This window comes from Saccopteryx leptura, chromosome 4, assembly GCF_036850995.1.
Source record: "Saccopteryx leptura isolate mSacLep1 chromosome 4, mSacLep1_pri_phased_curated, whole genome shotgun sequence".
Classification (NCBI taxonomy): domain Eukaryota; kingdom Metazoa; phylum Chordata; class Mammalia; order Chiroptera; family Emballonuridae; genus Saccopteryx; species Saccopteryx leptura.
Window position 1 is genome coordinate 38,495,811 of NC_089506.1, and position 576,716 is coordinate 39,072,526.

The window sequence follows — 576,716 nt, forward strand, 5'->3', positions numbered from 1 at the left end:
ATGTGTATAATCATGTAGTCATCACCACCATCTTAATTTAGAATATTCATCAACATGCTGAAATCATGCTTTTGATGCTATTATAAATGTTAATTTTTGTTTTCATATACGGAAACTACAGTTGATATTTATATACTAACATTGTATTCTTTGACTATGCTAAATTCATTTGTGAATTCTAGCAGATATTTTTGAAATTATTTGGAATCTTCTGTATGAGTAATGTCAGTTTGCACTACTTGGTAAGGTAGTATCCACCAGGTTGTTTATTACCAGTATAAACTCCTGAATTTTTATTTATTCAGATTTATTTATTAGTCCCTAGGTTATTTACTTATTACTAGTATGAATTCATCGATTTTAATTTTGTTTTATTCATTTTTAATTTATATATTACTGTAAAGCCAGAAGCCACGGCCACCACTACAGCTGCCTGGCCCATGCAGGTTCGCATAGATTCGGACAGTCGGTAAAGAAACAACAGAGCCAAAAACTGGTAGGCCACCATCTTTAATTCTAGCTTGCACCAGGCGGGCAAGTAAAAAACACACACTGGGCTCCAAAACCCACTCACATACAGTGTTCACAAAGCTACTGACTTATCCGAGGTTTCTAGTTCACCAGACTTATTCACCTCTGTTCCCCATCTCCTTCCTTCTCCCTGCACAAACTCTGCACTAACTGGCTTCTCACTCAACACTCCGCCATCTTGGCTGCTTCTCCTGGCCACATGGCCTCTTTCTGCTCTCCTCTCTGCTCTCTCCTCTAATGATAATCTCAGGAACCAAGAGCGCAAGCTCCCGTTCTGCCCCCATTTTATAGTGTAGAAATCCAAACCTTTAATCCAATATACAAAATAGGGAAGTCTCTAATACAAAGTCACTTATCTGGGGCATGATGGGATTGTACCACCCCACATCAAAAAGGGTGGGAAAGGCTTAGTCCCAAAACCAAGCCCCAGGCTACAAGGATTCTGCCTGCCCACAGCCTGCCCCCAACACACATTAATATCACCTGGGCAATGGCCTCCACATGGGCAGTGCCATCTTTAACAAAGTGAGCATAATATATTTTATCTGCCCAACAATTACATTACCCCTTTTTATAATTTAAATGAAACGTTGAAATATTTACGTTTCAATGGGTTATCGAGGGCCCCCAGCTTTACAGCCACATTTGATCTTTGTGATATGATCATGAGTTTGCCTTCCTACAGAATGCAGAACATGATTATTTTTTTTTCTTTCTTTCTTTTCTTTCTTTCTTCTTTCTTTCTTTCTTTCTTTTTCTTTCTTCCTTCCCTTCCTTTCCCTTTACTTTTTTTCCTTTCCTTTCCCTTCTCTTTTTTAAGTGAGAGAAGGAGAGATACAGAGACTCCTGCATGTGCCCGTACTGGGATCCACCTGGCAACCTGTAAGGCCAGGAGCCGCCATCGTGGCCATTCACATGCAGGTTCCCATTGGATTCGGGCAGACGGTAAAGAAATGGCGGAGTCAGAGGATGGTGGGCCATCCTATTTATTGGTGTCTCACCAAGACAGGCAAACCACAAAAGACAAGGGAAAACCAGCTTTTCTTTCTTTCTTTATTTTTTTTGTTTGTTTTTGTATTTTTCTGAAGCTGGAAACGGGGAGAGACAGTCAGACAGACTCCCACATGTGCCCAACCGGGATCCACCCGGCACACCCACCAGGGGCGAAGCTCTGCCCACCAGGGGGTGATGCTCTGCCCCTCCGGGGCGTCGCTCTGCCGAGACCAGAGCCACTCTAGCGCCTGGGGCAGAAGCCAAGGAGCCATCCCCAGAGCCCGGGCCATCTTTGCTCCAATGGAGCCTTGGCTGCAGGAGGGGAAGAGAGAGACAGAGAGGAAAGGGGGGGGGGGGAGTGGAGAAGCAAATGGGCGCTTCTCCTATGTGCCCTGGCCGGGAATCGAACCCGGGTCCTCCGCACGCCAGGCCGACGCTCTACCGCTGAGCCAACCGGCCAGGGCCAAAACCAGCTTTTCTCATGAAGGGCAAGGGATCAGGGAAGCCCCTGCAATCGTGATAGCAGGAACTGTGTGAGCCAGCTCCTGGTCTGTCCCACTTTATAGTGTAGAAAACCAAAAACCCTTAATCCAATATACAAACAAGGAAGTCTCCAATACAAAGTCACTTATCTGAGGCATAATTGGATTCCTCATGAGAGTGCACCACCCAGATCATACAATCAGTCAAGGGTGTGGGGAAAAGCTTAGTCTTAAAACTAAACCTTAGGCTACACTGATCCTGCCTGCTTATAGCCCGTCACCCACACCCAATATAAATCACAAGCGAGCAAACATATATCATATTTACAAACTTATTTGACCAACATTCCACCCCTTTTGCTCGCTTTACAATCTAAACCACAGGTATCTTCCATGATGGCCACTGTGCATGGAGTGGGATACATTGCATAAACAGAGATAGTACAAATACAGCAATAGGATTAACAAATCAAAAGCTATGGACGAAATGAGAGAGCTGTCAGCGGCACCAAGAGAGACAAATCTTTTCCCTCTGGCAGAATACAGGCCAGAGTTTTGTCTGCAGACAGCACTGTAGCTGGCACCAGAGGCCGCCCTGAGTGGGCATACCAAACCTTATTGGCCAATACACCAGCATCTGCTGGTTCTATGTGTAGTAAAATAGGAGAACTCATTATTGGCTATAAAGAAATTATAAAGGTGCCCTTCATAATGCTGTCCCCTTAAGCACTCAAGGGATAATACACTTTTACCTTAGGTGGCCAGGTGCTGGTTGCCCAAGGAGTTAACTGGAGGTCCACCTCTAACCCCTTTCCCCATGGTGCCAACAAGGCCACTCATCTCAGATGGGGGGCCTGTACAGTCCAGGGCCAAGTCCATTGAAGCCGTTGTCCTTTAAGAAGGGCTGTTGGAGCAGGCAAGAGCATGTTGCCCTGCTGTCCGAAACCTGGCTTGAGTAAAATGTCCTTGGTGTGTATCTGCAACTGAATGGGGGCAGCTGTCCGATGCAGGACGGCCTCTACTGGAGCTGGGCTTCCCCGTCGAGGTCGCTCATTCAAAATCCGGAGTACTGTCCATAAGCGGCGTGTCCATCCAGTAAGAGAGCTGGTGCCACCCTCCTGTCGCAGTCCCTGCTTTAAGATTCCATTATACTGCTCAATGATACCAGCAGCCTGAGGGTGGTAGGGAACATGGTACTTCCAGTCCACCCCCAGCTTTTGAGCCCATTGTCTCACTGCTGAACCAGTGAAATGGGTACCGTTGTCACTTTCAAGGACCAGCGGTCGCCCATACGCAGCACTCAGGCGGTCCGGAGCCTATATGACTGCCCTCTGGTCAGGGTTACGAGTGGGGTAAGCAGCAAGCAGCCTGGGGGCAGTATCTACACAAGTGACTGCATACTGGTACCCTTCTGACTTTGGTAAGGGTCCAATGATGTCTATCTGCCATCGTGTCAGTGGAACATGACCCCTCTGGATCTGTCCAGGTGACACCAGTGGTCTCTGAGGGTGCTCCTTGGAACATACTGCACATTGCTCACAGGCTGCAAGTACCTCTGCATAGGACACAGGCAAGTTCCAAGCCTTAACCGTAGCCCACATAGTTTTCTGTCCTGCATGGAGCAGGCGCCGGTGGAGCCACTGCGCCACATCACCTGCAGGCGCAGTCTCCAACCATCGCACCCTTGCCAACGTATCTGCCTCATCATTCCCAGGATGGGCTAGAGGGGCATACTGCGTGACATGATATACTGTCACCTGCTTCTGGTGTCCTATTTCCCATAAGTCCTGCCACATGGCCTGACCCCATAGTGGATGGTGCATTACCATCCACTGGTTAATGTGCCAAGTAGCAATCCAAAGGGTCAGTCCACGATAGACAGCCCAGCTGTCAGTGCAGATCACCAGAGGTGAAGGTTCATTATGGGCAACTAGCCAAACAGCTCTTAATTCTGCCCATTGGCTGCTTTGGCCTGTTCCCGTGTCCATCCAAATAGTCTCAGTGGCCGGATGGAAGGCGATAGCCATCCATTTGGCAGGTTGGCCCCTGCTGGAACCATCAGTATACCAGGCATCTTCAGGGATGGGCACCCACCCCTCCTGGTAGGGACTGACTTCAGGTTCTGCCTCCTGAGCCCCAGTTGCACCTGACTCTAAGGTCACATAGGTGACTGGACCCAAGACTTCCTGCAGTTCTGCCCTCAACGGGCTGGTGCTAAGAGCACAGCGTTGTTGCAGGTAGGCACCCCACTTGGCCAGGGTGGACATTTGGGCCATACCACTGCATGGTTTAGTTGCCCAATCTCTCACCCATCCAGCAATAGGGTATGTTGTTTTGACTGTAACTGGTGTTGTGGTTGTAATACTCTCAGTTGCCAGGAGGGCAGCATACACAGCTGCCAGCTGCTTCTCCACTAATGAGTAACGAACTTCAGCACCTTTCCACAATTGGGACCAAAACCCAATAGGTTGCCGTAGGCGCTCTGTCCGCTGCCACAAGCCCCATCCAAACCCCTCTGAGGTTACATGAACATCCAGCTCACAGGGCCTGGCAGGATCAAACACATTCAAGGCCTGTGCCACTTTGACAGCTCTCTTAGCAGCTGCAAATGAACCTTGCGCCTGCTCAGACCAATCCCAGCGAACCCCCTTTCGAATAAGGTTGTACAAGGGGCATAGTAACTGAGCCAAATGGGGTATAAATGCCCACCAATACCCCAACAAACCTAAGAATTCCTGTAACTATTTTACCATAGCGGGCATGGGGTATGCTTGGATCTTATCTATAACTGCGTCAGGGATAGCTTTTGTCTTACCGACTAGACAACTCCCAAGAATTTACAAGATAACCCAGGTCCTTGTAATTTGTTCTCGTTAACTGCCCAGCCACATGCTTTCAAATGGGATAGCAGGGTAGGGACTGCTTGCTCCAATTCTGAAAGAGAATCACTAGTTAGCATAATATCATCAATATAATGGTACATGCAGACTACCTCTGGCTGTTTCCATTTAGTCAGGTCAGCAGCCACCAGCCCATGGCACAATGTGGGGCTATGCAAATAGCCCTGGGGTAATACTGTAAAGGTCCATTGTCTCCCTTCCCAACTGAAGGCAAATTGGACTTGACTCTCTGTGGCTATGTCAATTGAGAAAAAAGCATTGGCCAAGTCTGCCACAAAGTGGTATGTCCCCAACTCATGGCTTAGCCGATCCATCATGTTAGCTATCAGCGTGCGAAGGGGGAACAACTTTATTAAGTTCCCTGTAATCTACTGTCATTCTCCAAGTTCCATCTGCTTTGCGCACAGGCCATACTGGGGAGTTGTAATGACTGTGTGCTGGCCAGATGATCCCTACCTTTTCTAATTCGAGGTTTGTCCCTCTGACTTCTTCATAACCACCTGGCAGGTGGTACTGCTTGGTGTTAGTCACATGCCGAGGGATGGGTAATAGCAAAGGAGAATGTGATGCGTGTCCCCGCAATACTGCCTTCACAACCCTGATCCGCAGCCGGAACTCCCCAGCTGTTGTTTCCAACCACAGTCCTTGCAAGACATCTACCCCCAAAATATATTCAGGAATAGGAGATACATACACCTTATATGGCTTAGGAGGCAGTCTCCCTATCCCCAATGGAATAGTTATTGGCTTCACTTGAACAGTTTGGCCCCCATAATCGTCAATGGCCACTGGGGTCCCAGCAAACCGCTCTGGGTTCCCATAGAGGAGGGAACATTCTGCACCTGTATCCACCAAGGCCAACACCTGTTGTACATTGGAAGGGGACCAGTGGATAGCCAGTTCCATGTGTGACCTCCAGTCCCCGCCCATCCCCATTAGATGGGTCCCTCGGCCCTTTTCCTATTCAAACTGGTACAATGGGTCTTGGGAGTTCTCTCCCTCATCCGTCTCTATCATATACTCTTGTAACCTAGCTGCCCGTGCACCAAACGTTTTATTGGTAGCTGCTGGGGCCTTTCGTCTCAGTGGCTGGAACTTCTGTTCTGGTTTAAGCTGCCGCCAAAGCTCCAAAAGAATTTTATTAGACCGGCCATCCAATTTCCCCTTATCTGCTCCAGCCGCAATCAAATCTACCCACATCTGTGTTCGGGTAACCTTTACAGGCCCATTTCCCTTGTTAGTTGGGGGGCAACATATGCAGCAGCCCTCACTGCTTTATGATCCCGAGCGGCCTCCAGCTCTCCCAAATCTGCTACCATCTGTGTAACTGCATTGATGGGCTGCCCCACATAGGGGCCCAAGATAGCCACAAGTGACCCAAAAAGGGCTGATGGAGCGCTAGCAAGGACAAATTCCCTCATTTTTGCTGTTAAACACTTCCTCGTCTGGCCCACGGGACCCAGGGTTGAAAACAGCATTCTTCATACCTAGTTCCCGAAGGACCTTTACTAACTCACTGTAGCACTGCCACCGACTCATTGCCCCCGGCAGTTCTCCAGCATTCTGCCACACCATACAAATGGCAGCCATCACCCATTCTAATAGGGTATGGTCTCCTGGGTTGCCATGGCAGTTCTGAAGACGCTGCCTCAAGGAAGAGTGTGTGGTAATGGCGGCCAATTTCTCCATCTCTGTTCCTGAGAGCATGATGTCATCCACCCCTATATCCCATAATTGTAGTAACCAGGTTACCAGGGATTCAGTAGGTTTCTGCATAAATTGTGCCCCCAACTCCATCAGCTCTGCCTGAGTATAGGGCCGGACCACAGAGTGTTCCATTACCTGGGCAGGAGGCTGTGGCTGCCCCTGAGGGTCTCTTTCTTGCTGGGTTTTTACCTTCTTGGCGACAACTGGTCGGGCTCTCAGTGTGTGTATGGCAGCTTCAGCCTGAGCCTTCTCATCCTCAGAAGAGGAGTTGCAAGCGCCTGCTCCCGCTGACTCAAAGCCAATCCACCGGCACGATGCTGCTGCTCCTTTGGTGACCGTTTAGGCTCCTGTGGCTGCTGGCTTTTGGCCAGAAGCTGAGACTCGAGCAGCTTCCAGGGTAAACTGCAACTCGCGAACCCGTAATTCCTTCTCTAGTGCTCGCTCCAATTCCAGCTTTTTCTGCCGTTCTATTTGCAATTCATACTGAAGCTTTTGACCTCGGGCAGCTTCTCACACAGAACTCCTGGTTTCCTCTTGAGTAAAAAACAGGTAGCCCATGGCCCCTAAAAGGACAGCCATGGGGAGCCAGAGCAGCAACCAGTACTCTACCCCACCCATCAAGGGTGGTGGCCTGTTGGGCAGATAAAATGTATTATGCTCACTTTGTTAAAGAGGCCGTTGCCCAGGTGATATTAATGTGTGTTGGGGTGGGCTAAAGGCAGGCAGAATCCTTGTAGCCTGGGGCTTGGTTTTGGGATTAAGCCTTTCCTACCCTTTTTGGTGTAAGGTGGTACAGTCCTATCATGCCTCAGAGAAGTGACTTTGTATTAAGAGACTTCCCTATTATGTATATTGAATTAAGGGTTTGGATTTCTACACTATAAAATGGGAACGGAGTGGGAGTTTGTCTCTTGGTTCCTGAGGTTAGCATGAGAGAGCGGAGAGAGTAGAGCCAGCAGCTAAAGGAGGCCACATGGAGGAGGCCAGGAGAAGCAGCCAAGATGGCGGAGTGCGGAGTGAGATGCCAGTTTGTGCAGAGTTTGTATCTGGGATAAGGAAGAAGATGGGGAACTGAGGAGAAGAAGGCTGGTGAGCTAGAAACCTTTGATTCTAGGAAACTCGGATAAGTCAGTGGCTTTGTGAGCACTGAGTGTGACTGGGTTTTGGAGCCCAGTGTGTATTTTTACTTGCCCGCCGGGTGCAAGGTAGGATTAAAGGCTATGGCCCATCAGTTTTTGGCTCCGCTGTTTCTTTACCGACTGTCCAAATCCAATGCGAACCTGCATAGGCCTGGCTGCTGTGATAGTGGCCCTGGCCGTGATTACTGGCTTTACATGGCCTGTTGGGCAGATAAAATGTATTATGCTCACTTTGTTAAAGAGGCCATCGCCCAGGTGATATTAATGTGTGTTGGAGATCGTTGTAACCTGGGGCTTGGTTTTGGGATTAAGCCTGTCCCACCCTTTTTGGTGTAAGGTGGTACAATCCTATCATGCCTCAGAGAAGTGACTTTGTATTAAGAGACTTCCCTATTATGTATTGTAAAGCCAGTAATCAGGGCCAGGGCCACTATCACAGTAGCCCAGCCCATGCAGGTTCGCATTGGATTCGGACAGTCGGTAAAGAAACCATGGAGCCAAAAACTGGTGGGCCATAACCTTTAATCCTAGCTTGCACCCGGCGGGCAAGTAAAAATACACACTGGGCTCCAAAACCCAGTCACACTCAGTGCTCACAAAGCCACTGACTTATCCGAGTTTCCTAGAATCAAAGGTTTCTAGCTCACCAGCCTTATTCTCCTCAGTTCCCCATCTCCTTCCTTATCCCAGATACAAACTCTGTACAAACTGGCATCTCACTCAGCACTCCACCATCTTGGCTGCTTTTCCTGGCCTCCTCCACGTGGCCGCCTTCCGCTGCTGGCTCTACTTTCTCTGCTCTCTCATGCTAATCTCAGGAACCAAGAGCCTAAACTCTGTTCTGCCCCCACTTTATATTGTAGCTTCACAACCTCTAATCCAATATACAAAACAGGGAAGTCTCTAATACAAAGTCACCCTCTGAGGCATGATTGGATTGTACCACCCTACATCAAAAAGGGTGGGAAAGGCTTAATCCCAAAACCAAGCCCCAGGCTACAAGGATTCTCAACACACCTTAATATCACCTGGGCGACGGCCTCACGTGGGCAGCGGAGCCATCTTTAACAAAGTGAGCATAATACATTTTATCTGCCCAACATGTATATTGGATTAAGGGTTTGGATTTCTATACTATAAAATGGGAACGGAGCGGGAGTTTGGTTTCTTGGTTCCTGAGATTAGCATGAGAGAGCAGAGAGAGTAGAGCCAGCAGCAGGAAAAGGCCACGTGGAGGAAGTGCTGGAGGAGGAGGTCAACCAGGTGTTCGAGATTCGCCTGGAAATGGACCAAATGCTGGAGGAGGATTCAGAGGTTCGTGAGTTGCAGCTTGCCCTGGATGTTGCGGAGAGCCAGCAGCGGCAGGAGGCCGGGGCTGAGGCTGAGGCTGAAGCTGAGGCCGGGTCCGGAGCTGCAAGGTCTGCGGAGCAGAAGGCGGCGGCAGCCCGGGGTTTGAGCCTGGCAGCAGGAGTTGGTGTTTTCAGTTCCTCTTTGGAGGATGAGGAGAATCGGGCTGGAGTTGTGATCTGCAGTCCCCAGAAGATGGAAGCCCAGCTGGAAGGAGCACCTACTATGGCCCCGGTAGGTTTGCGATTTGGGGACATAGGGCTGGACATGCTTTCCGGAGCAGAGATGGAAATGCTGACTGCCATTGCCACGTGCCCCTCTTTGGGACAGTGTGAAACCTGCCAGGATGGCAGGAATGAGGGGGGTGGCTGACGCCCCATGTGCGTGGACTGGTTTCCTGGACTACGACCAGAGTGGGCATTGGCTCTTTTGTTGGATGGACTTATGGATTACGGATTTTGGACAATGTGAAATACCCTGATGGGGGTAGGGGGTGGCTTTGCTGGAAGCACTCCCCTGCCCCGGGAAACTTTTCCCATAGGCTGAGAACATTTTGCGCTTTGGGCAAAGTGCTCAGAGACTGGTGAAATGTACCTTTGAAATTGTTGAAACTGTATGATTTTTGCTGTTGTAATCTGTGTAATGTTCTAATTTCCTTGCACAGGAATGCTGGTGATGTAAATTGTGGGTAGTAAAGTGAGCATAGGGGTGGATTGTTGGGCAGATAAAATGTATTATGCTCACTTTGTTAAAGAGGCCATCGCCCAGGTGATATTAATGTGTGTTGGAGATCGTTGTAACCTGGGGCTTGGTTTTGGGATTAAGCCTGTCCCACCCTTTTTGGTGTAAGGTGGTACAATCCTATCATGCCTCAGAGAAGTGACTTTGTATTAAGAGACTTCCCTATTATGTATATTGGATTAAGGGTTTGGATTTCTATACTATAAAATGGGAACGGAGCGGGAGTTTGGTTTCTTGGTTCCTGAGATTAGCATGAGATTGCAGAGAGAGTAGAGCCAGCAGCAGGAAAAGGCCACGTGGAGGAAGCCAGGAGAAGCAGCCAAGATGGCGGAGTGCTGAGTGAGATGCCAGTTTGTGTAGAGTTTGTATCTGGGATAAGGAAGAAGATGGGGAACTGAGGAGAAGGCTGGTGAGCTAGAAACCTTTGATTCTAGGAAACTCGGATAAGTCAGTGGCTTTGTGAGCACTGAGTGTGACTGGGTTTTGGAGCCCAGTGTGTATTTTTACTTGCCCGCCGGGTGCAAGGTAGGATTAAAGGCTATGGCCCACCAGTTTTTGGCTCCATGGTTTCTTTGCCGACTGTCCGAATCCAATGCGAACCTGCATAGGCCAGAAGGCTGCTGTGATAGTGGCCCTGGCCCTGGCTGCTGTCTTTACATGGCCCCATACCAATCTCTGAATCCTGCCGCAAACTACGCCAGTTGTAAGGCCAGGAGCCGCCATCGTGGCCATTCACATGCAGGTTCCCATTGGATTCGGGCAGATGGTAAAGAAATGGCGGAGTCAGAGGATGGTGGGCCATCCTATTTATTGGTGTCTCACCAAGACAGGCAAACCACAAAAGAAGACAAGGGAAAAGCAGAAAACCAGCTTTTCCCATGAAGGGCAAGGGATCAGGGAAGCCCCTGCAATCGTGATAGCAGGAACTGTGTGAGCCAGCTCCTGGTCTGTCCCACTTTATAGTGTAGAAAACCAAAAACACTTAATCCAATATACAAACAAGGAAGTCTCCAATACAAAGTCACTTATCTGAGGCATAATTGGATTCCTCATGAGAGTGCACCACCCAGATCACACAATCAGTCAAGGGTGTGGGGAAAAGCTTAGTCTTTTTTTTTTTTTTCATTTTTCTGAAGCTGGAAACGGGGAGAGACAGTCAGACAGACTCCCGCATGCGCCCGGCCGGGTTCCACCCGGCACGCCCACCATGGGGAGACGCTCTGCCCACCAGGGGGTGATGCTCTGCCCATCCTGGGCGTCGCCATGTTGCAACCAGAGCCACTCTAGTGCCTGAGGCAGAGGCCACAGAGCCATCCCCAGAGCCCGGGCCATCTTTGCTCCAATGGAGCCCTGGCTGCGGGAGGGGAAGAGAGAGACAGAGAGGAAAGCGCGGCGGAGGGGTGGAGAAGCAAATGGGTGCTTCTCCTGTGTGCCCTGGCCGGGAATCGAACCCGGGTCCTCCGCACGCTAGGCCAACGCTCTACCGCTGAGCCAACCGGCCAGGGCGAAAAGCTTAGTCTTAAAACTAAACCTTAGGCTACACTGATCCTGCCTGCTTATAGCCCGTCCCCCACACCCAATATAAATCACAAGCGAGCAAACATATATATCATATTTACAAACTTATTTGACCAACACAACCCCTGTCTGGTGCCAATATTTGAATCAACTAAGCCATCCTCAGAGCCTGGGCCAAAGCTTAAACCAGTTGAGCCACTGGCTGTGAGAGAAGAAGAGAGAGGGGAGGGGGAAGGGAAGAGAAGCAGATGGTCGCTTCTTATGTGTGCCCTGACTGGGGATCAAACCCAGGATGTCTGTCCTGGCTGACACTCTATCCACTGAACTAACCAGCCAGAGCCATGATTTCCTTTTTGTGTGCCCCTCCCTTAGTTTTTTGGAGGGGGAAGTTGTGTATAAACTAAGAAAAGTTGAACAAATCAATTAAATTCTGAATCTTCTTTACTCGGCTATGAAGTTGTGAAACATGAGAATTAGCACTGCCTACCTTGTAGCATTGTGGTGGAAAGAAGTAAGAGGGTACCCACAGTTCATTGGGCACTGACTTGCTTCACTGTATTAGTATGATATGTCTTCCAAAGCAAAAATGATGGAAGGTGTAAAGCCAGCAGCCCAGCCCATGCAGGTTCGCATAGGATTCGGACAGTCGGTAAAGAAACAACGGAGCCAAGAACTGATGGGCTGTCATCTTTAATTCTAGCTTGCACCCGGAGGGCAAGTAAAAAATACACAGTGGGCTCCAAAACCCACTCACATTCAGTGCTCACAAAGCTACTGACTTATCCAAGTTTCCTAGAATCAAAGGTTTCTAGCTCACCAGACTTATTCACCTCTGTTCCTGTAAAGCCAGTAAACAAGGCCAGGGCCACTATCACAGCCGCCTGGCCCATGCAGGTTCGCATTGGATTCGGACAGTCGGTAAAGAAACAGCGGAGCCAAAAACTGATGGGCCATAGCCTTTAATCCTACCTTGCACCCGGCGGGCAAGTAAAAATACACACTGGGCTCCAAAACCCAGTCACACTCAGTGCTCACAAAGCCACTGACTTATCCGAGTTTCCTAGAATCAAAGGTTTCTAGCTCACCAGCCTTCTTCTCCTCAGTTCCCCATCTGCATCCTTATCCCAGATACAAACTCTACACAAACTGGCATCTCACTCAGCACTCCGCCATCTTGGCTGCTTCTCCTGGCCTCCTCCACGTGGCCTCCTTTAGCTGCTGGCTCTACTCTCTCCGCTCTCTCATGCTAACCTCAGGAACCAAGAGCCAAGTCCCGTTCTGCCTCCATTTTATAGTGTAGAAATCCAAACCCTTAATCCAATATACATAATAGGGAAGTCTCTAATACAAAGTCACCCTCTGAGGCATGATAGGATTGTACCGCCCTACATCATAAAGGGTAGGAAAGGCTTAATCCCAAAACCAAGCCCCAGGCTAAAGGATTCTGCCTGCCTTTAGCCCACCCCCACACACATTAATACCACCTGGGCAACGGCCTCTTTAACAAAGTGAGCATAATACATTTTATCTGCCCAACAATCCACCCCTATGCTCACTTTACTACCCACAATTTACATCACCAGCATTCCTGTGCAAGGAAATTAGAACATTACACAGATTACAACAGCAAAAATCATACAGTTTCAACAATTACAAAGGTACACTTCACCAGTCTCTGAGCACTTTGCCCAAAGCGCAAAATGTCCTCGATCTTCTTTCTAGCCACGGGAAAAGCTTCCCGGGGTAGGGGAGTGCTTCCAGCAAAGCCACCCCCCACCCCCATCAGGGTATTTTACATTGTCCAAAATCCGTAATCCGAAAGTCCATCCAACAAAGGAGCCAATGCCCACTCCGGTCGTAGTCCAGGAAATCAGTCCACGCACGTGGGTCATCAGCCACCCCCCTCATTCCTGCCATCCTGGCAGGTTTCACACTGTCCCAAAGAGGGGCACGTGGCAATGGCAGTCAGCATTTCCATCTCTGCTCCGGAAAGCATGTCCAGCCATATTTCCCAAAATCGCAGACCTACCAGGGCCGAAGTAGGTGCTCCTTCCAGCTGCGCTTTCACCTTCTGGAGACTGCGGATTGCAACTCCAGTCCGATTCTCCTCATCCTCCAAAGAGGGACTGAAAACACCAGCTCCGGCTGCCGGGCTCGAGCCTCCGTCTGCCGCCGCCTTCTGCTCCACAGACCTTGCAGCTCCGGACCCGGCCTCAGCTTCAGCTTCAGCCTCAGCTTCAGCCTCAGCCTCAGCCCCGGCCTCCTGCCGCTGCTGGCTCTCCGCAACATCCAGGGCAAGCTGCAACTCACGAACCTCTGAATCCTCCTCCAGCGTTTGCTCCATTTCCAGGCGAATCTCGAACACCTGGTTGGCCTCCTCCTCCAGCATTTCCTCCAGCTCCAGGGTCAGCATCGGTTTCTCCTGCGTTTGCTCCAGCTCCTCCCGCTGCTCGGTTTGCAGGTCCCAGGCAGCCTCATCAACAGAGCTCTCGGTTTCCTCACGCATGGCTGTAAAAGTCAGCCAGCCTACGATCCCCAAAAGGACAGCCATGGGGAACCCTAACACTAGCCAGTCCTCTACTCCACCGCTCAAAGGCTCCTTGCCGATCTGTATCGAATCCTGCCGACTACGCCAAATGTAAAGCCAGTAAACAAGGCCAGGGCCACTATCACAGCCGCCTGGCCCATGCAGGTTCGCATTGGATTCGGACAGTCGGTAAAGAAACAGCGGAGCCAAAAACTGATGGGCCATAGCCTTTAATCCTACCTTGCACCCGGCGGGCAAGTAAAAATACACACTGGGCTCCAAAACCCAGTCACACTCAGTGCTCACAAAGCCACTGACTTATCCGAGTTTCCTAGAATCAAAGGTTTCTAGCTCACCAGCCTTCTTCTCCTCAGTTCCCCATCTGCATCCTTATCCCAGATACAAACTCTACACAAACTGGCATCTCACTCAGCATTCCGCCATCTTGGCTGCTTCTCCTGGCCTCCTCCACGTGGCCTCCTTTAGCTGCTGGCTCTACTCTCTCCGCTCTCTCATGCTAACCTCAGGAACCAAGAGCCAAGTCCCGTTCTGCTTCCATTTTATAGTGTAGAAATCCAAACCCTTAATCCAATTACATAATAGGGAAGTCTCTAATACAAAGTCACCCTCTGAGGCATGATAGGATTGTACCGCCCTACATCATAAAGGGTAGGAAAGGCTTAATCCCAAAACCAAGCCCCAGGCTAAAGGATTCTGCCTGCCTTTAGCCCACCCCCACACACATTAATACCACCTGGGCAACGGCCTCTTTAACAAAGTGAGCATAATACATTTTATCTGCCCAACAGTTCCCCATCTCTTTCCTTCTCCCTGCACAAACTGCACAAACTGGCCTCTCACTCAACACTCCGCCATCTTGGCTGCTTCTCCTGGCCTCCTCCACGTGGCCTCCCTCTGCTCTCTGCTCTGCTCTCTCCTCTACTCTCTCATGCTAATCATCCCAGGAACCGAGAGCAAGCTCCCGTTCTGCCCCTATTTTATAGTGTATAAATCCAAACCTTTAATCCAATATAAAAATAGGGAAGTCTCTAATACAAAGTCACTTTCTGAGTCATGATAGGATTGTACCACCCCATATTAAAAAGGGTGGGAAAGGCTTAGTCCTAAAACGAAGCCCCAGGCTACAAGGATTCTGCCTGCCTTTAGCCCACCCCCAACACACATTAATATCACCTGGGCGACGGCCTCCACGTGGGCAGCGTCATCTTTAACAAAGTGAGCATAATATATTTTATCTGCCCAACAGAAGGAAAGATTACCAATTTGAAATGTATGTGCTTATTTTTTGTTTCTTTTACATCACCTCTGAAATAAGACACTTGGGCCCATCTCTCTGGCCAGGTTGAGATCCTACTTTAGACGAAAAAGGGGCCACATACTAAACCTGACAAGTTAAGGGAAGGCCTGTATGACAGACCTTTCAAACTCAGAGACCTAAAGTAACCACATAGGATGGCCTAAAATTAAAACTTCCTAACTAAACAGCAGTTATGATGGGTAGTCATGTTCTAGGCTGGTGGTATCTTCTCTGACAAAGGTCAATCTTTACCTTACCTGAGCCTATTATCTTTTTATCTTTAAGATAACATACACTTGGAATGTCAGAGTAATCCTCTCTTTTCCAGAGTCCTGGGGCACAATATCTCACCAGAGCACAAGACCACAGAACCTTCATTATTATTTTGGTGCCCAAATACCATCTCTACACCGTAAATGTTAATTGTTAACTATCCCATACCCACCAATGTAAAAGAAGTATGTCTCTCCATTTTACTTTCTATCCATTCTGAGATTTCCCGACTTTACTTTCTCCCATCTCTCTGTAACTGCCCCCTAAGGTTTCTTCTTTTGTTTGTAATGTATAAAATAAACTACAAAGTTGCCAGTCTCCAAAACATTTTTTCAACCTGTTGATATTTTGCTTCCTGGAGATTATCATCAGTTTGGCTCAAATAAATCCATAAAAATTCCCTACAGGTTTTGTTACCAGAACAAGTTGGAGTTTCAAATTGCCCATCATCACCAAGTCATGGAAATAGGGTCCGAGTGGTATAAAAAGTGTTTTTTGTTCAGATTGCCTTCAAAAGAACTACCACCCCACTCTCCTGGTGCTGACTGTCTTTACTGGGTTCAAGGGCTGTTAGTAATGGTGCAAGGGACAAAGTCCGTGCAGTTTAGTCACGTAGCAGTATGCGGGAGGTGGGAGTCCAGTTTCCCTGGAATATCCTTCTCAAACTGGCACAGGTCTATCTAGCATCCTTGACACTGCTCTGGGAGAGCTGAGGTCTGGCACCTCTGAGATCCCTTCTGCAAATAACTCCCTCTATTTCTTAGACAACAAAATAAAGATTAAGGTTTGTGAACTAGGCCCTGGCTGGTTGGCTCAGCAGTAGAGCTTTGGCCTGGCATATGGAAGTCCCGGTTCGATTCCTGGTCAGGGCACACAGGAGAAGTGACCACCTGCTTCTCCACCCCTTCCCTTTCTCTCTTTCTCTTTCTCTCTCTCTCTCTCTCTCTCTCTCTCTCTCTCTCTCTCTCTCTCTCTCTCTTCCACTCCTGCAGCATGGCTTGAATGGTTCAAGTAAGTTGGCCCTGGGAGCTGAGGATGGCTCCATGGCCTCCTCTCAGGCGCTGAAATAGCTTGGTTGCCGAGAAACAGAGCAGCGGCCCCAGATGGGCAGAGCATCTCCTTGTAGGGGGCTTGTCAGGTGGATCTTGGTTGGAGCACATGTGGGAGTCTGTCTCTCTACCTCCTTGCCTCTCGAAAGAAAGAAAGAGCCTGACCTGTGGTGACGCAGTGGATAAAGCGTTGACCTGGAAATGCTGAGGTCACCGGTTCGAAACCCTGGGCTTGCCTGGTCAAGGCACATATGGGAGTTGATGCTTCCAGCTCCTTCCCCCTTCTCTCTCTCTGTCTCTTCTCTCTCTCTCTTTCTCTGTTTCTCCCTCGCCTCTCTAAAATGAATAAATAAAAAAATTAAAAAAAAAATTAAAAAAAGAAAGAAAGAAAATGGAAGGAAGGAAGGGAGGGAGGAAGGAAGGAAGGAAGGAAGGAAGGAAGGAAGGAAGGAAGGAAGGAAGGAAGGAAGGAAGGAAGGAAGGAAGGAGAGAGAGAAAGGGAGGAAGGGAGGGAGGAAGGAAGGAAGGAAGGAAGGAAGGAAGGAAGGAAGGAAGGAAGGAAGGAGAGAGAGAAAGGAAGGAGGGAAGGAAGGAAGGAAGGAAGGAAGGAAGGAGAGAGAGAAAGGAAGGAGGGAAGGAAGGAAGGAAGGAAGGAAGGAAAGAGAGAGAGAGAGAGAGAGAGAGAGAAAGAAAGAAAGAAAGAAAGAAAGAAAGAGAAAGAAAGAAAGAGCCTGACCTGTGGTGGCACAGTGGATAAAGCATTGACCTGAAACGCTGAGGTCACCGGTTCAAAACCCTGGGCTTGCCTGGTCAAGGCACATATGGGAATTGATGCTTCCTGCTCCTCCCCCCTTTCTCTCTCTCTCTCTCTCTCTCTCTCCTCTCTAAAATGAATAAATAAATAAATGAATTTTAAAAATCGTTAAAAAAAGAAAGAAAAGGTTTGTGAACTAAGCTCCTAGTTATCTACAGTGCCTTAACCCCTTATAGGAAATTCTGCAACTGAGCTCTTACGAGCGATTATTGTAATTTAACCCTTTACATAATTTCTTATTGATTACAACTAAAAATTACTATTACTGAAGCTAAATTTCTAATTTGGGGGTTCCCCTATCAATTTGGACATTTCTTGCACTGAGATGACCTTTACCCTCTTTCCACACTCCCTCTCGGTGCTGTCGGCCTGCAGGCCGCTGTCCTCATCAAATGGGGCTAGGGAAGAAATCCAAGAAACATCCATTGGAACCCAAATCTTACACAGTTCGGAAAGTGAAATAGCACATTGAGTAATATTACAAAAGACTTATAAATGTTTATTAGTATATACCCACAAAATCTGAAAAATAGTTAAAGCTGGAATAATTATAATTTTTCAATTAAGCTTGAAGGTACTAGAAGTAATATAACACTGGCAACTAATCTGCATTCCTACTAATTTAATTACCTTAGTGGGAGCAGGTGCTTAGCACTCCCACTGGTAACTGAGTTCTCCATTTGTGCCTTGTGACATTGTACCTGTTGTTTTTAGCTTTGCATTGAAGAGGAATACAATTAAGGGATACAGCCAGAAGAAAAATAAAATTTATTTCCAGAATCAGCACGTTTTTATTTACAGGAAAAAATGGTTAGGCTCAGGTAGATTTAGTTTCTCTGGGAGCTTATTTGAAATGCAAAAGTGCAAAGTTACCTATTGCTATGCATAAAATTCATTTATTTTTAAGTGATTGTTATTATTCAGCCTCTTTCTTAAAAACATCAATAAAATAATCAATTAAATTGTTGATGTTCTCCTGAGCCTGACCCAGTGGGTGCAGTGGATAGAGTGTTGACCCAGGATGCTGAGATCCCCGGTTCTAAACCCTGCGGTTTCCAGCTTGAGTGTGGGTTCGCTGGCTTGAGTGAGGGATCATCATGATCCCAAATAGCGGGCTTGAGCCCAAAGGTCTCTGACTGGCTTGAAGCCCAAAGTCACTGGGTTGAGCCCAAGATCACCGGCCTGAGCAAAGGGTATTTTTCTTGGCTTGAGCTCCCCCTATCCCCATCAAGGCACTTACGATAAATAATCAATGAACAACTAAAGTGAAGCAACTATGAGTTGATGCTTCTCGTCTCTCTCTCTCTTCTCTCTCTCAAATCAATTTTTAAAAGTGTGATGCTTTCATTGATCTGCTTGGCTGTGAGTAAACACTTGTCATTGCAATCAGCGATTGCAGCATCAGCTGGAGAGTTACTGTGGTGGCCCCAGGACTGACCACTGATGAATGTAATTTCACCACAATTTCTTTTTGTATGTTAGTTTGATGGGGCCAGGGAACAAAACTCTTTATCAAGATCTCAAATGATTAAAGCATTTCTTTGTCACGTTTGCAGATGGTGGTTTTTTTGTTTTGTTTTTTTTTTTGAGTATTCTTATTCATTTTCTCCTACACAAAACTCCACAGCAAATTTCTCCATCCTTTTTCCCTGCGTTTGCCAAAAGAATCCCCATAGAACTGAAGCCAACATCATGGAATTCACTTATTGATCTCTATTTAGGAAGTTAAGCTGAGAGGAAGTAAAACATCTAGCCCTGTGTCTGTGTGTGTGTCTATGTGTGTGTTTGCATGTGTGTTTCCACGCATTTCTATATTATGTATCAATCACCAATAAATGGAGTAATAGGTTCTTCTCAATAGCTCTAATACCAAGGACTTTAGAAGGCCCACATTTTCAATAAAAACATCTTAGATAATCATAACATAAAGGAATAGACACTAGGTTGAGTCTAGATACAAGAATTCTAATTCCCTAGCAATAGTTTTGAGAATTTGGAAAAGGTGCCTAAACAATTTTAGTTGTAGACTTTTCATCACCAAAACATGAAATATTTGAATTAGATAAGCTTTCATCTTTCTGTCAACTCTAGAAATGTATATTTGATCTAGTAAATACATTTGCTTATATTTTACCTTTTATTTGGTTTGTGACTCACATGTTAAGGTCCTCTAAGAGGAATAATAATGTGCTTGGGGGTTTTCAAAAATCTAGGATTGGTATAGACCAGGTTCCAAATGATATTTAGACAAATACCTTCCTTATTTATTTATTTTTTTATTACGTGGGAGGCGGGGAAGCAGACAGACTCCGCATGTGCCCCGACTAGGATTCACTCAGCAAGCCCTCTATGGGGTGACGTTCTGCTCATCTGGGGCTTGCTCTGCTGCTTGGCAACTGAGCTATTTTAGCACCTGAGGCAAGTCCATGGAGCCATCCTCACCACCCGGGAACAACACGCTTAAACCATTCGAGCAATGGCTGCGGGAGAGGAGGTGAGAGAAGGAGAGAGAAGGAGAGAGAAGGAGAGAGAGAGAGAGAGGGAGAGAGAGAGGGAGAAAAGAGAGGGGGAGGGGTGGAGAATCAGATGGTCGTTTCTCCTGTGTGCCCTGACCGGAAATTAAACCTGGGACTTCAACATGCCAGGCCAACTCTCTACTACTGAGCCCAGGGCCCCTTATGTGTTTTTTAAATTAAAATTTTTCTCCAACATAAAATTAGAGAACACTCCTGGAAAGGTGGCTAAATTATGTCACCTGATTGGAAGCCTTGGTGACTTCATTCTATGAGTATCCTCTGTACCTACAACACATAACCATCAACCTCAAGAGTTCTCCTCTTGGCTAGATTAGTACCTATTATTCAGTTATTTTTGGTGGATTGTGTAAGAGAGGAAATAAATCTTTCTTCTTCCCTCTTAAGGTAGGGGGCTTGTGTATTAGACTGACAAAAGACAGATTAGCAGGAGAAAATGTATACAAATTATATTTGTTACTATTTTACATTTTTTCATAAATAGAGGACTTCATAGAAAATAAGTGAAGGCCCAAAGAAGCAGTTCAGTTTGCGTGTTGAGGATTCATATACCATTTCAACAAAAGGCAATAAGTTGTGGAGAAATGAGAAGACAAAGGTAATGAGGTTTGGATTCTAAGGTGGTAACTGTGGGAAGGTAAATATATGGGAAAACTAATAGAAGCTAAGGGTTGTTCACTAAGGTTTAATTTATGCAACTCTGTCTTGGCACTATCTGCATTTCCAGTGATAAAGACTGTCTTTCCCTTCCTGGTAGGAGAGAGGGGGACACCTTCATAAAGGAAATTTATTTCCTGCTTTCAGACAGGGGAGAGCTGAGAGCTATTCCTGTGTCTCTGTTTCTTAATTGCCTTCGGCCAAAAATTATCTTTATGCCAAAGTGACATATTTTGGAGATGGCATATTTTGATCCTCTTCAATTGTGTAATATATATGGAAACTGAGACTTCAATAGTGCTGTCTACTAGAACTTTCCATGATGGTGCAAATGTTCTCTATCTGTGCTGTTTTTTGTGTGTTTTTTTTTTAAACTTTATTTATTCATTTTAGAGAGGAGAGAGAGAGAGAAGGGAGGAGCAGAAAGCATCAACTCCCATATGTGCCTTGACCGGACAAGCCCAGGGTTTTGAACCCGCGACCTCAGCGTTTCAGGTCGAAGCTTTATCCACTGCGCCATCACAGGTCAGGCATCTGTGCTGTTTAAAATGGTGGGCCTTAGTCGCATGTGTCTATTGAGTATATGAAATGTGGCTAGTGCAACTGAGGGGCTGAATTTTTAACTTTATTTAACTTAAGTTTAATTAGACACGTGTGGTTAGTGTCTACTAGACAGTAGTGTTCTAGAATATTAGGAAACTAAACAAGTGGAAACTATTAGGTTAGCTTTGAGCAAGAGAAATTTCACAATGTGTTGTATCATGCACTGTAGCCAATACTCCGGGACATCTTTCATGCTGAGGTTTGCTTTTTAGTTTAACGTTTACCTGGGGTGCCCTCTACTGTCTCTAGGATGACTGTATTTTGAAATGTCCTTGATGTGAGCAACTTTGGATGACAATCAGTTCTATAAACTCAGCAAATTAGCCCAGAACCAACCATTGTTATCACATGGTTCTGTGGTTAGGTCTGTTCCTTAATATTTTATTTAAGCAGAATTTCTGCTGAAGGTAAGTTAAAAATTAACCTAGAAGACAATTATGGAATTATATCTTGGTCATGAGAGAGGAACAGAAACTTCTCTCAGGATTCTTGATCCATTGTTAGGCAAAGGTAATATCTTTAGGTATTGCTAAGAGCTGATGTCTAACATGCACATTTATAGTCTGTATTATAGTGAAAATAGCCAGGAAAACCAGGACAAGATTTGTACAGGCCTGTGGTAGATGTGGGCAAAATGGCAGGTGGTGGCCTTGAAAATGAGAACAAGGAATTTATGCCCAACCCAGGAAGTGAGGAAACCTAATACAGAATAATAAGGAGAGGGTTAGAACATGTTTGGTTTGTGAGTATAACAATTTTATGGGTCTGAATTATTTCTCATAGTTGGCTGAGGGGCAAGTAAGAGAGAGAGAGAGAGAGAGAGAGAGAGAGAGAGAGAGAGAAAAGCCAGGCTGGATTCTGTTTAGGTGATATGATACTATTAAATTCAAAAGAGTATTTGTCATAGTTAACAAACTTACTTGCCCGCAGCCCTCCCCATCAATCGCCTTGCGGGGTGGGGGGGGGTCCTGAGCTGTCTGGGGGCTGAATTTATTCATGCCTCAGTGGAGTGTGCCTTCCTCTGAGCTCACAAGGTCTTGGCTTCCTCACAGGCAAAGCTGTGGATGAGCCTGGGCAGAGAAGGGCTGGATTGTGTATGTGTGTGTGTGTGTGTGTCTGTGTGCGTACAGACGTTCACACATGTATGTTTGTGTTAGTTTGTATGCCACAGTATTATCCTGTGGTGTTTCCTTCATCTATGAATCCTCAATTATCTTTTAGTCTGAGAAGGAAAGAAAAAAGCCCCACGCCTCATGCCCATCCCAGAATGATAAGAGCATAGTCAGAACACACTAAAGCTTCTGTCCAATGCAGCTAAAGTACCAAGTGACAAAAAGTAAAACAAAACAGCTCAAGGGTGGAGGGGAGAGGGTGCAAAATATATGAATATGAAGTTAGACACTTTTAAGGAATGAAGACTGCTAATAAAATATTTTCTATAAACAAACTTACTTGGGGAGAAAAAATTATGCAATCAAAGTTTATGGAGGAAAATCATTTGCTTACTGGGCAGGCAACATGAATCACTGAATAAAAATGTGAGCATCACAGTTTTGGTACCCTCCTGCTAGGAGACGTAGAGAAGAACACTGGGAAGATATGAACAATGAGAATGCAGCATATAGACTTAGATCATGAAAGAATACTTCAGAAACATGGTGTGCCTCAACTTGAAAGGCCAAAGGAATGAATCTAACTCTAGGGAGTTCAGTAGAGCAAGAAGCATTTGCAGTTTAGCTTCTATGAAAAGTGAGACATTCTCAGTTGTAGACTATTGGTCTAATTAAGATTTTAACCTGGGATATTATGATATGGTTACGGATGTAGATTTAAATAGATATTTTGTTGGCAAAATAAATATGTTGGAGACTACTTAATACACTTCAACGAATATGTATTAATTCTTTCTATGCATGAGGCACTGCAAGGTTCCCGGACTTGACGATGTTGGCTCTGGTGGGCCCAGAAAACACTGCAGGGTGCCCAGCACCATGGGTAGTAGGCTGTGGGAATGCTGGGAAATAAGAGAGAATAGACAGTGTTGGAAAACTGCCCAAGAACAATCTCTTCCTCCTTTCTGGTTGGCATACATGTGATTATACACTTGACTCAGGAAGGTTGGCTCTCTCCCCAAGTGCAGAGATTAATCCAGGCTGATGTAACCTAAGCACTGTGGTCTCATTTCTATTGATAATTTTAGGCATGAGTGATGCAATTCTGGTCACAAAACTGTGAAGGAGTCATCTAGGAATGGGTTCTCAGCTCTTAGAAAGTTATAAGCAGATATAGTCCAGTCTGTACATGATAACTAGGCTTGGGGAAGCCACCTTGGAACCCTGAGGGCATATGAGTCTTTGATGATTCTGAGTTAGTCATGCTGTACTACCTGGTAAGGTGTTCAATGGTCTGGTTTTCCCAGGACTTTTCCAGATATAGCCTAAAATTCCCTACTATACATAAGGCATTGTGCTGAGGATTTTACATATATTGCTTTTTCTCCTCTTCACAATGATTTTTTTTTTTTTTTTACAGAGGCAGAGATAGACAGGGACAGACAGACAGGAACGGAGAGAGATGAGAAGCATCAATCATTAGTTTCTCGTTGCGCATTGCGACTTCTTAGTTGTTCACTGATTGCTTTCTCACATGTGCCTTGACCGCGGGCCTTCAGCAGACCAAGTAATCCCCTGCTGGAGCCAGCGACCTTGGGTCTAAGCTGGTGAGCTCTTTGCTCAAGCCAGATGAGCCCACGCTCAAGCTGGCGACCTCGGGGTCTCGAACCTGGGTCCTTCCGCATCCCAGTCTGATGCTCTATCCACTGTGCCACCACCTGGTCAGGCTCCTCACAATGATTTTTGTCTTAAACTTTTATTTTGAGACAATTGTAGATTCACATGTAGTGTAAGAAATAATACAGAGAGATTCCATACACTTTTGTGTGTGTGTGTGTGTGTGTACAGAGAGAGAGACAGAAAGAGGGACAGACAGACAGGAAGGGAGAGAGATGAGAAGCATCAATTCTTCATTGCAGCACCTTTGTTGTTCATTGATTGCTTTCTCATATGTGCCTTGATGGGGGTAGGGGGCTACAGCAGAGCGAGTGACCCCTTGCTCAAGCCAGTGACCTTGAGCTTCAAGCCAGCAACCTTTGGGCTCAAGCCAGCGACCATGGGGTCATGTCTATGATCCACACTCAAGCCAGCAACCCCACACTCAAGCTGGTGAGCCTGCACTCAAACTGGTGACCTCGGGTTTCGAACCTGGGTCCTCTGCATCCCAGTCTGATGCTCTATCCACTGTGCCACTGCCTGGTCAGGCCCATATACTCTTAACCCAGTTTTTCCCAATGTTAACATCTTGCAAGCCTCTGGTACAATATCACAACCTGTGCTTTGACAGTGATACAATCAAATATAGAACATTTTGTCACAAGGATCCCCGAGTTGTTCTTTTATAGACACACCCACCTCCCTCTCAGCCACACTTCCTTAACCGTTGGCAACCCCTGATCTATTCTCTTGCTATCATTTTGTCATTGTAAGAATGCTATATAAATGTAATCCACAGTATGTAACCTTTGGGATTGACATTTTCATTTAGTGTAATTCTCTGGAGATTTATCCAAGTTGTTGCATATATCAATAGTTTGTTTCTCTTTATTGCTGAGTAGTATGCCATGGATAGACTTACCAGAATTTGTTTAGCCACTCACTCACTGAAAGACATTTGGGTCATTTCTAGTTTTTGGTTATTATGACTAGAGCTGAGATGAACATTCATGTGCAGGTTATCATGTGAACACTAGTTTTCACTTCTCTGGGATAAATGACCATGAGTGCAGTTGCTGGGTTGTATAATAGTTGCATATTTAGGTGGGATTTTTGTTTGTTTGTTGTAATGAAACCACCCTGCCAAACTGCTTTCCAAAGTGGCAGTGATACAGGAGGAGTGGCGAGATCTCAATTCTTGTCTTGCTTGAGACAGAGAATTCAATCAAGTGACAAAGTGCAACAAGTAAAGGAAGAATTTACTGGCCATGCAGGAAGAAAGTGAGAGAAAAGGGGACTTTGGCAATAAGTTCAGGGGTTAGCCCGGGACAAGCTGCCATTGACCACTGCTCCCCTGGTTGCAAGTCTTGTGGAGTCCCTTAGAGCTTAGGAGAAAGAGAGGGGCAAGGAAAACACACCTGGTGGGAAGAAGAGGAGGAGGAGGAGGGGAAGGAGGAGGAGGAGGGGAAGGGAAGGGAAGGGCGCAGGCTGCTCCTGCAAGGGGGAGTGCCCTGGGACCTTCATTTTAAGGGATTTTAAGGTGGAGATTGTAGGGGAGGTCTCAAGGGAGGATCTGAATAGAATATTCATAAGCTCTCCAGCTGTGTCTTCTAGGGTCGTTGCCTTCACTGATTGGTTGGTGCCAAGGCAGAGTGTCATTATTCAAGGCAGCCGGTCCTAAGGTCAACTGTGGCTTCCCTTTGCCTGGTTTTGCTGCCTTTCTGGGCCTGGAGCTGAAACACAACTGAAGCCTAGATGTTATTTCCAGGGGTTAATGCTGAAGTGCTATTCTCCAGCTTTCTTTATTGTTCCTCCCCTAAGGGGGTCTGAAACCACAGGACTGGCGATATGCCCGGGGAGGAAAGGTCGGGGAGGGTCCAAATTCCCCACTCAGCGATTTGAAATCAGGGGGTCTAAACTGCAGGAGCAGCTAAGGGAGGAAAGGTCATCCTGGGGGCGAGGTCCTTGTTTTCCCAGCTTTGTCCACTGCTAGGCACCTGGGGCTTTCCGCTCTAGCGGCCTCTGGGCCTGGCCTGTTTCCCTTGCTCTGCTCATGTCTATCCAACTGCCTACCACAACTGTACTGGCCAGTCTGCCTTCTCTTACCTTTCAGTGTCTTCTTATGTTGTTTTATAACTACTACCTAAGAGGCTTAGTAGTACCCCTCTGTCTTATGCCACAGTTATTTTTTTTTAATTTTTTATTTATTCATTTTAGAGAGGAGAGAGAAAGGGAGAGAGAGAGACAGAGAGGGAGAGAGAGAGGAGAGAGAGACAGAGAGAGAGAGAAGGTGGGGAGGAGCTGGAAGCATCAACTCCCATATGTGCCTTGACCAGGCAAGCCCAGGTTTTTGAACCGGCGACCTCAGCATTTCCAGGTTGACGCTTTATCCACTGCGCCACCACAGGTCAGGCGCCACAGTTATTTTTTGACGGAGTTAGTTTCCCAGGGCTGCTGTTACAAAGTACCACAAACTGGGTGGTTTAAAACAACAGAGATTATTGTCTCACAGTTCTTACCTGTGGAGGCCAGAAGTCTTGAGTCAAGGAGTCAACAGGTCTATACTCTCTCTCTAGAACGTTTAGAGCTATTCTTCCTTGCATCTTCCTAGCTTCCCGGCAACCTTTGGCGTTCCTGGCTTGTAGGTGCATCACTCCAATCTTTGTCTTCCTTGTCACATGGCATTCTCTCTGTGTATCTGTGTCTTCAGAGAACCTGCTCTTATAAGGGCAACAGTCATAACAGGTTAAGCTCTCATCCTACTCCTGCATGTCCTCATCTTAACTTCAGTAATTACATAGCAAAAACCTTATTTCAAAATAAGGTCACATCTGGGATACTAGGTTTGTTGGCAATCTTTGGTATTTCCTTAGCTGATAGGATCACCCCATTCTCTGCCTTCATCTTCATATGTTATCTCCTGTATGTATGTCCCAAATTCGCCTTCTTGTAAGAACACTAGTTATCCTCCATTAGGGGCCCACTCTACACTAGTGTGACTTCATCTTAACTGATTATGTCTGTATCCACCCTATTTCCCAGTAAGGCCACATTCTGAAATTCTGGGGTTAGGACATCCACATATGTCTTTTGTGAGGAAACAGTTTGTTCCCTAACACTATCAGCGATCCCAGAGAAAGAGGAAGAGAAGGGAAATCTAGTAAGTGACATTGACATTCTTTTTTGTAAATAAATTTTTATTAATTTTAATGGGGTGACATCAATAAATAAGGTACATATATTCAAAGAAAACATGTCCAGGTTATCTTGTCATTCAATTATGTTGCATACACATCACCCAAAGTCAGATTGTCCTTCGACATTCTTTTTTTAAAGTTTTAAAAATTTGTTATTGAATTTATTGGGGTGACATTGGTTAATGAGATTATATAGGTTTCAAGTATACTATTCTATATAGAACACACCATCAGTATATTGCATTGCGTGTTCACCACCCCAAAGTCAAGTCTCCTACTGACACCATATATTGGACCCCCTTTATGCTCTCTCCCACCCCCTCACCACCCTTCCCCTCCGGTAACCTGACTTCACTTTGGTACAATGTCTGACCTTGCTCTGCAGCTGCATTCATAGAGTTAGTACATGGGGTTCACTGGGGGAGGTGTTCCATTTACTCTCTAAGCAGCTGCTTTCTACAGTGTTCGAAAGATTCTGAGACTAGGCCTGGAAATCACTTAGAGATCTGGGGTATAGGCAGTCCCTGGGTTATGAACAAGGTAGATTTTGTAGGGTTGTCCTTAAGTTAAGTTTGTATGTAAGCTAGAACAGGTATATTTACCTATTAAATGCACCTTCGACAGAGGTTTGTCTTAACATAGCATTTATTTGTATCTTTCTGTGCGTCTCAGGCCTTCGGTGACTGTAAGGTAAACTTGGGTGAACCTCTCTGTATCAGGACCTTGCTCCTCTAATTTTGCCATTTCTGCTGCAATGAGACGAAAAGCATCAGCTAACTCTTCTGCAGAAACAATGTTCAGCTCTGGGGTTTCTAGGTCCCTGTTTTCCTCCCTAAATGCTATCATCTGCTGCTGTAGTACCATAAGGCCTTATTTGGTTAGTTCTTTGCCCTGGGAGTCTGGTACCTCTGTGATATTTTCACTGATGTCCAACTGCAGTTGCTTACCAATAGCTCTCATGGTGCTCTGTTTGTAAGTACAAGTTGTACATAAGTCGAATATTTGTAACTTGGGGACTTACTGTAGAGTGTTACTTTCAACCACAAGGCTGGCTGGTCTTAAGGAAAGTGTGATGAATACTGCCCTGTTACTAACACTCATGTAAATGAAAACACACCCAGAACTTAGATATTTGCAAACAGGAGCTTCTGTTCCTGCGTAACAAAGAGAGGAACAGATCTGATTTGTCCACAAAAAGACAGCTTTGATCTGATACTTCCCTCCCAGACATCAGGCTCCTGGGTTGAACATACACTCTTCTAATTTTAGCTCAGTGTTCATCTTTGGGCTTCTAGAACATAATTGAATATGTATTGAAGTTTTTATTTGCTGGTCTTTCCATTATTGCCCAAATCTCTGAGAAGACTCTGTTCAGGCCCAGAAATGTGTTGTTGGCTTCTTGTCTTATTGCTACAGCCTGGTCTGTCCTTCCTGTCTCAGCTTACTTCTCTCTGGATTTTCTACAAAATATTGCTTTGTGCCATCTGTGACACATCACCCTGAGGTTAAAAGCCCTATTACCATGGGCTAAATTGGAACTCTTTTGAAAAATGTTCTTTTTTCCCTCAATATTGAACTTTATTTTCTTTACATCTTGCTTATAGTCATATTTAGAAGCAACAATCTATTTCTGAGTAAGAAGGTGGCACTTGCCATGAAACCAAATGCAGAGCTATACCCATTGGTGTTTTCCTTTGTAGTGTTTTAAATAAGAGTTGATGTTTTAAACTATTACCATGTATGTATGTATATATATGCATTTTTGCCTCTTCAGCCAGGTTTTATGTGTGTGTGTGTGTGTGTGTGTGTGTGTGTGTGAGAGAGAGAGAGAGAGAGAGAGAGAGAGAGAGAGAGAGAGAGAAGGAGAGAGGGAGAGAGAGACTGAGATGGAGACAGGAAGGGAGATGAGAAGTATCGACCTGTAGTTGCGGCACTTTAGTTGTTCATTAATTGCTTTCTCATACGCGCCTTGACCGGGTAGGCTCCAGCCAAGCCAGTGACTTGTTGCTCAACCCAGCGACCTTGGGCTCAAGCCAGTGACCATGGGGTCGTGTCTATGATCCCACACTTAAGCCGGGAACCCCGAGTTCAAGCTGGTGAGCCAGCATTCAAGCCAGATGAGCCTGTGCTCAATCAGTGACCTTGAGGTTTTGAACCTGAAACCTCAGTGTCCAGATTGATGCTCTACCCACCTTGCCACCACTGGTCAGGCTGGTCAGGGTTTTATTCAAAATCAGCTGTCCAAAGTGACCACACCATGCATTTAAACCAGTTTTTAAAACTATGAGGTGGCCCTGGCTGGTTGGGTCCATGGTAGAGTGTCAGCCCAGCATGTGGATGTCCTGGGTTCAATTCCCCGTCAGGGCACACAGGAGAAGCAACCATCTACTTCTCCACCCCTTCCCCTCTCGCTTCTCCCTATCACTCTCTCCCCCTCCTGCAGCTATGGCTCGATTGGAGCAAGTTGGCCCCGGGCACTGAGGATGGCTCCATGGTCTCTGCCTCAGGCGTTAAGAGCTTGGTTGTTAAGCAACAGAGCAACACCCTAGATGGACAGGCCATCGCTCCCTAGTGGGCTTGCCAGATGGATCGTGGTCAGGGTGCATGTGGGGATCTCTCTGCCTCCCTGCCTCTCACTTAATAATAATAAAAAAGATAAGAACTATGAGGTTATTATAAATAGAAGAGAAATTAAGGAGATGTGTCTGAAAGGAACCCCTCTGCCTTTGCCCAGACTGGGCCTAAGCCTCACTTGCGTAGACTGTGGAGTCACTAATTGGAAACCTGCACCCAAGACTGGAGGAAACAAATCCATAAGACGAGTCATTAGGGATGACAGACATGTGTCCTTGGGAAGAAAGCTGGTTTCCTCAGACTTCTGTAACAACAAACTAATGACTTGAAGTGACAGAAATTTATTCTCTCACAGTTATGGAGGCTGGAAGACTGAAGTCAAGGTGTCGACAGGACTGCACACCCTTTGAAACTTGTAAAGGAGAAGCTCTCCTTGCTTATTCTGGCTCTGGTGTTGCCGGCACTCCTTGGCCCTCTTTGCCGTGTGATTGTGTCACTCCAGTCTCTGCCTCCATGGTCACATGATCTTCTTAGTTTTTGCCTTGATGTCCAAATTTCCCCCTATTATAAGGACATGAGTCATACTGGCTCAGAGATCTACTCTATTCCAGTAAGACCTCATCTTAAATAATTACATCTTCAATGATTTTATTCCAAATAGGGTCACATTCTGAGGTATTGAGGGTTATATCTTTTAGGGGGGAAAGTTCAACCCATAATAAGCTGCTTAGCTACATGTGCATTTCCTTGCTTCCAGGGAGGCAGAGGTGAGAAGCTGCCCCCATAATGCCTTTCCTTTCTTCCAACCACTGACCCTGCTTCACTGTGTTCCAAACATCAGTGTCCATTATTGTGGCAAGTCTATGACGGCGGGCTGTGGCCAACATGAATTCAAGGCCAGAGGTGACCATGAGTACTCACCCTTCAAACACCCATCTGGGGGAAGGAGTTGTGGAACTGGGGTCCTCACCTCAGAGTTGCCCAAAAGAAATTTGATGGAATCATCTCCATGATCTTCAGAATCTCTACTGATTCCCAGGAAATAGCAAACGGGTGAAGGAGCTCATTGTTGTTACAGGAGGGCTTGCATGAACAAGAGAAAATGGTCACTTCTTCTCCTCATTTAAGACCCTCAAAGTGTTGGTGTTGAAGTTAGTTAGCCCCAGAAGGACCCTCAGGACTGTGAATTTCACCCTTTCCATAAATCTGGATAGGGGAGGGTACTACCTCTTACCAGTAGGGGGCACAAGACGCTGACATGAGAGGCATAACTTTCCTGGAGTTTTGGTTAGTCTTACTGCTCTCAACTATTTCTGCTCATTAAAATCAGGGGAAGGGGGGTGGAGGCTTCTTAAAAATACTACTACCTGTGCAAAGATATGAAGTCATTTCATCAGACAAGCGGATAGCAAATGAGCACATGAAAAGATGTTCAACATCATGAGTCTTTAGGAAAATGCAAATAAAACCCAGAGTGAGATACCACTATATACCTAACTACTGGAATGACTAAAATAAAAAAGACTGACATACCAAATGTTGACAAGGATGTGGAAAAATCAGAATACTGAGGTGGGATGTTAGACACAGCTGTTGGGAACATAAAATGGAACAAATATTTTGTTTTTTGTTTCTTTTTTTCTTTCTTTCTTTCTTTCTTTGTATTTTTCTGAAGTTGGAAACAGGGAGGCAGTCAGACTCCTGCATGCGCCCGACCAGGATCCACCCGGCATGCCCACCAGGGGGCGATGCTCTGCCCATCTGGGTTGTTGCTCTGTTGCGACCAGAGCCATTCTAGCACCTGAGGCAGAGGCCATGGAGCCATCCTCAGTGCCCGGGCAAACTTTGTTCCAATGGAGCCTTGGCTGCGGGAGGAGAAGAGACAGACAGAGAGAAAGGAGAGGGGGAGGGGTGGAGAAGCAGATGGGTGCTTCTCCTGTGTGCCCTGGCCGGGAATTGAACCTGGGACTCCTGCACGCCAGGCCGACACTCTACCACTGAGCCAACTGGCCAGGGCCTATTTTTTGTTTCTTTTTGCAACATTTTATCACTATTTTATTAAGAAGAAAATGCCACTGAGGGACCTTTCTAAGATTCTTTGCAGCTCTAGCTATATATTTTTTTAACTTTCAATATTATTTTGTATTGGTTTCAGGTGTACAGCATAGTGGTTAGACAAGGAACAAGCACTTAGGAAAGGCAGTATTAAATTTAAAAAAATAGCTATGATATGTCCCTGGCCAGTTGGCTCAATGGTAGCATCGGCCTGGCATATGGATATCTTGTGTTCAATTTCCGGTCAGGGCACACAGGAGAAGCGACCAAATGCTTCTCCACCACTCCCTCCTCCCTTCTCTCTCTCTCTCCCTCTTCCCCTCCTGTAGCCATGGCTTAATTGGTTCCAGTGCATTGGCCCTAGATGCTGAGGATGGTTTGGTGGAACCTCTGCCTCAGGTGCTAAAAATAGCTTGGTTGCAAGCTTGGCTTCAGATGGGCAAAGCGTCTGCCCCAGATGGGGGTTGCCAGGTGGATCCTGGACAGGATGCATGTGGGAGTCTGTCCCTGTCTAATTTAGAAAAGAATAAATAAATAAATACATTTAAAAAATAGTCTATATAAATAAATAAATAAAGCTAGACACTTTTTTTTTATGGTTTCTTAAAAAGTAAAGCATATTTCTACCATATGATCCCAGCCATTCAATTTCTAGGTATTTATTCAAAGAAGAAGTCAGGTAAAAATGTATAATACTGTATCATTTCATTATATAAAATTTTGGGAAATGCAGAATAATCTGTAGTGATAGAAGTTCAGTGGTTCCTTGAGTATAGGGAGAGTGGAAGAGACAGAGGGGACAAATGACAAAGTGACACAAGGAGACTTTTGGGGTGATGGACATGTTCATTCTCTTGATTGTGGTGATGGTCCCATGAGTAAGTACATTTGTAAAACTTTTCCAATTGGTCACTTTAAAAATGTACAGTTTATTGTCTGTCAATTATACTTCAATAAAGTTTCTTTTTTTTTATTTTTATTTATTTATCTATTCATTTTAGGGGGGGGAGAGAGAGAAAGAGAGAGAGAGAGAAGGAGGAGGAGCAGGAAGCATCAACTCCCATATGTGCCTTGACCAGGCAAGCCAGGGTTTTGAGCTGGCAACCTCAGTGTTTCTAGGTTGATGCTTTATCCACTGCGCCACCACAGGTCAGGCAAAATTTCTTTTTTTAAAAAAAAACTGATACCTGAGGCCCTGGCCGGTTGGCTCAGCGGTAGAGCGTCAGCCTGGCGTGCGGGGGACCTGGGTTCGATTCCCGGCCAGGGCACATAGGAGAAGCGCCCATTTGCTTCTCCACCCCCCCCTCCTTCCTCTCTGTCTCTCTCTTCCCCTCCCGCAGCCAAGGCTCCATTGGAGCAAAGATGGTCCGGGCGCTGGGGATGGCTCCTTGGCCTCTGCCCCAGGCACTAGAGTGGCTCTGGTCGGGGCAGAGCATCGCCCCCTGGTGGGCAGAACGTCGCCCCTGGTGGGCAGAACGTCGCCCCTGGTGGGTGTGCCGGGTGGATCCCGGTCGGGCGCATGCAGGAGTCTGTCTGACTGTCTCTCCCCGTTTCTAGCTTCAGAAAAAGGAAAAAAAACAACAAAAACCCCCCTGATACCTGAACTTTCTGACTTTATTGGTCTGGTAACACAACAGGGTTGGTATGTAAAAAAAATCTGCCCCTAAAATGTAGCCAAGTGTGATCACTGACCCTTATAATTTCTGGTCAGATGTTTGAGTGTCACCTAGGAAAAATAGCTGAGTTTACTAAGTTGCATAAAAAAAGCAATGTGTACTCCTTTTAGAAATGTGTAAAATACAGAAAAACAGAAATAAGACTAAAATTTTCGCATGACTCCACAACATAGCTTGCCCACTTCTGAAAACCGGGGACCTAGCTTGGTGGTTAGTCACTTTTGAAAATAAATTTCAGGTTATAAACAGCTCTTGTGGTTCCCCTAAATTACTTGATACCCTTGTTAATATTTATTCAAGTAGGTTGAAGTATGAATTGTTTTCTTAATCAAAACGGGATCTCTTATAGAAATATTAATCCTGTGGTATAACAAAACTAGCTGGCTCGCTTGATCAGGTGGTGGTGCAGTGAATAGAGCGTCAGCCTGGAATGCTGGGGACACAGGTTTGAAACCCCGAGGTCACTGGCTTCAGTGTGGGCGCATCCAGCTTGAGCATGTGCACAGACATGAGCCCAGAGGTCACTGGCTTGAATACCAAGGTCGCTGGCTTGAGCAAGAGGTCACTGGCTCAGCTGGAGACCCCCATTCAAGGCACATATGAGAAAGCAGTCAATGAACAACCAAGGTGCTGCAATTATTTGACAACTCTCCTCCACTCTCTCCCTTCCTGTTTGTCTGTCTCTATCTGCCCCCCCCCCCTTTTCTCTCTCGTCAAAAAAAAAAAAAAAAAAAAAAAAAAAAAGCAATTTGAATACAGATCTGAGCAGAGCATCTCTATTCACTGGCTCTCAGATACGGTTTTATTTTATTTTTTAATGATTCCATTTATGAGGACTCTACCCTTATGATCCAATCTCTCCTCAAATATTTCACCTCCTAATCCCATTATCTTAGGGGTGGGTAGGTGTAAAGCCAGTGGCCAAGGTCACCATCACAGCCACCTGGCCCATGCAGGTTCACATTGGATTCGGACAGTCGGTAAAGAAACAATGGAGCCAAAACTGGTGAGCCATCATCTTTAATCCTAGCTTGCATCGGTGGGCAAGCAAAAACACACACTGGGCTCCAAAACCCACTCACATTCAGTGCTCACAAAGCTACTGACTTATCCGAGTTTCCTAGAATCAAAGGTTTCTAGCTCACCAGACTTATTCACCTCTGTTCCCCATCTCCTTCCTTCTCTCTGCACAAACTGCCCAAACTGCCTTTTCCTTCAGCACTCTGCCATCTTGGCTGCTTCTCCAGGCCTCCTCCATGTGGCCTTTCTCTGCTCTCTGCTTTCTAATGCTAATTTCAGGAGCGGAGAGAGCAAACTCCCATTCTGCCCCCACTTTATAGTGTAGAAATCAAAACCTTTAATCCAATATACAAAATAGGGAAGTCTCTAATACAAAGTCACTTATCTGAGGCATGATGGGATTGCACCACCCCACATCAAAAAGGGTGGAAAAGGCTTAGTCCTAAAACCAAGCCCCAGGCTACAAGGATCCTGCCTGCCCACAGCCCGCCCCCAACACACGTTAATATCACCTGGGCGACAGGCTTCCATGTGGGCAGTGCCATCTTTAACAAAGTGAGCATAATATATTTTATCTGCCCAACAACCACCCCTATGCTCACTTTACTACCCACAATCTGCACCACCGGCATCCCTGGTGCAAGGAAATTAGGCACATTATACAAATTACAACATGACAAATTATACAATTTCAACAATTACAGAGGTACACTTCACCAGTGCTGGGCAGATAAAATATATTATGCTCACTTTGTTAAAGACAGTGCTGCCCATGTGAGGCCATCGCCCAGGTGATATTAATGTGTGTTGAGAATCCTTGTAGCCTGGGGCTTGGTTTTGGGATTAAGCCTTTCCTACCCTTTTTGATGTGGGGTGGCACAATCCAATCATGCCTCAGAGAAGTGACTTTGTATTAGAGACTTCTCTATTTTGTATATTGGATTAGAGGTTGTGAAGCTACAATATAAAATGGGGGCAGAACAAGAGTTTGCGCTCTTGGTTCCTGGGATGATTAGCATGAGAGAGCAGAGGGAGCAGAGCAGAGAGCAGAAAGAGGCCATGTGGCCAGGAGAAGCAGCCAAGATGGCAGAGTGCTGAGTGAGATGCCAGTTTGTGTAGAGTTTGTATCTGGGATGATGTAAAGCCAGGAGCCAGGGCCAAGGCCACCATCAGAGCAGCCAGGCCTATGCAGGTTCGCATTGGATTCGGACAATCGGTAAAGAAACCATGGAGCCAAAAACTGGTGGGCCATAGCCTTTAATCCTAGCTTGCACCCGGCGGGCAAGTAAAAATACACACTGGGCTCCAAAACCCAGTCACATTCAGTGCTCACAAAGCTACTGACTTATCCGAGTTTCCTAGAATCAAAGGTTTCTAGCTCACCAGCCTTATTCTCCTCAGTTCCCCATCTCGTTCCTTATCCCAGATACAAACTGCACAAACTGGCATCTCACTCAGCACTCCGCCATCTTGGCTGCTTTTCCTGGCCTCCTCCACGTGGCCTCCTCCCGCTGCTGGCTCTACTCTCTCCTCTGCTGAAAATCTCAGGAACCAAGAGCCCAAACTCCCGTTTTGCCCCCACTTTATACTGTAGCTTCACAACCTCTAATCCAATATACAAAGTAGGGAAGTCTCTAATACAAACTCACTTCTCTGAGGCATGATTGGATTGTACCGCCCTACATCAAAAAGGGTGGGAAAGGCTTAATCCCAAAACCAAGCCCCAGGCTACAAGGATTCTCAACACACATTAATATCACCTGGGCGATGGCCTCACGTGGGCAACGTCATCTTTAACAAAGTGAGCATAATATATTTTATCTGCCCAACAGATGAGGAAGGAGATGGGGAACTGAGGAGAATAAGGCTGGTGAGCTAGAAACCTTTGATTCTAGGAAACTCGGATAATTCAGTGGCTTTGTGAGCACTGAATGTGAGTGGGTTTTGGAGCCCATTGTGTGTTTTTACTTGCCCACCAGGTGCAAGCTAGAATTAAAGATGACAGCCCATCTGCTTTTGGCTCCTTTATTTCTTTACCGACTGTCCGAATCCAATGCGAACCTGCATAGGCCAGAAGGCTGTTGTGCTGATGGTCTTGGCTGCTGGCTTTACAACCAGTCTCTGAGCACTTTGCCAAAAGTGCAAAATGGCCTTGTAAAGCCAGAAGCCAGGGCTATCAGGGCTGCCATCACAGCCGCCCAGCCCGTGCAGGTTCGCATTGGATTCGGACAGTCGGTAAAGAAACCATGGAGCCAAAAACTGGTGGGCCATAACCTTTAATCCTACCTTGCACCTGGCGGGCAAGTAAAAACATACACTGGGCTCCAAAACCCAGTCACACTCAGTGCTCACAAAGCCACTGACTTATCCGAGTTTCCTAGAATCAAAGGTTTCTAGCTCACCAGCCTTCTTCTCCTCAGTTCCCCATCTCCTGCCTTATCCCAGATACAAACTCTGTACAAACTGGCATCTCACTCAGCACTCCACCATCTTGGCTGCTTTTCCTGGCCTCCTCCACGTGGCCGCCTTCCGCTGCTGGCTCTACTTTCTCTGCTCTCTCATGCTAATCTCAGGAACCAAGAGCCAAACTCCCGCTCCGTTCCCATTTTATAGTGTAGAAATCCAAACCCTTAATCCAATATACATAATAGGGAAGTCTCTTAATACAAAGTCACTTCTCTGAGGCATGATTGGATTGTACCACCCCACATCAAGACGGGTGGGAGAGGCTTAATCCCAAAACCAAGCCCCAGGCTACAATGATCCTGTCTGCCTCCAACACACATTAATATCACCTGGGCGATGGCATCTTTAACAAAGTGAGCATAATACATTTTATCCGCCCAACAGTCCTCGACCTTCTTTCTAGCCATGGGAAAAGCTTCCCGGGGCAGGGGAGTGCTTCCAGCAAAGCCACCCCCCACCCCCATCGGGGTATTTCACATCTTCCAAAATCTGTAAGTCCATCCAACAAAGGAGTCAGTGCCCACTCCGGTCGTAGTCCAGGAAATCAGTCCACACACATGGGGCGTCAGCCACCCCCCTCATTCCTGCCATCCTGGCAGGTCTTACACTGTCCCAAAGAGGGGCACGTGGCAATGGCAGTCAGCATTCCATCCTGGCTTTGGAGAGCATGATGGCGTACCCCCCTATGTTCCCAAATTGCAGACCTACCAGGGTGTTGGGCAGATAAAATATATTATGTTCACTTTGTTAAAGATGGTGCTGCCCACATGAAAGCCCGTCGCCCAGGTGATATTAATGTGTATTGGGGGCAGGCTGTGGGCAGGCAGGATCCTTGTAGCCTGGGGCTTGGTTTTAGGACTAAGCCTTTCCCACCCTTTTTGATGTGGGGTGGTGCAATCCCATCATGCCTCAGATAAGTGACTTTGTATTAGAGACTTTCTTATTTTGTATATTGGATTAAAGGTTTTGATTTCTACACTATAAAATGGGGGCAGAACAGGAGCTTGCTCTCTCAGTTCCTGAGATTATCATTAGAGGAGACAGCAGAGCAGAGAGCAGAGAAAGGCCACGTGGAGGAGGCCAAGAGAAGCAGCCAAGATGGCAGAGTGCTGAAGGAAAAGCCAGTTTGTGCAGAGTTTGTGCAGGGAGAAGGAAGGAGGTGGGGAACAGAGGTAAATAAATCTGGTGAGCTAGAAACTTTTGATTCTAGGAAACTCGGATAAGTCAGTAGCTTTGTGAGCACTGAATGTGAGTGGGTTTTGGAGCCCAGTGTGTGTTTTTACTTGCCCACTGGGTGCAAGCTAGGATTAGAGATGATGGCCCACCAGTTTTGGCTCCGTTGTTTCTTTACTGACTGTCCAAATCCAATGCAAACCTGCATGTGAATGGCCACGATGGCAGCTCCTGGCCTTACATTTGGCGTAGTCTGTGGCAGGATTCGATACAGATAAGTATGGAGCCACCACCACCTTTGAGCGGTGGAGTAGAGGACTGGCTGCTGTTATGGTTCCCCGTGGCTGTCCTTTTGGGGGCCATAGGCTGGCTGACTTTTACAGCCATGCATGAGGAAACTGAGGAAGAGCCATGCTCTGTGGAAGAGGCTGGCTGCCCAGGACCTGCAAACCATGCAGTGGGAGGAGCTGGAGCATACGTGGGAGAAACAGATGCTGACCCTGGAGCTGGAGGAAGCGCTGGAGGAGAGGCCGACCAAGTTTGCGTGATTCACCTGGAAATGGAGCAGCTGCTGGAGGAGGATTCACAGGTTCGTGAGTTGCAGCATGCCCTGGACATTGTGGAGAGCCAGCAGTGGTGGGAGGCCGGGGCTGAGACTGGAGCTGGGGCTACAGTGTCTGTGGAGCAGAAGGTGGCGGCAGCCCGGGGTTCCAGCCCGGCAGTGCGAGCTGGTGTTTTCAATTCATCTTTGGAAGATGAGGAGAATTGGGCTGGAGTTGTGATCTGCAGTCTCCAGAAGATGAGAGCCCAGCAGCAAGGAATACTTGCTATGTCCCTGTTAGGTCTGCGATTTTGGGACATAGGGGTGCACACCATCATGCTCTCCAGAGCCAAGATGGAAATGCTGACTGCCATTGCCATGTGCCCCTCTTTGGGACAGTGTAAGACCTGCCAGGATGGCAGGAATGAGGGGGGTGGCTGACGCCCCATGTGCGTGGACTGATTTCCTGAACTATGACCAGAGTGGGCACTGGCTCCTTTGTTGGATGGACTTACTGATTTTGGACAATGTGAAATACCCTGATGTGGGTGGGGGGTGGCTTTGCTGGAAGCACTCCCCTGCCCCGGGAAGCTTTTCCCATGGCTAGAAAGAAGGCCAAGGACATTTTGCGCTTTGGGCAAAGTGCTCAGAGACTGGAGAAGTGTACCTTTGTGATTGTTGAAATTGTATGATTTGTCATGTTGTAATTTGTGTAATGTGCCTAATTTCCTTGCACAGGGATGCCAGTAGTGTAGGTTGTGGGTAGTAAAGTGAGCATAGGGGTGGATTGTTGGGCAGATAAAATATATTATGCTCAGTTTGTTAAAGATGGCGCTGCCCACATGGAAGCCTGTCGCCCAGGTGATGTTAACGTGTGTTGGGGGCGGGCTGTGGGCAGACAGGATCCTTGTAGCCTGGGGCTTGGTTTTAGGACTAAGTCTTTCCCACCCTTTTTGATGTGGGGTGGTACAATCCCATCATGCCTCAGATAAGTGACTTTGTATTAGAGACTTCCCAATTTTGTATATTGGATTAAAGGTTTTGATTTCTACACTATAAAATGGGGGCAGAACAGGAGCTTGCTTTCTCAGTTCCTGAGATTATCATTAGAGGAGACAGCAGAGCAGAGAGCAGAGAAAGGCCACGTGGAGGAGGCCAGGAGAAGCAGCCAAGATGGCAGAGTGCTGAAGGAAAAGGCAGTTTGTGCAGAGCTGGTGCAGGGAGAAGGAAGGAGATGGGGAACAGAGGTGAATAAGTCTGGTGAGCTAGAAACCTTTGATTCTAGGAAACTCGGATAAGTCAGTAGCTTTGTGAGCACTGAATGTGAGTGGGTTTTGGAGCCCAGTGTGTGTTTTTGCTTGTCCGCCGGGTGCAAGCTAGGATTAAAGATGATGGCCCAGTTTTTGGCTCCATTGTTTCTTTACGGACTGTCCAAATCCAATGCAAACCTGCATGGGCCAGGTGGCTGTGATGGTGGCCTTGGCCACTGGCTTCACATTTGGCGTAGTCTGTGGCAGGATTTGATACAGATTGGCAAGGAGCCACTACCACCTTTGAGCGGTGGAGTAGAAGACTGGCTGGTGTTATGGTTCTCCGTGGCTGTCCTTTTGGGGACCATAGGCTGGCTGGCTTTAAAGCCATGTGTGAGGAAACTGAGAGTTCTGTGGAAGAGGCTGCCTGGGACCTGCAAACTGAGCAGTGGAAGGAGCTGGAGCAAACATGGGAGAAACAGATGCTGACCCTGGAGCTGGAGCAAGCACTGGAGGAGGAGGCTGACCAGGTTTGCAAGATTCGCCTGGAAAAGGAGAATCTGCTGGAGGAAGATTCACAGGTTTGTGAGTTGCAGATTTCCCTGGATGTTGTGGAGAGCCAGCAGCGGCAGAAGGCCAGGGCTGAGGCTGAGGCTGAGGCTGAGGCCAAGTCCGGAGCTGCAAGTTCTGCTGAGCAGAAGGCTGCGGCAGCCCGGGGCTCGAGACCGGCACCAGGAGCTGGTGTTTTCAGTTTCTCTTTGGAGGATGAGCAGAATCGGGTTAGAGTTGCAATCCGCAGTCTCCAGAAAATGAGAGCCCAGCAGCAAGGAATACTTGCTATCTCCCTGTGTGAAGCCAGGCCACCATCACAGCCGCCTGGCCCATGCAGGTTCACATTGGATTCAGACAGTCGGTAAAGAAACAATGGAGCCAAAAACTGGTGGGCCATCATCTTTAATCCTAGCTTGCACCTGGTGGACAAGCAAAAACACACACTGGGCTCCAAAACCCACTCATTCAGTGCTCACAAAGCTACTGACTTATCCCAGTTTCCTAGAATCAAAGGTTTCTAGCTCACCGAAGAGAGATGAGAAGCATCAATCATCAGTTTTTCATTGTGACACCTTAGTTGTTCATTGATTGCTTTCTTATATGTGCCTTGACCATGGGGCTACAGCAGACCAAGTAACCCCTTGCTCAAGCCAGTGACCTTGGGTCCAAGCTGGTGAGCTTTGCTCAAACCAGATGAGCCCGTGCTCAAGCTGGCAACCTCGGGGTCTTGAACCTGGGTCCTCTGCATCCCAGTCTGACGTTTCATCCACTGCGCCACCACCTGGTCAGGGTAGCTCAACAGACTTATTCACCTCTGTTCCCCATCTCCTTCCTTCTCCTTGCACAAGCTCTGCACAAACTGGCTTTTCCTTCAGCACTCTGCCATCTTGCCTGCTTCTCCAGACCTCCTCCACGTGGCCTTTCTCTGCTCTGCTCTCTATTGCTAATTTCAGGAGCTGAGAGAGCAAGCTCCCGTTCTGCCCCCATTTTATAGTGTAGAAATCAAAACCTTTAATCCAATATACAAAATAGGGAAGTCACTTATCTGGGGCATGATGGGATTGCACCACCCCACATCAAAAAGGGTGGGAAAGACTTAGTCCTAAAACCAAGCCCCAGGCTACAAGGATCCTGCCTGCCCACAGCCTGCCCCCAACACACATTAATATCACCTGGGCGATGGGCTTCCATGTGGGCAGCGCCATCTTTAACAAAGTGAGCATAATATATTTTATCTTCCCAACAGTAGGATTTCAATATTATGAATTTGAGGGGTGTGTTGGGGGGACACAAACATTCAGACCTTAGCAAGTATGTATCTTAACATCTTGGAAATGAAAATGAGGTTACACAATGAAGTGCAGGAATCTTATGCCCGTTTCCTATGAGGGCAACCGAGATGCTGACCTTAGCACAACGCACTGAGCCTTGAGCCAGCGCCCACGGTGAGCAGTGAGCATAGCTCTGTGCCCCCGTCGGCCGGAAGAAGGATCTTTCTGCTCAAACGCAAAACAAGGTCTCTGTTGGTCAGATGAGGACCCACTCAGACTCACAGATCTGGTATGAAGATTATTTTAAACTGAAGACATCTGAGAAACAGCTGATGCAGAAAGGAACTTCCTTTATGGACTGAAAGCAGAGGTTTCCAGGAGTGATGTGCCTTAAATCCCTCCTCCCACACCATAAATCCCTTCTCCCACGCACTGGATGAGAAGTTGCATAAACAAACATTTTCACAACTGTCACACTCCTATTTATTCCCCTAAAAGCTCATTTATCTCTCCATAGGAACCCTTTCTACCCCCACTCCCCATTAAGTGGGTATACAAACCCCTATTTTCAGATGTTCAGGAGGCCTCTTCACCTAAGTGGCACTTATACCTGTCTGAATAAAACCTGTTTTCTTTTCTCCTGCTAATCTATTGTTAACTTTCAGACCCGCAACTACCGAATCTGGTAGAGGAAGTTTTTCTTCCCAACAGCCCAAATTTCAAGTGGGGAGGGGGCCATTCTGGGGTTGGTAGCAGTTGTACCTGGAAACTGGCTGTCTGCTGCTCCATCTCTGCCACACGTGGCGTGTTCTGATTGCTTCTTCCTTTTAAGGTCCCCAAACGTCATAATGATGCAATGTGGAGAAATTTACCAGAACTATGAAATCTTGAGATTAGACTAAGCAGTTGCTTAAACTCTCGAGTTAATAGCACTGACTTAAACTTCAGAAGTGAACTTCATGATCTTTTTGTAGCAGCACTACAGTCATTGTTTCTGACTTATTTTTCAGAAGTTCTAAGGTCTTTAAGAAGGTCTGTTTCTACTACAAATCTGCTCTCGGCAGGATTTAGGTTTGATTTTAGTGGCGCCAAAGTTCTCGTCCAAGAAAATGTAGTCAACCTAGTATGCAACAGAAGCTTCAACACGCAGATAAAGATTTATAGGATACTTTGCACGTATATGGAGTATATACGTGTATGGTTTATTTAAAAAGCAAACATGTGTGAGGAAGGGTAGACCTGTGGGGAAGCAGAGGGATGTGTGGTCAGGAGGTGGGAAAGGCCACATTATAGATTTTTGAGAAGGAAGTGGAAAATAAGGTCAAAGGCCACAAATAGGTTGAAAAACTAGAATGACTTAGATTGGTCATGGGTGACATGGGTGAGAGCAGTTTCAGGGGCACGTGGGTTAGGGGAGTAGACTTCCTGGAGGAAGTGGCATGAACATCATGGAGAAATGACAACTTCCCAGCGGAGGGAAGCTGCCTCTGTTCCTAACCCTCCACGTCATCCCTGAAAATTCAAGCTAAGAACTAGTGAGCAAGAAGAAAATAAGAAATGTCCACTATGAGAAGTGGAATATCTTATTTATTTATTTTTAATTTATTGACTTGAGAGAGAGGAAAGGAGAGAGAAAGAGACAGAAACATCTATCTGTTTTTGTATGTGTACTGACCAGGGATTGAACCAGCAACCTCCACGCAACAGGATGAGGCTCCAACCAGCTGAGCTATCCAGCCAGGGCAAGAAGTGGAATATTTTCAAGTAGGCATATTCACTGAGAAAATCAAGAAAAGTAATGTTTTTACAGAGTGATTTCTTAAAAATAAAAAATTCTCCCCGCTTCACCCAGCGTCTGCAAAGCTGACAATCAGTGAGATGGAAGAGGTAACAATATGGAAGAGGTAACAATGACGCATTAGCACAGTTAGATAAACATTGCCAGATACAATCTTAAAAACATTCAAAATCTCCATCAATTACTGAAAAACTGAAAGCAATTTGAGTTCCTTATTCTGTCTGCACAGGGAAGTTCACATTGTTTTGCAAGAGGAAGTTGAGCTATTTTAGAAGATTAACCTAAACTGAAACATTAGACTACAGGGAAGGGTGAAGGTTCCTGGTGCTTGGAGAACAGCTGACTTAGCCTGAGGAAAATCACCCCAAAGCCAGGTTCTAGGAATTAAAAAGAACTGCAGGGAATGACCAGATGCTAAGGACCCCCAGTTTTTTTTTTTTGTTTGTTTGTTTTTACAGAGGCAGAGATAGACAGGGACAGACAGGAACGGAGAGAGATGAGAAGCATCAATCATCAGTTTCTCGTTGCGCGTTGCGACTTCTTAGTTGTTCATTGATTGCTTTCTCACATGTGCCTTGACCGCGGGCCTTCAGCAGACTGAGTAACCTCCTGCTGGAGCCAGCAACCTTGGGTCTAAGCTGGTGAGCTCTTTGCTCAAGCCAGATGAGCCTGCGCTCAAGCTGGTGACCTCGGGGTCTTGAACCTGGGTCCTTCCGCATCCCAGTCCGACGCTCTATCCACTGCGCCACCACCTGGTCAGGCGGACCCCCAGTTTTGAGGGAAGCAGAAGAGGGGTACTCTCTTTAGGAGCGCCCAGGTAAAACCATGGGTTCAGAAAGAAAAGAGGCATCTCCAGCAGTGGGCTAGAGACCAGAGTGGTGGGAGGTCAGGGGGGCTGCTGAGCTTAGGACCACCTACACCTACACCACGTATTTATATGTTTGACCCAGCAATTCCACCAGTAGGAGATCAGTTTACAGACTGGACAAGTGGGCAAAATGTCTCGATACATCTTAGAGTATAGTAGCTCAACCTGCTCTATCTATCTTAATGAGAGGGAGCATATTCAGGCACCTGACCTACGATCACTTCTGTTTCTGATGTAGATGTGGGTCCTGCAGATGTAAACTAAAAAGAAGAAAATCAGTATTTTCTGGATGTAAATGTTGGGGTCATTGCCCAGATGGCATGATGCAGGGTGAACTTTAGGGTAAGACATCCTCTCTGCCACAGGCCAGCTATGTGACCCTGAGAAAGTTCCTTACTCATACTCAGCTGTGGTATTCAGTATCAGGAATCTACTTTAAACAATGCTCTAAGTGTTACTAGCAAAACGACGAGACTGCAGTTCTTGTCTTCTTGGAGGAAAGAACTCAGCCAAGAGACAAAGTGCAGCAAGTAAAGGAAGGATTTATTGGCTGTGCAGGAGTACACTCAGAGGGACTGACTGAGCAGGCAAAGAAAAGGGGGACTGGGAGGCAGGGTCAGGGGGTTAGCTGGGATGAGCTGCTGCTCCCCTGGTTGCAAGTCTCATGGGGTCCTTTAGAGCTTAGGAGAAACAGAGGGGCAAGGAAAACACCCCTGGGGGTGGGGAGAGAAGAGGAGAAAGGGTAAGGCTTGGGCGGGGTGTGTCCTCGGGAGGGAGAGCGTCTGGGTGCTCCAGCCTAAGGGCTTTAAGGATGGAGATCCTAGCGGAGGTCTAAGGAAGGATTTCAATAGAATATTCATCAACTTTCCAGGTGTGTCCTTTTAGGGTCATGGGCTCCACTGATTGGTCAGTGCCCGGGCAGGGGTCTTTAATCTATGCAGATAGTCCTTAGGACTGCTGTGGCATTGCTTGTCTGGTTTTGCTGCTTTTCTAGGCTTGGAGCTGAAACACAACTGAGGCCTAGATGGATGTGATGCAGGGCAGAACCTCGTTGCCCTGGAGCTTAGTGCTTCAGGGCTATTCTCTGGCCCCTTGTTCACTCGTGGGCTAAGGAGGGAGGTCTAACCTGCATGACTAGCAACAAACCTGGGGAGGAAAGGTCACCCTGGGGGCAAGGTCCTTATTTTCCCAGTTTGGCCCATTGCTAGGCACCTGGGGCTTTTCGCCCTGGTGACCTTCTGTGCCTGGCCCGTAGTCCTTGCTCTGCTCATGGCTAACTGCCTATCACATACGTACAACAGATCAAAGATATAATGAACCCAATACGTAGTAGGTGGCTAATAAATACTTGTTACTATTTTGTGGGGGACAAAGAGGTGATTTCCACAATATTTATAAGTATTTCATAAGGTATGTTTCAAAATAACTACTCAGTGATGTTCACTTTTAAGACATTTAATGGTACATTTTAAGGTGTCTGGGTATTATTCTGGAGCAAAATTTCTCAGTCAAAGGCAATTTTGGCCCCTAGGGGATATTTGGCAATGTCTCTTGGCATTTATTGATTGTCGCAATAGGGTGGTGGTATTATTACTCCTGCTATTTGTAGGTAGAGGCTGGGTGCTTCTTAACATCCACAGGACAACCACCATCACCAAGAGTTATTCGGTCCGAAACATCAGTCCTGTGGAGCTTGGGAAGCCCTGCTCTGGGGATGAACTGCTGTTACTCTGGAGCTGATGAAGGTGTATCTGGTACCCTATCTTTCTAGATGCTAGTCCTTGGCTCCTCTTTCTTTCCATCTCCCCTTCTCCTTCACTCTTATTTTTCAACATCCAATCCGCACCAAATCCTGTAGATACCACGTCCACTGTACATCCAAAATGTAAACAACTCTGAACACTCAGTTATCATGCTGATCCATGTCACCATCGTCTCTCCCTGATGTCCCTGCATCCTCATGGCCAACTCAACACAACAGGTAGGTGACACAGTTTGGGACAGGACATGATTCTCCTGTCAAAATTCTTTAGCTCTCTTTTACCCCATTCAGATGACAATCCACAGGTCCTAATGACCTTCTCGGCCCCACCCACCCCCTTCCTCACCCACCTGCTGTCCAGATCCCCCTCCCTCTCCTGCTCAGTCCTCAGATCTCCCCGTGGCCCACAGAGCCCCCCAGGCAGGCTTCCACCCCAGGGCCTTCTACTCACTGTTCGCTCTACCCGAATCCCTCCTCTTCCAGACAACTGCATGTTTAACTTCTCACCTCATTCTGATGCTTGGTGGAAACTTCCTCATTGCTATTATATCTCTCTATCTATTTATCTATACTATAAACTATATATATATATTAAAATTGAATCCCCTGCATCCACCCTCGGGCCTCATTCTCTATCTACCTCCCTGCTTTACTTTTGTCCATCTAATGCTTAATCATTTAGGGGGCTCTTTATTTTGCTTATTTTGTTAGCTGTCTTTCTCACTGCTCTATCACTGTGTCAGGGCTAAGAGCTTCAGTTCCTATCTGCTGAATGAATACATGATAGAGAGGCAGGAGTTTTTGTGTTTGTTTTTTTTTTCATTGCGTGTTGCAACACCTTAGTTGTTCATTGATTGCTTTCTCATCTGTGCCTTGACCATGGGCCTTCAGCAGACTGAGTAACCCCTTGCTCGAGCCAGTGACCTTGGGTCTAAGCTGGCGAGCTCGGGGTCTCGAACCTGGGTCCTCTGCATCCCAGTCCGACGCTCTATCCACTGCGCCACCGCCTGGTCAGGCTTGTGTTTGTTTTTAAGGAAAATAACTTGAAGGTAAAAATGCTCCCAAGCTGCTTTGCAAAATCTGTGAGAAGGAACCATGTTTTCTTATTTCTTTTATTTCAACTGTAGACAGTCTCTGGGTTGCTCAGTTTACATCTTTCTAAAAAATAAAGTACATAATTTTCTTGGCCTTGGATACATTTCATCTAGCAATTGAGAAAAAAGGATTACCCTGTTAGGCCAGTGGTTTAAATCCAGGCAAAATAAACATTGCACTTGGCATCTAAGGAGCTAGTTTAAACAGACGCTTAACCCTAAGCTTACCTCCTTCCTCAATACTGTTTCCTGAATATGAATAAGTCCATTGACAATGTTTAAGAAATTTTTTAGGAGTGGTGGAAATTTGATTTGGAAACATCATCCTGGTTAAATTTAGTTTTTGTTTTTTTTTTCAAGTGCTGTACAGTTAAAAAAAATTTCTTTTAAACAAGCTTGCTGAGTGAATTCTACATGCCGGGTACTGGGCTAGGTGCTGGACAGCCCCTCTCTCCCTCAGACCCTGCTCTGAATGCAACAGTGTTTCAAGTGGAGACAGCATTCAGTTAATCAACAAATGTATTCAAATATGCATTGATTGATTATGTTCTAATTCTAGGCACTTGGGAGAAACCAGAGAACGACATACAGAGAACCACTCCCATGAGCTTACATTCCCATGTTTATTGAATGATGGAGTGTGCTGAGAAAGGTGTGAACTGGATGGGACAGAGAATTAGCTTAAAACATGTTCCTTGTGATAGGGTTGCAGGCAGGGCCCACGACCCCCTCCTCCCTTAAGTGGACGAAGGGACATTGACAAACTAGATGTTCCAGGTCACCTTTCCCCAGGCATCTGGATTGACTCATCTGGGTATGGAAGGTGCCCAGCTTACTTACCGTTAATCATTTTTCCCCATCTTCGAATCTCCTATTTAACCCTACCTGTTAGAGACCCGGTTGCTGACCTCCGCCTTAGGAGTCAGCTGGGCAGATGACTTCCTAATAAGCTTTTCTTAACCTGAACTTGGGTGTCCTCTTTTGGCTGACCTTTCACCTTGTTCCTAGGAAATTGTTAAATTACTACAGAAGATAATAAAATAATGCTAAATAAAATGAGCGAGTTAGAACTTCTCACAGGCAAACTTCATGAAAGAGGCTGAGAAGGAGGTAGAAATGGAGGGAAAGGAACATGAAAGGGCTTCCCGGAAGGGGAGTGCTTTGAGGAAGGGCTGGCAGATGGAGTTCCAAGGCTCACCCACAGAAATACTGGATGGAGGGGGGGATGCTTTTCAAATAAGGCCAGCTCAGTGTGTGAGGATGTGGAGCATGTGGGTTGCAAGACATCACTTCTGGTTTCCCCAGGATGATGAATTCATCCATTCTTTACTGACTCAAAGCTTTCTTGAGCAACTTTTATGTGCTAGATACTCTTCACCAGACATAGCAGTGAGCAAAACAGAAAAAGTCTCTTCCTCATGAAGCTTACATTCTGGAGAGGAAGACTGCCCAGTTAAACATGTGAATAAGCAATACAATTTTAGTAGTGGCAAGACAATAAAGCAGGATAGAGCCATAAAGGGAAAGGGGGGTGGGAAAGCTATTGTAAAAAGAATGGTGTGTGGGTGTGTGTGTGTGTGTGTGTGTGTGTGAGCAGATAAGAGTGGGCAGAGTTTCAGCGTGTGGATTAGGAAATAGAGAGCATGGCAGGTCTGAACAGAGAAAGCAGTGGTTAGGAAAGGTCTAACAGTAATGGTTCACGCATGAGATGCACAGTGGATGAGATGCCTTCACACCTCTGCCTCATCTGAGGGTCAGAGAGTTTACTTAAGTGGGCCACGGGTCCCATTTTCCTTCTTACAGAAGACGGTGAGGACCCACACACAGGGGCCTTAGCACACACTGCCTACTGGTGCTCAAACTAGAGCTCTAAGTTAGTTCTACATCAGCATTCTCTGAAATAAACACCAAATCCAAAAAAAAAAAAAAAAGAATACAGTATTTTAGAAGCATTTCAAGGTCTACTCTATTAAAAAAAGGAAGAAAGATTTTGCTGACAGTCATGACAACTGCCAGTCAACTTTTCATTTCCAAGTTTCGAATGGCGATGGCTGTTCATTTTCAGATACATCATAGCATAAACGGTTTCTTGTACAAGAGAACATAACAAAAACAAAACAAAACAAAACAAAAACGACCCTAGAAACCTATCCTCCTGCAATCTTCCTTCTTCCCTAACTTTCTAACCATTACAGTCAGTTTTAGGATGGGTTTTCACAGACTCTCATTTAAAGTAAACTTTTATAATGACCTTGACTAGTGGCTACATTTGCACACACGCTGATAAGGAAAACGACGCAGCTGGGAAAGCGCTGGGTGGACTGGGCTGGCAAGGGGTTCCCATTACTAGCCAGAGACCTCAGGTTCTGGGTTCAGCAGCGCCCGGGTCTGAACAGGTGGGAAGGGGGTGGAAATGAAAGGGCGATGCGGGGGAGGACAGGCGAGCAGAGGGGAGGGTGGGAGGGGGGGCGGGAATGGGGGCAGGGCCTGGGCCTGGGACGTGGGTGGCTGGGGAAAGGCGGGGCAGGGCCGGGGCGGCCGGGAGGAGGGGCGGGGTACGGACTGGGGCAAGGCCGGGGTCAAGTGTCGCGAGGGCTGTGGGGGGCGAAGCCGGGAGCTGGGGGGTTTGCGGAGCAGGAAGTGGAAGGCGGGGCGGGAGGCAGGGCCGGGAGGGGGCGGGGCAGGGCAAGGGGCGGGGGCGGCGCACTGGACAAGCCTCCTGGGCAAGAGCCCTGGAGAAGCCCTTTGCTGCTGCCGCGCGCTCCTTCTTCCGCGCTTCTGGGCGTGGGTTCAGGAAGGTCCCGCAAATTTGGGGTCCCCGCGAGTCCCAGGTGCCAGCCATCTCGGGGCCGGTGTCCAGTTGCTCTCACGGGCCAGACGGGCGCGGGGGTCAGGAGGGGTCTTTCTGCGGGAAGATGAGAAAGCCCGACGGGAAGATCGTGCTTTTGGGGGACATGAACGTGGGAAAGACGTCGCTGCTGCAGAGGTACATGGAGCGGCGCTTCACGGACACGGTCAGCACGGTAGGCGGCGCCTTCTACCTGAAGCAGTGGCGCTCCTACAACATCTCCATTTGGGACACCGCAGGTGAGGGCTGGCGCCGCCTGGACCCACACTGTCTTGGAGCTTCGCTGGGCGGGGTTGGGGGGCGGGCTAGGGACTTCCCGCCCAAAAGTAGAGTGAGTCCCCAGGGCTGGGGTCCCCCAGGGTGGACCTCCCTGGTTACGCACTGGGTACCTCGCTGCCACCGCGGGTGACCCCATCTCAGAGATCAGGCCTCCAGTCACAGTACACAGTCATCGTTGACTCTTCTCTGTTCACTTGTTTTCTGCTGTTTGGGAAACTTACTGTTCAGCCACCTGGTGCATTTAGTAACAATCCAGTTGATGCTTAAAAAGTGTCCCTAGCTCCAAAGGGAGGGCCTGTGTCACGTGTGTACCCTATGGCAGTGTCTGGCTCCTGAACGTCATGGATCTGCACCGAGCCTGCTAGTGATAACCGGACTCATTTAAGTACTATCATGAACATTTCATTTGATATCCACAACTTTGAGGGATGAGCAAAACTAGTATAATTACCCCCTTTTTCACAAAAGAGGAAACCAAGGCACAGAGCCGTTTCCTGCAAGGTTTAGTCAGGAAAGCAGGAAAACAACTCACATCTCTCTTCTCTTAGTCTGCAACATTTCTGCATTTTCAGGATTTTTTTTTTTGTTGTTTTTTTTTTTATATATAATCATCTGCTTGATCTCGGCTCATATATGTTATGGAGCTTGAAGTGATTTTATGTAAGTAGCACTTTAGTGATAGGTAGTAAATTATTTTTAATGTGGGTAGTGATCTTTCAAAAGTGTAACTTAGAAAGTCTTGATTGGAATTTTCAGCTTAACTGCAAAATTACAACGGCAATTATAGTGTTACCATAGAAATCTTTCCTTCCCCTATGAAAAAGAATAAAATACAATAAGTAAATAAAAAACTAAATAGTATGGCATATTTTCAATGAGCATTCTTTTTAGAAGCTTGAAACTTTAAGGTCTGCCTTTTTATCATGTCAGCCCTTTCAAAATGACATATCCAAAGGTCCACTCTAGGATTTTACATTGCCAACTGGGCACATCAGTCTGCTAAATAAAGATTTTAACTAATTCTCTATTTAAAACTGAATTAGGCCCTGGCTCAGTGGATAAAGCGTGGGCACCCTGCCTATGGACACCCCGGGTTTGATTCGGGGTCAGGACACACAGGGGAAGTGACCGTCCGGTTCTTCTCCCTTCCCACGCCCCACTGCCCATTCTCCCTCCTCTCCCCTTCCTCTCTACAGCCAATGACTTTCGCTTTGGCCCCTGGCACTCAGGACAGCTCTGTTGGTCACAGTGTCAGCCTCAGGTGCTAAAAATAGCTTGGTGTGGGAGCATCACTGAGGGTGTTGCCGGGTGGATTCTGGCTGGGCTCCTGCAGAGTCTGCCTCATTGTCTCCCTTCCTCTCACCTAAGAAAACAGAAAACAAACAAACTAACAAAAAAGACTGAATCAATGACGTCCACTGAGGTACATCACTTCTCTTCCCTCCTTCCTCCCTTTTATTTTATTGCTGTCTTTTTTGTTAATATATCGGTTCATGGCTTGACTAATTTATTACAGTCATGCTGTAAAAACAGCATCTCCCAGGTACTTTGTCTTGCAGTGCCAGGTGGCAAAGTCAAGTTTCTCCAGGATATTTTCCTCCTTACAGCTGACTGTCTGGCACTGAGCATTTGGTTGCCACGGAATGAAACGTAGGCTCTCAAAGTCAAATCAAATCAAATCAACACGATTCTCTGCCTGTTTTGGATAAGACTTGCCCTTTTGCTTCTTTTGTTGACTGGCTGGACTTCACTGCTGTTCTTAGTTTACAAGAGGATAATGCAGGACTGTCATTGGGGACCCAGACCGAGAGCCCTGTATTGGCCACCATGAGGACCTGCCCTTTACTACGAAGTGTGTTTCTGGAGCAGGAGCTGTCCCTAAGTGTCAGGACCAGCATCTCTGGCATCTATGATAGGAAGTAGCAAGGTCATTTTGACTGGCCACTTTCTTCTGTGACAGGCACACGTTGCAGCTGGAATCTTGATCACCAGAGGATTTTGTAATACAGCTGATGAGATGTCCCGGATATGTTGTTGGGCTCCTGGGGGCAGCGACTCATTTCCTGTCTGCCTAAGCTGCTGCCTTCTTGTTCCTGGAATCTGAGTGTGACCTCAGTCAGGCTCCTGGGGCCACGGAGGTGGCGAGGCCCCTCCTCCGGAGTGCAGACCTCTTATGTACACATGTTCAGGGTGACCGCAGCTCAGTCAGCGGTCACACAGGTTGCCTCTGTGCCTGGCTCCCCGGTGACTGTGGGGTTATGGGCTACTTGAAGCGAAAGAACAGCTATTACCTTTTCAATAATCCCTGTTGGAAATTCAAAAGTTTAACTTTTAAGGGATCTTAGTTTTTTCCCTCTTTTTAAACATTCTTTCCACTCCAAAGAGATTGTTTTTTAAGTTGTGTTCATTTAAATTTTCATGACTGAGGAAGAAAGATGAGAACAAGCTAGAGGATGAGTTTTTTTTAATGCTGCTCTTGGTCGCATGGGGTGCGTGGGGTGGGAGTGTGGGGGTGTGGAGGTTGTTAGGTTTTTTTTTTTTTGTTTGTTTTTGTTTTTGTATTTTTTCTGAAGTTGGAAACGGGGAGGCAGTCAGATAGACTCCCGCATGCGCCCGACCGGGATCCACCTGGCATGCCCACCAGGGGGCGATGCTCTGCCCATCTGGGGTGTTGCTCTGTTGCAACCAGAGCCATCCTAGCGCCTGAGGCAGAGGCCATGGAGCCATCCCCAGCGCCTGGGCCAACTTTGCTCCAATGGAGCCTTGGCTGCAGGAGGGGAAGAGAGAGACAGAGAGGAAGGAGAGGGGGAGGGGTGGAGAAGCAGATGGGCGCTTCTCCTGTGTGCCCTGGCCAGGAATCGAACCCGGGACTCCCGCATGCCAGGCCGATGCTCTACCACTGAACCAACTGGCCAGGGCAGGTGTTAGTATTTTTAACTGTAAAAACGAAGGTAAGAGGTCAGAGTTTTTGTTCTACTCTTGGCATTTCCTTTCAAAAAACAAAGGGCAGGTGAAGCTAGAAAGGGGAGGAGATTTGCTAGGCTGGTAAGTAGGATTTGACTTGATTCACAAGATTCCTTTAGAGCAGGGGTCTCAAACTCGCGGCCCGCCGAACAATTTTGTGCAGCCCGCAGACTAATCCACGAAGTTCAAAATATTTTGGATAAAATTAAGTAAGCCTAGGGGCCTACCTGTATTTTTCATTTCTCTAGCATACTAGCTAGATATTAGCTTAGTTAACAGCAGTTGTGATGCGAACTACAGTTTCCGGTCGTTTTGTGACACTGAAAAGTGTTGCGTAACAGTTGCCTTTTGTAGACCTAGTGCGGCCCGCCCAAGGGCTGTGATCTTGCTCTGCGGCCCACATGCTGAGTTGAGTTTGAGACCCCTGCTTTAGAAGAAGGTATGACAGTTTGCATGTGAGAGAGGGGGAGACCGAGCTGGTGAAAGTTGAGTGGGATTCAGACTTGTTCTGTCCAGGGAATCTCCTTCCATTGTGCCTTCATGGCTCTGCCCCTTGCCTAGTTGGGCGGATGGATGTGGGATGGTTACCAGATGTGGTTTGGTAAGTCCCAGAAGCAAAAGGAGTAAGGTTGCCCAGAGATGAGACAGAACCCCAACAGAACTTACCGTTATCTACTCTGTCACTCCTTTGCTTGGTCTAAAAAGATGTTGCCCATTGTTCAGCAAATATAAACTGAGCCACTTCTGTGTATCTGGGCACTGTTCCAGGCTCCATTCTACAGCAGTGACAGGCTAGCTGGGTGTCTCCGTTCCGTAGGCTTTTAGCTCTGGAGGAGGGAGAGAGGCCAACAAGGAAACAAGTGATATCATTTCACACCTGCTCATTGCTTTGAAGAAAACACAGCAGGGTAATGAGAAAGTGATAGCGTGCCTTGTGCCTTTGTAGAGCCCATCACCAGAGCCCTGTAAGGGTTGACACCTCCTCATTTATCCCTCATTCCCCAAGGCTGTAGCCCCTTGAGGGAGGGGCAGTGTGACTGGCGTTTGCATCCCCAGAGTCTGCCTCATGAAGACCGGTTTCTCACAAGATCCTCCCTTTCCATCAGTTGCTCATTTCCGTTTGAGCCCTCACTGTCAGCGCCCTTCTCATCCATATTTCTACCTGAAGTCTGTTCGTGCCGACTGAGGAATTCTCTGAGACGATACAGGTTTTCTGGTCCCTGCTCCCTACTTCCTTCTGAGCCCTCACTAGCAGAGCTTTTTGTTTGTTTAGTTTCTTTTTTTATTTTTTAAGATTTTTATGGATTTGAGAGAGAGAGAGAGAGGATAGGGAGGAACGGGAAGTAGCAATTCTTATTAGTTGCTTCTCATTTGTGACTTGACAGGGCAAGCCTGGGGTTTTGAACCGGTGACCTCAGCATTTCAAGTTGTCACTGTGTCCGCTGCGCCACCACAGGCCAGGCCAGAGTTTTATTTTTAATTAATTGAATTTACTGGGGTGACATTGGTTCACAAAACCATACAGATTTCAAGTGTGCAACTTGATAAACTCATCTGCACACCGCCCTCCACCCCAAGCGAGATCTCTTTCCATCCCCATTGCTCCTGCGTTTGCCCGCCTCCACTAGCGGAGTTAACATCTGTATTTCTCCTAGCGGTCTGCTCAAGGCGATCCAGCCTCTTCTTACCATGCTTCTCAAATACTTCCAGCCTCTGACCGTGCCCAGTTCCAGAAAGGCATGTCCACATTCGCTGTGGCAGCGCCCTACTCCCAGTATTAAAATCTTTGTTAGTTTCCTGTAGCTGCTATAATTTCACAAGCGCAGTGGCTTTGAGAGGAACCTAGCTTAGGAGTCCTAAAGGGGTGTCATTGGGCAAAGCTCAAGGTGTCCGCAGAATCACTCTTTTTGGGAGGCCCTACGGAAGACCCCGTTTCCTGGCCTTGCCCAGCTTCTGGACCCTGCCCCGACCATGTTTCTTCTCTTCCACCTTCAAAGGCAGCAGTAACCGGTCGAGTCTTTCTGTCATCGGGCCACTCTGACCCTGACTGTCATGACGCCCTCTCCCACCCTCAATACAGAACTTTATTAGGGGAGGGGCAGTAGGCCCCAGAGGATGGGAAGATGCCCCTGAGGAGTTAAAGGAGCCATGAGGAGAGGTCCTGGCCAGGAACCTCTGTGCCTGTCGGGTGGAGGGCACGAGGACCAGGATCTCAGAGGCGGCCATGCCAATGGTTTGGGAAACGTCATCACTTTCTTTCTGGGGGACCACGGCGGATACAGGACCTTGAGGGGGGTGACCTACACTGGGGTTCTCACCCGTAGAGCTGCTGCCGGGGGTTTTGGGAAACGGAGTGCAAGCTCATGACGTTGCAGAAGCCACCATGTTACACTCTCCCATCTCACCCTGCCAGTGGCATTGCTCCTGGAAGTGGGTGGCAAGGGGACAGCCTGGCACGCACAGCCTGCCCGCCGAACCAGCGGTTGTGGAGTTCAGTCGCTGCCTGCCCTGTAACTTCTTGGTGCCAGAACTTGACACAGACATTGCCACGAGGTGGTCCCCCAAGTTGCTGCACACATTCATCTCTTCAGTCTCCCCGTACTCCTGCTGTTCTGGGAACACCCCCTCAAAGAAGTTATCATAGTGTTCTTGCACCTCCATGTCACTCACGTGATGGGGCGATCTGGTGCGGCTTAGGCCGTGTTCTGTGGATTCCAGTACAGGTCGGCAGCACTATGGTCTGGCTGAAGTCGGCTTATTGTGAAGCCAGGAGCAGGGTCCATGTGCCGGCAGGCCGCGATCTTAAAGTAAAAAGAGCAGTTAAGCCTGACCTGGTGGTGGCGCAGTGGATAGAGCGTCGGACTGGGATGCGGAAGGACCCACGTTCGAGACCCCAAGGTCGCCAGCTTCAGTGCGGGCTCATCTGGTTTGAGCGAGGCCCACCAGCTTGAGCCCAAGGTCGCTGGCTCCAGCAAGGGGTTGCTTGGTCTGCTGAAGGCCCGCAGTCAAGGCACATGTGAGAAAGCAATCAATGAACAACTAAGGTGTTGCAACGCGCAATGAAAAACTAATGATTGATGCTTCTCATCTCTCTCTGTTCCTGTCTGTCTGTCCCTGTCTATCCCTCTCTCTGACTCACTCTCTGTCTCTGTAAAAAAAAAAAAAAAAAAAAAAAAGAAAAAAAAAAAAAAAAAAGCAGTTAACCTTGTCCTTCTCAGTCATGAATATTGAAACTAAAATATTCAGCAATTTTAACCCAAACCCTCCCTCTCCCACATTTAAAAGACTAGTGAATTCACTGGGCTCATCTTGAGAATATAGGATAATCTTGTTTTAAGGTTAGCTGGTTAGCAACTTTAATTTATCTACAGCCTTATTTCTCTGCCTTGCCATGTGGCGTAATATAGTCATAGGTTCCAGGAATTAGGACTTCTTTGCAGGGGTATGGTGGTGCGGAGGTTGTTGTCCTGCTGAGCAGAGCTGGTGACCACATGTGATTTTGAGGCTGTGTTACCTCTTTCCACCTCACTTTCATTATCTATAAAATGGGGACAACTCGAGCACCAACCTAGAGTGTTGTTAGGAATCAATGAGTTAATATTGACAAAGTGCTCCAAAGGAAGAATGAGGAAGTTTTGTGTCAGTGTTTGTTAAATGAACAAGTGTTTCCTGGCCCTGGGTGATTAGGACAAGTGTCACCAGCAAGAATGTCACAGAGAAAAACAGAGAGGCTTGGGTGGGCCCCTATTGAATAATTCTGCAATAAATGGAGAGATCAAAGACGGGAAATTCAGAGTAGTTGGTTTAAGATCTTTCTCTTGAACAATTTTAGCATTACCCAGGAGAGGATGTTAGCATTCCGGGTTAGGAAATCATGGTGCCTGGAAAAAGGAGAGTGTTTAAGTGCTCATACCTGTGAGGTTAGCTAAGAGGGGTGCATCTGTGAAGGACCGGGTGGCACACAAGTGAAGATGCCAGATGAGATGGACCGTCCCTGTGAGGACCGCGAGCCCCTCATTCTTCCACTCTGCACAGAAGCCACAACCCCAGCCCCACGCGTAGGCAGCTGCTTCTAGATCCAGGGACTGGAGGGATGCTGTGTGCACAGTGATGTCACTTCAGGTTGGGAAGGTGGCAGTGTGTGGAGGAGCCTGGAGAGAGCTCTCTTTGACAGGGACCACAGAGTTGCTGACCACTGATCCTTTGGGCTGGCTGTGAGGACTGCATGTTTTAAAAAGCCTTGAGACATTGGTGCAGAAGTGGGTAGAGAGCCTAAGCCAGATGTGGAGCCCAGGTGGAGGACTTGGATTGTAGCTGGTTCTCTTATTATATAAGTGTGGCTGATGAATAGTTTTTGAAGTCCTAATAGAGTGATACCCAGCCTGACAATCAGTATTTGTGTGACAGGAGAGCATCTGGTAGGTTACATTCCTTTTCTCACATCAGGCGACTGACCTGGGCCCTCACTGGGTCATTGCAAATAAAGTTTTATTGGCACACAACCGTGTCCAGCATTTATATACTGTCTGTGGCTGCTTTCACATTGTAGTAGTGGAGCTGAGTTGTTGCAACAAAGACTATGTAGCACAGAAAGACACAAACGTTTACTATCTGGCCCTTTGCAGAAGCAGTTGGCTGACCCGTTTTAGATCCTACAAAGAGGAAAACACTTCTCTAAAAGTCTTTTCTTTAAGTAGTTATTATAGAAACTCTTAAGTGTTTAGCAGTCAGTGATTGAGGGACCCATGATTCAGTTAAACTCAGTAAGCCTTGCACAAGTTTCTCCTGTGCGCATCTGCTCTGAGCTAGTCTGGGGTGAGGGTAAAGGGCTGGATTTAAGATTAACATGGGTTTCTGAAAAAAATTTTTTTTTGGAAGTCTTAGTTGAGGTTTGGGATCTGGAAGCTAAACCTGCAAAACCTGTGTTGTAGGGGGGTGGGTCCTAGCGTTGCAGGTGGATCCACGTTTTTGTAGGTGGGCCCAAGTGTTTGTTGGTGGGTCCATGTTTTTGTAGGTGGGCCCACATCTTTGACAGTGGGTCCACATTTGTACTGTTACTGAAGACTTTGGAAGGGTGGCTTCAGTTGCCAGTCCTTATTCGCAGAATTCTTCTGCTTTATTGACCAGAAACAGTGGCCTGAATATGAATGTGAATATTAAGATAGGTGGAAGAGAATTGGCCGTGGGGTTCAGCAAGGCAGACAAAGCGCCATTGTGCTGAGATTTCTGAGGACAAAGGACGCCTGTGAGCTACTGCACGTGCTGGGAGGTCAGCCCAGCATCCTCCTGGAGGGGGCGCCAAGAATTCTAGGGGTGGGAAGAGGTATTAAGGCTCACTAGTGTGGTGTTTCTAAGGAGAATTTAACTAGTTAAGGTCAATCATATTAATTAACTAATACCCAAATCACATTGAATGTGTCTGGAAGATACAGTAATATTATGCTTTGTCATCTTTAAGTTTGTGGGAGAAATGGAAACTGACTCCCAATCGAATTTGCCTCCTTGCTTCATTGAGACTTCACATAACTTCCCTTTCTGTGAAGAAGAAATTTTACACATACACACACGTTTAAACAACTGTTTATTCTGACAATAGCTGCTTCATCCCCGTGATGATGGATTTTCGTGGTCTCATTGTTCTGTGCCTGTAGGCAGGTTTCGGTGTTCATTTACCCTGGCTGACCCAGACTCCTGCCTCCTCTGTATATTGCTGAGGGGCTGTTTCTTTTAGGCCTCTGGAACCAGTGAATATCACTGCTCAAAGCCCTTCCCAGCCTGCCGGGACTATCTTTCCTTCTCTTCTCCTGCTAGCCCAGAGCTTAGCCAAGTACACTCGAGGCATTCCTCATTTGAGTCCACTTCACTTTATTGTGCTTTGTAGATAGTGTGTTTTCATCAATATCAAGGCAGGACCTTGTACCAGCAAAAAGATTACAACTCACTGAACACTCAGATGACAGTTATTTGTTTTTAATATTCTATTGTTGATTTTACAGAGAGAGAAGAGAGAGAGAGAGATGGGAAGCACGAAGCATCAATTCATAGTTACTTCACTTAAGTTATTCATTGATTGCTTGTCATATGTGCCTTGACCTGACTAGCCCAGGGTTTTGAACTGACAACCTCAGCATTCCAGCTCAATGCTCTCTATCCACTGCACCACCACAGGCCAAGCAATAGTTAGCATTTTTAGCAATAAAGTTTGTTTGTTTGTTTTTTACAGAGACTGAGAGTGATTCAGAGAGAGGGATAGACAGGGACAGACAGACAGGAATGGAGAGAGATGAGAAGCATCAATCATTAGTTTTTCATCGCGCGTTGCAACACCTTAGTTGTTCATTGATTGCTTTCTCATATGTGCCTTGACCGCAGGCCTTCAGCAGATCGAGTAACCCCTTGCTGGAGCCAGCGACCTTGGGTTTAAGCTGGTGGGCTTTTGCTCAAACCAGATGAGCCCGTGCTCAAGCTGGCGACCTCGGGGTCTCGAACCTGGGTCCTCTGCATCCAGTTTGATGCTCTATCTACTGTGCCACCGCCTGGTCAGGCACAATAAAGCATTTTTTAATTAAGGTATGTCCATTGTGTTTATTTTAGGCACAATGTTATTCTACCCTCAATAGACTACAGTATGGTGTAAACATATCTTTTATTCATAGGGAAACCAAAAAATGAGTGTGACTCACTTAACTGCAATATTCGCTTTATTGTGGTGGTCTGGAGCTGAGCCTGCGTTACCTCTGAGGTGTGCCTGTATTTCTAATTCATCACATGAGCCTGTCTTCCCTCTGACCTCACCTTCACTCAGGGTCTCTCTCTCTGGGAATGTACCCCCTCTTGGCAACGCTCAACTTGAATTTTATCTCATCTTTCACTGTCACCTATTTTGTGAAACAGTTCCTAGTCATTGTAACAGTAGAAGAATTCCTCCTTTCACCAGACTGTGCTACAAAGTGACCTGGTGTTCCTTGTTGTGTTCTGCCTTTTATCTATTTTTGTTACCCATTTGTCTTTCCTCTGATTTACAAACTCCTGGAGAGAAGATTGGCTTTTATTCATTCTTATGCTTTACATAGATGTGACATTTTTTTACTCTAGAGTATATTTTTAGCTAAGTTTTTGCTGAATGAAACTGGAAAGCAGTGAAAAAATTTGGGGAAGCTGAATTTAGTGGTTTAATTTTCTTAACAATATATTGTCTCTGATTGATAAAATCAGTGTAAAAATACTGTCATAAACTGTAGTACAGCTGAATTTAGACCACTGTGTACAATAAAGTAATAGTGGTCTTTGATGTTAATTATTATGTCTTTTATTTTTAAAGATTTTATTTTTGATTTTAGAGCGCAGAGAGAGAGAGAGAGAGAAAGGGGGATGGGAGCAGGAAACATCAACTCACAGTAGTTGCTTCTCCTATGTGCCTTGACCAGGCAAGCCCAGGGTTTTGAACTGGTGACCTCAGCATTCCAGGTCAATGCCCCATCTGCTGTACCACCACAGGTCAGGCAATTATTTGTGTCTTTTAGCAACTCTTTAGGAACTCATTTCTTCTTACTTCGATATCATTAAAAATCTGTTTAGAGACGAAGAATAATACATCAGAACTTATGTTTCTGGGAAGATGAAGCATGTGTACTTTTCCCCTAGTCTTATTAATTATAGCTAAAACCTTTGAATGTTATATGCAAAACAAACATAAGAAGACTCTGAAAGGTGGAGAGAAGGCGGCAGACTGACCAGGGACCTTGAGATCCAAAGAATGACACAGTGAGGTGAGCTCCCTGGGTCCCCCCCCCCCACTTATTCCAGACTTGGAGCTGAGGAAGTCAGACATGCAGGGTGGTATCAGAGAAAGCTGAGTGGGGAGCCAGGCTCTTATCCCTGCCAGGCAATAATGAGCCCTCCCACTTTGTGGTGCTGGTGGAGGCCATGTCAGGAAAAGACGCAGTGCCTGTCAGGAAAGATTCAGTGCCTTCCCCAGCCCTCTCAGGTCCTCGGAGCTTGTGTTGAAAGGAGCCAGCTAAAATATAAGGCTATGTAAGACCTAGAGTCTCATAACACAGTACGAACATGTCTAGGCTTCAATAAAAAATCACTTATTATGCAAGAACCAGGAAGATCTCAAACTGAATCAAAAAAAGACAATCAGTTGATACCAACACCGAGGTGACAGAAATATTAGAGTTATATAACAAAGATTTTAAAGCAGCCATTATAAGAATACTTTGATGAGAAACTATAAACACACTTAAACAAAAGAAAAAATAGAAAACCTCAGCAAAAACATATTTAAGGAGAACCAGATGGAAATTTCTGAACTTAAAAAGGTCACTATCTGAAAAAAAAAATAAGGTCACTAACCACAATAAAAGGTGAGGGGATGGATTTAACAGGCAAATGAAAGGGAGAGAGAAGGCACCCATGAACTGGGAGGTGAAGCAACAAACATTACCTAACCTGAAATACAAGGAGAAAATAGACTAAATGAAAATGAACTGAGCCCCCGGGATCTGTGGGACAAAAGATCTAACATTGTGCCGTTGGAGTCCTGGAACACGAGACGGAGTGAGGCTGACAAAATATGAGCAGAAATAATGGTTGAAAACTCCCAGAATTTGGCAACAGACATAAAACTGCCTATTCCAGAAGCTGAGAGAACCACAAACAGGATAAATCCAAAGAAACTTGTGCCAAGACACATCATAATTAAATTCTAAACATTAAGGGACAAGTTAGAAGTCTTGAAAGCAGCCAGAAAAAAGTCAGGACAGTAGATATCTCACCAGAAACCACAGAGGCCAGAAGGAAGTGGCACAATATTTTTCAGGTGCTAAAAGCAAAGATGAAAAATGTTGATATGTACTTCTTGTTCATTTTCAGTCTTCAAAAGTGACTCTGGAAGGGCATGCTTTCATTATATATGACACCACCTTGATTCAGAATTTTTCACTTGTTCTGTTCTTTATAGACAGTAAAGATATTTAATAAGCTATTTCATATTGAATATGCTATTTTGGTAAACCTGGGAGGTTTATTTTCCCCTACGTGAATTATGAAAGCTTTTGGCTTTGTAGTTTAAAAATTGGCAGCAATTTTTCCATAGAGAAAAGTTTTTTGTTTTTTGGTAAAATTGTCTTGGTTTTGTTTTATTTTTAAGTAAGGTTTATCGAATGTTTGTTTATATGCAGCAAAATTCACCTCTTTTAGTATAAAGTTAAGGGTTTTGATACACATACCATTCTGTAACCACAGCCAGGTAGCTCAGTTGGATATAGCTCTGTCCCAGTACAGTAAGGTTGCAGGTTCTATCCCTGGTCAGGGCACATACAAGAATCAACCAATGAATGCATAAATAAGTGGAACAACAAATTGATGTTTCTTTCTCTTTCTCTCTCCCTCCCTCCCTTCCCCTCTCTCTCTCTCTCTCTCTCTCTGTCTCTCTCCCTCCCTCCCTCCCCTCCTCTCTCTCTCAAGTCAATTAAAAAAAATCTCTTTTTTCTCTGAGTCACTGCCTCTACCCACCCCCAGTCCCTGGTAGCACTGAGCTGTTTTCGGTTCCTATAGTCCTGTCTTTTCTACATTCATACAGTGTGGAACATTTTGAGTTTGGCTTCTTTTGCTTAATGCATTTGAGATGCATCTGTGTTGTATGGGTTCATTCCTGTTCATTGTTGAGTGATGTTCCACTGTATAGATGTACCACTTTGTGGTTATCCATCCACCAGTTAAAGGATATTTGGGTTGTTTTCAGGTTTTGGTGATTATGAATAAAGGCACCATAAACATTCACATAGAGATTTTGGTGTGAATAGTAAGTTCCATCTCTCAGGCAAATTTCCTAGGAGTAGGCTATTTAGGTTTAAAGTTAAGTGCATTTTTTTTTTTTTTTTTTTTTTTTTTGCATTTTTCTGAAGCTGGAAACAGGGAGAGACAGTCAGACAGACTCCCGCATGCGCTCGACCGGGATCCACCCGGCACGCCCACCATGGGGCGACGCTCTGCCCACCAGGGGGCGATGCTCTGCCCATCCTGGGCGTCGCCATGTTGCGACCAGAGCCACTCTAGCGCCTGAGGCAGAGGCCACAGAGCCATCTCCAGCGCCCGGGCCATCTTTGCTCCAATGGAGCCTTGGCTGCGGGAGGGGAAGAGAGAGACAGAGAGGAAGGCGCGGCAGAGGGGTGGAGAAGCAAATGGGCGCTTCTCCTGTGTGCCCTGGCCGGGAATCGAACCCGGGTCCTCTGCACGCTAGGCCGACGCTCTACCGCTGAGCCAACCGTCCAGGGCAGTTAAGTGCATATTTAACACCCAGTTGACCCAATACTGTTTGTTAAAGTTTTTAACTTCTGCTGAATAATGTTTGATACACTTATGTATTCCTGTACAGAATTACAGGATATACTATTCAGGTAGTTAACTTTTAGACACCTTTCTGAAGAAAACTGTCTGTTTCTTCTATTTCTTAGCTGACTTTATATAAACACATGTGAGTAGTTCTACAATGGAAATTTCATTTATTTCTCTGCCAATTTAATAGAAGCACAGTTGGAAAGGCAGGTCACTTAGAGGCTAGCACTACAAGGAAGAGACCTAAGAATTGTGAAGTGTTAGTTTTGATTATTTTCTTGGCCATTAGACAGATTTAACTGTATATTGTGTTGCAGCACAGAGTTCGTAGAAAGAAGCTGTGGAGCTTGGTGACAGATGTGTCATACACTTATCCCTTCATTCCCGCTGATACATCATTTCCACCCAGCATTCAGAATCCAATTCTTCTCTGAGATCCGTCCTCCTGTGCAGCCCAGGCTGACCCAAATCCACACACCTATTCTCCAGCATTAGCCAAGTTTAGCTTGTGTCTCCTGCAAAGCATTTCATAAATGCTTGTTGATTTGTTCTGTGGACCTAAAGGATATTCATGTGAACTGATGCCTTCCCTCACTCTGGCCAGGCCTCTCTCTTTGTGCTGGTCTCAGGCCTCTGAAATAGCTCAGCTACCTACTGCTAAGTTTCCCATTGTGGGGGGATGTGGATCAAATGGCCTTGGACCTATGGGCAAAACAGCTGAGCTTTGACCTCTCTGAGTTTGCTTGCAACAAAGACGAGACCAATCTGATCATCATAGAAGCCATTACTCAGTTTGGGAGCTAGCGAAGATTCTTAATTTCCTAACTCAGCAGGAGTCATGGAGTTTGGCATCTCCATTGCAGGTGACGATGTAACAGGGCACACATTGAAATGGTAGAGTCTGGCATAATCCCGTAAAACTAGAACGGGATTTAAAGGACGGTTTTCTCAGCCTTTTACTCTTTCGATGAAGGGACAGACTCAAGAAGTCATTTGTCCAACATCCAATAGCTAGTAGGTGGGAGGACCGGGGCCAGAGCTGGGGTCTTGTGACTCACCACCATTTCGTGTTGCCTTTCCTTACCGTGGCTGTCAAGCACACTTTATTTAATTTCAGGGGCATCTGTGTTTTGAAATTCTCCCCTCTAAGTCTGCTAAGAAACAGGGCAATGTTCCTTTGGAAAACTGGCTTGGGAAGTGTTTTCTGAAGGGTTTCCAGGTTGCAAATGTACAACTCCTACCTTGCTGGAGGCCTGTGCTTGTGCAAGTGGCAGGGATTTCTTTTGGCTTCCTGGGTACCAAATATCATGCTTGGTGACTTTGGGGCCTAGTGTCTTTTATTTCTTACAATACTTTGTGTGGTTTGTACTTTTAAATTTAATTTAGCAATTGATAGTCAATTTACTAAAGCAGTTGACATAAGCTGCAGTGCTAACTTCAACCTGGACTCCTGGCTCAATACTGATGGAAGTACAGTAATCTGCTTAATCTCCGCAGGGCTGTGTAAATCAATGAGTCGCTGTGGTTCCTCATCTGAAACGGATCCCAACTCTTAGAACCCTACCCAAGGGGAGTTTTTCTTACAGTGATTCTCACAGTGCTGGTAGGCATCTGAATTGGCCGCTCACTTTGAGATTCTTTTCCTTTGCACCTCTGATCAAGTCAGCACACACCTTCTCTAAAGACTTTACGTTGAGGCTGGTTAGAGTAATTCTAAATAGGTGAATCACCACCTCTGGTTCCACAGGCGTCTTTCCGGTATCTTGAAAAGCCATGGCTGCGATGCGGCTGCCGGAGGACTGCTAGCACAGGCGCAGGAGAGGGTGGGACGGCTCCGCTGCAGCTGGGGTCACGTGGTCCTCAGAGTGTGTGCTTGGCATTCGCACTCCCTTTTGCAGAGCAAGGAAGCCCGGAGAGGCCTCGAAGTTTGCTCAGGTCGCACTGGGTTCTAGCAGCCTGGTTTTTTTTTTTTTTTTTTCTTTCTTTCTGAAGCTGGAAACGGGGAGAGACAGCCAGACAGACTCCCGCATGCGCCCGACCGGGATCCACCCGGCACGCCCACCAGGGGGCGACGCTCTGCCCACCAGGGGGCGATGCTCTGCCCCTCCGGGGCATTGCTCTGCCGCGACCAGAGCCACTCTAGCGCCTGGGGCAGAGGCCAAGGAGCCATCCCCAGCGCCCGGGCCATCTTTGCTCCAATGGAGCCTTGGCTGCGGGAGGGGAAGAGAGAGACAGAGAGGAAGGAGGGGGGGGGTGGAGAAGCAAATGGGTGCCTCTTCTATGTGCCCTGGCCGGGAATCGAACCCGGGTCCCCCGCACGCCAGGCCGACGCTCTACCGCTGAGCCAACCGGCCAGGGCTGCAGCCTGGTTTTGAAGTCTGCTTTCTGTCATATTTTAGTGCCTGTTATGTCCTTTCTCTCTCCCCTCAAACAAATAAAACATATATATACTATGAGAAACATGGAAAGCATGGGAAAGTGGCCATCAGTTTGCTTTTTTCTTTATTTCTGAAAATTAGAGGTGCACTTATTACACATTTTAGCCAAATGCTCAATGTTACAATTTCAATAAAAATTCTAAGCCATGAAAAAATTTCAAGTCAGGCATTTTCTTGAAGGACTTGTGGCCTAAGTGGAATTAAATGAATAATGAAATATAGCTATTAAAGATTGTTCTGTGCAATGCTAGTGTTGGTACACCAAATAATCAACAGTTAGAATTACGGTATTATCTAATGTGTTATTCTGACTTGAATTACTAAAAATTAAAAGAAACATTTGTTAGATCAAAAGAATGCAATACACAATGTTCTAACTGAAGTGGCCCAGCGAATACACTCATGTTTATTTTCATATCCTGCCAGACTGTTTCTCTATTTATTTTATTTTTTGAAAGTTCTTAAATTTTATTATTAACAGCTTTCACAGACATCTAGAGTTGATCTTTTTTTTTTTTTTTTTTTACAGGGACAGAGAGAGAGAGTCAGAGAGAGGGATAGACAGGGACAGACAGACAGGAACGGAGAGAGATGAGAAGCATCAATCATTAGTTTTTCATTGCCCGTTGCAACACCTTAGTTGTTCATTGATTGCTTTCTCTCTCATATGTGTCTCGACTGCGGACCTTCAGCAGACCGAGTAACCCCTTGCTGGAGCCAGCGACCTTGAGTTCAAGCTGGTGGGATTTTTGCTCAAACCAGATGAGCCCGCGCTCAAGCTGGCGACCTCAGGGTCTTGAACCTGGGTCCTCTGCATCCCAGTCCGATGCTCTATCCACTGCGCCACCGCCTGGTCAGGCTAGAGTTGAACTTGTGGTAGATAAACATTTATATCTCATACAAGAAGCTTCTTTGTTCCGGTTGTACCTGAAATGCTTACTTGTACCTGAAAATAAATGTTCAGATATATTGAATACATCTAATGGCATGTTTGTAATGCTGTTTGTGTAGGCTGATTAGATATCACACAGCCTGTGGCCTTACAAAGTCCTTCCGGAATCTCCTACAGAATATATCCAAAGCCTCCCAAAGATGAAGCTCTATCACAGATTCTGGCCAATTAATAGCTGCTGCCTACATAGCACTTATGGTGTGCCAGGGACGTTGTAACCTCTGCATCGTAACTCATCAATTCTTTCTAGGACTCAAAGAAGTAACAAGGTTAGGTCCCGTGTAAGTTAACGTGAAATCTGAAGGGGCTGACCTGGGATCTGAGCTGGGCAACCTGTCCCAGTGTTTATGTACTTAGTCACCAAGCCATGCTGTGTCCTTCAGAGAAGTGACATCTACTCTGAAGTGGGAGTTCTGAACCAAGACAGAATGCTCAGCGTATGATACACGATCTGTGTGGATGTGTACAGGATGTGACAATATGTATCACAGTATGTTCTGTTTAGTGCATAGGGTGCCTGCGAACTGGAGCAACACTGCCGTGCCCGAATGTGCTAAGTTAAAAATAGTTCCAACCTTTGGGCTGTCTCATAACTAATAAGATTAATGTATTAAAATGCCTGTCCAATCGGCGCTTTACCCATGTAGAATTATATGCCCTTTATACAGGTGTATTCATGTCTGAGATGTGCTTTCTCATTTATATGAAACCAGCAATTCAGTGTATTATGCAACCTGTCCTTGAGAGAAAGGTCCTGAATCTAGCCACTTACCTAAGCTGGGTTGTGCTGTTTCTGGATAATCTTGTTAGAGAAGGTGCCTGTAGAATTCTCTGATAGGGCACTAAGCCCGTCAGCCGCATTGGATGGTGGTCCAGGTTTCTGAGGTATCTGAGTCCTGGAGAAGGAAGAACACTTTCTGTGATTTGTGCAAAATTCGGCCTGTCCTATAGCAAACACTCCAGGTCAGCTTTCTGTGCTGGGGAGCACCCCGTGCTGTGTCCCGGCCTTTGGATTGCTGTGTCTTCAATGAAAGTGGATGTTTCTATTAAGAAGTAGGCTAGCCTGACCAGGCGGTGGCACAGTGGATAGAGCGTCGGACTGGGATGCCGAGGACCCAGGTTTGAGACCCCGAGGTCGCCAGCTTGAGTGCGGGCTCGTCTGGTTTGAGCAAAAGCTCACCATCTTGGACCTGAGGTCATTGGCTTGAGCAAGGGGGTCTGCTGAAGGCCTGTGGTCAAGGCACATATAAGAAAGCAATCAATGATTAACTAAGGTGTCACAATGCGCAACGAAAAACTAGTGATCGATGCTTCTCATCTCTCTGTTCCTGTTTGTCCCTGTCTATCCCTCTCTCTGACTCTTTCTCTGTCTCTGTAAAAAAAAAAAAAAAAAAAAAAAAAGAAGTAGGCTAATGGTGGCTGGGTATTTTAGAAAGTTGGCATCTCATGGCATTTCTTGAAATGACTTGTGCTGCTTCAGTAGATTTAGAGGTGCCATCTTTCACTCGTGGCTGCATTTGGGAGTCAGCAGATTTTTTTTTTTTAGATTAATTGACGAGGGTACTTAGAAAATAAGATGAGGTTTATTCCTTTCCATCTCTGAGTCTCAGTTACCTCCTCTTAAAATTGTAGTAATAAACTTTATTTATAGCATTAATTAGTTATGAAGCTTAGATAAGGCACTAGATGAGAATGGGCCTAGTGGGTCCCCAGGTTTCCAGTCACGGGTGTTATCTTCTATTTTCCGGCACACAATAGGTACCCTCAAGCTTTGTGAAGGGGAATAAGGATTAAATAACTAGAGCTTTTCTTGTGCCTATCTCATGGATTTTTCTCTGATTTGCTAAGAAATATCTTTTAGAATCATTGATAGGTATGATTTTGGTTGAACATCTAATGTTTACTTAATCACAATGTGAATCCTGAGAAAGAAGATACCTACTAAGAAGGGTTCCTGGTGGCTAACTGGGCTCAAATTACACAAACAAACAAACAAACAAAAACAGAGTTTAGCAGCCATTTCTAGACAGGGGCCTCTCATGCAAACTGCATTTCAGGGAGAAGCCTGCACTGAACTGCCTGCTTCTGTGCTGAACTGCCTGCCTGCGCTCTGTTCCTGCCATCTGAGCCCGCCTGTGTAAAAGACCTCCTAGAACTTGACTTCAACTTATAGGATTGAGGCATTCCCTATCCGATTGGAGCTGCACAGTTCTGATCAACATGAGTGGCACCATTCTAACCAATCAGGACAGTGCCTTTTGCACCAATCAAACTGTGAGGGTTTGGAGTCTTCATTTGCATGAAGACAGACCAATCAGGGTTCAGAAGCAGGGACTTCTGTTTATATAAAGCCAGCTCTTCTCTGGCTGTGGGAGCGGCTTTCCTTTTCCATGGAAGGCTTTCCTTTTCCAGGGAAGGGTGGAGACTGTCCTTCCCTAACTGAGCTGAAACACAGATGTCTCAAAGGAACAGAGCAGAGCAGACCAGTGTAGGCCAGAGCAGACCAGTGAGGAGCAGAGCTGTCTAACCAGAGAGGGGCCTGGTCCCAGGGTCACCACTTTATTCACAGCCATGCTGTAACACAGTTGAGCTATTTTGTGCTGAATAAAGTTTCCTTCTTCACCACACCCCAAATTGAGGATTCCTGTTGGTGCTGAATTGGCACTAGTGACCATTGATTGACAAGAGTGTCTTATTCCCAGCTTCCAGTTGAAGACTAAGAGACCCACTGTGCTTCAGATTATCAAATAGAAATATAGAACACTCCAAAGTAAAATGCTAATATTTTTTCCAAAGTCAAGGGATTATAATTATTAATTGCTTAAAAATTAAGAATAATAGATATGAAGACTTCTGCTCAATATTAAAGGGCAGATTTTAGTCTCTTATTGTGCCGTTTTGATAGATTGCTTTGTGATTGTTTTTTGGGGAGGTCGGGTTTTTGTTATCTTCCCTATTTTGCACTCATACTGTTTTTGTGCTTGTCCAAGCTCTAAGGAGCCTTGTGGGGCCACCTCAGTTGCCACCTCAACAAAATGGCCTTCAGGGTTCCTTCTTAATTTTAGTCTCCTAATGTGTGCAGAGGGAGCACTCAATGAGTGCGAATCCGTTTGTTCATCAGTCAAGTTTTTTCTGAGCACCTCTCATGAGTCAGATACTATGCTGAGCTCAGGGAATAGCAGTAACAAAGTAGACAGCCTTCCCTCCTGGGGTTTAAGTCAGGTGGAGAGACTGGTGATGGGACAGGCATTACCAGATTTCCCCACATGTAAGACACACCATTTTCAGAAAAATTTGGGGTCTAAAAACTGGGTGCGTCTTATACAGTGGTTGTAAAATTTTACTTGCATTTCCCACATTTTCGCACTTGTTTTTGTGCTCATTGTTGAGGACAGTGATTCATCATCAGACACAGATGAGGACAAGCTAATGGATGGGAGTCTTGACAGTGATGAGGAGTTGTATGAATTTTATGATGAATAAAACTTGAGTTCATTGGCCCTGGCTGGTTGGCTCAGTGGTAGAGCATTGGCCCATCGTGTGGAAGTCCTGGGTTTGATTCCTAGCCAGGGCACACAGGAGAAGTGCCCATCTGCTTCACCACTTTTCCCCCTCTTCTTTCTCTCTCTCTCTCTTCTCCTCCTGCAGCCAAAGCTCTATTGGAGCAAAGTTGGCCAGGGCACTGAGGAAGGCTCCATGGCCTCTACCTCAGGCACTAGACTGGCTCCGGTTGCAACTGAGCAATGGCCCAGATGAGCAGAGCATCGCCCCCTAGTGGGCATGCCGGATGGATTCTGGTTGGGTGCATGCAGGAGTCTGTCTCTCTGCCTCCTCATTCTCACTTCAGAAATAAAAATAAAAATAAAAAAATTAAAAAAGAAACTTGAGTTCAATAACTTTATGTAATACATTTTTTTTTTTCAAATTTCAGGTCCCAAAATTAAGGTGCATTTTATACATGGGAGCTTCTTATACATATGGAAATATGGTAATTGGGGACATAATTTAGAGTTGAGGGTGCGAAGTAGATCATTTTTCCTTCTGGAAAACAGCTTTGTCTCCATTTGCACATCACTTTATCATTCCTTTGTGTTTTTTCTACATGTTCCTCTGTTATCTTTCATATTCTCCAGTATTCCTATGTGTATATCCCGTATACATCTGTGCCTCCTTGCCCTCTTTGAGTTGGTTATGACCTATGTCTGGCTCCCTCATTAAATGAGCTAAATAATAAATAAGCTCTTTAACATGTACTTCCTTTTCATATCTGTTTGAGTGTCATGATTTTTTCCTTTCTTGAAAATTGTCTTTTAACATGTGTCAGGGTGGACTTGCTTAAAAAAGTGCTTGACCAAATCTCATTCTTGTTCTAATAGAGTTTAGAGGTCCTCCACTGCTATTAAACCTTTATAATTTGGCAGTTCCTTACCCAGGCTAATCGTACCACTGTTAGTGTCATGAGCTGCTTAGTCTCTGGGGGTCCTTGGGCAGCTGCATGAGTATACTGGGCCTCGTTAAGGATCAGTAAAAGGTGCACACCAACGGTGGGGAGAATGAAATGAAACTCTGTGTGTGGAGGCATGTTTGTGAGTATGCATGTATACATATGTGTGTGTGCGAGCATGTATCGATAGCTTGCCATTCTGCCCGGCAGAACGAAGTGAAATCTCAGTCAGCATTAGCTCTGATGGCGATTTCTAGAGGGAGCTGTAGCAGACTTGGTTACAGTAATCAGATTTAGTCGACTCAGTGAAACTGGTGAGGATGTGGAGGCCCAAGGAGGCTGAAGTTCAGGGTCACCTGCATCAGTAACCAATAACAAGGGAAGCAATTTCTCCTTTCTTTTTTTTTCTTTTTTTTTTAAGATTTTTATATATTGATTTTACAGAGAGAAGAGGGGGTGGGTAGCAAGAAGTGTAGTGGCTTCACTTTAGTTGTTCATTACTTGCTTGTTGTATGTGCCTTGACCAGGCAAGCCCAGGGTTTTGAACCAGCGACCTCAGCGTTCCGGGTCGATGCTTTATCCACTGAGCCACCACAGGTCAGGCACAGTTCTTCCTCTCTAACTGGCAGCTTATCCTAAAAAATTAGAAGTCAGAATGAGTGGAGGATATTTGAAATACTTTCTAAGCTCATGTCATGACTGGAACTGTTCTGTGAGGATCTTGCATTAAGGAGTAGATAAGAATGCTATGTGCTTCCTCTATCACAGTGCTTTGCAAAGTAGTAGTGCTGTGTTTGTGTTGTGCCTGGGCTTTTTATAAACAATTTCGGCTGTTTGAGGACTTCATCCCCACTATTCAAAGCTGGTTGACTTGTTTCCTTAACTGCATGTCTTTTCTCCAGCAGTTGCCAAAGCACATTCCAAACCTAATTAATTTCCAATCTGATTAACTCTGGTTAGTTATTGTGTAGCCACAGGCCCCAGCAGCTCAAGAGTGGAGTTTCTAAAGCCTAGCAAAGCCTTTCAGCTTTCCCTGGTTGAGCAACCTGCAGCTGCTTTGTAGTTGTCACCAGGCACAAGGTATCAGGTAGAAGGCAGCGGAGGGGTGAAGTGCAAAGATGACAAACTCCGGTTTGAGTTACAGTCAGTGGTATTAATACTGTATCTCATCCTGGGTTGATGATGGCTGCCCCTAGTAGACTACTTGAGGCTTTACAGCACTGGTTCTTTTATTTATTTATTTATTTTTCTGAAGCTGGAAACAGGGAGAGACAGTCAGACAGACTCCTGCATGCGCCCGACCGGGATCCACCCGGCACGCCCACCATGGGGCGACGCTCTGCCCATCCTGGGCGTCGCCATGTTGCTACCAGAGCCACTCTAGCGCCTGAGGCAGAGGCCACAGAGCCATCCCCAGCGCCCGGGCCATCTTTGCTCCAATGGAGCCTTGGCTGTGGGAGGAGAAGAGAGAGACAGAGAGGAAAGCGCGGCGGAGGGGTGGAGAAGCAAATGGGCGCTTCTCCTGTGTGCCCTGGCCGGGAATCGAACCCAGGTCCTCCGCACGCTAGGCCGACGCTCTACCGCTGAGCCAACCGGCCAGGGCCTACAGCACTGGTTCTTGAAGTGAGGTCTGCCTCACCCCGACTTCTAAATCAGAATCTGCATTTCAACCAGATCACCAAGTGATCATGGTCTAGGTCAGGGGTCCCCAAACTTTTTACACAGGGGGCTAGTTCACTGTCCCTCAGACCGTTGGAGGGCCGGACTATAAAAAAAACTATGAACAAATCCCTGTGCATACTTCACATATCTTATTTTAAAGTAAAAAAAAAAAACGGGAACAAATACAATATTTAAAATAAAGAACAAGTAAATTTAAATCAACAAACTGACCAGTATTTCAATGGGAACTATGCTCCTCTCACTGACCACGAATGAAAGAGGTGCCTCTTCCGGAAGTGCGGCGGGGCTGTATAAATGGCCTCAGGGGGCCGCAGTTTAGAGACCCCTGGTCTAGGTAGACAAGAAGCAGCTCTGGGCTTGCTGCAGCCACTAGGTAGAGGAGGGAGCAGGGGGCAGGCCTGAGTTTTCTGCTGTTCTTAGTAGGTGCTATTTTTACATGCAAGTCTGTCTATCTATCTATCTATCTATCTATCTATCTATCTATCTATCTATCTATTATCTGTCTATGTTTAATTATATGGAATTTAAAACACATAACATAAAATTTGCTTTTATTTATTACTAATCATTTTTCCTCCAGCCCCTGGTAAGTGTCATACTGCTTTCTGTCTCTATGAATCTGAATATCTAGGTTATTGTTTAAAATGTTTAGTTTTATGTCCAGCATAATATTTGAATATGATAAACTAATTTCTAACAAATTACTTCAACATGATAGATTTAAAAGGGCTTTTGTACTGTTAAATTAATAAAATATTATCTAGGTATGCCAGTGTTGATGAAAGAAAGGCCAAACCTATAGAAAAACTTTGTTCAAGTTTATTTGAACCAAATCTGAAGACATGACCAGAAGCAAGATCTCAGTGGATTGAGAAAGTGCTCTGGGAATGACAGTGTGGCAGTCCTTTTCATGCGTTTACAATCAAAGGAGGAATGTAGGGAAGGATACGCGAAATCGGTGGTGTTAGATTAATGAGGTGAGAGAAAACAAAGTGAGGGAAAATCTAGGACTGGATAAACAAAATGGTGAGACACATGCTTCTTTTACATTGGTGGGTACAGGATAGTTAACAGATACAGTTTGCAGTAAAGAGAGAATGGTATTCAAGCAAAGTAACAGTGAGTTTCGTGGTCATGTGCAGGTGCCGTTGGTGGTGGTGGTGTCTCTCTGAGGGGTGTGGAAAAGAAAATTCCTCTTCTGTAACGGTGTGTTGTTATCCTGGACGCGCAGGAACAGCGGACAAGGCTAGACTGGGAAAGGCTGAGCTTGACTAAGGAAGCTGTAGGCCTGGGGTGACTACCCAGCATGACTTGCTCAGTTAGGAATTTATAATAACACCATCTGGGGTGGTTACTTTTGCTCACTGGGCTTGTCAGGCCTGCTATGTAGCCCTTCTTACCTTCATACCAGGTTGGCCCCGTCATTTCCAGAAGTATTCCTGATTTTACTCTGTCTGACAATGGATAATGCACTTTTAAGGGAATTTTATTAGGACACACCCAACCTGTTAAGCAAGAGATGACTAGACTTTGTAAACATCTGTAAAATCCTTTGTTAGGATTGTTCAGGAAGGGTTTAATATGCTTTCTTTGGGATAGAATTACTGTAACAGGAAAACATTTATTCTCTGAAGTGTATTTCTTGAAAGTCTATATTATGGAGAAGCAGAAAAGACTAATCTGTACAGCAAAGCTATAGAAATAACTGGTATATGAATGGAGTGGGGCACTCCAGATAAGAGGTACTCTAGATAACAGTATTTTGAGAAACTCTTTAATAGATTTAAAGGGTTTCCTCAATATAGTATTACAGTTCAGTCTTGACTTTATAACAAGTTCGCACCTGCTTTGAAAAATCTGCAATAATTTTAGTTTCCTGTTTTAATAAGCAGAGAATTCAGCAAATAATTGAATTTTTCTTAGATAATCTCATTCTAAAAATTAATTATCAAAGGACAACAGGGTATCTGTTGAAGGTCAAGGAGATTGGATTAAATATCCTGGTATGTGAGAGTTTTTGTTTTTAAAGCTAAATCTCTTATATAAGTGTACTTTCTTTGGATTTGCCTCTTTTTCATAATAATAAAGTATTAACACCTCTTTGAGTTATATGATCTTGTTATTGTATTATTTTTAGTAAACTCATGTCTGAAAAAAGTAATTTGAGAATTAAATTTCAGTTATCATTATATAACCTTAATAATTATTTCAGAAAGCCCAAGAAGCGAGTCACAGGTAAGGGATTAATTTATGTGCAGTTGATTATTTGAGTGGTTCATACAACACAGTTTTTACTTTAATCTTCAAATTATCAAACAATCAACAGAAATGACACATTGCTGATTTAGGTAAACATTCATTGTATATGTACTTAAATGTGCACATAAATTCATTTTTCTGAAGCACTGTTCTCTCTTGCTTGACCAGGCGGTGGCACAGTGGATAGAGCATCGGACTGGGATGCAGAGGACCCAGGTTCGAGACCCCGAGGTTGCCAGCTTGAGCGCGGGCTCATCTGGTTTGAGCAAAGCTCACCAGCTTGGACCCAAGGTTGCTGGCTTGAGCAAGGGGTTACTCGGTCTGCTGTGGCCCCCCGGTCAAGGCACATATGGGAAAGCAATCAATGGACAACTAAGGTGTCACAACGAAAAACTAATGATTGATGCTTCTTATCTCTCTCCATTCCTGTCTGTCTGTCCCTACCTATCCCTCTCTCTGACTCTCTGTCTGTGTAAAAAAAAAAAGAAAGAAAGAAAAGAAATACTAACTATTCTCTCCTTAGATGTTGCTATTCTATTACTGTAGTTGGAAATCATTTTCGGTTTGGGTTCCTTTATTTATAAAAGGAAAAACATCTCATTTTACAAGCTTGAGTTTGGATGACTGCTGCACTTAAATAGTTGCCTGCTGACGGGTAGTTAAGTCCCACAATGCTGTTTTTTATTTTCTTACTGATGGGAGTTGGGGGCTTCCCAGACTGAAAGAGTAATCTTCCTCCTCTATGTCATGAAGCTTTTGAATCCCTTTTAATGGTCACAGACTATTAAGAACAAAATTAAAGGAACTATAAATATAAGCAACTAAGTTGGATTTTAATTATGAGCTTATCTTTAAAGGAACTATAAATATAAGCAACTAAGTTGGATTTTAATTATGAGCTTATCTTTAAAATGTTATCTAATCACCTCCTTTGTGTCTGTAATTCATTGATTGGTATTCAGATTTCAGGTCTTCCTTCTAGCAAAAAACCAAAATGAAAAAACACCCATTCATGTTGTGGGCTAGGATTTTTTTTTCTTTTCTGTTTAAACTCCTCTTTAATATCCAGCTGATGGCTGTTGTCTCAGAGTTTTTCCTTGCACTGTTTTTATGAGGTTTGGTTTGTGCTATGGTGACAGGTCACGATCCTGGGACTCTAACCTAGCCAGTGCAGTGGGAGGTGGCTGGTCTCAGGGTCTTCAGCCAGGAGATGGGTGATTTCTTCCCTGGGCTGGTGAGGCCGAGGAAAGACTGTAGACAGAAAGTGCCTAATAGACTCCAGCAGTGGGCATACACAACGTTCCCACCATGTGAGAACAGTGAACAATCCATTCAGCCCGCCGCACTGCTGCCTTGCTGGGAGGAAACAGCTGTCCCTGTGAGAGCTGGTTCCACTGGGAGGACATCTTCTGCTCACCTTTTATCTCGCCTTTCTGCTCAGCTTCTGATAACAGAGTTATAACAGAAACCACTCCATTGTTTTTTTTCTTTTTTTTAGATTTTGAAATCTCTTTTGGAATCCAGCCCATCTTAGGGTAGGACTTGAAGCTTAGCTCAGGAATGGGAACTCTGGACCCTGACCTCTGAGGTTCAAGTCCTGCCTTGACCCTGGCTGCCTGTGTGTCCATGGCCAGCCATTGTTTCTCTGTCGGCATTTTCCGTCAGGCCTCGGATGAAAATGCTGCAGCGGTGCCCCCAGGGTGGGTGGGAACTAAGTGACTGACCCTGTAAAGGGCTTGGTGCAGTGCCTGGAAGTAGGAAGTGCTGGAAAAGTTTTAACTATTGGAAAAGTTATTAACATTCAGAGCACTCACTTTAAGAGCTAGACTGGCATACATCCAAATCAGCACCTGGTCCTGTTTTGTCTGCTTGATGAGGGTGGAGCTCTTTACATGGAGGGAACTCAGTCGGTCACCCTGAAGTTACCTGTCCATTTTGGGGCACCTGTACTTTTCACAAGAGCACGTGTGACAGCCTCCTCTCTCAAGATGCAGCTAATTTACTGCTTCTTTGACTGGATAATTCATTAGTATTTCTATGATATCTTTTTCAGTGGGTACCATCTTTTCCTCTTGGTATTTTTTTTCTTTTCTTTTTTTTACTTATCTTTTTTTATTATTAATTTTAATGGGGTGACATTGATAAATCAGGGTACATATGTTCAGAGAAGACATCTCTAGGTTATTTTGACATTTGATTATGCTGCATTCCCATCACCCCTGGTATTTCTTAAGAAAGTAATCAGCTGGATTTAGATGCTTCATTTCTTCTTGTGTAAATCAGATTAGAGGGTGAAGGTCATTTCTAAAAGGCAGCAGGTTGAATTAGAACCAATGAGCAGTTTTAGACATTTCTGTCCATGTGTACTTAGCTTTGCAATTTATGACTTGTTTCCAGAAGTAAGCAGATTTCTGACTTTGGCTCAGGCGATGGCGGATGACTGTTCATCTGAGAGTGGGTATTTGAGTTCAGTGTTCTTTGAGCCATCCTTATCAGTTTGTCCAGTGTGGTTCATTGAAGTTCATAAGTATGTAGCTTTTTCTTCTGCTGGTAGACGGGAGAGAAAGTGCTGAGGGGAAGGAAGCAAACGTTTCTTTTGGCAGTCTGACCCCTTCACGTGGACATAGTTCTTGTTCAATTCATGACTTTGGTATCCATGAATGAGGAGGCCATGGGCTTGCAGCCCAATTCATGCCTTAGTGGAGTATGAGTTTCCTGCAGCTGTCATAACAAAGTTCCACACAGTGGGATAGAAATTTTATTCTCTCGCAGTTCTGAGGGAAGATGTCTGAAGTCAAGGTGTCGGCAAGGCCAGGTTTTTCCCTCTGAAGGCTTTTGTAGCAATCTGTCCCATGCCCCTCCCCTAGCTTCTGGTGCTTGCTGGTGTTCCCTGGCTTGTGAAGGCATCACTCCAATCTCTGCCTCTGCCTTCACAGTGTCATCCCTGTGTGTGGCTGTCTCTGTGTGTCTCCTCTTATTATAAGGATTAGGTTGCACTCTGTGACCTCATCTCAACTTGATTACCCCTTGATTACAGCCCTATTCCCAAATCAGGTTCTTTTTACAGTTTCTGAGGATGAGGGTCTGGATGTATCTTTGGGACCACCACTCAGCCCACACAGGTGGTGGGAGACTTTAGAAATCCCCCCTTTTTTCCTTTTCCTTTTTTTTAATTTAGAAAATTAAATTGAACAGGGTGACATTGATCAACAAGAGTACATAGATTTCAGGTAAACATTTCTATAGCATTTGAACAGTTGATTATGTTGTATACTCATCACCCAAAGTCAAATCATTTTCCGTCACCTTATATTTGTCCCTCTTTACACCCTTCCCCCCACCTCTCTCCCTTCTTTCACATCCCCCACCCTTTGGTAACCACTTCACTCCATAAGTCTCAGTTTTATGTTCCACCTATGTATAAAATCATACAGTTCTTAGCTTTTTCTGATTTACTTATTTCACTCAGTATAATGTTCTCAAGGTCCATCCATGTTGTCATAAATGACACTATGTCATCATTTCTTATGGCTGAGTAGTATTCTATTGCATATATGTACCACATCTTCTTTATCCAATCCTCTATTGAGGGACACTTTGGTTGTATCCATGTCTTGGCCTCTGTGAATAATGCTTCAATAGACATGGAGGTACATATGTGTCTTTTTTTATTTTTTATTTTATTTTTCAGTGAGAGGAAGGGGAGGCAGAGAGACAGACTCCCACATGTGCCCTGACCTAGATCCACTGGGCAAGCCCACTAGGGGGTGATGCTCTGCCCATCTGGGGCGTTGCTTCATTGCTCAGCAACTGAGCTCTTAGTACCTGAAGCAGGGGCCCTGGAACCATCCTCAGAGCCTGGGGCCAACTCGCTCCAGTCAAGCCATGGCTGCAGGAGGGGAAGAGAGAGAGAGAGAAGTGAGAGGGGAAAAGGTGGAAAAGCAGATAGACGCTTCTCCTATGTGCCTTGATCGGGAATTGAATCTGGGACTCCTACATGCTGGGCCAACCCTCTACCACTGAGCAAACTGGCCAGGGCCCAGGGCACATGTGTCTTTATGTACCAATGTTTTTGAGTTTTGGGGGTAGATACCCAGTAGAGGGGAAATCTTCCCTTTTTTCTATCACATAATTTTAATCTGTTATGAAAGACTTCTTCTTTTAAAATTAAATTTAGCCTGATCAGGCAGTGGTGCAGTGGAAAGAGCATCGGACTGGGATGCAGAGGACCCAGGTTCGAGACCCCGAGGTCACCAGCTTGAGCGTGGGCTCATCTGGTTTGAGCAAAAGCCCACCAGCTTGGACCCAAGGTTGCTGGCTCCAACAAGGGGCTACTCAGTCTGCTGAAGGCCCGCGGTCAAGGCATATATGAGAAAGCAATCAATGAACAACTAAGGTGTTGCAACATGCAATGAAAAACTAATGATTGATGCTTCTTATCTCTCTCCATTCCTGTCTGTCTGTCCCTGTCTATCCCTCTCTCTTACTCTGTCTCTGTAAAAAAAAAAAAAAAAAAGTTTATTTTATAGGACAAAAACAAGAATAAAAAATAGAGGAAAAAAGGAGATAACTTAAAACTCAAGAAAAAAATCTAAATTTATTCCTCATTCATTCCCCATCTCCCTATGCTGTGCTCACCCCACCCTAATAAAAGATGTTGCTAGATATCTATTTTGGAAATCAGCATTCCTATGGTTTCCATTAGGCTGTTGAAAATCCGGCAGGAGAGGACCTATGCACTTTTGTGGAGTTTACGCTTTACTTTGAAGCCAACTAGGAGGTGCCAGGAATTTTGTGGCAGGAGGTTTTCCTGACTCTTCACTTAGAAAGAGAACTGGTCAGGCTAGTGAGGAGGCTGGACAAGGGATTCTTTATGAAGAAGTAACCAGTTTGGGTCAAAGTGATACTTGTGGTTGCTGAAAAGCCCCTTTCAGGTCACTTCCCCTCTTTCCTGTGGAGCTGGTGGCCAGTTTGGCTGAGAGGCGTGGCCTCACACTCACTGCGGTGTGGTGCACTAGGGTAGGGACAGGGAGTGTGACCCAGCTGTGAGGCACGGAGGACTGCCTGCAGGATGTGCGGTGGGCTACGGTGTCCCAGGCCTCTGTGGGGAGGGGCTCCACGGAGGCACTGCTCCGTGGAGACAGGGAGAAGCCAGAGGCGGGCGGGCTGCTGAGACAGGCTTCAGCGGCAGCCACAGTCCCAGAGGGATGATTCCTGCAGAAACAAGTGAGGAGCTCCACGTGTGTTAGTCAGGCTTCCCCAGAGGCACAGAACCGGTAGGATGTGGATGTGTATATAAAGAGAGTGAGCGAGCCAGAAAGGGGGAGAGAGAGGGATTGAGACTGATGGAGGGAGAGAGGAACTGGCTCACATGACTGGGTGCTGGCGAGTCTGAAACCAGTAGGGCAGGCTGCAGACTTGCCCAAGAGCCCATGTTGCAGTCTTGAGTTCGAAACCTGTAGGGCAGCAGGCGGGAAACTCAGGCAGGATTCAGCAGGCGGGAAACTCAGGCAGGATTTTTTATAACTCAGGTTGTGTCTGGGCCCAGAATTCCCTTTTCTCCAGGAAACTCAGTCTCCCCCTCCACACCCCTTTTTTACTGAATTTACTGAGGTGACACTGGTTGTCAAAATTATATAGGTTCCCGGTGCGCAAGTCCACAACACAGCATCTGTCTGTACCCTGTACTGTGTGTTCACTACCCCAAGCCAAGTCTCCTTCCTTTGCCATTTATTCCACCTCTCCCCTCCTCCCCCTCCCCTCACCGTCTCCTACCCTTGGCTCAGTCTCCTCCTAGTCTTCATCTGATTGGATGAGGCCCACCCACATTGGGGAGGGTAGTCAGCTTTACTTACAGTCAATTGATTGCAGATATTAATCACATCTGGAAAGCAACTTTATGGCAACATCTAGACTAGTGGGCCCACACAGCTGGGCACCATAGCCTGGCTGAGGTGACACATAAAATGAGCCCTGCCCACAGGTGTTGGGTGGTGGCAGACTCCCCCCTCATTTGCAGGAACCTCTGCATGAACGGTAGGGTCTCAGACCAAGCGCCCTTGCCCGTGGCCTCTTCAGTGTTCATGCACCGCGGGGCCTTTGCACGTCCCCAGTGCTGGCCCCACAGCCAGCTCCTTTCATCTCCCTGGGAAGACTCACTGCTCTTTCCGATTTCACCAAAGGAGTTTCAACGTCTCTTCTTTGCGAACATTTCCGGAAGGCAGTTGTTTCCGCGGACCATCCTCTAACCAGGTTCACTATCCGTTTGGAAACACATACAAGCAGGTGGAATGTTCTAGATCTTGCCAGTGACTGTAAACTTTAGTCAAAACTCATCAAACTGTACAAAATAGAACTAAACCCACTTCCCAGGTAGCATTTCAGGCCGTTTCTCCTGACGCAGTGTAGAGTGGCCACACTATACAGTGCCCTCAGAACTGGGGGGAAGGTCATCCTCCGAAAGTAAGCCTCGTAAAAATAAGAGATGTAGGAGATTGGGCGGCTGTAGAAGTGACCGGCAGGCTCTGGGAGTTTGTAAATGTGCTGATGAAGAGACACACAATACGTGGTCCCGGGGTGGAGGAGTCTATCTTTAGGTTTGGATGGAATTTAATTTGCGATTCATGTAACAAATGTGTAGACAGGGTGTAACACCTACCAGGCACAGTTCTAGGTAGCTTACCTGTATGAATTAGTTCTGGTGTCACAACCACCCTTCGGTGGGTACTGTCTACATCTTGGTGATGAGAAACTGAGGCATAGAGAGTTAAATGACTAGCCCAAGGACACATTGTGAGGATTTGATGCAGGCAATCCATCTCTAGAGTTGGGCTCTTTATAGATCATTATACTACAGACCACCTGGTCTCTGGGACAGTGTCCTGGCGCTGGACTTCTCCATTCTTCTGTGGGCCGCTTCCTGTGCCTCAGTTTCTCTTGTATTAATGGGTGGACAACAGAAGTTAAATGAATTTAATTTCTTTAAATTCATTTTAGAGAAGAGAGAGAGAGAGAGAGAAGGGGGGGGGGAGGAGCAGGAAGCATCAACTCCCATATGTGCCTTGACCAGGAAAGGCCCAGGTTTTGAACTGGTGACCTCAGCGTTCCAGGTCGACGCTTTTATCCACTGCGCCACTGCAAGTCAGGCCTGAGCTTATGTGATTTAAACAGCAACTTCTACTTACTCTCTTTTCAGGCTAGCATATGGGATTCTTCAGTTCCTACTTTCTTTAGTTATTATGATTTCTCTTTGGGTTGTATTATTACTTATTTAGTTTTTTTAAAAAAGCAAATCAGACATTTTTATCTGGAAAGGAGAACTATTTTAGGCATAGGCAGGAACACAGTTGCCTTTTTGTCCTCGGTGAACTATGTAACAGACTTGGAAAAAAATCCTCCCAGGGTAACTGGAATGCTCCTTATCTTCCCTTGATCACTCCCTTGGGAAATGTAGTGGGCGGGAGCTGGTAACATTTTTAGACGAGGCCATATATATGATTAGTGCCTGAAAGAAAAGTCCCAGCGAGGCGGTAATGATGGGGAAGTGTTTCTTTTTTTTTCTTTGTCTTAACTAACAATTGTTATTGCTAGTGGTAGAGATGTCTTGATCATCTTCTTCCATGGGGGTCCACAAAGAGATGTAAGAAGACTGTTTTATGTCTGGCTGTTGACATACCGTGAATTTGACATGAGATTTATAATTAGATTATCAGGTTTAGGGCTGACCTGCTATGGCTGTGCTCAAGGAGAGGAATCTTGTTCTGCAGGTGAGGAATTCCGGAGTGCATGCTGCTGGTCAGCAGGCCGGCCCCTTCCCAGCCTTGGGGGGTGGGGTGTGTGAGCCTGGAGGTTGTAAGCTAGCACTTTACTCTCACTTTCAGGGTCCCTGCAGGGCAGGACACATCCCTCCAGCTCCTGTCCAACCTGTGGGCTTCTGTCTCTCCGTCATGCCTTCACCATCAGATGGTTTGAGGAAGCACTTGGGGTTTTTGGAGAGGCAGGGGGCCCTGGCTTTGTCTGGCTCTGGGTAAGGGAGAGAACAGCTGTCAGGTGTACGTCCATACGGGGCCCTTCTCCCAGGACGTGGTGTCTTTCTCTGCAGGTGGCTCTCTCCAGGGTTGGCCCTGGGGGGCCACCAGCCTGCCCCCTAATGAGGCAGCGCTGCCTGGCCCGTGTCAGAATGTGGCCGTTTCAGAATGATTAGGGTGGAACATGTTTGTGATTCTTGGCCATTTGGCTGCAAGCAGTTGTTTACTGGCAAAGGACACTATATTTTATACAAATATATGTGTGTAGGTATCATGCCATTAATCCACGTGCCAAAGACTCATAGACCAAGGGGTCTTCATTTCTTTTGTGTCAAGGATCCTTTGGTACCCAAGTTGTACGAGCGCATGATCCTTCTCTGAATACTATAGTTAGATGCATGCACGAAAATGCAAAGTGTTTTCAGAAGACCAGGCTTCCTTACTAAGGGCAGGTCTAATAGCTGTTGTGATTTTAAGGTGGTGATATGCATAAACACCTGATGATACGGTGACAGCTGTAATGTGAAATTGAAAGCCTTTGTTATTTCTATAGGTGACAAAGCCACGGTGTTGCTCCTTAACATAATTTCTGGTTTGTTGCCAATATGTATAAGAGAAGGAAATGCTAAATTTTTCCTTTCAAGGTCATGGACCTCCAAGTTCTGTTCCCACTGTAGTCAGCAGCTGGGCTCTGTAGCCCAAGCTGAAAACTGCAGGTAGTCACAGAATCTCATCGGAAACAGATTCCGATTCCAGTTAGGGAGAGAAGCTGTCGAAGCCATCCTAGAAATACAGTTAACGCTCCAGGGGACCGTGTGAGCATCAGCAAGCAAACTGAGGAGGGCTGTGAATTCAGAAGGCCCTCCTGAGCTCCTCCTGGGAGCATGGATGTGCCAGAGAGCCTGGGCCCAGGATGGTTTTTCTTTTTCTTTTTTTTTTTTTTGTATTTTTCTGAAGCTGGAAACGGGGAGAGACAGTCAGACAGACTCCCGCATGCGCCCGACCGGGATCCACCCGGCACGCCCACCAGGGGCAATGCTCTGCCCACCAGGGGGCGATGCTCTGCCCCTCCAGGGCGTCGCTCTATTGTGACCAGAGCCACTCTAGTGCCTGGGGCAGAGGCCAAGGAGCCATCCCCAGCGCCCGGGCCATCTTTGCTCCAATGGAGCCTTGGCTGCGGGAGGGGAAGAGAGAGACAGAGAGGAAGGAGAGGGGGTGGGGGTGGAGAAGCAGATGGGCGCTTCTCCTGTGTGCCCTGGCCAGGAATCGAACCCGGGACCCCCGCACGCCGGGACGACGCTCTATCACTGAGCGAACCGGCCAGGGCCCAGGATGGTTTCTCTTCCTGCCATCGAGGGGTGTGGGAGCGGATGGCAGAAGGAGGGCCGATTCACCCTGGGCCAGGGCGGCTTTGGGAGGAGGCCCCGTTTTATATTTATGAATCACCCTTCGTGGAGTCAGTCACTCTCACCTCACACAGTGAACTGGAGAAGGGGAAAGGAAGGGGCCATGTGTGAGAACTCAGGGGCATAAGCACTAGTCCAGTTTGGCCTCCGGGGACCAACCCTAATGAAAGGAGGGCCAGCTGGGCTGACCGCTCACCTGGGATCTGCGCCTTCTAACAGGGTTTCTAATGGTTTAACGGGAGGAAATAAAAGTATTCAAGTATGATGGACTTTCACTTCTTTGTGGTTTAACACATCGAAGTGATTCCTCCCTCACCCCTCCCTCTTCCCCTCAGTCTGCAGTTTAGAGTAAAGGTGAGGAGTCGAGATGCTGAGATGCTGGGTGCGGGTATAAATGAAGCTTTTGACATGAATGAGGCTTCTACCATTTTGCAAATCAGACCAAATTGTTGCAAAACAAAGAAATCTTACATAAGAGAAGAAACCGTGTGTGTGTGTGTGTGTGTGTGTGTGTGTGTGTGTGTGTGTGTTTAAATGGGAGGGGGAATTTGTGGCTTCACTTACTCAACACATTCATACTCAACACTTTTATTGGCACCAAATACACAGGGGTAAGTAAAACCACATGGTCCGGCCTTCCTTGCTAGTAGAGAGACATATATTAACTGCATAACCAAGGCGTGAACTTGAGATTGTGCTAAGTGTGTGAGCCAGAGCTCAGAGGGAGGTGTGAGGGGCAGGTGGTGGCGGTGTGGGTCTGTGTGTGTGTGTGTGTGTGTGTGTGTGTGACAAGACTGACAGGAGACTTAAAAGTAACCCAAAAGGGGGATCAGGGGCCTCCTGGGAGTGACAAGAGGTCAAGTGGATTGACCAGTGGGCTTGCACCCCGGTAGCTGGACAGGAGCTGAGAAGGCTTGGAGGTGGAGCAGGACCCGGGCGCTGGGGAGCTGTGTGTGCCTATGTGAAGGCCGGCTTGCTTGGTGCCATGTTAGGACAACTACAGTGCTGTGGGGTTACCCCGCATCAAGACCCATGGTGGAAACATTTTACTTAAACACCTTTTTGTAAAATGCAGAAATAGGAACAAGCCATACAATTGTTAGTTAGAAGGAAAGTAGGGCTTGGGATGACCTCTCGGTCTTGGAGGTGAACTCCGGCGTGTGCGTAGGCTGTGTGGGAAGTGCTTGCGGTGGGGGCGGGGCTGCCGCTCCCCAGAGGAGCAGGGCAGTGCTCTTAGATCCTGTGGGGTCTGGACCAGTCACTCCTTTTTGCATGCCAGTGTCTTAACCCAGTCCAGCTCCAGCCACACCTACATTTGGGGTGACAGTTCCATGGTCCCTCCCGGGGGTTCCCGTGGGGTGTGGTTGGTGGGTGAGTCTGAGAGGGGAGATAACCCACGTCTTTCTTTCCCTTTCCCACACCAGGGCGGGAGCAGTTCCACGGCCTTGGCTCCATGTACTGCCGGGGGGCAGCCGCTGTCATCCTCACCTACGACGTGAACCACCCGCAGAGCCTGGTGGAGCTGGAGGACAGGTTCCTGGGCCTGACGGACACAGCCAACACCGACTGCCTCTTCGCCGTCGTGGGGAACAAGGTGGACCTCAGTGAGGAGGGGGCCTCGGAGAGCCAGGAGAAGGAAGGATGCAGCCCCGGGCCGGCGGGTGGTGGCTGCGTGTCGCCCACGGTGCCCAAGCAGGTGCAGCTGGCAGAGGCAGTGGCATTTTATAAAAAGATCCTAAAGTACAAGATGCTGGATGAGAAGGACATGCCGGCCGCTGAGCAGATGTGCTTCGAGACCAGTGCCAAAACCGGGCACAACGTAGACCTGCTGTTTGAAACCTTGTTTGACATGGTGGTGCCCGTGATCTTGCGGCAGAGAGCCCAGGAGCCGCCGCAGACCGTGGATATCTCCCGTTATAAGCCGCCCAGACGGACCAAATCTGGGTGCTGTGCCTGACTCTCAGAGGCCCCTGACTCCCAGTTTACACACTTGGCAAGGAGTGTGACCAAGCCAAGCGTGGTCAGGAGCACAGAAAGTCAAGAGTTTGTCTATAGATTGCACATGGAGAAGACCCAAGTGGAAATGACAGCTAGCTATTAAGAGAAGGTCAATGTGAATCGTCGTCTCTCTGCGTTGCTGTGCCGGGAGGCGGAGAGCTGCAGGATCGGGGCTCCTGGAGACTGTTGTCCCCTCGCTGATCCTTTCCCGACCACCTGGCCTCTGACAAGAGGCTGCCTGGGTGGGTGTGCGCCTGTCTGAGCACCTGTACGGCTTTTATACTTGTTGTTCTCAGACATTTCTCTTCACTGTGATTTATCTTTGGTCCTGTCATTTGGAAACTTGTATCCTGATGCATCATAATGATTCTTAACATGTTAATTTATACAAAATCAGGAATCACTGTTTTTATATTGGTTGAAGCAGCGTGAACTACACATATTATTAAAAGAAATCTTGAGAAGAACTTTGGCATGGAGGTCGTGCTGATTTAGACTTAATTTGTGCCCCTGGTGGAGTCCTTGCTGGGGGCTTTGGAGAGATGGCTCATGAGCTTCAGATACTTCTGTCTCTAAAAGCTGCATTGAATCCTTACAAATCCCAGAATATTTAGACCAACCCATTTGCCTAGTTGTCTTGATGACGTGAATTCTAATAATAGAAGCAAAACTAAAAGCTCTGTTTCTGCTGAGTTCTGCTGGGTCAGCAGGTCACCCAGGCAGTTCCTCAGAAACCCCGTTTCTGCTGGCTGGTGAATGTGCTGTTTTGTTATTAGAAGATGCTAAGGCAGGGATGCTGTGAGACAATAGGTTTTGTTTTTTTAGAAATTTAATTGAGAGCATGTAAGGCAGATTTGGGGCTCTCTGATTGGGAAAGGGGTATCGCAGCCAGCTCTGGCTGTTGTAACAAAATACAGCCTGGGCGGCTTAACCAGCAGACACGCACTTCTCACAGTTCTGCCGACTGGAAGTCCCACATCAAGGTGCTGGCCGATTCTATGTCTGGTGAGGGCTGTCTTCCTGCCTTGCAGATGGCCTCCTTCTCGGTGTGTCAGTGCGGTGGAGGAGAGAGAGCCCTCTGGTCTCTCTTTTCTTATAAGGGCATTAACCCTGTGATAGAGGCCTACTCTCATGACCTTCCAAAGACCCCACCTCAAAAATCTCATCACACTAGGGGGTAGGGTTCAGCATATGGAGGGTGTTCAGTAATGTTTTGAGTTCCCATGATCTCAGTTTCTGGGCCCCTCCAGAGCTGCCTCCTCTGCTCCCGAGCACGGGCCTTCTCGGCTGAGTGCGCCTGATGGGGAGAGGACGTGGGCCCCGCCTCCGGGTGAGGCCGGGGCTCCTCAGCTAGGGTGCCCTGGGCTGCAGACAATCTCAGGGTCTCAGGTTTCTGTTTCACACCTAGCCCACTGAGAAGTGGAAATGGATCAGTCTGATTACTTTCCACCGATTTGGTTTAATTTGCCATTGTATGGGCAGAGGTTGTATCACTTTTCTGGAACATGCGTCTTTGTTAGTGACACAGGTAAGAAATACGTTACCCAGGCAGACCCGGGAGCTTGTCTTTGAACACTATGGAGGGGAAAAGGCGTGAAAAAGTCATTTCATGCTTGAAGGCAGGACTGGCTGACTGCATTCTCAAGGCCCCTTCCTCTGATACAGTCTTTGAGATACAAAACAAATTTTTTTGTGGCCATGGTGGACTTTCTGCTGGGAGCTCTGAGCACCCTCATCTAGTGTCCCTGAATGGGGGGGGTTTCCCAGGGATGAAACATTGTCCATCAATGACACTTAAGCTTTTTTTTTTAAACAAATTATTATTATTATTTTTATTAAGTGAGAAGTGGGGAGGCACAGAGACAGACTCGCATGCACCCCAACTGGGATCTACCGGCAAGCCCCCTACTAGGCAGTGCTCGGCCCATCTGGGGCCTTTGCTCTGTTGCTTGGCAACTGAGCTATTTTAGTGCCTGAGGAGAGGCCATGGAGCCATCCCCAGTGCCGGGGCCAATTTGCTGTAACTGGTGGAGCCATGGCTGTGGGAGAGGGAGAGAGAGAGAGAGAAAGAGAGAAGAAGGAGAGGGAGGGGTGGAGAAGCAGATGATCACTTCTCCTGTGTGTCCTGACTGGGAATCGAACTTGGGACATCCACATGCTGAGCTGATGCTCTACTACTGAGCTAACTGGTCAGGGCCAAGCATTTCACTTTTTATTGTTGCCCTAAAGATGGGTTTCACTCTGGGCTGTGCTCCAAGCAGACTTCAAATGTCAGCCTAGGCCCTCTCTTGTTAAGGGGACTGGTCCTTGGATCTGAACCTGCTCATGGGTCTCATTCCTGACCAGGGACCCAGGTCAGTTCCGGGGAAGCTTCAAGCCATTCAGCTGCCCGAGCCAACTGGTGGAGGGGATTTCTCTGCTGGAAGTGGGTTTGAGCTGGTGCCCTCCAACATTCCTTCCCTCCCTCAGTGCAAACGCAGCTGCCCTGGGGCTGGGGGGTCACAGACAGCCCTGGGTTAACCTGCTCTGCCTGAATTTGGAGCCATTGCTGCAGATTTTCACCTGGGGTTCCAAAATATCCTCATACAGATAAGAACCTTCTCAAAGGTTATACGTTTCCTGGTGCCCTTGAGGCGCTGGGCCTGGTGGAGGGCCAGGGAAGTTTTGATGTTGGGTATGTTGTAATGTAGGTGCTATGAGCCATGGTTCCCCTTTTCCCAGGCTGCTAGACTGGCTTCTTAAAAGGATAGCTTTGTCCTTTCTGAACCTGACATCCTGGTTTAAACAGCTGTCCGCTGTGTCAGGAAAACCCTCTCCCACAATGTCTGGCAACCACACCCCCAGCATACAGCTTCCCTATGGCAGAGCTGAGCCCGCTTGCTCATAGCCAGGATCAGAGAGATGGTGTTTGTCCTCCAGAGAGAAGGGGAAGTGAGACTTGTGTCTTCACCTCCATGCTCTGGGGTGACCCTGATTACGTAGCATGCCTACTATGAGGTGACAGCTATAGTTGTACCCTTGAACAGTGTGTGGGTTAGGGGCACTGAGCTCCACAGAGTCAAAAATCTGCACATAGCTTCTATTTCCCTTCTAACTTAACTTAATGGCTTTCTGTTGACCAGAAATTTTACCAATAACAAATAATTAACACATATTTTGTATGTTACATGTATGGTGTGCCCTACTCTTACAATAAAGTTAGAGAAAAGAAAGTTATTTAAAAAATCATAAGGAAGAGCCCTGGCCATCTAGCTCAACAGTAGAGTGTTGGCCCGGCGGGTGAAAGTCCCGGGTTCGATTCCCGGCCAGGGCGCACAGGAGAAGTGCCCATCTGCTTTTCCACCCTGCATCTGCTTCTCCAGCCTTCCCTCTCTACTTTCTATCTCTCTCTTCCCCTCCCACAGCCAAGGCTCCATTGGAGCAAAGTTGGCCCGGGCGCTGAGGATGGCTCCATAGCCTCTGCCTCAGGCACTAGAATGGCTCCAGTTGCAATGGAGCAACACCCCAGATGGGCAGAGCATTGCCCCCTGGTGGATATGTTGGGTGGATCCCAGTCAGACACATGCGGGAGTCTGTCTGCCTCCCTGCTTCTCACTTCAGGAAAAAAAAAATTATAATGAAGAGAAAATACATTTACAGCAGTGTACATATTTATTGGGAACAACCTGTGTATAAGTTAACCTGCACAGTTCAAACCGGTATTGTTCAAGGGTCAATTGTTAATTACTTTGAGGAAGGCAAAGCCTTGGAACCTAGGACATGTGTCTGAGAGCCAGTGTGTGGTGCCTCCAGGTGTTTGGACTGTTTTGGAGGCAAAGTCTGCTCCAGGCGTGGCTGGGGAGGCCCAGATTGTACTTTCGGTAGTTTGGCCCTCCTCCCTGCCCTCCTTATGTTACTCCACCCTATTGCCCCCAGCACGTCCTCTGTGGTCTGGAGTGGTCTCTGGTTCTCCCACTTCTCAAAGCTGGACCTTTTGGACCTGCCCTGTCAGAACTGGGTGGAGCTCCCGGGCCTGCAGCTTAGACCCTGAAACACACGTGTGCTGCTGGCCCTGGTCTCCGTGTGTGTCTGTTTTGAAAGCTGCGGGGCTGAGGATGTCCCTTTGCAGGACCTTCTGAGCAAGCGGCTGCTGAGTCTGATAGTCTGTGTTGCTCCCTGTCCCTCCAGCCCCCGGATTGGCCTTGAGTTGACTAGCCCCTCCTTCAGCAGGGAGGATGTGGGGGGCACCTGGTTTGAGGGTGTGAGGACTGAAGCTCAGAGCAAGGAAGGGTGTGTCTAAGGCCAGAGCTGGCTGGTGACCGGAACGGGACGCACATCTGGGTCTCGCCCTCACCTTCCAGAGGAGGGCAGCCCGCACACCTGACTCGGCCTCAGAGGCCTCATCCTGTTTGCTGCTGTGTTTGTTCTGTTTTTCCTTTTTTTGTTTGTTTTTAAAGATTTTATTTATTGATTTTAGGAAGCAGAGAGAGAGAGAGAGAGAAAGGTGGGGGCGGGGGAGCAGGAAGCATCCTCTCGTACTTCTTCTTCGTATGTGCCTTGACCTGGGAAGCCCGGGGTTTCGAGCCCATGACCTCAGCATTCCAGGTTGATCCTTTGTCCACTGCGCCACCACAGGTCAGGCTGTTCGTTCTGTTTTGTCAAGATTGGTTTGGTTGTTCAGGCCTCTAACCAACAGACACCCACTGCCCAAGACAAGAGGAGCCAACCTTCACTTTGTCCCTTCATCCAGTTGTTTCCACTAGAAAAGTCACGTAGGCTTAGAAGCCATCTCCTGGGAGCTAGTCAGACTAGCTTCTCCGTGAGGTGGGCAGGGCAGGTCCTGCCTGTGCCCCCCTCCCCCACCCCACCCAGAGGCTGGCCGGCCTGGGGAGGGCCACTGTCACCTCCAGGATGCACAGTGTGTCTCTAAGGCACTACTCACAGACCTCCTTGGCCTGACCCTCTGGTGGCCTCACTCACCCCTTCACTCCCTTGTGTGGCAGAGAAGCTGGACCCTGACCCCATATGATGAAACGGTACATGTGATGAAATGGCTCTAGTTTTACAGCCAGTTTATGCCATTGCACGACCCACAGCTTCTGAGCCTGTCTCCACAGCTGCACTTTGTTCTTGAACTTGGCCGTGGAAGGGAGGCAGGGCTCTGTGAGCCAGTCAGTCTGCATTCTGCAGGTGGGGAGGGTGTTAGGAGATACTCTGGTCTCTGTCTTGCTGATGAGGATGCTGGCCCCCTGTGCCCTGTCCTTTGTGGCTTGGCACCTAACTTGGAAGGGTGAACCACACAGAAGCTCAAGTCTAAACCAAGTCGAGCAGACACAGTCTTCAGGATGTGACAAACTTTGTGTCTGCTCCCTTAATTGTGGACATTGGAATCTAGAATAAATAGCTGCCTCTATAAGCTTTGCAAAGAGGTGCTGTGCTGGGCATCTTTGAAGTCCTAGCCTCAGCCTCTTAAACCATTTGTTGCTACAGCTGTTGCTATGGAAACCAGCTGTGCACAGGTATAGCCACCTTGCATCAGCTTCATCTGGTTCTCCACCTCCACCTGGGATGCCATAGCAGCCCACTCAGCCATGTAAGTATGGACAGTCTCAGGCAACCCTTGACTACTGGGGGCAAGACCTGGAGATCGAAAATGTCCCTTTCCTGTGTGTGGGCAGGACAATCCGAGGCTTCTTGGTTGGTCTTCCTTAGTGGGTCCCAAGTGGGATAAAGCCCTAACCTGCCAAGGGCAGTAGCTCCCTTAGTAAGGTGCCCTCCTTCCTACATTCACTCTGTCCAGGTCCCACTCCATTCCCTGCAATCATGTCCCTAAATAACCCTCCTGTGCACACTCCTTGTCTTGGTAGCGTCTGAGGGAATGCAAGCAGACAGCTGCTGATTTATTTCAAATAATATTATCAGGTGGAATACTTATTTTGTTAGGTGGAAATTATTCTTAGAAAAAGTTTAAGACAAGATTGTTTTTTTTTTGTTTTTTTGTTTTTTTTTTTACAGAGCCAGAGTGAGAGTCAGAGAGAGGGATAGACAGGGACAGACAGACGGGAATGGAGAGAGATGAGAAGCATCAATCATTAGTTTTTCGTTGCAACACCTTAGTTGTTCATTGATTGCTTTCTCATATGTGCCTTGACCGTGGGCCTTCAGCAGACTGAGTAACCCCTTGCTCAAGCCAGCGACCTTGGGTCCAAGCTGGTGAGCTTTGCTCAAACCAGATGAGCCCGCACTTGAGCTGACTACCTCGGGGTCTTGAACCTGGGTCCTTGGCATCCCAGTCCGACGCTCTATCCACTGCTCCACCACCTGGTCAGGCAAGATTGGGTTTTAAAGAGTAAAAAATAATTCTGTGAGTTGGGTTCCCAAGGGCCAGTCAGGTCCCAGAAAAAAAATCAAAGCCAAAAATGTGTCTTAGAGACTATTTTTTTGAAATGCTGAGATTTGACTTGGGACGGTATGTCGGGATGAAGTGAATGACTTGGTAAGTCCATCTGTGAAGTACCTATCCCTTAATTGCCATCTGTGCTGGTTAGGGTAAACATGAATGCGATATAAACACACAGACAGTTCCCTGAGACCGGAATGACAATACCACAGACTTGGGCTCAAGTCTACCAAACTCCAGAGAAAAGCCCCGGGGCCCAGATGCAGGGCCTTGGGGGTCACTGCTCTGTAGACTTGAGAAAATTCAGGCAGTCAACAACTGGGGGTATAAAAATGTTCAAAACCAACTTTTATTTTACAGTCATTTTAGAGCACACAGTAGTCATGATATTACAATTTACCACAAAAAAAAAAAAAAAAAAAAAAATGGAGGGAACGTCTCCAGGATGGCCCGGGGTGCGGGAACACCACCTCTGACTGTGCGGAGTTTGCTGTCAAGCAGCCTGGCTGACAAAGAAGGTGTGTGTTTCACGTGAGTTTTGCCAAGCCCAGTGATCTAAGGATATGGTGAAAGAATGATAGCTGGTGTGTGACTATCAGGGTCGTTTTGGCCTTGAGGGGGTTAGGATAACTCACGTCAACAGTATTTGGGAGACGGTCATGCTGTCATCTGTTGGCATAGAGGGCAGGGACGGGCCCATTCCCAGGAGACCCTCATGTGGGGACAGTGGGGACGAGTTCAGGAGCCCTTGGGCTACATGTATGGCTTCATTTGTCTATACCACCCCTGTGAAGTGAGTTAAATAAGTGGGTTGTCGGCAGGTTTGAAAGTGCTGTGACTATACATGTACATACTAAGAAGTTAGCTACACAGAGCGCAGAATAGTCCAGTACGGTCTGATAGGACAGTGGCTAGCGCCTATGGAGGGAGGACACGTGGCTATTGGGCATAAATGCTCGTGCTGAAATCCTTTGGTAGCCTTTTTGTGGGTTTTTAAAGAAAAAAAAGTGAAATTAATTTTTGGGTCAGCACCTGAGGTAATAAATTAAGAATAAGCACCAAAGTGGCCGCCCGAGCTTCATGTCACCCTGCAGAGAAGTGTGTCCGGGGGCGGCCCCTGCGGACCCGGCGCCTCACAGGTTCTTCATGCACACCTGGCAGCGGCTGATGTGTGTCCGGATGAGCCCCGCCTTGAGCGTGTCGCTGGAGGGCGAGCCCTGGAAGCTCTGCTCGGGGATGGTGGTGAGCCAGAAGCTGTACTTGTTGGCGAAGTAGTGGCAGGTCCCACGGCCTCCGTTGCACTCGATGAAAGGTGTGGCACGGAAGTCCTCCAGACAGCTACCTGGTGACACCAGTGACTGGCCACCACCTTCATCCCCTGCGGCTGTGTGCTGCGGAGGAGAGAGGGGCAGGGTGTGAGCACACTTGCCGAGGACAGCCTGGCACGGGCTGTAACTGATGCACTTTCCCCCTAAATGCCCACGCGGACTGCCTGCAGCATAGGCTCCACTGCTAGGCTTGTCCGAATACACGGGGGTGGCACGCAGAAAGCAGAGCTGGGTACCAGGCATGCTGCAGGGGAGGGTTCCTGGGCATAAATGGACAGTCTTGGTTTGTTATTAAGTGACAACTAGAACAAAAGCAAAAGCAGGTTATAATCAGCAGATACAGTTGACTACATTGGGGGCAAAAAAATCATCTTCCCCGTCATCCACTCAAAGGAGGAAGCATTTGCCTGGAAGAAGGGATGCCAAGATGTTAACTTGATTAAAGGAAAAATAAAATTCAGATGTGGGTCAGCATCTGAGGTTAAGTTAAAAATAAGCACTCCCCCTCAAAAAAATGACCCCTCCCTGCCCCTCCTCTGCTAACCTTTATGAAGAGGAAGGCAGTATGCATGAGTGGTTTTCATTAGCTTTCTTTTTGGAAAATCTCTACTTGCTGACCTTCCAACAACGAAATGTACTACTCATGTAATTAATATTTTTCAGACAGTTGTTAATGAATAATCAGACACTTTGGATGACATCCCAGCTGCTGGCTGGGAAACCAGGATAAGTGTCACAGAGAATTTTCTTTGCCACTTTCAAGTTCTCTTTTTTTTGTTTCACAAACATGTTTAGCGCCTGTGAAGGTTCATGGTAGGCCCCTGGGTATCAAAGCTAATCTATACAAAAAAAGTGTTATTTGGCTTGGTCGATCAAGCTTTGTGTGGTGAGTGCCTGACAACCCGTCAGGACCTGTTAATTTAGAATAAGACTATCTCAGCTTCAGTTTGCTGGAAACAAAAGAGGCCATCCTGTGATGTATTTGGGCAGGGGCCAGAAAGACACAAAACCCTTCGAAAAGTTTTCTGCTCACAAGATGCAGAAGCCTTTCCAACCCAGAGCTACTGTGTTCTTGTTTATTATAAATAGGCTGGGAGAAGCAGGCATAGCTTCACGAGGCACCTCACCCCCTCCGGTCGATAGCGCTGAGGCCAGGCCTGGGAGCTGCCCACGGGAAGAGCTCTCTAACAAAGTACCCTGGGGCTGCCAGATGGGGCCAGGAGGAAGCCCCAGGCCTGGGAGCTGCCCACGTGGCCCCGGGAAGGGCTCTCTCACAGAGTACCCTGGGGCTGCCGGAAGGGGCCAGGAGCAAGCCCCAGGCCTGGGAGCTGCCCACGTGGCCCCGGGAAGGGCTCTCTCACAGAGTACCCTGGGGCTGCTGATGGGGCCAGGAGGAAGCCCCAGGCTGGGAGCCTCAGAGCCGGGCCCAGCTGGCCAAGTAAGGGCTCTGAGTTTCTGCGCATCAATTTATGTATTATGTTATTAATGGAGTTTATAAAATATTTAACAGCTTGGAAACGTAGTCACTGTAGCTAGAGTTATGACATATAAATGAAACAAGATCCACTACCCCCACTGGAGTTTCCTTTCGCTCTACAGTGGTGCAGTTAGCAGGAAAGTTCTCAGAGATGCCGTCATGGGGTAGTCACTTCCCTTAATGTTAAGCTAACCAGGAGCTGGCTGAAACTAGGAATTCTTGATTTTATACCCAAAGGCGATCTGACACTAGTATCCCAGGATTTCCCTCATCAGTATACATACATCTGTTTTTAAACAAATCAGTTAATGGATGTTTCTTGAAGGCATTCTAGGTTCTAGATAGATTCTACATGAGATCTTAGGATTCTAGATAAATTTCTCTACATTTAGGCTTGAGATAAACCAGAAGAGATTTACCTTTAGCATTTTGCCTAGGAAGATAGATAGAAAACAAGCCAAATTTACCCTAATTACAAAGGCATGGTGGCAAATTAAAGGGTCCCCTCTGGGTGGGTGCGCCCCCAGGCCAGGTGCCCTGGGCAGTGCACCACCGGAAGGAGTGCCATCAATTACTCCCACAGCTGCTCTTGCTGCTTCCCCAGCCAGGCTGTGGTTGGGGAGCTGAACCAGATTTCTACCTGGTTCCACGTTCTGAGAGAGCACTGGCAAGTGCCACATACCATGAGGAAGGAATATCCGATCCACAAACTGCGCCATCCGGCTGGGCAGTGGGGAATGGAGACGTCTTGACTGTGGACTGCTATGGCGACAGCAGGCGCCTCGCACACAGAGCAGCGGCTGATGTAGGGCTTGATTTCGTCCTCGGCCACAGGCATCATAGGCAGTGGGGCGGTGGTGGAGAGCCAGTAGGACTTGTCGTTCCGGCTGGCGTAGTAGCAGACGTCCCCAGGGTTGCAGTACAGGAAAGGCATGGTGCTGAACCGAGCCAGGCAGGAGCCCGCCAGGCCTGCGGAGGGTGGGCACAGCTGAGTACGGCAGGGAAGATGCTCCCTCCTGGCGTGGCCAGGCCTGGGAGGGCCCCGGTCAGGAACCTGCCCCCGTGACCACTGGGAGGGGCTCCGCTGCGCACTGGGGGACCAAGCCAATTCCCATATTTTGTGAGAAAGACTACACTGGCATTTTAGCTCTGCCCTTCCAGGAGTTCTCACACACACCTCTGGACCAACCTAAGTCAGCAGGGAGCAGCGTCCTTACGAACGGCACCCTGGGTGAGGCCCACATTGGCGGGTCCAAAGCACCAGCCCTAGGAAACCCTGATGGCATCCAAAATGAGGGCCTAGCTCCTCACACCTCCCGGCGCCCTCCCAGGAGTACCTCTGGCCCGTTACTTCCACCTGCAAATACAGTAACTACTGCTTCTGTGTAAAAAATGAACCTTTTCTTCTGGCCAGAGCGAATCACTCAGTTGAGCTGGACTCCCTCTCCCACTGACTGACTGCTCCCATGCTCAGAGCCAACTGTGGGCTCCACGCTCAGCACACCTGTCAGCACCGTGGCTGTGGCCCTGGCCCTGCTCTTTCGGCCCTCATCTTTACTTGCTTTGCCCTACTTTTTAAAAACTTTATCATGGAAGTAGACATAGAGCCAGAAACGTGTACAAATCATCAGGGTTCAGCGTGGTGGGTTTCCCACCACAAACACCACAGTCTAAGGCACCCCCCACCCCAAGTCCCAGCTTTGAATGTGTGCTTGCTCCATTTTCTGTGTGCTTTTAAGTCATTTTAATTCTTCTTGGTAACCAGGCTTACTTGAATAAATCCGAGCACACCTAGCCACATAGCCATTTTCCTGGGGGTTCTATGTGACCCCCAGGTCCTCATGGCCCAAGCCTGGCTATTTACAGAACGTGGGGCGAACAGCAAGAGGAGGTGGGGCAGCGTGTGGCCTCCAGGCAGAGAGGAGCCAGCACAGGGCTGGGCCTCACGGGCGCCCGTGCAAGGTGCTGCCAAGTTAAAGGCAGGTGTCGGTGGTCCTGACCTGAAGGGATCGAAGGCCATTTTAATCTCTCCTGAAACCCCAGGGGTGTGGGTGGGCCCCGTGCCTTCAATCAGGTGAAGCTCATGTGCCTTAGAGGATCCAGGAACCTCACTGTGGTCACGCGATCTTGACCACCTGCACCTGAGCAGGCCTCTGGGACCCGGCGGGTGGTACCTACCCAGGTCCTGGTTGTGGGCTTTCTCCTGGCCTTCAAAGTACAGCAGGCTGTATCCACTCCAGAGCTTGTTCATGCCCACGGGGCACATGGGCTCCTTGTCTGTCTGGCTGTGCTTTACCAGGAGGTAGCCGATGCTGACACTGCGGCCGGGCATGCCGGCCAGGCCGGGGGTCCCGGGGCGGCCTGGCTCCCCTAGGGTTCAAAAGAAAGCAGCTGCCTTTCAGCTGCCCTGTAGACCTCAGCCCGCTGCCCATGCAGACATCACATGGTGACACTGACAGCTCTCACTTGGCCTTCTCCCAAGGTTGGGGTGCCAGTGGCTCTGCGGTCCTAGACCAAGAACCTTCTGGGGAGGCTTACAGCCCATGCTCAGTAAGCACGGGGTGATGACAGTGAGCATGCTCAGTAAGCACGGGATGATAACAGTGGGCATGCTCAGTAAGCACGGGGTGATGACAGTGAGCATGCTCAGTAAGCACGGGATGATGACAGTGAGCATGCTCAGTAAGCACGGGATGATAACAGTGGGGGTGCTCAGTGAGCACGGGCTGATGACAGTGAGCATGCTCAGTAAGCACTGGATGATGACAGTGGGGGTGCTGAACAAAGGCGCACTCAGTCAAACTCATGGGCTTTCCCCACAGTGAGTGCAGGTGCTGAGCAAGAACTAGAACCCCTGGAAGGGCCCCTAGATCAGAGGCGGATTTAACGGTGGGCACAGCAGGTGTGTGCCCTGGGCCCTGACTTCTGAAGGGCCCCACAAAACCCCACTTGACACATTTTTCTAATGTGAGGGGCCCAATATTTTCTTCTAAGCCCGGAGCCTCAACTGACCTTAATCCGCCTCTGCCCCAATGTATCTAAGTCCAGCCACCCCACCCCCAACGAACGAGCCTCCTGTCCCCAAGCTGCAGACCCCCTTTCCCGGGCGCTCAGGGAGCGGCAGCACAATGCACCCTTGGGCCACCAGGGGACGTGCTCCGCCTCCAGCAGGACAGCCCTTCAGTGTTTTAAATCAGAGGTCCTGGTTGACCGTGCATTCCTACTTCCCCTCCCCTGCAAGGGCACCGTCACATCTCGCTGCTTTCTCTCAGGACATCTTGCGCTGTCTTGCTGTCCTGGCCTGGCTGCCTCCTATCTGTGCCTGTGTGTCTCCAGATGCGTGCCCCCCACGGTACACAATCTGGCCGTGGGTGACTCTATCCGGAAGGGAGTAGATGGCCTCTCAGGTGTGTCAAGTGCTTTTTTTGAGATACCTGCACATTTCTCAGAGGAAGGAAGGAAGCCTGTCTGTCCTGGAGACCCTGTGCCAGGTGTTCCGCTAGGCTCAGGTGCTCTGCTAAATGCAGGTGTTATGGAGTGCATCCGGACCAAGGCTACAGCGAGGGTCCTAGGAGCTGAGCTGGGGTTTCGGAGCGGAAAGGGTGCAGCCTCCTATCTCTGTTCATCTCAGTGCTCATTTATGTCTTCCTTGCATACCATCGTCCATCTGTCAGACCACAGCGGGGCCTGGAAGAGCCCCCTCCCCGCCCCTGAGCCCTTTCATGGTCCATCACTCACCTTCTTGGCCAATCGGCCCCTGGTGCCCCATCGGCCCCTGGTCTCCTCGGAATCCGGGAATGGCAGAAATCCCGCCTCGTCCCTGGGGCCCTGCCTTCCCTGGAGCCCCTCGGAAACCTGCACAGTCACCGAGACAGGTGTGAGCGCCACGGAAAGAGTGACACTGGTGCTTAACAAATGCTTTTCGGCAATAAAACAAAAGTGAAAACAAAGCAGATAAGAAAAGGAGCGTTCCCTCGCGACCCTACAGCAGGGCTCCTACCTGGTTCTCCTGGGAGACCCTGGGGTCCCATCTCTCCCTGTGGTCCTGGGAGGCCTCTCCTTCCCTGTGGACCCATTTGTCCCGGCTGGACAGCAATCTTCTGGGGGATTCCTGCAATCCCTGGGGACCCCAAAGAACCGGGGGCACCTGGAAGGGAAAAGGAAGGCCAGTTGGCACAGCGGGACCACTCACTTTCTTGCTCTGATGTTTATCCCCTCCCCTTTTTTAACTTGTTGAAACCAATCTTGGAGCTTCCTACAATGATCTTACTTTCTAGAAATGAAGATGGGTAATACTAACTTATCTGACAGGCCGCCCGTGCCTGCCTTTCCCAGATTTACGTTCACCCGCCCAGCGGAGCGCCTGCAGACCCCATCTGGCGTTCCTCTCCACACTTTAGGGTTTGGGCCACGTGACAAAGACTGACTTTAGAGGCATCCCCACACCTGGGGAGGGGCAGGAATAGTTCTAAAGTCCACTTTTGGTGGCAGCCAATCCAAGCAGTTCTGTGAGCGGACAGATGGCCACTTACCCGGGAATCCTCGGTCTCCCTTGGGTCCCTTGGGGCCTTGGTCGCCCGTACTTCCGGGGACTCCTGTGCCTCCCATGAATCCTGGATCACCTCTGGGCCCTTGGAGACAAGCAGGACATTGAGAACACATGCCCGGGCGGGGGCTCCCGTCATCTCTGACCGTGGCTGCCAGCCTTCCCGAGGAGAGGACCCCTTTGTGTGGGCACGGTTACCTTTCTCTCCTGGGAGACCAAAGACACCAGGCCGGCCCTGGGGCCCAGGGTCGCCACCCCATCCTTTGGTCCCTGGGTTTCCTGGAGCTCCTGGGTACCCATCATCTCCTTTGCTTCCAGGGAGAGCAGCAGGCCCAGGTGGCCCTGGGGGGCCTAGATAACCTATTGACATTAGTCACAAGAAAGAAGTGTTTAACCCGGAGGAAGACACAGTCAGGGCCGTGGGGAGGGGGACTCACGGGGGAGGTGCCCAGAAGGCAGACAATAAGTCATCTGTTTAGGGGATAGTCTTTGGTAAGTTTGTAACCGTGGGCGACTTTTTTTTTTATTGTGGTGAAATATAAACAACATCAATTTCTCATTTTAACCATTTTAAGTGCACAGTTCCATGACATTAAATACATTCATACTGTCATGCAATCATCACCACCCTCCACATCAGAACTCTTTCATCTTCCCAAACTGAAACCCTGTCCCCATTAAACAAACTCCCCCTCCCCCTCCCTTAGTCCCGACATCCCCCATTTTCCGTCTGTCTTTATGGATCGGACTCTTCTAGGACCCTCCCATGAGCGGAAGCACACACTGTTTGTCCTTTTGGGTATGCTCTGAGAGATTCCAACATACAGGAGTGGGAGCCCTGCTTACCTTTCAGGCCAAATAGCCCAGCTGCGCCTTTGTCACCAGGTGACCCAGAGATGTTGGAAGGGGGTGTGATGCCTGGAAACCCCTGAAGTCCCGGACTCCCCATGGGGCCTCGTTCCCCTGGGAGGGAAGCAGAAGTTGTTTTAGTATCAGCATCTGACTTTTTAATCTACTGTTTCCCCTCCATGCGATCACCTGTCCAGGAGCACAGCCACCAAGGAGAGGCAGTGCTGGACGGTGTCGCAATGCCACCGAATGTCAAACACAGCTCTTGGGGTGGGTACAGGGAAACAGCGGCCTTGTGGCCCTTACTTCCACCAGCCCCACCTGCTGTTGAGAGGGTCCCTCGGACCCACCTCTGCTGGGCCTCATTCTCACGGGGGGGGGGTGACTTGCTCAGAGACTGCTCACTGCGCCCTGCCAATGTGACTACTTGTGTATGACACCTTGGGCCCGCCCTGACGGCATCACCTGAGAGGTTAGGTCCATTGGCTCCACTAGCACTAGTGACGGGACACAAGTTTCCGGTATTGGCAAGATAAGGCTGCTGGACCACACTGATCCTTTCAGTCCTCCCTGCAGCTGTTCCTCAGTGTCTGGGGTCCCAGCTATGGACAGAGTCCATTCTCATTGCTCACAGATTCTGTGTTGCCATGTGGCACTAAGGTTTACTGGTGACTCCGAATCAATACGCGCGACGCTCCTGGACAAGCAGGAGAGGCAGAATGCCGAGTCCCGGCAGAGGTCCCTAGTTCAACTCAGAGTGTCAACAAGGTACCATGTTTTTGCATTTTTGGCTTCCTGTTGGAAGTGCACCGTTTAAACCGGCCCCCAGGCATAGTGCTGAAGTGCTGCTGGCCCTGAGCTCAGGAAGGCCTCCTGTAGACACCATGTGTGCTGGATGAGCTTCTTCAGGCATGAGTTGTAGTGCTGATGGCCATGTAGTCAATCTCAATCAATCAACTTTTTTTTTTTTTTTTTTTAGCGAGAGGGAGACACACACATATACACACAGAGGCAGAGACAGAGATAGATAGGAAGGGAGATGAGAAGCATCAACTAATAGCTGTGGCACTTTAACTGTTCATTGATTGCTTTCTCATACGTGTCTTGAATGGGTGGCCACGGCTGAACCAGAAACCCCTTGCTCAAGCTAGCGACCTTGGGCTTCAAGACAATGACCTTTAGGGCTTCAACCCAGAGATCTTTGGGCTTAAGCCAGTGACCATGGGGTCATGTCTATGATCCTGCTCAAGCCTAAGACCCTGTGCTCAAGCTGGATGAGCCCACACCCAAGCCAATGACCTTGGGGTTTCAAACCTGGGACCTCAGCATCTCAGGTCGACTCTCCATCCACTGTGTCACTGCCTGAATAGGCAATCAATCAACAATTTATATTGAATAAAGTGTCATTAAACAGAAACATATGTGAAATAAGATATCCTATTGATCAGTTGATGAATATGAGACTTGGGACTCACAGGAACCAACCCCCGCATTTCCACGAGATGGTTCAGTATTCCTTATTTCAATGTTTGCAGCAATTTTATAGACTGACTGCTGCAAGTAACAAGAACCGAGGGTAGTTGAGTCAAAGGCTGGAGCCTCCTGGCACGAATCGAGGACAAACCTTAGAGGGCAAGCCTCACAAAAGGAAATCTATTCCTCCCTGTGGTTTACCAACGTGACACCTATGGGTGCCCGTCTGTGCCAGGCAGGTGAGGGTGCTGCCGGCGTGACAAGATACATGGCCAGCAGGGGAGGAGACTAGTTTCTCTCCCCAACCACCATTCTAGTATTTGTTTTCCCTTAGCGTCTGGGGACTCAGATATTAATACTAGAACACTGCAAAAAATCCGACTGTCACAGTATCCAGGGACCATCTTCTCTACTGTAGAGGGAAGAGTGAGTTGGGATGGCAGTGAAAATCTGTGACAGTAGTCTCCTGTGTCCCCCATGTGGCTTCATGACTAGTTGGTATGCATCAGCAACATGATGAGACTTTCACACTGGGAAGGTTCTGGTGCCTGGTGGGACAGGATCCTGCCCATGCAACTTCTGAGTGCTGTGAAGAAGCACGTGCCAGGAGGAGCTCTTAGCAAGGTATTGGCTTGGTCTCATTGATTACAGGCACTAAGCAAGTGCATTTACTAGACTGAGGGGACTAAGCAGCCGCCATCTGTAGTTTGGTATAAAGTGACACCAAGTGCGCTGCTTCTAACTATTATCACGAAATAACCAAAACAGATGGTGAGCAGCGGTGACTAATGGCAAAAATCTTGAGTTAGGAGATTCAGATTGTCCAGATTCCCATGAAAACATAATGAACTTAATTAGCTACATTGAGCGGGCCTCTGTTATTGAGGACATGGGACAAGCAGGAGTTAGTCTGCTACAATCAGGGTCAATATAACTGTTTTCTAGGTGGCCCCCAGGAATCTTCTGAAGTGTTGAAATAAAATCCTCTGCCTAATGGAAGTTCGCTGAAAGGCCGTTTGGCAAAACTCATAGGCAATTCATGATCCGAAACCTGAACATCAGCTGCAGAAATAACTGAAGCTGCAAATTCGAGCTTTTATACTCATGGAAGGGACGACAGATTAACTTTATTTCTCTATTTTTAGAGAAGAGTGCAAGTCCTGACCGGCTGCCTGTGAATGTCACTACGGAAAGTCACCTTTCCTTATCCCTGTTCGACCCTGAGGGCAGAAGGAGGGGTCTGCTCTGGCCCCCAGGACCACTCACAAGCCACCAGGTCCCTGGGCTATTGTGGCTTTCATGTAGGATGAGGGCTTTGTCAGGGGACAACAGCTTTAGAGAAGAGACACTATGCTTCAGGGTTGTTTGGGACCCTGAGACACGTTCTAGGTCCCCTTGACGAAGTGCAGGGAGCAACACAGTACGTCCCAAGAGTTCTGAGAAACGAACGCTGCACAGGCGAGTGTGTAATAGGACTGTGTCAGGTACCTTAGGGCGGTGTGTAATAGGACTGTTTCAGGTTCCTTAGGGCGAGTGTGCAATAGGACTGTTTCAGGTTCCTTAGGGCGAGTGTGTAATAGGACTGTTTCAGGTACCTTAGGGCTATCCTGGAGCACGCATGGCTTTTTCAGGTGAGGTCAGAGACTTACCCTATGCTTCACAGTATTAACCCTGACAGAGATTGAGCACTTACTCTGTGCTGGGCATAAGCAACATATACCCAGAGGAATGAAAGAGAGCTACTTTCTGCTCTTGTGGAAACTATGTTCTGTCTCATGTCGGCTGCAGTGTCTGAACAGCATGCTGTGTGAACCAGACGTTCCTACGTGCTGTGTGATATAGATCACGATGTTGCGATGTTTTGTGAGCGCTGTCTTTGTGCAGTGTCTGAACAGCATGCTGTGTGAACCAGACGTTCCTACGTGCTGTGTGATATAGATCACGATGTTGCGATGTTTTGTGAGCGCTGTCTTTGTGCAGTGTCTGAACAGCATGCTGTGTGAATCAGACGTTCCTAGTGCTGTGTGATATAGATCACAATGTTGTGATGTTTTGTGAGCGCTGTCTTTGTGCAGTGTCTGAACAGCATGCTGTGTGAACCAGACGTTCCTACGTGCTGTGTGATATAGATCACGATGTTGCGATGTTTTGTGAGTGCTGTCTTTGGTCCAGGACTGCATGCACTATGTGGAGTGGAGGTCTCTTATTTTCCCTCTGTTCCTTCAGGCTGGGTCTCATCTCCATTCCCAAGCGTTTCCTCAGCCCATTCAGCATGCAGTGGGTAAACTGAGAAGCATGACTTCTTCTCTCTCCCACTCCGGCCACCCAACAACATACAGGGGTCTGGTTATGCAGATGGCAGTGTTGGCAGTGCCTAGTCTCACCTGGAGCTCCTCGCTCCCCTTTTTGTCCTGGGGCTCCGGTAGGGCCTGGAAGAGTGTTGGGCTCTCCTGGCTCACCCCTGTCCCCAGCAGGACCTGGGAAACCTGGGTCTCCATGAACATCGGCACCTGTGGCAGGGTTAAAAAGCAGTGACCTCAGCATCTTCAACCGCGCAAAGTTAATTTTCACAAGTGAAAGAACAGTAATGCTCTTCAGTGAGACTCAAAAATAGAGAACCAGAAGGCAGTTGTGGCGATTTCAGTGTGCTATGTGGCCTCAGTGTGCCATTATCTGAGACTGGAACACCATTGCTATGAATAGAATTGTCTCCCCAAAATTCATATATTGAAGGCCTAATTTTCAATGTGATGGTTTTTGGAGATAGGCCTTTGGTAGGTAATTAGATTTAGATGAGGTCATGAGGATGGTCTCTATGATGGGATTAGTGTTCTCTTATTAGTCTCTTATAGAGACACCAGAGAGCTTGTTCTCTCTCTCTACCATGTGGGAAGACAGCAAGAAGGTGGCCAACTGCAAGCCAGGAAGAAGACCCTCACCAGAACCCAACAGTACCAATGCCTAGATCTCAGACTTCCAGTCTACGGAACTGTGAGGAATGAATGTCTGGTGTTTAAGCCCCCAGCCTGTGGTTGTAGCAGGTCAAGCTGACTAAGACAGCATTATCTGTTTCAAAGCACAAGGACAGCCACAGGACAAGCTGGGCATCAACTACCTCCCCCGTGCTAAGGAAATGAAAGATTAAGATGCTGATGAAAAGCAAACACTTGTTCTCTGTCCCTCTCAAAGCCTGATGGGCCCGTTTAACACAAACTCTAACTTAAGGGGATGATGGATTCTTAGTGATCACCTCTCAGCGGTCTGCAGAACCACGGGGAACCAAGCCCACATGGCCTCAGGCATGATCACACAGTCCTCACAGAGCAGTCCTGCTCTCTGAACTGCCCCCACCACATCCTGCATCCTAGATGGCCCTCCCAGCTCCCCCCACCACGCTGGGCATGGCCTGTGGCCCAGTGGCTGCAACTGCCACGGGTACCTGGCGATCCTGGGAAGCCTTTGGTGCCTGGCAAGCCGTGCAATCCACTGATGCCTCGGATCCCTGGGACACCTGTGTGGGTTGCACTCATGGTTATTTCATGCATGGGAGAGCAAAGAAAGAAACCCTTAAGATAATTCAGACATATGTTCGCCCAGTCAACTTATTCAAAATCCCTGAAAACAGGAAGCAGTTCTGCTTATAGTCTGACATGCAAATTAATCACTTCTGTGTCACCTCAGTGAACCACTTAACTTTAAGATTGATTCCCTAAAATCTATACAGACTCATTAGAGCCAAGAGGGAACTGGGAACTGGTGTATTCCGCTTCTCTTCTTGGAGCTTGAGCCATTATGTACATTTGGTTTGTGAAAGTTGCCTGGAACCAATAGGCCAGTATTAGTCCCATTTCCTCTGATGCTCAAGGACAAACATTTCTAAAGTAGGACATGGGACACACGCAGCAGTTCTTCTGGTGATGTGGACAGCGAGCGTGGAGGTGGGTAGGTAGGTCACCCTTAATTCTGAGCAACGGAGCAGCTGAGGGCTTGTTCCTGACCGGCGGCCTGTCAAGGCGCCCAGGACCTGTCCCTGAGCAGGGATGTGTCCACGTCAGGCTGCATAAGTCTCTAAATTCCACCGAGGGCTCCACCAGACCCTGGGAAGCCGGGAAGCCTGTGGCGGAACAACTCGGTGTCTGTCGCACTGGTCCCTCCGCTACGCTGCCTGCGTGCTGACCGAGCAGCGGGCCCAAGGCTCCCGGGGCAGTTTCCCTCTCAGGGAGTGGAGCCCTGCTCTGCAGACTGGCATGGGTGTCTCCTTCCCGATGGGCTTGGACAACCGCACACCCTGTTACAGGTATGTTTTGTGTGGACAGTAAACCACACACAGCCCTGCCTTTTATGTCAGTCTTATAGAAAACAGCACGGGGAGGAGCTGACCTGGCTAACAGTGCCTCTCCTGACCTGGCAAATATTTCTGAACCATTGTGCGCTTGGGGTCTGTGAAGAGAGGAATGGTCTTACCTGGCAAGCCGGGACTACCTGGCCAGCCGTAATCTCCTTTTTCACCGGGCACTCCGACCCGGCCAGGGTCCCCTTGCGGCCCTGGCAGGCCTGTCAGTCCTGGAAAGCCTGGGGGAGAGGAGAACATATCCGTGAGTCGGACTCCGGAACCCTAGAGGCCTTGGGAGAGCCCGGCCTGCCTGGCCGCCAGGTCTTACCTAGACGGGACGGGGCAGGGTGGGGCGGGGCGGGGGTGCTTTTCGGGAAAGGAGGAATGCATGTGGCTTTGGACCCCACATTTGGATTCAATGGGATTAAGTCAGCCTTGCCAAAGAGAGAACAGCTTGTGTTTTCTCATTCTCATCATCCAAACAGAAGTTTGGAGAGCGCCCACGAAACAAGCCTGTGAGGATTAGCCTGTTGGAATCATGCACAGGTCCTGGGCAGAAGTAAGCAAAGCAAAAGCAGCAATAAACCAAAAAGCATAAAACTAGCTCACTGTTTGCTTTGGGTCATTAAGTTGTAAGTTCATGAAAGAGATCCCGCAACAAGAACTTAGTTTGTGTTTCTGGAGAGACGGACACCGGGCCACACAAACCCGTCCACCAGTTCCTGTGCGCCCCCCCACAGCCAGGTGGGTTGTTTCCACGTGCTCGGTCCTCAGGCAGACCAGGTGAATGGGCAACAGGTACGTGCAAGCTTCCTAGTGTGAAGGGTGACTGTAGCAGCAGCTCCGTGGTGAAACTGGCTGCCTTTGCTCTGGTGCCTTGGAGATTTAGAGGCTCAGGCGTCCTCCGCCCACTGGCCGCTGCCCCGTCAAGCCATGCCGCGGGGAGAGCATGTGCTGGAGGGAAGACTGTGACTACAAGAGATTTTACCTGTTTGCCCTACAGATCCGGGAGAGCCTTGGGCTCCTGCTATGCCTGTTATCCCGGGGAAGCCGATGTCACCTTCTGTTCCTTTCTCTCCAAAGAATCCCTTCAGACCTGTAACCACAGATTTGCTGCTTGAACAAACCACAGACATGGCATCAAACTGGGGCTTAATGCTTGGAGGGCTCAAGGGGACACAAAGTTAAAGGATGCTGCCATACCGCACTTGGTAGGTACTTCTGTTGTGAATGGGAGTGCGGATCTAAACGTGTTCCTTCATCAACTAATATTTTACCCGATTCTTCCCTCTGCCCCTGTGGTCAGCAGGCTCCGAGCTGGCGGTGAGTGGTTCCCACACTGGTATTCACACTCTCATGTAATTCCCTCCCACACTGAATAAGGCTGAATGGTGTCACCACCAAGATACTGTGGAAATGATGGAGTGTCATTTCAAGCCTAGGACACGAAATTCATCCTTGCTTTCCCTTTGCCACCTCTCTTGGATTGCTCGGTCTGGAGGTAGCCAGCCGCCATGTTGTGAGGACACTCAAGCGGCCTGGAGAGAGGCCCTCAGGTTGAGAGCTGTGTGAGAGAGCCTTCTTGGAAGTGGATTCCCCAGCCGCAGTCTAGCCTTCAGATGATGCAGCCCTGCCTATATCGTGACTGGAATCTCACGCGAGACCTGCATCAAAATCACCGTTTCCAAATTCCTGACCCTCAGAAAATGTACGAGATAGTACTTGCTTGCTGACGTTCTAAGCCACTGCATTTTGGGCACGTTGTTAGGTGTCAGTAGGTAACTACTGAGAGCCCTACTCAGACTGCTTCCCAGTGTGTGATGTGCTGGGGAATCTGTTAAACACGCAGGTGTCTGTGCTTCTCCCCTGAGTGACCTGGGAGGTCTGGGGGAGGCCTGGGGCTGCACTTGAATGAGCACCTCGGGTGGTGCTGAGGTGGCCACTGGGCAGACGGAAGGAAACGCTGCCTTCATGTTCATGACAATGTTCTCTGGTGACTGTTTTGGCGATTTCTGGTAAGCTGAAAGATTTTGAAAACTTCAGACCAACCTGAATGCCATACAATCACTTTTGTCTAGTGTCTTCTCAAATCGAGGAGGCTATTGCTTAGGTAAAATACTGTTAATGTTTTTGTGGTCTTGAAGAAAAACCACCTAAGAAGGTCGGCTTATTTTCTATTGATTTTTTTTTACTATTTTGAAAATCTGCTCAAACCCCCTACTGACCCTGTGCATCTGCTTTCACAAACCACCGCCATCAGCTCCAACCCAACTGAGCGAGTCCAATGTAGCTTGTCGCTTCATCCTGAGACCAGGCCTGACCCCCGGCTCCCCAATACCTGCCATGTCCGGAAGCTTATCTGACCCCGGACTCCACACTGACTCCCTCCGCTGCATTGGGCAAGGGCTGTGGCTGACCCTACACTTGTCTGAGGGTGAGCAGAACACCCCCAAGGATGGCTGATACTTGTGGAGGGTTCTGTTTCCTGGGCCCACAGTTTAACTAACACTAAACAGTCAAGGGTAACAATCATAATTCTTGGTTCTCTTCTCTGACACATTTTCAGTTGCACAAACAAGGTCATCATTAATGACATGTGGCAAAGATGGTCTCACATTATTGCTATTATAAACCAAACTGCCAAAGTAATTATTTAGGACAGGAGACTTAACCAGCCAAGAGCTAGAATGCTCAGCAGCCCAGGATAGTCTGTGACTGGGAGGAGAGTTGTCAGGAAATGATATTATAGATCCATATGAGTCCAGAGAGGCCAGTGGATGAGGCTGCCTATTCCTGAGTGGTTGTTCTCTGATCCCATACAGACGGAATACCCTTTCCATTCTGGAGCTTTTTCTAGATAAAGAACCAGCTCAGCATCCTCCCCACTGACCAGTCACACGAACAGACTCTTTTTTTTTTTTGTATTTTTCTGAAATTAAAATGGGGAGGCAGAGAGACAGACTCCTGCATGTGCCCAACCAGGATCCACCTGGCATGCCCACTAGTGGGCGATGCTCTGCCCATCTGGGGCATTGCTCTGCCACAATCAGAGCCATTCTAGCGCCTGAGGTGGAGGCCATGGAGCCATCCTCAGTGCTAGGGCCAACTTTGCTCCAATGCAGCCTTGGCTGCAGAAGGGGAAGAGAGAGAGAGAGAAAGGAGAAGGGAAAGGGTGGAGAAGCAGATGGGTGCCTCTCCTGTGTGCCCTGGCTGGGAATTGAACCTGGGACATCCACACACTGGGCCGATGCTCTATCACTGAGCCAATTGGCCAGGACTTGAACAGACTCTTTTGCCAAAACAGGGCTATCCCTAGAAAAACTTGGGGCACCAGGCAGCTTACACAGGGTGGGGTCTCCCAAGATAAAATCCCCAGACAAAGGCATGATCCTATCACAAATCCCTTGGGATATGACTATAGGCAGGACTTCTGACCTTGAATTTCAGGGATGCCCAGAGAAGAGGAGTGACCTCACACATGGCTCCTCGTGTACACATGACCAGAGAGCTGCCCCTTCTTTTCTTACTCAAGAGATGAGCCTGATTCCCACAGACCTTCCTTCGAGATCCTTCACTGTCTGTAAGAAGCTCCAGTCACCGTGTCATTTGCTTCATGCCCTATAACGTGTCCCAGGAGTCCAGGCTCATTTCATGGGCCACATAAAATGTTGATTTTATGAGTGTTGATTCTGGCTATTTTCCCTTTCAGGGAGAGCCCAAGAGAACTTTTCTGACTTTGTCTTCAGCTTTAATTTAATTGAAAATTCGGAGTCTTCCTTGCACGCTGGGCTTGATGACCTCAAACCATTTCCTATCACATGATCTATAGTGATTACCAACGAGTGATCGATCTGGTAAGCCAGCTCGTAGGTGATGACACAGACAAGGGGTCAAGGTTGTTGAGCGGAAGAGACAGAAAATGACCGAGGTACCTGGTGTTCCAGTGATGCCCCGTTCCCCCTTCTGGCCCGGGCTGCCTGGCAAATTGATAGTGTCTCCAATATCACCTGTTGGGTGCACAAAAGACGGGTGAGAACAGGTCTTGGTTAGTTTTACAAGACCTGTTCTGTTTCTGTTGTACTACACTCTTAATAAGAATGATTTGCTTCAAAATAAAACTAACGGCATCTGCAGATCTGATTATCACCACATCTTCCCAGAATGCTCTGGACTGTGGACGCTCTGTTTTCACTGTCCGAGCAATACTTACCAAAATCGCCGGTGGGACCGCTCTCGCCATAAAGACCTGCTCTCCCGGGAGCACCTTTGTCACCCTGGAGTCAAACATAAAACCACTTAAAAGGGGGCTCATGAAATAAGTGTTAATTTTGAAGGCTAGTGTATGCAACTATTTGATATGCTAGAACGAACACCCAAGGTTTGTGATCTCATTATTTTGTAGAAATCTCTTCAAGTTTTTTTCCATGCAATAAAGTAGGTGGTTTGCTTACCCCTTAATAAATTGTAAAGTATAATAGTAAAATGACCTTGCAGCTTTACTGAAATTAATCACATCACTGATGCAGGTCATGGTCATGATGGTGGTGAAAATCACCACGGCTGATGCATCCTCACCTCAGTCAGGCTTTCTATACTGGAACACGTTGGGTCCCATCTCAAGAGCTTTTTAAGCCTCACAACAACCCTTTTATTTCCCATTTGACAGATGAGGAAAAGTGAGGCACAGAGAGGTGAGTACTTTGCCTAAGGCCACTCAGCTAATACACAGCAGTACTGGGATGCTGATCTGGGCCGCCAGATTCCCAGACTTGCTCTATATTACACGGTTGCGCACTTCCATCTGCGGAGAGAGAGACTTCTCCCGAACAATGTTTGTTGCTAATACAGTAATGACATTGGGATGATGTCTGGATTATTCTCTGACTACAAAGGAATTATGATTTTTCTCTCTGAGGTGCCTGGACCTCATAGGAAGGGTGGGAGTTCTGGTCTACCTTGCTCCCTCTGATCTCTACCATCAACCTGAGACTTCAGAACTGCTCTTTCCTAACAGGCTTAACTTGCATCTCTTAAATTATTAATAAAGCCCCATTTCATGAGGAGTGGGGAGGATGTGCCACAGGCTGTATGCTTGCTTAGATGATGCTCTGTTTTTCTTTCTTAAACCTTGCTTTATTAAAGCCTCACTTATATACAGTGCAGTGCACTCACCTTCGATGCTCAATGAACGCTTACTCCTGTGACACCCAGACAGAGACACAGAACGTTCAGCACTCTAGAAAGTTCCTTTATGCTCCTGCCTACTAAGTGATCTTGCCTCTCTTCTGACTTGCTTCCATCAAATAGTCTTGTTGTAAAAACGGAATCATATTATAATGGTACTCCGTTTCTGATTTATTTCTTTCAACATAAAGTCTGTGAGATTCATTTACATGTTTGTGTTTATCAATAAATCTCATTTTACTCCTGTGTACCAGTCCACTGACTGAATGTAACATGTTTTTATATTCTTTTTCCTGTTGACATTTCCCAGTTTGGACCGTCATGAATAAAACTGTGGGATCACTGTCATCCTTGTTCTTTGGCAGAGCAGACACATACATCTTTTTTAAACTGACGACCAGCGGCACACAGGACTGGCCGAAGCCCCTCCCCGCTGCAGGCTCTGGGCTGATGGAAGGGAGACACCCGGAGCATTCTGAGCACTTCATGTCCCCCAGAGTGCGCTGGACAGAAGGCCAAGCCAGGGCCTGCTGGTAAAGGTTCACTGCAGGGTAGAGAGAACTTCTGATCTGCCCCAAGTGTGCTGATCTCACTGAGAATGCCAGAAGTGAGTCAGTGTGTGCTGAGGACTGTGGGTGTATGATGCCTTTTAAATGAAAGAGGATAAAAGGAGAATTCCATGAAATACCAACCCCTGGAGAGCCACTCTGTGCCATGTTACATATACCATCCATACTGCACTCAGTAAAACCGCAAGGTAGCTACGACCTGCATTTTATATCATGCTCACAAAAATTAGGGGATATTTTATCGCTTCATATTCATTTTGAAATTATCCCCTAATTTTTGTGAGCAGTATAAATGAGGACACAGGTGTGGAGAGGAGCGAGTTCTGCCCGGGTCAGAGTAGACTCCTGTTGCCATGACAATATGGTGCCTGGCACATGACAAGTATTGAGTGAAGAAACGAGGAAACGGCAGGCCAGATGTCCTCCATGCTCCAAATCAGTAACGGGTTTTTAGTCCTGATCTCACTTATGAGCTCACATCTCTAGAAATTCAAGTTTTGTTTCCTAGGCTCTCATGACAAAACGCAGGCACCATGGTTCATCCGATAGAAGCCCATGAAAGGGCAGCCGTGGTGTGGGTAGCACTCCAATCACCACTGGTGTTGGCATGAACACAGTGCTTTGACCACTCACACGTGGTAGACGCGGGGCCGCAGCACTCTGGTCGGCAAGGGCAGGGAGAAGAGTCGCCCAGAGAACGTGCAGTAAAGGGCACCCACTCACCCTGCTTCCTACGAAGCCTGGGAACCCTGTAATCCCGGCGGAACCAGGCACACCAGGGAATCCTGGCAGACCAGGCGTGCCGGGAAGGCCGATGTCTCCTTTGAGTCCTTTGATGTAGCTGGGCTTCCCAGGCACCCCAGGGATGCCTGACAGCCCAGGGATCCCCGGCATTCCGGAAATACCTGCAGGAAGACCCCGAGTGTGACGCGCTGGTGAGGACAGGGCACCTGCGCTCCCCAAGCTCTCCACTTTGCCGTCCCAAGTGCCGCAAATCTTAAAACGGGAAGCAAGGCTAATCAGGCCCTGAAGGACCACCTGTGCGCCCACGTGTGGAGATGTCAGGGTGTCAGAAGGGCTTGAACACAATGAAGGGTGGTGTGGGCACAGGGGTGTCTCTGGTGCGGAAGCTGCCGCTTCTTCAGACTGAGAGAGGCGGGGGCGGGCACCGGCCTGGGTAGGGAGGGAAGGGACCCCCCAGGTCTGAAGCTCAGAGGTCAGACTGGGCCTTTCGATGACTCCTTACCTTTTAGGCCCAGGTAGCCCTTCAACCCCATAGGTCCTACATCTCCTTTATCCCCTTTGATGTCTTTCATTCCTGGCAGGATGATGGGAGGCGGTCCCGGGGGGCCTGGCTCCCCTCGGTTTCCTGGAAGGGGACAGAATGCAGTCATTTCACTTGGCCTTTAAACCAGGGATTAAAACACAGGCGGAGAAGACCTCTCAGCTGTCGTTGTCCTTCCAAACCTGAGAGGCTCGAGGAGCGGAGGGTCGGCATGCGTCCTCTGACCTGGAAGCCTGCGAGCTGGGGACAAGGCGCTCTGAGAGACAGCGCCTGTCTTCTCTCCCTTCCCCCACCCGTCCTCTGCAGTGGGGGTGTGGGCATAGCTCACAGCACAGGGAAGGAAGGACCTACTCCCCACAACAGTGCCACCAGGGCAACGCTGGCATGAGTGTGACAGGGTGACAGGGACCGTGAGGGAGGGTTCTCTCTTTGCACTCTGATGAGACAGTGATCAAACTTGAGCACAAGCAGAAAGTATCAAATGAGGAAGGACGCCAGCTCTGTCTCCTTCCTGCAGGCACCGGGCGAGCCCCAGCGTCCACGACGGGGCGGCCAGAGCTGGGGCGGTCACACTAATGAACACATGAGGTGTTGCAAGGGAACTTTTAAGGAGTGAATTCGCTGGTCAGGGAACTTGGCAGGCTGTGGACACGTCAGAGAACTGTGCCACAGGGTTCGGGCTCAGAAGGTTCCAGAATCTGTGTTCGTTTGATGAGAGGGCAGCTGGTAAGTGAGATTCAGCTAAATGGAAAGAATGCAGTTTCCTTCACTGAACGTTTATCGAGTGTGGAGTGCTGGGTGAGATAGGAGGGGGACAGAACTGGAAGTCGTGCCTCTCCTTGGAGAGTGTGCTGTCCAGCGGGGGGCCAGGCACCCCCAACCCTTTACTTCACCCTAAGAGGGTTGGCGGGAAAGTAGTGGAGCCAAAAGGAAAATGGTGCAGAATCCAAGTGTAACCTCATTTTAAATTTAATTTTAAAATAGCGATTTTTGCTCAGTGGCCTATAAACCTGAAGTTAACATGAAAATTATTTGATAAGTTAAGCATGAGTGGAAAGCTTGGAAAATGTAGTGCCCTACCCTGGATGTAAGACTTTGTGAAAGTTTTAAGTCTTTGAAGAGTAATTAAATTTCTAAAAAATAGCTTGATTGAGATATAATTTATATATCGTGCAATTCACTCATTTAAAGAGATCAAGTCAATGCTTTTTTTTTTTTTTTTTTTGTATTTTTCTGAAGCTGGAAACGGGGAGAGACAGTCAGACTCCCACATGCGCCCGACCGGGATCCACCCGGCATGCCCACCAGGGCGACGCTCTGCCCACCAGGGGGCGATGCTCTGCCCCTCCGGGGCGTCGCTCTGTTGCGACCAGAGCCACTCTAGCGCCTGGGGCAGAGGCCAAGGAGCCATCCCCAGCGCCCGGGCCATCTTTGCTCCGATGGAGCCTCGCTGTGGGAGGGGAAGAGACAGAGAGAAAGGAGAGGGGGAGGGGTGGAGAAGCAGATGGGCGCTTCTCCTGTGTGCCCTGGCCAGGAATCGAACCCGGGACTTCTGCACGCCAGGCCGATGCTCTACCACTGAGCCAACCGGCCAGGGCCTCAAGTCAATGCTTTTTAATGTATTCAATGTTGTATAACCGTCACCACAATCTAACTTTAGTACTTTTTTTTGTTTTTTGAGAGGAGGGAAGACACAGAGACAGACTCCTGCATGCACCTTGACCCGGATTCACCTGGTGACCCCTGTCGGGACCCACGCTCTCAACTGAGCTATTTTTAGCACTTGAGGCAGAGGCTCCATGGAGCCATCCTCAGTGCTTGGGGCCAGTGTGTTCAAATCAATCAATCGAGCCATGGCTGCTGGAGGGGGAGTGAGAGAAAGAGAGAAGGGGGAGGGGAGAGCAGGAGAAGCAGATGGTCGCTTCATCAGTGTGCCCTGACTGGGAATTGAGCCCGGGACTTCCACATGCCTGGTCAGTGCTCTACCACTGAGCCACCTGGCCAGGGCCTTTATGACATTTTCATCACTCCAAAAAGTAATCCCACGCCCATTAACAGCCATTCCCCAACAATTCCGTAAGCCCTCATTCGTAGGAGACCACTACTCTACTTTTTGTCTCTACAGGTTTGCCTACCCTGGGCATTTCATATAAATGGAATCAGACAATATGTGGCACAAAGTGTTCAAGTTTTATCCACGTTGTAGCACGGATCAGTATTTCATTCTTTTATATTGCCGAGTAACATTCCTTCATATGGATATACCACATTTCGTTTGTCCATGATAGGTGTCTCTACTTTTAGTCATTATAAATAATGCTGCTATGAACATTTGTGTACAAGTTTTTGTGTGGACATATGTTTTCAGATCTCTTGGTTGTATACCTAGGAGTAGGTTTGCTGGGTGACCCTATGTTTAACTTTTTAAACTTTTAAAGAAACTGCCAGACCATTTCCCACACTAGCTGTACCATTTACATTCATAGCAGTATAGGAGGGTTCCCATTTCTCCACAGCCTTGCTAATACTTAGTAATTAAGATTTTGGGGACAATCACAATACTTTCAGAGCAAAGATGTTTGAGAAAAAGTCATGAGCATATGACACGTTGGTAATGCTGCCTGAACAAGGAAGTGTTAGGGTCTTGAGAGGCCTGCCAGGGCTCGAACCAGCCTCAGTTCTGTGGGTCACGATGTCTTCGGCACCATGTCGTGTCCTTCCACCTGCAATACCGTGTCCCTCCTTTGCCAGACGGCATTCCCCTCTTTTAGAAGTTACCTCCTGGCCCTGGCTGGTTGGCTCAGTGGTAGAGCGTTGGCCTGGCGTGCGGGGGACCCGGGTTTGATTCCCGGCCAGGGCACATAGGAGAAGTGCCCATTTGCTTCTCCACCACCCCCTCCTTCCTCTCTGTCTCTCTCTTCCCCTCCCGCAGCCAAGGCTCCATTGGAGCAAAGATGGCCCGGGCGCTGGGGATGGCTCTGTGGCCTCTGCCCCAGGCGCTAGAGTGGCTCTGGTCGCGGCAGAGCGATGCCCCGGAGGGGCAGAGCATCGCCCCCTGGTGGGCAGAGTGTCGCCCCTGGTGGGCGTGCCGGGTGGATCCCGGTCGGGCGCATGCGGGAGTCTGTCTGACTGTCTCTCCCCGTTTCCAGCTTCAGGAAAAAACAAAAAATACAAAAAAAAAAAAAAAGAAGTTACCTCCTCCTGCTTCTCAGCTGGCCTCACCTCCTCATGCCGACCATGGAATCATCATGGTGGGATATGATTCTTATGATGTAGTTGGTTCTTAATGCCATCATCAATTTTGTTCTTAAAAGTTTCCTTTGGTTAGTATTATTCCCTTATTATGCTATCAGTGTGTGGAGGCAGGGGTAAAAACTTCCAGTTTTTATTAGTTCGTTTGTGTGTTTTCAAATAGTGTCTAACTTTTTAAGATCCTAAAAGATTTGTTCTGAGCAGTGTTATGCCCCCAAGAAAGCGAGTCTCAACCCTGTGCGAAAGCCCGTAAGAGAGGCAGGCTTACCTTTCCCACCTGGCACACCAGCCAGACCCTTTGGCCCTGGAACTCCAGAAAATCCAGCCTCTCCTTTTTTTCCTGGAGGCCCGGGTCTTCCTTGGGTCCCAAACATGCCTTGGAAACCATCCATCCCAGGTGAGCCTCTATCCCCTGCAGAGGGAGCAAGAAAAATCCTGGGTCAGGCACAGGTATTTCAGTCTCGTTCGTCTATGACATTCCCAGAGTAACCACCTTAGCCTAAAACTGGGGATTTGTGGGATGCCATTTCCTAAGCGCTGGCCGGCCGACCTATGTGCAGACTGAGGGGTACAGAATCCGCCTGCCTGCTGTCTGGCCACTGGGGAGAAGACCGAAGGTAAATGCACAGCGGTCAGGCAGAAAGACAAGAGGAGAACGGGGAGGTCACCTAGGTCTGCGGGTGAGGAGAAGGGACACCAGAAGTTAACCTGCGTTAACCCAGCAGGGACGTCTGGCAAAGAAGCACTAGAAAGTCAGATCACTGTGTCCCCAGCAATAGGCAAGGCCAGAGGGCCCCACAGCTACAGAAACTGGCCTCTGTCTGTGTCACATAAACCTATGCTGGTGACCCAGGCTTTTCCTTTGCTTTGGTCTCTGTTCACCAGCCAGCCTCCGGATTTGAACCCAGCCTCGGGCGGGGCCTCACCACAAAATGTCCTCACGGGGTAGTAAGCCCTGCTCCTCAGGCAGCCCCTCTTGGTAAATTAAAAAATCAGCATTTTGGGCACCTGGTCCCAGGCAGCCCAGCAGCATGAGCCAGTATTCCAGGGTCTTTTCCCGGAGAGAGGAGACCCGAGGCTTCAGCCTGCAGGCTGGGGACTCTCCTCTCCTGGCAGAGCTGTCCCAAGTCCAAGGTCAGCATGCCCACCACCCTGCGAGGTCACTCCTTGTCATGCTACACAGTTACCTTTTAGCCCAGGGATACCAGGCATTCCAGCCATTCCTTTAAAGCCAGGGCTTCCTGGAGGACCTCTCTCACCAAAGAAACCACGGTCACCACTATCACCGGAGACACCTTTCATGCCCAGAGGGCCAGGGACACCTGTGTCACCTGGGTCCCCTCTGTCTCCAGGCAGACCTGTTCAAGAGAGGGGGCAGAAAAATAAAACAGGATGAACACACCGTGCACAGAGAAAAAGCCTCTTAAGGTACTTTTAGCACCTTGATTGCAAAACTTTTTTGATAATAAAACATCTTGGAAGGAGAGTGGGAAGCTATAACTATTATATAAAGGTGTGACTGCAGTGTGTGGAAACCTGCAGGGCTGGCCTTGCTAGAGAGGACTTTCTTTGAAAGCTGGAGGCTAGCATGTGCAAATCACGCCAGATGTGACTTCTAGGCGAAAGCCCTCTTGCCTTGGAACCCAAAGGAACCAAGTTACAGTGGCGGAATGATCAGGTGGGTGTGGGGTTGCAATGCCAGTGCTAAGCCAGGACGTGATCCGGAGGTCACTCCAGGGACACCTGCCCCCCTTGGCTGTTGCTGGCTCAGCCTGGGATCAAGTTCTGGGGGAGGACCTGCCCCTGCCTTCTTGGCTGCTCCGTCCCTTCCCTTCCTCTCCCTTCCCCGTGCTCCCACCTCCGCATCTCATTAGGGCTTCCGGTGCTGCCCGCCTACCGCTTTCCCTCGCTCTCCCACCACGATCTACCAGCCTTCTTACTGCAGCCCTCTGTTCAAAACCCAACAACCCCCTTGTCTAGGGGGTCTAACTCTTGACCTCAGCATTCAATGCTTTCTAAACTTTGGCCCAATCTCCCTCTCCAGAACACCAGTCCCCCACTCAAGTTTGGCAAGTTTGGGGGTTCACGGTGCTGGGGCATTCTGCCTGCCTGTCCTGTCCTCCTGGGAAGGACCCGTCCCAGTCCTGCCCCTGCCTGTCCAGTCCTGCCCCGGCCTGTCCTGTCCTCCTGGGAAGGACCCGTTCCAGTCCTGCCCATCTTCCAGGCCTGGCTCGTCTCATCTGCTTCTCCCGACTGTCCAACCCGCCTAGCCCCCTTCCCGCCCCCGAAAGCCGGACCTCAGGGTCTGGGCACTCCAGTGGCTGGCTCGGGCTAAACGCAAGTCTTTTCTGCATGTAATTCTCTCCGCAGCTACACTGTAGGGTCCTTCAGGGCAGGGCTACGGCATGGGCCCTTACAAGCCAGGCAGTGTTCTGTGTTTAGCTGCTGTTCCATGTTTGAGGACTGACGCAGCCGGTGAACACTGACACAGAAGGCCCCAAACCTCCTGCCCAGGATTTCGGGAACCCTAAAACCAGTGGGTAGCACAGTGTCTGGGGCATCTGCCCTACCTGAGTGGAGCCCCCCAGTTTTTGGACACAGTTGAGGCCACTCCAGGAGGAAGCCCTGGGCCCGTGCATAGGAAAGTGTCTGGTTTACACCTGGTCTTTGTGTGGCACAGTGTTCCCTAGTGTTGACCGGTTATGGTCCTGGACAAAGTTGCTCTTGACTATGGCAAATGAGAGGACAAGGGTCACCTTGGACAGTGACTGATTGACACACGGGCCCTTGACTTCCGTCCACATCACCTTGGTCACCTCCTAGGCTCTCTGTGGGGATGACAATGTGGGGACACAGGGAGAAGGCAGCCAGCTACAAGCCAAGGAAAGAGGTCTCAGGAGGAACCAGCCCTGCCAGCACCTTGATTCTGTCTTCCAGGTTCTGGAACGGTGGGAGAGTCAATTTCTGTTGTTTAAGCCATGCAATATAGCAGGGGTCCCCAAACTACGGCCCGTGGGCCGCATGTGGCCCCGAGGCCATTTATCCGGCCCCCCGGCGCACTTCCGGAAGGGGCACCTCTTTCATTGGTGGTCAGTGAGAGGAGCATAGTTCCCATTGAAATACTGGTCAGTTTGTTGATTTAAATTTACTTGTTCTTTATTTTAAATATTGTATTTGTTCCTGTTTTGTTTTTTTTCTTTAAAATAAGATATGTGCAGTGTGCATAGGGATTTGTTCATAGTTTTTTTTTATAGTCCGGCCCTCCAACGGTCTGAGGGACAGTGAACTGGCCCCCTGTAAAAAAAGTTTGGGGACCCCTGCAATATAGGGTAGTTTCAGAACCACTGCAGCTCCTGAAAGGGGTTTGGGGTCCTGGGAGCAGTTTGAGAGCTGCCCAGGGGGTGGTGGTACTTGCTTGGTTGTCAGTATGAGTGAGGCTGTGCCCCCTCAGTGGGAGGGTGGGTTTCTCACCTCCATGGCCGATGGCGCCCGGCAGCCCCAGGGGCCCCTCCTGGCCGGGACCTCCAGGGAAGCCGTGCTGTCCGGGGGGCCCAGGCTGTCCTGGCTGTCCTAACGGCCCTGGGAGGCCTGGCTGGCCCTTCAGGCCCGGCATCCCTGGCATCCCTTGGCTTCCTGCAACAACCGAGACAAGAGCGGTGAGGCCAACCCCGTGTGGTTAACTGCAAACAGTATCTACAACCTCAGAATTGTTCTATAAAAATTGAATTTAACTTTGTTCTGTATTGTAGCACCCTGGAAAATAGAAAGAACTACAAAAGATAAGATCAAAGTAACTCATCCCATCACCCTGAGATAATTACTAACATTTGGTATATTTCCTTCTGGCTTTTTTTTGTATTCACATAAATATACATCCAAATAGATATTTTACAGAACAAATGTCACGCTACAAGTAAATTTTAATCTAGCTTTTTTTTTCACTTGACATTATATTTTAGCACTTTGCCACATTAAAAATACTCTATAAGCGTATTAAATGGCTACATGAATAATATCCCATCACATGGACACATTAGTCATCCCATCTTTTTTTTTTGTTCGTTCTTACAGTGTTATAAGGAAGGGGTTTTTTTAGCGGGTCAAAGCAAACGTGAGCTTAATGCTTTTTCATACACAGTGTCACGCTGACCTCAGACCGCCTGCCCCGTGTTTGGCTCTCCCTGACTTCCCAGCCTTGAGAGCCGGCGTTAAAGCACTGGCGGAAACCTGGCAGGCAGATGTCGGGAGGAAAGTGAGTGCACCCACGGTGTTATTTTGCATGGTTTTGATTATGAGGTATATTTCTTTCTCCTAGTTTTTTGCTTTATGGTGAAATTTTTGTTCTTTGCCAATACTTACCTTTGGATATTTTGGTATTTTTCTTATAGATTTTCATATTCCTCGTGTATATTAATTTATTTTCCTACATAGTCCTATTTTAGAGTTTACTGTCTAAATTTTCATTTTGTTTTTTTGACACAGAGAATGTTAAGATTTGTGTGCAAACTCATTACATTTTTTGTTGGTGTGTGTGTATGTATTTTCTTTCCTTGATTTTAGCCAAAGGTCAGATACTATGAGCATATATTTTCTTCTAGCTTTTTTTTTTAATACTTACTCTGTTTAATACAGAACATCTGCCTCTTTATATTTAGATATTTTCTCCTTTCTTCTTGTAACTTAAAGTTTGTTACATTCATTTAATTATTAACAGTAGGAGGGCCAAAGCCTGTCGTTTGCATAATGTGTCACCAGTGACTGTCAGGGCCACTTGCTCATTTGTCCCTGACCATCCCACTAAGTGTGCAGGGCTCACCTGAGAAGGGAGGCAAACAAGCAGGGGAAGCGGGTGGAGGGTCGGTAACGAAAGGAATCAAGTTAGTTTGGGACCAACTCAGGCTCTCAAGCCTGTGCTCCAGTTATCTGACTTCTTAAACCAGATCAGGGAGAAGAGTGTGGAGAAAGCAGGGTGCATTTATTCGTGCACACTCCAGTTCTACTGTGGGAAATGAGGACACTTATTTTTGGGCTCTACGTTTAAGATTTCACCGTTCCAGGGAAAGTATGATTGCTAGTGGCTGCTGGTGGCCTTGGCGGAGTAGGCGGGCCGTGTGGTAGGTGGTAAAGTTTTACTGGGAAGTCAGGCTCCTGCCACAACACTCTGTCCCTCTCCAAGGACAGGTAAAGTGACGTCATCACCAGGCGCCTTTAAGGCTACATGAACTGAGAGCACTGAGCACGTCAGGTCATGGGAGCCCTGGCCAGCGGGGTCGAGGCTGGTGTGAGCGCAAGTGTCTGGGGCGCCTCCCTCATTGAAGGGGACAGGACAGGCCACAAATAAATGGTTGACATGACCCCTGCTACTTAAGGTGGAGGCATTTTGGTCTTTTAGTTGTCTGTGGAGTTTAATATTTTAAGTTAATATCCATTTACCGAACATCTGTTAAAAAAAAGGAACTACAAAAAAAAAAAAAAAAAAATCAGCTGCCCTCAGCTAAATAAAATCTGACCTGTGGACTTGTGTGACTCCATCATTCAGAAGTTCTGCTCAGGAACTCAGGCTGCCCAGGGCACCTATGTGACTGCCCCAAACAGCCAAGCGAGCCCAGATGTGGTGTCATCCGCCCCTGCCCTTGTTACAGCAGTGGATGGACGTGGCATGGAAACAGTTTCTCAGAACTCTGATGCTTCAGAAGTTAAAACTTTTACCCAGTGAAACACTCTACCTAAACAAGCTGGTCATCAAGATGACCCTCAACTTGGGAAAACGTCACAGGCTTGAAAGGAAATCTGTTGCCATTTTTTTTTTATTGTTCTGCTCAAACATGTTGAGGTCTGCAGGAAATAGTTATGTTTTAAGAAATCTACAAGAAGTATCTTCTGGTAAAAGAGCTCAGGGCACAGTTGTTGCAGTCGGACTGCAGAAGAGATTGGTGGGGACACACTGACACACATAAGTGTGAGTGCTGAAAGGGTTTTTAAAGAACCACCGGAAGGCTGAATCACAGAGTGCCACCTGTCAGGGCCGCCAATTCCTCGGTCTCCACAGAGTCACTGAGTGATCCCTATGCTCCGTAACTGACCGAGAGGCAGTGAAGCTGGCAAGGGCAGACCCTGGGCGTCCTGGCCTCAGGTCCCCACGGCTTGGTGATTTTAGCCAATGTCTCACATATCTGGCTAGCCTTGGATGAAGCGGTATGGTTCGGGGTGTATGTGTAGATGTATGTGTGTGTGCATGAAGAGTGTGAACATCAGAAGGTGAATATGACTGTGTGGGCTTGTTCGTGAGTGTATATAAGAGTGTGAGTACATACATTTGAACATATATAAGGGTGTAAGTGTGTGGGCAGACATGTGTGGGTCTGTGTGCATGTACATGTGTGACTGTATATATATATATAAGTAGGCATGGACATTTATGCATAAATGTATGGGGCCATGTGTATATGATGTGTGTGTGCACGTGCGAGTACGTGTGTACATGCATAAATGAGTGTGAGCGTGTATATGTACACGTGTGCCATCTCAATCTCTTTGTTCTGTTCTTTGGGCCTCACCCCAGCGGGTCTCCTGGTGAGCCCTGGCACCCATGCTGGGGTTTCTCCTGGTCACGACAGTGGAGGTACTGATCAGCATCATCATGGAAACCCGTCTGCCCTGTGCCGCACCTCCCAGACCTGCTGGGAACTGGCAGGCTCATCTGCAAACCAACTCACACCCCTGAACTTGACGAGTTCACCTGCCCTTTGAGAACCAAGCCTCAGCCCCCTAGTGTCTTCCTGTAAAGGATGCCTACAGGTCTGATAGTATCCGCTTCCTGCGCAACGTAGGAAGAAGCTTCCTCCTGCCTGGGCTTGAGGGCAGGGACCGAAGACAATGCCAACAGCAAAAGTCACAATGCATTCTGCATCTTTGTAGTTGATCAAGACCACCAATATCAGACTTCAATGGTCTGGCAGTCTCCAGCATGTGGTGCACCAAAGGCAAACTCTTGCTCTTTAGTGACACAATCTTTCATTAAAATGAGGAGTTTGGGGTTCTTAATATCAGTCTTGTATAAATTGGATATGTAAAGCCAACTAAGGCCTTGTTTATTCATCAAACAACAGGCGGTTTTTCTATTTTCATCAATTTTGCACCAACCCATGAAACTACATTCTAGATCAGCGGTTCTCAGCCTGTGGGTCGCGACCCCAGCGGGGTCGCCTAAAGCCATCGGAAAATACATAATGCATATCAGGTATTTACATTCCGAATCATAACTGTAGCAAAATTACAGTTATGAAGTAGCCACCAAAATTATTTTTTGGTTTGGGGTCACCGCAACATGAGGAACTGTATTGCGGGGTCACGGCATTAGAAAGGTTGAGAACTGCTGTTCTAGATCACCTCTGTCTTCCTCTTCAACCTCTCACTAAGCGTGGCCGGCTTCCTTTTCCATGCCCACTGAACACGTTCTGCTGAAGGCACCAGCAAGCCGCCCCCAGCTGATTCACACCCGACTTTATTCTGTTAGTTAATCTATATATTTGTAGAAGGTCTCAAATGATCCTCCTTTTTAGATACAAAAGGTAAGCACAGGAGGATAATTATTGTCCTAAAAACATTCTAGAGGAACGTTGGAACAAGGTGGGGATAAGAAAAAGCAGGACTCTACCACACAGTTCTGTTGCTTCTTCCCAAGTCCCCTCAGAGGGGTTTCGGAGCCACCCCTGGCAGCCGCAGTGCGGTGGGACCCAGCCCCAGCTGTCCTTGGGCCGTGGTGACTTACCCCTGTATCCAGGTAGGCCCCTGTCCCCGGGAAAGCCTTTCAGTCCGGGGTGTCCGGGCAGTCCGACATCTCCTCGGTGCCCAGGCTGGGCCCCCAGGACTTCGCCAGGAAGGCCTCTGTCCCCCGGGGGTCCGACTGATCCTGGAGCTCCGCTGGGACCTGGGAATCCGTCTGGGCCAGCGAAGCCCATGGCGCCTTTGGATCCTCGGGGCCCAATGAACCCTACGGGGAAACACGGGTCATCCCATGAGTGCAAGTCAGCATTGTGATGTTCTGAGGGAGGTAGCAGAAAGAGGCTGGGGTCCCCAGCTCAAGCCCTGGCCCTGCTGCCCACCTTGCAGCCCACACACTAACGCCTCCCTCTGCCACCTGGCCCCCAGCCCTACAATTTAGCTACAGTAGGTGAGGTGTTCAGAATCAACTCCTCCTTGGACATAAATTGTCATGATTCATGATACCCAATGTTGTGTAAATAATCCCAAAAGACTGTTTTTGTGGGACCTTAGGATGTGCGTGCAAGTGAGGGACAGAGCAGAGTGATGGAAGAGCTCTCAGAGTCCAAACTCTGCCCCCTGGAACGCTCCCCTTGGTCATCAGTCAATTCTGAAATGCTCTGACAGAGAATCAATAGCTCTTTGTCACTGTGACTGTCAACTGCCCACATCTGGATGGAGGAGGGTGGCTGTCACGTGTTGGGGCAGTGTGCCTTTCCTGGACGCCACTGGATCAGATGGTCTCATCACGACTTCCCCTGTCAGTTTCCTGAACCCTGACGTGACCTTAGCTTGAACTGTGGGAACAGAAAGTCACATGTTTGTTCAGAAGGAAAGCATTTTGTGGTCATTCCTGCCCTGACTTTGGCGTGTAGGGTGCAGGAAAGAAGACACTGAGTGCGCCTTCTGTGTGGTACACCTGACATAAAGACCCGTGCCCGGGCCCTGGGGCTTTCCTAGGGCGGCAAAGCTTGCCTTTCCCAGAGCTGGGAGATGGGTTGAATGGTATGTCTGTTGTTGGGCCACAGAACAAAAGATCTGGACACAACTTGAGAATGAATTAGCTGGACCCTATTTCAGAGTTTTAATGATGTGATTTGCCTACATAAAGAAGGGATATGGCTTTCATGGAAACGTTGAAAACTATACATGGGAATTGTGTATTTAAATTTGTGTGTATGAGTGCATACATGGATCTTATTTCTCGAATAGACTCTTGTGTGTTTTGCAGTCTCTGAAGTTAGGCATTTTCTTTTCTTTTGCACATAGTAGTAGAAGCATAGTATATTCCCTTACCGATGTGCATTTCAAAGACTGGACAGATCAGTTCCTCCTTTACTTCTTCCCACTGGTCTAACCAATGTCCCTGTTCACTTAAGAGCTTACATTTCAATATAGAACAGGCTTTCTCCGTATGTTGTCGGCTTCCCAAATATCCTGATAACAGGCACATCCTGCTCATTCTCCACGCCGGGAGAACCCTATGCAGTTCACGCCCACTTGTCTGGGCACATAAATTATGATTACTAGGTATCCTTCATATTCAAGGCAAGAAGGTATTAATCAATTGCTTTTCTTCTCTCAAAATATAGTCACAGTTTACTTTTGTATATGGCTTGTCAACCAAATGGCAATGCTGTAACTCCTAAACATTTAGGTGCTCCTGGCAGGGCAACAAACTGATACACTCTGATCCTCTGATGTGGTGGCAGAAAAACTTTCTTTGTTTCTTTCCAAGGCAGGATTTTTATCAACACCTTGACAAAAAACAAAGTGGGTATGCCTCCCCAATTTTGCAAAACATGGTGAAATGCATAATATGAAAAGGCAACAGGATAAAAGTTTGCAACATCTTTATGGCTGGAGCACTGAGTCCAGGAAGAAAATCTGTCAGGGATTGAGGCAAAGTTCTATATTTAGGATTAAGCTGTTTGTCCAAGGGCTGGACAGAGAGGAGGCAAAAATTTAATTAACTTCGCTGAAAATATTTACTAAGGACCTAACTCTAGGGACACAGAGACACGCTGTTCTGCGCGATATTCCAGACAGCTGGAATGCTTATTCCGTTTCTGGGGCCCAGTGTGAGATGAATGCTGACACACGGAAGCGCAGTCATCAGAGGAGGTCCAGGATTCTGAGGGCACTGGAAATTATGTCATAAAAAGAAAGTTTGCGTTCCTGGGGTCGGTTCTGTTGGTTCTTGAGATGGCAGTGGAGAGACGGGCTGCTCTCTCCGAGTGTGTGTGGGGTGGTTATGAAGTAGAGCCATTGCCTCAAGGAACAACCAGTGGAGAAGCTACTGGGAGGCAGGTTTCATTCCAGCCGAGCAAGAGCTTTCTAGCAATGAGAGAGTTTCAATGTTTCACAGGTGCTGGGTGACAAGAGTGATTCCAGTAGAGGCTAGAAGCACACTTGACCAGAGTCCCAAGGGAGGATGTTTGGACTCGAGTGGCCTTAGTGACTTCTACAGTTTTATTTAAATAATACGAGTTAAAAATGAATGGGCCTCTGCATGCCACGCAACATAGTCATACTCACACCGTTTTAGCCATAATCACAAAGGGACACCTGGGCTTGGGGACATGGAATCGTGTTATAGAGCCTGCTGACACTGAAGCAGGTACTTCCTGCTTCTTACCCCAGTTCATTACCAGAAACACAGTCTTTCCCTCCATATACAGGTAAATGGCTCACGCTCTTTTAGCGACTAAATGACTTAGATAATCCTTTGCTGTGTCAGATGTAGACGGAATGGTTCAAACTGTTGACTCAGACAGGCTGCAAACTGAAGAGTGAGCAGGTAATCCGTGTAAAGGAAAACCATCCACGGTATTTATCTGGCAGTGATCGGCAGATTGGGAATCGGCGGAGAGGGCTTTGGGGCCCTTCATGAGAATTGCAGCAGAGGGTAACACTAGGGTGCCCTTAGAACGTTTACTATCAACCAGAGGAAAATCTTTATGCACAACTGTCTTTTTTTCCTGCAATATCTGTGTTATCTTCTGCAAAACTCCAGTGCATTAGTGATAAAAAAAAAAAATCAAAAGTTTTAATCTTTAAGAACAAAAGTTGTTATCAAGCATTTGTCGATCCAGCTTCTAAATGTTGAAAGACAACAGAGGTGGGACACCCTGATCACAGGCTCACAGTCATGTCCTAACCTAAGGGCCTGAGAGGGAGGTCCCACCCTGACTTACCTGGGGGTCCTGGGAACCCTTCACGACCTGGATCTCCTGGAAAACCCTTGAGTCCCGGTGGTCCGTCAGCTCCTGAGAGTCCTGGTATTCCTCTGAGACCTTTGGCACCTAAACAACCCAGAGAAATCACAACACGTATCAGAGCCCCGTGAGGAAACCCCAGCAGGATATGAATGCGAGGTGATCAAGTCTGGCACCTGACTTAAGGTGGCCTCTGATGAAACTGGAAACCAGTGGGTCTGCGGGGTGTCGACCCTCACAGCAGCTCTGACAGCCAGCCAAACCCAAGTGTGGACCCCACAGACCCCGGCAGTGGGCCCACCCATCAGTGAACACCACCAGCTGGCCTCCCAGAATCCCAGGCGGGGCTGACTGGGGAAGGTCTTTCTCTGCTGGGGCCTGTCAGTCTGGAAGAGGTGATCACTCCTTCAATTGTGCATAGACCAACGAAAGGACGCAAGGATCATGAAGAACAGGGAACCGTGACACCAACAAAGAAAACCAACAAGGTTCTAGTAACCAAACCTAGAGAACTTGAGATCTAAAGAGTGCCTGACAAAGAATTCAAAATAATTATTGTAAAAACAAAACAAAACAAAAAAAATAATTGTCCTAGAGAAGTTCAGTTCATACAAGAGAATGCAGACAATAAATACAACCAAGAAAATAATACATGAATGACATGAGAAGTTTTACAAAGAATATAAGCCATAAGAAAACAAATAACAAAAATCCTGCAGCTGAAGGTTGTAGTGACTGAATTAAAATAGCATCTCTGGGCTTAAAGAACAATTTCCAGTGTTCAGAAATCATGCTTAAGGACTCAAACTATAATAATATTAAGGATCCATGATGTACTAATTAAGGGCTCAGAATGCCTGGGTGTGAATCTTGGGCCAAGATTCTTGGCTCTACTGCTTCTACATGTGTGGCCTTGGACATGTTTCTTCTTCTTCTTCTTCTTTTTTTTTTATTTTTATAGAGACAGAGAGAAAGTCAGAGAGAGGGATAGACAGGGACAGACAGACAGACAGGGATGGAGAGCTGAGAAACATTAATCTAATGATGCATTGCGACACCTTAGTTGTTCATTGATTGCTTTCTCATATGTGCCTTGACCGCGAGCCTTCAGCAGACCGAGTAACCCCTTGCTCGAGCCAGTGACCTTGGATCCAAGCTGGTGAGCTTTTGCTCAAACCAGATGAGCCTGCGCTCAAGCTGGCGACCTTGGGGTCTTGAACTTGGGTCCTTGGCATCCCAGTCCGACACTCTATCCACTGCGCCACCGCCTGGTCAGGCTGGACATGTTTCTAAGCCTCTCTGTGCCTCTGTTTCTTCAACTGAAAAGTAGGGAAATAATACCTGCTTCATGGGGTTTTGTGAGGACCAAATGAGCTGATCCCCGTCAAATATCTGAGCAGTGCTTGCACAGTCGCTGAGATGAAAAGAAGGCTGCGGTCCCTCACCAATGTCACAAAGCTGGACTTCCATGCTTTTCATCCATGTTCACAGCTTTCCCCCAGAAAACAGATGCTGTATGACAGCCAGCCACCCACACTTCCCTCCTCAGAGAGTGGTATGCGATGGCAGAACGGAGCGAGGAGAGCTAGATAGGAAGCAAGCTAGGGGCTCTCAGCCATGGGAGCCCTGGACAGGAAATGAAACTAACCAGCCATGGCAGGACAATGGCTGGAGCCTCAGACACCCAGACCCAAACTGGGTCTGAGCCCTTTGACCAGACCTCAGATTACGTCTCTGGTCTGGGTGTGTGTCACACGCATGGGCCTCTGGCTCTCTCTGACCACAGGGACTTCATCTGTGTAAGAAGTTCTTGCATGAAACAAGGTTTGCAAACTGACAACTAAGCACATGTTTCTGAACACGGGGTTCTTGGGAAAAATTCCTCACGTCTGCCTCTGTTTCTATCAGGTCCAGGGTCAATGTCAAGAGCCATGGGATCTAAAGCTACACAGACTGGCTTGAGTAGAGTAGATCCTTTTTTTTTTATTTTACAGGGACAGAGAGAGAGTCAGAGAGAGGGATAGACAGGGTCAGACAGACAGGAACAGAGAGAGATGAGAAACATCAATCATCAGTATTTTGTTGCGACACCTTAGTTGTTCAATGATTGCTTTCTCACACGAAGGCCCCTTGACCGCGGGCCTTCAGCAGACCGAGTAACCCCTTGCTCGAACCAGTGACTTTGGGTACAAGCTGGTGAGCTTTTTTTTGCTCAAACCAGATGAGCCTGCAAGCTGGCGACCTCGGGGTCTTGAACCTGGGTCCTTCCGCATCCCAGTCCAACGCTCTATCCACTGCGCCACCGCCTGGTCAGGCTTGACTAGACTCCTGGGCCTGGGAGGGTCTCATTGTCATAATCAGGATGTGACTGTATCAGACCTCCAGAAACCTGACAACTCCAGATTCACTGCAGCCTTGACTGCCGGGCCACAAGAAAGAACCTGGACGACCTGCATCTGCGGGAACCCGCCCTGGACACCACACAGGCAGTGAGTACTGGCCTGCTCCTCGGCTCCGAGCTTAGGGCAGCTTCCTCAGGGCCTGAGTGGTTCTCAGCCTGCTCCTCGGCTCCGAGCTTAGGGCAGCTTCCTCAGGGCCTGAGTGGTTCTCAGCCTGTTCCTCGGCTCCGAGCTTAGGGCAGCTTCCTGAGGGCCTGAGTGGTTCTCAGCCTGTTCCTCGGCTCCGAGCTTAGGGCAGCTTCCTCAGGGCCTGAGTGGTTCTCGCCTGTTCCTCGGCTCCGAGCTTAGGGCAGCTTCCTCAGGGCCTGAGTGGTTCTCAGCCTCCTCCCTATGGCCCCCGAAACCTTCTTCACTCACTCAGACCCTCCTGGAGCTTTGGAAAAAATACTGATGTCTGGGAGGTTGATTACACCAGCACTTCTTTGGGGAGCACATTTTTTTTAAAAATTGAATTTATTGGGGTGATATTGGTTCATAAAACCATACACGTTTCCAGTGTAGAACTCAACAAAACATCATCTACGCACTGTATGGTGCTCTGGGGACCACATTCTGAGCAGCAAGGCACTAGGAGGCTGCTGTTTCCTCCAGCTATACAGTCTACACCTTCTCACAATTCAACCTTCCCCATTGCATTCTGCAAACAACACAATAACCTAAACATTTTTAATAAAAATGGGAAACTTCACCCAGAGCCAATATACCCAGATTTGAAAAATGTTGACTTATATATACAATATTACTTATAATGAATGACTTAGACTAAAAAGAAAGTTAAACTTCAGACCGGCTAAGTGAGATAACTCCTAATCTATTGGACATCCTTGATCTGAGCCTTTTCCTTCCTTCCTTCCTTCCCTCCCTCCTTCCCTCCCTCCTTCCCTCCCTCTCTCCCTCCCTCCCTCCCTCCCTCCCTCCCTCCCTCCCTCCCTCCCTTTCTTCTTTCCTTCTCTCTCTCTCTTTCTTTCTATCCCTATTTCTTTCTCGAGTGAGACAAGGGGAGACAGACTCCTGCAAGCACCCTGACAGGGATCCACCCAGCAACCCCTGTCTGGGGATGGGGCTTGAATTAACCATGCTATTTTTAGTGCCTAAGGCTGACGCTCAGACCAACTAGCTATCCTTAGCACCAGGGGCTGACACTTGAGCCACTGGCTATAGGAGGGGAAGGGGGAGAAAAGCGGGAGAGGAATTGATCCCAGTACATACATATGCTGGTCAATGCTCTATCCACTGAGCCAACCTGCCAGGGCCTGAACCTTTTTATATGGGAAGCAAACTTGGAACATTTCCCAGGTGGCTCTGTGCTTGCCTGCTCTCAGGCTCAGGAGGTTCCCTTCATCTCAGGCTCTCAGATACCACAGCCAGCACACCTGCCCATCGCTGGCAGCAAGGGGCTTCAGGATTCACCCTATTTCTCCACCAGTAGTGAGGACAGCAGCCTCATCTGCAGCAGGTGAGGCAGCAGGGCTGGGACGTGAGCAGGGGGTGAAGAGGTGTATAAATACAGCAAGAATTCCAGCCTCTCCACGCTACTGTTCTTCAGTAATGTCCCTGCTCTGCATCATGTAGAAGGGGACTATCCAGCATCCTGGAGTTTTCCATCTTTTAGAAAGGGGCAGAGAGAGAGTCTCGTGGAAGCACTTCCCTGGGGCTGGAGAGAAAGAGCGCTATGTGTGGCACCCTCCAGGTCTCACTGTGGGACCTCAGTCCCCGACGGTCTTGTCTGCAAAGCTGCCCTTGGGAAAAACACACGGGGTAGGAACCCAAGCTCCCCCCACTCACACTTCCAATACATGCATAGATTATCTGAAACTTCCCACTGATAGCACGATCCTCTTAGACCAGGGGTCCCCAAACTTTTTACACAGGGGCCCAGTTCACTGTACCTCAGGCCGTTGGAGGGCCGGACTATAAAAAAAAAACTATGAACAAATCCCTATGCACACTGCGCATATCTTATTTTAAAGTAAAAAACAAAACGGGAACAAATACAATATTTAAAATAAAGAACAAGTAAATTTAAATCAACAAACTGACCAGTATTTCAATGGGAACTATGCTCCTCTCACTGACCATCAATGAAAGAGGTGCCCCTTCCGGAAGTGCTGCGAGGGCCGGATAAATGGCCTCAGGGGGCCGCATGTGGCCCGCGGGCCGTAGTCTGGGGACCCCTGTCTTAGACTATTATCTCCCCAGTGTAATTACATGATTTTTAACAGATTCTTATTCTTGACTGGGGAAAGGTGAGGAAGGAGCAGTTAGCATTACTCAGTGGCAAATGATGGTCTCTCTCACACAAGACTGGACTTCTCTGATCACTCTGACAATGAAATAAAGGTTTGGTCAAACTCAGGCGTGTAGAAATATACCTGTTCAGAATGCTGACATATTTCTGAATCTATAAATATAAATGTAATAGATGAACAGAATAAAAGGGCTTTGCATTGTTGAAAGTCTTACATGAATATAAAATTTGACAGATAAAATAAAGCAAAAGATACATTTTTCAAGTTGTTTTGAGATGAAGATGTATCAGATGAGTTCCATTCCTAAGTCAGTTTCTGAGAAATCCCAGTCAGGCTTAGGAGAAGAGTTCACTGAAACTGAGAAGAGGACACGGAAGAGCAGGGGCTGCCTCTGACCCCGCCAGTATCTCAGATCACAGGCCACGTCCCTCCCACGAGGTATGTGCGGGAAGCACTAAAGACCATTTTCTGCAAGTCCATAATTACCTCCTGGATGATATATTAGTTTACACAGAAGTGTTGAATCTGTGATCTCTTTAGGATCTCATTAAACTTCATGTTGTCAAAATATGTTCGAAAATCTTCTCCCCTCAAACCCAGTTTTGGGCCCCGTTTCCACTCAGGGGGTGCTGAAAACTGCCCCACCGGCTTAGCTCTTTACAGCTTATAGGAGACCTCACCCAGAGCATATCATGGGCGGTATTTTATGGACATCACTTATGAAATAGGAAGAGGCTAGAACAGCTGCATTTTTCCATTCGTACAGGTGAGGAGACTAGGTTCCAGAAGAAATAAGTGAGATGCCCCAGGCCCACTGCTAATTGCTGTTAGAACTAGACCTCACGGCAGGCTCGTGGCCACGTGTCTCATGCCGTCGACACTGAATTCTCTGCGTGACTCCCTCAGCGGGGTTCCGGGGTGCTTTCCCCTGCCCTGCCACAGCCAGAAGAGGCAAGAAGTCAAGAGGCTGACGTCCTATTGATGGCGGCAGTCTGAGAACTCGCCGGCTCTAGGGTGACGGACACAGACACCTGGACCTCACTGAGCAGCTGTGGCTGCCCAGGCCCCTGGACCGCCCTGCCGTGCGCGGGCACGTGGATGGCTGCGGACACTGGGCTCTATCGTGGAGAGCCCTTACTCCTTTCATGCGGGCTCTTTACACGGGGTGACTGCTCTGTGCCAGCAGACACAAGCCCAGTTCCTCCTAGACTGCAGAGACAACTCCCTCGTCCTGTTTGCTCCTGCTTTCGTCTCAGTGAAAACGCTAAAGAAACAATCCTCTCCAGTAAACACAAAGGGATGAAAGGAAATACAGAGGCAAACTTCCTTCCCAGGCCTCGGGCGCCCCTAGAGGTTAGTGCCATAGCTGAAGCCGAATCCTGTGTGGCAGGAACCTTCTCTAGACAGGGTTCAACCAGGTGTCGGTGACCACACACATTTCCTGTATTGATGAGAAAAGGTCTGCTTCCTTTAGAAGCTACCAGTTTGTGATAGAGTGCAGGATGGCAGAGCACGGTGACATCCAAGGGCAGAAAAGGATGCAGGGGGCAGAGGAAAGATGTGAAAATTGGGGGAAAAAACATGAAGATGCAAACAAGAAGGCAGGAAGTGCTCTCTGGTTCCCCGGAGCACATTACCTGTGGGGCCTGGGGGTCCTGGCTGGCCTGGCAATCCCTTGGGTCCTCCAATACAGCCTGGGAGGAGAGAGGAAAAAGACAGGTTGGAGCACTCCTCAGTGCCCAGCCTCACAGCTTGGGGGTTACTGCCAAGGTCAAGAGCAGGGACCGTGAATATCGGCTACCGTTTTATGATCAGAGTAACTTAATGAGTTAATTCATCTTGATGTGATCTGAATAAAAGTTTAATCTTATTGTGTAATCAAATTAGAATACTAATATAAAATGCAAATAAGGTTAAGTCCAGCCAAATAACAACTGGCACTGTGCTGGCCACGGTCCACCCCCTCAGCTGAGTTAGTCTAGTTCCTCCCCTGTGAGACTATGTGGATGCCTTTTTTGTCTGGAAACATCCACCGGTGGATGAAGGCCATTTGCAATTTCAAAAGGAATTCTTTGATTTCTCCTTTGTGACTCTGAATACTTTCAGAATTAGCCACAGCAAAGACTGCTCTGAGCCACGCCAAATGAAACCCGAGTGGCAGCTTCTTCCGGCTGGTGCGGCCAGGGCAGCGGCATTAAGCGGGGCACTTTGTTGTCTGGCCTTTGTCTGAGAGAGCCCCTCTGTGGGTACAGCAATTCTCTGAGACGTCCTTCATCCGTGTACCTGGGACTTGGCTGGGCTCCTATCTTGACAGAGGCTTTGGCTTCCTCTGCTACACGAGGAACCCAGGGTGGACCTGGCCAGCCCGGGTCATAGAAAGAAAGGAAGCCACTGTCTTCGGGACAGCCTGGCTTCCAGCCCACAGAGCCTCACACCGGAGGCCTTCTCACGTCTGCAGTTCTCTGAGAGCCTTGGGGTTTGTGTGCCGGGGCCGCAGCCTTTCTCTGAGTGCTGGGTCCATTTCCACGCCTCAACTTCAACCTCATGCAGGGCACCCACAGGTTCTGATGCTACTTCTCCAACTCAACCTTTAGGGAGGCTTTGCCTCTTTAATGCTGGCCAGGTCAACCTCTGCGTCTTCTCCCTTGAGCTCTCCATCACTAAGCCTCGGCTCAGGGTCACCTCCATATCCTCTCCTCATCTGTCACCCTTTGTTCTTTCTAGCACTCATTTATCATTAGACCTGATTTTGCTTTCCTGACAGCTATCTGGACGGCTCTTACATAACAAGCAAATAATTCACAGCTGCCTTTTACACATGTGTAGACCTAGAGCTGAATGTATGCATTTATTTTAGGTGTGAAGATCTATCTGCTGAGTTCTTACCAATGCTTGTCAGCTGATGCCTTGCCCTGGTGGGGAGACTCAGGAGCTCTGTGTGCTATGGTACCTGCCTTCCCTTTGATTCTAAGCCGAATCAGATGGGGTGCCAGCCCCAGGTTTGCATGTGTTTATACATCTTGCTGCAGCTCCATGCTCACTGCAGGAGCTCGCAGCAGTTGTTGACAAGTCATATGTTTTATAAACCAAAAGTTTTCAAGAGTTCTAAAGCCACTTGATCTTCATGACAGTACCTGGCTGGATGACGTCCTGTCCATCACCTCCGATGGGCCTTTTCACACCTGTATCACAATCTGGGAGCAAGACACGATGAAAGAGTGAGGCAACTCTGGAACTGAAAGTGACTAACTTATAATATCTGAGTGTGATGGTGGTGGGCAGGCTGGGGGTGGGCAGGAACTCCAAAGGCCCATGACGTGAGCACTAGACGGAGAGGCCCTGTATTCCAAGTGGTGACAGGAGGCTGTTGGTGGGTCTGAAAAACTCTGAGGTTGGGTATCATTTGTATGTGCTGAGAACTGATGATGCAACATAGTATTCTTACATGACACCACTGGGAATTTAAACATTGCTCCCCCCCACAAAGTAGTAGATATATGTTGAAGCACTACACAAGATCTCATGACTTTGAAAGATCAAAGAAAGGATCCTTCATACCTATTTGTCCTGGAGGGCCTGGGAGGCCAGGAGGGCCTGGGAGGCCGGATGGTCCAGGTAATCCGGGGTCTCCGGGGAAACCACGCTGGCCTTTGGGGCCTGGCAGGCCCAGCCCTGGAGGACCCTGCTCTCCTGGACTGCCCTGGGTGCCGGGTGCTCCCGGGTAGCCCGCGTCCCCTGGGGGACCTTTGATGCCATCACCCTGTGAGAATATTCAGTTTATTTCTTAAAAGATATGTAAACCTCAAAGACAGCCATATTCACAGTTCTCTTTCACATTCCTATGAGTTCCATGCTATGAATACAGAGCAGAAAAACGGTGGAGATTAATAGAAACCTACAGTTATGGTCTAACCAAGCCACAGAAATTAAAGGGCAGATTTTTTTAATAATCATGAGCAACACAACAGAAGATAGTTCTGGAAGGCATACAAATCTATTTGAATATTAATTTTTCTCTTTCCAAACAACTAGTGCCCGCGCGTCGAACGGGACCCTCAGTCACAGGAAGAATTCTGAATAAGAACAGTCAGGCATATAGGCTTGGATAGATGAGAATCGGAATACACTACTTTATTGTTTATGATTTAGCATTTGTGGCATAACTACTGTTCATAATGGCTAATTTGTTGTTAAAGGAAAGGAAGTCTTTAATTTGGACAAGAAAGAAGGAGTGTGTTCGTGAGAAGTCAGCAGAGATGATCGGATGAGAACAGCGGGAAGTGGCGGCACTCCAAACGAGTGGTCGCCACGCTCTCGGCTCTGACGGCCACAGCGCAAGACAGCGCCGTGCTGGGGCGACTGGGCAGCACAAACTCTTCTTTGAAAATAACTTTCAAAGTTATAACTAAAAAAGCAATACTAGATCATTAATAATCCAGGTGATTACAAAGAACCCAAGGATATTGCACCGAAAACATTTCAGTATTAGAATAGAAATGACCCACGTGACGGAAGGAGAAGGCCGTGGTTTCAGAATGAGGCAAATAAACCAGCAAAGAGAATGCAAATGTGAAGCTCTGAGAGGAGAGCTGCGGGTTGAGCTGTGTCCCCCACAAATGCTTCTGTCACATACGCGGCCCAGTCTGTATGCTATATGTTAAGGCAGCCCCAGGAAACGAATTCAAGAACCTCGGGGTGGGGTGGGGGGCACAGGCTTGATAACCGGAGAAAAGAAAATGGAATCTAGGGACAAGAGGATTGAGAAATCACACTGCAGAATCGGGAGAAAACTGCAGACTGTCCATGGGAAGCAGGACAGTGGGCTTAGGTGGGGGAGGGGAGGAGGACGGGCAGCGGGCAGCCGGCTGTCTCCGCCCTTCTCCACCTCCCACCCCAGCCTTCCCCCCAAGGAAGGAGGCTGGGGCTTTGTGGCCAAAACAAGTTGTGTATTTTATAACGAATCCTAGAAAAAATAGTATTCCGCCACCTATTTTAGAACATTTGATTGAGGGAGTGGTGTCTCATTCTGTTGTTAAACCAGGAAGAATACTTGTTATCTCTTTGACTTTTCAATGTTCACTTCGGGCTTGACTTCCCACCTAACTCACAGTGTCTTAAGAAATATAATTTCTTCTCGTTAAAACAGAACGGGTCGCGTGGGGTGGGGGTAGTGTAGTGCCAGCACCGTTCACTTCCGAGGTGTTTAAGCGCGGCTGGAACAGGGAGGGGCGGAGCCGGCCCCACACCCGCGGCTACTCACCGGAGGGCCCGGGAGGCCTGGGAACCCACCGAGCCCATCACGGCCCTGGATGCCGTCGTCTCCTTTGATACCAGGCACGCCCGGCACGCCTGGTTGTCCCTTCTCACCTGGGAAAGAACGTGCAGTGTGACTACTCATACAGTGCTGCCACCCGATAAACAATGCACGAACGGCTTGGCCACAGAGGACTGACCTTTGGTGGTAATTGTTCTAGAATCTCCCTTCAGTCCTTTGGGTCCAGGAGGTCCAAAGTCACCAGGGGCTCCCTGTGGAAACAAACACAAAATTTCTCCCTCCTTCATACTGTTTAAGGACGTCTGGGAACGTGATGATTTTCTGTTCATACAACTCAAGGGCCATGACCTGTCATTCAGCCCAGCGCTGTCCAGAAGGGCTTTCTGCCATCTTCGAGTTCTCTATACCTGGCCGTCCAACACAGTGGCCTCCCATCACAAATGGCTACTGAACACTTGAAAGTGGCAGGTGGGTCTGAAGAACTGAATTTCTTTCTTTTTTTCTTTTTATATTTAAAGATTTTATTTATTGATTTGAGAGAGAGAGAGAGAGAGAGAGAGAAAGGCATGGGGGGAGGAACTGAATTTCTAATTTTAAATAATTAGAAATGAATGGAAGCAGACACACGTGGCCGGACAGTGGAAATCAGGACCTTGCTGCTCAAAGCTCGGCCAGGGGACCAGCAGCAGCAGGACACTCTCCTGGGAGCTCGTTAGAAACACTGAGCCTCAGGCCCCACCTGGGGCAGCCGAACCAGACCTGTGTTTCAGTCAAGTCCCCACGATTCATAGGCTTATGGTCCGCTGAGAAGCAATGATCTAAAACACAAGGTGGCTCACTCTCAACTGCAATTATTTAGAATGTGAGCAGATAATACGCCTCCAAGTACAAAGGATGGGAATGTGTGGTCATCAATATTGAGAACAATAGAGTGTTGGAAGCGGAAATTCAGGTAGGAAGAAAGCATACTTTAGAGACAAGCTTATTGCACGATCCCGCACATTTTAGGCTGTAAAATCGAGTTTGGGTTTTCCACGAGCAGCTTAATGGTTCAGAATGCCTTTTAGTATGTGCGATTTGTGAGTTTTTGGCAAATCTTGGATTATCTTAATTGCAAGATAATGACAGCTTTTAGTGTTGGCTTAATTAAGTGGAATGTTACAAGTGCTTATGAGGTCTTTTCTCCTAAAAATCTTCCACAGATAGTAGGGTTATTGATTTAGGTCTGTGCAGAAACGGGTGGTATTCTGTCAGCATCCAGACACCGTCTCACATGCAGATGCGGCTCAACGGGTCGGTGTCAGGCCCATGAACGGATGGATGAACTCATTTATCGACTGATTATTCCCATACTTCCAACACTCTGCCAGACTCTGTCAGTGCAGATACTTAGAAACAAAAAACCTCTTTAGTCCTTCCTACTGCCAAGGGGGTTGTCAGACATGTAAGCATATAATTAAATGCAAGACAATAAGCACACCACCAGAGATGTTTGAACACAGTGCGGAGGGTGTGTATGCAATACAGCTGGGGAAAGCCGGGGCGCTGGGAAGATTTTAGACATTCCAGGTGCACAAAATGGGATCCATTTGACTTCTAGGAAATATTCAATCATTTTATAAATAATTGAATATTCCACCAGTTTTGCCATTGTTTGCAATTCTCATGACATACCCTTTCCAAGGAATAGACAGCCATGATTTGGAGATGGTATTGTTTGTAAATTAGGATAAAATGTAGCACCTACTAATTTTAGTTGGATATAACTATTTGTTTCCTGAGAAATCGTGGGGTCTGGAAGAGAGAGGTGCTTTGGATCTCAGCGTCACCCGTAAACAGCAGTGGTCACAACCTTCTGCACCAGCAGCTCTGGGGGGCTGCAATTCTCTTGCACCACGTTGTGGAACCAGATCACCCTGATTGTCCGCGGCCAAGTGTCCTCAGCAATCTTTCCTCTGTTGCTAAATATATCCAATGGTGGACTTTTCTCTTTATAAACCTCCCTTGGTTCTCTTTTAAGGTAAAAAAGAAAAGTATAATCTCTTTGCTTTCATCTGAAATTTGCTTTGAAATCCTTTGTTAGTTAAAACCTGCCATGGAAGAAAGATCTACTCCAGACGATCTCTTCATAAGGGGTGAAATCAAGTCCACTTTGCTGATGTACACAGGGAGTCCGTGGGTAGGGAATTTCACACATCCACACAACGTAAACCATCCATAATTTCCTTGGAGGTCTTGGTTTTGTTGGGTTAAGGGAGCCTTCACAAAATGTTAAGCCAGTTCTATCCTAAATCTGAAGAGGCGAATGCTTAATAAGTAAGATGCTTTACATTCAAAATGTTAGAAGTTTTTTGTTTTTTTTTTGGGGGGGGGGTATAATTCTTATACTATAAAACTCACCATGTTAGAGCATACAATTCAGTGGTTACAAGGTTGTGCAATCATCATTACTATCTGATTGCAGCACATTTTGATCGGCCCCAGAAGAATCCCTGCACCCACTAAGTAGTCCCATTCTTCCCTCTCCCCTCGTCCCTGGCAACCACCAATCCACTTCTTCCTTCCGGACTTGCTTGTTCTGAATACTTCAGGTGAATAAAATCATAACACCTGCTCTTTTGTACCTGATTTATTTCACTAAGCATAATGTTCTTGAGGTTTGTCCACACTATGACACATGTCAGCACTTCATTCTTTTTGATGGCTGAGTAATGTTCCATCGTGTGGGTATGCTTTGTTTATTCATCGTTGATGGACATTTGGGTTGTTTTCACCTTTTGGCTACTGTTATTAATACTGTTATAAATATTTGTATACAAGTTTTTGTGTGGACATGTGTTTTCAATCTCTTGGGTCTATATCTAGGAGTGGACTTTCTGGGTCATATGATAATTCTATGATTGACTTTTTGAGGAACTGTCAAACGGTTTTCCATAGTGGCTGCAGCATTTCATATTCCCACCAAGTAGAAGTTTTAAAGTTCCCCTTAGAGTACATCGTCTTTTTGGATGAAGAGTTGGGTGCAGGCGAGTGGCTGTTCTGAAGCTGTGTTAATTGGATGAGTAAGAGCTGGGAAAGCAGGGGTAGGTGTGAAGGCTGTCGTACCAGCTCTGTGATGGGATCTGTCTCTCACCTTGAAGCCCGGGAACCCGGGGGTGCCGTGATGGCCAGGGTCTCCTGGGATCCCTTTCTTTCCAGGCTGCCCGCTGATGCCCGGAAAGCCCTTGGCTCCTGGCAGCCCTGGAAGGACCCCGGCGAACTGATCGGCGCACTTACAGTCCCCTTCATCACCTGCAATGTGAGGGAGAGGATGGGGCTTGTTATTTATTCCCGAAGCGAGTGTTAAACGCTTTTCTTGGCTTTGCAGGGACAGGAGACTGAGCTGGGTGAGGGGCTGGGCTGGGGGCGGGGGGAGGAGTGGAGGCAACCCCACACTCCAAGGCCATCACCTACTCTGGCCTTCACGCTCCCGCATGTGGGGGGAACCGTTATGACCATTTCTTAGACGAAGAGCGTGAATTACGTAAGTGTGCAGTCGGGTCTCTCTGGGATGCAGAAATCTACTGCAGTGTTTACTGAAGATGCTTCAACAGTGGGACAATTTACAGAGGAGGGTGGAGAGTGGAGGAATAGTGACAGGGGTGGGGCTTCCGAAAGCCACCACAGGGCCTCAGGGGCAAGAGAAGGAGAGGGTGTTCCAGCGTAAGCTGTGGCAAGAGCTGTGGGCTTAGAGACCAAGGAAGTGGGTGGGCAGAGGAAAAATATGCCATTCCTCTTCTGTCTTGCCATGGCTGGGCTCAGGGAGCCTGGTGCTGGTGGTGGGTCAGCTTCCCAGGGTAGACAGGGCCTGGGGACCGATGAGGACAGACGACGGCTCAGTGGGGCCGAGCTGTCCAGCTCGTCCCCAGACGTCTGATTCCCGCAATCAGCCCTGTCCACGCACCCACACGTCCCACGTGCACCACAAAGGTCCAGGTGCGGTTAAAGCCCGCCCCCGCCCCGGAATGGGAGAGCTGAGCAGGCGTCACCGTGGTCCCTGACAGCTCGCAGAACAGGGGCCACCTGGACTAATCCTCCCACAGAGAGGGCGTTCGTTGAGCGGGGGTCAGTGTCTTCGAGGGACGGCAGAGCAGCATGTTCTAACTGTGCTTCTACCACCAAGCGGGAGCGAGATGCCGGGCGGGTCACGTCACTCCTCTGAGTCTCGCCCATTAACAAATCCCTAACTCCGGGGCTCAGCCTTAGGATCAAACCAGAGGATTCCTCTACAAGCACTCTGCAGTGGACAGGTGCTATGCAAATACTGGTTATGTGGTCTTGGAGCTGAGCACCTGGGTCTGAAGTCAGTCTGTGAAATCACGGCTCATCTCATTTGCCCAGTGCTGGCTCTGCACTGACAGAGAACAGGGAACGGTGAGCAAATGGGTGCCGGGTGCACAGAAGGCTTAACGACACCACCCACCTTAGTTTCAGTGGAGTTTCCGTGGAAAGGAGGGGGCCAGTGGGGAACCGGAGGATCATGCTCATTTCAGAACAAGGGAAAAGGGTGAAGTGGACTCAGAAGGGCTCAGTCATTCCCCCAACTCTGCTCTCCTGTTCCCTGACGTCCCTTACCTTTCCATCCTTTCTGTCCGCGAGCCCCGGGGAAACCAGGAGACCCAGGAACACCTGCCTCTCCTTGTGATCCTTTAAGGCCATAAAGGTAACCTAAGGAAAAAACCCACGGGGGCCACATGTTAGCACAGCCAGAGGGTCCCACTTCTGGCTGAACTCAGAGCTAGAAGGTTTTCAGTTAAATCTCCTCACAGAGAGTAAAATGTCTCGCACACTCCAATGCCACTCTGAAGTTCCTCGTCAGAAAGAACCGGAAGCTACCATGTGCTCATTGCTTCCAGGGATGCAAAGAAAGGTGAGCGCCTACGAATTTAGTTTTTCTATTAAAGTCTAAGGATAAAAATCTTTCTTTTTTGAGAAACGTTGAGTCAAAGCGAGGTTTTGATTTTTCAACCACATATTTTGCTAAAGACTTGGATTCTAAGATTACCAAAAGACTTCCGGTTTACACACACACACACACACACACACACACACAAAAAATCAAAATTAACTCGGTTCCTTATTCTGTCCTCTCCCCTGGAACAGGTGCACAGATGAACATATTTCACCCCTATACACACACAAGACACACTATTTCCTCTTTCACTCTTTTGGATGCTCACGAGTACACACATGCACACATGGAGTTTATGTAATTTATGCAGATAACTTGTGACTCATCTGGATTCAGTGTGGTCACCTCTACCCTCCTGACCCTCATCCCTTTACCTAGGACCAGGGTACTTCCAAAGTGTTGCCACTGTCTGCAGGGCTCCAATAATTCCAAGCAGAGATATTTGGGCAAAGGTGTGAAAAATATACTCTAAAAGTCAACAAAACTCTCGAAGTCACATTTGAGAGGAGCTCCCTCTTGTGGTGGGCATGGGGCTGCACATGTCCAGGAAACATCACTGCTGGATATGGAATGAGTCTCCCTCAGCCACTCGATTCTCCTCCCTGCTAACCCTTACAATGCTCACAGCTTCAAAGATCCAATAAAACCCCTCTAAAAAATCAAAATACATGTTGCCATGCCCACCTCCTGGTATCTGAGAGGAGGAGAGAATGAGGCTCTTAAAGAAGCAGGAAGGAAAGGAAAACACCAGTTTTAAATTTTTTTCTATCTGTTTGGGAAAATGATACCAGAATTTCAGTGTCAGACCGCTCCTAGGTAACTAAATCTTTATAAAAGGGTGGTGGTGATTATTGTTTCGTGTAATTTGTTCTCATTAAACCTTTGCTATAATCTTTCTCATCCACCCACCCATCCATCCATCCATCCATCCATTTATCCATCAAACATTTCTCCCGCGCCTACGCTGTGCCCAGCAGTATGCTGGGAGCTGTGCATTCGGCTGGAAACCAAAGGGCCGGAAGCTCATGGAGCTTACTGCTTAGATGTGGAGGTACATGTCAGACAACCCTTATTAAACAGACCAATATATGCTTTCAAATTATGGCCAGCGCTGTGAGAAGGCTGCTTAGAGAAAGTAATGGGAGGGAGGGCATCAGGAAAGTCACTTCTGAGAACGTGACACTTAAATTACAACCCAGAGAATAAAAGCCAGCCAGCCAAGAGGGACCAAGAGGAAATGTTCCAAAGAGAGGATAAACTCGTCTAGAAGTCCCTGAGGTGGAAGGAAAGTAGTCATTGCGGGCAGTGAGTGAGGGCAGAATTCTGGAAAGGGAGGTGAATGAGATCATGTCAGCCCAGTGGTCTGAGGAAGGGGGTTCGGTTGTATCCCAAGGGCAGTAGGGAGTCAGTCATTCAAGGGTTTTCAAGAGGAAGTCACACAATCTAATCTACATGTGAAACGGGCACACTGGCCACATAGCCAATTACTGGAGAGAGAAAGAATGGAAGTTGGTCACGAGTGGGTCGGCTATTCCGGCAGACTGAGCAGGAGACATCGCGGCAGCTCTGGCTGGGGCAGAGGCAGTGAGATGATGGACTGACTCAGGATACACGAGGCAGAATCACTAGGACTTGGCGGCGGATTCGTTGTGTGGCTCAGTGAGATGCCAACAGTGAGTTCCAGGGCTCTGGCTGGAGCTCCTGGGTCTGCAGAGCTGGGTGAGGCCCAGCAGAGGAGCGTGTGGGTGGGGGAGTCAGGGAATTGGGGAGCAGGAGACCCAGAGTTCAGTCTCAGACACACAGAGTTGGCGATGTCTGTGACACACAGAGTGGCGACCACGTGACGAGCTGACAGTTTGCATGAGTTTGGAGTTCAGAACAGGGGACTGGGCTAGAGACACGACGAAGGAGGGCTGACACAGAACTTGTACTTCTGCATCCCAGTCCGACGCTCTATCCACTGTGCTACCACCTGGTCACAGAACTTGTACTTCAATGCATGTGAATGGGCGCCTTCCCTTAGGTAGACAGTACAGAGAGGAAAGCGGGTCCAAGAGCGAACTGCAAGGACCTCCGTCATCCACCAGACGGATGAGTAGAGGGGGAAACAGAAGAACGGGCCAGCGACAGATTCTAAAAAAAAAAGGTAATTGAGAAAATGGGGGGAAAGACAGTGGGGCATCATGGAGGCCAGAGAAGAGAGTTTGTGAAGCAAGGGGTGCCGGCTGCCCCCCGTGTGCTGAGAGGCTGCTGACAGAGCAGCATGGTGGCCCTGGGATGTGGCTCTATGGGGCACTGGTGACTGGGTCAAGAGCATTTCAGTCCAATGGCTGACTCTGTGGGCTTTATTTTATGTCTCCAAGTTCTTCAAATATGCTATGAGAGGCCCTGGCCGGTTGGCTCAGTGGTAGAGCGTCAGCCTGGCGTGCAGGAGTCCTGGGTTCGATTCCCGGCCAGGGCACACAGGAGAGGCGCCCATCTGCTTCTCCACCCCTCCCCCTCTCCTTCCTCTCTGTCTCTCTCTTCCCCTCCCGCAGCCAAGAGCAAAGTTTCCATTGGAGCAAAGTTTGCCCCGGTGCTGAGGATGGCTCTGTGGCCTCTGCCTCAGGCACTAGAATGGCTCTGATTGCGGCAGAGTGATGCCCCAAGATGGGCAGAGCATCGGCCCTTAGTGGGCATGCCGGGTGGATCCCGGTTGGGCGCATGTGGGAGTCTGTCTGACTGCCTCCCCGTTTCCAACTTCAGAGAAATACAAAAAAGAAAAAAAAAAAAGCTACGAGAAGTACAGTACCACAGGTAGTTATTTAATCAGAAATGCTTCGGGGATATCAGCATCTTAAATGAGAGACAGAGATTGTAAGTGTTCCTTATAGTTTTTGTATGGTAACTCTAGTTAAAAGGCAAGTGTCGCCATCTCACGACGCCCACCTACCTTTTTCCTATTTTGTTTCTTCTTTACCTAATAAATTAGTAATTTCAAGCAAGTCCTATAGAATAGCAGTGTGTCTCTTAGATATTTTCAAGATGATATTCCTGAAGAGGTCAATGGCCACAATGAACCAGGCAGTATTTTGACTTATTCGAGAACAAACACAGTGGAACTGCTCCACACTTAAGTTAACTGAGCTGGAACTAGGAGTAAGCAAAAATATTTAGCTCAGAAAAAGAACTGACTTCATGGTTTAATTTTGCTGGAACTGAAAAGCACTAAAAATTCTGACTTTCATCAGTAACAACACATAATACAGGATGAACGGTAGTTAAGGAAAAAAATCCAACAATTTCATTTCAGGGGAACAGTCAAGCTCTGGGAATCAAGGTCATTGATATTAAATTTTGATTACACATGATAATGTTTTAAAAGGCCATTACAGTTGGCTACATTTTGGACAAGAATTGATCAAAATAGTAATAATTTTTTTTTCTTTTCTTTTTTTTTTTTGTATTTTTCTGAAGCTGGAAATGGGGAGAGACAGTCAGACAGACTCCCGCATGCGCCCGACCGGGATCCACCCGGCACGCCCACCAGGGGCGACGCTCTCCCCACCAGGGGGCGATGCTCTGCCCCTCCGGGGCGTTGCTCTGCCGCGACCAGAGCCACACTAGCGCCTGGGGCAGAGGCCAAGGAGCCATCCCCAGCGCCCAGGCCATCCTCGCTCCAATGGAGCCCTGGCTGCGGGAGGGGAAGAGAGAGACAGAGAGGAAGGAGAGGGGGAGGAGAAGCAAATGGGCGCCTCTCCTATGTGCCCTGGCCGGGAATCGAACCCAGGTCCCCCGCACACCAGGCCGCGAAGCTCTACCGCTGAGCCAACCGGCCAGGGCCACAAAATAGTAATAATTTTAAAAAAGGTGATTAGAAACTGTGTCTCAGGTGGTAAGCTAAATATTCAAGGAGAACTTAAGTTGTATGCTTTTTAAAATTTTTAGGTGATAAAATGTATCAAATACCATTCCATTTACTTTATAAATTCTCTGTTCAGTCTACAATATGAATCAGAAATAAGTTAATATGTTTACTTCTAGTAAATCATAAACTTACTAAGCAAGGTGGGATGCATTTGTGCCTTTATCAAAAAGGAATTTAGTCATAGGAATAATGCCAAGGTTAGCCTTTAATCACAATCCTTTAAATAGGCTATTTATCTATGCTTTTATTGTTGCCAAAAAACAAAAACCCAGAACATATATTATTTACTCAGGAAATATGACATTCATAGAAATGCAGCCATTGTCAAAAATGTCACAGTAGTAAATATTACTTCCAGGATAAAAAAAATTAAAGATATCACTGCTTAAACTATTTGGCAATTTTCGGGGAGATACTTGCACTTAATGTTTGAGAGAATGTGAGAATCTGCTTTCTCCAGTTGAAGGAAAACTGGAAACACAGAATCATATTAACCTAAAAAATTTTCTGTGGAATTTAAAACAGAATCAGAGAAGTGACTACTGACTTCGTGATGGAAGGAGGAAGTACGTACAGGTACAATTCTAATGCCTCCAACAGTTTTCCTTCTAGAGATGGCGAAGAGAAGTAGTCTTCCCAGAGCAATGATAGCATGGCTCTTTGAATTTATCTTTAACCGATATCAAATACTACCTGTTAGCAAATATGATGCTCAAAGCATAACTCTTTAAACTCAGAAGCTGAAGTGAGTAACCACTTTGATGGCAAGGTCAAAGACAGAGTGAGAGCATTGTAAAAGACCCGCCACAGAAAATACCACTTTGTGTACAATGTGATGATGCCCTGTAGGTAGCATGTGAGGACAGACTCTCACACTTGTCTACTTTACTGATTTTCATAGTCTTTCATCTTGGCTTTGGCTAATGGCTGCCACTTCTTTTTAGAGGTGGTGCAACCATCCTTTCTCGCCATCAATACCGCCATGGCTTTGGCTGTGCGTGGGCCAGCAAGACAGATTATCAAGTCTCCTTAAAATTGTTGGTTAAACAGCAGAGAGAGGCTACCAGTCAAGATGTGAGTCCTCCACCCTGGAGGAAGGTGTCTGGAACTTGTCACTCGACAGCTTTCAGCTCTCGGCTCTCATCGCGTCCAGACTGTACCTCTCTGATGTTTGACTGAAGGACGGACTGCACTGGAGCTACCGTCAGACAACGCTTACTGTGTGATACCCACGGGACTGTGGATACACAACAGGTTTGCAAGGTTTTGCCCTTCCTCCATCACTGGCTCTTTCTGTTTGTGCCGCAGAGCACCTGCTATGCCCCAATTCGCTGCCTACTGCTTTGGTTCACAACATTATTTAGCAGAAAGTCAAAGTAAAAATATGGCTGAGGCCAGTCTTCTCTTCTGGACACTAGAATGTACAGCTTTTTTGAGTTTCCGTCACTTACCATCTGGTCCGGGGGGCCCAGCAGGTCCGGGGAGTCCTGGGAATCCTGGCTTTCCATCAGCTCCCGGCGGGCCAGGGTAGAGCGCAGGCATGCCCGGCTCTCCGATGAAGCCTTTGGGTCCCATTTCACCTGGTAAGCCTCTCGTTCCATCTGAAAATCCAACAGCAATCAGAAGTAGTGTGAAACTTCTGATTTTTTTTTCGTTTTTCCCAAGTGAGAGAAGGGGCGATAGTGAGACAGACTCCTGCATGCGCCCCAACTGGTTTCCACCTGGCAACTCCTATCTGGGGCTGATGCTCTGCCTATCTGGGGCCATGCTCATATCTGAGCTATTTTCAGTGCCTGAGGCAGAGGCTCCATGGAGCCATCCTCAGCGCCTAGAGTTGATGTGCTCGAATCAATTGAGAGAGAGAGAGAGAGAGAGAAAGAAAGGGGTAGGAGGAGGGGCAGAGAAGCAGATGGTCGCTTGCTTCTCCTGTGTGCCCTTGACTAGGAACTGAACCCAGGACATCCACACACTGGGCTGGCACTCTACCACTAAGCCAACCATCCAGGACTAAACTTCTGATATTTAATAGTCGCATTGGCATTCCTGTCCACAGGAGCCCACCAGTGGGACTAGTAAATTTACAGTCCATTCAGTACCTTAACAGATGGCCAGTGATATATTTCATCACCATTTTTCAACTTCAAAAAACGTCCCTCAGCAATGGCCTGAGAGTTGCTATCAACACTTGGCAACGTTTGTTGATGGCCTCTGCTCTTCACAGCCAAGTGACAGAATCATGCTAGTTACTCATCAGCGGCATAGTCTCACCTAGTGGGAGAGTTACTATCACAGACCCAGTTGTTCTGCGAAGACATCCAAACATGCATATGGGACCCATTACAGCCGCTAAACCTAGTCTCTGAGAAAGGGCACCAGAACCAACCAAGCCGCGCAGTCAGGAAGCAGCCCGTGGTTGATGTGAAGACTTCGAGTCGTCGTTCTGATAGCGGGGAACCACATTACCTTCATCTCGGAAGGACGGGCCAGGGAGGCCTGGGGGGCCAGGGTCTCCTGGCAGCCCCGGAGCTCCTCGATCCCCATGGGTCCCTGGAAATCCTGGGTCACCTCTGCCACCTGGAACCAAAACAGGCGCCACAGTAAGCGCAGGACTGTTGTCTAGGACTCGTGACAGATGTTCACCTTTTCACTGGATGCATCTTTACCAATATGTGCACACTGTGTGAAGCATGGTGGGGTCCCAAATGTTTACTCTACGGTGGCCCCTGATTTCAAGGAGCTCATTCCTAATCAAATAGAGATGAGATAAAATTCCTACAAATATAAAACAATAAAGAGGCACAGAATGCCAAAAAGATATACACAGGTTTCAAAGAAAGGGAAGATTATTTTTGGGGGAACTCGAATATTGAGGGACTAAAAACAATAGAAGTAGACTTTTGAGCTATTGCTTTGTGCACTAGGCTCAGCGTCAAATACTTTACACACATTTGATTCTCATAAAACCACGTGGCATAGATGGTATCACAGTCGCAATTTTACAGAGAGGTGAAGCATTGTGCCCAGGGGCATTCAAGTTTCCTGGAGCAGGTCACCTCACAGGTGAGTTTCGGACATGGTGGAGTTTGAGGAGACAGGTGCCAGCGGAGGGAGAGGGCAGAGGATGGTGGAGGGAAGGGCCTCTGGAGGGGAGATCAGCCCACACAAAAGCACAGGGCTGGGAGCGCCCAGCAGGACCGGCGGCAGGTGCAGGTGAGCTCAGGGAGTGGGGGACCAGAGGGCAGAGGATGTCGAGGGAAGGGCCTCTGGAGGGGAGATCAGCCCACACAAAGCACAGGGCTGGGAGCGCCCAGCAGGACCGGCGGCAGGTGCAGGTGAGCTCAGGGAGTGGGGGACCAGAGGGCAGAGGGTGGTGGAGGGAAGGGCCTCTGGAGGGGAGACCAGCCCACACAAAAGCACAGAGCTGGGAGCGCCCAGCAGGACCGGCGGCAGGTGCAGGTGAGCACAAGGAGTGGGGAACCAGAGGGCAGAGGGTGGTGGAGGGAAGGGCCTCTGGAGGGGAGATCAGCCCACACAAAGCACAGGGCTGGGAGCGCCCAGCAGGACCGGGCGGCAGGTGCAGGTGAGCACAGGGAGTGGGGGACCAGAGGGCAGAGGGTGGTGGAGGGAAGGGCCTCTGGAGGGGAGATCAGCCCACACAAAAGCACAGAGCTGGGAGCGCCCAGCAGGACCGGCGGCAGGTGCAGGTGAGCACAGGGAGTGGGGGACCAGGCTGGGTAAGTAGCTGAGTCCGATGTGAGAAAAAAGATGATGTGATTAGGAACCCTCCAGGCACCAGGCACCGAGCCAGGGGCAAGGAGTGGGGTGGGGAGGCTGATTCTCTTCGAGCCCCTCTTCCTCTCTTCCCCAGCTCCTGCCTTGGCGGGCTCTTCCTAACTATTTGCTGGCTGAATAACATATGAATGCTTTTACAAGCCTTATCTGCAAATAAACAAGAAGTGGCATTGCTATGTTCTCTCGTGTGTTGGATAAAGACATATAAAAGTAGTTATTGAACTGACACACGGCTCACACCTAAGCCTGACAGGGAGTCCCTGACCCTTGGGCATATATGACAGGGGTGCATCAGATGAGCTACTGCGTGCAGGAAGGAAGCAACAGAACGTTTTTATTAAAGAAAAAAATCTCATCCTTTAAAATCCCTGTCTGATGTGTGAGTTTTAGCAAGTACACCATTCAGTCATTGGGATAAATATTTCCTGAGCACCGACGAGGTGCCTGCATCTGTTCTAGAAACTGGGGCTACAGGAGCGAACTGCTGGGGCGACCATCTCGGCCGCCATGGAACCTCCCACAGCAGATTCGTTATCCACTGAGAAACAAATATACGGTTATTCAGGGGAGTGCTCAAAACATTAAAAAAAACATTATTTATAAAGTTCACAGTTACTGTTTATAACTTTCAAAAAGGTTCAGAGACCATTGCTCTGACCACAGAAGTTGAGTCATATTTCAGTACAATAATCTTACGAATTTGGAAGGCTGAGGTAAGATAACGAGATAAGCATTCGCTACAACACATGCAAAATCCTTCATTTACATACACACAGGGGTGTGAGAGTGGAGCCTCTTCCTAGGTAGCTGTTCATGTGCCCATATCTGGGAATGTAGTTCCTTAAACCTAAAAGGATGTGACTGTTTACAAATCATAGCTTGTGATCAATGCTGGCTTTCAGACTGGCTGGCAGAGGGCGTAAGCACCTTGGTGGCTTTGGAGTGGAAATGAGTGCAGGTGGCCGGGCCTGCTGCCATGGGGGCCCGATGTCCAGAAGGACTGGGTTTCTTTAGTGACACCGTAGACGACAAATTCAGGACCTGCACAAGGTATGCGGCGCTGGAGGAGTTTCCCGGTGGAGGGGTCGTACCTCGACAGTGCGGAGCCATCTCTCAGGCAGAGGCAAAATGAGGGTCTCCTTGTTCTAAACATCTTTTGTTTGCTTTGTTTTGTTTTACTTAGAGAACTCTTTCTTGAAAGTTCATGGCTCTGTGTCCATAACAGAAGAGAATGTAGAGTCTCATGCGAAAGAAATCGCATACGAACCTTTTGCTAGAGAAGGATGTGGGGAGTAGGCAGGTCGGCCCGGGGGTCCTCGGTCACCCACTTCTCCCTGGAGAAATTAAAAAAAAAGAGAGAGAGAAAAACAGAATGTGAGACCAACCTTTTGTAGTTTTGGACACTGGCTATTTCCAAAGAACAAAGGTGCACGTGGATCATGAGCTTAGCGTATGTATCCTTCTGCGTAATCGAACCACAGACTCTGCCTGTGGCCCCATCTCCACTGTGCTGAGGCAATAAGCCCAGACACCCCAGACACACCAAGAGACAGCCAAATGGGCAGGTGCCACTACCTCTTTGAAATCCTTGTCAAACCCTGGACCTAGTCAGGAGGCTGCTTTCTACAGGGCGGGTTGTTTCACTGTTGATACAGTATCCAAGTCACCCCCAAGGACGAGCTGGGGCGATGCAGCGACTCCCTGACGCAATCCCATCTGGACTGTACGGGGTAACGACTCTGAGCCCTCCTGGGCCCCACAGGCCTACCCATGCGTCCTCCCGTCCGCACCAGACACGCCCTCCCTCTAACAGGAAAGGCTCCCTTCCTGGCTAGTTTCCCCACCAGCTGTACCCGCCCTGGTCCTCAGTCTGCTGGGAATCACTTCCCTGCCAGACCAGAATTATCCAAACACGCCAGCCACAGCCTCCCCTGGGAACCAGGGGGTGCCTCATCCCCGTGTGACGGCAAAGCCTCTCCCACAGCCCTACTGGCTCGCTCTGCTCCGGGTACAGCTTCCAAGTGCAACCTCCGCGTAGTCCTGAGTGGCATGTAGCATCCTAACGCTGGGACAGATGCGACTAATGAATGAATGCCCATCTCATCTCTCCAGTGCTGAGTATTGTGTGTCCGGTTATCTATTCTCATATTCCACAGGAGATACTTCCTTGTCCAACATGCTGAATGGCAGGTGATCAGAACACCACCCAGAGAACGGAACTGAAAACCATCCAAGCAGAACCCAAGCTCACCTTGGGTCCGCGGGGTCCATCCGGGCCTTGATAGCCATCTGGTCCTCTGAGTCCCTGCAGGAAAGATGTTTGATGCTTATTTTTATCTCTACAATTTCAAGAATTGACCAAAATACCATTATTATGCCTAATGAAATTAACAATTTGTGAAAATCACTTTCTACCCAGTCTCTGTTCAATTTTTCCTGATTTTGGTCTCAAAACTCTCTATTTAAAGCCGCTTTCTTGGAATCAGGGTCCAAAGTCCAAACGCAACATTTGGCTGATAAGTTTCTTAATTTTCTTATAATTTTGTAATAGCTTCTTCTTCCTTTTTTTTTTTTTTGCTATTGAAGAAATTGGGTTATTGGTACTGAAATATCCCACGTGGTGGATTTGAGCCACTCCGTCCTTGTCGTTTGTGTAATATGCTCCTCATCCCGTCCGTTTTCTCTAAATTAGTTGTTAGATCTAGAGGCTTCCTTAGGCTCAGGTTCATCTTGTGAGCAAGAACTAACTGTTCATGGAGGGTGCTGTCCTTCCTACTGTGTCACTTCAGGAGGCACAGATGTCAAGTTTAAGTGACTTTATAATTGATCAGTGGGGTTAAGTGTGGACAACCTGACCCACCTATTAAACCTTCCTTCCAGATGGATTTTGAAAAACTTCAGCTAACACCAAAAAGGAGAATTAAAGTTTCTTCACCTAGAATTTTTTTCTCTTTACTGCTGTTACTTTCTAATTCCCTCCAATGTGTATCAAAAAAGCCATAACGTATCTGGGGAGATATGTCAAGTTTTAAATATAATCTACAAATTTATTCCATCTTGTTAAAGAATATGTATAACAAGGTCCCCCCAAATTCAGAATGCCAGGTGTCAATGGTATACATAATGGACATTATCTGATTATTTTACAAGATATTTTGAAGTCTAGGAACACATATGTTGAAATTAAGATTGGCTTACTTTTGTGTTTTTCATGGTGGGCCTATAATTTAGACTGACTTTCTTTCACACTAGGTGGGGCTGAAGGTTCAAAAGTGAAGGCAAATTTTTCTGATGTTAGAAATGACCTTCTATTTAGAGGCACGAGAGAGGTTTGGAATCACTGAAGAGATTGCCCATAATTGAGAAGTTGGCAACTAGGCAGTCAGTCTGAGCTGTGTCCAGGGCTGGCACCACCACCCAGCTCAAACTATACGCTGGGCTTTTGTCAATCTCCACACCATCCACTGCCACCCAAGTGCTGCTCAGCCGGGCTGTGACATCACCAAGCAGGGACAGGAAGCACCCCCAGAACTAACTAACGTTCTATCAATCTCGGGAAGAATGAGGGAGGGGAGCTGATTCTCTGCTCCTGAAGAGAAAGCAAAATCTTTTCCAAATCTTCTCTTGTTTGGCTCATCCTATTTCAATGCATTTTTAATACTGGTGCTCATGGTCGCTCCTTAGAGCCGCCTTTGGTTATTGGTTCCATTTACATGCTAAGACTAAAGTCTGTGACCACAATGGAGAAGTTAGCTGGGGAGTCACGGCCACTTGGCAAGTAAGATAACACATGCTAGACATGTCTGCAGTGCCGTGTGGGACTAACACGCAGGTTGACTAAGCCATGTGTGTATGTCCGATTTTTATCTTCGAGGAAACGACTTCCCCACAGCAACTGAGATGCCCCGTTTAACTGGAAGCACCTGCATCTCCCCCTGTAGTTGCAAGTGCAGAAAGCAAGCTGGAAGACGCGAGGCCGGAATCTAACCATCTGGATCACAGCAGTTAGACGCCCCAGGTGGTTAGTACCTGGCGAACATCCTGTCCTTCATTAACTCTCGAGTTCTAGGGGGTGGCTATGTTGAACTGCATTTTAAAAACACTGTAACTCTTTAGTGTTGGGTGTAGAAAAACAAATCATAATTATGATTTTGCTAGCACATGGCAGGCAGTCAAAGTATTAACAGTAGTACTTTAATTACGTGGGTGGATTGAAAGGGATTACTTTTAAATGCTAATGTTTGCTTTAGTTCTCTGACTCTTTACAGCACTTGGTTACTGCAGTCCTTCAGCTGGAGTCTGACCTTTAGTTGGCCATGTTGCATGGATAGGGCTTGGTTCTGGGCATGTGGCCTTTGGAGTACTCCTGTTAGTTACTAATGTTATGAGAGGATGGGAATAATTAAGGCAAACCCTGGTGTCACCCCTGGGAAGAGTTTAAGATAAAAGGACAGGAATAGGAAAAATAAGGTCAACTGAGGTTGCAGAAAAGAATCAAGTTTGGTGCTCGTTGTAAGTGGTCAAAACCAGATTATGCGGTTAAGACGCCAGAGTGTAGAGCTGGTGGTGGTCTGAAACCAAACCTGGAGGCCAAGTCCCCACTGTTGTCACCGGGGGACTGATGAGACCCCTTGCTGACTATCAGGATCTTTATGGTTCTCCAATCCTGCAATGGAGTCGTGAGCAGGATTCAGTGGAGTCACAATTTGGAGGCTGAACTAATTTTTTTTAAAAAGCCTATTTCTACGTACCTACGAGGACTGAATTATGGAAATACTAGCCCAAGGGCACCAAGATGTGTGTACCGTAACACTGCACGACTGTTGAAAATAGCAAGCAGTTAGAAATCACCGTGAGAGGCTTAAGCAATCATGGTACATCCATTTACTGCAATTCTGTGCAGCTTGTTAGCAGAACAAGGCAGAATGTGAGAGCGCTAACAAGGAATCATCTCCAAGGCGCGTTAGATGGAAAAACAAATGGCAGAATGATAACAGATATTTTTACTTCCTGTCGTTAAATTATATGCATGTGAAACTACATGTTCTTCCTACGCCAGCACTTGTCTGAAACGATCCCTGGAACTATTAACAGAGGTCGCCTCTGGGGAGAATGCCGGGGCCTGTGACAGGACGAAGGTGTGCCATACATTCTGATCGAATTAGTGAAAATAATGAATAGTGAAGGCAATAAATAATAAGCAATCTATTTCTGTGTACTCTCTCACATGACCTAGTGTTCAGACAAGTCCAAGCCGGATCCAGATTCACAATCCAGTTCTCACAGAATATTTTCTTCTCAAAACATTGTCAAAAATCTGTGCACAGAACATATGGTAAAAATAACTAAATGGGTTATCATTAGAGATAAATGACGTGTCAGAATGTGGGAGATCAATATGTAAACAATGTAGGTGAGCCCTTAGTCACTCCCCTAAGTGACACACAATGACACAGAGGACGGTGTGAGATGGGAAGGGACAGAGCCGTGGCTGGCAGGGGCTGGGTGAGGGAGGCCCGGAGGGACAGAACCAAAGGGCTGCTTTGCAAAAGTGAGAAAAAGGTCAATAATCTGACTCCAGCATTTCGAATGATTTGGGATAAAGCCTTATTTGTGCTACAGTAAATGCAGGAGAATTTGTTCATGTTTTCATCTGGGGTTAATTTTCTTCCCCTGGAATTCCAGTCTTCATGTGTGACCTCTGTGACATGTTTCGGGCCTGGAGCAGACTGCATTCTACACATCACACTTACTTTCTGCCCTGGTAATCCCTTTTCACCATCGAAGCCGGGGGGACCCTGGATAGAACAGAAAACAGAAGCAATAACAGCTTAGAATAAGCAATAATGTTTCCCAGAGGGCATTACTATGGTGGCTGACGTGGACTAAAATAAAACAATTCCCCATGAACGTATTGAAACCTAGGAAACTCCTCTCATTTTCTACAAGAGATGGCTCATTTTGGCCACACTTCCACCTAATGCATCATGTCTGCCCCTTAAATAACTAGGGAGAAGTCCATTAAGGTGGAATGGTACGAATGGCAAAGCTAAAAGAAGCCTGAATGCCAACACTCTCATGAGTTTCTGTTCTGATTTTTGGAGATTGTAAACAGATGTCTTTTTAGTGGCACCTAGACAGGCACCACAAGGCCACTTTGTCCTCTTCCTGACCCATGGTTTTGGCCACATTTCCCAGCTCACTGTGCTTAGGTGTGGCCAGGTGACTGGGTTCCAGCGGGCAGAGGGAAGGCAGAAGAGGCAGGTGCCATTTCAGACCAACATCTGAGGAAGAAAGTCTGTCCTAGGCCATGGGAGTCACAGGTGGCTGAGTCTCCCTGGGAGGGGATACTCCCCTGCCCCACCCACTAGGGACATTTTTGTTGGATTCTTAGAGTAGCAAGAAACCAACTGCTTGCGTGCCACATTTTTGTCACCACAGATTAATTTAGCCTAAGTAATACAAGCAGAAATGCGTGTGTTCTGTTCCCATCGTTCTCCAAAGAGAGGTGCAGAGTTTACAGCCCACAGCTGTTGGGTGATAAGGATGTGTCAGTCAACACAGGCTCCTCTCCTCACTGTAGCCAATGGACGCCTCTGGTTTGGGATGGAGACTGGGGGGAAGAGACGTGTGCGGAGCGGCAGGAGGTACGCAGCAAGTACCTCTGCACTTTCGGCTTAACTTTGCTGTGAACCAAAAAGCTGCTCCAAAAAAAAATAACCCCTACTTAAAAATCAAAACAAAACAGAAGACGCCACAGTTACAGAACGCATGTTTTACCCGAGGTCCTGAGAAGCCCACGATCCCTTCTTCTCCCTTGAACGAGATGCCCTAGGAGAGAACACAGAGACCTGAGGCAGCGGCCACTTCACCTTTACCTGCTCACGAGTTCCATGTCTCGGCGCCCTGGCTGTGGCCAGCCTGCCTCTGGGGCTCCCTGTTCCAGCTCAGCAAAATGGCAGATTCGTAAGGACCTGTGGGTTTGCCTGGACTGTTACGTCTCCAGGATACCACCTGCCTCAGAGTCCGTGACGATGCGGGAGGACAGGGAATACCAGGGCAGGTGTGACAGAGATGAGAGAGGGCAGAGCGAACACACGGGTTAGACCCCCAGGACAGAAGCCGGCCCATCAAGCCTGCCCAGCCACTTACACGTGTTCTCTTCTAAAGCATTTAGGTTCACTTTACAAGCGTCACAAAAGGTTGATTAGCTGATGTTTATTATGTAAAAAAGGAAGACATTTTAAAACTATTTTCTGGGGAAAAAAAAACACCTCATAAAAATAAATGATAATTCTTTCTGTGGACAAACGGATTGGGAACCAAGGAAGGGTCCGTGGTCCTTACGACCCCTGCACGTTCGGTCACGGCAAGAGGATCACCAGGAACTTGGGAATCCCCAGTGAGAAAGAACACTTTTATTGCTTGACTTACTATTCTTCCTGGTTCCCCCTCACTTCCTTTTTCACCCTGTGAAGAAAATGAAAAATAAGGAACACTCATTAATCCGAGAACAGCAGTACTTAAAATTAAGCAGGGGTTACGCGATGAAGTGAAAAGCATTTAATAAAACTTTAATCAATCATTATAAATGTAGCAAGTAAATGTGAGTTTTGTAGCTTCAGAATTCAAGGGGAAAATGTGCTATTCTGAATTTTCATAATATAAATTCAGCTGGGTTATTTTTGATGCGATGGCGAGGCTGTCTTTATCTGTGTGGTTTTCTTTATTGCTCCACAGCTGCAGGCATCTAATAACATCCTGTGGTGGGAGAATGTGCCCAGATACAGCCCCAAATGGTAATATCTGCTTAAATAAAATATTATCGGGGGGTTCTCTGAGGAGAAGACATATTTGGAATATATTAAAACCCCGAGCAAAAGTGATCTCTCTCTCTCTCCCTCTCTTTTTTTTTCACTTCTCTTGATCTAACACTGTGAAAGAAATGTAGTGAGTCTCTGCTCCGTATTACCACTAGGACAGCACCCTGCTGTCTGCAGACCACGACTGCCCCCTGCAGGCTGGCCAGGCTCCAGCCCGGGAACCACCGCTCTTGGTGGTAGAAAAGGAAGGAAGTGTTTTGGAAGCTTGAGCATTTTGGTGTGGATCACACTTGCTCTGGTCTTGCTCCATCCTCAGCTCCTGTTGAGAGTTCCTACCTGGCTAGTGGTCAGGTCACCACTAGGAGCCACAGGCCCGCCCAGAATCCATCCTGACAACTCAGTGGAACCCCTGCTCCTGCCTGGTTGTCCAGACACTTCTATCTCACTTTCTCAGCCGTACACAACCACCTGCTCCTGACTCATTTTCCTCTGTCATTTCTGCCTGCTACTCACCACCTTCCAGGCCACCTCTGTCAACGGTCAGGTCAGTTGTCATTCAGCCACAGCCGCCCAGATCCATTCTGCCCTAAGGCAGTGGTCATCCTGCGTCTCCCATCCATGACCATGCACCCAAACCCCATCTTGAACAGACACTTGAGAGCTGGGAATTATATTCTATGTTTGGAGTTTTATTTTGGTTCCTACTGATTGTGCCCAACTTTATACTAGGCATTTTACCTGTGGCCTCCTGAAATCCACTCTGCAGCTCTACAACGTCAGTATTACTACCTTCAGTTGGTACAAGAGAACAGGAGGGCTCAGGAAGCTTAAGTGGCCCATCTGAATGAGTCAGTGGTAGAGCAAGATGGAGATTTTTATTTTTTACAGAGACAGAGAGAGAGTCAGAGAGAGAGATAGATAGGGATAGACAGACAGAACGGAGAGAGATGAGAAGCATCAATTATCAGTTTTTCGTTGCGGCACTTTAGTTGTTCATTGACTGCTTTCTCCTATGTGCCTTGACCGGGGGCTATAGCAGACTGAGTAACCCCTTGCTCAAGCCCGCGACCTTGGGTCCAAGCTGTGAGCTTTTTGCTCAAACCAGATGAGCCCGCGCTCAAGCTGGCAACCTCGGGGTCTCGAACCTGGGTCCTCCGCATCCCAGTCCAACGCTCTATCCACTGAGCCACCACCTGGTCAGGCTACAAGAGTATATTTTTAATCAAAGAAAACATTAACAGACATAGTAAGGGGCAGAAAATGAATTTGGATCCAAAAAATCCTACAATGATTCTCTATGTCAGCAAAGAGTATAAGCAGGTTTATTTTTGCAGACTACTATGTTTTGTCTGATAGTTTCATACACTCACTGGGTTTGAATTATGCTCTGACCATAACCTATGTCTATACTGCAGACTTGCATACTTAAGGGTAAGTCTGACATGTTTTTTATGAATAGTCAAGCTGTTGCAAATTCATCATAATTGTTTAAGATGATGGACTGAGGCAGTCACGTGACTGAGTGAATAACTGTGCTTTCACGCACAATTTGATGGCAAGGTCTTTTCCTCTTTGAATGTGATTGTTTGATAAAACTGAAGAAAGTTACCTATTTTCCCTTTTCCTTTAAATTTTTTTTTTTTTTTTAGTTCAACTGGGAATACGGTCTATTTTGGCAAAGCCTCTTTACCTTATATTGATCTGGGTGGATCATATCCTTCGAGGGTCCGGTGATTGGAAGGGTGTCTGATGGAATCCCATTGGGTCCTGGCAACCCCATGTCACCCTGTGAATAGTTTAGCAACACAGTAGTCTTTACATTGAAAAGACACTACCAAACATTAATTGCAGCATGATCCCACCACAAATTGTTTTTTTTCCTCTTTGCCTACCGCTTAACACATGCACACCAATTTTGTAATGTTATATTTATAATATAAAACAAGTCAATTTAAAGTGAAATAAACATAATGTAAAATTGTTTGTATCCCACTTGCATTAAAAATCATTTAGAATATCTGTATAAAACCTAGTCAGGTTGTTCATTATTTGGGGCTGTGTTTGCTTCTGTGGAATTGCTTCCTTACAATAAATTCCTCTACAAGGAAATGATGAGGTCTGAGGGCTAAACGTCTTTATGGTTCCTGACATGTATCACTCTATTGCTTTCCAAGATCGGCACCGAGATATAGGAAATGTCTAAGAAATGAATCATTACTCCAGTTTTACCACTACTTCACCATATAAGGGTGCTTTTATATAATAAAAAGCACTATTTTTGATCAATAGAATAGCTAAAGATTGTTTTCATTTGCATTTTTATCATTCGCAAGAATCACTGTTGGATATGGTACACAGAGGGTGAAACCTATAGATCTGCAACATTACTGGATAGTTATCCTAACATAATACACTGTTCGACCTCTCAGGAACTAACTGACATAATGAAAGAAGTTACTGTGTTTTCTTTTGCTATTTCTATGCATAAACGGTATCACAGCAGTCTGAGCCCAGACAACACATAATACGAATAGGAGCAAACTAAGATGGTGTATTAGCTGCAGAAAGCGGTACTCCACAGTGCATTCTGAGTGTCTGCTAATGCTACTACCTAACACATGCAAACTGTTTGTTCATCTCCCCTTTATCTATGGGGGCCTTGAGGTTTGTTTTTTTTTAATTAACAATTCGAATAAACTTTTTGTAGATTAAAGACATTAACTTCATTTCCATTCTATATAATGTGACTATTCTTTCCTCCTCCCAATTATTTCTTCCCCAATTTTTCCTCTTATTATGTTTGTTATTTTACTATTTTGTCACATTTCCTTGAACGGGAATTTAGATCTTTATGTATTTAGATCTTCCAGTGTTTTTCTTTTGTAGTTTCTTGTATGGTATTAACTTTACAAAGAACAAGTTTCACACCTCAGGAGCGAAAGTCTAATGTGTTATTCAACCGAAAAGTAAAATGTAACACAAAATGAAAATGCTCAAATGATGCCAAATGAACAAATCCATTTGATAGGTTTTGGGGTGAATACGATGGGTTGTGTGTCGGTGAGGTTCCGCTCCCTGGGGGTGGGCGCCATGTCGAGCTTTTCAAATACATGCTCTCAAGTGACCCTCTCAAAGGCCACGTGGTCTTTGAATCTTGACACTGTGGGCAACTATAAATGTCCATGTGGCCTTCTTTCCTGCCTTTGAGCCCAACTAGATCTGGCTACATCACATGGTCCCTGAACTGGCTCCACGCTAGTCTGTGGCTCTGGCTCGAGTTTCTTCAATCAACTCTGGCTTCCTCATGTTGGAAGATGGCTGAAGTTATGGCCACCCTAGATAGTTCACTTTTACTGTCTTTATTGCTCCATAACGAAGTGTGTTTAATAACTTGGCATTTTATAATAATTATTTTCTATGAAAATGATCTATTTGCAGATCACCTCAAGAGAACAGCATAAAACATAGTCATTAAAATTTCTTTCCTAACTACTAAATACTGCATGCATCTGCTTTCATCTATTAAGTTTCCCTTACCTTTTCACCTTTTTCTCCATAAAAACCAAGTCCTCTGTTGCCCTGAAAGATAAATGAGTTTCTGTTAGTTCTTAAAAGTCAATAATCACAGTTAAATAATTTTGTTTTATTTTTTAGAAAAAGAAACCTAAAATCTATTTGCAACATCACTGGATAACTATTCTTGTATAACATTCTGGCTTCAACTCCCAGAAACTAATTGACACAAAGGAAAGTTACTCAAACAGAACAGAAACTGATTCAGAGCTGCAGAGATCAAACTGATGGCTGCCAGAGGAGAGAGGGGAGAGATGGGTGAAGAAGATAAAGGGATTAAGTACAAATTGGTAGTTACAATAGTCATGGGGATGTGAAGTACAGCATAAGGAATATAGTCTGAGCATTTGCTAAGATTAGGCCTACATGATGAAGTTTCTGGGCTTCATAAAAACGATATGCTATTCTTTTAAATACAAATATGCTTTTTAATTAAAATTTTTTTTTTAATGTTATCAAGTGAGAGGCAGGCAGGCGGAGAAACAGACTCTCGTATGCAACATGACCGGGATCCACCTGGCAATCCTCGTTGGGGGCTGATGTTCTGCCCATCTGGGGCTGCTGCTCCGTTGCTCAGCAACTGAGCTATTTTAGTGCCTGAGGCGAGGCCATGGAGCCCTCTTCAGCACTCAGGGCCAACTTGCTCATTTGAGCCATGGCTGTGGGAGAGGAAGATATATATATATATATAGATAGATAGATAGAAGGGGGGTGAGGTGGAGAAGCAGATGGTCGCTTCCCCTGTGTGCCCCAATCAGGAATCGAACCCGAGACTTTTACAACTGGGCCGCTGCTCTACTGCTCAGCCAACCAAACAGGGCCCAGATACGCTCTTAAGAATTTTTTTATTTTATACTCTGAGCAAAACCTCACAAATAGTGGACTAAGGGAAGTTATTTTGCCACCTTCTGGAATAGATTACTGTTGCTTTTTGAAATATATTCTACTCTCCCAACATCCTGATGATCAGCAAACTGATGGCATCATTGCTTCTACACTTGCTGTGTGTCCTGTATCAGTCCAGGCTCCCTGCCAAACGCTTCCCTTTCCCTCTAATCAACCGCACCACAGGATGAGTTTGGGAGTCACGGATGTGACATATCCTTTGGCCAAGGTCTCATAGCTAACGGGTGGCAGAGCTTGATTTGATCCCAGATCTCTCTGGCTCTTAATTGTTTGTGTAGCATTTCTACAGGTTAGTGACTCAGAGTATTTCCTTGGGACTTGCGCCTTGAGATTTAGAAAGCATCCCTCCCACATCCCCGCCTCTGGGCCCCATATTTAAAGATCATGATTCATCCTCTCTTCTGCCCTATTTCTCATTTTGGTAAGATAATCCCAATTTCACATAAACATTTCCTACTTGTTAATGATTTTAAGGCATGGTGATTCTTGGGATTTTATCTGTCGTCATCTTCCTTTTTGCCTAAGAGGCAAAGCTAGGTCAAGTGACTAAACAAGTATTTAATAGTTTCATAAGTGGAGTTGCCATATAGGGGAGCATGGACTCAACATTAGTGTCTAAAATAGTCACATACAAGAAACTATGCAGGCACACCGTGGGGACACTGCAGGTTCAGTCCCAGACCATCACAACAAAGTCGATACCACAATACAGCAAGTCACATGCATTTTGGGGTTTCCCAGTGCATATAAAAGTTATGTTTACACTATACTGTAGTCTAGTAAGTGCGCAATAGCATGATGTCTAAAATAACAAGGTACATGTCTTAGTTTAAAAAGTTCTTCATAGCTATATAAATGCTAACCATCCTCTGAGCCAGTTGGAAAAATGGCAGCAATAAACTTGCTCAACTCAAAGTTGCCTCAAACTTTCAATTTGTAAAAAACATAGTATCTTCAAAGCTCAATAAAGTGAAATGCAATGACACAAGGTATATCTGTATTGCATTATAGAAATAATATTCTCTCTCTCTCTCTTTTTTGACCTCCAAACCACTGCTTCTTTCCTGGGGTTTCTACATTCCCATCTGGACAGAAGGTCACGTGGAAGCCTGTCTGGCCTTTCTGCAGTATACCTCCCACTGCTCCATGCCCAGAGATTTTCTAAAAGTAAAAACAAAGCATTTAATGAATTTTTGCATTTTTACTTTTCCCGCATCTGGCTGGGAGCTGAAGTCAAAGCACAGACACGCAGGCAGGCTGGGTTAGAATGCAGTGTGCTTGGGCCCCTGTGGTCCATCTGCCTCATGAGCTGGTCGTCCAAGGCACCAGGAAGTGACCTGGTGGGGGGTGAGAGCTGTTTGTGTTGCAGTTAAGCGGGGATCTGAGGTGACCTTGGGGCTGGCCACCCTGTCCTACATCCGTTTCTTTTGGCCATGGCCTGTTCCCACCCTGTTTGGGGCTACCAGACAGTGGGGAGCCCAGTGGTGGGGGCTGCAGCCCTACTGAGCTCCAGCCCCAGCTGGAAGCCTTGTCAGAGGTGATGGGAGCTGGGGGCCTGGGGGTGGTGGCAGCTGGTGACCCCAGGAGGTCAAAGAGATGGGATTTTCGTGGAAGAGGCACAGGAATGTGCAGGCTGGGAGCTGTCCTGGACCATGTGTAGGCCATGGGACAGTCCTTAAACATTAGTAACAGTAGCTTAGTAGTTGACTCCTATCAAGTTTTGATCAAATACTTTCTTTACCAACCTGCCATTGTTTGTCTTGGACATTTATCTAGCTTTTGCAGATCTTATAGAACTCGAGTTCTGTCACTGAATAGATATGTATATCTTCAGAGGCTGATACCACTCCCCTGTAGAACCTAATATATCCAGGTAGAAATGCCATTGGTTTCCCCCCAGACACATAGCTACATTTTGTCCATCCTTGTAAGTTAATACAGATAAACCTGAGCTGTCCCTAAATCTACATTCCTAATCAAACATCGACCAGTTTGATTTTCATACAGAGGAATGTTATGCGATTTGCAAACAACGATTTATTCAACACATGCCCTTACTCCGTGTGCCAGCTCCCCCAGAGGTACCACGGGATTTATCCTTGACGTTTATTACAGTGTGTCAGAAACCTACAAAATGGTTCTCACCACGAAATAAGCAACATGTATATGTAGTTGTTCACTAAGGAGTTCTATGGTCCAGAAAGACAGACACAGACACATAAGTCCCCCTTCCCTCTCCCTCACTCCCAACAATCAACTTACTGGCTGTCCTTTTGGTCCAGGGGGTCCGGGTGGTCCCTGCACAAATACAAAGAAATTTGTAAACTGTTTTCTTTATCGCAGGACCCATATAACATCTGCTAGAAAGCTCTGGGAAAGCCATTCGCTGTATATTTAGAACACCATGTCGTATGCATAGAGGTTTCTGATACATTCGTCTCAGCAGGCAGGAAGGGCTGGAGGGTAGAGGGCTGGGGTCAGGCCTAGTTCCCAGAAATTGCCGGCTGTCCACACACAGCTGTTTTGGGTTTGCTTTTCTGAGTTCAGACTTTTGACTTCATGCATGTCTTGATTATGTTTGTTCTGCTCCCTTTGCAAAGTCCCAGGCCCTGTCACTGCAGAGACTGTTTCTCCTGACTCCTTCTGGTGTTCCCCCTGGGCTACTTGTCAAGCACTTTATGCTGGGAGGTCAGCAAATGCTCACAGGCAGAATTAAGCTCCAGGCAATATTGTTGGGTTGAAAGTCCATCCACAAATATCACCATGCATCTATCTGCAAAGCACTGAGTGTCAACACCATACTTCCATGAAGATTTAAAAGCAGGTGAAAAGAATAATTTGTGTCAAGTACAAAGAGATTGACAGGTGGGTAATTTTAATGGCCACATGAAGAACTTAAAGTTGTCAAAACAGCTAAGGATGCAGCAGGTACAACGTGTTGTTTCATTTCCACGAACTGTGTATTTAAAGTATCACCTCCCCCGAAACCATGTAGCGTGTGTGCTTTGAGTTAACAACCACGTGCAATGGGAGAGCAAAGAACCTCTGATCATATAATCCCTGCACTGTTCCATTCCGCCCAATCTTTCACAGCAGAGAGCTACTTGTGAACATGACTTTCATGGCACCGGGGGAACTTATTTTGTAGAAACAAAATCAATTATTATTATTATCTAGAAGAAATGATGTCTGAAGAAATTTTAGGGGTACTCCCACCCCCAACTATTAGCAGGACTGAACCTCTCCCCGCCTATGTGTCTGTGTGTCTCTGACTCCCTGTCAAGAGACCAGCCCCACATCCTCCCTCGACAGGGTCCCTCAATCTTGAGCGACGGTTTTCTGGAGGAAGGTCTCTCTCACCTGTAGCTAAAATCTCCCCTTACATATCTTAAGGTTTATTTGTCTTACTACTAAAAGATGTGGGGAATGAGAGTCAGAAACCTTGTTGAAGGAGCCAGTGTATCTCCAGGGTCACTCGTGTGGTGGAGGAAGCGGCCCGAGGGCCACCCGGCACTAGCACCTCACCCTTCCCCTCCTCGCGTCTCCCTGCATCGAGCCCTCCTTCATCCAGGCACTTGTCTTGCATCTCACTCTATCATTGGAGCTGCAGGGGGAGTGAACACCTGTAGACTGCCATTGGGGTGCGGGACTGCGTTCACTTTATTCAGTGATGTCCAATCCTTCACTAGCTACCACGGCCATGCCCAGGGGTGATCTACCTGCTATAGTGGCCATGCCGAGACAGGGCCTATTTCCTTTTTATCACCTTGTTGGACTTTGGTCTGCTCTGACCAGGGATGTCAGGCCATGGTCACATGGTTGGGTGTAGGTATGAAAGAGCTTGTATATGACTATAACGGCGCCCAAACAGCAGAAAGTTTAAATTTGACATAGTTGCCAAAATCTGAGTCCTCATTCTTTAACTCTAATAGCAGCAAAATGTATGCCAGAGATGACCTAGTTTGTCTTGACTTTTTAAAATAGTGACCACAAGCATTATAGTATCGTGAAACTTTCGCCTGTAACAACAGTTGAAGAAGTTGCCTCGGCAGAGGATGCCTTGGCAATGATCCGGGAGTGAGCACATGCACGTGGTACTTACCGGTCTCCCGGGAGCTCCAACTGGACCCATTGGGCCTACAGGCCCTGGACGGCCGGGAGGCCCCTGAGGACAGGCAAGAAGAGAAGGTTATTAAGAGAAGACTGGTATTTGGAGTCCTGAGTTCTTCAAGTTTTCATGGAATCTTTTCTAATAAAAATAAAACTCACCTGGAAACCAATCAATCCAGGCTCTCCAGGTTCACCCTAATTGAGAAGAAATAATTTTCAGGGTTCTAGTTTTTAAACTAATCTTTAGACTAGTTACATTTTATGATAACATGGCAAACAAGTACCTAAGTTATATCAGCCCTAACAGGACATAGTAATGTTAATTGACCTAATAACTAGATTGTTGTGATTATGGGAAAGGGATGGTGGCACCCACAATTAAATGTAAGATTGTAAAACATCCTGAAAGGAAATAAAATGATTTTTAAATCAATCATGATTTTGGATTATTCCATTGTTCTGTGCATTCCTCTACTTCATTCGTTCTTACAACTCTGAGTTCACGTGGAAATTAATTTCATTGATCAGAAATTTACTCTGGATTGCTGAATCAGGTCTCCCACCTTTAGCAGACTTACTCTGTATTTGTCGCGGTCCTCCCTAGACAGTGCATAAGGCTCCCCTTTCTGCCCTTTAGGTCCTTGGGGCCCCTACAGTAGTACATATATGGCAGAAAGAGAAAAAGGCAAAAAAACCATCCATTAATATTCAGAGTAGCTATTGTAATTTGGATTAAATACTGATTTTTATAAGTAATAATCTAACCACTCTATGGCTTACAGATTATTGTCAATACAAATCATTACATTTAACCACAAAAGTGAGACTTTTACTTTCATATTTACCAAATAGTATCTTTCTTCAAAGTTAAAATGCAAATACTTTATATAGGATTTAAATTATTTTCAAAAACCCAAATGAACATAAGTAAACCAACCCTTTAGCACATCAGCATGTTTTTTTGTGTGTGTACTATTACTTCGTGTTTTATTTGGCATTAGCGTACTAAAAATATTAACAGGTACTCAGAAACACCATTTGTGGAAGAGATACTGGGTCATTCTTTAAAACTGAACTTGGGTCAAGTACATGTATCTATGTCTTAATACCTACACATAAAATCAATATTTTAAAGTAATGAATATATTTGTTGAGAAGTTATTTTATTAGAATAGACTAGAAATGATGCCTCTTATTAAAAAGTCGAACCATGTAAAAAGAGTCAAAGAAGCAGAAACTGGAGGGCAGAGGTGTTAAATATGATGAGAAGTTGATTAGCTTCCAGGGGGACACAGGTTAAGGGTGTTTATGACTCTTCTTCCCCTATCTTAAAAATGAAAACGTTTTACCAAATAAAGTGTTAGCATAACCCCGAATTTGCAATATTTTAGTTGCAAGAGGGTAGCATTATACTACTGAGAAATATTTCAATGTTCTTTGCAAAGACCCGAAAACTAAATGAGACCATGAAAAAGATTAATACATGAAAAAACTTCCACTGAAAAACAAAAACTTGCCCTGGCCAGTTGCTCAGTGGTAGAACGTTGGCCTGGTACGGCTTGATCCCTGGTCAGGGCACACAGGAGAAGCAACCATCTGCTTCTCTTCCCTTCCTCTCCCCCTTCTCTCTCTCTTCCCTTCTCGCAGCCAGTGGCTTAACTGGTTCGAGCGTCAGCCCCCGTTGCTGAGGATAGCTTGGTTGATTCAAGCATCAGGCCCAGACGGGGGTCGCTGGGTGGATCCCGGATGGGGTGCATGCGGGAGTCTGTCTCTCTGTCTCCCCTTCTCTCACTTAAAAAACTCCTGTATTATATATGCTGAAGAATATTGTTCTTTCATGTCGCAAAGGATTTTAGAATCTAATAAAGATCATGACTAATAATTTTGTCAACCTTTAAGCTTTTTAAAATTTTGGTTTGACTATTACTCTGTTATTCACTGTTATCTGAATCAGAGCCTGGAAGGAGATGAAGTGACACTTGGAAGAATGTAGGTAAGAGTGGACAATATAAACAAAACAATTGTTTTCTAGCTAATGTTTAAAGAATGACTATGGAAAACAAAGTTACTTGAAAATCCAGGAAAATCCTGCCTAGATACTTTTGATAAAACCTCCGCAGGGAGGTATGTTTCATCCTGACCACTCACTAAGAAGAGAGCAATTTTTCCTGAGGGTATAAAAGGCAGGGTCAGCATGTGCTGTCTGCCCCTACCGGCAAGTCAACGGAAGACAACACACCATCGTTAGAAAGTTCCTCTAAGACCATTTCTTAAGGGTCCTGTGCTGGGTGTTCTGAGCCCCAGGAAAGAGAGCCCAGTGAGGACACGGCGTCATCTATACATTTCCGCCCGCAAGCGCCAGCTCTCCAGGTCCCAGAGCTGACCCCGTGAACAGCACGTGCTGTGCTGACGATGATACTCACAGGAGATCCGGGGAAGCCCCCCGTGCCGGAGGCTCCCTGGGGGCCCACGTCTCCTCTGGTCCCATTGCAGCCATCGTAGCCGGGCGGTCCTCTGGGTCCCCCTTGACCAGGATGTCCCTGGGAAAGAGGAAAGGTAGTGAGTCATCCGGCCCACAGAGGTTTTGTTTCTAAACAGTTTTAAATCTTCTCACAAGAGATGATATCCCTGGCATGAATCCAAGGGAAAAGACAGCTCAAAATGAATGAATAAAAAATTAAGTAGGGAAAGGCACACAGGTCAAGTTCTAAGCAGAGGAAAGGACTTCAAGACCAAGTCCTCCTTCTCAAGGGTTTGGTGAGCAGTAGCCTGTCTCGGCATTTCCCTACCTGGTCCACTGGGTGACTAAGGGTACTCTATCGGCAGGGCCAGGTAGGGGTGGATTTAAAAATTCTAGAAAATGTTCTAGAAGCAGTGATCTTCTTGGGACAATAAGGATGCCTTTATCTGTTGTGGCCAACTGACTTTTGGTAGTAGTTTGACAGACCCACATCCTTAAGAGATAAGGGATTCTCTCATACAGTGGGATTTCATCAGTGGCTTAGCCATAGGTAAAAGAACTGATTTCCTTTGTGTATGTTCCTGAGAACACTCCTTTTTAGATGTTAAACATGAACAGAAGGCAAGTCAGGTGTTCCAAGATGTCAGTGGGAGAGGGGAGGCAACAGAATCGAGTGTCTTTCTAATAACTAGAGAGGGCCATGTGAAGTGTGTGGGTCTCTCAGTTGCATTCATTTGATTTTAGGAGACTTCCGGGGGCTTGAGTTAACAATATGTAATTTATACCATGGCCTGGCTTTGTTATACAAAAGATGGTTAGATAGATGCTTTTTTTATTATGTAATTTCTTTCAAATTTTGATTTTCTTGATAATAGGCCAAACATATTCCAGAGTGATTTAGGATGTTTTCTAGATTTACTCTGAGGAATTTTGGGGAATTTCAAGACAAATGAGCAAGTTCTGCACAGAGTGCCTGTATTCTAAGTGTTACTAAGAGATACAATGATAAAAGTGTAAGTTTTCTTTTGTTTGCACTTTTTCTTTTTTTTTTGCTTGAGATGTTCAAAACCACTGCTTTAGCTGGTGCCATCAGATATGAGCTCCAATAAACCTTCAGTCAACCCTCTGGGGACCAGAGGAATCCCGATGGCTTCTGGAAGCCACGGTGCACAGTCTCTCAGCTGTTACAGAGCCAGCTGTCTGCTGGCCTTCGAAGTGAAGCTCTCTGTTTTGAAGCTGATCCTTCAAATCCAGCCTGAGTCAACAAGCTCTGTAGGGGTTGTGCTCAAGATCTGCATTTTTGCTTCAAATGTACTACTGAGTTCCTTATTCTTCTCCTGAATTATCTGTCTGCTGTTGACCTTTCTGATTTCCTTAGAATTGATCTACGTCATTTGAAAATTGTGTATCAATCTGATCTTTTTTTGAAATTGTGCTTCAAAGATGAATTTGAGTGATATTGAGCTAAATGTCCATCTCTTTTTGTTCATCTGATTAGATACATTTCTGGATGATACAACTCTAAGATTTTACTGCATGTCATTTTTTATATACGACTTCTAAGTGGCTAAAATGACCAAGGTCCTTCAAACGCTACACTCATTCACTGCTTAGATCTGTCAGGTGACATTTAAGTTAATATGTAGTATCAGAGTTTCTGTTGTTACAGAGACTATATATTTAGCAGCACCGAGATTCCGTAGAAAAAGGTTAGTTATCTGCTCATCACAATCACTCCCTCATGTGATGATTACTTTCTTTCTTATTTGTGAAATATTTGCTTCTGATATTAAATGAGTGTGAAGTGGAAAAATAAAATGTTAGCATAGTTACAATACTTTTCTATAATGTCACTCCATTTAAACTCAGATTTCAACGTTCAGAAGATAAAAACTGGTGAACAGTTCAAAGAATTCAAGAAAATTTAAAAATGAGTGATTTAGTTTGAGGTAGTTGGATGAAAAATACTTTCATTATCTGTTGAACCCTTGAAATCTACAGATTCTTCAACTGCACCAATTTCTCAAGATTCTGACTAATGTGCATGGTATTTCCTTATTTGTTCATGACGGATCTGTTTGTGTGCCCATCTAGGTGACATTTAGGATCCCTGGCCACAGATGTCTCATGCCTTGGTAATTGTGACTTCCTTTCTTGAGCGCTGACTGCTTCCTTCTACTGCTGTATGAATCTTTTTGAATGTGAAGCTAAAAAATCTGAAGAAAAAGCATGAATTCCCTGTGACTCCTCTCCACGCATGCTCTCCCTCTACTCTTCTGTAAGGAGGCGGCCCTGCCTGTGCAGCCTGGGAGATGAAGATTCTCTCTCCCTGTGTGCGCACATGCGTGTGCATGTAGGTGCGCGTGCATGTGTAAGTGTGTGTGTGTGTGCACAAGCGAGCACAGTGACGGAGAACATGTGTATGCAGGGCCAGGGCGCAGACATCTGTGTGCATGTATGCGGATCCTGAAGCAGATGTCCTTAAACTTCAGCAGCAGACAGATGGGGTGGGTTTGAATGTGTGATAAACACATTTATCCCCGCTGTGGGATCTGCAGGAAGCCGGCCCTGGGAAATCTGCTCGTGGAGCCCTGTGAAGAAGGCTGTGAGTCAGGCTGCTTGCTTATTTTTTTTTATGCCACAAGAAGTAAAGTAAACTAGGTTAGAAAAACACATTTGATTGCATTTCGAGATTTTCTCATGGATAACCCATGCCTCTTCTCCCCATGTCTGCGTGGTTACTCCGAAGAATTTGAGAAGCTGCACAAACGTTGAGCAGGGCTTCATTCCATCCACGGTCTGGGCTGTGCTAATCTACATTCGGGCCGATCCGGGGTTCAAACAAAAATTTCAAGACTGGCTCTTTATTGAGCATATTTGAGCAACGCTCTCACTTTTTATTACAAAACAATGTCCAGTTCTAGCAAAGTAGCCTCAATTCGGAAGCCAAGTCTAGAAGAACGTGTATAAAGGAAACGATTTGTCCAACATTTGACTGGATTCCAGGAGAAAAAGATGCACATAGAGCCCCACACGGTTTATGGTCTAAACAAAAAAGGAGGTTTAGCTCAAGATGTTTCTGGAAGTCATAAACGTATTGGTTCACATGGGCACAATGTTTTAAAATTCTAATCTTATGAAAAAACTTACAGGAATTCCGTCAGCACCAGGGAATCCAGAAACGCCTCTTGATCCCTATAAAGAAGGTAAACAAACTTAATGAAGGTCAACACACCCGCTGCCCTCCATAAAATCAGGGGCAATACCAAGTGTTTCCGTACCACGTCTCCTTTCGGTCCTATGATCCCCGGCGCGCCTCGTTCACCCTTGTCGCCTTTGCGGCCCTGCAGTCCTGGGAATCCTTGTAACCCCGGGGGTCCGGTGTACCCCTGGGGGCCCACTGGCCCTGGCTGACCCTGCAGAAACAACACACATTCAGTTTCCACAATCAATGGCAACGAATGTGCACTTTCAGGCATGTAGCTTTGGAAACTAACACTTTTCATTCTCAGAGGGTTATAATCTTCAGGGAACAATCTCTGTAAACTACCATCTTCTGTGCCACCACAGTTACAGAGTGATTTCTGGCAAAGAAAGAATTCACAGAGTTTAAAGGAAAAAATTATTCAGTGTCAGAGAAAATGATCCTAAATTGCTACAGTGATGCTATTATGAAATTAACAGTGGGCTGGAAAGAATCAGTTGATTTTTATTATTTAAGTCCTTTCAGTATAAAAAAAACTGCAACCACATTTCCAAGATTTTCATCCCTACCTCAATATAAAGCATACAGTGGAAATAGGGTGGCTCTCAGAAGAATTGAAAGCAGAGACTTAAACAGATATTTCTACACGTATATTCACTGCAGTATTTTTTACAATAGCCAAAAGGTGGAAGCCAAGTGTCCATCCAGAGATGAATAAATAAACAAAATGTGGTCCATCCCTAAAATGGAATAGTATTCGATTTAAAAAGGAAGGGAGTTCTGACACATGTTAGAACACGAATAAACCTTGAGGGCTTTGTGCTAAGTAAAATAAGCCAGACAAAGAAGGATAAATACTGTGTGATTCCACTTAGATGAGGTTCCCAGAGCAGTCCAAGTCACAGAGAAAGGGGAGCGGGAGAGGAGACGGGGAGTCATTGTTTAGTGGGTACAGAGTTTTAGTTGGTAAGATGAGAAAGATCTAGAGATGGAAAGCGATGATGTTTGCACAACAATGTGAGTATACTTAATGCTACTGAACTGTATAAAAATGGTTAAGATGGTTAATTTCATGTATGTTTTGCCACAATAAAAGTAAAAAGATTAAAAAGGGGAATTCTATGTCTCTTATTAATGGAACTAATGTACGTATTATAGTTATGTTCTAAAGACCCCTCCATACCTAGGTTAGCTTAAATTAAAAAGAAAAGAGTTCTGTCTTAATTTCTCTTTAAGAGAATGAGCCTACTGTTTATTCACTGTACAGAACCATTACCTGCTGAACCCGATTTCCTTTCCCATTTCAAATTCCTAATTTGCCTTTAGACTGAGGAGGGACTGAGCCATTATTTCTAGCCTTCGTGTCCATTGCCTATAAGTAATTCTTCCTATATAAACTATGCAGCTAAAAAATTTGTCATTACAGAATGTTTATCACCTGCCCAGAACATTCCATACAATTGCGGTGAAGCAAACAATCTCAAAATGCAGCCCCAGCTGCAGTATTAATGTCATAAGCACACCGGCACAGAGGGCTGTGGGGAGATCTTGCCTCTGAACTTCATTATCGTTCCTACGCCGCTCATCCCTTTAGATGTCCCTCCACCCACCCCCAACATGGAGGAAGCGGTGAAGACATTTTTTGGTATAGAAGATACGGATGGAGATTAAGGTTTTGGTTGCTAGGTAAGACCTACCCCAAAGCTCCCAACCCCCAACTTCTAAAACAATGGGGGCTTTTGGGAAGCCCCTCCGGTCTCCCTCCAGGCAAGGTCAAAGTTTTAGAGGGAGAGTGGGTTCTCCTGCTCTTCTACCCTCCACATGTTCCAGAGGAGTCCAGTCAATGCAGGAATCAGCAGACACTCACCGAGGGGAGCCTGATTGCCAGCATCTTTCATTATGGTGGGCCAATGTATCTGATATCTTTGAAGAATGTGATAAAAATGAGGCTTTCTAGTTGAGGGAAATTGTGGTCAAATACAGACAGCCCTGTCCTTGGGCATATGATACCCCAGGCTCATTCTAGTGGAATTCCAGTCAGGGGTCTTAGTATGCCACATTTGTTGTGAGTTTGGGACTAAATAGGCTTTGATTCTGACTTTTATGACTCTTTCCCGGTTGTGCTTATTTTTTATTTTTGTTTTGTTTGTGGCTCTGTTAGAAAATAGTTGTTTTATGTTTATATACCATGCCCCCAAGCCTTAATTCCCTAATCATGATGAGGCTTGTCAATGTTTACAGGGAGTGTCCTTTGGGGGATGAAATGTTCCTCATTAGTACTGTCATTTTATCTGTCTACAAACTGTATCCCTATCCAGGGGGTTACTGTACGGGGCCAACGAAGGGGAATACACACTACTCATCAGAATGGAATATGTGTATCTTAATGATGAAAGCCACATTCTTGTCTTGTACTCATTAACTGTTGTTCCTCAATTCTCTCTGATGGGGAATGTGACTAATGACACCATGTACTCATTTTCCTTCCATTGTCAGTAAACTTCTTTTTAAACTTTATGTCTTGGATGGGAAGTCTGACTTTTGGGATAAAACAGCAGTCTTTCCTTTTCTGGAGCAAGTTGTCACTTTTCCTTTTTATTGAGGTGAAATTCCCATAACACAAAACTAACCATTTAAAAGCAGTATCCGGTACATTAACAATGTCCTCTGTCTAGTTCTAGAACATTTTCATCATCCCAAAGTGAAACCTCATACTCACTGAGCAGTCACTCACCATTTCCCTACCCCCCCTCTCCCCCAGTCTCTGGTAACCACCAATCTGCTTTTAGCTTCTATGGGTTTACCCATTCTGGATATCTCATAGAAATGAAATCATATACATGAGATGTGATCTTTTTCATCTGGCTTCTTTCACTTAACATAATTTTTTTTGGGTTCATCCATGTATGATCATATGAGTACTTCATTCATTTTTATGGCTGAATAATATTCCATTGCATGGGTAGACCATGATTTTGTTTGTCTGTTGTAAACAGTGCTATGAACATGCAGGTAGAAATATCTGTTTGAGTACTTGTTTTCAATTCTTTTGTGTATATACTCCAAAGTGGAATTATTGAATCCTATGGTCATTCTATGTTTATCTCTTTGAGAATTCACCATACTGTTTTTTCACAGTGGCTGCACCATTTTGCATTCCTACCCACAGTGTGCCAAAATTCTCCACATTTCTGCCAACAATTGTTATTTTCCATTGTAAAAAAAAAAATACAGTCATCCTTGTGGGTGTGAAATTGGTGCCGTTCTAAAGAGTCATCTTGAGCTTCTGACAGATGGAACATTTCACAAAATTTAATCCAGCTTCCGTCCAGGGGAAGGGCCAGGAAAAGTCTGGAGAGAATCCGAGTTAGAGCCCCGTCCTTGGGGACTGAACTTTCAGTTTTGCCCACAGTTCACATCCAACTTTGCCGGGACTAAATAAACATTTTTGTCATGGTCCAATGACCTTCATAGGCATGCTCTGGTCATCAGGGACCAAGGTTTTTCCCGAGGATATCCTGCCCATGCTTGCACCTCGTGTGCTTGTCAAGAGCAGCTAGAATGACCAGGTAAATAAAAAGGATTTCCCTCTGTGCTAATTAATCATCACCATTATCAACTTCCATCCTTGGTTGAAAAGTCCTAATCGGAAAAGTTATTTCCATCTCTTCCTTTCCTTTTGTTAAAAGTGATGTTAAAAATAAAAATTAACCCAGAAAGAATAGGACTCTTGTTGAAATGTTTTTGTATAAATTTCAAAAGCTTCTAGATTACTAAAGCTCCTAAAATTCTGCTCACAAAAATTAGGAGATATCATCAGTTCATATTCATTTTTGAAATATCCCCTAATTTTTGTGAGCAGTATATTTATTACAAGCCCCAAAAACCATATTCTAGGTCCCGTCCCCACCAAAGATTTTTGATATGTATAGATGTACAGAAAATAGGATCATGAAAAGTATCATTTAAGTTGTGTATCCTCTGGGATGAAGCACCGTTACAGGTCTTAAAGAATGGTTCACCTCATTATATCCCCATGAAAGATGAATCAAGTAGGCATCTCCCCCACTTGTGAGGGGAGAGACAGTGGAGGCTCGGGAAGGTTTGGCAGGGAGAACGGACAGTTACACAGTTAGGTCTGGGGAGTGGGGCTGACTCTGAGGCCTTCCATCTTGCCGTTATTCCTTCCTGCTCAAGTGAGGTCCGTGGGCTACATCAGCTACCCAACAGCTGGGGAGAAACGCAGAGTCTTAGGCCCAGCCAGACCTCCTGACCTGCAATGAACATGGTCCCCAGGAGGTTATGAGAATTACTACATGACTTTACCCTCCTTCCCTTCCTGACATTCTTATGGGAGGAGACAGGCATCTTTTATTATTATTATTATTATTATTATTAGTAGTAGTATTTTTATATTCTATATTTCCTTTTTATTAAACTTATTGGGGTTACATTGGTTAACAAAATTATACAGGTTTCAGGTGCAGAATTCTACAAGCATCATCTGGGTACTGTATCGTGTGTTCACCAGCCCAAGTCAAGTCTCCGCCCATCACCATATATAGCCCCCTTTACCCTCCTCTGCTTCCCCCTCTCCAACAGGTATCTCTTAATCAGAAATATCTCTTATGCATGAAGCTGGACCTCAGAAGAAAGGCTGGGCTTATTGAGTCAGACAGAGGAAAATCTAACATTTATGTTTGTTAAATGCTATTTTTAATTAAATTTTTCTTGGTCGTATGCTTCAGCGATACTTGCAGCAAAACAGAATGAACTTTGCTGTGAGGATGGAAGGCTTGCACAATGCCTCCCCCCTTCTGAAATCACTACGGGAACCTGTGTGGGATGTCCGAGGTCAGGTCTAGAAGCCAAAGTCTGAGAGAGGAATGGAACGAGTCCAGACTTGACTACACATTGCTTAAATGCCATGACTACGGAGCGAATGCACTTGACGTCTTGAGACACTGACAAGGTTTTGCCAATTTGGAATTTTCACTTCCGTAAAAGGGGCAAAATTTAATCGGATTATGTGCACGTGTGGAATAACTATAGCTTCAGACTCAAAAGGCGAAAATTGATGGTAATCAGGGCCCTGAGAAATTTCACATCCCCGTAAACCCAAGGTGGTGCCTGTTTGTATTCATAGTAACCTAACACTAGCCTTGGGTAAAGAAGTAAGAAGAGCTTCATGTATCACGAAAGGATAAAGAGAGATGTTTCCAAAGATAACCCTGCTTCACTGCACACCAGGATTTCTCATCTACAGTACAGTATTTTACTGGTAGAATAAGAATAAGCTTTTCTTGAGTTACTGGCCAACATCTGAATACTAGGAAATCCCTTCTCCTCCCTAAGTTTACTCTTCCTGTCTCCCCTTTTATGGGCACCGGGCGTCCCACCAGACACCCCATGTCCTTTGTACTCTCCTGGGGGGCCCCTCCCTTCCTTGGCTGTTGACGACGTGTTCCAGACCTTCCCGGCCTTCTGATGCTGCAGTTCTTGGTGACTCTCAGGGGATCCCAGTCTAATTCCCAGCTTATCCTGTGAGCTGTTCACACAATTTTGAAACTACGTAAAGTGGCCCCAAAGGCAAGAAGGGCTACTTTTTAGGATTCAGGAAGACAATTAACTTCATCTAAAATTAAGAACTAGTCACTGTTCTTAGGGCTGATCATTGGCATTTTTGAGCAATTAAGACCATATTCCAAACTAACACGCGAAGGTCGTATTTGAGCACTGCATTATATACATAATAAATATCAGTAAATAATGTTCCATACAAAACAGATAAAGCTGATGTTAAATCTGCCATATTTTGCCTGTAGCTTCTAATTTAAAACAAAACAAATCATTAGCCGTGCCCTCGATACTATTCCAAATTAAGGATTTCACTTACACGTGGCAAAATTATATGGGCTCTCAGAATTCTTGCATTCTAAAATCATCTGACACAGATTGTAGGGCTAGTGTCAATATGAAGGAAATAACATCCATATGTACGGAACTAACCCTTGACCCTACCTCTCTCCATTACAAACATTTAGTCAAAATGGATCACAGACCTAAATGTAAGAGCAAAAACTATAATACTTCCAGAGAAAAATACAGAGAAGAATCTTTGTGACTCTGGATTGGCCATGACTTCTGAGATAAGATACAAAAAAAATCACAAGCCATAAAAGGAGAAGATAAGACTAAAATGTTTGATCTTCGAAAGATACTGTTAAACATAAAAAGTAGGCTACAGACTGGGAGAAGTGTTTACAAAACACATTCCTGATAAATGACTTATCCAGAATATGGAAAGAACTCCCAGAAATCAATAAGGAAATGAACAACCCAACTGAAAAACATGGGCAAAAGATTTAAACTGACCGAACCGTCACCAGAGAAATGCACGAATGGAAAGTAAGACTGTGAAAAGATGTTAAACGTCATCGGTCATTAGGGAAGGTAAATGAAATCCAGTAAGGCAGTGGTCCCCAACCTTTTTTGGGCCACGGACCAGTTTAATGTTAGAAAATATTTTCATGGACTGGCTTTTAGGGTGGGATGGATAAATGTACAAAATAAAATTATGCGACCGGTGTAAAAACTGTGGTATTTTAAAATATAATTGTGGAACTTACGAGACAAGCATCAAAAGTGAGTCTTAGACAGATGTAACAGAGGGAATCTGGTCATTTTAAAAAAATAAAACATCGTTCAGACTTGGATAAAAATAAAAGGGAAATAATGTAAGTTATTTATTCTTTCTCTGCAGACCGGTACCAAATGGCCCATGGACCGGTACCGGTCTGCGGCCTGGGGGTTGGGGACCACTGCAGTAAAGTCTACGATATAACCGCAACTACTAGACCAGCTAACGCCCAGAGAAAACACTGGTAGTGCCAAGTGCTGGAGAGGATGCAGAGCGAGCGGGAAGGCAAAGTGGGCACTCCTGTGACAGGCAGTTCCCTACAAAGTGAAACAGACACCTACCATAAGATGTGCAGGCAAACATTCATAGTGGTTTGATTTATTTTAGTGAAAAACTGGAGACAGCCTGAATCTCCATCAGCTAATGAATGAAGAAACAAACTGGTATATCCATACAGTGGAATATTAGTCAGCAATAAAAAGGAAGACATTTGTCTGATGTGTGCAACGAGGAAGAACCGCAGAGGCATTACGCATGATGAAGCCAGACACAAAGGCTCCGGTCCTATTAATATGATATTAGGCTATCATCTTATTTATATGACATGCTAGGGAAGGCAAAACTAGGAAAACAGGTCAGTGGTTGCCAAAGGTAGGGCCCAGGGAGGGGACTGACTGAAAAGGGCAAAAGGAAATGCTGGGGTCATGGACCTGTTTATATCACGATTCGGGTGGTTGTTATAGGGCTGTATACATTCTCTATACTCACTGACTTGTATGTAAATTATGCCTCAATAAACTTGACCTAAAAACAAACAAACAATCACAAAAGGAGTCTGGTGTGAAGGCAAAGGTTAAGAACAGAAGCCTTTAAGTTTATCGGTATACTGGGAATGACCAGATCCATTTTATACATTCTTACCAGTGTATTTATAGGACAGCTAATATTTCCAAAAGGAAGAAGAGTGGACACTGTAAAAATAAAGAAAAGAAACTTCTGCCCAAATGCTTTTTAAAAATTGCTAGAGAAATGAATACATCTGAAGAAATCAAGACCTAGCTTTCCCTGTGTGAAATCTGGTCTGTTTGAGTGTGATCCTGAGAGCAAGTAGACCCGCCCAGCACACAGCCCATAGGACAGCAGAGCTGGAAGTGAGTCAGGACCAAATTAGACCCACAAGTGAAAAACAAGCTTAAGACGTCACTAGCTGTCATTATGCATGATTTTCATAAAAAACAAAAATCAGCAGGTATCATCTATTGCTATCAGATGTTATTGTATAGTGTATTGTATTGTATAGTGTATTGTATAATTATTTATCTGAAATAATTTGACTTGGATAGATTCACATTTTAAAGCAGAGAAAAATGTATCACCTCCTGTTCTCCACCCATAGGACCAATAAGTCTGAAAACCTTGGCTCTTTATTCTAAAAACAGACAGCCCATGGGCAGTCCCACTTAATGACTTTTAGACGAACGTGAGGCCAAGCTTTTTATAGACTGGATGTGATTTTGCTTGGCATATGTTGGAAATGTTAATTTTTCTGGGAAAGCCTTTTATTGCCTGTGATTGCAGCCATAAACACATTTCGTTTGCCTAAAGGTGAACCGTTGCCTAACAGACTGACTTGATTTCCTAAGTCTGCTGTCCTCCAACAAGACTCGGAGTTGAGTGCGGATGAGCCAGGGCCTCTGGGAGCGCAGGCGGCAGGGGAGGAATGGGCCGGAAGAAGCAGATTCTGGGGCCACAGGAAGCACATGGAGACCTCTGGTTGGCAGGCCTCCCAGGAAGTAGATATGCTCTAACTTAGGAGCTGTCAATGTGGCATACAGTATCAATGATAACAATCACTAATATCAGTGATCATCATCAAATAATCTTTCTGTCTTTATGAGTTAGTAACACAGAGTATCATCAGGTTATACTTATACAATTAGAAAGTGACAACTACAATAGGTAGCGCCTCTTGAGTTATCAAAATCATAAAGCTACGGGTAATGAAAATACTTAGCTCCCTGTACTTATGGTCTCAATTATAGATTATTAATTTTCATGAGCCAACAGCACGTGCCACTGTCGTACTAGTATTCCTAGGTCATGTTCTGAGGCTCTAGTCAAGTGTGACACGATTCACAGTAAAGGCTGTGTATTCTAATTACTCCGTGTTTCCGTCATTGCCCAGTGGGGAGCTCTGTAAAGCGTGACCGGTCACCACTTGGGGAATGCTGTCTACCAATGGGAGGAGTGAGAGGAAATATCGTGATCATGGCCTTCTAAATACTGGCCTCCCCACTGCGATCATCAACCAGGCTGGCAGTCTGAGAGTGACATTTTAGCATCTGTGGCACAGACCAGGAACAGAACCAACAGTTATATTTATTTTGCATTCAGACTAAACACAGTCACATGAAAGAAAAATATTCTTGAGGTTAGCATTATATGGCGTTGGTCTGTTATGAAAAATAAATCGGCCAACAAAGAAGAAAAGGTTAAGAACAGGAGAGGGTTCTGACTTGGCTGTAGTACACAGATTTTTTCCTTGTTAGTCTTTATTTGAAATGTTCCTGAATAGAACATGTTTTAAATAGAGCTCCAAATTTTCTGTCACCAGCAAAGGTGTGGCTTCCGCTCTCCTCTCGCTCCTCTCCCTTCTCTTACTCCTCCCTTGGATTTAACTTGCTTACCTATTATTTTATATTCATTAAAGTTACTTAGTGTCTATTTCTTTTAAAAAATTTTTATTTTTAAATTTACATACAATGAAAACCATTTTTTTGTGTATAGTCCCATGAGTTTTGAAAAGTGCTCAGAATGGTGTCACCGCTAAACTGCTCCTTTGTCATCAAGCCCCCTCCCACAACCTCGTTAATCACTCTAGTCTACGGTTTTGCCTCTTCCAGGCTAACAAACAAGCGGAATCATATGGTATGTCATCTTTTGAATCTGGCTTCTTTCACTCAATGTAATGTATTTGAGGTTTACCCATCTGTTTCTGCCCTGTTTTGTGCATCAGCAGTTTGTTTCTTATATTGTTGAGGAGTATTTTGTTGTATTCCATTAGCATAATTTGCTTACCTACTCACTTGTTGAAGGACATGTGAAATGCTTCCAGGTTTTGGTGAATGTGGATTGGGCTGCTATAAACATTCATATATAGCCTAACCAGACGGTGGCGCAGTGGATAGAGCGTCGGATTGGGATGCAGAGGACCCAGGTTTAAGACCCTGAGGTCACCAGCTTGAGCGCAGGCTCATCTGTGTGAGCAAAGTTCCTGGCTTGGACCCAAAGTCCCTGGCTTGAGCAAGGGGTTACTTGGTCTGTTGAAGGCCCATGGTCAAGGTACATATGAGAAAGCAATTAATGAACAACTAAGGTGTTGCAACAACAAAAAAAACCCTGATGATTGATGCTTCTCATCTCTCTCAGTTCCTGTCTTTCTGTCCCTATCTATCTATCCCTCTCCCTGACTCACTCTGTCTCAAAAAAAAGAAAAAAAAAAAAAAAAAAGGTGACCCTGCCTGGGTAAAAAAAAATCCTTTCAACATTCATGTATGGCTTCTTTTGTGTGGACATTTTGTTTTTTTGTGTGTGACAGAGACAGAGAGAGGAATAGACAGGGACAAACAGACAGGAAGGGAGAGAGATGAGAAGCATTAATTCCTCATAGTGGCTCCCTAGTTGTTCATTGATTGCTCTCCCACATGTGCCTTGACCAGGGGGCTACAGCAGACTGAGTGACCCCTCCTATGTTTTTATACATACCCAAGAATGGCATCACTGGGTCATACAGGAAGGCCATGCCTGACTTGACTGAAGGCAGCTGCAGAGCCCTGGCTGCTCCACTATGCACTCCCGTCAGCGCCGTCGGACAGCTCCAGGTGCGTGGAGCGCTTGGTGTCCTCAGGTTTGTTCTCGTAGCCATTCTCCAGATCTGCAGTGCTCATTTCTTTCTACTAATCTCATTCCTTTTGATTAGCACAGTTTCTACATGTCTGCTAATCCTAGATCCAGTTCAGGGTTCAGAGTTTCCATTGATAGTATCAGTATCACTGTGGCTGCAACATCCTTCTGCAATGAGACACGCAAAGGCGCCGCGCTGCCAGCCCCCATCACACTGTGGGTCATGGCCCCAGTGGTTCGCTCACAGTCAGTGGGATCGTGACCATTGTTCGGTCCCTTTGCTGCTGCCCATAAATACAAACAACTCAAAGTCAGCTCCAGGAATATGTGAGTTTTGTTTCCTGGACGGGTGGGCCTCAGAGGGGGGTAAGCCAGCCCAAACCAGGTATCAGGCCTGAAAAATGTCCTCAGAGCCACGTGCCTCAAACACAGGGACTGGCCAGGATGATCTTTGATGTGGCCAGCATGTCACCTTGAACTTCCAAAGAGGTGAGGAGAAAAGATAATAATAATAAAAATTCTACCGTACAGAAACTAAAGAGAAATTCTATCCTAAATTCTTACCCATTGTACAGATTTCATTTTATTTTGGGTAAAATATTATTCCCTTCTCATACAGTATTGTACAAAATACATGTCGGTCTTTGTGGTACAGGAACACCACCTTCATTCTCTAGCAAGTTTCTTACAGAGAAGAAGAACAACCGTTGAAAATAGGCTAACATAATATTACTTTCCAAATTGAGACACCTCTGCTCTTCGCCCTTGGGAACCTAGCGCATTCCCAAAGGCTTCGGGAGATACCAGAGACGGAAGGGACTTCAGAGAGCTCCTACAGGAGGTCCTCGTGTCAGCAGCGTTGGCATCACTCGGAGTTCATTAGTTCCTCAGACAACACCAGACCCACCAAATCAACTCTGCATCTTAACAAGATGCCAGCTGACCTGTGTGTGCCTCAGTGCTAGAGAGGATCTCTCGGGAAGTGGTCCCTGTCCCAGGATTGGTTTTAACTGGCTGTCAAAGCATCCATTGTAGGGAATGTCAGGCCTCAAGGGTTCAGTTTGGGGGGGGGGGGGAGAAGCCTGAAAAACTACGGCATATAAGCTACCCAAGCAATTCAAATGCAGAACCAGAGAACAATTCTCACAACGGACAGGCGGACAGGCCAGGGAACAGCCCAGGAGGTGAAGTGTCTCACCCACAGCTCTGCCGAGCATTTCACACTGCTCTGACCACACTCCAGGTGTTCACTGTGAGCATCACGGGACTCTCCACCACTGACCCTCTGGGGGTTTACTTATCCCATTTGTGAAATGCAGGTAGAGGCTTCTAAGGCCCCCTCCAGCTAAATCCATCTCGGCCATGCACAGAAGATTATGTGAATTTCTTCCACAGTGGATGGGAATTGTAGCACCCGCAAAATGCTTTAAGATGAGATTTTCTGGTGTTTTTAGTATTTATAATAATTTTCCTTCCAGAGATTAAAGACTAAAACCCGTAAAGGTTAATGGCCTTATTCTGGTGACTTTAAAAACAAGGGCCAGTCCATGTGCCCTGTGGCAGGGGCTGGCTGGCTCACTTGGGCTGGCTTTGGATCTAGCAATGCTCCTCCAGCCAGTCTGTGGTGACTCCCAGGTCCCCTCCCTGGGCCCCAAATCCCTACTATTCATTTGCGAGGGGCGGGGCTCAGCAGAGCTCTGGAGCAGACAGTTGCATAGAGCACAGCACAGTTTCTGCGAGTTCTTTTTATGCCTTGTGCCATTTTATTTTCTGAAAAAAATAATTTCGTTCTTTTTAACAAAATACATGTGACCTCCCTCTACCCCTTCAAAAGAAAACCTAATTAATCTACCCCAAATCTTATGAATGTCTAAACTTAAGTCATTCAAAGTCTTAAGAAAAAGAACTATATTTTGTTTTGTCTTTTGTGAGGAAAAGCTGGAAGTAGCTTTCTAAGGCTAATGAGAAAATAGAATCCATGCTGAGTTCAAAACAACAGGCACAGTTTTGCATTTAAGTTGAGATCAACCGAAGGAAAAGCAGCCCGGCTCGCACTAGGGTGGGAGCTGATAGGAAAGGGGGGGCCAGTTTCCTGGGGAGGTGAGCTCAGCGTATGCCCAGAGCCTTACACTCTGATGGAGGTCCCTGTGGTTGCAGAAAGTCTCAGAGTATCCACTGTCCTATCCTAGAAGACGGAGGGGTAGTGGCTCCCTCTGATATACTGTTCAAGTCATATTAAGCAGAAGCTCTCATTCTGGGTTTCAGCATGACCTGCCCACTTGTGGCTTCCCACATGCATGTACTCTCCTCCAGACTAACTGAGCTCCTGACAATTGGGCCAGTTTCTCCTGTAACTCAGGGCCTTTGCATATGCCCACCCGGATTGTCTGATGACTTGCAGGGGCCCTAGAGGACATTTCCCTGAGTGGGGAGCTAGATTACATACTCCCTCAGCATGCTATACAGCACTCACTGTGCTGCATGTTAGGATGTGCCTCATTTGCGTGTCTGTCTCCAGCATCTCTTACAGATTTTGACATACATAATAAAAATGACTCACTGTTAAGTCAAATAAATACTTTATTGTCTGTTAAGTCAATGAGTTATGGTTCTGCAACTACTCAGTTCTGTCTGACTCCAAAGTTCAGGTTCTTCCCACATGGAAGTGAAAAGCCAGAGCCTCCTATTTTTAGGCCGTTTTTTATGACCATTATAACACACTCATGATTTCTGAAGCACTTCTCAACCCAGCTCCAGGGGAGGCCTGTCACCCTCTCGTTCTGTCCTTTCATGTCACTTCAATACGTCAACACATGTCACCCACAACCTCAGCTCTTCTCCAGTATCCGTGCTGATCTGTGGGGTTTCTGATTGTGGGGTCTACCTGACGATCTGGTTTTATCTGTCGGCATTGTCAGAGAGAACGTTTTCCAGGCCTCTAAAACGGAGTCCTAGGAAAGGACCACCCAGACTTGTGAGGAGAAGTGCCGGCCCTATCAAAACTGTGCTTGGGATCTGATAAACAAGACATGATCTGCTGAGATCCAGAACTGAGAAATGAGGCAAGGGTTTTGGAATGCCAGGACTCCCTCCTCCAGGAGATTTAGTTCTGGTAATATCTGAACCAAGATGTTTTGAGGACAACCATCAGTGATACACCAAACATGCCTTAACCATTTATCAAAACGACTATGACTCAGGGGGGGGTTAAAGGTTATGGAGAAAATGTGGGAGTTTGCCAACACAGGTCTGTGAAAAAGCTATAAAAGGAAGATTTTCAATGCTTACTGAATGGCTCTATTTTAAAATAAAATTTTAACTCTCCATCAACAAAGGACACCTTATTACTTTTTATATTCCCGGTCTGAGGAAAACAGACTAGAAGGAGTACCTTGCAGTTCTTGTGATCAACACTAGGTGGCAGTCAGCTGCATTCTTTGGCAGCAAAGAACCTACCCCACTTGAGATTGGCAATGTTAAAGATTTTGCGATTGTACTGGGTTATGATGACACCCCTCAATGGAACAGAGGGCAAATCCCTCAGCTGACATGGGGATTTGCCCTCTGTCATCAGACTTTGCCTCCCATGGGGAAAATTCTGATGAAAACTTTGCAGAATTCCAATGGTGTCTAGAGAGCATGTAAAATTCCATTTTTATTTTTATAGGGCGGCTGAACTCAATAATTAATTATTTTATAATTCAGTTCCATTGTGACTTGCCCAAAGGAATATGTTCTAAATATTTATATATGTAGATATGTGAGGACCTGCTAGACTCGGACCCAGTGAAGTGTTCTAAGAGATAATGATCAAATTATCAGGTTTGATCCTGGTATGGGACTAAGTCATAAAAGCAAATAACATTTCTAGACTAGAGCAGTTACTGTTTGGAGCATTCTCCAAGAGTAAACTGATTTAATCTCTGCAACACCGTTACGAGTTCAGTACTGTTCTTATATTCACTTTATGGCTGAAGAAACTGCTGCACAGAATGGTATGAGCCGCTCAGCTGGTTTGGAGAGGAGGGATTCACACCCAGCTTTTCAGAACAGTTCCAGAGGGCATTGTCACTGTGCATTTGAATGTCCCTTGGGTAATGGATATGATTTTGGATGCTGATTATATCTCTTTGACTGATCCTCATGAAGCTATAATCAAGCCAAAAACAGATGGACAAATTGACCAAATAAACATATGGATGCTTGGGGTCCACGGAAACCCAGACGAAACAGAGCTAGTCACCATCCTGTAGCAATTACCTAAGAACCTGCTTCCCTGCATGAACCCAACGGCTGCTCCACTGTGGCCATTTCACGGCTGATTAATCCTCCTTCTGCTAGGAAGTGAGTGGGCCAGAAAGAGAAGGTGAAACTCAAACAAGTCAATTCTGTTACTTTTTAGCAGCTCTGGTCTAAAGGTATGCAAGGAAGTCCTGGCAGGGGGCTGGTGGGTGGGGCCATAGACTAAAACACTGAACTATCAAAACACTGGCAGGATCGTTAGCTATTATCTCAGAATCTATGTTTTCTCTAGCTTCCATGAACAGATTTATTGTTGAAGAAAGACTGTTAGATTTCTGAAGTGTTCTGGACTTTCCTTTTTATGGTAAAAAGATTGCAGTTTCTGAACAAAGGGTTTAGCAGGATTTTTGAGAGACTATGTTTCCAGGTACAGGGAAGTTTTTGGAAAATCGGGTGCCTTCCTCCTGGGAGAAAGAGTTCACTCAGGGAGAAGACCATGTAGCTAAAAACAGATTGGGCAGGTAAGCCTTGAGGCACCGACCTCAGAAGGGAACTGATATGAACCGGAAGTCAGGGCACAGCCAAGGATGGGGGCAGGACTCCCCCAAAAGAGGAGAGAATGTCTGAATGGGTAGCTATTTGCTTGTGAACAATTCAAAAAGGTATTAAAGTGACTTCTAATTTGATGATGCGAGAGACACTATGTGGACAGTATGGCAGTTGTTTCTTAGAGTAAGCATGTGAGAAAAGGAATCCTTGAAAGAGATGTCGAAGGAAAGGGATGAGAAGGTGGTAGGTGAGCAGTCATGGAAGGCAGGGTTTTGAAGAGGTGACTGAGGTGTTAGCACCAGAGGCAGAGGTCTTTAAATCAGGTGGGGAAGGAACTTCTATGTATCTTAACCATACGGGGTTGTCCAAGAATATAGAGAATATAGAGTTCCCGGTGGTCTACAAATGACCAGAATTGTATTTGTGTAGAGTTGGACGACACCCTCAGGATGTCACCTTACGGTACAGATATTTGATATGGATGAATTAAGTGATAAGCTTGGGGGCAAATCCTAAAAGAAAGATCTAATCTAACTTTGTGATGATGACAAGCCCTAAGTGGCCTGGACCAGGTGACATGGTGAGTTAGTGGTGAGCAGCCTGACATTCCAGTTCATTCATCTTTCACACTCCATATTGCCCTGGAAGTTTAACAGTGGGAAAGGTTAAGCAACAGACAGTGACACCAGGTCAAAATTCAGTCTTCCTTATTTACATCTTTAAAAGTATCTAATATTTTGGAATTTGTTCCTCGAAGTATTTTTTTTGCAGAGATATTATCAATAATACGTAATGCATTGCTGAAAGTTCTGGAGCTACCGACCCACTGGAGCCACATGATGGCAACATTCATGGGCCACAGAGTGAATGTGAGTAGAAGGTATTTAGCCCACTATCAGGGTTAAATCTAGTGAACAAAGGGCCGGAGCTCACAGTCGTGTTTGACACTGCTGATGGCTATCTGGACATCCTGGACTTCCCTCCTAAGACTCCCCGGTTTACAGTGATTACTTGGACGGACACTGAACACACATCCGCAATTAAAAAAAGAACAACAAACCACGAGAAATTGATCTGTTTTCAGTCTGGTAGGAAGATAATGGATGGCTCATTCGTCCAGACATGAAACTCAAGGTCTTGGGCGAGAGGAAACCAAATGCCATTAACATCCATTCCAGAGGAGTGACTCAGCTAGGGCACTGTTCTTATGACAAGGGGCGAAAACAACCTCCAGAACATTCGTTCTTCTCAACGGCATTTGTTGAAAGAAAAACAAATAGCTGTTTCATCCACAAAAATGAGAGGCAACAACTGCATGCGGCTGCATTTCCAAGGCACACACTGATTTGTGATATGCTTCTCGTGCATTCGAGGTTCTTCTGCAAAGGTCTCACGACATCACTTACGACAAGCAAAGGAGCACACGGTTCATTTTATAAGCAGGCAGCAATTATGAAGAGAGTCAAAGACCTCGAACAGGGTTGGGATTAACATGGCCAATTCTTGCTTTCTTTGAGAGTGAGAGTCTCTACATTGTAGTTTACCCATTATGAATTAGCAGTTCAGTTTCTTAATAGGATTGCCCTACACTGCACCCCTCTGCCCACAGCTAACGTGGGGCTCAGATGACTTCCAGTTTCACCTCCTCCCCACCCTCCATTCCGGTCAGGGGAATGCCCCATCCTCAGTCCTTCCTGTGCTGTTCACACCTCCACAACGTGCGCATGCTCGCCTCCTCCCTGCAGTGAGTGGCCTTTCTCCCGTCTTCTGGGGAACCGACACTACACGCTGCCCCTCTTCAATCCTGTCTCCAGTCTCTGAGGCCGGGACCCTCTCCTGGCCTTTCTCTAGCCTGTCGTCACTTCCACACATGTCTAGCCTACCCAACAAGCTCAGTGCTACACCTTGACTAGAAAGGGTTTTCCCAGAGGGCTCATTTAATTCCACATGAAACTAGATACTAATCATTTGGAATTAATCTTGCCCCAACCATCCCCATCTGGGTCTTCTGTCAGAGAGTCCCTGTATCATGCAGAAGCATGGTCTCGTGATTACTCTGCCCTCTTTCCAGGATCATCGGACCAGAGGAAGAGGGAGGCTGTGTGGACGCCTGTTCAGACGGCGGCGGCAGCCTTACGGACCAGCCATCTCTAACAAGCTTCGGCATCAGAAGCAACTGAAGACTTAGTCCTTCCCCATTCAGCAAGCAAGATCTAGTTAAGCAGTTCACTGATCCTCGAGTGTTTACTGATCATAAATGGAATTAGAACTACTACTTAGTTCTGTCTATCTATCTATCTATCTATCTATCTATCTATCATCTATTTAGGTATATATCTTAATATATTTAGAAGGTGTGATGAATACGTGAAGGAGAAAAATATATACATGAGAAAGAACAAAAATTGAAGACTCTATTAGAAGTTAACGTCTAGCAAAATAGTAGAAAAAGTATCTTGGCTTCTTTATACAGGGACAGAGAGAGAGTCAGAGAGAGGGATAGATAGGGACAGACAGACAGGAATGGAGAGAGATGAGAAGCATCAATCATCAGTTTTTTGTTGTGGCACTTTAGTCGTTCATTGATTGCTTTCTCATATGTGCCTTGACCGTGGGCCTTCAGCAGACCGAGTAATCCCTTGCTTGAGCCAGTGACCTTGGGCTCAAGCTGGTGAGCTTTGCTCAAACTAGATGAGCCCGCGCTCAAGCTGGGGACCTCAGGGGTCTTGAACCTGGGTCCTCTGCATCCCAGTCCGACGCTCTATCCACTGCACCACCGCCTGGTCAGGCTTGGCTTCTTTATAAATTAAAACAACTGAGCATTCACTTTTAAGTTCCAAACTAGATTACAATGACCTTACATGGTCATAGACAGTAATTTTACCCTACCTGGATGCCCCAAGATGGATCTGGTTTTACTCACATGGGAGTAGGTCACCCAATAGCATGGTGTTCATATGCAAATAGAATTGTATGCAGCATATCTCTGCTAATGTCCTAGCATGTTGGCAGTTACACTGTAACAACTTCAAGATCAGACAGCATGCAAATCTGTGCAGCATATCTCTAGGACTGTGTGGTAGGCTGCATCCAGTGAATGCTTGGTGAATACACCCCTTCTCCCTACTTCTGTGTAGATCAAGGAAGCCATACATGTCTTTAGTGGTGATATCTGCTTCTGCAGGCCTCTCACCTACTATTGCTCTGACTTCAGACACACTGCTGGTTATGAATGACAATTTCCTGATTTACATCTGGGATTTATGGTTAATGCTGTCATAGATTTATTAGCTGCTCAGTTCAGCAGTGATATCCTGGAGCCAACTATTCCTCTTTGTCATGCAAAACAGTAGCACGTTGTTGGAAAGCCACGATCTCTCATGCCAGGAATCAATTCAGGAGGCAGAGACTTGACCGCTAAATGGCTGGCATGGTTTTTCCTTCATGGAGTGATTCATCAGAAAATGATTTCCAACTACCAATGAACTTTGATTTCTTTAGCTGCTTTTCAGCTCGCTCTCCCAAGTGTATGCCCAGAGACCACAAAAGTATACTGAGCCAACACTGGGAACACGCTGACTGGTAGGAAGACCGAAGGCCACGAACTGGTGGGGAGAGACATCAGTCTCTCTCCCTCCTTAAAAAGCCCCAGAAACCATGGGGAAAAGTGAGGTGGTTATGGGGTTAGGGGAGTAAAGAGGTACAAATATACAAAAATAATGAAGTGATTTCAAATGTTCTATAAATTACTCAACTAGAACTTGTTCACTTCCCTAGCCTCAGGTGCCACCTCTCTGAATAAAATGTACGCCCCATGTTCACCTGCAGAGAGGAGAGAAGCAGGTGCCCGAGCCTGGGCTGCAGGGCGGGGTCCGGGGTTGGCTCATGCCTGTTGCTTTAAGAGCCCATTAAATCCTCTAGCCATTCCCTTTACCTAAGTTAAAGGTCCCCTCCAGCAAAGCTCTGTGCCCTTCTAGGAAAATGTTGGGTGGTGAGGGAGACGGCTCCCTCACAATTCAGGCAGTGGGAAGGTGGCGATCTCAGTCTAAATGCTCCCTGCCGGGATTCCCACCTGACATGTCTAGTGGGCATTTCGGGGACACGTACATGAAACCCCAGGCATCACACTGCCTGGTCCTCCAGAGATTCCACATCACATCCTGAGCCCCATCTTTCCAAGTACCCCAAGAGCATCTTCCATTGTTTGTTTAATCCCTCCCGGTCCTCTGAACAGAGAGCATTTCCCCAATGACAATTCACCTCATTGATCTCTGACGAGATCTGCTGTTAGGATTTTACAGGAATTTTATACTCACTGCCGCCCGTGTCTCCCCGGCTCCCAGCCTCTTTCCCCTTCCTCTTACCAACCCCTTCCGTACCATGGTCCCGACTCTCCCTGGCCCCTGAGGCAGCGGACGCTGCACAGCTTTCCTCGGTGGGGACGACCGCCTTAGCTGCCCGCTGCCTGTCTACCTGCCTGTTCTCCAGGATCTTTGCAGGGGTTTCCTTCCCGCCTCCTGAAAAGGTGCTACTCCTCAGACCCTCAGCTCTCGAACTGCTCGGCCCCCCACAGCACCCACTTTCCAACGATGAGCCATCCGGGGGCCCTCCCCTGTGATGTAGCTGCTCTTCTTGCTGTCACCACAATCAGGACACTCACACCTGGCCCAGCACATGCCACACTTATCTATGTCTTTGCTGGGAGAGCTTCCTGCTCCGTTCTCCACTAGGTGATGCCTGCTGAAGGGGTGGTCGCTGTGTCTTATTAAAGTGGTGATGCTTGCTGAAGGGGTGGTCGCTGTGTCTTATTAAAACGTACATCTCTTTCCCATATCCCATTCTAGCACATAGATGGTGGCGGCATGTTTGTTGAACAAATAAAAATTATATTTATTCTTACAAGTCTTGTATTTTACAAGAAGAGCAGAACCTTTAAATATGTGTTCAGACCTAACTGTCTCAGAAAGTTTATTTTAAAAGAAAAACAATTAGCTTACAGCTAATAACATTGCAATAACTTTGTACGGTGATAAATGGTTACTAGACTTACTGTGGTGATCACTTTGTAAAGGTGTATAAATGTCAAATGACGATGCTATATAAACTAATATAATATTGTATGCCAAGTATAATTTAAAAAATAACAAAAAGACAAGACAAATCAAAATAAACTGTTATGTTTTGCTCCCTTATACTTTGTGCCTTGAACAGTAACTGATTCACTCACAGAGGTACAGTTTAAGATCTTGTAGACCAATAGAATCTTGCAAAATATAACTAATATAAACTGAGTGACCTAACTTGCATGGACTGAGATGAGCGTAACAAAGGTCAGTTTGCAATAAAACTGAGCCACTTAGAAAGTAACAAAGCTGAATGTTTCCCAAAACAAAACGTGAACTTGGAGGATGCTTTTTAAAAATAAGCTTTGTTTGTTTTAGTTCCCATACAAACAAAACCCTATTGTCTCTTCAAAACACATAAAACTAGGTTTCCTTGAGTTTATATGACACTTTCATAAATTTGTATGACATGTGCTATACTTCATGTTACTGTAATTTACTGTCTTATTCATTTCAAAAGACTTGGATCATACCAAAAATGAGTTGGTTTGATTTCCTTGAGCAAAGCCAATGCTAGCACTAAAAAACACCCCGACCACACTACGTACAAACTAGTTTTATTTCTGACAATGCTTCTATCCATCAATTTGTTCTCATCTTCTCCCTCGCTTCCCAAATAACAGTAAGTAATCAATGTGTATCTATGGAATAAACAAATAAATAACAAAATTTTAATAAAAGGCAAAACTGAACAACTGTTTGGATGGAACAACACAGTCAGTTACAAAAGCGAGCAGTTACAAAAGTTAGGAAAAAGACTGGAAATGTGTGGGTGTGTTCTCAAGGTCTCAGAAATATTCAGGATGTCCAGCAGATGTTTTCTGTTAAGAGGCGTTGGAAGCCCCAAGAGCTACATCTGGTTTTTTTTTTAAATATAAGTTTATTTGTGAGACTATTTTTTCCCTCTTAAGTAGTTCTTTGCTAAAACTCACAAAATGAAATGCTGACCAGTCTTGAACTCCTGAGGCTTCAATGAGTAACTCAGAATATGTGCACATGAACATGAAAATCCCTATAGAAAACAGAGATCTTGGTCAATCATTTTAAACACTATATTTTCTAAATAACTTTTTTCTTGTTTTTTTTTTTTAATTTTAAGACTTTATTTATTCATTTTAGAGAGGAAAGAGAGATAGAGATAGAGAGAGAGAGAGAGAGAGAGAGAGAGAAGAGGGGAAGGAGCAGGAAGTATCAACTCTCCTATGTGCCACTTTTTTCTTGTTTACTGAAGCAGAATTAGAACTTTTAAAAAATCTAGTCAATTATAGTGTAATGCAGGTTTCAGTAGTTATATTTGCTCCTTTGGAAAATCATATAATAGCTATAATGATAATTATCCTGTTTTGTGTGTGTGTGTGTGTGTGTGTGTCTGATAAACATGAATGAGTAAGGATTACATTAAGAACCCAGAGAATAAGTTAGTAAATAATATTTAAAATATTAGGGTTTTCTGCTATTATAATTTTTAATTTATCATGTTGAAATTCCTATGGAATCTACCTTTTCTTACTGTGGTTGTTTTGCTAATCAACTTTTGAGTTGTAAAAGCTGACCTGCAATTCTTCTCTTAGTTCCATTTTGTATATGGTATTAGGGTGAGGAGGGACAGGGTCTAAAATTTAAAAAGCCATAAAATAAATTATTGTGGAATAAACATCTAAAAATCTTAAATTTCTCATCTCCTCAGGAACTTTCCCATTTTTATTACTTAAATAAATTGGTCTCCAAGAGGGTTAGAAAAGTTGAGGTTTCTAAAACAGACACGTACTATCTGAATGAATTGTAATGGAAGTTACTACCCCGGCGGCGGATTAACGAGGCTGCAGGAATAGCCAGCATACAGAACTTACTAAAGTTTAAAAACGCAGCTGGCAGCATGTTTTGGAGAATTTGTTTGATTACTACACTACACATGGTTACTGAATATATTATGAGTATGGAACAAATTCAAGAACATTAGATTCTCTTAGCCTTGTGGTGATTACTAAAGTCATCAAGAATTTTAATCGAGCATCTTAGAGAGGGAACTTGTGCAATTATCGAGTGACAGAAGCCATGTCCAAAGCAAACCTCACTCAAACTCCACCTTCCCTTGGCCTTGAAACAGAATGTGTGTTGTTTTTTTTTTCCCCTCTGAAAGAGACAGGTAGCTTCTCATATTCCTGCCAGGAAGACCATGGATTTAAAATATAATCAGATTAAAATAAATCAGAAGAGTTGTGTGGGAATTTATATTTTAAAACATTTTCATGGTAAATCCCCTCAAATTTAAAGCATTTTTGAAAAGTTCTAAGATTTTTACATGTTCCACAAAACTGAATGGCATCACCAGAGGAATGACACATTTGGAGAATGAAAGGGTTCATAAGACCGAGGCTGAAACCTACACACTAGTTATTTGTCAATTTGCGGGGAAGAAAATATGTTGAATGGGTCAGACATATAAGACTCCGGTCTGGGGTCAACCAAACTCACATAGGTACAGGTACTTTATAATCCATTACGGGTAAAGCTATACTTTTCCTTCATTCCCAGACAAAGTCAAGATGAAATAGTTTCATTCTGTCCTAAACGCCAGCATTAACTGGTCATTAAAACTTAACGTCGGGCACTTTTCTTCGGTTGTTTTATGAGTATTAAGCTTCTCAACTAGGTTTTCAACCTTACAGGTTGGATGGTGTATGGCAGGGGTCCCCAAACTACGGCCCGCGTGCCACATGCGGCCCCCTGAGGCCATTTATCCGGCCTCCGCCGCACTTCCTGAAGGGGCACCTCTTTCACTGGTGGTCAGTGAAAGGAGCATAGTTTCCATTGAAATACTGGTCAGTTTGTTGATTTAAATTTACTTGTTCTTTATTTTAAATATTGTATTTCTTCCCGTTTTGTTTTTTTACTTTAAAATAATATATGTGCAGTGTGCGTAGGGATTTGTTCATAGTTTTTTTTTTATAGTCCAGCCCTCCAACAGTCTGAGGGACAGTGAACTGGCCCCCTGTGTAAAAAGTTTGGGGACCCCTGGTGTATGGGAAGGTCACATTTATCTCACTTTGAGATTTCCTTCCTATGTGACTTTGGGCAAGAGATTTAACTTCATGTTCACTACTTATATAGTGAGTGTTTCTGAGAGGAGTCTGTGAGTTGACTGGCTAGCACGAGGTGTGCAATCAATATCCACGCCTTTCTCTCCCGCTGCCCTTTCTGTCCGCCGACTGTTTCTTTAATGTCCTTTACAGTACAGGCCGGAATACTGGGCATATGTACAGTAGTAGCTTGACAACGTATGCACTCTCCCTATCTTACTGCCAAGGAGAAAAGTTCTTACAGCTAAAAGCCGGCAGAAATTTGTGGCTGATCTCTTTTGATAAAATAGCCCAAGCCAGCCAATACAGATACAATTACACAATTAAGGGGGGACTTATTTTTAACACGGATTTTCAAAAAAGGCAATCTAAAGTAATTTGGTTGGTGATCCCACAACTACTCACTAGACGATTTAGTACTCAGACCTGCTTCTGGGCTGACAACCTATAGCGACTATGATTTCTGTTTTCCATTTCTAAAGCCAGTGATGACTCTCAACTTTGTATCTCTGGGCTTTTGCTGATCTATATTTACTGCTGTTATTTCAACAGGGTGGTTGAGTTTACTTCGTAACAGATAGGCATTTTAATTATTTTGAGTTGCACTTAAATAAATATCTCTCACACTGCACCCCCCCCTCCCCCGAAGTATAGTATGTAAAAATAGCAATGAAAACAACTGAGAAGGAGAAGGGACAAGAAAAGGAAAGGGAAGCAGGAGCAAAAAAAAAAAAAAAAAAAAAAAAAAAAGAAATCTTATTTTTGATTCAGATTGTTGTGCTTCCTTAAAAATAACATCAAAGCCCTGAAAAGACTTAACAGCGAGGTTATCTTTCGCTGAGGGAGGCAGTTTGTGCATTTCCCCAGGTGGACAGCTTCTTTCTGAGGTCTAACACAGCTGCTTCCAGCATATTTTGGCCCATCTTTTCAAATTAGAGGGCTGTTAAAATTTAATGTTCGAGAAACTCTTTATGGGATTCAAAACAACACGTAAGTTAGAGAATCTAAAACATGGTGTGAAAACTTGATTCTAAGTGTCCTCTGGCAGTCGATTCTTTCTCCTGCCCTTCGCCAACCCACTGGCTGTCCTTTGTGCCCACAAAGGACTATTCACCCGCTTGGGAGTTGGTATAATGATTTCAGACCCCTTTCAGACGCAGTTCACGTGATCCCTCATCCTCTGGCAACATCACTTTACAAGCGACAGTTCCCCTGTCAGCCAATACGACCCGCTTCCAGTTTTAATTTACTCCAGAAATGCCTGCGTTTCTATGGTTATGAAATATGCCACTTACAGTGATCTTAAAAAGTGAAAGAAAAAAAGCTCAACTATTTGCTCATCTAAAAATATGCCTTCATCACTCAGTAAAAAAGGGAGAAAACAGAAATTCATATTTTAAAGAGTTCCTTTAATTTTTCCCCCCTGATCAAGTCCATACATATTAATGGTCTGAAACTCCATTTACATGACATGGACATGGAACCGGAGAGACAAAGTGGTGGCTTATGACACTACAAGGGGTTCTTCAGTTCCGGGTCAGCACAAGCCAGTTCCCTGTTAAAAGTTGTATTTGGCAGAAAATCTGTAAGAAGAAGCCCGAGACTCTTCTGATGCCTTTGTAAATAAACTGCCTGTAAAATTATCTCCAGACAAATATCAATGGGGGCGTATGAACAGTGAGCCAGAGGAGGTCTTCCAAAAAAATCTCCGACTGTCATGTAATATTAACAGTGCTACGTTGTGGTCTTGGCAGCCTTGCTCCGGCCCTGAGCAACGTTATGACCAAGGATGGTAAGGCTGTGAAGAACCCCGTATTAGTCATGTCCATGAAGAACAGGCTCTCCAAAGGAATCACCGGCTCGGGACTTGTGGAATGAAATGCTCTGGCTTGAAATATAAAGTCACAGAACATTTGGATACTTACTAGATCTTTTTCTAAAATCGCTCTGTGCTCACAACCTGACATGTTCAACAGCTTAAAAATATGGAAGACAAACATTTTCTCTTTATAATAAAGAAACGGCGACTGTTTAAACATCCACATTGATTTTATTTTATCATTAGGGATTGGAAACCCCTAGAGATTGGAAACTACTCTTTCCTCCTAGGATAAAAGGGGTCAGCTTAGTCATGTCTATTAAAAACTTGAAATGGCCTCATTTTAGATAATCATGGTATTTAATGACAAGATGTTCAGTCCTCATGTTTTGGACATCACTAGTAATTAAAAAAGAAAAAAGGGTGGGTAAATATGTCTGAAGTTTTGCTAAAGTGGACTAAAGAGTTGGGAAAACATGTTCTCCAGAAAATCAAACAGTTCTATTCCATAGAACTTCTTGCTGGCCGATCCCATTGCTCTCGGAGCTTGTCCAAGGACACACAGAACCCCCAACTGAAGTCCTCAATAATTCCACACTGAGACCTACCCTGGGATCAAATGTGCTTGTTTGAGAGAGCCGCCATGACCTTCCAGCATCAGAGCAAGAGAAATGTCTACTGCTTTAACCTGCACTTGGGTGGTTGGTAAGAGTCCCATTCACTATGCATTATTCAATCATACAAATCCTCAAGGACAGAGTGAAAGGAAAGAAAGGAAAGAAAAGAAAGAAAGAAAGAAAGAAAGAAAGAAAGAAAGAAAGAAAGAAAGAAAGAAAGAAAGAAAGAAAGAAAGAAAGAAAGACGGGAGGGAGGGAGGGAGGGGCCCCCAATATTGGTTCGATATTGGTTCATCAGTTGTAACAAATATACCATCTGAATGAAAGGTGTAAACAAAGGAGGCTATGTGGCAACTGTACTTTCTGCACTCTTTTTCTACAAATCTAAAACTGCTTTAAAAAATAAAGTCTATTAAAAATAATAGATGGGAAATAGAGTATATTCCATTTATTTCAGCCTCAGTTCCATGCGGACTTTTTACTTCCTTTGGACCCTTATTTATTATCTATTTTATTCCATATCACTCATGCAGAACTAAAGATTTAGATCAAAAGCATCAATATAGACAGATTTTGTTGGGGGCAATTCTTAAAATTGTAAACTAAGTGTTATATTCAGTTGATATATAATAAACACATTAAAAAAGGTGAAGTAAACATTACAGAAAAAAATGTAAAATGTGTCACAGTCTCATTTAACTGTAAAGTGAGGGTGTGAGGATGAGGAGAATGAGAGGGAGAGAGGGAGAGATGGAGAGAGAGGAAGAGCTGGAGGAAGAGAGAGAGAGAGAGAGAGAGAAACCACCTGTTGAAATTGTATGAGCACCTTCCCCTGCCTTTCTGCCCAAGATATAAGTATCCCATGTGCCTTTCATACAGTGAGCATCTCTCCACAAGGAATAAAACCTCCCTCTTTCCTACAACATGACAGCTGCAGTTACTCCACAGAAAGAACCCAACAGAAGCCAGAGGGAGCTGTCCTAGCACTGAAGGGAGGTGGGTTTGGTTTCACTCACTGAGATAGCACTGGGCTTAGGGGATCTTCCAGGGGGAATACTGCCTATACTCACTGATTTGTTCTCCCCTGAAGAGACATGTCTCCACTGTTCACTTCCCCAGGACCAGAACCGACCTGTGGAGAACTAGCAGCTTGTAGAGAATTCCAACTGTCAGGAGCTCTCTGACTCCTGGCTCCTTTGCCATTGCTGAGCAGCCTATTTCCAGCAATAAGCTATGGATAACTCAACACGTGTCCGCCATTTCCATGAGATCTTTCTTCCTTGGAATCAGTTATGCATTGAAAACCGAATCTATGTCAGCAAGCTGTGGCAGTGGAGTGAGCGGGGGCTGCCAGCTGGTCTGTGTAATGAGCATCAGATGGGCCAGAACCTTGTGTTGGATGTTTCTATTAGGTGATGGGCTGCATCTTATGCTAGCAGCGGCTAAGACAAGTGATTCATCATCTGATTCAAGAAAGAGAATTTCCTTCATCACAAGTTCTGGAAGAAGGCCAAGTGAGATGTGGCAAGTAGGAAGGAGAGGACAAGGAACTGAAAGATGGCCAGAGAACTGAGTTATGCGTCAAAGAATGCTCTTGTATGACTGAGCGCGTTAAGAAGTGGATATAGTCGGCAAAACTGGGATGTGGGTCACTTAGTCTGTGATCAATATCAGGAAACATCTGCAGTCCAAGATCCAATGGCAGGACAGGTAAAGGCTTTTGACCGGGAAGTGAAATGTTTTTCTCTTTCTGTGCACATGTGCACGTGACAATCTACCGAGCACTGACCCCCTTGCACTGTCAAAGTGATCCTTTTAGAAAGTCTGTTCATATAACCTTTGTACCACAAATACTTAACGGCTTCCCTTCATTCCTCAGAGAAAGACCAAGCCTTGGCCCTGGCAGGATTCACCTCAGCTCCTCATGCTCAGACGCTGCTCTAAGCTATGCCAGTCTGCCTTCTGCTCTTCAGAGGAGCATGCTACCTGGGAAGTTCTCTCTTCATTTGCTTTGGGATGCCCCCCTCTACCTTCCGTTCTCAGTTTAATCCTCCTGTCCCAGGCAAATCTCTCAAACCCAGGATCACTAATCACTCCTCCAGAGCGATTCGTCCGCACAACTGCAGCCTTCGCAATTCATAATGCATTCACCTAGTTCCTGCCCACGCAGCGTGCCGTATGTGCCCAGAGGCCAGCGGCCACGCTCGTTTGCCAGCTAGCACACCCCGAGTTCTCAATAAACATCAACAAATGAAGAGAGAGGGCTGCATTCAGCTTGTCACCCTTGGGTGTCCATCCTCAAGGCTGCAGCACGAGTCCCTGTCCCTCTCCGGCCTGCTCCTTGTCCTAGAGTTCAAAACCAAGCTGTCCCTAACTGGGTCATCAGCCACCAACTTCCTCCTTCAGATAACATTTTTATGTTTTTGCAACTGACAGAATTCTTCTCATTTCTCTGACACTCTCCACCCCAATTTCTCTAGCCTCCCTACCACCAAGCTTTCTTGATCCCTTCTTAAGCACTTCTCCTTTCTCTCTTTTCCTTCTCACCCAAACAGTCTCATCTTGTCCAGGCTCTAGCTCACCAGGCCTGGATTACTCTTCTTTGCCTGATTTGGCCCTTTATCACCAGCTTTCCCAGCCTCTAATGAACTCCGAACCAGCCATCATTATACCAGCTTCCTTAAAACGCCATTTCTACCATGCCGGGTAAATGCTCAAGAAGCTGCATGGCTCCCGACCGCGTCCTGCACGGAGCCCACTCCTCAGGCATTCAAAGCCCCTCTGTTCAAGCCCAGCTCATCTCATTCTTGCCACTGTTCTTCTGCTCATGACACTCCTCACTGGGAACGCATTCTGGTGTCAGCCAGGGTCTTGAGCCCTAGCATTCTGCACTGATGTGCCCAGATGTTTGCTTTTTAAAAAACTTCCTACTATTATGGTTCATGTCACTCAGCTTCACAGTTAGCTGTGCTCTAGTTAATTTCTCATGTGCTAATTTTATGTCTCTAAGGAGACTGTAAACTCTTTAGGACAGTAATCCTATTTACCTGGTTTTTAAACTTCCTTTTCACTACAGTAAAATATATATAACATAAAATTTACCTTCAGAACCATTTTAAAATGTACAATTTGGTGGCATCAAGTACATTCACAATGTTGTACAACCATCACTATGGCTATCTCCAAGCATGTTATCATTGTAAACTGAAACTCTGTATCCATAAAGCAACAGTTCCCTATTCTTCCCTTATTGCTCCTGTAACCTCTAATTTACTTTGGGTCTCTAGTTTTTGCCTATTCTAGACATTTCATATAAGTAGAATAATATACTATATATCCTTTTCTGTCTGGTTTATTTCACTTAGTATAATGTGTTCAAGGTTCACTGTAGCAGGCATCAGTCCTTTGTTCCTTTTTCATATTGAATAATATTCCACTGTGTGGATATGCCATGGTGTGGATATGCCATGTTTTGCTTATTTATTCATTTGTTGATAGATACTTGAATTGCTTCTACCTATTGGTGATTGTGAAAAATGCTGTTAGGATTATGATTTTATAAATATCTGTTTTGAGTTCTTGTTTTCAATTCTTTGGGGTATACACGAAGGACTGGAATTGCTGGTCATATGGTAATTCTATGTTTAATTTTTTGAGGAGCAGGAAGCACATTTCTTACATTTGCATTTCTCTCAGTGCCTAATACTGTTGGGGTGGGGTGGTGAGAAAATAGTGGGTAGATACTTAACATTAAATTAACTTAGTGGCAGCAAAAGGTAGTGGTTCAGAACACGGACTCTGAAGCTGGCTGGGTTAGAACCAGTTGACATTGGAGAAGTTACTAAAACTCTTTGTGCCTCAGTTTCCTCACCTTTTTTTTTTTTTTTCTGAAGCTGGAAACGAGGAGAGACAGTCAGACAGACTCCCGCATGCGCCCGACCGGGATCCACCCGGCACGCCCACCAGGGGCTATGCTCTGCCCACCAGGGGTCGATGCTCTGTCCCTCCGGGGCGTCGCTCTGCCGCGACCAGAGCCACTCTAGCACCTGGGGCAGAGGCCAAGAAGCCATCCCCAGTGCCCGGGCCATCTTTGCTCCAATGGAGCCTTGGCTGCGGAAGGGGAAGAGAGAGACAGAGAGGAAGGAGGGGGTGGGGGGTGGAGAAGCAAATGGGCGCTTCTCCTATGTGCCCTGGCCGGGAATCGAACCCGGGTCCCCCACACGCCAGGCCGACGCTCTACCGCTGAGCCAACCGGCCAGGGCCAGTTTCCTCATCTTAAAGGGAAAAGAGCAACCTGCTTCACTGGCTTATTGTAAGAAAAGAGTTAATATATATAAAGTATAGAATAATGCCTGGTACAAAGTAAGCACTATATAAGTATTCCTTTATTTTCTAGGACATCATTTATAGTTAGAGCAAGAGGAACTGTGGAGGATACCACAGAAGACTAGATGGTTTTCAGGGCAGGAAATATCTAATAATTATTCTTGACCACAATTAGATAAGAGGGAGAAAGGAGAGGAGAAACTTTAACCAGGGATTCTCAGGCATCTCATGAGGAAACAGGAATGAATGAGAGGGTGTTGTGCTAATATGGTCTCTTTACTGCTTGGGGCAGGGGCCATCAATACTCATTTGGGTAGAAAATTCACAAGCATTTTTTGCATACTAGATGCATGCACATGCAGAAGGTCTCAGAGAGGCCTGCAGACCTATGACTTCGCTTGTGACCTTCTCCACTCCTGTTTGCTCATAATACTCTTACCTCTTTCTTGTTCCTTCAGGATCTGAATCATTTGTCCTGGCTCAGTCCTCTGTGAACCAACATTTTCTCTACACCTGAGAGATAAATGATCAGCCTGGACACATTTATCTTTCAACTACAGTGTCATTCCCTGAGTTGACTCAAATTCCTTCAGAATATGGGTGGAAAAATAAAGTGACTCTTTGGACTCTTCAAATTGGTTTCTTTTGATGCTTTTTTTTTTTTTTGAGAAGAAACTTGTATAATTATGTAAATTAGTGTCAGCCTAAATAATTCAATTAAAAAAAGAACATCTGGGAAACACACTTGATGCTCTTTCTTTAATGAATTGTTGACTGACTTGTTTTCTCACTGATGGTATATTTACTCTTCTGTTCTCATAATGTTCAACCCCAACTTTCAGTATTAATTTCAACCTCTTCTTCTGTCTAGAATCTCAAGTTCAAAGTCCTTTATCTCCTGCCATTTATTGCTGAAAACTCAGATGTCTGTTTCCATGGAATGTGTGAAGGCAAGAAGAGAGAAGATTCCAGAGGAAACGCACGCAAAGTTACTCATGACATAAGGAAGCCTAGGAAGACTAAGAAATTCAAGGTAAACATGGAAGAACAGTAACATGAGGCTTCTCTGGCAAGCTGAAGAGAATCACCAAGCCATGCTTGTAAGCACAGTCTACTGAGAGTGAAATGGTCCACTCTCAGAATGGCTGAAACCACCCTTCATCAAATACCTGCAGGAGCCTGACCACAGCCATTACTCACTAGACACTGGAGATTACTTCATCTACCTTGAACACCTATTTCAATATTCCCATCCATTTGCATAATTAAAACCTAAGGCTTACAGAGGTGCGGGATTTCCTCTCGGCTACAGAGCTAGTGAGTAGTAGAGCCAATTCCTTCTTTATAAGCATTCTGAGCAATTCAGACAAAGGATACATTGTCCGTTCTCTGAAAATTCTTTTAACTTAGTGAATCATTAGCATATTAGCATTATTAAACATTTTGCACTGGTAACAGAAAGGCAGCAACAAGTAGCAGCTGCAGAGAACTTCAAGAATGATCAGATCTGGTGACTCCTTATCTAATAAGGTTTTTTGATCGTCCCCATTTTGCTAATTTGGAAACAGATGCTTTTGGTTGTTTTGCTACCCAACATCACACTCCTGCTCAGTGGCAGGGCTCAGAGGCCCTGTAGATATTACAAGTATTTTCTTTTTTTATTTTATTTTATTTATTCATTTTAGGGAGGAGAGACGAAGAGAGAGAGAGAGAGAGAGAGAGAGAGAGAGAGATAGGGGGGAGGAGCTGGAAGCATCAACTCCCATATGTGCCTTGACCAGGCAAGCACAGGGTTTCAAACCGGCGACCTCAGCATTTCTAGGTTGATGCTTTATCCACTGCGCTACCACAGGTCAGGCTACAAGTATTTTCTTAATGCTTGAGTTAATATGTGCCTTGGGTTATGGAGCTCAGTGCAGCAAAGCCAGCATTCCGAAAACACAGTCTCCAAAAGACTCTTCAAAATAAAAACTAAAAAAATAAAACAACCCCCCAGAGGCACTAATAAAAAAAAATACTTTTTTGTTTCCATGAGGAAATAACATAAAAAGAAATCTTGACCCTACAGTTTCTTACTCAAATTTGGTGAACTCATAATTTATTTGTGACCCAAATAATTGAATAAACAGTTTGAAAGGATCATGTCAGATACAAATGAAGTAGCTTCCCCTTGATAGATTATTGTTTAGAAAACAGATTTCAATATTAAAAATGAGAGTTTAATTAGAATTGGGTCATAATTCCAAATGTTCAGGATAATACAACAAAGGGGAATCTGCAAGCACAGTCCTTCAGCCCGGGGATTACTCACTCAGGTCTAACAGCAGGCTGCCCTGCTGTTTCTCAGGCCTGCGCACCACACAGCCCAGCCCTATAGGATTCCTCTGGTGAAACTTCCTGAGAATGTGTCATTTGGCATTAACATCACTGAAGTCAAAGGGCATGAGAATGGATTTCCCAATCCCTAAAGAATGGTCTTCGACTGCCTTATGGAATAACTACTGCTGAGATTAAACATGACCTTGAAAAGCACTACAGTAGAAATCCTAATATAGAAGTTTGAAATGGGATTTAATGGGGTATCAATTTGTGGTTTTGAGTCTGGACTAAGTTCTGTCTCTCACCTGAGGTTGAGTTCAACATATCACCTTTATGGTCCTCACCCATGGAATCTGAGTATAAGGTTAGAAGGTGTCTGGGTCCTTTTTGGCTATTAATGTCAAAGACTTCGGGGTTTCTGCCCCAGGTCATTGGGAATCTGTGGAGATAGAGATGCCACCCACCTCCCATGGGAGTCTTCCTGGGATTTCCATGGAGTTCACGTAGGCTGTACAAATCTCAAGTCGGGCAGTGTGTCTTATGAATGTTGGCATCCTTGCTCCTAGTACAACCTGGCCCCTAGTACACGCTCAATTGTACTTTGTGAATAAAGAAAAAAAGACTTTAACACTGACAAAGTCTTCCAAACTTTATTTTCAAATTAAGTAAAATAGGCATTTAATAAAATTGAGTTGGTTTGACCAAGTATATGGTATAGTTGACTACCATGTATTTATTTAACCTTGATTTTTTTTTTTTTTGAGAGGGGATTATGAATCAATAAGAACTGATGTTTAAAGGGGTTTTTTTTGCTTTAGAAATGTTCAGGGCAAACAATGCCTACCACAATAGTAAGGATGGCTGCATAAACCAAATGTGGTTAATCCTTTTTCTTCATAAGGATTTTGAAGTGCTGGACCACAAAGGAGGACCCTAAACAGGAGCTGGTTTCGTTGGTTAGACTTTATCCTGGAACTCAAATCTCAGAGAATTACCTGTCATGCTCTGCGAGATGTCAGAACTCGTGACAATACACAAAGAAGTGTCCGCAGGACATCCTGTTGCTATATAACTTTTCCTTGAACAGGGAGAGCAGAGGACAACAGTGAGGACAAATGTGACCTAGGACTCCTTGACCGGGTCCTCGTGGAGGAGGTGATGCTGGCCACATCACTGACCTGTTCCACGGCTCCCATGTTTCACCTTTGCTGCTGTTGCTCATCGCTGTGTGATTTCAATTAAATCACAAAAGGCGGGGTCACTCTAAACTGTGTACGTGCTGATCTGTGTGAGTGTGCTTACATGTGTGTGCAAATGATACGGCACATGCATGCTAAAGATTGGTAGTGTTTTCAAGTTACTAAATGTGTCCTAAGTGATGCATTGCTTTATAGGAAACAGAGCGATAGGATCTTCTAACGTAAATGTTAAGAGATGATGGTGGTCAGCTCCCCTGGTCCCTTCTGCAACCAGGTTTCAACTCTGCCTCCCATTCTGGTCACTGACTGCTCCTCTCACTCCCGGCCTGGCCCAGGCCTCCCTGAGGAAGCTGAGCCGAAGGCCGTCCTGACCGGGCTGGGAGGTGTCCTGCCTGTGAAACCTCGGCTGGAGGTATCAGACACAGGCCGGTGGACCCGGGATTCCGCTGCTCAAAGACAGGTGAGACGAGAAATTTGGACAGGAGGAGACCGGGAGAGAGCTTCCCAGTTACAGGGCCATAATCTCATTCCCCAGGAGGGGGAGGCTGAGAGAGCCAGCAGGGCAGAGGGACCACGGAGGAGGGAAACTTCGAGCAGCTGGCCTGCAGGACCCACAAGGGACAGGGGGAGGTCCCGGAAGTCATGGAGACAGGACCTTTGAAGTCGGAGCAGCATAGTCTATCGTGCACGAATTCTGATGTCAGAGTTGGGTCTGTGCTGCGGATTAGTAAAACTACAATATATGAGCCAATCAAACCCTCATTTATGCGATGGACGACAATTTATTATTTTTTTTGCTGACTCATCACATAGAAGATTTAGCCCCTGTTTGAAATCAAAAGGAATGGCTCTCTGATGGATAAAAACTGCCTCATCTATAAACGCATTCCTCCCAACAGCATTCATCTTGCTCCGCCGTCTAAAAATGTGGCAGCGCTGCGGAGCATGACAGAGCACAGGGCCCGTTCTCCTTCTCATTCAACGAATAAAAATAAACTCTAAATTCTGGGCAGAGGAAAGGCCACAGTGCCAGGAGTTCCAGAAACCTTCCCTTTTCAAGTAGTGTCTGGAGCACAGGGCACGCCCGGCACTCCAGATGCCAGGAGAAGTCTGCCGGCGTCATCGCTGCCTGCTCCTCGGGGAGCGCAGGCCGCAGCCAGGGCTTCCGCAGGAGGCGCGGGGCACCGGGAGGCTGGCTGGCTGTGGTACCGGGTGGCCTTGCCGAGCCATCCATTGTCAGGTCCTGTCCTGAGGTTTCACACTGCCCACAAGTCTTCCCTGAGCCTCTGTGTGGCCCCCCAGGGCACAGCCTGAGGAAGTCTATTCAAATCAAGCTTCAACAGGGCCAGCCCCTCAGTTTTCTCCTTGACCATTTTTGGTGTTTCACTCTAAAGGTTGTCTTCTCAGGTTTTCTTCACAGAATAATCATTGAGGGATACACACACACACACACACACACACACACACATACATATATATATGTGTGTGTGTGTATGTGTGTGTGTGTGTGTGTATGTGTGTATATATATATATAGTCATGCAATCAGCATGGAAGCCTTAAAAACACCCCGAGGCAAACATAATATAATTGCAGGTAAGAGACCGCAAAAGGGAAAATACATTCTCTCAACACCCTAAAGCAGTAATTTTCAACATTTGTAATCTCATGGCACACAAATAATGACTAAAATTCTGTTGTACACCAAAAAGTATCCTTTTTTGCTGATCTGACCCAAAATAGGTATAGATGGGGGGATAAATGGCGATGGAGGGAGATTTGACTTGGGGCGGTGAGCACACAATGCAATATACAGATGATGAGTTATAGAATCGTACACGTGAAACCTATACAATTTTATTAACCAATGTCACCCCATAAATTCAATAAAAAGAAAAAAAATAGGTGTAGTTTTGATTCATCCACACTGGATGGCTACTGTTGTGTTGGCTGTTGTCATTTTTCTATTTGCCAGTCTAAGGGAAGAGACGTCAGTGTCCCTGGCTAAACAGTCAGGTGTGCATGTTTTAAACATTCTTGCGGCACACCTGACTACGGAAATCACTGCCAGAAAGCACCGCTTCTTAAATAAACATCAAACTTTTCTGAACTGAGTCCAGAGCAAAGCCAGGAGCCGGCGCAGCGGTGGGCAGAGCGAGCAGCGCGGCGGCTCAGTGCACCGCTGCACACTGGCACCCAGGCGCCTCCCTTTCAGAGGCGGGGCCTGAGGGTGGTGGCCGCCTCAGAACCCCGCCTTAGAGAAGGAACGCGTGACATCACTGCCGCGAGTCTACTTATTTGGCTCCATTACTTGCTTCTGAGTCTCATGGGCTGACGTGTGTTTAGAAAAAACAAAATCAAAATCCCGGAAGCCATCTATACTTAGAAACAGGCGCAGGACTCTGTCTGGGTGGCAGTTGGCCCAAGCTCCTTTCCAGCTCCGTGCCACCAACAGCCTGGCGACTGCCTCTGAGCCCAGTGTGGGATTGCCATGGACAGGTGGAGAATTTGGCCAATAATCGGTTTCCCTAGAAGGGTACCATTTCCCCCACACATTTCAGAAGCTCTCCTGATATCAAGGAACAGCCGTACTGAAAGCACAAAGGAAACTGCCAACACACGGCTATTTCTCTTATCAGATAGACGAATATGTAATCTCTAAGACCTAAAGCAGTTCAATTTTTCCATCAAGGAGGCTGACGTCTGATGTTTAAAAACACTGGTTATGAGCTTGGCTGTAGTGGTGCAGTGGATAAAGCATGTACTTGGAATGCTGAGGTTCCCGGTTCGAAACCCTGGGCTTGCCTGGTCAAGGTGCATATGACAAGCAATCAACAAACAACTAAAGTGAAGCAACTATGAGTTGGTACTTCTCGCTTCCCCCACCTCTCTCTTCTCTCTCTGTAAAATCAATAAATAAAATCTCCCTTTAAAAAGTACTGGTTATGGTAATGCTCCTGGTATATTTGGGTTTGGTATGGTCTATTTACCTATTTCACATTCAACTTTGGGCCACTTTCAATGGATACCATTCTCAAAGCCCTTGATCCAGAAAGCCAACCTGGGTGGCATTTGTCACATTCTTTTGTGATGATTTAGGTGTGTTTGTGCTCTGCTCTCTGCTCCTTCTCTGCACCAGATTGTGATCTTCTTGAGGATAAGAATCTTACTCATCTTTTTCACTGGAGTACTCTTTACATAGAAGGCACTCAATTTAAGTTTGTGGGCTTGATAGAGAAGTAAAGACTGATAACAACATTTAGCCATCCCAGATGGTGTGTTGAGTTGATGTATAAACTTCATTTCTAACCATAGAGGTATTTTAATTTCCATTTTTACAGATAAAGAAGAAAAGCTCAAAGATATCAAGGAACACTATTTAATCACTCAGAAATGACTGAGCTGAGAGTTGAGTGTGGTTTCTCTCAGTGGTAGGATTCAAATAATTTAACAACCGGTTCCCTGCCCTAATGACCATTTTAAGTATTAAAAAATAATGTAGTGAAAGGTAGTTTATCATTTCATGAATTTAATACTTAAATAAGAAAAATAAAAGCCTGACCAGGTGGTGGCGCAGTGGATAGAGCATTGAACTGGGACGTGGAGGACCCAGGTTTGAAACCCCAAGGTCGCCGCCTTGAGCGCGGGCTCATCTAGTTTGAGCAAGGCTCACCAGCTTGGGCCCAAGGTCTCTGGCTTGAGCAAGGAGCCCCCACATCAAGGCACATATGAGAAAGCAATTAATGAAAAACCATTAAATAATACCTGACAAAAACAATACCCCTTGTCACCCCCTGGCTGTTTGGCACTTTTTCTCTTTGCATTATATATTTGTTTACTGAAGTAACAAACGCGAGGGAATTAAAATGTAGTAGTTCATCAAAGGTATAATGAGTTTTATAAAATGAATAAATAAATATTAAAAGCATAGTTCTGTCAAATTTTTTTCACCTATGGACGGAATGAACATTACTATGGGTGCTTAGAATACGCTGTAGTGCAGATAAATGTTAAGAAAGAGTAAGGAATATAAATTTGTGATTTCCACATTGGGCACCTCCCTAGGTGCCCACCTTAGAGAGAACCCTGATTTACAAGTGCCACTTTAAAAACCAGCTCAATGAACTCAACAAAAAATTAGGTATCGGTTCTGCCGAACCTGTGCCAATCGGCTGAATCCCACTACTGGTTTCTCTCCACAACCATCTTATTTCCACTATACCATGTACACAAGAAAAGATAGCTGTTTTTTCCCCCTTAAAAGGGGGATGCTGAAGTCATTTTCTCACTTGCAGACACATCTGAATCCCTTGGGGGGCTTGTTCTCTGTAGACTGTAGGGCCCTGGCCCAGAGTTTCAGATAGAGTAGGTCCAAGAAGATGCTAATGGTTCAGCCTGGGGACCTCACTTGGGGAACTCCTGTAACCATGAATGTAACTCCACATTTCCTCAACGGTCCACTTAACATGACCATTGATGACTAGCATTGCTGTGCTTTACTCAGCAAATACTGAGGCTTATAGCATGTGTGTTCCCTTTAGAGATGGCTCCCGATTTCTAAGCCCTTTTAGTTTTTTGTTTTTTAAAAATATTGATCTTTTACGTTCTTTGCTGTCAAGCTGTAACTATCACTTCTTGCTTCCCTCCAACATTAGGCTTATCTCCTTCTTTTTTCTTAATTCCATTTAATCTATTGTTTGCTGAGAAAATGAACAACTGAGCCTGCCTTAGCCATTGTGGCTTCTTGCCTTCCTCATAGACTATTGCTAAACATCTACTGTACGGTGGGGAAGAGCTTCCTCTAGGATCTCAGGTCCAATGAGGATGGAGAAATTAGTCCCTGACTGCGAAGGTTGCTAGGGGCACAGAGGTGGGAACCTCCCTCAGCTGGGTCGAGAGACTGCTGGGAGTGGTATTCCTGAGAATGTATTTTAGAGTTCACTTTGGCCTTTTCCTTATTTTAATATGATGCCAAAAATTCCCTGCAGTAATTAAGAACAGATGAGCTGTCAAGATGTAGCTATCCCTAGAACCCTTCCATGTGCTCTTTTATAATCAATATAAAATTACTGCCTAATTTGTATGCTTGGAGGACACCTTCACCCTTTGGTACATGGTTTTGTGATTTTCCTTCCCTTCTCACATAGGGTGGGCCACAAGTGCCAACAGACCGTCATCCCGCGCTCATACCGTGTGCAGCAATAAAAAAGGTAAGTCTTGGTTTTTAGTCTGGAACAGATGGCGACTCATTGCCCGCGTTGCGGTCCTTACCCCTTCACGTCAAACTGGTGCACCTTTCTTGGTGACTGCGTGTATCAGTGTGAATGGTGGTGAATGGCATAGCGTGCAAAGTGCTAAAGTAAAATAATCATGGATTGTTCTACGCTCTTAACTTCGTGGTGTATTACGTTTAGAAAACCTTGCACAATTTAAAAAGCCACCCCCCACCAACTCTATATATTCTTGACTTGATATAAACCTATAAATGTAGTCCTCAAAAGCTGTAATTGTACCACAACACATTAACGCTTATCAATATATATGAGCAATTTAGAAATGTAATTAATTTCTGAACCCATACATTCTTAAAGGGCAAACTTCATAAAGGATGAGCTTCCAGGATTCAGATACAACAGTTCTTTCCCCATTCGCTTCCTGTTGTCCCCCATGAGTATTGTAAATAGTATGTATGGCTAATAAACTCAAGCAACGAGAAAATAACAAGTTTCATATTTGTTTTTCCTGGAACTTGTTCTGACACTATCTTCCATAGCTGGAAAAGGCCAGCACGCTATCATGGGTACTGGGAATGCAGCATTATTCCCCCAGGTTTGAGCAAATATTTAAAAAAGATAAACAAGGGACAAGGGTTTTTTTTTTTTTTTAAATGTGAGGCATCAAAAGTGATATTTATAAGACCTTAGTTGAGTTGGTTCTCTGCCAGAAGCTGATGGTCAAATTAGATAAAATCATTGGTGGAATTTTTCATACATATTTTAAACAAGACTACTTATAACTCACAATGGAACGGCCACTGAACCCCCATCCTGAACCCTGTTTTTAGAGGTTAATATAAACAGAAATCTATTACCACTACACTGATTATGGATCTTCAAAAAATTATCTGTAGATCATTTTCCATTATTCAAACTGTACATTTTAAATAGGAAATATTTAAATAAATTGCTTGGGAACTATAATAAAATTTAGCCATTAAAATAGGCAACTGGGGTTCTTGAAGGGAGGAATGAAAGGAGATGTTTTCTTGCTGATTTCTTCTGTTAATATGGTTTTTTTTATAATCAAATATATTTAAGAAAATCACTTATTTGTCAAAGTGCTATTTAATTGTTAAATTGTTAAAGTTTAATGTAACAATGTTAACTCATTAAAGTAATATTTAGTAGATGCTTCCATTTTACTTTGTGTAATATCAAATTTAAACTTTGTACAAGTCACTGTAAATAGAGAGTTTATGTACAGAGTTACTACAAATAAATGGTGCTTTATTTGTGAAGTATCTAAGGAAAAAGATGATTCATGCTCTTTAGTTTACAGCACCTGTTTTGATATTGATTCATTCGGAGTGTTGTGATTCATATATTTCTCTCAGGGGAAGTGGGCGGAAGAGGGGTTTGTGCACATTGTTTGTTCTACAGAAATTCCAAGTCTCATTTTTCCCCCTTAAGGTTTTTAAAAGGTGCAGTAGAAAGAAGTTACTCTATCTGGCTAATCAGCAAAGACGCTATAGCACTATGTATCTGTTTTTGAGAGAGGTCTCCAAATAACACTGTGATTGCTTTGTTTGAAGACATTTGGAATGGAGAGATTTAGTGATGGATAGAAGGGTTCCCCCCATATATGATTTGATGTACAAATCTTTTTAGACCACATAAACTGCGTCTACACTCTGTGTTTGATAGCAGACTTGTCCAACAGCAAGACACAAACGAGGATGGTATTACATAAAACAGCCATGGAAAATTTAGGAATGGGCCTGACCTGTGGTGGCGCAGTGGATAAAGCGTTGACCTGCAATGCTGAGGTCATTAGCTCAAAACCCTGGCTTGACTGATCAAGGCACATATGGGAGTTGCTGCCTTCTGCTCCCCCTCCCTTCTCTCTCTCTCTCTCTCTCTCTCTCTCTCTCTCTCTCCCTCCACTCTCTCTAAAATGAACAAATAAAAGAAGAAGAAGAATTTAGGAATAATAAACACTGCTGTTCTGGTGCAAATCTTTCCCACTGAAATAACCTAAGAAGTAAACATGGCATTAAGCTCCTACAGGAAAAAACAATTCAGCACAAGTAGTGATATTATAAAATCTTAGTATAGGAATAATATAAATAATAATATGGTGATGATGAAGAAGATGTGCGAAGCCCTTGGCTATGTGCAGTACATAAATCTAATCCTCTTTATCCCTCGCACCTCTTCCAGGTGTGTATTATCACCTCTGTTTTACCAACGGGCACGCCAAGGCCGCACTTGCCTACATCACACAGCTGATGAGGGGTGAGACAGAGTCCAACCCAGGCTGGGTCTAGGGACTGACCTTCGGATGAAGAGGATTCCCGGATGCAAACTACAAGCAAATCAAGAAGCTGATTATCTATCTGAGCCTCGTTTCCCAAGCTGTCCTTGAAGCTGAGTCTACCAAGTGTTGACTGAGATCCCGTGTTCAGTTTTTGGCGATAATCTCTATGAACAAGGACTTGCTTAGCAATAAGACATGCAGGCGGTACAAGCTGATAGCTCCTGGCTCTTGATGACTTGGTCTAACAACTGTTTATTTTCCTATAGGAATTACAGTATTTTAATTTTAAAAGTGCTCAATTAAAAAAATTAAAAACAAAGCTATGGTTATTCCGGTGTTTACAGCAGTAAGGCTGCGGTTGGTTTTGGTTCTTCTGGGACTGGGGGCCCCAAGGAAAGGGGATGCCAGGGTGCTGGGCTTGAGATAAAACAGGGAAGCTCCGCGCTCTTTAGCAAGTCTCATGGCCTCTCTTATCTGAATACTGGTGGTGGAAATCCCTACTACCTTCTTTAATTAACACACACACGTGTGTAACTGTGTTGCCCCGAGATAATTTGAGAATCCAATCCAATGAGTTAGCACATGTACAAATAAAAACGTATTCAAAATATTGTATGTAAAATTTTAATCTTTAATCAAAAGTATTAAAACTGTATAAAAAATGCCAATCATTACTGTGGATTAGGCAAAGGCACAGGAAAACTTCCTCTAAAAAAAAAAAATCTCTGGCCCTGGTGGATAGAACATCGGCCTGGTGTATGTACGTCCTGGGTTCGATTCCTGGTCAGGGCACATAAGAGAAGCGACCATCTGCTTCTTTCCTTGTCTCGGTCCCCCCTCTCTTCCTCTTCCCCTACTGCAGCCAGTGGCTTGATTGGTTCAAGCCTCACCCTGGGTGCTGAGGATAGGTGGGTTAAACCAAGTATCAGCCTCAGGTGCTAAAAATAGCTCAGCTGCAAGCATCAGCCCTTGATGGGGTTGCTGGGTGAATCTCAGTCAGGGTTCATGTGGGAGTCTATCTTCCCTCCTTTCACTTATAAAAACCTCTCCTCTATAAAACAAGAAACAATACTAATATATGATGCCCAAGCTCTGGGAAACACAACCGACCTAAATAATAAAAGTTATCTGTGACATCCAACCGTCAAAACAAAAGCACTCTGAAATTTTTCTTTTTAAATTCCTATTTTAAGAGGCCAGTTGGAATTGATAAACTCTTATTTAATGCAATCTTCTCCCAGCAGGGTTAAGGCCACAGATAATTTGCTCTTTAGTGAGATTTCGCTTCATCAGTCATCCCAGACACTTTGCATAAACACAGCAGGTATGAAGTGGAGCCCAGCCGTTCTGAGTTGGGCGGGCTGGGAAGAGTGCCGGCCCTGGGACAGGCAGTGACTAGGAAGGCTGCCATAATAAGGGATAATCGGCAGCGTAAAGGAAAGCGGTGGTGACAGATGAGCTAACGGGTGCAGAAGCAGGAGGAGGGGCACAGGTGGATGTGAGGCTCTTGCCGGCAGGATAAGGTTCATGTGCAACTCTTTCCTTCCAGCACCTGCTGAGTGCAGCCATGCCTCCAGAATAACGAGGACCCTGTTACAAGCTCGCTGAATGCCAGATACCACACTCACACCCTCTGCATGTGTTAGCTGTTTCTCACACACAGTGTCCTTATCCCGTGAGAGGTAGCACCAGAACCGTCATGCTAGAGATGACAAAACTGTCATGCAAAGGGAAGCAACCATGTTCCCAGCATCACTCATGTGTGAATGGGAAGAGGCAGTACTTGAAAACCCATGTGCCCTGGCCCCAGAGTCTGTATGCCCAACCATTACAGCACCTCGAAATTGGGATTTGGAGGTACATCAGGAAGGAGGAGGAGTCCTGAAGCTGCCACCATGGCGGGAAGTCTGTGAGCCCCACTTCTGTCCTGTATCCCTGGTTTCTCAACTCGTGGCCCAGAGCCCGGCACATAGTAAGAACTCAAATTCTCTGTGGCATAAATGAAAGAAATGGGGAGCAGGTTGGAAGAAGATCACTCAAAGGAATACTGCCATGTCGTGAAAATGACAGCAACACTTTCCGTGCACTAGTATGCACAGGGTTTCCCACTTCAGCACTGTTACAGCGGGCCCGACAATTCTCTGTTGGGGGGGGGGGGGAACTCTGTGCATTACAGGTGTTTAGCAGCAGCCCTGGCCTCTATCAGCTAGATTCCAGGAACACCCTCCCCTGAGGTGTGACAAACAACACTGTCTCCAGACACTGTAATGTCCCTGGGAGGCAAAACCACCCCCGTTGAGAAGCCCTGATGTAGCCACACAAGATCAGAAACTAAAGCTCGGCTGCACCTAAGGACTAGGTATGCTCTGGTGAATCACTGCCAAATAGAATTATAAACGGGGCTCGAATGCTGCCAGTTCCTTTATCTCCCATTCACAAGCTCTGCAGAGCGGTTGAGCAAAGTCCTCGCTGGTACATTGATGGTTCTATCTCCTCAGGAGTAGTTTTCATTCATGATTTTGTCCACCGATACTAATACATGGCTTTCTACTACGATCCTGTGAGACAGGGAGTCTTATTATCAGGGTGTGGATAAGGAAATGCACCAAGGAATTAAATTGCTTGCCTAAGAACAGTCTAGATCAGATTGGAAATATTTTTTTAAGTCTTTTTTGCCTCCTACGTATCATTTAAATGCTGTCTGTAGCTAATGCTGCACTCAGTAAGTGCCCACTGGGACTGGTTTTAATATGAATTTTGACATGGAAGGAATTTGCTTTAATTATTTCCTTGTAAAACAGATTTTACTGATTATTTTTGTTTCTTGGAATCAATTCACTTCACTGATTATTATTTTTCACTGAGCTCTTTAAATCAACTTTAAAAGGCTGACTGATTTGCTGAGATTCCAGACCTTGTTCTTTCCTAGGGGGTCTCCTGCGGTATGGGAGACCCCAGTAGAAGGTGGGGGGCTCATCCGTCACATGTGACCATGGAAAAATCCTTAGATTATGATAGGCCTCGGTTTTCTCATTTACAAAATGAGATTTACTGGTGGTATCAGGTCCTTCCTATGTATAAAATTCTCTGAATTTGTTCTCCATACCTTTTTCAACCCAAATTTCCCGTCTGTACTTTCTCGTACCTGGGTTTGACTTACAGATCACATAATGAGCAAATCCTTGACACTTAACCTTATGAGAGTAAACACCTGGTACAAAATGAAGATCAAAATTAATGATGAATACACCTAATTTTTAGTAGAGAAAACACTACTCAAAAAGCACAAAGGCCTGAGGAAGCCTGTTGAAATTCTTTATTTCATATTATAATGTGATTCAGGACACCTGGGTTATATTCTTTGCTAAAGTCGTGTAAAATGTGATCTTAGTTTTAACATTCTTGCAAGATGTGCTTCACACCTCTGTTTGTTCTCACAAGTCCTATTATATATATATATATATATTATTATTAATTTTAATTTATTATGTTAACATAGATTCAAGTGTCCCACTGAATATAATACCCTCACCCCCGTGTCCCTATTTACACCCTTTTTCCCCTTCCCCTTAACTCTCCATTTTTTTTTTTTTTGAGTAAACCACTCTCTTCCAAATTGGGCTTTGATTGCTCACAAATGATTTTTACCTTATTTTTCTACTACCTAGACTTTGAGTATTATTTCACCAAGTTTAGCTCAACTCCATGAGTCTCTCCATAGTCAAAGCTAAAGAAAAAAGAAAAAAAGTTGAGGGAGGGAAATTATTTTTTGACGATTTGGCTCTTGGGGTTTTCTGAAAAACGTTTTCTCATAGCCAAATAGTTTTAGTGGCACTTCCATTCCCACTCCTCTTGGTTGCACCGTCAGAGTGTTTGGGGCCTCAAATTAGGGGTGAGCACACCCAGGAAGAGCTGGAGGGACCTTCCACAGTCCTGGGATGATGGTCAACTCTAGGCGATTTTTGCACTCACTGAAATGTGCCCTTGATCAGTGCACTTCCGGGGTGCGTAAACAGCTGGATGGGATGGAGAACAAATAAGCAAGAACCGCCAGGCAGGTGCAAAATCCTGCTAGTTCAGGGATGTTTGGGAGGCAAGAGCTTCTGCTGGAGAAGGGCCCGTAACAAATGTCACAAATGCTCTATCTGAATGAAAGCAGTGTGACACCAGCAAGGATGCAGATGACGTTCATTGCACGGACGACGGGAACATCCTGCACACAAAATGTGACGTGATAATCTACTTTGGGGAACATAATGAGAACTGCCGTGGGTGCCCGGGTGGCACAAGCATGTGGTGGGCCCCCGGAGCTCTTGCACGGGGGTGGGGGGGGGGGAGAAAGACCCTGCCCCAGTCTCGGCTGGTAGCAGAGGGTCATGAGTGATGAACACAGCAATGCTGCATTTAATACAGAAAATGAAAGTTTCCCTGCACAAGAGAAGCCACACCGGTCATTCTAAAGGTCAGGGATCACTGATTGAAGACAGTCTCATTCAATATCACAGTAAGGAAAACCACTTTTCAGGGTGTGTTTTCTAGGTGTACCATAAATATCTGCTAATAATCTGGCGCCAGGTGGGTGTAGGGAGAGCACCTGGATGCAGCACACTCAGAAAGGCCTCTGGGGGGGTCCCTGGGCCAGCAGCACCGGCATCACCTGGCAGCTAGCAGAAATGCAGATTCTCAGGCCCCATCCAGGTCCCACTTAATTAGCTTCTGCATTTTAACAAGATTCCCCAGGGTACTTGTACAAACATTAAACTCTGAGAGGCACTGGTTTGGGCAGTTTGCGAGGTGGAACAAATCGGGAATGCAAAAATAAAAATGATTTTTAAAAACAATGTAAAATTTCCAGGATTAATTTAAATATTTGGTAAAACTATCAAAAACTACCATAAAAATAGTGATATTGTTAGTACAGAAAACACACACATAATTTTTTTCTTTTGGCAAGTGACTACTTGTGTTGTATAATGAATTGGAATCCATGTACCAAACGTATGAATCAAGTCAGCTTGACTGACATGTCCTTAAGGAGGGTGGAGAGTGACAGAGTATCAAGCAGTGATAGGAGTCATGGCCCTCCCAGCAGGCATTGCAATGAGAGAGGGCTCTAACCCTCTGACGCCTGCATTCCAGAGGCTCTCGTTTGCCACCACCAGGTATTTATTCATCTCTACTTTACCTAGTTCTACAGCAGAGAGAAGGTGGCAGACAGGAAGCTTAGCAACACATCTCTTCCTGTCATGAACAAGCAGGAGCTGCTCTGGAGGCTGAACTCCCTTATATTCTACAGAATTCCTAGGCCAGTAAAATATTTTTTTCTTCAACAAAAACAACAACAACAAAACTGTTTAACTGAAACGAACAATGTGAAACTAGTGGTACTTGCTCAGGGTAATGATACATAAATGATCACAATTAGGATATAAGCTGACAAAGTTTTTTTTTGTTTGTTTGTTGTTTTTTTTGTGTTCTTTTTTACAGAGATAGAGAGAGTCAGAGAGAGGGATAGATAAGGACAGACAGACAGGAATGGAGAGAGATGAGAAGCATCAATCATCAGTTTTTCGTTGCGACACCTTAGTTGTTCATTGATTGCTTTCTCATATGTGCCTTGACTGTGGGCCTTCAGCAGACCGAGTAACCCCTTGCTCAAGCCAGCAACTTTGGGTCCAAGCTGGTGAGCTTTGCTCAAACCACATGAGCCCGCGCTTAAGCTGGTGACCTCGGAGTCTTGAACCTGGGTCCTCTGCATCCCAGTCCGACACTCTACCCACTGCGCCACTGCCTGGTCAGGCTCTGACAAAGTCTTAATTTACGCAGGACATTTTGAGGATAAAGCTAAGCATTTTCAGAGCAGAAGAGCCAAAAATTTAATTAATAAAAGTTATAAAAGCCATTTACATATATAGGTATAATATAATCATGTTTTTCCTCTGTTAAAATTTTAGAAAAGATCTTGGGCCCCGGCCAGGTGGCTCAGCAGATCAGACTAGAGCATTGTCCCAACGTGCCGAGGTTGCTGGTTCAATCCCTGGTCAGGGCTCGTGCAAGAGCCAACCAACGATGACATGAATAAGTGGAACAATAAGAATCAATGTTTCTCTCTGTCTCTGTCTCTCTCCCTTTCTCTCTCTCTAAAAATCAATTTACAAAACTTTAAAATAGATCTCCCAATCCACAGTGTTCTTCTCACTTAGCACTTTCAAATGTAACTTTAATTGCAGCAATGCTCATCCATAAATACAACAGCCCTCTAAAGTGTCCACTTGACTGATACTTTATGTGATTATGAAGATGTCAGTGCGGAAATTCCAGAGAAAGGTAAAACACCCACGATAATATCCATTATTAATTGAGCACTTACAGTGTGCTAGACACTGAAGTAACCATTTAAAAATGTTATGTTACCACATGGGACCTGTTTCAGGCAGGTATTACTTTCCCACTATTAAAAGGAAGACATAGAGGGTAAAGGGGTATATGTGAGTCACCCACAGTCTAGAGACACAGTGGCAGAGCTGGACTTGGACTGCAAAGTCAAGGCTTTTATCTGCTGTTCTCATGCCCGAACACCAAGACCACGTTGCATCCCTAGAGTCCAGTTCTGCAACACATCTACCTGTTCCCTTATATCGTAAATGTCTTCCATGTGCCCCATGAGTAGGTAAGTACTAAAGTAAAAAGGCTCCAGAAAGAAGAGTGCTTAAAACCAGAGGTTATACAAATTAACTTTAGGACTGAATGCCCCCTACAGAGGCTAAGTGGCAAAGCCGCACAATGTCACCCCTTGCTATATGGAGAACACTTGAAAACTTCCAGCCCATTCAGGGTGTTCTTTAAGTTCAGGAATGCTTCTGCAGAGGGCAGAAACACCACTAGTTTAATGAAACTCCGGTGGTACCATCAGGATAAGGTTTCAAGGATGGGGTGGGTGCGTACAGAGCTGAGTGGGAGGAGACGAATGAGGGCTGAGGGGAAAAGGGGAAAATGAGAAGATCCAAGCTGATGTGCCCGTTCTTGGAACAGAATGGCCCCCAGAGAGGAGAGAGTAGGACGAGTACGAGTAGATGGGAGAGAGGATAATTTTTAATTTATAAGACTGTGCTTTGTAAATTTTTGTTTCTTCTCTGGCTTAGTGGTCTTGCTTAAGGAAAAGAAAGAGTTAGTGCAGAAATGACAATTTGTGAAAGAATAAATTGATTAGGAAGAATTGAGTTTCAAATGTGCAATATAATAACCAGGTTTTTGAAGGGTCCCTTTCAAGAGAAGTCAAGAGTGTGGGCACTAGGCCTGGGTTCAGATTTTGGTGCTTCAACTCTCCAATGACTTTGAACAACTCACTTTATTGTTCTTGATTTAATTTCTTCGACATAAAACAGGGACCACATCGGAGAACTCTTATAAGGGTTGAGAGTTCATAAATGAAGGCCTTACCCAGTACCACACTCATGGTAAGCCATCAGTAAGTCCTGGGTATCATTTACAACTGATAGTCAACCAACTGGGCACCATTTGTGTTTTTCCTCCTATAAATTCATATCAAGGGCTAAAATTGAACAGAATACAATTACCATCATCTTATTAATAAGAGTTCGGTTCAACTGAAAGCTCTTGAGATGGATCATTTGCAGTTATTTCAGGGTTCTCAGGCTATACTGCAGACACACAAAAACTGAGCATGGCTGTAGAGTACTGTGGTATGTCCTTGGAGAATTCTAGAATTAAAGAAGGGTAAAAATAAAACTGATGCTCACTTTGGCACATGCCTCATTAACCAACCACTGAAAAAAGAGGGTAAGGAAAACACACAGATAAGAAGTCAATTTAATAGATGTTGGAAGATGGAGATATGAAGATGTGATAATTCCCAAAGTTTGACAGCATTAGAAAGATATAATTTCAGGGGTGCTTTGGACTCTGCGTCCTCAAGCTCTGCCAGCAGGCTATTTCTATCACATGTGCACAGCGAAATATCTGTGAACAGCGGGTAGACCTGAAGGCCACGCAACTCAGCACAGGAGGTAGCCTCTGTGGGGAAAGACGCCGCACAGAGCACCAGAGAGGGTGTTTAAATCCTAACTGTCACTGAATTCCTTATACAGTGCTTTGAGTGGAACAGCTGTTTCAAATTTGTTATTAATTTATCTCAATGGGAGGACTGTCCTGAGATATTGAGATTTTTTACTTTTTAAAGCAGAGAAAGTCAAGAATTACACTACAAAACCCCCTTTACTAAGGATACTCTATGAAGGCAAAAAAAAAAAAAAAATGTACTAGTTCTCACTAAAAGTCCACTTAAAAATCAACCCTATGAAGGTGAAGAAGGCTAACACTTTTAGAACATTTTTCCACCGACAAGATATTTTTTGTGACACAATCGGTATTGGTTAGGTGTCAGGTGTCAGGGAAGTCCTGAAGTTTGAGATTCTAAATCAACACAGGTCTTCTGCAGCCCAAGTGTGCTGTGAAAATGGAACAGATACCCCAAATGAGAAAGCGCGTTGGTAGGAAAAACTTACAATAAAATCATTATAATTCTTTATTAATTGCAAAAACAGGTAGTGGACGTCCCAACTTTCAGAAATTCTGTGTGTGTACAAAAATAAGCAGTTTAGTCACTAAACCATATGGCTATTAAAAAATGAGATAGATTGTTCCATAGTGGCTAACATACACCAGAATCCATACCAAATTTTGGAAATAAAATCATGTGAAGCAGAACAATGACCTTCCATAACAGGCATTGTGCACGCTCCAGACAATGGGAAATTTAGACACACAAACAAAAGACAAACAACAAAACCTGCCAAAACAGCATAGGAAACACCTGCTATTTTTTTTAAAATGGAAAAAGATACTAATGATTATTTCATATGAAGGTTTTAAAATAATATATGCTACACTGTAGTGTCCATAAAACAAGATTTAAAGCATTGTAGGAAAATATCAGTGCCATATCTATAGTTTAAGTGGAAAATTTCAGGTTATGACTAGTGACAATAGGAGAAAGTGATATTTATAGACAATAATAATAATAATAATAATAAGCTTACTTGTCTTCCAGAAATGACATGTTAAAAAAGAATCATAATTATATACAAACTATAAAGTGTCTCTAAGGTTGAAACAATAGCATAACACCGATTCTTTGCAGAGAAGCAAAACTATACAGGATGACACTTTTTCTTTCCACGTTCCTGACCTGTCAAAAGGAGATATATGAGATTCTGAAATAGCTCACAAATCACATGAAGGAAAAAATGGGTCAATCTGGTTTGGTCTTCAGAGACAGAAACATTGTTTTTACTTTTTCTTTTTTTAAACAGAAAAGTCTGTTAAAAAGTTTTGGAAAAGTTTCTGTGCTTGACCCCACCTTACTGCAGGGCCTGGGCCTATCCTTTTGAAAGATCTACTTCAATGGTGGTCCACAGGCCCCAGGATGTCCGGCTCAGGGAAATCAATGACATTGTTGACAATAACTTCTTGAAATATCCAATTGTACATGTCTTTTTAATGCTTAAAGTTTCTGTGAAAAATAGTAAGAACACTTGGGAACTCTCAGGGTGAGATACAGCATTCTTATTTAAAAAAAAAAAACAACGTAAAATGAGGGAATTCCCCTTGTTAACCAGGGTGCAATGTGATCCTGGTCATGCCGGCAGGCTCCTGCCCCCTTTCCCAGCCAGGAGCCAACTCCTTGTCAGTTTATTCTGGGAGTTCCTGTTGACGCCAAGCCAAGAGCATATAGAGAGCAATGGGGCAATCAGTGGTGGACACGGGAATGGTAGTCAGCTCCTGGAATGGCTGCTGTCAGGCCATAGGCAGAAGAGTTTAATTCTAGAGTTATATATTTTATAAGTTAATGCCATCGTCCAAAATATTTCCCCCCAAGTGAGGAATATTAATGCCAAAAGGAGAAGAACATCTAGAACACTTGATGCTTTTTGAAAATAAATATTTTCAATACTTGTTCAAAGTGCTTAGGAACACCTGGACTAGGTTTGATTTAAAAACTTGATAAACGTAAAAAGGCAATAGAGTGTATTCTAGAAAAGTTTTGGACATTAAAAATACACACTGGCGTTGTTTCAGCCAATACTGTGGAGAAGGCAGACACTGTACACGCCTCCTCCTATGACCACGCCCAAACTGTAACTAAATTATAGAATAAGCAACCTGGATAACCATGTGAACACTAGCTGAACATAAGTTCTGTAACTAAGGTTATAAAAGACCCACATAGAGACTAGTAGCAGATAGAGACCCCCAAAAAGCTGGCCCTGCACTCATGTGAAAATGCAAAATGATATCTGAGCTGCAGCGGTCCCTCTGAGGAGCAAGTGTTCTCAGCTTCATGCTCAGCTCCCCCAGCCTGGAACGCCATTGCCAGGAACAGGAGCCCACATAACAACCAGACATGAAAATCAGCAAGGATTCTGTCTGTCTGGGTGAGACAAAGAACTGCTGGAAACCCAGGCATCCTCCTAAGAGGTCCAGACACAAACTGTTGCTTGCAGGAACTCACACTGAACTCTGGTAGAGGCACAATAGCTTGGGGGTTGCCCAAGAAAAACAAGAAGAAACTGAATTATGTGGCTCCAGGCAAGAGCTAGAGGAACAGCCACCATTGTCTCTGTGTTGAGCTTTCCCAGCATGACCAAAGGTGATTCTGCACCTATCCTTCTCCATTAATTCCAAAAAAGGAATCTACCACAACATAATAGAGGCCATATATGACAAACCTACAGCTAACATCAGACTTAATGGGGTAAAGATAAAAGTGTTTTCCGGAAGATCAGGAAAAATGCAAGGTTGTCTACTTCACCACTTTTATTCAACATAGTACTGAAAGTCCTAACCACATAAATCAGACAAGAAAAAGGAATAAAAGGTATCTAAACTGGAAAGAAAGAAGTAAAACTGTCATTATTTGCAGATGACATAGTACTATATATCTATAGAGACAACCCTAAAGATTCCACCAAAAACCTACTAGAACTAATAAATGAATTCAGTAAAGTAACAGAATACAAAATAAATATTCAGAATCAGTTGCATACACCAGTAATAAACAATCAGAGAGAGAAAGTAAGAAAACAACCCATTTACAATTACATAAAAAAATACCTAGGAGTAAATTTAACAGAGGAGGTAAAAGATCTATACTTGGAAAGTTATAAGACACTGAAGAAAGAAATGGAAGAAGATACAAATAAATAGAAGCATAGGTTTAATCTTTGCAACTTCCCTAGCCTCCATTTTGAACCTCCATATCTCTCTTTCTTTCCTCAGGGCCAGGGAACCTTGCTGGGCGGGGTGTGCGCTCTGTACTCAATAAAGCCATTTATTATTTCACAAAAAAAAAAAAAAAAAAAAAAAAAAAAAAAAAAAAAAAAAAAATAGAAGCATATACCATGCTCATGGATCGAAATAATTAATATAATTAAAATGCCTATATTACCTAAAGCAATCTATACATTCAATGCAATCCCTATCAAAATACTAATGACATTTTTTCACAGAACTAAAAGAAATAATTCTAAAATTTATGAAACCACAAAAGACCCCAAGTAGCTACAACAATCTTGAGAAAGAAGAACAGAGTTGGAGATATTATACTATCTGATATATTTTTTTCGTATTTTTCTGAAGCTGGAAATGGGGAGAGACAGCCAGACAGATTCCCGCATGCGCCCGACCGGGATCCACCTGGCACACCCACCAGGGGCGACGCTCTGCCCACCAGGGGGCGATGCTCTGCCCCTCCGGGGCGTCGCTCTGCCGCGACCAGAGCCACTCTAGCGCCTGGGGCAGAGGCCAAGGAGCCATCCCCAGCGCCCGGGCCATCTTTGCTCCAATGGAGCCTTGGCTGCAGGAGGGGAAGAGAGAGACAGAGAGGAGGGGGGGGGGGATGGAGAAGCAAATGGGCGCTTCTCCTATGTGCCCTGGCCGGGAATCGAACCCGGGTCCCCCACACGCCAGGCCGATGCTCTACCGCTGAGCCAACCGGCCAGGGCCACTATCTGATATTAAACTATACTACAAAGCCGTAGTAATCAAAACAACATGGTACTGCCATAAAAGCAAACACAAAGATTAATGGAACAGAAGAAAGCTCATGCCTATATGGTCAATTAACATATGAAAAAGAAGGCAAGACTATACAATGAAGTAAAGATAGTCTATTCAATATATGGTGTTGAGAAAATTAGACAAATACATGCAAGAAAATAGAACCAGCCCATCTTGTTACACCATATAAAAATAAAATCAAAATGGATTAAAGACTTAAATGTTAGACCAGAAACCATATATTTACTAGAAGAAAACATAGGCAGTCAACTTTCTGACATTGCTCTTACTAACTTTTTTTTTCTGATATATCTCCTTGGTCAAGGGAAACAAAAGAAAAGTAAACAAATAAAACTATCAAACTAAAAAGTTTTTGCACAGCAAAAGGAAACCATCAACAAAACAAAAGACAACCTACTGAATGGGAGAAAATACTCACCAATGATACACCAATAAGGGGTTAATATTCAAAATTCATAACGAACTCATAAAACTCAATCCCCAAAAAGCAAATAATCCAATTAAAAATGGACAAAAGACCTCATAAAACATTTCTCCAAAGAGGACAAACAGATGGCCAACAGACATATGAAAAGCAGACACATCATCACTAATCATCAGAGAAATGCAAATTAAAACCACATGAGATATCACCTCACACCTGTCAGAATGGCTATCATCAATAAATCAACAAACAAGTGTTGGCAAAGATGTGAGGAAAAGAGAACCTCATGCACTGTTGGTGGGATTGCAAATTGGTGCAGCTACTGTGGAAAACAGTGTGGAGATTCCTCAAAATATTAAAAATAGAGTTGCCATACAATCCAGCAATTCCACCTCTGGGTATTTATCAAAAGAAAACAAGAACACAAATTTGAAAAAATATATGCACCCCTATACTAACTGCAGTGTTATTTACAATAGCCAAGATATGGAAGCAACTCAATAGACAAGTGGGTAAAAAAAGTGGTAGTACATGTATAAAATGGAATATTACTTGGCCAATAAAAAGAATGAGCCTGACCAGGTGGTGGCACAGTGGATGGAGTGTCAGACTGGGATGTGGAGGACCCAGGTTTGAGACCCCGAGGTTGCCAGCTTGAGCATGAGCTCTGGTTTGAGGGGGGGAAAAAAAAAGCTCACCAGCTTGGACCCAAGGTCGCTGGCTCAAGCAAGGGGTTACTCTGTCTGCTGAAGGCCCGTGGTCAAGGCACATATGAGAAAGCAATCAATGAACAACTACGGTGTCTCAACGAAGAACTAATGATTGATGCTTCTCATCTCTCTCCGTTCCTGTCTGTCTGTCCCTATCTCTGACTCTCTCTCTGTCTCTGTAAAAAAAAAAAAAGAATGAAATCTTACCATTTGTGACAACATGGATGAAATTAGAGGGTATTATGCCAAGTGAAATAAGTCAGACAGAGAAAGACGAATACGTACTATAAATTTCGTTTATCTGTGGAATCTAAAGAACACAATAAACAAAACAAATATATTCATAACAGAGAACAGGCTTAGTTTTGCTAGATGGGACAGTGGTGGAGGGTGTTGGGTGAAAAAGGTGAAGGGATTAGGAAATTATAAAATAGCCACAGGGGTGTAAAGTATGGCATTGGGAAGATAGTACGTAACATTGTAATAACTGTGTGGTGCCCGTGGTACCAGAATTATCAGGGGATCACTTCATATGTTATATAATTATCTAACTACCATGCTGTACACCTGAAACTAATACAAAATAGTAAATGTCAACTATAATTGAAAAAAAATACACACTGGGCTTTAATTTAAATTCTAAGATAAGATTAAAAGCTAAAAATAAATAAAACCCCATGTTAAAAAACATGATAAAGAGATTTCTATGAGAGTCAATTGCTATTTTTCTGGAAACACACATTCATAAAAGATAAAAATACTTAATAAATATAAAAAATACAAAATTAAAATACATAACTATACATACATACATAGTATCTACATTTCAAAATCTCAAGCTTATTTATTGTACTGTATATATCTTAATTCTAAGAGGATGATCTTATTTTAGGAACTTTCTCTGGCTACTTCAGTGAGTGCTAGGAAAAATGATGCAGGCGACAGTGTGGAATCTCTCATCCTCCATAAATGCCAGTTTCAACGGACTAATCTATTCATCGTTCTGATCAACATGGGATTTCCATTACTCATCTTTCCTTCCAAGATAACTGACATTTTTGAAGGGTACCCTTTTTGTTAAATTTTATTTCCTTCTACTAAAGAAGTCTTTTTAATCATCTGGAATTAAGGAGTTTCATCCACAAAGTTCTTTTTGTTTACTTCCTTAGTCTGATTATTCTACTTGAGGGTATGCAGATGGCCACATATCCCTTTTCATCAATGCTACCCTCAAAATAAAGCCCTAAAAATACCAGGGCAATTAACATTTAGAAACCTCTTTTTTGGTTAGTAGCCATCTTCATGGAAAGTCTCTGTTTGAATTAGCTCAGTCTTAGACAAGTAAAACAGAGAGATAAAATGTCAAGGCCTCATCTCCAAATCACAAAGTTTAGCTGCACCTTTCAGTAATTTCACAGGAATCAAAGCAAAATCAAGGATCAAGTTTCAAAAATTAATTACACAAATGGAAGATCAACATTCAAGAAGCAACAACAAAGAGCATGCAACAAAAGACTTAACTGAAAAAAAGGATTTTTGATAGAAATACACTGACTGTGAGCCAATGCAGTAACATGTTAGGTACAAAAGAGTGACATCATTTTTTTTTCTTTCTTTTTTTTTTTCTTTTTCTGAAGCTGGAAACGAGGAGAGACAGTCAGACAGACTCCCGCATGCGCCTGACCGGGATCCACCCGGCATGACCACCAGGGGTGACGCTCTGCCCACCAGGGGGCAATGCTCTGCCCCTCCGGGGCGTCTCTCTGCCGCGACCAGAGCCACTCTAGCGCCTGGGGCAGAGGCCAAGGAGCCATCCCCAGCGCCCGGGCCATCTTTGCTCCAATGGAGCCTTGGCTGCGAGAGGGGAAGAAAGAGACAGAGAGGAAGGAGGGGGCGGGGGTGGAGAAGCAAATGGGCGCTTCTCCTATGTGCCCTGGCCGGGAATCGAACCCCGGTCCCCCACACGCCAGGCCGACGCTCTACCACTGAGCCAACCGGCCAGGGCCAAGAGTGACATCATTTTAAGACAGTGTTTTAGAAGTGTAGCATCCAGACTGAGGGAGAAAATAGTTTCATTGTACTCCTCACTGGTCAGGCAGCTGCTATAAAGCAGAGTTCAAACCTGACGGCCAGACCAGAGAAGGGAAGTGAGAAACTCAGAGAAAGATGATCAGAAAGAAGGAGGCAACCGTTTCCATAGGAGCATTTGGCCAGGGAGTCAGGGGTGCAGGGAAAGCAACAATCTACTCTTGAATAGAAAAGTTTAGGAGATCCCGTTCTTTCCTAAATTCTGCTGAAGTCGGTACATTTAGAGGGAATGAGGTTTTGACTGGGGGCTGGTAAAGTAATGGAAAGAAAGGAGGAGCTTCGTGGTTGGAGTGAAATGCTGGAGGCTAGGAGTGTACGTCTAGGTGCTTGAGGGTTGCTGTTGGGAGGGTGGGATTCCCGACAAGGAAGCAGGTTCAGTGTGTCAAAGCTAAACTAGTCCTATGCTGCAACTTTCTCAAGAGCTTTAGTGAGAGTAGCCATAGGACGTGCCCTGGTGGGGTGCCCCTTCTGTACGCTCCAATAGGCATTCTGGTCCGACAAAACATTTGTCGGTAGTGCCATCTAAAGGTATTCATACAGTCAGATAGTCACTAAATGCATTTTTTTTTTAGCCTTCTTGGTTTTCAAATTGGACATCCTAATGCAATCATTTAGTTCAACTTCCTTTTCCTTGCCTCTAGTTGGCTGAGGCTTTTAAAACTGACTAAGTATAATGCAATTATGGCACTCATATAACTTTATTCTGGAACTTGGGGAGGTTAATTCTGTTTTCAGGGTGCTCTTCAGTTCATCTCCTACATAACACTTGAGAAGAAACAGGCTAATATCATTCCCCAGGTTATCTCTTGCTTTTAAAAATATACCCTTTAAAGTAAAAATAGGCCCATAAAAAACACCAGGTAAAGGGGAAATCACTTCTAAGAAAGATATAAAGCTGATAAGAAACAGAAAGAAATACTCTAGAGCAGGGGTCCCCAAACTTTTTACACAGGGGGCCAGTTCACTGTCCCTCAGACCAATGGTTGGAGGGCCGGACTATAAAAAAAAACTATGAAGAAATCCCTATGCACACTGCACATATCTTATTTTAAAGTAAAAAAACAAAATGGGAACAAATACAATATTTAAAATAAAGAACAAGTAAATTTAAATCAACAAACTGACCAGTATTTCAATGGGAACTATGGGCCTGCTTTTGGCTAATGAGATGGTCAATGTCCAGTTCCATATTTGTCACTGCTAGCCGTAACAAGTGATGCAAGTGTGCATCAGTTAGTCTAGATCTGGTTGGAGATTTCAGATGTTTCATTCTGGAAAAAGTCTGTTCACAGACATAAGTGCTGCCAAAGATGGTTGCCATTTTGAGTGCTTGGTTCCTGAGATTAGGATATGTCTCAGAGGGGAGAGACGCATAGAAATTAGGCAAGCTGTGCTCCTCTCACTGACCACCAATGAAAGAGGTGCCCTTTCTGGAAGTGCGGCGGGGGCCGGAAAAATGGCCTCAGGGGGCCACATGCGGCCCATGGGCCGTAGTTTGGGGACCCCTGCTCTAGGGGCTCAAATATGCTTACTTCCATTTCTTGTCAATGGCATGTTTATCACTCTTCTAAGTAAAGGGGTGCAGTGAATCTTATTATCTTGAAATTTTAAGTAGGAGTCAACGTCATATGAAAACTTCAGAGAAATTCTGTTTTTGAAGAAGAGTTGAACATTTTCAGTTCAACTTTTAGGAGTTAGATTATTTTCTTTTGCAACAATACACTGTGATTTACATTAATTGAAGTTTTTAAAAAATAAATTTTATTCTAGACATATATAAATCTATGCTGACACCCCCCCCCCCCATTAAATTACCAGGAGTCTGTCTAACTTCCTTCCCTAGAGTCCTCAGATGTATTCTTCCATTCTTCCTGGGTATAATGTTGGGGAGAAAATTTGCCAATGTACTAGATGAATAATTCTACCATCCTATGAAGAGGAATGCAAATATTTGTAAAATATCGGGTGTTAAATAAAGTCACCCCAAGGCCTTCACATGAGGAAGCCTGCCTTCCTGTTTCAGAGTTGTGCTTAAATGATCTGGGTTCCTAATTCAATGCTCTTTTAGGTTGTGATGGTATTGGTTGGGGCTGTGGGCATATACAGACACATCTTGTTAAAGATTTGTGAGTCTTGCCCTCAGTGCAACAATGTAGCCTGCTTGCTTGCTTATCACATGTGCCACTTCTCCATGCTGGGTTGAAAAAAGTAGGATGTTAAAAAGCAACATAAACAAAAGAGAACTGCTTCCTAGAGAGTTGCCGGAGTCTTTTAATTTTGTTTCAAACCTTTGCAAATTCATTCATCCTTAAAGGCTGTGGCAACATGTCTTTTACACAATCTAAGAAAGGCTAGTTTAGACAGATGTTAAATATGTATGCAACGCATAAAACTGATCTTGACATTAGAATTCTTTTGAAATATATCTACAATCTTCACAAGGCTTTAAAAACACCATTCTCACTATTTAGTGTATTTTCTTAAAAATAATCACTACCATGTAGAGCTAAAACATTCCAGTCCTTTAATTTTTATTGCAGAGAGATTAAGTTCATTCACCCTTCTATTTCTTTATTTAAAACAGACTTTAAGCTTGAAGAACAGTTATAGTGCCTTATAAAGACAACAACTTAATAAAAAACATTGATGCTGACAATACAACCAAAAACTTATTAGGCCAAAGGTATTATTTATCCAGCATGAATTATTTCCGTTTCGTTTTGTCTTTTTAAAAAATTCTGGTTCCAAACCTTTAAAAATTATTTACCCTAAAAGTGTTTTGTATGCAAACACCTCTGCTTCTATGGCAAGATTTTTAATGTCCTCATATTGGCTTAGAAGGAAACAGCTATCACTATAGGGCTTGTATTGGGTTACCGGAGTCTATTCCTGATTCAGTTCTTCTAGAATTTAAACTTCTGGGCTGCACACAGAGAGGAAAGGGTCAGGGGTATTTTGATCTTTCTAATCAGTGGGGACATAGGCCCTTTCGAAGGCCTCTCTGTACCTCCCATAGGAGTCAGACATCTGACAGCTTGAATGATTTGGTTGTCTATACCACAATAGACTAGTTTGGGTGGGATACCAGCGGGCTCAGAACTGCAGGCTGTTCAGGGTCTCAGGTTGTGTGGTTTCTTAATAAAATATTAAAATGCCTAAAGCAGTTAAAAAAAATTAATGTTCACTCTATTGCCAGAGATGTTTGTAGAATCTTTGCCTTTGGCTATTAAGGACACAGGTGGTTCTCTCTGATGAAAGGAAACGAAAACAAGGCAGAAATGAGATGAACCCGACTTCCTTCTACCCAGTATGTGTGCCTATTTAGGTGGCAAATTCAAATGGCCCCTCAGCGAGGAAAATGTGCGTAACTGGGTTTGGTCATTTCTGACATTTTTTCTATGGTTATTATTTTACTATTTCTGGAAGAAAGCAAAAAAATAATTTCAAAGTTTTGCTGGCCCTGGCTGAATAACTCAGTTAGTTAGAGGTTGTCCTGATACACCAAGGTTGCAGGTAAAATCCTCGGTCAGGGCATGTAGAAGAATCAAACAATAAATGCATAAATAAGTGGAAAAACAAATCAAAGTTTCTCTCTCTAATATCAATAAATGAAAGAATTTTAAAAAACTTTGCAAAAACAATCTATTAGTTTTCTCTTTATTATAGAAGCAATCTGATGTAAGAGTATTTAGATGAAAGAGCATATAGCCTCTTGTACAGATAACCCAACTCAAAAAGATGGCAGACATGAATTGTGCAGGGAAGGTCATAAACTTTTCCATCTTAAAGACTCAACCATCTTAGACACTCTCTTTTTCTTAAATTTAATTATTTATTTTTCTTTAGTGAGAAGTGGGAGGTAGAGAGACAGACTCCTGCATGTGACCTGACTGGAATCCACTCAGCAAGCACGCTACTGAGCGATGCTATCCCATCTGGGGTTATTGCTCTGTTGTTCAACAACCAAACTATTTTAGCACCTGAGGCGAGGCCATGGAGCCATCCTCAGCAACCGGGGCCAACTTGCTCCAACCGAGCCATGACTGTGGAAGGGAAAGGGAGAGAGAGAAAGAGGAAGAAGGGAGAGGGATGGAGAAGCAGATGGTCATTTCTCCTGTATGCCCTGACCAAAATCAAACCCGGGACATCCATACGCTAGGCCGACGCTCTATCACTGAGCCAGCCAGCCAGGGTTGACATTCTTTTCCTACTGGGAGAGGGAAGACAAATTCAGAATAAGAAATTCTATTTTCATAGTGGCTTTTAGAAATATAACATGTTTGGTAAGAATTTTGCTCTGGTCTGTTTAGAAATCCTGCAATTGTTTACTAAGAATGAATTGGAAGTGAATGAAACGAAACAAAGGTCTTTGAAGATTGGTGTTCCTTGTCTAACAGAAAGGGGAAAATGCTTTAATGCTATACTTGTCAAAACATTCTATCAAGAGGTAGGGAAAATGAAGGAGTTCTAAAAGCAGTGCTTTAGTTTGGTTTAAAAGAACAGTAGAAACGTTCATTTCTTTTACCTGAGTTTATCAACAGATATTGAAGTCTGTGTGAGGTTTGCAATGAAGACACTGGTAAGTTATTATCATCACTATCCTGGTTGTTTTCCTTGAAGCCATGAAAAGTCATTACCTTCAGAACTGTCAACTTTAAACCAGAACTCAGTTAATAATTTTGTCACCATTCTTAGTGACAGTGGTCTATGTGGACAGCCTGTCTCTCTGAAGTTTTCATTGCTGAGGATGCCACACAAAATCTATGGGAAGCTCATGGGTGCTCCTCCTTCTCTATCTGTTCCAACCAGCCGCCCTGCCTGCCAGGGCCCTTTTTGTGTTTCTGAAAAAGTCATTCTGCCACAAACATCCTTATTTTCCACTCTGATTAAAAAAAAAAATCTGATTACAGTTTACGGTTGGGGGAACAGGGACCTGCCCAGGTTAAAAAAAAAGTGTTAAGTTTTCTCTTTCAACTTCGTTCCGTCTTTTGTCTGAGCTCTGAAAATGTCTCCTCTTTGGTTGGTTTGGGTGTCCATTCAGAAGGGAATGTATGGGTATAGGTGCATCGCCCTCCCGGAAAGAGACAGTGGGCTTCCCCTGGCATCTCTCACTCCAGATCTGTGGTGTTTGAGGCACTGATGCAATTATCTCCCATCAGCAATTGTTGGAATCAAGGGTGCAGTATAATTTTTTTCATTGTGAAGGAACGCAGCATAGGCTGCCAAGCAATTTTTTGGTGTGTGTGAGTGTGCGTGCATGTGGTATACACCAGAAGAGGGAGAAATAAATAAATAAAATATAAAAACATGGAAATTCTTCCTCTGCACTCAGATACTAAGACATCAACGTGCCAATGCTTCACTGTCCATCACTGAACTGCACCTCATGTAAATGGGTGCTCTGCGCATTACACGATCTCTTGAATATCTGCTTCCCTGCCGTGTCATGGGCAATTTCTGTTGCGGTTGATAAATGCTAGGCCCCAGGCACTGTGATTGATTTTCACCAACGACTTTCATGATTCCTGTTATTGAACAATGTGTTTTGCTGGTAGGAAACAAGAGAATCTGGGGTAAAGTCTGTCAAGCTCCAGATAAAGGAAATGATGATTTCAATGATCATGGAAAGCAGGTTTTTTTTTTCCCCCCTAATCACTGATTTTGTCTCTAATGATGTTAAGTTCACTCAGGGAGGCAGTAATAAAATTTCATTCTTTTGTATGGGTGCCAAACTGGCCTGTTTTCCATCAAATCTGGGCAATGTTATAATGGTCCTTTTGAAATTAAATATTTATAATTGCCTCTATCTTCCCCAGCTGTATAATTAACTCATTTCTCCAACAGTTTATTAAAAATTCTCCTTTAAGAAAATGCTTACTTAATTTTGCAGGAAGGCAAGCAAGCAAGAGTGACGTTCCATGCCAACGTGACGGACCGCATTACCAAAGGTCTCCTGCACTCAAGAACCAGACCAGGAGTTTTCAGAAGGGAAGCACCTTAACCAAAGCTCAAGTCAGAAAAGCAAAAAATACAATTTTCCTAAGAGGTTTGCAGCAAGGTGGATGATGAGGTGACAAATCAGTTAAGAATTTTTTCCTGCCTGGCTGATTGGCACATTCTTGGCATTCACTATTTCCAATGTGCTGTATTTGTGGGTCTATATATTTTTGAGATAACATCCTTTTTGTTAAGATATAAGCCCAGCAGGTTACAAATCTTGGTCTTGCTTTCATGAAACCCTGACTTTTTATTGTGTTTTAGTTTTGTCTCAGATGTAATATCCAGAATTTTCTTATGTATGCATTGTAAGCTTTTGTCTCTTTCTTCCACTCTTTATCACCACATTCACTAGAATTGCGATCATCCATATGGTAGCCGCTGGTCACATGGCACTATTTAATTTGATTTTGAATAAAGTAAAAGTAAATACAATTCGAAATTCAGTTTATCTATTTCACTGGCCACATTTCAAATTCTCAAATAGCCATGGAGAAGAGTATAGAGAAAAGACATCCCTGTTTTAGTAGAAAATTCTGTTGGAGAGCACAGCACTAGAATATCAGCAGCTGGAAAAGATCAAGGATATTGACTGCTTCGCCTTCTTCTGTATTCCTGGTGCTTAGATGGGCTTACCTCATGAGAGGTGTGCAATCAACACCTGTTGAATCAGTAACTTTGTTTTTAAATTTTAGTTGCAAAGTACTTAGTTTTTTTTTTAGGGGCCAAGTTTCATGGCATTTTCTTTGATTAGAACTAGACCCCAAATGAATGAGTCACCAAAATATGAACCCCACACTTTCCCCACAGAAAGCTGCGACATGAGTAAGTTAGAAATCATATAACTTTCCTAAAAAAGTTTCCTGACTGGGTTTTCAACTCACTCAGTCAGGTGGTCTCTAAGACTCTTACACAACATTCTCACTGTCCTGACCTTCTCCCTTGAACCTCCCCTTCTCTGAGATTTTCCTTCTTTGCTCTGCTAGAGTCACGCTGGCTTCCCCACTGTCCCGAACACCAGGCACACCCTTATCTCAGGGCCTTTGCTGTTCAGGGCACCTTCCCACTGTTCACTTAGACAAGTGCCTTGCATATAGGTGATAAAAAATACATATCTGAGTGTTGAAGAAATGTGAAATTCCATTGCTAAAAGGAAGCTGGGATCTTCCTACAATGGCAGACATAAAAGAAAATATCACTTCAAAAATGCATCACTACATGTGATGTACAAGTTAGGTGGGCAATGTCTAAATCTGCTGAAATACCATTTCTTCTGTAGAAAATAACCAAGTCACTGAGTTGCGGCATCGGATAAGCCAGAGACACCATTGTTCCCAAGGCACACTAAAAATAACCACATGGTTTTGAAAGTGGTTGAGAGCTATGTGTAGACAAGGGTTATAAAAGCCAGGAAGCCAGGCAGTGTTTCTGCTATTTCTGAATAATTCTTTGCCTTTTCTGGGCTGTGATAGTGCATAAAATATTGGACATAACTTCCGTTAACTATGCTGAGCCTATCATTAAAAAGTGTCCGGCTGGAAAAAAGCAACTGGCTTGAAAGAGGTCTGCCATAGCAGCACTGTTGGGTTTTTGTTTGTTTGTTTTTAGCAAGAGAGAGAGAGACAGACAGACAGACAGAAAGGGTGAGAGATGAGAAGTATCAACTTGTTGTGGCACTTTACTTGTTCATTGATTGCTTTCTCATATGTGCCTTGACTGGAAGGTGCCAGCCGAGCCAGTGACCCCTTGTTCAAGCCAGTGACCTTGGGCTCAAGCCAGCAACCATGCAATCATTTCGATGATCCCATGCCCGAGCCAGCAACCTCACACTCAAGCTGGATGAGCCCATGCTTAAGCTGGCAACCTTGGGGTTTTGAATCTGGGACCTCAGTGTCTCAGGTTGACGCTCTATCCACTATACCACCACTAGAGGGTCAGGCAGCACCGGTGTCTTTATTCAACACTTCTAAGTATCTTCAAATGCCTGAGATAGATGGCCACATTGCTTATGAAAACCTGTGGGAATTACAGACCACATACAGTATGTGCATTCTGGACTGAATATCTCTCCATTGCACCACAATGGTCTACCATTTTTCAGATTTGTATGGAGCCATCAAAGAAAAGAAATTCAGTCTTATTTTGAAATCTTGGTTATACACATTTACGGGGAAGGTGTATGATTAGCAATGCACAATAGAAGGTACTATTATTAGCAAGACTATATTATCTCACCTTAGAGAAAAGACTTTGCCAATCTGGGCCCCTCTAGTTCTTTCCCTGTGGCTAGTGGTCTGCTTCTTTCATCTCTTGATTGCTACCCATCTAGGCTGACAGGGAGTGCCAAAGATGCTGAATTTTCTCTGGTTTCCATTCAACTGCCTCCACCCACCTCCAAGAACTTTCTGCTTACTCTTTCTTTTGCTTCCCCCTTCACTCAGTTTCTCTCTGGTTTCTTTCACTTTAATTTATATTGTTAAATTTAGGAAACCCTGTGAGGTTAAGAATTATTCATTCACACTTTGTATAGAGTCCAGGGATCCACAGTCTGTGGGAAACTCACGCAACAGCTAACGATAACTTGTCTCAAGCACTTAGTCATTGCTTAAGTGAGTGAGTTTATCAATTGCAACCTTCTGGGAGTTGAGTCTCCAGTTTTGTGGTTTGTGTTGTCAAGCCCACAGAAGGTGAACGTGGACTGGGTGACTGCTGAGGGATGGGGAAGATGCCAATTAACTTATTCAACGGCTAAGGATAGAGCTCTGGAAGTCCAAGTTGCGGTTTCTCTTTTTCCCACTGTAGCTGATATGGCCATTGAATCATCTCAATAGTTTCCAACGTTTTGGATTTAAACAAATCTGTCTTTGTATTTACCAATTCTTGGAATATTTTTTTTTAAAGGCTTAGTCTTTTTTTATTTTATTTTATTTTTTTTATTTATTCATTTTTAGAGAGGAGAGAGAGAGACAGAGAGAGAGAGAAGGGGGGAGGAGCTGGAAGCATCAACTCCCATATGTGCCTTGACCAGGCAAGCCCAGGGTTTCGAACCGGCGACCTCAGTATTTCCAGGTCGACGCTTTATCCACTGTGCCACCACAGGTCAGGCTAATTCTTGGAATATTTGACTGCCTAGGAAAACAGATGCCTTATAAAGGTTGATGTCATTAAATGTTGAAATTATCTATCTGATCTTAGTTTAGGGTAAAAAACCACAGTGTTGGGGATCAGGAATCTGCCTAAGTAATTGAAATAATGGATTAAAATTGACCTCAGTTGGAAAAATCTGAGACTGTCATAATCTTTTACATGTGTTCATGTGTAAAGGTAAAGACTTTGTCTAATCAATGCCTTGCCTGCTCTGTTTTCCAAACTATTAATCTTTACATCATTTAGTGGCTTCAACAGAAATTCTATAACAAATCCAACCTGATGCTTTCCATTTAACCAGTTTCCATCTTCACAGTGTATAAAGAGAGAAAGAAGAAAGAGAATGGCAAAAGATAAGAGGGCCAGATAGCTTCTCTGGTATTGACGACTGCATGACATTTAGTGGTAGAGAAAGTCTGAGAAGTCAGTTTGTTGACTTGCTTTGTGCATATTACCCTGTGTACTAGCAGTAAATTAGGACCTATCTACAATTTTTAAAAAGACTTTATTTATTCGTTTTAGACAGGGGAGAGAGAGAGAGAGAGAGAGAGAGAAAGAGAGAATGAGAGAGAAAGAGAGAGAGAGAAGGGAGGAGCAGGAAGCATCAACTCCCATATGTGCTTTGACCAGGCAAGCCCAAGGTTTTGAACCGGCGACCTCAGCATTCCAGGTCGATGCTTTTAACCACTGCGCCACCACAGGTCAAGCCCTATCTACAATTTTTAAATATGCCAATATACTTTATAGAGATTATCTGTAATACAAACCCTCCAACAATAATAGTCTTAAATCACTTTTTTTTTTCTGTGACAGAGACCAGAAAGAAAGAGTCAGAGAGAGGGACAGATAGGGACAGATAGACAGGAAGAAAGAGAGATGAGAAGCATCATTTTTTTGTTGCAGCTCCTTAGTTGTTTATTGATTGCTTTCTCATGTGACTTGATTGGGGGGTTATAGCAGAGTGAGTGATCCCTTGCTCAAGCCAGCAACCCTGGGCTCAAGCCAGTGACCTTGGGCTTCAAAACAGCGATCTTTAGGCTCAAACCAGCAACCATGGGGTCACGTTTATGATCCCACGCTCAAGCCAGTGACCCCGCACTCAAGCTGGTGAGCCTGCACTCAAGTGGGATGAGCCCACGCTTAAGCTGGTGACCTCAGGGTTTCAAACCTGCGTCTTCTGCGTCTCAGTCTGATGCTCTATCCACTGCACCACGGTCTGGTCAGGCGTCTTTTTTTTTTAATTCATTAAACAACTGAAGAGATGGTTAGAGAATTGGTGAGGGATGCATAACTCTTGAGTATAGAGAAATAAACTTCTTTTCATCTCTACCTGTGTCCCGTCCCACCACGCTGTAGAATCCTATAGGTTAATATCTGGCAAAAGGACTACCGACACAGAAGATTACTGTATTGGAAAAATAACTCATCAATAAGTCTGAAAACTTGAGTTTTCTTCTGGACCCCGATCGGAACAGATCATTTACCCCCCACGTCAGTGTCCTCTCATCCTCTGTGTGCACTGGACGACCTCGGCTCGACCATCCAGCTCTGGCCGGGGAGTGAGGAGTGCACAGACAGCTGGGCCGTGGGTCCCGCCTCTTCACACTCCAGCTACTGGCTTACTGGAAATTATCCACGGGGCTGTATGGTTCTGCCTGTGAGAAACAATTCTCTCTGGGACGCTCCGCCGCCCACTTCCTCAGAGGTGGAGAATCAGGCTCGATACATTTTACACAGAGCTTATTCATTCAGTAACATGAGAATTCATTTGGAATTGGAATCCACAGTACATTTGTGATTTTTGCTTAGAGTCCAAAAGTTACCCGGTAATATACAGTTTCTGATGTTGGCTGTCACCAAGGCGAGGAACAGATTAACTCTACCCCATTCCCATATAAGGCTGAGCTAGCCAAGTGCTCGGGCGTGGAGAGCTCTGCAGTCAGGCATTGTCATCGCTGCTACAGTAGCGCCGTGGGGAAAATATATAGCAAGGACCCCAGGGGAAGCTGTGGGAAAGAACAAGCTCTGCACACAGCGCCCTGACCGCAAAATCTGTCCAACTGCTATTTTTATGCATTACATTACTTTAAAAAAATACTATTAAGCCACAAGGAGGACAAAAATAGCTGTGCTTTCTATAGGAATGCATTTAGGTAAATTTGTCACTCAACACATACTCACTACACATATGCCAGGTTTGTAGAACTGAAATAGACACTACATCTTAATAAATGATTTAATGAAGTATATGCAATTGTCCTGACAATAAATATCTTCAGTAATATACTGGGCTTAACCCATAGAAAATGATAAATGGTTCCATTTCTGTCTCCTCAGTAGGCTTTTTTCTTACCTTTTACCAGAAATCATTTCTACCCTCTTATTGATTAATATTCAATGGCACTCCTGAATCAACTGGGCATCCTTGGGTACTGGTTGTTAAAACAACCCAACTAGGATCTGTATGGCCCAACCACCAAGTGGGTGTAGGTCCAGCAGTAATGATAGGGTGAACCGTTACTCATTGTGAAAAGCAAAGTCACCAGAACACTACAGACAGTGGATCCTACAAACCAGGCCCCGAGATGGGGTGTCATTTAGCACTGTCTCTTGAACAGATTACTCAGACAATTGCCAGATCTCAACTTAATTCAATCGGTATTAATAACCTGTCTGAATATAGGAAAGTCAAGCTCACACTGGGCTCTGGATTACTCACGTTAATCAAGTTAACCAGAAGATGCCAAGTTTCTACTTGACTCGGCCAATGGTATAGGGACTGACTCAGGGTATTTTCTTAATTAGGGACGATGGGAAGTAAAAAGGTTTCAATGCCCTTAGACATCTCCCTTTTAACAACCTCTTTGAAGAGACCTTTGGCATAAGAGTATATTGCTGTGGCAGATGGCACTACCTGTTGATAACTAGAAATAATCAGAATAAGCCAGTTTTACTAAAGAATAAAACTGTTGCAAAGGCATCATGGAAATGTTAATATGTCGACTCTTCATTAAATAAATAATCACACAAAGTGAAAAGAGTCGACCCAAGAACCTTCTCCTGTTTGTTTGGGTTCCGCTTGGCTGATGACATGGAGAATGGAGAGTCCCTCTAGAATCAAAGTCCCTCCCGCCCAGGTGAGTCTCACAGATACTGTATTCCACTAATTTATCTCCCCTGTGCCCACAGAAGGCTGAGCCAGTCAAGTGCTCAGGCAGGGGAGAGCTCTGCAGTCAGACATTGTCGTCGCTGCTTCCAAAGCATCGCTGGGAAAATCTGTAGCAAGAGACCCCAGAGGCACTTTAAATCCCATGAAATGGCTTTCTTTTATTTAAAAAATATTTATCCTAGTTACACGGTGATGAAGGATCTTCGACTTGAAATTCCTAACGTATGAAGTCAACACTCCCAACAGAGGGCCCCGTGAGCAGAACACCACAAACAAAAACTGTTTTGAGGATTGCAACTCAGGAGGAACACCGCACGTGGAGATGGAGCTTTGATCTAGTGGCAAGGAGCTTCTCAACTGCGACCTTGGCCACTGACAAGGTGATGAGTCACATATCACTAAATACAACCATCGCAAGTGTAAAGGGGTTTCCGACAATAAGTTCTACTCATTTGATTTTTGCAGGGGACAGGGAGAAGAAGATGTGTGATGTAACATCCAGCCACAGAGCCCAGGCTCCGACAAGATGGGCCTCCCTCATGGAGGGTGGGTATGAGGAATGGCTACTGTAGAAACTGACTTCAGGATTCATGGTGGTGAAACTCATTTGGAACACCTGAGGATCCCCAAAACGTCTGTTTCCAGAGACAGGGCAATGCTGGCAGGAATTCCCAATTGCCTCTCACAATCTGGTACTGGATAAGCTTGGGTCCCAGAGGAAAATGCATGATTCCAAGGCATAAAGACTCAAAAGACTCTGTGCCCTAAAACAAAAGACTGCTGCCCACATGGCCACAAGCAACATGGGCTTAAACATATAAAAAATATCTTTCAAAATCAATAATGTCAAGACTCAAGCCTCAGCTTTAATGGAAATGAAAGGAGAGGCCAATCACTTTGATCAAACATACAAACCCAGTATCAGTTCAAATTCTACCAGGTGCTATGATAATAATTTGGGGTGACCTTTTTTCCTCTTACTTACCTATGAAATGAGCTACTTAAATAACATGCAGAAAGTGAGCAGAATAATTTAAAAAGGTAGAATGATTCTCAGTGGCAAGAGGCTGGTGCCCTCTAATTTGAATTTCTATATTGCAGAATAAATGCAACTATGTGTTCTTTATGTAATACTTTTATAAAACCTATTTATGTATAAGATAATAAGGATAAAACATAGCTGCATTACTAACACACATATACAGACATACATCTGTTCATAACAAAGAACAAGAGAAAAGATGCTTAAGAAAGCATTATTCTCAATTTATTAATCAGGTAGTATAAATTGATCCAATTTTACATTTTATTATTGCTTGTTCCAGTGGAGAAGAACATGTCTGTAATATATTTCTTAGGAAAGTATGCAACTGACTTAATCAGGCAACCTGAGGCCTGTTCGTTTACAATGGGAGTATAAGGAAGATGCTGTTTATTGCAATGCAATGACTTACCCGCCCTCCTTTCTCAGGGTAGCACTGGCAGCCCCCGCTGCAGTCTCTCCCTCCACAGGGCACATCATACTTCTTCACACCCTGCAGAAACGAGACACAAAGCAAAGAGAAAGTGAGGTAAAATATTGTCAACGACAATACGTATCATAATGCTATCTGTTGAGAAGTGCTTCCAGCTCTCACAATTATTCATTCAAAACAATAGACTTTAATTTTTAGAGCAGTTTTAGGTGCAGAGCAAAAGGTACAGCCATTTCCCATACGTCCCCAGCCCTCCCACCCTACAGTTTTACCCATTATCAACATTCCCCCATCAGAGCGGGGCATTTGTTAAAATCTATAAACCTACAATAGCATGTCATTATCATCCAAAGTCATAGTTTTCATTAGGGTCATGTAACCGTAATGAAGCCATGTTTTAGTAATTCTTGGTGTTGTCCATTCTATGGCCAATAAGCCTCTTTTTAAGTGCCTACAAAGTGTCAGATGCCGAGCTAGATCCTGGGGCTGGAAAGTCAAGGAGGACATTCCCTGGATCCAGGCATTCTGTGGGAAGTGTCCATGAGGACACTCTGTGTTAAGAGCTTTAGTACGAAGGAGAAATGCCAGGCACATAGAAACTGCCCTTCATTCTGCCTGGAAATACGAGGGATGCAGGAGAAATGCCAGGCACACAGAAACTGCCCTTCATTCTGCCTGGAAATACGAGGGATGCATCCTGGAGGAGGAGATATTCAAGGTTAAGTTAAGAAGGGCGGGGCAACTCTGGGCCCCCATCCCACAACACAGCCCTGGTGGGTTGAAGGGAAGGGGGCTCTGATGAGGAGGTGGAACTTGCAAATACACCTGGTAGGATGACAAACCCTCACCTCCATCACACAGGTGCCATGACATCCACAGTGATCCCTCTGCAAAGAAAGCCCCTTTCCTTCCCTTTAGTCTGTGAGCAGTTCTCACACACGGGAAGAGGAGGAGGCTGGGGAAGTTTTTATTTAGTCAGACTCGGGTGGCGCATTCAAACTCTGTATCATACACTGAGATATAACTCTTTAATGAGTTTAAGGGATAACTTGAGGGAGTTCTCTGGTTGACAATTCCAATCAGAATAAAGGGAAAATGCGTTTCTTGCCCTTGACCTAGGTTTTTCAGGTAACGTATGGACCTCGAGATTGGACCATGTCTGAGCTCTTTCTCTCAGACTGTGTTCGTAGTCGCAAATATTTTCAGTGGGAAATGACAGTCAGGTTGGCCCTCTTCCCTCTCTTCGCTGCCTCCCTCCATCCTGGCAGGTGACTTAGTGCATCCTTGTCACCCTCATGGAGACTGTCCATCCAGCAGACTCTTATGCTCAAGGGGGACCCTGGGCATGGTTAGCTTCTGATATGCACTGAGCCAAACCCTGCCATGTGAACAACACTCCCCAGAAAACAGAACTCACTGCAACTTCAAACAGAACTGCATGTCACCATAGCTCTTCCACCCTCTCCTGAGTTAAGTCTCGATGACTGAACAGGATGGTCAGGTGGGAACTCCCTCTGTAAGTTTTTCTGTCTGCTTCCCATGCTAGCATCTTCCCTGTTCCTGGCACAGTACTGAATATTCAAGCTGGAAATGCAATGTTTTTACTTGGCCACCCCTGCAACTTCGCAAGCACAGCCTTCCTGAATGATCCACCTTGGATGGGCACACAAGTGAACTCTGACTTGAAACCATCTGGCCAGAATGTACCTTACACTTCAACTACTCAATGTTCTTTTTTTTTTTTTTTTTTTTGTATTTTTCTGAAGCTGGAAACGGGGAGAGACAGTCAGACAGACTCCTGCATGCGCCCAACCGGGATCCACCCAGCACGCCCACCAGGGGGCGACGCTCTGCCCACCAGGGGGCGATGCTCTGCCCCTCTGGGGCGTCGCTCTGCCGCGACCAGAGCCACTCTAGCGCCTGGGGCAGAGGCCAAGGAGCCATCCCCAGTGCCCGGGCCATCTTTGCTCCAATGGAGCCTTAGCTGCGGGAGGGGAAGAGAGAGACAGAGAGGAAGGAGAGGGGGAGGGGTGGAGAAGCCGATGGGCGCCTCTCCTGTGTGCCCTGGCCGGGAATTGAACCTGGGACCTCTACACGCCAGGCCGACACTCTACCACTGAGCCAACCGGCCAGGGCCCAATGTTCTTTTTGTAGAGAGGTCTCATTTGAAAGTTTTATATTTTTTGTGTGGTTTTATTATAATTCTTTACTTAATAAACATCAGTCACCACTTTAAATAATAATAAAAAAATTTTAACCTCAAAACAAACAAACAAACAAACCAACAACTCTGAAAATGTCAAATCCTGTAAAGAAACCAACACCTGGAAAGCCTTTTGACTCTCCTTTTGGTTATCTTTCTGGCCTGAGTGAGGTAACAGGACAGCCTGGGTACCACAGTGTAACTGTAAACATGTGTAGAATCCTTTCATGTCCTTAAAATATGATTCTAGGTGTTTGCCAATTTTTTATGGCTTCATTTTTAAATTCCATGATTTTGACTATTTGGTTTTTATAAATCCAGCTCCATGCTAAGCCCTCAGTTTTATGGCTTACCCTTAGCACAAAAGAGAGAAGTCCACATGGGCTGCCATATTTATTTATACTTTGTATTATATATGACTGTGACACGAACAAGTATGTTGGCAGGTGTCCTGGTTTATGCAATAATTCATTTACCAGTTATTTGGAGAGGGTTAGGGGGACTCCTCAGTCTAATGGGTGAAACATAAACTCATATTCTCCATCTGGTGTTTTATATACTATTTTTAGCTTTGATTTCTAAAGCCACTTGCCAAATCTCTGTATATAAATCAATGGTTAAAATGATTTTAATGGTTTCAAATTGATCTAACAGACTCTCTATTCTAGGCTTAGGCTATGCACTGGATTTAGTTATAGAAATGAGTTCTTCATAACCTGCTCAAAATTTAATAGTGCTTCTTTGCTTTTGGAACTAAGACTCGAAGGCCTGATAACTCCTGGTCTCAACACTTTTTCAATTATGTGTCAATGACTCAGATACCCTGTTTCAGGAGGTGAGGGATACAGTACATCATTAGAGGTAGTCCTCCACCTTACAAGCCACAGAAAATTCGTCATGGAATTCCAACCCTGCACGCATGTGCTGTTTGTGTGTGTGTACGAACGTGTCAGTGTGTGATGTAGTATGGGGTGTGTGTATTCCCACCAGCATCTTACATATACTACGGAGGGACTCTTAGGAATTCTGACATCTACAAGAGCCCTAAGCACCACCTATTGGCATGTCAGCTCTCTGGGATGAACAGAAGTATTTATATTTACTTTATTAGGGCACGGCATGTGTTCCGACGTCTCTTAAAGACTGAACAAGTTTCAGACCTGAGCCTCTGCATTCCCCGATGGGACCTGAGTTCTAGAACAGTCTCAGGACATGAATGCCCTTCTGAGGACCTTGATAAGGAGTGTGTGAAGTGCTCTGTGGGGTTCTAGGTCTGTGTCCATCCCCCCCCCCCCACAACTGCCAGACAGCTTTTAATGCTAAAAGCTCACACCAACTACTGCTGCCCATGCTCCAAGCCCTTGAGTCTGTCCTGGCTTTTATCGCTCAACACAACTCACAAATATGGCCGTTCTTCTTGTCAGTTTTTTAATAGAGAATTTTTAAGAATGTAGTGTTTCTTCCCACGCTACATCTACCTCAAGAGTCTGCCCACCACTCTCAAAGGTGACAAGCTGGCCCTGGTCCAGATCCGCAACTTCTGAGTCTTCAGAAGGCACGCTCTCACCTAGACGGTTCAAGTTCTCTCAGAAACACCAATCAAATCCTCCAATAGTCTCTCACTTCAAGTCTGGATTCCCATTGGTAGCACTGTGTAGAGCAATATTCCAAAACCCAGTTCTCCCAAGGACCCCTGCAGATCACTGAGGTCACCCTCTAAGTATCCAAGGAGGAATGCAGTTCCTAGGGCCAGGAGGCTCCCATGGACCCTGTTCAGGTGTAGTGTGTCCATTGTCACAGAGCGTGCTCCAGTCATTCAACTGAGCTGGCCAAGTTCTTCCCCTTATTTTGAGGTCCTTCATCCCAAGGCAGAAGAAGGCTTATGGCCCTATGGGACCAATTATACTGAAGATCCATGAAAAGTGATAAGGGCTCCCACTCCCTGGAGAATGCTTGAATCTAACACGCACAAGTCTTATGTCCTCATATTAACACAGAAATGGCTCCCCTCCAGCTTTTGGGACCACAAAGGAGCCTGTGCCATGTGCTTCCCAGCTTTGAGTGTTCGGGGGAACACCCCTTCAGTTGCACCAGTGAGATATCACCTACCTCCCCCAATTCCAAACTAATTAATTGACAACTGGAAGGGGTCTTGGGGATAACTCATTCGCCCTTCCACTTTGCAAATCCATAAATCCATCCATCCACCCTTCCTTCACTGAATGTTTACTCTGGGTGATATGCTGTGCTGGGCCACGGACAAAAAATAGGGAACAGATCAGGTAAACAAGCTGATGAGAAAATTAGATAAATAATGAAACCTACATAATTCAAATTACGGTGAGTGTCATTAAAATCATACCAGATGACACACAGGACTACTTTAGCCAGCGCTCTTTCCCTTGGGCTCCACTCTACTCCCTTCTCCTTGTAGGCCTGCCTTAAAAAGAATAAGCTCTCCGCTGTCTGACCGGAGGCCCCTTCTCCTATCACCAAGGGGAAAGACAGAGAGCCACTCACTTCCAGGCTTAGGAAAGCAAGACATCTGGATTCTTATCATCAGGGAATCAGAAGCATCTTGGCCTGGAGTGAATTTGAACTCATTCTTCTTCTAACCGTCAGGATGCCCCTGACATAGCCGTATCCCTCAACTCCTGTCTCAGGACTCAATTTCTATACACTGCCACTTTATAATGCAGGACAAAGAAAGTCCATACAGCTGCCACATCCTCAGTCTTTCCCTGCTTAGCTGAAGCCATCCCCATAGCTACCAAGATACCTGACCATTTCAAACTATGGCTCTAACTTGCAAACTGTGGAAGGAGTCTGACTAGGAGGATTAACCATTAATTTCTTCAGCAAATGAACAAGCATTCACTGAGGACCTGCAAATGCTCCCACCTTGGCAGCTATCTAGTCACCCACCAACCTAGAGACTAGGCCCCACTGAACTCATCTGTTCCTTCCAGGAAAAGTAGGGCAATTAAGGAAGTTGGAAGAGGCATTGCAGACTCAGGGAGGGGGCGTTGACTTTGATGTCATTGTAAGCTTTTGACATCTCTAAGTGTTGTGGAACTGATAATAGTTTTGAAGAGCAAAATGTGAATTCTAAGTTTTGGAAAATAAGCTAGAAAGTGGCTTAAACAGAAGAAGCATAATAAACTGGGAATGTCTCTGAGCTACACCTGGAAGAGATGAAGAATGGGTAATCCTTGCAACTATTAATATTGGCAAGGGGGGCCCTGGCCGGTTGGCTCAGCGGTAGAGCGTCGGCCTAGCGTGCGGAGGACCCGGGTTCGATTCCTGGCCAGGGCACACAGGAGAAGCACCCATTTGCTTCTCCACCCCTCTGCCGCGCCTTCCTCTCTGTCTCTCTCTTCCCCTCCCGCAGCCAAGGCTCCATTGGAGCAAAGATGGCCTGGGCGCTGGGGATGGCTCTGTGGCCTCTGCCCCAGGCGCTAGAGTGGCTCTGGTCACAACATGGCGACGCCCAGGATGGGCAGAGCATCGCCCCCTGGTGGGCAGAGCGTCGCCCCATGGTGGGCGTGCCGGGTAGATCCCGGTCGGGCGCATGTGGGAGTCTGTCTGACTGTCTCTCCCTGTTTCCAGCTTCAGAAAAATGCAAAAAAAAAAAAAGCAAAAAAAAAAAAATATTGGCAAGGGGGAGAGTGGAGTGGACAGAGCTGTTAAATGAGAGAGAGAGAGAGAGAGAGAGAGAGAGAACGAGCATGGTGAGAATAGCGAGCAAAGAGTTTGAGGAATATTTGCCTAAAAATAGTGTCACAAATGAAATGGGAAAGGGGGAGAAAGAAAAGGGAGTTTGATTAATTAGAGGCAGAGACTCAGACACAACTTCAAAGAGGTAATCCATCAATCCATTATTGAAATGCTGCTGTTCTCCATCTTGACAATTTCCACTCCCAGTATGGTGTGTGGATGCAACATCAGCATCACCTCGGCACTAGTTAGGATTGCAGACCCCACCCCAGATTTCCTGGATCAGACTGTGCTTTCTAACAGGATTACCAGGTAGGCACACTGAAGTCTGTGGAACACTACACTAGATAAATGGACTGGCATTGTGTTCAGAGACAATGGGAAAACTGCAAACCACTGAGCCACCTCTCTTAGTGGAATAGAAAGCAGTATTTCCTACAGACTCAGGGTGTTCCATGCCTAAGGTGGACTCAGGAATGTCTGTTCTAGAAAGATGTTGGCCCTCAGGCTCCCTTGGACCCAGCCACCTGTGACGTGCTTAGAGAAGCTCTGAGCACCCAGGACTCAGTTGTTGAGCTTCTAATCAATCAGAGTGCTGCAAAATATTTTAGTCCTCTTTTCCTTATTCAAAACATCCTTTTAAAGACTCTTCCTGTCCTGAGTTGGTAGTCAGCACTGCCATGCTATTTAGAAAGTCTAGAAATTGGAAATGACTTGGATCCCCTAAGAGACATCTGGCAATGTTAAGGCATACGATATATTTTCTAGAAACCTTGGATCATATTCTACTCAAACGGAATGCAACAGACATGGTTTCCGGGGCAACGTGGAGAGCTCTGAATAAGGGATTTCTTGGTCAGCTTTTCATATAGGAATTCTTTGCTCTGGAGCCTTATCTGAGTCTTGGCATCATTACATTTAGAAAGATTTAAAAAGACACCTATTAACATGGGCATTCAGTTTATCCTAGACATGTCCAAATCACCTAGATGCATGCTCTAGATCTCTTGGTCAATCTTTTGTCTCTGGAAGAACAGAAGAGAAGGAATCTTCTAAGGAAAGATGAGCTCTAGCTTCCTGAGCCAGGACTCTATCAGAGTCATGTAGAGAATTTCTTGCCTTGAGCCACGGGCTCTCTGGCTGCTGGCAGAGACTTGGCTCTGCCATCTATAAATGGAATTCAGCGAAGAGTCAGAGCAGAGATCTATAGTAGCAGCTGCAAGATTAAGGGAACATCCGGTCCCACATGTTGCTTGGCCCTGCTTCCTATTTGTGAAGTCTCCTGGCACTAGGAGAAGCCAGTATCATGCTGCTTTCGTTAGGAATCATTTCCTCCATTGCCTGGTGAGAAGGGGCACTCCTCATTTGAGGAGTAGCCTCATTTAAAAACACTGAGAAAATTGCTCATTGTCACTTTTGCCAACGGCAGATTTGTCCTCATATTTAGGACATTTAAAAATAGGTTTAAATAACAAGTCAAATGCCAGACAATAAAACACACAAAAGGTTTAGACTCTTTAAGACTAGTTATTTCTATAGCTACCAGTGTGAGAATCCATGTATATTAAAAAACCCCCCACAAATCCATGGGCATGAACCCAGCTTTCTGTAGACGTAAATATCATTTAAACTTGATACAGTATATATAAATAAAAAAATGCTTGCCATTGTTCTCAGCTTGCACATAAGAAATTAGTATTAATCAAATTTATATGAACACACAAGAACAAAACTCATTTGTCCTAAAACAAAGAATATTTTGTCCTCCACATGTTCCAAGAAACTTCTTGTCCAAGAAAGTCTTTTAAAGCCAATATACCTCCAGCCAAAAAGAGCAAGTCTCTGTAGGGAATTATAGATATTTTACCATTGGACTGCCCCCAGCATCTAACCCAAGCTTCCTGTACAGAAGGATACTGAATAACCCATTCTAACTGACATAAAAGACAAACATTTCTTATTGCAAAAAAGTAATCATCTTTCATATTTAAGGTTAAAAAAAATCTGTACAAGTCTTTGTCACAAATCCAGCCAAGCAAACTTTTTAGAATTATTCTTTTAATCCATAAAAGGGCCAACAAAGAAGAAAGCCAGATTGGGAACAAGGTTCTCAGTAAAATTCTATTAGTTTATCAAAACAGGAAATATAAGCCATTTCCGCACATGCAGCTTTAGAAATTAAGGAAATAATTCCAACATAGTATTAGCAAGACAGAGTATATGCAGAGGAAATGCAGACCACAGCCACTCCACACAGAACAAAACTCTTTTTCCCAATAAAGTGGGTGGGAAATCCAGCCAATTCGGTTTCCTTTATTTAACAGCAGTTCAAGGGCATGCAAAATAAATGTGCTCACTCTAGATGGTCCTGAAATGGCCACATTTAGAGGTAGTGAAATAACAGAGGGACAAAAGTGCTCACAGTGGACTTTTACTGAGCAGCAACTACTTCCAGTGCACTTACATCTAAGTTGCTGCCTGTTCTCACGGGGCTGGGAGTTTGGGGAAGGAAGGGAAAGGGTAGGATGTTGTGTTAGAAAGGATGACAGTAGTTCACATGAGAGATGACGAGCTACAGAAGGCTTTTCTAGGATGACAGTCTTCATGTCCCCCAGGGGTTCATTTGTTTTTGCCCAGGTGAATACCTGAGGCATAATATCACTCCTCCTCCTGGCTCACCTTTATGGCAGACATAACCAGAAGGCATTGCGTAGGGTGTCCTCACTTGAATCAGCAGACATAACCAGAAGGCATTGCGTAGGGTGTCCTCACTTGAATCAGCAGTAACACGCCACATTGTTTTTATACTTGCACACTTGTAAGTTTTTACAAGCAATGACGAGCCAACTTCTCCACCTTTTCTTTGCAGGCAGCTCAAAGTCCAGGGGTGTTTTTCAAATAGATTTTGCCATTGACAAGACTACCTATGTCAGGCATCCTTTAATGCTGGGGCTTGGGCGTTGACAAGTAGGACTGGCTCAAAAAAAACTCCTACAACTCAGAAATCAGATCACATTGGGAAGGCTTCTGGCAGGCACAGAGAGCATGGCAGGTGGAAGGCCAAGGCCAGAACGCTTTCTCAAATTACATCATTTATGCTTGTGACATTTAAAGTAGGTTAAATGACAGACTGAATTCGAGTTGCTAAACTCAAGAATGGGGAATCCTTGAGTTTGGCCCCTAGTAGGAACTATTCAGTGTGTGAGGTTGGAGGGTAGGACTGAGGTAGGCCAGGAGAATGATGATAGGTCAATGGGTAGTCTTGGCAGAGAAATGACCTCACTTTCCAACTGCAGTGCCCTCGGCACAAGATGAGGATAGTAGTCTTCTCCTCGGTCTGTTGGAAGGATTCAATGATGTACTTCATGAAGTCTCCTGCATCGTCCAAATCTAAGGGTCATTAGTATTAGGAGCATGCGTGACTCTCTGGCATGAACCCTCAGACATAGCAATGAGAGTGGAAATCCAGCCAAGGTTGTATGAGCCAATGCTTCCTGAGAAATCCCTTGCCCAGGGCTAGAAATGATCTCAGAGTGTGGGTGGACCTGGGCCTGCAGGAGAAGACAAGTGGGCCATCTGGTTAGAAAAAAGGGGTGTAGCACTTCCTGTCACATCTCTGCCCTGGCTATTTCTTCACAGGTCACTCCCCTCCTCTTGAAGCCAAAAGCAGAATCCAAATGTGTCTCCTCACTAGTGAGGAAGGTAGTGATGCCTCCTGGACGCTCTGGCGTAGGAAGGAGTTGGTGTAGGTCTGACACTAGATGACAAACGGCTCTGACTGCAGGTGATGCAGGCTCTATCCAGAGGCATCCCTCCCTCTTTCTTTCATTGTGCCCATTCAGTGTAGCGATCTGACTTTCACCTGCGATAGGCCATGGTCTCATTGTTGGGTCCCTTTATTAGCTGGGTGGAGATTTAAATTCCCTCATCTTGAGTCATCTAGTCTAGAAACTTGGAACCCAGGCAGTGAAGACCCAGGTATATGGAGCGTATGGCTGTGGTCAGTAGTCAGGCAAGGCACAGACCAATGAGCATACAGGCTGGGGGGGTCAACTGGACAATGACTCAACAGGCAGCCTTGAGAATAAGCGCAGAGCCAAGTGAGGAAACCTTAAAATACAGGTCATTTTGTCTTGAAGCGTGAAAGATGTCCTGTCTGAAGAATGAATTGCCTCCATATTAAGGTGCTTCTTCTCTGTCATCTAATGTCTAGGTCATTTGCATTCTGGTACTCTTCTATCTCTAATACTTATTGATCTTCAGGAATCTATTCATTACCCTCACAAAATCCACTGCCTCTCTCAATATCTATGGCGATCACAGTTTCAGCTCCTAAGACATCTGAAGATTTATTTGATTTATTTTCCTTAAAATTTAGCTATGCTTACACATCTATGGCTGAATTTGATTTTGAATTGAGTATTATTCACTTGATTCCAAAGGTTGATCTTAAACCACTTCCTGCCCGGGATTTCCAAGGCCTTGAATTACAAAAGAAACACTGTCACCAAAGTCTCAAGTGAGAACGAGTTCTTTTTCTTTTCAAGCATTTTGAAACAGCTTGTTCCGCTCTCCACCAAAGCCCCTCATCACCAGTCCGACTCTCACTTTCCTGTAATGGCTCCTCGGTCACTGATGCAGCGGCTCATGTTGGCCAGAGTGCTGCCTGTCTGACCAACACGTTGGTGCAAGGTCCTGGCTCGGTGTGCCTTGATGTGTCAGGGTCCTCCCAGGGGCGGGGGTCTGGTCACTGAAAGCCTCTCTTCTTGGTGTCATGATGAAGTTGCCACACAGCATGCGTAATGTGAAGCCAATATGCACGTCAGCTACCTTGTGGGAGTTGGGGTAACAGAACGTGTATGCGCATTCACACACGCGCGAATGAGGTCAGCTACGGGATGCTTCTGTTTGAAATCATTTTAATACTGTCCAGAACTTCTTTGGTGAGTGTGTCAACAGACCAATTTCTGGAAGTCACCCTTCTCCATTCTTAATATAGACTGCCATCATTCATGTTTTTATTAATCACTAATGCCAGACATCTTAGTCTGTCCAGGCTGTTATATCAAAATGGCAGACTGGTCGGCTTACACAGTGGCTTACAGCACACACTTACTTCTCCTAGCTCTGGAGGCGGGGAAGTCCAGGATCAAGGCACTGGGAGACTCGTGTCTGGTGACAGCCTGCTGCCTGGTTCATAAACAGCACTTTCTTGTTGTGTCCCCACATGCAGGAGAGCAAGAGAGCTCTGCGGGGTCTCTTTCATAAGGGCACTAATCTTAATCATGGTGGCTCCACTGTCATGACATAACTACCTCCCAAAAGGCCTCACCTCCAAATGTCATCACATTGGGGGTAAGGATTTCAACATGCATATTGAGGGGGACACAAACATTTAGACCATAGCACCTGGCTAGGTGGAAACTTACATTGTTCTGAGCTTAGCCCTTTAGTTGACAGCCCACATCATGCTGTTCTCTACAGATACAATATACTCTGTATTTTCACATCCTCTAGTCCTTTTTACCCCCACTGGTTCTCTGGTCTAGAATGCCTTCTTTCTCCTGATACCTACTAATTGAATTCTCTTCCTTTTGAGCTACTGTTCCTTTCTAATTTCAACTCCAATCGAGTGCTTAATAAAATGTTTGCCCACAATGCTGGAATGTTACAGATTTTAGATGTATTGAGCATTGAAATCTCTGGGTCCCTACCTTCCCTAAAGCCTGTGCCTCTGTATAAGCTGTGCCTTCAGCCTGGAATGTTCTCCCTTGCATCCTCTCTTTCCTTGTCTGTACAACTGAGACCCACTCAAATCTCAAACACAACTGCCACTCACTCATCAGAACAAGAAAGTCAAACTTGTGTTGATTTCACATTTTGTCCCTACTCATTCTTTTTAAGTATGGGTGTTTCTGCTACACAACAATACATGACTATTTCTGAAAAACCCTCACATTCTGCAAAATCACACACTGAACCAAAAAGGTATATGAAATGGGGAAAATAGTGTTACAGGCATGCCACTCAATATCTAGCAACTTGGTAACCAAGGTACTAATAAACTTAGTCATTATTCAGTGATGGAAAATGATTTGACTTTGGGTGATGGGCACACAACACAACAGTTCAAATGCTATAGAGATGTTCACCTGAAACCTATCTACTCTTATTGATCAATGTCACACCATTAAATTTGGGAAGAACTGTGCAGTCAGCACTTCTAGGGAGATATACGGCTCACTGAGCCCAGAGAAAGTTGAGGTCTTGGCATCTGAGAAAGAGTTAAATTCTTCAATAGCTTTCCGTATTCTTTGTACTAACCTATTCATTTTCAGCTGCCCTGTTACTTAGTGTGCAAACTTGCTGGGAGAAACATCATCATGAACCAATGTGACTCCCATTTTATATTGACATCATTCTCCGGTTGATCAGTAATGGTTTATCAGCAGCTTGGAGTTAGAGAAAACGCACCATAGCAAAACAGACTCTACTGTACTTTAGTACTCTCTTACTTGCTTTAGATTCAAATGTCAGTGTTCTCACCAACTAAGTAACAAGAAAACTGACTACATTAAAGACTATTTTTGGTAAAGGCTATTGTCCTTCAGTCATTTTTACTGCCTGGGGGATACTGTTCTGTCTCAGTGTTAGGAAAACAACTCATCAGGAGCCTTCAACTCTTGTTCAAGAGGCCACCCATATCACTACGACATTATGTCTTACCGTGCACAGACGGTAAAGAGGTTCATGTTATATTTAGAATAATAAATGCCCTTAAATACTTATGAGCCATTCTGTTTATGCCCTTGTTCAGCTAGTGAGAGACAGTCTACCAAGACACGTCAGTATAGGCATTACCTCACACATTACCTACACTACATTTTATTTATTTATGCAGCATGTCAGTTCTTGGTATTCTCTGGCAACGAATAAAAATGTGTATGTTGTTAGTGTTGGCATATGAGCCTGAGTGAATATTTAACATTGTTCTTAAGAAATGAAGAAGAAACATCCCTTGAGGCTATTTACTCCGGAGATATATGTCCAGTGTAAGAGCTTTGACCCAAAGCCTCTCTCTATGCTAAATTTGAGGGGGATCCCAAAAGAATGCAATGAAAGAGACCTCGTAATACTTTTTCATAACACAATGAGGTTTCTGTTCTGGTTTGGTAAGGACTGGTCCAGGCAAGGCAGGTGTTCGTTTGTATCGGCATGCAAGGAATACCAGCAGTCTGCCTGGGCAGGCTCGGGTCTAGATCCAAGCAACTTCATCTCTGTCAACTTGACGGTAATCTGAACCAAAGTCACGGGGGCTCCGGGGCCAGTGGAAGTCCGCACTCAAACCACAGCCACTTGACATTCCTGTTGGCCTGGCTTTGGGGGTAGAATTTCCCAATCTGCCTTGCTCTTTCTCTGATATATACCTAGTCAAGTTAAGCACACCTGGCAGCTTTTAGAAGGTATCTATGTAAATGCGTATTAGCAGTTACTGAGGATTCCTCTGCCGTGAGCTTATTAGCAGTTTTCTCTCTGCACTGGAAGAAAGATCTGTGAATAAAATCTACTCTAAGCCACAGCAGAAGCATATTCCTGAGGCCAGTGGCCCAGAGTCCTGATCAATGCAGGCAGCGCTCAATTACTGTGTGTAGATTATCTGCGTGGCTATTTCAAAAGTGACTTTTTAATCCCATGGTTCTCTTCGATCTCCAGCTGGCTGTTGGTTTTTAATTCTTGTGGTTTTTCTGCTGCACCCTCAGGGTCCACATGTATCAGTAATTGCAATATCAACCCACCAAATACTAAATGTTTTTCTGGACTAGGTTCAGGTCAACCTTTGGAGCTGACCTCTATCGATAAGGCTAATTTGGAATTAGCAGAGAAACATTTTTAGGATGAGGAGCCAATTCTGTCATACTCTCGTATACTGATGCATTCAGTGTTCTTACGCGGAACTTGGGGAGTCTGCAAGAGGATAGGGTCTTCCCAGGCCTTCAGAGTGTCGTGATTCTATCCTGGGCTTCAGTCAGGTGTGCACATTTCCACCATGCTGCGCTTGGTTTGCTCTCCATGGCACCATGATTGGAGAGAGGTGCTTGGGCTCCAGGCAAGCTGTGGCCTTGCAAACCATGCTTATCCCATGTGTCCTTCAGTCTCTTATCTGAAGAATGGGTAGAATCTACCACTCCTACCTTGTGGGCTTGTTGTTAGGAAGAAAGTAGATAAATCCATGGGGCGAGCTTAGTACAATGCCTGGCACGTGACAGAAAGGGTTTGCTACTCATGTTCTTCACCTTTGTTTTGTTTTACCCACCGAGGAGAAGATGTCAACCTATTTCTACAGTCATGGTTTCGATTCAGTGCCACAGTCAGGGTCAACATTTTCATTCTTTAGCAACATTGGTGTTTATGGAGACAGCTGAATGTTTTAAGATTTTTTTATTTAAGAAGCAGACATATAAGGTTGAATCTATATAGAGTTAGAGTTTGTGGAATTAGCCTTGGCCAGGTGATACTTTAAGTTTCATATATTATTAATTTTTCCCATTTATTTTGAGAGAGAAAATTTGGTATGCTAATTCATCTTTAATGACAAAACTTTTTTTTTTTTCTTTTTAATTCATTAAATAGCTGGCAGAGGCACAATTTAAGCAGTTAAACTACACTGAATGTTGTAGCCAAGGTCAACTGATAAGTTAAGGTCACTTGGGTCACAAACCAAGACCTCTTATTCTCTTTCCGTCACTACAAGCCTAAGATAAAAATTCATGAATATTGTATGAGCAACAAGGCTTGTAGTTCCCCCTATGTATCAAAAGTACTCTTATCATATTACAAACAACTAACATGCTGAGATTATAAACATGCAAAAGAGTGGACTTCCTTAAATATTTTCAGTGATGTCATCTGGCCCTTCTTTCATATCCGTTTTTATTATGCTCCTGTCCTTTCAAAACAGAGTTTGTGCCGCAGTACAACAAAAGCCAGGAAATGTCGGTACTATGGCAATTAGACGGACCTGGAAACCAGGAGAGACTGATAAAGCACAAACCCCTCCAGATGGAGAAGGAAGAAACCAGTGCCGACATAGCAATCTGGTCTGGTGCAGTTAAAACTGTGTTCCCTTACACTCATCTAAAACTCTCACTTTGCTACTTGGCAAGTGAATCATGTTGTTTTCATCAACAGTTAGACACTCCCCCACAAATATCTTTTAGAAAACATCATTCAGAGCTTACCACTTGTCATGAGTGCTTAGTACGGGGATTTAGAGGCACAGAGACAGGACCCCTGCCCTCAGGAGGTTACAAGTCCTTACAATAAATTCTTAACAACACAATACGTAAGATTATGTATGTGGGCAAAAATCAGAAAGTAATTCTTACCTGAATTACTATGTTTTAACTTGAATTTTGATTGCTGATCTGCATGCGTTAAATGAACTTGCCTTACTGATGTAAAGCATGCTTCCAGACCTTTCTACACGCCAGTATGGACTGTCCATCTAATTTGATGTCCTTTGGAGTTAATCCCATGCTCACATCCATGTGGATAGGATCTTGAGCAGCTAGATTTCCCAACCACGGAGGGAAGTGGGAGGAAGTAGCAGATACAGAGCTTTGGGAAGTGAGTGTGGAGAAAGCAGGCGCATGGACAGGTGTTGGTTTGACATTCTAAGGTTGAGCAGCATGTGAGCGCAGTCCATCCACGACTTGGTGGCTTAGACATACAGTTAAAGAGGAGTCTGATCCTAAGGCCAAGCCTGCCATTGTTCCCTCTTGACAGACGTGTGTAAAGTAGAACAGTTGTGCTTTTTTCCCCTGAATGCACCATGATTCAGAGCTTCCCACAGCACCACCCTTGGGAGGAAACTCCTGCCAGGAACTACAGCTATACCATAAACAGTCAAGCACTGATGCGGAGGCCGGCATTTCTTCCTTTTAGTTCACTGAAGTCTTTGCCCTAAATAGACAATGCTCCTCTCCTTGGTAGCAACCCATAAACGCCCTAATAGAGTCAGGAAGGGACGCAGCCCTTTGTAGTCCCAGCCAGTGGTGCCCCTAAGGTCACTCAGCAGAATACAGCAGGAAGAAAGTGCAGACAACAGGGGGCTGCACACACACCTGCCAGACTGCAGAAACCCGGGAGCTGAAGTCTGCTTTGAGGCCACTTCCAACATTCCCGGCTCGAGAGACTTTAAGGATTCTGTCCACTTACAGTTCTTTGTACCTTAAAATGTCTTCATGAAATACAGGAGTGCTCTGCTTTCTCCTGGAATTGGCTTGTAGGACTGGACTTCTGGGATCCTGGAGTAAGAGGACCACCCTTCAGAAGATGCTACCCACGGAACTCAGACATTAGGCCAAAATTAGGGAGGAGCCAAACCTAAGCTTCCACTAAAACAGTCACAGCATTGAATATTTTATTTTTTGTATTACTATTATCTCCAAGTCTTCTTGCCTCCTCCCCTAACCTTCTTCTTTTACAACTTCAGAATAAAAAGTCTGGAAAGGGTTGATTTGCTAGATTCAGAAGACAACTTATACGAGGACTGTTGCTTAACTTGTGGCTATCGGATTTATCGCCTTAGGTTGGGCTGTTTGTGGCACTGGGTTTACCACTGGACCAGGAATTCTCAGACCTTTAACCACAGAGCTCATTTGTTATCTGCTCCTCCTTTTTACCTTCCCTCAAATACTCAAACTATGCTATGGCATCATAAACAGCCAAGATGAACCTTCTTCCAAGCAGCATAAATATATAGCATTAGTGTTCTACACCAAGTCAGTGGAGTCCCCACGACAGCTTAGAGCTCTGGTGCATTCTTAGTTTACATGGCTTCATCATGTTCAGTACCTAGAATGCTTTTGAAATGCTACAGATTAATACCACCACTTTGGGTAGTCCAGCTAAGCAACTCTGAGAAGCATTTTAAAACTGGGGTCCAGCCTGACCAGGCAGTGGTGCAGTGGATAGAGCGTCGGACTGGGATGCTGAGGACCCAGGTTCGAGACCCGAGGTCGCCAGCTTGAGCGCGGGCTCATCTGGTTTGAGCAAAAAGCTCACCAGCTTGGACCCAAGGTCCCTGGCTTGAGCAAGGGGTTACTCGGTCTGCTGAAGGCCCATGGTCAAGGCACATATGAGAAAGCAATCAATGAACAACTAAGGTGTCGCAACACGCAACAAAAAACTAATGATTGATGCTTCTCATCTCTTGTTCCTGTCTGTCTGTCCCTGTCTATCCCTCTCTCTGACTCTCTCTCTGTCTCTGTAAAAAAAAAAAAAAAAAAAAAATGGGACCCACTAGGTTTCCTTCAGTGAATTTTCCTTCCATTAAGTCTATCAACTATCTTTACGAGGCTAGCGCATTGCACACGCCAAGCTAAAACATGACCCTGGCTGGTTGGCTCAGTGGTAGATCATCAGTCTGTTATGTGGATGTCCTGGGATCGATTCCCAGTCAGGGCACATAGGAGAAGCCACCACTTGCTTATCCACCCCTTCCCCTCCCCCTATCTCTCTCTCTCTTCCTTTCCCATAGCCATGGCTTGATTGGTTTGAGTGCATCAGTCCTGGGTGCTGAGGATGGCTCTGAGAAGCCTCCACTTCAGGTGCTAAAAATAGTTCCATTGTGAGCATGGCCCCAGATGGGCCAAGCATCAGCTTCAGTTTTCCAGGTGGATCCTGGTCAGGGTGTATGAAGGAGTCTGTCTCTCTATTTCCCCTCCTCTCACTTGGAAAAAGAACAAAAAAAGATTTTTGCACAAGACTGGTCAGATGATCAATTCTAGGGGTTCCCTTTCTTCTCTCTCTTAATGAAGACCTAATTTTGACTTTTTAAGTAAGTCTTACACTTATAGATGAAATGGAAGTGGTGCTGGTGAAAGCTAAGGGTTGACACAAGCATCTCCTCAAGCAAGGTCTGGAAGTTAGTGAGTTTAAGATGGCCCAGGCAGGCTTCGGATGCATGAGAACCCCGACTCTAACCCCATTTCTCACGAGAACAATGAGTGCTATAGAGATTCCAGGTGACTACTCCAAGATTAAATACCAATATGCAGAACCCCAGAGCACTTGAATGCATTCTGATCCCCTTGTCTATCTGGAAATTCATCACGCACATTGTCATGATAACATGCTGCCTCTCCTACAACCTCTTCCAGGGGTTGAATTTGGTCTTCTTTACCGTAAACAATGATTTTCTCCGTAACAGTAGAAAAAAAAGATCCCATCTCTCCAACCCACTGAAAAACAGGTAACTGAACATTCTCTGAGTTCTATCTATGCTCTTACAAGATAGTAACAGGAAAAAATGTCCGAAATCAGAGATGCCGTTGTCGCCACAGACGATATTAGGGTAGGCGTGTTGCAGTCCCCGGCCTGCGCTACGACAGGCAGTCATAACTGCCAACCACAAGGCATTGATTAGAAGCCAAGAGCACCATTTTCTTCCTTTTATGGGGCACGCACTCTTCCAAAAATTGTCCTGAAGACATTTAAAAGAACAAAACAAAGCCCCAAACAAAAAACTTAGCTTCTTATTAAACACATGCCATGACCTCCCAGCTAGAGCGCGGCAGCCAGGAGCTCGTCGCTGGCCCGGCCAGACCTGGGGACAGGATGGGAAGGGCCGCCAGACGTTTTATTAGCTGCTGTCTTCAGGGGACTGCACATGCCAAGCTTTCTTCCTCTTGCAAATGTCAGGCTAGCGATTCAGGAAAGCCAATCCACTCCCTTCCAAGCTGCAAAAGTGCGTGGATTTCCTTGGCTACCCTGCACTTTCCCCTTCGCCTTTCGGTTAAGCCGCCCCCCGCCCCAGTCCTAGCTTCTCAGCAGAGGCCTGGTGTGTTCACAGACTGACAGGCTGGGCAGTTCTTTCCCTGCTCTGGCAGGACCCTCTGGGTCTTCTTCAGGGGAAGCGTTTCATCACTTCATGCAACCTTTTCCGTGTCTGTACCCCTAGTTCAAGAGTATCGGTTTCATGGCCCCGTGACTGTGCCCTTAGCCATTCATTTTCTCTCTCTTCTCCCCACCCCCCCTTCGCATTTGTTTTCCATTTCATGGCGACAGGTCCCCATTGCCGCCTTCCTGGAGTCGTAGCTTGAGCTCTTCCTGAGGACCAACCTTCCCGCTTCACTGCCGGAATATTCTTTCCTCCCTTACATTATGAAGGAGCTTTTTTCCTCTAATGATTAGAATCAACCAGTGAAATCTTTATAGACTATAAAATGCATATAAAGTTAATTCAGTAAGCATTCATGAAAAGGTCTATCTTAAAAACGATCTTAGGATATAATTTAGCAATAATCAGCCCCTAGAGTGATCGAGGGCCCATTTGAAAAACGTTTGCTTGTGGTTTGAGAGTACTATAAAATCATGCTACTGGCCTCATTAAAGAGTAAAGCAACAAGAATGTTAACTTCAAGCTGTTGGTATCATGCTGTTTACTTTTCAAAGCAGTGGCCTATGTTTAATCTCCATAAGGACCAATGCTGTATTTTTAAGAGTTAAAGTATTATATTTGCTTTACCTTAAATTGTCCTGAAAAAATGTCTCAGGGACTCAGGCACACACAAAAGAGCACCCAACAAAAAACTTTCTGGAACACGAGCATTTCAAATTCTTACAAACACCAGCATGGACGGGCATTGGAGGGCCACTGAGGTCAGCCACACGGAGCGGGAGCTTCAAGACCACTAGGGTGAGGCTAAATGGGGAAGGTGAATGCCCAAGCCTTCAAAAGCACAGGATTTGACTCTGGACCATGCTAAGAGAATTCGAAGGCAACCCTCTCTGACCTGTTGTAAAGGGTTTCCCTTCTGACCTCTGATCCAACCTCGCTGCTGCTTCTTGTCCCGGCATTCCCACCTGCCATCCTCTTGGCTTGGGGCTGGTAACCAGCTCCTGGCTCTGGACATATGCAGCTTGACTACGATTTGGGCCTGTCTGGTAGGCTGGGCTTACTGCCCACCAGCTGCGGGCTCTCGTTAGCTCTTTTTGCCTGGGACAACCTGTTTTAAATCTTATGTTTATGATTCCAAATGGCAGAGCATAGTGTCTTTTCCACCAGACCAGCAGTTTCTGATTATTAGAATCATCTTGGGCACATTTAGAAAATATCAAAACCCATGCCTTAGCCCAAAACTATGGACTCAGAAGTCCAGGGCTGCATTCCCGTCACCTTAGAACCCTAAGCATGTACGTGTAGAGAGCATATACGTCCTCTGTATACAAAATACTACAAGCATCGAATGAATGTCATACACATACACATACACAAACACATACACATACTTATACACATACACATATACATACACATACTTATACACATACACATACACATACACATACTTATACACATACACATACACATACACATACACATACACATACACATACTTATACACATACACATACACAAACACATACAGACACGGTCTGTTTTCTCATTTTCCTCTCATTTCTCCTTGGCCCATTGTCACGTCACTGCTGACCAGTGCCAGTCCTCAGAGCAGCATCTGGGAACCTGTGTATTAACCCACAGGGGAACCTGAGCGAGTGTCTCATGAACACACACAGGGACATAACTGTGTCCCCTGAGGAGTGTGTGCTTCTGAGATACCGTCAGCCCACAGCCTGGTGCAGCCGCCTGCCCCGCCACCGCGCAGAGGGAGTGGGGATAAACCGCCCCTGAGCGGAGCTCCCAAACGGCTTTGCGTGCCGAGACACTCGGAATTCAGGAAGACGGAGCTCGGGGTCGAGGCTCTGTGTATAAAATGTTCAAACATCCTCGGGAAGGAAGCTGCAGGACAAGCTGCTTGCAGATGCGCTGCTGCCCGGTGACATCCAGGCCCCGCCGCCTGTGTCCCTCCAGTAAAAACCCACAGATAAAGAGGGACCCATTTCCCCAGTAAAACGACCAACTGTGTGTTTAACCCTTTCCCCCACTCTAGTTCTTTGTAGAAAAAATGAGGCCCAATAGGCCCAGCTGGTTGCAGGGCTGGGCAGTAAAGCCCGGGAGCAGCCTTGGGCTGGACCCAGGAGGCCGCTGACCGCGGCAGCTGCCGTCAGCCGGCTTCCTCCGCAGTCCTCCAACATGCATTTTGTTTTAAGGGTCCTTATAAAAACCTACTGTTCAACTTCATTTTGATATTCACTCTCCATTTTTTCTTAACTCATCTCTCCTCATGAATAGTGGCATTCTATTCAACTGTACAAGTGTAGTGCCATTATAATTCCCTGCATGTTCATAAAAGATTGGTTATGCTTGAGACATACAATCAGACATATTATCAAAGAGGGTCATTAGAATATTTTCCAGGAAAAGAGGAAACAGTCGACTTTTAATTCTCTATATCAACGCGCCAGGGTAGTGGAGGAAATAATTTGGAATAGCTAGAGACAAAATAGAAAAGATTTTTACGTTTTGTTTTTGTTTTTAAACTCTGGGAATACACATAGATGCAAACTTTTATTTTTATATACATCAGCTTTAGCTGGAAAGATAGTTTAGAAGTAACTAAGTGACAATATACAGTCAGAATGGGATGAAACGCATTGCTAACAGAAGTTAAAAATATTCTTAACTTTTGCAAACCATAGTAAAAGTGGACAGAAGGGAAGGGACAGAAGGACAGTCCAAGTCCCTTGGTCCCAGGCTCACTAACTTTCTCCTCCCTTGATGGAGGCCTGGTCTTGTGAAGTCAATAGAGCTAAATTTGCCTGAGGAGGGCAAAGAGGTCTGGCTCTGGGCAAAGGATATTTGAGCATGTTTCCTCTGTTCTTCTCTCTTGTATTTCTTTCTACATAACTGAGATTGCATTAAAATTTTTATTTTTATTTTCATTTTTTTTCTTCTTTTCCAAGTGAGAGATGGGAGATGAGAGACAGACTTCCACGTGCCCCCAACAGGATCCACCCGGCAATCCCTGTCTGGGGCCAATGTTCTGCCCACCTGGGGCCAAGCTCATAATGGAGTTATTTTTGGCACTTGAGGTGGAGGCTCTAGGAGCCATCCTCAGTGCCCAAGGCTGATGCGCTTGAAGCAATTGAGCCATGGCTGTGGGAGAAGAAAGGAAGAGAGAGAGAGAGAGAGAGAGAGAGAGAGAGGGAGAGAGAGAGAGAAGGGGGAGAGGTGGAGAAGCAGATGATTGCTTCTCCTGTGTGCCCTGACTGGGAATAGAATCCATGATAACTACACGCCAGGCCAACAGTCTACCACTGAGCCAACTGGTCAGGGACCTGAGATTACATTACATTTTAAATATATAAAATATTGCATCCTCATTCTTCTTAACATTAAATATTTCCCCATACTAATAAACCTCTTCATTAAAAAAATATATATATATGACACAATGTTGACTGTATAATATTTGTTTTTAGGAGATACATTATCATCAAATTAATCACTGTCACAATATCTGCACGGAAGTTTTCTCCAAGTTTCCCAGATTATAAATCTGCCCTGCAAGGAACAAATTTGTTTAGCTAATAAAACATCTCAAATAAGTGTGCTGTGACCATGATGGGTACAAAGGAAAGGAAATGCTCCTCAACTTGGGATTGGACGCCTGCTCCCGAATGTGAAAACTGGATTTCATTCAAACTGAAACTGTGCATGAACACACGCCCCAGAATGTAGTCACGAACCTACTGATACAGATGGTTATTTTGTGGTCTAAAGAGAGACTCTGAAACAGAATCATCTAGACATAATGGAAGCACATTCAGACATGCACATGGCAACAGTACTCAGAAAGACTTACACCCAAGCTACATCTGGTGTGCTTGATAGACTTGTTTCAGAAGCTCCTGAATGTCAAAGTCAGGAGTATGGCTCCTGACCAACTCCCAGGAAGATTTACTGTACAGCCCAACCTAACAGCATATGCTACTCAGCTCCCAAAGGAGACAGTCACTGTGCATTTACATTAGAAGCAGTTATCCACCTCCTCTGTGTTCACTCGCGGACTAGGCACATGGGGGACACACACCTCATGAGTACACTGCCACACTGAAAGCTCAGCCTGTGATCTCCAGTTCAGACACAAGACAGCGCTGAGGTAGAGTACATGTGGGTGTGTGGGATTGCTCCACTCCCTGAACTCTCTAGACCTCAGCTGTAAAACGAGGATTAACATTAGTTCTTCCCTCAGAGAATCACTGAGGAGGTAACTTGAGGTAATGTGTGCAAAGCACTTACCCTATGGTCTACCTTCAATAAGACTTCGATGACATTATCTCCTATTAACTATTTGTAACTATAACGATACAGCAAAGCAAATGTGCCTGTTTAAGGGCCCTAGTAAAAATAGAGAAAACTGGCAAAGGAATTCAAACATCGTCCCCAGGGAAAACTCAACAAGGCACTGTGAATGGGTGCCATGTAAGTGAGGCATCAGTGGCAGGTAGGAATCCCACATACAGGGACGGGCTGTGGGGTGGGCGACAGTTTGCTGGCGTGTACAAGGCTCTCAGGGAGCAAGCTGTCCGGGAGCTGGGACAAGCTGAGACGACGAGCCAAGGAGTTTTATTCCTTTTGTTGAGTAATCTAGCTTCAAAATTACGATGCTGGGTTTCCCCTTTGAGGAGCAGGACTGGAAAAGTGAGAAGTGACGTGTTGATGGTCACTTCGGTGCAGAGGACAAGGTTTTCCAGGGAAAAGGTAGTACACTGCTGGAATATGAAACAGGATGCGGGCCATCCTTCCCCCGTTTGGGGGAACCTTGCTGTAACTAGAGGGGCATAGTCTGTCTGGGACACCTCGGTCATAACCCACCCTAGTGAAGGCAGAAAGTGTCTGGAGAAGAAGAATAAGTATTCCAAATACTAGTCCCCATGACGAAGGAAGAGATGGATGAGGAGAGCATGCGCCCAACATGTATGCAAGTGCAAGAATGCACAGCCTATAAGGAAACGAAGAGGCATAGCTGTTCCTCAGTTCACTGCAGGCAGACCCAGAGGGCCTGGGCTCCGTCAGGCAGGCTGGCCATGGGATGGACATTAGGTCCTGGGTCATCAGGGTGATAAGGGGAACTGAAGAATTATAACATTTTGCAAGCACAAAGAGGATTTTATTAACAAGAAGTAAGTAGTTATCTTTCTGAGATGACGTGGAATACATTTCTGCCTAGAGAAGTGGCTAATACAGAATGACATTGAAGGTTGCCAGAGAGACACTATTTCCAAGTTATACTGTCATATGACAGCCACACCCCTGGAGTGGTCATGAATCAGAAGTGGAACATAGGACACAGCTGGTCCAGAGCGGGGATTGTCTTTGATTCTCAAGAACAGTTCTCAGACCATGGGCATAGCTACAATCTCTTCCCACCCCCCACCACTTCTGCTGTTGGAACGCATCTTTTCCAGAGGTGAGCCCTGCAGGGACCCCAGCCGGTCGTGATACCTCTCACATCCACCTTCTTGCTGGCTCAGAGATAAGCCTTGTGTAGCTACCATTGGAATTTGGGCTTCTAGAAATATTACTGTGTATTTAGGTTGTAAAGAACTTCAACTGAGCTCAGCAGTAGACTTTATCATTACTGGAAGTGTACATAGAATACTGCCAACGTTAGAAACATGTTACAGGCCAGTTACACAGAAAACTAGGTAATGCTGGATGGAATCATTGCTCACCTTTAAAACATAACTTTCAAGGGTGGCAAAATATGGTACAAACACAGAAACTATACCTCCTATTAACAGTGATCACTTGGAAAGATCTGAATCTCTCCTATCTCCCAGTGCTTGCCTTCTTGGGGACATCAGCAGCATTCCACAATCAACATTCAAACACAGGAGGACAGAAGGAGATAAGAGAGGGAAAATGTGGTTTAGAGGAAAGCACTTTGTAATGGGAGTTGTCACGTTTATTTTTCTACAAGAGTAAAAGCATTAGGTTGCGTTGCTGTCACTACCATGTAATCCCCAGTATGCTTCTCTCTGTACTTGAATCTCTGATCTAAACCTAATTAAAGATGCGGAGGGCTCGGAAAATTGTTTCCCACGGCACTTCCTACTGGAAGATAGTCCAGAAAACCGGACTTAGTGAGCTTGGGTTCCAAAAGTAGCTTTTGTAAGTTCTAACATCCGTTTCAAAGCTTATTGGTGAAATGTACATAATATGTATGGGATTAATAAGCATTTCCTGGTTTAACACTGCTAATGTAAAGCAAGAAAAAAAAAAAGGAATAAGGACTAAAAAAGGTAGATGTGAAGCCCTCATTTGCAGATAACATGGTTGCATACATAGAAAACACACACACGAATCTATAGTAAACTTTTAGAATTAATGAGTGATCTGGGAAAGCACTAACCATAAAAAAGATTGATAAATTAGACTACGTTAAAATCAAAGGACATTATTAAAAGCGAGAAGAAGCCAGCCACCGAGTGGAGAAAAATATCTGTAACACGTGGAACCAAACAAGGGCTTGGATTTAGAATGGATCAAGGGCTCCCAAGTCAGAATGAACACCGACACCCACAGGAACATAGACACAAGACTCAAACTAGCACATCATGGAAGAGAATATCCAAATGGCCAGTAAATATAATACATACAGACATGCTTGATCTCATTAGTAATCAGGGAAAAACAAATATTGTGAGAGTCAATAGGAGATACCAGATTCTTCTGTTGGTTGTTTTGAATTAGTTTTTTGGAATACTGCCTCTTCCCTCCTACTGTCCCCGGTCTTAGAAACTTGGCTCTGTCGTGGTAAATTATTTAAATCTGAGAACTGTCGGGGTCAGTTAGTATGTCTCCTTGTCTACCCTCTCACGGAGCTGTTGGGGACAGTTGGCCCATCTGCCCGCCCACTCTCTCATTGCCATAGCAGTCAGGATCTCATGAATGAGGGTCAGCCATGAGTTTTCATGGGTCAAGGCAGCTGAGCCCAGACGGACTGCCTATGGCTCCAGTTCTGTGGTGGACTTGACCTCTATTGACAAGCAGAGAAAATTATGACTTCCTCCTCTTTTCAACAACATGTGAATCTCTGAGAAGAGCAAAATGGAAAATTGTTGCAGTAAAAAATACCATGGAGATTTGGGGTAGGTTTTCTTTTTTCTTTTTTTTTTTTTTCCGAAGCTGGAAACGGGGAGAGACAGACAGACTCCCACATGCGCCCGACCGGGATCCACCTGGCACGCCCACCAGGGGCGACGCTCTGCCCACCAGGGTGCGATGCTCTGCCCCTCTGGGGCGTCGCTCCGCTCCGTTGCGACCAGAGCCACTCTAGCGCCTGGGGCAGAGGCCAAGGAGCCATCCCCAGCGCCCGGGCTATCTTTGCTCCAATGGAGCCTTGGCTGCAGGAGGGGAAGAGAGAGACAGAGAGGAAGGAGAGGGGGAGGGGTGGAGAAGCAGATGGGCGCCTCTCCTGTGTGCCCTGGCTGGGAGTTGAACCCGGGACTTCTGCACGCCAGGCCGATGCTCTACCACTGAGCCAACCAGCCAGGGCCTGGGGTAGGTTTTCTATCTCTCAACTAATCTTGTTCTTGTCACCACTTTGAGGATTAGTCTCAAGGAATTGAGAACTATCAGATACCAAATGCTCTGGGCCAGCAACTTGTACTGTGTTTTGGCTTGGCATTATCATGTGGTTTTACTGGTATATTTTAAGTCCAGAATAAAATATTCACGCTGATCTTTGGGAGATAGTTTAAGAGTGTTAGGATTTTTCTAGAAGAAAATACCATCATTACATTTCCTCTTGTAAAATGCTATGTGGAAAAAAACAAACAAACCAATATTACTGACTCCAAAAGAATCTGAACACTCGGTGATTATTTAAATAGCATTTAAAGAGTGGCTATTTTATGCAGAATTGAAGAAGTAAGACACACCATAGAGGAATGTCGGCAACGAAGACTCCAAAACAGTCTAACAGCCTGATTACCAAAATATGTAGAGAGGAATCAGTCAGCCAAAATAGGTCAAGACAGGCAACCCTGTTGCTAGCTGCTGGTAGAAAAATGTTTCTTAATTGCTGTTTTAGAAACTAATTGCTCTCAGGAAAAGTATCTAACAGGAGGTCTTTGATTCAAAGGAGCAGGGTGGAGTCATCTCTCTCTCTCTATGCCATATATGGTACCTACATGGTACAGCCCCGGGAAGCACTCACAAAAAAATCAAATCGTGCCATACAGCTCAGAGAAGCCTTTCAGGAGGTAGGTGTGGATGGTCAATACTGGAAACCTGGAAAAACAAAGATGTGCACTTTGCTTTGAACCATAAGAGAATCCCAGAAATACTGGCCCGAGGAGGTGTTAGCCAATTTTCAGAGTCGCTTAGATGAATTGTGAACAAGCAGATGGGGAGTCTCAATAGATTTCAAGGGATTTGCTCCAATCAAGCTGACATTCTGGCTGGGAAGGGCTCTGGCACGGTATTATTCCTCCCTCACTGCCCACCATCTCCCAGCTTCGTTCCAACTCGCCACCCACATACACAATGAAGCACCCAAGTAAAACATGGAGTTACAGCAGTATCTTTCCACGCCTGCCCTGAAACCTTACCCCCTACTAAACGCTGACATGTCAGTTGTCTGCTTAGTGACCGTTATAATACTGAAAATTCCTTTCTTTAGCTTGCTTGGGATGAAGTCATGCAGCTATAAGGGTGACTTGCAAAACAAAACCGAGTTCCAATCTCAGTCAAAGGGGCCACGGAAAGTCTTGAAATCTTTAATGGTAAAGCTTCTCATCCATCCGTTACATTTCATTAGAAAATTGTTACAGTACTCCCAAGTTTTAAAAGAGTAATTCATATTTATAGAAAAACAAAATACAGAGCATTGGTTTGGCAATTTAAGTATTCTACTTACTTAATCTGTCATACTGGTTTCACCATGAACAGAGATGAAAAGCTGGCTTCTTTACGCTATATATATTGTTGCACTTTATAGATTTCTCCCCAGTTTGCCATGGAATTATACACCTTGCTTAGGTGTACTTGGGAAAAATCACTAAGCGTTTCTCTCTTTTCCTACGAATGTCATGGCAGTTATAATACTTCTGTGGGGTAATTGAGAATACCAAATGGTAGTGTCTGTGGAGCTATGTGAGTCTAGAATAATTTGCTTGGGACAAACCTTTCAAGAAAAATAAGGGTCCCGGCACCAGCTCTGCACAATCTAAAGTGACGTTATCACGTTATTGAATTCCTCTGGCTTTCTTTTTCTTCAGCCGCCAATAGGGATGACCGAACCTGCCCCGACTATTTACAAGGCTACTGTGAGGATTAAATTAAATGATGGCTATGAAACTTTTCTTTGAAAAGTACAAAGAACTAGGACAAATATAAAGTATCAGTAACAGGGAGGAGAGGACAGGGGTTTTCTACCATATCCAGTGGCATTTAGATAGCTCTGCCCTCCAAATACCACATTTTATATCTCTGTTTGGCTGACTCTATCTCTTTTGCCTTCTCTCTTCAGAACCACGCCATTCGCAACCTTGCCCCTTCCTCACTATTGTCTAAGGCTTTTAAGAAAGCCTTTGGTGTGTCATGAGTCACATCTCAGCTTTCTGGACTCTCTAAGTTAGGTATTCAGGAATTTAGGCTTTTCAACTTCAAAAGAAAAATAAAATTCAGGTTGAATCAAGGTGATATCAGTGAGGTGGGAAGGAATTGTCCTTAGACATGTACAGAACAATGGAAGAATAAATGTAGTGGTGCCTTAAATTGTTTTATATTTAGTATATCTTTTAAAACATTACCATTAAAACCATCTGATAACCCAGGGATTGAAGTAATAAGTAACTTGTTTAAAGGTCTAAACTTCTCCATTTAATTTATTCCTGACTTTTGTTCAGATTGGCATGATGTCTTATATCTTTACCTGGTTAGGAACTTTAAAAACATTGTGCTAAGATAGAAGAAATATTTATTTTTGCTGTATTATGGGACCTCAAAGAAGTGTGGGCTTTGTGCCATGATGGAGTTCTCTGAAGATCAATGGGCTTTGGCTTGATAGACTGTTTCGTTCACCATTTCCAAAACAAGTCTTTAAAACCAGTGAATCATGTAATTTACTCAAAAAGTGATCTAATATATAAAACGACTTAATTAGTGAAATTAGATGACAGCATTAGTTTATCAAGGCTGACCCCGGACTAGGGCTTGGGTGTTTTAATTTTAACGGGAACTAGCTGTGTGGTTAGAGGCGGGTATCTGTACCTCTCTGGGTTCCAGGCTCCTTATGTTTAAAAGTTTGAACTAGTTTAGCCCTAAAGTCCTACCTGCCTTTGAGCTTTTACATCTAACTAATTTTTTTCAGTTATTCATATTAACTGAAGACTCCTTCTCACCTGTAGTTTAACAAAGACAAAGTCATACGTATTAGTATAGATGAATGAGGTTTCTGGTACACAATTTACAGTTCTATCATCACCTAATGATTGATGGACTCAGTTTCATAGTGACATTTCAGGAAAGTGTTATAAAAATCTATTTAGACTTTAATAAGTTGGTGGGAAATTAATCATTTTGGGTATGCGACCAAAAAAAGCTGTTGGTGTCCACAATTTTGTTTAAAGGGTGGCTTTTTTTTAAAAAAAATGATGGCTAAGTGCTAAAACTTCACTCAGGACACAAGTGCCTTAATAAATTATGAAAACAAAATTAACTGGGTGTGGGCCACAGCAGGACAGCTATTTCTCTGGGACAGTTGGGGGGACTTGAACGCTTCAGTGACACCCACAGAATGAATTCCTCTTTGAAACAACATGAGCCAGCGACTCCAAGCTGAATTTCTTCATTTTTCCTTCCAATACTCCATGTTCAACTCTTCACTATAACAAGACATGCATTCAAAAATCATCTGGGACTATTAAAGAGGATCACTCTAAAGTACTCTCAGTGTTTTGCCTTTTTTTTGTGTGTGTGTGTGTGTGTGACAGAGACAGAGAGAGGGACAGATAGGGACAGACAGACAGGAGGGGAGAGAGATGAGAAGCATCAATTCTTCGTTGCGGCACCTTAGTTGTTCATTGATTGCTTTCTCATATGTGCCTTGACTGGGGGGCTACAGCAGACCAAGTGATCCCTTGCTCAAGCTGGTGAGCTGTGCTCAAACCAGATGAGCCTGCACTCAAACCAATGACCTTGAGGTTTCAAACCTGGGTCCTCTCGCTCCCATTTTGATGCTCTATCCACTGCGCCACCGCCTGGTCAGTTGCCTTCTAATGATAAGGATTGAATGGAAAATGTAGGGTCATTCTGACCCTGAGATAGATGGGCCACGGAGCATGGCCGGTGGTAGTGGTGAAGGAACAGACCTGTTTTCGGGATAGACTCGACTGCAATCAGTGTTGTGGGGAGAAGTCTGTCTTCAATATCTGTAGTGGTGGCTATATGTGCTGAGTCCTGGGGTGGATGGGGCCCTGAAACACTAGAAGGAAGCCAGCTAGCGGAGGGAAGTGAACTAACCTAAGAAGAGTTGCTGGTGAGGCCAAGACATGGACGGTCAGGAGCCCTCCTGATCGCTAGCCACAGAAGTAGCTGAAATGGGGGTCATGGCAACGAGGGTCAGCGAGGTTAGTGGACCAGCAGATGTGCAGTGGCAATGGATGTGTGTACGCTGGAACAGGGCAGAGCAGTCTGCAGCTGAAACTACACGTGACTAAGTGAATGCTGCTTCAAACTTCTGGTGGATAGGGTGGGGAAACATCAAACCAGATTTTACCTTCAATCTAAACTTTTTATCTACCCATGAGTAAGACTCTTTGGTTATAAATTGGTCAAGTTTTTCAGCTGGCTTACGAGCTGCCGAGACTGAGTTTCACTGGTTTTTGAGCAGTAACTCAATAATGAAGTTCCCACAACATGATTCTCCTGTTGCCATGCAGATTAACAGGCTGACGATCAGGGACAGATGACGGATCGATATGCTGGACATAGCCGGAGCCCGGTGGGCGCGCCCCAGCAGAGCAGGAGGCCCTGAGCAGGCAGCCGGGCACAGCGTGGGGACTGAGAAAGACCCTGGTCTGCGGGCAGCCCCCTCTGTGGAGTCTAGGTCATTCAGGCCGCAGGAGTCTCCCAAGAAGGAGCTCGTGCAAATTGGGGTCAGTGAAAACTCAGGCAACTGATGTCCAAAAACAGCTTATTTAAGACACTTCCTGTGGCCTGAAATAAGCTGATGGGAAAAGGGGCTGAAGGAGCTGTCTCTCCATTGAAAAGCTTGGAATTTCCAGCCCCTGCTTCATGACTGAAGGGTGTGGAGGGGCTGGAGGAGTGGGTGGGCCGTCACTGGGGAGAGTGGGGGGGAGAGGACATGCTCAAGTTCAAGCGGTCATTGAGTTCAGAGTTAAAAACAGTAATCACAGCACTTGCTGGGGATGTTTATTTCATAACAGACACTGTGTTCAGTTCTTTACATATGTTATGAAATGTATTCCTTTTAGCAGCTAGCTGAGGGAGGATTATAAACTCACCTTACAAAGGAAGAAAACAAAGGTCGCAAAAAATGAAAGATCTCACCCAAGGCTACAGTTCATGACTGATGGAACCCACTTTGAAACCATGTGAGCTGGCTCTGAGGTCACAGCTCCTCACCTGGGGCAATGGGCAGCTGCAACTTGTGTTCTAAGCAAAGGACTTAACTTGAAGTTAAGAGTCTGGGATGGGACACATTCATAATGTGGGAGACACCTGGTCCTCCTTCCCTGCCACGTACAAAGTCCAAAGTGTGTACCCTGAAGGAGAGAGGACAGGGATAAGGAGTCTGAGGGAAGAGTAAATACAGACACACAAAGGGACAAAGGAATTCAAGCCTACAAAGCAATCTTCCCACTACTGCACTCAATGAACTTCCACTGCTGAACAATGCCTTAGTCATCGTTCAAACCAAGAGTTCTCTATCTCTACTCGCTAATCTTCCAAAATGATTTCTCTTGCAGACATCTAGGTAATATGCCTGTCTTCTTAATCTTTGATTTTATCTCTACTACGTGGTTGTCTTACATGGAATTTTCCAGAGGTCTCCATTTGGTAGCTGCTTTAACTAGAAATGGTTAAATGTATAACTGACCATGTACCAGGGAAAATCAAATGTTGGTCTACGAGAAATAGAGCTGTCTCTAACAATTTAGAAAGATAACTGGGGGGGGGGGGGGGGGAAGGCAGGCAAGGGAGCTGTGCTTTCAGCTTCATTCCAAAGGGAAACAGGCTTCGTGTAAACTCTCCATGAAACAGGCGTGTTATATTTTGTTAGTTCTACACAGTTATTCAGAAATGTGTTCACTGATCACTATGCACACCTTTGGTTTAAACTTGGTTCAAATGATGAGCTCAGGCTGCTGGTAAGTCTATTTTCATGAACTAGGCCATGGTGCCCCTCCTCCCATTCACGCTCCTCACTCCTCTCGCAGGCCGTTTTTGCAACGCTCAGGGTCGAATTGCTCTCAGGCAGGACATGACCCCAGAAACCTCAGCCCCACTTGTCAAAAGAGAAAACGCTTTGAAAAGAGAGAAATTCCTTAACCCTTCTAGAGACCAGCAGATGGAAATGCTTTTTCTCTTCTGTGGCTTTCCAAAACTTGCCCACACAAGCAAGTGTGGTGCGATTCTTGTAATATTTTAGAAGATTGGTAGGACGTTCTAGGAGCAAGCAAGCCCCGGTTATATGTTCTATCAATAGCTAGGGAGTGATATTCAAAGGGAAATCTGAATCACAAGGCTCTAGAAACACTGTCCAGGACTCTAAGCAAACCATGGGCCCTGGACCGGCAGCGTCCCATCCCCTGGGAGTGGATAAAAAATGCAGAGTCACAGGTCCCTCCCTGATTTGCTGAGTCAGATTTGTTCTGCACAGTCCTAGCCTGACTGGCTTTTCCAAGGCAGCCAGGACTGAGAAGCTTTGTCTGATTTGCTTTCTCATGCATCCAGGTGAGGAGACATCACCTATTTGTAGGTCTCACTCCTTGTTAGAGATCAGAGATTACAGGAGAAAGTGACTTCTCAGGCCAGTCCCCCTTTCCTAAGTCACCTCCCTATCATAGACCCAGTAAGAAGGAAGTCCTGAAAAAGCAAGTCCAGTTATCACTTTGATTGATAAATGGGAAACTTTGATTGATGGCCTCCACCCATTCCCACAGACTGTGTGTGGTTTTGGTCACTGGTTCACTTTCAATACTCTTCTTACTCTTGAGCGACCACAAAGCTGAGTTTCCGGAAGCACGAAGGAGGCCATTGCCTAACCTCTTCTGCCCTACAGAAAAAGTTCAGCTCAGTCCATAGACTGCTCATTGGCCAAACGCCTGACTTCCCTTTGGGGCTGCAGCTCAAGAGAAAAAGAAATGCACGCTATGAAATAGTTTGGCACTGTGTCTTGCAGTGGAAGCATATTTTGCGTTAGTTTGATTTTGCAGATAAGCCAACGTCTGTCCACCCCAGTGGCTTTTTTGTTTTATCCAGCAATTCAAATGGAGTGAAACCAATGAGAGGGGAACTCCTCATCCGTTGACTTCAGGTGCACATGCACTCAGCACGACTTGTGCTGTGATTCTGAACAAAAACGACCTCCAAACACTTAGTGTTGTTTTTGACCAGGACTCCTCCCTTTCCTGCTTTCTCTCATCCTGCTGGTGTCTGTCTGTCCTGTGGGTCAGATCCCAGCTCAACCTTGCACTGGTGCTGGAGAGTTGGCATGCCCACACCTGGCCCCCACCTTCACAGGGCCTATAGGGCCCACGCTCAGGTTTGGGGGGAGAGGAAACCCTCTTTCCTTTGGGCGTTTCTTATCGCACCCCTGTGGAACCTCCCACCATGAGCACAGTGGAGGCAGGGAGAGAAGATATCCCCGAGCCATCATTGCCAGACTTCTCTGTCTGGGAGAGAGACCCTCCAAATGGCCCTGTAGCCTCCCTGACACTCATGCATTTAAACCCTGGGCTTCACAACTGCAGGGGAACAAGTATTCGTTAAAGACACATATTCAACACAACTAACTCACAAAAGAATAAAACACAGTCAGACTGGTGCCAGGCATCCCCGTGTCATTTCAACATCTCCGGGCGGGGGCTGCCCCTCACACGGATGCTCTTCTCCTACTGGGCCTGGGTCCACGCTTGCGGACAGGTCCTCAAACAGAGTATGCAGAGAGAAACTGCAGAAAAACTAGAGAGCCTAAACTGACCTTGTCTTTGGGATTTAAACTAGGGATGTGACTATAGGCCCTCAATCTCTTTGAGAAGTGTCGCCTCCACGCCTGCCATAGAATGAATTCCAGATTTTCACGGGATCAATACCATTTGTTTCTCTAAGGCTGAGAGGGAGTACAGCCACTGGGGGCTTGGTGCAAAATGAGAGCTTGGGCTCAGTGTGTTAGACTGAACATTGAGAAGGGGACCCTTCTTTGAGCCTGCTCCTGGGTGCCCTCTCTCCTGAGCCAGCTGACCTTGCCCAGGCGGCCTCGGTAGCCTTCTGATCATGCCACCAGGGTCCTGTGCTTAGAATCCGGAAATAACTTCAGACTTCCCATGGAATGGTTCAATAAAACATCTTTTTAATAAAATCCTTTAAGCACCTCTGTGCAGGTGACCGTGCCAGGGGAGAACACAATGACTCATGAGACAAGCCCTGAGCCCTCCGGGAGCCTGGAGTCAGGCAGGAAGGGGGAAGAGCAGTGGTTAGAGGTAGACACTGACCAGGGCAGTTCAGACTCCCTATCCCCACTTCTCCACGTCCTAGAGTCTCCCCAACCTTCTGTATCTGTGAGCCCAGCACTATAGGAAGAGAAGGGCTTAGGGACCTTTAATTCGGTAAACTCTTGGGCAAGACCTTCGCCTTGGTGGCATCTGATGGCTTGACCACACCCTTCTGCAGACAGCCTCCTTCCCAGGCTTCCGAGTTGCAGCTTCTCTGGGGCCTCCTCCTGGCTCCCGCATCTCGAGGCCTCCATTCTGTATTTTCCTCCTGAGAAACTTGTGCAGCCCCAGGGCCTCAGGAGGGGCACCAGATCTGTGACGACCTCATCTGCATCTCCAACCCAGGCCTCCCTCCTGAGCTTCACGCCTACCTACCCATGGTTGACCCAGGAAACTCAAACTGTACTTCCTGGACCCACTTTATCAGGGAGCGGTCAACATTTGCCAGAAAGCAAGACACACATCAGGATGCGAGGGAGTGAACGGAGCCAGACAGAATTGGGGGGACCGAGTCTGCGGAATAGAAGTGCAAGACGACCCATGACCAACCCGCCCATGTGCCCCTCTGTTCTGTGAGGTGAGTCTCTTCTTTTAAACATGACATGAACCACTAAAACCTATTAACTAAGAAAACCAGACTGAGCTTTAAAGTAATAACTTTAAAAGGTACAGGAATAGCCTGACCTGTGGTGGCGCAGTGGAGAGAGCAACGACCTGGAATGCTGAGGTCGCTGGTTCAAAACCCCAGGCTTGCCTGGTCAAGGCACATATGAGAAGCAATATGAGTTGATGCTTCCTGTTCTTCCCCACCCCCTCCCCTTTCTCTCTCTCTCTAAAATCAATAAATAAAATCTTTTTTAAAAAAGTAGAGGAATATTATTCAGCTTCAAAAAGGAAGAAAACTCTCATACATAATACAACACAGATGAACCTTGAAGACATGATGCTGAGTGAAATAAGTCAGTTAGAAAAGGACAAATATTGTGTGATTCCATTTTCAGGAAACTCCTAAAATGGGCAAGCTCACAGAAATAAAAAGCAGAATAGACATTGTCAAGAGCTGGGGAAGGGGGTGTGGGAGTCAGTTTTTATTTTTTAAAGACTTTTAAATTTGTATTCATTTTAGAGAGGGGAGAAAGAGAGAGAGAAGGAGAAAAGGAACAGGAAGCATCAACTTCCATATGTGCCTTGACCAGGCAAGCCTGGGGTTTTGAACCGGCGACCTCAGCGTTCCAGGTTGACACTTTATCCATTGTGCCACCACAGGTCAGGGTGAGAGTCAGTTTTTAATGAGGTCCGAGTTTCAGTTTGGGATGATAAAGTAAGTTCTGGAGTGAATGGTGGGGCTGGTTGCACAACAATAAAAATGTTTTTTTCTTCTTACAAAAATAAGTATTTATTACAGAATGTTAAGAAAAGTAGCATGAGGAAGAAAAAAAGAAAATTGCCAATGCTATCTTTAGGATAGACCACTGCTGTTAAGCAATGAAAATGTCCTTAATGCTATAAACTGTACATTTAAAAATGATTAAGATGGTAAACTTTAAGGTATGTGTATTTTAACACAGTTAAAAAAAGATAAAAGAAGTATAAAAATATCAATACCAGTTTGCATTATATCTACAAGAGACCTGAGGTGACTTTAATAAGATGGTTTCCTAATGATTAGTTTACAAACACTGTGTTTGTTGTATTTGTGATGTAGAATTATGTGTCAAGATTACTTTTTACTTCAGGAAATTTACGTAATTTTTAACACATTAAGTGCTTAGAAAGAATAAAGATCTGAAACAGTTGTTTTTAAATGTGAGGAACTAAGACAAACCTCATGAAGTCTGTCTTTTCTTTCCCCTGTTTATTCTTACAGACTCTAGTCAGTTAAAGCCCAATGAAGAAGAGAAGCCGGCATGAAGGCAAAAATGTCAACTGAATAAACAGCCTTAGTCCTTTGTCCTTAACTCAAGAATAGAAAATAAGGATTTTGTGAAAGAAACTGTAGAAAAAAGAAAAAAGGCAATTGAAGAAATATGTGACTATATGTATATCTCCTTTTAGATAAATTTATTTTTCTTGGAGACATTGATCTGGCTTTTCTCTCCTGCTCTTACGCCAAACAGAAGCAGATGGTCCCGGGCTTAGATTTTGTTCTAGGGGAACCAACCTCTTCAGTTATTTGAAATATCTTGTTGCCCAGCCATTCTTTGTTCTAGAAACTCTAGACAGAGTCAATACTATTCTTACCCGCTTGTACTTCTTAAGTAAAAAAAAAACAAAAAAAAAAACAACACACAAAAAACAATGAAGAGTGAGCATGACTAATCTTACTTTCTTCCCCCTCTGGAGTAAAGTCAAGTTATAAGTCATTTATTTCTAGAACATTAAATTCCAATCAGGTGAGAAGCAGATAACAGATCGCTCCTGTTGGAGAACAAAGATATCACCCACAAATCACAGCGCAGGAGCTCATAGGAGGTGAGAATCACACACACGCAGTGAGCGGACTGAGTGGGGGTCCAATGACTGGGTCCTCAGTGGCTGGAGAGGACCCTGGGCTGTGTACTGCCCGCTGAGCCTCACCACCTTGGGAAGGGGGGTAGGATGTTCCTAGACATGGGCTGTGTTTCGTGGGTGGCGAGCCCAGGACTCAAGAACCAGAACTTCCTGGTGAGCACAGCAAATAGTCCTGATTTTAAAGGATGAAGTTCGTCTCTGCATGGGCTTTACTTTTATTTATTTATTATTATTATTAATTTTAATGGGGTGACATAGTTCAGTCAGGGTACATAGGTTCAGAGAAAACATCTCCAGGTTATTTTGACATTTGATTATGTTGCATACCCATCACCCAAAGTCAAATTATCTTCTGTCACCTTCTATCTGGTTTTCTTTGTGCCCCTCCCCTCCCTCCACCCCCTTTTTTCTCCCCCCAACCCCCCATAACCACCACACTCTTGTCCATGTCCCTGAGTCTCATTTTTATGTCCCACCTATGTAAGAGAGTGGACCCCAATGCATAGGCTTTAAATTCCTTTACAGTCACCTGAGGGACCTGTACAAACCCCAATGTCTCCAGGGGATGGGCCCAGCACTAGCAGTACGGAACATTCCTGAGGTGGCTGTCACGTTCAGCCCAGGCCGTCAATCCAGCTTAACCCAGAGGTGGAAGCTCTAGATGCCTGGCCCCGCCCCAGCCCAGCTCACCCAGAATATCTGGAGAGCAGGGTCGGCGTCACAATACTACGAAGCTCCCCAGGTGACACTAAACTCCAAGGTCTTCTTGGTAAATTCTGCACATAAATAACTGATTTCAGATCCATTATTTTTTTTGGCAAAGTTTTGGATCTAGAAGAGCACAGGGTCTCGGTGAAGAAATTTTAGAATAGGTAATTTCCAAAAAGAGCAATTTAGAATCTGTAAAGATATTTTACTCTTTTTTCCCCAACTTCCTTGATGGAACTCCATTGACATTACTGGGGAAGGGAGAGAGAGAGAGGGAGAGGGAGCGGGGGAGAGAGAGAGAGGAAGAGAGAGAGAGAGAGAGGATGAGAGTGGGCATGTACACTTACAACTAGGTGGAGGGGTATAGTGAAGGGTTGAATTTTGCCAGCTTAATTTGTTCTGCGCACACTTTCCTCCCAACACAAGCAAGGAGAGCTGAGTGGCCTGAGCGAGTTTCCATTTTAATCACGAGCAGAACTGACAACTATCTGCTTCGTTCTCATAACTGGGTTGCTCCGGTTTCTCATAGAATCATTCGGGAGAATTTAAAGACTACATTCCCCTTCCAGACCCCAGGAAATCTGTTAAGGCTTTGAAAGAATGTTTCATGTCATGCCTTGAAGGTCTGTTCTTTTATGAGAGGGTGGGAACCAGACCCAGTACTAGCAGGAAATGTTTCTAATCTGACCCATCATGCTACTAGCCTTCATCTAAAACATGAATGACTTTTGCTTGCAAAATTGTCATTTTTGCTTGAACTTTGCAGCTTTTTAGATATGCAATTAAAATGAATATGTCTGCTCTTTTGCAATTTCACAAAAGCCAAAGCAGACAGCTGCCAACTCACTGTATTGTGTGACTTAATGAGAAACACATTTATTTTTCCAACCTCTCGCATCTTGATGTTTTGGTAAGCACAAACAAAAACTAATGTCTGCATGTGCTGGCATAAGATTTACAAATCATTTCAGACTATTTGCTTCTAATATTTCTTGATTTGCGACGGGAAGGGGAGCCTGGACCATAAAAGCTGATGACTAAGACTAAGGAAATCCTTTCTGAGCTAAGATTGTCTTGGGTGGGTGGTGGCAGGAGGAAAACCTGGGGAGAGTGGGTAGGAAAGGAAGGTGGCTTTTAGATAGGAAAAGAGACTATCTCAGGCCCTTATTCGGTCTTCCATTGTACTTGGACAGCTGTTACAATAGGACAATGACTAAGTAAGGAAGAAAGGGAAGGAGGTGGTTTTCCTCCCTGGAATTTCCAGCTGGAATCTTCCTGTTTGAACCCACCCATTGGTCTTGCTCACCTGGGCGCTCAGGAGGAAACAGGTCTGTCTGCGTGTCCTGTCACCCTGACTTGGGGAGCCACAGCAGACATGGGGAATTGCTAATGCCCTGCTGGGAAATGGCAAGGGCGGGGTGAAGGGGGTGTCCCGTTCTTTCAAGAAAGAAGTTCTCTCCTAAGATTCTCTCTCTCTTTTTTTTTTTTTTTTTTATTTTACAGAGACAGAGAGAGTCAGAGAGAGGGACAGATAGGGACAGACAGACAGGAACAGAGAGAGATGAGAAGCATCAATCATCAGTTTTTCGTTGCGACACCTTAGTTGTTCATTGATTGCTTTCTCATATGTGCCTTGACCGTGGGCCTTCAGCAGACTGAGTAACCCCTTGCTCGAGCCAGCGACCTTGGGTCCCAGCTGGTGAGCTTTGCCCAAACCAGATGAGCCCGCGCTCAAGCTGGCGTTCTTGGGGTTTCGAACCTGGGTCCTCCGCATCCCAGTCCGACACTCTATCCACTGTGCCACCGCCCGGTCAGGATCTCCTAAGGTTCTAATGAGTGTTGCTATGCCACATTGCAGACCAAAACCTATTGAGTTTTCTTGCTTTGTTAAATCACATTTGGGTCTCAGAATTATTAGAAGAAGATGTTCTTTGTTTTTAAGTCTTTCCACAAGTTGTGGAAGTAATTTAGTTACACCTTGATCTAACTTCAATTAAAATTTAAAAAATTTTTGCTGGCATTTTTCAAACTTAAGAAAATGGAAACAATGATCTAAAGGCAGCCTGCAGATGCCCCTGGAGCCATTGTGCCACGTGCACTGTGTGTGTGGTGGCGAGCTTGTCCCTGGCTCAGCCTCCGGCCACCGCAGGCACCGCCCCGACGGCAGGATCCTGCCCCGTTCCCTCCACGTCCCTTCAGTCCTGCTGGCCTCGTGCAGCCAGGCCCACGTCCTCCTCTGTCCGCTGGGCCTTGCTGGGCACCCTCTCCTCTGCCTTGAATGCCACACACAGCGAACACCCTGTCATGGCAGTGAGTTCCACAATAATTTTTCTCTAAATTCTAATAACACATGAACCTTTCTCTCTGTGGCTTCAAGGTCTCTTTTTGTTTGTTTTGTTTTTTAATGTTTTGAGCACAAAGACCCATATTTAATAATAATAACAATAATAATAATAATAATAATAAAATCCTAAAACCAAGTAGCCATTAGCTAATGTTCCCATGCATTAGCAAGCGTTCCCATGCTAAGACGGCTAAGATCTTTACATGCAATTTCTTCTCTTGTCCTCAGAGCACATTTAGGAGGTAGAACTACCGTATTTTTCTCTCCATAAGATGCACTCCCCTCCCCCCAAACAAGTGGAGGGGAAAATACCTGTGCGCCTTATGGAGCGAAAAATATGGTATTTTATTAAATATTTTAACACACCATTTGGTTCAGAATATTTTTTTTCTTATTTTCCTCCTTAAAACCCTAGGGGTGTCTTATGGTCAGGTGCGTCTTATGGAGCGAAAAATATGGTATTTTTATTCTAGTTTTACAAATGCAACCAACTAATGCTTAAAAACTAAGTAACTTGTCCAAAAGTCACACAGCGATAGTAGCAAAAGCAGGTTTCCAGCCCAAGACCCAGGCTGGCCTTGTTCCGCGTGAACCCTTTGCCACATGTGGTTTCTTTACTGTTCCCCTCAGAATGGCCTGGCGCTAAGCCTTGCGGGGGCCCTGCACCTGTTTGCTAAGGAGTATGATCGCGTGGGAGTCTGACGTACCGAATGTCTAACACAGTCACGGAGAGAAGCTAAGCCTCAAGCAGTGAGCTTCTGCATATTGCTCTCTGCTCACGGATAATCCCAGGTGACATATTTAACTTAAAAAATTCAGCCACACAGCTAGACAACTCTTACCCCCCACCCCTACACATGTGAGTGCTCAGAACACTCTGACCCCACTGCTCGTGGCTCGTCCTCGCTCTGGGACCCGGATCCGAGCCCGTGAGAGGATGAGTGTATATAACTTGTGAGTGAGTATTCCTAGTAGAATTGGACATCTTCATTTGGCAATTGAATTTTACATGAATGATCTCACCATGAACTTGTGACATGGTTATTAGCATTCCTGTTTTACACACGCAGAAAAGGAGGCCCAGGGAGGAAAAGTGACTTTTCCCAGTGTTTGGACTCAAACCCAGATGCTCCAACTCTTTGTAACAGACCACAACTGTCTACCTGCTGGCACGTGGGCAACGCCAATGAAAAACATTAGAACAAACAATACAGCAGCAAAAACAGCCCCAACATAAGGAAGCTGGCTTCTTCTCAGGAAAAAAATGGATTCTGTCATCATTCCACTGCTGACCATGGGGGTCTCCTGCAGAGCTAAGATAATTTTAGGAAGGTCTCTTACTCCCCAGGGGGTTTCAGTACATCTTTCTCCAAGTCAGGACTGACAATTTTCCAGCAGCCTCTCATCTGCTGAGATAATACTGCTGTGTTCACACCCCTCTCCCCTTTACATACCTGTAGGAAATGCACCTCAGGCCTGGAGGAGGAGAGCTCGCTGGGACTCGGTTCAGCCTCTCAGACCCCCTTGCCACTCCCATGCCTTCCTTGGCCAGCCTTTGAGGGCCTCTCCTGAGTGCCACTTCTTTAGTCCTTGTTTCTCAGAGTTCACGAGCTACTCAGCCACCTACATGCACAGGTCGGCCTCTCTGCAGACCGTAAAGGGACTCTGAAAGGAACAGGTCTGCCTGATGTTCCTAGAGACAGCAGTTCTGTCCTCTGCCTAGGCACCCTTGTAGAAAAAAAAGGAGCCAGGAGCGTCCAAGGGCGTGTGTGCACGTGTGGGCGCATGTGTGCTCTGTGTTCTCCATTTCTTTCTCATGGATCTGTCTACCTATCAACCTATCTATCTACCTACCTACCATTTATCATCTATACCGATCAACCGTCTATCTCTATCATCTACATCTATTATCTATCTCTATATATTCCATATAGATAAATAATACCCACATTTTACATATATATAGGATACACTGTATTTAGATATAATTAGATGTTACATATATTTTATACGCCCAACATCTTGTAGATTTTGAGTAGGCACACACGCATACATAACCTGAGGTGGGGATCTGTCAGCCTCGCCCAGTGGTTAAGAGCAGAGGCTTTGGAATCAGCGAGTCCTGGGCTTCATTCCCAGTTTATCCCTTATTAACTTGAACAAGTACCTTAACCGATGTGCGCCTCAGTCCGCACATTTATAAAATGGGATGGCTGCAGAGTTGTGGGCATTTCGCAGGCAATGCATGTCAGTGGCTTAGATTAGTTCCTGGCAGCTCACAAATGGGAGCTGCTGTATTTCTCCCACGGGATATTTTAGCTGTCCCTGGGGAAATCCGGAACACTAGCAGCACCTTCAAGGGTTACTCTTTCTTACGTTGATCCCAGAGAACCCTACAGAGACCCTCTCAGAGCTGCTGTTCCTTCTCTCCAACCTGGAGCCAGTGTCAGGGAGGTGAGGGCAGAGGAGGGAGGGCTGCACCAGCCAGTCCCACGGGGCTGGTCTGTTTCCTGCGTCCCTCCTTCCTGACACCAGTTTGCAATTACTGTACAGTCCTTGCTAATCAGTGTCTCTTTTCTCCAACGGACAAACCAGAGCCTTGCAGGCCTCCCAGGGAGCTCCCGGCTTTGATCGTGTCCGCTAGCAGAAACCCTTTCCTCTGTCTCACGGGCCCACACCACTCCACAAAGACAGTCGCACAGCCTGAGTCCTTCACGTGCAGAAGAACATCGTTACGCAGTTTCTACTAGGCACCAGAAAAATCAGTCCATGTATTCAATAATGCAAATTCCTCTCTAATTCCCACATGGAGTTCACCAACCTGGGCAAAAGTAGCAACATAGGAATTTTATGGGTGGGGTTGAAACAATCCCTAGGAAAAAATGCAAATCTTCCATAGATGGATCAACTGCTTCCTTTATCATCATATACAGCTAGCTTTATCCAGTGGGGGAAAGCATTTAATTTGGAAAACACACACACACACACACACACACACACACACACACACACACACACACACACACAAACTACATTTTTATCTCCTCTTTTATTCGTTGTTCCATGACTGTATTCCTCATCCAAAAGATTTGTTTGAATACTTTCAACTAACTCATTTTCAACTGACATCTTTACTCATTTATGGAAGACACTTTACTGAGCGCTTGCTGCGCTTCAGACCCTGGAGCATACAGTGTACTGAACAAATCCGGAGCAACAATGTAACAGCTTCTAAACTTTGGACTGTGGTAGCAGTAACTGCAATTGAGAATGAGTGAGACAAATGTTTAATGCCTATGAAAGTTACAAATGATGACATAAAATCATTGATCTCTAATGATAATTAAAAATCATAGCAGTTTGAGAGGGCACTCTCATTAGATTCTTGAATGGGCCTCAGTCCTAAGGGAAAGACGTTTCAGCCAGGTACAGGCATTCTGACATCTGCCACATGGGTACTCGAATAGGTGAGAGGGCAGGGTGTCCTTCATGGCACAGGGGCGGCAGGCTACTGAGAAGAAATACCATGCGTATGTGTATGTAGAAAGCTACAAAATAGAATTGGAAAGGGTTGGGACAGAGCCTGCTCTATTCCTGCAGGGTGGTGACAGAGGCAAATGTGCGAGGTGACAGCCATTGGCCATTGGCCATGCTTGTTCTTGGCCCTTTCCCCCCAGTCCTAACTAAAATAGAAGTCATGGCCACTTGGAGATTGCTAACTTGAAATTCCACCACAATGGTTGGAGCGAGTGTGTGTGGAGGTGGGGCTCAGGGACACTGGACATCCCAGCAGAGCCATGTTCTTGCCACCCACCCAGGCACGCAAGAAGGTGGGGGAGGTCTCTCCTTTTCCACACAGCACTCACATACTCTAGCCTGACAAATTACCAAGGGCTAGAGGTGTGAGCACTCATGTATAATGTCTCCCTGGAAGTGACACTGCCATGCAATCCTGCCATGCCATTGTAAGCTCAGGACACAAGTGTGCCACCGTTTTCTCTGCCTGGTCAGTTGCTCAAGAAGAGGGAGGTTACTGCAGCTTGCTGCAGGCTCCCTAGGAGATGCTGAGCTCTAGATACTCCATCAGGATGCCTTTCCTCCCCTCTCTTCACACAGCACTCCACCCAAGTTAGGAGACAAAAGCCTTTTCCTCTGGCGGGGACACTCCTGCTATATTTCCAAGTGCATAGGAGTGCCTTTTGTTTACTTAGTCTATTAGAGAAAAGAATGGGAACCATACTTCCTCTCGCCTCCACATCTGCTGTTCACTTGCCTCAGACTTGTTGCTTCGCAGCCTTTTCTCTGCACTTGCCTGTCTGGTTTATGCACACCAAATGTCCTTGGCTTCCAAGAGCAGGTTTTTAACTTGGGAATAATTTAGACTTGCAGAAAAGTTGCAGAGATAGTGCAGAGAGTCCCTGCATACTCTTTGCCTAGACATGATATGCTACGTCAACATTTTACATTGCCTTCCTGCTTTTTGTCAAAACTAGAAATTGACATGAGTGCATTAACTAAATTAGAGGCTCTATAAGAATTTTTCCTGTTATCCCACTAATGTTACTTCTCTCTTCCAGGATACCACACTGCACTTAGTGGAGGAGTTATTTTTCTTTCCACAAAAGAACTTATTGCTTCAAAAGGCAGCCTCATTCAAGGCAGCAGAACATAAGCTAACAGAACGCCCAGCGCACATCAGCGGTCTGCCAGGAGCAGCAGGAGACCGGGAGGTACCAATAGGAAAGACCAGACCCAGGCACCCAGGGGCTTAGTGTCTAGTGGGTAGGGCAGAGCTTACAGGGGGTGCTGTCAGGAACTGTACTTCCTTTGCAATTCACTCCCTGACCACATGGCTGGGATTGGACTACATTCCATGGGTCTTCCTTAGATTAGACATCTCCTTTTTCTTTGATGAATAGTTAGAAGAAAAATCACACCACAGAGAAGCCCATGAAATTAAGGTTAGTAACTCATTCAGGCCTTCATCTGTTCCGGGAGAGTCTCATTAACTGACGGAGCCGATACAAGAGGAGTGGCAAAAGGTAGCCACCACATGACCTGCCCTTCTCTCATCTCAGCTGATTAAGTTCCATTCATTGAATTCCAGAAGCCCCTCACGCCCTAAAGATAAAAAGCCTGATGCAGCATTTTTACTTTTAAGTCATATCCTGGAGCGGCCCACATGCTTTCCTGGAAAAGCATTCCTCTTCCCAATGTCACAGCAGGGAGGATGAGAGCCAGCTCACCGCTGCTTCAGCTCAGGGAAGGGCCCGCAGCACGTGTGGGCGCCTAGTGCCCTCAGTTCTGACTGCAGCTCACCTGGAGCACTCCCGCACTGACACCATGCAACAGCTCCCTTTTGGCCTTCCCTCAGGCCCCAGAACCAAGGCAGTAAGTCATCTGCCCCAGGATCAAACAGCCAGTTAGCAGCCAGGTGCGCATGAGGCTTTGTTGTTTCCCAAGACTCTTGAGTCCTTGGCCCCAGAACCACCGGCTATGCACAGATTGCCTGGTTTCCAAGCTGACTCAGCCAAGCCGGCATGCAGTTCCAGACTTCACCTAACAACTGACACCAGCAGATAAGAGGGGCCAGTTTCAGAGCTTTCTCTGAAGCCCCTCTAATCAAAGACAAATATCCTTTTTCAGATGAAGAGAACAAGACATTCCAAAAATCACCTTTTACGTAGCAACATCTTCATTATCATCAAACATAATGTTGAAGAGTTATATGCTTACTGCCCTTTTGTTTTCTCTCGAATTTTCTCTATTACTTATTTGGAGAGTGTCACCTATTTTTTTTTTCTACCCTCTCTCCTGAAAGACAATCCTTTGATTTTTATTATTTTAGCAAAGTTTTATTTCCTATTCTAGAACTTTTTACTTGCAATTTTGCTTTTTTTTTCTCTGGTCCCAATACCCACTGACAATACTAGAGCTATACTTCCCCGCCTCCCTTCGTACCTGCGTCTAGTTCTGGGATGCCACGATGAGTCCTGGTGTTATTTCCCGCCACCCAGTCATATATGCCACCAGGGAGGATTGCTTTCACTGCCTCCCGGGTTATGCTTGTGTTTCCATTAAGGAGGAATGTTGTGATATTTCCCTTCTTCTTAGGGGTCCAGATTTTGAACAATAGGACTAAAGCTCTAGGGAATTCTGGGAAAGAACTGTTCTCAGTGATTGTTACAGAAAGCATCAGGAGCACCCTGGCACGATGAGAGGAGAAGAGGAAAGCTTTAGGATACATGGCTGCTGGGGCTGCTTTTTCTATCTTTTCTGTTGAGGGAGGAATAGGACGGCAGCGTGCAGGAGCGTCAGTTTTCAAGCGCCTGTTCCAGGGCACGGATTCCTAGAAGGCTCCCTGGAAACTGAAGCTCGAGCTGCAGGCAGTCTGTAGCTCAGCGTTTTCTCGGGGCGTACATGCACCCTGATACCTATGAGAATCTAAAGTCTGTGGCCTATCTCTCCAGCTGAGGTCATAAATTCAGCCCAGCCCCTCCTGCATATTTAATCTAAGCAAAAAAAGGTCTTGGCTCTTTGGAACCCTCTTCCTCCCAGAATTGAACAGGACTGGTCTCTTAGATCTATCTACAAGGTTGCCGCCCCATCTCTTAAGATAACTAACCAGGTTCAGCATGGGCTGCAGGGAGGCTTTTGCTTTTAAGTCTCTACGAAGGCCAGGCGCACATTGCTGCGGGAACCCTCTGACACAGGTTCAGCAGATACCTCAGGCACTTGCTCTGTATCACACTCCAAGGAACTTCACACATGTCCACTCGCCTGACAGCCTCCAACACTAGAGGTAGATACCATTGGTAACATCCCTTTTGCAAGACATAGGGATTTTGTGAGTGCCAGGGTAGGCAGCAGCTCACCAGCTGCAGAGTTGGGAATGGCCCCCAGGCAACCTGCCTTTAGAGTGTAGGGAGGTAACCACCATGCTGCACTGCCTTTTAGGAAGGGCCCTTTGCACATGCGCTCGGCACCTTGACATTGCATTCAAGGCAGGGGATCTTCAGAAAAGGCAACCTGAACAATAGTGGGTTCCGCCTATGGTTGCAGATGCAAAACATATGTTTATGTTGGGTTCTGAGCCCAGGTTGTCCAATAGAATTTCTGCTTCCTTTTCTCCTTTAGATACCTGGTCCTATTGCTTCTCCCTTGCTCTGGGCTCCTGCTCATCAGAGCAAAGGAGCAGAGGAGAGGGAGTGGGGTTCACTTTCCTAGAAATCAGGCTCTCAACACACTACTCTGTTAGTCACAGTTAAAAGCAAGAAGCACAACCAGAAGACTCAAATACTGAAACTCAGGAGCACCCCCACTACTGACTTCTAGTCTGATCCTGGGAAGCTCAGTGCAGTAAGCAAGTATCTGGGTTCAAATCCCACGTCTGCCCTTACAAAGATAGACCTTGGGCAAGTTGTTTAGACTCTTCGTGCCTCTGTTTTCCCAACTGTAAGATGGAGGTGGTAATAGTTACCTCATAGGTGTCTTGTTCAATGAGGCCCAACTTAAGACAAATTGTTTGTCTTAAATTGTTTTATTGAAAGCGCTCGTTCAATAACTATTCTCTTTGCTAACTAATTGTAGCTGTTTCTGCTATAAAACTTTTCAAGTGACAATTAGCAGCCCCTTTTACTAAACTGACCTATTCCTGGAAAGAGTCCTTGGTACAAACAGGCCTGAGACAGGACTCTTGAGCATGGCACACAAAAAGGGGAAGGAGCTGAACTTGCTACAGTTAAGAAAGATATTTTAATGAAGATAGGTAAAAATCAAAAAATTATTTGATCAGTTAACAGCTATTCAAGCCAGCCAGTGGTCAGTAAGAAGTTAATACCTATGATCACACACTCAACAGGATTCAGTGCTTTCCTTCCTAGAAACTTCCTCCTTCTTTAAGTGTGTGCGTTCTGCTCTGGCTCATAGGTCTGAGCCAAGTCCTATAATGTCACTGGTGCATAAGGACCCATATGGATCAGCTATCTAGGTTCTGATCTTCTTACATCAGAACATGCAGAATTGTGTGACTATTAAATTGTACTATTAATATGTCTCTAGGAAAATAATTCAGAAGTGTTTATCTGTTCTTATTTGTAGATTCAGAAACTAAAGCCCAGAGACATGAAATAAATTGACAAGTCATTCCCATTGTCTCCCAACACAATGCTCAGTGATTCCAAAACTCTAGCTTTATGTGGGAATGCGGACCCCTAGGCTCCACCCTAGAAAGTCTGATCAGAAGGTCTGTGGACCGGAAGTCGATGTTTTTAACCAGCCTTTCCAGGTGAGTGTAGGGGTCCAAAGACTGTACTCTAAGCAGCACTGCTGGGCAATAAATGCTCTTGGTCCCATCCAAGGATCAGAGAGTGAAGAGACTCAAGTGAGTTTGTAGTATCTAAGAGGTTTTAGAGGAAAGCCAAGAGGAGTATTACATGTGACAGGGTACTAGCCTTTGTAAGAAGCTAGGGAACATTCTTTTACTGTTCAAAGTGTGGAAACCAGGGCTGTAGATTATATGAGACTGTGTACAGCTAGCTGCCTTTAGGACCCAGGTACTCTGACATGTAGCCCTTTCTATCAATTTTAGGATCAGTCCTAGATAAGATTTCTGGGACTCTCACCATCCTCAGGAAGGGAAACATTGATAAAACAAAAGTGATTCTAGGGCACAACGGGGTGGGGGAGATAGAACAGCCGGCACACACACACTCAACAGGATTCAGTGCTTTCCTTCCTAGAAACTTCCTCCTTTAAGTGTGTGCGTTCTGCTCTGGCTCATAGGTCTGAGCCAAGTCCTATAATGTCACTGGTGCATAAGGACCCATATGGATCAGCTATCCAGGTTCTGATCTTCTTACATCAGAACATGTAGAAAGGAAGAAACAGACCTGATTTTTAAGAAAACTTTGGCCTGGAATGTTCCGGTCAAAGTCTCTGACTTCCTTTCTGAATTCCCAATCCCAGAACTAGAGCAGAAGGCAGCAGAAAAGTAAGGCTAAAGGTTCTTCTCCAAGCCAGAGTAGTTCTTTCTTACTTACAGCCTTTAAAATCTTTGTTTTACACAAGGATAGAACAATGTGAAAATAACAGAATTGAAATCAAACCACAAATACAGCTTCTCTTTGTCCCTGTGTGGGCACTCTACCCACAGGGGAACCCTCCTGAAGTGGGGGAACTCCCAGCAGGGGTCTCTTGGGAAATGAGGTGTGACAGAAATCATATTTTAACACAGACTAGAGAAGACGAGCTCCCGGACACCTAGAAAGTCCCCTAGATTTGCAGTCTCAGTTTAAACATTTGTGTCCTTAACTGAAAAGACCCTCCAACCCTGTGGCAGTTTAGTCATGCTACATAAAGCTCAGTAAAAGTGGCTCCTATTATTTAAACACAATTATAAAACCCCATAGTGCAGTCACCAGTGCAATGACAATATTGACAGAGCCGCCTGGAATGGCAGGGCTTTGGGGTGGGGAGTGTGCAGTAAACGGGTCACAGGCCCAAGCCTTAGCTCTCACTTCAGCTCTCCCAGGGCCAAACCAAGTGTTGGGAGAAAACCCAGGGTTCAGTCATTGTTCCCTCCCTCACAAAGGTTAAAACGAAGCACAGCATTGCTTGTTGTCCTCATCGCCCCGCCCATCTCCCCCCCCCCCCCCCCGCCTTCCCCCCCTTCAGACATTCATTTAAAAGAACAAGAAAACTCTGCCAAGGACAGGACAGTACCTAGACACCAGCTTCTGAGTTCCACAAACACGTTTCTCCCCTGTACCCTGGCGCCTCATTGCCATGTGACTGACAGCCTAAACTTCGGAAAAGGATGCCGCAGGCTACATTTTAAACTATTGGCTTCGGTGCAGGGGCCTACGCCTGGAAGGCACAGACTGATGGTGGGGAACGTAAGGGAAGGCTAACCGGGGAAGTTTCTTGGGGAAAGTGTGCTTTTTCAGAGCCTGGTCTGAGCAGGGGCTGTAGAAGGACACACACACACACACACACACACACACACACACACACACCCAGGTGAGCACGCACGAGCTGCCTTTTGGCAAGGTCACTCGGTGTTCCAACCACTCTCCAGTGCGCGAATCAAAGCCCGTGAACAGGAACCAAAACTTACCGCCTGGACGCTCTGGGCCAGGAGTCCCACTGTCACCACCCCGAGCAGCAGCCACCTGGATGGCAGAGGGAGGAAAAGGGCCATGAGCGTGCCGTCCCGGCTTGGCAATTCCTGAAAGTTACATGGAGCAGCCCCGCGTGCGGGAGCCACGGGACAAGGCAGAAAGTCGCTTACCGCCGCAGGGAAGGGCCCGACGCCGTGCACTGATCTCTGTCCATGATCCCAATCCAGCCGCTCGGGGCTCGGGTCGGTCCCTCCTAGCGAGGAAGGCGAGAGACAAAGCGGGCTTAGCAGGGACTGGGGAGGAAAGCATCCCGGCCGCCGCCGCCTCTGTCTGTGGAACGCAGGAGAGCGGGGTGCGCCCCCACCTCTCCGCAGGGGTGACGGAGAGCCGCCCCACTACGGGACAGAAGGAAGGGGGGCCTCCCCCTAGGCCCTGGTAGGTGCTGCTAAGCCGCGGCCGCTCGATCCCCAACCTCCCCTCTCGTTCCTAACAGCGAGCACAGGGTGCCCCAAGTCGGTGCCTTCGGCCCGGGTGTCAGCGTCCCGGGGCTGCCCTCACCTCGGGCCCGGCTTCCGCCGCTCAGAGGCAGCGCGTAGGCCCTCTCGGACTCCCCGAGGCCGCACGTTCGCCCTCTGTCCCCCGCGCAGTCGGCGAGCGCGGGGACGCAGAGTCGCGCAGCTGCAGCCGGCGGGTGCGGAGCGCCGAGTCCCGGAGTCCGGGTGTCCCGGTGCGCGGCAGCCACACTCCCGGGGCCGCGCGCTCCCGCCGCCTCTTACCCGCGCCGCAGGGTCCTCCCCTTTGAGACGCCGCCCGCGCGCCGCCGAGGGGAGGGGGCAGCGCCAACAAATTGAGGAGCTCGCCTGGCCTCGCTCAGGTCTCCGCTGCAAGCTGCCGCACCCGGGACAGTGCTCAGCGATCGCGCCCCGGCCCTTCGCGAGTGAGCCGCCCTCGCGGCCCCCCAGCGCCCGACCACCGTTCCCCACCGCCAACCACCGGCTGTCGCCGCCCCGGGCGAGCCACCATGGGGCCCCGGCTCGGCGTCTGGCTGCTGCTGCTGCCCGCAGCGCTTCTGCTCCACGAGGAGCGCAGCCGGGCCGCTGCGAAGGTGAGTCCGGGTCGGCTCGGCTCCCCGGCGCCCCGCCCTGCGCCCTGGGCGCCCCGCGCTACCCCTTTGTCCCTGGCCCAAGCCTCCCGCCCGCCCCTCGGGGGTCGCGTGTGGCACGGCCAGGTGCACTCTCCCCAGTCCCGGCTGGTGATTCCTGTGGGCTGCGATCGCACATCCATTAGGGAGCCTCCTTTGTTGTGGCCTGGGTAGGAGAGAGTTTGGGGACTCCTCACAGCTGGGGCAAGAGAGCAGAACTTGGTGCGCACTGTGTGGGATAAGGGTGTCCGGGAGATAGCGGGATTTGAACTCGTACCACCCAAGCGGCTGGCTGCCTTCACCTGCCCTGGGTGCCCGGGTGAGTTGGGGGCAGGAGGGGTGGACATGCGCTCCCCACACATGTGCCCAGGAGTCTCTTTGGGCGTGTTTCTCTCGTTTTTTGGAGACACTGTTGGTTGATGCTGAACAGTCTGGGCTGTTTGCCTGGAAACAGCTGTATCTTTGCTTTCCCACGACTTTTCTGTTGCTAAAGCACGCTCAAGAACATAAGTGGGGCTCTTCTGCAGTGCAGCTTTAAAAAGTTACCATACTTGACTCGTTGCCTTTTATGAATATATTTTTAAAAATTATAACCACATTTATATGTGAGTGTGAAACTGAAATGAAACTACATCTCATTGTTCTGTGTACAAATTGTTTTCCTAGTTTTCATTTCCTACGGCTGTGTGCTTGCCCGGAAAGGAGCTGGGAGTTCAGTTTGCAGGAGTCAAGGCTTCCAGTTCTGGATTGTCCTTGATGTTCTGTTGTTCTTTCCTTTTTTCCTTCTCTTCAGACAAAATACAGAACTCAGCTGTTCACTAGTGTCAAAGCCTTGTAGACAAAACCACAGAAGGTGTGGCTTCTAAACACATTTTGCACCCCCCCCACACACAATGTTTAAAAATGATTTTATTACTTGCCACATTTCCCACTGACTCTTTTAGTGTTTAAAATCCTAATCTTGCTCTTAGTCTTTTTTATTTGTTAGTTTGTTTTTTTATTTCTCTTCTGGAAGAATGATATTCACTGACTCCACTTCACTGTATATAGATTATTAACTGTTACACGCCAGAACAGACTGGTAATATGCACACATGCCTCATCACTGAGAGCTTGACTTGTTGCTGGCAGCGACTACCCGGTACTGAAAGGACTAATGACTGCACTAGTGGTTCACTGCAGATTATTGCTCCTAGCCCAGCGTCTAGCCTCGCACTGAAGCCAGTTATTTAAACACTCTCCAGTGATGATGACAAACTGCTTTCAAAAGAGGAGGCTCTAGAACACTTTATTTGGGTATAGAAATATGTATTGACCAAAAGATGTAATACTTCTGAGGCAAGATTGCTAAACTTGATGGCAACCTAAGGAGAGAAAGTTCTCTATTTGGAAATATGAACCTCTGTTTGGACTTAGGTTTTTTTTTGATTGATAATATTAACAAAGCAAAGCTAATTGTAAGAGCTAGCTTTTCAAGTAGCCAGGACTTGAAGGAATCAGCCATTCACTTATGGAAACTCCTGTTCCTACCTGAGCAGTCAAACTTATTACCCTTGAGTTGGGGATTTTATACTCCCCTTTAAGTACATTCCTGTCCTCCAGTTTTGCTCTAACCCTCAAGGTATCACAGTGTTCTAGGAGGTCTGGCATGTGGACACCCTCTGATCACCAATTGACTTAACAGATATTATCATTCCACTATATTTTTCCTGGCTTAATTACAGAGAGAGGCATATGACTTAGTGTGTTTAAAGAAAACCCTTTAAAAATAATATCTGGCTAAAATTTAAAATTGTCTCACTTTCCATGCCATCAATAACTTTTTTTTTCTTAACTCCTTACAAAATCAGCTCTTAAGGTATACCAGAAGTTGAAATAACTTCAATATTGTTCCAAGGAAAATATCATTTAAAAATACAGTTTGAATGATAAGATGTTATAAATCAATCAAAGCCTAATTTAAAAGTTAACACAAATGATTCTTTGGTTATCTGTTCCTTTGGAGTATCCAAATCACACTTTATCTGCATTTGTATACCAAAGGCCACCTACTATGTGCTGGACACAAATTGCATTTATTTATTTATATGAAAATCTGTTTAATTTTACATTTGACCATATCTGCTGTGGTTATACTGTTCATTTACTCGTGGGTGGATATTCTAAGCCAGTGTTTTTTTGCCACATCTTTCTCAACTTTTCTTTCTTAGGCAAGAAAGGAAGAACAGGGTATATATAGGCCTGAGACAAAAATATGCTCAGAGTTAGGATGGCGAGTGCTTTGTGTTCTCAGTCATGCCTTCATACTGAACTGAATGAATTGTTTCTTCTGCAACCTCCAAATTTCTCCCTCCAATGGGTCTGTGTGAAGCTTCTTGACAAATTATTTCAGAAATGTGAACTTTGCCAAAGTGTGGTGATGCCTGCCTATCAATATTGGCATCTTCAGACCATGAGTCACCATTCCTGTGACTAAATGACTTAGAACTCAAATGAGGTGAGATTTAATTCCCATGTAAACATGGACCATGTTCTGCTGAACATGTAATTTAATTATTTTTATTTATTTATTCATTTAGAGAAGAGAGAGAGAGAGAGAGAGAGAGAGAGAAGGGGGAAGGAGCAGGAAGCATCAACTCTCAAATGTGCCTTGACTAGACAAGCCCAGGGTTTTGTACTGGCAACCTGAGGTCAACGGTTGATCCACTGCGCCACCACAGGTCAGGAGTGGACGTGTAATTTAAATGAGAAGACTGATTTCTAATCTAGTCCCATTGATAGCAGCATGAACCCAATCTCTTGGGAGTGAGATTGGTGAAGATACAATCCAAATCTTCATGTTCTTTACAAGAGAATGGGACCAGGGTGAAGGAAAGTATCTCTAATACCAACCAGAGAAAATAGTGTACATAAATTATGTGTGTGTAAGAGTGTCCCCTCACAGAATTATTATTGGTGTCTGTTAGTCACATCATACAGAAGAGTGGTGGAAGGACAAGAGGATCCTACCTTTTGTGTCTGCTTTGATTAAGTCAGCGGTTCTCAACCTGTGGGCCACAGGTTGAGAACCGCTGGATTAAGTAATATCTTTCAGAGGACTCCCCTGTGCGTCAGTTTCCCTGGCTGATCTGCCTCTGCTCCCAGGGATCCATCCATTTCTTCCTTCTGTACATGGCCCCTGAGCACTTCTTCATGCGATGACTCTGCCAGGTGCTGGCCATGCAACAGTGACTCGGACCCGCTCTCAGCCCCCAGGAAGGTCACAATCTAGAGAGAAATACTAAGAAAGAAACAAATACAACTCATGCTAGTAATTACTATAGTCAGGATAATCCAAGGGCTGCAGAAGCCTCTAACCCAGCTTTGGGGAACTCAAGGACACTTTTGGGAGAACATCCCACCTCTAAATCTGAAGAAGAAATAGAAACTCTAAACCCAGAATATCTTTTATATGCGTTCTTATGGGGCATCATACATAGGTGTGTAATTTTACTTGTCCTTTCACAAGTCTAAGGGTTTTTGCATTTAAAGATGACCCTAAAGTTCCCTCCTTTGGCCTACCAAGATAATCATTGTTTCTGTTATCAACAATTCCGATAGCTAAACTTCTGTCTCAGAAGGGTAGAGAGAAAATGAGGGCAATGTCGTGGAGATCAGCAATAAGAAGCACCTAGCTCCAACTGAGCTCGGGCCCTGGAATTGGTGGCATTCCCTCTCTTGAGGCTGCAGGGACATTGGGATGTTTGGAGAGGTGCAGCATGGGTGACTGATTCTAGGCGGGAGAGCCTTTAGGAACTGACCCAGAAAACCTACCCTCATTTGGGCAAGGGCAAGAGGGAATTCACAGAGCCTTCCATTATTCATTAACAAGACTGTCGGCAAATTTCTTGGGACTGGTAAGGGTGGCGGTAATGTTCAGTTATCTATGCAGTTAAGAGCTGGTAAGGATTTTCCAGACAAATTGAACCCACAAGTAACTTTCTAAAACAAATCCTTTCAGAAATCAGGAGGGCAAGAAGCAAATAAATGACAATTCTTGTTTTGAAGAAGTATACAATGTTTGTTAGAACAATTGTTCCAGAAATTGAAAAAAAGGGTTAACCTTATTAAAATGTCTCTCAAACAGATTTGGTATTTTGAGTTCTTGGGCTAGAGTAAGCAAAGACAACAATAGAATGCCTAAAATAATATCACTAGAGCATTGTTCTTCCTGTTATTATTAAACAACCGCTAAAAAATGTCAACTATAGAACAATACAAAAGACATATTTCTACCATTCTTACTCACACAATGAAAGGGGATGTAAACCAGAACATGTTTTAATTGTCATTTTCTTTTGAGGAATTTAACACTGTAAGAATTACTCTAGGGTTAATATTTTATAGTGTGGTATGTAGTGAGCTGAGCCCATACTGTGTTTCCCTTCCATTGTTCTCCTGGTCTTACTCCAGGAACACGAGTCTACTCTAGTTTTCTTTCTATTTTTCTGCTTCTTTTTTCTTCTGCCTCTTCCCAAACCCTCAGTGTGGGTCTACCATAGCAGTGGACCTTGGCTGCCTTCTCTTGTTTCTCTACCCTCACTACCCGAGAGATCTATTCCCATGATTCGTTGTCTCCCTTAAGGATGACTTCAAACTTTTTTTCCCCCAACTCTAGCCTAGTTATTGTCATATTCTCATGGAACATCTCACTTGGCCTGTTCTGCCTTGATCGCAGATGGAACAGATATGCCCAGAACTGAACTTACTGTCTCATATGCAGACCCACTGTGCTTCCAAGCTCTCCTATTTTGGTCACTGGCACTTCTGATACTTCTTTATGCTTGGCCTTGAGACCAGGACTAAACCTGGAGGCCTCACCTTTCCCTCCTTTTTATTATCCATGTCACCCAGTCACCAGGTCCACCTTTCTTTCTACATACTTCTCAGAGCACCCCCTGCTTTCTCTTTCCATGGCTATGACCCCCTTTAAGGTATATTCACCTTGTGCTGGGACTGCCACAAACCCTCCTGACTCCTGCCCTTCTTTTTGCCTCCTGTTCTCTCCAGCTCATCCTAATGTTGTCTTCAGAGATCCTGTTTATGACTACACGGTTCCACTGTTCAGGAGCTGACAGTGGCTGCCTACCATCTGACCAAAGGCTTCCATCTCTCTCTTTTTAAATAAAGGCTTTATTTTTTGGAGCAATTTTAGATTCAAAGCAAAATTGAGAGGAAGGTGCAGAGATTTCCCATATAGCTCCTATGTCCACACAAGCACAGTCTCTCCCATTATCAACACCCACCACTAGTCATCCATTTGGGGCAACTGATAAACCTATACTGACACATCGTCAACCCCCAAAGTCCATAGTGTTCATTAGGGTTCACTCTTGGCGTCATGCATTCTGTGCGCTTGGACTAACGTATGAGAGTGTGCATCTGTCATTGCTGTATCACACAGAGTATTTTCACTGCTCCAAAACTCCTCTGTCTTCTGCCTATTCATCCTTCTCCGCTCCAAACTTCTCACAACCACCGATCTTCCACTGTCTCCAAAGATTTGCCTTTTCCAGAATGTCATGTAGTTGGAATCATATAGTCTGTAGCCTTTTCAGATTGGCTTCTTTCTAGTAATATGCATATAAGGTTCTTCATGTCTTGACATCTTATTTCCTTTCATCCCTGAATAATAACCATTATTTGATGTACCACATTTAAAAATTTGTATTTATTTTTAATCGAATTTATTGGGTGACACTGGTTAACATAATTATACAGGCTTCAGGTGTCCAATTCTACAACACATCTCTGTACCTGTATTGTGTGTTCACCCTCCCCCACCCTCAGGTCAGTCTTCATCTATCAACATTTATTCCACCTTTCATCTATCCATTCACCTACTGAAGGGCATATTGGTTGCTTAAAAGTTTTGAAATTTTTGAATAAACTTGCTATAGACATCCCTGTGCAGGGTTTTGTGTGGACACGTTTTCAACTCTTTGGGGTAAATACCAATGCACACGATGGCTGGATTGTAGAGTAAAAGTATGTTTAATTTTGTAAGAAATCACTAAACTATCTTTCAACATCGCTGTTCCATTTTACATTCCCACCACCAATGAATGAGAGTGTCTATTGCTTCACATCCTCCCCAGCATTTGGTGTTGTCAGTGTGTTGGATTTTGGCCATTCTAACAGGTGTGTAGGGGTGTCTCATTGTTTTAATTTGGCTTGGTTTTGTATACTTTTCACAATATAGATCTGTGGAATTTATCTGGCCTATTCTTCATTTCTCCTCAATATGCAACTTGGGGAATCGTAATGAAGGACTAATCTCTGTGTTCCATGAAACAGTGTAATCTCCTCAAGCCTCTGTCCCCTAATCTATTAAATGAGGATAATACAGGATCTATGGACACCTTCCCATTGCTTATCGCACATAAAGAAAGTAAGCATTCAAGAAATGTTAAGTGTTAATCACTGCCATTTGGCTGGGATTGTGTTGTCTTATGTCTGTTGATTTGAAACCTCTGAAATTTTTGAGATGCTGGAGGACATAGCTTTTTAAAAGGCCTCCACTGTCTGGGGGAGTGCCTGACTCATGGTGGGAAATCATTAATTACTTGTAATTGGTTCTAATGTTTCTGGCTGCCATTCTCCCAGGACCCCTGGGAGAGTCCCAGTGGAGCTGTGTGCTGGCTCACATGTATAGATTCTGTCACATTGCTGACCCCTGTGGTAGTTTTAAGGAATACAGGAAGAGTAACGCCAAACGAAGGTGTTTCCTCTCAATTTGAAATTTAGAGTAGAATTCCACCACAGACTAAACACCACTTGGAAATATATACAATGCTGAACTCTTCCTGTAAATGGTTTATTCCATCGTTTAGTAGTATTCCTAGCTTTGCTATGTTTGGTTTTTAATTTGAACATGATAAGAACATGTTATATCCTATGGGTTTTTTGTTTTGTTTTGATTTTTGTTTGGTTTTTAATTTGAACATGATAAGAACATGTTATATCCTATGGGTTTTTTTGTTTTGTTTTGATTTTTGTTTGTTTGTTTGTTTTTTTGTGGGAAAGACAGAGAGAGTCAGAGAGAGGGACAGATAGGAACAGACAGACAAGAAGGGAAAGAGATGAGAAACATCAATTTTTCGTTGCGTTCCTTAGTTACTCATTGATTGCTTTCTCATATGTGCCTTGACCGTGGGGCTACAGCAGACCGAGTGACCCCTTGCTCGAGCCAGCGACCTTGGGCTCAAACTGGTGAGCTTTGCTCAAACCAGATGAGCCCACGCTCAAGCTGGCAACCTCGGGGTCTCGAACCTGGGTCCTCCACATTCCAGTCTGACACTCTATCCACTGGGCCACTGCCTGGTCAGGCATGTCCTATGGGCTTTAAAGATTGCTTGATTTGTGGTAAAGTAAAAGACAAATGCAAAGTGTCTGAATCAGATAGTAGAGCACTACACTACATGACGTGTGGACTTTTGTGTATCACTTGCTGGTAAAGGAGGATTTTCCAATCTCCCCATCTTTTTATTGCTCTTGGAATCGATACTTTGTTCAGAGTTTTGGAATGACTATTGTTTATTTCTGAATAAATATTTTAGTGTGCTATGGGCATTTCTTTCTTACTCTGACTACAGCAACAGAACTGGCTATGAACTGGAAGAAGCCAATTCGATGTCAGTTGCCTTGTTCCATCTCACCCATTACACTAACAATTGGAGAAGCCATTTGTGTATTTATCCAGAGAGAGTTTCACTGATTAAATAGATTTTGTCCAACTCAGCGAGATATTTGAAGAGATAGTATTTCTGTAATTGACATTTAATTAAAATTAGTTAAAATTCTTATTCAAGTTTCTGCTTTAGGAAGTAGAGTTTTTTTATGAAGAACAAAACCCAGTGTTTTCTGGCTGTGACTCAGTGTTTCCAAAATTGTTTGCATAAATCTCTCCTCCCAGCAGCCACCTACACACCTGGCGAGGAAGAAGCTTCAGAGCATAGTGATACCCAGCAGTGTGTCTTCATTTCACAAAGATAAATCTTACCTAATGTGGGTCTTTTAGCAGATGGGGCATTTTGGGGATAGTAAGTTGATACGGGTTTCTAATTTTAGAATGTTACAAAGAAACCCAATGATCAGAATGTTGTTATTTTTTCCTTCATTTCTATAAAGATAGAATATTAATGTATATTTTAATCAGAGGAAAATTTGGCCTCTTCGTCTCTAACAATACTTTATTTTTATGAAGTAAGCATATTTTGTAATATGAAAGAATAATAAAAACTTATTCTAAAATATGCAATTATCTTTTTATGCAACCAGTGACTTATTTTCACATACAAGAGCAATTATTTCCATGTCATCCAACTTTAAAATGTCATATTTAGATACAAGCATCTCCTTTTCCTAATTAGTTTTCATTTTCGAGGTGTGTTTTAGAATTTTTAAAAGACTACGATAACATTTTCATGTCACAGAGTTAGTGCTGTGTGTTGCATGAAACTTATTTGCTGGGTTTAGACTATTACTGTCCTAGAGCTTGAGTTAAGGGGATATTATTATTACTGTTACTATTAACTATGACATACAAGATTTTATTTGGGAAAAAATGGCCACTGCACCATAGTTTGGTCCATTTTCTTTCTGTAATGACCATTTGGAAAATAAATACTTAATCTAACTTATATCTTAAATAGAAATCATATACGACTTGAAGATTCAACTTAATTCCAAGGACTCTAAAATTAGCTAGATAAAAGAAATGTCTTGTTTTCTAAGAAGCTTGCATTAAAGGGGAGATATACACACAACTTCTTGGAAGGACAATTGCAATGTTTCAAATACATGCAGAGAGAAAGACGGGCCAGCCACACAGTAGCTCCGCATAGGGGAGCAGTTAAGCTCATGGGTGTAGCTGTGTCTCATAGCTGTGTGACAGCGTGCAAGTTACCTACTTCTCCTTGCTTATATCTTTTCATCTGTAAAATCGGGACCAAAAAACTGCCCTGCTTAGAGAACATGTATGAGGATTAAACGAGTTAATGTTTGTAAGGCATTTATGCAGTGCTGGCTTTGTGCCAGGCACTATTCTTTTTGTTAAATTAAATTGGGCAATAAATAGCAAAGTAATTATACCATCAAGGCATCTTGGGACTGGAGAAAACCATAGAAGGGTCACCTGTGCCAGTAGTTCTTGAACTTGAGCTCACAGCAGGATCATCTGGCGGGCTTGAGGAAGCACAGATGCCAGGGCTTCTGATTCAGGGGGTGTGGGGTTCACCTGAGAATTGTGTTTCTAACAGGTGGTGTTGACGCTGTGGGTCTAGACTGTAGATCTTATCCATTCTCTTCATTTTACAGGAGCACTGGTTGTGAGCTAGACACAGGCTATTCGGAAACATTACACTCAAATAGAAGTTGAACCATTGCATTTGAAGTGACTTTTTTCATTCTTACTGTCTTTTTTTTTTCTTCTTGTTGGTTGTTGGTACTGCCAGCAATTTCAGTGTCACTTCTGTGGTGCTATTTGGGGGGTGTAGACTGGGACGAAGAGTCTAGAAGCATGCATGTGGAGTGTCAGGATGCTCAAGAATTAGTTTGGAGAGGGCTCGGTTGATGAGAGGTGGGGACAGTTGGAACCTGCAGAGGCTCTTGGTCCACTGGGGTCCTCCTTTGATCCTCAGAACATGGGGCGTGAGGTTTCTCAGGATTATTTACTTTGTCCGAGTTTTGCCATTTTCAGTGACTTTGTTCATTCCCATGCACCTGCTGAAATTGGTTTAGATTGTATGCTTAGAGATTGGGCCAGTGTAGAACCAAGTCAGAACTTTAGAGGCCAGACTCCCATCATGTGACTTCAACTTCCTGCAGTGCCGGCCCTCATCCATCACCCCTGTGCTTTGGCCACTTGACTCCCTGGATGAGGAATTTCTGTTTGGTATCTTATTATGGCCAAATCCATTTCCTGGAGATTAGAGACCATTTGAGGTTAGTGGTTTAAAATAACTCCTAAATTTTGGTCAGGAAATGGCCTATAAAATTAAGATGAACTTGCCAAAACAGAAAAATGGGTCAGTGATGAGAAAAAAAAAATACCTTAGTGGGGGGTAGTTCAACCTCTGGGTCAGATGTGTTTTGTATAAGCACACGAACCCGGTCTAGAATCAATGCTGTTCATTGAACTAACTGGGGAGGACGCAGTCTTTATGACACAGGATGTGCACAGGCAGTCTTCTTGGTTCATTGCTCACTCATACCTTATCTCTGACAGACGTTTTTGCCTGTAAACATGCTAACACCAAATGCTTTTTATCAGTTTGTGAAAATAACTGAATAGCTACTAGGCGTCTTAGTAGTAATTAGATTTTATTTTCCCAAATACTTCAAAGTAATAAGATTATATTTCTTTATTCTGGAATTTAGGCTTTTTAAACTTTTTTTAAAATTCTGTAACAAATCATTTTATATTATTTTATTGTTGACCTTAGATACTTCCCCTTCTTTCATAGAGTAATCATCCATTAGTATGTTGATAGATATACTTTTGTGGGTTTTTTTTTTCTCTTGACTAATAATTAGTTTAAAACATACATGACTTTGGATATTGTTCTAGGCTTGAAGCCACATTTATAACCATGGTCCCCATGTTTTTTATGTAGTAAAAATAAACCAAATAAGGCTAAGAATTCACTTAAGCATGTAGCACAAATTAATAGGTTAATAACTTAGTTTCTTGATTCTGACATTCAAAATTTGTTCAATAAATATGTGGCTCACCCAGAGTCAGTAAAGATGCAAGTGATTAGAATTGTTTTTATACTTTGTATGCTGATATATGCCAAGTTAAAAGAAAAATAATTCTAATAATGGTATAATAGCTGTTATACTGAAAAATTAAAACTTTCACTGTTCTATTTTTGTCCAAAAAGTTTTCACTTAGGTTCTGACTATTTAGGAAAAACATCATGGAATCATAGACTCTGGAGTCAGACCACATGTGTTTGAGTTTTTCATTTACCAGCGACTAGCTATTTTTTTAAAAAAAATTTATTTATTCATTTTAGAAAAGAGAGACACACAGAGAGAGAGAGACAGAGAGAAAGGGGGGGGGGAGGAGAAGAAAACATCAACTCCCATATGGGCCTTGACCAGGTAAGCCTAGGGATTTGAACCGGCAACCTCAGCATTCCAGGTCAACACTTTATCCACTGTGCCACCACAGGTGTGACTAGCTATTTGACATTGGCCAACCTATTCAACCCTCTGTCCCTCAATTTTCTCAACTGTAAAATAGAAGGAATGATACTATTTCTTTATAAGATTGTTATCAGATAGTACATGTGATAATACGTGTAATGCACAGACATGAGTGACAGCCATACTATGAATCTAAGAAATGTTAGCTGTTATTATTGATCTCATTATTACATTATTGCTATTCACCTGTAGCTAAAGATACATTAACTAAAATATATCCTTTACCTCTATTTCATACCTTAAAATGAGATAAACTTCTGGAACAATTTATAAATGTTAGGATATAATGATATTCACACACACAAAATTAACCAAATATATTTTTATTGCATAATTTTTAAGGATATAATTCTACCCTTAAAGTATTCCAAGATGGAAAACTAGACTTTGAAGCATGACAAAAATAAAATGAATAAATGAAATGTGTTGTAGTGATTTGTATAAGAAGTGGCGGCAAATTCTCGTGAGATAGTCTGACAGCTGGTATTTTATAGCCACTCAGAAGAGGGGTGTCTTCCATAGGGTTCTTTCAAAGAGCAACTGATGTGAAAAAAAGAAAAACAGTCTAATAGGATGTTGTGCAAAAATGAATCGTGTTTGAGAGGTTTGGTAAAATGGACATCTCTTCCTTAGCACAAAAAAATGGAAGGTCTTTAAGACTGTTTCCTCTGCTACCCAAATGCACGTGGTGCCTGGGAGTCTGATCACTGACTTAGTAATTTCCCACCAACACTTCAACTAAGCCCAGAGTTGATGGGTCTGACTGAAGACAACAATCCCATCTTTTTTTTTTTTTTTTTTTCTGAAGCTGGAAACGGGGATAGACAGTCAGACAGACTCCCGCATGCGCCCGACCGGGATCCACCCGGCACGCCCACCAGGGGCGACGCTCTGCCCACCAGGGGGCGATGCTCTGCCCCTCCAGGGTGTCGCTCCGCTGCGACCAGAGCCACTCTAGCTCCTGGGGCAGAGGCCAAGGAGCCATCCCCAGCGCCCGGGCCATCTTTGCTCCGATGGAGCCTTGGCTGTGGGAGGGGAAGAGAGAGACAGAGAGGAAGGGGGGGGGGGGTGGAGAAGCAAATGGGCGCTTCTCCTGTGTGCCCTGGCCGGGAATCGAACCTGGGTCCCCCGCACGCCAGGCCGACGCTCTACCGCCGAGCCAACCTGCCAGGGCCAACAATCCCATCTTTAGTGATTGATTTATCACTTCTAATAAATCCCTCTTTAGTTGATCAATCATGGAGATCAGTGAGCTGCTTTGGAGACAGATTTAAGTGGTAGTTCTCTTCAGCACAGGAAGTCTCACCTGTTACCCAGTTCGATCTCATTTTGGAGGTCTGTGCTTCTCTCTCCCTGGGGCCATTTTCCATGATGGATGACACCAACGTTGGCCATATAAATATTTGTTGCCCAGACTCATTCTAAAATTCACCTTAGGTCATTCTCAGAAAGCCATGGAGTTGCAGAGTATAAGTGGACAATCCAAACATGCTACAGAGTGAGGAAGTTTATCCGTTAAAAGGCGTTAAAATGGGTTAGCCCCACATAGCTTGATAAAGAGTCTTTCTGCAGAGGTTTCTGCATATTTTAGGAAAATGAGTCATTTATAGAATGTTAGGGTTTTTCATATTAAGTGCCTTCAGTTAACATATATGTGTATATACATACATGTGCATATATACATACATATTAGATAGATGCATTACCATGAGTATATTATATAGAGAGATACAGTATATATAGATAGACACAATTCATTCATACATTCATTTATGTAATGAATATTTATTGTACCTTCATTATGTGCCATGCACCAGTCTAAGCTATGGAACAAAACAGACAAGAATTGCTGCCCTCAGAGATAGTTTATGAAACTAATATAAACAATTTGGTTTTCCTTCATACTGAGCTAGAAATAATTTTAAAATATGGCCGTCTTTGCTGTTTTAGGAATGACTCAGCCTCAGAAATTCAACTCTGTCAAAAGAGTTATAAATATAAGGAAGAGAACCAAATTCCTCTATAGGAAATATCATCTACTTTGTTATCTCTAAAGTAAATTCATGAGACTAACAGACATTCAGGGTCATTCCATTTATTTAGAAATGAGAATTTTGAACTGTCTGTAGGCAGGGAACTGGCTCGGGGCTCTCCTCTGCCCGGGGAGTGATGCCCGCTGGCTGTGGGAAACATGGATTTAGGGTGGACGGAAGTATCAGTGTGGAAATACCAGAGGGAAGAATGGAGACTTCAGAGACAAATTTATTTCTAAAGTGTTCATGGCTTTCAGGCATTCTGACCAGAATGGCATATGTCACAACAAGTATGATGCAAGAATATTGTCCTTTGCCTTAAAATTACATTGCTGTACAGGCAAGTCAGCAAAGCCCTGTCTGAAGAGGCTTGAAGCAAACAGAGGAGGGATGCTTTTGTAACCAGCAGGGACACACCCAGAGGACCTCTACTTCCAGAGGACACAAGTGGTCCTGCCACCCCCGCTACATACTACAACCCCTATGGGACAGGCTGCGGCAATGTGTAACAGCACCAAGAAGTGAAGAGCTGCTATTCACTGGCTCAACACTTACTTGAACCTCGGGGATTTCTGGTCACAGTTTGTACTTGATCTCTTTTCTGTGAGTAATGCTATTTGGCAAAATTAAAAATTTGTTCCAAAGACCAAGATTTATCAGGTTTCCTGGACAAATCAATCTAATGTGTGAGTAGGGATAAATAAATCAGAAACATGAAGACTGTTTCTGTGAAAATATTGAGTGACTTACATAGGTCAAAGTTCTCGGCAAAATATGTTGGCCAACTGTCCTAGAAAATTGTCAGTACGTGTCCCATATTATCTTACAACTGTGAAAAGCTACCAAAAAGGGAGAAAGATAATGTAAAAATCTCTAATGAAATGTATTTATATGATGTCCCAGAACCTTCATGGTGGAGAATAATTATAGAAATGACCCTTAATAAACTTAATTCCTTAATTGACAGTTCTCTTCTTAAAAAGTGTCAGAAGGCCAAGAGGAAGTAAGATTAGCCGATGTTTCCGATATGTCTAAACATCATAGTAAAAATGCAGCCTTGAGCTTGGGTGGCTGAATCTGCGTCCTTATCTACTGTATCTGAGTGGAGTTGCGTGTGACCTCCAGTCAGAATGACAGATGATGGACAATAAGTACTGGGAGACAACTCCCAACCTTAAGGCAACTTATTCTAGTCCTGGATGGTAAGCAACTGTGTAATTTGAGGAACAAAGTATTAACTTGAAAGCTGTGTGTGGCAAAGCAAAATAATTAGGGTGAGTTTCTTATTCTTTATAGCCATGCAGGTGGAAGCGACAATCATTAGCTTGTCTAGTGTTTTATTCATTCTCCCCAGGGTCAGAGCCATGACACATGTGAGAGCCATCAGCTTTGGTGGCCTGAAGGCATACAAAGCAGACATTTCTTTATATGCAACAGTTTTACACACCTTTGGTTTTATTTATTTAAAATCTGCTAATTTTCACGAGTGGGCCAAGCTTCCACTATGGCACTAGTGGCAAGGGTACAGAGCCCAAGCCCAGCACTCAACTATCTGGTTTGCTGTCTTGCATGTGTCCTGTTCTGGGTGAAGCATTCATGGCCAGGCAACCTCAGATGGAATCCAGTGTCTATCACCAAGGGAAAGAGAGTTACCACACATATTTTTAGGAGAAACTATGGAGAAGAGGTATAAGTGGGAATTGAGCGCCCCACCCCCTTAAAATAACAATCAGTAATTTCTTTTCTCACAATTGCAGATTCTACCTGTGAATATGAGATATGTCATCATTAGCTACTAAGTGAGATTACCCAGCTGTTACCTCTGCATGCTGGTTGTAGCCCTTGACAGTTGTGTTTCCCCGGACCCTCCCCATGGAGAGAACTGTCTTTGATGGCCTGCTTATCCTACTTGCCCACCTGCCAGAAATTACTGCTGAGTTCCTGTCCCTCTGCCACACCTGGGATCATGCAGGTGGGACTGCTGTAGCAGGAGGCTTGGAACCATAGGTGAGAAATCTGCAGGGAGGTCTTCTAGGCGAGGTTGTCCTGACATGTGGTCCCTGTTTCTTTTTCTAGTTAGAATAAATTCAGGATAAAAGGTGGTTTGAGATACCTACCCCCAAATTAGAGCAATGGTAAGGATTAAAAAATAACACTGTAGCATTCATTTTGCATTCTATATGTGTACTAAATAACCACATTCTACACCTTAAACTTATACACTGTTGTATATCAATTATATCTCAATAAAGTTGGACAAATGTAATCAAACAAAAATTATATTACAAGAAAAATATTATAGTCTACACTAGTCAGATCATAAGCATGGACTATTTAGTTGGGAGGGTTCCATGAATCCCTTGAAATCATGTGTATATTTAATGAGTCTGTGCATGGTACATTTTTAAGGAGGAGTGCCTAGAGCAGTGGTTCTCAACCTTTCTAATGCCGTGACCCCGCAATATAGTTCTTTATGTTGCGGTGACCCCAAACCAAAAAATAATTTTTGTAGCTACTTCATAACTGTAATTTTGCTACAGTTATGATTCGGAATGTAAATACCTGATATGCATTATGTATTTTCCGATGGCTTTAGGCGACCCCGCTGGGGTCGCGACCCACAGGATGAGAACCGCTGGCCTAGAGCATTGATCAGACTCTCAGAGATACGTGAAACAGACTATTGATCTAGAGGGATTTGGTAGGTGATTTTTAATTTATAGTAAAGTCTGTTGGAAAAGACACAACAAGGAAAAAGCCCTTGACTCTGGCTGTAGACTAGAATAGAGCTAAATTTGACAATGCCTCCAAAGAATTGGCTCTTAGAAGCAGGCAGGATGCAGCTACTTCTAAGGGTGATGGGAAAGTTGGGCAAGTAAGACAGTTTTGGCAAGCATTAATCTTATCGTCTGTATCAGATGTTTGGCATTTATCTGTTTCCTGGAACTGTGCAGACCCCGTCTCCTCAGCTTCACTTCTATTTCTTTGTGCTCCTTCAGAATCTAGCACTGTCCACGAGCGTCACTATATAAAATAGATGCTCGTCTGTTGATTGGTTAATTGATTGCTGGGACCATGCTAGAGTAATGGAGATTTGGAGAGGAACCTAGAATTCCTTCTTCTGCAGGTGGCAGAAGCTGGAGATAAATTTAAGAATCCAGCCTGACCAGGCGGTGGCGCAGTGGATAGAGCGTCGGACTGGGATGCAGAGGACCCAGGTTCAAGACCCTGAGGTCGCCAGCTTGAGCGCGGGCTCATCTGGTTAGAGCAAAAAGCCCACCAGCTTGAACCCAAGGTCGCTGGCTCTAGCAAGGGGTTACTTGGTCTGCTGAAGGCCCGCGGTCAAGGCACATATGAGAAAGCAATCAGTGAACAGCTAAGGTGTCGCAATGTGCAATGAAAAACTAATGATTGATGCTTCTCATCTCTTTCCGTTTCTGTCTGTCTGTCCCTGTCTATCCCTCTCTCTGACTCACTCTCTGTCTCTGTAAAAAAATAAACAAAAACAAAACAAAAAAAAGAATCCAGGCCAGAGCTTGTGAAGTGGGAAGAGAGAAAGTACCACTGAAGAAGCTATCTTATCAGCGGGGTGGGGTGGGGGGGGGTGGGGTTCTATGAAATGATGAAGTGAACTTTATGACACAGTGAAGTAATGCACATTTGTTGCAGACCATTATACTCTAAGCACCTGCTTTGGGTGGAGAATGTAGAGACTTACAAAGCCTAGTGCCTCCCATTAGCCACGTAAGGCAGAGGAGGACGAGCTCTGGGGTCCTGTTTGCCTGGCCCAGCCCAGTCCATGCCTGTGACCTTGGTGTACTCATTAATTATTTATAGTGCTCCCGTTCATTCCCAGCCTGATCTGGAAGATAAGTCATGTGGGCCGTCTGATTATGAGATTACATGGTTAAAGCTTTCTAGCTGCTCTTGAAGAGTAAAGCAAGTTCTTTGATGCTGAGAAATGCTGAGGAAATTAAAAAATAAAATAAAAAGTTTGGAAGAATTTGATGTAAAATGTAAAGATGGTCAAAGATGCAAGTGGATTTTAATTGCTGGGGCTCCTTGGAGTCAATGAAGCTTTTCCTAGAGGAAGAACAAGAAGGCAGAGGTTTAGATAACACAATTTTAAGATCAGGAGGGGGATGCTACTACTATTTTTGGGCAGGTCAGGGTTGGCCATTGTCCTGGGAGAAAGACAACCAGGGCCATTTACTTCTCTATCTACTTGCTCTGGGCTCAGATGGACCTCCTGTCCCACCGATTTACCCACCTCTATGCTTGTCTAATAAGAGCACAAAGACCCAATTCTGGGGGAAGCTATTCTCGTCAGCTTCCGTCACTGCATGGTGCCCCCCTTCCTCTGCTCCCTCACCAGCCCAGATGGAGACTAGCGCAGTACCCAAGGTCATGGGCAGAGTGAAGTTGAAATGATGCCAAAAACAAGTGGGGCAGCAGGGGAGATAAGGGTTTGAAGAGGTGGGTGGGATTAGTGAGCTGGAGGTGACTCCAGGAGAGGGCCCTGCGGGAGGCCACACACACTCCAGAAGGGAAACCACAAGCAGGGGCAACAACCTCAGCTGCCGTCAGGGAAATGATCATGGAGTCATCGGGTGAGCAGTTAGGAAGTAAAGCCAGAATCCAAAGAGAAGAGAGGAGCAAGGAAGCCTGAGGAACCTGGGGAGGAATGTTAGGGGGTGATGTTGCCTTTTAAGGAAAACTCTAGTGTAATATAAACATGTTGTGGGTCATTAAATGTCCTGATTAAGAGAGTAAATTGTAAAAGAAATTATGTTTCTGACATAAAATTTAAACAGTGCAAGGACATTTTCATGATAAAAGTAAAGCTACACAGATTGGGTTTCCTCCAGGGAGCCTGGACATCAGAATCCCAGAGCTATTCAAGTGGCATGTTTTAGCTTGCGATATGCTCACATGTGCATGCGTGGAAGGAGTGTATTTGCATATATTGCATGGCTAAAATATAACCTTTAGCAAGGCTTTAATTAAGAGGAAAAAATAGCAGAACCTGCAGAGCAGCATGTAAACATTATGAATGTGAAACAAACTCTTCTACTCAGAAACACACCAAATTGCCTTCTAAAGGAGCCAGATCGCTGCAAATGTGTTTGCACCCAGCAGAGGCTTCTGTCAAGCCAGCCTCATCATTTTGCATAACTTTGTTCAAGATAAGACCCTCTCTTATTACTTCCCAGAGGCTTTAACACCAACCTGCTCATCTTCCACGAGGATGTGGAAATGGAGTATTAATAGTCACTACACTGGTATCTGCATAACAAATACCAGTGTATTTGTCTGTTGGAATATTCGGAAAGAAGAGGTTGCCAATGATGAGGCAACCCAGTGAGGAAGCAACCTGTGGCACTTGCATCTCAGGCTTCTTTACTTCTTGGGTTTTCCACATAGAGGGAGCCCGAGACATTTGTATTTATCCTTGATTGATGCCTGTGCATATTCTCCATGCAATTACGGATTTAGATCTATCATCATATTCTTTCAAACTATATCACACTAACTCGCATTGTTGTGAATACTTTTTCTTTCCCTTCCTTTTCTTTCCTTTCCTTTTCTTTCCTTTCCTTTTCTCTTCTTTCCTTTTCTTTTCTTTTCTTTTTATTCAGTCAGAGGAGGGAGGCAGAGACAGGCTCCTGCATGAGCCCCTACCAGAATCCACTTGGCAAGCCCACTAAGGGGCGATGCTCTACCCGTCTGAGGTGTTGTTCCATTGCTCAGCAACTGAGCTCTCCTTAGTGCTTGAGGTGGAGGCCATGGAGCCATCCTCAGCGCCTGGGGCCAACTCGCTTCAATTGAGCCATGGCTGCAGGAAAGGGAGAGAGAGAGAGAGAGAGAAACAAAAGGGGGAGGGAGTGGAGAAGCAGACAGTCGCTTCTCTTGTGTGACCTGAACGGGAATTGAACCCGGGACATCCACACGCCAAGTTGATGCTCTCACTGAGCCAACCGGCCAGGGCCTGTTGTAATTTTAAATTTTTGTCTGTGCAAAGAAAATATACACACTACATAGTACAGATGGACAGAGTGAAGTGGAAACAGTTCTGTTAGTTGCTTCACTTTGTGGTTAGATTGTCCTTAAACAGATTTTGGTTGTAAAAGATAAATTTTTGCTTATCTCTTAAATCATAATCAAACATGAATTTTAGGTCTTGAAAAGATTCAAGGCTACAAGCAGCCTTCTTTGTCATGAGCAACTCTTTAATTCCTTAAAAGACACTTTTCTCTGGGGAGCAGCTGTTTGGAGCTTTAGATGTGTTTGCTACTTGTAAATAGCGCGGAAGCCCCCCTTAGACGGAAGCGTGTTTGACTTTCAACATCATGTCCTTGAGCTCCTGCCAGCTACTCCTGAGCAAGGCCATCTTGGTGTACGGCACTCAAGGACACACTGACTTCATTCTGGATATAGAAGCAGGTCAACCTTTCTGCACAAATGACAATTCAGGGTTTCCAGCCCTCTGGCCTCAGGAGAAAAGTTCAAATACAATAAGAACCGAAATGTAAATTCACTCCTTTTGTTTCATGTTCAAACAGAAAAACCAAGCTGTGACTGCAGTAACATTTTCTTTTGGACAGAAAACTGGGAACTTCCCACAGATAAGGTATTAGTAGTATTAGATCCTTTGTCCAGTGGAATTGAGGAATATTTAGATTTGCAGCTGCATGTAACAATGTAGACTAGATATTCAACATGGCTGGCCTTGGGCTTTGGTGTGGTGACCACATGTTGTCTGGCTTGACACCGAGATGGTGCATGAGCCTAAAGGAATTCTGTTACTATTGTTGGAATAAAAACAAATGAGGATAGCACTGACCGATTGGTTCAGTTGTAGAATGTTGTACCAGTGTGTGGATGTCTTGAGTTCAATTCCAGATCAGTGCCCGCTGGAGAAGCAACCATCTGCTTCTCCACCCATTCCCCTCCCCCTTCTCTCTCTCTCTCTCTCTTTTTTCCTTCTGCAGTCATGGCTCAGTTGGTTTGAGCAAGTTTTCCCAGGCACTGAGAATGGCTCCATGGAGCCTCTGGTCTTAGGTGCTAAAAATAGCTAGGTTGCTGAGCAACCAGCAACTGGCCCCAGATGGGCAGAGCATTCCCCCTGTGAAAGCTTACTGGGTGGATCCCGGTTGGGGCACATGCGGGAGTCTGTTTCTCCATTTCCCCTGCTTTCACTTAAAAAAAATTAGGGTATTCTTTCCCTCTAGACCTCAAGTAGGAAAAAGAACACCTCAGTGCTCCATTGACTTGCAATGCTTGCATTTACATGGGGGAGTGCCAGATGCCCTGCTTGCCTCTCTCTAGGTGGGTGGCCTCTGGGGTGAAGAGAAATGCCAGATAAACAGCACTTCAGCAAGCCTTTCCCCACCCTCAGCCTTAATTTTTCCAAAGGCCACTCCTGAATATTCTGGAGTTTTGTGTTGTTTCCAAACTTGTTTCGAAGGAGAGCTTTGAACTAATATAGAATGCAAAGTGGAATTCTTCCCAGAACAAACTCCAGTGAACTCTTTCATGATGGAGTGGAGGTCAGGTGACCAGTGGCTTGAGACACAATAGGAAGCACACACTCACTCTTTACCGTGTGGATTTGGAAAGAGTGAACATTTTTGAGATGTTATTGTTGGTCTGGCCCCAGTCCAGGCTGGACTCCCGCTGTGCCCATGTGAGATTTAGTTCTCTGTGGCTCTAGGTTCTTACCCTGCAATATCAAGAGGCTGGTAGGCCCCAAACACTGTAGCTGTGGCCCATGCATCTTTGGGGTGTGGGAGCAGAGTTTCAGCCAGACTCAGTGCCCCAGTGGGGTCACCAGGCTGCTCATCTGGTCCTCTTGGGGACCTAAGACATTCCTGTCCCTATAGGCATCTACTGTGTATCCCAGCTAGCTGGCTGTGATCCACTTTTTTGTCTTACTGCCACAGACCATTTTTCTGGGGACTGTCCCATCTTTTTTACCCAGGGTGGATGTCCTGGAATGACCTCTCTCCATCCTACCGCCTCAGCCCTGAGCATCCTATGTCTCATCATCCTCATTTCCAGTGTAGGACCCTAACTGGAAGAGGCCCTAGACTTGTCATGTCCCTTCTCTGGGCCTGACCATAGATGGTCAGCCCTCCTAGGTGCAGTCATTTCTTCTTTACTCTTCCAGAACCCTTAATCTGTCTTATCCTCACCCAGGAGTGGTCAGGTACTAAACACTCTTCTGGGAATAAATTGGACAGTTATCTGTCAGATCTTGGCCCAAACCCCAATTCTTCCTGCAGCATTAGGTCACCTTACCCTGAGTGTGTGGACAGGGCCTTTGAGTCAACGTCATTCTTGCTTTGTCAACCTTCCTGCGCCGTGAATATTTCTCCTTGGGTCATTCATTCCTGTGTGCAGGTATTTCCTTCCATTCAAAGTCTCTCTGGACTCATCTGTCACACGTACTGAAATTGATGTTGGCACCTTTGCCTTCTGTGCTAAAAGAGTCTAGAGTCCCATTCACAAGAAGTCGAGCCAGTGGTGGGATATCAACTGGTTCTTTGCCCTAATGACTGTTTTAAGTATAAAAAAAACACTACATACCAAAAGGTAGTTCATTATTTCAAGCATTAAATACTTAAATAAGAACAATGAAAGAGGTACACAAAACTAGATTATGTTATAAGAAAGAATTTTAAAATATTAATGAAAAAAACATTAAATAATATCTGACAACAATACAAGTTGTCACCCCCTGGTTGTTTGGCACTTTTTCTCTTTACATTATATATTTGTTTACTGAAGTAACAAACACGAGGGAATTAAAATGTAGTATGTCATCAAAGGTATAATGAGTTTTATGAAATAAATATTACAAGCATAGTTCCGTCATATTTTTTTTCACCTATGGACGAAATGAACATTACTATGAGCGCTTAGAATACCCTGTTGCACAGATGAACGCAAAAAAAAGAGTAAGGAATGTAAATGTGTGATTTCCACACTGGACTGCTGCCCAGGCGCCCACCTTAGAGAGAACCCTGATTACAAGTGTCATTTTAACAACTGGCTTGTCGAATTCAACAAAACATTAGGTATCGGTTCTGCCAAACTAGTGCAAACCGGCTGAATCCCACCACTGAGTATAGCACAAGACCTAGGGCAGAGGTCGTGACTATTAAATGGTGTTTCATTTAAGTGCTCTTTTCTTAGCAGTAGAAGTAGCAGTAGTAGCAGTAACAGTGCTGTTAATAGTAGTCTTAGCAGTAGTATCAGTGGATGCATTTTTAGTAGTATTAGTATTAGCAGGTGTATTATTCGTAGCAGTAACAGCAGTAGTATTTGTGGATGTAGTAGTAATAGTATTAGCAGATGTATTAGTAGAAGTAGCATTAGCCACAGCACTAGCATTACTGGATGTGGTAGTGGTAACAGCAGACGCAGCAGCAGTAGTATTAGTACAGATGTATTATTAGTGGCATTAGCAGTAGTATTTTCATAGACAGCCTTCTTTGTTCCCTTGTCCCTTTCATTGGGTGCACTTCACAGGCCCATCACCTTTACCCAGCATCACCCAACAGTGCTCACTCAGTGCCTCTGTTTCAAATGTGTTAGGGGGCTGGGGAGGAAGTAAGGCCCGAGCTCTACACTCCAGCTGACAATCATGGTGAAAGTGATGCTCTGCATGATAAAACGTGTATAGGATTCTGTGGGCACATGGAAAAGCTCATCCTATTCCTTTTCCCATTGTACATTCATATTTTCAAAATACACATTTTCTTTTCAAAATCTATTCTGTTGGTTTTAATGTTTTAAGGAAAATAATTCTGGCTAGTGTCTTATTCTTTAATTCTAAAAGTAACTCATGCCGGAAGGTTGATCTGTTCACTCTAATATGTTAAACACAGAAAGATCCAAACACCACTCAGAAGTGCTCTTCCTGATAGCTGTGCCCCAGCAGGCAGCTGTCCTCTGTGACTCTGGGCTAAGAAGATTATGCTGACATGGCCTTTCTCTGGGGCACAGACAGTGTCATCTCTAGGTTTGTCTCCTGCCTCTGGCACAGTGCCTGGCAACTGTAGCTGTTCCATGCCCTTGGAGAAGAAATAGGCAGAACGTGTTAACTCCGATGCAGGGGTAGTGGTTTCTGCTCAGATGTTCTGAGGATGGTCTTCTTTATCAGCACTGTCCCTGTTGCCCTGCGTATGTGTGTGAACCCACTGAGAATCCCTCAAGGCGCTCTTTTTCATATCAGCAGGAGGAGGTCACAGCTCTATTTCTGTCCATTGAAAAGGCCTTTACAGAGAGAAGACAGCTACAGGGCATGTTTTGTGTTTCTTTGATCCTACTCTACTCAATCAATCCCTGTCTATCTGAGTTAGAGATCTTTATTAATAATGTGCCACCCTCCCATGGTTTTTATAGAAAAAATTGGTTAAAAATATGGATTTCTACTTCCACATTCTTGAGGAGTGTGAATTAGATTTTCCTGTTCTTTAAGAGATTGGAGGCTAAGATTAGGATGTTCTGCAGACTTTCCAAAAGGTTAAATCACAAGGTTCCAGCAGCTTTCAGATGACGCTTGTTGATGTGGATGGAGCTAGGACATTACTTAAGTAAGTCTGGCAGGTACTGGCTCATCACACTCATCAGATGTTAGAGGCAGAGTTGTGGTTTTGGGCTTCTGAATTCCAGAAAGTTGCTCCTTTTCCCCTGTTGGATTTATGTGTAGCAGATGTTTAAATCAGAGACATACTAAGGAAGAAGCTATAAGAGGATGAAAGTAATATTCAGCAGCCTCTTTCCAGAAGTTTCTACAAGTTGGCGAACATACTGTGTCTGAGTTAAATCCCAGTGGTGAGATTCAACTGGTTCACACCGGTTTGGCAGAACTGATACCTAATTTTTTATTGAGTTTGGTGAATCAGTTTTAAAATGACACTTGTAATCAGGGTTCTCTCTAAGGTGGGTGCCTGGGCAGCCACCCAATGTGGAAATCACAAAACATTCTTTACTCTTTTTTAACATTCATCTGTGCAACAGTGTATTCTAAGTGCCCATAGTAATGTTCATTCCATCCATAGGTGAAAAAAATTGCAAGTGAGGATACCAATCAAGAAACAAGATGGAAATATCTTAAATAACAGTTTTATTGTTTTTTGTCAGGTATAACTTAATATTTTTTCATTAATATTTTAGAACTCTTTGGTATAACATCTTTAATCCTGTAGGTGAATGATGGTCCAAGATCTTCGTTGCTGCTTCTGAACGCTTTTATATCATGACTTGGGCACAGTGCATAATCTTATCTACTTAGATTCTCAACATAAACATAATTTGTTTTTGTGAATTAGTTATTTCTGTTAAATAACAAAAAACAATGTATGATATAAAAACTAGCTACTGACATAAAATTTGCTAGTCTAGATCATTCTTTATTTTCTCCAATCTCTCTTTCCCCTAAATCTGACTTGATGACTCATCTTTTCTGAATGCATTCTAGTACTCAGTGACAAAGAGAATCATGTCACTACTCTCAGCCGCTGTCTTTCTTAAGAAGAAAAATGTCCTTGAAACTAAAAACAGAAGATAAAACATGGTAAAAAGAGATTGGAATCACAAACAAGGTGAAAAGAAAGATACCACATAACTACTTTAAATTGAGTCACATCTTTATGCCTGGAGGCAAGTGATGGTCCAAGCTCTGGGAGGGCTCTCAGAAGAGATCAGAATCACTGTCTCTTATTTTTGGTATTTGAAATGTGGAGAGAGGTACTGGAGGACTGGAGATGGACAGTGTCCCAACTTTCAAAAAAAGAGACCAATGTTGAATTCCAGAAATCACAGACCAGTGAACTTCTCACAGAGGATCACATTCTCAGATGGAGTTTTCAGCAGGAAGTTTGTGAGTCCTTAGACAAAGAGCTCATGGTTCCTGGAAGCCAGCACAGAGACACTGGCAAATCTGTAGACATAACGGGTCTTAGTTTTGTCAGGCATACCAGGCATGGCTCATGATGTCATGGTGCATACCCTCAGGGTAGTCTGGACAGCTTGGTGAGCCTTGCCCAGTAGGTGGGACCTGCAATTATATCACAGTACTCTTTCTTGATGATCTTGGGCGAGGCCTCAAAATGTTCTCAGTTCAGAGTCCCCAGGAGCTACCTTTGCCTGGTAGGAACTGACACTTGAGAGGAAACCTACTTGCCATTACTAATCTAATGGATTTACATGGGAAAAGAAGACAGGGTGCCATGGACAGGGGCAGCCACTATAAGGAAGACCCGAAAGCAGGCGTGAAGATGGCATCAAGGAGACACAAATGAACAGTTTAGGATGCATGGCATAAATTAGAAAGCCATCATACTCAAAAAGGAAAGAAAACATCAACAGAACGTCTTTGTTGACTGTATGATGGGCCAAGGAGATGGATGGGTTGAAGATGTTTACTAGCATGTGAGAGGGGAAAATGACATTCTCAACAGCTTAGTAAGCTGCCTTAATGTGAAAGAATAAGAAAAGTCTCTTATTTTGTAAAATTTCTTGGGCTGAAAATAACTAAATATTCCATAAAGTAGAGGTTTTATAGGCAGCCCTTCAATCTCTGATGGAGAATGAATGCTCTGACTTTTGACTTCTCCGTCTTCTTCACTACTTAGTTTATAGATTTTTGATAAAATTGAATTTCTATTTGAACCCACATGTTAGAATCTATATTCCCTCCTTTTTTCTTTTTGATTTTGCCCTCTCCTTACAGCAGGGAAGCACGTACTTTCTCTTTATCTCTCACTGTAATTTCTGAACAATCTGGCTGTTTGGGCCTACTGCAAATCTGGCTTTTCCTTTGGTCATTCTCAGGGGGCTAAAGGATTAACTAATGTTAATAAAATATTTTTTGAAATGTAATTAAAGTATGCTTTAAGGACCACGAAGTACTATTTGGAATGTTGAAAAATGTTCAACATTTCTGTTTCTCACGTTTTTGTTTTGAAAAACAGTAATTCCAGCTGTAGGAGATGGGGGTTGCCCTTCCTACAGTCTTGTCATCACAAAACAATGTTGCTTCTTACAGCTGTTATCCCAAGAGAAGAAAATTGGAGAGCGCGTTTTACATGTTTGTTAACTACACAAACCAAACGATGGTGTCAAAGATGGTGAGGTCCCTGGCCAAAGGATGTTCTGTTTACTGAGAAAGCTTAGTGTTGTGGTGTTGTTTTTATGTCCAAGTGGCTAAAAAAAAAATGGGACGCATGATTGGTTTGGAAGAAAATGTCTCCCCTCCTCCATTTTTGTACTGATCCAGAAGAACTGGGTCACTCCTGAAGCAAGCAAAGTTTAATATGGCAACCTAAATAGGTAGTTACATATTTTGAGCACACACACACAGTGGGTGAGAGAGAGAGAAAATAAGAGAATAAGAGGGAGAAACCTTCAGCCAGAAACTTTATAAAGTGTATTTATTAATTAGAAAGGTTTTAAGGCTATAAAAAGAAAAGAAATTCACTTATAGATTTATATTGGAATATTATCAAAAGATCACAAGTTTCCAGAGTAAGACAGGGCTGAGAGAGGCTAAGATAATTAGAAATGGCATTTTTAAAGACAACTTTCTTTGAAAGCCAACACACCAAGTTTAGTTCTATGGATGTAAGGGTGGGTTAGGTGTCTGTCTACAGAGGTGTGATGTGTCCAGACCATGCCATGTAAAATAATTAAGCCAAAGCAAACTAATGGTTTCCGAGCAAGAACTTGAAGAATCTTGGTTTTACTATATAATTCATTTTTAGAATATTTTCTGTTGTAATACAAACGCATAATTGTTTTCCTTTTCAATAGCATAATGGTGACTTTGTGATGTATTCATGAGAATTATGAAGTTTGGAATGTGACTTTTATTTTAAGATATTTTTGAGGGAACTCCTAAAGGCATTTATTTCATTTTGACCTTTACATGAGATTTCTGTTTGATCATTGCTGGAAAAGGAGCAACAAGTGTACATTTTTGTTGTGTATGAAGATTTGGATGTACTGCACAGTGCAGCATGGGATAAACACATAACAGGCTGAGACCACTAATTGCCTCCTGTCTGTTCATTGAACAGGTTAATGTGTAGTTGTGGTTTTTTTTTTTAAATCTAGCCTTAAAAACACTGAGTTATTTATAACTGGTAAATTTAATGATTTTTTTCATGGATTTATAAATAAAAATGAAGTGAGCTCCAAAATAAAAAAGAGGTTGCCGATAGAAATGAAGTATTGATATAGGAGAGAAAGTCAGGAAGGGGGTCTCAGAAAGGGAGGATCAAAAAGAATTCAGTGATTGAAGATCCTGGAATTTGCTAAAACAAGGGTAAGGGGGGAGCTCTGAGGGGGTTCCTGGCAGGTGATGGCAAGACTCAGGCGAAGACAGTGGGCACAACCAGGGCGGAGGGCTGTGGAGCCTTCTTGAGGACAGCCCGTGGAAGACAGGCAAGAAATGCGAAAGGGAGATCATTGAATAATAATGCAGAGAAAGTTAGTGGTTGAAGATGAAAGAGAAGTATGTGATGGGCACTGGCTAGAAATTTGGACAACAATAATAAAACTAAATATATGAAGTCTTGGGGAGAAAAAAATGCTATCTGAAGGAAATCCTGTCAAACACTTCTAAGGGTCAGGTTTTTGGTGCTAGGATGTTTTCCCCTGCAAAAGGAAAAAGAAAAAAAAATCATATATAATAAGAGTTTAGCATATTTGGTTTTGGCATATAGGTTCCTTGATAACCTATAGGTGTATATGTATTCCTCAGAATCCCCACAAAGAATGGATTGAACTTATCTAGCACAAGTTCAGGAGATGGGGACTTAAATTAAGTAATATGGTAAATGGCTTATGTACTCAAGGAGCTACCTGGAAAACTGAGTTATTTAAATGAAGTCACAAAATAACCTGAGAGGTACGTGAGTTCAAAGAATGAGTTCATCGTGTGGGGAAAAGCAACACTGGAAGGCATTACAGTGAAGGGTGAAAAGTTTGGAATTAAACTGTAGAAGACCTTGCCTTCAGTGGGGAATGCTCATTACTGACATGTATTATAAAAAAAGCAAAACTATATAAAACAAACAGGGAGACATGGTTTTATAAGAAAAGGGGGCTCCAGTGTGTATGAGAAAAATACTGATTAGGAAAATGTCAGAAAGTGCGTAGAAAACAAAATATTTAGAAATGGTAAAAGCCGTTGGGTGATTGAAAGCACCTATGCCTTATTTGAAATACTTCACATAGAATCAGAACTATATGGGTAATGAAGAGCACTTTATTGCCAGTCCTACGGAGAAACTATTGGGGGAAATGATGGGAAGAGGAAAAGTCAAGTGTTGGTTATCTCACTGACAGGGATGACAGCAACCAATGAGCTAGTTGGTCCAAAATAGCGAAAAGAACAGGAAACCAGGCACAAGGTATAATGAATATAGACTGATCTCACTAGCAGAAGGGAGACTTTCAAAAAACTGGTAAAAAAAAAAATGGGAAGCAAATACAAATGGAGAAGAATGAAATAGTTTTCAATATCATATATAAGGGCAATGAAGAGAAAAGGAATTTAGAAACCAAAGTAACCGTGGGGGGGGGGGGGTAGAAAGTGTAATATACCATCTTAGTGAAAGAAAAAATTCCTTTCTTGATACAAAAAGCATTAGCTGCCCTGGCCGGTTGGCTCAGTGGTAGAGCGTCCGTCTGGCGTGCAGGAGTCCCGGGTTCAATCCCTGGCCAGGGCACACAGGAGAAGCGCCCATCTGCTTCTCCACCCCTCCCCCTCTCCTTCCTCTCTGTCTCCCTCTTCTCCTCCCACAGCCAGGGCTCCATTGGAGCAAAGATGGCCCGGGTGCTGAGGATGGCTCTGTGGTCTCTGCCTCAGGCGCTAGAGTGGCTCTAGTTGCAACAGAGTGAAGCCCCGGATGGGCAGAGCATCGCCCCCTGGTGGGCATGCCAGGTGGATCCTGGTCAGGCGCATGCGGGAGTCTGTCTGACTGCCTCCCCATTTCCAACTTAAGAAAAATACAAAAACAAACAAACAAACAAAAGCATTAGCTGGTGCATTTTTGTCTCAGTTTGGACTGCTATAACAAAAATACCATAGACAGGGTGACTTATAAACGATGGAAATTTATTTCTCGTGGTCCTGGAAACCAGGAAGGCCAAGACCAAGCTGCTGGCATATTCCGTGTCTGGTGAGGCCACTCCCTAGTTTTTAGATGGCTGTCTTTTTGCTGTGTCCTCACATGGCAGAAGGGCGTGGGAGCTCTTTGGGGTCTCTTTTATAAGGTCACTAACCCCATGCCACCTTCATGACCTAATCACCTTCCAAAGGCCCTACCTCCTAACATCATCACATTGGGGGTTAGGATTCTAGCATATGAACTTGTAGGGGGTGGGGTGGGCATGAATATTCAGTCTGTAGCAATTTTATTAAATAATTTATGGTTTTAAGACTTGGAAATATTTTATTGGGAAATAATCATCATTGAAGCCAGATAATAAGATATTTGTGAGAACATGATTACAAAAAGTAGGAGAGGAATATGTCAGCTCAAAGCCCTTTGTGCAAAGAGAGAGCTGAAGGCTGTCGGACGGTGAGCAGGGGCAGAAGAGGAATGGGTGGGGGACGTGGGTTTCAGCACAGTCCTGCATTAGAGGAAGGCATTTTACAGGACAAGACATGATTTTTAGTTTAAAAAAATGAAGAGAAAAAAGTAGCGGGATGCCTTTGGGCTGCTGAAACATATGACGCAGCAAATGTGTAACCAGCATTCCGATAGTAGATAGGCGGATTGCGAAAGTGATAGCATCGAAAGTTATGACTGGGAAAAGAGTTACCATGAACTGCAACCCACTTCCAGCCCATTGAAGTTCCAAAGACCACAGAAGAATATATGGAAAATAAAAAAGAGGACACAGCCATGAAGAAATCAGCATGATATCATCAGAAACGTATTTGTCGAACATTTACTATGTGTAGAAAACAGATAACCCTTAGGAGGAAACTTATAAAAATGATTTTGAAGTCAGAAGAGATGACTTGATGGGCATATATTGGATGGATAAAAGAATGAATGAGTGAAAAGGGAGCATGCACAGAGGAAAGATGTTCAGAGTGGATTCATAAAACCAACTCAGTGAATCCAGGGGATAATATGAGGTATAGTGCTTTCCAATGGTGGACAAATAAGCATATCTTTTCAGAATTCAGTTATAAAAATAAAATGATAAGGAAAGAAAGGGAGAGGGGATAAAAGACAGTAAAGGGAATGAGAATTTCAGGTGGACTCATTAATATTCCGTGAATAAATTCTGGAAAAAGCTAAGGAGAACTCAGGGTTGGAAGAAAGTGAACAGAATATGAAATCCTGACAATGTAGGTTCTGTCTTATTAGAAAGCACTTTACCTTTTTTCTAAAATATATATATATATATATATATATAATATCTATTCTTCTTTACTGCACCATAATTTATATCTAGCTACCATAGTTGTGACTCGAAACTTATTTTTGAGATCTGCTGAATTATTAGGAGAAAAACATTATTTCAAAGTAATTGAGATATGTACTTCACAGTGAAGGGGGATGGTCATGAAAAAACTCGAATTCTATTTGTGATAGTTTAAAAAATACACAGGGATATGTAAGCATGAAAGAATTTAAAAATTTTTCCATCAAAATACAATAATGTCAGAATGGGTACCATATTGTTTAAGAATAAAGGTAGTAGTGTTTAAAGTATAAAAAAATAAAAAGATTATTATAGAGAAAGAAAGAGTAAGGACTAATGATTTAAAAAGATAATATGGTAATTAAGGGAAAATGAAACCAAACAAATTTGTGGAAATCTCAAGAAAATAAAAATGCGAGTGAACTTTAACTTACTCAACATGTAAGACGTAGGTCAAGGAAGATACGAGGGAGGAAAGGATAAAATCTGTGCAGGGGCCAACTGTGCAAAGGATGGAATGAATCATCGCACAGAGCCAAGCAGGAGCTGGAAGGCTCCAGTTCCCAGAGACTGGAGAACAGATCGCAGACCCTGGGAAGCAGGTGTGGTCCCTGCATAGTTGAGAAAGAAAAAAGATTGTGTACGTGTTGTTGGTACCCTGGCCACCAAGTTATCATGGTGACTCCCAGGAGGGATTAGTATGTAATTTACTTGGAAATCCCTGATAAAAAAGATGTTCAGAAAAGATGAGTCATTATGTCAGAGCTTTTTGGGAGAGATAGATTGGAGAAAATAAAGAATGATGTGGATTAGCAAATTTTATGTCAGTGGCTAATTTTTAAAATATATGGGACATTTCTGAGAAATGACTAATTAGTCAAAAATGAAATGTGTTAGCATTGATAATATAGGGAGATCAAAATGTAGATACCTTAGGGAGTATTTTATTGGTCTGGAATGGGCTCCAGAGGGTCATTCTTATAGAAAAATGCTCAAATTTATTGGAATGCAAGTTTTAATCATTTAAGCTTAATTAGTACACTGTAAATTCATGATCTAAACTGGAGGTCATTAAGTAAGAAGCAGTCTCTTGACAGAGCCAACGTCCCAGGCAAACGAGCCCAGTGTGGTTCTGGTTTTAAAAGTTTATAGGAAAATTAGAATCCCAGAGTCACAACTTAAAAATATTTATTCAAGAAATTCTAGAATATGACATCTACAAGCTGAGTCCAGCCACCCGTTTGTCATCTCAGTCCCCAGCTGAAAGCACCGAGAACCTTCATATTGTCAGGTTTTGTGCTATGTTGTATTGATTACATGTGAGTATTTATAATCAGAGCTGGCACACAGTGCAGCACTGGATCTTCAGGGGCAATGTCTGTTCTGAGTAGTTGGTATAGAATACCATAGCAGTAGTCTGATATTTTAAACAATATTCTGCATATAATTAGCATATTTACATATCTATTATGGTGCCAGTTGAAGCTGAGACATTTATTATTTATTATTAATTATGTTGTAATTAATTACATCTCATTTTATTATTATGCTGTAATTAATTACATTTCATTAATTAATTAATTACTGCTTATGATATTTAGCATTATCCTGTACTGACAGCATGCAAGAATTTTAAAGCCTCCCAAAATACCTGGATAAAGTGCTCAGGGTGTGGCAGTGTTTTGGTGGAGTGGAGGCATTTGGCTGTACAGTGAGGATCGGTCCTGAAGGCCAGGATGTGTTCCTCAGGAGGCCTACACGAGGTTCGTCACACATCTGTCATAATTTATCAAATCAGGGCTCTGGAAAAAAAATGACAAAATATTTGGGTCAACAATAAAACCATCATGCAGATGTTTGACTAAGTTCTGTTCGAACATCTCACAAGTTATGCTTATGCATATGTAAGTGTGCTTTTCTGTATAAAAATTAAAAAAAAATTTGAAGGATAAACCAGAGAAGGCAATTCATCCTTGAATAAAAAGGTTCCATGTCTACCTGAAGATGTTTTGGAATAAAAATACGATGAGGAATTATCTTTTATAATTGTTATTCATGTTCCACATAAACATGCACAGATATATATACACACGTATATGTAAACATATACATCCGGATCTTATATGAGTGTATATAGATTTCTTTTTCTCAGTGTTTGTATTAGGTAGGGTTCTTCAGAGAAACAGAACCAGTAGAATAGAGATAGAGAAATGTATGTATATCTATGTAGATGAGGAGATTTATTTTAGAAATCAGCTCACACGGGTCAGAGACCAAGCGGTGCCGTGATTTGCCGTGTGCGAGCTGGAGAACAGGGAAGTTGGTGGTGTGATCCAGTTTGAGCCGTAAGGTCTGAGATCCAGAGGGGCACATCGTACATCTCCCCAAACACCCCAGGCCAGGAGTGCTGGCACGTGTCTGAGAGCAGGAACAGGAGAAGACTGTTGTCCCAGCTCAAGCAGAGCGAGAGAATTCACCCTTCCTCCTCCTTTTGGTTCTATTCAAGTCCTCAGTGGGGTGGATGAGACCCACCTGCATTGATGACGGCAACCTTCTTGACTCAGTCTACCCATTCAAATGCTAATCTCTTTCAGAGACCCTCACAGACACACCCAGAAATAATGTTTTCCCAGTTATCTGAGAATCCCCTTAGCCCTGTCAAGTGACACATAAAATTACCCATCACAGTGTTTTTATCTAAGATGTGGCGAGTTACCAAATCCATGGAAAATTACATCATAACAGAGTTGATTAATGACTCGAGTGTAGTGATAAATCCACATCTGTCCTGTTCTTTTCTATGTTATTGGGAGAAATGCAGCAGTCTTGTAAACATGAGATAGATAAAGTCCCCTAACAAATCCTTGGCAAAATGAAACTTTCAAAATGATGAGGAAATATCCATGGCTTGCTCTTCTCCTTGACCAGTCCACAGAGACCAACCAGAAGATGCATAAAAAAAAAGTACAAGGCAGGGTTCTACCTGGTGTTTCTGAGCATGGAGGCTTGCTCCTCTTGCCTGAAAATATTTCTCAATACAATGGTTTGTTCACATCTGGCTTGGCTCTAGATATTTGGTTGTCTCTCTTGGAGTATGAGGAGTGATAAGCAAGAATTTCCAGAACAGAATGTTGATACCTCCAATACCTGCTATTGAAGTAGTGGAGACATTGAGACAGAAAGGCCACTACATGCTGCTCCATTTGTTATCATGGTTTACAGTCCTGTCCTTACCTTTTCATGTGCTCATGACCTGGGCCCAGTCACATTTTGGATGTCAATAATAGGGCAGTGAGCCAGTAGAGCCTTATGGCTTCATTTACCTCTAAAATATCAAGATCTAATGAGCAGGTGCTGTGGTTATCAGTGCCACAGCCAGATGGCTCTTGGTTCCTCTTGCTGCATTTCAGTTTAACAGCCGTGATGGTGTTGGAGGCAGCTTCAACCTGTAGCATGTCCACTGCATTCTCTCACATGCACACACATAGCATTTCAACTCAACAAGTTAGATCAGAAACATGTACTACCTGACTATTTAGTCAGGGCCCCTGACCTCTTTTCCCTTAGATTGCCAAATAAAAAAATGGTAACAGCCAGCACAACAATAGCTGTCTGGTGTGAGTAAGCCAAAATTATACCTTCTATTTCTTGGGGGGGGGGGGGGTCAGGTAAGCAAAAAATGTAATCTTTTTGGTTGTGCTGCAAAATTTTAGGAATTAATTGATGTGTGTCATGAGATTAAAAAGGATGAAAATCGTTGGGTTAGGTGATAGTGTCCCCTACTCTACGGGGAGAAAACTGAGAGTCATGGGGGTTCAGTGACTTGCTCAAAGCCACACTCAGGTAAGAAGTGAAGCCAGATGTGGATTCAGATCTCCTCCCCTGAAGGCCTTCTGCTCTCCTTTGATCACAGTGCTCTCCCAGTGAGTTATATGTTCTTCAGAGCAGAACATCTAATAACTAATGGAAAAAGGAAGGCATTCGTAGGTGGAGCCACTGCATACATCCTCATGCACATTTACCCACCTGCCTTGCGACTTTCAGTGATTTAAATTTGGGCTACGTATATTAGAGTCTCTTTATTACATACTTGCTTGATTGTAACAATTAGCTGATGATATTGTATTTCTTTTATTACCACTAGTGTCTCCCCACTAAGTATTATGTTCATTGAGGACAGAGCCTTATTTTTCTTAATATTTATTAAGCCCTGGCTGTATAGGTCAGTTGGTTAGAGCACTGTCCCGATTGGCAAAGGTTGTGGGTTTGATCCCTGGTCAGGGCACATACAGGAACATATCAATGTTTCTGTCTCTTTCTCTTCCTTTCTCTCTCTCTAGAATCAACCACTACATTTGAGAAAAATGTCACCTTTTTTCAATATTTATTGAATAAGGAAACATAATTAAAACAAAATTGTAACAATAGTTTTCAAAACCAAAATTAATTTTTAATTTGACCTGGCCTAAATCTTATTGGTCTCTCTGCATTCCAATGTTACAATATTTAAACTTACTGGAAAATTAAGGGAAATGGTATCATTTAGTGCATTGAACTGTGATGTAAGTGTTTAGCATATTCAAATTTTAATGCAGTCTTGGCCAATGATTTTCTATAACAATTAATAAGTTTCAGCTTCACTTAACTTTTTGTCCTCATTAAAAAGAGGATCTAGGCCTGACCTGTGGTGGCGCAGTGGATAAAGCGTCGACCTGGAAATGCTGAGGTCGCCGGTTCGAAACCCTGGGCTTGCCTGGTCAAGGCACATATGGGAGTTGATGCTTCCTGCTCCTCCCCCTTTCTCTCTCTCTCTCTTCTTTCTAAAAAATGAATAAAAAAATCCAAAAACAAACAAACAAACAAACAAACAAAGAGGATCTAGCTTGACCTGTGATGGCACAGTGGATGAGGCATCGACCTGGAATGCTGAGGTCGCTGGTTTGAGACCCCAGCCTTGCCCAGTCAAGGCACATATGAGAAGCAACTGCAAGATGATGCTTCCCGCTCCCCTTTTCTCCCTGCCGTTCTTTCTCCTCTCTCTAAAAATCAATAAGCAAAATCTTAAAGAAAAAAAAGAGGATCCATGTCTGAGCAGTGCCGATGGACATTGGGGTCAATCTGAAGGATTATTTTAACCTCGAAACCAGAAGGTATGGTTTGGTAGACCTTACATCCACTTTAAATCTCGGCTGTCTGAAAAAGAAAGAGAGTAGAAATTGTAAGGCTTGAGCTTTTTCTTTATTACTCAGTTGCATTAGACACTTTAAATCATTTTTCCAGTAAAGCAGTGAACTCTGGAATCTGAGTTTGATTTATAAACTTCACCTAGAACAGCAGTGGTCTTTGAAGCTTTCAGAATTTGAGATTTAGTCTTTAAACTGAGATCTTGAAGTAAGAATAGGGAAGTGGGCTTAAGATATATTTTGCTTGCTGATTCTATTAATTCAGTAGCTATTTAATTGAGTACGCAGCAGGGATTTCATGGAGGTGAATAAGCCTGTTATCTGCAAAGTGCTGTGAGTAGTGCTCTAAATGGCTCTCAGCAGTTAAAACATTTTTAGAATTATTTCACTGATTGTTAAGACAAACCCATAATAGACCTGTAGGCTCTTCTATATATTCATTTCCAGATAGCAAGGACCTTTTGAACTTAAGTTCTCTATTCTAGGACTTATACTAGGGGTTAAGTAGACATTTGTCACGTTCATAAGTGAGTGAATGATTACCCAAACCAATTGTGCCAAAAAGACCTGAAAGGTAGTCTGGATCTCAAAATGCTTGTCCTCCAGGATAAGTTCAGAAAGCCATTCAATAACTTTATAATATACTTGTTTAAGATTTTGAAGGTTTAACTGTGCTCATTTAAAAGTTTGTATCCCACACTTTTATTTTCTTCTCAGGAAAGAGAAAAGGAAAAGAGAAATTTCACTTTGCTTTAGGTTTCTCTTTATGCCTTGTCAGCAGAGCAGTAATGTTTGTAGTCCAATCATCCCCATCGTCAGTTCTTGTGGGCTGTCCTTTTGATGGTGGGAGGCATGTGATAAGTGATTCTTACATCAGCTAGATCATATTTGCGTAGCAAAGGCTACATTACAATGTGATTTCCCTTTAAACTGTTCAGTGTGTAGAGAAAATCAACTTCTACCTTGTCCTAATGTGCACATTTGTTCTGGCAAGAAAGGGCGCTTATGTAAGTGATCCTTAGTGCCAGGCACCAACCTTGCCTGGTTTCTTCCTCCTTCTTTTGTAGCAGAGTTTCACCACAGTTGAGTGTCTGTGTGCATGGTGCTGAGAGCCATTGACATATTTGGGAGGGAGCATGCAGTGGAGGTTGGAGGAGATGAGAATTCAGGGAAACAGGTGCAGCACCCGCCACACCCACAGCTGACGAGCAACCACACACGTGCTCAGCATGTCTGGGGATTTCTCTTTAGGTCGAGGCATTTCTTAGAAAGAAGCATGTGATTAACATTCTGAGTCTGGAGAATGTTTTTGTTTCAAAAATTTGAAGTTCAATGCATTTTGTGAGGTGCCTTTTTAGCAAAGCTGAGTTAGCATTTTGTTTTCCTCAGATGTTTCACAGAGGATATCTACTCTAGGCTCGTGCTGGTCTTTCCCTGCCCCAACTTTGAATCTGCCTTCTTCCTCAGTGTTCTCGCTTCTTTCGTGGCAGGATGGTGGTTAGAAGCCGAGCTAGGTGTGCATATTGCTACTGTTGGTGTCATTGCTTCTAGACTTCCCAATGGTGCAGTTAATGGTCACTGAAGTGGACATCTCCAAAAAGGGAAAAATTTCAGCCAATGTCACCTTGTCATGTCATGGCTCTGAAGGATGCTGGGTGTAGGGGTGGAAACAACTGGGCGTGGGTGTCTGAGGAAGCTGGACTTACATCTTACCCACCCTGAGCCTCAGTTTCTTCCTGTGTAAATGGACCCATTAAATGATGCTCCCATTGTTGTAATAAAAGTTGGATGAGACAACACAACTCTCTTTCCTTACCCACTTGCATGATAGCCTTAGATTATTTCTGGCAAAGTTGATGCTTCTACCATTATTTTGACACTTTTGATATTTATTGTCTTCTTAATTATTCAGTTTTTTTTCACATTATTTTTCCTGTTAATCTGACTAAGGAATTGTAAGAGGAAAATTGAACTGTTATTCATTAAAAACAATTTTAGAGAGGAAGTACTTAATGTACTTCCAGTGAGGATGGCAGGATGATCACAAATCATCTGTTTCTGACAGATTCATCTTCCTATCGCTTCTCTATCTATGCTCTCTCTATAAAGAGATGAGACCAATTTCAGCTCCTAAGTTGCTCTCATCTGTCTTTAGAGTAGCTTTGAAATCTCTCTCATCATTCAGCCTATAGTTAGCTGCAGCCGCATCTGACATATTCAAAATCAATACAGGGTGGGGCAAAGTAGGTTTACAGTTGTTTGCATGGAAAATAATGCAATAATTAATAAATAATAATATCAGAGTAAACTCTGTTGAGTGTATTTACAACTGTAAACCTACTTTTGCCCCCATCCTGTATTTCAGACCTAAACCAACAAACAGCTGTTTGGAGAGTGTGGGAAGAAGAATGCTATTGTCCTTTGGCAGGTCTGGTTTCATCTTGGCATCTCCCCGAATTAGGTCACAACCATTCCAGCTGTCACAGCATTTATATGTTTCTGGCTCACAATGCCCGTTCCCTACTGCCATGTTAGGTTATTTGACCATGTATGTGAGGTGTAAGGACCCTTTCAACCAGTGGAACAACCAAAGGTGATTCTTTTTTTCTGTTTGTTTTGGACCCTGAAATATGATCTTCATAGTGTTATCATCACTCATTTCAGAAACTTGCACATGGACCCCTTGTGGTTGGGGTCATCTGGTTAAGCCGATCGGATTTGCTTTGGCCTGTGGTTAGCTAGGACCCACACTGCAGGTCTCAAGGCTGCCATTTGTATGTCCATCTGAACAGATATCAAAATGTGATGACCTGTGCATGGTAATTGTGGCCCGCCCTCATGACTTCAATCAAGTGTGCTCCATAAATGTCTAACTCTGCTTTTATGATTTCTTAATTGCTTCCGACACTGGTTGTTATAAATATATCAACTGAATGCCAAATAAGGTAACTAACTGATATTATCATAGGCTCTCCTGATTTTATGAAAGTTTTTAGTTTGGTTATTCTAGTTTCCTGTAAAATTTATTAGTCATCTCACAAATATGTTTTTTTAAAGCATATGCTTTGAACACTGATGAATAGAAAAGTCTTATCTTTTCTGACATCAGGAAATGAGTTTTTTTTTTCTGGATATGCTAATTTTCTGATGCTTTCTTAAAGTGCTACAATAATTTTTTAAGTATTAGCCGTCAATGTGTTTGTTAGCGTAGGGTATGCGCAACTCTTTCATAATCGAGCACGTTATCTATATAACTGAACATTTTCTGAATGACTCAGGGTCCTCTGACTCAGCCTCACATCACTGTGCTCTGCAAGGTGTTCAGTGATGGCTAGAGGGGTATCAAGATGTGTGAAGGTGACTTCACACTGCTGGGCTCCTTTGAGGTCACTTCCCATTTCCCATTGCTTTGAACAAGTTCCCTCCTCCTTGCTTTCACCTGCCCTCTACTGGAAGATTAACAAAAAAAGGGAAGATGCGTTGGGCCTCCCGCGTGCCAGCTGTGTTTTCAGTTAGTCATTTTACTCAGTGGTCACAATTATCTTGAGAGGTAAGGACTGTTCCCACATTCATGGAATAGAGTGGTAGAGTTCAGAGAGGTTGAGTAACTTGGCCAGTTGTGCACAGCCAACATTTAACTGAGTCTGAAACTCAAGATTATTCTTTTTTTCCCCTTGCCACACCACATTGAAATCTGGGGAAGTCAAATGACTATCGTTCTTTAATTCAGTATGTGTGTGTTAAGCACTCACCTGCCTTGGCAGGGATGGCCATTTTCTTCCTAAAGAGAGCTGAGGATGCTGAGTGTTTCCCTGTTTATCTCACCGTCCCTCCTCCCTTCACCCAAACAGTTCCTGCCATCTTTGCATCCTGTGCCAAGTCCAAATGCCAAAGCCTGGCCCTTGAGGCTCTCAAAGGCTCCTGTAGGCACCAGAGAGATGTATTTGTAATTCGTCTTTCCTGTCCCGCACTGGTATTGCACTTACTGTGCCTGGATTGAGAGCATGGTCAGCATCTGCCCTCCGCTCTCCCATGCAAACGTCTGTATGTTCATAGAGGCCAGCCACCGTGTCTTATAGAGTAGACATTTAGTAATAGCCTGTTGACCCTTTGTCCTGGAGTTAGATGTATGAGCTTTGTGACAGCTATTTTCCAGGGCATTTAGTTGATTTGTTCTCTTTGGTTTTGGCATCTGTGGTCCAGGTGCTGATTGTGTGTCAAGTCTAACCCACAGATGCGTTGTTCTATAAAAGATCTTTAAGGAGCTCAGAACTCTGACCTAATACATATCATCCTAAATGTTTTTATAGGACTCTTTTGTTTTTCCACTGAGCGGCTATTATGTTTTTTTATTCTGAACCAATTCTAGTGCTATGCTTTGGGGAACCATAGAAATCTGAATATCCTGAAATATTGCAAACTTCATTATAGTCATTATCCATACCTTGCTAATTAAATTTTGTTTACTTCCAACACTAGCTATAGATCAGTTTCCTTTGTCTACGTGCTTTTTAAATGCGTGTCCCTGCAAACCCAGATAACAAGGAGCCACATTCTTTTCTCTTTTCCTGGTGTTTGGGATTGCCTGCGGACTGATAAGGACCACTAAAGAGAAAGCTGGCTGCAGATGGCAGGGTGTGTGAGCACGGAGATGCTTTGGAACGGTTCCTCAAGCTCTTGTTTTCCTAACCATGCCCAAAGCACCTCTGCACAGGGAAACCCCCAGATTACAGCTGTGTAATTGAGGGTGCTTTTAAGAAAAGCACATCTGTCTTTGTGTTATAAGGGTTGTCAGAACTCGAAGGCAGAATACAGTAATCCTTTTATAGCGGGAATCCTGAATGCCCTGAGTGACCCTCATTCCAAAGTTCTTTCTCTGTCCTCCTTTGAAGTGCTGAAGTGTGAGTGGCTCCATCTGCAATGTCACAGCAAACAAACGCCACGAGGCAGGGCTGCCTCCTTCCTCGCACCCTGCCTGCACCTCCAACCCTGACAAGTCGGGATAGAGGAGTTCTGCACATTGTCCGCCCTTGACATTGCCAGTGTGGATGGAAGGGAAGCCACCATACCTGCTGGGTGACCGGAAATCCTTTCTGCTGTGGGCGCATTGTGTCATTTGTGCCCGCGTCAGCAGCCACTGCTCTCGCTGTGAGCTTTGCTTTGTGGCTAATCCTTAGCTGCTCAAAGGGCTTGCTTTCCATGTGGTCTGGGGCTGCTGTCCCCCAGTGGAATGCCACTCTGCTGCCTTACACCCTTTGAACAATTTTGGTTTCCTTTCCAATTTCTTAATATTTCTTTATCCTGCTTTTAAAACTTGGTTATTAAAAAAAAATTAGACTTATAGAAAAGTTGCAAAAATTGTAAAAAAAAAAAAACCTGAATACTTTCCAACTAGATTCATCACTTGCTTGCATTTTGCTGCATTTGGGTTTTCTCTCTTCCAAAATGTTAGTATTATTACTTTTCCCCTGAGCCATTTGAGCCTAAATTGTAGAAGTCATTCCCCTTGTCTCCTAAACAAGTCAGCCTGATATCCAAAATAAGGCCGGCCTTTTAACTAAGTGTAATATATTTATTAAAGTTGGGAAATTTAACGTTGTTACAATTCTGTATCCAACATACTGTTCATTTTCAAATTTTGTCAATTAGCCAGAATCCTTTATAGTGTATTTCCCTGTGCCACTGTCCAGTCCAGGATGATACATGATTTAGTTACCATGTTGGCTTGTCTTCCTGGAGGCCGCCATTTTTCTGCAGGATGTCCTTTAATGTTTTCTTATCTGCATCCGGCTCAGGGGCCACATTTCCATTAGCATGACTGCAGGGCTGGGGTGGAGGATCCTGGTAGAGGCCTGGTCTTGCTTTTCCTGCAATATGATTCAAGGTGAAAGTGACGGACCTGCTCAGGAAGCTGGTCATGACATGTTCATCTTACAGCGCAGAGAAAGTTGACTTGACATCTCTCTTAAGTGCTTGAGCATTGCCTGGAGCTTGGTGCTGTGTGGATGCTGCAGTCTGTCAGCTTGTTGCTATTCTCTGCTGCTAAAAGAGCTGAATTGGGGAATAGCTTTCAGCCCTTTATCTCAGTGGCGATCTTTTGCTGTGTAGGATTTCCCTGGTGCAGGCCAGTGCATGACTTCATTCTTTAGGGCATGCAGCCGTCCCTGCTCTGGCTGCCAGCTCAGGGCCGTGCTTGCAGGGTAACTGCTGGGAACTGTCACCAGAGGCATCTATTCCTCCGTGTGCTGGGCATCTGTGACTATCTCAGGGACAGCACTGACAGGTGGGGTGCACAAAGACTTCCTGCACCCCGAGGGGAACCCGAACGGGCATGTCGGTTTCTGGGTTGATCCTCAGCAATTCCTGGGAAGCCTTCTGAATCTGTGTTCTGTCTACATCTGTTCCTCTGTCGAGGAAGAGTGGTTCTGACTGAAACTGAGTTAAAATGCTGGTTCCACCATCTTTTTTATTTTTATTTTTTTTCCCTTTTATTGACTTTGTTGGGGTGATACTGGTTAAGAAAACCACACAGGTTTCAGGTATACACTTCTACAGCACATCATCTGTACACTGTATGGTGTGTTTACCAACCCAAGTCAAGTCTCTGTTCATCACCGTTTATGCCCTCCATCCCCTCCTCCATCCCCTCCTCCATCCCCTCCTCCATCCCCTCCTCCATCCCCTCCTCCAACCCCTCCTCCATCCCCTCCTCCATCCCCTCCTCCATCCCCTCCTCCAACCCCTCCTCCATCCCCTCCTCCAACCCCTCCTCCATCCCCTCCTCCAACCCCTCCTCCATCCCCTCCTCCATCCCCTCCTCCATCCCCTCCTCCAACCCCTCCTCCATCCCCTCCTCCATCCCCTCCTCCATCCCCTCCTCCAACCCCTCCTCCATCCCCTCCTCCATCCCCTCCTCCATCCCCTCCTCCATCCCCTCCTCCATCCCCTCCTCCAACCCCTCCTCCATCCCCTCCTCCATCCCCTCCTCCATCCCCTCCTCCACCTCCCTCCCTCCCGCAGTCACCACACTGTTGTTCGTGTCCATCAGTTTTTTCTCTTTATTTTTCATTTTTGCTCAAATCCCTCCACTACCCCTCCCAGCCCACCTGCCCCGACAGCTGTCACGTGTCTTCCTTTGGCAGCTCCCAAAACCCAAGACTGCCTACAGGATAAAGTACTGCAGGCATGCTAACAGTCATTTGGAAAATAAATCTATTTTTTCATCATATTTCCTCATAGGATGTGCAAGGAGATGGGGGGGTTACTCAGGCAGCCCCTACCTGAGCCCACTTTCCCAAAAGCTAGAGATGGTGCCGTGTTACCATTACAGCCCTTGGTCAGCTTTGTTGGGAGTTGTGCCCTTGTTTTCAAAACAGGCTTCACTGAATTCAGTGTCAAACTCTCTCATCGGATTGTGTGTCTTGCTCACGTGTTGACTACTATGGTCTTTTGTGGAAGTATAGGTGTGGGTCATTTCTGAGTTAACAACATGAACTGCAGCTGTGACGGTGTTAGTCAGGGACGCAGCACTCTCTCACTACAGGGACTCTGGCTTACTCCTTGATCCTTTTGATTTGGGCTTCTTTGATATTCTTTGTTATTTAGAACATATCCCAGGATTTTCTGGCTTTGTTGATGCACTCTAATTGCCTATGTAGAAGATTTATGCAATCTGCACATGGGGAATGAATCAAATTTTGATTGCAGTTGATTCTCCAGTCTTTCATCTTTCTGTGATTTTCTACCTTCCTACCTTTCCTTCTTTATCCTGCCTTCCATCTCACTGAAAGGAAATGAGGTCATGCTTCGATTGCTCCCAGATCACTTGCATTTGAACTTGAGGCATTTGGAGCAGAGCTGAGACCTGAGAAGGACATGCAAAGTTCTCTGCACCCTCAAGGTTAATGTTGGTGAGACCATGCTGCAAAACCCAGCGCCTCTCACGGAGCGCCTCGTTATGCTGTGCTTAGTGGTGTCAGCATTCTGACACACATTGGTTTTTAGTACCAGATTGGGAGGTGAGGGAAAATCTATTAAAACAGAATAGGAGACAATAGGAAACGTGTCAGAAGAATATCTCAGAATTCAAGAATCTGTGCTCCCTGAACTCATCTAGTCTGGGGCCAGTGGCCAGGTTAGCTCTTACCTATAGAGGATGTTGTCATCCCCACCCCAATGCCTGAGTGATGAAGAAGGTAGGAAGAGGGGAAAGAGAGGGACAGAGTTACATTAATATGTCTAAGTCAGTGAACCAAAGTAGTGTAAAAAAAACAGCATTCTTTTTAAAAAATGAATATTTTTTTTGATTTAAAGAATTTGTTGGACTAGAATTGTCATTCCTTGATTTTTTTCAGAAATGTGAGGCATGACAGTATATCTGTCAAAATACATTACTTGAACCTTTTACTTTCTTCTCCTTCTCTCCCTTCTTTTCTCTTGCCCTCCCTCTGGTCCTCTTAGGAGTCCTCAGAAACTTGTATTTGCACGTGGTCTGCAAAGGCGTGAGTAGGGATAGTTGCTAAGTTTTTAGTTTTTGGCAGAGGCTTGTGTAGCCCGGGCAGTTGACTGAGTTAACTCCAGATGATAGAATTAATTATTCTCCCAGGACCAGCAAACATGGTCCTAAGAGCTGAGAACCAACGTTTATGGTTTGCAACTACTTAGAAGTTTAGTCTATGTTCCTCTCATAAATAAAGGCCACAGTCTGTGGGCCTTTGACCTCAGAAACTAATTAACCCAGACTCGTGAGAAGCGTGGATTGAATGCCAACTCGGCGTTTGTGCTGAATTCCTGCTTTGGGAGAGGGTGGGGGACATGTTCTGGAGCATTCTGTTGGGAAAGTGGTCTTGCTCAGAGTGCATGCTGGGAATGCAGCTGCTGCCCTGACACCACTGCCAAGCAGCTCTCGGGATGAGGATGTTCTGAACTTGTCTTTTGACACAACTTTTACAGATGTTTTGGCTCTGAAAAAAATTCTGCCCTATTTTTTTTTTTTTTTGAGAACACTAAAATTTAATTTTGAGGTTTCTTAGATTTATGGTCAGAGATTTATTTTTACTTTACTGTCCTAACATAGACAGCCTGAGCTTACATGTCTTTACAGTTTATAAAATAATCCCTAATAAGTGTTTGCAAGAAATGATCTTTAAAATAATACACCATTTCAACTATTGACATTTTCACTAACTGTGCAATTGGTGAAGGTTTTATTTTTTACCATATAAGAGGTGAAATTAGCCCTGGCCGGTTGGCTCAGTGGTAGGGTGTCGGCCTGGCGTGCAGGAGTCCTGGGTTTGATTCCCAGCCAGGGCACACAGGAGAAGTGCCCATCTGCTTCTCCACCCCTCCCCCTCTCCTTCCTCTCTGTCTCTCTCTTCCCCTCCCGCAGCCAAGGCTTCATTGGAGCAAAGTTGGCCTGGACGCTGAGGATGGCTCCATGGCCTCTGCCTCAGGCGCTAGAATGGCTCTGGTTGCAACAGAGCAATGCCCCAGATGGGCAGAGCATCGCCCCCTGGTGGGTATGCCGGGTGGATCCCGGTCGGGTGCATGCGGGAGTCTGTCTGACTGCCTCCCCGTTTCCAACTTCAGAAAAATACAAAAAAAAAAAAAAAAGGTGAGATTAGTATTTCATTCATTAAAAAAATAAGATCAACTCCATTGTGATGATGAAAATAATACAAAATGTGCTCATTTTAGTGCAGATTTAAAAGTGGGTTGGTAAGGGGGTGATGTAGTTCAGTTTCCCTTAATGATCTGCTTCATGCTTGTTATCGGGAATAAGTGGGTCGCTTCCCAGTACTTACTGATTGCACAGTACTCTCTAGTTCAGGGGTCCCCAAACTACGGCCCACGGGCCACATGCGGCCCCCAAGGCCATTTATCCGGCCCCCGCCGCACTTCCGGAAGGGGCACCTCTTTCATTGGTGGTCAGTGAGAGGAGCACATTGGCCATCTCATTAGCCAAAAGCAGGCCCATAGTTCCCATTGAAATACTGGTCAGTTTGTTGATTTAAATTTACTTGTTTTTTATTTAAATATTGTATTTGTTCCCGTTTTGTTTTTTTACTTTAAAATAAGATATGTGCAGTGTGCATAGGGATTTGTTCATAGTTTTTTTTATAGTCCGGCCCTCCAACGGTCTGAGGGACAGTGAACTGGCCCCCTGTGTAAAAAGTTTGGGGACCCCTGCTCTAGTTTCTCGTCGGAACTAAGTTCCCAATTTTGTAGTGCTACCTTAGGTATGCTCTCGTTCCCTAAAGAGGTCCAGGTGGTTTTCTCTCCACCGTGGAGCAGGGAAGGATACACCCTTGTCTTCTTTGACTCCGTTTTCATTGAATGCTTTCCACTTTATGGATGTCTTCCAGGAAGGTTTGCAGAGCATGTTGGACTCAGCCAGCTACGGCTACCTGCTGGGGAGAACTTTGAGTCATTTGATTACAGTTCAGATTCATATCTTCAAGTGCAAAACTCGGGCCCTCCACTCTTGACTCTGAGGAGCTGGCTCCTTTATACTCATGGTGGCTGTGGAGCAGGAGATTTTGATTGACTCTTTGCAACCCTTGAAGTGAAATACTGATTTTTTTAACCTATTCCTTGACAGAAAAGGCACCATAAAAAAGGGAGACTCAATGGGGAGAAAATTGTTAGGATTGAGTGGAAAATTTAGAAGGGCAGTAGGTTAGGACAGCTGGAACTACAGACTCTTAACCTGGAAATTCCAGGTGGGTGATACTAGTCAGTGCAGCTGAATAAGGAGACATGTGTTTCCCCTGAGAGGTATTATTTATACTTCCCTTCCCAGTGTGTGAACCCCAGACCATGGAGGTCAAGTGTACCGTATTTCCTCTCACAAGAGCATGGCTGTGGGGTGAAAAGCATCTCAAGGGTTGTTGATCTCTGTGTAATTTTGTCCAAATAAAGACCAGAATTCAGAATGAGGAGGAGAGAGGAGTATGATTTTAAAATCCCATATGGAGTTTCTAAAAATTCCTTTGGTTTTCTGATTTACTATAAATATACATCTCCTTGCCAATTGGTTAGTTTAGTTATCATTGATGGGAGCAGGGGGCAAGCATGCATTTTCTTCCAATTTTTACTTATTGATTTAAGCAAGAGAGGAAGGGAGAGAAAGAGACAGGAACATCTAGTTGTTCCAGGGATCCAACTGGCAACCTCTGCGCTTTGGGACAATGCTCTAACGAACCAAGCTATCCAGCCAGGGTGGGGCAAGCATATTTTGAAGTCACCTTCTTACTGTCATCCATTGGAATGGCTGATGGTTCAAGTGCCTTCACAGAGGCAGCTTATTGTGGAAAGAGCTAGGGCTGGTGATATTGGGCTTTCCAGATCGGTGAAATTTGAGTACCTCTCACTGTTCGATGACAATTAAATGAGAATCTGAAAATCTATTTTTAAGGTTCCTACAGCACATATCAGGTGCTCAGAAAACATTGGCTCCTTTCCCTTTCTCCTCCCCTGTGGGTTCAACACCCTCCATTCCATGAAATCTGGGGTAGAACCCCATGCAGTAAGAATGGAGTGGTGTCGTGGTGGGAGCCATTGGTTCTGTGTGTGTTTTTTGAAATTTCTTTAGCAGGATTCTGTGTGTCCTGTTCCTCACTTGTTCACAGCTGGAATGGGGAGCCCATCTGCCCTGTGAACCAACTATATGGTGGTCTCGAATAAGTCATTTTACTGTCACTACGGAGACAGTCAATGTGTCCTTGAGTGGCTCTGGCCTCCATAGAAGGCGCAGAGGTCTTGTTCAGATGGACGCTGAAGTTCCTGCTACGTGACAGGCACTGGACAAGGCACCAGAGATGCAAATAGGAAGAAATGTGTGTATCATTAGGAGACAATGTCTGGCGAGGGTCCCAACTGCCCCCGCACTGCTTTCACTCCCGCCGTCTTTCTGCGGCGAATCTCATAGGAAGTGGTCAATATGCAGTTTCTAAACAAAGTTTCTTGCATTGATGACACTCAGGTCAGATGCCAGGGTCACTTCCCACTGATGCAGATTCTTCTTGCGTGTCTGAATTCCTTAAGTATTCTCCTTTGGGTGGATTCCCTGAGGAGTCTCTAATATAAGTGCTTTCTAGGAGTGATTGATATATGACAATCTCTCTACATTTTGTGTCTTCCTTATTGGTTTATGAAAGTTAAGCTTTCAATACCTTTTGAGGAATTTGAGGAGATACTTTATTCAAAGGCTGTGGAGTTCTTGCACTGCTGGAGAGTCAAAGAAGTAGCAGGATGTCTTTCCCCAAATGTGAGAAATGATGCCATGAACCTTAACTTATGCAATGATCTAAGGAAATTCTATCTCAAAATCTGTCTCTCTCACACACAGAAATGGTAGTGTTTTAGGAGCGTGTAGCCAAAAATAAGGAAACAAGCAGGCCCCTAAATCTGTGGTGGAAAGGGAGCAAACATCAAAAAAATTTTCAGGGCTGACCTGTGGTGGCACAGTGGATCAAGTGTCGACCTGGAATGTTGAGGTCACTGGTTCGAAACCCTGGGCTTGCCCGGTCAAGGCACATATGGGAGTTGATGCTTCCTGCCCCTCCCTCTCTCTTTCTCTCTCTCTTCTCTCTAAAATGAGTAAATAAAACCTTAAATTATTTTTTTCAGAGAATCCAAAATTAGAACCGAACAACAAAGAACTTGGTTGCCAATTTCTAAAGAAGACAACCCGTTATGTAGGAATGGGAGGGGGGCTTATGTGAACCAGAGAAATTTGTGGTGGGATCATCTCTTTCCCCACCCCCCAAGGGTGACAGGTTATCTTTTATTATTGGCATGATTCTCCAGCAAGAATGCTGTTGGGAAAACATTGAGGCTTTAAAGAGAATTTGTGGAAACTTTTTCCCCCACATTTTTTCTTGTTGGATTAAAATATACGTAACAGCCCTTGCTGGGTAGCTTAGTTGGTTAGCCTGTCATACCAATATGTCAAGGTTATAGGTTCAATCCCTTACACAGGGCACATATAAGAATTAATCAATGAATGCATAAATAAGTGCAACAACAAATAAAGTTTTATTTTTCTCTCTCTCTCTCTAAAAAATATCAATCAATGAAAAAATAATACATGACATACAACTTACCATTTTAACCATTTTTACACGGGCAGTCCAGTGCCTTTAGGTACATTCACATTGTTGTGCAGGCAGAACCACATCCATTTCCAGAACTCTTCATTTTCTCAGACTGAAACTCTCATTAAACAGAAAAATGCTAACACTTTATGTCAGTATGAGACACGTGGACTCTACACTTACCTCTGGGGAACTCAGGAAAGAGAATACTGTCTTGTAGTTTCTGTGGTCATACTTGGCCTTCGTTAAATATTGATACTAAGAATGTAAGAGCTCAGTAAGTTATGAGACCATCCTCTGTGAAGATGTTATTGTATTAGTAACTCCAGGGAGGTAGTATGAAACAGAGAGTGGATCCCGGCTTCAGAAATCAGGGTAAGGATTTAAGATTGGGTGACACACTCTTTTTTTTTTTTTTTTTTTTCATTTTTCCGAAGCTAGAAACAGGGAGGCAGTCAGACAGACTCCTGCATGCACCCGGCCGGGATCCACCCGGCATGCCCACCAGGGGGCGGTGTTCTGCCCCTCTGGGGCGTCGCTCTGTTGCATCCAGAGCCATTCTAGCGCCTGAGGCAGAGGCCACACATCCTCAGCACCTGGGCCAACTTTGCTCCAATGGAGCCTTGGCTGCGGGAGGGGAAGAGAGAGACAGAGAGGAAGGAGAGGGGGAGGGGTGGAGAAGGAGATGGGTGCTTCTCCTGTGTGCCCTGGCCGGGAATCGAACCCGGGACTCCTGCACACCAGGCCGACGCTCTACCGCTGAGCCAACCGGCCAGGGCCTGGGTGACACACTCTTAAGAGCAGTGACGTTCAGAATAACTGAGCACAGCTGTGCATCTCATACATAGACAAAAAAAGCTACCTGGAAAAGTGATATTTTTTGGTCAATGGTTTTACCTGTGCAATGCATGTCAGTTGACAGTAGTTGACCTCTAATTTCTGTGTTCGTTATGTTAACAGAATTCAAGAAGAATGACTGACTTGTTTTGATTTAAAATTATAACATTTTCTCACGTTCTCAGCTCATTCTTAACAATAAACTTCTGCTTTTACTTTTTTTTTTAAATCAAAGCATTTGAAAACCATTCACAGATGACTGGACAGTGAGGTTCTCCTCTTTTCGGCACAATGAACAGTTTCAGTAAAACTTTACTTTGGTTTTCAAAGGGGGAAGGTTTGTGTTATGTCAGTTTCCTGTCTAGTCAACAGTAAAACAAAAGAGGAAAGATGGACCATTTGATTCCTTCAACTCCTTTGGCTAAAATAAGATTTTCCATCACGTGTTTCGCTCCACCTAGATTTTGTAGACAAGCAGACAAGCCCTTTTTAAAAAAAGCACTATTGTTGATGAAATACTTTCAAACAATTTGTTTTGGATTTGCACAAAGTTTAGAATAAACATGCCGTGTCAGACTGGAGAGTGAATCATGGGGTAGGTTACTGATGGAACCACCTAATGAGAGTCAGGGAGCTAAAAAGCCATATAAAATAATTAGGACTCGGTGGATGAAGGAGGAGGAAAGGATGGTTTGCCAAAGGAAAAATAAAGGCCGGAGAGTATTGCTTTAAAAAGGTAAAAATAGATAAATTAACAAGATGGAAAAGCTCAATTATGTGCGATTCTGAAAGTTTAATAAAGTATACACATCAGAAATCACTCCAGGGCCAGAAAGGAGATGACAGGAACCTGCAGGAGGCCCTGGCTCCCGATGTCATACTGCGGGCTTTGACACAGTGCAGTGTTCTGGGTTGCTCAGTGTTGCCAGTTAGTGTGAACCGATATTTTGATTGATAGATCAAGGCTGTATATACCTTCCATATATTTTTCATCTTTAATGCTTTCAAATGCATCTATCACTTAAACTGTACTGAACAAACTTAATCTTTACATTTAAAAGATATTTCATGATTATGGGTTTTAAAAAAGAATATATGTTAAAACCATAGGGTATTATGATTTCTGTTTTTGATATGATAAGATAATCAAAATCTCTAGTTAAACTTAAGTTGAAATCTATGACTGAAAAATTAAGTATTTTTTTATTAATTTATTAATTTATTTTGGTTATTTTTATTTGTTGGATATTAGTAAAAAGGTGTTAAGCTGTGATCCACTCAACCAGTCTTCTGCTTCATGTGCTATGAATAGCAAAGGCACGGTGTGGTTGAATAATTGTGCAGCCTGAGAAATTTTAACCTTTCAGGAAACACAACACATACTATGAATTCACTTATTTTTGTCTATTTTAAGATCTGTTGATGTAAGATGATGGAAGAAAATTTAAATTTATAGCATTCTATCTCTTCAAAGTTTCACTCAGATGGTTGTGGATTGGATTCTATTAATTTTAAAATAGGTTTTGATCATGCACCTTTTATTTAAGTTCTCATATGTGGTAAGGGATACATTTCTGGGAGTCTCTAGGTATAAAAACTTTCTCCTGAGGACTGAGACCTTATTCATTGTCTTAGATGCTGTATCACAGGTCCTAACACGTAATAAGCCTCCAATCCATCTTAATTATGTAGGTGAAGACCCTTATATTTATTCTCCTAGTAGCCTAATCAAAACAATAACTCAATTTCTTTTAATGGCAAAAACAACTGGATTTGTCTGATTTCAAAAGAAATATACATTTCCAAGTTGAGGGTTCTGTAGAAGTACATTGTGAATTGATTGAAAGAGGGAATAAGAGGTTTCAATAATTTGCCTATTGTAAAGGAATATTTTTACGTAAATACACACACAGACACACAGAAACATGAAAATAATGAAACAATATGGGAAATAATGCCTATATTTCCTTGTGAAACTAGTCTTAATAGCAAGCACAAAGCTTATATTACAAACAATAAACTAAAAACACATGGTTGGTCTGGAGATACAGCAACCTACATGTTAATGAAGATGCTATTGAGTTTTTAAAAATAAATTTATTGAGATACCACTGGTTAATAACATTATACAAGTTTTAGGTATGGATGCTATTGATTCTTAACAAGAGATTAATTTATGACTCAAAATTCCTTTGGTAATTCAAGAGAACACTGGCTACACATGAAAGATTAGTGTTGGAATCCAACAACTAGAAACAAGTAAAGAAAAAGCAAATAAAAAAACAAGTTAGAAACTGGTATTTTATCTGCAAGTCATACAATGAATTGGAAGTAGAGGTCATTTTTACCATCTTGTTAGATCCATCTTAACTGACAGGTATACTATGTTCAGAAAAAAGAAATTAGCATGAATTTGGCTGACTGCATTATTATTATTTTAATCCTTTAAGGATTTTATTTTTCATGTACAGGTATTGTCTGGCCAGGTTCTCCTTTTGAATAATGGTATTAGCTTTGGGCTCATTCCTATTTAATTTCTTTGAAGAGCTGGCTCAACTCACTGCACCAGGGTATCTTCCTGGTATTCTGTGCTGATTATTCCCTCTCTTTCAGTTCATTTGCTTTTTTGTTCTTGTTAGTTTCCCCCTTTGAATGATACCTTGTTCTCTCAAATGCAGAAATAATAATGGATGGGCTGTTCTAAATATAAACTTTTACTTAGAAATTAAAGTAGAAATTCAAACATTAGAATTGACAATTTATAGCAAAGACATAAAAAGTTTTCAAAGAAAGAGAATTAGCTGCTTGTCACCATATAAAGATGATCATTAAAATGTGAAAATATAATTATTAATAGCACAAACATGGTTTTCGTTTTCAATGAGATAATCCACACCAGAAAGTATTTGTTTTTTTAATATCTTTATTTATTTAGAAATTAAATTTGTTGGGGTGACACTGATCAATAAGAGTACATAAGTTTCAGGTGAACATCTCTATAGCATTTGAACTGTTGATTGCGTTGTATGCTCTTCAACCAAGTCAAATAACTTTTTGTCACTGTATATTTGTCTGTCTTTACTCCCCTTTCCACCCTCATCCCTTCCCCCTGGTAACTACTTCACTTTTATCTATGTCCATGAGTCTCAGTTCTATATTGCACATATGTATGAAATCATATACTTATTTCACTTACTATAATAAGTATTTGTTTTAAATTGTGTTCACTGTCCAGTTCACCCTGACTCAACGTGAATTCTTTGTTTAATTAAAAGTTCACAGTAAGGGGTAGCAAAAGGTCTTCTAGCATTTTATAGATGTTAACATGCTTAATATAAGTGATTTGTCATTAGAAACCATGTTTTTATTTCCACAAATATCCTAAAACTTGTATTATGTACAGAGTAGGTAATAGGGAAATAAGTATTTAATGAATGTAAATGAGAAAATAAAGAAACTACGGCAATTTGTGTATTATTCAAATTGAAGAACCAGGGAAATGGAATGAGTTATATTTTCCATATTTTCCACTCATTTTCATAATAAATTATGAATCACTTAAGTCTACTAAATATTTTTAAAATTATTTTGGAAAAGATAAGGCTTTCTTAAGTTGTAAGACATGGTGATAGATATATAGTTTTACATTTGTCAGTGGATTAGACCATTTGGTTTTAATAGGTGCTGATAGACATGAGACTTGATTTTTTAAGTCTTAGGAATAGGACTCTGCTCAGGAATATAGTAGGGAAGTGTGGTTTGAAAATGATGCCTTTCATAAAACCTCAGAGGTGTCTCATAGCATCATCTCATGGCCACAGTGTGAATACCACATGTCATTGAGAAACCACAGCTTTAACCAGCAGAAGTTCAACTTCCTTCTGTGGTTTACCCCATTTTTTCTTCTTTAACCAAGTGTTGTACTTGTATTTTTAGCTAGGTCCTTTGAAAGCACCACTTGTGGTTTGCAAGGTAGCATTTTGGGTCCACCATCCATTATCTTTCATAAAAACCTGAGGTCTTGTTGAGGGTTTTAGTTGTGAACCTGCTCAAATTTGCACATGACTTGGAAGTGTGTCCCACAGAAATCTTCCAGATGGGTCTTTGACAATCTGTGAAACGCAGAGAAGGATGGCCACACTGCCTTTTTGGGTATTTATTATTCCACAGATTTTATTACATGAAATTTCATTTCATGAAATTTGTTTACATTTTGATTGAGTTGTCAAACCTGGTTTTAAATATATATTATTATTATTATTATTATTTTTTTTAAATAAATTTTTATTAATGGTAATGGGATGACATTAATAAATCAGGGTACATATATTCAAAGAAAACATGTCTAGGTTATTTTGTCATTAAATTATGTTGCATACCCCTCGCCCAAAGTCAGATTGTCCTTCGCCACCCTCTATCTAGTTCTCTGTGCCCCTCCCCCTCCCCCTAACTCTCCCCCTGTCCTCCCTCCCCCCACCCCTGGTAACCACCACACTCTTGTCCATGTCTCTTAGTCTCTTTTTTATGTTCCACCAATGTATGGAATCATGTAGTTCTTGTTTTTTTCTGATTTACTTTTAAATATATATTAAATCAAGTAATGTTGTTTGTTTCCCAAGAGTGATTTTTCTGAGTTTGAAGAACTGTACTGCAGCATTTTAGAATCTGTCATTTATAAAGAGTGCAAATCCTTCATTTATTTTTGAAAAGAGTCTTTACAAATGAGTCTGGTATTTGAGACTGAGTGCAGGTATGAACATTACTCTTTAACTTCATTCTGGATGGCTGGAATTGGTCTAAACATGCATATTTTTCTGAAACATGTCTCATATCTGACAAGAAAGGTGAATTTCTATGATTGCTATCATAATAGGATTCTGTGTAGTCTCTTTGCTATGGAAGTAGCAGTGGATTGACTGACATCGTAATACGCTTGTTTGATGCATAGTATGTGATTAGATTCTATCTAATGAGAAAGAGTGTCCATGAGTCTGGCCAGGTGGCTCAGTGATACAGCATTGTCCCAGCTTACCAAGTTTGTGGGTTCCATCCTGGTTAGGGCACATATGAGAAGCAACCAATGAGTGCACAACTAAAATGGGGCAACTAAGTGGAGCAATGAATTGATGCTTTTCTCTCTCTTTCTCTCTCTCTCTCCATTCCTCTCTCTCTTCCCTTTCTTCTCTTTCTTTTTCTCTCAAATCAATGAAAAAATTTTTTAAAAAGAAAAATATATCCATTTTACTATCCTTAGTACTGAAAATATTGTATGTCTTCCCCACGATGGAGCATAGTGTCTAGTGTTAGAGTTGCATGAAAACCCTTCACTATGTGGCCGAAATCTGAGCTTTCCACGTCACCAGTACATATTTCTATAGTCCAGTCCTCTTAGGATTTCTCAGTGTTCCTCAGCTTCCTCTATATTTCTCATCTCATACTGGTTCACACTGCTTCCTCCCTCTGAAATGCCCATGTTTGCCATCTTAGGCTCTGACCTCTCGTCCATAGTTCAGGGTTCCATTGAGCTGCTACCTCTAGGAATCATATGCAGTATCTGGCTGGTCCCTGACATGGTGTCGTTACTAAACACTCATTCTGTTCCTCCTTCTTTATTCCTTTCTTTCAGTGTATCATCCCAGTCCAAAATAATTTGCCTTCTTAAGCACCTTCTATTTTTCTAAAAGAATTAATGATCATCCTTGTAAGTTATTTAGTTTTACAGTATTTTTCTCCTCCAGACTAGAATATGCCTGTAGGAAGAAACCAGGTCTTATTCCTGGTTTCTGCCCTCACCTAAGCCAGTACTTGAACATCAAGCAAGTTCATGTTCAGATCAATAGCTCTAGTTGGACGTTTTATTGGAGAGGAAGTTGAAATGATTGGCTGAAATGACATTCAACTCTGTATTCTTTGCATTGAGGGATGCCTGGCCTATGCCAGGTGCAAAAAAGATGCTAAAATTCCATCATCTGTTGAGTAGAACTGGGCACTGAGACTAAGTGTGAATTAATGGATGGTGCAAGCCCAGCTGGGACAGCTTGCATGCTTGTCAACGTACCCCCGTGGGGGCTGAGGTTGGGATTCAGAAGTAAGAAATAAAGGTGGGTATCTGAGTGTCAGTGGTCAAACTGGAATGGGGAAGGAGTAAAGACTAGTTTGTATTTTGAAGTCATAGAGAGAGGAAAGATGAAAAGCAAAAATAGCTAGAAGAGCTTCATGTACTCCAACCCAAAAGAGGAGTTACACGTTTTTTCAGAGTTGGAAGAAATAATGCAACATTTTTTTTTTTTTTTATGTCTGCCTGGGTTAAATTTGCTGTCCTTGTAAAAGAGTCTCTGATGGGGTGAGTCAGTGTGGCAGGTGGGAAGATGGGAGGGAAGGAAAGAAAGGTGATGGCTTTTATGGGGGAAGGAGGAGGAGCTGGTGGGGAAGGAGTTCAGGGAACCTGGAGAGAAGAGCTAAGGGTAAGAAATGTCCTGATGGAAGATCTACTCTCTGAAACGAGGAAATTTGAATCGCATGTCGGGCCAAAGAGTTTCTATGTCTACGCCTTTGCCCTGGACCATTACTTGCTCTGGGAGAACATTCTGGAGAACACAGGAGGACTTCTGGGATGGAAACTTGCCCAAATCAACTCCTCTGTGTTTGTACATCAGGGCCAGTGAGTCAGCAGCCACCAGGAGAGTCCTTCCCACCAGTTTCCCCCAGTTCAGACCTTTAGGCAACGTTTGTCCCCATGGGTCCAGCAGACACACTCAATCCACCAACTCATTTCACACACAGCCAACTCAACCGCTGTCACATGGCAACTAATTATAGTCACATCTGTTTGCAGCTGGACAAAACCAGTGACCTGGAGGTGAAATGCTGGGCTTCATTGTCATTTTCCCTTGTTCAGCTTATCCCCCCGGCAGTGACATTTAATGTCCACCCCCACTGAGTGGAGGAAAGGGATGAAAAGAAATGAAAATGAGTCAACAAAAATCGTCCAAGGAGGGAAAATGAGACCAGAAGTCTGATCACATGTTGATGGTCAGAGGAGCCAAGCGAACACCCTCATTTCATCTACGCATGTTGTTTGCTGGGAGCCCTATGCAGGCTCTGCAGAGTCAGTGTCTAATGAGAAACAGAGTATGCATGCATCTCACATGCAGGATCCTTAATTGCACTGCAAGAGAGAGAGAGAGAGAGAGAGAGAGAGAGAGAGATGCTGCACATCAGAAGTTCAATTTGTTTCTCAAATGTTTCATTCGATTTTTTTTTTTTTGCCAAGAATGTATCAACACTTGTAGTTGTTTTTAAATTAGAGCAGAAATATTTTGTAAGTCTAAAAAGTAGTAAGGTTCTGTTTTTGTGTTTTCCATAATTGAATGGAACACAAAGATTATTTTATTTAATTTAATTCTCTTTTCTGTTTTACTAATGATGATCAATTATTTTCACATCTTTTGAATCACATCCAACTTACATTTATCACAACAAAATGATGGTAATGCAAAAAGCGAATGCAGATGAAAGCATGTGGATTGTTAGCTCTTTGGAGATTGATCACCTGTAAACCTGCAATACCAAGTGTATTTTTGGAAGTTCAAAAATGTGCAACTATAAGCTTTTATGAAATTATTATTTGTACTGCTACACTTGACCAACATGTTTTTCTCTATTTTGTTAGTAATTTTAATTCTATGCGCACTTCTTCTGGGGATAAATTTTATTAAAGGGATGTACCACTCAGTGCATTTTGCACAAAGTGAACACACCCGTGGAACAGGAACCATATCATAAGCCAGAATATTTCCAGAAGCCAAGAAACCCTTTGGGTCCTCTCTCCATCACTAATAGCCCCTGAGAGTAACCACTACCCAGCTCCATTTTGTTTAGTTTTGAAGTTTACTCTAACGTAAATGGAATCACCCAGTGTGTTCTTTGGTGTCTGGCTTCAGTTGCTCAGTATGATGTCTGTGAGATTCATGCCTGTTGTAGGCAGTTTATGTGCAGTGTATAGAAGGTTCTAGTCTGTGAATACATACCATTGTGTATTTATCAAGTCTACTGTTTCCATTTGGACCTGCTGTGTGTAGTGTTGTTATGAACACTCTTAAGTATGCTATTTTTTTCAATAAAATGGATAAAATTTAAGTTCACAACTCATTGAAGTTTCGCAGATAAAACTACCCACCCATGTAACGACCAAGCTGATGAAGCAGAGAAGGTTTCAGAAACCTCCCTTGTACCCCCTGTCAGTCGACCCCACTGAAGGTCATCCCTAGTCTGACTTCTTTCACTAAAGATAGTTAGTTACACTTGGCCTTGATCTGACTAGTGGGCCCACATGGTGTGCTCTTCTGCACATGGTGTACTCTTCTGCTGAAGAAGTTTTAAGATTCTCTTTCAGGGCAGTCCTGTAGGGGTGGAGTGCATTAGGGGTACAGAGAGTCATTTTGCAGAACCTCATGGTTGTAAACAAAATTTTAAAACAAGAATTGCCAATAGCATGTGCTAGTTAAAATCATAAACAAGGCAGGAAGTAGGAAATAAATGTCAATATCCTCCACATATACTCTGTAATTTTTATGATGTTTTCTTATCCAAAAAGAGTATGAGTGTTTGTTACCTGCTTCGTTGTTGTCTTGGTGGTCATCTGTTATGTACCACACTGACATTTTTTGTTAATGAAATAGAATGAGAATGACAGAATTGAAAATCTCAAACTCCAGCAACATGTAATAAGGGCAAATATTGTTTAATTAAAATGGTTCCAGTAATAAAAATGTCTACTTTTTATTGTTTATTTATTGATTTTAGAGTGAGGAAAAGAGAGAGAGATAAGGAGAGACAGGAACATTAATCTGTTCCTGTATGGGCCCTGACCCAGGATCAAACCAGCAACCTCTGTGCTTTGGAACAATGCTCTAACCAACTGAGCTATCCGGCCAGGGCCAAAAAATGTACGAATGTGACTTTTGATGCACAGTGGCACGCGTCACTGTGGGGCAATTGCGAGGAGTGGAATTGCTAGAGAGACATGTGGGAATGTGCAGCTTTTAGAAATGCTGCCAAACTGATTTCCAAAGTTGTCGTCCCACTGAACAATCCTACCAGGCAGGTCTTTGTCTCCATATAGTTCTTTAGTTAGATAGATAATTACTCAAAAGATCCCCCAAAGTAGTGCTACTGTCAGAGAGAAAATTGGTGTAGTAATATCACCACAAAACTATTTTGACATTTTGCACAGCATAGGGAATGTGAAAAGGAATTTGAAAGATAAGCTGTTTAGGCTTGGCAGAGCTCCACATGTCCCTATTTGGTGGGATGTGAAACACATAAAAATTGTAAAGCTGTGATGTTAAAGATCTATCTCCCATCAGAAGCAGGAAAAAAAATCGGAAGATTAGGATTTCCCTCTGCTTAATCCATTCCAAATATGTTTTCCTGCAGGACATATGTCACAGATAAATTGGCATGATAGTGCGCTCTGTCTTTCTCTGTTTCTCTCTCTCTCTCTCACACACACACACACATACACAATACACATACACAGCTGTTGGTGTCCTTTGGTTAAGTAAAAAGGCAGTCTTTAAACAGAATTTGCCAGCCTTTCCCTTCCTGAATCCCCATGTGGAACGCACTTTAATGTTGAGAAGAACTCCCTGTTGGTCTGTAGATCAGTGAAAGACCGGAAATAGCCTTTATTTCAAATTAAAGTCATTGACCTCCATATTCGCCTTCCTTCTTTGGCACTAGTGCTCTATATCATAAATCTTTGGGAATTTTTAGAACTTAACATAGTTTATAGGATTAATGCTGATGGTTTGACTCTCTGAAAATCTTTAATTGGGGCATAAAAGAAAATTTGAATAATATTAATTACTTTGTCATACCCTGAACAGTATAAAGGGACAGAATATACAAGTTATTTGCTTTACGGATTATTTTGCTGTACCTTTTGCATTTCTTTCAAGTGGTTTTATTTGTTTGGGTTTAATGTTGATCCTGTAATTGAAGTGATGTGTGTACATGTGTATCTAACATAACAGACTTAACTGGGAACTGATGTGTTTTTTCTATTTTAAATACAATTAATTCAGTTTAGTTTCCATCTGGAGGTCCCTTACTCTACCCTCATGGTAAATTATTGGCTGTGTGGTCTACTGGAAAGAGGCTGAAAAGACGGTCAAGATTGACTCGGTTTTCATTACATTTCCCTATAGTTCTAAGGGTATAAATGATCATGTTTTCCCCCTGAGAGCTTTCTAGGGTTCTCTTCCCCTTACTTGTCAGAGTGACCCATATAGCTTTTAGCCATCAATGGCCTATCTACTTTGATAAAAGAGATCAGGACCCACAACACTTTGACCTTTGGGATCTTTAGCCACATTTCCCATGACTGATTTTGTATGCAGTGACAATCTGGGTTAAGCAATGGCCTTTCGGGAAGAAAGCACAAGCATTACTGTAGGGGCTTGGAGCTAATTTACTTGACGCTGGCACTCCAATGAGGGGAAAGGCAGAAAGAAAGAGTATGAGTACGTCACAAAATGTACAAGTTCTTCCCACTCTAGAATCTGAAACAGATGGGGTGGGAATTAGTTGATGGGGCCCAATATATTTCAGACGTTGGGAAGAATGAGCAAGCAGTCTTGTAAATTCTCTCAGATGTGCAGCCAATAGGGAGCTGCTTGAGTCTGTGAGACTGTGTGTATCTTTTGATATTGCTGAGAGGTCCAGATGAGAAATGTAATTCCTCAGGAAGTCATGAAACTTATGACATAGCCTTTAACATGTAGGTCACCAAAAAAAAAAAAAAAAAAATTGTGAACCTGATTAACTCATAATTTATTTGCCCTTTCAAACATAGTAAATTACAGTGGATGATTGAAATTGGCATTACTCAAGGCTTTTATTTTAATTAGCTATTTCAAAATCATACATTACACCTAATTAGAAAGGGGTGCTCAGAGTATCATTGGTGTTCTTTTTAGCAGGGCATCCTTGAATCATAACTAAAATACCTCCATATGCCAGGCGGTGGTAGCCAGCACAGGCCATTGTGTGACAGCGATTATAAAAGATCAGAATGGTGATATTTCCAAATAGATTTTATTTAGCAAAAATAATGTGCAGCTTATGATTTTTATCTGTTACTCTAAAAATTAGCCGTTGTTTTGTTTACTACATAAAATACAAGGCCACCTAAGTGTAAAACAAACATTATGATCTAAAAATGCCTTTTGTTCTGAAAAGTTAATCATAATTTAGATAGTCTTAGGAATTATCAATTTTTTGGCATTGCCTTCTAAGGCCAGAATTGGTGCTAAGATTTCCCAAATGAATAAAGCAGATAAGGAACGATGAATATCGTTGGTCTGAGAATTGAAAACAAAATTTTGCTTGATATAAGTTGGTGGGGGCAGGATGAGCGTCCTTCATTTCTATAAGATAGCCTATTAAAAAGGCTTTAGTCCTTTATTTTTCATTTTAGATTTTCCCCCAGTGGTTGTCTTGACCTGAAGTGCTACCCAAGGTAAAACTGATTGTTACCCACACGCTGGGTATATTTCTGTAGCAAAGGCTCACGAAGCATCTTGACCCCAACATTCACAATTGTGCCCCTGTAACCTCTTATCTAGGGTCCCCTGTCATTAAGGCATTTAGTGAGAGTTTAAGGGAACAGTTCCAGGAAATTCATTTTTATAACTTCCCTCAAATTGAATAAAGATAAGCCTCTGAGATTTTATCAACATTTCAGAAGAGAAAAACTCAGAATCACCAGATAGCCATTTTCAGCTCCAGTCATTGGATTCCCTGCCAAATTGGAAGTTTTGAAGAAACCATTATTGAAGTCTAAGTAGAAAAGCCCTCACTGGTTCAGGCTGTCGCTGGGTTCCTGCCAGCTAAGCCTGTTTGCTAGGTAGACATATCCTATGTGAATGATACAAATAAATGAGCCTTCGCCTGCTGGTTTTTCCTTCTGGTACCTGTAGGAGTGGAATGGAGTTCAGTAGAGTTTAAAGAGTGGAAGTGTGTTTCTGAACCTGACTCAGAAGCAGGGAAGCTGTGTGGTTTGGGGTAGTAACAGAGCAGCGGCCAACCCGAAGTCCCAGTGACCTGGAGCCGCCTCACCTGTTGCGCTTTCCTGGTCTGGGGCTAGCCTAGCAGCTCTGAGCAGCTCTGAGCAGCTCTGAGCACTGTTTTCTGTCTGGGCTGGTGATCTGGAATGGGCTTACAATCACTGCCGAGTTCCCTTTCTGGAGTTCTTCCCCACGGTGCTGTTATGCAGTCATATGTTGTGAGCTGACACGCCAGTGACCACGGACTGTTATCTATAGTTCTTTCTTATTTAAGGTTGATTAAACGGACACCATCACCAACAAATCAACAGTAATCAGATACCTGCTACTCCATTTCATCAATTCCGAGATGCCCACTTATTAGTGTTTTAACAACTCTGAAATTAGGGTAGACCTAACGGTTGATGGTGTGTCATTGTTCAGTCAGTGCTGTTCTTCATTTCCTAATGTCAGTTTTACAATGGATACAGTCTCAGATGAAATACAATCTATATCAGGCTCATTGAGAGGGTTGCTCCTGCCCCGACAGCTCACGGGGTACTGGGAAGATACACCTGTAAAGGACTGTATGAAACACGGTAAATGTTGCAATAAAGGCAGGTAGACAACATTTTATGGGAACTCAGATAAGGAGTAGTCGGCTCTCACCTGGGGACTGGACAAGAGATGGTGATGTTGAATGAGGCACATCTCTGGAGTCTCTCAGTCCTTGTATTTGTGCATTTTGGATGAACTTCTGGAGCAGAAGTCTAAGGATTTGGCCTCACGTCTTTGGTCACCAAAACCCAGAATGGGAAGCAAACTGTGAACTGGATTGTTTAAAAATGTTAGAAGGTTATGAGAGTGCATGCTGAAAATTGCCTGTAAGTGAGCCAGGGAAAAACAGACCCATAATCTCAGGGGTCTGGACTGTTTGTCAATTGTCCCCATTTCCAGAATATAAAATTAAGACCAGTTTATTGTCTTGGAAGAACTGGTTCAGGTTTCACTTATAAAATAAATAACTTCAGATACAGTTGTTTTATACAGAAGATCTCCCTGGAAATGGAGCCAAGATGAATATATTATTTTAAAAAAGTAGACTTCACATGACTATAATAATATTAACAGTATGGTTTTATTTTTAAAAACTTATCACCTGAAGCAGAATTTAGCAACATATTTTATCTTAGATTTATAAGCTTCTAAAAATTATTTCTGTCGTACTCTCTTACATTCTGAACACAATACCTCTGTCAATTTTGATTTAAAATTGGGATTCTTCTAAGGAAATTGCAAATGCATGTAGGTACCATCATATGTTTATCTTTTGTTGTGTTGAGGATTTTATGTAATGGAAGTTAAAGTAGTGTTCCAATTCGAACTTCATCCTTGCATGTTGTATTAAGCATCTTAATTCAATTTTCACATCTGTAAAATGAGGAGGATAGCCGAGTTTTTGTAGCACCTGGTAGGCATTTGACCATGTTAGTTCCCTTCTTCTCTGGCATTTATTACATGCTTGAATTCTCATTTGTAAAGTTTTAACATTAATGTGTATGCTAGAAATGAACTATAAGGAACATTTTGTTGTTGAATGTTCTTTGATTGAATATTCAAGCTTTAATTGAGTTAAAAATCAGTTCTTTAGGGTTTGGGCTTAAAAATAAGCCCCTTCTTTTATGTCCTCTCTGCACATATGTTTTATTGCATGCCTGCATTTCCCTGGGAATGATAGGGACAAAGCGTGGGCTCTGTCCTCCTAAGCTATGGTCTCAGGCCCGAAACTCTTAAATCAGAAGTGTGACATTTTCATCGCCTTGCAAATATACGTTGTGTCCTGTGAATGTCATCTCTTGGAGAGTCCACTTCACAACGTATAAGTGACAGTCTTCACTTTTTGGACTAAGTAACGCTTTGATGTGCTCCACCTCAGGATTGCTATTTTGTCTGTTAGGACAAGAGAGATGGACCATAGGACAAGTATGTGGCAGCCTCATTAGGACAAATCCAGATATCACATATTTTAAGACCATGCTCATAATAACAGGGTAGAACTTTTCCCATAAATAGGTGAGGATGCCAAAATCATTTCAATTCAAATATGGACCTTGATTTAAAAAAGTTTTTCTATTTAAAGACTTTTTTTTCTCTTACTTTTAGGGTGGTTGTGCTGGCTCTGGCTGCGGGAAGTGTGACTGCCATGGAGTGAAGGGACAAAAGGTAAGGAGCCGAAACTTAAATGACAACAATTCCTTTTGAATTGCCATCGATGTGGAATTTATTAGAAACTACATTTAAGGCCCTGGCCGGTTGGTTGGCTTAGTGGTAGAGCGTCGGCCAGCTTGTGGATGTCTTGGGTTCAATTCCCGGTCAGGGCACACAAGAGAACTGTCCATCTGCTTCTCCACCCCTCCCCCTCTCCTTTCTCTCTCCCTCTTCCCCTTCTACAGCCATGGCGTGATTTAGTTTGAGCTAATTGGCCTGGGGCTCTGAGGATGGCTCTGTGGAGCCTCCACCTCAGGTGCTATAAATAGCTTGTTTGAGAGCATGGCAGAGCATCGGCCCCAGAGGGGGGTTGCTGGGTAGATTCTATTCGGGGCATATGGGGAAGCCTGTGTCTCTATCTCCCCTCCTCTCACTTGGAAAAGAAGAAGAAGAAAAAAGATACTACATTTAAACCAACCAACTAATCAGCAATTCATCATAAAGCCTTATTACTATTTTAATAATGTTTCCAGAGCAATACAAATGAAGCAAAACCAGGCTAAGATTATTGCTGAGGAATCTTAAGAGCAATTCCCCAAAGATTGTAATAATTAGTGGCAATTACATAGGAGAAGGGATTTGGTTCATTTTTCTCTTTTGACTCTAGAAGGAACACATGTATTGAAAGAGAATCTGTTGAGTCAATAATATTCTTTGGAATTAATGTAGAAGAATTAAACTTAACCTTTTTTTAAAATAAAAAGAAATTTCTATTGAACTTGCAGGCTCTCTATTCAAGTTAGTATTTTTAAACAGCTTTTAATTTATAACATACTTGTCTAGATTTAATAATGAAGACAGTAAATATTTATTGTTTCCCAAATGTAAAATTCAAATATCTTTCTAAGCAAACACTCCTCTTCTCTCTCATTTAAGAATTGTGGGTTGTTTTCTTTGGAAGGGAAATCATATCTGTGCATTTCAGATACAGGAGAGGGTGCATGTCTGGTTTTTACCCAGGGACAGTGCAGCATTCTGAAACTGTCTGGGGGACACTATGGAAACCAGGCGTGATAGCCAATAAACCAGTCAGCCTCCCATGTGGAAGCACATAGTAGATTGGAGTTGTAGGGAAGGAAGTGATCCATGTGGACCCCTGCTTGCTTTTGGGGAGCTGAAGGTGTCAGCCGGACCAGCGTGATAATTTTTCTCTCACTCATGATCTGCTGGAAGTTTAGGGGGCCCCAGACTCACACTTTTGAAATTCAGCAAATTCTATTTTACAGAAAATGATGTCATTTCTTTTTAACTACTTGCTGAAATACCAACATTATTCTTTTAAAATTTACGCTGACTGTTGGTGGCACCAGTATTACCTGGTAGTTTTTGAACAAGTAAAGGATGTGAGAACATTTTTACATCTTTCACTAGTAGCTATAACTCATCTTCATGGGCTGTTCATTCTTTTACTGGGGGAGTGTAGCTAGGTCCAGTGCGCATTCTCAGGAGTTTTTATGAGGTAGAGGCAGGTATGTTCATACCACAGAGATTCTTTCTTTTTTAATGGTCTCACTTGAATTACACATAAGCACACTGAACTAACAAAAAACTGTTAAACCTGTAAAAAGTAGAACTTTCAGATGTCAAAAATAGAAATGAAGGCCTATATCAACACTACTAAGTTTTTCTTGTAACTTAAAGCAAGAAATTTGGAGAACGGCGGGCTGAGCCAGCATTTCTTATTCTTTAAAAGAACAGGGTTCGTTCGACTACCTTTCTTGGTCCCCACTCCCATCTAGCAGCTGCGGACCCTGGTGGCACTTCCGCAGGGCTCTGGTGTTTTTCAGACTTCCTATTCTGTACATACATTTTCTAGCCTGATTTATTTTAATTTTACCCCAAATCCACCCACTAGTATATAACAAAGTAGATTTATCCATGTATAGCTTTCAAAATATTTTCATCTGACTTCATAACTTCATGACAGCTGGTCAGAGACTCAGCCCACTTCAGTTCAGAGTTGTTCAAACATTTTTAAAGAAGGCAGGGTCACATCTGAGTCACAAATAGTACCTAGCACTCAACCTAACAAGCAAAGGGTCCTTAAATATTTCTTTTCAAAACTGAGCTTTGATGAAAAACCCTTGCTGTGGCCTGTCCACTCACTCATCTGGCCCATGTTGGTGTTCATTGAGACATGGAAACATGCAGGAGGCCCTGCTTCCACTTTGGCTAGGAAAGGTCAAGGACAGGAGAGTGTTGAGGGAGAAGATGGGCCTTTAGATTGTGATACTTTCTTGTGATGAGGGCTCAGGCCTGCCTGCCACTGCAACCCACTTAAGCTTTGAAATTAGAAAACCCCAGAGCTCCTGTTGGGATGGCAGTAGAAGGTGTAGAATTCTGCACTTTCTGGCAAGTCAACCAGCCATCCAGGATCCAGGACTTCCATGATCTTTCCTGACCTGACCCTGTTCCCTGAACATTCTCCTCCATTGCTCATTTTAAAGTTTTTACGTTATTATTACAGACTTTAATTTACTGGGAAGCTCTAAATTAAACCATTCAAAGACTAATCACTGAATGGATTCAGAAGGCCTTTTGAAATCTAGGGGAATAGCTAAATGATTTAGAATTATATCCTTTTTAACAAAAATCAGAGATCTGTCTTTTTTCCTCTTGGACATAAAGATTTCAGGTCTCATGGTTTACATAGCATGAGTGAGGAAGCGGTCCTTCCTCTCACAGAAAGAGGGAAATTTTAAACTTCCACTTATTGTCTTGGTAGTGATGTTAAAATAATAATGAGTTAAATGGTGTGATACACCTAGAGCTTGACTGAGCTGGGATTTCAGATCTAGTTCCATTTCTGCCTTCCCAAGAAATTTAATGAAGAAAATTAACCAAGAAATTTATTCTTGGCAGGCAAGTCAGTAAGAGAAGTTGGTCTTCTGCATCCAACTCTCACCCATTCTCAAAGCAAGTCCTAGACATGCTAATCGGGTATAAATGCAAAATGAATAAAGGGGTTTAGAATCACAATTTAAATCTAGTGGTTCAAATTGCAGGCCTACTTTTGAGCTACTCATGAATGTCTTCAATTCTCATAGGAGGTTTTTTACTATTCTCAAATGTCTACAAATTAAATGAATTTTGACTCGTATTAAAAAATAGCAGAATAGGAGCCACATAACCCAGAGAGAATTAAAGTTACCTAACTGGGACAGAGTGTCACTGCCTTAAAAATTTGGAAATCATTGTTTCTGAGACGTGTCTTTTCCACATCTCCTTGAAGAACACTTTGACATGTTGGCTGTTTAGAATCCACCAGTGGAAACTGGAATATCTCCAGTATAAATTGCCAAATCTCTTTTGGCTATGTCCTACTTTCCATGGAGATGTGATTAATTGACAGAATGTCTTCTATTCTCCAGATAGCTAAGTAAATGTTAATGCAGCAGTTCCTTGGTCATGTTATAATCTCATAGTTATCAATATATATATATAATACTGGGTGTCTTATTTTGAGTTCAGCAGTTAAATCTATGAGTTTTTCACTGGATTTTAGTGTCTTTGCTGAGTTGTTTATTTTCCTACTTCCTTGGCTGGCCACTCATATCTTCAGATGTTTTCTCTTAGGTAATTAATTTGGGTTTGTACACAATGGCTTTGTGTTCTTCCTGGGGCCTCAGTGATGTGGGAATGTTATCTACTTAAACTGATTAGGGTTTTGAATGCCTGCCTGCTCAGAAAGAGCCAAAAGTTAAGCTCTTCTTTTGCTTGATAACCTGATTTTCTCAACTGCTTGAAATGATAGGAAAGGCCACGCATTCCTGGAAGTGACTGCTATATAATTGGAAATTAACCATTTAGATCGTGCTAAAATAGTTCGCATAAGAAGTTTAATCAAACATTTTAACCATAGAAGTCCACATTTATGTAAAACTATCATTATATTCTACCACCTGCAGAGTCCAAGAAAAGGAACTTCCAAATTAAACTAGAGAGGTAAGACATATGCACAAGAAATCAACAACAAATTAAGAGTGAATTACCAAGTTCTAGAAGAAACGGTAGAGAAAACAAATGTTACAGTTCTGGGAAGGGAGAGAGCCCTGTGACTTAGAACCATAAATAAAGGGATAGCTTCTTAGGGTGAATAGGATCCAGGCAAATTGTGTTCACTAATTCACCAGACATGCTTGGATTTCGAGTAGGGTCCTTTGTCACACATCTGCATACAGACACATGTTGAATTTAACTACACTAATCAGAAAACGCAGCTCTGTGGACTGTTGGTAAATGCTATATCGTAGAGAAGTTTGATAGTTCCTAATATAGTGACTCTTGAAAGGGACATTCCCAAGCCATAGTCTTGGAAGCACAGAAAGTCTTAACCAAAATTATAGTAATTCTAACAAATAGTGGGAACTGCGTGGGTATCTCATATCTTCTCAGTATACGCTAACCTGCTGATATCCAGGTCCTTGCCAACAATATGGGGAAGAAGCACATTATTCTGTTACTACTAATTAGATGGTTTATAAATCACAGTCCTTCCCCACGTCCTGGGTCTGCACAATAGTAATATAGTCATCAGACAGTATAGTCCCAGATTGTAGCAGAGAACTTTGAAAGTGGAATTTTTGTCTTTTTGCCTAAAATATGTACCATATCTGATTTGAAAGGGTTGGAGAAATCTGGCCAGTCTGGAAGTAATTCTGTTTCTGGCCCTGGAGATCTAGGAAGAAGTTAATGTTGCGTTAGCACTAAGTGTGTGCAAGATACTCTTTTCTCTTAGAACAGTGAATGATTTGTAGTTTTGCCAGCCATTTAACTCCTGTATATATTGCACAGTCGATAGATATTTGACATCAGACCTACATGTAAACCTGCCTGTGTGTTAATGCTAAATTATAGCCTTTGCTCATAAACAACAGGCTTTGGCCAGGAGAGAAAAATCCTGGCTTTGGAGTATCAGAGCAAGAAAGAGAATGGGGCTGATGTACACTGAACTTCTACCTTGGGTCAGGCGTGGTACTCAATGCTTTTTATGCTTATTATTATTGTACTCATTTTACAGTTGAGGAAAAACCAACTAGTCTAGGATTTCTCGGCTTTGGCGTTGCTACACCTTGGGTAGAAAAATGTTTTTGTTGTGGGGAGCGTATTGTGCTCTGTAGGATGCTTAGCAGCACCCTTGGCCTCTACCCACTAGATGCCAGCAGCACTCTCCCTCCCCCAATTGTAACAACCCAGACATCTCCAGATGTGGCCAGTGTCTCCTGGGGGCTGGGGAGAGCAGGGAGCAAAACCAGCCTGGATTGAGAGGCCCTGAACCAGCTCAATCTCTTAGAGCTGATAAGAGGCCAGTAACAAGATTCAAGTATGATCCCATCACTAACCAGTTCTATTCTTCGAGATAAGATCTTGATCTGAGAGAACCCAACATGATGAACTTGTTGTGCAGAGTATCCTAGAGACTCGAGCAAGCTCCTGTTGCTCTAAAACTGAGTGCATGGTATATGCTGCTTCCCTGGCACCTTGGCCACCTGCCAAAGAAAGCAGACCTTCTGAAGCCTTTCTCTGAATGGGCAGTGATGGAGGGGTTGCTGGAAGACCACAAAGAAATGAACCTGTTCCTTTGGGGCCATGGGTAGACCTCCCAGTTCCTGTTCTAGAGGAGCTTACAGAGGGCCTCCATCTGGTTAAGCAAATAACCACAGGGAGCCACCTTGTCTGTAATATGGAGCAGGTCAAAGGTTATCTGCCCAAGTCTAAGCCCCACCTCCCACCCAAGGGAGGTTAGGGGAAGCCCAGCCCAGAATAACTAGATTCATTCCATTGCATTCAGGGGATGTTTACTCTATAAAGCAGTCAGAATGAAACGTTGAGCGGAGGGCATACTGAAGTGAGGATTTGTCAGGAGACACAAGAGCATGTACATTGGGAGGATGGAGTCCCTCACTCCCTTCCTTCAGGAAATCCTGGTATATAATATATACTCTATCCTGTAGGAAATGTCACACTCTGGTTAACAGCGAGCAACCTTTGTTACTTAATGGGCATGTCTCCTTGATTTCCCAGGAGGTGATTATAGCCATACAGTTTATCCATTCTGGACATAGTCAGAAGTCATCAATAGGAAATAGAGTGCTTTGTATGCTATACTTTATTTATCAGCTAGTTACTCTCTTTTCATTCCCAATTATTTTTGGTATCTGTGTAGAATCGATTTGAGGGTTATTAAAGGGTTATTAAAGAGCAAAGTTATCTTTCTATTATTTTTTATCAGAATATTGAAAAATTTCCCCATAAATTAAATTATATTAACTATTGTTCTGAATGTTAAAGGTATCATATTTCTTCCTAGATATTTAAATTTTTTCTCAAGTAAATGAAAGTATTTTTTGTAGACTCCTTGAAAATTTCATCAATTAACTGATTTGGACTAATAGTGAATTATTAATAATAACACCAATTCATTTATTAAGCACTTTGTGAGAGCACAGTAGCACATTTGAATTAGTGAAAATTTTAGAATCCAGTCTATTTCAAAAGAAATTCCATTTTCTCACATCTAAGATGTGAAATTATATAAAGTCAAAATGTAGTAAAAACTACTTTGTATAAAATATTAGGAAGCTTATTTAATAAAATTAAGATTTGGTTAGAAGGTGACGGAAGACAATTGGACTTTGGGTGATGGGAATGCAGCATAATCAAATGTCAAAATAACCTAGACATGTTTTCTCTGAACATATGTACCCTGATTTATCTTTTTTTTTTTTTTAATTTTTTATTTATTCATTTTAGAGAGGAGAGGGAGAGACAGAGAGGAGAGACAGAGAGAGAGAAGGGGGGAGGAGCAGGAAGCATCAACTCCCATATGTGCCTTGACCAGGCAAGCCCAGGGTTTCGAACCAGCAACCTCAGCATTTCCAGGTTGACGCTTTATCCACTGCGCCACCACAGGTCAGGCCTACCCTGATTTATCAATGTCAGCCCATTAAAATAAAAAAAAGGTTTGTTTAGTTAGTGCATCAAGTGTCTTCAAAATTACTTATAATATTTTTGAGACTGATTGGATATCTTTATTTTTATGTATTTTGAGCATTCACGAACATCAATAGTGTTTATTTCAACCTCTCCCCACATGTGATCCTCAGACCACCTTGAGGATGTTAATAGATGTTTCCTTTGGGAAGGAGTGTGGGAGAGCATTCCACGGACAAGTAAGTTTGGGGATCACACAGTTATGGTTAAGTGGATGTTTATTGTTCCCACTCTGGGACACTTCAGAATCTCTAAGAAGCTTATGAACCTTCAACAGATGGCATATCACATACAGTTCCCCAAATTTATTTGATCACAGACACCACTTATTTCTCAAATGAGGAGCAGCCTTTAGAAAAGAATGTTTCATTGAATAAAAGCCTTGATCTAGTGTGAGTTTCCCTATCTATGAGCTGAGTGAGTTTCATCAAGTCATTTTGGTCAAATTAACCTATAAAAAAAGGCAAATGACACTTGATCCTCAAATGTTCCGGTGTTGCTAAGAGGATCAAGTGAAAGATGTTGTATGTAAAAGAACTCAGGAAATTTATAATATCATCTTTGTGTACCTGTCATTTCAGCAGTAGTTGGATTTCAAAGTGGTGACAAATATAAGGAAAGAGTTTGCTTGCTGGTCAGTTTCTTAGACATTAAGACATAGGCACAGACCATGTGACTCAGTTCACAAGTGAAGACTAGCAGATCAGAGAAATGGACTTGCTTCATCTGTGATAGAGCTCTCTTAGAACCGAAATGAAAGAGACGTTAGGATGTTTTTAGAATCACAGCACCATTGTTAGGAAGTGTGTTTGTAGCTTTTGGAAGCTTTGGCTGGAGAAAATGTGAGATGTACTCACTTGGGAGGTCTGTTTGGAAACATCATCCAATTTCTAGTCAACGTTGTGATTTTATCTTCCATTTCCAGAATCATCATCCCTTAAAAAATAGGGGAAACCACTCTCTCTTTATTCATTTCCCTAATGTTCCAAACACTAAGGCAGGCTTTTGTTGTTAAGTGCTTTTCCTGACATACATATAGTTATAAGTGTTGTCCAAACTCTTCTCCTCCCCTGGCCAACTTTTCTTGTTCTAGATATTTGAGAAATGTCTCTTTTTGCCATGTTGTGGATTTCAGCCCTCCAGAGCGTCACTTGAATCACTTTGGGAGTCGCTGGTGTTCACTGCAAGATGGCATGTTAGCTGGATATTTAGGTTAACACACACATTTTTTTCTTTTCTATGTTTTTTCTGGTGTCTTGCAACGCCAAGATTTTTTCCAGATGTCTCCTATTTCCTATTTCCACATATTGCACATGAATCATCATCTGGCAGAGTCATCGTGAGAATCAATATGGGTTTCCACATTCACCTACTTTTGTCTTTTTGATAGTTCTTTGAAAACAAATAATTAAAAAAAAAAAGTCTGAATCCAAGGATAAAATATCAACAATATAGCATGAGGAAACCACTAAGAATAGACTTATGCAAAGTGGGTTTATCTTATTGTGTACACAAAGCCCACCATTGAACTTCACATCCCACAGGAGGGGCAGTGAGCTATACCTCCTTCAGTTTCCATTTCATCTTCTTATTTCTCTCTGTCACATACAGTCGGCTCCTTTGCCATGTGCTTCTGAGACCCGTTAAACCTGTGATGGATTCTAATGATAAAAATCTATATTTTTTGATTCGCAACTATATTTGGAATGTACCTCCTCAAGAGCAGTTTTAAAAATAGTGAGTTGATTTTTTCCCCATGTTTAGGAGTAACAGAAAATTAAATATCTTGAATGGAATATTGTGTCCTGTGACTTTTAAAGCCCCAAACACCTCATGTGCGCGCACGCTGTCGTCAGTGATGCTGGGCCCTGACAGTCCTCGTCTTGACTATTAATGGAAAAAAATTATTATTATTTTTTCTAAATATGATCCCGCCAAAACATTAGCTGGCAGGAATCGAGTTTTCTTTTAGAAGGAGCCTGAATATTTTAATTCAAGATCGAAGACTTAAAGCAAACCCTGCCTGACAAATGAACGCTGGGCAGTTGGCTCTCGCCCCTGTTTGTTGGTACAATATGAGCGTTCAAACTGTGTTTCCAGACAGCACGTAATGATGCGAGATAATGATGCAGTGTGGGCGTGGAGAACTGCCCCAGCAAAAACGATATTACCAGAACCCTCCTGCTTGTGAAGCGGTTCAGCACAATGTGCAATTAAGCAGAGGAAGAATTAGTCAGAGGTAAGGAGCAAACCAGATGACCGTGCGGAAGTGGTGCCCCTTTGTCTTCTTTCCCCTTTGGCAAAGCCATGAAACATGTTAAAGGTATACCCAAGCACCCTCGCCCTGTGGCTGAGCCTGCCTCCACTGCCTCGCCGCCTCAGTGTATAAACCTAGAAGGACTGTCTGACCCCCAATTCAATTGACTCTGGATTTCTTCATGAGAAAATCCAACACGAGGAGCTAACAACGACTCTTGGCTCATCTCTAAAGAGCTGTCATGCAATCAGTCCTGGTTGAAGGCCTTCAGTAGGCCTTCTCCTTTATCCATATGAGGCTATACCCACCCGGGTGCTTACAGACCAACCTACACAGAGATGAAGGGTGCTTTTGGTAATGAATGGTAGGTATGAATGTCTTAGACCTGTCTCGTTAGATCCTGAGGATTTGTCTGGAGAGTTTCTTTTTATTGATGTCTCAATGTAACATGTGAGGGCCATGTGTTAGTTAGTTCACTGATTCTAGGTAAGAAATGGAAGGTTTTAAGTTCGCCCTGATCCGGGGTGGTGAACTGGACATGTTGGGAAACTGTCACGGACAGTTGTGCCCCTTCGCCCCAAACGCAGCTTCTCACTTCTACATGAGAGATCCCGAAATATTAAAGGTTGTATTCTCATGATAGTGAAATTGCTTGGCAGGAAAGCAGATGGTGTGACTTTCTGTCTTTCAAAGCCCTCAGGAGCTACCGTTTTCTCAATGCTGGGCTGCTTCTCTCCAATTTCACGGGCGAGGTGGGAGGCGCCTACACCTTGTTCCCAGACTGCCTGTCCCTTAAGCCTGGAGGCCTGGAATGATACATTTTCTACTTCAGTGAGATGTAGCATCTTTTCTCCTGGTTCATGGCGTTTTGCAAACATCGCGGTAGAAACCTGCTGTGACTGGTGTGGGTGGTGAGTTTGCTGCCTCTCCCCATAAGGAGCTGGAGGACCACAGCTTCGGTGTCCGCCTCAAACAGAGGCCCTTGGTAAAGAGCAGGCGTCACCTTGTCAGACACCGGACCACACACGCTGTTCCCCATCTCAGAAGGGTCCAGTGGAGGCGTCCTGGCCTCCTGGGCGCTGAATCCCATCTGGATGTGAGACATGCAGTTCTTTGCAAGAGACGGTGACCTGACAGCTAATTGAATGCCTTGCCTGCCAAAGCAGAAGTAATCTATGGCTGGGGGAAAACCTTCCAGCAAAAGCTAATAATAACATTCGAAAGTATGATTGGGAGCCATGAAGTAGAGCAATGTTTTTCTTTTTTATGGACATTAGATAGCTGCTCTTAGCTGAGGACTTGTTCCTTCAGATTCTTGTGGGTCCCGGGACATGAGGACAGGAGCCAGAATCCAGATTTCAGGGTAGAATGCCACTGCTGCTTCGAAGGGCAGTGTGGCTTCCGTAGGGGAGTCTGAAGGCAGATGATGCCCTAGGCGTCGACCCAGGGTGGTGGCGTGTCACACTCTGGACTGCATGGCCCACACTGCACCCTTTCCTCTTTCTTTCTTAAAATTGAGCATTTTAGCCTCTTCCCACTGCAGATTCCTACCCTTTTCTTGTTGGTGATCTGGCTTTCCTTCCTCTCTGCTCACCTGCCCGGGTAAACCGCTTTTACTTCCCCAGTGCCTCGTGGCACTCCTCTTGTGGTGCGTGCTTTGTATTTCTGTGCGTGCCTGCAGACACAGGCACAGGGGCCTGCACACACGTGCACGCACACACTTGTTTTCCTAGACTCCCTCTCCCCCATACCCCTTACCCTGTTGTTTGCTGGGACCCCTGCCTGCCCATCGGCAGGGCTTCAAGCCTGGCTTGGGTTTTTTTGTTTGTTTGTTTGTTTTTCTGGATTGGCAGTTTTGGAGCTAGCTGCTGTGAGACGCTTCGTGAATGTGGTGCTGTGGGATGTGGGGAGGGGGAATGGGAGGACCACGTAGAGAGGGTGACATCACAACCGGCTAGGTGAGGGCCAGCAGTCACTTGAAGGTGAGAAGCAGAGGCAGCGGTCTGGGTCAAGGCGCACACAGCTGGGGCAGTGTGGACATCCCAGCAGGGACAGGGAGCACAGGAGCTTACGTGAGGATGGGATTTGTCTGGTACCGCTGCCCGGGGTGTACGACGAGCCTCAACAGACCCATCTTCTAAGGATGCAGATGGATGGCAGCTGTGTTTATTCATGCCCTTATGATGAGGTGTCTATTTCTCAATCCGAAAAAAGTCTAGACATTCTGATTTCAAGCTGAAAATCTCCCTCAGGAGAGACTTGGACTTCCGAACTACATGCCTCCTGTTCCCTGGTTTCAGGTCTTCCTGTGGATGCGAGAAGTTACTTTAGTGCTGTGCTGCACTGACCTTTCTAGAGTAAAATGTTATTTTACCGAGAGGAACTTTGGTATGCAATAAATGTCAGAGTGCGCCGTTAATCTGGAGCGGAGGAAGGTCAGGCCCATAATGGGTTATTACTTTACAAGTAGACATTTCCTCAGTGTTGAATATTTTGTCGATGATGTATGCTGAGAAAAAGAGGAACTGTGAGTCAGCAGCGTTACCCCAGGTTCCTTCATCACTAGTTTTTGAGCCTGCTGATGTGAAAATTAAAGGTTTTTGAGTTCCAATTGCCATCTGGTCTTTCTCTGCCTTTTCTGTTTTGAAAAGATCACATGATACCTGGTTGAAGCAATTTATGACTGAGAACTCTTGTGATTCTTTCCTCACTTGTCTTTGCTTTTTTCCTCCTAGGGCTCTATTTAGCTCTTTCTATTGTATTTCTGGGATGTGTGGTGAGGCTGGGAGTGCAGAGCTAGTATTCAACAACTTTACTGAGATTGTGTCTGACCTTCTGAAACAATTGCCCTGACGGTTCCCCCTAGCCTCACCGCTATTGGTCAGCTGTCATCTCTTTGGTCTTACTATGGGGTGAGTCCTAAGCACTGAATGGGAGGGAGAAATAGATTGTAATTATGAAAATATCCATGGGATTAACCATTCATTTCCTTTCATATCTAACTTATCTCTATGAAGTTATGTTCTTAACCCAAAGTGTCACCCTTTCAAATATTTAAAAATAAAGTTCCCCAACTTGAGGGCTGTTTATACTCTGAGGACAGACACATTTCCTTCAGAGCTCTCTGCCTTGTGAAAAGACAGGATGTGAAGCAGTAGAATAGGTGTCTACACGGGATGAATTTAAAAACGTATTCTGCATGTCAAGCGATGCTTCAGACAAAGTCATCTACTCAGTGAGTATAGCTTAAAATTTGAATTTTTTAAAAAAAAAAAGTCATTTGCTTCACCCCACCCAGTGACAGATAAGAATATAACACATGCTATTTTCTATGCTGTCAAATAGTTTGTTCCCAGCGCCGGTACCTCTCTCCTGAGTTGTTCCCTGTGCTCGATCATATAATTAAGTATAAGCTTTAGATAAGTGTAGAAAACCTCATTTCAGAAACAAATCATTTGTCACTTGCTCAGCATTACTGCATTGTGAGTGTTTAGATCTGTAAGGAGCAATGTCTGTTTCCTTATTTAGGACATGTCATGTCCTCCTGGTATTCGATACCCCTTACGCAGTGGGTGACTTTATGGTTGTGTCCTAGAAGTCCTAGGTGGCGAGGCTCTGCCCTCGGAGTGTGTTCAGGGAAGGGCAGAGTGAGCGCTGGCTTGAACCATCCTGGCTGCACAGGACTCTGTGGTTCCTCATAAGCCCCGATACAGAGTTGACTCCCTTTTATTACCATACTTGTTATTCTGAAATTCTGGACCCAAATAATCAACTCCAGCGGTTTTGTTTTTTTTTCATGGACTGTCAAACAGCTGTAATTATGATTGCTTTCCGTCTATTTCTTCACAGAAGGTGCGATTCTCCCTGTGGAGAAGCACTGGATTTGGGAATTTATTTATTCTTTCAAGGATGCTTGGTGGGCACCCACTGGTTTGGAATTATTGTCAGAGCTCAGGAATTTCACAAACTTAGTAATTTCATATCTGTATCTGGGGAGGAGACAGGGAAAGCCACTAGTTAGGGTACTTGACTGATCAGCCTTTTCTTGCCAAAGAGAAATTGCTTTGGTCATTGTGGTCACGTGTCTGTTACCACAGACCCAGAGTGGGGAGGGGGAGGGGGACACTGCAGCAGGTGTGGCCTGACCTTTCTCTTCCATATCTCCCCTGCCTCCCTCTCTCTGTCTCTTTCTAACAGCACTTACACATTGAGTCATCTCTCCTCTAATTGATTTTTTTTTAAAAATTTTAATACAGAATGTATGGGAAAATGTCACATATTTTAAAACCCTACAATCTAACCCATTTTTAATAGAATGGTATCATGTCCTGAATTTACAAATTGTAATGCAATTTGTCTGCGTCTTTATGTTAGCTGCTAGCGGGGAGCATAATATTTTAGTCTGTTTGGCATTAAAGTAATTAAAAATAAAAAAGCAAGAAACTGCCTTGTAAATTGAACCCACCTCTACAAAATAGATCTAGTGAAATAACATTTTACTAATTTAAATAAGATCCTACTCATTTAAATTTTTAAATAATTTGGTCCTAACCCGGAGATATTCTCTACATTATCTTTTGAAAACTTGCAAATTTTGTTAATAACATTAAGGTACAGGGAATATACCTGCTAGAAGACTACTTTTAAGTATTTAAGAAGTAACTTATTATATTAATTATGTACCACTATTTTGTATTGATTGTGTATTATATGCTTTTTTTATTTATTCAGTTCTAAAATCAAAATCTTGACAATCTCCAGCAACCCCCTACCCCCCAAAAAATCCCTTCAACATTTTGCTGATTTTTTCCCCCTGAGTGCCTATATATGCTTTAAAAGAATTAATGGCATTTACTGAAAATAAGTTAAAAGTCAGTTATTAATTCAGATTGATCTGCCTATGACCTTTGCAAATCAGTGGGGTTAAGCTAACAGCAGGTTTTCTGAAACCTCCAGCACCACCCGAACTGTGCTGTATTATATGGACAAAATTGATGGGTCATGTTTCAACCTCCTTGAACCTGTCTTTATCTTTTACATTCTGAGCATGATGAATGAAGTCTTGAGATGACTGCAGCATGCTGGGGGGAAAAGTTATTAGTGATGGGAGATAACCAAGTCATTGGTTAGAGGGAGAGGAAGTAATCTGGGGATATCAGAACGTGTATATTGTCAGACACTTATGGGCTGAAAAGAAGAAAAGGGTCCAGGAGCTTCATGCAAGTGCACAACTCAGAGAAACTCAGTCTGACATGAGAAAGTAAATAGATGTTCTGTGCTGGAAAAGAAATCAGAAATACTCATTCAAGGGAACACACACACACACACACACACACACACACACACACACACACACACACACCCCTTGTGCATAAGATAAAGGAGGAATTTTATAAAACTGTCAGATTTTTTAAATACCCAAGAAGTTCTTATTTTCATATGTCAAATTTAGCCACAAAAACAAGAATGAGATAATTCGCGGGTCATGACCAGTGGGAAGGGAAAAATGACGACACTGCATTTTCATTCTCTTAAAATATTCTGTGGCTGCGTAGGAAATACAGTTGACTTGATGGACATAGAGATCTTGATAAGAAATACAAAATACATGTGTGTAAATAAACCAAGATCAGAACAGTTTGGTTCATCTATTTGTGTATAGTTTCGTGCGATGCAGAGTCACTGAGTACTGGATCACATTGGACCCTCCAAAGAATCCTGCCCGGGAAGTGAGGCAGGTAGAACCCACCTATCTTACAGATGGCAGACCCGACTTTCAGAGAGTCCGAGTGACTGGTGCTGGAGCGAGGATCAAAATCATTTGATTCCTAGGCCAGGGTTCTTTCCCCAGTATGTGGCGTTATCAATGCAGTCACTAGAATGAGAACGTAGAAGTAAGATCCCGGAAGCTGTTTGCTAACCCAGAGCAGACATCCTTTATTTTGCAGCCAGGTTTTGAAGTAGGATTCCTAAACCTGCATCCTCTTGGTAGGTTTATATTATTTTCTTGGAATCTTTTAACATTGTGTGTTTTCTGATTCACTCCTGAAAATACATAGTGAGCACCTACTATGTGCTGTTTGTACTAGGTGTTGGGGACCAGGGAGTACCGTGGCCAGGTACCTATAAAACCCAATTCTGGTAGATAATTGCATTTAACACATTTTTTAAAGGAAAAGAACCGATTATTTTTAATTGCCAATAGGAAATTTCTCTCAATTTCAAACCTGAAGAATATTTTGCATGCTTTTTGTATTACTCCTTATCATCAGTGTTGTCAGGATATTTTTTTTTCTGCATTTTTTTGTATTTACTGTTAGCACAGACAAAAAAAATCATGACCTAGATTGTGACACTTCCTGACTTTTATGTGTCCTAATTTTGCTCAGGATGCACGCACTTCCAGACCCTGTCACACACCCATATGCATTTTCAAGTTCAAGTTAATAACATCCTCAACTATGGTAACAAGAAAACTCTCCAAGGGGTATTTACAGTGGTGGGATTCAGCTGGCTCACACTGGTTCACGCTGGTTCGGCAGAACCGACACTTAATTTTTTGTTGAGTTTGGTGAACCAGTTGTTAAAATGGCAGCCACCCGATGTGGAAATCACAAGTTTACATTCCTTACTCTTTTAATTTCTTCTGCACAACAACATATTCTAAGCCAGGGGTCCCCAAACATTTTACACAGGGGGCCAGTTCACTGTCCCTCAGACCGTTGGAGGGCTGGACTATAAAAAAAACTATGAACAAATCCCTATGCACACTGCACATATCTTATTTTAAAGTAAAAAACAAAACGGGAACAAATACAATATTTAAAATAAAGAACAAGTAAATTTAAATCAACAAACTGACCAGTATTTCAATGGGAACTATGCTCCTCTCACTGACCACCAATGAAAGAGGTGCCCCTTCCAGAAGTGCGGCGGGGGCCGGATAAATGGCCTCGGGGGCTGCATGCAGCCCGCGGGCCACAGTTTGGGGACCCCTGTTCTAAGCACCTGTAGTAATGTTCATTCCATCCAAAGGTGAAAAAAATTGCAAGTGAGGATGTCAATCAAGAAGCAGTATGAAAATATCTTAAATAACAGTTTTATTGTTTTTTTTGTCAGGTATAATTTAATATTTTTTCATTAATATTTTAGAACTCTTTCTTATAACATAATCTAGTTTTGTGTGCCCTTTTGTGTTCTTATTTAAGTATTAAATGCATGAAATAATAAACTACCTTTCAGTATATTGTTTTCTAATACTTAAAGCGGTCATCAGGGCAGAGAACCGGTTGTTAAATTATTTGAATCCCACCACTGGCTATTTAGGTATTGTGCAGTAAGTGGTAGTTCTCAACTTTGCTGATAAGGTAGAATACATCTCTTTAAATCTCAGAGTTTTTGGTGTAGAGATAGTGAAAATAAAGCAGAGGGTGTCTTTGAGAAAAAATGTTTTGGATTTCTGGTCCAAACTCAGAAAGCAGCTAACCTTTTTGTTGTCAATTATTTGTTAACTGCAATTTCTCTCCTTTCCCAACATTTTAAAGTCATGACATAGAATTTGATAAGTCTCATGGAATTTTTTAAAAGAGAAAAAAGGTGCTTGTGCTGGTGCATAAAGGTATAATTTTACATGCTGGTTCTGAGAACAACTTTGTAAGCATTGATTCCTTGTAGGGTCTTTTTGTAGCTGGGTGGTTTTCCTACCACTAGGTTTGATTTAACTCTGTGGATGTTGAACAGCGCTCCCTCTGCTGGTCCAACGCTGAGCTGCAGCTGGATTTTGTCCCCTACCCACTGGCCATGTGCAGCATGCACGACCTTCCAGAGCCAGTGAGCAAGAGTCCAAGCTGCAGTGTCTCACCTTTTATATCTACTGTTTTTCTGCTTTAAAAAACAATTAAAAAATATATACGTATATATATGAGAGAAGCAGAATGTAAGGTAATAGTTTTAAGCAGAATGATTTATGGTTTTGATTTTCGGTAGCACCCCATGTCCCTAACATACATTTTTAGCAAGAGAGATTATGTTATCACTTTTTTTGGAAGCCATTAAAAATTGAATAGATTTCTTTTCCCTTTACAAGTGGAAAAAACAGGAGAATGGATAAATTGCATTGAGTATATGCTTTCTATAAATTTGTGGTAGAAGGGATCAAAGAGAAATGTTTAAATAAAAATTACTGGCAGTTGAACGCTTAGTAATAGTTTCTTAGAGACCTCCCTGCTATCATATTTATACCTGTTTTATGCGTGTTTCATAGGGTTTAACTTCTCAGCATATACTATTTTTATTCAGTCACTGGAAAACTGAATTTACTTTTTTCTGTGTATATTATTATTTAAATACTCTCAGTTAATAAAATGGATGGCAGCCCTGGCCGGTTTGCTCAGTGGTAGAGCGTCGGTCTGGCGTGCAGGAGTCCCGGGTTTGATCCCCAGGCAGGGCACACAGGAGAAGCGCCTATCTGCTTCTCCACCCGTCCCCCTCTCCTTCCTCTCTGTCTCTCTCATCCCCTCCCGCAGCCAAGGCTCCATTGGAGCAAAGTTTGCCCGGGCACTGAGGATGGCTCTGTGGCCTCTGCCTCAGGCGCTAGAATGGCTCTGATTGCAGCAGAGCAACGCCCCAAGATGGGCAGAGCATCGCTCCCTGGTGGGCATGCCGGATGGATCCCGGTCGGGCGCATGCAGGAGTCTGTCTGACTGCCTCCCCGTTTCCAGCTTCAGAAAAATACCAAATAAACAAAACAAAACAAAACAAATAAAATAAAATAAAATGGATGAAAAAGCAATCTGAAAAATATCCACAATTCACATCATTTCTAGGGTCACAGCATTTACCTGTCACTTAATAGCCTCAACTTTCAAATTACTAATCTTATATTTAATTTCAATTACATTTTAATTTCTAATTAAAAATGTCCTTTTCTATAGTTTTATCTTTTAAACATCATTGAACTGATTTCTCTCAACTATGCCCACACTAATATTTTCAATAGCACCTAATAGTTAATATTAATATATTAAAATAATGAATAGTTTTTTAAAAAGAGACTGATTGCTTCATGTTCCACTGGGGGCACTTTTAATTTGGGGAAAAGAAAATGTGTAGTCCCATAGTGCCCTCTAGTGGCAGGGAGCCAGACTGGATGAGGACTTGAAGACTTGCCTTCCGCAAGCCATTCTGAAAGCCTGTTCAAACCATTATTGAGTTTTAATTTAACAGGTTCAATTAGGTGTAATAATTTTCTTCAAATAACTTCATGTCTAGGAGTTCTTCTGCATGTTTAGCTGATAGTTTCTGTGGATGTGCTCAGGGTGCTAGGGCATGGTAAGGGGTACCGATATTTCAGGCAGAAAAAAAATCTCTAAGTGAGCTGGATGCTGGAGGTTGAATAGACTGGGCTGGGGAGATGGTTGAGAGCCAGCACTTAGGCTGAAGCCGAGAAGAAAACAAATGTAGGTGAAGGGCTTCAGGGCAGGGGACCGTGGGGGACGTCTACAGGAAAACTCATCAAGAAGTATGAACCTTCCCATTGACATTTCACTGTGTTAATAGAGAGTGAGGCCAAGGAATACAGATGTTTCCCAGAGAACACACTGGATTTGCTTGAAGTTTGTTGGGAAAATGGAAATAAGCTATCGATTAAAGATTAACTGTATCAGGAAACGTACACTCAGGATTTGATTGAATACACCTATAAGACTTTGGAAAAAGATTATCAGAATATTTGTCTTCCTTCTACTTTGGGAAGCTGAACTTCTTCAGGGGAATGACTTGAAATATTTATACTTAAAAATATTTTAAACAGCTTACTGCTTTAGAGTAAGAATGAAAACATTTTAGACTTTTTTTTTTCTTCCAGAAAAGGCATTAAGAGGCAAATTATTGAAGAAAACATTTGCTGTTAAAGACTTTTGCTACTACTTAGAGCTTTGAAGTGTGTCCTCCATCGGTGATACTCAGATTTAATTAGCGAGAAATGTCTGGAACTTTTATAAGTCCTCAGGACTTTTGGAAAAATTTTAATTTTGTTGCTGCCAACAATTTGTCAACACTTATTTGCTTATCATTTTAGAAAGTTTTTACTGGATCAGTAAAGTTGGACAGTTTGTTTGCTTTTCAATGACTTTAGGGAAAGAGTTTTAAACTGTTTATATTAAGACAGTACTTAGGGCTCTTTTGAGTTATTCTCGTATTGAATGATAGTTCTTTAAAAAATATTTGTGAATAACTCTTTATAATTTATTTTTTTTCTTACAAGCTGGTATGCAAAGTGAATTTTCATAGAGCAGAAGGTATCAAGAATTTTATTTCTTTGTGAATGTTAATAAAAGAATGCTTATTGTGCATTTCCTCTGTAACCATCACTATGCTAGTTTTATGGCGTGTATGATTTGAACATTTAGGTTTGCCAACAAACTTCATAGCAATGTGTAAATTCCTAGAATTGTGTCAGAATTCATCATAGGCTCAAATAATTTTTTGATATCAGGATTTATTCCAAAAGAAATCTATCCTTGAATGTAGACATTTAAAAATAGACTGCAGTGCCCATGGGTAGTCTGCAGCTGAAGAACCGTCAGCCAGGCATAGGTGGACCTTATCCACGAGGTGGATCTTGTCCATAGGGGTTGAGACTTTCCACTCAACCCTGAGGCCAAGTGTCTAGGGCTAAATACAGTCCAGGCTTGGCCACAGAAATGCCTTTCTGCTTTTCTTCCTACATATCCGGCTCAGCTCCTGCTCCCAAACCTCAGCACTTACCGTCTGTCCCATTCTTCATACAAACCTGATCATCTGCTGCTTCGGTCTCGGGAGCAAGTTGCAGCAATCACAATGATGGTCAAAGGAAGGACATATGGGGTGCATGTGAGAAGAGGCAAGATGGCGTCCGCTTGCCCAAATCAGTGCCCGGGGTTTAGAAGAGGTGGGATGGGCCCAGAAGTTCCTAGATCGATGATGGATCTAATCGGGTGTGAAGATTAAGGAGCTTCTTTCTCACTTCCTTTCTTTTTTCTTTTTTCCTTTTTGACATATTCTGATTCTTCTCATATTTTAAATTTGTAAAGATGGGGAATGTCCTCACTTCTAGGAACAAACTCTTAAATGCCCCCACCGCAGTATATAGTTGCTAAAGCTCCACATTTGTGATGGAGAATACTGCATAAGGAGCCCTCACACTGACTATTTCAAGCTAAACCTCACCCGGGCTTGAGAGAGAAGATGAAAGTTTTGAGAATAAGAAAAAGATTTGTAACCATGCTTTTTGTGCATGACTCTATTCCTCTTTCCGGCTTTAATATTAAAATGTTAAATGCAAAAAAAATTTAGTAATTATGGAGTGGTTACATGAAATAGTCTTAGTATTATATCTAATTCATTAAAGACACATAGTGTACTGTAAATTAACCTATACACTTTTTTTTTTTTAAAGAATCCAGTTATACATTTCATAATGCAAAGCGAATCAGTATTCATGTTTTCCCCTGAGGGAAACTGGACCTCTCAGGGTTTTAGTTGTGTATTTCCTCTCCCCTCCTCTCCTCTGCATCAATGGCCACATTTCTGCTGTAACGTCAAGCTTCGTGGCGCGGATGGAGCTCCCAGCGGGGCCTCGTCACAGAGTTTTTCCATGACCCCGTGACACCGAGCGTAGCCTTCCCACCACTTTCCCAGCAGTAATGGTATTCAGGAAATGGTTGTGCAGATGTCTGATTGTTGTTGGGCTCAAGGAATTGGACTTGTGGAATTTTTGGCTGAGTTCCGCAGTCACCCATTGACTGTGACCCGTCATTTGAAATCGTTTCCTCATCACTGAATGCTTGGTGAGCTCTGGCTCCAAAAGTAAATGCTTTCATTCCCTCAATTATTTGCAGCCTTGTTTGGAAATAGAAATCTCAAGGAGGCAGATGACAGAAAGAAACAGCTGATCCAGTGTCATGTCCCGACCATGGCTCTCTCCCCCTGCTGCTCGTTGGCCAGCGGTGCAGACGTTGGCCAGTCTCGAATGGTGCCCCGGGTTTTTAGACTGGGGAAGGGAGATCAGGGATCCCATCCTTCCCAGTAACCACATTTGATCATGTTTTAAAGTCTTTAGGATGTATAGGTAGAATCCTACCTCATGGTAAGCATCATGTTATACTATTGGTTGGTTCATTATCCATTCACCAACTTTTATTGAATTCAAAGTTTGTGCCAGATGCTGTGAATGAATAAAACAATGCCGGGCTTTTAAAGTATTGACCTGTGAAAGGTGGAAACCCAACTGCAAAATCTGCCCAGTCAGAACATCACTTGCTGGGTTGGTTCTGCTTTCTAGTGAATGAACCCTGGTGTAGTCAGTCCGCCTGTGAGGGGAGGGCCGGTGCCCTGGCACGAGTTCTGGGTCTGCTCCAGTCCACTGTAAACATCCACGATCACATCATTTTTAATGTGAACAATTGACAATTTGACTATAACATTGTCATGCTGTGCTGACTATTGAAACAGGCATAAGATAGTCTTTGATTGGCCTGGCCAGGCGGTGGTGCAGCGGATAGAGTGTCGGACTGGGATGCGGAAGGACCCAGGTTCGAGACCCTGAGGTCGCCAGCTTGAGTGCGGGCTCATCTGGCTTGAGCAAAAAAAAAAAAAAAAAAATGCTCACCAGCTTGGACCCAAGGTCGCTGGCTCCAGCAAGAGGTCACTCGGTCTGCTGAAGGCCCGCGGTCAAGGCACATATGAGAAAGCAATCGATGAACAACTAAGGTGTCGCAACGAAAAACTGATGATTGATGCTTCTCATCTCTCTGAGTTCCTGTCTGTCTGTCCCTATCTGACTCTCTCTCTGTCCCTGTAAAAAAAAAAAAAAGAAAAAAAAAAAGCTAGTCTTTGATTGTAAGGTATTTTGTTGGCTGCTTATCCTAGATATATTTTGTGTTAACTTCTGTTTTTGTTGTTGGTATTTACACTACCCTCCAAAGTTAAGAGCATCATGCTACTTCCACTTCAGCCATCCTTGGAATTTTTTTGTATTTGGATTTCTGACTTAAACAGGAAGGGGGCTGTATTCTAGCATTTGATTTCCACCATGAACTTGCTTCCATAAGCATTTTAAGATGAAGGGAAATAATTGGATAAGATAACAGAACCTGTTTCCCCATAGTTTATGGATTTTTCGAAAGTATATCCTTGCTTTAGATAATATATCAGGTGAAATATTTTTAGGTTGCTCCATGCATGAACATCTAGCTCATGCCTAGTTTAGAACAGCCCATTTTAATGTCAAGATTATTCTCTGTGGTTGTATTCTTCATCTTTATAGACAATGGCATTTTGTCCTTCCTCCTCAAATTCTGAATTTCACCATTTGAGGATACAAGGGTAATCACTTGGTATTGGTATATAAAATTTCTTTTTTTTTTTGATCAGTGCTCTACATGGCACTGATGTTCAAGATGAAGACTGAAATACCACTGCATCAAAACTGTGTAATATTTTACAAGCTTCTCTTTTCTTTCCTTCATTTTAAATTTTCATTGCTGAGAAAGTGGTTATGGGTCTCCTTTCTGTCTGGCACGAATTACATGGCTGCCCATGGCCTTTAGCACATATCATGGGAAATACGTGACTGAAGAGCCTTATTTCTTAGTTATTTTAACTGTTCACATTCTGCCCCGAGCTCTGGCATAAGCATATTCAAAATTGTAGTACTGCTTGTTGGAGCTGCAAAGTCTGGCTTAGAAATTCCTGGCACCAGTAAGCTTTGCACACTTGTCCAGCTCTCTGCTCTTCCTATAACCTCAGGTGGAGCTTTCTAGAAGCTCAGAAGAATTACTTGGTCTGCACACGGCGTGTGCTTTTTGGCAGCTAACTGTATAGCTGTTGGAATGCTGTTTGCTCTGCCCTGGTGCCTGCAGTAACCTTGACAAGTACAGGGCGTTAGATTATTTATGGGCACTTCTGTCTGAACAAAAGATCGGGAAAGTTAAAAAAATATGTGGAAGATGGCAAGAACCATGTCGACAAAGGCGTCACTTCCTTTTTAGCTACTCAGTTGCAAAACTCATGGGATATCCGGATTGCTTAAACATTCTGGTGACATTTGGGAAAGAATGTGTTCTTGTGGTAAAAGCAAGGACTGGGAATTTCATTTTCTGTATGCTGTTCCCAGAAGCATACAGAGGTCACTTGGTGACATGCAACAAGTCAGCTAAGTACCGGAATCCTCTAATTTCCCTATCTGTAAAATGGACAGGAGAGGGACTAACTTTATGTTGGTGGATGGTTTAATATTTTGCTGGGAACCAGCTTGCTCTAGTGACCTAGAAAAAACAACGGACTCTGGTGCAGGCTGACCTCATTGCTATTTTTGGCTTTAGAGCTGACTCAATGAGAAACTTGTAAAAATCAGCTAATCTGGCTCTTGGCCTCTATGCATTCCATGATTAAAATGAGAATTATACCATCTTAAATCTTACCTTCCCTAGGTCTCATAACAATACTGCCAATATTAACTGAGCCCTAAAAACACTACCAAGGGTATTCAAAAGCTGTTATGTTGCCGTGCCTTTCACATTTCCTTCCTATCTCGTGTTGGGTTATTCGGGGATACACAATTCAGTGTCCATTAATATTTTTAGCCAGCTGTTCGTAGTTGAGTTCAGATCTATTTTGGGTGGAGTTTTCCCACATCTGAATAGAAGGGAAGAATTTGAGATGATATGAAGTGCCCTATATTGCTGTCGTCAGTATTTTCTGCAGTTGGAGCTCATTGTTATTCTTTTAGGTGATTAATGAGTGCATATAAGTAGCTTTACATTTGACTCAGTCTTGGTCTGCGCATGTTTTTCTTTCCCAGCTGTCATAGGCCTCAGGGAGAAGGAGCCAGCATTCTGAGTTGAACCCTCTGCTGAGGGCTCTGGTGCTGTCAGCAGCATCTCCGCTTTCTGGGCGAGTCTCTGGATGCAGATGGCCCAAAAGCCTGTGCCAAACTGGAGGGCTTAATTCTGTTAAAAAAATTGTTTTTATTTTATTGATGAGAGAGAGAGAGAGAGAGAGGAGGGAAATGTTGATTTGTTGTTCTCCTTATTTATGCATCCATTGATTGATTCTTGGATATGCCCTGGCTGGGGATTGAACACACAACCTTGGTTTATCAGGACGATATTCTAATCAACTGAGCTACCAGTACGGACCTTAATTTTTTTAATCCATTTACTGTTTTATCATATCCTAGAGCAGTGGTAGTCAGCCTGGTCCTACTGCCCACTAGTGGGCGTTCCAGCTTTCATGGTGGGTGGTAGCAGATCAACCAAAGTATAAATAAAAAGATTTAACTATAGTAAGTTGTTTTATAAAGATTTATTCTGCTAAACTTAGTGAAAATTCGACATAAAGTAGTTGGTAATTATTATTATATGCTTTAACTTGCTGTAACTCTGCTTTATAAATTTTATAAAGTAAAGTTACTTCCCTACTTTATAAATCACCATTACTGTGGAACCAGTGAGCAGTTAGAAAATTTGACTACTAACAGAGATACAAAGTAGGTATAAAATGGTTGACTACTCCTGCTCTAGAGCTTGAAATAATCTCCTGCATTTATTCACACGCTGTTTCTAGACTCCTGACTTACCTTCCTCATTAACCCTATAATCCATGGAGGCCCAAGTGGTTGGAGTCCCAAATTCAGAACCACATTTCTGCATTTCTAAAAATGCAACAAGCAGTTAGTTCACCAGCAAGTGTCAGGACTGGTTGAGTGGATTGGAAAAAAGGATGACTTTGAAAGTTCTTGCTTCATCTCCTTTCATTTTTGCAACCATAATAAACTATTAACTAACTCTTGATAATGTGCTCTTGGGGGTAAATGTTTTATATTATATAATATATAGCTTGTCAGTTTATTTTTTACTTTGAATTAATACAGCTTTGAGGAAAAGACTGGAAACTAAGAAATCCTGCCTGGAACCTCCAAAGTGCCCTCTGTTTTCAGAAACCAGCTAACTAACAATGGTTACTTAATCTGTCTAATTTGTATTTTAAGATTGCATTAAGGGCCCTGGCTGGTTGGCTCAGTGGTAGAGCATTGGCCCGTTGTGTGGAAGTCCCAGGATTGATTCCTGGTGAGGGCACACAGAAGAAGCGCCCATCTGCTTCTCCACTCTTCCCCCTCTCCTTCCTCTCTATCTCTCTCTTTCCCTCCTGCAGCCAAGGCTCCATTGGAGCAAAGTTGGCCTAGGTGCTGAGGATAGCTTCATAGCTTCTGCCTCAGGCACTAGAATGGCCCTGGGCACAATGGAGCAATGCCCCAGATGGGCAGAGCATCGCCCCCTGGTGGGCATGCCGGGTGGATCCCGGTCGGGCGCTTGTGGGAGTCTGACTGACTCTCCGCTTCTAACTTTGGAAAAATACAAAAAAAAAAAAAAAAAGATTGCATTAAGTCTACATACTGTAAAGGAGATGGGTTTTCTTGACTTCTTATCCTACGTATGGGTGATTTTATATTGGCACTCTAGATATGATATTCTTCCTCAAATAGCACTGATGCTTATGGAAAAATATCAAATATTAGTGCCATGTTCCTTCATGTTCTTCTCCCAGTTGTATTTCTTTCTGTTAGTTTCTTGTGTTCACGTGGCCTAGATGTGCAGCCTTATCACCGTCTGCCTCATCACTGTCTGCCAACATCCAGCCTGAGTTTCCTTCTCCCTCCTCTTCACATATTTATTTTGAATTCATCCTTCAAGGTCCAATTTAAGGCTCAGAATCCCACAAAGTCTCTCTGACCTTTCTTTTATTTTCTGTTTAGAATGTATTTCTGCCACGTGTGTGTACCCTGAATAGGAATTATTTATTTTTGAAATAATGTTTCCTATTTCTTTTTGCTTCACAAGAGCAGAGACTGTAATTAAACTCTGATCCAACCTTTGCAAAAAATAAAAAAATAAAAACCCCACTTATGAAAGCCCATCATCAGATTGTGGATTGGGCATAGAAGTCTCAACATTGTGCTGATTCTCACACTATGAGCTTTGTCTACACAGCTTCTAAAAGTATCTGAAGGAAGAAATTAACTGATGGTCTGCTCAAAAAATCTCAGTTCTGGGTCTACTGATAACAAGAAGATGCTACTAATTGAGTGAGATTATAATCAATTCAGTGGAAGGAAATCCCCAACTATCCATTATTTACCCAGCCAGTTATTTAGCATTTAAAATTAAGCATATAAAAAGTGTTGTGCCAGGTATCACATTCCTGCCCTCACACAGCTTTAAAAAATAGTGGAGAAGAGCCACTTGAAATAGAAATTCATTTTGGCACCTAGCTTTCCAGGGGTCTCCAAACTTTTTACACAGGGGGCCAGTTCACTGTCCCTCAGACCATTGGAGGGCTGCCAAATACAGTGGTCCTCTCACTGACCACCAATGAAAGAGGTGCCCCTTCCAGAAGTGCAGTGGGGGCTGGATAAATGGCCTCAGGGGGCTGCATTGCGGCCTGCGGGCCGGGCCGTAGTTTGGGGACGCCTGCTAGACGCTCACTGTAAACTTGTGTGGGATTGGATGATGCTTAGAAAGGCTGATTACTGATTTGTTTCCTCGCCTTCTTTTATTTTATTTTATTTTATTTTTTTATTTATTCATTTTAGAGAGGAGAGGGAGAGACAGAGAGAGAGAGAGAGAGAGAGAGAGAGAGAGAGAAGGGGGGGAGGAGCTGGAAGCATCAAATCCCATATGTGCCTTGACCAGGCAAGCCCAGGGTTTCGAACCGGCGACCTCAGCATTTCCAGGTCGACGCTTTATCCACTGCGCCACCACAGGTCAGGCCTCCTGGCTTTCTTTCAACTGACCTTTTGTCTGACTTGCTCCTTCCTCCTCCGCAGGGCGAAAGAGGCCTCCCAGGGTTACAAGGTGTCATTGGATTTCCAGGAATGCAAGGACATGAGGGGCCTCAGGGACCACCTGGACAAAAGGTAAGCTTGAATGGGTGATGGGGCCTATGAGGCTGTAAGTTGGAGATGATCTATGTCAGGAGTCGGGAACCTTTTTGGCTGAGAGAGCCATGAATGCCACATATTTTAAAATGTAATTCCATGAGAGCCATACAACGACCTGTGTACGTTAGGCATTATCCAATAAAAATTTGGTGTTGTCCCGGAGGACAGCTGTGATTGGCTCCAGCCACCCGCAACCATGAACATGAGCGGTAGGAAATGAATGGATTGTAATATATGAGAATGTTATTATTATTTTTATTAAAGATTTGTCTGCGAGCCAGATGCAGCCATCAAAAGAGCCACATCTGGCTCGTGAGCCATAGGTTCCCGACCGCTGATCTATGTTCTTGTTATGATGAGTAATCATGATGCCATTTGTTTTGTTCTAGGGTGATACTGGAGAACCTGGACTGCCAGGAACAAAAGGGACAAGAGTAAGTATAATTGTCGTGCCTGTGGCTGGGATATAGTACAGCAATGCTTCCTGACTGAGAGCCCTTTATGCCCTTTAAACAGTCCTGAAGGACTTTCTTCCCTTTCTCTTCTTTAACTGGAAATAATTTGACCCCCCCCCCCCACAATGAGATGATTTATCCCATGCATTCTTTTTCCCAACTGTTTGAGATTTTAAAATGAATTATATATATGTATATATATATATATATATATTTTTTCACCTAGAAATGACAAAGAATGAAACAAAGGCAGAGTTATATTGTGCATGGGCAGCCTTGCTTTTAGAAGGAATTAGTAGTCAGCTGTTATTGTAGAACTGCTTCGGAAACTCTGGGTGGTCTCCCCCCCTAGGCGGGCCTTCAGCTGCCTCCCCAGCAGAACGCCCTACCTGCTCCGTGTGATGTTCTGAACATCCACAGTTAGAGAGGACACCCTTAGGTGGATGCAGTGGGAGGAAATGAGTTTCCTCAATGCTCACAGAAACTTTTTCATTTCCATCCTTACAGGGACCTCCAGGAGCAGCAGGTTACCCTGGAAACCCAGGACTTCCTGTATGTATATAAAATGCAACTGTTTCTTTTATGAGACATTTGAAGTGAGTGATAGCATCATCAGATGATTTTGTTTTAAATTTTGGCTACTTTTTTGCTTTATTAATTGCAGGGTATTCCTGGACAAGATGGTCCACCAGGTCCCCCAGGTATCCCAGGATGCAACGGGACAAAGGTACATTTAGAACCGAGATCATTCTGCCTTTGTGCATGTTCACCTGACGGCATATTGAGAAGTCAGGCAAAGTTGCTCTGTGGACACTGTTGTAGTTGCCACAGTTGCATAGTTGCTTGTCTTAAAGCTTTCTTTCTTTGATTAGGAAATACAGTTTTCCCATATTTTATGCTTAAGAATGACACACTCATGCCTTTTTTTTTTGTACAATTTTACCCTAAAGTTGCTTTAAACACAATATGTCAGGGGTCCCCAAACTTTTTACACAGGGGGCCAGTTCACTGTCCCTCAGACCGTTGGAGGGCCGGACTATAAAAAAAACTATGAACAAATCCCTGTGCACACTGCACATATCTTATTTTAAAGTAAAAAAACAAAACGGGAACAAATATAACATTTAAAATAAAGAACAAGTAAATTTAAATCAACAGACTGATCAGTATTTCAATGGGAACTATGCTCCTCTCACTGACCACCAATGAAAGAGGTGCCTCTTCCGGAAGTGCGGTGGGGGCCGGATAAATGGCCTCAGGGGGCCGCATGTGGCCCGCGGGCCATAGTTTGGGGACCCCTGCAATATGTCTTACCTATAATCTGTTACTAAATCAAACAAGAAAATGCTATTATTAATCCTGTCCCTATTAATTGTATTCTCAGATACATTTCTTCTATTGTGAAGTAGCACTCAGCAATGTAGATTGTAACAGTTTTTAGGAAATGATTTTAACCAACCAATAAGATATGCCTGATGGGTAGACCATAGTAACTGCCGAGGGTGTTTGGAGTGCTGTCCCGTTTGTCTTGCCCTGTGCCTGTGGATGACCGTCTGCTGTCCCTTTAGGGTGAACGAGGGCCTCTGGGACCTCCTGGTTTGCCTGGCTTCACTGGAAATCCTGTGAGTATGAGGTTGTTTAACTCAGAATCTTTTTGCCTCTGATTTCTCTCTTCTCATTCCATTCCATTCCTTTTCTTTTTTCTTTCTTTCTTTGCACTTATACCTTAATCCTAATGATGTTTTGAGAAAAGCAAAGCTAATACCAACCTTTTCTTTTTCAGGGACCACCAGGGATACCAGGAATGAAGGTACATTATTTGAACTTATTGGATCCATTACTGAAGTCTGTCTAAAACAGATGCCGTAAAATAAAATTCAGTTTAAATCACTTTGGTGATTTGATTGCCTATTAACACATCTGTCTAAGTCTAAACTCTGTTATATTAAAAGGGTATGTCAGTTATATACACAAACTTAAATTTTAGAATCTAAAGTTTAGACACTAGCTACATTTCTTAATAGGAAATAAACAGTAATAGGAAGCATGGTGTGATGGTAAATGTGAACAGATGTGAGTTTATTCAGATCAGTTACTTGCATAGACATCTCAGTGATGCTCCTTTTCTAGAGTCATAGGACATAAGTGCAGTGCCACCATAAAAGACTCAAATGTCATAGGACATAAGTGCAGTGCCACCATAAAAGACTCAAATGTCATAGGACATAAGTGCAGTGCCACCAGAAAGAACTCAAATTGGTATCATAAGTTATATTTTTTAACTTAACTATAACCCATTTTCCATGTTGCCTATAATTTGAGTCCCTCTAGTATAAATTCCATAATTATGGCAGGAACGCCTCCAGTTGCCATAGATTAGATCCTTGGTGTTATGGACTCTTCACTCAGAGCCAATCCATGGCCCTTCTCAGCTTGATTTTCCCTGTATGTCAAGATGGGGCCTAGGAGCCTCTGCACATGTTGAGAAGGGAAGCCCCATGTCCCTCCCTGCCATGCTGCCCACATCTGTCCCTGCTGTCAGTCAAGGAGACTTTCTTCATCCACCCTTATCAGTACCTAGAAAAGGGCCCGGTGGGTGCATTCTTGCTGATCACTTGGCTGCTGCCTTCTTGTCCACGGGGCAGGTTGCTCCCCGTGGGCTCTGCTTCCAGGCACGTGGCCTGGGTTCTCCCTCCTCTCCTGTCCCGGTCATTCTTGCTCACCCATGGCCAGCCCGGCGTCCACAGGCACTGCTGGCCACACTTCCAGAGCGACCTTGCCACTCTTTCCTGAGCGCTCCTCTGCCTGCTCAGCTAAGTAGGGTAAGGATACCGCTAGGCTTCCAGCCAGGAGCCCAGGAGGCATTCATTTTGCTGGTTTGTTTTTTATTATGGGGAAATTGCATGTGGTTGATTTTCTCCTTCCTTTCTTCTTTTTCTTCCTCCTCCTCCTCCTCCTCCTCCTCTTCTTCCTCTTCTTCTTCTTCTTCTTCTTCTTCTTCTTCTTCTTCTTCTTCTTCTTCTTCTTTTCTCTCTTTCTCTCTCTCTCTCTCTCTTTCTCTCTCTCTCTCTCTCCTTCCTTTCTTTCCTTCTCTCTCTCCCCGTCTCTCTCTGTCTCTCCTTTAATCATAAAATCCTGTCACTTTCACATCCCGGCTTTTTCTCAAATGTGTCCCGTCCTCGCCATGCCCCCACCCCCAGCACAGTGGCTGCAGCTCCTTCACCAGTGTTTGCTCAGTGAGGAAAAGCCGCAGCAGCGAGGCCGTTCCTGGACTCAGCCGTGCGCGTAGCTGCCCCAGCATTCATCCCTGAGCTGGGGAGCAAAGAGAGGAGAACCCACTTCCTGAGCAACCCCTCCAGTTTTATAGAAATTAAGTTTCGGAAGTCTTTCCCAGGCAGGGCAGTGCTGCCACAGGATTTGGTGGCTCCTACCGCCCTGACCTCAAAGTGAGCACCCTTTGTGTTGTACAACAGCTCAGTGGGCGGGGCGTCAGGCATGCAGAGCAGCCCTGTGAAAGGGATGCTTCTAGCTTTTCAACAGCTACTCTAGAGGCAACCACGTGTCTGAATGAGGGGGAGCGTTCATGTGTCCCTGTGTTTAAGAACACTGAAGAAATAGTATCCTCATGAGAGCCTGTGTTTTAGTCAAGGTTCTGTAGAGATACAGAACGAATAGAATGTGTATGTACTATGTACATATACATGTGTATTTATGTATATATGGACACGCATACAAAAATATGTAATGATAGGTAAATATAATGAGAAAGTTCAAAATCTACAGGCCAGACAGCAGGCTGGAGATGGAGGGAAGAGCTGATGTTGCAGTTCCAATGAGAAGGCTGTTTGTTGTAGGCAGAATTCTCTCTTTTTCTTGGGAGTTACTCTTTTTTTCTCTAAAGGTCTTCAACTGATTGGGTGAGACCCACCTGCATTATGGAGGCTAATCTGCTTCACTCAGTCTTCTGATGGAAATGTCATCCTAGAAATAGCTTCACAGAGACACCCAGACCCAGATATTGAAGCTAATATCTGGGTACTGTGGCCTGGCCAAGTGGCACATGACATTTACCATCATACCCTGCTTTTATGAAAATGCTCATCTTGAAATGGCTTCTTTGATATGCACTTCTTGTTTTGTGAGAACACCCTATGGTCCCACAGTCTTTTTTTTTTTTTTTTTTGTATTTTTCTGAAGCTGGAAACGGGGAGAGACAGTCAGACAGACTTCCGCATGCGCCCGACCGGGATCCACCCGGCACGCCCACCAGGGGCGACGCTCTGCCCACCAGGGGGCGATGCTCTGCCCCTCCAGGGCGTCGCTCAGCCGAGACCAGAGCCACTCTAGCGCCTGGGGCAGAGGCCAAGGAGCCATCCCCAGCGCCCGGGCCATCTTTGCTCCAATGGAGCCTTGGCTGCGGGAGGGGAAGAGAGAGACAGAGAGGAAGGAGGGGAAAGGGGTGGAGAAGCAAATGGGCGCTTCTCCTGTATGCCCTGGCTGGGAATCGAACCCAGGTCCCCCGCACGCCAGGCTGACGCTCTACCGCTGAGCCAACCGGCCAGGGCCCACACAGTCTTGACCAGAGCCTGGGTCCTGGTCTAGTATTTCTCTTTGTCTGTGTGGGTCACATGGAATTGTCATAGATCCTTTCACTTAGCTATAGACATTCGGTCCTGGTAGCAGCTGAGGTGACCACACAGCACTGAGTGCTGGTCAATATAGCGACGTGAATGGGGGAGACGGCTGATTTATATACTTTTAACTTAGAGTCTAAACCCCAGAATTGGGTTAGTTCCATACCAATAATGCATGTCTAATATTTGATAACTTTTGTTTCTTTACATAAATGTCAGTATTTGCGACTTCGTCTTATTTTCCGCCTCATAGGGGGATCCTGGTGAAATAATTGGCCACGTACCCGGCACACTGCTGAAAGGTGAAAGAGGATTTCCGGGATCCCCAGGAGCACCAGTAAGCATTTGCTAAATAACTATAATTGCATGCGGAGTCTCCTCCTGGTTTGCATTTTAATATTTTCCCTTCTGAATACATTATAGGGTCCACCAGGATTTCCAGGGCTGCAAGGTCCCGTTGGCCCTCCAGGATTTACTGGACCACCAGTAAGTTTGGGGGAATATTTCTCTGAGGCGGTCATTCAAAACAACCATGTTGAGGTGTGAAAATAAATAAAATTTAATGAAAACTTTACACAGTGGTGCCTCTCCCTGAGTTGGAGTTGGGAGACTGAATTACTTTCTTGTGAAAATATCTGACTGGCACTTCCAGTCCCTGTATTCCCAGAGCTGTGGGAACAGGATACTAATAATACTGTGTGCCAAGACGTCCCAAAGCAGACAACACCTTTATTATTTGAGGGTTGGCTGCCATGATCTGAAGTGGCCAAATTCAAGATGGACAAGGCAGGCTCAGCCCTGGAGATGGACTTGTAGAAATATAGTCATTCCGGAGGGTCTGCTCTGGAGGTTGGGGGCCGTGGACACAGAGCAGGTGGCGGCATAGAAGCTGCACTGTGTGTTTTCAAGACTTGGCAGCCTGAGCGCGCAGAGATAATGTCCCAGGAGGCTCTGCGCTGCCCTTGGGCTCCTCCACAGCGGACACTTCTCAATGCAAGGAGGATGGCATCTGCTCACACATGCACTTTGGAATCACGAGGGAGTTGGTATTAACCAGACTTAATTGTGGAGTGCCACGTTGACTCAGAACGACTGATGCACCTGACTTCATCCTCACACTAGCCTGCCTGAGGGTCCTGAGATTTACAGGTGTATGTTTTCAGTTTACAATTTTTTGAGGGTGGGTAAAATTCAGCAACTCTCCTTACATCCATTCCTGCGAATGCAACCTCTCTTATGTTCTTGTAAATAAACTTATTTTTATTATGCTCATTTTATGAGTAAAGAGTGACTAGTCACAGATGTTTATTAGACTTATTGTGGTGGTTACTTTGTAATGTGGTAATCACGTTCTTTATGTAGAATATATAAATATATATCTATAAAGATTGACTAGGTTTTTCCTCTTTATTAATTTACTTACCTTTATTTTAGTTTTTCCTTTTTAAAAGATTCTAGAGAGCATTCTGAAATTTTGCTACAAACATGAGTTTTTTACTTCACTACAGTCTACTTGCTTGAAGAAATCATTTAGCTTTTTAAGATAAAAACTATATCCAAATTGAACAAACATTTCCATACTGGAAACTCTACACTCGTAGAGTTTGGCTGGAGATTTTATTCCTTGTCTGTTAGCGTGGTATGTTCTTAGATTAATGGATTCCACAGGGCAATACCAAAGATTTTTGAAGTATTTACATCCCTATTAATAATCTTACAGGATAGTTTCTGGTTCCTTTGAAAGTTTTACAGTTCTAGAGCACAGGAAAAAAATTAAACATTTAATAAATACATTATCATATTAACTATAGGATCTTAATATAATTTCTTTACAAAGAAACAGTTAAAACTTACCAGGGTTGTGAATTGTATTAAATTAAAATATTTTTTCTCTTATAGGGCCCCCCAGGCCCTCCTGGCCCACCAGGTGAAAAGGTAAAAACTTTTGTCATTTGTCTTTCTTTGACATTAGTATAAAACTATCAGGAGATTGCTATAGTTTGTTGTCAATTGTCGCTGTTAAAAGTTTTGGAAAATTATACCTTCATTATCTATCTCTATATTTAACATCTGTTATCCACCTATGCATCTATTCACCCTAACCTGTCAATCAGTCAAGCTATTGATCTCTCCACGCATTAATCTTTATTTCCATCTACCAACACCTTAGTCATTATTCTGGAATCAGTGATCTTCCCCTTAGTTTTTTAAAGCCAGAGTTTAAACATCTTAAATGAAAGAAAGGGTTTTTGTAGACTTTTTTTTAAATAATACTTTAAAAAGACTTTTTTTTTTACAGACATTGAATACAATATAATTACAACTTTCTTGAGAATCTTAGGGTAGTTGTGAGATGAAACTATTGCTTTAAATCTACTATCTTATTGCATTTTATGTGATATTTATTGGATGAGTTTGAGAAAAGTAGACAACTTTAGTAACGGAAGTCTAATTTTCAACCAACAGGGGCAAATGGGCTTAAGTTTTCAAGGACCAAAAGGTGACAAGGTGAGTATACATTGCTTTGGAGTGTTTTCATGTTTAAAATTTCAGTTCTCTAAGCATGATAGGGTTTTTGCTTCTGGACCTGCTCTTGGGCCCTTAAACCATAGTTACTCTTCTGTGCCCGTTTTTGAGTTTGTTAGTGTTTTGCCTAAAATGCACAGCTAAAATTCACTGAGGTGTCTGTGTGTGATCTGACCAGCAGAACACACAATGAGGCCATTTATTCCATTTCTCTGTGTATATAGTTCAATCAGAATGTTTTCAGGCAGTGATAAAACCAGACCTACACTTTATTATAAAAGAGTTCAATTCCGGACTTGACTGCTAACACTGTAACCATATTCAACCCTGGAAAGGCAAAGATGTCATACCAAGATGGGGAGGAGATGAGCCCCGGAGGCAGGGAGGCGCCAACCACGGCAGGCAGCCTCATTTTGGGAAGAAGGAAGATCGATATTAGGTCCCTGTTCCTTTGGGGCTCTCTCCACCAGTTCCCCTGAATCACACCAATGAAATAGGCACTAGCCAAGTGGGGATTCCTGGAGTTACAGGAGCATCTGCCCCAGGGCCAAGGCTCCTTTCTTTGGATGGTCAAGCCATTGTAGACGATCGCTACCAGGGGACCCCGTGTCAACCTGGGCAGATGTGGACTGAACAGTTGGCCTCTGCTTCCCACCCCCAATTTCTTCCCAGTCTTTTCATAAACCTCACAGTAAAGTCACCCTGCAATTTTTGCAGTTGAATTTTTTCACTCCTTGCGCTATAACTGGGGCTCACTGTACTTCTCGTTGCACCCAGCAGTTAGGATGCCTGAGGAAGACAATTCTTGATTTTACCTAAAGATACCTCTTTTCTTTCCAGTCTCCCTTAGGCAGTTTGTGTCCCTTCCAGGCCATCAAAATGCAATTGGACAATATATATGCATAGTCTTGCATTATATGTGTCCTGGGATATATATATATACTGTTTGTATATATATATGCATGTTCTATACACACATGCATTCATGGATGTGTCTTACAGATGATCAGGTTCTATTGTTATTACTGGAGACAGTGCCTTCCTGATCCCTGAGAGATCAAAGTCTCCTGGCTTTATTTATTAATTGTGCCATCTTCTTACTGAAACTTAATTTTCTGTTGAGGCAAGGACAGATTAGAAAAGAGTATAATACTTTTAAAATAGATGTTATATTTTATTTTCCGTATTTTTTTAATTTATTTTTTTCCTAACAAGTTCTCAATTTTTGCCTGAACAGGGTGACCAGGGGGTCAGTGGACCCCCAGGAGTGCCAGGACAAGCTCAAGTCCAGCAGAAAGGAGACTATGCCACGAAGGGAGACAAGGTATCCGACGACTTTGTCCCCTGAATGCTGCCTTGGTCATTTTGGACAGACTCCAAGGCATAAAGAGAAACCACATCAAAATTCAGTTTCTCTGCCTGCATTTACCCCCGCCCTGGAAAACAGATTTATAGACTATCCATCATATAAAATATGAGCATCTGAGAGCAGAGGTAGCTGGAACTGGGCGGGAGCAAGACTGACTTGAGGCTGACTCACCTCAGTGAGGGCTTCCTCTGTGCACCCCAGCTGAGGACGGGCTGGGTCAGTGGACAGGAGGCCAGCTGAGGGTGGAAGTATGTTACAGTTGCTATGGATCAAGCATAATCAATTGCCCTTCTTACATCCATAATCTAGTCACTGTGAGGACATGAATGCTGGAGATCAATGTGAATTTCTTTGTTAAGCTATCAGGAAAAGGTTCTTTTTATTCCCTTTTACATATTCAATGTCACATATAAAAATGACACAGCCATTAGATAGACCTGATCTCTCTCTTTAAAAATTTTTTAGGGTCAAAAAGGTGAACCTGGATTTCAGGTAAGTGCTAAATTCTTGTTTATCTTATTATTTTGTGTGTAAGATCATAATGTATTGGATTTAAGTGTAATGTTTGCTTAATAGAATAGTTTTAAATATATGAATGCATCTCATTCTTTCTCTTTTTTTTTTTTTTTTTTCAAGGGCATGCCAGGGGTTGGAGAGAAAGGTGAACCTGGAAAACCAGGACCCCGAGTAAGTGCTTTTAAAAGTCCTTTTATTCCTTATTAGAAAATGATTTTTCTTTCATTTCTAGACTCACAGTTTTGAGGACACAGAAGAGGGGAAGAGGCCAGGAGGGGTTTTTCTGGTTGCTTCCTGTCCTCTCCCGTAGGGCTTGTCTGGAGCTCACGGAAGTAGAAATGAGGAGAGCTGTCCTAGTTGAAAAAATTCCTAGAAGGTTGAGTCCCTTTGTAATTCATGCTCCTCAAAGACAAGCTGGTGCTGGGTGGGAGCTCTCCAAAGAGTTGCCCGCTTGCTGGTTTCTCACTGACCGCCCCTGTCCACTTGCTCAGAGCCCTTGGTGCCCTTGGCCACACTGCCTCTCCAGGCCAGCTCGGACCTCTGCCCAGATCCCAGGTGCACATCCTGGAGCAGAGATGCTCGGATGCTTCTCACCCCCAGAATCTGGTGAAGGGAGACCACCCAGCTTCCAGTAGCCTGAGCATTTCCAGTTTCTCCCCTGAGATAACGCAGGAAAAATCTCCGCGAAAATCAATTATCTGCATATCGGATGCCCAATCCTTTTCAGTAGGGAATCCTCTCTGGAGTTCGCTATGCTGCCAAACGGGATGGATACCTGAGAAGATTTGGAACTAATCAAGCTCCATTTTTTTTTTTAATTGAAAAGCCCTCTTCTATTGTAATTTTTTCATAGTTATTCGGTATACACTCTATTCCTTGTTATAGTGTTGTCAGCTAACACAGAGGTTTCCTACGAAAGATAACCGATGAACTTGTATTTGAATCAGAGCCTTGCTGTTAGAGCATATTTACTCTGATTATTTTAGGAAATAGTAATGTTTACATTTTCATTGTACAGGGAAAACCTGGAAAAGATGGTGAAAAAGGAGAAAAAGGGACTCTAGTAAGTATTTCTCTGTGCTTTTTAAAAGCAAAGTGCCGGCCTTCGCTAGCTTACACTTGTTGTTGCTTCCTGTTCATTTCAGGGGCTTCCGGGCGACGGAGGGTTCCCAGGACTCCCGGGCCGAGAGGGTATGAAGGTAAATGGTGGAGCTATTTAGAGTTTTTATCTTCATTTTGTAGGTCAGCTCAGAAGTTCTTACTAGAATAAAAGATAAGGACTCACAAAGAATTACAATTATTTATGTTCCACATGAGCAAAAACACAACTTGACTTAGTGGTTTTATTTGTGTGCATTCATTTTTCAAAAAATGGAATGTTTCTTTAAAAAATTTAAGTGTTGCCTGGCCTGTGGTGGTGCAGTGGATAAACCTTCGGCCTGGAATGCCAAGGTTGCCGGTTCGAAACCCTGGGCTGCCCTGGCCAAGGCACATACAACAAGCGAGCAATGAACAACTAATATGAAGCACCTATGAGTTGATACTTCCCAATCCATGCTCCCCTTTCTCTCCTGTCTCTGTAAAATCAATAAATAAAGTATTTAAAAAAAAAATTAAGTGTTTTTATTTATTTATTGTTTTCAGAGAGAAAGAAAAAGAGAGGGAGAGACAGGAAGGGAGAGAGATGAGAAGCATCAGCTTGTAACTGCATCATTTTAGTTGTTCATTGATGGCTTCTCATACATGCCCTGCCAGGTTGGAAGGCTCCAGCCAGCCTAGCGACTCCTTGCTCAAGCCAATGACCTTTGGGCTCAAGCCAGCGACCATGGGATCATTCTGATGATCCTATGCTCAAGTTGGTGAGCCCACACTCAAGCAGCGAGCCTGCGCTCAAGCTGGAGACCTTGGGGTTTTGAACCTGGTACTTAAGTGTCCCAGGTTAACACGCTATGTACTGAGCCACCACCAGTCAAACTTAAGTGTTTTTTTGTAATAAATTAATTTTTTCTGACTATAAGCCACCAAAAAATACAGAAAGATATTGTGGAGAAAGGAAAGCTTATTTGATTTTTCTATTATCCACTCAGATATGGTCAGAGTTAACCATTGTCCATGTGCTTTGAAAAAAAAAGATACTGCATCATACAATTCTGCTTTTTCAGTTAATGTATGATGGAAATCTATTTCCATGTTCTTAATGTAGTTAAAGTAACACTTCTAATATCTATGCCTTTTATTGCATGGTATTTAGGCCATTTCCACATTTTTATCATTACAAATATTTTTGTAATGATACACTTCTCTGATCTTTTTTATTTTGTTGTTGTCAGTTCTTAAAAATGCAATATTTGGGGTCAATGTTTAGATTCTTTGTTGGAAGGTTTTGCCATATGCCCCCAAATTATCCCCAGAAAACAACTTCTAGCAACTGGGGCTCTTTCATTTGACAACTGCTGGTTATCAAACTTTAAAAAATATTTGTCAACCTGATAGAGAGAAAAAACTCATGTTTCTTTTTTTTTTAAATCATGAGACTAGGTAATGTACATTTCAACTAAAATAAGAAATACAGTTGACCCTTGAACAATATAGATTTGAAATGTACGGGTGTACTTACAAGTGGATTTTTTTTCAATGAATACATACAGAACTGTAAAAGTATTTTTCTCTTATGATTTTTAAAGAAACAATTTTCTTTTCTCTAGCTTACTTTATTGTAAGAATACAGGATATAATACACATAACGTACAAAATATGTGTTAATTAACTTTTTGTATTATGGGTAAGGCTTCCGTTCAGCAGTAGGCTCTTAGTAGGTAAGTTTTGGGGCTGTCAAAAGTAACACGTAGATTTTTGACTGTATGTAGGGTCAGTGCCTCTATCCCCTGCACTGTTCAAGGGAGGGCTGGAGGGTTGAAATATTTATCTCTAACAGCGAGTGAGAAACTAAGGTGAGGCCCTCAAGGTTTACTTCTCAAAGTCAGGGGCAAAGGGTGAAATCTTTTACTAAGACTATACTTTTCAGAGAAAGATAAGTCTTATAGATTTAAGAGGTAAATATGTTTAGAATATATTAGCTAAGGTTTTTTTAAAATTTCACGGATATTTCTAAATTTCTGCTAATATTTATAAAAATCCAAAACATCCAATTCTGCTTTAATGCCTAAGTTTAATAGATCAGTTTAAGAGGAGAAAAAGGTACATTCATGGAATAATGGCATATCTTAAGATTTAAAAAAAAAAAAAATCTTTTTATGATGCTTATATAAGAACGAGACATAAAAGGATTAATTTATTTAGCTCTCTCATTTAATATGGATTAAATTAAGCCTCAGAGTGATTAGAATTTATCCATCCAATGTTTTCAAATAATGCTAGATTTTAAGGGGAAAGAAAAACCCATAAATATCTTTTATTATGTTTTCCAATGCAGATGTAGACATTCTTACACCTGAAAACCTAAAAAAAAAAAATTTCCGTAGAAAATATAGTAAGAAATCATAAGCTTTCAATATCTTTTTATCTCATTTATTTTCATTTATTGAAAACCACTGTGTACTGATTCAGCTTACAAATGAGTCTATTGAAGGTCTCTGAAGGAGCACACAGTGAGCAGAACAGAAATCATGGACATGTTTGAACTGTGAATAATTAGCCTCCCATTTATGTGTTGTAGAAATCTTTATTCTCATGTCTCACCTATGCAAGGCAATGGTGCAAATTTATGCAAACGCATATTTATATGCAAAAACAAATAAAATGTATTTGCTTTTGTTATTATTTTTCCAGAGGGCTTTAAGCTAACCATAATGAGGGATACCAAGGAGAGAAAAATAATGTTATTGTATGGTGGGCACAATGTGTTTTTCCAGAAAAAAGTAAAGTTTAACTGCTGTCTGCAAGACATTCTTTGTAGTTAAAAAAAAATGCTGAAGTTATTTTTTTTCTTTCATAGGGAGACAAAGGTGAAGCAGGTCCTCCAGGCCCGCCGGGAATTGTGAGTAAGAGGGGTGGTTGCTGGTCGGTGAGAGTGTTGGCCGTGAAGAAAGGGAAGGAGGTGGCCTAACGGTGGCCAAGTCTCAGGCCCCACAGCATTCTTAGAGTTACATTTCTGTGGAAACAGGCTGCATATAATCGGAAATAATAATTTTATATTTTGTATGGTATGCAGTTTGGGTCTTTTTATTACATTTTGATACTTTCTGCATATCCTTGATCACTGCGAATTAAAAGATTTGTATGTTGATAGGAATAGTAGCAACACACTCTGAACCCTTTTGTTTTAAGTGGCCCATTAAGGAAAATGTTAATGAGAGAACAGGCCACCCAAAATTCGACTGTTCTAAGCAAAACAGTTTTTATTTTTGCAAATAACATTTTACTCCTTGTCCATATGCATAGTTTCACGTACTTGTAATCAATGTATGTAACTTTTTTTTTTAAAAAAAGGACATTTTTCATGTTTTCAAGTTATCTTTGAGTAATCATTTTCAGTGCCTTGTCAGTGTTGCGCTATAATTATTTTAACCATTTGGCCCTGAAGCTTTTATAAAACAATGGAAATGTGACCATACTCTTGTTGGCTGCCCTCGTTGAGCTGTGGTGATGCATGGCTGTGCGTGCCATTGCGTGTGACAATGTGTGTGTCGGGGGGAAGGTTGAGTCTTTTTTCCTACGGCTGCATTTCCAGAAATAGGATTATTGGATCAACTTATGAAACCTTCTTAATGCTTTTAATATATACTTTGATATATACTTCTGATTCCATTTTCTGTATTTGGGATCCAGCAGCTGACTTTGAGTCACCTGTTTTTACCTTAACCTCGTCAGTAGATTTTAATACTATCCATTAATTTAATTGGAACAAAGGAATTATATTTTAAAAGTAATAATGCAGTATTTGATTTGGTCATTTTCCTTGCAATTCTGTAATTTAAAATTGAGTGAGACAAATTCACACTTTTTTGCACGCCAAAGTGCATTCTTTGTGTCTTTTATCCCTAAGACAGTGGTTCTCAAAGTTTGCACCAGGGTACACTGGTGTGCCCTAGAAGATTTCCAAGTGCTCCCTATGGTATTCCAGAGAAATATGTGCCTGTTGGGAACCAAAAAACCAACAGGGTTTTTGGAGTTTAGATTTTTGGGGGACAGAGATATGGGAAATTGGCTGTAAGCTGACAGTCTACCCAACATCCCACCTCACTTGCCTGATTAGATTGCAAAAAGCTGTTAAGCTGTGGTGCCAGATTGTTTAAACTATGCCCTATGTTCCCTGGAAAGACTGGAGGCAAGTTTCTTCTATCCTTTGTTTGGTGTAAAGTTAAGATATGTATGGTGGGGGTTTTCTGCACTCAACACAATTAAGAGTAAAAAGAGAGGAATTCTTCAATGTATTGACAAGGAAATGAGAGTTTGCCTTTCAAATATATGCCCAAACATTGAAGAAATCACTAGGACACATCAGGCTCATGTTTCTCATAAACACAAGAATGAAAAAACTTAACACATTTGTGCTGGGATCTGCCGAATTTACTAAATCTTACTAAGAATGTATCTGTATATATAAAAAGATAACTTTTTTTGTCTTTTTTTATTTTTTAACCCCTCTTTTTTACAAATTCTAAAAAGCATAACTCAAAAAATGTAACATAAAAATGTTTTTTAACATCAGAATAAATTTAATTTTATCGTATTTATTTCATTTAATTACCATAAAAGCATGCTTAGACTTTATATTTTTTTCTTTAATATTTGACTTAATTATTATAACATTTCTCAGAAACTTATATATAGTGTGCCTACAATTATTTATAGGATTTTAAATGTGCCCTGACTTCAAAAATTTGAGAACCACTGCCCTAGGACCTTAAAGAAGTCCCCACTTTGGATCATTTAATAAAAACAAACAAACAGAAAACCTCTTCCAGTAAAAAAAAAAAAAGTGGAGTGTTCTGTTATGTATTGCTTGAGGAAATGAAAGGGTGTTCTGCTGATAGTACTCTTCAGAGTACCATATTCATCTTATGGCTTGTATGGACATTTAGAAACTTTAAGACTAAACCTCAGAATTAATACTTTTCTAACTTTACCTCATTGGTGAAGTTCCTGCCAGGGAAATTATTGCAAAAGGAAACAGGGCTTCCTGATAGAGTTCTCTGCAAGGAGGGCATTATGTAATATTTATTTTAATTGTTTTTGACTCCCTCTCCCCCCTACTAGTCCTTTTCTTTTACATTTCATGAAATAAAACACATGTCAGCTTCTTCTTCTATACCGCCATGCTGTAGAGCAGCAGCCGAGCCCGGGCCCACGGTGAGCCCGGGGCCCACGGTGATCCCATGTTCTGTAATCCAGGTTATCGGCACAGGACCCTTGGGAGAAAAGGGCGAGCGGGGGTACCCGGGGCCTCCAGGGCTGAGAGGAGAGCCAGGCCCAAAAGGTAAGTTCCTTTCCTTTTTCTTTCCTTCTCTCTCTCATCCCTCTATCCACCCCCACCCCCCATCCTCCTCTCTCTTCCATTTTGACCTGCACTCATTTGCACCTTGCAAATGCATTTGCCTGCCCCATGGTGATGGCAGGGGCTCTACGAGCTTATGTGTCATTGTCACAGTGTCTGTCTAGGGGCCCTGCTCCTGGCATCTCTGGAGCGTCAGGGGCACTTCATTTCCACAAGTCCAGTCTTTCCGGGTCCCCTTGACCACGAGCACTCATGAGCACAGACACACACACTGTGAATGATGGGTGGTCGAGTCTCTATCCGACTCTTTCTCGTTTTAGGTTTCCCAGGATTGCAAGGCCAGCCAGGCCCCCCAGGTGAGCATCTTTCACTGATGATTAAGGCATTCTTGTAAAACTTCTTTGCAGTTTGTATTCTCAACATATTTACCATGTACACTTGATATTTGTATACAACGGCTGATGGTTTTGTTGCACATTTTTCTAGTTTTTGAAAGCAAGATGTGTTCGTAGAAAAAGTGTTCTTTTGTGAGGTACAGATTAGCATGTATGTGATGGGTGCGACTTTTAGATCCCAAGTCTCATCTGCTCCTCCTGGTGCTGAGCTTTTCCTTAAAGTTGGTGTGTAGGAAGCATTGGACTGTTAGCATTTAGATGGTAAGAAGCCTGCCAATTTAATTTGTTTTTACCAGTCTAAGCAGTTCCCCTTTCAGTGATGGTCACTAGTAATTTTACCTTCAATGAAGTTAAGGAAATTAGTTTGTGCCGTTGACGTTAAACTTGTATTGTGATTATTTAGAAGAGATTTTGTTCTGGTCTCAGGCACCGCGGTACCTGGACAGCCTGGTGCTCCTGGCTACCCTGGTGAAAGAGGAGAAAAAGGTGACCGAGGATTTCCGGGGGTGTCTTTGCCGGGACCAAGTGGAAGAGATGGATTCCAGGGCCCTCCTGGGCCCCCCGGGCCTCCTGGACAGCCAGGCCACACAAGTAAGTTCCCCCTGGGACCATTTCACGTGGTGTCACATTGAGGACAGGATGCCAGGGCAGAGCTGGCCCAGGTCTGTGGAGGCACCGTGGGGTTCACATGCAGGACACGGATGTGCCCACTGATTGGTGAATGATTTACAGTCTACTTAGGTGTCTTTGCAAAGTTAGCCACACTACAGAAAGGAATAGTAAAAATATCATCACAACACTGGTTTAAAGGAATAGGAAACATGTTAAACAGCTCTGAATCTCCTGGCATCTAAAGCTGAAAAGCAAACCAGTTGAAGTGTATAGTTCTTACTGAAAATGGAACATATTCTAGCTTATTTAGAGTCACAAACTAATACTAAGACACACACACACACACACACACACACACAGATGCACACAGAGAAGGGGCTGCGTGGGTACAGACTGCACAGTCTCTGTGGTCACATAATAAAAGACTTCAACTTGGAAAGGTGCTCTGCATGTGTTTTGCGTACAATGGCCCTTCATCAAAGCCAAGCACAGAACGTTAAACTCTGGATTCATTTGCGGGAGGGGGGGGGGGTTCCTCTGATTTCAAAGTAATACCAATGCAAATGTATGAAAATGTCAAAGGATTTAAGTTAATAATGCCAATGGGAAAAAGTTTAGGTTTCTAAAACAGGTCCTACTGTTCCTCTGGGGGGGGGGGGTTGATAGAAGAAGGGTTTCTGTGCTTTGAGCACCTGGTCATTTACCTGCTGGAGTTCAAACACGTCTTTGTGAAAGGGTGTCCTCGTGGATGAGGCTCCACACGGAGGCTGGATACGGACTCAGCGGAACAGTTGGCTCCAGATTGGAAGCTTCACTGGTAACGAATCAGCATGAGTTTCTTTTACGTGTTGCTAATGAGTGGAGAGAACATGGATCACCTGTGATTCTAGGGAGACTTCCTCCCCTTCTCTCACGGTTTCATGAAACATGGAGAATGAAGATAAAAGATTAAAGCCCTAGAGGCACTCAATACAAAGTCATTTTTTGCTCTTTGTGTCTGGGAGAAAGTTATGAACATCAGAAGGGCCTTTGGGTCACTTACCCTTTTAGCTCTCATTGGAGAACTTGTGAAAGGCCAGGCGCTGTCTCAGGAGCAGCAACAGCCCTGCCCTCCTGGAACCTGCATTCTATAGGGGAGTGCACACCAAATAAGTACATTTTATGGAATGTAGGAAGTGATAAGTGCAGGATAAAAATAAGCACAGAAAGGTGGTACGGAGTTTTAGGGGTGGAGCAGGGTCCGTCATAGGGTTGTAGTTGGAAATAGTGATGGGCAGAGGCCTGAAGGGGTGAAGGAGCCACAGGAAAATCTGGGACCTGTTTTTGATATTTGTAATTGTGCCAGTACTGAAATATGAACAAATTTCACATAAAGACATGAATTTCCTACTACTTTTTTTTGTGTGTATGACAGAGACAGAGAGAGAGACAGAGAGAGAGACAGATAGGGACAGACAGAAAGGAAGAGAGATGAGAATCATCAATTCTTCGTTGTGGCACCTTAGTTGTTCATCGACCACTTTCTCATATGTGCCTTGTCCAGGGGGCTACAGCAGACTGAGTGACCCCTTGCTCAAGTCAGCAACCTTGGGCTCAATTGGTGAGCCTTGCTCAAGCCAGATGAGCTCGCACTCAAGCTGGCGACCTCGGGGTTTTGAACCTGGGTCCTCCACGTCCCAGTCTGACGCTCTATCCACTGTGCCACCACGTGGTCAGGCTCCACTACTTTTGATTAAGTGGGATGTGCTGGCTGAAACATGTAATATCTACCCTTCCAATTTTCCAGGTTACCCTTTTTTTGTCCATGTAAATTAAGTAGTTCACACTCAAAGCATTGATAGAAAATGTATAAATGAGATTTTTGTTCAGATTTGCAGTGTATGTTAAAAAGGCTACATCTGAAAACTAATTGCCTCGTTGGGACCTGTTGATTGCTTGTTAGCCACGCCGTGTAGATTCCCACTCCCTGACGCTGCCCCTGTGTTCTTGTCCCCGGTGGTGGCAGCCAGCCCTGAGCCACCTGCGACTGCAGAGGACCTCACTGAACAGGCAGTGTAAATGTCGAATCTAAACTTGCACTTTAGAACTCCTTAGAAATAATCATTATATTCTTGCTTTCCACTTAAAATTGTTTCAGATTGGTTTTGCTGAGGGTGAGAAGTTGCTTTCTTACCAGGGATGCGAAAGGGTTCTGGTTGAGATGGGGCCAGCAGGAGGTGTGTCCTGGAGAGGAAAAGTCATGATTTCATGTCTATCAGTATTCATGAGGCTATGTTATGCCAGTTCTCGACAGTCAAGGAATTTAGGGACCGCTCTTGGAAGCGTGAAAATGGCCTCTGCTTTGTTCAAGACGGATGGGAGCCAGCAGGAGCCACTGGACCTGTGACGGAGTTATCGTCCCCCCAGGTCTCCATGCCCCCGAGTTTCACCAAGAGAAGCTCCCAGAAAAACAGAAGCAAGCAAGCCATCAACAAAGCCAGAACGCCTTCTTCCTGGACTGCCATTCTTAGACATTTGAAACTAACATTTTCCTGGAAACTCTAAACAAAGTCATAGAATAAGGAGATTTGGGCCCTTTCTTAGGTCTTCGTATTTGGGAGAACCACACAGCAAGTGAGGTGGCTGGCGGGCCTCCCTCTCTGTCCTCTCCCTGTCCTGATGAGAAGACAGTGTGGAGGGGAGGGCGCAGGGTGGCAGGAGCTCCAGCTTGTGACTGTGTGGACTACGGTCCTGACAGGATGCCTGGGCAGAAGCTGTAGGTGAAATTACTCTGTCATTTTTCTTCAAAGATATTGGAGAAGGAAATAGAAATGATCGCAGTGTGCTTGTGAACCCACAACAGATGGCGTGTGCCTTCCTGCAATTCATTTTCCTGCTTCTTCACATAACTGATGCTCAGAATTGAATAGGAACGATCAATTACAGGCACTTCCCCACGGACAGTCTGCATCTCTAAAATAATGATGACTTTGCTATAAATTTGCTTAGGAAAAAAACCAAGGAATAAAGTGGGTGACTTCACAGATGTACAAGGATGGAGAAACCATTTAACTTTTTTGAACCTGTTTCTTAATCTGTAAAATAAAGATGATGCTGTGTACTTTGCAAGATAAAAATTAACTACTAAGGTACAGGACAGGGCTAAAGAAATAGGTTTTAGAATTGTGAAATAGAAATTTCAGAAGTGATGGTTTGTGATGGTGAAGAGATGGATGAATGCTGTCAAGCAAACTAAAGCTGGATTTCTAATACTTACCAAATAACCTGAAAATAGTTGGGTTTTGTAATAGAGATTAAATTGGAGAGGGTGGAAATAGTTAGCTTCAGATAGGTGGAAATGATCATGTAACTTTAAAAATCCATTTCAGATGGAATTGTGGAATGCCAGCCTGGACCAATAGGTGATCGGGGTCCTCCCGGAGTTCCAGGGCAGCCAGGATTTGTGGGTGAAGTTGGAGAAAAAGGTAAGAGATTAATATTTTTAAGATGGTGATTTTGCTTGGGCATATGTCTATGTGTATATTGGTTTTGGGTGGATGTGGCTATATTCCCCCTTTATTTGGGACTTCCCTCAGAGTCCATTGTGGGATGTGCTCTCTACAACTCTGTTAGGATTGTCCGGTTGTTGGGATTTTGAGAGACAGCTCTCACCTGGCAGGCAATGAGAGGACATGGCCCTGACGTCAAAGTTACTGTCCTTCACCATCTTCATGGCCAGAAGCTTAAACTCTCAGACTGATGTCTTACTGCGACCTTTCAGTTCAAAGTTTGAAAGTTTCCTTCTCAAAGAAAGCACATCTGTTTTTCAAGCCAACTCAGAAATGTACACATGGAATGCTCCCCAGCCTGCCAAGCCGTGTACAGATAATCAGTATGAGAGATGAGTTAGCCTACTCCACCCAGGGCTCTCGGTTTTATCTTTATTCTTTTCAAGTCTTTGCTATGACGCCAACACATCATAATCCCTTCACGATCTTGGGAACAGAGAGGATAATCACTGCACCAACAGTCCTATCTTAGAATGTAATAAACAAGGGATAGTTCAATATTTATATGTCTCAGTAGCCAGAGGGTAGAACGAATAAGAAGCCGTACTCCACATCTACCCTATTGTGTACCATTTCTGGCTCTAGAATGCTAAGAATATTTGCTTTTCAGAAGTCTAAGACCCGAATGATTCGTAGAGAACAGTTTCAGTTAAAGCTTATTTTGACAGCCACACAAGTTATAGAACCTTAGATATAAGGGGGATTGCCACCAATCAGAGTGTCATTTGTCTTTCAATGAATCTCTCTAGCTACTGGACATTTAGTATTTTCTGAGATCAACTGTTACATTTTATGACAGAGCCAATGGTTAGATGGTTCTTTGTACTGAGGTTTTGTTTATCCATTTCCTGAACCTTAAGAAAAGCCTCTTTCTTCCTGTGTCTTCCTACTCCTGCGAGAGAACCATCAACCTGCCCAGACGCCGTGCTGGTACCTGTCCCCGCCCACTTCTAGACTCGCGAGCAGACACCCATGGAATCCCAGGGCACCCAGAACTTAGCTGGGGTGTTAGCAGACTCATACTTTTGTGTCTGTCCCACTGACGGGCTGCTGTTCTGCCCCTGGGGAGAGCACAAAACGAGTCAGTGTACCTTGCCCAGAGTTCAAGGATGCGAGGCTACCTTCATTGGTCTTTCTTTCTGTTCCTGACAAGGGGTCCTGCTGGAGAAGAGTGTGCAACAGCAGAACCTGGGGCCAGGCACGCCCAGCAGGGCGAGGGTCAAGAGTGATGCTGACCGGCCTCTATGACTTCCAAGCATGGGCTTTTCCACGTGTATTCTGCTCTATATTAAACCTGATTTGTGCCTAGAACCCAGGCATTCTTAAGATTTAGGACACAGAAATACCTAAGACACCCAATGGCCTTTTGACTTAGTTTGAAAGTCGAGATGTAAGATGTTAACATTTCCAAAGAAAGGCATTTCCTTCCACTTTCTGTGCTTTGGGCTCCACGTTTCCAGCTCAATATCAGGTCCAGTATTTGTTCTTGCTTTCGTGGCTTCTTATTCCTAGTGATCATCTGTCATCTTGTTATGTGGGTTTAAGTCTAAGAGCGATATATGTGCAGTTTGCTAACAAATAGTAAAAAATGGTGGGAAGTTTTAGAGTGAGAGACAAACTTATAGTGGTCAAAACTTTTCAGGCTGATAGGCAAAGTTAAGTTCTAGGTCACTTTGTAGTGATTCACTGAAAGTATGTCAGTGGTTACCTGTGAAGTGTGACCAATGACAGGGACACCCAGAAAATTAATGGTTAGAGGCATCTGGGTTGGGGTTAAATAATTGAGAAAATAATGCTGTTAAAATGACAGTCTTCTTTGCCCTTTTCTATTCTGTCCCTATACTACAGAGACTTCTGTTCACATGTGACATGAAAATACACATGTTTTCTTTTTGTAGGTCAAAAAGGAGACAGTTGCCTTGTCTGTGACCCAACAGGACTTCGAGGACCCCCTGGGCCACAAGGACCCCCAGGAGAAGCAGGTAAGACCTCAAATGTGAAAGGGACCAGTTCAAAATTTGCTTCAATGGTTTGAAACCTTCACAGTGAAATGATTTCTACTCCATGAGAGACCTCACTTTCTGCATTCAAAACTAAAGCCTAATAATGAGAATGTTCTGCCATACTTCCAGGATTTGTCCACTCTGTTGAAAATGATCAAGATGGCTTATACCTTCAGTGTCATTAAAGTGACCTAATAAAAGGATAGTAATATATGGTTCACTTGGCTCTTCAAATTTTGTTCTCTCAAAAGAAGTTAACAAACTGTTTTTATTGGAGTGGTCTGGGGCAGGGTAGGGGACTCCTACCATCACCCTTCAGTGTTATGTGTACGCATTTGGGGTCACTTTTATCTTGTGTAGGCTCATCTTGAGCATTTTCGTTATTACCTTCTTGAGAGTCTTCAAACATCATCCATTTTGTATAAAGACCTTTGTACTTTGAACATTTTCTTTGTACTTTTGAATGTGGAAAAAATTAAAAAGCTTTTTGAGTTATTAGAAAGTGACTCATCAATAATGTGCTTTAATTGTTTAAAGGTTTCCCCGGACAGCCAGGGGCCAAGGGCGAAAAAGGTTTACCCGGCAGGGACGGTGTTGAAGGAGTGCCTGTAAGTACACCTGTCTGAATTCATCTCCATGTTAGAAGTTGCCACCAAGCAAACTAAAAATGGTGTATATACTTTTTGCATTTATAGTACAGCTTCTGCCTGATTTGGGAGCTGGTAAGAGTATCTCTAATCCAGCAGTCTAGAATTACTCTCTGGGTCCCTCTCTCCTCACTCATTCACCTGAGAATGAGCAGGACTGTTGGACTTCAGCACCTGCACCTCAACTTCCTTTCTTCTTACCTGGTCAGAATCCAGTTGCCACTCACCTGTATCCAGCAGCCGAAGGCTGACGTGTCACTTTGCCATGGGGTCTCTGGGAATTCTTGAAACAAATGGTGCCACCAAGAGTCACCTCTTAGCCGCTACACTGTTGAGTTGAATTGTCCTCCTGCACAATTATTACTTATCATACCAGATAATCTAAAAATTATGTTCGTGGATAAGTTCAGCACTAATAGTTTCTAAGGAGAGAGGGAGGACAACTGACCTGTTTTCTTCTAAATATTGGAAATATTTTTTTTATTCTTCTTACAGATACATATTTTGAAAATTCCTATCACCAACCTTTATTGTAAAGATGCTTTTTCATATCTATAAATGAAATATCTCAATCATATGGACATTGAAACCTTTCAGTTAATCAACATAATAGCTTCTTAGCTTTTCTACTTTGTTTTAAAAGAAACCATTGAATAGAATAGTAGTAATCTTACATATTGAAGGACATTCCATATAATCAGTTCTATAGCGAAAGCTTTCAAACCACAGGGTATTTGTTCTACTCATATTTTCATGGTTTTTTTAACTTCTTTAAGCATTAACCAGTTTCTACAGTGACTTTCATTCCTTTCTTCTTTTTCCTTTTCTTTTTTCCTTTCTCATAAATTGAACCTCAAATATTTAGCATTATTCTTTTGTTTTGTTGTAGCTCTTTAACATTTGTATTTTGTAAAGAAAATATTATTGGATGCTTTTACAAAGGCAGGTCAGGACAAAGACAAGTGGAAATGGAATGAAACAGCTGGAATTCAGCAATAGTTTTCTCCTTTTGAAGTTAAATCTTGAGATCCTGTTTTCGAGAACTTCCCTGGGCCTGGGGAGATAAGCTGGGAGTTGCGATTGTTGGAAGTATTTCTAAATGAGTTAGAAGTTTACGTGCTGGGAAGCCCTGACTGTGGTGGTGATCAAAGATGGAAGAAGTTTGAAGGAAGCAGAAAGGATGTGTTTTACCTCTGGATATAGTCCTTATCTACTTGGCCTTTCTGGAATCTTTTTTGCCTCCACTGTGCCTGAAACCCAGTCCAGACACCCATTTCTCCAGCCTCAAATCTAATTAAAATAAAGAAGAAAGAGATGAGAGAAGGATGGTTGAGTAGAAGTCATGATAAGGAAGAAAATAAAGAAAACATACCATAAAAATTTTAATTCCCACACCTTCTCCATCAGGAGCCGCATTCTGTAGATGAGGAAAAAATGTCTAAAAGGTGTCTTAGGGCTAACTGATTCTATTGAGAAGATAGTAATTTTCCTATTATTATTTGAAGCTCTATCATAGCTACATGGTTGGACTAGCTCAAAAGTGTGGTTCTCTTACTTCAAATCTTGCTGGAGGCTAAAAGAGGTGGAACATCCCAGAAAGTAGATTAAAATAAAAAAGTGATGAAGTGCTCTGATTTTTTTATTTGATTTAGAGGGCACTTCTGTGACATGTTCTTTTGAAAGCCGAGTGTTTGATTTGGGGAAAGAAGGACAGATCATAGGTCTGGCTCCTGACAGGAGTGGAAAGCCAAGTTGCCTGGGCAGGTTCTGCGCTTGTTGGAAGGTGGATAATTGAAACGAACTCCTGCCGGCTTTTCCCACACTGGCACCGCTTTTTAGAAGCAGAGCAGATGGCTGTCGGATCCTTTCTGATTTGTGCAGCCGATGCTCAATTTTCAAGGCAGTGTTTGATTCCTTAATACTTATCTTAAGGGATGTGGATGAAAAGACCTTTGACTCACTTAGGATGAAGAAGTTCTATGGCAAGCTAACCCCATGAGATAGTCTAGGATCATTAATGTTCCTTTTAAAAAAAAAAAAAAAAAAAAAAAAAGTCTAGATTTCTCTCTTGATTGATTACTGGCAAGGTCATCATTATCAAAATAAAAAAATTGTATTTTCTCACTCTATGCTCACTTATTAGAAAAGTTTCTATGTCCAGTCTGTGGTGAATCACCATAAAATAGTGTAACGATGCTTCCAGGTTGAGGAAAATAAACATTGGTAATAATTTCTTACATTGTTATTAATTTTTTATTGGTGAATACTGCCAGTTCAGCATAGACTTCCCCTAATATCTCCCTAGGTGCAGACAGTAAGGACACAAAGATAAACAACCCGGTCCCGCCCTCAAAGCTCTGAAAGGCTGGTATAAAGACAGACAGGTGTGCAAGCAAAAGTTCCTAATAAACAAAGCGGTTTTTCTGATGAGAGCCGTGCAATACGCCGCAGAAATCAGGAGAAAGTCGCCTCTACCTGTCAGGAAAGGCTTCCCAGAGGAGTCTAATTTTAGCTGAGATTTAAAGATGCCTAGAAGCTAATATTAACCCAAGGGGGAAATCTACAAAATACTGCAGTATCTTTCAACTAAATAATGAATTTTCCTTGACCTTCTGCTCAACTTTCTGGCAGGTGGCTGGGAGAGATAATGTGCTGCCTTTCTTGGGACAAGAGCAAACAGACTGGGCCTCTTCCTCCTTTCCCGAGTGGATTTGCGTGAAGTGTCCTCTGTTATAAGCGGCACTTGTAGCTCAGGGCCAGCCCGACCAGCTGTATCTGTGCAGGAGAACTTCCGCCCGTGATGGGAAAGCCCGTATGTCTGGGCTGTCTCGTTTGCTACCCACTGCTCAGTGGTGGGTCTCGAGTCTGTGAAGTATGACTAGTGTAACTAAGGAGCTGAAGCTTCGATGTTAACTTGGTTTAAATTTTTAAATAGTGCTGGACAGTGCCGACTTGCTGCCGACTCTCCAGGCTTCCGGAAGGGAGCCGGGTGGTGTCGGTTGTGCGTCTAAGGAAGTGTAACTGTGCCGTGTTTGGTGTAGAGAGGGCAGCTGCTCCCACTCCTTAGCTGGCGTTGTGTCCGCTCTTAGGAAGTGATATGGGCAGGAAAGCAGTTCAGCCCCATTGAGGTTAGTCCCAGTTTTCCATCTGTTTGACCTGCGCAGGTCTTTGAACCGCTGCAAACCTCGTCTCCACATCGGTGTAACACGCAGCTCTTAGGAGACAGCACCTGACTCTTTAGGGTCCATGTGGTGCGGGTTTTGCAACCCCAAAATAGCATTTTCTGATTGTGTTATCTTGATTATACCACCAAACTTCTTCAAGTATTTGCTCGCTCATCTGCTACATGGTGCTTCTAATATTTTCCCTGCAGGGTTGGGATAAGAATCAGAGGTGATATACCCATGACTGGGACACGTAGCAGGTGCATAATAAGTGGTGGCTATTTCTTAAATCTAAAGATTGTATCATTGGTTGTCTTTTGGCTTCCAACTTCTTCCTTTGAGGAGTTTATTTTACATATACACACAGAGGTGTGTGTATGTGTGTGATTCATATATATCCAAGAACCTTTTGAGAGGAAGTTTATGAAAATGAATTCAAATTAAATGAATTGTACAAGCGTTTAAATTCTGCCAAGTCAGCAGGGAGGCTGACCAGAGCTCTACCTCAAGCCTAAGAGAACAAGTCATGGTGACAGTCATGTGAAACCTTGGCTGTCCCCAACTTTCCTTGTGAACCCAACTCTCCGAGCGGCTGGAGGAGAAGCCATCTGCGGGTGTGGGCACTCCTTGCGGGTTTAGCGCTCCAGGAACTGAAAAATGTCCTAGTGCTTGTCTCTCGGGAGAGTCAGTTCTATCCTGCTGACTGCTCAAAGGCGTTTTAGAGCTGGCCCCGTGCTCACTTCCCAGAGTTTCCTGTCTCCCTGGTGCCCTGGAAATCCTTATCTTTTCTGGAATTTGTGGTATAGACATAGAAAGGAAGCCAGTACACTTTCAATAATGACTAGACTTAGAGAGAAGACATGGCTCTTCCAATCCCTCATCGACTCTCTGCATCAGAAGCCACTTCCCTAGTTCCTGGGCCCGGAAGTCACACATGCCGTGCCTGCCAGCAGTTGCTAAACTGTTCTTGTGACTGTTTACCAGTGGTAAGGGACAAGAAAGTTACCTGAGGACCCTTCTACGAGCTGTGTATCCAGGGCCACACCACTGTCCCCCCTGTTCAATTCCAGTCTCTGTTTAGAATATACCTCATGAGAATGTTTTAGAAGTGTTTTTATAAGAAGTGAGGTCAGATCAGGGCTTTGTCACAGAGCTGTTGGATGGTGCCTAGAAAATGAATGAGGAGATCTAAGCACATTGCCATTTTTCAAAGAGGTGGCTTCTTGATTTCCTGGTTGACTGTGGAATCAGTCATGCCAGTTCGTTCTCTGGATGCACGTCTTCAGTGGTGTCATGAAGTTTTGTTCTTGTAGGGCCCTCAGGGGACACCAGGGCTGATGGGCCAGCCAGGACCCAAGGGAGAACCTGGTGAGCTTTACTTCGACATGCGACTCAAAGGTGACAAAGGAGACCCAGGCTTTCCAGGACAACCCGGCATGCCAGGCAGAGCAGGGACTCCCGGAAGAGACGGCCATCCCGGTCTACCTGGCCCCAAAGGCTCTCCGGTATGTTTATTCCCAGACTTCAAACATACGCTTTACAAATGGATATGCTAGGAGTAAAGGAAAAAATAATTTTTGTCATATCTACATATTTTCACTTAAATGGTAACTGTCATCAATGAACTTGTTTTCATGGTTCATGGGCAAACTTAAGTTTATAAACCTACATTGATGACATTAATGTTGTTGACTTGATAATTAGAGGATCATGGATCAGTGTCTTCAGATGTATTGGAGGGAACTGGAAAGACTTTCATATGTCAGGAGGGTGGTGAAAGTTCAAGTTAATGGCGTAAAAGTCATCCTTTAAATAAAGAGTCCAGATGTGAATACCTCACCCTTTGAAATGTCCCCTTAGGCAGGATAAGGGAGGGAGGATAGTTGCGCAGCTTAGAGAAGAGACTGCTGGTTTTATTTATTAACTGCAAGTTGACCTTTGTAGAGGGTTATAATAAATAAATAGCATAAGCCAGTTAAACCCTGGTACTTATTTACTACAGAGTCTGGAAATACGTGACATGGCGTGTTGGTATGTCTGCTGAGAACATTTCTTTTTCTCTCCTCACATCAGGGTTCAATAGGATTAAAAGGAGACCGTGGTCCCCCTGGAGGAGCTGGATTTCCTGGCAGTCGTGGTGACATCGGCCCTCCTGGACCTCCAGGGTATGGCCCAGTTGGCCCTGCTGGTGACAAAGGACAAGCGGGCTTTCCGGGAAGCCCCGGATCCCCCGGCCAGCCAGGTGAGGCCTGAGGACCTCAGGTGCAGCACAGAGATGCGCACGAGTCCGGGGCTCAGTGACGCGAGACGCGGGTTTGGTTTCAGTTCTTCCAGGGGTGACCTGGGGAAGCCCTTCTTTGGCCTTTTTGTACCTTCGTTTGTTTATATGTAAGATAGTCCAGGTAGTATGTAGGATCTAGCTGAAAAGAATTTGAACATATATATAGATGATTTTTAAATAATAAATATATAGCATATACCAACCAGCTTAAGTCAACTATAAGTTATTCCAACATAATCCAATTATCTTTCTCATCTGTTTTCTGTGTTCCCCTCATGCACAGTCCATTTTTGCTTTTGGATATCCCATGCAATGTACTCTCTGTGCCTCCCCTGATGGGCCCTGCTTGTTGACTAATTCTACAGCAGTCTTGCTCGCTCTTTTTTTTTTTTTTTTTTTTTTTACAGAGACAGAGAGAGGGATAGATAGGGACAGACAGACAGGAACAGAGAGAGAGATGAGAAGCATCAATCATCAGTTTTTTGTTGCGACACCTTAGTTGTTAATTGATTGCTTTCTCATATGTGCCTTGACTGCGGGCCTTTAGCAGACCGAGTAACCCCTTGCTCAAGCCAGCGACCTTGGGTCCAAGCTGGTGAGCATTTTTCTTTTTTTGCTCAAGGCATATGAGCCTGCACTCAAGCTGGCGACCTTGGGGTCTCGAACCTGCGTCTTCTGTATCCCAGTCTGATGTTCTACCCACTACACCACCGCCTGGTCAGGCAGTCTTGCTCTTGATTGATATTTAATTCCTTGCTGGTTTCAGTCATTTGCTGGCTGGTTTTACCCATGGTTCTGTGTGCCAAGCACTGTGCTAAGTGGTGATTAGAGATAAGCAAGACAGACACAGCCCTGCCCTCCGGGGACCCCTTGTCCAGGGTTTGACAGAGAATGAGGAGGAAGGACTATGTGACTGTTTCCCTCAGACATTCTCTATTACACCCTTATTATCCAGGACAAATGTGCACAAAAGGAAGCCCCAGGCCTTGTACACAGTAGGCGCCAATCAATTATTATTTGACTGTGATTCAGGGCAGAAATGGAACAGTCGTATCATTACCCAGAAAATCCTGAATGAGAAGAGTAGAGGCCAAGAATGGTTTGGGTGGAGAAGAGGAAAGGTAGTGTTCTTTACTAAGATGTGTGTTAAAAGTTGTAAACACGAACAAAAGGACTTGGAGTGATTATAATTTGTGTGACTAGTAAACATTGGAAAATAGAGTAACTAAGAAGCTGGACAATCAAAACATCCAACGAGAGCTCTGTAGGAGCAACTATACTGAGGTCTTCCTGCTTACAGCTTCGCCGATTCAGTCACCAGCTGTGTATCTAGCCCGTTTTATTAATTCCTATGCCCATTTGGAACTATTATTTCCTTATTAAGACATAATGTAAAGTTCATAAGCACTCTGACACAGGAAATATTAGCTAGTCTTAGTCAATGTTTAGCATCCTAATGTATCTGTTATTCAGGAATTATTAGCCAGTCTTTATGGAAGTCCAAATTTAGTGTCCTTATGTATCTGCTTATTATTATCATCTGCATTGTTTTTGAGAACACTGATTACTTATAAGGCACCGAGGTTTGACCCCACTGATAATTGTTCTCTGTTTAGCAAGAAATGTCTCTTTTGTGGCTCCTTTGGGGGCAGGAAAATACTGGGCTTGACTTAGGAAAACCCCTAGTCCTAGAAAAGAGACCTCTGGTCACTTCTCTTCAGCTCCTGATCCCAAACTCAACATCTGAAGTGTTCTTTGTACTCGTGGGATCTGAAAGCTTGCAGAGCTGTGAAAAGGAGTCAGACTTTCTTGGTCAGAAACCAGCGTCAGAAAGACCAACTGGGGCACGCATGTGCAGATACATCCTGGCAGGATGCGGAAGGACAGTCCTGAAGGCAGCGCTGTTGACAGTGCTGCTGATCCTTATCCACATTCTGTGGAGTTTCTTAGCCACCTAGACCCAGGCAGCTTTTGGATTAGAGACTCGACCTTCTTTGATCTGCCAGACCTCCGTTTACTAGAGCTGATAGCACGTCTGTGTTGGGATCAGTCGGTAAGGCTTTCCCGCAGTCTGCAGCTCAGGGATGCGTTGGCTGCTGCTGGGAGGCCTTCTGTATCTGGAATTCTTAGTGTGTGAAGAGTCAGTGCACACATTCCTGGAGATGATCCCTTTGGCCCTTTCTTAACAGCTAAGTCCTGACGCCCAGCAGATCTCCTGGGCACAGATGTCCAGGGGCTGGGCTGGCACCTCCTAGCGATCAGCACACAACTCCCCAGCTGCACTGTCACCAGTAATGCATAGATACCCATTGAGTGTGCTGTGCCGATAATTTACTACCAGCTGAACGTAACTTAGGTTGGCCCCCATGCAGCTCAGAATCAGCGCTGGCTGAGAAACTGAGAGAGAACAGGAAGTGTTTTGACTTTTTGAGACAGGCTAATTAAGAAATTACCCAGGGCCATCTCACCTTTTCTCATGGTAGATTTCTCAGTTTTTTGTGACTTTTATTTTGCACCATTAAGGAAGTCTTCTGTCAAACAAATAGAGGTCACTTTGGACATAAATTTTGGGGTGAGGAGGAGCACTGAAAATTCCAGAACAGCAGAGGGAGGTGTGTGGATGGAGGTGTCTCCGTACCCAGAGGACACCCAGAGGGTGGGGTGCCGTGGCTCACACTGTATCCGTGCTGTTTGTTCCCAGGTCTCCGGGGTGAAGCAGGAAGAGTCATGCCTTTACCTGGCCCCCCGGGAGCAGATGGACTTCCAGGTTCTCCAGGTTTCCAAGGGCCCCAAGGTACTGTCAGTGTTCCACTCTACCTCAAGATAAAATGAGAACACCCTCAGGTTTTTCTCACACTGACCTGCTGTGGTTTTGCTCACAACAGGTGATCGAGGTTTCCCGGGAACCCCAGGAAGGCCTGGCCTCCCCGGAGAGAAGGGCGCTGTTGGCCAGCCAGGGATTGGATTTCCAGGGCCCCCCGGCCCCAAAGGTAAACCTGCAAGATGAGCCCAACTATGAGTGAGACCACTGCTCTGGCCATGGCCCATGCGGACCCCAGGGGTGGTGTTCGTCCCCTGGCTGGTCAGTACCAGGGGCTGCGGTCTCTCAATTCATCTTCAGTTGAATTTTTTGAGAATAGGAGGCAATAGACATGGACACACCATGTGAGTTAGTGACCATGCAGTTAGGAGAAGGCTTGCCGATGAGAGCCCAGTACAGAAAATGGTGATTTTAGTCACCAAAGCCATGGGTGAAATGGTGCCTGTTAGCAGAGTGGTTTGGTTGGTGAAGAGTTGTGATATTAGGGGCCTGGATGTCACCTAGGAAGCTGGCAGGTGCCACATTTGCTAAACTCACCCTGAGGGAGTCTCTCATCAATAAAGGAAATAGCCAGCCAGGCCTACACCAGAGGGGTGTGCGAGTCAAGGGGAAGGTGGAAGAGAGTGGGGAGAGGCCTTCGTTCTTAGGGGCAAGGCCCCTGCACGGTGGAGCTGACATGGCAAGCCAGTACTTCTTTCTGAGAATTGTAAGGAAGTAAAGTGGACAACTGTATCCTCTCCTGTTGCTTCCGTATTTGACGAGTCTCTCAGGTACACCCTGATAGATAGACGTGCCGTGACGAACGCGGTCCAGGGCTGGGAAGGTGCTGTGAGTGATGAGGGGGCGAGTCGTTCCCAGTTGGGTGAGCGCCGTCCTGACCCCAGTTTTACCAGCCATTTGACCAACACTTAGTTTAGATACTTGTTCAGTCTCCTGCCTTCTTGTCTAGAGGCACACATCACACCGCTGTCAGGGTTTTGGGGCTTCCTCCTCAGAGGGCAGGAGACACAGCCTGTTTGCTCCAGGAGCCGCATGCCACCCACCCAGGCACACGGTCAGTTCTGTCAGGCAGCCAGGGCAGAGTTCACGGAGGGCAATGCCTAGGTTTTCTGCATGTTCATGACACCCGCCCTATTCTATATGAGAGCCACCATTTCCATCATGCGGGTCGAGTTTAACTGATGAAGGGCTCCTTAATTAGAGGCCCTTCACCCAGATCTCACGAAACCGCTTAGAGAGCAGGGTTTGTGCTTCTGCAAGCTTCCAAAGGACCTCATGTCATGGGCCTCCGCATCCCACAGGAAGGGTGGAAACCAGCGTCTCTTAGACCTTGCTGCACACTAGGGCCAGAAAGCCCGTCAGAACCTTTGGGTTGGGACCCAGTCTCTAAATGTCGTCATGTGCCTCCAGTGTGGCGCAGCCTCATCTGAGAACCAGTGGTCTAAAGCGGCGCTTCTCAAACTTGAACATGTCCACAAATCAAAAGGGGTCTTGTGAAAATGCTGGCCAGCTTCCGTAGATCTGGGCTGGATTTTTAGCAGGGTGATCACCGTGTTCTTGACCCATGGCTGCACTTGCAGTAGTAAGAGTCTAAAGGGCCATCCTTAGTCTAAAAACACCAACGTATTTGTTTTGTTTTGGGGGAGTAAGGACAGGAAAGAAAATTTCAAAATGAGTAGAAGGTAATGAAAGGATGGGGATTGGTGTGAGAGACAAGGGGCGGGGCTGCAGGCACTGACGGCCCGTGGCAGCTGAGATGCCCCGCGTGCACTGGTGGCACCACCATGACCAAGGTGGCCTCGTCTTCCTCTCAGAACCACTTCGATAAGGCTTCCTTGTTTGCCGTCTCTAATCCGTTCAGTTACACTTGAGCATGTGTAAAAGGGGGAAATAGCATTATTACATTAATTGTTATTTTATTTCTTCAAAATAGGTGTTGATGGCTTACCTGGAGATGTGGGACCTCCCGGGAATCCAGGTCGCCCAGGTCTTAGTGGCTTACCTGGCACCCCTGGTGCGCCTGGCCAAAAGGTGGGTACTGAGTGTTTTCTGGATTGCTGTGTCCACCGTCCTTTTGATTAGTTGGACACATAAAATGTGGGATCAGCATGTTTCATTTTTTAATGAAATAGCTTAGAATAGAAAATGTCACAGTATTAGCACATGGTAGGAAATGTCTTAGGGAGAATCATTTGTTTCAGCTTTATGTGTATGTTCTTGCTTATGTGTATACTGGACTTCAGCAGACAATGTCTGTCTTCTTAGGAGTGGCAGAGAAAGCTGTTTGAAAGCCACTGGCTTACAAGGCATCCTAGCCCCCCAGGAGTGCCTAGCATAGAGTTTCTCAGTGTCTGCATTGACTTTCTGGGCCAGTGATTCCTTGTGCTAGGGGCTGCCCCGGACATTTGGAATCTTTAACAGCCTCCTCCGTGAAGTGTAACCACAGTTATCAAAGGAGCATGCCAACCCCACCCCCAGTTAGGACCACCAAAAATATCTCCAGACATTACCAGCTGTTATCCAGGGAGGCAAAATGGCCCTGGTTGGGAGCCCCTGGGCTGGTGTGACTTCAGGACCCTCCTGGTCTTCAAACATCCCTCTGCCCACTTGCTGATAGTTGAACTTCTTCTCAGTAAGTGTAGGTGAGTCTTGGTTAGATAGTTGATCCTTTCCTGGTTCTGATTATAAGGAAGGAAAGTGAAATTGCTGGAAGTCATCAGTCCTGAAAGGGAGGAGGAGCCGAGGGCAATCCCTTGCTAACAATAGAACTAGGCTGGCCGGGTTTCTTTCTGCTGGCGAGGGCAGGTGACACTAGGGACTGGGCAGGTGTGCGTGGAGGCAGCTGGGCCTCGGTGGCCCTGGGGAAGCTCCTTCTTGGGGAACACCTAACTTCATGTTGTCCCTGCTCCGGGCGGCTCAGACAGCAGGGAGGCCTTCTGAAATTTGTCTTTATATAATACTCTCAACCTGCACTTGATTTAAAAAATTAGTCAGCATTGGTGTCAAGTGGGTCACCTTATTCTCATGAGACTCGGGAGTTAGTAAATGCCAAAGGGACTTGGAATTAAGCATTTGGTTCATGACTTAAAATATTGTGCCTTTTCAAAAATCTCTTGGATTGAGTTCATACCATTTTGAAAATTTCTTGCTGGGATGTGTAGAGAAGTCACCAATGTCCCTTGTTCTCCAAAGAAAGAGTCCTCATCTGGAGGTTGTCACCTTCAGTGGACCCCAGAAAGGCACTGTGATGTAATGTCCACCTACTGCTTCAAACGGCCTATGTCAGCACCTGTATCAAGGCTATTTTAAAAATACTCTTAGGCCTTCAAGATACTCCCTTTATTTTTAATTATCTGTATTTTTCAAAGCCCTTTGATCCATAAAATAGCTTTCAATGTTTAATTTGATGTGAAAGTCTTCATTAAAACAAATACTACATAAACGGTGTCCTGTTTCAGTCTGAAATCTTTCCACTTCTTAAGAAAATATCGATTAGCTGGTCATCAGTCACATCCGATATTTTGTCCGTGGTTTAGAGTCAGCTCTTCCCAGATACCAGGCAGCAGAGCCAAGGGGCCAAGAGACCTGGGTGGAAATCCTGCCTTTGTGACTTTGGACATGTCATTCAACCACGGGAGCCTTTACTCTCCTCCTTTGTAAAATGAAAATAATAAAAATTGCCTGCCTTTTCGGCCTGTAATGAAAGTAGAAGGAAGTAGTAAGAGTGAGGAGGCTTTGCAAACTGAGACGAGGCCTGAACAGATGTTATTAGACGTATCACAGTATTTGTTAACAATCTGCATTTATGCTCCTGGCATGTTAAAATCATATGCTTTGCTGGCCACCTTACATTTCTGTGCTTTGGGGATTTCCAGGGAGAGCCTGGAGTTGGTCTGCCGGGACTCAAAGGGTTGCCAGGTCTCCCAGGCATCCCTGGCACCCCTGGGGAGAAGGGAAACATCGGGGAACCCGGCATTCCTGGAGAGCATGGAGCCATCGGGCCACCCGGCCTTCAGGGAATCAGAGGTAACTTCTTGCAAATGAATCTAGATTGTGGCAAAGAAATGAGTCTATTTATTTTGTGTCCCCAGAGCACCTATCAAGCTATAAGTATTGGTGAATGAATGATGGAAGTTCTAGAAGGTCTAGAGCAGGGGTCCCCAAACTACGGCCCGCGGGCCACATGCGGCCCCCTGAGGCCATTTATCCGGCCCCCGCCACACTTCCGGAAGGGGCACTTCTTTCATTGGTGGTCAGTGAGAGGAGCATAGTTCCCATTGAGATACTGGTCAGTTTGTTGATTTAAATTTACTTGTTCTTTATTTTAAATATTGTATTTGTTCCCGTTTTGTTTTTTACTTTAAAATAAGATATGTGCAGTGTGCATAGGGATTTGTTCATAGTTTTTTTTATAGTCCGGCCCTCCAACGGTCTGAGGGACAGTGAACTGGCCCCCTGTGTAAAAAGTTTGGGGACTCCTGGTCTAGAGCCTACAGATTTCTGTTGTGTGGCTTTATTGTATAAGGAGGCGGCGTCTGCTGTGAAGCATGCTGTGGTCCCCGGGCAGTTTATTCACACTTTCTTCCCCATCCAGGTGACCCAGGACCTCCTGGATTACAAGGTCCCAAAGGAGCTCTGGGAGTTCCTGGAATAGGCCCTCCTGGAGCAGCGGGCCCCCCGGGAAGACCGGGACCACCAGGGTCATCAGGTGATGTGACAGTCTTTCAGAATTATTTCTTCTTTAAGTCATATTTATAACAGGATAAGAGCTGATGCTGGAGTCTCCATGAAGGAGAGAGAAGCAGAATCGGTGAATTAAAAAGGGAAAAAATAAATTCTGTTTTGTGGAAAGAAGTTTGGTTGTTTACTTACATGTAGTAGAGGTGTCTTTCTTTTCCTCCCACGGGGCTTGGTTTACATGCAGAAGAGACCTCACCTTTATTATAGAGTCAGTAACCTTTTCAAATTCAAAATGATTGCAGTGTATATCTTATCTTTCCATAGAAGGATTAATAAGTTGTGAATAACTTATACTGAGTTCGCATCTAGAAGCTGCCTTTGTCTTTAATAGTAATTTTAGAACTGGGGCAGTAATGGTGGAACATGGCAAGACAATCAGTGAGAAATGATTGCAAAGAAGCTAGACTTAGGTCTCAATACTGCGGAGAGACTGGGCGGTACTTGGAGGGGTAATTAGTGACTACTGATGGCAGAAAGGAGGGACTCTGTCTTGGGACATTGTTTCTCTATTGACCCCCTCAGTGGCCCAAACACCGCTATCTGGGAAGGCGAGAGCCATCTGAACTCCCAACCAGGGCCAGTTCACACGCTCTCTGTAGAGAGTAACAATTAAATAGGAGATGGCATGGCCCAGCACTCTGTAAATCCTGCTCACAGTTATTTGTTCTTCACCCACCTTCAGGTCCTCCTGGAGTTAAAGGAGAGAAGGGCTTCCCGGGGTTCCCAGGCCTGGACATGCCGGGCCCCAAAGGAGATAAAGGGAGCCAAGGGCTGCCCGGTCTAACGGGACAGTCGGGTCCTCCTGGTCTTCCTGGACAGCAGGGGACGCCAGGACTTCCTGGGTTTCAAGGTAAATGACTCGTGAATTTCTGCCCTTCATCTGAGGCTGAGGGGACACTCTCCCTTGTCTTGTTCTTGACCTTTGCACCTGCCATCAGCATTCATAGCCTGTCCATCTCGCCACAGGTGCCAAGGGAGAAATGGGCGTCATGGGGACCCCGGGGCAGCCCGGCTCTCCAGGACCAATGGGAGTCCCAGGATTGCCGGGTGCAAAAGGTAGGGATCTCGTAACTCCAGAAAACCCTGTCTTGTGTCTATGTCTCGATGCCTCTTGGGAAATGCTCAAATGGTTGTAGATCACATTTCATTTCAAGAGGCAGAGGGAAGAAGTGAAGAAGATCAAGAAAGGCTCTGGAAGATTCCTTTTCCAGTAGGAATCCGTGGTGCCCAGTGTGTATGCAGTTAAACGTCATGTTCTGCCAATAACTCAGAGAGAAGACAGGTTTCAGGCTTTTCTTATTGGCATAGTTGAGATTCCTTTTTATTTTTATTTTTTGAGAAATAGAGTCTTCAGTCATATAAGTTCACAGGAACTGAATCCTTCGAATCAAACGAACAAAGTGGGCAAATTTATGTCTTAATTTTTACTTCTTATCTTATTATTTGAAATTGGTCCGAAATAAGTTTTTGAAAAACAAATGAACTTTGAATGTGAGATGTAAAAATGGTGATTTGTTTAGTAGAACAGGAAAACTCCCATTCTATTACTTTGTATCAAATGAAGGTGCCCCGTGAACAGGAATGACAAAGGTATTTAGGAAGGAGAGAAAAAAAATCTAAATTATTTAAACTAGTAAGTGAAGTCACATGGTTAGAATTGTTAGCCAGTAATGAATTCTAAAACATGGCTTTATTGTTCACTTACCTGGGGTCAGATTCTGGTAGGTAACTCAGACACTTACCATTGAATGTCATTTTTGGACAGGCTCTTAGTTCTTTATACCTTTTTCATTAGTTGTTTCTAGGAAGAATGTCACACTCTGTCACCGGCTCTGAGACACTTGGCCACGTCTCATTCGCTGTCTTCTCTCTCATGAACAGGGGACCACGGCCTTCCGGGCTCCTCGGGCGCCAGGGGGGACCCTGGCTTCAAAGGTGATAAAGGGGATGTCGGTCTCCCCGGCGAGCCTGGGACTGTGGATAAAGTGGACATGGGCACCATGAAGGGTCAGAAGGGAGACCAAGGAGATAAAGGTAACCCAGAGGACGGTTTTAACGATGGGGATAGAGTGACTTGCCTGAACAGTTTTTGGTTCTCCACACATAATGTCAAAGCAATCTGTGTTTCTGCAACACTGCCCTATTTTAAGTAGGCATGGGTCATAATTATGTGTGTGTGTGTGTGTTATATAGGACAAATTGGACCAATTGGTGAGAGAGGATCTCGAGGGGACCCTGGAACGCCGGGCATGCCGGGCAAGGACGGCCAGCCGGGGTATCCTGGGCAGCCAGGTACGGAGCGGAGTTCAGATTCACCAGCGTGGCGGGAGCTCATGCCCAAGAAATGTTAACCAGCATGTTTCGTAGGCATTAACCTGTGTGGTTTTTCTCTTTATTATCCTAGGACCTAAGGGTGACCCAGGCCTAAGCGGGACCCCAGGTGCTCCAGGACTTCCTGGACCAAAAGGATCGGTTGGTGGAATGGGCCTACCAGGTACATTGCATTGAGGACAGGAGTCTTCCTTCTAGCACTGCACGTGGGCCGAGGCTACAGAACGCCATCCACGGCACCGAGGACGCAATCCAGGCAGATGTGTCTTTCACACAAATGCACAGCTTCAGTTCTTTATGGCCTCTTGCCTAGAGATAGATGGCATTTGGCTGATACTATGACCATTGCTGAAAATCAAAAATTACCATTTAATAAAAAAAACATGAGCTTTCAGTGATCTACAAGCGGTTATCCAGCTGGCTTTTATCTCTCTAGGAGATGTTTAGTTTTTTATTCAGTTTTGTCAGCACAAGAAGCTCGTGCCTCTGATGGTAGATCACCGGTCTTTCCTGGGTTCCTCTTCCCCAGTCCTGAACTGGCCTCCACTCTTGGCCACCAGCATTTGCCCTAGTGACAGCAACCAGAGAGGAGGCATGAGAGGAAGGGCAGAGAGCTCGAGACCCTGGATTGCTCTGGGTGCTAATGCATCTGAGAACTCACCCAGGGGAGGGAAAGTCCAGGCAGGAAGCATCCAGGTTGCTGGTTACACGTATCTGTAAATAGGTTTGGCCACCCACATGCATTATGAAACCAAGTGCACAGGCCCTATTCATGGCTTTACCTCATGCCCCTCCGATTCGTTTAATCAGAGTTGATTATGGAACATAAAAATTATTTCTTATATTGTTATGAAAGTAAATATGCTAATCAGTTAATGTATTTCTTTTCTCCTTTTATGAAATTATTACCTTTAAAAGATAGGAGTAACCTTTTCATGTGTGGCTTTAACGCAAGCCACTAGGTGACTGCCAGGACGACTTCCAGATGGATAAATGAAAGGATAGGTGTTCTTTTATTCTTGGCTGGTTGTCAAGGAGCTTTTTTAAAGTTTCAATATTAGCGCCCGCTCATCACACATTTAAGTTTCAATTGTTTGTGTTTATAGGAACACCTGGAGAGAAAGGTGTGCCTGGAATTCCTGGCTCACAGGGGGTCCCTGGCTTACCTGGAGAGAAAGGCGCCAAAGGGGAGAAAGGGCAGGCGGGCCTACCCGGCATCGGAGTACCTGGCCTGCCCGGGGAGAAGGTAACGGCCCCTTGCACGGAAATCTCCCCTCCCATCCACCGAAGGGGAAGCCATCGTGAGAAAAGTTTAGGAAGTATCTCAGTACATTAAATGAATTATAACGTAAGACAGTTTCCCTCAATTTATTATAAGTTGCCTCTCCTTTCCACTTCTATTCATGACTCTGGCCCAAGGAAAAATCTGGAAACTTGTTGAGAGGCTAGGGCAAAAAGCTGTCACTGGAGGACAGAGGGGAGGGGGGTGAAGGGGAAGATGAGAAGTAGAAACAGACAGTTGGCTCTTTTGGTCCGGGTTTCTAGTTTTCCCTATTTTCAGATGTGGACTTTGATTCTTTGGTTATAAAGCTAGGAATGAACCCTGCAGTGCAGTCTTTATTGTACCAAAATGTATAGGATTATCCAGAAAGCATCTCCAGACACATGTTCAGGGGCAGATAGAAGATTAATGGGCCCGGTTTCTACTCACAGGGAGATCAAGGGACAGCAGGCTTCCCAGGAAGTCCTGGAGAGAAGGGAGAAAAAGGAAGCAGCGGGCTCCCAGGCATGCCCGGCTCTCCGGGGCCCAAAGGATCACCAGGAAGCGTTGGCTATCCAGGTAGGTGCGGTGGAACCTTCCCCGGAGCTTGGGGTTCAAAGACGACAAAGAAAAACTCAAAGTCATGGGCATTCTGGTATTCTTTTTCCTTTAGGAAGCCCTGGGTTGCCTGGAGAAAAAGGTGACAAAGGCCTCCCGGGATTGGATGGCATTCCTGGCGTCAAAGGAGAACAAGGTAGAGACTACTTTTTAGAACATGGACTGGGTTCATGGGAAAGAGGCCACGGCGATGCCTGAGGAGATGTGACAGCAAAGCTTCCAGGGAGTTACCCTCCCAAATGGCAAGTTGTGGTCCCAGGATGTCACTGGGTGACCTCAGGATGACCAGAAGCCAGCTGGGCCCACCCTCTCACTTTTCATGTAAACAAGCTGAGCCTAGGGGTCCTTCTGGCCTTTTCAAAGTCTGGCCACCGGTTAGGAACTAGAGTCAAAGTCTCCAAATTGGTTTTATAGTTAGTTCCAATTGGTTCTAGAAGAAGTTTTGCATTGGTGGGCATGAGGATTTGATGTACTTTTTCTCTACTCTCACCATCATTTGGGATCGGGGAGCAGGGGTGTTGTGAGCAGCATGGAGGGATGTCAGGAGTAAACCTGAAGACACAAATGTGCTTGGAAATGTAGCACTTTTCATGCAGACCAGGTTGCTGCTAGAGGTCTCATGCCTGACTGACACGACCTTTCTCTCTGAGGTCTTCCTGGGAAGCCTGGCACATCGGGCCCAGCCGGCCAGAAAGGGGAACCCGGCAATGATGGAATTCCAGGGTCGGCGGGAGACAAGGGCGAACCAGGTACGTCCGGCTTCCATTCCCTTTCAGATGGGACCGATCTCTGGAGTAAACCTCTGCCAGAGACTTACAGACTATGCTAAGTGTCCGGAGCTGGGTACGAAATGGCACCTATGCCATTTGTTCTGATGGCTATTTAAACCCCAGTGTGGACAAGCGGAGCAATGTTGGATGAGAAAAGGAGAAAGGGGGGAGGGGGGTGTTCATTTATTTATTTCACAGATACTTATGGAGCTCTACCCTTGAAACTGCGAGAGCACTCTGTGGCTGATGAAAGAGACGCACATTCAAAGCCCAGACCACTGCCGTCTCTGCCTGGCGATTCCCTCCTCAGAGAGATGGTCCTGGGAATTGTTACTATTTCCTGAATCTACTCCTGTCACCCATGGGGGGGATGCAACTTGGGCAGAAATGTTCTGAGGATGACAATCACATACATGTGGCAAGAGGTCACCCCGGGCCAGTGGGCGTGGAAGGAAGAAAATCCCACCGGGAAGGAGCATCCCCGGGGCTTTACAGCTGTTAGTGTCAGCCTCTCTTTTAAGCTCGTTTTTCCATTCTGCACACCTTGTGTGTATGTTACATACATTCATGTTCCTATAAAAATAATTCTTAAAAAAAAAAGCCTCCACACCTTCTTCCCTCCATTTTAATCTTCCCTTGAGCCCTTTCCTCAAATTTGTGGACTCCCCTGTTTGTGCTTCAGACATCTCTGGCTGTCCTAGACCCCCTGAGAATGGCTGTTAGTTGGACAGTTATCTGAGAAAAAGCCAATTTGTGATTCTCCAGACAGTAGTAGGAAGTAAATTCTCATTTGTGCAGATTATTTCTGCTAAATGCTATAATAGTTCTGATCTCAAAGGTACTTAGGAAAAGAGAGCTAAATTATTTTATATATATATATATATATATATATATATCTCCAATCAGATATCTTAGGACAACTCTAGGAATATTATTTTCTCCCAAGGTGCAATGAACTTAATATCTGTGCTCTGCAAATGGAGCAGGGTGTTGGTACAAAGAGTTGGTATGGCTTTGTACTATACCTGCTGATCAGCCGTTTCAGGGAAGATGAACCCTGCTTCTCACCCTCCTCTTACAGGTGTACCCGGAAGAGGATTCCCAGGGTTTCCAGGGTCCAAAGGAGACAAAGGTAACATTGGCTGAAGGTGTTTATTCTTTTCCACCCACCAGTGGTGCACACGGTCCCTGCGGAACGGGTGAACAGTTTGTAGATACTGGGTGGGGGACAGTCTGTTTGACATGCAGCGCGTTGTGTCTGGAGTCCTTGCCTGGTGACACAGCCGGGGGAGAATCAGAAGGAGGGGCTCTGTGATCATTCTAGGTGATGACACGATCTCCTTCTCTTTTTATTTTTTCCTAACTACCTTGAAATAATTCTAGAATTTTTGTATTTTATTGGCAAGTTCTGGGTAATATCTATAAAATGAAATATGCAGTTTTTTTCCCCTAAAAACTCTCACTTAAAAGAAACTTTTAAAACAGTTTTATTACCATTGACATACAATAACCTGCGCCTAGTTAAAGTGTGTGATTTAATGTCTTGGTATATGTATATACCCATGAAAATATTACCATTTTTCCCTCTGCGGAGTGCTGTAGTGTGGTGCGTATATAACGCCTTTTGCTTATCCATTTGCCTATTGGTGGAGCATGCCTTTAATTTTAGCAATACTGTTGCTTGCAGGCTTATCAATGCATATCCTCAAATGCCTGCTGTAGAACAATTCCTTTAAAAGTAAGAGCTAAGAATGACAGGCTCTTGTATCCTAAGCTTACTCCTTTTTTTTTTTTTTTTTGTATTTTTCTGAAGTTAGAAGCAGGGAGGCAGTCAGACAGACTTCCACATGGGATCCATCCAGCAAGCCCACCAGGGTGCGATGCTCAGCCCATCTGGGGTGTTGCTCTGCTGCAATCAGAGCCATTCTAGTGCCTGAGGCAGAGGCCATGGAGCCGTCCTCAGTGCCTGGGCCAACTTTGCTCCAATGGAGCCTTGGCTGCAGGAGGGGAAGAGAGAGATAGAGGGGAAGGGGAGGGGGAAGGGTGGAGAAGCAGATGGGCGCTTCTCCTGTGTGCCCGGGCCAGGAATCGAACCCAGGACTTCCACATGCCGGGCCGATGCTCTATTGCTGAGCCAACCAGCCAGGACCTAAGCTTACTCTTCTTTAGATTGGCCACGGTGGGAGTGTTATTTAATAAAAAAGGAGAGAAAAGGGCTCCCAGCTCCAATTTTCCTCCTGGTGTCTTCTGGAAACCCCTGCCTCTTAGTTGGTCTACTGGGGTTTCTCTTTTTTCTTGCTTTTCTCACGATCTCAATCTGCTTTTATTATTTAGGTTCAAAGGGTGACGTGGGTTTCCCAGGTCTAGCTGGAAGCCCAGGAATTCCTGGATCCAAAGGAGAGCAAGGTTTCCCGGGTTCTCCGGGGCCCCAGGGACAGCCGGGCCTGCCGGGAGCTCCAGGCCGCCCCGTGGAGGGGCCCAAAGGAGACCGGGGACCGCAGGGACAGCCCGGCCTGCCAGGTGAGGGCGTCTAACCAGGACCAGAACCGGGCGAACACACACAGTCTGTAAGGGATCTAAATACGTAAATTCTTCAACTGAGTTTTATTTAGAAGTTTGCAGCATTTATTACAACTTGAAATTGCTTAAGACATTGGGCTTTTTTTTTTTGTATTTTGGTCTATGTTGGGTCAGTGCTTTTCTTGTGTCTTTTCTGTCAAAAAGTTTAGGGAGAGTAATTAGGGAGAGTGGAGTAAAAACACTGTTGAAAAGGACTGGAGCGCAAACGCCTCTGATGGTGGGTGTTTTAAAGCAGGCAGCATTCTGGCCTTTCTCTCCATCATAGCCAAGGTGACCGGGCTGTGAGCACCGCAGCACAGGGCACTGGGTCATCGAGGCGTCAGTTTTATATCAACATTTCCTGCCCCTTGAGCAGATCAGAGTCTTCCTTTCAAATCTGCCTTGATTTCTTCAGAGCTCACGCAGCTTGATTCGTTGTTGCTGTATATAATTGGGGACAGTTGAGTGTTACGGGGTGTAGTGTTGTTGTATACCGTTAGGAACAGTTGGGTGGCAGTGATGACAACCACAGGCCAATGGCATACATAAAATCACCCTCTAACCTCAAATGTGTGACTTTTGTGTGTCCCATTAGGGCCTCCGGGACCAATGGGGCCTCCAGGGCTCCCTGGGCTTGATGGGCTGAAAGGTGACAGAGGAAACCCAGGCTGGCCGGGGGCTCCTGGTTCTCCGGGGCCCAAGGGAGACCAAGGATTCCAAGGCATGCCTGTAAGTTGTCCATTTGTAGGTCTGGTTTCGGAAAAGGATCACAAAACAATATGCGCGTGTGTGTGTGTACATGTGTCACACTCCCACATTCTGTCTGAACCAGTTCCTTCTCTCTTCTCTGTCAGCAGCCATTTTGACACCACAGGAGACAACTAGTAAACGTCTTTTACAATCTAATTTTACAATTACTAGTAAAAGGAAATGTTATACTTACTGAAATCAGTTCAATGTATGGGTTTTAAAATCTACTTACAAACTTGATAGAAAAAGCAAACCTTAGTAACGTAGAAGTATACTGTCCATTCCTAGCAGCTGTCTCTCTCTATACCTTTGTTTATATGCATATCTGTATAAATACACACACATGCACATATATACCTATATATAGTTGACCCTCGAACAACATGAGTTTGAATGATGCAGGCCCACTTATATGTGGATTTTTTTTTTTTTTTTTTGTATTTTTCCGAAGCTGGAAATGGGGAGGCAGTCAGACAGACTCCCGCATGCGCCCGACCGGGATCCACCCAGCATGCCCACCAGGGGGCGACGCTCTGCCCATCTTGGGGCGTCGCTCTGCCGCGACCAGAGCCACTCTAGCGCCTGGGGCAGAGGCCAAGGAGCCATCCCCAGCGCCCGGCCATCTTTGCTCCAATGGAGCCTTGGCTGCGGGAGGGGAAGAGAGAGACAGAGAGGAAGGAGAGGGGGAGGGGTGGAGAAGCAGATGGGTGCTTCTCCTGTGTGCCCTGGCTGGGAATCGAACCTGGGACTCCTGCACGCCAGGCCGACACTCTACCACTGAGCCAACCGGCCAGCGAACCCCGTGCCCCCAGGTTTTGCAAACACTGAATACAGTAATTTTGATTCGTAGTTAGGAATTTACAGATACAGAGGGCTGACAGTACGCCTTGTTCTACTATATTGTTTTATCTAAGGAACTTGAACACCCTCAGATTCTGGTATCCACAGTGGGTCGTGGCACCAATGTCCCTTGGATACTGAGGGAGGACTATCGTTAAGTTTTGGTGGAGTCAAAAGTTATACACAAATTTTCCACTGCACAGGGGATAGGCACACCAACCCCTGCATTGTTCAGGGGTCACCTGGATATACTTGTGATTGTTATTTTGGTTATGACATCTTTTAAAATAAGGTAAAGAAAAGAAACAAGCAGTTGTAAGAAACTATACAATTTTTTACATGTCTAGAAAGGAACTAGAAAAAGTACAACAGTATTGAGTTAGCTAGAACATGAGATAATATTTTTAAAATACATGAATATGATACAAAATATCCTTCTCTAGTGTTTTTATCTTCTTTCCATATTTAAAATCCTTTTTCAGATAAGATTTGAAGCTAATCCTAAAGAAAAATCACTACGCCTGAATGCTAAAGGGAAGTTTCCTGAAGGGTAGTTTGGTGTTGGGAGATTGATATGTTGCCATGACAGATGTTTAGGGAGTTCTTGCTCTGGTCATGGGATGGAGACAACAAAATGTAAGACTTTCGCCTGACCTGGGAACTTACCACATAGGTGGACAATAAGAGGAGGCAAATTGATTCAATTACCTAGTTTAGACACAAATAGGGGTTTTATCATGCTTTTTACATCATTCAAGAACTACAACATAAGACGCCATGTATCTGCAGATACTTTGCAGAACATTGATGGGCTGTCCCAGCTTCCTGATGAGCACTTAGTTGAGAGACTTATTGTTCATCTGAATAATTCCCGACTGATGTTTTCTTTGTGTGTCTAGGGGATTGGTGGCTCTCCAGGAATCACAGGTTCTAAGGGTGAGAGAGGACCTCCAGGAGTCCCAGGTTTTCAAGGTAGGACAGTGAAGGTGATGCCTCTTAAAGACACGTTTACCTATTACCAGAGCTTCTTAACCACTGGCACTTTAATATTGATAGAACCAGTATAATTATAGAACAAGTCTTGTTCTCTTTGAATTAAAAATGCTATTTCTGGGTGGCAGCCCAATTTGTATAATCCTATAAATGGCTATATAAAGACATTCTAATTTTCTTAGTAAGAATCAATGGATTATTTGCATCTTCGTTATTTGCATATCAATAAGAAGTCATGGATTTTGGTCACTCGCTGATTTATTAATGTATTAAGCAACATGTAGGGGGTGCCTGCCAGCTTTCAGGCACTGTGATTTTGGTGAATCAGATACATATGAATGAAAGGTGAGTAAAAACAAGTTTCCAGCTTGCATGTATTTTGTGGTCTATTTGGGGACAAGTGTGAACCAGATTGTAACCAAAAACAGCATCATGTGCCCTTTCACTGGCTGTGACCATTTTACAGTTTGTTTCATGTTTGGAAATGTGACTTTCAAATTCTAGAAAGAAGCATTTCATCAAAAGTTTCATATAGCTGACCAGAAGTAATGTTCTTTTCTCCCATAAGCCTAAATTGGAAATTTTTCAGTCTGTGTGTGTGTATCTATATGCAGGTATATATGTGTGTATATGTGTACATATATAGCCACACATGTATAAGCCACACATGTATATGCATATGTATATAAATACACACAGATGTATGTATGAACACATGTGTGTACATGTAGACATGTCTGTGCATGCACACACATACTTGTATATCTTTTGAAATTCTGTACAAAGACAATCTTCTGCTTTCTTCCAGGTCAGAAAGGTCTCCCTGGTCTTCAGGGAGTTAAAGGAGACCATGGAGACCAAGGTTTCCCTGGAGCTAAAGGTAAGAGAATGTGTTGTATTCGAAGGTGCCTTAGGGATTTGAGGAAATAGGAAAGCTGTTGAACTCACGGGGTGTTTTGTTTTACCTAAGTGAAAAGACTCAAAGATCATTAGAAAATAGTTAATCAACCAAATTATTTGGTAACTTGTCACGATTGCTGTATTTGGCTCATTGGTAGATGTTTTTTTTTATCAGTGGCTTTCCTTCAAAGTCAAGTTTGTTAAATCTCTGACTCAGGTCAATCCACTAGAGAGGGTATGATAGATTCAAGATTCACAAAATCTCACAGGCTCTGAAAGTGAGGCTTGAAATCAACAACTTAACATCAATCATGCACAAAAAAGCTGAGTAAATTCTGGTTAGATAGTAAGTTCTTCATAGGAAAGGGTCTTCCATAGTTTTTCCACCACTAGGAGGCGACAATGAGCAGTGTCGCCAAAAAGCACAGGAATAATTTTGGAAGTAGTTTAATAGTTTAAGTACAGTATGCATCCCATTGTAGTCTCTGCAAGTCAGACCTCATTTCTCAGAGCTGTGTTTACATTTTTACTCTTGTGTTTCAAGGGAGAAAACTAGCAACTGGAATGCAATGAGAAGTGTACTGTTAGGAAAGAAAAGAAATGAGGAAACGTACGCAGAAGGGGTGAGAGAATTAGGGATGTTTGGCTAAAGAAGGGAAGTTGAGGCAGATTGCAGAGTCCTCAGCAAACTCTATATTATTGCACATATTTCAAGACCTGCCATGCAGCAGGATTAAGTTTATTCATCATTAAAAATTAAGACCAGTGGTTATCATGTACTGTGAGGCAGGTTTCAGATAAGTGTGAAAAAATGTTTCTAACTGCAAATGTGGGAGGTATCCAAGCCACAGGAGAGATGCGTAGGAGAGAATGAGCTTCGCCCGCTGGCGTTGTTCACGTGAGGGCTGATGGTAGTCATCAGGAGTCCGGAACCGAGTGGCAGTTTGCATTGAGGATCCCAGTGTCTGGTCCTATCCCGAGGACTCAGGATTTTAAGTGAAATAAAGATGTGCAGACACATGTATGACTCCTGAGGACCTGACGACTTGTGTTTTTGGTAACAATTTTACATCTGAGAAATATTCTGTTTGGATTGGGGTTCATCTTGGACTCGCCTTTTGAATCTATTTCTTCCCTGTATGGTGACAGTGAAATTGATCAGTGGCATCCCTGGTTCCCACAGGTCTTCCAGGCCCCCCTGGACCCCCAGGTCCTTATCATGTCATCAAAGGAGAGCCAGGGCTCCCTGGTCCTGAGGGTCCCACTGGTATGAAAGGGCTTCAGGGACCTCCAGGCCCCAAAGGACAGCAAGGTAAGAACAACCAGCCTTGTAGGGAAGGAGTGGGAGGTCAGGAGGGAATGGGGTGGGATTTCCTCTTCACTCAGTGTCTAAAATCAAAGTCTCTGCTGGGTCATGACTACATAAATACCTATTTGTGTATGATTTTCTTACCTTTCTTTAATGTATAAGGTCTACTGGAAAGTTCTGTCTGTTTCTATCATAACAAGTTCCGACATGTAAGCACGTTTATTTGGCACATGTGTGCCTCTCTATTTTTATCACTTAATGTATACATACTGACGTAGCAAATTAACTAAAACAAAGTTGATTCACGTTAGTCTTATGTGTGAAGCGATACTGTACCTGTGGCTACTGATAAGGTTCATTTACGCCACTGTAATTTTTACGAATTTCAACAAGGAAGAAATGCTACAGAAGCATGTCTGTCGCATCCACCATATTCCCCGGACTTAGCACCCTCCAACTATCACTTGTTTTTGTCCTTACAAAATTTTTTGAAGGGCAAAAAATTCAAAAATGAAGAAGATATCAAACAAGCACTGGTTCAATTTTTCGCATCAAAAGATAAAACATTTTTCAAAAATGGGATATACAGATTGCCCTCACGCTGGCAAGAAATCATTAATAATAATGGCAGTTATATTATTTAATAAAGTTTATTGACGGTAAGAAAAATTTGTATTTTGTTTTATTCCAAAAATGGACAGAACTTTCCGGTAGACCTTATATATCAAAACCAAATAAAGGTTTTGAGTGGACCTAAAAAGCCAGAACAAAATACAGGACTAGTAAGGAACATACAGTCTAATACATCTATGATCACTTAGAAAAACATGGATGAACGGAGCTACATCATCTTTCCCAACTAGGAGATAAGGGGTGGCGAGAAGCAGGAATCTGAAATAGAACTGGTGCTCTCGCAGCTCGTCCAGACTCTACCCAACTGGCAAGGACAGTGCTAATTTCCATTGTTCCCAGACATCCTCATCTAGAATCTTTCTGCTCCTTTGGGCTAAACACTTCCTGTTCTAAGAGCTGTGGGTAAGGGGTGAGTAAAAAATAAAGGAAAATGAAAACTTTTAGAATTGAAAGGTAACATACAAGAAAAGCCAAGTTTAAACTACCTAAGATTAAACTGTATATGTGAAAAGAAAAAGTTATCCACTGTCAATATATTGTTACCTAAAAATTATTTGAGATGCTGGAATATGGCCAAGGGGGAAACACTTGAACAAATGAAAATGTGTCAGATGGCTCCCTCCTCACCACATAACCCGCCTTTTCTGAAACAATCTGCCAAACAATAACAGTGACAGCAAGAAGCCAGGGACAACTCTGAATGCGATGGTGAACTGCCCACCCATTCAAATGTCAATTTGCCAGTCGCCCCGGTGAAATGTGTACAAGGCTTTGCAGGAAGCAGTCATGCGTCTCTGGGAAAACTTTTATCTGCAGTCAGAGGCCTTATGCTTGCCTTTCAGAAAGCTAAAGAGGACATTTCAAAAGGGAAGAAAAAGATACAGCCTACTGCTCTCTAGGACCGGATCACAAATTCTTTTTCTCTTCCTTTAGGTGTGACGGGATCTGCGGGCATACCTGGACCACCCGGTATTCCCGGGTTTGATGGTGCCCCTGGCCAGAAAGGAGAGACCGGGCCCTTTGGACCTCCTGGTATGTTTGCGGCAGCCTCCCCACCTTATTATCCTCTACCTGTATCTTTCGGTTAGAAGCAGGAGTCCCAGGCATGTGGAAGCCTGCAAAAATGGAGTTGAAGATGTTATCTGAAAGACTTCCAAAGAAGTCTGTTTCTTAGAAGAAATCGCATCCTATAGAAGAGCTAACGGGTTGTCATCATTTTTTCTTGGTAGGGAGACAGACGTTGATCAAAGCACAGTGTTTTCCAGATGTTGTTGAGAGAAGGCCAATAGTGCTGGTCCTGTGTGGTTTCCTATGAGGGAAGCAGGTTGCAGCTACAGAAATTCCATTTTAGCAGTGGACTAGGAAAAGCAGATGATAATGCCAATGTTGGCCAAAAGGCCACTGTCTTCCATGGGGTAAGGTTGGTCTGCTTCCCTAGGAAGCGGGAACTCAAATATATCCCATGATGACCAAGATGCTAAAGGGTTTGGGCATCGAGTAACAACAAGGGGCAGAGCCCAGCAGAAGGTGTGTGAACAGCTTCACGGGCAGCAGAGTCCCCAGGGGATGAAAGGACCCACTGCATGGAGCTTTCTCACTGCCCTGTTTCCATGCACAGGCTTTGGGCCAATATGGAAGGGAAGCCATTTTAAAAGGAGGTTGTTTTAATAATTCTATAATAATTCTTTCTTAGAGGAGCCCCAAAAGCTATAGGCATTATATGCATGGAATCATGTCATTTATTCCATTTATTCATATATTTTTTTTCTCATATTTCATTTATTCATTGCACTAAATTTTTTGAGCATCTGCTTTGCTTATAAAACATCTCAAGGTGGTAAGTACAAAGGAAAAGCTAAGACAGCAAGAAGGTGGGTTGTTGTATTTGATTGAAGCCTTTCAGAGGAACTTGTCTGTGACCAGGGAAAGCAATTTCTCTTCTCTCTTCCAGGTCCACGAGGGTTTCCAGGACCACCAGGCCCTGACGGGTTGCCAGGAGCAATGGGTCCCCCAGGCACGCCATCTGTTGATCATGGCTTCCTTGTGACCAGGCACAGTCAAACAACAGATGATCCACAGTGTCCTCCTGGGACCAAAATTCTTTACCATGGATACTCTTTGCTGTATGTGCAAGGCAATGAAAGGGCCCATGGACAGGACTTAGGTGAGACATTTACAAACATGTGGATTCATCCAATACAGATTTGTCAAGTGTGTCAGTGGTGTAGTGCTGTATTCAGTTCTGGTCCTGTAGTTCAGGGTGCCATGAAGACTTAGTTCATGACAAGAGGGCTGAGCCCTATTTTCCTTCATCCTTGCCAAATGATCCAGCAATTTAACAGCTCCTGTGTTACTAATGGGAAACTAAGAAATTATAAAGGCTGAATCTTTGAAATTTTTTTTTTTTTACAGAGAGAGAGAGTCAGAGAGAGGGATAGACAAGGACAGACAGACAGGAACGAAGAGAGATGAGAAGCATCAATCATCAGTTTTTCGTTTTGCATTGCGACACCTTAGTTGTTCATTGATTGCTTTCTCATATGTGCCTTGATTGTTGGCCTTCAGCAGACCGAGTAACCCCTTGCTCGAGCCAGCGACCTTGGGTCCAAGCTGGTGAGCTTTTGCTCAAACCAGATAAGCCTGTGCTCAAGCTGGCGACCTCGGGGTCTTGAACCTGGGTCCTCAGCATCCCAGTCCAACGCTCTATTCACTGCGCCACCACCTGGTCAGGTTGAAAAATTTTTAAATCAAGCTTTTAATCTCTTCTTCAAATTATCAAGTAGGATCAAGATTTCTCAAATACACACTTGAAAGTTTGCATTGACATTTCAAAATAGAGCAGCTTTACTGTGGTTCTTTTTAAAAAAAAAAATCCCATGTTATTCTGTCAAAAATTTTTCTGCATATTCTGAGCTGTGTCCTTTCTATTAGTTTAGATCAGCAGAAAGCTCATGTCTGTCGTCATTTCCTTAGTCCCCTCCAGATATCCTCCACCAGATATCCTCCACCAGATATCCTCCAGATTATTTTTTAGCCTTAGACATCTCTAACTCTTACTGAGCTTGCAGACCAACAGCTATGTTAAGAGCATCTCTGAGTTTTTGGCAAAACTATTGTTACAGACACTGGCCACTGTGTTCCTATCCATTCTACAAGGAACCCCATGTTAAATACTTTCTAGAATTGCCTGACCAGTTGGTGGCACAGTGAATAGAGCATCGGACTGGGACACAGAGGACCCAGGTTTGAAACCCCAAAGTTGCTGGCTTGAGCGCTGGCTCATCTGACTTGAGCGCCAGCTCATCCAGCCTTGAGCACCAGCTCATCCAGCCTTGAGCGCAGCTCAGCAGCTTGAGCGAGGGGTTGCTGGCTTGAGGGGGGGATTGTGAACATGATCCCATGGTCGCTGGCTTGAGCCCAAAGTTTGCTGGCTTGTACCCAAGGTCACTGGCTTGAGCAAGGGGTTACTTACTCTGCTGTAGCCCCCTGGTCAAGGCACATATGAGAAAGCAATGAATGAACAACTGAGGAGACTAAGGAGCCACAACAAAGAATTGATGCTTCTCATCTCTCTCCTTTCCTATTTGTCCTTATTTGTCCTTCTCTTCGTTTCTCTCTCTGTCTCTGACACACACACACACACACACACACACACACACATAAAAATACCTTCTAGAATTCAAACAACCTGCTGTACATAGTTCTTTATAGTTTCTCTTGTGTCTTAATTATTTTACATTTAAGTAAATGCTTATTTACAATCATACTAGTCTGTTTAGTATATTTATTTTTTTCTATTTATAATGTAAAACCATTTTTATTCTCATTTTAATCACTAGGTTGAATATACACTGTTTACAAAAATTAGGTGACATTTTATCACTTCATATTCATTTTGAAATATCCCCTAATTTTTGTGAGCAGTATATCTTTCATTATTAGCCAGCTCAAATCCATTTAGGCAGAAGTAGACAATGAATTTGAAAAGCAAATACTTCATGTTGTCATCTCCCCCTGCGCCTCCAGGCACAGCTGGAAGCTGCCTGCGGAAGTTCAGTACGATGCCCTTCCTGTTCTGCAATATCAACAATGTCTGCAACTTCGCCTCCCGGAATGATTATTCCTACTGGTTGTCCACTCCAGAGCCCATGCCAATGTCTATGGCACCCATCGCCGGGGACAATATCAGACCATTTATTAGCAAGTAAGTTGGGTGTTTGTAAGAGCTGATATGTAATTGAATAAGAAAAATTGCTTGTTGTCTAGATAGAATTTTTTGTATTTCCCCCCAAACATTCACTGCATTGCCATTCAGTTTATTAGTTGTGATATTCAAAGTGTGTAATAAAAATCTGCCATAAAAATATTTGATATAAAAATTAGTTATCCTCTTTAAAAATCTTAGGCCCTATCTGGTTTGCTCAGTGGTAGAGTATTGGCCTGGCTCAGTGGAAGTTCTGGGTTCGAATCCCAGCCAGGGCACACAGGAGAAGCACCCATCTGCTTCTCCACCCTTCCCCCTCTCCTTTCTCTCTCTCTCTTCCCCTCCCGCAGCCAAGGCTCCATTGGAGCAAAGTTGGCCCGGGCGCAGAGGATGGCTCTATGGCCTCTGCCTCAGGCACTTGAATGGCTCCGGTAGCAATGGAGCAATGCCCCAGATGGGCAGAACATCACCCCCTAGTGGGCATGCTGGGTGGCTCCCGGTCGAGCGCATGTGGGAGTCTATCTCTCTGCCTCCCTGCTTCTTGCTTCAGAAAAAAATAGTAAAAAAATACAAAAAAAAGTCGTAGTCCAGAGCCACCATGAGATAATGCCCAGTGTTGGAATGGTACTCTGCCGTGTGACTCAGTGCAGGGAAGGTCCTTCCTGTGAGCGAAGCAGTGTCACTCGGGTTCTCAGCAAACATTAGGACAGTGTCTCCAACTTTTTTCCCTTAAATAATTATCTCCTTAAGGAGCCTCTGAAGACATTTTTTCCCCCTGAATTACCCCCACCCTCATGAAATTAAAAAAAAATTAACTATTTTTAATGGTAGTAAAATACACATAACTTTAAATTTATCATGTCCATTTTTAAGTGGATAGTTCTGCGGCGCCTAGTGCAGGAGCTCAAATATGGGTGTGCAGTGGTCCTCAGGAAATGGTGATACCACTGACGTGCTGTACATCTGTGCCTGACACATAAACAGATTGCACGGATTTATTATATACGTCAGAATACATACGTATTCATATTTGTCTCATATTCCCCACCTCCACCAACTTTTACTGTCTTGGATGATATTGTATGCACTGTGAATGCACGTGTTTGACTGAGTGGCCTCCCAAATTAAGTGCTTTCCATACTAATTAATATCTGGAGTGCCTTTCAGATCCCCAAGAATCTGCCTGGGAGGAAAAAACATGGGAAATTGAAATTATTATGACTGAAAAATACATGATTGTCCTATCTTTGCCTTTTACCTTCTAATTAAAAGCTGGCTCTGTAGCTTTACTCAGAAGTAATAGAAAAGTGGCAAATGAATAAATTTATTTGACTAATAAGCTATCCTATAATTTTACTTTTACACACTAAGATAATAAAGGTTGAAAAGAATAAGACAAGACAAGTTTGCCTTAGGAAAATGAGGGAAAGAAATAACTTAAGCTTTTCTGTATTCCCTTTAAAGCATTAAGCAGCTGTTGAATACCAAGAAAGATGCAGAACTGGCTAAGAAGGGTCCTGCAGTCAGAGGGGCAAGGGAACAGCCTCAGGAGCCCCTGCGTGGGTCCAGCAGTATTGTGGCCATCAGTCACTTGATCACTGTCTGTCTAGGGGAAGACTGCCCAGTTATGGTGTCTGTGGCTCCAGCGTGTGGGAAGGCAGGGCCTGGCAGACCGCAGTCTTATTAAGAGAAACTGTACCATGTAGGGCCCTGGAACAGAAAGGCTGGGAGGTGCCTAACAGACAGGAAAAGCATAGGTTTTTGATCACCTAACATTAAAATCTCTCCAAACAACTTCCTTTGACTTTTCTTTCCAACTATAAGAAAACTTATTTTATGAACCTTAAATGGGAAAAATCGTGCATTACTCTTCCAGAGTGGCACTTTGCAAAACACAGACGATACTTTACAAATGTCAAGGAGGGCCTGTTGACTGTTGTGTTTTGAGACTTTTCTTGCCCAGAACCATGCTGAATGTGTGAGAAGGAAAACTAACTACCTTTGTGTTTTTGTTTAGCTTCCCATGGACAACAGGTAGAGAATATATATTTTTGTTTTCTGTACTTACCTTTTTGATAAAATGAAAATTTGATCTTGATTTGGTGGAGAACACAGGGGCTCCCGCATGCATTTGGAATATTCCAAAAATGGGACTTAAGAAGCCCTGTGTCTTAAATGTGCTTTTCTCTGTGAACCCATTAATTTTAGTAAGAAACCTCTGGTTCTGTAAGCATGAGTTGTTTTAAATCCTAGCACTGCATATTTCAGGCTTTTTATGTCTTTCTATTAACTGACCATAAAAACTCAGTGTGGAGGGGTCTTACAAGTGACATCCTCTAAGCCTTCTTTCTACTCCTTAAGCCGTATCTATCGCACATGTCCTTTTTGTATCAACGCTGCCCATTTCTCCTGGTCTCTTCTGAAGCAGGTTTCCATGGTTACTCAACTTAGTTAGGTTCCCAGTGACTTCTCAGGACTTGCCTGTTTTTTCTAAGGGCTTCTAAGTAATATCTGGCTTTTTAAAGGCAGGAATCATCATAAAACTGCAGATTGTTTAACTGTTGTAGTAGAAAGTCCACTGGTTTGAAAGCAAGAACAGAGATCTCGTTCTGCCTTTGCCACCACTAACTGTGACCTCATTTTCTTCATAAATTATATGGGGACTTAGACTATGAATTTTAAGAGACAGTACATCTCATTAACTCGGTAGTTCTGTTTCCTAATCGCCCATCTGACGGGGGCAGGACCCCCTCTGCAGCCACTTGAACCCCCCTAGCCCGAGAGAGGCTCTCGTTCATGCTGTACTTCTGGTTTTCGTGCCTGGCAGGCAGATGGTGGCAGATGTCTAAGGCCAATTTCAGTAGCTGTCGTTCAGCCGAGCCTTTTAATTCATCTGCATTTGTGTGAAGAAAATAGAAAATTGCACACACCACACACACACACCCAAGTCCATGGAAGATCGAATGACTAATTTAGGCCCTCTTCCCACTCCTCATCCATTTTCATGCAAATGTCCCAGCATAACTAGGTGTAATTATTAACACCATTTATAGTCATTTATCAGCATTAACACTCTGTTCATTTTGTGACTTGAATATCATTATTTTCCTCCTGGTGTTTAATTTTTTTTTTTTTTTTTTTTACAAAACATGATCTCATCATCAAAGGGTTCCCTTAGTTGAGCGGGTCTGAGTCAGAACACTGTGGGTTGTTTTAATTTATTCTTGGGCAGCTGCTTGTGAGGCAGCCTGGTTTGGGAAGTATCTGTCCTGAGGAGGATCTTTGGCACTTAGCTCTAGATTCAGTGAGCCCAATGACAGCCCTGGCCCAGGGCAGGGTCTCATCGTTGGTCTGTTGGCTCAGGGTTGGGAACAAGTCTCCTGAAGGGGGTTCATGTGGACACCCAGCCTCAGGTGCATTATTTGTCTTGACTATTCTAAGTCACTAAATGTATTTCTTATATCTAGAGGATCCCTAGCTAAAAACAAACTGCTGCATTCTGGAAGTGGTAGCACTGGGATTTCACCAAGCATTAATTGTGTTTGCTGAAATACATGCTCATTACTGAAAAAAAAACAGGAAACACAAAAGAGAAAACAGAAGTTACCTGTAGCCCTAGCGCCTCTGGGAGATGGCCACTGTTATAACTTGGCCTTCCCATTTTCTCCCTTTGATAAAGTAGACAGTTAAATCACAGGTGTTTGATGTATTTTAAATTTAATATTTTAGCCCTGGCATGCAGAAGTCCCGGGTTCGATTCCCGGCCAGGGCACACAGGAGAAGCGCCCATCTGCTTCTCCACCCCGCCCCCACTCCTTCCTCTCTGTCTCTCTCTTCCCCTCCCGCAGCCACATCCGAGGCTCCACTGGAGCAAAGATGGCCCGGGCGCTGGGGATGGCTCCTTGGCCTCTGCCCCAGGCACTAGAGTGGCTCTGGTCGCAACAGAGCGACGCCCGGGAGGGGCAGAGCATCGCCCCCTGGTGGGCAGAGCGTCGCCCCCTGGTGGGCGTGCCGGGTGGATCCCGGTCGGGCGCATGCGGGAGTCTGTCTGACTGTCTCTCTCCGTTTCCAGCTTCAGAAAAATACAGAAAAAAAAATTTAATATTTTAGTATGGAGACAAGCTTATAAAACCAATGAGAAGGCCCTAAACCCGAGTTGGAGTCAAGGCAGTGGGCACGTTATTCATCTGATAAACATGTAATTGAATCAGAAAGACTGAGTAAAGAGACTGACGGCAAATAATGGGAAAAATAATGAATAAGCAATAATAATTATAATTTAAAAATCAGAAGAAACTTAAAAAGAATGAACAAGCAAAGGCTTCGTGCTGAGTGTCTGTGTTCGGGTCCCTTGCAGGTGTGCGGTGTGTGAGGCGCCAGCCATGGTGATGGCGGTGCACAGCCAGACCATTCAGATCCCGCCATGCCCCAACGGCTGGTCCTCGCTCTGGATTGGCTATTCCTTTGTGATGGTAAGCATTTTGGGAAACTCCATATTTCCCTGGAGAAGCCACCCACTAACACGCCGCCTCCTCTCTCCGATGCCACCGCCCGTCCAGTTCTGTGGATCACGTTGCTTAGGCCTGTCTTCCATCGGATCCCCAGGAGCCTGGCCTGCTCCGCTGGGGACCACGGTGCTTCCAGTGCCTAGCCGAGTCCCCCTCTTTCCTTGGGAATGGCTGCTCTGGGACTAGGTAGCAGGGAGGACATGAAGACATTTCCTGGGATGAGGTGGAAGAGAAGTGTGCGAATGGGAGGTACAAGTTGCTAGAATACACGAAGCCTTAAGCGGAAGCTTGAGTGCGGACGACAGCAGCAGGACGCTGGCTAACAACACGCTGCGTCCGGGCTCCCGTCCCGGAGCGTGGCCGCCCACACCCTTCACGTGGGAGCAGACTGCGATCCTGTCACCCAGCCGCCCAGGATGTTCCCTTCCCCTGAAAAGAACAGTTAAAACAAGAAACACAGTACCTGTTTGAGGTCCTATTGTAGTTTCTATTTTATTACCTCAATCTAAAGTATTGATTGAGTATGTGAATGCTCTGAAACTGTAAGATGAGGTTATACTAGCGTAGCTCCCGGTAAATGACCCTGCACCAATATGTTCCGCATCACCATTGCAAGCCATTAGACCCACGTGCAATTTAACAACTGTACTAGGAGTTATTCGTTTCTCTCTTTCTCTTGTTAAATTTTCTTTCTTTAAAAGAAAATAGATGATTTTTCTTCACCTTACAAAAGGATATGTAGCGCCTAATCTAGCAAATACAGGATTTTGATTAACCCACACAATTCCATTTAGAAAGTCTGATTTCACGTCAGTTAGTTATAACATCATCTGAACATTTTGGCTGTTGTCTCGTGTCCTAAGTTGGAAGAGGTTTCAGTTTTTCTAAAAAATATGACATAGCGAGAACAGTATTTCTGTAAATTATAATGAAGCTGGCCTGGTCATCCATTTGGGAAGGAGTGGTTGACTGATTTCTGGCGTGGTGTGGAGGACTGCCGTGCCCAGCTGCGCAGCAGGGGTGGGCCTGCAGGCTATGAGCAGTGTGGGCACAGGTGAGTCATGTGGTGGCTGCACGAGGAAGAGAGCAGGCTTTTTGGGAGGGAGCACTCTGGCTCCTCCCTGGGAGCAGTGACGCCCTCTGCTGACTGTGAGTGGGAGTTGCTGACACATGGTCCGTTTGTTCCACAGCACACCAGCGCCGGTGCGGAAGGTTCTGGCCAAGCCCTTGCATCCCCCGGGTCCTGTCTGGAAGAGTTTAGAAGCGCGCCATTCATCGAGTGCCACGGCCGTGGGACTTGTAATTACTATGCAAACGCTTACAGCTTTTGGCTCGCCACTATAGAGAGAAGTGAGATGTTCAAGTAAGTCGGAATGACCCTCTCTCGTAGGATCCTCACCCCCTTTGTGTCTTTTCATTTTAATCATTTGTGACCCACATACCTTCCAGCGCAGTCTCAAAGATCATTATAAAGCAATAATTAGGCATGCTTCTTCCATGTGTAGTAATGAATATTTGATTCTGTTCTATATGGGCAGATAAGCGAGACAATTTTCAAAGGCAGAGCTTAGATGATGGGCTAAGTTCTTCCATTGACTGAAGAACCGTGAATGGACAAAGGTTATCTTCACGTTTCTAGGTGAATCCAGTAAAATATAATTAAAGCACTTGAAATCTTCAAAGAGCATTTTAAAATATATCTTTAACACCCAGTGAGAGGAGAGCAAGTGGCATCCGTTTGCCTTGCGTGTATAAGGCTGAATTTAATGTGTTGTGTGAGTTCTGAATGACTTAACACAACTTGGTTTTTTAGAAATGTGCAAATAAAAATAAATTTTAGTACAGAGGCAGTAGAAATGGAAAGGGAAGACCTTTCTTTTTCCAAAATTTCGCTTTTCAAATGACTGTCCCAAGAGGCTGCCGGCCTTGTTGAAGTTAATTTGGAGCTCAGCCTGGTCCCTCGTGGACAGGAGCACATAATGGGTCCTCAGGCCTTTATTTAGTACCAGTTGCAGCCCCTGTTGAGCAGCTGTGGGAGGTCAGTGGAACCAGAACAGTTACTGTCCATCCCCACAGGTAATGCTTCTCACCCCTGGAGATAAGCCTTTCTGTCTTTTGGAGAGAATTTTGTGGACCTGAGCTTTGACACCTTCTCTTTGTAGCTTATAGATCATAAAAGGTGAAGCAATGCAGTTGCCACTCATAATTCTTTTAAGCATCACAAAATTACCAGGTGCTTAATTGGTAGCTTGTGTGAGACTTTTTAGGCAACTGGAAACTTGATGTCAACTGTACCGGTTAAATTTAACCATAAACTGCTGTAATGGGCCCCTCATGCATGTATCCGCTCCTGGAGCTTTGTGTTAGGGTAAATAAGTAAAAATGGGGGTTATTTTTTGAATCAGTATCCTGGTACAATGAACTAAAATGCATTCTTAACAAAATTAGGTATATGTGGGGTCACTATGATTTTTTCCAAAGGTTGCTATTAAATAAGCAGCCTTAATTTTAGGGCAAAGTATTCTTATTATACTTCTCACAAAAATTAGGGGATATTTCAAAATGAATATGAACTGATCAAATATCCCCTAATTTTTGTGAGCAGTATATCTGACACCTTTGATTTTCATAGAATTTGATTATTTGTCAATTTTAGTTCAGTCTTTTCTTTCATCTAGTCAAAATACGGTAGACTTTTTAGGATCAAAGGAGCATTTGGAATACTAAATGTCCTCCCTCTTTTTGGCTGTCAATCAGACCACCGATATATAAAACCTTCTAAAGTTAAAGAAATATTTTAAGGTCTTATTAAGTTTTCCAGATTTGTTGCTCATTATATCAATTCTACAAATATTGAATGAGCACTTACTGCAGGAGTCCCCAAACTTTTTACACAGGGGGCCAGTTCACTGTCCCTCAGACCATTGGAGGGCTGGACTATAAAAAAACTATGAACAAATCCCTATGCACACTGCACATATCTTATTTTAAAGTAAAAAAACAAAACGGGAACAAATATAACATTTAAAATAAAGAACAAGTAAATTTAAATCAACAAACTGACCAGTATTTCAATGGGAACTACGCTCCTCTCACTGACCACCAATGAAAGAGGTGCCCCTTCCGGAAGTGCGGTGGGGGCTGGATAAATGGCCTCAGGGGGCTGCATGTGGCCCGCGGGCCGTAGTTTGGGGACCCCTGACTTACTGTGTGGGAAGTATTGCAGAGAAGATCGTCATCTTCTACCCCTGGAGGAGTCTGTAATCTAGTTGAGAAGACAGAGTTAAACACTAGTTCAAGGGGGCAGAGCTGCATGGTAGGGAGCACTTGAGACTTTGGAGCTAAGCCGAGGTGGGGTGACTGTAGCTGTGCCTTCACTTTCCATGTGCTCCTGGGTACGACACGAACCTCAGGGCCTGGGGATCGGGAATGCAGGTGATCCTTGCATCATTCCGTGCTCCGTGAGTTAGGAGGGCCATGTGATGCCCCCAGCACGGTGCCCCTTTGGAGTCAGGCTGAATAAATTTGGTTGTGTGTCACGGGGTTGACACCCATCCCTGTCTGACCCCTTGGTGATCTACAAGCAGATGGGAGGGCTAAGGAACTTTATGCCTTTTTTGACAAGCAGTGAAGTGATGGCTGGTGGTTTTCTGTGCTGCCTTTTAGGAAGCCCACGCCGTCCACCTTGAAGGCTGGGGAGCTGCGCACGCATGTCAGTCGCTGCCAAGTCTGTATGAGAAGAACATAATGAAGCCCAGCTCTTAGCTAACATCACAACATGGTGCTACTCCCTCCTCTTCCCCTTCCTCTTTTTTTTTTTTTAACAGCAACGAACCCTAGAAATATATCCTGTGTACCTCACTGTCCAGTAAGAAAACCGTAAAGTGCCTTATAGGAATCTGCGTAACTAACCTACCCTGCTTCGTTGGCCTCTACTTGCTGAAGGAGAAACAAAGACATCGATAAGCTGTCACTAGTGACATACCAAATGGCACTTTTGATGAAATAAAAATATAAGTCTGTTCTACAATCCAGTGCACTGATGTGTGACATGAGAACTCGCATCAGAAAACCAAAGGGTGCTAGGAGGTGTGCGGGGCCTTCCATACTGTTTGAACGCCCGTTTTCATTCTTGTATGATAATAGATCCATTTTCATCCCCTCCCCCCCGATGAAATGTTTGTTTATGTCACTGTCTAGCTGTTTCAAAATTCAGGTCCCTTGGTCTGTACAAATAATAGTCATGTGAAAACAGTGTTTCAAACTTCCAAATGGAATTACGGGCTCAGTGGCCATGTCTTCCAACCCCCAAGTATAAATTGAGGTCTTTCTGCTATGTGTGGTACTATGCAGCTGCTTGTGCAGAGATCACGAATATCCTGTGGAATAAAGATGGTCCAAAAGTAGGCAGAAATTAAATATATATATATATTTTAGTAATTTATATAGATGTCAGCAGTTAGGCAGGTCAAGGTTTTAGTTTCAGTTCCACTGTTAAAATAAAGCTTACATAGTTTCTTCCTTTAAAAGACTGTGTTGTCCTTTTAACATAGATTTTTTAAACACCAGGGTATTGAATGTGAAACACCAACTCTCATTGTTCACCTCCAAACCAAAAATTTCTGTATTGCCAAAACCAAACCCAGGTTCATGAATATGGTGTCTATGATAGTGAAACATGTACTTTGAGCTTATTGTTTTTATTCTGTATTAAATATATTCAGGGTTTTAAACATAATCACAGACTGAATGACTTGACTTCAAAAGCAACAACCTTAAAAGGCCTTCATTTCATTAGTATTCCTCATTCTGCAGCCTGGTGTGAAAAACAGCTCTGTTGAATCAAAATATCAGTATTTTTACATGTAAGCACCTTCAGGCGGCTTCCCTGGCTTTTCAGGAGCTGTGTTCAGACTTCAGCAGGGGAACGAATGGATTGCAGGACAGCAGAATTGGACCACTATGCCTGAAATGACATTTCACTAAAAGTCTCCAAAAACGTTTTTAAGACTACTAAGGCCTTTTATGTAATTTCTTTAAATGTGTATTTCTTAAAATTTCAAATTTGTAATAAAACTATTTGTATAAAAATTAAGCTTTTATTAATTTGTTGCTAGTATTGCCACAGAAACATTAAAAGTTACCTCACAAGCCACTAATAAATTTGCAAGTTTTGCATATGTCAGACCATATTTAATTTGCAGTTCTTCCGAACATGAGTCTCACGGTGGGTGTAATTTACAGGAATTACTACAAAGGAAGAAAAATGGTCTTCTTCCCCCCACCCGTTCTCCTTCCCTCCCTCCCTCTTTTCCCCCTCCCCTTTCACCTGTCCACCCAGGTAGCCAATATCCATTCATCCATCTCTCCATTCATTGTATAAATACCAAGGGTTTGCCACTTTTTAATAACTGGATAGTTGCAAGATAAACAGATTAATAACATACATATTCAACCATTGAAAGTGGTTCTATTAGGGGTTAGAACTGAGATTATAGTTATACAATAGACACATTTGAGGCAGGGGGTTGGAATCTAAGTCTTACTTACAGTAGAAAAGAAATAAGACTGCAAATTTCTTTTTCTCTGGTGAGCTAAGCTTTAGTTTACACTTGATCAAAATATGATCCATGTAGCGCAATGCTACATGTTCAGGAAAAAACTCTATTGATATGTTCTTGATTTTTGTACCCAATAGAGTTGCAGTGAGGATGAAATGGGATAAACTACAAGGATAGCACCACAGTACAAGCAGGAGTTATTAGTCAAGGTCTAGTTTCGGTCACCTCCCTCCCATCGTTGATAAAACTGATGAAAAGGGATTGTTTGCTTTCTTTGATATCATATATATAATAGCATTGAGTAGGAGAGAAAAAAACTAAAGTCATTAGACTTAGTGTCTGCTGAAGTTACTGAGAACTATTAAACACTTTTGTATTGTAGCCATTTTAGAGTATTTTATTTTTATGTGTAAAACTGATTTATCATAAGTTATTATTGAATATTATACACAGTTTGGCCTACATAAGAAAGCACAAAGAAGATAGTATCATACCTTGACTCTCAACATTCAGCTTCTGTACATTTTATATCTTTTATTTTAAAAGCAGTTTATATGTTTTATGTTTTAAAATATCCTACAGTAACATTGACTTATTTTGATGTACAGTTCTATGAATTACAATATATGTATAGGTTCATGTAATCAAAATCAGCACACAGAAGACTTACCTCACACCAAAAAATCCCCTCAAGCTCTTGCTATGTAGTAACAGACATACCTGCCCCCACCCTGGCAACCAACTGCCGAGTGTTTCCCCATCACTACAGATTTGTCTCAAGAATATAATAATAGAGTGTGTAACCTTTCGAGATTATCTTCTTTCACTGAGAATAATGCATTTGACATTTATCTGAGCTTTTGTATGTATCAATAATTTATTCCTTTTTATTGCGGAGTGGAATTACACTTTATAGATGTACCATACTTCACTTATCTATTCACCTGTTGAAGCACTTTGGGTAGTTTTCGGTTTTGGGTGATTATGAATAGGGAATTAAACACTCATGTTCAGGTTTTTATGTAAGCATAAGTTTTGTTTGTTTTTTCCCTTTGCGGTAAGCGGTAAACACTCAGGACTGGAACGGCTGGGTCATATGGTAAGTGTATATTTAATACAAAAAGAAACTGCCAAACTAGTTTCCAGAGTGGCTGCACCATTTTACGTTTCTAGCAACAATGGATGAAAGCTCCACTTGCTCTGCAATGTGTGGCATTGTCAGTATTTATTATTTTTTTAGTTGTTCTAATTAGTATGCAGTGCCATTTAACCATGGTTTTAATTTGTGTTTCTCTAATGGTTAATGATATTGAACATCTTTTTTTTTTTTTTATTTATTTTTTTTATTTATTTATTTATTTATTTATTTATTTATTTATTTGTGGCAGAGACAGAGTCAGAGTGAGGGACAGTTAGGGACAGACAGACAGGAAGAGAGAGAGATGAGAAACATCAATTCTTCACTGAGGCACCTTAGTTGTTCATTGATTGATTTCTCACGTGTGCCTTGATGGGGGGGTGCTACAGCAGACCGAGTGACCCCTTTCTCAAGCCAGCGACCTTGGGCCCAAGCTGGTAAGCCTTGCTCAAACCAGATGAGCCCGCGCTCAAGCTGGTGACATGGGGGTCTCGAACCTGGGTCCTCCGCATCCCAGTCCCATGCTCTATCCACTGCACCAATGCCTGCTCAGGCAATGTTGAACATCTTTTTGTGAATATTTTGGGCCATCAGTATATCCTCTTTTTTGGAATATCTATTAAGTCTTTTTAACATTTTAAAAAATTGTTTCTTTTTATTCTGTCAAGTTTTGAAAGCTCTTTGGGTAGGTATACTGATTGTAAGTCACTTGTTAGATCTGTGATTTGCAAATTCATCCTCCTAATAGTATCTTCCACAGAGCTAAAGTGTTTAATTTTGATGATGTTCAATTTATCAACATTTTTCCATAGGACGTGCTTTTGGTATCTGATTTAAAAACTCTGATTAACCCTAGGTCACTTTTGGCTTGCAAATATATTCTTCCATTCTGTGAATTGTCTTGTTACTTTTTTGATGTCTTTTGATGCACAGAATTTTTCAAATTTGATTAAGTAGAGTTTACCTTTTTTCTTTTGTTGCTCATCTTTTGATGTTATATCAAAGAATCCATTGCCAAACCCATTGTCAGGAACATTGAACATTTTCTCATAAAAGTTTTATATTTTTATATACTATAGTTAGACCTGCAATCCCTTAATTATTTTTAATTGGTGAAATTCACAAACTTAAAAATTTACCACTTTAAAGCGAACAATTTAGTGGCATTTAATATGTTCACAGTGTTGTAAAACCCACACCTACATCTGTTCTAAAACCTTTTCATCACAACCAAATCCAAAACCCATTCAGCAGTGACTCCCTGCCCACACCCAGTCCCCACCCCCTGGCATCACCTTTGACTATGGACTTACCAATTCTGAATTTCATACAATGAGATCATTCAGTATGTGGCTTTTCTTTCACTTGGCTGAATAATTTCTATTGAGTGTATATGACAGAATTTTTATCCATTCACCGATTGATAAATCTTTTGGTTACTCTCAATAGTGCTCCTATGAACATGTACATGCATTTATTTAAGTCCTTGTTTTCAGTTCTTCGGGGGATATGTTTAGGAGTGGAGCTATTGAATCTTATGGTTACTCTATATTTAACTTTTTGAGGGACTGCCTACTTAATTTCCACAGAGGTTGAACCATTTTCCATTACCACTAACAATCCATGATGGTTCCAATTTCTCCACATCCTTACCAACAATTCTTAATTTTCCTTTTTTGATTATAACTGTCCTACTGGTGTGAAATGGTCTCTCATTGTGGTTTTGATTTGCATTTCTGTAATTAGTAATGACGTAAAGCATCTTTTCATGTGCTTTTGGCCATTTCCATATCTTTGAAGAAATGTCTACTCAAGTCTTCTGCCCATTTTTAACGCGTCTGCTGTTTAGTTGTAAGGGTCTTTTATTTATTCAGGATACTAGATCTTTATCAGAGATAATGGCTTGCAAATATATTCTTCCATTCTGTGGATTGTCTTGTTACTTTTTTGATGTCTTTTGATGCACAGAATTTTTCAAATTTGATTAAGTAGAGTTTACCTTTTTCTTTTGTTACTCATCTTTTGATGTCATATCAAAGAATCCATTGCCAAACCCATTGTCAGGAACATTGACTGCTGTGATTTTTCTCCAAGAGTTTTATGATTTTAGCTATTATATTTAGACCACTGGTTTATTTTGAGATGACTTTTAGATATGGCATGAGGTAGAATACCAACTTCATTGTATTGTATGTCCATATTCAGTTGTTGCAGCACAATTTATTAGAGAGACTAACTTTTCCCCATTGGATAATCTTGACACTCTTGTCAAAATTTAATTGGCTATCATTTTACTGACTTGAGTTTGCATTTTTGTTAAAATTAGCTGACCTTATTTTGCCTGGGTCTGTTTTTTTAGCTTTATTCTGTCTCATTGAGCTATATGAGTGCCATAACCAACACTATTCTCTCTCGATTAAATTACCTTTAAATGAAGTATTAAAGTCAATTACAGTGATTTTGTTCCCTCCTACTTTGTGTTTCCTTTTCACATTTATTTAAACTATTCTACTGTCTTTGTTTTTCTATATAAATTTGAGATTCAGTTACAAAACATTCTGGAATTTTTGTTAGAATTACATTTAATCCATCAATCAGTTTGGGAAGAATTATTATCTTTACTAAATCTTATATTCCATAAATGTAGTATGGCTTTCCATTTTTTAGGTCTTCTTCAATTTTTAAAATGATCATTTTATCGTTTTCAGCAGAAAGATTGTGTGCATGTTAGGTTAGATTCATCTCTAAGTGTTTAACTTTTTGAGAACCATTGTAAAATTTCAATTATCAAAAAAATTTTAAAATTATAACTACACATACCTAATCTATAGCAATATGATTGATTTTTTTGTGCGTGTTAATCTTGGATCCTGTTATTTTCCTAAATTCTCTTTTATAGCTCTTTGAGGTCTTTCTGGTTGTTGCTTTGGTAAAGATTTTCTATATAAATAATCATGTTATTTGTGAATAGGGACCATTCTATTTCTTCTTTTCCATACTAACGTCTCCCCCACCCCCACCCCCACCACTTTTCTTTTTCATTCCTTTTTGCACTGGCTAAGACATACAATAAATGTTGTATAAGAGTGGTAAGCAAGGATATTCTTCTCTTGTTTTTGATTCTAAGGAAAAATCATTGAGTCCAACACTGTTAAATATGATGTTGATGGTATAATACATGGCATTATACTTGAATGTTTTATTAGGAATGGATGTTGAATTTTGTCAAATGCTTTTTCTGTATCAACTGTTAGGGTTATGCTTCTTCTTTAGACTGTTAATCTGATGGATAATCAAAGATTATAACAGCCTTACATTTTCAGGATAATACTGACTTGGTTATGGTGTGTTATTCTTTTTTCTATATTGCTAGATTTGATTCAATATTTTATTGAGGATTTTTGTACTATTTTTAGTGAGAAAAATTGATTTTTAGCTTTACATTTTTAAGATGTTGCATTTCTCAAAAAGTGAGCTGGAAAATATTCCTTCCTATTCCTTTTTCACTATCCTTGTGTCTATGGAGCCTGTGTAACATTCTTTATTTCTTTCCCAATACTCTTTGTTTTCTTTATAAAACTTGTTAGAAGTTTATCAGTACTTACTCTTTTAAAGGGAGAGTTGCACTGATCTTTACTTTTATTTTCATTGATTAACTCATATCCTTATTATTTTCTTTTGTTTTAATTTTAATTTTTTTTGCTCTTTATTTCTAGTTTTTGCAAGTGGAACTTTAGATGGTTGATTTTGAGACTTATCCTTTTTAAATATAAGTATCAAATGCTATAAATTTCCCTCCATGCACTGATTTGCCTGTATCTCACAAAGTTTAGGTTGTATTTCTGTTTACATTCAATTAAAAAAATTTTAATTTTCTTTGATACTTCATTTGATCCATAGTTTATTTGGAAGTGCTTATTTAATTTCCAAGTGTTTGTAGATTTTGCTGTTATATTCTGTTTTTGATTTCTAGTTTAAGTTCATTATGATCATAGAACATACTACGTATAATTTCAATAATCTTGCATGTTTTAAGATTTCTTTTATGATCTAGGGTAGGGTATGATTTTTCTTGGCAAACATTTTATGCACAATTGAAAAGAATATATATTTAACATAATGTTGGGTAGATTGTTATCTAAATGTATAATATTATCCATTTGGTTAGTACTATTCCTTAGTTATTTTATATCCATGTTAAGTTTCTATCAATTATTGAGAGATCAGTGCTATAGTGTCTAATGTTGGGAATTTTTAATATAGTTTTTCATTTAGAGAAGTTTTTGCTTTATCTAGTTTTAAACTTTCTATTATTAGATATACATACACTTAGTATTATTATATCTTTCTGGTGAGTTGACTCTTTTATCTTTGTGCTATTATAGCCTCTTTAGCTATAATAATTTATTTTTTTGCTCTGAAATCTACCTTGATATTAATATAGTCACTTCATCTTTCTTCCGATTAGTATTTACATAGTATAACTTTTTTTTTTTGCTTTTTACCTATTTATATTATTGTATTTGAAGTGAGAATTATGCAAATAACATATGGTTGCACCGTGCTTTCAAAATTCATTCTGAGAATTTTTGTCTTTTAATTGGTGTGTTAATATTGTGTTCATGTTTAATATAATAACTAGCATGTTTGGTTTTAGGTCTAGCTTTTATTATTTCTTTTCTGTTTGCTATTCCTTTTTATAATTTCTCCTTTACTGACTTTTAAAAGTTACTTAAGCACTTACTAGTATTCCATTTTATATTATCCATTGTGGTTCTTACTATATTGACTTTTTTAAACTCAAGAGAAGAATAGCATGTTATATTTACCCAGGTATTTTACATTTCTATTTTTCTTTATTTCTAATTTCCAAGTTTTCTTCTTACAGCATTTTCTTATTGTCTGAAGAACTTTCCTTAGCACTTATTTAAGAGTAGGTCTGCTGGCAACAAGTTCTCTGAGTTTTCCTTCATCTTAAAATGTCTTAATTACACCTTTCCTGAGGATTTTTTTTCACAACACATGGAATTCTGACAGTTCTTTTCTTTTAACAATTTAAAACTATTGTTTATTTTCTTATTTTATGGCCTACATAGTTCCTGATAATAAATTCTTAGTCATGCAAATCATTGTTCCTCTATAAATAATGTGTTGCTCTCTGACTACTTTTAAAATTTCCCCTTGTCTTTAATTTTCATATGATCGATTATGACATTTCTGTGTATGGATTTGGTTCTCTGAGCTTGACTCTGAAGATTTGTGTCTTTCTCCTATGAAAAATGTTCTATTGTTTGCCAGATCATTGATCTGCTCCAAGTTCCAACCACTGTCTGTGGTCCATGGTTCCAATGTCAATCAGTTCTTGCAGCACTACTGGGATCTATCTTGCATGAACGCCACCCGGTGGTCTGTTTGGGGTATGGGCAGTGTGGTGAGTTTTCCAAGTCACTGGCATGTGTTTCCAAGTCAGAGCTGTGCCTGCAAAAATAAAAGATGAGTCCAGGGCTTCATAAAAAACTTCACAGAATCCCCTTTTTAAGGTCAGTCCTCTTCATGATCTTCCCATTACCTTCTTGTTTCCTGAGGTTTCTCTTTTTGATCTTTTGTCTTTACTTATATCATCCTGACCATACTTCTTATGACTACAGCTAAGCCTTGCACTGAATGGGCAGGACAAGAAAACAACAGCAAAAAAGGGAAAACTCCCTACTGGTTTGGTGGCACATCTAATTCTGGTTTTCTTCCCCAGTCTGCTTACTATTCAGAGTCTCTGATAGCTACTTCACTATGGGAGAGACAGGCTGGGGTCTGCTACTCAGTTTTACATTAACTGGTACCAACCAAGAAGGTGCTTCAGAAGCATAAGGAGCACTAATTTTGATGGCAATATGTATGATAATGATGTACAGAAGAGAGACAAATGTTTTGACTTTGCTCATTTTTAACATTTTTTCCCACTCTTGTTTCTCATGCTTGAATGCATCATAAGTCACTGAGTTAGTTAACTATTATACAGAGGCTTTTCTATGTAGATACATGTTGGCTCTTTCCAAACACATTTTTGTTACAGCTAATCATAATTTAAATAATGTATATTGGCTTATGTGGATATCCAGTACCATCATTTTCATATCAGAGCTCTTCCATCCTAGGGCTCAGTTGCTGGGTCTGTCCTCATAATCTGAATCTGACCCCGAAAGCCACCCCATTGTACCGAAGCTAGACACATCTGAATTTAGATTCTGATCCTGCCACTTACAAACTCGTGTATTTGGGCAAGGTATGTAACCTCTCAGGGTTCTGCCTACCTGAGGCCATTTGTACGCTGTAGATCTTCTACACCAGAATCACAGAATGGGAGAAATTCATAGGAAAAGAAAAAGCTTGTTCTGTTGCATTTATTCATTCATGCTTCACCTCTTCTTTTCATCCATCCATCCAACTACCCATCTATCCATTCATCCATCCATCTCTTCATTATTCATATATTGTGTGCCAGTACTAGGGTGCTAGTACTAGGGGGCTAGGGGGCTAGTACTGTGCCCAGTTACTAGGGTTAGGTACAAGATAAATAAAAATGAGTAATATCAAGCCCTTAAGAAATGTTCTGTTCAAAATAAATCAACAGCCTGACCAGGCGATGGCACAGTGGATAGAGTGTCTGACTGGAATGCGGAGGACCCAGGTTTGAGACCCCGAGGTTGCCAGCGTGAGCACGGGCTCATCTGGTTTGAGCAAAGCTTACCAGCTTGAACCCAAGGTCGCTGGCTTGAGCAAGGGGTTACTCAGTCTGCTGAAGGCTCATGGTCAAGGCACATATGAGAAAGCAATCAATGAACAACTAAGGTGTCGCAGCAAAAAACTGATGATTGATGCTTCTCATCTTTCTCCATTCCTGTCTGTCTGTCCCTATCTATCCTTCTCTCTGACTCTCTCTCTGTCTCTGTAAAAATAAATAAATAAGTAAGTAAGTAAATAAATAAATCAACAAACAAAATTGAAACAGATTCATAGACATAGAGACTGGACAGGTGATGGCTAGAGGGGAAGAGAGTTGAGGCACTGGTGGAAGAGGTGAAGGGATTAAGAAGTACAAATAGCCCTGGACAGTTTGCTTAGTGGATGGAGCGTCAGCCTGGCATATGGACGTCCAGGTTTCTGGTCAGGACGTGCAAGAGAAGTGGCCATCTGCTTATTTCCCTCTTCCCTTTTTCTCTCCCTTTCCCTCCCACAGTCAGTGGCTTGGTTGGTCCTAGTTTCGGCTTTAGGAACTAAAAATAGCTCGGTTACTAGCACCAGCCCCTGACAGGGATTGCCAAGTGGATCCCCGTCGGGTTGCATGCGGGAGTCTGTCTGTCTCCCTTTCTCTCACTTAAAAAAAAAGAAGTTCAACAAAAACCACATGATCTTATCAATAGACGCAGAAAAGGCTTTCGATAAAATACAACACAATTTTATGTTTAAGACTCTCAACAAAATGGGTATAGAAGGAAAATATCTCAACATGATAAAGGCCATATATGATAAACCATCAGCTAACATCATATTAAATGGCACTAAACTGAAGGCTTTCCCCCTTAAATCAGGAACAAGACAGGGTTGTCCACTCTCTCCACTGTTATTTAATGTGGTACTAGAGGTTCTAGCCAGAGCAATCAGACAAGACAAAGAAATAAAAGGCATCCATATCGGAAAAGAAGAAGTAAAGGTATCACTTTTTGCAGATGATATGATACTATACATCGAAAACCCCAAAGAATCCACAAAAAGACTACTAGAAACAATAAGCCAATACAGTAAGGTCGCAGGATACAAAATTAACATACAGAAGTCAATAGCCTTTCTATATGCCAACAATGAAACAACTGAGAAGGAACTCAAAAGAACAATCCCCTTCACGATTGCAACAAAAAAAATAAAATACTTAGGAATAAACATAACAAAGAATGTAAAGGACTTATATAATGAAAACTATAAACCATTGTTAAGGGAAATCGAAAAAGATATAATGAGATGGAAGAATATACCTTGTTCTTGGCTAGGAAGAATAAATACAATCAAGATGGCTATATTACCCAAAGCAATATACAAATTTAATGCAATTCCCATCAAACTTCCAATGACATTTTTTAAAGAAATAGAGCAAAAAATCATCAGATTTATATGGAACTATAAAAAACCCCGAATAGCCAAAGCAATCCTAAAGAAAAAGAATGAAGCTGGGGGCATTTCAATACCTGACTTCAAACTCTATTATAGGGCCACGACAATCAAAACAGCATGGTATTGGCAGAAAAATAGACACTCAGACCAATGGAACAGAATAGAAAGTCCAGAAATAAAACCACATATATATAGTCAAATAATTTTTGATAAAGGGGCCAACAACACACAATGGAGAAAAGAAAGCCTCTTCAATAAATGGTGCTGGGAAAACTGGAAAGCCACATGCAAAAGAATGAAACTGGACTACAGTCTCTCCCCCTGTACAAAAATTAACTCAAAATGGATCAAAGATCTAAACATAAGACCTGAAACAATTAAGTACATAGAAGAAGACATAGGTACTCAACTCAGGGACCTGGGTTTTAAAGAGCATTTTATGAATTTGACTCCAATGGCAAGAGAAGTGAAGGCAAAAATTAATGAATGGGACTACATCAGACTAAGAAGTTTTTGCTCAGCAAGAGAAACTGATAACAAAATAAACAGAAAGCCAACTAAATGGGAAATGATTTTTTCAAACGACAGCTCAGATAAGGGCCTAATATCCAAAATATACAAAGAACTCATAAAACTCAACAACAAACAAACAAACAATCCAATAAAAAAATGGGAAGAGGATATGAATAGACACTTCTCCCAGGAAGAAATACAAATGGCCAACAGATATATGAAAAGATGCTCATCTTCTTTAGCTATTAGAGAAATGCAAATCAAAACGGCAATGAGATACCACCTCACACCTGTTCGATTAGCTGTTATTAGCAAGTCAGGTAACAGCAAATGTTGGAGAGGCTGTGGAGAAAAAGGAACCCTCATGCACTGTTGGTGGGAATGTAAAGTAGTACAACCATTATGGAAGAAAGTATGGTGGTTCCTCAAAAAACTGAAAATAGAACTACCTTATGACCCAGCAATCCCTCTACTGGGTATATATCCCAAAAACTCAGAAACATTGATACGTAAAGACACATGCAGCCCCATGTTTATTGCAGCATTGTTCACAGTGGCCAGGACATGGAAACAACCAAAAAGCCCATCAATAGATGACTGGATAAAGAAGATGTGGCACATATACACTATGGAATACTACTCAGCCATAAGAAATGATGACATCGGAACATTTACAGCAAAATGGTGGGATCTTGATAACATGATACGAAGCGAAATAAGTAAATCAGAAAAAACCAGGAACTGTATTATTCCATACGTAGGTGGGACATAATAGTGAAACTAAGAGACATTTATAAGAGTGTGGTGGTTACGGGGGGGGAGGGGGGAATGGGAGAGGGATAGGGGGTGGGGAGGGGCACAAAGAAAACAAGATAGAAGGTGACAGAGGACAATCTGACTTTGGGTGGTGGGTATGCAACATAATTGAACGACAAGATAACCTGGACTTGTTATCTTTGAATATATGTATCCTGATTTATTGATGTCACCCCATTAAAAAAATAAAACTATATAAAAAAAAAAAAAAAAAAAAAAAAAAAAAAAGAAGTTCAAATTGTTAGCAACCAAATCATCGTGGGAATGTAAATTACACCACAGAGAATGTAGTGTACTCAAAAATATTGCAATAACTATATATGGTGTTAGATGGGTACTGGAAGTATTGGGGGGCACACTTTGTATGACTGTCTAATCGGTATGCTGTGCACTTGAAATCAATATAAAATAATGTTAAAAATAAAGATAAGTAAATAAACTGGAGAAAAGAATATTTTGTTAAAAAAAATCACTGTGGAAAATTTGTAACTTGTCAGGTATGTAAAATGAAGTTATAGATCAGAAAACTATAGGTATACAAAAATGAGGGAATTGAAGGTTGGATTACAAATGGGGATCATAAGAGTTGCTTACTTAAGAATGTTGCCGTAGGCCCTGGCCAGTTGGCTCAGTGGTAGAGCGTCGGCCTGGCGTGTAGGAGTCCCAGGTTAGATTCCCGGCCAGGGCACACAGGAGAAGCACCCATCTGCTTCTCCACCTCTCCCCCTCTCCTTCCTCTCTGTCTCTCTCTTCCCCTCCCGCAGCCAAGGCTCCATTGGAGCAAAGTTGGCCCGGGCGCTGAGGACGGCTCCATGGCCTCTGCCTCAGGCGCTAGAATGGCTCTGGTCACAACAGAGCGACGCCCCAGATGGGCAGAATATTGCCCCCTGGTAGGCATACTGGGTGGATCCTGGTCAGGCGCATGTGGGAGTCTGTCTGACTGCCTCCCTGTTTCCAACTTCAGAAAAAAAAAAATGTTGCCGTAAAGATTGAGAGACGAGATTAAATGAGAAATGTGCACAATGCTGCTGGTTGTTCATTCAGGGCCCGAGCAAAGCTGGGGTGATGAACACTGCTTCGGAAGAGTTGAGGCCACTGGGTCATTTCCTTCCTCTTCTCTTATCTTCCTGCCACACACTTGCCTAAATTGTTTTTGAGGAAATGTCTATATTCTGCCCTGTTTCTACTTGAGTGATAGATGACCTTCCTTAAACTTAATTCCCACATGTAAAAAAGCACTTTATTTTATTAGATCTGAGACAATCACCTTGTAATACTAATGGTGCCCCTCAGAGTTGCTTTTAAGTGTTTGGGATTTTGCTAAGACCATACTCTTGAGAGTTCAGGTCCTCCTTCATCTTTGTTACTCCAGATTTAAGATGTTTTCAAGTTGTGGTATAAGTAGCAACTTATTTTTTTTATCATTTTAGTTATATTCATCTGATTCTACTCAGTCTCCCTGTTGGGTAGATAAGAAAATGCCATATATCAGAGGTAACCAACCAAACACATCTTATTTCTCCAGGCACTCTCCTGACTCCCATATGGTGACAAAGTAGTAAAACTCATCTCCCCTAACAGGTTCAGCTCATTGATAATGTAGAATATAGACCCACAAAAAATTGTTAGTAATTGGGGCCATGAAGAATAATGATTTTGCAGTGAACTTCGAGACATCAAAACTCCTTCTCCCATTTCCAAACTAAACCCAGATCATGGATCACCCCAGAGACTGGAGATTATCTCTTAAAGATATCAAGGGAGAAATCTTTCACAAGCCTATTCAGTAACAATCGGAAAATAAATTTTCCTGCTGATAATCTATGGTCATGACCCTGCTTGGGAGAGCTTTCTCTGTCTTCCAATGGCAAAGGTCCCTCCTTGAAATGATACAGAAAACAACCCAGAGTCCCATTTAAAGCCTTCACATTAATTGCTGGGTCATCTCCTACCTTGAAGCTCTTGTCAACTTTTCCTAGAAGAATTTTTGAAGTGAGTCTGATTCCAGACCCTTTTCCTGTTGGTGTGTCACTGAGCCCCTCTCTCTGGGTTGTCCTTACACCTCAACATCAGTGCACACCTGGCTCTGGGGGGACAGGATGGGGAGGGAGGCCATCCAGGTTTGTCCCAGGGCCTGCTCCTGCCATTCAGACTTGCTCACACCAGCTCCCTCCCTTGACCACAGCCCTGCTCCTCTGGGTCATCCAGCCCGAGGTCACTGCTCCCCTAGTAGACACTGTTCTTAGAGTACTTGGGCCATTTAACATTTGTTTATGAATTATCTGTTTAAGACTTAACATTTGTTTAGCAAGGTATCAATGAAGTTATGAAATAGGGAAACACCTTCCTAGTGAAGTTCTGTAGATGACATTGCTTCAGGTAAATGTTGGAGCAAGATTTGTCTCCCTGTAACCAGGTGTCTGGATGTAGCCTGATCAGCAGTGCATGCGGGCTGGGGGACAGGGTCACCCTACTGACATAAAGCTTTTTTAAAAGAAGAAAATCTTCCCTTGTCTGATAGCTTGGATGGACCCAGAGATTAGTATACTAGATGAAATAAGTCAGTCAGAGAAAGACAAATACCATATGATCTCACTTATATGTGGAATCTAATGAACACAATACACTGAGGAACAAAATGGAAACAGAGACGTGAATGTAAGGAACAGAGGGACAGCTATTTGGGGGGGGGGAAGCCTGGGTGAAAGAAAGTGAAGGGACTAACACAGGAGAGGCACCCATCTACTTCTCCACCCCTGCCCCTCTTGCTTCTCTCTCTCTCTCTCTCTTTCTCTCCTGCACCCATGGCTTGATTGGAGTGAGTCGACCCCTGGTGCTGAGAATGGCTCCGTGATCTCCACCTCAGGGCTAAGAAGAGCTTGGTTGCTGAGCAATGAAGCAATGTCCCAGATGGGCAGAGCATCGCCCCCTAGTGGGCTTTCCCTGTGGATCCGGTCCAGTAGCATGTGGGAGTCTGTCTCTCTGCCTCCCCTCTTCTTACTGAACAAACAAACAAATAAACAAACAAAACAAAGTTTGCTTGCAGCTTGTGTGTCGTTTGCATCCATTGGGGTGCCCTCCCTCCCCACTTCCCTTAGTGTGGCAGCGTCAGGCCGGGAGAGGGTGGTTCTAGCAGCTCTGATTCATTCCTCACTGCCTCTGCTGCGTGGGGAGTGTTTCCTCTCATTAACGCCCTATTTGTACTTCCTGAGCTCGCGCGTGGACTGCGCTCCTCAGTCCGGGTTGAATCGCCTGAAATAGCTGCGCACATTCCCGGGTTTTGCGTCCCCACCGCGCGGCATCTGGCCTCCCTCACCCACCCCCTGAGCAGCCATGAGTGGCTGAGTCACGGTGAATCTGAATCATTCATCCTCGCTCAGGAAATACCTTTTATAGACTTCCAGTTTTAAGCAGAGCGGCAGGTGACTTCAGAAATTCGGCTGAGTATTTTACTCTCCTTTCCCCCAATCTGTCTTTGTTTGCTTTAAGCAGAAATTTTTTTCCCACATGATTTCCTTGACTCTACTGCTTGGGGCAAGATTTGCTCAAGAGGTACCCAGGCACTCTGCCTTAAGGAATATTTATTGTATCTGATGCAAATAAGAAAATTCTGTAGACTATTTTTGAAGCAGCCTTAGCTAGCCATTTCAGTGAACGAATATGTGTTTACAAATCAGATCTCTTGCTATCTGGGAGAAATTTCCTCGGCAAACTGCAGATGGCACCCCTATCTTCTTATTGCAATGTTCCAACCAGCAGAACGCTTTGCTAAAATTTGCGGTGGCTCTGTCCCTTTTTAATCAGTGTTTAACGAGGTTATCCCGAAGCAAATCACCAGGTGTCAATTAGGATCTGTGGCCAGGACCATGCAGTTTTTCAGTGAGACAGAGTAGGGAGGAGAGTAAATGGAGAATTATTTCAAATATACAAACAAACTTTTTCACCAGAGTTCGTGAATGTGAATTATAATGGTGAAAACACACATTTAAAAAAAAATTACAAATAGACATCATTTGCACTTTAAGTGTCTGTTTTGGGAAGGTTTTCTCTCAAAAAGACTGCCTCTGAACTTAGAGAAATCCTGCCTCTAATGCCTGTGTCTTCCATCCTGTCATTGCCGAGGGCTATCTCCACGCTGCTGTTAAGCATAGCAATGAGGGGGCCTGGCTTTGCTGTGTAGGGGTAACGGGTCTTGGAGTCCTAACAGAAGCTGGTGACTTGGGTGAGGTGAAGCGTTCTCATACGGCAGGCGGCTTCTCAGAGGAGCCTTGCTTAGCTCTTGCTGCTGCAGTGCAACACTGGTGAGAGGGATACTTCCATTAGGAACTAGAACCCCAAACTGAAGAAAAAGGCATTCGTTGTCGTATACTGTGAAGACAGCTGCCAACAATGAGGGGGTTCCCATACAGATGAAACAACCTGGCTCCCTCAGCTATGCCTCCCTATGGCACCCCTTCCAGGAGGAGGGAAGGAGAACGGGGGAGCATGAGCCGTCAGCCCTAGGGTGAGTCTCATGCTTTTCCCTGTTCCTGGAAAGGAGAGGGTGATGCCAAGACCCGCCCCCCAGCCAGGAAACCAAGGGCACTTTCAGCCTTGTTGGGTGCCTCTAATGGGTGGAGCGGGACATCTAGTGCCAGCACCCAGTAGAGTCGGGGAAGGGGCAGAGTGGGACTCTAGGCAGGGGTGAGAGGACATGATCAGGACATCCAAAGCTCTCTGTGGCCCAGAGCTGTGAGCTTTGTCTAGGGGTCTGAGGAAAGAAGCTCACGTGAGTAGTCCTTCCCCAAAGAGGGTGGCTCTGGGGAAGCGGACCCCAACCCTGAGGAGTTGTGAGGTACTTGTGGTTCAACAGCTGAGGCTGGGATGGAAAGAGAACTAGCCAGAGCTGGCTCTTCAGGGCCGAGGACCAGACAAGAGGGAGATAAAGAAACTCGTCTGTGGTCCCCTTGAGAGCCAGTCTGGGGACTTCAGGGGCTTAGAGCAGACGTGAGGGATAGCCTTTACTTCTACAGTGCAGGAGAAGGCTGTTGCCTCCCCCCAGCCCACCCAACCTGGTGTCAGCCCTGGGGATCAGGACCAAAAGAACAGGAAGGAGAAATGCAAACCCTGCCTGCTGCCTGCTCAAGTCCCCCAGGCAAGAACTTCCTGTTTGTTTTTGTGTTTGCCTGTCTTGTGTACCATGGACACCTTTGGTGATCCAGTGAAGCCTATGGAACTTGTCTTAGAAAAAAAATTTTTAAATGTATATAGTGACCCTGGCTGGTGGCTCAGTGGATAGACCATCAGCCTGGAGTATGGATGTCCTGGGTTCGATTCCCTGTCAGAACACACAGGAGAAGCGATTATCTACTTTTCTCTCCTCTCGCCCTTCTCTCTCTTTTTCCCTCTTGCAGCCAGCCTGTGGTTCCCGGTACTGGAATGCATCAGCCTTACACACTAAAAATAGCTCAGTCCTCAAGCATCGGCCCAAGATGTATCCCGGTTGGAGCGCATGTGGGAGTCTGCCTCACTATCTCTCCTCCTCTTACCTAAAAAAAGAAAAAGAAAAAATGTATATAGTAATATACATATGGAGTATTGTAAAGAAAGCATATAATGAATGTATTTATCAAACTATTAATTTTTTTGGTATAATAGTATTTTTACTTGATTAAATAAATGGTCTAGAGACAGAAATAAGTACATCTTAAAGCACTAGAAAGCATAAATGATATTACATAAGATTTGTAATTTTGTTATATAACATGATAAAATCTGTTCTTTTTATTGGTGACCAAGTTCCAGATGTTGCTAATCTTATCGCAGTTTGTGGATTACAGTCATAATTGATAGATATGCTGCAGAAGTTGGTGCACACAAACCTATACTTTATTTTTCTCATCTAAGTTCAGGGGATCTGAATTCCATGAAGACAGATCAAAGGATGGTTGGAAGCAGTGGGCCAGGGAGCAGGCAGGCATCTGATGGTATGGACTGTAAGAGCGGAGAGCTTTTATCAGTGTAAGACAGAACTTCCCCTAGTTTCTGGAGCGAAACTGGAAGGTCCGTATCTGCCCAAGTCACTGTTAAGGGATGGGACAGGTGATCACTCAAGCACAGTTTGGACCAATTGGAGGAAATTGAAAACTTCTCATGGACGATCTACTGAGCTCACTTTGAAATAATGGACTTTTATTTCATTGTGTACATTTTTATGGTACGTTGTATTCAACAGCCATGTACAGGTTTTGAAACTAGACAGGCTGTGTTTGAATTCCAAATGACCTTAGACAACTACGTATTTCCCTTGGTCTCAGTGTCATTTGCAGAACTACATAGCGTTGGGGATGCTTTGGTCGATGTGTAGGAAGTGCTTAGATCAGGATGTGTTGTGTGGTAGACAATTGGGCACATGAGTGAGCGTGACCCAGCAGATGCCTCCTGGGTCTTTTTCTCCATGTCTTCCCCTGGCCACACACAAACCTCATTCCCCACAAATCTGTGGGTTTCAGGAAGAATCAAAAAGACCCTTACAACTTCCCAGCACATTTGATGATTTGTTTCTCATCATTCAGCCGTTGCTAGCAGACTGGTTATAAATAGAAGGCTGCATTGCAATCCATGTCCTCTTGACGCTGTGTGATCCCTGATGGCTCATATGACACAGTGTCCCAGGAAACTCAACCTTCATCACCACAAAATGACTTCCTAAATAGGCCAGTGGACACTCTTAGTGCTGTAATAAGTTCTGCAGATTAAGTCATGCCTTATCAGGCTGTCTTTGGGAGCTATGGGTGATATAATTCAAACATAATCAACACAGCAACCATTCATTTTAAATCTTAATGCCCTGCTTTATAATAATTTCAGATTTATGGGAAAAATGACAATAAACCTTCATGGTCTTTCAATTCTCCCAGTTGTCTTAGATGAATTATACTAAGGAAAATCTCTCTTCAAATACAAAGACCCCTTATTTGCTGGTCTATTCACACTCTCTAAGGTATTCATGCAGAAGCATAGTAATTGCAAAAGCCGAACACAGAATTCTTGCTTTATATTTCTTGTTTTATTTTAGTTGTTTTAATGATAGATGCATTCATCCCATTTTTGTATTTTCACCTGTCCTTTAAAATGGGGAAGTTCTATTTAATTGAATACACTTGTATAGGTAAAGAAGTTTATGGCTTTTAACAAGTTGAAAATTAGGAAATTTCAAATAGTCTGTTTTTCAATCATATTGAAACTTATTTTCAAAGTCAGACCCATCCTTATAGATCTCCTAAATTACAAGGATATTTTGACATATTCCAGAGTGTTCCTGCATTTTGGACCCTCAAGAGAAAATCAAGGGCTAAATTCTATATTTAGTGTTTTCCTCTTCCTTTTAGACTTTTGGTCAATCATTTGACTCTTATGTTCAAATCCATCACCACGGAAAACATGAAAGTGGATAGCTGTATCAGTTAGCTTTGGCTGAGTAACAAACCACCCTAAATTTACCTGACCTAAAACTGTTTATTTGCTGACAAGTCTGTGGGTGGGCAATTTGGGTTGAGTTGCTTAAGATGGCTCTCTGTGTTGCTGTCTGGGCTCAGTCACGCAACTGCAGTCAGCTCCTGCCAGTGGTGTGAGCTGGGAATGGAGGCTCATCGCTCTGAAGGCTAGCCTTGGCTCACTAGCAGGTGCAGTGATCTGCACAGAGTTCCCAAGAGCAGCAAAGAGAGAGGCCCCGGACCACAAGCACTTTCCAAGCTGACAGTTGTGAACTGAATGTTTTGTGTGTTCCCAAAATCCATATGTGGAAGCCCAACGCATGATGTGATGGTATTAGGAAGGGGGGCCTTTCGGAGCCAATCAGGTTATGAGAGTGAAGATCTTATAAAAGAGTACTCGCAGAGCTCCCTCGCCCCCTACCGCCCTGTGACAGCACCTCAAGATGAAGGCTATCTCTGAATCACGAAGTGGGCTCTCCCAAGCATGGAGCGTGCCGGTCCCTTGATTTGGACTTGCAGCTTCCAGAACTGTGAGAAATAAACCTCTGTTATGTATAAGTCGATTTGTGTTATTTTATTATAGCATCCTGGACAGACTAAGACATTGATGTTATATTGGCCAAATCGTCAACCCCAGCTGCCAGGTGTAAGGCCAGGGACTGCTGCCACCATCGTGGCTATTCACTTGCAGGCTCCCATTGGATTCGGGCAGATGGTAAAGAAATGGCGGAGTTGGAAGATGGTGGGCCATTCTGTTTATTGTTGTCTCACCAAGACAGGCAAGCCACAAGAAAAGCCAAGGGAAAAGCAGAAAACCCGCTTTTCCCATGGAGGGCAAGGGATCAGGGAGGGGAGAAAGAAGAAATCGTCCTGCACCTGTTGGTGGTGGGGGCAGAATCTCCCTTCCAGCAAACACTAGCAAGACTGTGGCCCCTCCCAATCAGGAAGGCGACCTACAACCTCACAGACCACTGTATCTGGCATTGCCCGGCCCCCAGTGCAAACCATAAGCGAGCAAACATCTACAGCATATCTACAAACTTATTGACCAACACCGGGCCTGGGACAGTACTTTGCTTCTTGATGGGAAGTGGAGGCTCCAAAGTCATTTGGCCAAGGGTTGTAGAGAAAGGCACAGAAAGAAGCTGGTTCTTTTTATCTGCTCTAATGTCCTTGCATGCATAATATAATGTTAAAAATTGATCAGACAATCCTGACAGAGAAATAGGGTTATTACCCCAATGCTTTTATACTATTATTGACATTTTAAATGTTTAAATTTCTAGACATAAAAATGAAAGTCTTGTAATTCCCAAGAGTTCTCCCCAATATTTAAAACTCTTTGCTTGGCTGATTTTCCCCTTCACTAAGGAGTTACTGAATCTTTTGGAGACACAGAGAAGAAACACAGCAGCCCCCGGAATGCTGAAGGAGCAGCCTTCTCATCTACCAGGGCCCATGTCACATGGTCCGCTCAGTGTGGGAGTGCTGGGTTTTTCCCCACAGGTGAGAGGGTGCGTGTGTCCCGCATCACCAGGTTTTGCTTTTAAAAGGATCCTATGTGTGAGCTTCAAAACAAAGCAGAAAAGAAGTCACACAGCTGGGGGCTCCCACCCCCAGGTCTTTCTTTCCTTGTTAAGTGTACTCTCTTCTTGTTCTCCGCGAGGCAGACTCCTGTGCTCTCACGTTTCTAAGTGGGTGATGTGAGGAGTCATCATTGGCAACCTGCACTTCTGTCCTCACCGGTGTGAACGAGGCCACCCCTGTTCTGCACGGCTGGCTCTCTCCCCAAGGGCCTCCCCGACGGTCCAGCCAGGAGCCACAGAGCAGTTTGCTGAGCCCCTGGTCCAGTCCACGATGCACCCCGAGATGGGCAGTGAGGTCTGTATGCTCCATAAAGACACCGTGCCCTTTCCAACTGGGTCTCTAACTCTCCTTAGTGATGAGCCTCCACAGCCCTTACCTCTTTTTTCTAGAGGAAGTTATATAATCTTTTGTAAAACAAACTGATTCAGGAAAGGGGTGAAATCCACTGTGAATGAAGGTTCCAGGTTTGATTTCCGGTCAGGACGCATACAGGAATAGATTGATGTTTCTTTCTGTCTGTCTCTCTTTCGCATCCTTTCTCTCTAAAACTCAATCAATAAATTAAAGAGTTAGCTATTTTAAAAACAAGAGAAAGAATAGCCCTGTCTGAAAAAGGCAAATCAGCAATGTTAATAAGGTCACGACAGCAGTGGGACAGAGAAGCACTTTGTGGGCTCTGAGCGATGGTTAGAATTGTGGGTTAGAACCGTCCTTCTGCTCCCCACTCCTGTCCGCCTCCTGTTGTATGATTAGCAGCCTGCGTGCTGTCGAGAGGGACAGCACACCCGTGCTCTGGGCTCTGGCTCTCCGGTCTCTGCCCAGTGAGGCCTGCAGGGGTCGCTCCTTCTCCTGCTCCCTGTGCCCCACGGACCCTGCAAGCCGAGCCAGCATCTGGAAGGGCAGTTCTAAGCTGCTGGCTTTGATGTCTCCCCGTAAGCAGATGCATTCTCCCATGGTTTCCTGGAGTCCTGCGGTTTACTGAATAACATTTGGGGTGATGAACTGTAGGTTTTTCCTGAGATGCTCAAAATTCCAACAGTAAATGAGAAGTCCCAGCTGTGATTGTCTAGGACGCTCCACTTTCTTAGCCATCGCTGAGATGACTGGAGGAGGGTGTTAGAAAGGCCGCCCCTGAGGAATTCCTTTGTTTGCCCCCGCAGGCCGCCTCCAGCCCCGCTGTGCTCTGCGCCCTGTGTGGGCTCCACCAACACTCTCCGCCCCAGCTTTTGTGGGATCAGGCCGACCACAGGCAGGGAAGGAGATGAAAGCGCAGGAGGGGAAGGCGGGCAGGTGTGTGTTTCCGGCCCTGCCGGGTCGTGTGAGTGCTGGATTTCTCCCCGGCCACAGCCCTCAGACCATGGAGCTGCCTCGGGGGGTGGGGATGGTGGGCACCGCTTCTTTTCCTGTCTTTCTAGTCCTGATGCTGGTGAGCCCTGTGACTGCACCCAACGTTGCTGGTCCCCAAACCCTGCTTCCATCCTGAGCAACAGTAGTTGGTCAAATCCTTCTCTCTGCCATCGTTGGCCTGTGCTTTCTGGGTCCTGCAGGGCGTTGAATGGTACACATTTAAGACCAAACACTGAAATGAATATGGAGGGAATCAAAACAAGCCACAGAAGGGTAATTTTAAAAGGTCACAACTATGATTTGTACAAAAAACCCAGGAACCCCCAGCTGTGGGCTGAATTGCCTCCTCCCAAATTCCTATGTTGAAGCCCTAACTCCACAGTGATTGCTGCTGACAATACTTAGGGCCGATCGGAGGTAATTAGGATGAAGTGAGGTCACAGGGTGGACCTCATCAATGGGATTGTTGCTTTCCAAGGGGAAGCAAGGGGATTCCTCTGTGTGCACACTGAGCACCGAGGAGAGGCCATGTGAGGACACAGCAAGAAGTTGGCCGTCTCCATGCTAGGAAGAGGTTTGAACCAGAACCCCACCACACCGGCACCCTGATCTCAGACTTCCAACTTCTAGAACTGGGAAAAGTAGATTTCTGTTGTTTACCCCTCCACCCTCTGGCTGCGGTCCTTGGTTACAGCAGCCTGAGACAAGACACGCCCCCTCATACAGGTGCACAGGTGGGCCACAGATTTGACACTCTTTCTACTGGAAATTAAATATAGAATTTTGTAATAGATTTTCTGCTGAAGTCACCTTGAGATATAATTTTTAAGTGGCTCTTTGTACCCCCAGTTTTAAATGATCTTCAGAGAGAAATATTTCTCTGTGTGTGTGTCTGTGGTGTGTGTGCACCTAACACTCTTGGGAACATACAGAAGGTTAAGCAGGTTAAAAAAACCATTGTTTTTATTTATATACAGATCACCTGTTTTGTGGCTAGGATTCGGTTATGATTAGGCACTGGTGGGCGAAAATCAACTTCAGCAAGATCCTCCTGTTTAATTAGAAAATGGCAAGGTAGAAATAGATCTAATATATTAACAAATACTCTGAACGTGTTCAGCCTGAACAGCATCAAGGACCAGTAGAAGCAAGCAAGCACAGAATGCACCGAGGCAGTGGAGGCCACCGTTCCTGCTGAGTGGGGGACAGGGTCATTCCTTCTGTTGACCTGCTTCTCCTCGGAGGCTGGAGGGATGCAGCTGCCACACTCGTGGGGAGCGGCCGGGGTTGCCCCAAGTGCGTGTTGGTGGGAAGGGGGAGGAGGCAGAGGGAGCTGTCGTCTTCATTATATTTGTGCAAATGGAAGTGAGAAGGGTGGACACCACGGCCCCCCGGGGAGTTCAGGATCAACCAGATGTGCAGAAATGCAGATCCCGGTGGAGACTCAGAATGCTCAGAAGGCTGGCAGATAGGCAGTGCTGGACATGTCTCCTGTGCCTGCCCACCACGCTCTGGAAGGGAGGCAGCAGGGGTCCGCAGAGGTGCCGAGGGTGCTGCAGAAATGGAAGCATCCTGTGCATAGCCACAAAAACATGTTTTAGAGCTGGTTCACAACCATTTGATTTCACTCACATGGGAGGTATAAAACATAAAGCAACAAATGAACAAATAAAACAAACAAACAAACAAACACACTTAGAAACACAGACAACAGTATGCTGGTTACCAGAGAGGAAGGAGGATGGTGGGAGGTTGAAGAAGGTAAAGGGGGTCCTGTATTTGGTAACAAAAGCAGACTGGACTTTGGATAGTGAGCACACAGTAGACTCTATAGACGATGTATTATAAAGCTGTACACCTGAAACTTATATAATGTTATTAACCAATGTTACTCCCATACATTTAAATAAAATGAAAGAAAAAATGAGAACCTGTTCACATCTGTTGCCTGGAGACCAAAGCCTCCCGTGGTATTGATGTCATTCATGTACACGCCTGTATGGCTTTCCAGGGCTGCTGTAACAAAGGGCCACAACTGCGTGGCTTCCAACAGCAGAAATTCATCGTCTCCTCGCTCTGGAGGCTGGACATCTGAAACCAAGGTCTCCGCAGGGCTACCGGCCCTCTGAGACTCTGGGTGGAACATTTCCTTTCCTCTTCCACCTTCTGGTGTTAGCTTCTGGTGGGCGGGCCTTAGCTTGTAGCTGTATCTCTCTCGTCTCTTCTTTCTTCGTCACATGACAGTCTCCTGTTCTTATAAAACATCAGCCATATGGGATTAGGGCCCATTCAACTGCAGTTTGTCCTCATCTTAACTAATTCCATCTGTAGTGACCCTATTTCCAAAAAAAAAAAAAATCTTGTTCTCAGGTACTGGGGGTTAGAACTGCAACATAGTTTTACAGGACACAATTCAAACCATCACAATGCCAAAGTAAAACGGATTAACTTCAGCAAGTAGACTTCAGAGCCCTCTGTTTGAGGCCTCTTTCTCAAAGGGTTTCTAACAATAGCTCATGTTACAGGTTGAGTTTATTTTTCACTATAATGCTTTTTAAAATGTCAAAGCTTTGGCCCAACAGCATGGGTGAGTTTGTTTTTATTGTTAGGCAGGGCTGTATGCTGCTTTCAGACGTTGGCAAGTTTATTTTTAACTGGACAGGAAACGAATCTAAGCGTGCATTTATTTATGGGCTGTCTGTTATTGGAGGAGTACTATTGTTAGAAAATCACATTAGGTTTGGAGATGAGTTTGGATGGAATGCCACACAAGTCTAAGTTATAATTACACTACTCTCTGCTATAGATTTTCCAAAACAATCTTTCTGCTCATCAGAATCTGAAACCTATCCACTAATGGTTCCATTTATTATTCACAATTTGACAACCTAGCAATTGCCTTTGATTCACCTTTAATTGAAAGGTCAAGAGGTTTTGATTTAACCTAGGGTTGAACTGAAGGTAGCATGTCCACAGAGGTGAGACATAAAATAAAAGTTCTATGTTGTGACTGCGTGATACCAGAGCCGTTCTTGTTTGACAAAGTTAAACATTCAGTTATTTCAGCGGAAGGGAAATAGTTCAGTGAAGACCTTGCCTATAACTTTTACTGTTTTAGAAAAAGAACCTACGATATGGGGTAGTCTAGGTCTTAAGGAGAGGACTCGTCTTTCAGACAAACTGCTTTTATTTATAGCTGGTGCTGGGGATGGTCTCTGTTTCAGAGGACAGCGAGGATCCCATCCTAATTCCCCGATGATGGTGGGAATGAGGGCAAGGGAATTGGGACTCTCTGCCTGGAAAATAATGGCCAGTGGGGTTATTTGGGAGGACAGTTGATGATTGTCCATTCTCTGAAGGACAGCCACCCACCCGGGGGAGGTTCCTCGGCCCTTCTCAGTAGCTTGCCCTTGAAAAGCACGTCACCGAATGAAGCCTGTTTCCCCACCCTCCCCTTTAAGAGATACCTGCGTTGACAAAGCTACCACTCTTCCTCTGCCAGGTCAAACTTTAACCCTCGGTTGAAATAATGTTTAAGGAATTGTTGACTGAGGAAAGCTCATATTTTTCCCTATCACCAAAGTCTCAATAAATAGCCTAGGTTTTTTGTTCTGCTGTGTTTTAAGTGATAATTATGAATAACCCAATCTTCTGTATTGGTAAGAAAGGTTGTCAGATTCACAATATTCTTGATAATTACCATATACTGAGTGCTTGTTATTTATGTGCAATTTAGTTATTAAGTGTTTTGTATACACCATCTCACTGAAGCCCTACAACAACCAAATGAGGCAGATGGTGGCTTCTGTGTCACCTTTACAGAGAGGCGAAGAGACTGTTCTAAGAGCACCCACCCAACCACAATACTGATTGATCACCCATCTTTTTGCATTAGGCCAAGACATCTTTGTGCTCAAGTGAAGAATCATCCTTATTCCTTGGGCTTCTTGGAAAGACAGACGACCTAACTTACATACAGTATTAGGACTGCAACTGCCCTCTGTGTGAATGACCCAATTTTCCTCCATGACCTCAGGAGCAGTTCCAAGTGCTCTCACCTCCCCTATTCGGGAGCATCAGCCATTACAGGAATGGGCGATTATCTAGGGGCCCCCACTACTCCCCCATGGTTGTTTTAGCATCTCGGCTCCCCATCCACCTCCAAGACTCCAAAATAGCCCTGACTGGAGTTGCCTGCCTTGTTCTCGTACTTGCAACTAAGAATGCATTTTTGAAAGTCCCCTCCAGGGGGGCCCAGCTGCAGTAAAACGGATCCTGCTGGAAGAACCTTAGTGTCTTTTATTGTTCCTTCTAAATTGGTAGGGCACAGCCCCTCCTGGGAAGGTTACATGGGGATTGTTTATGTTTTAAAGGATTGCTCATGTGACTCGGAAAGACAGACTCTGCGGGTTGAAGCAGGATGTGCCCTTCTACGTTTTAATTGCTTCCAAGAATGATCAGATAATTGCATTCTTTTGAAAGATCCAGGAGACCATGCTGAAATGTCCCAGCAAAACAAAAGAGAGTCTCTGTGCGGTTTCTATTCCCGTCTGGCTGTGCTGATGGGCAGTAAGTGCTCAGGGAAAGAGCAGACTGACGGGAGATGGGCCCCAGAGGAGAAGTCGGGTTCCCTCCGCAAGAGATGTTAGTGAGTTACTCTAATTAAATAGAGAATGCGCCGCTTTCAGCGACACTTGTTGAAAGCAAGAGAAAATATGAGGAAGATCCTGAACCTATAGGGGCCCGTGACCTCCCAGAGCTTGGGCTCCTAATTCATTGCCATCTTGTTACAGAAATTCCTGGGAGCTGGCAATTCTAAGAGGCTAGGCTGGTTTAATATGGAGACTTTAGTAGCCAGATGTGACCATTTCTGCCTGTCCGTATGGTCTATTGGCTTGAATAAGAAGGCAGATGATTGTGTAAGGAAAGGGGGAAAAGAAGTAAACACACTCTCATTAACTATTTTTTTGGTGGTTTTTGTGCTTCATTGTCAAAAGTACTGGGGAGAAAAGCCAAAGCAAGATTTGCTGGTGTGACCCTGGCTTCCTGCTGAGTGCGGGTGTTCACGTCTGCATTTTCAATGGGGAAAAGATTTCTTTTTGTATCCAGAGGTCAAGGGTGTTGTGGATCAGTGTCAGCATTGATGGCTCAGGCTACAGTGTGCTAATGTAAGAATCACTGTAGCACTGGACCCTGAAATTTCAAGGGCAGGGTCAGGTGTTACGCATGTTCTTCTCGCACAGAGCCTGAAACATATCTAGTGGGTGCCAATTAACATTGCGTCTTGAGTGAGTCATTGGTCCTGTATTACAGAGTGTTATGAAGTCAGGTAATGAGCCAAAACAGAAACTCTGAGGACCAAAGCACAGGTTCTCTAAGTGCTTCGATAAGGCAGAACCAGGATGCTCGGCTCTTACAGGCTGGTGGGAGTCTCAGTGTGGGAAGTCTGTAGCAGGTTAAGCATGACTGCAGCTGTCTAGGCGTCCACTGCCTTTTATTGATACATCCTGTCTCCTGGCATGTTTAGTAGTCTTGTGTCTTTGTGGTTCTTCTGTTGTAAGGGTAAGGGGTCTGGGGTGGACTCAGTCACTGCCCCCTCATCATTGGGGAGCCCTGCCTCAGTGGACAAACCTTCCGTTGGTGTTGGGCTTGGCCCTGTTCCACGTCAAGGACTCCAGGGGCACCATGGGCTTCTGCTCGCCCCTCTTTCTCTACTGTTTCCAGGAGAACAGTGAGTCTCAGGCAGCCACCAGGTTGGGGAGGATGCTGCCACGTGGAGCAGAGAAAGCCTAGCACAGCCGGCCCGGACTGCAGCTGTGCTACAAACCCCTGTGGGCCGGTGAGTACAAAAATAGAGGTCACATGAAGAAGCCCCTGCAATGCTTAGAATTCCTTTCATTATGCAGCACAAACTGACTAATACTAATACAGGTTCTTTGGGTACATAGCTAGGAATCCTGGGTGAGCCTGTTGTGTGGATGGCGATTTGGCTACAACAGCAGGAGAGGAATTCAGCATGCAGGGCCCATTGAGATAGCAAGGCCTGACTGTGGAGATTTGACCCTGCCTAATCATTTTTTTCTCCAAGCCTGCTGAAAATAACAACACATATTCTCTCTCTCTCTCTCTCTCTCTCTCTCTCTCTCTCTCTCTCTCACACACACACACACACACACACACACACACACACACACACACGATGCATCATCCTTGAGTTCCTTTCAGAGGCAACCACCGGGACGCACTGCCATAGTGTCATTTGGGTGGTATGTGCCCTATTAATATTAATCATCTGGGCAGCATTGCAGTAACCTCCCCACATGGCGGTCTTTTCAATTATCCCCATTGGATCTCCCTCTTTGAAGTGGGGTTTTAAAAGCAAATTGACAGCATCATTTGGGTGATTGGCCCGGCTATTGTCAAAAGGTTTAAGAAGATTAGCTCAGCTCGGAGACAAGATGGGTGGACTGCCCCGCTCCTTGGCATCCAGTCATTAATCTATACTTAGAGCCGCTCCCCGCCGCGGGGGAGGCCTGGGAGCTGGCTGCAGCCACGCAGCTCAAACGGTGGGACCTTTTGTCAGACGAGCATTCTCCACAGCAATCAGCCTCCGCCTGCTCAACAAAAGACCTTTTCCTGAATTATGGGAGGCAAAGTCCATTAAGTGCAAAACTGCCGTACAAGAATGGCTCCCACAGTCTCCTAGGAGGCAGCCCCCGTGATTACAAATCTCAAGAACTTCCCTACTTGAGAGCTAGCCCGCAAATTCTGAATTTCCCGGGAACTCTGTCTTGCTAGTTTTTGTCAATCACAGTTTCTTGCAGTTCAAAATGGGTCCCCATTGTGCTCTTTTGTGGCAAAAGCACCACCTTGTAATGCCATCATGCTGAGGCAGTCCCTTTTTGAGCAAAACAGATGCCTCCCAGAGGACATAGGTTTCCATACTTTTAAGCTTTATTGTAACATCAGAGAACCTGCACGGACATGTATTTAATATGCAAACGCCACACAAAGAAAACTTACAGATGAGTTGTGTTTCAAAGCTGTTTTGAAATGTCAGCTTTCTTAGAACTCATAAAGCAGAGCTTTCTCCTACAGACAAAGTCAGGAAGGGCTTTCGCCGTGCTCAGCCAGCTCACACGGGCGGCCTGAAGCCTGGCCCTGAATTATGATACCAGTAGTACCGCAGAAATGAAACCTATCATTGATAAATTTTCCATCTACAGAAAACTAGTCACAGGTCTCCTCTGGGGACATCTGGAGGACAGCCTTCCCCTTTTCTTTAGTTTCCACAGTCCTCCTGGCTTCCCGCCTCCAGCACACAGCTCTCGTAGGGACAGTTAGGGCTCAGCATCCTGGCAGGCCTCCGGCTGCAGCACTGGCAGGTGGGCACGGACGTTCAACATCACTGCTTCTAACGGGTGGCAGGAAGTGTGCCTCCCACCGCCCACCTTGGTACGGGCTTCTCTGGAAGTGCTTTTGGATATTTGTGGGTTTTGCCAGCCACTTCTTGCTGGGAGGGACCTGGTAAAGCTATCTAAGAGCTGTAGACCTGACGTCATCAGTCCGTTGTCATATGTCAGTTGTGATCTGAAAGGGGCAGTGTCCACCCCCCACCAGACACCAACCCCCGGGGCCTGGAGGCCTCCCCAAGCCAGTGCTCCTCAGAGGTCTTCCAACACAGTGCTGTCTGTGCTCCAGGTTTACAAACTCATGTATGAGCTCTTGTTGTTTGTATTAAAGCAATTTTTTTTTTTTTTTTCTGAGACCCAACTACGTGACCGAGGGGCTGGGCCAGGGTGGTTGTCCAAGGTCATCTTCCTGCGGAGTCTTTGTGACCAGTCTTGCTTGCTTCTTGGCTTTCAATTTTCTTAGAAAATGTGGTTTCCTGGGGGTATGGCGTCCCCGTGAAAGCGTGCCCTGCTGGTCCATCCTGCTGCTAGCCAGACAAGCCCAGACATGTCTGAACCCACGTGACTTAGGAAGTTCACTGGGATCACTGCTCTTTGTTGGTCATTTGATTTGGACTTACAGTTCAGTTACTCTTTTCAATTTGTGTGGAGAAAATTTGAATCCTAATCCTGTCCATTGCACGAGGGAAGGCTTCTTGTCAGACACTTCACCCAATGTATGTATTCTTTAAAATTAGAGTTATGGATGAGTAATAGAATAATGAGTCAATCTCATGGGCTTCTATCTAACCTAGCCAACATGGAACTTTCACTTCTCCAATTATACTGCATTCTGGGTTGAATTGTATCTCTCAAAAAGATATGTTCATATCCTAAATCTGGTTACCTGTGAATGTGACCTTATTTAGAAATAAAGTTGTTGCAGATGTAATTAGATAAAAGGGGGTCATGCTGGAATAGGATGGGCCCTCATTCCACATGATTGATTGGTGTCCTTATAAGAAGAAGATACCATCATGCGAAGACAGATGCACACAGGGGGAACGCCATGCGATGATGGAGGCAGAGATTGGAGTGACGCAACCTCCAGCCAGGAAACACCAACAGTTGCCACAACCATCAAAAGCTGGAAGAGTCTGGAAGGGATTCTACCCAGAATCTCAGAGGGAGGGCAGCCCTGCCAACACCTTGATTCAGACTTCTGGCCTCCAACACCACGAGAGGATACATTTCTGTTGTTTTCAACCACTCAGTTTGTTTTATTTTTGTTACAGGAGCCTCAGGAAATTAATTCAGGGTTTGTTGAACACCCTCACCCTGCCTGGCAGACTCTGTTATCTCCAGTTGACAGATAAGAGTGCTGGTCTCAGAGAGGTAGAACCCCTCTCCAGCATCACACCGCTTGCTTCTACGAGCAGAGCTGGCACTAGGGCTGTTTTCTGTAGTTCTGACCTTTTTGTCTTGCTTCCTGATTGTTGAAAGATACCGTGCCTCTTGTTTCTGAAGTATGTGAGGGAAATGATTGCAAAATGATTCAACACATATTTTGAAGCATAATTTACGGACAGTAAGTGTTACATTGAGTTCCGATAAGTGCACACACCAGTATAACCCAGATCATATCAAAATACAGAACTTTCCATCACCCAGAGGGCGCCCTCGTTCCCCTGCTCAGTCAACTCCAGTCCCTCTCCCCAGGCAGCTGTCGGTCTTATTTCTATCACTACACATCTGTTTTGCCTCTTCTCAAACTTCCTAGAAGAGGTATTCTTTTTTTAAATTAAATTTATTGGGTGACACTGGTTAACATAATTATAGAAGTTTCAAGTGCTCAATTCTACAATACATCTTCTGTACACCATATTGTGTATTAACCCCCCCCAAGACAAGTCTTTATTCATCACCATTTATCCCCCCATACATACCTCCTCCACCTCCCCCACCCTCTGCCAATCACCACACTGTTGTCCATGTCCGTGAATTTTTTTCTTTTTTGTCTTTTTTTTTTGTTCAATCCCCCCACTTCCCTTATTCAGTCACTCCCTCACCCCTACAGCTGTCACCCTCCTCTCTATGTCTGAGTCTCTCAATTTTGCTTGTTTGTTCATTTTGTTCACATATGAGTGAAATCATGTCACACCTGCCTTTCCCTGACTGGCTTATTCCACTTAGCCTAATGCTCTCCAGGTCCATCCGTGCTGTTACAAGAGGTAAAGAAAGTATTCTCATTGTCTGGCTCCTTTTGTTCTGCGTGTATTTCAGATGAATCCATGACTTTAGGTGTTTTAGTAGTTTGTTCCTTTGTATTGCTGGTATTATTTCATTGTGGATACAATTGTTTATGCATTCTCCTGATGGTGGCCATTTGGGTGGTTTCCAGTTAGGGGCAATTATGTTTAAAGCTGCTATATTCATGTGGCCTTATGAATATTGTTTCTTTTCTCTTGGGTAAGTACCTAGGAATGAAGTTGCTGAGTTACTCAGATATGTTTATATGCAACTGAGAAACCATTTACAAAATGATTTGTGAAACCTTATGTATATGAAAGCATATCTTGTTGCAGCTCTGTAACAATCCCTTTCCCATCTATCACACAGACCCAGTATAGTCATGGTGAGAAAGTTAAATGAGATACATTTGTCTCGGCATCTTGCTGATAAAACTATACTTACAAACAGATCCACGCATGCCCCAATTTCCACTGTCACGTGTTATGGCTGTCTCTAGACCTTCATATCAGCCATGGGGGGATAAAACTAAAGGAAAAATTTTTGTACAAATATACTTTGTTTTGCTTAAATGTAGAATATATTTCCTTAATTTCAAAAAGTTACTTCCTTTCCAAATAATTCAAGAGGTACAATATGAAAAGGACGTGGGTTCAGGAAATGTCTTGGTTTCAGTTCATGAAGACTGTTTTCAGAATGGGCAGCTGACTTCACACTGGGCTCTATAAGAGGATGCAGGGAAAACCAGTGCCTGCCTGGAAGGAGCTTGTTGCAGCTGCTGGAGGAAAAGAAAGAAGAAAGAAAGACGAGGGTGGAAGGGAGGAAAGGTAGAGGGTAGGGGGAGCTGAAAGGAGTGAAGGAGAGCCCGATAAACTCAGGGTAAGACAAAGAGAGAAGAGTCCGGAATAGATAGCTGGCTGCAGAGAGGGTAACATGAGAGACACTGCGGGGGGAGGGAGGCTCATAGAAACGCCCTTTTTGCATGAATGCTTGACAAGACAGGAAGAGTTTTCAAGGAGCACAGTCTGCCAGCAATATCCCAGGGAGAATTGCTTTTCCCGGGATGAGTTTCTGCTACTATTCGCCAGTGCAGCCTCAAACAACACCTAGAATCTGTTGGAGAAGCTGGGCTAATGCTGATGACTGAGTCTGGATTTGCAAACCCCAGTATATCCCCGATGCCAATTTTTCTGGGCATAATCTGTCAGCACAATGAATTCCCACAGTGAAGTGTCTCACTGTATCATGGGTTGGAATCCCTTGGGTCAGCCACAGACCCTGGGGGAAAGTGGAAAGCAGTGTTCACGGCAGCCTGTGGATGACCTTGGCCTTGGAGTGACGCAGAGTTGAACCTGAACACCTGCTCTCTATTAGCTAGCTGTGTGAGGTTTGGGCAGGATCTCTACCTTTCTATCCTCAGTAGATTCCGCTATGAAATGGGCATTATAATATAACCATGGAGCATATCATATAACACGACCTGCTTGGCCCAGTGCCCAGTATATAACGTACTCCATGGACACCACTCTCACTATCAATACTTCTTTTTTACTATTTTATTATCATGAGAGATGGAACAGGAACAAATTGGCACTTAGCTATGAAGTGTCCCATCTTTAGAGAGGTTGGGTGGTATAGCGTGGGGCCACACCAAGTGGAACTTACCAGCTAAGATCTAGAGAAACTTGTTTAACCTGTTATTTAAAAAAAAATACTTAATACAAATTTTTGAATACGTAACATATTTACATGGTTTTAAAATATATAAAATGAGAGACATTGAGAAATTTTTCCTGCCTTATTTTCCATCTCTTCCTCATGTCCCCTCCCCATCACCACGAGGAAACTCTACCATGAATTACTTACATGCTTCCAGTGTTCATTAATACACGCAAAAGAAAAGATGTGTTTTTATTTTTACCTCTTGCTTTTTTTTAGGTAAAATTTGGCACAATATATACACTTCTGCATGTTGCCTTTTTGTTATTAATTTGATCTCCTCTGAGACCTTGAAACAACACCACACAGCCACCTCTGTGCATTCCCTCTGCAGCTGCACACATTCCCTTCTACGGACGACTTTAATGGCGGAAGAAACATTGACCCCAGGGTACGACTGATTCTTGACTTTTTTCAAATCCTGTTTTTGGAAAGGCCTGGTTTCCCCTTGATCATCAGGCAAGTAGGACCAAGGAGTAGGCCACCTGAAAAGCAGTCAGGAGTGTTGAAAAGTCCTAACATTCTCCCTTTCACCTCCCATGCTCTGTAGGGCATGACAGGTTAAGACACCTTTCTTTTTCTTTCTCACACTCACCATGGACTGCCCCAGGGTCTTCTGCAGCTGTTTTCTTTATATTGTATTTAAACCAAATTTCTTCATGAAGATGTTGAGGTTGGAGACAGCAACCACACCTGTATGATTTTTCCACACTCCTAAAAATGTCTAGCAATGGCCCTCAGTGAAGTTGTCATCTCAACACAAGAAGTTTATTCTCAGATTTTCAGGAAAATATTTTTTTGCCCATAAGTGAGCTGTGAATATATTTTGAGAATCATCACTTTATAAGTTAGTAACAAATAATTGTTGATTAAACCATAAAACTATAGAATTTAAAGTGTGGGTGAGACCTACGCGTGCAAGTACCCTAAGAGGTCTAAGCTGCTCACATAGGAACCGGCATCGTCAGCAGACAAAACGTCAAATTGTGGCAGAAAAATACATGAAAAAAATACCCCAAAATGAATAGGAGATTTTTATTTAAAAGTTTCTCATTTTTTCTTAAATCTTTGATTCTGCTCCTTCTTTTCTACTAACACTCCATAAAATTAAGAAAACAAAAAGAAAGAAAAAGAAAACAAACGTTAATAGAAAAAGACAACTTATCATAAACCTATGTGTGTTCATGCAATGTATGGGAATACACTAGCAACTATATGTAGGTATATGATATGCAAGTTCGAACTACATCTCATATAATGGGAGGAAATGCGTCAGTTCTTTATGGTGTCCTGTGAAGGGTAAAACCTAGAATTCCAGGTACTCTGCTATTAGCACAAACTGGACGTTTTGATCAGCTCCAGTTGCTTTTCTTAGATTGCATTTGGATGAGTTGCAGGTAGCATCTGCTTAAATGTTCAAAATTTCTGGCAACTCCTGTGCCTTTTTGGTACTGGTTATGTCCTACAGAACACGTCGACTCCTCACTATATTCTATGAACCCTTTAAGTATTTGTAGACAACTTACAAGCCTTACTGTTGACTGCTTTTCTTCAGGCCAGATAGAAGCCACCTTGAAGTGAAGAAAAGAGTTCAGTTGTGACCTGAGCAAGTCACTTACTCTGTCTGGGCCTCGGTTTATTTGTTAACAAAGGAATAGTCCTACCCTGCCTACTTCATAATGTGATGTGATTAAGTAGGATGATGAACTTAAAGATATATTGTTCTTTTTAAAGAGAAATGTAAGCCATTACCCTAGTGCCTCCGGGTCCTTTAACCTTTCCTGCTGGCACTCAGAACTAGCCTCATTGCTCTCAATGTGGTCCAGCCAGTACAGAATAGAGTGAGACTGTTGTCTCTCACCACCATCTGGATACCACACTTAGGAATTCAAGAATGTTAGGAAGTTGGAATCACCTCTTTACATAACAGGTAGACTGTGTTACTCTCAAAGGTGAACCTACTAGAAGCATCCATCAGTTCACATAATTGCTGAATGCGAAGTATAAAACCAATGCTGGTGTATGGAAGACAAAATAGGTAGCAGACTTAATCCTGCTTTTGGGAATTTAGGGAACAGTTGAGAGATCAGACAAAGCGCATAAAACAACCAGGCAGTAACAGAAGACACCACCCAAGGGAGGACAAGTCATCCAAGGACAACCGGGTTTCCCAGCCCCAGGACCCGTGCACGGACGGAGAAGGTCAGGAGAGGCTGCAGAACGAGGGCGAGCCCGGCGCGGGCCTGGAGGGGCTGAATGGAGCTGCAAGACAGAGAGAAATGAGACTGGCACAAAAGCACAAGGGAACAAACACCTGCAATCAGAACAAGCCAGTGCTGGAGAGTTTATATAAGGCCTTTCTATAAGCACACAATTGCAGGAAGTTCATGTTTGGAGGCTACAGCTAACGTTTAGGAAGGAAAGCTGCCCTCTCCCCAAACATCTCTTAGAGATGCTTTCAGAGACGCACCTTTTCTTATTCATCATTCTTTACCCAACATGACTCGACTGGACTCTGGGAGGGCGATGCTGGGGGTGCGAGTATAAACATGGCACTGTGTCTCCCTGTGAGGGGCTCTCGGTGCAGCTAGGAAGGAAAACACACACTCTGACTGGATCGTCACGCTCTGGAGCTCACTGGAGGCAGGTCTCGAGTGAGCTGAGGCATTGAGAGGGGTTCACGTAGCAGTTGGCATTGACACTGGCTGAGGATGGGTACAGGGTACCCCAGACAGCGAGGGCCAAAGGCAGGCAGACCAAGGGAGCAATGGAGATGTCCGCAGAGGTGCGGAGTGCGCAGCGCATCTGCGCAGCGTCAGACCCCTCCGTGTGTCTCCAGGGCGGTTTCGCGGTCAGAGAGTGAGTCTGAGTTATGGGGCATTTCCCCACATGCACCAGGCTGGGAGGGGGCGGTGGATGAAGGACCCCTCCTCTGAAGGTTCTGACGAGGTGGGTCCTGGACATGTGGAGTTGAAAACCCTCTGGGTGCTTCTGATGAAAACCCTTGGTTGAAAAGCAGGGGTTGGGGCTGAGGGGGGCAGAGGCATGAAATGGGAATATAACCTGGTTCCGCATCTGGTGATACAGGCCCACAATTCTTTGATAGTCCTTCCTTCAAGAGGTGGAGCTTAATTCCCCTCCCCTCAAATGTGGCCTGACTCAGTGACTTGTTTCTAACTGACAGGGACAAGCAGGTATGATGGTGTGTGATTTTGCTGAAAAGGTCACATAAAGGCTCTGTGATTCCCCTTTGCTTTCTGTCTGGGATCGCTCACTCTGGAGGAAGCCAGATGCATGTTGTAAAGACGCTCAAGCAACCTTATGGAGAGACCTGTGCGATGAGATACAGAGGCATTCAGCCAATAGCCATGGGAATGAAGTTAGAAACGGGTCTTCCAGCTCCCTTGAGCCATGAGCCAGAAACACTCTGTATCAGTGTTCTTCAACTGCAAGTCTATGGACCGGTCTGCCAGAAGTTTTCTGCCAGTCTGCAAAAAAGTTAACCACCCTGATGTTGTATGAAGATTATAGACCCAACAATCTTAATTAAATTTGCTTATGCTTAGGTTATTTCTGCCTTAGTGATCCCTGAAATAATTCTCCTATTTTCACCAGTCTCCAAGTATAAAAGGTTGAAAGCCACTGCCCTACATTAATCACGCCATTTATTTTCTGTGTATGTTTTTTTTTTTTTTAAGTGAGGGGGGGGCAGACAGACAGAAAGGGATAGAGACAAGAAGCATCAACTCATAGCTGTGGCACCTTTGTGGTTCATTAATTGTTTTCTCATATGTACCTTGACTGGGGGGTTCCAGCTGAGCCAATGACCTTTTGCTCAAGCCAGTGACCCTGGGCTCAAGCTGGTGACCTCAGGGTTTTTTTTGAACCTGGGTCCTCAGTGTCCCAGACCGATGCTCTAACCACTGCACCACTGCCTGGTCAGGCTATTTCCTATGTTTTCTAATGTTCTGATATTTTGGGCCTTCCTGACATGGGAGAGATTGACCCTCCCCGGACAAGTTAATTCCCATAGATAGCAAATATCTTAGGTTAGGAGGCTTTGCCTAGGTGGCTCCATGGCAATCATAAAACCATTCCTGTTTCTAAGCTCAGTTCTGCACGCTGGGGATAAGCCCTCTCCCCAGCTCTTTCTGTTTGGAGACAAACAGCTTTTCTCAGCCCAGTGCTCTACAGAGGAGTGAGTCCCAGTGGACACACAGAGAACTCTTGAGTCAGCCTTCCCTTTCCAACCACAAGAGACCCCAGTTCCATGCTTCTCCTTCCAGCTCTTCATTCCCTAACCTCTAATCTATCACACACACTGAATGTCCCCCCAGCTTTACCATAAAAGTAATGGATACCATAAACTGGTGGCTTATAAACAACAGAAATTTATTTCTAAAGTTTTGAAGGCTGGAAAGTCCAAGATCAAGGCGTTTGTAGATTGGTGTCTGGCTGGCGCTAGCCTCCTGGTGCTTCCCCCGTGGCTCTGCGTGGTATGGCGTGGAGGGCCCCTCATCCTGGGAACTGTGAGTAACAAACTCTCTTTTCAATAGCAGTTTTCTCCAGAACACCTGAATAAAAACAAAACCTGCATTCCGAAACACACCCTGCTAAACTGTCCTTGAATTCCTGACCCATAGAAACTGTGAGATACTAAATGTTTGAAACAGAGTGTTTGGTGGTAATTTGTTATCAGCAATAAATGACTAATACAGCCTGTGAAGGCCTGCAGATTTAGAAATTCAGAAGATATCATACTTTTTAAGAGGAGAGCAATATGCCCAATTTTGATTAAGAAACACACTGCTTGCAGCAGTTAGGGATGGTTAGAGAGAAACTGACCACAGGACAGAAACACCAATGTATTGGACCTTCCCCTGTTCTGGCCAGTATGGGAAATGTGAGCCTTTTATCTTGTTACTACAACACCCTAGACCCTGTCGACTTAGACTCTAACTTTGAAAGAATGTAGTAAGAAAAAAAAAAAAACATACAGAGGGTTTGACTTTCATTTGCTATTTTCCAAAGCGTTCTCCTTCATCGATGTGTATATTGGTAATGTTTGCTTCCCTTTGCAGGGTTATCCTAAGAAAGACCTAGAACTGACAAGTGTCCCCTTTCAACCTTGTTGTCTCCCTCTGTTTGAAGAATATAAAACTCTTTGTGACTCTTTCTTTCCCTATGGTTTCTGCCTTGTTTATTTAGTTCAGTGATATCAGAAGACCTGACCCAGGTGCTAAAAGCTGGGGGGACATTCAGTGTGTGTGATAGATTAGAGGTTAGGGAATGAAGAGCTGGAAGGAGAAGCATGGAACTGGGGTCTCTTGTGGTTGGAAGGGGAAGGCTGACTCAAGAGTTCTCTGTGTGTCCATTGGGACTCACTCCTCTGTAGAGAACTGGGCTGAGAAAAGCTGTTTGTCTCCAAACAGAAAGAGCTGGGGAGAGGGCTTATCCCCAGCGTGCAGAACTGAGCTTAGAAACAGGAATGGTTTTATGATTGCCATGGAGCCACCTAGGCAAAGCAGAATTACTCATCAATAACATCTTCCCACATAGTCATATCATGCTCTTCCGAAGGTTTAACCCGTGCGTACTTTTAATGATAATTCTTAAAATCGGTATTGTAGCATATAAGAAAAAAAATTCAACAGACTGTTTTTAAACAAACAATAAGAATAAACCATCAATCTATGTTGTAAACACTTTCGAGGAGGCAGGGAGAAATACGCCAGAGCCTGAAGACACAAGTGCGGCCCTAGGCAGCGCGTCCTTCTCTGTGGCATGCAGGGGCCGCCTCTTCCTCTAGGTGGCAGCACACTCCGCATAAAGCAGGGAAGAGTCTTCGCCAAAGACATGCTCTTTCCTAGGAGGATGGCTCTGAAGAGAGAGAAGGCCAGTCATTGTCCGGCCTCCCTTGCTCAGGGCCTGTCGCTGTCTTCTCGCCATGTAGCGGCCCGCGGACTCCCACCCGTGGGGGGTTGCACATACACAAATACATACACAGTCACACATATAGAATTTGCACTCACACTTGCACACTCACATGCACTCAAACACATGTGTTCACACTCTTATACACAGTCACACACACACTCATGGTTATGATCTGAATGCTGTGTCTCCCCCAAAATTCACACGTTGAAACCCCCAACGGGATGGTATTAGGGAGTGGGGTCTTTGGCAGGTGATTAGGATTAGATGGAGGCCTGAGGGTGGGACCCCCCCATGGTAGGACTAGCATTCCTATAAAAGAGACCCTTCGGTGCTCCATGCCCCTTCCTCCAGCTGAGGACACAGCGAAGAGTCCGCAAGGAGAAGGGGCCCTCCCCTGCCCAGGCCGGCACCGTGGGCCTGGACTTCCTGCCTCCTGAACTGTGAGAGCCAAACTGTTGTTTACAAACCAGTCAGTGCTATTTGTTATAATGCCTGAATGGACTAAGGTGCTCACCAATATATATACACACACATATGCACACTCACAATACACAAGCATTAACATAGACGTCCTCATAGGCACACCCACTCACAAACACACTCTTTCACCCAAACATGTGCACATGCGCACAGCACCTCCCCAAGTCTCCCTGCTCTCTCCAGCTCTGAAGGTCAGCGGAATGGCAGCTCTGGGCCGCCTTGCCCTTGGGTCGGTCTTAACTGTTTGCTAACATCTCGTTAATGACTCCTCAGCATATTAAATGACAGGAGAGTGTATTTTGCTTGCCCGAATAATCCCCAGACCAGAGGGCTCCAGCTTGTCAGAGTGACGTGGGGCTGCTGGCTTGAGCTGCCTGCCCTGTGCCCACATGCCAGGTCTATATAAGGGGCTGTGTCCCTGAGGGACACTGTCCCAACCTCCCACAGCCGTGCTCTTGATGTTCGTTCGCAGGGGGACGCCTTCTTTGGTGACTCACGCTGTGTCCACACAGAGTCACTAGGGATGCCAGAAATGCCAACAACTCAATCAGGGTTTTTGGCATCACCCTTTGAACCTGCAAATGCTCGGAGCATGTGGCCGTAGGCATATGACACAGAAGCCTCCCTCTCCTAATCCTTACAGGGCTTCTTGGATGGCTGCCGGTCTTGGGAGAAAGTGATCCCTTAGTGCAGGACCATGAGCGAGCCCTGGAGAGAGAAGATGCATGTAAAGCCCTCATGAGTCTGGGCACTGCTTGGGTGGCCTGGAGAGTAAGGGGCTTGAACTGAAAAGAAGGCCTTGGGTCTGGGCCAGCAATGCCACCTCTGTGCAGAGTGATGAACTGTTCTGGGTCTTATGGTCCTTATTTGGAAAAGGAGGGTTATAATATTTACTGTCTCAGTTTCAAAATTACCACAATAAATGACATAAATAGAAAAAATACAGTCTTGGGGGCTGCCCATTGCCTGCTCCCCAAGGTCCTGAGGATATTCCTGAGCCGGCTGGAAGCTCTCTTTGGAGCCGTCCCAGCACCTTACCTGGTTTCCTGATGCTCAGGTATGGCAGTTCTATTCAGGGTCTGCTCAGCTTTGATTCCTCAGGGATCTTCAGAGGTTCAGCAATTGATCAGGGGGGCCAAGGGACTCCGTGGAAATGGGGGGGTGGAGTGACTCTGCTTCTTTCCTAGGGGTTAACTGCCTGAATCTCTGGAAACTGGCCCAGGGCTCAGATCTAATTGCAACTCTTTGTCTTGGAGGACCAAGTATCTTATGCTCCAAGAGTGTGGTCAGCAAGCCAGCCCAGCCTCTCTGTGTCCTGTAATGCAAAGACAATGCTCAGAGTCAGTGTGGCCTCTTGGAGATGCTGCCACCGAGGGAAGTTTACCATCATGCAAAGTCGACCTACGTGATCCCAGCTTCCTCCCAACGTTAGGCATTGGGAGTAACGTTCCTCCTGTCCTATGTGCACATCCAGCTGTACTGCAAGCCACCTAACACCTATAAACAAAGCTGTTCTTTTCATCTTCGACCTTCAATCCTTTCCCTGGGGTGGCTATTCCACACTTTCCACCTAGCATTTCTATGCTGCCACCTTGACCTGGGCATCTTTAATGTAGGTGCTCCTTCTGCGATCTGCACCTGTTATAAATAGTTTTGTAGTGGAGAGAGATCAACCTCCAAATTATGTAATAAGAGCTATAAGTCCACTGACCACCACAAATGTAACGTGTCAGTAATTAGTGCTGTTTCCTCTAAAAAGCTGGCCATTTGTATGGAAAGAGTCCGGGTCGTCAAACTTTTTATAAAAACCTCCCACTTTTGCAGTGCTGGTCAACCTGGTCCCTACCGCCCACTAGTGGGCATTCCAGCTTTCAAAGTGGGCCAATCGCGGCGCCATTTGGTTGCTCTGCTACTGCCCACCATGAAAGCTGAAACGCCCACTAGTGGGCGGTAGGGAGTAGGTTGACCAAAACTGCAAAAGTGGGCGGTTTTTATAAAAAGTTTGAAGACCCCTGAACGGGTAATGAATTGAGAAGTACTTACCATAACGCTATTGGTTTCAGGCCCTGACACTGGGAGCTCCGACGACAGACTGCTGAGTTTGGAGTTTTGACTCTATCACCTATCAGCTTTGTGGCAATGGGAAAGTGAGTTAACCCATCGAGGCCTCAGTCTGATCCTCTGTAAAATGGAAATGCAAGCAGAAGTTGTCTTATACGTTGGTACTGTGAGGTAATCCATGTGAAATTTCTTAACCTTGTTACCTGACACATGGAAGCACTTGATAAATGTTGGCTACTTATTAATAATCACACTCATTAACATAAATAAAGGCAGCCATTAGGACAAAATGGCAGAAACCCCCCCCCCAAACTTGAGTTTAAAATGGACTTTTTCACTTTCTAAGTTTTAGTTTCTGAGTTTCTCAGAAAAAGTCATCTAACTTCTTTCATTTCAGCCTCTAAAATGGAATAACAGTGACACTCCCTTACAAGGTGCCATGAGGTTCCAGTGAGTGAAAAGATGTAGAAATGTTATTGCAAATGTAATAATAAAAGAAACTCAAGCTCCTTTATATTCCTGATAAATACAATAAATGAGACCGTGTATGCCGAGATCCTCCCAGCTCTGTTAAGCTTTTATACCAGGTAAGTCATCTCAACAATTACTAAATGGAAAAACTGAGTAAAGATCATTGAACGACTTCAAAGTTAGGTTTCGAAAAGGAGCATAACATAGCCGAGAACCTGGGACTTAAGACCTGAATTCTAGTGACTCATTCATCTCAACTAAGTGTCATGGTGAGTAGCTGTGCCCCTTTTTCGTAGCGTTACTTTGAGTCAATGTCCTCCGATCCAGCTTGGTGAGCGCTCGAGAGCCTAGACTGTGCAGCAGCCCTGTGTCCTGGGAGACTGGCCTCCTGTGCCTCCTACCCCGTGACCCTTGTCCTATAGTTTAAAATAAGACATCTAAGGAAAGGCAAACCAGCCAGTACACAGCCGAGATAGTTTTTAATTTAAAGTGGAAGGGGACACTATGTGAAGTTTTCCTGCTATATTGTGGGGGAAGATTTTTTTCTAAAATAACATAGGAACTGTGTGTCAGGGATGCAAGACTTTTGGTGGTGGGCACCATCAAAAAGGTAGGAGAAAAATCCACAGAGGACACGCTGAATACCACAAGATACCATACAGCAGTGGTCCCCAACCCCCAGGCGGCAACCGGTATCGGTCCGTGGGCCATTTGGTGTTGGTCCACAGAGAAAGAATAAATAATTTACATTATTTCTCTTTTATTTATATTTAAGTCTGAACGAGTTTTATTTTTAAAAAATGACCAGATTCCCTCTGTTACATCCATCTAAGACTCACTCTTGACGCTTGTCTTGATCACGTGATACATTTATCCGTCCCTCCCTAAAGGCCGGTCTGTGAAAATATTTTCTGACATTAAACTGGTCTGTGGCCCAAAAAAGGTTGAGGACCACTGCCATATAGCATGGGGCTATACTCTGAGAAGGGACAGGAGTAGATACGGTGACTTGAAACGCAAACCATCCAAGGTGTGGTGCAGTGGGTGGTGGGCCAGCTCCTCGCCAGGGACCCTGTTTCCCCACTCACCCTGGCAGTGAGGGGGCAGGAAAGCCTAACATGCAGGCTCTGAAATGTATGGCCTTGGTGCATTCATAAAAAAAAGGACGCCAATTCTGGCTTCTAGAGATCAGATGTTGCGTCTCCTCTCCTGAAAGCAAGCAGATGGTTTAATTTAGGTTTACTTCAGTGGTTTCCAAAGTGTAGTCCCTGGACCAGCAGCAATAGTATCACCTAAGACCATGTTCTGGATGCAGATTCTAGGGCCTCAGGCCAAAACTTGACAGCTCAGCAACTCCCAGCTGGGAGCCAGGAATCCGGGTTTAACTAGCCCTCCAGGCAGCTGGGGTGCATGCTCAACTGTGAGAGCCCCTGGTTTATTTCAACATCAGTATGAAGACATAAATATTTATTCAAAAACTATAAGGGGTTAAAAATAAACTTGTCTTTGATTCAGTTATTCTGTTTCTATGAATTTATTTTCATAGCTACTAACAGTCCATGGACACAGTCAAATAAGTGTCCAAAGATATGGGCATGAGTTCTATAAACAATGGAAACATTGTAAAGGTCTGTCCAACAGAGTAATGGTAAAGATAAGTGATGGCCCATGCATATGATGAAACTCTAAAACTTCCTAATAATATAAGGTAGCTTTATATCGTTGTTTTATATAGTTGTTCAAGGAAAAAAAATCAAGCTGTACAAAAGTGTACAGAATGCAGTCCTACTTTTATTTGCAAAAGGAGGTAGCATGAATTCACATACAAATGCATTCGTTTGTTTCTGGAAAATATGCAACATGAGCGTGAGTTGATTTAATAATTTAGAAACTACCCAGTGAAAAGAGATGAAAGCCAAACAGTATGCAGAGAGAGCCCGCAGCATGGGTCTGGGCACTGCCCTTTACCACGCCCACCCCCTCTGAACAGCTCTTCCTATCACTCCCATCAGGCTAACACATCATCAACTCATTTCCTCGTGCCTGTCTTCCACGGCAGCCGAGATATAAGGTTTCACGATGCTTGAACATATTAAGCAGCCTCATAACATTTATTTCCAGACTAAATAGTTTAATCTTACTGTCTAATTTCTCCTCAGAAAAGCTTAGTCATCTCTAAGGGTCAGAGATGTGCCAATTTGGAGATGTCAGGCTAAGGCATAATTAATTTCCCCAGATAAGTTAATTTTATTAGGGTAGTTATGATTCAATCGCTAATCATGATTGCGATGCTCTTTGTAATCATTGACTGAGGGCAATATTTAATTGATAGATAAAAAAGAAGTAAATTTTAAAATGCGATGTGAATGAAGGAATGTGAGAAATTATGAGAAGAGAGAAAGAGAGAAGCGTGAATGTAATGGTTTTCAATTATTAGCCCTTGTGCCTGACACCTGCTGAAACAGTGCTCTGACGTAAAGCATCTATGTGCGGGGTGATGCCCAGGCCTCCTTGCATGGGGGCCTGGAGATCAAAGTCCTCTGTGATGGGGGCACCTATTCTAATAAGATATTAAGACCATCTGTAATATCTGATTATTTGGGCCACAAAGCATCCATAATGACAGCTGCCTCCACAAAGAAACATTGATTACTCAGCTTTCTGGATTTCACCAGAAGACGTAGAGATGACAGAAACTATTAAAACCACTCTTTCTTCTCCAACTGAGAAGTGACAAACTTACTAGGCAAGGATACATACCTGTATGCACATCTATGTCCTATGAGCAGGTGTGAGAAGGAGAAAAAGGATTATACTAGGATGAACATGCAACAGAAAGTATTCCAACTCTATTACTATTTTATTTTTTTGTGTTTTTTTGTTTTGTTTTGTTTTACAGAGACAGAGAGAGAGAGTCAGAGGAGGGATAGATAGGGACAGACAGACAGGAACGGAGAGAGATGAGAAGCATCAATCATTAGTTTTTCGTTGAGTCACCTTAGTTGTTCATTGATTGCTTGCTCATATGTGCCTTGACCAGGGGGCTACAGCAGACCAAGTGACCCCTTGCTCGAGCCAGCGACCTTGGGTCCAAGCTGGTGAGCTTTGCTCAAACCAGATGAGCCTGCGCTCAAGCTGGCGACCTTGAGGTCTCGAACCTGGGTCCTCCGCATCCCAGTCCGTGCTCTATCCACTGCGCTACCACCTGGTCAGGCTCTATTTTATTTTATTTTTTAAGTTTTTACCATGCTCGCTTAAATTCTCCCATCAGAAAGATATATTTACTCATTTTATTTGGGAAAAACAGAAGTTAGTTTTCCTAGAAATATTCAAACTCAGGACAATTGTTTTTTTGGATTCTGACTGCGTATCAGGGAGTTTGGCAGATGTTCTAACTTAATAGTGTTAGCATAAGTAGCTAGTTAGTTAATGGAGGGAGCAAATAAAATCAAACATTGAGCCTGATTCACTAGGGAACCACAGCATTCACAGGCTCCCCAGGGGACAGCCACATCCTCTGTCAAGGAACTTAATCCCCAAAGTGGGCAGGAAGAATCAACCACCTGTGATTAGCTGGGATTACAGATGGAGGAATAAAAGAAGCAGGGGAAATTCCTTTGCTAGCACATGTGCAGCGGAAACCAAGATGGTGCAGGGGGAGGTAAACACGCAGTAGAAACCAGATGACACGGGAAAACTTTGGGGCATGCACAGGAAGAGCCTAAGTGGTGATGTGAAGGGGTAGAATGTAGCCTGGAAAACCTGGAAAAAAAGACCAAATTAAATAGAGGGAGAACCCTTGTGAAGGATTAGGAAAGAGGTTGGGTAGTTTGGAAGAAAGCTCATTTTCTCCCAAGCTCAAAGTAATATAATCAAAGCTTAACAAAGGATCAGCTTGGTAACATGTGTTCGGCTTGTTCATTCTCTTTCTTTATCAGCCATGGGAGTTCAAGTGCTGCTCCCAGCATGGGTCCAACAGTGGGCTTGGGTGCAGCAGGGCACCCCAGGGGAAGCTCAGATGGGAGCAGGGAGTAGGCTGGACGACCAGAGCTCGAGATGATGGCATTACAGTTCTGGATCCTGACTCTCTTGGTGGGCAGTTATGCTCACCTGGCCCAGGACTCCTTCCAGGGCGGGACAGAGCTGAGCCATCTGGTTGTGGATGAGACACTGGACACCTGGGGATAGTCCTTTATTTTTGCTCCAGTAAATCTTACCACTATACCTTATTCCCCTATTTGTAGGTCCCTGAAATGCTTTTCTCATGGTTCTCTGGAAGAACCCTATTTCCATCAGCAACAATAGCTTCTGAATGGGGTTATTTAACTTGAAACTTGACAAAATTAGAATGAAAGAATTGGGAAGTACCAAAGCACCCTTTCCAGCAAACTCTATCATGGTGTAATGATGACATGTAACCTGCTCCATGCATGTAGACAGTGTGTAATCCAAGGGCAAGCCCCACTGCCCTGGGGATTGGTAACATTGTCAAGCCACTAATGACTCAGGCAAAGTCTTATTCTTAGTGCTGGCCTGTTTCTCCCCTGCATTTTGCATTATCCTTTCCTAGTTTCTGCACTGAGTTTCTGTATTAGTTATTGGTTGCTGCAATGCAAATTACTCCCACATCAGCAGCTTAAACAACATGCAGTTGTTATCTCACATTTTCAGACAGCTAGAAGGAAGAGGAAGTGTGAAGACATAGTGCTTGCATCCAGACTGAAGTGTGGGGGGAGGGGGCAGCATTCTCCCATCAGGACTCTGAGCTAACTGGTCATTCAGGGAGAGAAGGGAGCATAAGGAACTTTGGTTAAGATTATAAGGGAGACTGCTTCATAGAAAAGGTACCAAAGTATGCCAGGTTATGGGGGACCAGGGGAAGCACTTTTATGAAACACTTCTGAGCCAGGTATGTAGAAAGCATGAGTGATATGACTTACATTGCTGTAATATCTGAAGGATGAGCCACCACCACAAGTGAGGTGATAGAGGTGGGGACCTATTACATAACTGGCCAGTTATTTTTAGTCTTGTTGATCTCTGTGGCTGCTGCAGTGGCCGGTGAGAACTCTGTCCTGCTGGTATTGATGCAAATGTGGTTATCTCCTGTTTTCTACCATCTTTACTTCTCAGTCTGGTCACTTGGTTCAGTGTTGTGGGTTTCTTTATTTGCACTTCTACAGATGTCACACTTTCTGTGGGTCAAAATTTGGGAGTGGCTTAGCCAGGTTATTCTGGCTCAGGGTTTCTCTCGGAGGTTGCAAGCAAGGTTGAGGTTGTCTGAAAGCTTAACGAGTCTCAATCCCTTGGCTGTTGCCAGGAATCCTTGGTTCCTGGCCACATGGAACTTTCTATAGGGCTACTCAAATGTTCTCAGACATGGCTTCCTCAAGGTGAGAAATCCAAACAAGAGGGAAAGGGGGAAGCTGGGGCCTGTTCTGTCTGAATCTCAGAAGTCACATATTGTTGCTTCTATCACATCGTATTTGTTAGAGATGATTCTTTCCTTGCTGTTTACACTCAAGGGTAGGGACTCAGGCTCTTCCTTGGAAGGGAGGGGCTCTTCCTTGGAAGGGAGAGGCACTGAAGAATTTGCATATATAGTTTGACACCACTGCAATCTCTTTGTGATGTTACATTCACTTTATCACTTACTCGTTTGTGTGGCCATCTGTCCATCTCTCCATTTATTCAATGCATTTTCCATGAGTTCCTGCTAAATATGAACACTATGGCAGGTGCTAGGTAAATGATTGGTGAGGCCGACATGGAAGTAATTTCTCACTTCTCCACCTTTCCCAAGCCTGTGTTTAATTGTTATTAAAATATAAAACATATATTTTAATGCTTGCAAGGAGTGGAGATAGTGAAGGCCCTTGTTTAATTTGGGAGCTAAGTAGACATTCACTTTTTAGAAGAAAGTAAGCCCCCACCACCAGGGTTTACCAAATACAAGCTCTACAAAAAGACTATAGAACAGCAGGTGGTTAACTGCTCTGCACAAGAGTGAGGAGTGGGATGGGTAGTTAGGCTCGGCTAAGGAAGACCACCGAGGTGAAATGTCAAAAGGAATTTAATAACAAGGGATTCTAATTCCAAGCTTAAATGACTTGCATTGCTGTGATATACCCTCTTCCTTGTCTGTGGAACTTAACTCATCTGTCCACGAGAGATAAATACAGAAACCAAGAGTAAGCATTTAGAAACATTTTCAGCAATCTGACATTGCCAAACCATCTTGACACATGAACCACTGGCCCAAGGAATGTACATCAAATTAGGTAGGTGTTGTTGAATTTGTGTGGTACGTTGAGCATGGCATTAGCTATTTAGTAGCCTGGTAGTACCACATTCTGATCAATGAAGACTTGGAAACTTATAAATATATAAATTATTTCTACTCTGCAGGTATTTTTGAAAAACACTGATCTATATCTCCTTTAGTTTCTTGTAATAGAATTTTTTTCTAACTTAGTCATTACTGATTGACAAAGAAAGAAAGATATTGATAATAAATGCATGTGTTCTCTTTGCTATTTATATGTAGATTCAGATTTTCCTATTCATGTTCCTGATTCCTTTAAAGATGGTAGTGGTCACTCCCAGATAGTCTCATTCAATAGGACTGGAAGGGGCTTGGGAATCTACTTTGGAAACAATCACTGTCCCTGCAACTGCCCCTCCACCTTGAAATGGGAAGGGCTGCACTTTGAGATGAAGTGGCTTATAAGAGGGAAACTCTCAATGGTCGGGAAGTAGGGGGACTCTTGGGGGTAGGTAAGAACAGGCCATACACAGTGTGTGTTGGAGAGGTGGGGTCATCGGGTTCTCACTCAGCTCATGCAGAAGGCTGATCCTCTCCATATCAGAAGATGCTCCAGTTGCAGTCCGGAAGCCAAGGTATTCATTACGTTTCTCCTGAAGAACTGATGACCTCCCATATAGAAAGTATGAGAGACTTTGTGCAGCTCAATAGCGATGTTTTCAAGAGTAACATGTCATGTTAGCGATGAGGTTTTTCTCTCAATTGTGTGGGACCCATAAATAAGGGGCGATGCGTCTCTTCTCTTTTCTTTTAGTCTCGTTAGCACCTTAACATGAGGTGGTAAGGAGGCAGCTCTTTGCAATAAGGTCATGTGAAGCAGAAAGAGGATTTTGCAGTCTAGCTCTTCTGCTGTTGTGGTTTTCCTAAAGCAAAATTGGTATCCAGTGAAGTCACTTTATCAGATTTTATTGTTTCTAGTGCCAATTTAAAATTTACACAGAAATCCCCCAACTATTTGGAGTTAAAAATAGCAAGAAACCTCAAACAATTAGACCATTATTTTTATGACATTTCTACTCTCTGTGTTCTTGTCTGTTTCCCTGTTTTTTTTTTTTTTATTATTGTTGAGATCTCAGAGTCAGTCCACAGAGCATGGGGATGCTGAGGTGACCACCCCCACCTCATCCTGCACCTGGAGGAAGCACACTGGTTGTTCAGTAGGGGGAAGGAGTGTGAAAAACCAACCCTCCCCTTAAAGGCGCCATAGAAGAGGCAACTCCAGCCTCATTCTCTGTGGAACAGGATCCTTTTTCTTATTTTTGACAGAAGGGATTTGGAGAAATGGGATCATAATTGTGACCCAGTTCTAAAAGAGAGGGCAGGGAGGAAGAAGGGAGAGAGAGAGGAGGAAGAGAGAAGAGGAAGGGGGAGAGAAAACAGAGAGAAAGAGAGAAAAAGAGGGAGAAAGAGAAGAAGAAGAGAGAGAGAGGGAGAGAGAGGAGAAAATTGAAGGAAAAGAAAGGGAGAAAGAGAGAAGGACGAGGGAGGAGGGGGAGAGGAGAGAGGAAAGAAAGAAGAGGGGTGAAGCTGTATTTGGGATATCTGGGCTCGAGCCCCCCGTTCTGTGCCAAGCTTCTGTGCTCTGAGTCAATACCTTGGACTCTCCAACTGAACCTCTGTTTTCTGTTCTTTTTTCATGTACTATAGTGGGAGTTGAACCCAACGATCCTCATTCAGTTCCAACTCTAGTTTCTGTAAATGAAGATAAGAAACAGATTCCTGCTTATAAAGACTGGAGTTTCCAGCACTGTCTTTGAACCTCCCAGAACATTTCCAGCTGTCTTTAGAAGCAATGTGAAATTTCTGAAGAAAAGAAATTATCTCATACTTTATTAAATTTAAATGGTAGGGTTTGAAAAGGCAACCATAAACCAACATTGAATTCTAGTTACAGTTATGCCTGTTAAAGTGTTTATGGGTAAAGTGTGCTTATGTTCACAAGTTACTTCAAAATACATAAAAAATAAAATAGATTGACGTATCAATAGATACATAAATAAGGCGATAGCTGTATGAGAAATGAGATATTGTAGATTCCACGTGGTGAGTACGTGAGTGCCCAATGCATAATTTTTAAAATTTTTCTGATGTCTAAAAATTTTCATAAGATGTTGGGAGATGAGTAGAGTCTATATTGTGACCGTGGGGACAAGAGGATAGGAGGGTAGATGGGGACAGGACTTGGGGCACAAAGCTGAGGGATAGAATGTCCCTGAGGCTCCCAGCCCAGGGCATCCCAGCCCTGAAAGCTCCTCTCTAAGTGGGAGAACTCTCTGTCCCTGCTGGTTCTGAGGCTGGTGTTTTTCAAGGAGGCACTGGAGCTTCTGAGCTATCATTTATCAGGGCTGGACAAAATAAGCGTTCTATCAGACAAGCCCAGGAAGGTGTCCAGAGTTGTGTGCATTGATTGTCTTCTCTTGTTCCCTTTATTCATTGACTGGCCGGTATCCTGTGAGAACCCAGCAAAATTCACAACAACACCCAGCAATCCATAAAGCTACATGGGATCATCCTCCATTCGTTGTGACAATTGGCTTGAGGGTGGCTGGCTTTAAACATAAGCCCTACACTCCAGACCCAGGGACAGAGCAGAGAGAATGATCAGAAGGCACAAACCAGAGGTGATGGGCAGTGAAGTTTGTGCTGGGCATACCAGCCTTGTGTGCATGTGCGCGCGCGCGCGCGCGTGCGTGTGTGTGTGTGTGTGTGTGTGTGTGTGTGTGTGTGTGTGGTTCAGTCCTGACAGGGGCAGGCATGAGAAGGGATTATAGCCTCACCCTGCACAAGTCTGCAGACCACTGTGCAGGTGATTGGCTCCCAGCTCTCGGGAGCTGCAATCCAGTTACAGCACAATCACGCCTTGTTCCTGAGAGTTCCAGGCCCACATTGCATCAGCTTTCAAAGGGCTCTGACTAATACATTCCGAGTGCAGTGGAAGATTCTGAGAATGAACAAGAGGGAGGTAAATGTCACTATTGTGTGGAGCTGAGGTTTGTTTACCATTCGGAACAGACCTGGCTGGCCTTGCTACGGGCTCGAGGGACAAAGCATTGTGTAATTCTGACCAGTGCCGGGAGTTGGCACTGGCAGGAGGGCAGGATTCACTAGTCCTACAAGAGAAAGGACTGATTAACCATGGAAACCAGAGGTCAGCTAACAGCAGCCTTAAATCTAACATCCTCTCTTCAGCTGCATGTCCCAGATCAAGGTGAGGGCAGGTTGGTTCCCTCCGAGGCTTCTCCCCTTGGCTTGCAGACGACCATCCTCTCCTCGTGTCCTCACATGGTCTTTCCTCTGTGTGTGTCTGTGCCCTAATCTCTTATTAGGACACCGATCCTACCTAGTGGTGGGATTCAGCCAGTTTGCACTGGTTTGGCAGAACTGATACCTAATTTTTTGTTGAGTTTGGCAAACTGGTTGTTAAAATGGCACTTGTAATCAGAGTTCTCTCTACAGTGGGTGCCTGGGCAGCCGCCCAATGTGGAAATCACAAATTTACATTCCTTACTCTTTTTTAACGTTCATCTGTGCAACAACATATTCTAAGCACCTGTAGTAATGTTCATTCTGTCCATAGGTGAAAAAAATTGCAAGTGAGGATGCCAATCAAGAAACAATATAAAAATATCTTAAATAACAGTTTTCTTGTCAGGTATTAATACTTTTTCATTAATATTTTAAAACTCTTATAATCTAGTTATACGTACTTTTTTGTTATTTAAGTATTAAATGCATGAAATAATAAACTAGTTTTTGGTATATCATTTTTTTAATGCTTAAAACGCTCATTAGGGCAGAGAACTGGTTGTTAAATTATTTGAATCCCACCACCGGTCAACCTGTATGACCTCATTTTACCTTCATTGCCTTTTAAAGGCCCTATCTCTTAATCCAGTGAAATACTCAGGCGTTGGGGGTTAGGACTTCAACATATGGATCTTGTGAGGGGACACAATTCAGCCCACAGCAGCCTCCAGGCCGTCTTCCCCATCACTCTCAGCAAACACACACCAAGGGCACATTGACTAGTATCAGGCAACACACCACGAAAAAACCTAACGTGACAAACACTACAGAACCCAGACTCACAGACACTAACATGGAAGGGCTTTCGAGATGTTCTGTTTCAGCCAGCTCTTTCACTGACGAGGACACCGCAGCGTGGAGGACGGCGCCAAGTACTGGTGGGGTTGTGGAGCAACAGGGACTCTTGGTCATTTGCTGATGGAAATGGAAATTGTACAGTCACTTTAGAAGACAGATTGGCAGTTTCTTATAAGCTAAACATTTTGTAAGGCACTCACATCCCTTGATATTTGCCCAAAGGAAATAAATTCTACCAAATATTAAGGTGTCCTAGAAAGTTTTTAAAAACGGTCAATTTGAAATAGCTAACAAGAAAACTTGTGATTGTATTTTATCACTTTTTCTATATACAAACATTCTTTTCATAGCGATTTCATTGTTTTTAAAAGTGTTCTTGCATGTGTTTGTAATCTATTCATTATCAGCATCATGAAGGAAAAGGAAGTTTTCCTACTAATGGGCATGTTTTACATTACAAATGGAACAAAAGATTCTCTGAAGACACAAAGGGACTCATCAGTGAATATCACTGTCTCAATTTAGGACTAAACTTATTTTATTAATGGAGAGCATAAATAATGCTTGATCATTCCACAAGATAAGTAACCATTTAAGTTATGGGCAGGCAAGTCTCTTGAGCATAGAGAGCAAGAGGGAAAGACCCAGAACTATGGTGAGAGAAGAAGCAAATGAGCTCTTCATAGGAAATTCACAAGGTGTCTGATCCATCAATAACCAGTCAAGAGTCCTTATCAACATGTTCACCTTGGTACAGTTGCCCAAGATTTGATTATGTTATTCCTGGTGGCATGAAAGAGGGCTATGCACCTTGACATCATGTTCTGGAAAAATGACTTGAGAGGAACACCAAATTGCTGAAATTTCATCAGCAGGAAAGTGGAAGTCTAACTTGTAGGCGCACAATTTACTGGGGTGCCATCCAAAGGATAAAAACTGAGGGTCCATTGCCCGCCAAAGACAGAGAAAACAATCTCCCTCTGGCTTGTACTTACTGAGCACAAAACTAAATGAGGCCCTAGCCACTTGGCTCAGTGTTAGAGCGCCAGCCCGGCATGTGGAAGTCCCAAGTTCTATTCCCAGGCAGGGCACACAGGAGAAGCACCCATCTGCTTCTCCACCCCTCCCCCCTCTCCTCCCTCTCTATCTCTCTCTTCCCTCCTACAGCCAAGGCTCCATGGGAGCAAAGTTGGCCCAGGTGGTACTGAGGATGGCTCCATGGCCTCCGCCTTGGGTGCTAGAATGGCTTTGGTTGCAACAGAGCAATGCCCCAGATGGGCAGAGCATCGCCCCCTAGCGGGCTTTCCAGGTGGATCCTGGATAGGCACACCTGGGAGTCTGTCTCTGCCTCCCCGCTTCTCACTTCAGAAAAATATAAAAAACAACTAAATAAATAAATAGGATAGAGCATCAGAGAGTACCCATTCTGGAAGACCTGAAGAAGCAAGCTTTGGTCTCTGACCTTTGAAGCAGCAAATTGATCATATGCATCAAAGTCTTCGTCTTGGCTCTTGAATTGGGCCGCTTCTCATCTACTGTCATGTTGGTTGCCCCAGACTTCTTCAGGGAAAAGAAACAACTTACCCATGTGAAAAAGTTTTTTTCTGGAATCTTGTCTAAGGTTGCTGGTACAAGATTAATATTACCTGAAATATACCTCATTTCTTTGACATATCCTCCAAACGTGGGTGATGAGTACATGGATTTTTTAGGAGTTAGTGGAGCCTTTGAGCATTTCCAAAAACAATCTCAGAGAACAAGCAATTCAGAGGCATAGAGATTAGGACATTCTGTGGACACTTCTTGGCATTAACTAGCTGTGCGGTGTTGGCCGGACCATTTCTCAGACACTCAGGTATATTTCTACCTATAAGTGAAGGCATCAGAAAATTATTTCCAAGACCCTTTCACTGGCTCTGGTAGAGATAGGTGCATAAAGAGTAACTGAGAAAACATATCACACTGAAGACCAGTCAAGAGGACCAGTGTTTATGTTAGAAAGAGGGAAGGAGTACACAGTAGAGTCCTCACAACAGGCTTCATGGCAGAGGCAAGGGGTGCCCTGCTGTAAACAGATGTCATTTGAAATCTTATGCCTTAGCTTACCATGCAAATGATATAGTCTCAGGCATAATATGTCCAGCTTTTTAAAATGTAAAATAAAGTTTTCCCTAAGATGTTTTGGAAAGCAAGCCCCATGCATATCTTATGGCATCAAAGCATCATAAGCCCCCATTACCGACTATGACAGTTTGAGGCTCATGCAATTTTCTGTTAAACAGACATTAAAACCTGAAGTGAGGCCCTGGCCGGTTGGCTCAGTGGTAGAGCGTTGGCCTGGCATGCAGGAGTCCCAGGTTTGATTCCTGGCCAGGGCACACAGGAGAAGCGCCCATCTGCTTCTCCACCCCTCCCCCTTTCCTTCCTCTCTGTCTCTCTCTTCCCCTCCCGCAGCCAAGGCTCCATTGGAGCAAAGTTTGCCCGGGCGCTGAGGATGGCTCCATGGCCTCTGCCTCAGGCACTAGAATGGCTCTGGTTGCAACAGAGCAACGCCCCAGATGGGCAGAGCATCACCCCCTAGTAAGCATGCCGGGTGGATCCCGGTTGGGCGCATGGGGGAGTCTGTCTGACTGCCTCCCTGTTCCCAGCTTCAGAAAAATACAAAAAAACAAAACCAAAACAAAACCCAAACCTGAAGTCAAATAACATTTTCCCTTCCCCTTTCCTTTGGGTATGCCAACAACTGTATTTTAGAGTTAACCTCCTATTTGGAAACATTATTATAAATTGATAATCAAGACCAAATTCTTTAGCAGCTGTTACCAGGTGAATGCTTTGTGAATTTTTGTCTCGAAGTTTATTTGTAATGATATTTTTGTAAGATGTGTAATCACAAAGAAATCTGTGGATTTTTAATCTCTCAGCATGGCCAGTGGTCTCAGGGTATCTTATTAAATTGTAGTGTATTTATTTTGGGGGGCTAGCCAAACTGATGACTCTATCTGCACAAGAAACTTTGAGATCTCTTTTACAAGATCACAACATCGGAGACCAAGATTCTCTGGGTCTTCTATAAATATTTTCTTTACAAGCCCAGATCATATGTGTTCCCACACTTGACCTGGACGATGGTATCAGTTCCCTCATTCGCTGGAAACTCTGATGCCTTGGCTGTCGCCAGGGGCTCCCGCTAGGAAAGGCATCCTTCCCTCAGGCTGGACAGAGACAGAAGCGACAAGGTTTTCTTCATCACAGGCACCAGTCAGGGACAGGGGAGCTTCTTGTCTACTGAGCACACTGCAAGAAAAATCAATTAGTGCTTGTAATAAAAAGCTACTTCCTTTTGTTTGCTTTTTAAAAAGCAAATTAAGTGTTCTAGTCATAATACATTTCAATTAAGAATAGGGAACAAAGACCAAACAAAAATTAATAAAAATATATTGCAGTTCTATAATATGATCATAAAAGAGGAAAAGAAATATATAAAAAAAGAAATGAAGGCAGGCAAATATACAGAAGCACAGACAAGGGACAGACGGGGGCAAAGAGCCATCCAAGTAGACAGGCATACAGATATTTACGCTGACCCAGGGGCACACTCAGCCGACATAGCATATAATAGCGTGTCACCCCATCTTGTGTCTTCTGGGACATCGGCAATAGAGACTTTTAAAATTGGGTTGCCTTTTTATAATCAGAGATCTCAAGTTCCTGGTGAATGATGAGGCATCTGGTGAGGGTACGAAGTAACTTAGAAGCTATTTTACAGGTAAAAGATTCAAATGATTATAGAACTAGAAATGAAGAAAAAAAATCCAGGTACGTGGACATTCAAATTCAAGGGAGCGGCCTGACCTGTGGTGGCGCAGTGGATAAAGTGTCGACCTAGAAATGCTGAGGTTGCTGGTTCAAAACCCTGGGCTTGCCTGGTCAAGGCACATATGGGAGTTGATGCTTCCAGCTCCTCCCCCCTTCTCTCTGTTCTCCTCTCTCTCTCTGTCTCCCTCTCCTCTCTAAAATGAATAAATAAATTAAAAAACTAAGCTTTAAAAAAAAAAAAGAAAACATTTAAAAAAAAATTCAAGGGGGCCATGTGTAGGGAATAGTAAGTAAACTTAATACTGTGTTAAGCTCAGTTGTATCATCTAGCACTGTACTCGAATACTGCTACTTCAAATGATGCATTGAATTGTAGGTTCCAACCATGGGAGTTCCTCCTACTTAGAGGGTATCAGGTTAAGGCAAACCTTCAGAAACTTTAGACCTTTTTGGCCTGTACTGGGATGTTTTATGTCAGAGACCACCTAACCTGGACCCTAGTTCATGTAACTTCTGGTGCTGGCTTTAGATGCTCTCTGGGAATTCCTCTCACCAAAGAATGCCTCCTTTGCAAGATCCAAGTCTTCCTTTTATATTCTTTTTTGGCAAAGGCTTTCCTCATGCATACCGCACCCCCATTTCACCCTGAAACTCTGCAGCAATCTATCCTACGCCAGACGGTGACACACATCCACCCATTCTCGTAGCAGCAGGGGTCCAAGGGGCATGACTTCTGAGGCTCAGAGAGCACTAGGCTTCAATCTCCAACCTGATGTTTGTTAGTTGGTGGCCATGGGTTGATTGTGAGTACTCACAGTGTTTCTATTTATGAAGGGGCCCTAAAGGAGAGGGCTCATTGAACAAGGACGTGCTGGGGAACAGTCAGCAAACAGCAAATGTGTTTGTCTGCAATAAATACCCTAGGAGAATGTGGCTTCTCATCTATTGTACATACTTGCTCAGGACTTCTCTTTGGCTGACTCTAGCCTGGAACCAAATGGCAAAGGAGATTCTAGGATGGCAGTCTTGGCTCTTCCTCAGAGGTATAGAAGGGGTGTGGCAAAGTTGAGGAACAGCAGTCCTGGGACAATGGAGCTAGTGAGATCATGCTTGGTCCCGAAGTCCTTCAGTCATAACCTGCCTAAGCCCAAGGTTCCAAGGTTCCTCACCTGTGTAGGCAAATGATAATTTCCATGCTCAGGATTTTTGTAAGCAGTGAGTGCATTGATGTATGTAAAGTCCTTAGCACAATGTGTATATGTATGTGTGTATGTGTATACATTCAGGTTATAAACACACACATGCACACACCTGCACACAGGTCGTATACAAAATGGTAATAGTGGTTATCTTTAAGTGATGGCAGTTTAATTTTTTATTCCGCTTTTCGTCTGTGTTCACCTCCATGTTTTAAATTATTATTTCCTACTCAAGTTAACATGTTAACAAAAATAAAAATAGAAAAGGAGAAATTTTAAAAATTAGATCTGCACCTGTTAATACAGGAAATTTTTACAAAGAAAATATTCTTCAGGATGTCTACAATTAAACTATGAAGAATTATAAAAATGTAATCATGGACCATACTTAGAAGAGTAAAATAGAAAATACAAAACTCCCTCTGAATAGACAAAGTTGGGCCCACTTTTTGTTGATTTCTTTACAAGCCCAGGAAGTAGGTATTGTGATCGTTTTGACAATGTGTTTCTTTCTTTATGTCACAAAGAAGATGCAGAGTTGAAACTCTCCAGATCATGGCGAATGGGGACATAAGGGGTTGAAACAATTTGGGTGAAGAGTTCTAAGATCCTACTTAGAGATGATTTGGTTGAGCCTGTTAGTATTCTGATTTTTCTGGTGGTTTCACTGGAAATTCTACCACGGAAATCTTATGAACTATCCGAGGAAAACAGACTATTTTTAAAAATTATTATTAAACAGAATCTTTTCATTCTTTTTCTAATGTTTCTGTACCTACGAATTAACAAACTCAAGTGAATGTATGGTGAACAGCTACTACATACACAGAGGTACACACGCTTTGATATCCATGATATCCATACATTTGTATCTTTGTTTCTCTTTGGACCTTTTACTTTTTTTTTTTTTGTACTTTTCCGAAGCTGGAAACAGGGAGAGACAGTCAGACTCCCACATGCGCCCGACCGGGATCCACCCGGCACGCCCACTAGGGGGCGACGCTCTGCCCCTCCGGGGTGTCGCTCTGTTGCTCCAGCGCCTGGGGCAGAGGCCAAGGAGCCATCCCCAGCGCCCGGGCCATCTTTGCTCCAATGGAGCCTCGGCTGCGGGAGGGGAAGAGAGAGACAGAGAGGAAGGAGAGGGGGAGGGGTGGAGAAGCAGATGGGCGCCTCTCCTGTGTGCCCTGGCCGGGAATTGAACCCGGGTCCTCCGCACGCCAGGCCGACGCTCCACCACTGAGCCAACTGGCCAGGGCCTGGACCTTTTACTTTTTAAGTCAAGTCCATTTTTTTTTTAGCATTTGAGATTCTTGTTTCAACATTTGTTGATAGTGTCTATTTGTTGACTACTCTCTATGTGCAAAGCATGTAAAATTTTGATATCCTGCTTTAAAAAATGCTTTAGAGGTTTATTATAATAATAATAATAATTATTATTATTATTTAGAAAAGTTGGCCCCTTTCTCCATTCAAAATTTCCATGCAGTCTGCGAGACAGAACTTACTGAAGTAGCCCAGTAATAAGTGGGGCGGGGCCTGAGTCACTCCCTGTCCTCATTGGGCAAGGATAAAGGGCCTTAAGAAGAGGTGATAGGACGACATTTTCGGGAGTGGCAGGGTTGAAGAAGAAAGCCAAGGGGATGGGAAAAGTTCTGAGAAAGCTGCATTGTCCACAGCCCAATCATAGTCAAGGCATTTAGGGCTGGAAGCATAAACCCAATGGAACTGTCCAAAGGTTTGTCTTGAGTCTCTAAACTTGAGAGAGAGCCAGTCTTTTAGGATTCATCTTTTTCCGTCTTTGAAAATATTAATCGTAGTTTTTTTCCTTTGTTTTGTTTTTAAGTATGCAAGAAGCCAGGAGCAACAGAATAAAAAATGGATGAAAGTTACTGAACTAAATTCGCCCTGTCCGACAGATGTAAATCCTACCTGAATTCATGTAAAGATTAGACATTGATCTCGTGGCTTTTCTGCATGGAGGAATGTGACGTGCCTGGATTTTTCTGCACCATTTATTCTTCCCAACAATAATTTTAGGGTCTGACTTGGCGTTTTAGAATTGAGTTGTCAAGGGTGAAGACAAAGACGGGAGCCATAGTGATTGGCATGCATGATGAGAGGCGGAACAGAGCAAGCACTGGGTTTTCTGTGGTATTTTAAGCAGGTAGCAGGTCACCTAAGGTACATTATTATTATTATTTTTTCTTTGTGCCTTTGTCATCGCTGTACAAGAATATCTAAAAATTTATTTTCTACTAAAGACTATGAAGTCTATATTGTTTTAAGGCAATACTTTTATCAGAATATACTAAAGATCCTAGAATTTCTATACTTATTCTTAAGTAATCAGAGATTTATAATTCAATAAAATAGAAGCCTCAGCTATCTTAAATTTTGGTTTATTTTCAGAAAAATATTTATTTTTTGATTTCTAAAAAATAGATAATCAGTAAAAGAACAAGAAATTTTACTTCTTCTCCTTCACATCACCCTGGGCAGTTTCCTCATCTTGGGGACAATTCTTTGGCTTCTTTCTTTTCCATTGTTTTAACTAATTTTATGAACGTTGAGTCTTGTCACCTCTTTGGAAGCAAGGAAGGTAGTACTGAAAAAATGGTATATTTTACTAGGCTAAGATTAAAGCCTTCTGAAGGAAACTTCCTGGAAAATGGGAGAAATGTGACTTACTTTTGGTGTCTCAAGCTTAAAATGAACACAAAACAAAGTATAGATCTCTGAGTCATATAGGAAGTCCCCACCTGAGATTTCTAAAACGTTCTAAAACGGATTCTCAAGCCATGAATATCTCCTGGTGTTATTATTGCAGTGAAAGGGCTTCTGTGTGTTTCTAAATATTACTTTAATAAGAAGAAACATCCAGAGTAGATCAAATAAATGATTTTAAACTAGTAATCTAAAATATAACTATTGTCCTTTAAAATTTCTTATTTCAAATAAAATACAGGAATATATTAGGATAGAAAAACAAAGATTGTTAGCTGTCTTATTGCAACAGAGCCATTTTTTTTTCTTTTTGTACCTGAGGCGGAGGCCATGGAGCCATCCTCAGCACCTGGGGCCAACTTGCTCTAATTGAGCCATGGCTGTAGGAGAGGAGGAGAAGAGAGAGAGAAGCAAGAGGGGGAGGGGTGGAGAAGCAGATGGGCGCTTCTCCTGTGTGCCCTGAACGGGAATGGAACCTGGGACTGGACCCCAGGACATCCGCACGCCAGTCTGACTCTCTGCCACTGAGCCAACTTGCCAGGGCCTGTTAGCTGTTATTGTAGGATAAAGTGAAGCCAATAATTAGCAATATAGGGTTTGAGGAAAGGTTTGGAGAGAGGAGAAAACTTTTTAAGGTAATAAAATAACTCCTGTAAGCATGCTCTACAGAAAATACATAAAATCAGATATTTAAGTTGAGAACTAGAACATATGTTTCCATTCTTTAAAAAGCACCTTGATGGGCAATGACATCCTTTCTGCCTGGCTGATGTTCTCCACCAATTTATTTGTTAAATCAGTTCTTGATATCATTTGGAGACAGATTTCTCCTTCTTTTGTCTTTAGACATTTCTGCTGTAATTGTTATGATTTCTTTTTGGTAAATATTTTTGTCTAGAAATCAAATCAAAACAAATTATGTGCTGTTTTCTGTTTTAATTCAAAAAATTACTGAGTGTTTACTTAAAAGTCAAGCAATGTTGTTGGTTGATATTGTATAGCCTGAGTAATTCATTATTATTATCACTAATCTCTGAGCACCTGTTACTAGGATATGTAGAGAATGATGTATTATTTACAGTCTGAAATTCTATGTATGACTCTGAAAATCTGAAAAATATATCAGAATAAAATTTAAATAATTTTAAGGATAATTGAAAAATTTTAAAGTCCCTTGTTATAAGTTGGCTGGAATATGAAGACCTTGGCATTTGTTTCTCAGGCTGTTTTGTTTTACTAATAAATGTTCACTATAAAAGAAGTTTGGCTTCCTTCTCTCCTTATCAATATTCAGTTCAAATGACCAAAAAAAAAATTGCTGTTAATAGTGTATTAAAATCCTAATAGTATGCTAAGAAACAAGACAGAAAATCTTTAGTAAGCAAGAAATGTTGAGAAATTTCTGCAAGAGAAAAACATTTGAGATCAGAGGGAAGAAGAACCTAGATCAGAGAAAGCTACAGCTGAGGACGGCTGAGCATGGCAGTTTCTCTCAGGAGCTCCTGGGAGCAGTTTCAAGGTGGGAATGGAATATGCAAAGAATAGCAGTAATTGGTTTTAAATACTTAGTGTAGCTCATCTTTGAGGTTTTCTCTTTTCAAAATCTTTAGCTAAAGCCTGAAAACTGCTATCTAGAGAAAAAAGTAGAACGCCTAGGAGGTTTAATGGAACTTACAGCAAGCCTAGTTCTCTGCAGAAGACAGAGAAGAAGGGAAATTAAGAAACAAAGAAAACAAACAGAGAAGCTCCTTCCAAGACAGAAATAGACTAAACTATTAAACCTCAGGGCAACCTGTATGTTAAAATGTCCACTGTGGATTCCCTGGTAGTTACCTACCCACCGTCCTTCAGAGGATGTGAGTAGGTGCTCTGAAGGTGCCTCCCAGGATTTACAGAGGGGCCGCATGGCCACAGAGGAGGCCTAGAAGGCATGCAAACAGTACAACCACAAGAAGAGCACAAGCTAGTAATCTATACTAGATGTCACAACATCCATGCAAAACACGAAGGAAAAAAACTCCAGAGATCAAATATTTGAAGATGTTCAAGAACAGGAAGAAAAACAATCGAGACCATCAAATAAAATAGCTGACATTTGAGGAAGCAGAGATACTTTATGGCAGCGGTTCTCAACCTGTGGGTCGCGACCCCAGCGGGGTCGCCTAAAGCCATCGGAAAATACATAATGCATATCAGGTATTTACATTCCGAATCATAACTGTAGCAAGATTGCAGTTATGAAGTAGCCACCAAAATTATTTTTTGGTTTGGGGTCACCGCAACATGAGGAACTGTATTGCGGGGTCACAGCATTAGAAAGGTTGAGAACCACTGCTTTATGGGATATGAAGAATGTAAAACTTTCTAATCAATGTTCAGTGAGCAATGAGAAGATCATTCCTTAATAAAACATGAATAAGTTGGTTTGGGAGAAGAGCTACTAGAGATCAAAAAACAGTTCTTATTAAATAGGGTTGTTGGAATTAAAGATTTCTGAATGGGATAAATAATGAAATGGTTTCAGTTGGTGAACCAACTGTGATCTGGAAAAGAATGTTAAGAAAATTTCAAACCATAAAATGAAAGTAGAGCTATATTTAGAGACACAGGAAATAGAGCCAGGACATTCAGATAGATAGTGAAGTTCATGGAAAGGAAGAGTAGATCAAAGAAATAAAAGGAAAAATATCCTTGACCTGAGAGAGATTTAAATGTCCTGATGGATAATAATAATAAGAATTTACAAATAACATGCAACTTTGGAAGAACAAAGGTGAAGAGATAACCCTTATGGCTTACGGAATGAAAACAGCACACAAGCACACACACCGGGTTTAGAAAGGAGCACAGGTAACACAAAGCCCAGACTTATTTTCTTTAGAAGAGCTAAGAGATAGCAGGACTGTGGCTTCACAGTTTATGCATTCAATTAAAAAATATTTATTTTGCATTTTCAATATCTAGAAGAGCCAAGCACTGTTCTAGATACCCATTCCTGCTTTCATGAAGCTTACATTCTAGCAGGGAAAGACAGACAATGCACATCTGGATGAGGGACATATTCTCAACATTAGATGGTGTTAAAGCTTAAGAGAGAAAATAGGAAGAAGGCAAAGGAGCTCTGAAAATGTTGACTGGAGAGGGAGGAGGCAGTGCAGAGCCTCCCTCAGAAGTTACTTTTGAGTTCAGGTCCCAAAGAAGAAAGGAAAAGTGAATGCAGCTTCCAGAATAAGAACACTCTCGGCAGAGGCCACAGCCAGCATGAAGGCCCGAAGCAAGAGCTTGTCTATACAAATTCTGAAGAAAGTGGTTTTGAATCTAGAATTCTACGCTGAGCCAATGGTCACCACAGTGTTAAGGCAAAATAAGAACATGATTTTACACATGCCAACACTTGGGAAGTTTTTCATCCACACACAGATATGTAAATACACACCCAGGCATCATCTACTTGAACAATGTGAAACAGGAATCCGGGAGAGAACGTGATCTGGAATTTAGAAATTGTGGAAGTGAAGATGGCTCAACAAAAGCAGAAAGCAAAGTAAAAAATATAAACCAAAAATAAATAAGAACCTATATTAATGTAAACAACGGTTTCCAAAAGTTTCATGCATACATTATTCTCTGAGAAGCGGCATTGGTTCAGTGATATATGGTGACCTTTCTTGTTCTAAGAGTCTGATCAGACCATTTATTTCTGCAGTGGCATATTTTTATAGTCCTAACATTGTAAATGCCATTTAGAGTAATTTGGTTTTTAGTTTGGAAAACTTATAGACACACAAAACAGTGTGGGGATTAAAGAGGGAAGAGGGGGTTTGAGGGTAGAGAAAGGGAGAGAGGAGACAGATCGTGATGGAGGGAGACTGGACTTGGGGTTGTGAGCACACAGTGCAATCTACAAGTGATGTATTATAGAATTGTGCACCTGAAACTGTGTAATTTTATTAACCAATATCATACAAAAAATTCAATAAAAATTTTAAAAGGAAACAAAAACAGATATTCCTTTAAATAAAGTGTGAGTGTTTTATCTATTATTACAGTAGAATATAATTCTTATACTGTACACTAATTTAACATCAAAGGGGTGATGCAAATGACATTACCTACAGCAATAGTTAAATGTATTGTTTAAAAAATTATAATGAAAAGCACCAAAGAAATGAAAGACAAAAATGTGTACTTTGAAAAACCACATGAATGCATTATTTTTATGGTTAAAAATGAATTAAGTTTTGAATGTTTTAGATTGGATAAGTAAAATTTGAAATACAAGGCATTTCTGATTCTGAAAATAAAATAAAATACATTTGAGACCACTTCAGCTTTGCAACATTTTGTGAAAAAGAGTTGTTGATAAATCTCAAAACAATAGGAAAAAAAATAGAAAAAATAAAATGGATAGTTAAAAATTTTTTTTTATCTATTGGAAACTACCATTAGGCAGACAGGGACAATCTATTCCATCTGCAAGTAATCACATTTTTTGGAAATTTTGAAAATTATAAGATATTTCAAAGTCATATTTACAAAAAGTACACCAATTCAAAGTGAAAATAATGTGATGTAAAGCAGTGGTCCCCAACCCTGGGCCGCGGACCGGTACCGGTCTGTGGGCCATTTGGTACTGGTCCTCAGAGAAAGAATAAATAACTTACATTATTTCCGTTTTATTTATATTTAAGTCTGAGTGATGTTTTATTTTTAAAAAATGACCAGATTCCCTCTGTTACATCCATCTAAGACTCACTCTTGATGCTTGTCTCGGTCACGTGATACATTTATCTGTCCCACCCTAAAGGCCGGTCTGTGAAAATATTTTCTGACATTAAACCGGTCAGTGGCCCAAAAATGGTTGGGGACCACTGATGTAAAGAACAAAATATTACAAGATTTCAGAGTGAAATTTACGTTTTATCAGATACTCAATATGCTGAAATGAATACAGTAAGATAAATAATAGTTTGGTAAAAGAGCAACTATCAATTTATGTGAAACACATACAGAAAATATCAAAATCCATCTTAATTCATGAGACATTCTTAGGTGTTTTTCTATGTTCAAGAGACAATTGTGGCCAATTTACATCAGGTTATAAAAATCTATCTCTAGCAAATTCAAGTTGATATCAATAAAATGGGTTTCCAGTCCAAGGATGGTTTTAGGGTCATGCTAAAATGGAAATTTTAATGGAGTTGTAGCACAAGGTAAGGAGGGTAAGCCAAAGCTTTATGTACACAATGTCATGTTTAGAAGTGTCTGAAGCAAAAGATTTAGTGACTAAAATCTAATTGTTGTGTGGCTATAAAATGCCTTATGGTTTGTAGAAGCAGAGGGTTATATGCAATAAAGCCTTATGGTTAAAGATATTTTTGCAAAAACTGAATCAAGTAAAATTTAAAAATCCACCCCAAACCCTAAGACATCATCTGTTTGATGGCAGATATTATACAGCAACACCATTTATGACACTGTGATTGTGCGTATACTGCATTCAAGGGATATATATATATATATATATATATATATATATATATATATATATATATGGTGAATGGACACTTGCAAGTTCAATGTAGAGACCCAGGGAGAACATGAGGAAAGATCAAGGTAGTTATGCCCTCACTGTATCAATGGTAAATGAAATCATGGTGAATGGACTCACTTAGGGAAATAAATGTCCAAGACTGAGTAGGACTAAGTACTACCTTCCAAAAACCTTCGGGTCAGGCATTGGCTAAAAACCGGGAGAGAGAAAAGAAAAAAGCATAGTCTGAAAGAAACAGAAAGGCTGGTGTGATGGAAACGAGGAGGTCAAGATTTCAGGAAGCAGGAATGTGCTTGGGGAGGTGCTGACAGGGATGGCCAGTGTGAAATTGTGCACCAGGAACACAAACTAATGCAGGCTTCTGGGTTGTGTAATAAGGGGCCCTCGGATTCCTTTTTAGCTCCTGTCAACTCTAGGTTCTCAGAGCAAACACTACTCCTAATCCTTCCTGTTAAAAATAGAGCGATAGTGGGATTAGATGTAAGTTTTTTTCCCCTCTCACAGTGTAGATCACAGACAATTTAACCATTTCCTTAATATGAAAGAAGATCTGTGCTAATTATAGAACAGGGAGGGAGAAATTAGTCGAAATTTTATACTAGCTGCAGTAGGCAGAATAATGCCCCCCTCTCAAGATGTCCACATGCTAATACTTGGAACCAGTGAGTATGCTACCTTATGCAGCAAAGGGACTTTGCAGGTTTGATTAAGACTAAGGCCTCTGAGATGGGGAGACCATTCTGGATTATCTGGACAAGCCCAGGATTTCTTAAGATCTGAGACCTTTACCCACTGGCAGAAAACCAGAGAGATGATGGGGTGAGAAGGACGTAGCCCACAGGGGCTTGCCGGCTGTGAACTGGGAGTCAGGGGCCTGCCAGCCAAGGGACGTGGTGCTTTCTAGAAAGTGGAAAAGGCAAGGAGGCACATTCTCTCCCCGAGGGCCTTTCAAAGGAAGGAAGTCCTGCCAACACCTTGATTTGAGCCCAGGGACACCCACTCTAAACTTCTGACCTCCAGAACTATAATATAATAAATTTGTATTGTTTAACAAATTACCAAGTCATTTGTTATGGTAATTTGACAACAGTAATAAAAAAACCCAAACTATTGGCCCCAGCCGGTAGGCGTCCCAGCGTGCGGAAGTGCCTGGTTGGATTCCTGGCCAGTGCACACTGGAGAAGCGCCCATCTGCTTCTCCACCCCTCCCCTCTTCTTTCTCTGTCTCTCTCTTCCCCTCCTACAGTCAAGGCTCCATTGGATCAAAGTTGGCCCGGGCACTGGGGATGGCTCCATGGCCTCTGCCTCAGGTGCTAGAATGGCTCCACTTGCAAGGGAGCAACGCCTTAGATGGGCAGAGCATCGCCCTCTAGTGGGCATGCCGGGTGGGTCCTGGTCGGGCACCTGTGGGAGTCTGTCTCTCTACCTCCCTTCTTCTCAATTCAGAAAAAGAAAAAAAAAGAAAGAAAAAAAAGAAACAACAACAACAACAACAAAAGAAATAAAAAAACCCCACTACTGAATGGCTTTTTAAACACATAATGTGGTGACATTTGTATTCTTAAAATTTATATTTGAATACCTATGTGGAGGAATTCTATCTATTCTTAAGCTTAGACAGGACTTCTTGAATCACACACAAATCCCTATATACAGAGTAAAAAGTATGGTCTCAGAGTTGGAAAAAAAAATCATTGCTGCAAAGGAGGAGTTCTTATTTTTCTCAAATGGACCTAGCACTTTGCTCCCAAGAAGAGAAAAACAAAACCTGTCCTAATTTAAGGCTACCTGTGTGACACTTCCATCATGTGATGCTGAGAATATTCCGGTTCCTGAGCTAAAAATAAGTTGATGACATTGTGTTCTATTAATGAGTACACGATCTTATCAGAGGACTCTGGGCTTTGATCTGGAGTTCATCCTCTTAAAATCTTTATAATTAGTTTTCTTTGGGAACTGTGGACTGTGTTTCTTAGTCTTTATTTTTTTTTTCCCCATCGAATGATCTGTGGGGACCACTTATTATTGCACACGTGGTTGTTTTTTTCTTGCAAAGGAACATTTTTTTCTTTAAAGTCTTAACTGTAGTCATTCTTGTTCCCGTCTCACATAAAATGCTAATTCCCATCACTGTCAGCAAAGAACTAGATCAGGTTGTTTTCTTCACTGGTGTCAGATGGGTACTCCGCATTCCAGACAGCTCCGTCTCACACAGGGGTTATCTCCCACAGTTCATGTGCACGTCTGTCGTTTGGAATTGGAAACAGCTTACTCCAGACAAACAAGGTAATAAAAGTGAATTTGAATGGTCCCACTCTAAGCCCTAGGATCTGGGAGCGGAGATCCTTCTGTGCAGGAGGAGAGACAAATAGGTGGAGAGTTGATCCCCTCTGCCCCTGCTCTCTTCCCACAGGACATCCAGACTCTCCAGCCTTTGTCAGCCTTCCACGGTGACAACACCGGCTTTCCAATGGCACCTTGATACGGTAATCTTCAAATCAGCAGCACTTTCGGGAGGAGGCCCTTAGGAACGTTCTCTGCCCTAAGTTTTCCTCATGTTCCAACTGCTATGGTCTGAATGCTTATGTCCCCCAAATTTATATGTTGAAAACCTAAGGCCCAAGGTGATAATATTTGGAGATTTGGGCTACTGGGAGGTGCTTAGGTTATGAAGGCTGAGCCCTCATGATGGCATTAGTGCCCTTATAAGAGAGGCCCCAGTGAGATCCCTGTCCCTCCCGCCACGTAAGGGCAAGAGAAGGTGGCTATCTTCAACTGGAAATAGGCCCTCACCAGAACCTGACCACGTGGGCACCCTGACCTTGGCCTTTCGGCGTCCATAGCTATGAGAAAGAAGTTTCTGCTGTTTGTAAGCCATCCGGGCTGTACTATTTTGTTGTAGGAGTCCAGACTAAGAAACCAGCATTCTAAGGACTTTTCTGGATGAAGCCCATGTGGTTTCCTAAACAACCTGGTTAGCAAGCCCAGCGTGCTTTACATGGGACAGCCTTGCCAGGCACCTGCCAGTGACGCTGAGGGTCCCCAGAGTCCTTGCAGGAACCTCACCCAATCATGGGCATCTATGTTCCTACACCATGTGGCTCTGTCAACCTGACCGCAACTGATTTGTTGAAGGATGGATGCCTATCTCAAAGAAGTCCTCATAGACCGGCTTATAGGCCTCAGAAAGTAGCCCCATAGGACCCATAGGACATTTTCTATTGTACTTGGGCCGCCCCTATATGCTGATTTTCCTAGGATTGTCCAAATGTATGTCTTCTAGCCCTGAATGAATTATTAAGAGAACTCCTTTGCACACGCAGCAGTCCAGTTCAGGCAGCAATTACTGTACCTACATTGCCCAGAATGTGGGTGAATTTTGAGGTTTTCAGGAGCAGCACAAGGAGGGGTTCGAGGGAGTCAGGCTTGGAAAGAACACTAGTGACAAGAGTGAAAAACCTACAGAATCCTATAGAGAACCCACTCCAGACAGAGGGACCCACAGATGTCCTCCTCTAAAGGACAGCCTTGAGGCAAGGGGATGTGTTCGTTATTTCACCAAGATTTAAACAATCTGTCCTATGAGGCAGATACTACCCAAACCAGGGAACACTGTGGTGTGTGAGCTAGTTGAGATCTAACCACCAAGTAAGGAGGCGGACTCGCTAAAGTGACCAGTTTGGCAGGAGAGGTGGCATATTTTCTGGCAACATAGAAGAGCGACTTTTATCCCAGACTTGTGATGGCAGTAAAGGCTTTCCAAAAAAAAAGCCTCTGCTTTGATCCCAGAAAAGGGTGGGGAGAGAAAATTAAGTGGAAGAAACGGGATAGAGTTGAGTGGAGCAAATTCTAGGCCTGCAGGTGAGTGAGCATGGCAAATGGGGGGACATACGTGAATAGTGAATCAGCGGGGTTCCCCTGCAGTGACACCCAAGGTAAGGTCCCCAGACTAGCAGCATTGGTGTTCTGGGAATTTGTAAGAGATACCACTTCTCAGGCCCCACTTTCAACCTTCTGAATCAGAAACTCTAAAGGCCTTGTGTGTAAACAAGGCTCTGGAGGTCCTGATGCCTGCTCGAGGTGGAGCACCCTGCTGCTTCCTGTCCACATCAGTGCTGGCTGCTGCCGCTGCTGTGGAGGGGCGGAGCACTCCCCCGGGTATCCTTATGTAGACCCCGTGCACAACGTCTGTGCAATCTGGGAAGTCCCACTCCTGGGCAATCTTGGCATGCTCCCAACTTGAGTCTCTCATGCATGACACTCATTGCTTCAGACTTGAAAATCTTTAATTTTTCTACCATATCTGGGACATCCTCCCATCTACGCTTGGCTGGATGACAGTGAGAACCTGTTTGTATAGGCTCAAAGCCTTAGCAGAAAAGCAAGGGCGAAAATAAGTGGTTCCATTTAACCTGCACTACACTCTTTTCTAAGCTGCTGGCTCCTTGGCACTTGTCTCTGACTTTCCACCGGGAAGAGATGGTCCACAGGATACAGCCAATAGGCATATGAAAAAATGCTCATCACTAATCTTTAGAGAAATGCAAATTAAAACCTCAATGATATATCACCTCACAACAGTCAGAATGGCGTTCATCAACAAAACAACACAGAATAAGTGCTGGTGAGGATGTGGAGAAAAGGGAACCCTCCTGCACTGCTGGTGGGAATGCAGACTGGTGCAGCCACTGTGGAAAACAGTATGGAGATTCCTCAAAAAATTAAAAATCGAACTGCCTTTTGATCCAGCTATTCCTCTTTTATGAATATACCCCAAGAACACCATAGAACTGTTCCAGAAGGAGAAATTGCACCCCCATGTTTATGGCAGCATTGTTCACAATAGCAAAGATCTGGAAACAGCCCAAGTGTCCATCAGTGGACGAGTAGATTAAAAAGCTTTGGTACATATATACTATGGAATACTACTCAGCCATAAGAAATGATGACATCGGATCATTTACAACAACATGGATGGACCTTGATTACATTATACTGTGTGAAATAAGTAAATCAGAAAAAACTAAGAACTATATGATTCATACATAAGTGGGACATAAAAATGAGACCCAGAGACATGGACAAGAGGGTGGTGGTTACTGGGAGGTGGGGTGAGAAGAGATGGGGGAGGGGAGGGGCACAAAGAAAACCAGATAGAAGGTGACAGAAGACAATTGGACTTTGGGTGATGGGTATGCAGCATAATCAAATGTCAAAACAACCTGGAGATGTTTTCTCTGAACATATGTACCCTGATTTATCAATGTCACCCCATTATAATAATAATAAAAAAAGGAAAAAAAAAAAGAGACAAAGTACAGCAAGTAAAGGAAGAATTTATTAGCCATACAGGAAGAAAGTCAGAGAAAAGGGGGCCTTGGAGACAGGTTTAGGGGGTTAGCCTGGGATGAACGGCCGCTGCCCACTGCTCCCCTGGTTGCAAGTCTCATGGGGACGCTTAGAGCTTAGGAGAAGCAGAGAGGCTCAGAAATGCCTGGTCTAAACCTCATGACCAACTAAGGGCAGAGAAGATGAGGATGAGGCCTTTGCTTTCCCAGTTTTGTCCACTGTTAGGCCGCTGGGACTTTCTGCCCTGGTGACCTTCTGTGCCTGGCCTACAGTCCTTGCTCTGCTCATGTCTGTCTAACTGTCTACCACATTTTGGGGAGAGTACCTGAACATTTTGTCCAAATGGAGGGCATGTGAGTCACTGAAATGCCCACAGTCTGTTATTTGTGCTTTCTAGCTTTTTGCTGTCCTATCAGCCCGCTGGGTCAAGTAGCAGATTGTCTCACTTTGATGAAATCTTGTAGAACATTATTCCTAAGTGTGTATTCTAAAACTTTTAGTTCTGGGAATATTATTAGGTGATATATATATATGTACAGAGGTAGGCAAAAGGAGGTTTACAGTTGTTTGTATGGGATATAATACAATAATAAACAATAATATAAGAATAAACCATTTCACTTACTCATAACTGTAAAACTATATATATATATTAGGTATATATAATTTATATATCTGTAAGATATAGATATAGATAGATATAGACAGAAACAACTGAAGTAACTTATTTCTCAGAACTTTTATGTTTGAATGTGGTGGATACAAAATGCAATGTGTCCCAAACTTATTTATTGCCAAGCACTTTTGGTTGGGGAGTGTCTCAAGGTTTGAGTTCTGTGAAGCCACATGTCAGAAACATGGTTTCTCTGGCACAGGTTAGGGGCAGAAGTTGTGTGTGGGGAAGGTGCTGCCAGTCTTGTAACTGTTCATGGTCCTGAAGCCTCCTGTGGGTAAAACCAGGACACAAGTCTTCTGTAGACTGAGGGGATCTGAAATGTGGGAGGGAAAAGATGGTGCTGGAAGAGAATGAAAGGACTAGGGAATGAGAAATGGCTGAGCCGACAGGAGAGGCAGAGAGCTCTGCGAGGTTGTCAGGAGCGAAACAGATAGTCTTTACACCACTGTTTTCAAAGAATTTTCGTTACCAAGGAAGCCATCACCATGGTCCTCGACTAAAGCCTGGAAGGATGAAAGGAGAGTAAGAAATGAATGTGCAGGTAACATTTCAATAGAACAAGTGTTGACACATACAGATAAGTTGCCTACACAGTGTCACTGAGTTTTAACAAAAGCACTCATGGCTTTCATTAATACTTTATTTTTAACGTTTTGAAAAAATTTGTCAATTTAATGTAGGTTGAAGTCTCTTTCCTTATCATGAAAGTAAATAACTTTTTCTATGCTGTGGGGCTTCAGACCGATAGGAAGTCATGATATCACCCCACACTTCTCTTGCAGTCAGTAGATGTTTTAGGCTTAATCGAACTTGTTTGTTCTGATGTGCGGCATGTGGTCTGGCCTCTTCTTTCTCATCTATATATACCCTCCTAAGCAAAAAAGTTCTCAGCTATTATATCATTTACACCTTATATTGTACTGTGAGTTTTTCTGGGATAACTCTGCCAAAGAGGAAAACTTTTATTTTCATTTTTTTCCAAATCACTGGAGAAAGAAATTGAGTCCAAAAATCCTTTTTAAGCCTATAATTAAAACTATCTTAGGAAATAGCTGCAACTTTAAAATATGTTATTTTTGACCTGTGGTGGTACAGTGGATAAAGCGTCGACCTGGAAATGCTGAGGTCGCCGGTTCGAAACCCTGGGCTTGCCTGGTCAAGGTACATATGGGAGTTGATGCTTCCAGCTCCTCCCCACCTTCTCTCTCTGTCTCTCTCTCCTCTCTCTCTCCCTCTCTGTCTCTCTCTCTCCCTTTCTCTCTCCTCTCTAAAATGAATAAATAAAATTAAAAAAATTAAAAAAAAAGAAATCTTAAAAAAAAAATGTTATTTTTATATTCTACTGCTCTGATTGAGGTTCTCAGCCTGGAGGTGGGAGGGGATAGGTCAGGGGGCCCCTTTGAGACCCCATCTCTAGAGGACTTTTGTTTCTTCCTCAGGACAGAATGGTGAACGTTTCAATGAGCTCTACACTCAATATTCTCCAGGCTCTTTACTCTTCAGGAAAACTTTGCGAACCAGTCATAGCTGATGCATACTTCCAAAATAATGTTTTCTGTGTTTAATTACCTAAAACACTTTATGATTGATTCCTTATAAAAGGCAAGTTGGGTCATAGTTGAGGATGTTTTTCCTATTTTTCATCTACTCCACTTTACACTCTTTTGGGGTAGATGAGAATGGGAAGAAATAAAAATTGATTAACTAGAAAAACAATGAAGGAATCCAAATTTGGCAGTAGTGGGAGGGTTGCAGATTGAACTCTGGCTGCAAGCGGAAAATGCAAGAGAAGAGAACTCTCTGAAAGAGATTTTACTCTTTTTATATTCCTTAACCCTTTGAGTGGTACGAACGTTCATGTACACCCTCGTGCCTCCTGACCATCCAGAGTACGATCGATTTATTTGAAAAATGTGTAAGACAACATTAAAAAAAGGCAAATGTATGTTCTTCTTGTTTCTATAAGTTGATTATCAAACAAACATGATTTTAAGTTAATAAAACTGTAACTGGAACTAATTTCATTTTTTTTTTAAAAAAACCTCACTCCTGGGGGTCAGAAAGCATGAAAAAAACTCACTACTCAAAGAGTTAAAGAACCCCAGTTAGCAAACCGCTTATTCATGAAGTCCAGTCTCGTGAATTGGCTAGCGGAGGAACAGACGTTTATTCCAGGAGCAATGAAGTAGTTTCTTATCCCAGAAATCTAAGGGACAGCTGCCCAAGATATCTAAATATGCTTCGCACACACACACAAAAAATCAACTTTATTTTTTGACCTCACTTTGGATGAAAGGCTTGCATTTGGAAAACTGAAAATAATATGAAGAGTATGCAATTTTTAAAAAGAGGGAACTGTCAAATTTAAGATAAGATGATCAAATAAATTCTTGGCAATTGACAATAAATTAGTTAATGCCCAACTATGACAGATGTCTTTCTTCAGTGTGGAGTGCCGGCTCTAATGTGAACTGTGAAGCAGAGCTTCACTAATGTGATACAATGTAGCATATTAGAGGACGAGCATACTTTAGCTCTATATTTTAATTAAGATTACAGATGAGCTTGATATCTTAATTAAGGTGTCCCATTTAACAAGGGACTCTGCTAAAATGACCATGTTAAAGGGCCTCTTTCACACTATATCTTTTCCAAACCAAGATATGTTTTAAAATTCAGATCTGTTAAAATATGAGTATGCAAGGATTACTTTATTGCTTTAATTTAATTTTTTAATTTTTAAGTTAGTTTATTATTGTAAATGTAATGTATGCTTTAAATGGGCAAAATTTCAAATGTTACTGAATGGCACCAAGTAAAAAAGTGAAATTTCTTTTCTTTGCTACCCAACCCCATGAACATTTTTTGTGTGTGTTTATCCTTTCAGAAGTTGTTACTAAAATACTATTGTCCTACACATTCTTTTTGCAATTTGCTCCTCCCGGGCCCTTTTAGTATCAGACACTTCTCCGTGTCACATTCTTTTGGGAGACTGCATGGTATTCTTTGGGAGGATGGTCTATAATAAATCTAAAAGACATCTCTTCAGGAACACTTAGTTTGTTTCCAATTGTTTTCCCATCTTCAAAATGCTGAAGTAAACATGTGGAACATAGATTTGCATACTTGTTCTAGTAGTGGATACATTTTTGGACAAGGATGTTGTGCATTTTCAATGGTTTATTGCTACTGTTAAATTGTCATCCAGGGAGCCCATGCCCAATTTTTCTAAGTCTTACTTGTTTATTCTGGGCCTTACTGAAAATTAAGTTTACCAAGTTTTATTTTTTTAATCTGGTAGATAAAAACATCTCATTGTGATTTAAACTTCCTTAATAATTAAGATGTTGAGCCTGACCAGGCGGTGGTGCAGTGGATAGAGCATCGGATTGAGATGCGGAGGACCCAGTTTCGAGACCCCGAGGTTGCCAGCTTGAGCGCAGGCTCATCTGGTTTTAGCAAAAGCTCACCAGCTTGGACCCAAGGTCCCTGGCTCGAGCAAGGTGTCACTCGGTCTGCTGTATCCCCCCGGTCAAGGAACATATGAGAAATCAATCAATGAACAACTAAGGAACTGCAACAAAGAATTGATATTTCTCATCTTTCTTCCTGTCTGTCTGCCCCTCTCTTTGACTCTCTCTGTCTCTGCCACCCAAAAAAAATTAAAAAAAAATTAAAAAAAATTAAGATGTTGAATATCTTTACATATTTTATCTGTATGTATATATTATATAACAATATATATATTTTATCTGTATATATTTTATTATATAATTACATATATTATATGTTATATATTTTTTCATTATATATAATATATTTTATATAACATATATTTTATAAAATGTATATAGATATATACATACATATATATATTTTAGAGAGAGAGAGAGACAGATAGGGAGACAGACAGGAAGAGAGAGAGAGATGAGGCATCAACTCATAGTTGTGGCACCTTAGTTGTTCATTGATTGCTTCTCATATGTGCTTGACTGGAGGGTTCCAGCCAAGCCAGTGACCCCTTACTCAAGCCAGTGACCTTGGGCTCAAGCCAGCAACCATGGAATCATGTCTATAATCCCATGCTCAAGCCAGCAAATCTACACTCAAGATGGTGAGCCCATGTTTAAGCAGGGATATCAGGGTTTTGAACATGGGTCCTCTGTGTCCCAGGCCAACACTCTATCCATTGTACCACTGCCTGGTCAGGCTATATGTCTATATTTTTAACTGTATGTATTTTTATTTAAGGTGGTTTAAGTTTTATCTTTGTTGATTTGTGAGAATCATTTGTGTAGGAAAGAAATTAGGTCTTGATATGCTTTTTATATTACAAATACATTTTTCCAAAATGTTTTTTTTTTTTATTTTATTTATGGTATTTTTTTGTGTGTGTGAATGTGACAGAGACAGAGAGAGACAGAGAGAGGGACAGATAGGGGCAGACAGACAAGAAGGGAGAGAGATGAGAAGCATCAATTCTTTGTTGCTGCACTTTAGTTGTTCATTGATTGTTTTCTCACATATGTCTCGACGGGGGGGGGGGGGGACTACAGCAGATCGAGTGACCCCTTGCACAAGCCAGGGACCTTGGGATCAAGCTGGTGAGCCTTGCTAAAACCAGATGAGCCTGAGCTCAAGTCGGTGACCTTGGGGTTTCAAACCTGGGTCCTCTGCGTCCCAGTCTAATGCTGTATCCACTGCGTCACTGCATGGTCAGGCTATTTATGGTATTTTTTAAATTATACATTAATTTAAGATTTTCCCTACTCTTTTTTGGGGGTGTGTGTTTGTGCAATCATAAATCCTAATCATTTTCTTCTTGACTTCTAGGAGATGATATACTTTTAACACTAATTTTATTCTGCTGTCCCACCCTTTTCTGCTCCTATATTGGCCATATCTTATTATTTGCTAAAGACATTAATCTCAACCTTGTTGCTCATTTTTCTCTTTTATTATTTATCCTCTGAGAACATCTTTAAGGAGTACAATTGTCCTGTTGAGTTCAGTGGAGTGCTGTTCATGTGGGCTTTTCATTTACTAAGAATGTAATTATCTTGTTAGGATCCTCAAATTAATATTATCACAGACCAGAGAGGTTGTGCAGTATAATTAGGGGTCAGAGAAAGAATACAACTCAGAGACCCAATGAGATTCCTAAATTTCAAGCTGGCATTTTGTGTTAGCAGCTCACATATAATTTAACATTTTAATGTATTTTCTCTAGGTGAATAGTAATACTGTGGCAACTCCAAAAATAATTAGGGTGAGGGAAAGAATCTCATTTTGCCATCCTGGGGTCCTAGTGTTCTCTGTCCTCAGAATGCACCAAAAACAACAGTTACTGCCGTGGTTTCATGTTTCCTAGCTGACTCCAGAGGGTCAACTGCATCTTGTTATTTGGTTCTTTGTCTCTCTAGATCAGTGGTAGTCAGCCGGGTCCTTACCGCCCACTAGTGGGCATTCCAGCTTTCATGGTGGGTGGTAGCGGAGCAACCAAAGTATAAATAAAAAGATAGATTTAACTATAGTAAGTTGTTTCATAAAGATTTATTCTGCCAAACTTAGCGAAAATCCGACATAAAGTACTTGGTAAGTAATTATTATTATATGCTTTAACTTGCTGTAACTCTGCTTTATAAATTTTATAAAGTAATGTTACTTCCTTACTTTATAAATCACTATTACTGTGGAATTGGTGGGCGGTTAGAAAATTTTACTACTAACAGAGATACAAAAGTGGGCGGTAGGTATAAAAAGGTTGACTACCCCTGCTCTCGATGAATGAAATCCTTCCCTCTCTCCCTGGCTATTTAAGATAAATGTAGATGCAAGAAGAAGCTTGTTTGACACCACATCAAGACATGTTTAGATGAAATGCTGTTATGGAAAAAGTGATAGACAGTCCACGTAAGTTGACTTTTGAGGCAACAACTGAGCTACAAATAGCAGACAAAGAACAGCATTTCATCAATTTGAAATATGAAAAGTGAGATCTTGTTTTAATTTGCATTTCTCTAATGACTGGCATAGTTAAATCTTTTTTTTTAAGTGTTAATGGCCTTTTGTATTTCTTGCCATGACACTTGAAACCAATCCCTTTAAAACTTGTTTTTATAAACATTTGTTTGAGCAATTCTTCACCCACTACCACTTTGGTGTGCCAGAGTGCATTGTACAGACACAGGAGAGAAAATGCTGTATGCATACTCAGAGGCCTGTATTCAGGTCCCTGTGGCACTAACTACCATCCGAATGACATTGGGAACATAACGGCCATCATAGCATATGTCTTATGCTAGCACCAGGTTTTGTTGAAGAACAAAAGCAATCACAGACTTGGTAATTGTATTAAACTTGTACACGTATAGATGTTATAAAAAATCATAATCAGAACACATGGTTCATTTTCTCCTGTTCTGAATAATGATTACGTTGAATAGGCAGTATCTTTTGCAATACCTTTTTATTTTCATAAACTCAAAATATAACCCTCTATTTCTGATCTAAATCATCATGCTAACTCTGGACTCCAGTTTACCTAAGGCAAGGGTCTTTAGGACTTGGCTCTGAATCCTAGATTTTCTTCAAGAGGACGCTCAAGACCACATCATGGCCATGAAGAATCTTCCTACATGGATTTTTCTCTTTGAATTCTTTTAACTTACAAACCTCACCATTTTAGTAAATGCTGTTGAGTATTTAAAAATGCAATATTGTCATTTGGCATTTCTTAATGTAATGATTCTAGGATTTACTTTATTAAGTGCTAACTTCTGTAGGCTATAAGATTTTGCTTCTTCTGTAGGCTGTAAGATTTCTGTAGTGATTGATTTTGTGTATCTGCTGGTTAGGTGATAGCCTCTAATTATTTAATCAAGTGCTAATCTAGATGTTGCTCTGAAAGCATTTTTATAGGTATGTTTCACATCTACAATCGATTTGCTGAAACAAAGGAGATTGCCTTATCTTGGCTGGATGGAATTCATCCAATCAGTTGAAGGCTCTATGAGCAAAACCTGAAGCTTCCCCAGAAGAAGAAACTTTTCCCTGCAATAGCACAGAATTTACTCCTGCCTGAGTGTCCAGCCTTCTGTTTTGCCCTATGAATTTCAGATTTTTCAGTCCTCCACAATCATGTGAGCGAATTGCTTAAACTCTATCTATCTATCTATCTATCTATCTATCTATCTATCTATCTATCTATCTATCTATCTATCTATCAAAATATCTATCTAACTATCTATCTATATCTATTATCTATTAATCATCTCCTATTCGTTCTGCTTTCTGAAGAAGCTGACTGGCACAATTATGAATAAAGAGCAGCAGCTCTGTGTCACCTCAAGTCTGGCAAAAGCATAAGCATTTTGGAATATCTTTAAGTGATGACACTAAAACATAGCTGCAATTTCTTGCTCATATCATTACTATCAACTAGAAAACTCCCTGTTCAGAAGTGCTCTACCATGATCACTTACTGTTTCATAAGCTCAGAGAACAAAGAGCTGCCAGTATCTTAACCACTCCCCGAATAGAAATTAAAGACTGCCACTGGAAATGAAAAATGGCCTGGATATGCAGAAGGGGCAAGTACAATAGTTCACAACTCTAACGAATTTCTTCTGTGCCAAATACCAGTGATCCAGTCTCGATTTCCAGCCCAGAATTTTAGCAAGGAGAGACATTTGCATGAGCCACTTGACTATATCTCTGCCAAATAAATGATAATTTACTCCGTGGTCAGTCCCCTGCTGCAAACTGTTGGCTGAGTTTCACGATAGGAGAGTCGCTGATTTATTCTTCTTATCCTTGTGCAGAGGAAAAGGGTTGTGCTGAAATGGAACAAGCTCATGAAATGCTATTTTGGTGAGACTGTGGTTTCCTCACTAAGCAAGGATTTTAATCTACAGTCTTCCCTGTCACAACAGCACGTTGAATAAGTATGTACTGTCTGCCTTCATGGAGGCCATTATGCTGGGTCCTGTAGAAGATATAACATGAATGAGGTGTACAAAGCTCTCGTGGACTTTTCATTTTGTTAGAAACATGAGAAAGTGCTTTCTTTGAAAACATTAGACAAGTATTCATTTGGTTGAATTTATTGAGAATGTAGTGAAGGGAGATTGGCTAGTCATAGACCAGTTAAGACAAGACAGGGATGTAAAGTCGAATGGTGATGATAGCAATCAACCTGAAGGAAGTGGTTCTACTAATTGAGCTTTTGTAGATTCACAGCTTTCTTTAGATGTACTGCCTACACACTTCATCATTAAAATGGAAAAGTAATGGGAAAAAGACAAGCAAATTAGCAGATTGTGTTATGTCTACTTATTGATACACTTCCGAGCTTCCTGGTAGCCTGGGAAAAGATAAAGTGACTATATTAACATTAGACAGAACAGACTTCAAAGCAAAGTTTAAGATCAGAGATAGAGACATTTCATAAGTAAAACAGGTTTCTTTAATCAGGAACACACAATAATTCTAAATGTGTGCGAACCTAATGACAAGGCTCCAAAACACATGAAGTGAAATGACATAATTAAAGGGAGAAATAGATCCACAAACGTAGTTCAGTGATTTCAACACTTTTTTCTCAGTGATTGTTACTACCAGAAGAACAAAAATTCAGTAAGAATACGGACTATTTGAACACCATTATCAAACAATATATGGTTTCTAAAATCTGTAGGGGAAAAAAGTCATTTTCACAAAGTATACCGGAAGTCAGTATCATATGGAGAGAAGTAAATCCGAATTTCTATCTCATTCCTTTGGTAGGTTAAATAGTGTTCTCCTAAAATTCAAGTCTACTGGGAACCTCAAAATGTGAATTTATTTGGAAATTGGGTTACCGCACATATACTTAATAGAAAATTAGATCATCCTGGATTTAGGGTAAACCTTAAATCTAATGATTGGTATTCTTATAAGAAAAATGGGAGGAAGACTTCAGATAGAGGCATTCAGGGAAGAATGCCACATGGAGACAAAACAGAGGTTGGAGAACTGTAGCCACAAGTCAAAGGACACCAGGACCAGAAGCTAAAAGAGCGGAAAGGGTTCTCCCCTAGAGCCATTGGAGGGACTGTGGCTCTTCCAACACCTTGATTTCAGACTTCTGGCTTCAGAACTACGAGAGTAAATTTATATTGCTTTAAGCCACCTAGTTTGTCATAATTTGTTATAGCCCCCCTAGGAAGTTAATATAGTGCCATGCACATAAGTAATTTAGATGAATCATGGATCTAAATGTAAAAACAAAAACCACAAAGTTTCAAATAAAGAGAGAGCAGCTTGAGGGTAAGCAATTATTTCTCAGAATCAAAAAGCACTAACCATGAAAGAAAATAATAAATTAAACTTTATCAAAATCAAAAACTTCTATTTATGAAACACACTATTAAGAAAACAATCAGGCGAATGGTTTACTAGCAGCAAATACTGCTAATACATATATTTAACAAAGTATTTGTATCTAGAATAAATATATAAAGAATACCATAAGATTTTCACTTATATGTAGAATCTAAAGAACAATATAGATATAAAAAAAAACAGAAACAGACTCACAGATACAGAGACAAACTGAGAGTTGCTAGAGGGGAGAGAGGTTGGGGGACAGGGTGAAAAATGTAAAGATATTAATAAGTAAAAATTGGTTGTTACAAAATAGTCATGGGGATGTAAAGTACAGCATAGGGAATATAGTCAGTAATATTGTAATAACTATGTAGGTGTCAAGTGGGTACTAGAAATATTGGGGGAAGTACTTTGTAAAGTATTTGATTGTCTAACCACTATGCTGTACACTTGACACTAATACAAAATAATATTGAATGTAAACTATAATTGAAAAATAAAATTTAAATTAAAAAATGTTTACAATTCAATAATAAAAAGATGAACAAAACTAATAAAAATCAGCAAAAGGCTTGACCACAAAATTTATGAAGAAAATATAAATGGCCAGTAAGTAGAAGAAGAAGTGCTGAACATAATCAGGTTAATACAAGTGAAAAAAGACCATTGAGATACCCTTATAAGCCCATTAAGGTGATTAACTAAAAAAATGCCCCCAAACAATAGTTATTAGTGAAGGGGCGGAACAGTAGGAACACTCCCATTTCTGTCTACCCCTGAATGGACTGGAACCGCTTTGTGGGTACAGGACATGCCTTGCTCATAGTGGCAAGTCCAGCATATCCTATTAAAGGAAGTCAGTAAACGCTGAATAAGTGAGGTTGAAGCTCTGTGGTGCACTGTCAGCATCTCACGAAGAGTCATTTAAGAGTTCCTCTTTAGAATTTTAAGGTAGTTTATGAATTGCAGCGGAGTGAATACAGGAGAGAGAATCAATAGTTCAGTGGGAGTCGGAGAGCAGCCAAGGGGAAATTGCCATCAGGCCCCGTAAGAGCCATTGACTGGGTTTTAGCAGGAAGCTGATCACAGATAACAAGAAGGAGGGAAGAGGCTACAACTCAATCCAGCTCATGAACAAGGGACCAGATTGCACTGGGGAGGTGTGGAAAGGAATTCATATTGACAACTGCTGCCGGAAGACCTTTATGAAGACCCAATGTTTAATCTCCTGTCGTCTTGTGTACTTCTGTCTACATGGTTGTTTCTAAAGTTTATATTATTGACACTGTGTGTGTGTGTATGTGTGTTTGTGTGTGTGATTTTTCAATCTCTTACTAGATCACAAGTACAAAGTACTATAACAATCTTCTTAAATTAAATGACTGTGCATGATGAGTGCAGAGAGCTTGCAGAAACAACCTGCCAATACATGTGTGCACAGTGGATACCGCAGTTTATGTGTTCCTTATCCCACCTACATATCCTCTCTCACTGTTGGTGTAGGGGAGGAGAGTAAGACATAAGGTTTTCTGAAAGTAAGCTTGAAAAATCACATTTTGTTCATTTGTTATCTTGCAAATTACTCTGATACAAACAAGATTATTTATGATTATGACTGTGACTTGGGAAACATATGGGGTTGAGTTTTGGATAATTAAAAGTGATTAGTCAAATTTGACCAGTGAGTATTATTACTTGTGGTTAGTAAGAAGGTTTTTTTTTTTTTTTTCTTAGAGCATTACCACTTGAATAAAGTTTAGAGCTATTAGGCAGAATCTAGTCTGTCAATTTGTAACAACAGCTTTCCAGGACTAGCCTTAAGATGTGAAAGGGCTCCTCTAATATTTTCAGTCTACACCATGCAAAAAACATTTCAATGTTTTGAGAGTTCTCAGTTAAACCAAGGGTTCTTGGAAGGGTTGTTTGAATATTTCTTTCTTTGGGGGATGGAATAGAACTTACCTAGTTAGGAAGAAGAAACAATTTTATTTCTTTTAAAAAAAAAATTGTAGGAGCCATGATATAAGATATTGCTCAAAAAGATTTCTAGATATACACACATATTTGGAAAGAAATGAGTTTTTGATTTAAATGTTATGAATAGCAATGTGCTATATGTTTGCATGATAGGTCAGTATGGGGTAAAATACAATGCTGAAATGGGGATAGTTCACTAAGTGAGTTATTTTATTTAAAGTGTGAGTTTTTCTAAGCTAAGATTTTAATCGCACATATAAAATAAGATGCATTATTCTTCTTTGTGTCTCCTATTGACAAAGACATTCTGTTTGGTCTTTGTATATATGTATTTGTAGTGTTGTTGAGGGGAATTGGCTGAGTAATGTCTGGAATCTACACAGTTATCTAATATATAAGGATTTGTTTATCATTACTCAAAACCAAGACTAAGGCTCGAAGCATGACAAGTTCTGGAGTCTCACATCTAGCTTGCCTGTGAGTGGGCTGCCAGCAAACGTTGGAGACAGGCCGTCTCTTTCCTAAATGTCTCACTAACTGCCCGCCTCCCCACACTCCTCCATAGGACAGACGCCTGACATTTCACTCCAACAGTCAGTCCTTAAATCCTAAAACTGTTCCTGAAAAGTAGTAGATGAACAATAAATGTCTTTTGCATTGGGTAAATCCTGTGAAATCCCAACTATACTTATCTGTCATCATTGCCCTGGAGTGAGGGGCAGTCTCAGAACTTTTCCTTTGAAGAAACAAAAGTAAGTTTTGAACTGGAATTGAAGCTCTTTCCCTGTGCGTGGAATTCAGGAGGACACTCAGGCAGACGGATTCAGGGATGAGAAGGGACTTGCCCCCTGGGAAGAACAGCAGTGAAGGCAGGTGTGCAAAAAGAGAGGATGGGAGTCCTATGGAAAAAAAGTCAACAGTTTCCAGTCTTTCTCCCTGTAGTATCAACCTGTGGGACTCTAATCTGTTTCTGCGAAGTTTGCATTAAATTTTGAGTGGCTATTTGTCAGAGACCTGGTTAACCCTTCTTTTCTTCCCCACACATCCTCATCAGTGTTTTAACTTTTTTTTACTTTTTCAACAGCAGTTTACATTCAGTATTATCTTATATTAGTTTCAGCAGTTCTGGGAGAAGCAAGGGAGGAGCGCATTAGATACACTCAGGTGAATGGGACACAGGTCTTTTTGTTCAAGTAATTCTTGTGCTTAAATTTATGTTCTCCTTTGAAAGTTCCATAAATAAAATGCATCTTGCATTGGTACAGAGGGATTCTGAAGAGTCATTAATGGATTCCTAGAAAGCAGCATGCAGAACAATGCAGGGAAGGATCCTTGAGAAAAAAAAGACAGGTTCCTTTTAAATAAAGGGAGAGCCACTCAGGAGAGTGGTGGAGACCAGCGGAAGGAGGCAGGCCTAGCTGGGCTTGCAGTGGCCAACTCTCAGCTGAGCTGGCTCTGCTCTGCCTGTGCTTCCAGTTTCAGAGCAGTGGTTCTCATTCTGTATTCCAGTGCAGTGATGGGGCCTAAAAGTGTTAACACAGCTCCATAATCCTGAACCTAGCAATCATCAAATCACCCTGTCAGCAAGAAAACCAAGGTCATTCATTCTTCCTACAATCATATTTTCAGGTTTAGGGGTGGCAGGTTAGAATCTCATCAGAATATTTAAAGAGTGGCCTTGCAAAGCAGGTCAGATTTTAGATTTTTGTTTGTGTTTACTCCTTTGGGGTCTACTTTCAGAGAAACCAAGTGTGGGATTTGGTGTGACAAACACATCACATCTTTAACTACTGCCTATCACGGGTGGTGAAACGAGACTGGGAATGATTGTTATTCAGCTCAAGAGACTGGTGAAGTAGTCACCTGGGCATAATTACGTGCACAGTTGCGATCTAGATACGTAACTTAGTGTAGATCTCAAACGTTACAGCCTTTTAACATCTCGTTAATTTGCAAAGGGTTTGAAAAGACAGTCATAGGTTTTTAGAAGCTACTTTGTCCTAAAGTTCCTCCAAAATAGTAGAGGTTTAGCAGAGAATTTTAAATGAACCTGTTTTATGTTAGATTTTGTCCATATAACAGTTCTATTTGGTTCTTAAGGTAAGTTAAATGCTCAATAAAAGTGGTGTTTGCTTGTGAACTAGTCACCAATGGTAATGAGCGCTGTTGGAAATTTTTTACTGGGAGGGATAGAAAGGAGAAATAAGAAGGGGGGATAGTTGAATGAAAACACCACTAGAATTTCAGAACCCTACATCAGCCTATGTTTGATGGTCCTTCTTGTTTCTGTACCAACTGGACCACAGTCTGCTTGGTGGTGAGAAATAAGGAATCACAAGATGGTATGTGATTGACTTCTAAAAAGTCCCTATCTCTCACACTGTAATTGCATTTTCAAAAGACTGAACGACTTTAAATGAACCACCATCAGATTTAACAACAATGATTAACAAGGAGGGATGTGGGCAGAGGACAAAAACAGAGTCTTATTTTTAGTATTCTTAAGTATTGATATATAAAATGAAAAAGTGCATGATTGCTCTGCTTAGAGAGAGATTTGTTTTAAAGAATCTTGTTAAAAAAGTAAGAATTAATGAGATGGTTTCATTTATGTTTTTTTTTTCATCAAAGAGTCCTAAGATATTTTTCCCTCAGGAAGAAGATGGGATTTACCTTTTCCTGGAAACTATTTCCCAGTGAGAGCAGGGGAGGCAGAGAGACAGACTCTTAGATGGATCCACCTGGCAAACCCCTTATGAGGCAATGCGCATGTCCATCTGGGATGTTGCTATGTTGCTTGTCAAAGGAGCTATTTTTAGCACCCGAGGTAGAGGCCACAGAGCCATCCTCAGTGCCAGGGGCCAAGTTGCTCAAACCAATTGAACCATGGGTACATGAGAGGAAGAGAGAAAGAGAGAGAGAGAAGAGGAAAAGGGAGGGGTGGAAAAGCAGATGGTTGCTTCTCCTGTGTGCCCTGACCGGAAATCGAACTGGGACATCCATATACCAGGACGATGCTCTACTACTGAGGCAACCAGCCGAGGCAACCTGAGTTTTAATGTACACTTGTTTTCTACTATTTATCACACAGTCTATTCAGGTAATAGAGTGAAAATGATAAGATTCTGGTCAGAGTGGCCTGGAGAGTGTTAGATGAGAAGTGTTACCTAAGAAGACCAGAAATATCTATATCAAGACTTTTTCAAGTGGTCTCAGAATGATTTTTCTAAATCATATGTAAATCAAATTGACAAGTAAGTTTTAAAATCAGACTTACTTTCTTTTTGGATTTGGAAACATTTACAATTCATAGACTATATTTGCAGTAGCCCGTTTCTCTCTGTAGCTAATGAGACTTGCTTATCTTTTATGAAGTTCAGTTGTGGGTGTGCATGTGTAAGTGCAAAGGGAAGGGCTATTCCGGCACATTTCCGAGGAGCTGAGCCAGTTGGAAGAGAAGGTGGGTTTCACACTGAAATCGGATGGAAGGTTTACTTGGCTGCCATCCTCCCTCGAGGAGGCTGGGAAATGAGAAGGCCCGCTTGCTCTTAAGGGGTGGCCAGCCCACACTAAGGAGAAATGTATTTTGAAGATGTTGCTGAGGCTGTGGGGATGGATGCAACCCTCCATCCAGCTGTCCTGATATGGTCTACTACAGGGGCCTGATCAGTGGGCCCGAGGAGAGAATAGGGTCAGGCTGGCATCTCCTGTACATATGGGGGGGCTTGTGCATCCTCTGGGGCAGGGAGAGTGGGCGCTGGCCAGTGTTCCAGAGTCCTTCCACCTAACCTTTTGAGCTCTTTCTGTTGAGTGCTCTTCCTTTCTTTACAAGGACAGACATGAAGGACGCAACTAAGCCTCCAGGAGTAGTTTATGAGAGGGACTTACTTCCCGGCTGGTTCCCAGGAGGGAATTGTATTTGCCTGTTTGGGAAGCAGAAGCTGAGGTGTTTTTTTTTCATTCTGAGTTGGGCAGACAAATGCAAGTTTTCTCAGGTGAGGAGGGGGGCTTTAAAATCACAGCATCTCTGCCCTTAGCCTTGAGACTACCCAGAAAATGTTAATTTCTTGATCTTTGGGTTATCCCATTTAGATGAGGAAGATTCACCATTCTGAGTGTTCAAAAGAAGTTTGAGAAGTAATTCAAGGACTGGATGGCAGTCAGACTGTTTGTGCTTAATTCTTGTTTTGAAGTTTGCAGCTGTGAGACCCTAAGTGGTCTCCTCCTCCTCCTAGTATGTAAAGTGAGGATAATAAAATGCTGGATTCATGGATTAATAATGAAGGTTCAGTGAGATATTTCAGGTAAAACTATTAAACACGGTGCTTTATAGAAAACAAGTACTTCACAAATGCCTGATGCAGTGGCGATGAGAAGTCCTCTATAGGAGTCTTACTTTTGCATTGATATGCATGCAATTTGGGGGCAAGTCACGTCATCTCACTGATCCTCAGCTCCCTCGTCTTTGTTTCTGTTTGTTTGTTTGTTTCTGTTTTGTTTTAATAGTAAGATGGAGCTAGTGGAACACAAATGTCTAAGAGAGCACTGACTTTCCATGACTCTATAAACAAGAATAATAAGAAAGGCAAGGATTCTGATTCTTGGCACTGTTCATAATACCATCCCATTGAGACTTTTATATATTTAAATAGTTTGTTTTTAAACTACACATGTATTTGTAGTTACATATATGAGAAACTACCAATTATGTAGAGTTAGAATTTTAAGAAAATGTAAATTCTTACAACACTCTAGAACTTAAAAGGATTGTAGAGATCACCAGCTTTTCTTTCTTATTCACACTTAGAACTACAGATGCACTGCAAGTAGTATGTGGCTCACTTAGCTATACTGTATTCTATCTGGAGAATTTGCAGTTCATTTGTTGAACAGAAGGCGGGCCAACTTATTTTTTAACTCCACTTGAAAATTTACATGGCACATGACTCAGCCAATGACTCAAGGAAGGAGCATATTGGTGGGGTTGATCATGGAGGTGTTATGCCTCTAATTTAAAACCTACCTAATGTTTTTACCCACGGATAGCCTCCACATACTGTGAGTCATCAAGGATTTCTACATCTAGTGAGGGGCAAATGCACTTTTGAGCTAAAATGAGCATGAAGACTTAATACTCAGGAAGTATGCGTGTGTGCATGTGGGTGTATATGTATGTGCTTGAACACATGAGCTAGAAATGAATCTGGATGGATCCAGTTTTTAGTAATTGAATTTCCCTCCCTGATCAAGCAAGGTACTTCTTACCAGTTTGTTATTCTCACATGAGGAGAATGTATTTCAAGAGAAGAATTCGATTTTCTCATGTTTCATTTGTATCCTCAGAAAGTTACTCTTTGATATTTTAAAATTCATTATTATTTCCTTTAAGTAAGATGAGCCAAATTTAGCCCTGGCTGGTTGGCTCTGTGGTAGAGCGTTACACCAGCATGTGAATGTCCCAGGTCTGATTCCCAGTCCAGGCACACAGGAAAAGCAACCATCTGCTTCTCTACCCTTCCTCTCTCTTTCTATCTCTTCCCTTCCCATACCCAGGGTTTGATTGGTTTGAGTGCATCAGCCCTGGGTGCTGAGGATGGCTCTGTGGAGCCTCCATCTCAGGCACTAAAAATGGCTTGGTTGAGAGCATGGCTCCAGATGGGCAGAGTATTGGCCCCAGACAGGGGTTTCTGGGTGGATCCCAGTCGGGGTACATGCAGAGTCTGTCTCTTTATCTCCTCACCTCTCACTTGGAAAAGAAGGGGAAAAAAGAAAAGACTAGCCAACTTTAGAATAGTGTGTGTGCCCATGAGGGTAAATGTGATTTAAAATCTCATTGGTCAACTTTATTTACATATTATTTAGAGAAATCATTCTGTGTCTACATTTGAAAAGGCTTGCTATACATATTTCAGGTCCCTTTAGGTAACAATTCTAATCCAATACTCTCCAGATCACTCTGAGCAGAACATTACAATTTTCACTCAATTACCTGAGTAGTTCGTGTGCCTGGAACCTCTCTGTGGCCAGGAACATGGTGTAATTAAACCCTAGAGAACAGAGCTGTTCAAGGCTTTGAATTTTTCAGGGAGTCTTAGAATCTCCTATGTGAACCAATAGGTGGAAACGTGGAAGGTAATATCATCTTGGTTTGGCATGACTTCGCTTCACAGCACTGCTTAGATTGAAATGAACCACGAATTCCTTTTTTCTGTTGCTGATGTGTGTGGAACTAAGCCACAGCTCTTGGGGCCCTCTGCTGCAGAGTAAGTGCCTTCCTGCCTCCTCCTTCACTCTTCTTGTACTCCTTTGAATACCTGCTTCAGTGGACAGACTCCAAGCATTTGTTAAGGCTCGCTCTGGTGATTCTTTGAGCTTTTGCGTCTGATCAAACTCACTCCCTTTGTTTTCACTGTGTTTCACTGAGTGGACAGTCTAGAGTAACCATGTATGTTTATCTTCCAAACCAGTACTCTTCTGAGAGTGCAAAAATACAACATCCAACGATGGCAGGAAAACCACATGGTCTATGTGTGGTTCCCTTATCATTGGAGCATTGTACATTGTGTTTTAAATGAAATTTAATGAAAAACAGTTCATTGACCAACATAAATATCTCCCCAAAAGAATCCCAATTTTAGAATAAAACTGAGTTAGGTAATTAAAACTGCTTATCTGATTTTTATTCAAGATTATTTAAACTTTATAAAACCTGATAAATATTTTCACTTGACTTTGTAAAAATAAAGGCTGATAAGAGAAGGGTTTGCAATGGAATTCTGCCACTTTTTATGCAATATTTGATTTAACTTCAATTCCTAGAAACCTCAAATAAATCTGGTTCACGTTTCAAAGTACTGAATTTAATTTATTGTGGCCTTAAATACAAAGCTAGTTTACATGTGAATGAATATATATAAACTGTATGTGTGTGTATATATCTATATCTCTATCTATCTATCTATCTATCTATCTATCTATCTATCTATCTATCTATCTAGTCGAGGGACATCATATATCAAATTTCTTGGCATGTTGTGAATATTAATCTACTTAAAGTGCCAATGTCAAATTATTTGATTTGAAATCACAAAAACAGAGTATCTCACTATTTTGAAACAAGGTTCTAATAGCTTTTAATCTTGAATATCAGCAAGTTCTCAAACTCTTTAGCTGTTTATTTTTCTTTCACTCCCTTTGTTTTTAAATTCTAAACAAGCTCTTTTTCTTCTCATGGTACTTAAAAACTTAAATTTCTCGTTAACTGTGTATAAAGAATAAAAAAAGTGAATAATTATTAAGAGAACATTTTTGGCTCTAGAACGTCCGTGGTAGAAGCAACAAATTGTCTTTTAATTTGTGTTTTATTTTGTTTAACATCAAAATGTGTTTACAACAATGAGCACTGGATGACTACATCCTGGGTGGGGAGAACAGGGTAAAGGTGGTGCCCAGAAGTTGTATTTGCCAGCAAAAGGTCTCTGTAATTGTAGTGGAACATTTACTATTGGGGACGATTTCCTCTGGCTAACCTTTCCTGTGTAGTGGTAGAGTCCCAGCCTTGGGGACTCCCCTGACACATACCTTGTGAATCTTGGGTCTGGCCAGGTCCTTGGGCAGACTGGTGCTGGCACCCAGGGGCATACAATCCTGTTCCCTGCTGCTCCTATCTGTTGAAAAATGTTTTAAGTGTATTTGGAGAAAGGCTGCCATTCATTCCAGCATTAATATTTTTAAAGTGGCATATTATATTTTAAGGTTGACTTAGTGCTATGGGATTAATATTCAGCATGAGTTATTGAAATTTTCTACATCAATATATTTATTGTTTGTGTTTTTCTGGCAAAGGATATAAAGTTGGTAGATTCTATTATAAGAAAGATTTTTCCCTTTCTCTTCAATGACATCTGAAAGCAAACATTTGCTTTAAAAAGGGATATAAACTGTACAAGGAGTAATTATTTTTCTTATTCTCAATTCTCAATTTATTTTCATTTTTGTAAGAGATTATTGCCAATATTTTTGAGATCTTATTTTAAAAGTTTTATCTTTCAAACTCTGAATTTGCATTATCTTAGCCATGCAATTTTTAGTTTTGAGGCAGATTCACCCAAGGGACACACTTTTGCAATAGAATTTAATGGTCAGCAATGAATGAGTAATAGAGGAAACAGCAGGTTTATGGCTTTTTTTGTAAGGGAAAGAATTAATGCCCTCCATCGACCACCCCTTCCTTCCCTCCTTCCTCCCCTCTATCCACCCTCCCTTCCCTTGGGATCGCAACTGTATGATGGTTTGGTTTCCACACAAAGGAAGATTTATTACTTTAATGTCTTTGTGATTTAATTGTATGTAATCTTACTTGGGACACCAGGAAGTGCATTCTCCCCTTTTCTGTTTGTGTTGTGATCCCTCTTGGAACAAAAAGAAATGAACACTTGCAGGGGAACAAGGCAGCCCTCATCATCTTCATGCATCTTTCTGAGTTAAACATTTGGCCTTACTGACAAAATAAGATCAAACATTCAGGACAAGAGATGTTGAATGCCAAGAATGCAGAAAACACACAGTGGAGGCATCTCACGTATTTTACATTCTTCTCCATGAACTCTATGGGTACTCTGTCGAAAAATGTTTACCAAGTGGACATACAGCTCCATAAAAGGAGAATCCCAAGTTTTTACAACTTCCTACCTTACTTAGATGTCTCAATGAATTATGTAACTGTAACCCTGAGTTATATGATTTTATTTATTTGAAATGTAAAAAAAAATACATGAGGTGTCTGACTAGGCGGTAGTGCAGTGGATAGTGTGTCAGACTGGGACACAGAGAAGCCAGGTTTGAAACCCTGAGGTCGCCAGCTTGAGCGTGGGCTCATCTGGTTTGAGCAAGGCTCACCAGCCTGAGTCCAAGGTTGCTGGCTTGAGCAAGGGGTCATTTGGTCTGCTGTAACCCCTGGTCAAGGCACACATGGGAAAGCAATCAATGACCAATTAAACTATTGCAACAAAGAATTGATGCTTCTCATCTCTCTCCCTTCCTGTATGCCTGTCTGTATCTGTCCCTCTCTCTGTCTCTCTCTGTCTCTGTCACACACACACACACACACACACACACACACACACACACACACACAAAATAATGAGGGTTTTTTTTTCTACTTTTCCAAGTGAGAGAAGGAGAGATAGACAAACTCCCAAATATACCCTAAGTGAGATCCACCCGGCAACCACCCCCCCACCCCCCGTGTTGGGCCAATGCTTACAACCGAGCTATTCTCAGTGCCTGAGGCAAAGGCTCCTTGAAGCCATTCTCAGCATGCCAGGGCTGATGTGCTCAAACCAATGAAGCCATGGCTGTAGGAGGGGAAGAGAAAGAGAGAGAAAGAAGTGGGAGAGGGAAGAAAAGAAGATGGTTGTTTCTCTTGTGTGCCCTGACCTGGAATCAAGCCCTAGACTTCCACACGCTGGCCGATGCTCTACCACTGAGCCAACCAGCCAGAGCCTTTTTAAAATTATTAATTCAAAAATATGTGGAGGAGAAAGAGTGAGTGCTGAGGTTGTTCAGCTACCTCTGGTTCTCCTAACAGGTCTCAGACGCCACCCCTTATGCTGGAGGAATGAGAAGTAAACTTGTACCTGCAACCTCATCTGTAGTTTATACTGGAAGTTTTGCAAAGTTGTTGATTCTCTGCCAAATATAGAAAAAACTTTGTGTGAAGGGGTAAATTGGTTTCATCTTTCATTATTCCACATACTTAAGTGAATATTGGCCCAAGTTGTTAATATCCGCCTTTTACTTTATACTTTATTTAACCAAGTCAACCACATTCCTTGTTGATCTGACGCTGCATGAGATCTCCAGGTATTTATCATTGTCCCTGTTTTGCAGCTGTTGACTTTGAGGATCAAAATGAATACGAAACCTCCTAAGATTAAGTTCCCCAACAACAGGTACCAGACCATTAAATTCTTCTTCGGATGTCAAGTCCTTTCCATTCTTCACTGACATAGAGGCTTCAAGTTGAGTTTTCTCAACACCACACTGTCTTTATCAAAAGATTAGGTTTTCAAAAGAAATGTAAAATGATTTAAATCTCTTGGGGCTTTTCTATTAAATGTACATGTCAATTAGTACTCTTTAGATTTACAAATAACAGATAAGCTAAATCAAACTGGTTGGTTGCAGGCAGCTGAAAGTGCAGAGAAGATAAATTTCAAAGCTGGTTAATTCAGGGGCTAGATGACGTCAAGACCCTTTCTGGTCAAGCTCTGCCTTCTGAGGTGGTGCTTCATCTGAAATAGCTTCCCTTGTCTTCTAGCCTCTATTTCCAAACAGCACTCCTGATAGTAGCCCTAATAGACTGCTTGTGTTGAATGACACAATAGCCAGGGGAAGAAAAGGAGCTGACCTGGTCACCCTCTGATATGGGGTAGAATCAGCCTCTCCCTAAATCCGTGGGCTTAGTGGAGCAAGGGTGAGTGATGGGCTGAAACTCTGGGGAGTATCCTTAAGGAGAAACTGATTGGAAAGTGAGAAGTAGACACAGCAAGAGGTAGCTGTCCGCATGCCAATGAGAGTTCTCACTAAAACCCAACCCTGCCAGCACCTTGACCTTGGACTTCCAACCTTCAGAACTGTGAGAAGATAAGTTCCCGTGTTTTAAGACACCCTGTCTGTAGTATTCCGTTATGGCAATCCTAGCCATACACCACTACAGCAGACCACTAACTAATACACCACTCGAGCAGACCACCGTTATACTCTCTAAAGTAGATGTGAACAGGGGGATACCCTAAGCTTTTCACATGGGGAATATTTTCCAGGAGCTGGGGGGCTTCTCTGTGGGAGGTAACCCCTTTTTGAGTTTTAGAAGTTGTACTCATATTCTTAAAAACTATTTTTATTTTGTATTTAGAAATGATAACTAGCCTAAAATATAAGGATCATTTCTATAGTTTGATATCAGCCTAATATATATTAAAGACTGCTGGCCTGCCACATTTTGTTTGTGTAGCTGTTTCTTGAAGTTGCCCCATTTTGCATTTTCTGCAACCTCTTGTGTCCATTACAACACTCATGGTCAACAACGGTCAATTAAGTGAGTTACATCTGACCCGTGGATAGTGGCTTCAGCGTTTACAGATGAGTGAGAAACTCCAGAATTGTCAGGCCTGACTTTCCTTAGATAGTGAAGACACTTTCCAGTGACACATGTTCCTCTTAACTCACTCCACAGCAGGGGACATGTCTGACCCAGCCCCTGGGAGAGGTTTGCCCTTGGCCTGGATTTTCCCCTGAGCTTTTCATCCGGGGACTCACACCTATCACTTACTGGTAGCTCAGGAAGTTTTGGATGATGAGTTGCATCCAGCTGTGGACTTTCCTGCTCATCACTAGTCGCCATGGCCAGCATGCTTTTGGTACAAAGAGGCTACAAGCTTTATACAGAGCTTGAGAATTTAATTCCTCTTTCTTTCTAAAGAACAGTATTTTTATATCAGAACACCTAGTTGAACTTATTCTGAGCACAGCAGAAGTAATTTATTCTGCTAAGATAATTCTAAAAAACTAAGCCTGGTAAATGGGCATTTAAAAAATCATTTCAGTTATTTTATTTTATATTTTATTTTATTTTATTTTATTTATTTTTGCCAGGAAGGCTGTCCTGAGCTAAGGCACTATTTTCTAGTCCAGCCAGCTGGTCTTCATTAAATCAAGGTCTATTCTACTGGATGTAGTTTATAGCCAAGGAGGAAAGCTACTCCCACCCCATCCCCAATACACACAAACATGCATGCACCTTCCTCCCCACCTCCTCTGCCCTGAGTGATCTTTCCTTTCAGAGCAATTTTAATGTTTTAGGATATTGGACACATCTCACTCATCTGACAAGCTCTGACTGTAAACCTCAAAGGCATAATGTAAAAATTAGGAACCACAGAGGTGGCTTATGATAGGTTATGCGACCTGTGAGTTGAGAGTTAAAAATGTGTTAGTCAAAAGGCAACAAGAGGGATTCTTGTGGTGATGGAAGGGCTCTGTGTCTTGACTGCAGCAGTGGATACACAAAGGTACACGTGTGATTAAGTTGCATAGAACTAAGTACACACAGGTACAAGAAAAGCTGGGGAAATCTGAATAAAAGAGGTGGATTGTATAAATGTTAATACCCAGGTGGTGATGTTGCATTATAGTTTTGAAAAATGTTATCCTTGGGGGAAACTGGCTAAAGGGTACATGGGTCTTCTCCCTATTATTTCTTGCAATTGCACGTGCAACCATGGTAAAGTTAATAAAATTTTGATTAAAAAACAGTTAGCGTTATCTCCTAAATATACTTTCCAAATCTCTAAATGTTAGCAAATGGAGGGAAATATCATTTGATAAGACACAAAAGTGAAACTAGTGCTCTTGATTATTTTAACCATGGAGAATGTTTTCCAGACTGTTCCACTGATAGGCATAAAAATTGATTAACACACCCTGGTTAGGCTGAAAGATGGTATGCCGGGGAAGTCCTGGGACAGAAAATAAAGATCTTTGAACATTTAGAACTATGCCACTGAGACTATTTCATTTTTTTCTCTGATTATAATCATAATACTATTTATAGAAAATTGGGGAAATAGAATAAGGCACAAAGGAGGGAAAGAATCCCAAGGCTCAGAGACATCCGTGGTTAACATTTTATTATAGTTCCACCAGAATTTTGCTCTATTCAAGTATGTATTTACATACAAACATTTCCCCATTTCTAGGTGATGCTTACAAACAGCATTTATGAAGTTTTATAAAGCACATTCAAAATGTGATTGTACAAATACAACATACACAACTGCAGAGGTTCACAGCAGTGGGCAATCTCTCTCAACTTTTCTGATGCTGTAGGTAAAAAATGATACTTATCTCACTGTTTTAATGTGCAGTGAGGTCAAATATTTTCTTCTGTGTTTGTTAGTCATTTGTAGCTCCTCTTTCGTGAGTCACTCCTTACACACTTTGTTTGTATATGTATTGGGACAGGAGCCAAACCATGCAATGCAAATATTACTTGTCACGAATATAAAGCTATTTACGGTTTTCTTTACAGAGAGCTTCAGGACTTTGTAGTAGCTGAAATATGTGAGACATTCTGGAGCATTTATTTTATTTATTTATTTATTTATTTATTTTTAATAAATAAATTTTTATTTAAATGGGGTGACATCAATAAATCAGGGTACATATATTCAAAGAAAACATTTCCAGGTTATTTTGTCATTTAGTTCTGTTGCATACCCATCACCCAAAGAGAGATGTCCTCCATCACCCTCTATCCAGTTTTCTTAGTACCCCTCCCCCTCCCCCCCCTCCGTCCCTCCCCCCACCCCCCGTAACCACCACACTCCTGTCCATGTCTCTTAGTCTCACTTTTATGTCCCACCAATGTATGGAATCCTGCAGTTCTTGTTTTTTTCTGATTCGCTTATTTCACTCCGCATAATGTTGTCAAGATTCCACCAATCTGCTGTAAGTGATCCGATGTCATCATTTCTTCTAGCTGACTAGTATACCATGGTGTATATGTACCCCTTCTTCTTTATCCAGCCTTATATATTTTTTTACAGTGATTAAAAGTCTTTAAGCAAACTCTTGGCCCATACAGCAAGAATCCATAAAAGAGCAGTGTCCTTAACATGTTCACCAAGTCCAAGTTGGTCCCATCACCATGTCAAATCCCTGAAAAATGCAACCCAACCACAGTTCAGTCTGTTAGGATCTGTCACAGGGAGCAGGAGTTCAGGAAAAGTCCACATCCAGGAAAAGTCCGCATGGCACTGGAATTGTTGTCACCATTCTATACTTTGCAGCTCATGTCCAAGTCCCAGTGACCGCTGCTTCTAGCTGGTAATGATTCAGGTAGACTGGAGAAGCCATTTGCAGCATGCATGGATATGGAGCTTCTGTTCTCCTCTGCCTGGAGAGATGAGACCAGGTAGCTTTTCCCTGGAGCTCTGCGACTGTGGCATGGTAAAGAGAACCTTGGGATACACTAAGCTGGGTGGCAAAGGTAGATTCATAATAGAAGTTGGCAAAAGGTGGAAAGAGAGCTAAATTAGGAGTAGGTCCCAGCCTGAAATATGAGTGGGGCATTGAGATAGGAGGGATAAAGGAAATACTATATATTAAACAAAGCAGCAGAACATAAGACTATCAACACCCACAACAGAGATCTTTGAGGGAAGAATAAAAAACCTGACTATTCAAGCAAAACATAGTTAAGTGGCCCTTGTGCAAATGAGATCAGTTTACCTGCTTCTTGGAAGAAATACCCTAGGCTCATCCACAGTGTCATAGATGGGGCCAAAGGCCCTGGGCACCTTCAGCCTTCAGTGGCAAACCCCAGCTTTCTGGGCAAGGTTAGGTCATAGGTGGCTGGAGCAGGGCTGGAAGAGACTGAACCCTCCCTTAGAGGAGCGAGGGGGAAGCCTACCTTCCAGTGTCCCTGTTTCTTCACAGTAGAGGCATGTAAGCCTCTACTATTTTTTGTAGTGCTTAATTCTCATCTTTATAACTGTTGTGTTTTCATATTGAGATAAAAATAGAAGGCAATAGAGATAAAGTATAATTTGAAGCCCAGATACTAGAGTTAGGGGGCAGGAGCATGTATAATGTTATCCAAACTCATACAAGAAGCCTGGCTAATCTGAGGGAAGATGTTGAAAAGAACAGAAATCATCTTTTAAATCCACCAATCTCACCGTCCTGTGTCCTCTTAGTCCCCGCTCTCCGGGGTCCTCATGCTGTTCCTCACTTCCCACTTTGGGAGTATGTTCTTTGAAACTACATTTTCACTAAGATGTGGAATTCTACAGCATTATTCTTTTGTGGAGACTTTGGATGTTAATAGAGTCAAATCCTAAAGATAAATGGTAGAAACACAATGTGTACTTCTCTGCAGCCGCCAGCGAACAAGCAGGATTTTGAGGTTGTCCTACTGCCCTTGAGTCGACTATTCAGTCTTGCCACTTTTTAAAGTGATTTTCAAAAAGAATGATTGGAACCAAGTCAGGAATAATGCCCTGAGCACAAAAGATTGATTCTGTACATTAAATATGAACCCATTAATGCCACTGTTTGTCATAATATTTTTAACCAGATTTATCTATGCCTACATCATGTTTTTATTTCTTGGACCAAAAATGAATTAAACCAATGTTTGTTTTTTTCCATATAAATAGAAACATTTTGAAATCTGTGGTTTAAACTCTGGATTAATGAAATTTTATGGTTCACTCATTTGTACATTTAGTCATCAGCATAGAAAGCTGTCCAAGTACTTTCCCTGGTGCATCCAGAAAGTAGAATGGATGGACTTCTTTCACCAGTTGGAAGGAATTACAGAACTATGTTATGTATGATTCCTAAAAGGATGATATTTCTATATATTTTGATTTTACACTTAAAGTAAAATGGTGGAAAGAACAATGTCTTTGATCTCCTGGTTTCTTCCTAAAGGTCCTTCAAGTCTGCACGGATGTGTCACTTTATCTGCAGAGCCTTTCCAGGCTACTTGATGCCAAGTGCTATTATGGCCTCTCCAAGTATCACCTAACACTCTGGCTGTCTGGACGGCCACCTGCAGGAAACACGCTATGGTTTTGGGTTTAGTTGTCCATCTCTCTGCTTGCTATCTTTCCACTGTCTCAGGGGTCGTGTGTTCTTCACCATACATCCCTGGAGTTCTGAGCTCTCCCAACATACACAGGGGACAAAATATATATTTCATCAGCAAATCAGTGAGTGAAGAAAGCGTTCACCTTCTTCTCCAGTGTTGGCATATGGTCACAGGGACTAGAACCCAAGGCAAAACCTTATTCATCTTGGCTTGTAAAAAACCTCATAAAGTTAGACCTTCCTGGGCTGGTGGACCACAGTTTACTCAGGTGATGGTGTCCTCGTCGTTGTCTTTCTCACCAGGAACACTGTCCTGCTTTCTCTGGGGAAGCCCCGAATGGACATTAGATGGTTGCCTCCATCTAATAAAAATTTGAAAAATCTGTATTTTAGTAGAGAAATATTGTTTTGTTTTCTGTCTAGAAGGATAAATTCTAGAGTGTGTCACAAAAAACTTGGCATGAGAAGAACTTGAAGTCCATTTGGCTCTTTCAACACCACATGTTCATCAGATTATGTATCAGGTGGTATTGTTCTAGTTACATTATCATTCTTACTTTTTTCTATAAGGACATCTCTCTATTTCATAGAGACCCATGCTTACTGCAAAGACGTCAAACCCACTCTTCCAGGTGAAATTTGACATATCGGTAGTGATGCTTGCAGTGTCTTTGTGGTAAGTAAGCAAGATTTCCAATGGTGAATTTTAAACCAATAATATAAATGTATAACTGGTTATTTTTCTTTATTGTTCAAGCCATAGTCTTTCTGACTCCTCAGCAGCTATAGAGATTTTCCCATCATTCCTGAGTGACATTACCTTTTGGATAGGAGAGGTACACAGATAATCTTTCTTTTTCTGATTAATGATGTGAGGGGACAGGTGGAATCTATATCCACAGAATATGCATTTAGCCTATGAAGCAGAGGTGAATTTTTCTGTTTCTCATTTGAAAACCATGGAGACTATAAAAATAAAGTTAATCTTTCTCTCTGGACAGTATTGAAAGGTGATTAATCTACTGACTTTGCCTTAGAAGTAGAGGTGGGAGGATGTCTCATGCCATGCTAGAGAATATTCCTGCACAAGATATTTTTTTGTCTGATTGTTAATTAATTTATTGAAAAACACAGTCGCAGTTGTTTTTACCTTTTGCAGAAAACTTGCAGAAGGTTAAGGACATGTTGGGCTATGTAGATCAGTGTAGGACTTCTAAGATGAAAGGCATATTTCTAGGCTCTGTATGCCTTCTTGTGGATCTTCATTTCGATGGGGTCTCATTTAGCTTCAACTTGAGCTACTTCCTTCTAGAGAAAATCTGATGGTGATGAATTTTATCAGCTTTTGTTTGTCTGAAAATATCTTGTTTTTAAAAACTATTTTATTTTTGAAAGATATATTTAGTAGGCATAGAATTTCAGGTTGACACTTATTTTTTTCTTCCCTACTTTATGTTGTTATCCATTGACTTCTGGCTTCTGGTTTTTCCTAATGAGAAGTCTGTTATCAGTCATATAATGATTTCCTTGTAGGCAATATGCTTCTGTTCTCTGGTTGAGTTTAAGATTGTTTGTTGTTGTTGCTTTTTATCTTCAGCACTGTTCCATGTACATAAGACTGCATGCATGATAAACTGGCCCCTAAGACTCTTTAAAAAACATATTTTTCTTATTTTCAGAATGGAAAATTTCTCTTGATTTGTCTTCAAGTTTACTTTTCTTCTGTAGCATCCAGTCTGTTGCTTAACCCACCATTGACAAAGTTTGTACTTTTCAGTTCTAGAATATACACTCTTAGAGTTTCCATTTCTCTGCTGAGATTCTCCAATTGTTTACTTATTGAAATAACACTTTCCTTTAAGATTTGAACATCCTTATTACAGTTGCTTTAAAGTCTTTCTTTGTGAGTCATTTCAGGGGTCTGTTTGTTCTACTATTTTCTTTTTTAAAAATTATTTATCAGATTTTACTGCTTCCTTTCAGGTCTAGAAACTTTGCATTGGATTACAGAAATTCTGGCTAGTACCTTGTAGGTAGACTGGATGATATTTTACACACATTTTATCTAATTCTCCTGTTCACCTCCTGAGGTCACTATATTTGTTCCAGTTTATAGATGAGCAAACTGAGCCTCATGCTTGACGAAGGAGCTGCCCAATATCACACAGCTAATGTTTTAGTGAAGCTGTCAATCAACACGAGAATTTCTGCTATTATATTGTCAGTTAGATTTGCTCAATTAGAAGTCTTTTGGCCAAGCCAGTCTTGGTTACACCCTGCCAAACTTTCCCTGTGCCAAGACTCTGCTTTCTGTAAGAGGGCACTGAGATCTGTGCGGCCCTCTGCTGTCCAGCAGATTCGAGTGGGATGTAGACATTCCCACTGTTTCTGAAAACAACTTGGAGCACAATTAGCCTTGTCAAACCTTTCACTCCTCTGCCGTATATGGTTGCCAGCTTTCCAGGGCAGTTCAATAATCCCCAGGGCCTTGCTGCAGGGGCAACGATTAATGGAGGTGTTTACATGTCTGAAAATGTACCACGCTATAAATAGAAGCCTTTTCCCCAGCATCCTGTGATATTGGGTTTATTCTTTTCTTTTTCATTTTCTTCCTCATCTGTCAGCTTTCATAAAGAAGAAAAGGAGCAAGGGGGAAAAAAATAACCCACCCACCCACCAAACAATTTCAGATCGACAGAAATAGCATTCACTTAGCTTCTCAGAAAATCAATGGCAAAGCTCCTGGCCCACAAAAAAACCCAAAAAACAAAAAAATAAAACAGAAAACTGCAAAAGAAATATACAGCTCTGCTGAGAAACAAAGTGAGAAATAAATGCAATAATGTTAGGAAGTGCTTCCCATGCACCAGTGATGGTTGCCTCTGCGAGTTCTGAGCTGTTTCTGATGGACTCTGAAACTAGGTGTAACACACCTTCCTGGGTCCTTTAATCAGCTCTATTGCTTGGAGTCTTGGAATCTCAGTTTTGTGCGTACTTGGGATCTGGGAACTGAGAACATTGTGATGTTTTCTCTCCTCCTTCCTCAGTAGGTTTCTCATGGAGGCTATTCTCTTGAGTGGAAATGAATTTTTTTTTTTTTTTTTTTTGGAAATGAAACTTAATTCATGATGAGGAGCAATGCAGCAGGGACCAGAGGGGGTACAGACCATCACCAATATAGAGCAGAGCACACTCATTACTGATCACTACTCACATTTCCTACTACCAGGAGTCAAGTGTTACAATAAGAACTGGTCAGGCATTATGTCCTTTGTCTTGACAACAAGTCCATGAAGGATAAAGTAGTATTTTATACATAAAGAAATGGAAGCAAACAGATTAAATAACTTGTCTAAGGTCACACACTAGTAAGTTGCATAACCAGGTTTCCAACACAGATAATTTACAGTCCATGCTTACCTGCCACACAATGACACCTTACATTTCTCATCATCAGGACTGACTCTCTCTAAAGGGACACAGGAGAAAGCCAGGAGTAAAAAAGCCTATAGTGAGAACTTTATAAAATGTTTAAAGGTTCTCAGCAGTTTCCAAAATGTAAAACAAAGTGAAAGCATCATTACTTAGAAAAGTACAAGAGGCCAAGAATTCAGAAAAAAAAAAACTGATTAAAATGCCATTTGTGAATATACCTGTGTCTTTCTGTTCTCTGAATCTCTTCTTCTACCGCACCCAACAGTTGGAAGGCAGCTGAGGGGTTAGATAAACAAAAGCAAGTGAAAGAGAGAAGATATGACTGATTGTAAAACAAAGTTGCCCTCCCATGGTTAGCCTAAGAGCCTTCCTTCCTCTTGCTCACACTGCACATTTAAAGGGGGTGCCTGGTAACCAGAGAAGTTAGTTCCTCATGGTTGGCATGGAGTTGCTCCTGGCTAATCCAAGTGATGCAGTTGAAGCAGGAAGTTCTGTTTCCTTAGTACTGTGCGTGGTCATGGGGTTCACTCCCTGGGGTTCCCGAGGCCATAACTTTTCAGGCTCCTTCAATTCTTTCATTTGCTTCCACCCACATCTATGATGATACCTCATCAGAGGATCAGCCCTTTCTTAGGCTGCTGGTGGGAGTGGAATGCAGATCTCAAGCATTCTGGAACTTTCTACCACTGCTCCCTCCTCCATCCCCAAGTACAGGGGCCAACACTGCTCTGATCCCAGCTTTCTTCAGGCAGCACATGTTTCCAAAACCCATGCCTGAGTGAAGGGTGAGGATCTTTTATGTGTTTCCCAATTGTCTTAGAAACACAAAGTTATTATTGACACACAGACCAAGAAGGCCATAGTTAGAATACAAAGGAGAGGGAAAACATTTTCAATGTGTGCCCATAACAGGGAAAAACAAATGTAAATTAGTATGTCACTCAGTTTCCTTGACACAAATGTTTGTGCTACATCCAAGTTTTCCATCAACCCAGAGTGTATCAGGTTGAGACACAGCCTTCGTCCACCACCGGGCTCCACTATGATCCTCCACCAGGCTCATCCTGTTTCTATTTGCTCCAACCACACAACGGTCTTCCAGCCTGCAGTCCTGATTTCTCAACTCATCTTTCGTCCTGTGGTTGAGGGAGTTTTAAATAACGCAAATATGATCCCCTTACTTCTACTTAAAATTTTCAATGTCTCCTCCTTTTCTACAGCATCAAGCCTAGATTCCTTTGCCTGCTCTTTGGACCCTAACACTCTGGTCTACTCAAGGACGCTATTGCCCTCATTTGTCTCTGATGTTCTACCTACAGCTCCAACTTAGAGTCCCCTCATCATAACTTTGTCTTAAAAAGCCCTTCCTTTGTGTCTTTCCCCTTTATGTTTAACAACATACCTACTCAGCCTTCACAATCCATCTGAGCCTCAGCTTCTCCAAGAAACGTTTCCTTACTATCACAAAGAGAGGGTTTATTTTTTCTCTTTTGTGGCCATGCTGAAATTTGGCTAATATTTCTCATGGCATTTACTACACTACATTGCATAATGTGTGTACAGCTCTGCATCTATTACTGTGAATTCCTGAGGGCAGAAATCATTTGTTCATTCATATTTATCTCGCTGGTGCCTGACATAAGTCTGTAAACATCTAAATTCTCCATAAATTGTGTGTTAAGTGAGTTGTGGTTCCCTGAATGGAAGAGCTGGAGGTGGGGAGAGGGTCCTAGCCATTCTGCTCAGAGCTGGACAAGAAGATAAAATGAGATAAAAAGGATCATTTCTCTCATCCCAAGAAAAAAAAAAAGGAGTAAGAATAATGAGACCATCTTTTTCATTCCATAACTTCTTTTTAAAAGAAAATTGTCCTTTAACTTCTTCAATAAATAAAGTCACCAGGAAAGAACAACGTTCTTCATCTCTGACTGATTCTGGTGGGAGATTGAAGTGGCAGTCAGAAAAGAAATCATCTTGGGAAAACAGAAAATAGTATGAGTTGGGAGACCTTGAGAATTAGGTTATACGTCTGCTATGGACCATGAGCTTTAGAGCCATTACCCCAGTTAATACTTGTTCCCTAACAGTAGCTATTACTTCACACTATCATCAGCATTAGTGGGGTTAATGGTCTGAGTTGCTTGATCACTATAATATATACTATATTCATTCAATCCTTTAAAAACAGAAATGAAAATACGATTCAAGAAAAGTCTCCAAATGTAGTGCTCATAGAAAAAACTCTCTGTCTATAGTATGCAAAAAATTCTAGAAAAAGACAAAAGAAAAGAATGATGGAATATCCAGGATTATGCTAAGACCAATGACATAATTCAGTGACAGTCACTGTCACTTCATGTCTACTCTTTACAAGGTGTTGTGAGGGAAAACAAATGGTTGTCCTTGACCGCAAGAACTTACAATCAGTGTGAGCGACAAGTACCTAGTGAGATGTACTCTAAAGCCAGAAGAGGTTGGTTCTTGTGAAGTGTGCAAAGCTATGAGCTAGTTCTTGGAGGTGGGGAAAATTGGAGTGACAGGAAGAACTGGGGAAGCATTCTAGACCAGAAGAAAGCAAAATGGGGCAAAATTATGAGTGCACTAATGTGACTAGAGCAAAAGATTGGGATACATATTGTATTACAAAAAAATACACTGCTCACCAAAATTAAGAGATATTTCAAAATGAATATAAAGCAATAAAAAAAGAAGCACTTGAATTTTTTATATTAAACAAGAACATCAGTAAAGCAAACAAAAAGTCAAAGTTGTTTGATTATGCAAATGAGATGCAAAACCAACCTTTATTTCATTGGTGAAAATGCACTATAGTGCATGTTCAGTACTGGAGTATCTGCATGTTCCTTGATATTGAAAGTGCACATCCTGCAATTTCCCAGCCCTTGCAATGCTTCTGAAACACGATGTGCCCAAATGTGAAGCCTGGAGAGCCATAAGAAGTCTTGAAACTGGTCGAACACAGATGACAGTGGTAACAGCACTTGGAATATCCCAAAGCATGATTAGTAGACTATGAAATCACTTTCAAGAGATTGGCACAGCATGAAGAAAACAAGAGCAGGGTCGCCCATCTGCCACAACAGCAAGAGATGACCTCTACTTGACCTTATTGGCAAGAAGGAACAGGCGCAGCAATGCAACAGAGCTGTGGGGACAGTTTCTTGCTGCCACTAGACAATGGATATGCACCCAGACCATACGAAATCGGCTCCATCATGTTGAACTGCATGCCAGGTGACCAATGGTTTGCATTCCATTATCTGCTGAACGCCATAGAACCCGTGGAAGATAGGCTGATGAGCATCGTCATTGAACTAGTGATGAGTGGTCAACTGTTCTCTTCTCTGATGAGTCACAGTTCAGTCTGCAGCCTGACAATCATCGTGTCTTGATCTGATGTGACCTAGGAACATGAGAGACTCCATGTTTTATGTGAGAAAGGGACTCCTTCTGTGGTGGTGAAATCATGGTGTGGGTTGGCATCAGCATTGGTGGTCGTACTGACCTCCACACCTCCACATCATCAGAAATGGATCTCTGACTGCTGTCAGATATCGAGATGAGGTCCTGCACCCTATTGTGGTACCCTATGCTGGAGCAGTTGGGAACAACTTTTTTTTTTTTTTTTGATGGGCCAACATCTTTTTTTTTGTATTTTTCTGAAGCTGGAAACGGGGAGGCAGTCAGACAGACTCCTGCATGCACCCGACCGAGATCCACCCGGCACGCCCACCAGGGGGCAATGCTCTGCCCATCCGGGGTGTCGCTCTGTCGTGACCAGAGCCACTCTAGTGCCTGGGGCAGAGGCCAAGGAGCCATCCCCAGTGCCCGGGCCATCTTTTGCTCCAATGGAGCCTCGGCTGTGGGAGGGGAAGAGAGAGACAGAGAGGAAGGAGAGGGGTAGGGGTGGAGAAGCAGATGGGCGCCTCTCCTATGTGCCCTGGCTGGGAATCGAACCCGGGACTTCCTCACGCCAGGCCGACGCTCTACCACTGAGCCAACCGGCCAGGGCCAGGGGACAACTTTTTTTTAATGGATGATAATGCAAGGCCCCACTGTGTGTGTCTCATCAACAACATGCTTCAGGAGGCAGGAATCAAATGCATAGACTGGCCTTCATAATCTCCAGACCTGAATCTTATTGAACATGCTTGGGATACACTGGGAAGACATCGAGCAAACCATCCAATGCCTCCCACAACACTTCTTGAACTAGAAGTTGCCCTGGAGCAAGTGTGGCAGAGGATCCCACGAGAACTGCTGGACAGTCTGATCCTGTCCATGCTCCATCACTGTCAGTGTGTTTTGGCAGTCTTGGGTGACCACACACCCTACTGAACAATCAATGTGTGGCACTTTCATTGAGTTTAACATGCCCCCACCGATATGCCACTTGTTACTCAATCACAATAATTGAGTTTGCATCTCATTTGTATAATTGAACAACTTTCTTTGACTTGTTTGCTTTTCTGATGTTCTTGTTTAAAAAAAAATCAAATGCTTTTTTTATGGCTTCCTATCCATTTTGAAATATCCCCTAATTTTTGTGAGCAGTATTTAGAATCTAAAATGCTGAACTGAGGCTTAAATTCTACCCTGTTTCAGTAAGTAATGAAGGTGATATTACAAGTTATGTTTTAAAAGATTTGCTACCAACCAATAGGACCTCTTGGCAATGAGGACATTTTGGGGACAGGCACAGTGATGGTGTCAGCATAATGTCAATTAGGAATCTAGGAGATACAGTAAGAGCACCAGGCATGGAATCTATGAACTTCTCTCTGGTGACAATTCTCCTCTCCTCCGTCAGTGAGACAGTGAACAAGGTCTCCAACCTTCCTAAGGCTCTGGTTTCCAATCTGTAACAGTAGAGTTTTGAGCTATATAGCCTTAGCAGTATGTATGGATCTTCCAAATATAGAAGTCTATATTTTTGTGATTCTAAAGGTAACTGTTGAGGACAAAGATAAAAGAAGGCTCTTTGGTGATATGAAGATATTAAATTTGAGTGATGAATGAGAAGATAGCAATTATCTCTGACAGAAGCGAAGGACTTCTGTAAGGGTTTTCATATGTAATTATTCTAAAGCAATGCAGTTTTAGGAGATCCAATAAACAGTCCTGAAATGACAGCGATTAGGCTGACTTCACTTTCAAAGAGTCCTTGGAGGTGAAACTTTAACTGAACTTGGAAAGAAGGAAGGAAGAGGATTGGTTGGTAAAATGATGGAGAAATGAGGCCTGTCCTCTGCGTTAGGAGCTTAATTACTTTTTTTTTTTTTTTGGTCTTTTTGTTTCCAGTGGATGCTTCCAATGGGGATGCTACAGTGCTATAGAAATAAAACTACGGAAAATAATGCAGAAGGTAGTTGCCACTGAGGCTGGTGATAGGGGTGCTGCTGCAACAATGTGTATAGGAGATGTCAAGAACCTGGCCGAGAACGGGGAAAAGGAAGCAGATCTGAGAGCTACAGACTATTGCATTTGCGTCAGAGCCACTCGTGCCGCATCACTCAGCATGTGGTTGCTGCTGGGCACAGAGGAGGTGTTCAGTTGAAGCTGATGAGGTTGAGAAGCTTCCAGCCCCTTTTGTTGTATGCTAGAGTAAAAACTGAGGCTGAAAAAGTGTTTAGTGACTAGTGTGATCTTGCCATATGAATAACAAAGTGGTACCAGCCCAGGAACCATCACACATGGCACTCAGTATAATGACAATCTCTCCTTGTCCTTAGGTATTTCTGGGCCCCGTCTATAATTGATGAAATACCTGAGCACTTGAGTCTCTTTTGTTTGGAATGCTTGCCTAAATCACCTTACTTAAACACTACTAAAAAAAGTAAGAGAAAGAATTTGACTCCCTGAGTTGAGTTATACAACAGACATTTTGTCTCTGTTTATAGAATACAAATTTTCTTTTATGCTTTCCCTAAAAAATTGCCATAAATGTACTTTGACAATACTAGTCTAAAGTCCTGGGGAATAATCACTCACTTTCTAATCTTCAAGTATCCAAGAAATCTTTTGCTGACCTTGGCCAATTAAGCTGCCCAGAGCATTGAGAAGGTGGGGGGAAAGCCACACAGTTATTGCAATTTTTCTGAAGGAAAGGAGGTTCCACTCATATAACAGGTAATGTAAACATTTCACAATTGGAATGTGAGGTGAGCAAAAAGATTTGGAACCTCAGGAATGAGACAGTAAAAAAGTGTAGTGATTCTTGTTTCTAAATCTTCAGACGAACTTCTCCAATTACCTAAAAAATGATCATAAGCAGCATGTGACCACCAGCAGCGTAGGGTTGACCAAAGGTTGTGAGAATTTCTCCTCTAGAGCCAGTGTCCAGTATTTCCAGTTAAGGTGGCTGGATTTACTTACGATGGGTCCCCAACTTTAGTTATTTACCACCTATTGTTAGGCTGGTATGCTTTCACTCAGGACAAGAATTTCTAGCCATTGCAAGCATCTATGCAAACTAAGTAATTTTCTTAATGTGTTCTAATAATTTTTATAATTGAAAAACCCTAGATTGATCTTCAATTTTAAAATAATAGAAGGGAGAGTGACTTGAATACAAAATGACAAATTCACAGAAGAAGAAATGAAAGTTTAAGAAAACACTTGGGCCTGACCTGTGGTGGCTCAGTGGGATAAAGCATCGACCTGGAACACTGAGGTTGCCGGTTCGAAACCCTGGGCTTGCCTGGTCAAGGCACATATGGGAGTTGATGCTTCCTGCTCCTCCTCCTCCTTCTCTCTCTCTCTCTATCTCTCACTCCTCTCTCTCTAAAAATCAATAAATAAAATTTAAAAAAAAAGTACTGGTGCCTGGGTTCCACCCTCACCATTAAAAAATATATATATTTAAAAAAAAAAAAAAAAAAAAAAAGAAAACACTTGGAAGGAAAACATGCAAAGAAATTGAAATGAAAGCAACAATAAAGTACATTTATTACTATAGAATAAATGGTTGGATGGCTAATAAGAGTGCTCATGCAGAGCTGGTCAGAGTTAATATTGATAAAAAAAGTTTCTGGGAAGCAAACTGATATTAAGAATCTAAAGTCTATAAAACATTTCCACCCTTACACTTTAGAGTTTCATTTTGAAGATTTCATAGTAAACAAATTCATTTGGCAAGTATGTTCTGTATTGAATAACAGAAAGTAAAAAAAAAAAAAGAATCCCATCCAATAGAAACCTAGGGTTTGGAGGGTTTGGTTGGTGGCCCCATGATGCCACTGGGATCCAGTCTGCTTTCTGTTTTTCATGATGTCTTGATTAGTGGATGGTCTTCAGGTAATGGGTCTCAAGATGGCTGCCTATCTCCACTCACTGTTTTTTTCCCCAGGCAAGAAAACAGGAGTGGACAAAACAAATGCTCAAGACCATGGAAATGATGGGAACCACATCTACTTCCCATCAGGAGGCTGTCTCAGAAATACCACTCAGAAGTTTCTACTCACATGGTATGAATCAGACTTTGTTGTATTAGCCAGGGATACTTCTATATTAGCAAGGAAGAAGAAACACTAGATGTCAGGTAAGCATGTAATAGTATCTTTGACAATAGTTACTAAAGAGAGAATATAAATTTTATGTATATATTATATATGCAATAAAGGTAGTTATAATCTTTCTACTGGTAGAGAGCTTTGTTTTCAGGTTGTAAAAATGCAATATCGGTGAAGCACAATAAAGCAAAATAGAATAAAATGAGTATAATGTATGTAGTATATGCCATAGATACATAAACAGATAACTAGATAAAATAGGAAACAACCAAAAGATTTCCAAATTAAGAGTTTGGGGAAACAGTAATAATGCAAACAAAGGAATATCATGTAATCAATAAATATCAGGCCAGAAAAGGATATTTCAAATATGCAAAACTTTATAAGGTATTGTTAAGAGAGACTAGACTTCACATAGTGTGCACGGGAAAGACATCATTAGGGAGAGAAAAATTGATATGAGCGCATGAACACAGAAAAATAACCAGAAAGATGTACCAAAATATGAGTAGTAACTATAACGCCGGAGAATGGAATTATGAGTATCAGATGATCATAAAAATATCTTTGTGCTTTTATGAGTTTTCCAAGGTTTTTGCAATGAACAGATACTACTTTTGTAATCTAAAAATAGAAAGCTGTGAAAAAAATAAAGGGGTAAGTTTAAACTTTCCTGATGAAGTCCCAAGGAAATGAGTCGTGTTATGGAATTGGGCCAAAGCAACAGAAAGCTGGTTTCTGGATTTAGGTAGTTTACATTCAAGAAGTTCAGGACTGAACTTGTGGTAAGCAGTCGCTTGGTCTTCTACCAGATGTTCTCAACCATTCACATTTGCTTTTGGGGGAGGTAATAGATGAAAATTAGTGTGCTCCAATCTGTTTTTATTTAGTGTTACTTTCCTATTTCACTGTAAGTTTAATTTTATCAACTTTGAAAACAAGGTTAAAAAAACAGAACACTACAAAATAAACAGAAAAACAGAATTAAAAACATTGAATGTTACCATGCATTGATCTTAAATTTTATTGTTCCCCATGAAATGATTTTTTTAAACTTTTCATTTGAAATTTTTTTCCTTTGCAATTGTAATTGAAACTGCAAAAAAAAAAAAAAGTTGCATTTCCTGGGGCCAAGCCCCCTTTACTAAAATGAGTGAGCTCTTTATCCCTGCGTGGAGAGTGCAGCTTGTGTGTTCTGTAAAGGGATCTGTATTTATGTTATGTACACTTCTATATTTATATGACTCCTCTCCTAATAAGGGCGGCCTATAGCTCCATGACCAGCTGGAACCCTTCTGTTGGAATCGTTTAAAGTGCTACTGACGTCACGTTGAAAGGGACCACCTCACACGGGTCTAACAGGTGCTGCTGAGTCTGGGCTCACTCACTGTCAGATGCAGCCCTCCCAGAGAGCAAACAGCCCTGTGACCAAACCAAGGGGTCCTGAGAGTCTGGGCCAGCTTATCCCAGTAAAGAGAATGGCAGCTTGGAAACTATCTTAGGGAACCCCAGTTCTCTGCCTTATTTACCTTTTTTATTTCAAGTAAAAGGGTGAAACTTTTCTTAGTACAATGCCTATAAGCCATGTCGCACTATTATTTACATCCATCTATTTTTCAGTTACAACATATATTTCCCATCATACTCTTGGGACAAAATAGAGAAAGTGTGGTATGACATATGGAAAGACAAGGGGGTTGGTTGAAGCTCAAAAGGACACAAGTCTTCCTATGTAGACAGCCTTTCATTAGCTGAGAGAGGCATGAAGTCAAGTCAGGGAAAGTTTATATTAGGTGCAGCAAAGGATAAATCACTAGTTTCAGAGTGCAAGATGTTTTTATTCATCTAGTAAGTGATTGTTGAGCGCTTCCAGTGTGCCAGGCACAGTGCTAGAATTTGAGGCTACAAACCGGATAAAGCCAGCACCCTCCCCCCCCCCCACTTGTGGAGCTAAGATATAACAGGGAAAAACAGAAACAAAATGATTTCATGTTCAAACAAGTGCGACCGAGAAAGCACTGGGATAGCAGAGAGGACTTCTGGGTCTGTGTGGTGGGTGTGGTGACTTTAAGCAGGATCACGCTGACAGTCTCTGTGAGAAAATGACATATAGGCTGAGTTGACACCGATTCGCGGCCAGGTCTGGAAAGATCTGGAGGAGGAGCACTTTGGGCAGAGAGGAAAGAGTGAGGTGAAGGATCTGTCTGGAGAAAGAGGTCACCGTGCTGGAAGGACAATGAGATTATGAGGCAATCTGTATGGCCCTTTTGGCAACAAGAGAAGATGAAATCCAGAGAAAGTAATAAAAGGAGCCCCTACCACGCCGGCATGGAGAAAGGGCTCTGGAAGAAACAGTGGCTGCTCTTATCACAGTCCTGCTCAAGAAAGATCCTAGTTCAGTGTGTCCTTGGTCATTTCTAGAATAAAAGTGCATTGAAATATCAATATTATACAAAATAGCTATTATAACATTAAGTATAATTTATAAAATAGTTATTTAAAAGTTAACAGAGCACCTTTACATATATTACTTTACTACATTAATTCAAATGTTTAATCATTGATTTATCCAGTAATTCAAATAGATATTATGTTTTGTTGGGTTAAATTTGCCAAGACCATGAAGCAGGTTCTTATCTCAGTCAGTCATATATCACACATTAGAGCTGCCCCTCCCTGGGCCATTGTTTCACAGACCTGTGCTTACTCTAAAGAGTGAGTTTTCAACGTTTATTGCTGTTACTTGAAGTTCTCAAAGCCTATTCTGCTGATAGTGGATGTTCTTTGGGTGTGAATAAGAGCTGCCTTTTAATTTTTCTCGTTTATCTCTTAAATTTGTTATGAAGGTAAATGAGGTCATAGGTGGGGCTGCCACTTATGCTTATTTTTATCCTCTTTAATCCCCCATGAGATTATGGCATTGAGTGAATGAAAATAGTGTGTTAATTCCAACATGTTGCAGAATCTCCATTGGAGTGTGGTACGGATGGAAGACAACACATATTCAATTTGTTCACACTGCTAAGTGTAAACCACAAATAGGCCAAACGCTGGTGCCCTCCGGGGGCTATGAACAGGGCTGGCTGTTGCTCCATTAGAAATGAAGAAATGCCCTATTCCTCAGGTTAAGATTCACGTGACTGTGATTGTCATCTTTAATTCAGCTCTCCTAAATGTCAAAGTAGGAAAAAACCCTGCACTCTTGCTTCTTGAATACAGTGATGAAAATGAGGATTAGTTTTAATTTTAATCCTTTTTAAAAGGAAGGAGCAAGTACTCTTATTTAGTGCCGAGTAAGAAAATCCTCAAGAAGACACTTGAGGAAAAAGGCCAACAAGTTCTGACCAGGGGAAGAAAATTTGTAATGAGATTGGGTTTCTTTCCCTTTAAAATTCTCTGCTTTACACTGATGGAATGCTTTATGTTGTAAATAAAGCTACATTTAATCCCTTAAAAATGTGTCTCTGAGCCCTTATTATGGGGTCATATTTGTCACGGATTCTACAGAGATGTGTTCATTTTGCACCAAAAATATGAATTAGCGGGAAAGGATTTCATGGGTTCCAAACATCAGAATCCATTATCTGCATTAAGAATGAAGAGGGCTGTGCCAAACATCTCTTGTTGTGACTAGGAATTCAGGAAAAAGAGAAAGAGGAGACGTAATGACAACTTGTTTGTGACTTGCTCAGTCAGTCACAAAAAGGATTTTTAAAAGTTCTTGCACTATCATCATTTAGTGACTTACATTGTGGATTAATAATGATCTTTTCTCTAATTCTCTTTGCTTCTTATGGGCCACCCTAGATCAGAGGCTCAAAATAGACCAGCTACAGAGGGAGTGCTGCTGGTGGAGTAGGAGGTTATGTCATCTGCAGTGGTAGTCAGAACCTCTGCATGTACTTCTCGGATATGCCTGGGAAAAATGTTGCCTATTGGAGGAGCCACTTGCTGAGAGAGAAAGAGATGATGTTTTAGACTGAGATTCCTTGGAGAATTCCAATGCTGGCCCATTTCCAAGGAAACAATGTTTTAACACATTGGCTATTAGTCCTGGAGGAATGATTGTCTTTGCCATCTAAATAAACCTGTTGCATGCATTAAAACTCAATTCTCCCATGACAATTTTGCTATATTTTGGTTCTTCTTCTTGGCTTTCTTGGTGATAATACCCTTTATGTCATGGCATCATTATGATCCTGAGTTTCCAGTCTTTACTGATCAAAGAAGATTGACCAAAGCCACCATTATCATAGGCAAGTACACTCCCTCCAAATAACTTCTATCCAGTATAGTTTTTTAAGTTGGCACAGTAACATATTTATTTGGTTTTACTCTCATTACTAATTTTTGTAAAAATACCAGTGTTTCATTTTTAAGAGCAAATAAACCTCATGAAGATTACCCTCCAAGTTATCATCCTAATTGTAAAAGAGTTTTAACCACATTTTGTTTCATTACTTCCTTTAGTGTGTTGATGTTCTATTACTTAGGGAAAAACTGTTCCTTCACATGGCTTGTTTCCTGAACACAAAGAATAAAATTGGGACAGTCTGTCTTCACAGTGTTTTCTGGTCCAAAGCAATTCAAGATGAATACAAGCTTTTCAAGAGAATAAACCATTTTAGATCAATTATATTTCCATTGATTTAAGCGAGGATACCAGTAAGGAAGAAGACTACAATAATTTAAGGCTTGGAACCTTTTGCAAAACAGAGCAGCATCAAGTGTGTAAAATACCCATTGTGAGAAGAGAGGTAGAGCTTATTTCTTTTTACTTAAAAGATTATGTTCCTTTTAAACTATACTTTGTAGGTTTCCCAGTGAATTGGTTTCCTAATGCTTTCTTACCACATCCCTGCTGCCTTGCTAAGCAATTGGGTTGTTGCCATTGTTCAGAACAATAGTTGGGTGATTTTAAAGCATGTGCCTTCAATATGTTGTGAGAGTTGAGCATATTTCTTTTTCACTTATAGCAAACCTACTCTGAGGCTCCTAAAAATGCTTCTGTGAGGTTGTGGTTGTCTGGATGTGGCAATATCTTTTAAATGATGCCTTAGAAACAGGTGTTCTTCATATTAGGAACCAGAGCCCCGTCCTCATGACTTGACATCTGTGGCCTTAGAGCAATCGCTGAATAAGTGTGTTGTTACTATTCTTTTGATTGATGAATGTAATAAATCAAGGTAGTTTCAGCATTCTTAAGGGACAACAGTAAAAATGTTAGAAAAAAATGGAAATAAATGACTGCTTTTCAAGGACAAAAGATTAATAGCTCGGGACATACCAGAAATCATATCAGGAAAACATTTTCAAATCCCTTAGTGAACCTAGCCCTCTTCAAATTGGTATGTTCTCTGCCAGGCCAGTGTTGGTTCTTTGATGGGTAGCTTACATGTACTGTGCCTTTAATTCCCACAATTGAAGTGGATGGAAACCCCGTTTAGCACATGGAGATGAATAGAATTCTTTGTAAGCATTTTGGAATTCACTTTTTACATGGCTTTCCATTGTCAGTTATGTGGTGAGGACCAGTGGCTATCACCAGGCAGGCTCCACCAAAACCACCAAATTTATCTTAAAAATGTCCCAAGTTTACATGATGATGTAGCTTCAGGGTTTTAAAATAAAAGAAGAACTTATCAACTCTCCCTTCAGTAATTCCTAAGCTGATTTTCACAACTCTGTCTTTGTACTGACTGGTAAAGTACTACCATGTCTAAGATCCCTCTGAATTTATATCTACCCCATGTTTCTAAATATGTTTATTCTTCTCTTTCTCCATTAAGATGATATGTCCATGGATGTTGGCTTGTTCAGAAAAGGTTACTAGAATGTTAAAAGAGTAAAGGCCTCTCTTTGAAACCAAAGGCATATTCTCTTGATCTTTAGTACACATTTTAGCCACGTGGTAGAATCGAGCTGGGGCAGTAGCAGGAAATGAGTGATAATCAAAAGTACCCATGTTAAGAGGCAGCTTTGTTACCATTTCATCTCAAGCTTCATCACTCTGAGCAAACTTCCAATTCCAGAAGTCCTCAGAGGCCTCTGATACTGGGTTGACATAAAAATAATAAAGGGGAGATAAAACACAATAACTTAACAATGAAAATAACTGGCAAGTAGCTTTTTGATCAATGGCACTTAAGAGAGGCTGAAATACAAACTCTCATGAGGCCATAGAGAAATTCCCAATTAGACCATGTTGATGGATGAGTTATGTTAGATGGCGGACATACCTTCTCAGAATTTCTAGAGCTTTATTTCTTTATTTCAGGGCTGGGACCCGCTACTTCTTCCTTTATCAGAGATCATAACTGACTAAGCCTGGAACCAGATTTTAACTGACAATGATTTCTATCAGTTGTTTATAAAGTTGAATATGGACAAACCTGAATGATAAGGGGATTTTCCTACAGATCATTAACTGAGTGTTCGAAAGATTCTTATACAATACCTTCTCTCAGAATACAGGAATGAAATGCATTTCAAAAATTCAAAATATTACCTGTATTTCCTCCATAAAGAACAGCAAATCAGTCTGAAATTCCATGAGCAATGAGCCCTGGAATAAGAATATGCTTTTAAAAGACTGCTTAGAAGAACAAAATGTTACAGTATAACGTAACCCTGGTGATTTTTTCACTGGAACTTTCCACCCACTGTTTCTGAAAGGAAGAAGTACTCTTGAGTCCTGTGCTACCCATTATGCATTTACTCTTTCCTTAATAGTAGCTGGCATATTAGCTGTAAAGCAGGGTGTTCTGGGACTTCTCACTGTGCCTTCATTATTCTCTTTTAATTCTATGAAGTAGCATTCTTGTTAGTTATGAAGTGGAAAATGCAGGTATTGTAACTTACCATACTTCTTATAAGAAATACATCTAAAAAGAAATTAAATTATTTTTGTGAGTGTGGCTGAAAAGGCATCTTAAAAAATTTGCTATGGTTGCCAAGCAACAGAGCAACGGCTCCAGATGAGCAGAGCATCGCCCTATACAGGGCTTGCTAGGTGGATCCCAGTCGGGGTGCATGTGGGTATCTGTCTCTCTGCTTTCCTGCTTCTCACTTAAGAAAAAAAAATTAGCTAGAATATTTCAATTCTCAATTCCTTCACCACCTCAAATTGGGATGATTTCTTAACCAATTGTTAATATAACAAAATAATTTTAATTAATGTAAACTGTTAGAATTTTTATTAGAAATTTAGAATATGTCATTGATATAATTCCTAGTGACTAGGCTATATTTAACTTACTTAGTCTACTAATTTGAGGACTCATATTTCTTACCACTGAATTCTAATAATCCTGTTGAATAAAATCAGAAGTCATTGAGAACCCCACTGGGTAGGACTTCAACATTATTAAATTTAAGAATAAATTTTAGAAAAAGCACAAATAAAATTAATGGGTTTCATGAAAGTCATAACAACCATTGATCTAATCATGGGGCCGTATTTCCATTACATTCTTTCTGATCTTTTCTCCCAAACTATTGTATAAACCTGGGGAAACCATTCAGTGGGAATTCCAGTAAGTCTCCAATTTTCAAATAGTTCTTGTTTTATGAATCCAATACTTGTGGCAATCTTGTGTAAACCATTTGTCATATGATTTGTCTTATTATCCTAGATACAATTTATGTGTAATCAGAGCCTTTATGTATTTCATAATAATTACTTGGTCCATGTATGTTAAACTTTTTTATTTAATAGGTATAATCGATATGCATGACTTACAAGCAAAATCATTGCATGAATAATAAGACATTTAGGAGCACTTGGAGCTTATAAGCACTAAACCTCTTTGTGGAATAAATAAGAATTGAGATACTCATTTTGGTTTGAGGTTCATCCAATCTATATGTCCTGTGGACCCATTGAATCTAAGTGAGACTTGGTGGGTGGAAATTTTCAGTGAGTTAAGAAAAGTGGATGCTGGAGTTAGAATAGGATGTTAGTTTTGTCTTATGAGAATGGGATTGGGTAATGGATGGGAGGAGGTAGAAACCAGAGACAGAAAGCTGAGGGCACACATAGCTATGCTTTGGAAAGAGCTTGAGACTCTGCTCCTCTGAACTGTGTGTGTGATAGTCAGGAACACTAAGAAACTGATCTGCTTAAAAATGAGAAAAGGCATATCATCTCCTTGGCTAGACCAAACATAATACTTAATAGACAGTCTTTCTGGCAGAGAGAAAGTCTCCTTCAGGTGCTGCCAGCATGGAGCTGTTGAGTCATTAGGTGTTATAGAGCATGTCCAGGATGATTACAATAGAATCCATTATGGCTGGGATTGGCAATGCTATCTCATTTTAGGATCTATTAGTTGTTCCATTATACAACCCAATTTACCTCAGACATTTCAACTCCTTTTTGACTAAAGCTTTGTAAAATTTTCCTGGTAGTAAAAACTTCCTTGTGTTTTAAAGTGATTTAGTACTATGGAAGTTGAGTGGAAATAATTTAGAATGTGGTATGCAATGTTTGTGCTTAAGCACAAGATTTCTTAGTGATATTTAACTGATGTGTAGCTACAAATATTTACTGTGCATGCTAGTTACAGTCTGTTTTGTACTCATCAGTGGATTTTAAGATGGTTTCATGTGAGTGTGCAGTGTGTAAGATTTATTTGTGTTAGCAAGTTACCCAGTAGACCAACATATAATATAGGACTTCAAATCTCAAAGGCTGTTCTCACGTTCTCTTTAAGATACTGTGCTTTATTATATCAATAAATCAACTCATAGGTCAAGTCAACCTATTAATGTCGTAGCATAAATCCAAATGGTTAGCTGATTTATTAGGGCAGTACAGATAAGCGCCCAAATGATTAAGCCAAAAATTCTACTTTGAGACATGACTGGATTGTTTTGATCATATATATCAGCTAAACTCATAGGGAAGTGTGGGAATCCTTGGATCAGCCTAGGGCCAAGTCTACTCAGTTTGTTTTCTCTATAGATTGTTCCTCCCTATAGGCATGCCCCTTCCCATCCAACACAAGTTCACTGCAGACTTACTCTGTCCAGAACTCAGACTAGGGTGAGGGAAGTAAGATGTGTAGAGTGCGAGACTTCATGGGGTGCTCACTCTCTGATGTTGACCTTATCCTTGCCCATTTGTGCAACTCACTCACCTTACCCAATCCCAGCCCTGACTCCAAGGTCAACTGGAGAACTCTGAGAACTCTTACTGCAGTTGTGAGACACAGTCAAGAGATGTTCACTGTGTATCTGGCTGTGACTACATGTCACATTTATCATAACCAGTATTATATTTTGTTCCTGGCACCCACTTTCTCTGGAACCATCCTACTTTCATACTTAATCTTCACAGTAGCCATGTGAAGTGGCTATTATTATCTTTCAGATGAAGCTCAGAGGGGTTTTGAAAATTGTTCCAAGTCACATAGCGAACCGATCAGCATGAGATCTAGACTTCTCTTGTGTCCGGTTCTGATGTCTGGCTCTCTGGGACAGGGCCTTTTCCTGTTTCTCTATTATAATACCCACTCCTAAGACTGGAGTTCTGTCTTCCTTTAGCCCATACACCATTTGTGAGTTTATTGTGTCTGATCCTCACTGTCTCACAAGTGGTCATGATTTCAACTACCTGCTTAGGTCTCCAATGTCACCTACTCTTGGTCTGGTGGCTGAGAGTGGGATCTCTGGACTCCTGTTTTAACCATTTAACTGCTTGTCTCCTGGGGAAGTTATGTAACTGCTCTGTGCTTCACTCTCTTCACATGAAGAGGAGATCCTAATAAATATGTGCCTCAGAGGCTGTCGGAAAGATTCAATGAGACATGATTTGTAAATTCCTTAGAACAGTGCCTGACCCATGGGTGGCATTCTGTCAATGTCAGCAATTATTACAATGCCTCCTAATGTCTGTAATTTGCCTTCTTCTTACAAGCCACATGTAGACTTCTGTGGTGGCAGCTTTGGGAACATCTTATCTGCAGAATCACCCTCAGGATCATAATTTTTCTGAGTACCTACAAATGAACTCGTTTTCTGGGCCCCTCCTAATTTCCTTTGCAGTGAGCTGGGCCTTGCCCTGACTCAGTGGATAAGCCACCTCCCCTAGAATTCAGCTGATGTACTAAAATGCAGAGTACAAGAGACTGCTGTGATGGGAAAGGATCAGCCTTTTTGTTTTATTCAACTTTGACCTTATTGGATGAGGCCCATCCACATTATGGAGAGTAATTTGCTTTACTCAAAGTCTACTGATTTTACCTCTTTTCTCATGTAAAAATTACTTTCACAGAAGGATCCAAATATCTCTGGCCCAAAAATGTGAGTATCATGGCTTAGCCAAGTTGACATGTAAAATTAATGATCACACTGGGGCCCTTGAGATAAACTGGAGGTCAGTCACACAAACTTTTAATTCTTCACCTGGAACCCTCTTGCCCTCACATTCCTGATATGAGTTATTTTAGGTCAAAATCACTTCTTCCAGTTTTAAGTCGTCATGGAAATTAAGAAGGTATTTCCTTTGGGATGACCATGGCACTTTTCAAATGGAAAGATGGTATGCTCATGAAAATGCCAGACTTATTTTTGTAGAATATTTTTTGGACAGAGGGTGAGTTTTTTTTGACTCTTATCAAAAGTAGAATCACGCACACAATGCTTTTGGTGTTCAAACAGAAAGTTCCAATTGGGAAACTTTGTCCTGGATGGAAAAGGGGTGAACATTTTAAGTAATATCCACGGGGTTCCACTTCACTGTGGCAGAAACATAAAGAAAGGGCAGTTTGTTGTTATCAGTTCTTTGGTTAAGGAAACAGAAGATTGTGCTATGTAGGAGACGAGCATTCTGCATTTTGCTGCACATTTGCAGAGAGGACCTGCCTATTAATAACATAATGAATTATTATGTAGAAGAGAACACTTTGCTGGTTATGATATGCTTCTGAGATTTTATGGATGTTAGAAAGAACAAAAATAATGCTTTAATTCTCCAATTTGTACATGCAGTACAAATGGTAATTGTTTGGGAAACTGTGCTGTCGTACTTTTATAGGAATGATATACAGGGACAAACGTTATTTTTTTATGTCAAACAGGTAGTAAAAACTGTACAGAGGCTGGAAGATCTGAGTGTGCAGGGAACTGAATAGCCTGAACCTACTTGTTATCATTTCTAAGCACTTAGTCTTTCCCCTTATGGGACTTGCAGCTATTTTGAAAAAATGCGACTGTGGGAGTCAGAGCTTACTGCAAGTGCAAGCATAGGTTCTGAAATCAAATGTTTTCTGTCATGACTGAGAGAAAAGAGAACTTAAATGTGCTGGAACTTTGCTGAATGAGACCTGGGGCTCTGGAAGGGCCAGCGGTTTTCTGTAAAGCCCGGGCAGTGTCTTCCTGCTGGCTCTCAGCCCCGAGAGATGTGTCTGCTATCTCACGTCCAGCCTCTCAAGCTCCCGGAGTTCGCAGTCCGCAGTCAACACCCTACACACTTCTCCCAGAAATGGCAACTCCGGGTAATTCTACCTCATGTTCACAGGCATATTCCTCCTGCTCAGTAATTCTTCTAGAATTTCTCCTAGAAGCTTCATCAAGCCTGCATGTCACAATTTCCCTTGCTATTTGCTTGCAAGACCCAAACAAAACTCTCCGTCTTCCATCATTCTGGACCATCTTCTCCACTTTTGCTCTAAAATTAATACTACATTTTGTCCCAATGGCCATCTCCTCTTTTCTACTAAGCATTGGGGAACTTGACAGTGTTCAAATGTTGACAGATATTACTACTCTAGGACCTGACTGATTTCAAAGGCCGCAGGCCCCTTACCACGTTGGCCTCTACAAGATATTTTCTCCTTCTTCTCCCATATCCAACAACAACAACAGAACCCAGGGCTCAGATCCCTTGGGGACCTGTCTGATCTAATTTCCATGGAATGTTCTGCAAAAGGACATTCATGTGTGTTTCTCTTATAGTAGTCTATGGTACACATATAGGCCAACTCACATTTGGGGAATTTGGAAATAGAATATTTTCTAACGACACTGAAACCAGTGTTTCTTTCATTGTTCAGGTGATTTCAATGAATGCTGTGAGTTAGTCAACAATCCTTTCTCGAAGGAAAATAGATAGTTTTGAGATCCTGGGAGTCAGGATCGTGGGGTGACGGGAGGTGAACTGAAGATTAGAGGAGTAAATGTTCTTCCCTTTTCTCAGTCTGTATGGACAAAGAACAGAGATAGGTTTTGTTCTGAGCCATAGAGCATTTCTAACCAATTAAAATGGAAAACAGACTAGGAGTCCTAGAGTTAGGAGTTATACCTGCCTGGATTGTTTTGGCTCTTATTAGCTTAGTACATAACGTACATTAATTTCCAACACCTAGCAACTGCATCTCTTCGCCTGGGGGATTTTTCTGGTTGAAAGAGCTTGTTCTTCCCACAATAAGTTAGAAATACAGGGGTGTCGCCCACCCTGGTTCAGCCCTAAACCAATGATTGTCAAGAGCTGGAGTATTAACATCTCTGCTCTCTAGGGTAGGATAATTCAGAGGCATTCCAGGCACACTGGTTCTGAATTGGTTCAGAAGGCACTCAAACCAATTCATCAGGGTTGTAGTTTTCATTCTTCCACTGACAGTGAACTTGACGAGTCAGTCAGTTCATACATCCCAGCTTCTTCGGCTGTCAAATAATTACACTTCAGCTAAGCTATCTCACAACAGCAATGCAATGTATCTGCACTGAAACTGAGTTTAAAGTGACTCTTCTACCACTCTGTCTTCTGTGTGCTGTGGCATGGGGAGGCACACACTGAGGTGAATGCCTGGCATTGTTGTGAACAAGCATTTCAGAGGAAAACAATAGGGCAGGGGTCCCCAAACTTTTTACACAGGGGGCCAGTTCACTGTCCCTCAGACTGTTGGAGGGCCGTACTATAAAGAAAACTATGAACAAATCCCTATGTACACTGCACATACCTTATTTTAAAGTAAAAAAAACAGAACGGAACAAACACAATATTTTAAATAAAGAACAAGTAAATTTAAATCAACAAACTGACCAGTATTTCAATGGGAACTATGCTCCTCTCACTGACCACCAATGAAAGAGGTTCCCCTTCCGGAAGTGCGGTGGGGGCCAGATAAATGGCCTCAGGGGGCCGCATGCAGCCCGCGGGCCATAGTTTGGGGACCCCTGCAAGAGGGCATTCAGTTGGGGTCTTTGTATTAAGCAAGTCATATTATATTGGACCTTTTGATTAGAATAAGTCAATTTTATTTCACTTAGTTTTGTGCTTCCCGCATTGGGGTTCCCAGTATGAACTCCCTTTCTACTCTGAGTTGGAGTCCCCTCAGTTTCTGTCCTTGAGTCCTGGTGCTGTTGTTTAACTCCTTCAGAGTTGTAGGACGTGGGACTCTCCCCTGCTGCCCACCGCTCACTACCGTACAGGAGGTCTCGTGGGGACGCACAATTAAAATAAAGCTGAGTGATGGCTTGTTAGCCATCAGGTAGATGGTCTGATGTGACCCTGACCTTGATCTCAGGTGAAAACTAACTGAGTGCCAGGCTTGAGAGAACACGGGGCTCCATGCTCTTTGGAAATGAGTGCCTGGAGGCAGCCGTGAGGCGTGTTGACTTCTTAAAACTCCGTGGCTTTCTTCTGCACGCGCTCTTCTAAAATAGCCTTTTCTGAACAGGCATTTCCGCTCAGCTCCAGCTAGTTTGGTCCTGCAGGGACAGCATTTAGAATGTGTGCCCATGTCTGTTTGTGTCCCTGTTTCACACTATTTCCAGATATAGAATGATATGATACAGTCCAACAGCCTGTGTCAAGTGACTCGACTCAACTTTTTCCAAAGTCACTGGATGTTCCCAGCCGATTTACCTTGATTTGCACGCACCTCCTACAGCCTAATAGCAGGGACACTTTGGCTGATGTTCTTTCCCTCAGTGCCACCTCTGCACCCACTTGAGAAATCTTTGAGAAATCATAGTTCTTCTCCCCTGTCCTGGACTATCAATTCCATATCAGAGCTACACTGAAGCTAATAGCTGCAATGCCCGGACATCCTATCACGCGCCTTCTATGTTGTGTGCCATGGCATTCTGTTACAAACATACCCACTTACTCACTCATAGCCTTCAGGAGCCCGCAGACAAGGACTCCGATTGACAATGGCGAGAATAGCCTAACAAGCTGTGGAAAGTGACAGCACCCAACCAGCCTAAGTTCTTTTGACATTCTTTTGCAAAGTGGTGTTGATTCTCTTCTTACACAGTCACCAAGAATTAGTATAATTGAACTCAAATATTTGCCAACTTTGCATTTGTTTTTCCCTGTAGATTTTGGTGAACATGCCAACTATTCCTTTTAAAATATATTTGAGGGAGAGAAAGAGAATAAATATCATAGAAATTTGGATGGCATTGGAGAAGTTCAGGACATTTATCAAGTTTTGCTCTAAAATACCTTGAGTTGGTACTTACTTATTACAGATTGCTGATGTCTGCATTTCTTAGTGCTTTAAGAATGGATTGAAGTGTATTTGTTTTCCGCAGATATCATTGGAAAAGGAAGAGCATAGAAACAAACAAATTCCCTTCCTGTAATCACCTTTGGATACACTTCGTTTCCCAAATAACTAGATGGAGCTCTTTCATCTTTAATTAACAGAAAACCATTTTAAGACTTAGTTAAAAAGTTGGGAAGGAAACCATCAATATACAAGCTGTATTGGAATTACTCATTGAACACATCTCAGTGACAGGGTCATTGATGAGAGAAGATGGGGTGGAAGGAGGTGGGCAGGGTGTGATCTAATAGGTGATTTGTCAGGAAGAAACTCTCAGTGGGCTATTGTACAAAAAATTATGCAGGGTAGAAAAACTACTGAAGTGTGTGATATGGTCAATTGCATTACTGAGAATGATGCCTTGAACAAATATCTTGGAGCGAGTCAAGCATAGTGGGAATAATATTTGTTTGATAAACCCCAGGGCTAGTTATTCCACCAAGTGGACTTTTTTTACTAAGTCAGGTAAACCTTGCTTGTTTTCCCCCCTGAGGGCATTTTGGCATTCAAAAAACGAGGACTGCTGGAAACTTTAGACTCCAGTAGGAGATTGCAAACACAAACTTTGCTGTTTGTTTTTAAAGAGAGAAGAACAGATTTAAATCTTGTCTCCATTCATCCATAAGATTCCCGGAGACTAACATATCCCTAAGCTCTGTAAACTTACTCAAATTATGTCTTAGGCAATGGATATATTTTCTTTTGGGTGTGATGGGCAGAAGCTTTTGTGTGAAGAAGCTCGTATTGAAGTTCAAACCTGGTGTGTTGAAGTGGGATAACATTTTTAAATATATTATTATAAAAATTTTCAAATACATAGGAAATTGATAGAATTTTTGTCAACACTTATATGGACAGCCCTTATATTCAGCCATTAACTTCAGACCACACTTGCTTTGTCATCTATCTATCGATCTATCTCCATTTATTAATTCAGCCTAGATTTTAGTACATCATTCCTTCCATACTTCAACAAACATATCATTAACTAGAACTCAATATTTGTTCACTATTTTTCTTTTAACTTAAAATTTACACTCAGTGAAACACAAAAATTTTAATACATGTGTTTGAGTTTTGATATGTGAATACATTTTTGTGACCTCACCTGTATCAGGGCGTAGAACATTTCCACTGTTACCCCAGGAAGTTCTCTCATGCTTCTTCCTGGTTACTCCCAATCTCTCTGACTCCCCAGAGACAACTAGTGCTGATGTTTTCTCAAGTGGGAGAATTTGATGGACATTTATCTTTCTCTATGTAAGCCAGATACCCCAAAGCATATTAATTATATCATCAAATACCACTGAGAAATTGTCACATTTACTGCCTATGTTTTAGGAAATAATAAAAAATTAACTTGAGGAAAAGAGAGCAAGATCCTCTGTCTTATAGTCACCTTAAGTGGAGTTGAGATTTCCCACCATGAGTTCCACCTGGACAAGGTCCTTCCTAAGTGTAACGGATTATAAGTTTGATGTGATTTTTAAAATAAGAGCTATGAAATAACTATACATTATAAAGTTTTTATTTTTTATTCAGATCACTTAAATAAAGTTATACCTTTCGAAAACCATCTTGTATTTACAATAAAGTACAAGGTCTGAAGAATGGTGTTTTAATAAAGGATGAAGGTGTCCCCATGGCTTCTGTAGGCACCAGCTTGTCATAGAATTTAGAATATTTCCAAATTGCCTGAAAATAGTGTGTTTGACCAGCTCTGAGGTTAGTTAATAAATTTTTTTTTTTTTCATTTTTTCTGAAGCTGGAAACAGGGAGAGACAGTCAGACAGACTCCCGCATGCGCCCGACCGGGATCCACCCGGCACGCCCACCAGGGGCAACGCTCTGCCCACCAGGGGGCGATGCTCTGCCCCTCCTGGGCGTCGCCATGTTGCGACCAGAGCCACTCTAGCGCCTGAGGCAGAGGCCACAGAGCCATCCACAGCGCCCGGGCCATCTTTGCTCCAATGGAGCCTTGGCTGCGGGAGGGGAAGAGAGAGACAGAGAGGAAAGCGCGGTGGAGGGGTGGAGAAGCAAATGGGTGCTTCTCCTGTGTGCCCTGGCCGGGAATCGAACCCGGGTCTTCCACACGCTAGGCCGACGCTCTACCGTTGAGCCAACCGGCCAGGGCTAAATTTTCTTTTTTATGTGAATCAAAATAGCCTGAACTCAATGGCATGGATCCCAGGATGTGAATAAGAAAAGCAGGGACTAACCAAGCTTGAGTGACATGTCGGGGAAGTATGCAAAATTAGTCCCATTTCACTCGGTGGGTTTGAGAAAGAAAATAAATGTTGTGAATATAGTACTATACACTACATTTAGAACCACACACTAACATTTGACACTAATGCATATAAGAATATGAAATCATTTCACGTCCTAAAGCCTTCAGAAAGTTTCACTTAAAAATTAAAGACCCAGGAAATTTTTTTCTTTCTTCTTAGTTTCTCATGATCCTTCGGTAACAGGTTTCAACTTTTGAAACATGGGCCGTGATGAGGACATCTTCTACATCTAGCCAGGCACCTCCAGGGCCAGTTCTCTAGATTAAGGTCTTTCTGGAAATGAAAGCGTTGGCCACCAGTTTCTAGGTAATGAACTTGTTTGTTAAAAAGCAGCGAAGTCATTTCCACTGTTTTGTAGACAAAGAAATAAATAAGTAATTTATTATAAAGTATTTTTGATTGGGTTTTTCCAGATCTGGAAGGAGCATTACTCTGGGCCTGCCAAGTTATTCCATTGTTTGTGGATCCCTGATTGTCTAAACAGTTTTGAGGGTCCAGTGACCTGTGACCACTCCTTAAGGACAGCTTTCATTGTGCCGTCATTTTGCTGGTGCCAGAGCTCAAGCTGGAAAATACGGAGTCATGTTTTCTTTCCATGAATGTCCTCCCTTGAGTTAGGCAGCCTGCCTGTCCCTCTTCAGAATGGGCCTTCTCCCAGAAGATCCAGTTTACTCCATGCCTGTCTCCTGTGGTAACCTGAGTTTGTTTTTATTCTCGATAAGCCCACCTCCCCTGGACCAGAGGAATAACTTCTCTTTGTGGAATGCCTTAAGTCTAAATGAGACTACAATATTCCTTCTAAACTTTCTCCTAGAAAGCCAACAGAGCAAGAAATCTATTGTTCCAGACACAATATCCTTCATCCTATAATACAGAAAAGCTCCTTTACCTTCATGATATTCATTACTAACTAT

At 43.7% G+C, this 576,716-nt stretch overlaps 3 protein-coding genes across 4 annotated transcripts; 2 read left to right on the top strand and 1 right to left on the bottom strand.

The window, feature by feature from the left end:
- The first annotated feature begins 49,925 nt into the window (after positions 1–49,925).
- On the top strand, positions 49,926–87,297 carry RAB20 (RAB20, member RAS oncogene family). The gene is made up of 2 exons (XM_066383574.1): positions 49,926–50,285; positions 86,264–87,297. Exons 1-2 carry the CDS (start codon positions 50,114–50,116, stop codon positions 86,794–86,796), a joined length of 705 nt encoding a protein of 234 aa, XP_066239671.1. The 5' UTR covers positions 49,926–50,113; the 3' UTR covers positions 86,797–87,297.
- Positions 87,298–93,541: 6,244 nt separating this feature from the next.
- COL4A2 (collagen type IV alpha 2 chain) lies at positions 93,542–294,835 on the bottom strand. 2 transcript variants are annotated; one of them, XM_066380564.1, is made up of 48 exons: positions 294,705–294,835; positions 294,099–294,181; positions 293,925–293,979; positions 243,645–243,725; positions 173,282–173,416; positions 173,151–173,195; positions 169,963–170,079; positions 168,118–168,189; positions 167,699–167,734; positions 167,532–167,594; positions 165,692–165,727; positions 162,488–162,529; positions 160,641–160,736; positions 158,562–158,597; positions 157,908–157,958; positions 156,881–156,925; positions 153,379–153,432; positions 152,395–152,461; positions 149,799–149,909; positions 148,787–148,936; positions 143,092–143,184; positions 141,611–141,768; positions 138,656–138,728; positions 138,463–138,569; positions 136,761–136,962; positions 136,337–136,396; positions 134,840–134,896; positions 128,474–128,581; positions 125,284–125,505; positions 120,984–121,145; positions 118,700–118,870; positions 117,781–117,924; positions 114,222–114,344; positions 113,699–113,880; positions 111,433–111,496; positions 111,155–111,229; positions 108,211–108,318; positions 107,354–107,461; positions 106,329–106,400; positions 105,274–105,399; positions 101,414–101,530; positions 100,766–100,927; positions 100,554–100,652; positions 100,022–100,168; positions 99,760–99,876; positions 98,200–98,391; positions 96,704–96,990; positions 93,542–94,607 (listed from the first exon to the last, which is right to left on the bottom strand). In XM_066380564.1, the coding sequence occupies exons 2-48, from the start codon at positions 294,140–294,142 to the stop codon at positions 94,350–94,352; spliced, it is 5,130 nt and encodes a 1,709-aa protein (XP_066236661.1). In that variant the 5' UTR covers positions 294,143–294,181; positions 294,705–294,835; the 3' UTR covers positions 93,542–94,349. The 2 variants fall into 2 exon arrangements, with proteins under 2 accessions (XP_066236661.1, XP_066236660.1); XM_066380563.1 differs by lacking the exon at positions 294,705–294,835 and adding an exon at positions 294,487–294,695.
- A 65-nt stretch (positions 294,836–294,900) lies between these two features.
- Positions 294,901–449,155, top strand: COL4A1 (collagen type IV alpha 1 chain). Its single transcript, XM_066380565.1, has 52 exons — positions 294,901–295,033; positions 359,143–359,202; positions 386,364–386,453; positions 386,867–386,911; positions 387,440–387,484; positions 387,597–387,659; positions 388,501–388,554; positions 388,716–388,742; positions 391,820–391,903; positions 391,990–392,052; positions 393,466–393,501; positions 394,033–394,074; positions 395,330–395,416; positions 395,927–395,953; positions 396,098–396,148; positions 396,996–397,040; positions 397,123–397,176; positions 399,933–399,974; positions 402,332–402,416; positions 402,755–402,790; positions 403,256–403,420; positions 406,810–406,905; positions 408,888–408,971; positions 409,530–409,600; positions 414,117–414,308; positions 414,877–415,045; positions 417,786–417,878; positions 417,970–418,074; positions 419,839–419,936; positions 421,781–421,931; positions 422,500–422,613; positions 423,328–423,495; positions 423,612–423,701; positions 424,527–424,679; positions 424,839–424,937; positions 425,050–425,139; positions 426,083–426,222; positions 426,690–426,816; positions 426,911–426,991; positions 427,506–427,604; positions 428,707–428,757; positions 429,960–430,145; positions 430,780–430,913; positions 432,674–432,746; positions 433,576–433,647; positions 434,851–434,979; positions 436,543–436,641; positions 437,561–437,773; positions 439,636–439,813; positions 444,171–444,285; positions 445,512–445,684; positions 447,988–449,155. The coding sequence occupies exons 1-52, from the start codon at positions 294,950–294,952 to the stop codon at positions 448,067–448,069; spliced, it is 5,010 nt and encodes a 1,669-aa protein (XP_066236662.1). The 5' UTR covers positions 294,901–294,949; the 3' UTR covers positions 448,070–449,155.
- Positions 449,156–576,716: the final 127,561 nt, after the last annotated feature.

Excerpts from the sequence above, each read along its gene's own strand:
- COL4A2 (XM_066380564.1), bottom strand. The coding sequence starts at position 294,142 with ATGGACAGAGATCAGTGCACGGCGTCGGGCCCTTCCCTGCGGCG. Across the intron at positions 113,881-114,221 it reads GGGCTACCTGGGCCTAAAAG|GTATTTCCGGAATGCCGGGG; the intron begins GTAAGGAGTCAT and ends GTCTTCCTGCAG. Across the intron at positions 98,392-99,759 it reads GGGGCCGATTGGCCAAGAAG|GGGAGCCAGGCCGCCCCGGG; the intron begins GTGAGTGATGGA and ends TTTGAACCCTAG.
- COL4A1 (XM_066380565.1), top strand. The coding sequence starts at position 294,950 with ATGGGGCCCCGGCTCGGCGTCTGGCTGCTGCTGCTGCCCGCAGCGCTT. Across the intron at positions 386,912-387,439 it reads CAGGAACAAAAGGGACAAGA|GGACCTCCAGGAGCAGCAGG; the intron begins GTAAGTATAATT and ends CCATCCTTACAG. Across the intron at positions 434,980-436,542 it reads AGGCCCCAAAGGACAGCAAG|GTGTGACGGGATCTGCGGGC; the intron begins GTAAGAACAACC and ends CTCTTCCTTTAG.
- RAB20 (XM_066383574.1), top strand. The coding sequence starts at position 50,114 with ATGAGAAAGCCCGACGGGAAGATCGTGCTTTTGGGGGACATGAACGTG. Across the intron at positions 50,286-86,263 it reads CTCCATTTGGGACACCGCAG|GGCGGGAGCAGTTCCACGGC; the intron begins GTGAGGGCTGGC and ends TTCCCACACCAG.